The following is a 574,574-nucleotide window of genomic DNA, read 5'->3' as shown; positions in this document are numbered from 1 at the left end:
AAGACACTTAAATACACAGACACCTGTGGCCATCTTTACTAGTGTTCCGAGACCCTGAAGGGGTAGCCTGCTGTGTGTAGGTTTCTCAAATTGGCCTTTTTCATTCAACAATGTGTTGCTGAGACCAACTCTTGCTGCTACACATAGAACTAATTTCTCTTACCTCTGTGTAGCATCTTATTATGTTGGTCTTATTATTATTTTTTTTTTGTAGTTATTGCTGTGTTGCTGGGTGTTTATTTATTTATCTAGGGTACTGGGGATTGAACTCAGAGGCACTGAGCCACTGAGCCGCATCCCCAGCCCTTTTTTATATTTTATTTTGAGACAAGGTCTCACGGTGTTGGTGAGGGTCTTGCTAAATGGCTGAGGCTGGCTTTGAACTTAGGATCTTTCTGCCTCAGCCTCCCGAGCTGCTGGGATGACAGGCGTGGGTATTTATGTACCTACTGTTTATAGCACATAGCAAGGGTCCGGGGAGGGTCCTGTGCAGGTCTCCTTGGAATACAGGGGCTGGTAAGAATGGGATCGTGTACCCCGTGTAATCTCCCCCCAATGCCCCCAGGGTGCCTGTCCCAGCAGCTGACCCGAGTGGCATCCCTGCTGGCAGAGCGTGAGCGCATGATGACCGTGCAGTGTGAACTCAGGATGGACCTGCGTCTGTCTTCCTGCACAGACGGCCCCCGGTGGCCTTGCTCAGCCACAAGCGTGAGAGCCTGTGTCCTTAGGTGGCAGCATGGTGCAGCTGGAAGGTGCCGTGCTGCCCGTGGGACACCCTGGCTTCCTCTTCAGTCCCAGGTTCTACCTTGCCGGGTGTCCTGCCAGCTCAAGTCCCCCTGCCGGACCTCAGGTCCCTGCCCTGGGAAGGAGGACAGCAGGATCCTGCCCAGGGCTGCTGTTTGTGCCCCTTTCAGCCTGAGCCACGGGTGACCAGGGTGTGGGCTCCCAAGCCCAGTTCTGCGTCTCCTCTGCATCCTGGCTCCTGGGGGATCAGGGAGGTGCTTCCAAACACGAAATCCATAGGTTTAGAGAGGCCACGACTATATGGAAACACATCGATCCAAATGTCACCGTCCAACCGTGCTGGAGCCAGAGGGCCTCTTATGAACACCTTGAGATCTGGTGGGGTGGGTGGGCAGCGTATTACGATTGTAATTTCAAAGCCACGAGGAGTGTAAATGACACTCCAAGGTCTCTGCAAAAACAATGTTAACAGGACAGGAGAACACCCGTGATGGCTTTTGATGACAAAGTGGCAGGTTCTGCTGACGCCACCACATTTTGTCGCCTGTCCTCATGATGGAAGGGACATTCCATTCCAGTTAGCTGTCAGGAGCATTAAGAGATAACTTCCCAGCTGAGCACGGTGGGGCAGCCCTGTCATCCCAGCTGATCCGGAGGCTGAGGCAGGAGGTTTGCAAGTTCAAAGCCAGCCTCAGCAACAGCGAGGCCCTGAGCAACTCAGTGAGACCCTGTCTTCAAATAAAATACAAAACAGCGCTGGGGAGGTGGCTCAGTGGCCGAGTGCCCTTGAATTCAATCCCAAGTACCCGCCCCCCAAAAAATAATGGCACGAAGAAAATAATTTGAAAGAGACCAAACCTCTGGTATGGACACATGATGGAGTCATCAGGAAATAGCACATAAATAAATAGATTATATTAACGTGTAAGTTGGGAGAATGCCTTGGGGGGACGTGTGTGTTGGCTTAGGGTGACCTTGGTGACGGGATGCTGCCACTGTCCCATTAGACCAGCGGTGCTCTGGAGGGCGCAGGCCTCGGCTTGCTGTGGTGATGCCGGTGCTGGTCACCATTCGGGGCCAGCCTGGGCCGGACGTCGACTGGGGGGCTCGGCAGCCCTGTGAGAGCTGGGCCTGAGCAAAATCAGAGGAAGATCAAGTCTTCTCCCGCCCTGTCTTGTGTCTTGCAGGGGTGGGGGTGGGGACAGGGGGCGGGGGTGGGGGGGTGGGGTGGTGATGGTGGTGCAGGGGGGGTGCCGGCTGCAGCCCGGGGCTTTTTAATTAACCCTGTAACTGCAAGAACAGGTAAGGGCCTTCTGTTTCTGGTTCCTGCCAGAAACAGAACCAATCAGTGCACTTCCAGAGGTCCCCAGGACCCGATGGGTAGCCTTTAGGGTGGGGATGGTCAGACTTCACCGGGACCAGCACCTGGGTGGTCAGGGTGTCAGGCACCAGTGCAGCAGCTTCAGGTGTGCCTCTGGGAGACAGGTGCCCATGGCAGGGGTGATCAGCAGCTGCCCCTCCAGGGAAGACAGGGGCCCCCTCCCTTCCAGCTGTGACGTGGGACGTTGCCCAACATGACAGCGTTGCTTAGTTTTAAAAACGGTACTTCCTCTTGTTCTGAAGTCGTCACCACTTAAGGTGTGGCCCACGGACTCGTGGCATCGACACCCTCTGATGGTGACACGAGACCCACTCAGTCAGAACCTGCATTTTCAAAGGGTCCCCAGGACATACATGGGCACATGAACTCGTGGGAAGCCCTGAAGGAGAACTTACGGGCAAGACTTAGGAGACAAAGAGGGCAATTCCCAGCGAGCAGAGCTTACTTAACCCCTGACCAAAGTGAAAGCAGGTGTCTGTGTGAGACATTTAGAAATCTGAGCGTCTTGGGCATTCAGGAGGATCCGCTCTTCAGGTGGTGGGTGGTTTGTTAGAAAAGAGCCCTTGTCTTTTAGAGGTACACATGGCAATAGGGAAGAAATGTTGTCATAGCTGGTCCTGGGGTGGGACAGGGCAGGGCTGGCTGGGGGTCCGAGGGCCCTCGTGGCACAGAATGCTTTAGTGATTCTTTATATTCTTCACAGTAAAAAGTTGGGACGAAGCTGAGCTACTTCGGAGGCTGAGGCAGGAGGATCACAAGTTCGAGGCCAGCCTCAGCAACTTAGAGACCATTTCAAAATCAAAACCAGCAAAGGGCTGGGGATGTGGCTCAGGGGCAGAGCACTCCTGTTCAATCCCCAGAACCCCCCCAAAATTAAAACTATGAAATATAATATTCATGGATAAAAATACAGAAAACACGAGGGTGCTGTGAATGAAGAATTATTCAAGTGGACACTGGCGTCTGTCCCCAGGTGCCCATCAGCCCTGGTCCTCCTGGAGGCCCCTTCCTCCCACTCCCTTGGCCGTTCTTGCCCGGGCTGCCCTCAGGGGGACCTGGGAACACATTATGGGGCGATGCTGCTGAGCTTCCCACAGCCCAGTGGACATGGAGTCCCTGGAGGGGACGCAGGTGACGAGTTTCTGAGTTTTGCTTGAATTTCTCAACAGAACTACCGCCCACTGTTCCCCAGGGGCCATTTCTGGGTGTTCGTTTCTCATGAGGGACTGAGTTACCGGGTCCTTTGGTACCATAGGTCGTATAAGCAGGAGACACTGCAACCCGGGTAAACCGCCGGCTGCAGTCTGTCCTCACTGGGCCCTTGTCTGTCTCGCGCGCTGGGTGCTTGGGATACCTTACTTCTTCCTCTCCTCTTTTGTTTTGGTTTCTGTTTCTTAATGATGCTGGGGATGGAACCCGGGGTCCCTGGAATGCTAAGCAAGCACCCTACCCCTGAGCTATACCCTCAATCCTATCCTTATTGAATCCCACGAGACTTATTTTTATTTTTTTTCAGAGAGAGAGAGAGAGAGAGAGAGAGAGAGAGAGAGAGAATTTTTTAATATTTATTTATTTTTTTTAGTTTTCGGCGGACACCACATCTTTGTTTGTATGTGGTGCTGAGGATCGAACCCGGGCCACACGCCTGCCAGGCGAGCCCCAGACCCCTAAAATATCTTGATGACTGGGATTTTTGGTATCCCCGTGGTACTGGGGATTGAACCCAGGGGCGCTTAACCACTGAGCCACATCCCCAGCCCTTTTTATTACTTTTATTTTGAGACAGAGTATAAGTGGCTGAGGCTGACCTTGAACTTGCAATCCTCCTGCCTCAGCCTCCCGAGTCACTGGGATGACAGGTGTGTGCCACAGTGCCCAATTGCCCCGTCAAATTTTTTCCCCAAAAGAAGACCTCACTGCCTCACCCTCACCGTGGCCCTGGCACCTAGGAAGCAAACCACCAGTTCTCATTACACACACACACACACACACACACACACACACACGACCATGCTTGTGCAGAACCCACTCAGCTCTGGGAATGGGGCGTGGAGCTGGCAATGAGACTCAGCTGTGGTCCTTGCCCCCAGGGAGTTGGCAGGTTAAGCACTTATTGAGCACTTACTGTGTGCCAGGCACGGCCCACATTTTCACCAATGCTTTCTGTTCAATTTACAGCTGAAGACCAGGAGCCACGAAGGGACTTGCCCAAGGTCAGGAGGTGGGGAGGTGAGTGGGGGTCCCCCTTCAGACACTCGGTGGAGACCTGAGGGTGAGGCGGGAGCTCTGCCCCCACCCTCCCTAAGAGCACGTGGAGGTTGCTGGGGGCTCCAGGCTGGGTGTCCCTGCCGGCCCAGGCTTGGACCTGGGGTGGGGGTCAACGTCTTCCTGGAGGCTGAGTCCCCATGAAGTGGCCTATTCGAGGTTGGGGGGGCCGTGGCTCCCCCGTTGGAGAGTGAAGGCTGAGCCTCCTATGATGCCATCGCCATGTGCCTGTGACTTGTCACCCTGGCTTCACCTGCTACAAAGGTGGTGACACAAAGCGGCCCATTTTGTGGATGACGGAAGGAGACAGGAGCCAGGGGTAGGTGGCAGGGTGGCCTGGCCATCAGCGTGCTTTGGGAGCCCTTGAGATGAGCCTCGGGCGGGAGGGAGTGGGTTTTGAATTTTGTTGAACTTTAACTAATTTACATTTCATTTAAACCCCCCCGGAGCCGCATCTTCTCTTGTGAGCACGTGATTGTTTCCGAGGGACTGTGTTTCCCTTTAACGGCTGAGAATTTAAGGTCCCAACTGAAACGGTGGTAAGATCACACCTGGGAGTTCAGGAGCAGTGGGTGCATGGAGGGAAGGCAAATATCCCACGGATCCTTTTTATATGGATCCCATGTCGGATGACCATGTCTTGCATTGATTAGGTTTCCATAAAAGATGCCATTAAAATTAATCTCACTTTTTTGGGGGTGGTGGTGCTGGGGGTCATTTCAGCTTTTAACGAAACTTCAAAGGTGAGGCTCTTGGAAGATTTCAGACTCGGTAACTGTGATGTCATCTGGTTGGACAGCACCCAGCCAGGATCCGAGCCCAGGAGGTCTGAGCCTGGATCCCACCTCTGACCTACACTCCACGGCACCCCCCCGAACACTGAGGGTGTCGTGTGCCCCATGGGAAGGGGGGAGATGGAGCCCCTGGGAGTTCTCGGGGTGCCAGGCTTTCTCCCGTGGCCTGGTACCCCCAAGGCCCGCTGCAGCCCGCCCAGGGGCTTGAGAGTTTCAACCTGGCAGAAGGACACACTTCCCGCAGCCCGCGATGGTGGAGGGTCTGCTGCCTCAGGCCCCGGTTCTAGGCCCCTGAACCACACAGGCCGCAGCCGGGGCCTGTGGAAGCAGAGAAGGTGGACAGGGAGTCAGACGTTTTTAGTTTTAGGGCTTAAATCCACCCTATTAGCCCCCGTGGTTCTGGGCTCAGAATCCCACAGTGGGCAGCAGGCGTGGTCCGGTTCTCCAGGCCTCCTGCAGGGCTGGGTGTGGCCCACCCGGAGAGCCCTTCCTGGCCCGGGGAGGCCCTGGTCCAGTCCCCAGCACTGTGATGCCCTGGTGGTGGGAACTGAGGTCTGGGGCTTTGGAAAACCACCGGCAAGGGCCATCTCAGAACCTTGACCTTGGGCGTCCTTGGTGGCCCAGGGAATGTTCCTGGCCTCTGGTCCCGGCAGTAATCCTGGCCTGGGGACGCTCTGCACCGCGGCCAGCAGCGGGAGCTCAGCAAATGCAGTTCTCTGGGTGTAGTGTGAGTTGGTGCCAGTCGGGCTGGGGGCCAGGAATCCAGCTGTGGGGGGATCACCCCTCGCTCCTGCCCTGGGGGAGCACCCAGGCCCGCGGGGAGGAAGGAGAGAACCAACAGCGGCGATCTGAAGACAAAACCCGAAAAAGAGCAGCCGAGGGTGCAGGGCCAGTGGGGACCATGGGGGGGGGACAGCTCCGCCCATTCGCTGGGACTGTCACTTTTAAAATTTGGTGTGACACTAGAGTGAGGACAGATAATGATCATGTACTGGGATAATCCTGGCTCGGCTGGGATGAGTTGGTCTGTAGGAGGGGCAGCTTTTAGTTGGTGGCCAGGGACAGCCTCTCTGGGTACGTGCCAGGTGACCAGGGACTGAATGACCCAAGGGAGAGAACTACAGGCACACAGGCCGAGTTTTCTTCCAGGCAGGGGTACATGCAAAGGCCCTGAGGCAGGAGTGTCCTTGGGGCAATTTGAGGGACCCAGAGAAGGGGAGGGTGTCTGGAACCCACCAGGGAGGGAAGTAGTATCAGGGGCTTTCCAAGGTGGGGGTAGGGCCTAGCTTCTGACTTTTGATGGAAAAGGAAGAAATTTGGATTTTATTTTAATCCCAGTGGAAAGCCTGTGGAGGGATTTCCAAAACAGGGAAACGAAGTGATGTAATTTCTGCTTTTGGAAAGACCGCTCTGGCCTGGTGTGTGGCTCAGTGACAGAGCGCCTGCCTAGCGTGGGCAAGGCCCTGGGCTCCATCCCCAGCACCAAAATATCAAATAAATCAATAAAGTCACGCTGGCTGGGCTGGTGGCTGCAGGGGAGGGGGCAGGTGGACCCGTCAGAGGCTGGGTGGTCTCTAATTTTAAGGGTGCATTAGAATCTCCTGCCGGGATAGCTAAACCTGGCCCCAGTCCCACCCCTGGAGTCTGCAGCTCTAACAACCTTCCAGGTGCTGCATGGGCTGCTGGCCCCTCCCACTTTGAGCAGCTGGGAGAGAGAGGGCGGGGCCTGCACTAGGAGGCTGCAGAGGTTCACGCTGCTCGGGTTGGGGGGTGTGGCTCAGCCACAGAGCACAAACCTAACAGGCCCCGCCCCCAGTTCCACCCAGCACCAAAAAAATCAGGTGTTATCTCAAGATAATTCTATCCTGCTTCTGGTTTAATCTCACTACACCCAGGAGAATATCAGTAGGAGACTGGGGCGCCTCCTACCCCTCTCCCTGCACCCCCTTTATCTTAGCAAAGACAGAGAAGCCCTCAAGGCAAGCGGGGTTCAGCAGAGGGCTCTAGCTAGAATTGAATTTTGAGGAGGTCTTCTTTGTCCTCGTTTTTTTATGGTTGCCTACAGCTTATGTCGTGAATATTGGCTTTCCATTTACAGAAGTGTCACCCAGCTTCCGTTGTCAATAAATGCATTTAATTTTTTTTTAGAAGTGAGTTGCTTTCAAATAAATCTATGAAGTATATAACGATGCAGGTGAAGCTCAGACACCGTGCAGCTAGAGATGGTGGTTCTTTTTTTTTTAATATTTATTTTTTGGTTGTAGTTGGACATGATACCTTTATTTTATTTATTTATTTTTATGTGGTGCTGAGATTTGAACCCAGTGCCTCGAACGTGCTAGGTGAGTGCTCTACCGCTGAGCCACAACCCTAGCCCCAGAGATGATGCATCTTGAATGGCAGCTGTCCCGAGCTGTGATTCCCTTGGGTCTGAGAGGGTGGCACAGGACACCATTGGCCCTTCCTAAGCCCATAAAACCATAAACCACCATCTCTGGGCCCCTATCCAGTAGCTCACTCCATCCTGTCATGTCCTCTCTTCTGATCTTCATACCTTTATTTATTCAACCCACATTTCCTGACCACCTACTAGGCTGTGGGTCAAAGTTTCTCAGTCTGCAGCCCATCCCATTGGGAAGCCATTTATAAGTGATAATGGTTCCTGAAAACAAACTTCCTAACAACTTACTTAACAAAACCCCAGACAGGAATGTCCCCGTGCTTCCCCTGTCTCCTTGCTTATGAATGAGCTTCCTGCCATGTCAGGGAGGAGGTGAGAACATCTGCTGGCAATTCCAACTCCCCTCCTGCCCTTGCTGTGCCCACGGGTGTGGTTGAGGTGACCAGGACCTGTCCCGTGGGTTCTCCTGGGGAAACAAAGAGAACTGGCCGTGGATCACCTTTGGGAGATTTTAGGCAGATGACCATAAATCGGGGTGGGTGTTAGATGTTCATTCTGGCAGCTCTGAGGAGGGGCTGAGGGAGAGTCTGGGAGGGCGATTATTTGGGGCCAAGTTGTAATATAAATTTTTGGGGCCTGTGTGTCTTTTATTCCCCGTATTTTTTATTGGTGCATTACAGTTGCACAGAATGGTGGGACTCAAGGTCACGTACTCGCACACACACGATAGAGCAATACCACTGTCCCTGGCCAGCGTCCCTCCCCAGCACCTCCTGTGTCCCTGCTGTCCTCTTGCCTGGTCCCTTTCCTCCTGCTGGGGCCCCTTTGACTTTCATGACCCCCCCCCCCATGGCTTTTCCTCTTTTCACCTATGAGAGAAGACACATGACCTTGACCCTCTGAGTCCATTCAGCCTCTGAGGACACCCAGCTGGCTCCACAGTTTGGCTGTGGTGAATTGTGCCGCTGTAAACCCGGGTAGGCGCGTGTCACCTGTCACCGTAGTAAGACGACTTTAATTCTTTGGGATGAATACGGAGGCGGCCTGGCTGGGCCACCTGGTGGTTGGGGCCTGGTCTTTTGGGGAGGCTCCACACTGATCTCCAAGGCGGTTGTACTGATTCACAGTCCCCCTTGTCTCCACGTCCGCTCGGGCCTTGATTGTCATTTGCATCCTCGATGGCTGCCGTCCTGACTGGAGAGAGAGGAGATCTGGGTGTGCCTTTGGCTTGCATCCATCCCTTCACTGCGGAAAACGCTGAGCTCTCCTTTCTGTCTCTGTGGGGCTTCTGTGGGTTCAGGAGGGATTTCTTCAGTGGGGATTAATGAACAACTCTCACTGCGGTTCCCGAGGGCGAATGACACATGCAGATGGGTTGAAGCAGCGGAAAGACCAGCCGGAGGGGCGCCTGCAGTCCCCCCTACTGGGGAGGCCGAGGCAGGAGGGTCACAGTAACCGGCCAGTCTCAGCAGCAAGGCCCTGTCTGAAAACAAAAATAAAAGGTTTGGGGATGCAGCTCGGTGGTAGAGCACCCCGGGACCAACCCCCAGCACGGGGGTGGGGTGGGGGGGACACTGTCCAGGAGACAATGGTTCAGAGCTCAGCTTGGGGACCTGGTTTGTTCGGGTCCTGGAGAGTGGCTTCCTGGTTGTGTGATCTCATATTACGGTTTGGATGTGAGGTGTCCCCCAAAAGCTCATGTGTGAGTGCAAGGGGGCCCAGAGGACAAATGATTGGGTTGTGAGAGCTTCAGTGAATTGATGGGGATCAACTGAGTGGTAACTGCAGTGGTGGGCGTGGCTGCAGTGGTGGGCGTGGCTGCAGTGGTGGGCGTGACTGGAGGAGGAGGGCGTGGCTGGAGGAGGTGGGCGTGGCCGGAGGAGGTGGGCCTGGGGGCGTGGCTTTGGGGTACATATTTTGTATCTGGAGAGTGGAGACCTCTCTCTCTGCTGCCTGGTCACCATGTGAGCTGCTTCTGGCTGCCACCCTCTTCCGTCATGATGTCCTGCCTCACCTGTGATGTCCTTCCTCACTAGGGAATGGAGCTGGCTGTCTATGGACTGAGACCTCTGAAGCTGTGAGCCCTCAAATAAACTTTTCCTGTTCTACAATTGTTCTGTAGGGTCTTTTAGTCACAGCAGTGAAAAAACGGGCTAAAACATCTCAGGAAAGCCCTGAGTGTCAGTCTGGGTCCTCTGACAGACAGACAGGGCTCGGGGGGGGGGGCAGTCTCAGGGTGCAGGGATGTCATTAGGAAACTGCGGTGTGGGACCAGGCAGAGGAAGGCAGGAGAGGAGAGGGTCACGGGCTCTGGGCCATGCAGTCTGGAGAAGGTCGGGGTGTCCCAGGAGGAGACCTTCGTCTCCTCAATGCACTGTATTATTGAGGGGTGCACTGGGTTTTGAGTCTAGTGGGGCCCCTGCTGGGTTACGCTCTCCACAGCAGGAGACCTGCCAAGAGCACTGCCCTCCCACAGGATGAACTCTGATCAAATGGGACAAGGCTAGGGCCTGTGGCACTGAGTAAGTGCTCCACACCGCCTAGCTGTCCTGACCCCCGATATTCTTGGAGCTAATGACAGTTTCCTCTTTTTGTGACCTGGGGTTCCTTATATTGCAAGCTGCCAACTCAGATTTCCTGTAGTTGAGTGACGTGGGCCAGGTGTCAGACATTCGGGAGGATTGGTGACTTCTAAACCAGACAGCACCCACCCCAAATGAAATATTTGGAAAAATAAGAACCCAATCCGGCCAAGCAGACACATCTATGGGCTGGATTTGGTCGATGGCCCTCCAGTGTGAACTCTCTGCCTTACAAGCACAATGTGTAGAATATTCCTGACGGTCTGGGTTGGAGGAAGTCTGAGAGTCGATTTAATAAAAAATATAACACAGTGAAAACATTTGGGTCGACTCCCTCACCAACTAAAGGATGGTGTGATTGGTTGACCTCAGGGGTCCTCCTGGGGGTTCTGGTTTTGTGTGGTTTTGCTGCTGGCTTGTCTTCGGGGTTCAGGATGTGGACCTGGGAGCTGGACAGCATGGGCTGCCATCTTGGCTCTCGTGCTTGGCAGCTCAGGGATCTTGCACAAAGTGGGGGCATCTCTCTGTAGCTGTTTCCCCGTCTGTAAAATGGGGACAGTAAGGATAATCTCATGGGATTGCCATGAGCACTTAATGCAGGAAGGGGCTTCATAAAGAGCCTGGGACGTAGTAGGGCTGGATAAGGGTTGGGATTATTCTGATGAGGAAGAGAGGACAGATTTGGGCTGCAAAGGCCCCTCTGGATTCTCTTCATCTTATTTCATGTAAGCCTCAAACTTAATGATCGGTGTCACACCCAAACAGGAGCCAGTTTCTCTTACCCTGGTGATATAATCATATATAATAATGCCACTTACATAAGCTCCCACCTCCTTGTTAAATCCACCCACACTCCGCTCCACTTCATGCTGTTAAAGAATTTTTCTCCCAGAGGGAAAAAGACACCCAACTTTGTATTAATTATCACTTTAAAGTGGAGACCCAATGGGGGGGGGTTGCTGGAAAAGGTGGGTTTGTCAGGGCCCTGGATTTGCGGGGGTTAAGGCTTTAGTGTGGAAGAAGTGAGTCAGGTCTGGAGACCTTCCAAGAGCCAGAGGACCTGCAGATCCACAGGCAAATGGTGGCCTTCCCCCACGGGACAAACTCAGCCTGTGCCTTGGAGGAAGGGTGTCCACAGCCGCTCTCTACAGACAGTGCACATCTGCAGTTTTCTTTATTGCTTTTTTTTTTTAAAAAAAATCTGAGACATGTTCTACACAAGATATATGCTTTTTGTGGACAATGGAGAAAATAGAAGGGAACAAAAGACTTGTAAAAATTAGAACTCGTTCAGCTGAACGTGTTGGAAATTTGCAAACCGGTTGAGGCAGTTCATGAAAAGGTATTGCCCCTTGTAAAAGGGATGTTCAAGGGGTGGATCAGGTGTGGCTGCATCCAGGGCTTGAAGAATATTGGCTGAATGCATCTTTCTCATTCTCTCAGTCCATTTCTCCAATAGCCTTCTCCAGAGGGAGGAAAATGTTGACATTATCAACCCCCAGATGAATCCCTATCAACTGGACAACCTACCAGAAGGAAATAGTCTTTTCTTAGTATTCAGGTACACAAATCTCAGAGAAGGGCTTGACTGGTGGGTTTGTATCACATGTGTCTCCTTGGGCCAATCCTGTAATCCCTGAGGTGCTCTGATTGGTCAGTTTTTCATGACCAGGGGAGACACAATCCAGGAAGGTCCCACTTGAAGTAGGTTTGCATAGAAGGGGAGTCTGTTTCAGAAGAAAGAGTAAGGGACACATTGGATGAAGAGAACAGGTGTCCCTAGGGAAGAAGCAAATATGCATTTCCAGCATTTCTATAACCCAGAGGCTTCTTACATACATCTTTCAGGAATCCTCCTCCTCCTTGTGTATCCTTATAAACATGCATTAGCTATGCAGAACATTGGGAAATCCTTTGCAAACTTTTATAAGTAGATTTTGACTGTCTCCTTCAAAAGTGTCAGAGATTTCAAAACATAAGTGGTATATTTTCCTAGTAGGAAAAAAATTGAGGAATTTAGATAAGCAAAAATAAAGTAGCATTGGGTTGGGATTGTGGCTCAGTGGTAGAGCACTCGCCTCGCATGTGCGAGATTCTGGGTTCCATCCTCAGCACCACATAAAACAAATAAGTGAAATAAAGGTATTGTGTCCAACTACAACTAAAAAATAAACATTAAAAAAATAAAGTAGTATTGATAACTGGCTGGGGTTAACTGTCAGACTTTTAAGTAGTTATGTCAAAGGCAGTTTTTTGTTTTTTAATTAGAGCTTTATAGTTATTCATAGTAGTTGGGTTCATCCTGGCAAACTCACACATGCAAGGAAGATTAAGGGAGTTTTGAGATAAAGGAGCAATAATTCTTCAGAGCTGGGCATGGTACTCATGACTATAATTCCAGCAACTTGAGAGGCCAAGGCAGGAGGATTGAAAGTTTGAGGCCAGCCTCAGCAACATAGTGAGACCCTGTCTCAAAATAGAAAATAAAAAGGACTGGAGATGTAGCTCAGTGGTAGAGCACACCTGGGTTCAATGCGCAGTACCAAACCAAACCAAACCAAACCAAACCAAACCAAACCAAACCTCAGATCTCCTCTTACGATACCCTGTAGCATTTGCCCTGCTTTGCACAATTATACTTATCAATTACTTGAGATGACTTATTCAAAATACTTTCATTATGAACTATTTCAGACATATGAAAACTCATAAAGACTAATATAGCGAACAACCATTTAGCCATTTCTCAGCTTAAAAATGTAGCATAACCGTTGGGCGCCGTGGCGTCTGCAATCCCAGCAGCTCTGGAGGCTGAGGCAGGAGGATCACAAGTTCAAAGCCAGCCTCAGCAATTTAGCAAGGCCTTAAGCAACTCAGTGAGACCCTGTCTCAAAATAAAATATAAAAAGGGCTGAGGATGTGGTCCTGTGGTTAAGTGCCCCTGGATTCAACCCCTGGTACAAAAAAAAAAAGTAACAACAAATTCAACTTCAGGCCCCGTGGACTCCTCTTAATCTTGCATTCCTTCCACGCCCCTTCCTTCCTGCTGGATACCTCTATTCTGCTGTTGTGTGTTTTAAATTTTGTGCCTATATACATACTTTTATTAAATATGTATCATCCACTATCAACATGTCACATTGTACCCTATGTTTTAGAAGGGTGAGTGGTTTATAAGCTCTAAAGAGACAGCACAGTAGGTGTCACAGACCTCAACACTTGAAACGGGACCCATTTCCCCTTGTGCAAACGGAGGGAGCCTCTGCAGGTGTAGGGTGGACCCCGGGGTGGGGAATTGCTGGACTCGAGGGTCTACACACCTTCAGCTTCGCTTGATTGTATCAAATTGTTCCACAAAGCGATGGTACCAGCGGACCCTCTTTCCAGCTGTGCGTGAGAATTCTGGTTTTCCAGGGCTTGGTTTGGTCGGGCTCTTCACCTCTGCAGCTGGCCCCGGGAAACACAGGTCATGAGCACCCAGCGATGAGTGGCAGAGGCTGGGCTGGGATCGGCTCTTCTCACCCTTGGTTTCCCTTGACACTCAGCCCGGCTCTTGAATGACAGTAGATCTTTCTGGTTGACTCGTCGAGCTACGTGGCTTTCTGGCTCTTCCTGTGCACACTTTTCGGGAGGAACCAGGACTCTTTCTTCTGTGTCATTCTTTGGGCTTTAACACCAGGAACGCTCTCAGGGACCAAGGAGGGAGGGCAGTGTTTGGAGGCTTTGTCTGTCCTTTGTTGGAGCCACCGTTCTCAAAACTTTCCCCGACTTCAGAATCACGCGAGGACCTGATCAGCCACGCAATGCTGGGTGCCCTCCCGGCCAGAGTTTCTCCCGCAGGAGGTCTGGGGTGGGGGAGCTCAGTGCGTTTCTAACAAGCTCCTGGGCGAGGCTGGAGCTGGCGCTGGTTAAGTTGATGGAATGCATTCAGGAAGCATCCTCTCTGGGCATTTTGGATGTGCTTTGTAGGACGGTCCTTTAAGGGATTAGATTTAAATTTGGAAAAAAAAAATTCTTGGGCTGCGGTGCAGCTCCGTGGCAGAACACTTGCCTAGCGTGTGTGCACAGTGCCCTGGGGAGGCTCCCCGCCAACGAAACACAAAACAAAACGACAGACCCATGGCCCAAGTGGAGAGTGGGGGGAGCAAACGTCACATCTAACTTCACCCAGCTGGAGCAGGGAAAGGGGGAGCCTGCACTCGGGTCCCCAGGATGTTCCAGACAGATGTGGCTCTTCTAGAGACTGTAGAATTCAATGAGAATATTGAATCCCGGGTGCCCTCTGGGATGTTTTGGTCCAGCCACAAATCTCCCCCAAGTTTCCAAGCTAGGGTCTCTTTCTCCACTGAGGATCACTCCTGAGATGGTTCTAACCCTGCCCCCTGCATCATCAAGCATTAATTTTAATTTAAGGGTAGACGGGACCAAACCACAGCTAATAAAGAGAGTGGCTATTCAGCAAGGACTGGTTACCAAGTGGGTTTCTGTGCATGATCTCAATCCTCCCGGGACTCCAGCAGGCATGGACCACAGTTACATCCATTTTGTAGATGACCTCTGAAGATTATTCAGCCGTTCAATAGCCAACTTGAGGCTGAAACCCAGGTCTCTCCAATTTCAGTGTCTTCTTATTCTTTATTAATGCTCAGCACCATATTTCTTTGATTCTTAATTTCCTCCCTCATTCGTTCACGGAATATTTACTGAGCACCAGAAGGTTCTATGCACTCTGCTGAGATGGGGGCTAACAAAAAAGATGAGATCCTGCACTTGTGATGTTGACCGTCTCCTGTTACTCTCATCGGCAAGAGGAGGTCAAATGATCTCTATCTCAGAGTTGCAGTTAGGATTGGGAGAATGTGCGCCTGGCATGTAGTAACAACTCAATAAACATTGACTGCTGATTTTCTTCCTCTCCAAGAGTTAGGGATTGAACTCAGGGGCACTCGACCACTGAGCCCCATCCCCAGCCCTATTTTGTATTTTGTTTAGAGACAGGGTCTCACTGAGTTGCTTGGCACCTCGCTGTTGCTGAGGCTGGGTTTGAACTCACGATCCTCCTGCCTCAGCCTCCTGAGCTGCTGGGATGACAGGTGTGTGTCACTATGCCCCGTAGTGCTTTCTATTCTTACATCTCTGAATGCTGGGAAAATTAGTGCCCTCCTGGAGACTCTTGCAGGTATAGAGCGCAATTGGAGCCAATTCCCAGAGACTGACTACATTCTTCTGCTGGAAAGAGGAGGCACCAGCCAGCCATCCTAAAATGTGTGCAAGCCACACTTTGTGAATGATCCCAGCAAACGCCACCCGGGAGGCTGAGTTTGCAGAGGCAATGGGGGACATAAGTAACCGGCGTCCACTCAGGGGTGTTCTCCTCCGAGCATCTGGAGGTTTGAAGGACCTGCTTAGGAGAAATCCACATTTTAGGACTCGAGGCTGCGGTTTCTGTCATTTCTGTCTTTGAAGCCTCACCTCCACCTTGGCTGGCTGCGCGAGATTCAGTTCTTCCTCAGGCTCACTTTTGATGATTCCCAACCCCCTCCCCCAGGAAGAGGGTTTAACTCTGCCACTCAGTCAGTGCTCTGGAACCCAGATCGGGAATCTCCTTCACCACAGCAGGACAGCTCAGGGGGGAAATGTCACGGGAAAGTCGCGCATCTCCCTCCCCAGACCTAGCAGACGTAACATCTGGATTCCAGAAGCTGAGCCAGGTCCCCCTGGCATTTCCTGGGCTCCATCTGGATGGCCCTGGTGGTGGGCGGAGGGCACCTGGAAACCTTAGGGAGGATCCCGACCTCCCTGGGCCTCCATTTCCATATGTGTGGAAAGGGGATCGTGAAAAAAACGCACACTGTGGGCTGGTTTGGGTGGAATGAGATGCGATTTAGAAATCAAAGTGAGGTTTCTGGAGCATATTTATAAATAGGAGCAAAAATCCCCTGCATCTGAGCTCCCCACCTCACATAGCAGGTTGGGGGGGTGGGGTCCCCCAACCAGCTCCAGTTCCTGGACCTCACCCCTCCGGGACGCTGGGAGAGTTAGTGGCCTCCCGGAGACTCGGTTCCTCTTGATGATTTGCTCTAGGAGAGAAGCTAGCGGGGAGGTTGGGGATCATCAAGGCCTAAACAAATAGTCAATGACGTCCCCTGTGTAACGTTCTGTGTGTGCCATACGCTGAGCAGTACGCAGTGTGTACCATATACCAACACGCGAAAGACTCTCATCTGAATGATATTTAAATCCGTCTGTGAGAGAGTGTTTTGATGCCGAGGAATTCTGTCGCTCAGCCGCAGGCCCTGCAGGGGTTAGTCTGTCTCACTCCAGGTCACACAGTGTGCTGCCTTAAGGTTTGGGTTACCCGGGGAGAGGCGGTGAACCAGGAGGGCTTCCTTCCTACTGGCCTTAGTCAGAGTGATTGAGGGACTGGGGAGGTGGCTCAGTGGTCAACTGAGCTAATCCTGGGTTCAATCCTTTGTACCAAAAAAAAAGTTTCTAGAGCCATTTCATGTCAAAGCCAACGACAAAAGACATGTTCCCAGAGTGGGTGGGATGGTGGGGAGCGAGGTAGGGTGGGAGATGAGGCATCTGCTGCTCACCCGAAGGACACCTGGGTGGGCCCAGCCTCAGAGGCTGGGACTCGCCTGGTGAGGGAGGCCCCTTTCCTTTCCTGCACCGCCCCAGATCCGAGCCCGGGAGGCCCGAGGAATGGCTCCCGAGTCCTCTGGCACGGTCTTTCCCCGGGGTGACAAGCATCCCTGGCACACGGGCCTGGACCTGTCACCGCGCTGGTGATAAACCCGAGGCTGTGAGCCATCAGGGGCCTGTGACAGCGCCCCGCGTGCTCACACCCACGTCCCTTTCATCTAGGACTTTTATGGAGTCTTCGGTGAGGTCGTAAAGGGACTGAGCTGTGGCCCTCATTAGGAAGCTCAGCCGAGTGGATCACCTTCTCACTGGCCGCTGGTCCCCAGAGGTCCATCGCTAAGGCTGGGACGCTTCCTGTGACTTTCAGGGAATCCGTCAGCTCTAGACAGCCAGACCCCCGCCAAGCCCAGGGCTTCCAACTTTCTTTTCTTTCATTAGGAAAAACAAACAAACAAACTGAATACAAAGTGCCAAGGTGGTGCGTGTCCTGGTCCCAGCTCCCTGGGAGGCCCCCGTTTCTGGAGCTGCAGATTGGGGGACGCTGACTCACCCTATTCTGTTCTAGAAATATTCTGAGTAATTCTTGCACCAGGGCTTTGGGGACATGGCAGAGTTGACATATGCTCAAGGGCATATGGGAACCAGCAACTTCAGTAAAAATGGAGCTTGGACCTTGGATGTGGGATGGATGTGGGTGGAAATGATTTTCCTAAAGCCACGGGGTGTGGAGAGCTCACGACGGCCCTGTGCTGTGGCCACAGTGGACATCATCTCGTCTACCCTGAACGGTCCTCACCGAGCCTCATGTCACTATATGACATGACTCTTGATCACATGGGGATTAAGTGGTGGAGCCAGAACTTGAATCTAAATCCTCCTTTAATTTTTAAAAAATTCACCAATTGTAATATGTACTCCAAAAGATCTTTAGTAGATTCAAAAAGTTGCACGGCCATCACTACAATTCAGTTTCTTTTTGGGTACCAGGGATTGAACCCAGGGGCATTCGAACACTGAGTCACATCCTCACTCTATTTTGTATTTATTTAGAGACCCACGGAGTTGTTTAGGGCCTCGCTAAGTTGCTGAGGCTGGCTTTGAACTCGTGATCCTCCTGCCTCAGCTTCCGCATGGCTGAGATTACAGGCCTGCACCACTGCACCAGGCTTGTGCCTGTGTTTTCTGACCTACAACACAGGAAATAGTATTATTATGTGGCTCAAAGGCCATTTGACAATTGTTATGAACTAACAGCTTCTCAGCCTGTCCGTCCTTTGGTGTTCTTTCTTTCTTGGTGCCACTGTTCCATTCAAGAGTGGGAAGAAGGTGGAGAAGAAGGAGGGAGGGAGAGGCTATGGGTGTGAGCTCGTAACGCCAAGTAGATAGAGACTTACAGCAGAAGTGGAGAAACATAAAAAGAGGAACTAAGAGGAAGGGGCGGCTCATTCCTCTGTCGGGTGCCAGACACTGTGTCAGGTTCTGGGAACACCAGATGAGGGTGTGTGGCTCTTGACTCTAGGAGCTCACAGTCCTATGGTGACCAAGTCATGGGAGCTAATAATGAAAGTGAATGTCCTGCTCCCACTAGCTACCATAGCAGGATGTTTGCTGTGGGCAAGGCACCCTGACAAGCACGTCTTCTACATCACCTCATGGAAACTTCATAATAATTCTTGGGGAGTTCAGCCATCATTACCCTTATGTGATGATCAGGAAACTGAAGTTCAGAATAGTTAAGCAATTCACCCAAGGTCAAGAAATGGAAAAGGTGGTCGGGAGTAAGCTGGGCATGGTGGCACATGTCTGTAATCCTAGTGGCATGGGAGGCTGAGGTAGGAGGATGGAGAGTTCAAAGCCAGCCTCAGAAAAAGTGAGGCCCTAAGCAATTCAGTGAGACCCTGTCTCTAAATAAAATATACATTAAGACTGGGGACGTGGCTCAGTGGTCCAGTGCCCCTGAGTCTGATCCTTGGTAACAACAACAACAACAACAACAACAAAAGTGATAGGGAGATAACAGAATGAATGGCTGGCGGTTCTCTTCCCTGAAGAGAAAGATGGTGGGTCATGTTGTTTCCAATGCTGGCCACAAGGTGGCACTGTCAACCTGGGACAGCTTGGTTGATGTGCTGGTTTCAAACGTGGGCTCTTCCATAATGGGCTCTGTATGGCTAGGGCTGGGAGTTTGTATACCCTATTTCCTGCCAGCCAGCTTCCTTTTAGGATGCACTATCTGGAGGAAGACATTGGCCAGCCTTACTTCTATAGGACCTGGAGACCCTCAAATTATATTTTTTAATAACACAATGAACATGGCTAGCCAATGCTTGGACGCCTGGGAATCTGTGTCAAGATTTCCCTTTGGACTTCTGTTTTCTGATTTGTCCTGAAGGTGGGCTGAAATGAACCAGTGATGTGCCAAGTTAACTTACTTGGGCATGGATCTGGGAATTCTGCTTTGTTCCCTCCTCCTGGGCCTCCCATAGGAAGCCTGTGGCCCCGGGGAGCAGACAAGGGTGATACCAAGCTAAACTGTCCACAAAATGGTGATCTCCTGCACACGGCCCTCAGTTCTCCAGCCTTGCCCTAGATTAGGAACCCACGTGGACCCTTTTATGGAGGCCCATCGGGCACCAGCGATTTCTGGGTGATGTTAAGAGGGCTGGTGGGGCCGGAGGAGAAGGAAACAGGCACGGTAGTTGGTGAAACCCCGAGGTCTCTGCCGATGACTTGAAGCAAAGCTCTTCAGACTCTCTGTGGGGAACGTGTCCCTAAGTGACGACAATCAGGTTAGCAGGCAGCTGGGGAAACAAAGCTGAACAATGGGTTTCCCATTCCAGTTCGTTCATATCAGCAAGACGCCCTAAATCTGATTTTTTTCAGCCTCACTTGGAGATGAAAGAAAGAGTTGAGTCGCCCCGCTAAGGAGAAAAATAGGCCATTATCACCCAGAGGAGGCACCTGTCCCAGATTCGAGGGCTGCACATTGTCCTGGATGGTTTCTGGGTCTCAGAGGGATGGCCTGTTGGCATCAGCTCACCCCCAGGTTCCGAGGAAGGCGATGAATGTGACGATGGGTTCTTCACGGAGCTGGACACCCAGGAGGTGATACAGCAGCGTATCTTCCTTTCCCAGCTTCCCACCAGAGAAATCCTGCTTCCTTACCAGTGGGGGCAGCTCCTGTTTTAGTTCCATGAAGTAACAAGTCAGGTCATTATTGTTCTGGTTTAGAAACGGCAGCAGGAGAGTCCCTGCTGAAGTTTGAGCGTGGTGTGTTCCCCAAAAGTTCATGGGCTGGGAGCTTGAGCCCCACTGAGGTGGAGCTTAGTGATCCTGGGGCCTCCGTTCTTATGAATGGGTCAATGCTATCTTGAGCGAGTGGATCAGGTCTGACAATTACATTAGCTTTTGCAAAAAGAGGCTGTTGTAAAGCAAGGCCACTCCACTGCTCGGTCCCTTAAGCAGGTTCTCTTTCTGCTTCTTTGCCGTGTAGTGACACAGCCAGGGGACTCTCACCAGAATGTTGGCCCCATGCTCTTCAGACCCTCCAGCTACCAGAAATGTAAGTGAAATCTACTTCTTTACTTATAAAGTGCTCAGCCTCGGGTATTTTGTTACAGCAACAGAAAGCAGACCAAGACAAAATCCATTTCCTTGAGCCAGGCAGTCAGTGTTCAATCCTGGTGGGACCGCATCAGAGCCATTGAGTCACTTTACTTCTGAGAACTTCAGCTTCTCCAACTATACAATGGGATGGCGGTTTCCTGTATCCCCGGCAGAGGCAGCACCTTTTGTGCAATTCCCCCCATGGTGGGGAAACTGGTGTTGTCAGAACCACTTCCCTCACAGCATGGTGGTGGGCATCTCGGGGGATGGCATGATGTAAGTGTTGAGCAATTGCAGCTCTCAGCTGTCCCAATATGTGCCTGTCCTCTCGAACACCACTAGAAGAGGCTGTATAGTCACCTCAGCCAAGTCATCTGGTCACCCCTTGGTTGTTTAATGCCCTGACTGAGACTCTAAGACATTCTGGTGGGAAAGGTCTCAGATGTTCTCGGCACTGCTCCTCAGGCCTCTGCGTGCCCACGGATCATAGAGATGGTGAAGATGCAGACTCCCATTCAGTAAGTCTGAGCCTGGGTCAGAGATGCTTCATTTCCCAGGATCTCCCAGTCAGACCTATCCTGCTGGCCTGAAGATTCCATCTCGAGGAGCAGGAATCGGAGGACCGGGGACATCTGTCCTTGAGGCCCTCCTGACGTTACGCTTCTACTCGTCTCAGGCTGGCTCCACCTTCTGCAGTCTCACGGGTCCCACTTGCTCAACAGGACTCACTTAGAACTCCACAATAAATAACCCCAGCTGTGGGGAAAAACAATAGCCTTTGTACAAGGACCGGCACTTGGAAGTGCACCCCTGGAGGGCGGGTAGCCCACCGCTGGCTGCAAACATTGCACAATGCAGATATGACTGTTCCAATGGTGAGGGCGTAGACGACCATGTTCCGTTCTTGCTGATGAGCCCTAACTTGAGCACTGTCTCCCCTTGTCCTTCCCAGGTAGCACTGACCCTCAGCTAATGTTTGAAAAGCAAAAAATAGGAAATCAAGCAATGCCCTAGGTGGATCCCTGTGGATTGCTCCTAACTTCAGAACAACGGATCCTAACTTCTTCCCCCCACACCATCTGAGTTCCATCGGCATACAGCTGAACTCACCAGGCGAGACTGAACCTTTCCCCATCTCTAGGTCTAGATCTATACGGGCAGGCAGGAAAGGAAGCCCTCAGACTCTGCCAGTTGGTATCTCCCATGAACCCGGCATGGCCCCATTTATCTCTTGGGTCCCCAAGGCTCCCAGCGAGCCCAAGTCTCCTGGTATGTATTTAGAGGGGATGGGTGGCACTCATGGGTCCAACATCCTTGCATCTCTGCTTTCCCCAACCCCAGGGTGGTGGCACCCCATGGTCATCGAATCATTTTGAGACACAAGTCCAGTTTCAGAGTATTGGGTGGCTGAATATCCCATTCATGGAAAGAAAAATGTCTTCATGTGTTTTTGCATTATGAAGCATGGGGGAGTCTAAAAATCTTCCTTCCTGTGATTCTGCTCTCTCTCCTTCCTTCCTTCCATCTTTTCACTGACATCATCGTCTCGCATACAGCCCGTATGCTGAAAATCAGAAAGAAAACAAGGGCTCCAAGGGAAAGAGGATTTGCAGAAAGGAACACAAAAGCTGTATAGGTTCTTAGAATTTTTTGAAGGTGTGAGTAGCAGGATTTCAAGCTTTCTTGAACTTCCCACAGCACAAGCAAGCAGGTAAATAAAGAACCCCCTGCGGGGATTAATACGAGATGAGCAAAAGTTTTCAAAGATGTTCTTCAAGGAAAAAAGAAACCCATGCTGGTTTACAAGCAGGGGATCTGTTGTGAGAATTTTGAAGGAGATGAAAATGTATCACTAGCCATCTCGACATTTGTCAAAACAGCTAAACCCTGTGAAGCGGGAAGTATGAGGGGCAGAACTGATCCCAGAGAAAGAAGTTCAAATGGGCTCTATTGTGTCAGGATTTTTCCACCAAGACAGGGAAGCTTTTAGCTTTGTGAGATAAAAAGCCTTTTTTTGCGAAATGAGAGAGCAACAGACCTTAGAAAGGGGTGTACAAGGGCACCTTGAAGGGCACATGGCTTGGTCAAGTCTGGATGCACGGTCAGTCCTCTTGTTTTCCTGTCGGTCTTGATGTTCCCCTTTAGCACCCTTCCTTCCTGGGTCCAGGGGCACCTGTCTGATTTAGGGCCTACCTCGTGGGTATGCTTCGGGGTGGTTCAGGACACCTTGACTAATGGTCCCACCATGACTCTTCCCAAGGGGCAGAGGTAATTCTCCAACAGGAGACAGGGATGCCGAGCAACCGAGACCAACCAACAAGTGCCTTCTGCCCGTGGAGAATGAGACTTGATTCCAGTATTGAGCTCAGCTTCTGTTGAAGTCACAGCTGCCCAAGTCTGTGGACTTGACTTTCACACCCTGTTTGTTAAAAGTGCGTGTGTGTTCTCCTGAAGCATGATGTCCCATGGTAATGAGCACTCCTCACGCTCAGATCTTGGTTCCTAAGTACCACTGACTACTAAAGGTTACCAGGGCTCTTCAAGAAATGGCTGATTCCAGGGCCCCAGCTGGAAAGTTACAAGGTATATTTGAAGCATCTTTTTTTTCCATCACAAAGTAGGAAGCAAATACACACATACACTCACACACAAGACAGGGGTATGTCACAGTGATACAGGGATTTCCTTGACTTTAAAACCTGGCTCTAGACAGCTGTGGTGGCACATGCCTGGAATCTCAGCTGCTCAGGAGGCTGAGGCAGGAAGATCACAAGTTTGAGGTCAGCTGGGCAGCTTAGTAAGACCCTGTCTCAAAAATAAAAATACAATCAAAGTTTTTAAAAGGCTGTGGAGGTGGCTCAGTGATTGAGGACTTGCTTAGTCTGCGTGAGATCCTGTGTTCAATCCCCAGTACTGGGAAAAAAAAATTCTGGGTTTAAAATATTTAAATATGGCTCCTCAAATCTGAGATACTCTGGTCATCACAATGAACAATGGCAGAAAAGGGTTATAACACACGGAATCTCTAAGTCCCCAATGACATCAAGGAAGAAGAAAGGGAGGAGAAGGGAGAGCGCACATTCACTGAAGAATGCCAGTAATAATAACAAGAACCTGGGTTCCATGTCCAGCACCCTCTGCCAAAAGCAGAAAGAGTGGTGAACTTACAAACTCATGTTTTCCAACCACCATGGAAATAGTCACCACGTGCAAAATCATCCACACAGGCTAAAACCATTAGACAAGATATTGTTGGGAAGAGTAGGGAACCAGGTTCAAAATATTTCCCTGCAGACCATTTATTGACCCACAGTGAAGCACTTCAGGGTGGAGAGAGGAGAAGATACCATCTTAACGGAGCAGCGACCCTGGTGTGTTTCCTCTGAGAACATCACAGCAACACAACCTGGGGGAGGCAATCCAATAGATCCAAATCAAGGGACAGTGTGACAAACAAACCCACACCTGTTGGGAGTCGCCCAGGCTCCAAAGACTAACTTCCCCATCCCCCAAGAAGAGCCGTCCAATGGTGAGCCCTGCTGGCTCACATGATCCTTACCCACCAATCAGACTAGCCCTGCTGGCTCACATGATCCTTACCCACCAATCAGACTAGCCCTGCTGGCTCACATGATCCTTACCCACCAATCAGACTAGCCCTGCTGGCTCACATGATCCTTACCCACCAATCAGAAAGCACCCCATGCCAACTGTCAAACCCTTCAACTATTAAACTGTCAAACCACCCCTGGCTCTATAAATATGCAGAGCTCTTCCTCAATAAAGGGGCATTTTCTCGGACAGCAAGCCTTGATGGTTCTTTCAACACCCCCCTGTAGCACCTCATCAAACATGGAGACTTATCTCGGGGATCAGCATTGCCTTGGGTTGTGCCCTTGAGAGGTGAGGAGCAAGTCTTGCTGTGTTAGTCCAGGGCCTGTTGTTACAACAAAATGACTGAGGCTGGATACTTCATGAAGAAGAGAGGTTTATTGATCCCAGTCCTGGAGGCTGGAAAATCCAAGATCAGGTGGGCTGCATCATTTAGCCTCTGGTGAGGGGCTCATGGTGGGTGGCATTGTGTTTTAGGGAGCACATGTCTAAGAGATCACATGATGAGATAGGAAGCCAGAGAAACTTAGACACCCCTGACTCAGCCCCTAATATTGGGGATCAAACTCAGATGCTTGCCGTGCTTGGTAAACACTCTACTGCTGAGCTATGCCCCAAGTCCCTTGCTTTTTCTTTCTTTTTTAAATTACAACCCATTCCCATGGGAATTAACTCAGTGAAACTAGTAATAATCCCTTCCAGGGGTAATACCGCCACTGATGTAATCAGGTCCCATTTTTTAAGGATTCCACCACCTTTCAACATTGCCACTCTCAGGACCAACCTCCCAGCTCATGGACCCTTGGGGCACAACTCAAGCCTCATTGAACCCACTTGTACTGATGATTCCCTGGCTTGTCTACTCCTTTCTACCTCCTCTTCCTCCCATGCCTAAGGAAGAGCCAGGGTATGGCCCTGGATTTGGTGGGATGGATGCCTGGCAACCTCCCTTAAACAAACAGTTGCTGCTGTGCCGGGGGGTTCTCTGGGTAACACACCTGTGCACACCTGTGCATGCACTTAAAATGAGCACGTTTTATTCTGCGTAGGTTTTATCCTAGTGAAGTTGATTTAAGGAAAGAACAAGGTAGATTTATATATGTTATTCTGGGACGATATTTATGACACTGCATTGAGATATATTTTTTGCATGAAAGAAGCAAGTTGCAGAGTAATGAGTAAAGATAACATCTTGGTAGTTCAAACAGGGAAAAAGAGGAAAAATTCCTCTCTGAGTTTTCGGTATTCTTTGTATAAACAGACTGTAGAATGAAACTTGGAGAATCGAACTTGATTCCAATATTGAGCTCAGCTTCTGTGGGTGTCACAGCTGCCCAAGTCTGTGGACTTGACTTTCACACCCTGTTTGTAAAAGGTGCATGGGTTCTTCTGAAGCAGGACATCCGGTGACAATGAACACTCCTCATGCTCCCACCGTAGATTGTAGAAAGAAGCACAGACTACTCGTCTGGAGAGGGATCAGTCGGAGAACCATGATGGGGAAAGGAGTAGGTTTTCCTTTGTATTCAACTAATATAGAACAAAGATTTGATTGTTTTTTCGATTAAAACAGTTTAATTAAAAATTTTTTGGGGATTCTGGGGGTTGAATTCAGGGGCACTCAACCACTGAGCCCCATCCCCAGCCCCATTTTGTATTTTATTTAGAGACAGGGTCTCACTGAGTTGCTTAGCACCTTGCTGTTACTGAGGCTGGCTTTGAACTCACGATCCTCCTGCCTCAGCCTCCTGAGTCCCTGGGATTACAGGTGTATGCCACTGTGCCTAGCCATTTTTTGATTAAAATAATAATGATAATAATGGTAATAATAATGATAGCAATGATAAAAAAATAGGAGTCAGTGAACCTTGACAATGGTGCTCAGGTTCCAGATGCAGACACCTCAGGGTTTGTGATTTAAAAGATGATGCCCAGATGTTTATTCCACTTTGCAGTCTTCGTGTTTAAATCCGTTGCTTCTTGTGGGTGCTCCTGTTGCATCTTGTAACTCTTACAATAGTGCTTCTCCAACTTTATTTCTATTTTTTTTAATTAAACATTTCTTTTCGGGTTGCTGGTGGAACCCAGGGCCTCGAGAGCCCTCTACCACCGAGCCGCACCCCGGCCCCTCTATGTTCTTAAAGTCCAACTCCAGGCTTTCCTAGGATTTCCTAGGTTTTTCACAGATTGTCTGTTCCAGGATCCCACCAGGGAAACAAGTGCATTTAGTCCTTGAGTCTTCTTGGTCCCCTCTGGTCTGTGACAGTAGCTCCATCTTTCCTTGTTTTCTGGGACATTGACAATCTCTAGGAGGACCGCTCAGGCGCCTTGTGGAATGTCCCCCCCCAGTTGGGGGGTCGGGAGGAAGTGTTTCTCTCGTGACTTCGGCAGGGCTGACGGACTTCTGGGAGGAGTGGCACCAAGGGACGTGCTTATCACAGCTGGGCTGGCCTCGGGTCAGAGGCAACGCAGTGCGGCCAGGCCTCCCCGCTGTAAAGAGACTGTCCTCCCTGTCCATGCCAGCTGTCCTCCACACCTGTGAGAGGCCAGCTGCTCAGTCCAGCCCAGGCTGAAAGGGAGCAGGACTGGCAGTGGAGGGGTCTACAGATATTATTCAGAATTGATCTGGGAGGAATATTTGTCCTTCTCTCATATATTTGTATATTTATTCAATCAATCATTTATTCTATACTTTCAGGCATGATCCAGTACTACATTATTATTATTATTGGTACCAGGGATTGAACTCAGGAGCGCTCGACCACTGAGCCACGTCCCCAGCCCTATTGTGTATTTTATTTAGAGACAGGGTCTCACTGAGTTGCTTAGGGCCTGGCCATTGCTGAGGCTGGCTTTGAACTCGTGATCCTCCTGCCTCAGCCTCCCATGCTGCTGGGATTACAGACGTGAGCCACCGCGCCCGGCTCAGTACCACATTATTTATTTGTCCATTGGAGCTTTCCCAGATCAGCTCCTGTGTCCCCCTTTGACACGCCCCTGCATCCTAAGCACTTGTTCACCTTTTACCATACAAGAGGATCCAGGTGATCTTGTCCCTGCCCCAGCCCTGGACACCGCCCTCTCTCCAAGGTCCTGGATAGTGTACTGAGGAAGGCTGGGGTGTGGGTCACAACCTTTACTTTTAGTGCTCCACAAACTTTCCCATGTTCCCCATGAGCCTGCAAAACCCCAGGTTGGGGGGGGGCTCTGCTGCCTTTCCCACCCTGTTATTTCTTGGACCCCAACTATCCATTAGTCGTTGAGTGAATGAAGCTCATTGGGACATGTTCTAGCTTTTTCCGAGATACGCTTGAGATGGCCATGAAGTTGGCTTTCATATAGTGCTGTCACATAGTTAGATCTGGAAAACGACTCGCTGTATTTTTTAGCTTCCATGAGTTGACTGATACCTACAATGAAGGCATTTGTAACGCCATCCTTACATGTTCATTACACTGATGTACCATCAGGCAGCATCTCAACAGCAGGCATCCATGATGGGTGAAGGTTTGAAGTGCTGGGTTACTTGCTTTTATTGCTTGCCAGGGATTTGAAAAGGAAAATGTATAATAGGGGGGAAAAACCCTAAACAAAAGGACAGCTTTTCTCCCTACTTCACAAATGTAACACATCTGTGACGGGATGTGTGGCATCTCCCCCCCACAGCAATCCATTTTCTGCCAGACTCCAACTGGGTAGCCTATAATGCAGTTCGGTTCTGGCCATACAAGAGGATCCAGGTGATCTTCTTACCTGGAGTGAGAGTCGGACCCCACAAATGAAGGACCTAGTTCCACAAGAAGAGCCCAGTTCAGATGCCAGTTACAAGTCTGGGCCTTTGGGACTTCTGACCCACTGTCTATGCAGTGAGGGTTCCCAAGACCCCTTCCTTGGTTCAATCAATCACTTGCTAGAGTGGCCCCAGAACTCGGGAGAGGGCTGTACTCGACATTTACCTGTTTATTATAAAGGAGGTAACAAAGGATATGGCCAGATCCCCAATGAAGACATGCCCAGGGCAGGGTGTGGGGAAGGGGCGTGGAACTCCTTGGTCCCTGTGAGAGCCACCTACCACATTTTCAGTCCCCAGAAGCCCCATTAATCCCATATTTAGGATTTATACGGAGGGTCCATCATGTCGGAATGATTGATTATTAATTCAACCTGTGGACCCTCTCCCTGCCTGGAGGGTGGGGGTAAGTTTGAATGGTCCAAGTTTCTGATCATGGTTTGGTCTTTCTGATGACTGACCCCCCAGGCAGGGGTGCACCAAGAGTCACCTCCCTAGAACCAAAGGGGCGTGAATCACCCTGAAAGTCAAGGCATTAGGAGCCAGGCTCCAAGATCCAATATTTGAACAAAAGATTCTCCCTGCCCCACTATTGCTCAGGAAGTCACAAGGGTCTTAGGAGCTCCAGGATAGGAACTGGGGATAAAGACTAGGATACATATTTCTTATTAGAAATCACATTGTCATAGAAAGATACACTGTTGCTCCTTGTCCTCTCTCCCTCCACTTCCATATGTCAAAATTGGACCAGGGCCTTAAAGCTTCACTCAAAACCAAGTTCTTCAAACTGGCTTTTCAGCTGTCTGCTAGAGATGAGATCTCCCGTCTCTGGGACCCAGAGATGCTTTACCACTTTCTTCATGGAATTCACATTTTACTAATTAAACTTATGTATAATATGTCATAATTCTCCTCTAACGCTGCATATTAATTCCAGGCAGTGGTGCGTACTGGATTCAGCTTCTGGCCTATAAATAACAACAAGAAATTAATTCTTCAAAGGGAATTGGAAATTATAAAAATTAAATTCCGATGTTGTAATCATGGCCAAATTCCAGGAGGAAAAAAAAACCCAAATAAATTAATTGACCAGAGGAATGGAAAACTATAAAATTAAAATTTAGCTACAAAATTAGGAGAGGTTGTGGAAGGCAGCTAAAGAAGCCAACGCTAAAAGACATTTGTTTTATTCTTAAACCCTTGGGCTTTTTTCCAAAAAAAAAAAAAAAAAAATCCCCAAACACACACAAAAAGCAACCAGACCGAACCCAACCCAACCAACCGAAAGGCAAAACCAGTCAGTAACATCTGCTATGCAAGGGGATATGATGAGAAGATCAGATCTATATAGTTGAAATGGATAGAAATCTACCCTAGAATTATAAGTGCAAAAAATTATAAGTGCACGGGTTGGGGATATAGCTCAGTTGGTAGAGTGCGTGCCTCACATGCACAAGGCCCTGGGTTCAATCCCTGGCACTGCCAAAAAAAAAAATATATATATATAAGTGCAAAAGCATTATTGCAGCAGTCTTTGTAATGATACAGAACCAGCTGGAAGTAGCTCAAATATCCATCAATAGCAAATACCTGGATAAAATTTGTTCCATCTCTACTATGCCATGTCACGTAGCTGTTAGAAAGAAATCCACTGTCTAGATATTTCCCTGGAGACATGTCTGTGGTGAGCAGAGATCGGGTCCAGTTTGGCTGATGCTCCAGCCCGAGCTTAAGTCCATACTGACATGGGGGAGGGGTGGGAGGTGGCCAGCCCAGCTGCCTAGAGCAGGTTCCCGATTTCCTACAAGGCCAGGCAGCTCCCCTCACCCAGGAAAGGACAGGCTCACCGCGGCAGGGTCCATGTTCTGTTGGTCTCGTCAATTCCCACAAGAACGACACATTTGGGTCCCATTTGGGGATATCCCCCAGGGTACTCTGTCGGACCGCCCTCCGACAGAGGTTGAGGAGAATCACTAGACCAGCTAGTGAGTGTCTCCGGGCTGAGCGAGAGGGTGAGTGTCGCGACCCGGCCTGCCACCCTGCCTGGCAAAAATCACACCGAGTCGGGAGTTGAGTCAGCCGAGATGGCGCAGCAACTCAGTTTATTGTGGAGGGAGAGGACTTATATAGAGAGAGGAGAAGGAGGAGGGGACAAAGGCAGGGGCCAATCAGAGATTGGAGAGTCCCCCAGGTTGGGGTAGCCTAGGCACCCCAGTTACTGAAACAGAGCCCCGTTACCCCAGTTACAGAAACAATACCCCATTAGGTATGTGTGCCCCGTTGCTGGGGTGTTATTCTTTGTGTTTGCAGAAGCCATATCTTGGGGCCGTTCAGGCACATATATGGAAGCCATTTCTCAAGCTCTAACTGTCAGGTACATGGAGAATCACAAAACCAGAATCACAAGACTGGGGATTTCTTTTTCTCCAGCAATTGCACTTCCATGGTCAGCAGAGGTCCCAACAGTACTCATGTCACCATGGCATCTTGAACTTTAGATGAAATAGAACCAATTCATGCTGATGAATTTACTTTTTGCTGTTTTGTAGCATTTTAAAAACCCTGAGGTTTATCTTTCAGAGGGTGATGAAAAGGGCCGAGTATCCGTCTCCTCTCGTTTCCTTCATTTAAGAAAGAGTCTGGAGCCAGGTGTGTGGTGCACATCTGTAATTCGTGCAACTCGGGAGGCTGAGGCCGGAGGATCACTAGTTTGAGGACAGCCTCAGCAACTTAGTGGGACCCTGTCTCAAGATAAAAAATAGAAAGGGCTGGGAGTGTAGCTCAGTGGTTAAAGCATCCCTGAGATTGATCTCTAGTATCCCCTTTCCCCTGAAAAGGAGTTTGTAGATCATTTAAAATTCCATTTATATCCATTCAAATTAATATATAAAAGATGCAAAGATTCTCCAGTGTTAGAGAAATGTAAATTAAAGTAACAGTGAGATATAGCTCTCAGGCTGGGAACAAAATGGAAAACACTAATCACACCTCTTATTTGGAGAAGCCGAGAAAGTGTTACCCTGCTGTATTGTTGGCGAAGATGAGAATCATTGCAATTGTTCTGGCCACATTAATTGAAATTAAAATATGCAGATTATTTAAAAAGGATTGTGCCATATTGGATACCTGCCGAATAATACAGATGAAAACATATATGTAAATTACAAAGAGTGATGACAAAATGAACCCACCTCCCGGCTAGCAACCGGTGGATACCTTTGTGGCCACCTGCAAGTCCTTCCTGAGTCTGCTCCTCCTCCTCTGCTCTTGGAGAGGCAACCACAATCCTGTTCTCCTGCTTTTTTCTTTTAAGCAGAGTTAAAAAAAAGTAATGCACACGCTCTTTGACCCGGTGATCCCACGCCTAGGGCTCTGTCTCCTAGAAATAAAAACCATAGTGTGTATGCAAGGATGTTTGTCGATAGGATGTTTATTGCAGAGTGGTTTGTAGCAGCCAAAGGGGGCAAATGAGTGACTGCTTATTAATGATTGAATAAATTGCAGGACATCCACACCATGGAATTTTCTGCAGCCATTAAAAAGCGATGAATAAGAGCCATCGCAGGTGCCCGGGAGGGATTTCTGCACAACGGGAGCCAGGAAGGTGTGTGGAAAACTATAAAGTCCCGTGTATTGTATAGAATCTGTAAATGCATACATTTGCATGTGATTATAGGGGTCCAGAGACAGAAGGGAAGAATGAATCGTGTGTTGTTACGGGGATGGCCGGAGAGGGGAATGGGTGGTGTGAGTGGCGGGAGAGAGGACGGGGGATTGGAGCAACACAGAAGGAAATGAAAAATCATCCCACTTCCGTTTCTTCATCATAGAAATGAGCTCCAAATCCCTCTTGTATTTCTGTCTAGGGTTTGGGGGATGATTTCATGAGATGATGAGAAGGCTTTCCTGAACATGCTGGTGTTTATTGGCTTTTTCACTGAAGGCCCTGACAAGAGCCATACAGAGGAGGGAGAGTCCACTTGGGGCTCATGGTTTCTGAGGTCTCAGTCCACAGGTGGCCCAAGTGCATTCTTCTGGGCTTGAGATGAGGCCGAGCATCGTGGTGGAAGAAATCTGCTCAGTTCACGACAGCCGAGAGAGAGAGAGAGAGAGAGAGAGAGAGAGAGAGAGAGAGAGAGAGAGAGAGAGAGAGAACTGCACTTACCAGGGACAAAATATCAACCCCAAAGGCACAGCCCCATAACTGGGCTCCTCCAGCCACACCCCACCAGCCTCCAGTCCCCGCCCACTTCATCCATTCAAACGAATCCACTCACTCTGATCCACTGATCCCATGAAGGCTCTCATCACCCAACCACTTCACCCCTCAACTCTCTAGCCCTGTCCCATGCATGAGCTCTTGGGGTCACCTCACATCTAAACCATAACAAGGTCCGAGGCTCTGCCAAAATATGCGCTGGCAGGATTTCCGAGGATGTGGGAATGATGCTTATACTAGCCGTGTGATTTTTGAGCAGATCGTTTGATTAGTCTAGGTCTAACGAGGTCTCATTGGTGGGATGATAATAACCAACCTAATTAACAGCTGAGATTCTTCCAGATCCAGCACCCCCTTTTTATTTATTTATTTAAAAAAATGTTTATCATTTAGTTGTAATTGGACACAATACCTTTATTTTATTTATGAGGATCGAACCCAGGGCCTCTCATGTGCTAGGTGGGCGCTCTACTGCAGAGCCACAACCCCAGCCCCCCAACCCCTTGTATTGTTTATCTTGAGACAGAGCCTAAGTTGCCCAGGATGACCTTGGACTTGCAGCCCTCCTGCCTCAACCTCTGGAGTCGCTGGGATTACAGATGTGCGCCCCTGTACTCTTTCTGTTCAGTGATCCAGTTCAGGGGATGGCATTGCATTGAGTTGTCGTGAATCCTCAGTCATCTCTGGTCTGTGACAGTCTTATCCTTGGCTTTTCCATGACCCAGACAGTTTCAGGAGCCCTGAGGGTGCAGGGTGTCCTGAGGAAAGTCCCCAATCTGGGTTTGGCAGTTGCCTTCCCCAGGATCACAAGGGAGCAGCACATTTAACTCCACTTAGGATAACGTTCCCCTCTAAAGATGTGACCGTCAACAGTAATGTAGGAGGGACATTTCTAATGTCCCATAGCTCAGCAGAGTGACTGTAGTTCACACCCATTTGCTAGAGATTTTATAAGGAATTGGAAATGAGGAGTTCCAAGTTTCCCAACACAAAGAAATTATAACAATTTAAGAAGACGAAAATACTGATTTGATCATTACACGTTCTATATGTGAATTGAATTCTCCCACGTTACCCTGTAAATATGTACGATTGTTTGATGTCAATATAAAGTCATATTTCTGAAAAAAGCTTGGGTTGCTGGCTCACCCTGTCATCCCAGCAGCTCAGGAGGCTGAGGCAGGAGGATCAAAAATTCAAGGCCAGCCTCAGCAACTTAGTGAGACCCTCAGCCACTTAGTGAGATCCTGTCTCAAAATAAAAAAGGCTGGGGATGTGGCTCTATGGTAGGGCATCCCTGAGTTCCATTCCCAGTACCCTCCCCCCTAAAATATTCCTGAAAGAAAAAAAGATGTGACTTGAGAGGTGTTCAAAGAGGACATTGACTTTTCTTTATTATTTGATTGCAATTGCTCCCCAGTCTATTCCCTAGAGGCTCTTTGGGGCATTAGGTCCCCGACTTCCAGATGGGACAACAGGCTCCTTCTGAATGGCAGAGAGGAGATTCCAACCCAGACACCTCTGCCCTGTGGTGTCCACAGCCCCACCACCGACGGCTGCTCACAAATTGGTTTGTTCAAGTGCATGTTCAACGCTACCCTCCGTCCCCCTTCGGAGGAATTTCAATATCACCTAATTAGGTAACAGGGTAACTGGGCGACCATTACTTATAATAGACGTGGAGTTGTAAATTATTCTATTTAATTAAGGACTGCGAGTTTCCTATTAAAGAAAAGCTTATCATAGGTTGGTAAATTTATTGGGAACACTTAACTTTAGCTAATTAAGCTGTTTGAACCCAAGGCAAGGGCATTCATTAATAATCAAGCCCAAGCAGTTAAGGGCAATTAGTGAAACAGCTGGTCTTTATCTCACCGATAAAGGATGGTTAATAGAGATCTTTACAGCTGTTATTAACTTCCCCAAAGCAATATCTTCTTCAAAAGTTTGCATTAGTGAAGAAGGAGGAAGGGGGAACGAAATTGGAAAAGAACTGAATTTGGGAGCCATCCAGGTTACCCTGGGCCCAAGACAAGGGCCGGAAGAAAAATAAAACCCACCCCATGGCCTGTTTCTGGGCAGTCTCCACTTACTGGCAGGATGACCTTAAAATCAGCAGCAGAAGCTGGGCACGGTGGCGCACGCCTGTCATCCCAGTGGCTCGGGAGGCTGAGTCAGGGGGATCACCAGTTCAAAGCCAGCCTCAGCCAAAGCAAGGCGCTAAGCAACTCAGTGAGACCCTGTCTCTAAATAAAATACAAAATAGGGCTGGGGATGGGGCTCTGTAGTTAAGTGCCCCTGGGTTCAATCCCTCGGTACCCCCCCACACTAAAATAATCAGCAGAATTGTGGTTATAACCCCCCACACCCCGGGAATCTCAGCTGCCCCCGGAGCAAGGCAGGGGCGAGGCGTCTCCACACGCAGAGATGTTTCTGATAGCAACGTGCCTGGATCTCGTCTGCCCGCATGGTTTGTTATTTCCTAATCCTTCCTGACCCGAGGATGTCACGCACGGTTCTCATCTGTCAGATTATGTCATCCATCGACATGAGCTTCTATCTAGAAATTTTAAGATGGGCTTACTTATTAGGATTATCTTTCATTTCAGGAACAAAGTCGCATGAATCGTGCTGCGATTCGGGAGAGATCAGCAATGCTTCTGCCACCCACAAGCAGATTTCTTTCTCTGGCTGGTGCTAAAGATTCTGGGGGGGGGGGTGGCGGGTCACACATATATCACTCAATCCGCACTTACTGGTCACCTAGGGTGCTGGGCTACGGGGCTGTCACGTGATGTCATGCAGCATGTCAAGGTCCCTGCTTCCTAGAGCTTGTAACCTCACAGGAGAAGGATGGACGGTGACTGAGGTGGTCACAGACTGTTCTCGGTGGCGGGTGCCTGTTGGGCAGCTCAGTGATGCGGAGTAGGCAGCGGGAGGCGGGGCCAGACTGGAGGCCCTGGGGAGTCAGTGGCCTAGAGAAAATTAAATCACAAGGGGGATAAGATCCCTCAGTTAGGGAAAGAGGCCTGAGATGGAGAAAGGGGGCGGGGGGGGGGGGGAGAGAAGGGGCAGCGGCTTAGCTGTGAAACCAGGAGCATGGGTACCCTGAAGCCAGCTGAAAAAGAATTTCAGAACCCAGTTCCCTTATTTTCTTTTAATATATATATAAATTTATCTACTTAAAACTCATTTTGGCTTGCAGTGGTCACTGAGGAGCCTCGGTGTCCCCCTCTGTAGATTGGGGATAAGAGATACGGCTACCTCCTCAGCTTTCTGAGAGAACTGAATGTGTCAATGCGCAGAAGTGGCTTCGCCCAGGACCTGGCACGTAGGTAACATAGAAACCCTCGCTGACCACTGTCATGGAGAGATCGTACTGCTTAGTGCTTAGGGTAATGCATCCTGGAGCCAGGAGGCCTGGGTTCGAATCCCAGCTTGGCTACTTCTGAGCTGTGTGACATCGGGCCGTTCTTTACCTTCTCTGTGGCCGACTTTCCTAAGCTGCTATGGGTAAAGCACGGAAAGCGGCTGGTGCATAATTCTCCCTTGGGTTTTCGCTCTTGTTGTGGGGCTAGAATATGGCGGGGGGGGGGGGTCTAGGCAAAGGACACATCCATCAGTAAAGACCTGCATTAATGATATCAGTCAGAAAAAAACAGGACAAACAAAAACTCTGTGGGGTTCCCGTGTGTGTTGGTGACAGGCAGCCTGGATTAAGGAGCTGAAGTGTCACCGTGGGTAGCATTCTCTTGTTCCCAGAGGAAAACAACAACCCGCAGAACGTGCAGCACAAAGCTTAGGGGGAGGAGGTGGTGGTGGCCTGGGGACAGGGGGGAGGGGGTGAGGATGCCCGCAGCCCCGGGGTACTTTCTCCTCTGGTCCTTAAGCTCTTCCTGAGCTGCTCCCTCTGGCCCCTGTGGTCTCCGACGGAGCCTGATCATATTTGAAAGTAGTTTTTATCTGTGATTATTCACCCGTGTGTGAGGAGCTTACGCCTCTAAGCCGCCACTTCCAGCAAATCCCAGCACGTGGCCCGGTCAACACGCAGGGGCCCATGGGCAGGAGACCATCCCCAGCCCAGGGCCAGCCTTGTCGTTAGTCTAGCATTTTTTGAGAGTGATGCTCCCATTTTTCGTGGTCTCAGTCTTAGCAGTTCTACTGTCCAGTTGTTATCCCTCTCTCTTCTGCTCCATGTTCAACCCGTGAGCAAATCTTGTAGGATTTGTCTTCAGAATAGATGGGGATCGGATGCTTCCTACCAGGTCCCCTGCCACCACCCGGTTCCTGCAGCCATCAGCCACTGCCTGGGCCACTGAGAGCCCCCTACGTGTCCGCCTTCTCCCCTCCCTGCCTGGCTGTGGAGTCTCTGCACACATCAGCCAGAGAGCTGTGAACGACTGTGAGACAGGTCACCTCCCTCCTGAGACTCTGGTGTCTCCTCTCTCTCAGGTGAATGCAGAGTCTTTCCCATGACCTGGGGACCCCACGGAGTCTATTCTTTGCCTGTCACAGTAAACATTTGGCTTGTCTCCTCTCCTTCTTCTTTGGTGCCCACTGCTCCAGCCGCCCTGGGTTCCACCTGCCCTTCCTGGAGAGTCTCAGGTCCGCTCCTCCCTCCTCCTCCCTCGGGAACCTGGAATCTCTCCACCCCAGGTCCCCTGTGGCTCCCCCTCCTTTCCTGCCTTCTGGTCTTTGCTCCAAAGCCATCTTGTCCCTGTGATGTCCCTTGTGCATCTTATCTAGAATTCACTCCCATTAACTCTTCCTCTCCCCTGTCCCTGTTTTATTTTTTCTTCCTAAACACGTCTCACTACTGGACGGAACATGTATTTTACCTGTTTATCCTGACTTTTGCCTTCCCAAGTCAAATGCTTCCCCCGAGGGCAGGATTTTTTTCCTTTCCTGGGTCTATCCCCAGATTCTAAAACCTGTAGCTGGTGCATAGTTAAGGAGCAATAAGCAGATGCTAAATAAAAGCAGCAGACAAGTGTCTCCCCTGCTGTTTGCTATAGTATCTTTGCAACATTGTCGCCAGGGCCATTCCATCCACAGACCATCTGAACAGTTACGGAAATATGTCGGGATGGGACTCCCATCTACCTCCCGGGCGCTGCTGTAGGTCCTGCCCCGAGGATTCTCACCCAGTATTTGCAGGGGTTGGGTTCAGGAGTACAAGGGGCAGCTCACCTGTTGCATGTTTGTATTCAACACAAGTCGGCATATGTTATATGCTCCGTCCTCGGCACATAAACCTTTGTGATGGCAAAATTTTAAAAAGGACAAATAAAGCCAAGGTTTAACATAACTGAAAATGATCACAATACCAAAGATCACCTGGTGGATGTTATTATTGGACACTCCCCGGATATTCTGTTGGTGGACTGACTGGCAATGTTTGGACGGGCAGAAGACAATACACAAAATTCATAAATTATATATTCTGTAAAATTTCTTTTTCTTGACTTAGTCTTGAAAAAACCACTCGTGATAATTGTTTTCTCATCAAGACTTGCATGAATTTGCTTCCACTGACAGTAATTTAGTGGTTACAAAAGAGAATCAACAGATATAATGTACTTAGAGGTCATAGGATATAATCACAATATGCAGTGCAAATAAATCTGAAATATATTCAAAATATTTGGAGACAGACAGAGTGGAGGGCGAGGCGGTGTCTGGTCCTGCCCTCACGGCCCTTGCTGTAGGCTGAGATCACAGACATGGTACTGGGCCTCCAAGAGCTGCATGGACCGTGGGTGATGGCGATGCTGTGCGTCCATGAGGAAAAACAAGTGACCACGCGCAAAGGGGACCCCGAGATCTGTGCACGTTTTGGAGGATCTGTGCATTCTTTGTGCAAACTCGCAGGAGGAGCCCCACAAGCCCCCGGATGCTTTTGTCAACTTCTCAGAGTTTTCTAAGCGCTCAGAGACGTGGAGGACCGTGTGCGCTAACAGGACAGGGAGATTGGAGACAGTAAAGGTGGACACGCCCATTAGCAAAGAGAAATGGAAACCTGTGTTCCTCCTAAAGGGGCGACAAAAAAGGAGGCCCAGGATCCCAAGGCACCAGGGGGGCTTCCTGTTCTGTAGTGAGCATCGCCCCCCAAAGCAAAGGGAGCACCCTGGGATCCCCGTGGGTGGTGTTGCCAAGACCCTGGGAGAGAGGCGGGATCCCAGCACTGCAGATGATGGGAGGCTGACAAGAGTGAGCTGCAGCCCAGGACAAACATGGAGAGGACACTGCTGCCTCCCAAGCAGGGGAAGCCCAGGGTGAAGAAGGGAGTCATCAAAAACAGGAGGAGGAGGGAGAAGACGCAGATGGTGATGAATGAATTGGTTCTCGTGCAGGGTTTTTTTTTTTTTCCTTGTCTATAAAGCACTTTAAACCCCTCATACAGCTCTCTCCTTTGAAGGAAAAAAAATGGAAATGCAAGGCTGTGTAAGGTTTGTTTTGAAACTGCACAGTGTCTTTTTTCATGTAGTTCACACACTCCCGAGTGTCTTTAGATGGCCCTCTCCTGATGGTATTCTCTTTCTTTCTTTCTCTTTCCTCCTCCTCCTCCTCCTCCTCCTTCTTCAACCCAGGGGCACTTAACCACTGAGCCACATCCCCAGCTCTTTTATTTTTATTATTTTTTTAAGTTTTAGGACAAGGTCTCGCTCAGTTGCTGAGGCTGGCCTTGAACTTGCAATCCTCCTTCCTCAGCCTCCCTGGGACTACAGGCGTGTGCCACTGTGCCCAGCCCCGATGGCATTTTCTATAGCCAGTAGCCTTGCCTGGTGTAGGGTGGGGGTTGTGAATTGGAATGGAAATTTGGTGCACTGTCCAAATTAGTTACATATGGGGATAGTAGTTTTCCCCAATTCAGTTGTCTCTGATGCAGCTTATATGAAATAATTGTTGTTTGTTAACCGAATGCCACTCTGTCATTGCAAAAAAAAAAAAAAGTTGTATTTGTTTTGTTGACATTCTGAATACTTCTAAGTAAATACAAAAAATTTTTTTGGATAAAGCTCACCAAGAAAGTATATTATGGCAAAGGTGAAAATTAAGATTATTTTTCATGTTTTTTTTTTAAAGAGAGAGTAAGAGAGAAAGAGAGAGAGAATTTTTTAATATTTATTTTTTAGATTTAAATTAAATTTATTTATTTTCAGCAGACACAACATCTTTGTTGGTATGTGGTGCTGAGGATCGAACCCAGGCCGCTTGAGCCACATCCCCAGCCCTTTTCATGTGTTTTAAAAAAATGTTATTTCTTCTTAAGGTTTTCAAAATTCTTAAAATTGAAAGGTTATACATGAATTGTGAGTAAATACTAACTCTCAAAGTATTAAAAATTAAAAAATATTTAGATTGAAATATGATTTTTGAAATTCTAACGAGATGGTTAAAATATGATTTTTTTTGCACCATCATGTATATCCACAAGACACTAATTAAAAAATGTAAATAAATAGAAATATCAATAGTGTAGAGGAGGGCTGGGGATGTGGCTCAAGCGGTAGCGCGCTCGCCTGGCATGTGTGCGGCCCGGGTTCGATCCTCAGCACCACATACAAACAAAGATGTTGTGTCCGCCAAAAATAAATAAATATTTAAAAAAAAATAGTGTAGAGGAAAAGGAACGGGGGAGGGGGAGAGTAAGGGTAAGTACTCAAGACTAATTGGAGCTGACTATACTCTGTGCATTCATAATTATGTTACAATAAATCCTAATGTTATGTATAACTATTATGCACCAATAAAAAACAAAAAAATTCTAATGAGATCTGATTACATATTTTTATTTTAAAAAATTTGTCATTCTAGTTTTCTAGGTCTGTTCAGCGTCAAGGTCAAGGGTCAGTAGTGTGGCCAGACCTACGTCTATGCAATGTTAAGAGTGTCATGAGCTGTTTAGGACTGTGGTATTGAAGTTGACCATGATATTCAACTGTTGCAAAAGCCATCCTGACTGCTGGTCCAGTCCAGACAGGATCAGGAAGTGAAGCCCAAGGAGGCGATTGGCACCAAGGAAAAAGGAGCCCAAGTCTGCTGAAGTCACTCCCCCTGGGGGGCCGTTTGGACAGTTGACTTAGTTTACTGTCTATTCTCTCCCTCACACACTTTTGTGTCTTCTTGGTGTGGCACCCCACAGCGGTGCTCCTGTCTGCATCAGGGGGGTCCCACTTGCAGACCCTCCAGGTGTGTGGACACAGTTGCTGTTTTGAGGATGGAGGTTGAGATCTGGAGGGGTGGTTCTCTGGGCCTGGCTGGTATCACTCACAAGAGTGGCTGTTTGGAGTCCGCCTCGAGCTGAGCTTCCACAGCGTCAGGTCTGCATCCCAGGTGACAGAGGAATCCAGGTCAGGAGCCCCTGCTGCTCTGTCTCAGGTGGTATTGCAGATGTGCGTGGGTGGAGAGGGGTTTGGAGGAGAGCTTCAGGACCCAACACCTGGACAGCGCCTTGGGATGCTCACAGCTTCTCTCCTGACACCCCTGGGGACTGCTCTCCTTATTTCTTACCTGGGGTTGTTTTCTCACCTTGGATTTGACAGCTCTGTAAATAACCCTAAGCACCAAGTCTCCAGTGGGTCAAGTCACGGAACGCTTTTCCACTCTGTTTAAGGATGCAAGTATTATTTTCCTAACGGAGACAGCTGTCATCTATCCGTGGGACAAAAGCCTCAGCATAGACACACATTCTGAAATATCCTTATCTACAGATAAAGAACTTAGCAGATGCTGTGGTGTTTGCATAAAAAAGACAGCAGCACGCCATCCAGCCTCAATTGATCAATTTTATTTGGGCTATTAACAGAGAATATTTTGCACCAGAGACTTCTTACATCAAGCAATAACTGAACGTTAAGCAAACAGATCATCAATTATTAAAATGTAGTTGCTATTAATGTACATCCTTTATGTTTCCGTCACACCAGCGTTTGGAGGAAATGTAAAAACTAGTTAAAAGCATCTCATGTGCAAAATAGGAGTAGGACCATGTTGCCTTTGCTAACATTTTTTGGAGGATCTATCTCTAAATTTTCCATTTGGGAGTGGGTGTTGTGATGGAGAGAAAGAGGTGTAAAATCAGATGTAGAAATATCCCATCAAGATGCTAGCAAAGGCACTGCTTTGAAGACTTGGGCTTTTGGTTTTTGGGTACCTGGGATTGAACTCGAGGGCACTCGGCCACTGAGCCCCATGCCCAGCCCTATTTTGCATTTTATTTAGAGACAGGGTCTCACTGAGTTGCTTAGCACCTCGCTTTTTGCTGAGGCTGGCTTTGAACTCGTGATCCTCCTGCCTCAGCCTCCCAAACTGCTGGGATGACAGGTGTGCACCCCTGTGCCTGGCAAACTTAGGGCTCTTGCAAAACCAAAACTGACCCTTCATACAGGATCCAAATACCTTTCTTTGTTGGCCAAATTTAGGACTTCTTTCCACGAACACATTTTCTTTCACTGATTATTTTATATAGAGATCATATATTCCCATGATTCAAAACTTAATAAGTCAGTGAAAGTGACAGTGAAAATTCTTCCACCCATCTCTCCTTCTCCCTACAGTACACCCCTCACCTGGGAGTTATCACTGACATTCTTTTGGGGTGTCTGTCCAGGATTTCTTTGCATCTCAGTAAATACTAATTTCTACTCTGATTTCCTAATTTTGCACCTTGAGACTTTGTTTTTCTTATTTATTGAGCGATCCTAGAGGTCATTCCACATCAGTACACAGAGGGCTTCTTCGCACTTTGCTTTCGGCCCCGTAGTACCTGTTATGGGTTGCACCATACTTAATTCTTCCAGGCGACTCTAGATGGACATTGTATTATCTCCAGCTATTTTTTTTTTTCAGATCAAACACACTGCAATAAAGGGCTGGATAACTATTCATATGTGACCAATGGGCACAGCCTTTAATAGATATTTGGGATATGTCAGACTGTACACGCCCTGATAATTCTGAGGGGTATTGCCAAATTGTCCCCCACCCTGCTGGGAGCCACTTGTGATTCTCCGTCAATGAGTAAAACTGCGAATTTCCCCAAGAGGGTTTTGAGGAACTGCTTGATAGAGACTCTGCTGCTCTGTGTCAGCTGGGAAGGGAGAAGGGAGTGGCTTTATTTTATTCCCCAGTTTCTTTGCAACCCTTTGCTCCTTGTCTGTGTCTTGCTGCAACACAGTAGCCACGTGATGGAAGGGCTCATGCTTCCTCCTCCCCACCTGTAAATCGGGGCCTATGGCTACCCACCACGTAGGTCAGAGTTGGATGAGTTCCACGAGCCCTCGAAGCACAAGCGCAGTTCAGACGGAGGAGCCTAAAAAGGTTGTTACCCGCAGTCGCACGCAGGCGCCCCCCAGAGACGCTTCCTTCTTTGCTCCTTTGGGCTGAAGTGGAAGTGGGTGTCCAGGTTATGAATGACAATGACACTGGACGTTCTCTTGGAAAAGGAGGAATCTTGGGTCTAGGTCAGCACGCTTGAGCCCTCTCCAATTGGAGTCATCGGAGAACAGGCAACTGGGCTTTGCACCCAAATCTATAGCAGAAGGTTCCTGTGACCTGTGACACAGGTACCACGTGCTCCGGCCACTGTCTGGCCTGAAGTGATCTTGCACATCTCAGGTCTCAGGAGAGACTGAGGAAGAGGGATGGAGAGATGCTCACCTGGGCCAGGTGGAACTGGCAGGAGAGCTGTGTGGTTGAAATCTCTTTTTCTAGAGACAGCGGTACTGGGTTCAGATCCTGATACTACCACCCGCTAATGGGTTGACCTAGGACATGTTCATGTTTCTTTTCTTTTTCTTTATTTCCTTCCTCCCTCCTTCCTGCCCTCCCTCCTTTGCTTCTTCTCCACCCCCATCTGTCCCTCTCTTTTGGCTGGGGAGTGAACACGGGCTAGGCAAATGCTCTTCAGCCCCAAGTTCATAGCTCTGATCCTAGCTTTCCTCTTCTGTCACAGAAACATCAATGCTGCCATTATCCATGGGCTGCTGGAATTTCCACAGGAAGCCTGGGAGGGTTTCATGCCGTAGCAGTTCTAGGATACTCAGCACCATGCCTGGCGCATATGAAGCACTTAATAAATGTCAGCAGCAATTAAGGACACGGATGAATAGCACCTCACAAGCTCTGTGTCTCAGGGTATGGTGAGACCCTGGGTGGAGTGCATGGGGGGGTGCATATAAACAAATTCAAGTCATAAAATCAAAAAAAGGGCCCACGTGGATGGATGTACAGTTATAGAGAGGAAAAAACGTGCCTCTTCGCATACATGTTATTTGCAACAAAGAAAAACAAATTTGTGAGCTTCTTATTGCAGATGAAGGGGAGGGAGAGCCTGAAAAATTTTCCTGCTGTCTCGAGGCAGTAAATAGAAAATGACTTGTGTGGTACTGATTGCTGCTAATTTAAGACATGTCAAAGTCACTTGCTGTGCTCCACTTTTTATGCTATTTACAAAAGGTAAAATAGCAGCCAGATGCTGTGGCGCATGCCTGTGCACCCCAGGAGCTTGGGAGGCTGAAGCAGGAGGATTCAAGTTCAAGGTCAGCCTGCACAACTTAGTGAAGCTCTGAGCAACTGAGTGAGACCCTGTCTCAAAATAAAAAATATAAAGGGCTGGGGAGTGGATGTGGCTGAGTGGTTGAGTGCCACTGAGTTCATTCCCTGGTACCACAAAAAAAAAGATAGTGATATGTTTGTGCACCTCATCTTTACCCCTCTGCCTCCTTTTCCCATGATGGATGCGTGTGCCGTGAACATTGCTACCCTCTTTCACTCACTTGTTTTCAATGAACCATCTTCTGTAAGGACTTGGTCCTTGTGCCTGGGCACCATCCAGTGTGCTTTTCTCCTGGCCGGGGACCCCCTCCTCTATCTGCTGCTGTGCTCAGCAAGCTCCCTGCCCCCAGCCCCGTGAAGCCTTCCCCAGTGTCACCAGCACAAGGGCTCTTTCCTCTTGGATTCCAGGAGCGTGTGTAACGTTTCTTGGTAGCATTTTCCAGAGTGGCCTCTAGTCCTTTGTGTACGCGTCTGTCTCTGCCTTTACATTGGGAAGAGGGTCCCTCCCTGACTCCCTTCCTTTGTCGAGCATGTGTGAAATCCGGAGTGGGTCTGCGGATTTGGAAATGAACTAGACACAGCCACTCTTCTGGAAGGAAGGTCCCCACACAGGGCGGGAATAATGAAAGGACCCGTCCCTGAGCTCAACACCCGGGACAGTTCTCTCATTGAATCCTCTAAAGGACCCCGGATGCATCTATCATGATTCCTGATTTACTGTTGAAAAGCCTGAGCCAGGGAGGAAGCAGGACTCACTAAGCAACCTGGGGCTGCTAAGTGGCTGTGTCACCGGCAGGGTGACGCAGGAGGGTCTCTGGAGGAGGCCATGGCCATCAGCATGTGAGAGCACGTGTCCAGGTGAAGGGACGGAGGAGGAACGGAATTCCAGGGAGAGGGTCAGTGTGAGGAGTCTCAGTCACCTCTGCATTGCCACATTCAGCACACAGTAGCCGCCCACTGAATATTTGTTGTAGGAATGTCGTCCTGTTGCTGACATCTCTGGAACTGGTCATTGACCCCTGGATTGAGTTCACGCCTTTCCTCTGATGTTTTTTTGTTAATTCCTCCATCTCGACTTATTTTTCTTCCAGAGCCCCTGGGGATGCATGGACCGGTGTCCCAGCTTGGGAGTGTCCTCAAATTGTCTCCATTTAATCCCCTTAAAATACAGTGAAGAGGCTTCTTCTCCTACCGCCACCCTTCACGTGTCCAGGGGGTGTGTCCACGTTTGGGTTGGGCAGACCGGGCACAGTTTTGGGCATGGATGGGCCACTGCGGGGTGGGCGGCTGGTGGAGTCCCTTGACTGAGGCCATCAACGGGCCACACTGCTCTGGGGTGCTCAAAGCCTTCTTCAGGTGGGGGCCAAGCCCAGGGAGCGGGGGTCTGAGGGGGTCTGCCACCGCCAGGCGGAACTCCTGACTCTGCCGTCCCTCCCTGCTCTCGTCCTCTGGCCCTGGGGAGTACCTCGTGCCCTGGACAGGGAGGGGTAGATGGAGGAGCTCTTCTCTTCCTCTTTCTTTTTTTTTTTTCAAGGTGCTTTGTCAAGGCCAGAGTGTCCCTTCTTTTAAACAAGACAGTTAACAGAAAGGTCTCTGGACTCAGTCTGTTGGGGGTTCAAATCCCGGCTCCAGCTTTGTGACCTTGGGTGAGTTACAACCATCTCTGCCAATTTCCCTATCTGCAACCTGGAAGTCACAAGGGCATCTCCTTCATAGGGGTTTTGTGAGAATTCTCTAATTTCTTCTCTGATAGGGCCAGCAAGAGTTTTCTGAGAAGGGCCCGACAGTCACTGTGGCAGGCTTTGCAGGCCAGGTACCTTGGTGACAACCACTCAGCTCTGCCATTGCAAGGTGAGAGCAGCCGTAGCCAGTTTGCAAATGAATGCACGTGGCCGTGTTTCAATAAAACTTTATTTTGGATGCGGCTGTGTTTCAATAAAACTTTATTTATAAAAAAAAAAGGTAGCGGGCCAGATTTGGCTGCGGTGGTGGATACTTGCTCAGTGGCATTGCCAGTTGGAGACCTCAGGGTGGACGCTGAAGCAATGAATGGCTTCTCTACCAAAAAACAGAAGCTGTCAGGCGAGAGTTCAACATGAAGAATCGGGCAGAAGAAAGTGCTGTGGTTTGCAAATTAATAAGAATGATTAGGAAGAAATTGGCTTTGCTTTGCCTTTCCGGCCACCTCTGTTTCTTTTTATTTCTAATTTATTTAAAGAGGGGAAAATAGAGATGGAAATTCTCTACCCTGACAATGAGATTAAAGGAGGAATTCTGTAAGGGGCTGTTGGTTACCATGGTATTCATAGCACAACTTCCCAGAAACTCCAAATAAAAGGGCAAGCTTTTATCTCTCCATGTGACTCAATTAATTTTAATCTATAGTATGAAAATTATCCACTTAGCTCCCAGAGATTAGCATGCTTTATTAGGGTATCAAAAAAAAAATAAGCAGAAAGAAGAGGAAAAAAATGTGTTTGGAGATGTTCACTTTGGTTGGAGGAAAATCAGGCCACAGTTAATTAGGAATAAGTTGGAGGCTGCAGGTAGGCAGTTGTTATGGGTAAGCATCTGGTGATGAGCCCACAGTGCAGGGGTCTCTCTGCGCATCTTTTGAAATACTTTGTGAAGGGAGAGCGTATTAATTACCTATTGCTGCATAAGATTTCCACCCACATTTCACAGTTTAAAACAAAACACATTTGTTATCTCACAGCTTCTGAGATCAGGTTTGGCTCAACCCAGGTGCCACCTATGCTGTGAGTCTCTCATGAGGCTGCAGCCGAGGTGTCAATCGGGCCGGGGTTTCATGCGATAGCTCAACTGGGGAAGGGCTCCTTCCATGCTCTCGTGAGTGTTGGCAGGACTCAGTTTCTCGGGGTTGCAGGTTTGAGAGCCTCAGTTCTTTGCTGGCTGGGGGCTGGAGGCCACCCTCGGTTCCTTGGCATCCTTTCCAATATGGCGGCCTGCACCATCAAGCCAGCCTCACAGCCTTCATGGACCCTGGTGTGTGCCATCAAGGGGGGGGGGGCGTCACAATCTTGTGTGACCTAGTGGCAGAGATGACACCCATCACCTCTGCCATAGTCCCTTGATTAGAATTTTGTCACAGGTCCTGCCCATACCTGAAGGGAGGGGACTACCCAAGGACTTGAAAGCGAAGCATTGACCATGGACATCTTGGAGGCTGCCTGCCACAGGGCGGGCTGGGTAGTGTTACAAGCCTGCGGTGTGAGGTCTGATGGGTGAATGTTATTTTTTTTCATTTAATTTTTAAAAGATTTTTAATTGGCACATGAGAATTATGCATGTTTATGAGGCACGGTGTGATATTTCAACCCACGTATTACAACACAACGATGAGATGGGGGTAACTGGCACATGTATCATCTCAAACATGTATCATTTCTTTGTGTGGGGAACGTGCAACATCTTCCCTGCTAGTCCAAGGGGGTCTCACATTGAGCTATGTCCCCAAGTTTTCCTATTTTCTATTTTGAAACAGGGTCTTGCTAAGTTGCTTAGGTCCTCTCTAAGTGGACAAGGCTGGCCTCCAACTTGAGACCCTTTTGCCTCAGCGGCTGCCCAAGTCACTGGGATGACAGGTGAGCACCACCGGGCCTGGTTACTGCTAGAAATTTTGGATTATACGTGTAATTGTTGTCAACCATGGTGACCCCACTGGGCTACAGAACACCGGGAGTTACCCTCGCAGCCAACCACACCCCCAGGTATTAGCCATCATCTCTCCATCCTCCCCCTCTCCCTCAGTCCCAACTGTGGGTTCTACTCTTTAACTCAGTGACATCGACTCTTCTGCACACTAGCAAGAACATGTGGCATTTTTCTCTCTGTGCCTGACTGACTTCACTTAACATGAGTCTCATCCAGGTTGCCACAAGTGACAGGATTTCATTTTTCTTTATGGCTGAATGATATTCCATTATAAATATTCCGCATTTCCTTGATCCATTCGTCCAGCAGTGGGCAGCTAGTTTGACTCCGTATTTGGCTATTGTGACTGGTGCCGCAATGAACACCAAAGTGCAGATGTCCCTCTTCAACACGCGGATTTCCTTTTCCCTTGAGTATGTACCCAGTGGTGGAACTGCTGGACCAGATGCTTCGACCAGAAGCATCTAGCTCCTGAGCAACCTCCCAGCCTTCCCCGCGCCGGCTGGACCAATTCGCCTTCCCACCAACAGCCTATGAGAGCCCCTGTTTCCCTGTGTGGACAGGTGGCCTGAAGAGGAAGGAGCTGTGGGCCTGGATCCCACCATTGTGCTACCCCAAGTTCAAACCTCTGCTTGGGTTCTGGGAAATTTGAACCGTGGGGGAGACCCTTCACCCACAGAGAATCCAGATGTGGGGATATCATGGTGGGGATGAGGCTGCAGAAAATCCTTTCCAATATGGCGGCCTGCACCATCAAGCCAGCCTCACAGCCTTCATGGGCACTGGTGTGTGCCATCAAGGGGGGAGTCACAATCTTGTGTGACCTAGTGGCAGAGATGACACCCATCACCTCTGCCATAGTCCCTTGATTAGAATTATGTCACAGGTCCTGCCCATACCTGAAGGGAGGGGCCTGCCCAAGGACCTGAAAGCGAAGCATTGACCGGGGGGGACAAGTGGCTTTTGAAAAGAGAACATACTGGAAAGTCCCAGTGTAAATCTCTCACTTCAGGTGTGGCTGGACTCAGGGCTTAAGCCATATATTATATTTTTTTGTTTGTATTTTTGGTTATTGAGGTCTCATTTATGTTTGGTAAAATCTACTCCTTTAGTACACAGATCAGTGAGTTTTGATGAACACCTGGTCATAGAACCACCGCTGGAAATTGGATACAGAAATTTTCATATTCTCCCAATTCCTTCTTGTCCATTTATCACCAACTCCTCGTTAACCTCAGGTCTGACAACTGCCAATCTCTCTCAAACACCTACCGTTTTGCCTTTTTCCAAACATCGTCCAATATAATCATGCACTGCGCAGCCTTTGGAGTCTAGTTTCTTACCCTCAGAATAATACCTTTGAGAGTCCCCCATGACCTTGCATGAGTTAGTAAACCTTTCCTGCTCAGCTCTGGCACCTTGTACACATATATAACAATTTGTTCACCCGTTAACCAGTGAAAAGACATTTGGCTTGTTACCGCTTTTCAGCCACTATAAATAAAACCACCATAAACATTTGTGCATCTATTTTTTTTTTGTATGGGAATATAAGTCTTCATTGCTCTGGTATGAATACCTAACAGTGGAATTGCTGGCTCCACGGTAAATCTATATTTAGCGTTACAAGTGCCATATTGTTTTCCAAGATGGTGGTACCATTTTGCATTCTTTGTATTTATTTATTTATAATATGCATTTTTTAGTTGCAGATGGACGCAATATCTTTATTTTATGTGATGCTGAGGATCGAACCCAGGGCCTCACATGGGCTAGGCAAGCGCTCCACCTCTGGGCCACAACCCCAGTCCACCATTTTGCATTCTTATTTTGGCACCGACTGAAAGTTCCAGCTGCTCCCTATCTTCGTCAGATCTTGGTGACATCAGTTTTATTGATCTATTTTTGATTTGTAGCTGTGCTCGGAGGTGTAGGGTGGTATCTCAAGGTGGCTCGAATTTGCACTTTCCTAATAAGTAATGATGCAAATCGTGTTTGCATGTGTTCATCTCTAGGCCTTCCTTGGGGAGATGTCTGTGTAAATATTTTGCTCATTTAAAAAATTGAATATTAGGGCTGGAGTTACTGCTTGGTGGCAGAGCACTCGCCTAGCCTGGGGGAGGCCTGGGTACTGATCCCCAGCATCTCACACACACACACACACACACACACACACACACACACACAGCATATTTACTATTTTGAGGACAACCCCCATTCTTGGACAGAATTCTCAAAGGTCAAGGTTTTAATAAATAGCAACAACCATGATAACTACATAACGGGGCCTATTTTTAAGACCATGAAACATGTATAAGAACACAACTCCAGAGATCACATCCTGTAAGAGAAGCCTTCTTCATACTTGGTTTTGAAAATTCCTTGTGTACTGTGGATGCCAGTCTCTACTAGATACTTATTATGCAAATACTCTATTCCAGTCGGTGGCTTGCATTTTTATGATCTTAGCAGAGACTTTTAAAGATCAGAAGTTTTAAGACGCCGAGGAAGTCCAATGTATGGATTCTTTCTCACATGGATGATGCTTTGGGTGTCACGTCTAATCGTTGTCTACCTCTTGATCACAGAAATTTCCTTTGGTGCTTTATTTCCTAGAATCTTTATAGCTTTAAAGTGTTTCCACTTAGGTCAGTGACTCATGTTGAGTTGATTTTTTACATAGGATGAGTGTCCAGGTTTATCATCAGTGTCTTCTTTGCAAGGGGCTCTCTGACCTTTTCCTACCTGGAAACAGCGATTCCACACCCCCACGTTACCTGGGGGAAGATCACTGCGTTGCCTTGTAACATCTCCATCTGCAAACTCTTTGGAACTCATTTTTGTGTGTGTAGTAAGGGGGTCACTGTTTTTTTTTTTTCTGTATCGGAGTTGAGTTGGCTCAGCCCCGTTCATTGAAAAGTCTTATTTCCTCACCTTTCTGCTATTTCCTAATAAACCAAGTGTTCATAAGTGGACGGGTCCATTTCCAGACTGTTTTCTTTTTCTATTTATTTCCACGCCACTCTCACCCTCTTGGTGTTTACCATTATATTTCTGAATATAATATATTATAATTCTACTGGGTAGAATGCTCTCCTTGTTACCTGGACCCTTTACATTCATGTATACATTTTAGAATCTGCTGCTCCATTTCACAAACAAATAAACAAACAACAACAACAACAACAAAAACTACAAGCTGGGCTTTGACTGGAGTTGTGTTCCACCTGCAGGTCAATTTTTCAGAGTATGGAATCTCCCAACCCATGACCGTGGCTTAACCGCCCATTTATTTAGATGCTTATTATTATTATTTTTTTTATCTTTGATGCTTTAGGGTTTTTCATGTAGCAGGTTTACACCTATTTTGCTAGATTTATTCCTAGGTATTTGATTTTTAATAGTATCACAGGTGGACTTCCTGTTGTCTAGATGCTTGCCAGGAGATAAAATCACACTCGATGGTTCTATAGTTATCTTTTTTTGTTGTTTTTGGCATCAAGGATGGAACTCTGGGCACTCGACCCCTGAGCCCCATCCCCAGCCCTATTTTGTATTTTATTTAGAGTCTCACTGAGCTGCTTAGCGCCTGCTTTTTCTGAGGCTGGTTTGAACTCGTGATCCTCCTGCCTCAGCCTCCTGAGTTGCTGGGCTGACACGCCTTTGCTACTGTGCCTGGCTTTTATATTTATCTTGATTCTGATTTTTTCTTGGGAGGTTGAAGCATGAACCCAGGTGCCGTCTGGCCTCCAAGGTGCAGGCACGCAAGGTCCAGTGTGGTCCTACTGCTAAAGCCACAGGGCACTGATGACATCTCATTTGATGCTGTCAGAGAAGACTCCATTTATACACAGTGGTCACGAGCCCCATACAGCTTTACCACCATAGTGGGAGTCTGTGAAAAGTAGCAGCTGTCGACAGAATTAGCCTCCTCTGGATTGGAAAATACTTCTCTTTAAAGACCCATCTATTCCTTATGGGTAGGACAGATTTCACCTCCTCCACCCCATTGTGTTTGATTAAAAAATGATAGCATCGCCAAATGTGAGAGCCCTACTCTCCCATCTCCCCATCATCTAGCTTCTCATATTACACTTTATATCTAGTTATCATATCTCTTGAGTCCCAAGCTCATGTAGTCGATTCTCGACTTATCAGGGAAGAAAGGGAAACCAATGTTATAAAAGGGATGAGAAACGGGAAGTGAACTGGATTAGGGTTGTCATATCCAGTCGTTCAGTTCGTGCACTGCACAAAGGCCTGGGTCAGAACAATGAGTTGGGAAGAAGGCTGAAATCCAGTACTGTGTGTCACCAGGCTGTATGCCCTGGCATGAGGCTGTGTCCATCCACAAGGGGAAATTTCTCCTAATTCACCTACCTAGGGGTCTGGGCCTTGAAGGTTGACCCAGGAAGTGGACCATCCGTAGCTGCATTTATCAGCCTCTTGGCACAGATCCGCCGTGTGGCCAGGATGCTGACAAAATATTTCTGGAGAACTCCGTGGCCTCTCCTACCCTTTCTGTTTGCTTTTTATTGATTCTTCTCTCTTGCCTCTCTGCGCCGGGGCCAGGAACCCTCCTGTTATTAAAAGCAGTCCCCGTGGCCCGCACCTTTCATTTCCTTTGAATTACATTAATTGCCTGACAGCTAAAAAGTGAGCTGGTATTTTCAGATTTCAGCGGCGAGTCCGCAAGAAATATTTACCAGCTCCTACAGATTTATAAAGATGCCACCGAGATGCCTGCAGACTAACAATCAGGAAATACGGCAGCGAAACAACACTGTTTTTCAAGGTTAAATGCTCAGAAGGCTAAAAAGAAATTGTCCATAAAGCAAAAAAAAAAAAGAAAAAAAATACATACATTATATATATATGGATTTGGGAGCAGGCGGTCAGTACCCTGGACCAAAGAGAGGAGCCGGGAGGTTTCAAATAAGATCTCACAGCTTCCCAGTAATTATGAATTTAATAAGGGGAGCTTTATTTTTAATTTAGTTCCAGTTGGCGGCCGTCTGCGCCTCCCTGGCCCCCGCTGCATGGTGTGGACCGGGCTTTCCTGTGGCGGGGTCACCGGCAGCGGGAAGGGCCCAGCTTTGGGCGTGGTGATGAGAAGCCTTGGGACAGACCATGCTCCTGCCTCTCTGCGGGCCATGGGACCAGGCCCTGTGGCTTCTCCCTCCTGGCACCCAGAAATGCCTCCCGTTACGTAGGGAGACAGCGGGGTCAGCCAATAGGAAGGATTCTTCTCTTCTTCCCCAGAGGACCCCGGGCTTGTCTCCTGCTCCATGGACAGAGCAACAGAGCTCACAAGGCCACCAAGAGCCATCGCGGATCCCCAGCTAATGCCAACCGCAGGGCTGACTCCGGCCCCACCAGGGTGACTCCACCGAGCCTGGGGAAGGGCTTCAGATTCCCCAGAAGTGACATGGCCTTCCAGAACCAGGTGTCATGGCGCAGAGTACCCCCTCCCCCACCGGCGCACAGCTGGGCTCCTTCCAGCCTTAGGTCGTGTGTAGGTAGCGCTCCTGGGACCAGCGGTGTCCCTGTGTTTGAGGACCTCCTCGCATTTCCCCTGGGTGTGTCCCTGGGAGGAGACTTCCTGGTCCCCTGGTCACTCTCTGCGTAGGAACCACCCAGGCACTTCCCCTGGGGGCTGCGCCATCTTACATTCCCATTGTAAGCTCTTTGGATGGGTGTGGATTCGCCAGGGAACAGGACCCGCTGTGGCACGTTAGCTGTGGAAGCCTCAGGTAAGAAAGAAATGATTATACAGGACGGAGCAGGTGGTCCGTGCCAGGGAAGGGAAGGAAGCTAAGCAGGATAAGGTCACTGGAGGGTTGTGGGGGAGTGGGCAGGGGGCTGTCATCTTAAATAGGTCGTGACAGGCCTCATAGAGAATGGGAGATTGGGACAAAGACTAGAAGGAGGCCAGGGAGTGAGCCAAGTGGGTGGGCTGTGGCAGTCAGAGAGAACAGGACGTGCAAAGGCCCTGAGGCAGCTGGCAGGACGAGGAGGCGGTGTGTCTGGAGAAGACTGACCAGGGGATGGGGCAGGGGGAAGAGAGGGTCAGGGAGGCAGCGGGTGGACGACCTCGAGGAACCTTAAGGACTCTGCTTTGGAACTGAGTAAAACTGGAAGCCCAGGGTGGGGGGACTTGATTGTAAAGATTAACTTTTCAAAACGAGGCAGTTATGACCATCCGAGTGCAAGATGTTGGCAGGTCCTTGCACAATCAAAGTGGAGACAAGTGATTGGATTCTGGACCCTGTCTGAAGAGAGAGCCAACGGGGTGTCCTCAGGAGTCGGGTGGGGACTGTGTGTGGGCTGACTCCAGGTGTCTGGCGTCAGAACCTGGACGGGGCTTCTCCCAGGTGGGCAGGCCACGGCTGGAATGGGGTCTGGGGAGAAGACTTGTGGACCTCTGCGCCAGCGACGCTTCATCCTTAGATGCCTGTTGACCCAGGAGGTTGGGGGGCCACCTGGGGGGCCAGCCGGTCAAGGACTGGGTTACTCAGCAGGGGGGCGCCCCGGGCAGAGGGGGCAGCTTGCTGCACTGTGATTCAGGGAGACCCTTTAGTCCAGGAGGTCAGTGGAAAGAGCCAGAGGAAGAGCCGGCGGGTTGTCCAGTTCTAGCAGATTCTTCTCCTCGTGAGGATTCCGTCCTCCTGTGGTCAAGATCTTCTCGTTCGTCAGGGAAACCAAGTCCCGAGTCTGTGAAGCCTCCACACTTTATAACTGAGCGGGTCAACAGCCCGGGTAGAGAGACAGGGGCGTGACCCAGTGGAGCACTGTCCATTTTCTTGGGTGAGCTGATTGCTTTGTGGACACGTTAGAGACTTTATTGTCGAACATCACGGTCATCGTCCTCGTCATCAGTATCAGGGGTTGGGATGGAACCCGGGGCCCTGCACACGCTAAGCCCCAGTGAGGCCCCTCGGGCTACACCCCTAGTGTAGTGTCCCAGGGGAAGTATCTTTTATCTGCAGCTCATTTTCAAAGAATTAAAAAAAATTAAATTAAATTAAAAAAAAAAGCCCACCTGCACGTGATAGTAATGTCTGCAGAGTTAATGATAAGATAATTGGAGCTTTTCTTTAGATTTGATGATTTTTGAAACAAAGAAGTGGAGGGGTGTGTGGTGCGGGACGGGAGGGGGAAGTATAGACCCCCCACCCCCAGGGATGTCGGGTCAGGAGCCCACACACAGGGCTGCCCGGTTTTCAACCTCTGCCCTGATAAACCGTCATTTGATATTGGAAATGACTTTTCCCCACATCTGCAGTGACTTCGAGATGATTACTTAGCCCGAGGCCGCGGACAATATCTTCTTCCTCCTTGACTCCCTCCTGGGCCAACTGGATGGGCAGGGCCCGAAAGCCCACGGCAATGTCTTGTGGTCAATATGCAAACTACCAAAATAAAAGGAAATTTATTTATTTATTTTTCTGTGGGGCTGAGGATCGAACCCAGGGCCTCCCGTGTGCCAGGCGAGCGCTCTGCCCCTGAGCCCCAGCCCCAGGCCACGAGGGGACTTTAGACACTCTGGAGTCCTACAAAACCAGACCGAGATCTGTCCCAGGGGGACCACTTGGATTCTCTTGCTGACCTGTGATTTAACTGCCCCGAGTTTGGGATCCACCCAATCTGTAAGCGTTCTGAGGAGTTTCCTTTCAGCACCAGAGACAGCGCCCCGCAGGTGACAGTCTCTCAGGAAGTCACTGTGCAAAGAAAGAAGAAGTGCTGGCCTCCAAGTGTCCACTGCCAGACGCAGGAGCCTGCATTTTGCTGGGTCTCTATTAGTCACGGGGGAGGGGCCCGTGTGAAATTTCCTGTATGAGTTTGGGAAATGCGGAAAGATTTTATTTTTGGTGTTTAATCTTCGACTCTTATTCCCGCGGGGGCCCCACGACTGGTCCATCTTGGTGTTTGGATTTCAGGTTGCCCATAAATCTCCCTCCTGCATGGCCATTTTTTAAATCTGCCTACTTCTCGTTCCCCTGGGCTCGAAGGAAGTGCTTTACCTTAGGAATGATTCACTGCCCTGGGCCTCCGTGGGCTGCGCAAGCCACACAACAGAAGTTCCATTTCCAATCCCCCCATTTATAATCGAGCGGGGGAGGGCCGGGTGTCGTCTTGGGGGTGAGCAATGATTTCAGAAAAGCTCCACCTTTGCTCCTCACCTGCCCATTTTTCAAAACCTCGCGACTTCAAATCTCTGGGAGTTGTAGCCTCCGAGGGGACATTCGTCTCTGGTTTGACATCTTCTGCACGGTCTTCCTTTTCCATTCTCCTTACTCAGGTAGGATAAATGGCTCTTTGGGGTTTGGAAGGGAAGGTTACATCTGGCAGCCGATTTTTGAATGTGTGCAGACTCTGTCCTCCTTCCCGCCGCCCCCCCCCCACCATCCTGGGCCTCTGGGTCAAAAGGTGGAGGAATAGCCGAGACATCGTGGATCGGGGTGACATGATGGATTGAATTGTGCCTGTACAAGTTCCACATGGTGAACTCCTCACCCCCTGCTCCTCATGATGGGACCTCATCTGGAAACAGGGGCCTTGCCGATGGAATCCATCAAGAGGAGGTCGCGCTGGAGCAGGGTGGTCTCCTATGCTAACATTACTCATGTCATTAAAAGGGAAATTTGGACGTGACGGGGAAGATGCAGGCAGGAGCCTGCAAGCCAAGGAAAGCCAGAGAGAACCCGGAGACCCCCACCAGACGCCGTGAGGCAGGTAGACAACAGATTTCCCCTAACAGCTCTCAGAGGGAACCTGCCCTGGTAGCACCTTCGTTTTGGCCTTCAGAGCTCCAGAACTGGGAGCCGATAAATTTCTGTCCTTTAACTCACCCATTTTGTGATCATCAATTCCAGCAGCCTAGGACATGAATGCTGGTGACTTGCCGGTGACATTCGTTTAACGGCCCGGGTTTACTTGGGAGGTGATGCAGCATGGTGGGTACCGGGGGCTGGAATTTTCTAGAACCAGATACCCGGAGCTAAAATTCTCAGTTGGGTGATCTGGGCAAGCGACATCATCTCCAAACTTCCCTTTTCCCTCAAAATAAAATGGAGACCGGTGGAGATTTAGACCCGAGAGTGCCGTCGTGAGGATAAGATCACATACCGAAGGGGCCAAGCCATGCGTCTGGCATCTCGTGAGCGTTGGATCAATGGTGGCTCCTCTGATGGTCCTTCTTTGTAATAATGGGCAATATTTACCCATCCCCCAAGGGACCTCCTACTATCCAGAATTTCACTCTGCAGAGTTTTAACTTGCTCCAGGCTGTGGCTGGTCAGTGGCCGAAGCAGGGTCTTCCCCCACGTCCCTCAGACTCCAAAGCCCACCCTCTTAGCTCTGGGGAGCCACCGTGACCTGCGCATTACCAGGAACCCGGTGTCCTCGGGTGCATATTTGAAGTGGAGGGCGAGTGAGACAGCGCGAAGGCCAGGCTGCCAAGTCAAAGGCTGGCCCACGAAGCGGACCCCACACAGCCACGGACCTCACCTACGCCCCCAGACAGAACCTGCTACAAATCCATGACCCGGGCCAACTGCGCATTTTCCGAAGGCTTTCATAGGGGGTGTCTGCACCACAGATTTTGTTCTAATTTCGCAGTTGTCTCGAAGCTGTTCATCCGCCCGGCATATGGCGGAGGAGAGTGGGCCAGGCTGTTCCTCGGAAGCGTGTGATGATGATAATAACCACCCGAGTGGCCCCAGCCCCTCTGTTTGTCCTCCACCGTTTCCCGTGGTAAGTGGCATTTCTGCGAGTCTCCCAACCTCCCCGTGGCTTGTTTGTTTATGGAGAGAATATTAATTAGCCACGCTAAGGAGACCGTGGGAGACAAATGAAATTTGGATAATGGAATTCCTTAGACTGCCTTCGTCCCCCAAGGCGTGCTGGATTTAAGCCGTCCAATCTAATATAATTATTAACATAAGTGCTAATATTAATTATCTCCCTTTCCTCCTTCGGTGGTTATTCAGGGAAAAACCGCAAGCACTTTTCTGTCTACTGGCCTCCGTTACAAGTGGAAAGTAGGTTCTCCTCTTGGGTTTTCTTTACCATTTTTGCTTTGCTCAGCTCCTCAGCCTGGTGGCTTGACCCCTGGGATGGTCCTTAGTGGCCTTTTCATGAAGAATGAAGAAGTTTGTTCCTTATTGGAGAGAGGAGTCTGTCTGAGGAGGCTGACCTCTACCAGACCCACTTTTCTTTTCCATGAGAAGTTGTCTTAAAGCTCTGTTTGTGCACCGAGCCAGCCAAGTCTTTTGGAAAACCTCTGCTAACTTCTAGCATCTTAATCTCTTGAGTTTGTCATCTGGATTCCCTGAGACTCACGTTCCCCCGCAAAGCACATCTATTTTTCGAACTTCTTTGCTGAGAAATCTTGATAGAGCTCCCTCTGCCCTCAGGGTGAAGCCTAAATTTCTTCTTATATTCTCAGATTACAGCCCTTATCTCCCCATCTGGCCTTAACCCTCCTCACTATGAATTTGCCTATTTTGAACACTTCATATAAATGGAGTCCTGCATGATGTGGCCCTTAGCTTCTGTTTTCTTCTGCTCAGCATGATCTTTTTGAGGTTCACCCGTGTTGTGGTATGTGTCAATATTTTACTCCTTTTCATGGCTCAATACTATTCCCTTGTATGGACATGCCACAATTTGTATTTCCCCTCTTCAATGGATGGACATCTGAGTTACTATGAACAGGGCTGCTATGAATGTTTGTGTGCAAGTTTTTGATGGGACTCTTGTTTTTAATTCTTTGGGGCGTACATTTAGGAATGAAATTGCTGGGTCCTATGATCATTGTTTTATCTTTTAAGGAACCACCAAACCCAATTTCTGTTTTTGTAAGTAAACTTCTATTTTTTTTGACATATGGCCACAGCTGTGCTCCTCCATTTGCTGATAGCCCGTGGCTGTTTTTGGGCCAGGTAGGATGGTGCTGAGGAAAAAAAATGAAGAAAATACACAGGAAGAGCTTAGAACAGAACCCGGCATAAACACTGGCTCTTATTCTGCGCAGCTCAGAGACCTCCTAGGACGCATCCTGAAAATGGGTCAAGGAGTTAACTGATCTCATGCCTCAGGGTAAAACGGTCTCCTCTCCTCTCTCTTTCAAAATTAAACAAAATATATGCAGGAGCCCAGAGCTCTGGGTTTGATACCCAGTACCACCTGCACACACGTACCGCTATTATGTGACCCTTAAAAATATTAAAAATGAGTTGCGTGTGGTGGCAAACGCCTGTAATCCCAGCAGCTCAGGAGGCTGAGGCAGGAGGATCGCGAGTTCAGCGTCAGCCTCCACAAAAGTGAGGTGCTAAGCAACTCAGTGAGACCCTGTCTCTAAATAAAACACAAAATAGGGCTGGGGATGGGGCTCAGTGGTGGAGTGCCCCTGAGTTCAACCCATTACGAATAAATAAACGATGCCTTGGCTTTTATAGTGGTAAATATACACAGCACAGGTGACCCTCTCCACCCTCTGAGTGTGACTCCGTGACAGTTGGGGCAGCTGGGTTACCCTCAGTTTCCAGAACTCTCTGCGTTTTGCAAAACTGAGAACTGTGCGCTCATTAAAGGGTGACCCCACCCCCTCTGCCCTCTCCTCCCTCCTCTGTGACCTTGGCTTGTCTGGTGACCCTGGGAAGCCACACTGTGTCTTCTCTCTGGGGTCCCAGGGATGGCTCACAGAGGGAGAAGGGAAGGGGGACCTTGGAGAAGGGGGACCTTGGAGCTCTTGTCTTCTGAAATATCTGGGGAATCTTGTTGAGGGCACCCTGGACGGGGCCCTGCCTGACCCCCCTGGAGCAGGAGAGACGCCCCGACATTTCCTGGACCCTCCAGGCCAGCCCGTCCTCCTGACTCTGCCTCACAGGGGCTGCGTCCCTGGCCCCTGCGCCCCTCACGATGCCCGAGTTTGCATGATGGTTTCTGACTCTCCTGTGACCCGCTGGAGCCCTGGTCTGCTCCCTGCTGGGCTGTGGGTCCCCAGAACGTAGCCCAGTGTCTGGCAGGTGGCAGGTGGCAGGTGGCAGGCGGCAGGTGGCAGGCACCTAAGATGCGTTTCTTGGAATTTGTGCAATTTCTGGGTAGAGCTTGGAATCTTCGCCGAGTGGTTTGTTCCTACAACACAGTGGACCTTGTGGCTGGTGGGCACGGGACCGTGTCAGGTGACCGGATGGCTTGAATTTAGAGTCTGGGCCTGGAATACGGTTCTGCAAACCTAAGGTCTGTCGGCCACCGCTGGCTGGCTGCCTGATGTCGTGGATGAAGTTTGAGGGTCCTAAGGTCATGCCCACTCATTCACACATGGCCTCTGTCTGACTCTGGGCTCTGGTGGCAGAATCCAGTAGTTCTGGCCAAGACTCTGTGGCCTCCAAAGCCCGAATATTTGCTTTCTGGGACTCCTGCTCTCGAAGGCCACTCCCTAGACATGCATTCCTTACACAGTAACGTAGTGAGTATCTGCTGGGCGTGAGGGGCTGCCGGGAACACACGGCTGAGAGGGACAAGGGCCTTCCACTCAGGCACCTGCTGGTCAACTGGGGGACAGGGAGGGAGGGAAGGAGGCACAGAGGCCAGTCAAGGAGGGCTGCAGGCTGCCCATGTGCCCAGGGACTTCAGTGACCCTCACACAGAGGGGTGATGGGTGGCTCAGGGGTGTGGTCACCTTTCAAGAGGGCACCAGGGACCAGGACGTGGATAAGGAGGATCTGGTGTGCTGAGGGTCTGCGGGAGCCACACGCTTGTCCTGTTCTGGGAACACAGGGACGAATGTGTCAAGTTGAGGAAGAGGATGGTCTGAGATGGCAGAGGGACAGCTGGGCAGGACCAGGGACCCTGTGGGGTGCCGGACAGGACAGCCTGAGCTTTGCTCCTAGAGAGGTTTGAAGCCAGGCCAGGTTTTCAGCCAGGGAGTCACGTGGTCATTTTAACTCCTGGAAAAGAGGTCTCCTCCTCGCCCACGGCTTGTGCTGTGACGTGGAGGGAGAGTGGACAGCGCCCACCTGGTAATGGATGTCCATTTCAGGTGCCGTAAGCGGGGCCATACATCAAACCCGTTGACTTTCTACTTCCGAGACCCCGAAAGCAGCAGGCCCGTGGCCCTCAGTGGCCGCCCTTGAGGTTGGCCAGACACTGTTTACTGGGGTCACGGGCCAAGGAGCAGCCATCTCAATCCTGCCCAGGATCTTTTCAAGTGGCCCACCCCGGGGACAACTTCCCCGCGCTGGTGTTTCAGACTCAGTGGGCAAAGTCCTGTTCTCTTGGAGATGACCTTCTGGCAAGGAAGAGAGTCACTAAATCCATAATAGAAATCAGGCAGAGAGGGCCTCAGAGGAAAGCCGGGCGGAGGGAGTGGGGACCGTTTTACGTGGTGCCTGTGGGTCCGAGAGGTTTTTTGAGCAGCTGGAATTTGAGCAAAGAACTAAAGAAAATAAAGGAGAGGGGCATTGAGTTTTCTGTGGACACTGTCCCAGTCAAGAGCTGGGGGAATTAGGTGACCTCCCACGATCAGAAGGTGAGAGCAGTTGTAGCAGCAGTAGAAATAAAGATGGATCAGTTTTATTGAGCATTTGTTTTATGCCAGACAAATGGATTAAGCATTTAATTTATTTCACCTTATTTAAATCCTCACAGCAAAACTACAAAGTAGATTTCTTATTATGAGGCACATTTTATAGATGATCCTGAGGACCAGAGGGGTCAGGTACCTCAGCCAAGGACAGGCAGGGGAAGAAGCCAAGCTGAGTCACACCTGGGCTCATGGGTCTCCAGGACGCTGTGGTCACATCTCAGTGTGTGTCAATGAAGCTGGGATTTAAAGCGAAGACTCTCTGGAAACACTCTGTTCAAGTGTCACTCTCAACTTTCTATGGAAAGCCTGGCCATTGATGGCCCTGGCATAGGGCCAGTTAGGTGGGTACTGAGGGTTTCCTGGGTAAGGGGACGGTGTGTCTGGACTTGTGACCTCAGCCATCACAGGTCCCATCATCTCTGATGCACACAGAGACCTAAGCACGAGAGGTGTCCAGAGAAAGTTGAGAGCAACTTAATCTTCTCCTGGAAGTCGTGGGCATCGAGGTGCTGCCCTGGCCTGGAAATCACCTGATTTCTGTTTGACGGCCATCCTCTGACTGGTGGGAGAGAGGACACACAGGATACAGTTCTGTACACCTGCACCCGTCTCCCAGCAAGATCGCAGTCCGTCTGCAGGTTGCAGGCTCTGCTGAGCCGGGTGCATGTGTGCACGCAGCATTCACTCATCCATGGGTTCTCCCTGCACCGAGGCTGGAGATGTGTTCTGCTCCACGTCCACAGCAGTGGATGAGCAGAGAGGCCCTCATCCTCCGGAGAATACATTCCAGAGGGGAGGGTGGGGCACACACTGTGTGGAGAAGAACAAAGAGAAACAAATATGTAAATGAACTAGAGAGTCTCAGCGAGAGCACTCAGCAGATGCCCTGGAGAGAGCCTGAGGTGGCTCCTTACATCAGGGGACCAGTTGAGGTTCCTCAGGACAGGGGTCAGTCAGCAGAATGTTGGGGGGGTCACTCAGGGGCAGCTCCACTGAGGAGCACTTCAGGTGGAAGGAACATCTCAGTTGAGGACAGGAGGCTGGGTCTGGAGGTTCCTCCCCTTAAGGATGTGATAATTAGGTGGCTACACAAGGTCTTTTTTTTCTTTTTCTTTCTTTTCTTTTTTGGTACCAGGGGTGCTTAACTACTGAGCCACATCCCCAGCCCTTTGTTATTTTTATTTTGAGACAGGGTCTTGCTAAGTCACTGAGGCTGGCTTTGAACTCACGATCCTCCTGCCTCAGCCTCCTGAGTGGCTGGGATGACCGGTGTGCGTGACCATGCTCAGCTATACAAGTGTTGGGATGAGACTTGCAAAAATGAACTCAGGGAGAATACAAGGCATGAAATTCCAAGTCTGTGACTGTTAAAAGTGGCCATCTCATGATAACTTATAAATGCACCCTTCTGGGACATTTGAAGAGTGTGGTCCAAGTGAAAGAGATTGGCTAACAGAGAAGATATGAAAATATGCTTAAAAGAACATCATGACGGGAAATTCCAAATGTTTGCCAAAGTAGAGAGAATTTACAATGAATGCCCAGGTGCCCACCACCTCGCCTTGCCAATGGCCAACTCTTGCCCAGTCTGTTTGCTTAGACCTCTGCCTCTTTCCACCCTCGTTGTCCTGAAGTGAATTCCAGACACTAAAATGTCACCTACAAATGCATACCACGTGCCTCCGAGAGAGAGACTGTTAAAAACATGGCCACAATACCACTAGTATACCTGTAACACCGACAGTTGCTTAAAACATCAAATACCCAGCTGCTGCCCTAATTTCCTACTGAACAGTTAATTTCTAAAAATAGTTTCTTTAAATCTTGACCCAACTGAAGTCTTACACCTTGTGATTAATCTGTGAATCCTTCAATCCATCAGTTTCCCCTTCAGCTTGCTAACGTAGGTATGCATGTATTTACAGGGGACAGAACCCGGGACTTGTGCCCGCTAGGAAAGCGATCGACCACGGAGCTACATCCCCAGCCCTTTTTATTTGAATCAAAAAGTTTTTGTTTTTGATACAGTATCATGCTCAATTGCCCCCACCAGCCCCCCATTTATAATCCTCTTGCTTCAGCCTCCTGAGTAGCTGGGATTACAGGTGGGCACCCCCACGCCCGACTCAGATTTTCTTTTTTTTTTTAAATTCTTGGAAAAATGGGTTATTTATCTTGTGGAGCTTTGACTCTCAAAAACCTGGTTCACGAATCAGAAGAATCAGTGTCACCTGGGAGCTCGTTAGAAACGCAGACTCTCAAGCCCCAGCCCAGGACCTCGGGGTTAGCAGAGCCTTTTAACAAGGTCTCTGGATGTCAACATTCAAGTTTGAGAAACCTTGTTGTGGAGTTTCCCACAGTCTGGGTGCTGCTAATTGCACCTTGGTGGTACCATTTTTCACCCATTCCTCTGTCCTCTGTATTTCCTGTACATTGGTGCTTGGAACTAGAAGTTACATTCACTTAAATACGATTTTTTTTTCCCTATCAGGAGGTACCTGATGTTTGGTTCTCTCTCATTTGGTGACATTAGGTGCTGTATAATTAATGACGGGATCCATGAACTCATTAGGGATTGCAAAATAGAAGAAGGCGTGGACCTAAGTGGATCTGATTGGTAAGCGGTTGATTCTATACCTCTGCCCTTTGTAGAGCATTAATAATGTATAGCACCAATTATGTTCGAGGCACAGTTTTAAGGGCTCTGCATAATTATTAACTTATTAATTAATGAATTATGTTATTAATTATAGTTAATAAGTCAATTAGTTATTAACTTATTAATCCTCTCAAAAACTCTCTAAAACGGGGTATTAGTTTCCTGTTGCTGCTATAACAAAATGCCACAAATGTAGTGGCTGCAAACAACCACAGATTGATTATCTTACAATTCTAGAGGCTGGAATTCTGTCATGGTGCCTCTCAGGGCTGGAATCAGGGTGTTTCAGGCTTGCATTCTTTCTGAAGGCTCTGCAGGAGAATGTTTGCCTCTTCCAAGTTCTAGAGACCTCCTGAATTCCTCGGCTCTTTCTCCATCTTCCGAGCCAGAAGCACAGCATCTTCAATTCTTCCTCTGACTTTCTTCTTCCCCCTTTTCCCACATTTAAAGATCCTGGTGGTCACCTTGGTAAAATCCAGGATAACCTCCCTATCTTTAGGTCAGCAACCTTTTCTCCACCTGCAACCATGCTGCCTTTTACTGTAGAAATTAACGTATTCACGCTTCCCGGACTTAGGACCTAGGACCTCACTACAGTGAGGCTCCATGGTGCCTGTTTTACAGATGAGGAAACCGAGACACAATCAGGTGAACTAACTCCCCCACCATCACACAGATTCCAACAGGTGGGCCTGGATACACATACGGGGTTCACAGCCACAGGGTCTCTGCTTTGAAGCCAACAGGTGTGAACTCTCATTGTCTTTGCTAACTCCAGAGTTTCTCCGAGATCTTCCTCTTGGCAACCAACATACACTTTAGGAAGGCCGACTCTTGTGGTTTTCAGGGGTTCCTGCCCACCACTGTTAACCAGTGAGCTGAGTCATATTCTCTAGGATGGTGAGTTGGTGTCTGCCTCCTGAAGGGTGGCATTGATGGGCTTGTCCTTTGTTAAGTGTTTTTTTCCTTAGGCTCAGTCAGTTGCCGGTGACACTGCGGAAACTGAGCCAATGCAGTGGTGGATCCTTACCTTCTCTTTGGTGCCACAAACCCCTTTGGCATCTGGCACAGTCTATGGACTTCCTTCTAAGGATGATAACCGCATGTAAAAACTCAAGTGCACAGCATTACAAAGGTGTATTGGTCAGCTTTCCATTGCTATAATGGAATACCCGAGGCAATTAGTTTATAAAGAGAAAAGTATTATATTGGTTCATGGTTCTGGAGGTTCCAGTCCTAGGTCAGGTAGCCCCATGGCTTTGGGCCTCTGTGAGGGCAGCACATCATGATGGAGCCAGGGGTCAAGCAACTGCTTGCATTGTGAGTTAGGAAGTGGAGAGGAAGAAGAGCCCGCGGTCCCACAATCTCCTTTGAGGTAATGCCCACCATTACCTACAGGCCTCCCACTAGCCCCCTCCTAAACATCCCACCACGTCCCAAGAGCACCGCCGTGGGGACCCAGCCTTTAACGTTCAGCCTTGGCATTTTAACTACCAAGATTTTTTGGGCCTCAGCTTTTCCATTTATAAAGTGGGGATGAGAAAGGGAAGAGCCGGAGCTGGTCATTGTCAGCTGGTACCAGCAGCTAGCCTGTGACAGTCCCCACTAAAGCAGCTTCCTGGGAACCTCCATAGGGGAGGACGTCAGGCTGGCTGTGCTGCAGGAGGCAGGTCTGAGCACAGAGGATACTGCGCGACCTTCTCCCGGCACCAGGCAGGAGCCGCTGCAGTGTCCTGAACAATGGCACTTTTACCCCACGCGGGTCCTCTTGTCTCCAACACAAACACAGACACCAGTCACAGCAAGATCCCCTCGGACAGCCTGTGATCCAGGGTCCTGGTGCAGGCCTCCTGGGACCCTCCTACAAGGCCTGTCCAGCTCCCCAAGGTGTGGGGTCCTTCTCTGCCGCGAGCCACTAAGCCCAGCTTTGTTTCTTTCCCTCATTTTTATTTTGGTGCGTTACAGTTGTGTGTTTGGATGGGGTTTGCTGATCCTTATTTGTACCTGCACACAGTGTGGCAATACAGTTTGGGGTACCCTTCCCTACCACGTCCTCCCTCCCTCCCCCCTCCCCCCCTTAGGTCCTTCTCCTCCACTGGTCTCCTGTGATTTTTAGGAGACCTCCCCCCTTTGTTTCCCCTTTTCCTCTCTAGTCTCCACATATGAGAGGAGACACAGGATCCTTGACCTTCTGAGTTGGGCTTATTTTGCTTAACATGATGGTCTCTAGTTCCATCCATTTTTCCTGCAAATGACATGATTTTAGTTTTCTTTAGGGCTGAATAAAACCCCACTGGTATATACACCACATTTTCTTTATCTGTCATCCGTTAACAGACACCCAGGCTGGTTCCAGAGTTTTCTCTATTGTGAATTGAGCTGCTATAAACCTGGGTGAGCCCATGTCACCGTGGTAAAATGCTCGTCCATTCTCTAGGATAAATACGGAGGCGCGGCAGAGCTGGGTCGAATGGTGGTTCCAGGCCCAATCTTCTGAGGTACTAATTGACACGCACACCCACAGTGTGAAAGTGTTCCTTTCTCTCCCCATCCTTTCCAACACTGTTTATTTTTTGTATTCTTGAAGACCGCCATTCCCACCGGTGTGAGATGAGATCTCAGTGTGGTTTTGATTTGCATTTCCCTAATTGCTAATGATGTCATGTATTTACTAAACCCATCTTTGTTCAACCGTGGGGTGTCGGGCATAGACAGGACTCACAATACCAGGTGGTTAGGGGGTTAAATGAGTGAATGCATAGCCAGTGCTCACAGCACGCTCAGTTCCATAAGATTTACACAAATGTTAGCTGTTATGTTATTATGATTGGGTCTCATAGTTACCGGCACCACATCTCACCACAGAGGACCCCCACACTCATGGGGACTCTAGATTTGTGGACTGATTCAAGATGGATGAAGTGTTTGTTATCTATTGGTACACAACAAATTATCCAATATTTAGTAGTTTAAAGTAATACCACTTGTTTTTTTCACAGTTTGGGTGTGTCAGGAATCCAGGAGCAGTATAACTGGGGGGGGGGGGTTCCAGCTTAGGGTCTGTTTGCAACTAACTGCTGATTGGGACGTTGTCATATAGGGACAGTGGTCTACAGCTCCGTTGGGGAAGACTCTGCCTCTGAGCTCACTCACGTGGCTGCTGGTACCTGTCAGTTCCCACGGTGACTGGTTGAGTTTCCTCACAACATGGCGGCTGACTTCCCCCAGAGTGAGTGAGGAGGGAGGGGTGGGGAGAGAGAGAGAGAGAGCGAGAGAGAGCAAGCAAGCACTGTTCATCACACAGACCGACTCCTCCTTCAGCAGGCATGGTTGGGGACATCACAGGCCTTCCAGGAAGGGTGGCTAACTGGGGCCATCTTGAAGACTGGCTACCCCTGATGGCCTCCTTGTCTCTCCAAAAGCCTTCTGAATTCTTCCTCTTGGCTTCAACTTTAATTCAGTCCAAAAAGACACCCCCATTCTCTCTCTGAATAGAGAGGGAGAGAAAAATAAAAACAAGAAGCGGACATGAGCGCTGTGGAGCAAGGGAGGCCCCGGGGTTGGCGAGGCAGGAGTTCTATGCTGTCTGCTGGCAGGTGTCAAGGCCCCTGCAGGGACAGGCCAGGGGCAGGCTCCCGAGGCATCCAGCAGTCAGCTCCCGTGGCAGAGAAGGAGCAGTGTGCGCTCCTGCTCCTCCCTCTCTGCCCTGCAGGAAGAGCCCTGATCTCCCCGACGGACAGTGACAGATTGTCTTATCAGAAGGTGGGCCGCAGTGCGCGGTGGGCGCTGGCGCTCACCACTGTGGGCCAGAGATTCCTTCTCAGGGAGAAATGATGACAAGGCCTTTCAACAGGAGCGGACTGAATGCCGCTTGCAGCTGGCAGTTCTTGTCTATGATGAGTGATAATTGCCTCAGGTGCAGAGGATGGGTGGGGGGGACGCTCCCCGAGTTTATTTTGAGAGGACGCTCAGTGCACGGGGGCTGGGGGCTGGGCAAGAAAGAGGTGAGAGGGAGCAGCTCACTCAGGAGCCCCCAAGGGATGAAACTGGGGGCCAAGGGAGGGGGGCTGAGACAGGTCACTTCCCCTGTGCCCTGGGGCGCCTTCTGCCATCCGTTTGGGCAGAAGTGGGGTAACCTGTGACCGTGGGAAGGCCCAGAGGGTCTGCACTTGGGCCCAGCCATGAGGATGATGGGCAAGGGGCCAGGGAGCAGAGGTTTGGAGGTAGGAGCTCCCACAGTCACCCTTCCACACCTGCTCCCCAAAAGAGCACCCTTGGCCAGCAACAGGTGCTGCACCTGGGGGCTCTTGGGAAGCACAGGGCTTCAGGCTCCACCCTGACCTCCTGGGTGAGAATCTGCATTTTGACAAGATAGTTACATGCACATCAAAGTTCAAGGGACCTGTACTAACAAGGTCCATATGAGAAGGAGGGTCTTTTGGTTCTTTTCTTCTAGAGGGGGTTCTCCACCTTAGCAGCACCTTGAATCACCTGAAGAGCTTTTTAAAAAAATTATTTTTAATTAACAAATAACACTTGTGTTTATTTATTGGGTACAGGGAGATGCTTCTAAATATATGTGAGGTAGGCGCACACAATGTACAATGAACAGATCAGGTTGATTTGCATATCCATCACCTCCCAAAGGGTGGCATCAAACTAAGAAACTTCCACACAGCAAAGGAAACAATAGAGGGACAACCTACAGTTTGGGGAGAAAATATTTACAAATCACACACCGGTGCATCAGTCAGTTTGTATGACTATAACAAAATACCTGAGATGGTGAAAATATAAAGCAAAAAGGTTTTGGAGTTCTAGTTCAAGACTGGGCCATTGGAAGCCTCTGGTAAAGGTGGCAGGAACACGAGGTAGAGCAAACCTGCTTCCATCATGAGTAGGAAACAAAAGAAACTGAGAGACCAGGGTTTCACAATCCCCCTTTAAGAGAAGGCCCACAGTTAACCAAGGACCTTGTACTAGGTCTTATCTCTTAAAAGCTCCACCACATCCTGGTAGCACCACCTTGGGGGACTGTGTTTTTAACACACGGACCCTTGGGGAGGCATGGTGATTGGATAAGGGGTGAGCATCCAGAACGCTCCAGGAGCCGACACTGCTCAGTAACAAGAAGACAAAGAATTCAGGAATGGGCAGAAAATTTGAATAGACATTTCTGAAAAGAAGCCGTAAAAACACCAACATACATAAAAACAATGCTCAACATTTCTAATCATCAGAGAAATGCAAAATAAAATCCCAATGAACAGTCGCCGCGGGAGCTTTTCAGAATCGCTGTGCCCTGAATGTCCTTGCAGACGGTGGAAGCAGGATGGAGCTACACTCAAGCAGCAGCTGCTCTGACACCTACCTGCTTCCTGCAGACAGCCAGGCTCCCTGTGGGCTCTGAATCTCTGCTGGGTCCCAGGAGGGGGCCCTGATCCGGGCACTTCCTGCCCCAGGAGAGGGTGGGCTCCCTCCTTTCCTGCTGGGGCCTCGCGGCTGCTCCCTCCAACATTCTGTGGGACCCTCCTCTGTTGGAAGAAAGCTACCTTCCCCCGGAATCTTATTCCCATTTGGCCAAACACATTTCCCCCGCTGAAAAGAGAAACGCAGGGGTGTGTTTAGGTGTTTAAGCTCCCAGCAGCCAGAAGCCTACTTTGGCCGACTTACAAAGGGAATTAATGAAGAGCCATGAGAGAAGCAATAATAACCATCTATGTTTTATTGAGTGTTTATTATGTGACCCCCTCAGCCTTCTCACCTCTTGCTTGGGATGCAGTTTCCAGGAGGGAGCCACAGCCCCTCCCTCTGCCCTGGGCAATGGGTCTCATTCCCACACGTGGGATCCAGGAGGGGGGATAGGTGTGGCTGGTGGACGGCTCCGCATCTCTGCTATTTGGTGCAGACCCAGAGGACTGCACCCCCCAGAGTGGATTTTACTGTGTAGATTTTAAAACTTGTAAAAGCTGCAAAAAGAAGATGTGCACAGCAATAAAAAGGAGAAGTCAGAAGGGTGGTAGGGGTCAAAGCCAATGTTTTGGGGGGTTGACGGCGGGTTTCGGAGGGATGTCCTTTCTACAGGTGATTTTGTGTGGCCTGATGACGTGCCACGGGGACACAGAGTTCCGCTTGGACTTCTCATTGTCCCTTCTCATTTTGTCTGCCTAAGCAGAGAGGCCCAAGCTTGCTCTGGGGGGTGTCTTGGCTCACAGAGGGGACACACATCCTGAATGCTGCTCTGGGGTGGGGGGACCCTCTGGACCAAGTCCTGTGGCTGAGAGGACAAAGGGCTCTGCCTAGACCCAGACAAGCCACATCAGAGTGACACGAAGGGCCTGAGAGTCCATGGACTTCTGAGTCAGAAAAGCTGGATATAAAACCAGGAGTCACCACCTCCAGCCGTGTGACCCCTGGGCCAGGTGTTATGTCCCTGAGAGTAGTGACCCCTGCTCAGATCCAGGGCAAAGTTCCCTGGCCAGCAACCAACCAGGAAGACAGCAATCCTCAGAGTCAAAGTGGGGGACACAGGATGTTTGTAGAAGAATCAAATACTTCCGGAGAAAACTGCCTAAACCAACCAACCAACGAACCAAGCATCCAACCACCACCCATCCACCCACCCACCCAACCAACCAAACAATCAACCAACCAAACAACCATCCACCCAACCAACCTAACAACCAACTCACCAACCAACCAACCAAACAACCACTAACTAACCAACCAACCATCCAATCACCATCCACCCACCCAACCAACCAACCATCCAACCACCACCCATCCACCCACCCACCCAACCATCCAACTACCACCCATCCACCCACCCAACCAACCAACCAAACAACCATCCACCCAACCAACCTAACAACCAACCAAACAACCACCAACTAACCAACCAACCATCCAATCACCATCTACCCACCCAACCAACCAACCATCCAACCACCACCCATCCACCCACCCAACCAACCATCCAACTACCACCCATCCACCCTCCCAACCAACCATCCAACCACCACCCATCCACCCACCCAACCAACCAACCAACCACCACCCATCCACCCAACCAACCAACCAAACAATCAACCAACCAAACAACCATCCACCCAACCAACCAAACAACCAACTCACCAACCAACCAACCAAACAACCACCAACTAACCAACCAACCATCCAATCACCATCCACCCACCCAACCAACCAACCATCCAACCACCCAACCAACCATCCAACCACCACCCATCCACCCACCCAACCAACCAACCAACCACCACCCATCCACCCACCCAACCAACCAACCAAACAATCAACCAACCAAACAACCATCCACCCAACCAACCTAACAACCAACCCACCAACCAACCAACCAAACAACCACCAACTAACCAACCAACCATCCAAACAAACAACCAACCAACCAACCAAACAACCACCATCCACCCAACCAACCAAACAACCATCCACTCAACCAACCAACAACCATCCACCCGAACAACCAGCCAACCAACCAACCAAACAACCACCAACCAACCAACCAAACAACCATCCAATCAACCAACCAACAAACCAACCATCCAACCACCCATCTACCCACCCAACCAACCAACTATCCAAACAACCAACTAATTATCCAACCATCCAACCAACCAACCAACCAAACAACCATGTTTTCTCATTTTAAAAAAGGGAGAACGGGCTCCCCCGCTGCACCAGGTGGAGGACCAGCTACAGGCGTTTGATAAGCATCAAAATGAGAGTCTTCTCCTCGTGTTCCTGCATGGGCGAGCGCCTGAAGAAAAGAGTATGAGCTTTTGTGCCACGAGGAGAAAGCTGTGCTGTGACAACTCAGACAGGAAATCGGAACGAGACACAGGTGCTTGAGACATCACTGAAGCTCTGATCTGAAGGAGCCACGGGAGGGGACAGCATTCCAACAGGGGACCAGCATTTGCAAAGGTCCTGTGGCCAGGTGGAGAACAGTGTGTTGGAGGAACTGAAAGAGTGAGTGTGGCTGAGGGTAGGCACTGGAGGGGAGCAGGTGTGCACCCCCTTACGTCAAGCCACCTGGGACTTCCTCAAGGTAGTACATTTGGTCCCAAGATGGAAGGGTTTCCAGCAGGGAGTGTGACATTGGCAGGCAGTTTTCTAAAAAGCAGTCGCGTGGGAGGAAGGCTCGGATCTCTCCTTTGGGGAAAGAACTGCCTTGTTCCCTCCCCGCTCAGGTCTCCCTTCCATTTGTGGCCACTTTTGCTCTGGAGTGGAAAGGCAGGGCACTGAGAACCCCGTGGAGGGCGGATAAGTTAGAAGAAAAAGGTGGAAAGACCCCGCTGGGGCCTCCCGCCAGGAGTGATGCTCTACGTGGCTCCTCTTAGGACCACCTCGTTGGGGCTGGTCTCTTGGCTCCCAGTTTGGGTCCTCAGCCCAGGGATGGTTCCAGAACGTGAAAAACAAGCGAGCTCTCTGGGAGATGAAATTCTAGTGGACTTTTTATACTAGGTCTTTGGTTCCTTGACATGAACTGGCTTTGTCCAGCTGTAAGACAAAAACCCAATGCAGCGATTAACTTGTGGTGGCCTCGGTTGACGGGTGAAGGTATTAGTCTGTGGCTGAAAACCTCAGCAGCCACGTCCTTCCTCCTCCAAAGTGGTCATTAGACACAGGGAGACGTGACTCTTGTGGGCTGGGGAAGGTTCCTGGATTGGAGACACGGCGTGGGAAACGTTTGGAGCTTCTGCGTCCTGTCTTGCGCACAGAGAAAAGGTAAAGAGGGTGGGAGAGTCGGGTTGTAGGTTCGACTCATTCGCGCCACAAAAATTGATTGAGCAGGGTCCTGGATCCTGCCGGTTCTCACCTGAATCCATTTAGGAGCTGTGCTTGTCCATGTGGTGTTGCCACAGTGGACTATGATGGACGGGGAATCTATAAGCCATCGAAGTTTATATGGCTCCCATTTCTGGAGGTGAGAGCCTAATCTCAAGGTGCTGGTCCATGGCCGGGGTCATCTTGCTGCATGATCCCATGGGAGAAGGGGAAAGAGAGAGAGAGGAAGAGGTCAGGCTCACAACCGTGTCCTTTAAGATCAGCATTATCCACTCCCAGGGGTGGAGCCCTCGAGACCTAAACACCTCGCATTAGGCTCCGCCTCCCAATGCTGTTGCTTTGGGATTTAGGCTCCCAATGCATGCTTTCTAGGGGACACAGTCACCAAGGAAATGTGCTTAGCTGAGGGTGCCTGGGAATGCCGGGAAGGCCACACCTGGTACCTAAGGGCAGCCCGTTGCCAATGGAGTGGGCATACCAAAGGCTGGCCCTGGCATGAAGACTGGATAGCTCTAAGGTCATCGCACTGGACAGAGGCTAGACCTCACCGAATCCATTTCTGCCTTCCCATCTCACTTCCTCCTTCCTCTTCTCCTGGGAACTCCCTTAATAAGTCAGGGCACCAGAATCTCTCTGGGGAGCCAGGCAGGTGTCTATGCCTTGGGGACAGAGCACGCAGCACGGAGGTCCAGGTGCCTCTGGGGGATGATTTTCACCCCTGGTCTTGTACCCTTGGCACGTCACTCAGGCTGTGCCAGCCACAGCTCTCTCATCTGTCAGATGTCATCACACACAAAACAGGCGAGACCCCCACACAACGCTCCAAGGCGGAGCTGGGGGGGGGAATTAAGGAGCAGTGGGGACTTTTCTCAAGGGAACTGATGGCCGGCGTGTTCGTCTGAATGTTTCTCCACAACTGGTTCTTTGCTTAGTTCACAGGTGGACGATTCTTTGAACCCAACGCTCAAAGCCACGGTCGTTGCTGTTGAACCTTCTGCAAACCAAACACTTAAGATGATCCCCAAAGGATGGAAGAAGGGAGACGAGAAAGCAAAGACAAATTGTGGCCACCCGCTGTGACAGAGGGAGTCCTGGGGGGGAGGCTCTCGTTTTACAGGCGTCTGTACAAAGGCGCAGGGTTTGGGGAAGGGAGGACCCTGTTGACAGGAGGGCAATCCACCGTTTTCGGGAGCCAGGACATGGGTGACAGCTATCAGTGGAATGACGCAAGTGGTCATTCTCAACCCTGCCTATGCACGAGAACCCCGAGAACCACTCGGGGTGCTTTTCAAAACAACGATCCTGGATTTCCACCCCTGGAGGGACGGAGTGGGTCCTGTGCCACCAGGTGGCCAGCAAGTAGACGGGGCAGGCAGCTCCTGTCCAGCCCAGGAGGTTCTGTCATTACAGGGAACTTGAACGTCCCCATGATCTGATAGGAAGTGCAATACAGAGCCCAGATTAGGAGCTTACAACCGGGCATCTCCCAGTCCCTGAGAGCAGCCCCGATGGCCCAGCCGGCTCCACCCACAGGCTGAAGGGCCAGGGCTTGGTCCTGTCAGCCAGGGTCTGGCTCCGGTCGTTGGAGCTGGGTTTGGCACTTGCACTAAGCGGTCCCCCTCCAAGGGCTCCCTAATTTCTAAAGTCCTCGTGTGGGCACACAAGGACCCACATGAACTGGCTCCCGTACCTCTCAGTGACCTCATCTCTTTGTCCCTGTCCCCAGGGCTCACCGGGCACAGCCACTCTGGCCTCCTCAAACGCACTGGCCCTTGCTTCCTGCTGACTGATGAAATCCGCCGTTCTCAGTGGGGCCTGGGCATTGGTATCATTAAAAAGGTACGTGGTGAGTCCAGTGTGCAGCTACAGCTGAGGGTCGCTCCTCCAGAGGAATGAGGAAGGCCATCGGCGGTGAGCAGAGTGACCAGCGGATTTAAGTGGACGTCTATATCGAGGTTTGTTTCTTGCCACGACAAGTTCAGTTTCTTTGTACTTCTCTTTTTTTGGTACCAGGGCTTGAACCCAGGGGTGCTTAACCACTGAGCCACACCCCCAGCCCTTTTTATCTTTTATTTAGAGACAGGGTCTCAGTGAGTTGCTTAGGGCCTCCCTAAGTTGCTGAGGCTGCCTTTGAACTCTAGATCCTCCTGCCTCAGCCTCCTGAGCTGCCGGAAAGTTTCTTTCTACTTTGGTTTATAAACTAAGGAAAACCTTTCCTATTAAGAAGTTTGTTTGAAGAGGCTCTAAGACCATGAACTTCTTAGGACCTGGAGATTTAAAAGGTGGGTGATAGGGAGCTCTATTTGTTTGAACGTTTCTTCTAGAAAAGTCCATGTGTCTTCCTAAGATCATAAATTAAATTTGCCACGGGAGGTCCATGGGGGCTTCAAATGGTGATGGTTAACGGCTTCCCCACTCTGTGGGTTAGGAGATCCAGCTTTTTCTTATTAGGTATTTAAATGAATTCTCTTTTTTTCAAAAATGATTTTTTACAGACAAGTAAGTGACTCTAATGGATTAACTTGAAGATACTATGCAAAATTCTGATTTTCCATGAATCAATTTTAAAGGAATTCTCGTCTTCACTGCCCACAGGCCAGAGAGAGCACTGCTTTGGTGTTTGATAGCTTTTTGATGCCTGTTTCGAGTTTCTTATGTGACCAAATTGTTCTTAGTGACCTGGGCTTCTCTAAGAGGTCTCTGGTCCATATCACAATAGACTGACTTTGGCTTCTGCTTCTCGAGTCAGTTTCAGCTACGATCTCTGACCATCACGAACCCCAACAGCAGCCTTCAAATGGGACTCCCTGGAGTCCCATTTTACAGATAGGTAACCTGAGCCCGAGAGGGATTGAGAAACAGGCTCAAATCCATACTTGCAGGATCTGGCAATCTCTAGGTGACAACCCAGGTCTACCTATCCCTGAGGCTTACGCGTTTCCACCCTCACAGAAAGCCCTGGGATGGCACAGTGTGTTTTTTAAAACCTGAAATATAATTCATAAAATTCACTGTTTAAGTCTATAATTGGAGGCACCGGGGAAGTGAAATTGACCACATTATGTTATGTGCACGTGTGGATATGAATCCCGCCATTATGTATAATCGCATTACACCCACAAAAAAATTTTTTTTTTTAAAAAGTCTATATTTCAGTGGCTTTAGCATATTCACAAAGTTTTTCAGTGATTGCCACTAATAATAGTATATTTTAATGGCCCCCAAAAGAAACTCCCTCTCAGGAAGCCGTTATCCTCCTTAGCCCCCACCCCGAGCCGTTGTTAGGGATTCCAGGAGGAGGAATCGTAGACTCTGTCACTGAATGTGAGGCATAATAGCAAGGTCACTTATAGGAAGATGTGATGTAGAGATGTCGTCACAGCCATTGTTGGAAAAAGCAGTCAGCTACAGAGTCCTTTCATGGTACTGAGCCCACGAGAGTCATCCAGTGGGTCCTTATTTTATTATTTCTTTATTTGTTCCAATTAGTTATACCTGACAGTAGGATGCATTTTGACACAGTGTACACCAATGGAGCACAACTTCTCCTTCCCCGGATTTTAAGTCCTTTGGGTGGGGACCAAGGAGTGGGACAGCTGGGTCAAGTGGTGGTTCCATTCCAAGTTTTCTGAGAACTCTCCATCCTGCTTTCCAGATTGTTTGCCCCAATTGGCAGTGCAGTGTGTGAGTGTGCCTTCCCCCACATCCTCGCCAACACTTATTGCTGCTTGTGTTCCTGATAATTGCCATTCTGACTGGGCTGAGATGAAATCTGAGAGCAGTTTTGGTTTGCATTTCTCTAGTTGCTAGAGATGATGATCATTTTTTCCTGTCTGTGGATCGGTTGTATTTCTTCTTCTGTGAAGTGTCTGCTCAGCTCCGCTCGGTCCTTATTGAACTCAATGGACTCCATGCTCATCAACGAACTGCACCTGCGTCGTCTATCCCTGCTTGTGTGTTCTGAAGTCCTCCCCTTCCTTCCAAAAGGACTCCTTTCTGAGCGTGATCCTAGACCTTTCCTTGCTTCAACAGAGCTTGCCGCCTCTCTCTGCCGTTCCCTGACCATGGGCCTTGGCAGTCATCCCACTTCTGTGAGCCTCGGGTATCTATCCATAAAATGGGAGAACACACTTGTTCCCACTCCACAAAATAACTTTGGGCCTGGAGTGCGCTAAAGCACCAAGAACGCTCCTTCCAGAGCCTGGCCGGGGGTGAGGGCTGGGTATACAGTCGGCTATTATGACGGCAGTTTTATTATGCTGTCCAGCCTACAAGGGAAGGTCAAGCCCTCCTGAGGAATCTCTTGGCTTCCATCCCCCTCGTTGCTCTTCTTCCGATGGCCCCTCCTGCGGTCACTTCTCTTGACTCCGATGCGCTGCGGTGGATACTGTCACCTTAAAATAATAAGAACGATCGCGCTCCCATCTCAGGGAAGTTTCCCGGTCCTGAAGTCAAACCTCCGACTCTTGCTGTGCTCTTGAATTACCCTCAGTTAGACCCCCCCCCCCCCAGCTTCCCCGCTGATGCTGCCTGTCGCTGTCATGACTCTGTCCTCGTTAATTCAGTGACGCCTGTTAACCCAGAGTGTCTGTCTAGTGCGCCGCCTGCTCCTCCAGACAGGGCCGGTGGGGGCTTCCCGCCTGCTTCCCACTGTCTCTCTGTGGAGGTTCAGTGTAGTGTGCAAGGGTTTCCGGTTTGCCATGGGCTCCTCACTAAGGGGGTCCCTGTGCCTTCCCCAGATGAGTGGCTTCTCTGCCCTTCTGAGATCCGCTCACAGGGAGCAGCCAAATGCTCCATTCTGCCAGTTAGGGAAACTCCTTCCCTCTTCCCTGCCCCCCCTCCTCCTCTTCCTCCTCTTCCTCCTCCTCCTCCTCCTCTTCCTCCTCCTCTTCCTCCTCCTCCTCCTCCTCCTCCTCCTCCTCCTCTTCCTCCTCCTCCTCTTCCTCCTCCTCCTCCTCCTCTTCCTCCTCCTTTTCCTCCTCCTCCTCCTCTTCCTCCTCCTCCTCCTCCTCCTCTTCCTCCTCCTTTTCCTCCTCCTCCTCCTCTTCCTCTTCCTCTTCCTCCTCTTCCTCCTCCTCCTCCTCTTCCTCCTCCTCCTCCTCCATTGGACCCTTCTTCTGGGGGCTGAAAGCCTGAGTTGTAGAACCAGCCCTCCTGGTTTGAATCCTGGCTCTGCGGGCCACTTCTGGCAGGCTACGTAACTTCCCTAAACCTCTGTTTCTTCCTCTGCAAAATGCTCACAATCCTGGTGAGAATTAAGGGTGGGTCCTGTGGATGGATGGGACAGACACTTTCCATGATGGGGGAGGCCTCCTGCAAGAAGTGACATTTGAAGAGAGATCTGAAAGCTAAACTCAGAGAGTTTTAGGAGGAGGAGGAGGAGGAGGAAGGGGAGGAGGAGGAGGAAGAGGAGGAGGAGAGAGAGCAGATCACCTCCAACAACGGAAACAGCCTACAGAAAGCTCCAAAGCAGGCAGGATCCTGCCTCAATTTTTAAAAAAGGTCCAAGCTTTCACACCTCCAAGCTTCAAAATATGCAAAAGGATCAACGGGGGAAGGTCTTTCTTTCCATTTACCACCCCATCCTGGAAAGCAGTAGATGAACCCATTTCTTTGGTATCCTCTTAGAATATTCTAGACTCACATAAGCACAGTGTCTCTGTGTGCAGTCACCCATACCTGTAGATGGTCTCCCTGGCTTTTTAAGTATAAAAGATGCCCAGGTTTCTGTTCTTTGCTTCTTCCTCTCCCTCTTAACCTGTATCTTGGAGATCTTCTAGTATCCATCCCCCTCCCCCTTCCTCTGTCTCCTCCCCCTTCTTCTTTTCCTCTCCCCCTCCTCCTCCAGCCCTCCCCCTCCCCCTGCAGTGGCAGAGGACACACCAGGACACTCAGAGATTTACTTAAGAAATCTGTCTCCTGCTGATGGCTGTTGAGTCTGTCCCCCGCTTTGCTGTTATTAACCGCTGCAGTCGATAATCCATCATCGGATACTTGTGCAACTATATCTGTTGGGTAAATTCCTAAGAGTGCGACAGTCGGGCTGATGGTGCTCTCCTCTGTAGAGTGGGCCAGTCACACCCAGGGGTGTCTCAGAGGCCTCACTGCCCGGAGCTGGACCAACCTCCACGCTCATCGATCTCTTCTTAGTTTTGCGGATCTGACAGGCGACAGTTGATCTCAGTGGTTTTCATTTGCGTTTCTCTTTCCCTGGATGATGTGAAGCCGGCTCCATCTAACTGAGAACCACTTGTATTTCCTTTCTCACAGACTGTCCTTATCATGTGCTCATCTGTCCGAGGATCTGCCCTCTTTCCTATTGATTTTATCCATTAGGGAAATTGGCCTTTTTCCAGGGTCCCCTTCACAGACGTCATTTCCTGATTTATCTTTGGTATTTTGACTTTGCTTAGGTGGTCTTGTGTCTGCAGTCCTTTTTTATGTTCATTAATCAAATGTATATATTTTTTTACATCTCCTGGATTTGTGACATATGGAGGAAAAGCTTCCAAGATCCCAGGACGATTCTATTCTTTAAAACGTCTCTTCAGTACAGTTTGTTAAGAGGATGCATCCTGGTGTTCACTGGCACAGTGGGGTGATTACAGCTTACGATAATTTATGATGAATTCTATCAAGAACTAGAAGAGCTGGGCACAGGGTCCTGGTGGTGCACACCTGTGATGCCAGCGACTCAGGAGGCTGAGGCAGGAGGATTGCAAGTTCCAGGCCAGCCTCAGCAACTCAGGGAGACCCTAAGCAACTCACAGAGACCCCCACCTCCCTCCTTCTCTCTCTTCTTGTTTGCTAAGAGCCAAGTATATGATGCATGGCATTTTTGGTCGAAAGGTGACGCCAGCTAGCCATTGAGATGATATGATTATGTTAAGATTTGCATTCATATGGATATTGGACTCCTGCTGTTCACCTAGGCCGGCTATGGGACTCCTGGAGAGTTCCCATTGGTTGGGGAAGTACAGTAGGAGGGAGTTCCGGGGGTGGAGCTCTCTCTGCATCCGGGAGGAGGCCGCGTGGGTGGAAAAAATCTTCCCGGGCGGTACCGGACATTGGCGGCAGTTTCAAAAAATAAACTTTGTTCCTGCTTGAGTGGCTCGTGATTTTGTGCCCAGCCAGACTGCGGCAACTGGCGGCCCGCACGGGGAACGCCTGAAGCTTGGAGGTGAGTAAAATTGCTCGCCCCTGAGGGAAGGCAACAAAATGGGTGACCATTTCAAAAAACAATGTGTTCTCGTTTTGATTTATCTTGTTTTTGTTTCAAGCTGCCTATCCCTAGAATTTTCTCAGGCAAACTGGGAAAAATGGTTGGCTCAAGGTTTGAAGTTGTTCGGCCCTGAGAAAGAGAAAATTGATACAACTATTCTTTGTTCGGTTTTTGTTTCATTCTGTTTCGGTTTTGTTTTATGCTATCTTATTGGGTTGCGTTACCTTTATAGTAGATTAGAAACTAGTAAAAAACAAACTGAAAGACAGTTAAGTAAATTGTTAGAGGTCCAGACTATGGTAGAAAACATGTTAGGTCAAGCGAAAGAGAAGGTCTCTCAAGCTAGTCAGACAGAGGAAGATTTGAAGAAAGAAAGCTTAGAGGAAAAACAACCATCAGGCGGGGAATTACAACAGGAGGCTGCTACTAACCCCGTTCTATCACCAGAGGGCGTAATTCAACCAACAGCTCCATCTACAGCTGAGCGGCCCTCAACTCCCGTAGTTGATGGACGGAATCCTGAGGCAGGACCCCAAAGATTAGCATGCCCTGTACTTGAGCAGGCAGGAGGGCAACAAATTCACCGTGCTTTAGATTTCAAAACAGTGAAGCAATTAAAGGAGGCTGTAACAACCTACGGGCCTCAAGCACCCTTCACTGTGAGCATGGTCGAATCCATTACCAACTTAGACATGACGCCAGCAGATTGGGCTAACATGTGTCGATCTGTGCTAAATGGAGGACAATATTTGTTATGGAAGGTTGCCAATGAGGAATTTTGCATGGAGACAGCTAGGCGAAATGCAGCAGCCGGTTACCCTCAAAGAAATCTAGATATGTTATTAGGAAAAGGACCTTATGAGGGTCAACGGCAACAAATTGAATATGATCCTGGCGTATATGCACAAATTGCTGTAGATGCAATTAAGGCATGGAAAACTTTACAGGGGCATGGAGATTTACAAGGACAATTATCTAAGGTAATACAAGGAGCTAATGAACCTTACGCTGAATTTGTAGATAGGCTTATTCAGACAGCATCTAGAGTATTTGGAGATACAGAACAGGCAATGCCATTTATAAAACAACTGGCTTATGACCAAGCAAATCGTTGCTGCAGAGAGGTCATCAGACCATGGAAACATGAAGATTTAAACACATATATTAAATTATGTAGAGACATTAATGAACAAGGGCAAGTCTTAGCAGCAGTACAACAGACTTTAGATGCCAGGCCAAAAACATGCTATAATTGTGATCAAACAGGACATTTAAAAAGGAGTTGCCCCATAGGAGGAGGGTTTAACAAGGCTAGGTATCAAAGGAATAGAATACCGGGTATTTGCCCACGATGCCGTAGAGGGAAACATTGGGCTAATGAATGCCGTTCTCAAACCACCATAGAGGGTATTCCGTTATCAAAAAACAGACAAGGACCAAGTGTTTACCCACGATATCGTGGAGAAAGACATCAGGCTCCATTGCCAAAAAACAGACTGGAGGGCCCAATGCTCCGGGGCCCAAAACCACAAATATACGGGGCAGTGGAGGAACCTAGCAACACCATCAAGGTAGTGCCCAGGACGCATTATCCATTAAATCCCTCATCAGACAAACTAGAGGGAGCGCAGGGTTGGACATCTGCGCCTCTGCCAGAGCAGTACTAACTCCAGAGATGGGAGTTCAAATCATTCCCACAGGAGTAAAAGGACCTCTTCCCCAAGGAACAGTAGGCTTATTATTGGGACGCAGTTCTTCAACACTAAAAGGACTTATGATAAGTCCTGGGGTAATTGATCCCGATTATGAAGGTGAAATAAAAATTATAGCTAGTTCTCCAAGAGGTATATCAGTAATTTCACCAGGAGATAGAATAGCACAGTTATTAATAATACCCAGCCTACATGATAAATTTTCCAGTCGTACTGTAGAAAGAGGTTCCAGGGGATTAGGCTCCACAGGTGTAGATTGGGCTATGCTGTCTTTAAATCTAGATTCTCGCCCAATGCTAAAACTAAATATTCAAGGAAATGACTTTAATGGGCTACTTGATACAGGTGCAGACCTTAGCATCATATCTCGTCAAGAATGGCCGAAACATTGGCCATTACAACAAGCCACTCAAATGCTTCGAGGCCTAGGAGTGGCAACTAATCCCCATAGAAGTGCAATGGTATTAGATTGGAAGGATCCTGAAGGATGTGAAGGAACTATACAGCCCTATGTATTGGATCATCTTCCTATAAATTTATGGGGACGAGATGTCCTAAATCAATTAGGTTTGACATTAACAAATAACATCAATCCTAATGCGCCCACTACTAGGGCTAGACAAGGCTTTAGGAAAGAAGAAAGATTAAGAGAACAAGAACAAGGTATGACAGCACCAATTCAAATAGATCAAGAAACAAATAGACATGGATTGGGTTTTCAGAAAGGGCCACTGAGACAATCAAAATTACTTGGAAATCAGAAAGACCAGTGTGGGTTCCTCAGTGGCCCCTGACTAAAGAAAAGATACAAATAGCCCATGACCTGGTCAAACAACAATTAGCGGAGGGACATATACAACCTTCAGTATCTCCCCATAATACTCCCATTTTTGTCATTAAAAAGAAATCTGGTAAATGGAGATTATTGCAAGATTTAAGAGCCATTAATAATGAGATGGTTATTATGGGACCTGCTCAATCGGGGATTCCTCAATTGTCTGCTTTACCAAAAACCTGGTATGTTTTAGCTATAGATATTAAAGATTGTTTTTTTTCAATTCCAATTCATCCCGAGGATAGTCCACATTTTGCATTTACTATCCCTGCACTAAATCATGAAGGTCCTGATCAGAGATATGAATGGAAAGTACTCCCTCAAGGGATGGCTAATAGTCCAACTATGTGTCAAATTTATGTTAACAAAGCAATCCAGCCACTTAGAAATCAAAATCCTGAACTACAAATATTTCACTATATGGATGATGTGTTATTGGCACATAAAGATAAAAACACATTGCTAGAATGTTATGCCACACTTACAAATTTATTAAAAATTATAATCTAGAGATAGTAATAGATAAAGTACAATTAAATCTTCCAATTAATTATTTAGGGGTTTTATTATCCTCAACCATGGTCCGTCCACCCAAAATTCAAATACGAGTAGATCAACTCAAATCACTTAATGACTTTCAAAAGTTATTAGGAGACATAAATTGGATAAGGCCTTATCTAGGCATACCAACAGGAGAGTTGGGACCTTTATTTGATATTCTAAAAGGTCCATCAGATCCAAATTCACCCCGCATGTTGACGCCTGAAGCAAGAAAGGCATTAAAAATCATTGAAACATATATGGAAAATATGCATTTGGATAGAATTGATATAAGTTTGCCTTTATTATTTATTGTACTGCCAACAAAAAATATTCCTACAGGAGTATTCTGGCAAGAAGGTCCATTATTGTGGATACATTTATCTTATTCTCCTAACACTATTCTTACTAGGTATCCTGAGGCTGTAGGACAATTAATACTCAAAGGAATAAAAGCAGCCAAGGGAGTGTTTGGGATTTCTCCCAATAAAATTATTACTCCATATACTATAGATCAAATTGATGAGTTAGCTAATGAGTTAACTACTTGGGCAATAATCATGTGTAAATCTAATGTTTCATTTGATAATCACTTACCGTCTAATCCTTTGTTGTCTTTTTGGTCTAAACATCCTGTAGTTTTTCCAAAGATGACAAAAAAAAACCCCTATCATGAATGCTCCAAATATATTCACTGATGGGTCAAATAACGGTACAGCAGCAGTAGTTACCCCTGATCAAACTTTTACATTCTTAGTACCCAAACAATCAGCTCAAAAGGTAGAGCTTAATGCAGTATTACAAGCTTTTATGATGTTTAAAGATTCTGTATTTAATTTATTTTCTGATAGTCAGTATGTAGTTAATGCTATAGTATCCCTTGAAGATGCTGGTAGGATTTCCCCTTCTTCTACTGTTTTCTCTTTGTTTTCCACTATACAAAGTCTAATCTGGGACAGAAAAGATCCATTCTTTATAGGACATATCAGGGCACATACAGGATTGCCTGGAGCCCTTAGTTTGGGCAATGAGTTAGCAGATAAATCTACACATGACATACATATTTTCTCCACAATAGAAGAAGCTATAAATTTTCATAAAAGGTTCCATATCAATGCTAATACTTTACAAAAGCGTTTTAAAATAACTAAAGAACAAGCCCGACATATAATAAAACAATGTCAAAATTGTGTGACATTTTTACCACAAGTTAATCTTGGAGTCAATCCTAGAGGACTGATACCTAACCATATTTGGCAGATGGACGTCACACACTTGCCAGAATTTGGAAAATTAAAATATTTACATGTTACAGTTGATACTTCTTCCGGATTTCTGATGGGCTCCCTTCATGCCGGAGAAAAAACTAAAGATGTTATAGCTCATTGCTTACAAAATTTTGCCACTGTGGGCGTTCCAAAACAGTTAAAAACCGATAATGGTCCTGGTTATGCGTCCACCTCTTTTAAACAATTTTGCTCATTATTTGGCATTACTCACATAACAGGAATTCCATACAATCCACAAGGACAAGGCATAGTTGAAAGAGCTCATCAAACTATTAAAATGTACTTATTAAAACAAAAGGAGGGAATTGGAAAGGGGTATATATCCCCCCCCAAAGATAAACTTAAAATAACCCTTTTTACTCTAAACTTTTTAAATTTGGATTCATCAGGGCTTAGTGCTGCGGAAAGACATTTGTATCCAAAAAATGTACATAAGCCTAAGGTACTTTGGAAAGATATTCTAACAGGACAATGGAAAGGTCCTGACCCAGTGATAGTCTGGAGTCGGGGCTCTGTTTGTGTTTTTCCACAGGAAGAACAGCAGCCAATTTGGATTCCAGAGAGACTAACTAAAACAATTTCTACAGACCAAAAGGAATATGATTCGACTCAAATCCATAACAGCTGATATCCAGATCTCCAGCTTGGCTATTCTTACATCTGCTACAGTGATTAACCAGGATGCTTTTTTCAATATCTATTTTATTATTGCTTTTTCCCACATCATAAAGTTCTATTTTATTTTTGAGCTCATACAGACCTAGGTTAATGTTTTTTCTGATCAGTTTTATTTTTTGACTGTGGAGTTTTTGAACATTGCAATGGAGATTTCACCTAGGTAAAGCTACAAGGCCTTTATTATTGTCTTATGTGTTATATGTTACGTGTGCACACTTCTGTTTTGTGTTGTATGTCTGTATGTGCGTATGTCCATATATCACATATGAGGAGCGCTCATGCACATGGATCCAAAAAATTTTTTTTTATTATTCACATGATTTTAATAGTTTAATTTAATTTGGGTAAACAGCTGTTGAGGATTGTTTTAATATATGAACAAATAGAAGGTTAACAGATCTGTTTGTTTACTTTCACCTTTACTTTTCATTATATTTAATAATTCTGTTCAGGATAATGTAAATTGTTCTAAATATTGTTTTCTTAGTACCTGTTGAAATGTTACATATTTTTTTTTTTTAGCATCATTGTCAAAATTCCTATTTTCATCCCAGTGCCGGTGAAGACAAAGATAAAACCAAACTACAACTTCTTCGAGAGTTATCACAACAAACCGTGTAAACTGATACATCAATGATTTATAACTCAACAAGTAATGCTCAATCAATGAGTCGATTTATTTTGGAAGGATATGGACATATTGATAGATTCCTCTGCTTTGAACTGCTTACAGAACTTGCCTGGACTATGTATCACTTGTATGCTTTGTGATCTATTTGTTGATGCAGCGAATTATGGTAGTGCTAGCGTATCTTTGCTGATGTGTCACCAGTGATGCAATTTTTCCTAGGAGCCGTTAATTGACTTGGTGTCATGACATTTCAGTATCCTCCTCCCTTCTACTAGTGATGGTCTAATTTTGGGGGCCAACAGAGGTGAGGTAAAGAACCTCACCCCCCCACCGGCACCAAGGCCAAATTTGGGGGCCAACAGAGGTGAGGCAAAGAACCTCACCCCCCCACTGGTACATAGGCCTATCCACAAGTATGGCTATATGCTGGACCGGTAGTCAGTGATGGGTATGATCCAATTGCAGTGGTATCAACCTAAGACAGGAGGCTGATGCCTAAAAGTCAGTTTTCCGATGACAGGTAAGAACCATATGTTGAATTGGACAAACCTAACAGGCAGGGTCCCTAGCCAGATTGCTTGTTACTTAAACAGAAGGGGGGAGATGCTAAGAGCCAAGTATATGATGCATGGCATTTTTGGTCTAAAGGTGACTCCAGCTAGCCATTGAGATGATATGATTATGTTAAGATTTGCATTCATATGGATATTGGACTCCTGCTGTTCACCTAGGCCGGCTACGGGACTCCTGGAGAGTTCCCATTGGTTGGGGAAGTACAGTAGGAGGGAGTTCCGGGGGTGGAGCTCTCTCTGCGGTCCGGGAGGAGGCCGCGTGGGTGGAAAAAATTCTTCCCAGGCGGTACCGGACATTGGCGGCAGTTTCAAAAAATAAACTTTGTTCCTGCTTGAGTGGCTCGTGATTTTGTGCCCAGCCAGACTGCGGCACTTGTTTTTGAATTTTATGGCTAATATTTCCAAGAAGGGACATTGGCTCAGCAAAGATCTTTCTGCACCCATCCACTCAACTAGAAATCGACTGTTTTTTTTTTTAATATTTATTTTTTAGTTTTCGGTGGACACAACATCTTTATTTTATTGTATGTGGTGCTGAGGATCAAACCCAGTGCCCCGCGCATGCCAGGTGAGCACGCTACCGCTTGAGCTACATCCCCAGCCGACTGTTTTCTTTTTTTTTTTTTTTTAAAGGAAATAGAAATGAAACCCTGGCCATGGGTTTGCCCAGTGTCTGCCTGCCTGGGTCTTTAATCAGCCCTAAGGAGCCACATGGGGAGGAGGCCCAGGGTGGTTCCCTCAGCAGGGCCTGGGGCCGCCCTGAACGAGGTCCAAACAGCCTGTGCATTTCAGAACTGCTCAGAAGCACTAGAAAGAAGGGAGGGTAGCAAGTGGCTCTTCCTGGGGGTTGTCACGCCTCAGATCAAAAAATAAAAAGGGGTGTGGCTCAGTGGTCAAGCACCCCTGGGTTCAATCCCTGGTACAAACGAACGAACAAATACATAAGTAAGAGAGAGAGTTCCAAGGTCCCCAACACAAAGAAGTGTCTAAGGACATGGAAGTGCTAATGACCCCGATTTGTTCATTGCACATTGAATGCACATATTGAGTTATTAACTTGTACCCCAGAAATATGTCAGTTTCAAAAATTAAAATAATGAAAAAAAATATTGATTCCAGCTGTTGCTCTATTTCTCTCTGCCTGTGTTCACCCCTGACATTTTGCAGTGACATTGAATGTAGGTGACCTTGCTCAAGGACCAGGGCGGATTAGGGTGTTCCCGGTTTAGGATAATTGGGTTTAGGGCGTTCCAGGTTTAAGATTATTCCTCCTGGGAATAGGGCGTATCCTGCTGCCTGAGTTCCCCTTGAGTTCTCACGGGATTCAGACAGTATTTTTTGGGAGATAGAAGCCCAGTGGAGGTGGATTTGGGCAGAGAACGTGGATTTCCCCAGAACGTGATTGTAGACGGCTGGTGTGAGTTCGGGAATAAAGAGTTGCTGTTTGAATCTACAAGCTGTGTGGTGGCTCGTGATTGTGTGCCCAGCCAGACTGCGGCATTTGGTGTCCCGTGCGGGGAACTTCTGAAGCTTAGAGGTAAGTGAAATTTCCCACCCTTGAGGAAGAGAGAAAGAATGGGTGAACATTTCAAAAAACAATGTGTTATTGTTTTGATTTATTTTGTTTTTATTTCAAATTGCCTGTTCCTAGAACTTTCTCAGGCAAACTGGGGAAAATGGTTGACTCAAGGTTTGAAGTTGTTCGCCTCCGAGCAAGAGAAATTGTTAGAGGAAGGAGGCGCCCCAGTGAGACCAAGAACAATTAGGGCATATGTTGATACAATACAAAAATGTAGCCCATGGCTTTTTAAAGAGGAGTTATTAAGTATATCAATGGGACCATCATGGTATCCTGTAGAAAGATTTTTCTTCAACAAGAAAGAGATGGCTAGTTTACTACATTTGTCTAAGATCTTGGTTTTTACAGACATCTGATTAATTTACAAAGCTAAAGTGTTAAAATATCAACCACTAAATATGAAATCAAGTACTCTTTACTTATTAAGTTCCATAAGGTAGTATATTTAAACATTATGTGTATTTTCATAAATTGGTAAATGGAAAAAAAGTTTAATATTGCTTTGGTCTGTGTCTTTGCTGAAACAAGGTTACTAAGTGTTAAGATTCTATCAGGTGTAATTTATATACAAAGAGTATAAGAAGTTTCAGTTGGGTTTCAATCATAGTATTATAGTACCATAAAAAAAAAAAAATGAAAGTCTTTCATCTTATTAAAGTGGAGTAATTTGTCTAAATCAGAAATTTTATAAGAGTTGTTTCAAAATGTGAATTTATAAAAAGGGTTAACGGTTAAAAAAGAGAGAAAAAGATTCAAGATGTGGAAATATATTTTAATATAAAAGGTTAAAGGAAAAAGAAATGTTTCTAGATGAGATAATCTCTGTGTGGTAAAGTAAAAAGTTATAAAATGCCATTTAAAAAGATTTTGAGGAAACTAGACTTACTTTATAAGCTTGAGAAAGGAAAAAAGAAGAAAAAAGGTATTTGTACATGGCAGATTAGAGACAAAGCTTCTCAATGGAGTTAAAAAAAAAAAAGCCTTTGGTTGAAGGGCAGCCATGTAAACTAACATTGAAGCGATTTAAACAAAATCTAAGCCTCATTTAAAAGAGTGAAGCTGTAGGTGGTGAAAAAGTACATTTAAAAGTACAGTATAGATGATAATTAAAAGGCTTTAAAAGGTTAAATTGAAGGTGGTCGAGATACCTTCATGGCGGAAAAAAGATTGCTTTATTGCGTCATTCGAAGCCTAGTTAATCTTAAAAACATTACTTAAAAAAAACCCATGAAAATGGGAAGATAATAGGATAAAAGATATTTAGATAAAGAAGATTAAAAATTTGAAGTGAAAAACTTTAAAGACAGAAGTATAGAAACTTAAAAAGAAAAAAAGAAGATGTAGAAAAAAAATGTAGGAAGACAAAAATTTTAAACCCACAAAATAGGAAAAAAAAGCAACTAAGGGTGAAATGTACAAACCTTAGGGGGGAAAAAATTAGAAGATAGAAATAGACTAAAATAATTCTAAAAACTAAGGCAGAATGCTTTTGAAAGAGTTAAATTTAAAAGGATCTTTAAGGGGTATATATCCCCCAAAGATAAACTTAAAATAACCCTTTTTACTCTAAACTTTTAAAATTTTGATTCATCAGGATTTAGTGCTGCGGAAAGACATATGTATCCAAAAAATGTACATAAGCCTAAGGTACTTTGGAAAGATATTCTAACAGGACAATGGAAAGGTCCTGACCCAGTGATTGTCTGGAGTCGGGGTTTTGTTTGTGTGTTTCCACAGGGAGAACACAGGGAGATGCCTTCCTTACATCCAAAAGGAACCCCGATGCTATAGCATAAGAACCCACTGGTAATGTGGTTCTCATCTCATCAGCAAATATTTTCTGAGCACCTATTATGTGTCTATGTGAAGGAGCTTGAAAGATCAATAAGGAAGCCAAGAAAAATTGGCCAACACCCAGAAATAACCACCATCAACATCTGGTATTTATCACAAGTTATTTTTTTTAAAGTCTACATATGCATTTTAAAAATAAAAAGACTTATTATGTACATGGTACTTTATGATCTGATTTAAAAATCTATCCTGGGCCGTGTCATTCACTGTACGTGTTCACTGTCACTCCTCTCTGCTCCTGTGTCCCTGTGGGGCTTCACGCCTGGATGCTCCGATGTGACCCGCGCTGGCTGGGAATCCTTATTGAAAGTGACAGCCGGCCCCTCCAGGCCGCAGCCGCTGAGCGCAGGATGACGGGAACTCTCCCTGGCAGCCTTTCCCCAGGGTCGGGCTCCTCTGCCTGACCGACCAATTCCCTTCTTGCCGCAGGAGGACTTTCCTTCCACCCAGGCCAGAAGACCCAAGTCTCTGCTGGTTCCAAACCAGAGAAACTGACTCTGGTTAATAGAAGGAAATTGAATCTCTGATTGTTAGAATACCAGGGCCTCTCGCTGGACGGGGAAGGCATTTAATCAGGAAGGAAAACGCTCATCTGGCTCGCGTCTCATGTTCCCATCTTCTTTTAATTTTTTTTTTTTTAGGTACCAGGGATTGAATTCAGGGGCGCTCGACCCCTGAGCCCCATCCCCAGCCCTATTCTGTATTTTATTTAGAGACAGGGTCTCACTGAGTTGCTTAGGGCCTCGCTTTTGTGAAGGCTGGCTTTGAACTTATGATCCTCCTGCCTCAGCCTCCTGAGCCGCTGGGATGACAGGCGTGGGCCACGGTGCCCGGCTGCATCTTGCTTTCCTAGCTTTAGAGTTCTAGAGGAGAGAATCGTGTTGCTTGGGCTTTGTAGATCCATCGGGTGAGACCATGTCAGAGGGACTTAAGCAGGTCACATAGCCCTGACAGCAGAGCTGGGCCTCTTTCCCAACTTCCTGAGGTGCTCTTTTTTTGCAACGTGGGACTGGAGTCTTTGGGGAGAGCAAGTGGTCCGATTGGAGAGCTGCTAGGACCAGGGGGCACGGAGTTCTTCGAGGCTGCAGAGACCCTCCCACCGTTCAACACGGGCAGAGGTTTTCTACCGAGTCTCAGGCACTGAGACATTTTTTTTTCTTTTTTGTATCTAGGAACAACACAGGTTTCACCAAACATACTTAAAATACTTATGATAGAGTTTTGGGGGATATAGTTGTAAACCGTGGTGGAGTGGGGTTTTAAAAGGCTCCTTTATCTTTTTAAAAATAGTGTTCAATTCCCACCTAAGTTCTCTGGGATCCACCAACTGTTTGGATTTTCAATTTCTGAAAGGGGCCCCCCAGGATCCCTTTCCTGGGTCTGCTTGGGCTGGGATTAAATTCTTCTCTTTGGGTCTATTTAGACATCACAGCCATTATAGGTTTCACTTAGTTTTAATTCAGCAATCAATTCATATTTATTACATAAAAAAACCCCACAGAGATGCCAAGCGAATTTTTAAACATCACCCATGATCTTCCCATCCTTTACAACAGCACTTCACATTTTTCCATTCTACATCCTTCTGGACTCTTTTCCTGACAAGTTTATACTTTAAGAAAAAAAATGGGATTGCACGACTCTTGTCTATGACGGAGTTTATTCCTTTAGTCACCAAAACCTCTTTCAAGACCTTCAACACTTGACTCGGACGCCTTCCCTTCCGTAGTTAAGCCACGACTGGTTTAACTTGCCCCTTGTTGGGGACACTTTTTGTTTCTGTGTGGTTGAAAAGTCTCTGATGTTCCCACGGCCACAGAATCCGTCGGGCCGTGGGGAACCCCTCGTGATTTCGCGAATGATGCGCTTCCTGTTCGTTTCTCATTAGAGAGTCACACAGCTCTCCGTCCTTTCTGATTCCGGGATGCTCTGCCGTCCCGTTCCCTTGTGACATCAAGGAAGGCGTGGGCTCTTTCTCGAGGTCCTCTTGATGGCGCTGGGTTGGCCTGTGAAGAGTGGACAATCTTACGTGCCTGCCCACATTGACCAACGCCGGCTCCCCCTGGTCTGATGACCCGAGGAACAGGAGACAAGCCATCTTGCTGCGACCACGGCCCGAGACTGGGTCCACAGGTCACTTTCTGTTCTCCACCCAGCAATCTGCAAAGCATCCTGACCTTCTCTGCTCCTGGGACAGGATTTTACTGAGCACGTATCATGTACTGCACAGGGTGCTGGGCTTTGGAAACAGGTACGAATCGTCTTGTGGCGTCTCTGGAGTGGTGTCCTTACTCTTACTTATTTATTTTTCTCCTGGTAGTTGGGTCCAATTCCTCTCCCTGTAAATCGGGGGCTTTATATTGGACAGACCTTGTCCTGGTCCTATATGCTGGCTCTAGGATGTTGGGCCATGGGTCTACACTCTTCGTGCCTGTTGTTATATTATATTGACAAAATTTATTTTAGCTAGATTTTCATTGCTTTAATAAAAATACCTGACGAGAACAACTTAGAGGAAGGGAAGTTCATCTGGGGCTTCTGGTTTCAGAGGTCTCAGTCCATAGACGGCCGACTTCATTGTTCTGGGCCGAGGTAAAGAGAACATCATGGTGGAAGGGCCCAGTGGTGGGGGGGAAGCTGCTAGGCTCATGGTGGAGCTAGGAAGGAGAGGGAGAGGGAGAGAGAGAGTTGGGGGAAGGGGTCACAGGGAAGGTGCACCAGGGCAGCCCTCCCCCAGTGACCCCCTCCTCTAGCCACACCCCACCTAGCCTCAGTTACCACCAGTCAGTCCAGTCACAGTAGGATGGGCTGATTGGGCTCCGGCTCTCAGGATCTGACCCTTTCACCTGTGAATATTCCTGCATTCATCCAGGAGCTTTGGAGGGGGGCACTTCATATCCAGATCCTACCAAAACTCCACGGCACTCTTTGTGTAAAATACACAGTTATGTAGCAAGTGATTTAATAAGCGATGGCCATAGTTATTATTTACACCATCATCACCTATTGTCTAGAAAGGCTGGGATATGACACAGAGGACAGTATATCTGCAGCCGAGTCATTCATCTAAGCAACAGAAGGAGGAAGAGCTCATTAGCTCCAGAGCTGAACGGGGTTCAGGAGGAGGCTGGTTCTCGGGCCCAAGGGAGCTGGTAGGTCTAGGGGGAGACCGGGACCTGCTGCTTGTGGGTCATCAGTCCGGGCTTCGGGTGCTAGGAACAGCTCAGGAGCACACAGGGCCTCTTCTCAGCCTCCAGAGGAGGCTCAGGGAGCTCTTACTTCCTGGGGTCTTAGGTCGGTGTGTGAAGGCCATTTGAAAGAATAAGGCCTGGTGTCCGAGAGAAGTGGAGGAAAAGTGGAGGAAAAGTCAAACAGTCAAACAGTCACCAAAGGGGAAGGAAGGAATGGAGGTGGGGAGGAGCAGGGGGGCGTGGAGTAAGGAGGAGTAAGGGAGCACGTGGCTGTGGTGGCTCTTAGGGTCAACTTGCAATCCCGAAAGGAACTCGCGTGAGGATGAGATCAACCAAGGATGACAGAGTGGGGACTTGGGGAGGGCCGGGCTGTTAATGACATCCCAGACCAGGTGCATGACCCGGACTGGGAGCTTGCCCTGCCTTTGGATTTGCACCTGGACCAGGCAAGAAGTGTCGTCATCTCTAAATCCACTTTGAATAATGAGGGTTTTCAGTTATTTGCACCCTGTGACAGCTAGGTATGTGTTTACCTGTCAATTCCGTATGGGTTGGGAGTGATTTGGGCAGCAAGTAACGGGAAATGTGACGATCGATGGCTTCACGAATGGTTCCTGCCTCCTGTAACAAGAAGCCTGTGATGGGGGATGTCATCCTTGACTCTCTTTTGTACATTTTGTTCCATCCTGGGTCTTGTTGCTTCATGGTTGCAAGATGGCTGCAGCATCTACTGAGTATCATTTCCAAGCTCCAACACACTGCTTGGGGCTGAGCTTATTGCTGTCCAAATAAATTCAGGTTTGTATCCACGAAGAAAAAGAAGAGAAGCGTGTTTGGGGAACCCTTAAAGGTTGACACAGTTGTGTAGACTCTTTCCAGAAGGGGACACACACACACACACACACAACTGATAACAATGACAACCTGTGTACCTAGGTTTCAGGTTCGGGAATAGCTTTACTTTTCACCTGATGAATTCTGTGCTGCTTGAGTTGATTTTTTCAGTGACAATTTTAGCATAATGATGACAAAGGAAATAATAAGTTTTAAAACCAGAATTAAGGAGCTTCAATAAAGAAGAGGTTTCAGGCGGTCCTGGGTGCCATGGAGAGGTACAGCAGATGGAGGGATCAATAAAATAGGATGCAGCTGATGCCCAGGAGATGGTCCATTACCTAGGATGGACAGGGTCTGCTGGGGACAAGAGCCATACTGCAAAGGATGACAAGATAAGGGGTCTTCACGTGGCACTTGTCACCCCTAGGTTTAGCTTCCCTTCTGTGTGATCGTCCTCGGTGGGGTGGGGGGCACACTCATTTCCTGTTCTCGTGACACCCCCAGCACTGGGCATAGTGCAGGTTGGATTTAGAATCTGCGTGAGCTCATCTCAACTGTATTGCACCTACTAAGACCCCTTTTTTCAAATAAGGTCACATGTATAAGTACCAGGGGTTAGAATTTAACCTATCTTTTTGGGGGAGACCCATTTCAACCCACAACACACTGTCTTGGAGGAACATCACACGGACACCCCAGATCCCAATGGATGGCACTGACAGAGGAGCCGCGTGGGTGAGAGGGAAGGGCAGGAGGCTCAGGGACTCGGCCACACGGTGTGCAGGAGCCGTGATGTCCCCCAGCTGGGACCAGAGAAGGCCCTTCCTGTCCAGGCTTGCTGGGCAAGGCGGTGCCGGCCTGGACCCCCCCCATCCCACATACGGGCTCACCACGCTGTGCTGAGAGTGGGTTGAGCACCCGCGGGGACCAAGTTCCAGCTATGTGAAGAGCCCTGAGCCAGCTCTGAACTTGGAGGTGCTGACTCCCATCTAAGTCACACGCCTAAGTCTCTGGACCCCTGCAAGCCCACCTAGGAGACGGCTTCCTCTGAAGTTCCTCAGGATTCTTTGTGGATCTCATGGAGAGGGGTCAGGTTCCCGGAGGTGAGTCAGGATGTGGGCCCGTAGGAGTATGGGTGCAACTATTAGGCTCCTACCTCCTTCCTGGGACCAGAGTTCAGTATATTTCAATTCTATCGAGTTATTTCACATTCATGAAAGTACCCATTTTGCATGTGACTTTCCATGGGACTCAACCTTGTTGAGGACCTAGAACGTTCCTTATGGAAAAATTTCCTCGCTGCTCTTCCCGGCTCATCCCTAACCCTTTCCCTGACCTACGGAGCCACTGAGCTTCTGTCTACAATGACATAGCGGCTTTTTCTTCCTAAGGGTCTCCTACAGATGACCCTGAGGAAGACGCCCCCGAGTTAGGCTTCTTTTGCTCCGAATGATGCTTTGGCTTCTTGGTCTCTGTTGCTTGGGTTTTGGTTCATCTCTATTTTTTTTTTTTTTAAATTTTGCCTGAACAGTGTTGTCTTTTACGAATCTGAAACAATGTGTTTATCCATCCACCCGCTGAGGGATCTTTTATTTGAGAAAATGTTCAGGTCACAGAAAAGCTGAGAGACCGTGGCTCTACCTGGATTCCTGGGAACGCAGCCGATACCAGGGTTTTCAGGGAGGAAGCAGGTTGTGTGTTAAGAGATTAGGTGGTAGGAGGACTGAAGGGCGTTTGTGACCCGGTGGAATAGACAATGTGGCCGGCCCGGGGCCCTCATCTCCTGAGATTCCTAACACCCGCTGTGTGTGCCGCGCTTACAGGTCACCTCTAATGAATTGGACACGGCAGATATGCTGGGCCGTCACTTCAGAGATTAGGCTACAAAAAAACATACTACTTGTGTCTTGGAGGCTCTGTCTCTCTCTCTCTCGTCCTATAAGAAGCCAGCTGCCGAGTCCTGAGTCAGCCCCAAGGAGGGGTCGATATGACAACGTTGGAAGCCGTATTGACAATCATGTCAGTGAGCTGAGGAGAGCCCCCTGGTTGGGCTTTCTGAGGAGGACTGAGGTGAACTGCAATCTCCTGGGAGACTTTGAACCAGAGGCACTTGGATAGGCTGAACCCAGAGCTTCGATGCACAGAAACCACCAGATCATAAGTGCGTGTTCTGAGCTGCTGGGTTTGGGGGTCATTTGTTCCGCAGCAGTAGGTGACCAATACACACAAGAGCAAGTTATCGTGGTTGTTGTTATTTCTCATCACCACCATAGACTTCCTCCTTCCCTCTGAACCCCAGGTTTAGCAGAGCCTGGGGTGCATTCCGCCATGCAAAGATGGCCTCAGGACCTTTCAAGTGCTTGCTTTCATTTCTTCTTTAACCCTCAAAGCTTCCCTATGAGGGGGGACAACACTTGTCCCTCCCTTACTGTCTGGGACTGCCAAGGTTGGAGGGGAAGAGGACTCTAAGGTAACTGGAGCTGGTGTGGAAAGCCCCTGGGGAGTGGATCCAGGCAGCAGGATTCCAGTGTCTGGGGTCTTGACCACGGCACCATCCGGATGCCTTGGAGACCGGCCTGCCCGAGCCTTGGAGACCGATCATGCCCCTTCCTGCCTCCTCTTCCCGCCAGCCCCCTCCCCCCTGGACCACTCCGAGTTCAGCCACTCCCAGGCTGACTTCCCTGTCAAAGATGCCATTGGGACTCCCTCAGCTGAGACCTTCTGGTTCCTCGTATCCACTCTCCCGTCCTCTCCCCTCCCTCGCTTCCTGTCTGTCTCACGATTCTCGTCCTCCAGTCAAGCAGAAGCTCACAGGGCTTCTTTCCATTCCCCACCCCCAGACTCAAGAGTTAAAAGCAGATTCCAGACGCAGGGAGCGTTAGTTTCCATCGGAGGGTGAGCAAGGTGCCAAGGACTCAGCCCCCCAGTTGGGGTCAAGGAACAGCAGAGGAGCCGCCCTTTGGTCTCAGACCCACGTTTGAACGGTGGTCCTGCTGCTCCTGGCCTGTGAGATCCTGGCCGTGGGGCTTCTTCTCCGAGTCTCTGCTTTCTAATCTCTAAAATGGGGGCAAGAACCCCTCCATCAGAGGGTTCAGTGAGAGGATCAGTCTGGAACAGACCCTGGCCTGGTGTCCCTGCTCCATTGACCCTCATGATCCATGTGGCTTCGTCCGTTCATTGTAAGCTCTCCGCTGTGTCTTCTCGAGAGCCTCGTCCCCTGGGTCAACTTGGAGAAGGGCGATTCCGTGATAGGACTGGGCCCATCTCCTCTTTTGATCCGTGAAAGGCTAGGATCATGCAGAGTTCTGAGAGCGTGGCCGGCGGCCGTCAGAGAAGCCGGTCTTGAACTCCAGGGCCTTCACTTATTAACCAGGCGACCGGGCTCATTGCTAAAATGGGGTCCATAATGACTGCAGCTGGGTGCCTCGTGGTGAAGGTTAATGGGGATAATGAATTCTTGGACAGTGTTTCACAGGACGCTGGTCCATGCTGATCCCCAACCAGAGCTCCTCTTACCATTCCTGTAGGAGCACAGAGAGGATGAGCAGCCGCCCCACCTGCAGCCTTTAAAATCCAGGGCATCGTCTTGAGCACTTTGTTAGCACCTGCAGGGTGCTCACCCTCCGGCCTTGCCTTGGACAGCAGAGGCCCATTCGGATTTGCACAAGGCTCTTCTCCCCTCTCATCCTTCGTCTCCGGGGGGTTTTCCTTTTGCATTTGGGTTTCTATTCATGGCTCCTTGCCAGAGTCGTGGAGCAAGAATTCTTACTCTTTACAGATTTTCTTCCCTTAATGGTCCTGCTCTGGGCCGTCACCCCGGGTGCCCTCCCACCTCTCCTGCTCCCGGCAGCTGGCAGGAAATGTTTATAGAAGAAGCTTTTCTTCCTAATAGCCTCCTAGGCTGCAGTCCCTGAAATGAGAGCCTTGTTAACCAGAGGACTCTGGGCTCCTGATTTATATTCCAGTCACACAGAGGGTGGGAGGGTTACAAAGGGAGGAAGAAAACACGGATGCAGCCGTGGACTAATCCCAACCCCCTCTCGGTAGCTCTTCATGGCCTAGATGCTCAGGATGCCTTCCAGATCTTTAGTATTTGACCTGTTGTCTTGGGTAACATGGACTCTCTGTGCCTCTTGTGAATTTGCTGAGAGCACAAGGAACCGTTCCATCCTCCTGCGATTTCATGTAAGAAAGACACTCGTTTCAGCAGAAGTGTTAATGTCTCAGTACCTTGTGGCTTTAGAGGATGGCCAAGAGCCCTCTTTCTGTCACTCCAAACTCTTATTGCAGGGGGGTGATTAGGCAAAGGTCCCAAGACACATAGGTAAAAACCTTTGGTGGTCAGAATTCTAGCTTGGAGCTGGGGGTGGTGGCTCACCCCGTAATTCAGCAGCGTGGGAGGCTGAAGTGGGGGGGATCGCAAGTTCAAAGACAACCTCAGCAACTTAGTGAGGCCCCAAGCAATTTAGCAAGACCCTGTCTCTAAAGATAAAGGGCTAGGGATGTGGCGCAGTGGTTCAGCACCCCTTGGGTTCAATCCCCAGTACCAATAAAAAATAAAAGAATAACATTGGTGTCATAGACGCAGAATCTCTACTTTTTAGCTGGGCCTTTCACCCCCCGCCCCATGCAGTGCTGCAGTTCTGTGGGACAGGGCTTGCAACAGTGGCCACGATGACCCCCTGCCTCTGTGCACATGCCCCTCTGCAATGTGACTTTGTGACTCTTCCTATTTAGCAGTGCAACCTGTTTCTTCATGCTTGAGACCTGACCATTCTTGTGACCTGTGTTGACCAATGTAGTGTGGCGGGGGTGACAGCGTGTCCACTCAGAGCCTGTGCCCCAGCAGACCTTGCAGACTCTCACCCAGTCTCTTGGAGCCCTGCCCTGCTACCATGTGGACAAGCCAGAGCTGGCCTTCTGCAGGATAGAAGGCCACGTGCAAAGGGACCAAGGGCCTCTTAGGCCAGCCAGGACCTAACCGCCCAAGCAGTGGACCCCTGAGAAGAGATGGGTCCAGCTAAGAACCAGAACCACTCAGCTGAACACACCCCCAATTGCTAACCCAGAGAATCAGGGCTAAATAAATGCTCACTGTCTTAAGTTACTAAGTTTTGAGGTGATGGTTTGTGACACAGTAAAGCTCAGACAGATTCCTGTGCAACTGGGTATGTCTGTGGACTGAGTTTCTGTAAAAAAATAGTGTGTGTGTGCGTGTGCATGTGTGTGTGTGTGTGTGTGTGTGATAAAACTGGGAACCCTGGGGAGCCAAACTTTGCAGTCTTCCCATCTGTCTCAGTCAGATATGACTACAATTAAGCCGCATAACAAACATCCCCATAAATCTTGTTTATGACAAAAACACTTCTTTTCCTCACTCCTAGGTCTGCATGTGGGCTGAAAAATTCTGTGGGGCTCTGTTGGCTTGGCTTGGCTTGACTCCAGGTTGCTCTAAGTCCACATTACATAAGTGTTCTTTCTGGGACCAAGGGGACCTAGAGTTTGCTCTTCTCAAGGTAGATGGCGAAAGTGTAAGAAATCAAGCCAGACCACAGAAGCACATATAAAGCCCCTGCTTGTGTTGCAACCACTGACACTAACTGGCCAGAGCAAGTCACATGGCCAAGACTGACATCACGGGATCAGGAAGTGCATTCCGCCTGCACCAGCAAGATAGTGAAGATGCAGATATATTTATGTTAAGGATGAGAGTAAAGAGCTGAGAACACCAGTTCACCTCACCGAGGAAAAGGGGTGCTTCATTTTTTCCGAGCTCTCACGTAGGTCTGAATAGTTTTACTATTCAAGAAATCATTGACATTTCTTGTTAGATTTGTTGCAAGGCACCGCATTTCCTTTTGTTTAAATTTTACTTAAAAATGACACATGCACATGTAGTGAAAAGTTCAAAAAGCAAAACCAGAGGATTTAACAGTGAAAAAAGAATGCTGGTCCTTGTTTCCTTCCACAGATGCCAGTATTGACTTTTTTTTTTTTCCTGGGGTATTCTGTGGGCACACAACCAAATATCTGCGTATGCTTAAAAGAACCAAAATGTTATCATATTATCCTTCCTCCCCTGCACCTACCTTTTTTTTTTCTATTTAACAATAGATCTTAGGAGGAGTTCAATTTCATTTCAGCCAGGACTATTTCGCTGTGTTCAATGACCGTGTTGCTTTTCATTGAGAGGCTGTGCCCTGATGGATTGAAACTGTAGCACAGCGAAAGACATTTGGATTATTTCCATTTGTTTGCTCCTATAACCCAGGACTCATTAAATATCCCGGTACATTTACCTTTATGCACATGCCTAAGTATATCAGCATGTTAAATTTCTTCCATAAAAATTGCCAGCTAGGTCAAGGGATAGGCTTCCCAAAGTTTGATGGATAGAGACTCTCTGTTTCTAAAAAGAAAGGATTCCTTCTGGTCGCTCTACAGACATTTCTTTATTTTTCCTGTTCTCTTCAGATTCTTGCTCTATGGTGTCTTTTGGGGGCTGAAAGAACTGAATAAAGCAACTGAAAACTTATTCCTATAGAACCTCTTGGGACACTCTTTTGAGTAGCATCCTTTGAATGGCCCACAGTCCCCAGTTTGAACACGGGAAGACTTTTGCAACACAAATTATCCCTTTGATGAACATATTGGAGGAGCTTTGAACGTGGCTTTCACAAACACATTGGCTGAGGAACTCCACGCCGCAAGGAGGATGATTTATATCCCCGAGAGAACCCAGTAAAAAATGTGCACAATACCCTTTAATTTGATCTGCTTTCCCTGTAGCCCCTAAATATTTAGGGCAAATAGAAAAATAGTTCTGATTTACAATCTCTATAAAAATTTTAAACAACCTAATAGGACATTTGATCATGAAATTGCTGGAAATAATGTCGGCAGTACTCAGCCGTATTTCTCCTAAATGGCCTGTAACTTCAGTGCACACCCCCAGACATGGATTTTTTTTTTCCTCCCCGCTAATAACAATCTTATTAATAAAAGAATGATTTTCCTTACTGATCCTCGGCAGCTGTGTTCCGGGTGCCTTTGTTCAATAAAGGTAGAAATAATAACTGTCAGTCGGAAGAAAATGGGCTGGGGTTCCCTGGAGAAGCCGGGGAAAGAGATCTTTTATTAAATCATATCAAATTGTGTTTCTTGTTTACTTTTTTTTTTCTCCCCATTTCAGTGGTATCTGCTGGGTTTTGTAAACCGCGTCTCCCATTTGTCAAAAAAAGGAACGAGGAGGCTTGGGTGTTTCCGAGGTTAAATGCTGTGTGATCCATCAGGGTGATAAATTTGACATAGTTCACTGCCGTAATGACATTTCCGAGTTTGTTTCTCTTTTGACCCCTGCTGACTATGTGCTCCGCTGTGCAGGGGCTGCGTAGAGAAAGACACAGGGACCTGTCTGGAGGTGTCCCTGGCCCAGGTCCGGGGCGTGTCCTGGGATAACATCCCTCCTATTTTCCTCTGAGGATCCGCCCTTCCCTGAGCCTAGGGCAGGTGGCCTTGGGGGCCTGATCTGTTCCCAGAATCAGGGGAGGACACACACAGTCAGACGTGGGCAGCTGTCGCTCAAGCTGGGCCAGTCTCACCCAGTGAGAATTCTGGGACTTTTGTTACGACCACTGGGAAAGGGAGCAATCTCTTATTTTTATTGGACGTTCTAAATGGGCTCTTGGTTCTCTTTCCTTTCCCTGGAGAGAGAGCCCTTAGGGGAACCCAGGGCAGAGGGTATCAGGTGTGAGACGGAAGGAAGCAGGTTCCTGATGATGTCTCTTGGAGTCAAGTCCAGCCATGACTAAAGTCTGATCTTCAACGAGGCCAGCTAACCACCTTTTAAAATTGTTGTTCTAATTTGTTATGCATGACAGCAGAAGGTCACTGTCTACACAAACGGAGCACAACTCTTCATTTCTCTGGTTGCACGAATGGTGTGACTCTACATTGTGTACAATCATACGTGTTCCTAGGGTCATAGTGTCCGTCTCATCCCACCATCTTTCCCACTCCCATACCCCTTCCTTTCCCTCCCTCCCCTCTGCCCAATCCAAAGTTCCTCCATTCTTCCTTTGTTCCCCCACCCATTATGGATCCGCATCCACCTATCAGAGAAAACATTTGACCTTTGGTTTTTTGGGATTGGCTCACTTGGCTTAGCATGATATTCTCCAACTTGATCCATTTACCCACAAATGCCATAATTTCATTCTTCTTTAAGGCTGAGTAATATTCCATTGTGTATATATACCACAGTTTCTTTATTCCTTCATCTATTGAAAAGCATCTAGGTTAGTTCCACAGTTGAGCTATTGTGAATTGAGCTGCTATAAACATTGATGTGGCTGTGTCCCTGTAGTAAGCTGATTTGAAGTCCTTTGGGTATAGACCAAGGAGTGGGATAGCTGGGCCAAATGGTGGTTCCATTCCAAGTTTTCTGAGGAATCTCCATACTGCTTTCCATATTGGCTGCACCAATTTGCAGTCCCACCAGCAATGAATGAGTGTGCCTTTTCCCCCACATCCTCGCCAACACTTATTGTTGTTAGTATTCTTGATGACTGCCATTCTGACTGGGGTGAGATGAAATCTCAGTTTTGATTTGCATTTCTCTAATTGCTAGAGTTGTTGAACATTTTTTTCCATAGATTTGTGAAGTGCATACCTTCTTTGGTGAAGTGTCTGCTCAGTTCCTTTGCCAACTTCATATTTTGCCTCATTTGGTTCGACTTGGGTTTCTGTGATTTGCCTCCCAGCGAGTCCTGGATACTTGTGTCTTCCGACTCTGAGTGGAGTTCGTGTGGAGGAGAATGTGGTCACAACTGCTCCACCCATGTCCATAAGGTCCGTGTGGGACCAGCCCTCTTCCCTCCTGGAGTGGGTGGCCACTGCTGTGCCATGCACTGTCATCGGGGCAGAGTGACTGCGCTGCACCACAGTCCTGGGCCGGCGGATCTCCTGCCTTCCTGAGCACTGTCATGGCTGAGGTTAGTCACAGCTGCCCTGGCACCATGCTCTCAGGCTCCGGTATGTCCTGCTAGGCCCTGCCCTCCTCCTTCTGCCCCCAGGAGCTCGGTAACTCCTTCTGAAGGCGTCACACTTCTCTCAACAGACACGGTCCCGCTGAGTTTCCAAGTCGACAGCTCCTGAGAACTTTCTTCCCGCTTTGCGTCTCTAAGATCTCGGGCCACTTCCAGCTCCTTCCTTGCCTTGCTTGACGTAGGTATGACCTTTCTGTGGGGGAAGAGGAGACGTAGACGGGCATGGACTATTATATAACAGTACAGTGTGCCCACTGCCTGTGGGATGCGGTGCTTGGCCTCTGTCCTCTCCTGGCATCTTGTGTTTTGCATGATACCCAACACTTTTTAAGGGCTAGATGCTGTCAGTGTCTCATCAAACAGCATCTAATTTAACTCTTGTAGAAACAGAGGAAAGACATCTTTATCTCTATGTATAAGTGAGGCTCAGGGAGGCTGAGCCATTTCCCCAGTATCATACAATGAGGAGAAGGCAGAAGCCACAGTTCAGACCATTTTCTTCCCACTTTACATGTAAGCAAATTTAGAATTGGGAAGGTTGAGCAAATTACCCAAAGGTCAGGAACTAGCAGTCATGAAATATAATCCTATATCCTGAAATTTTCTGCTTCAATTGAGGAGTACTTGCATTTCAATATAGGTAGGTATATCAGTCAGTTTCACGTTACTACCACAAAATACCTGAGGCAGCTAACTCAGTAAAGAAAAAAGGTTTATGTAGCTCACAATTTGGGAGGTTCAAGTGCAAACAGCCCAGAGCTGACTTGGCAAGGTCCACCTGATGGCACCAATGGCAATGGCCAGGAGCATATTTTTTAGCATAATGCTCATACCTGGAACTACAGCAGAAAAAGGGGACTGGCCAGGGTCTCATAGTCCTTTGTGAGGACACCCTCCCAGTCTCCTAAGAACCTCCCACAAGTCCCCACCTCCTCAAGGTCCACAGCATCTCCTAATAATGGCATCCTGAGGACTATGCCTTTAAAACCTGAGCCTTTGGGAATATTTAATATTCAAACTATAGCAATAGGTCACACAGAAACAGGAAAACAGTTTGCCACATTTCTTAGTGGAGGATGGGTTTCCATGCAGAAAACAGCAGAAAGGTTCTTATGTGCCAACTGTCAGCTGTGTCATTCTGTCTGCACTGGAGCTCCTTAGGACTTGCAAGCAGGCACAACATTGTTTAATGGCGCTGGACGAAGCTCAGGTGCAAATGTCCACAGCAGGGAGACCTTTGATGGAAGCGGAAATGATTGCTTTCCTCCTGAGTCTCTGCTCTCTTGAGCCCTGGTCACACGGTGGACACCCTGGGTATGGAATCCTGGTGGCTTTGCCCAGCGAGAGGACCCTGTAAGGAAGGTCTGACGCTGGAGACAGGTGGCCAGTGGGGACACTTGCAGAGCTGCATCTCTGCTGGAGGGACCTGGCATCTCTGAAGGGCACCTCACAGAAACCCACTTCCCAGGACATTTCAGGACGTGGACGCCAAGCCCCGGAGCTGATGCAGCACTCTGTGCTCCAAGCCCCGACGTTCTGGTAAGTGAATGGTGAGTTTTCTCTTCGTCTTTCCGTCGAATGCACAGACCGGGCAAAAATGCAAGGCGAGAAAGAACGAGAAGCAATTTCCAGAGTCTTCAAGGTCCTTGGGGTGGCTTCTGACCCGAGTCACAGTGCAGTCACCCTCCGGCTGCTGGCTCCTTTGGAGCAGTCACTGGTGGATTAGAAAGTGTCAAGAACGTCAGGAGGAAATGCCGACTGAATGTCTCGAGAGCACATTTTGAAAGAGGGTGAAATACTATGATCACCCCGATGTACTCAGGGAAGCCGCTCTGTTATGTCATTAGTTAAAAGTCATTTTTTTTTCCGCCATGGAGTCAAGACTACATATAATTTAACTAACCCCGAATTCCACCCATCCACCCACTTACCCACCCATCCACCCACGTATCCATCCATCCATCTATATATCCATTCTTCTACCAATTCCTTCCATCCATCCACCCATCCACATATCTGTCTGTCCACCCATCCATCTGTCCATCCACATATCTCTCTGTCCACCCATCCATCTATCCATCCACATATCTGTCCGTCTATCCATTCACATATCTGTCTATCCATCCATCCATCCATCCATTCATCCATCCAAATACAGATAAATCCATCCATCCATCCATCCATTCAAATATCTGTCTGTCCATCCATCCATCTGTACATCCATTCTTCTACCCATTCCATCCATCCATCCACCCACTTACCCACCCACATATCCATCCACCCATCTATATATCCATTCTTCTATCAATTCTATCATTCATCCATCCACATATCTGTCTGTCCACCCATCCATCTATCCATCCAAATATCTGTCTGTCCATCCATTCACATATCTGTCCATCTGTCCATCCATCCATCCATTCATCCGTTCACATATCTGTCTGTCCATCCATCCATCCATCCATCTGTACATCTTCTACCCATTCCATCCATACATACATCCACCCACCCATCCACATATCTGTCCATCTATCCACCTATCCATCTATTCATCCATCCATCCATCCATCCATCCACCCACCCACCCACCCACCTGTCATTCATTCATATATCCATTCTTCTACCCATTCCATCCATCCTTACATCCACCCATCTACATATCCATTCACTCATCCATCCATATACACACCACCTTCCATCTATTCATTCATTCATGCATCCATCCATTGATGCACCCATTTTTCTACCCAGGCCATCCATATATCCATCCACCCATCCACATATATGTCCACCTACCCACAAATCTATACATCCTTTCTTCTATCCCAACCATCTGTATAACTGCCTACACACCCATCCATCTATCCATCCATCCATCCTCCCATCCACTCAAGCATTGATAATGGGCCGGGCGTTTTTCAGGGCTACCAATGCTTGGTTCTCAGGAAATTCCAAGACCGCACTTTTTGCTATGATATGATTTTGGAAGGTAAATTTACTCTTGAGATTTATTTTTTGTTAAGGTGAAGCAAAATGTAGTATTGAGTTTATATAGATTTTGACTGTTATATAACAGTACACTTGGCTTTGAAAATCTTATGCAACTTATGTGGGAAAAGATGGTCTAAGGGTACAAGTTGCTGTATCATGCAAAAAGATGGTTTGTGAAAAACAGATTTTGTTGAGGCTTTGTTTTTCATTAGGAGCTGTGAAATTGTTGAGCTCAAGTTGTTTTGCTTGGTCAGGTGTTGCTAGTCAACTAAAAATAAGTCTGTATCACTGAATATCTTATATTTGAAGAAAACTTGGATGTGAGGGAAGTAATTTCACGTTCTTGCATTCTGCTGTATTACACCACATTGAACACTAGGGGGCTCTCTGAACAGAGTCACCCACCACTAGTTCCAACTCCTCCCTCACTACTAAACTGCTCTGTGGCCTTGGGAAAGTTCCTTGCCCTTTCTGAGACTTAGTTTTCAAAACCATAAAATGGAATAACAATGGCCTCTCATAATGTCATTGTGAGGATTACCTGGGATGATGCACATAAAGCAACTCTCCCACCTTTTTTTGGGGGAGGAGTAAAGTTGCCACTTAAAGGGGCACAGGTTAGTTCTGTTCATATCCCTTAGCCTGCCAGGGCAAAGCAAGATCCTCACATTTTTATTTTTTTGCAAGAGCTGGGGATAGAACCCAGGGCCTCCTGCATGCTGGCGGGTGCTCTACCCCTGAGCCGCATCCCCACCCCGATTCCTTTTTAAATATTTTCTCTTCCAATCCCATACAAAGAGAAATCGAACTCTTCTATAACATAAGAGCATTCTAATGTGTGGAATAGACATTTCCCAATTCTCCATTCATATGTTGATGTGGACACATGTAAATAATGAATAAAATATACAGAGTTGCTTTATGGTTTGAGGCCAAAATCGAATCCCCCGCTCTTCCTGCACTCCGTAAGGTATCTTTGAAATCTTTTTGTGTCACTCTATGTAAACTGAAGTCACTGAATTCTGGCGAGGACCTGGGAGTCCCTGAATGCATAGCCCACGATTGCTTATCCATTCCCAGAGAGGGACTGTGTAGGGACACCAAAGTCTTTGTTGTCACAAATTATGAATGTCCTTATGCATAATATGTCCTTCTGGTTTTGTGGCATTTGCCAGCTCTGTTTTAGATGCTGTGGACATCCTCTTACAACCGACCACTGTGTTATCTGTGTGGGTGAAGTCCTTTTCTGAGCACAAACCATAATTTTAAAATAGTCAAACGTTTCATGTTTCTCCATTAGGGTTTGTTCTTTTTAGATCTTGCTTAAGAATCTGCCCGATCTTGAAGCCGGGAGGACATTTCCTACATTTTCTTTGATGACTTTTATAATTTACCTTTCACATTCGTGAGAAAAGGAACAAATTCAATTTCATTTTTTTTCAACAGTGAAGTATTTGCCATTCCCCCGAAATCTGCAGAGTGATACATTCTTTTGCAATTGGATTATGGCACTGAAACTCCTAGGTATGGGGGGGTGGTATTTCAGGAATTCTTTGCTGCTTCATTGATCTAGTCTCTGTTCCTAAGACTGTGACCCACTTTTGAAAATGTCTATGACTTAGCCATGTGTCGTGATATTTAGTAAAAAGAATCCTTCCTTTACCCCCATTTTTTGAAAATCACCTTAGACAGTCATACCTTTTTGTATTTCCACGTCCGCATACATTTTAATATCAGTTTGTCAAACAACTCAACATCCTGCTGGAATTTTGATTAGAAGTGCATGAAATTCAAGGATCAGTGTTGAGGGAAATTAATATCCTTATGCGTTAAGTTATTCTATTCATGAAAATGGTGTTCATCTTAACCTATTCAGACCTTCCAAAAAGGCCTTTGTAAAAGTTTACTTTTCTCTAGGAATCGCCGTTGTATTCATTTTTAGATTAATTCCCAGACATGTAATTCATTTTTTGTTGGTATCAGGGTTTTGTTGTTGTTGTTACTTGTTTGTTTTGAAGCACTGGGAATTGAACCTAGGACTTTAGAGATGCTGGGCAAACGCCATACTGCTAAGCTACACCCCCAGTGGTTTTGCTAGAGTGTGTGTGTGTGTGTGTGTGTGTGTGTGTGTGTGTGTGTGTTGCGTTATAGTTATACCTAACATTGGGGTGTATTTTGACATAATTATCCAAACATGGAATATCATTGGCTGCAATTCAGTCCTCAGTACCTGCCCTTCCTCCCCTCCTCCCCCTCCCTGTGCCTTTCCCCTAAAATGGTGTTTTTAGCACTCTCTGCCATGCCTGGCACAAAGGGAGTGTTCAGTAAGTGGCACTCTGGTTTTTATTGTAGCTATTCTAAGAGAGGAGAGGGGGAACAAAGAGGGAAGGTGTCCAAATGTCTCCAGGTACCGTTGGGATATGCCGGAAATAATATAGGTATAGAGTCAGGCACAAGCGGGCTCTGGTTCCCCTCGACCATTAGCTCTGTGACCTTGAACGTATCTCCTAACCCTCCAGGCTTCTACTGCGAGACTGATGTGCGTGCCACCGGCAATCCAGGTGTGGTGGGAAGAGGCAACCAGGGCGCGGACTAATAATGACCACAGTGACCGACACACAGAAGCACTCAGAATCCAGTTCTCTTTTCGCCCCAGTGAGACAAGAACTTTGTCCAAGGTCATTTTCCTCACAAAACAATCTCTTTTTCTTCATTTAAAACCCACTTCCAAATTTTACCTGTTCTGGCCGGATGGATACGGAGAGCAGGTGCACGTAAGAAGAGTTAGAGCCCCGCGCGGTGGTGCGTGACTGTAATCCCAGCGGCTTGGGAGGCTGAGGCAGGAGGATCGTGAGTTCAAAGGCAGCCTCTGCAACTTGGGGATGGACTTAGCAACCCACCAAGATCCTTTCTCTTAAAAAAAAAAATAAGTTAAAGAAAGAAAAATCTACTTCTCCAAGCATTCCCTTTTCAGAGACTTTGCCTTTTTTATTTTTGGATACTGGAGATTGAACTCAGGGGCACTCAACCATTTAGCCCTATTTTGTATTTATTTAGAGACAGGGTCTCACTGAGCTGCGTAGGGCCTCGCTTTTGCTGAGGCTGGCTTTGAACTCGAGATCCTCCTGCCTCAGCCTCCGGAGCTGCTGGGATGACAAGCGTGCACCACCACACCCGGCAAAGACCCTTGTCTTTTTATCTCTTGTTGTAAAATCCTTCAGCACTATAGACCCCAAGGTGACTCCACTTCACCAGTCCCTCCAGGTCACTCCAAGTCACTCCAAGCCCATCTCCCTCAACGGTGATTGGTTCAGGGGTGGGCAGGCCCGTGTGTCTCTGGGCCAATGAGATGCTAGGAGGGACTTGGTGCGGACTTCCAGCAAAGGGAGTCCGGGTCTCCTTCCAGAACTTGAACTAGAGACCACCCAGGCTGTGCTTGCTCATCTCCTGTCAGGGAGGGGAGCCAGCCTCGGAGGAAGCCCACACTGTGGTCGGGGGAGGTTGGGACAGGCCCAAGGGCCAGACAGACCTGAGTCCCTGATGTCAAGTGGAGGGAAGTCCAAGCAAACCCGAGGTCTCCTCCTCCAGCTCCCTCGTAGTCACTGATGCTTTTTGTGATGTGGTCAGTGTGGATCGGGTGCCCTTTATTGGCAGTGCCCAATGTTGCAGTAAATTTAGTAAATTTGTCTTTGATGTGAGCCTGCAAGTAACGGTGCTCAGGAAATGCCAATGGTGAGCGCTAACGTGGAAATGGCACTGACCGCAGGGTGCAGGTGTGCACCATCCACCTGCTCTCAGGTGAGCTTCCCGACACCCAGGTGAGTGGGCTCCCTGTTATCTGAGGCTGAGTAGGCTCCATAGGCTTGGGCTTGAGTAGACTGGTAAGTGATCCCGTTGCAATAAGAACTCGGTCTTTTAACTCCTATTTCAGTGCATTTTCTAATATTCGAAGTCTTCACTAGACTCTGAGATCCTTAAGGATGGAAGCTACATCTTCATATTTTGGTCACTATAATGCCTAGCAGAGGTGTTTTTTTTTCTCTTTCTGTCTTTTTTTTTTTAATTGGAGCAATATATTTAATTTTGTATTCCCCAACGCAATTTTTTTAATTCTTTGAATTTATATAATGATTATGTGGCTTGTTCAGATTTGGATGTATGAAGATAAAATTCATGTTTTCTGATGAGTTTCTTTTATTGGAGCACAAGTTTTTAATATAAAACTGGACTCCTAATGTCTATTGTTTCCCTTGCATGAAGCTACGTGACACTATTTAGGTAATTCGTGCCATTTAATTTGTGTTAATGAGGGTCAGCATGACCATCTGGACTATAAAATTAGGCCACCTCTTGAGGAAAAGAAATTACTGAACATCCGAACCCACGATACAACTTTCCTTTTAACAGTATTTATTTAATTATGGTGTTGAAGGGTAATCTGATCCTTCAAACAGCCTGTTTCTCAGTGGTCACCCATAAATGTCACAAGACTAAGACGTAACCACCTGCCTTGCCAGTGGCTCTCGTGGAAAGACAGCGGGAGGGGCTCCTTCTAAAGCGCATTGACAGTGTCCAGCAGCGGAGGTATCCCATGACACAGGTGACGGTCCTGAATGGGTTTTTGCCCCCCCAGCGTCCACCTCCAGCCTCCCAGAGGAGAGTGACAGGCAGGGATTCCCCTGTGAAGGTCATCTGCCTGGCAAATTCTTTCAGACCTGGAGGAGGAGGGAGTCGAGCAGAAAAGGCGGACGAGGTGGTTGAGAACTGTCATCCTGGGTGCCCCTGGGAGCCATCTGCACTCAGCGCGTAAATCAGGTTCAAGGTAAACCTGGTTAGGGAGACCCTCGGTGCCTTTTGCTTCTCTCCCAGCTACTGAATTCTGACGCAGGGTCGTGGGTTTATCAGTGATGGGCTCCATAAATCCAGTTTGCATCTTCTGGGGGCGGCACTTGGGAAGCTGTTTGGTACCTTGAAGGTCCTTGTCCAGCTCTGGCCTTGAATCTCAAGAAGGCCCAGCAGCACTTCAGACTCTGGATTCTGAACATCACCCTCGTTGGGGCCCTTCATGCCCGGCCGGACTTCCAATGACAGCCCTTAAAGCTTAGCTGAGGAGTCCCTTCCCACCAGGCTCTGTCATTCTTAGGGGGAGTCCTGGGGACATGGCAGTGGCTGTATTTGTCACTGGTTGTTTCTGTTGCCTGGTGTCACTTTGGTAAACTGTCCCACCTGTGCTGCTGGGCTCTCTGATGGTGCCTCTGACTGTGTCACTCCAACCTCTGGCTTCAGAGGTGGGTCTGCAAACCAGGTGGGTGGATTCAAGCTCTTTTCTGGGACTCTGAGTCTGGCCTGGAGCTGCAGGTGGTGGCAGATGATTTATACAGCTGTTTAATTGATGTGATTCAAACCCTTAGGTTCTCTTCATTTCCATGACCTTCCAAATATTCCTTCTGTAAATATTAGTTCTGACTTGAGAGTGTTCTTGTAGATTTCTGACACTTGCTTTTCAATACCTCAAAGTTACCCAAATGTAGATAGCACACAATAGTGCATTTTATTATTTTCCAAAATGGAAATATCTTTGCTGAACCTTCTAATAATAACAATGTTGATGATTAAAAATATGTTCTCATTAATCATATCTTCCTATTAGCATAGAGAAATAGTAGCTAATGTTACTGAGCATTTTCTGTTTGCTGAGCTCAGTGTTAGGAGATGATGTAGGACACTACAAGCTTGGGCTTTGCTTGGGTTCAAATTGTGGCTCTATCAATTCCTGGGTTGTGTGACACAGAGTAAGTTACTCAACCTCTCTGAATGTCAGTGTTTTCATTTGGTAAGATAGAAATAATAATATTAATTTATAGGGCTTTTGGGAAGCTTAAATGACATACATTTAAAACCTACCTGGAATATGGTAAATACTCAATGCATGAAACCCCTTATTACGTGTTTTGAGTGAAAAAGAAATGGGATGTCATGGGACTGGTAAATTTTCCTAAGGCCACACAGTTTGGGGGACAGTGTGAGCTGAGATTAAGTACAATTGTGCTTATAAATTACCTACTGCAGAGAGAATGCTCTTTATTATTTTATTTATTTATTTTTGGTGCTGGGATTGAACCCAAGGCCTCACACATGCTAGGCAAGTGCTGTACCACTGAGCCACATCCCCAGGCCCAGAATGCTCTTTAAATTGTGGCTGTAATTATTCTTTTAAATAATTTTATCAGTCCAGATTTGGGAGGCAAGTGGATGGAAACGGTGCTTGGGAAAAATTAAAAGCAGTTTTTAGGCACTGCCTCCTTCCTCTGCCAAGATCCTGCATGTGTTCTTCCCCACTCCCCTCAGAGTCCCCGATGAGTCTGCTCCAGATAATCCTACTGCTTTGCTAAGAGATAACTGAGCTATTAGCTGGTGTTTAAGATAAAGCCCTTCCTAGATCCTTTGCTTTTGGGGGTGGGGGAGAGGTGGGGGATTTCAGATGCCCTCAATGAAAGCATTTATAGGACATGGCTATCTCCGCTGGGGGAGACCCTGAAGATGTCCCTTTGGGGTCTCAACATCTTGCTTCAGGAGAACAGTATGGCGGAACAAGACTTCACACTTTTCATTTCTGTCGTGTGTTCAGGGGATGTGTGGTTGCCATGGCTGGGGGAAGGGAGAAGGTCAAGGGCAGATCCTTACGGAATTAGAATATTGGAATGCAAGGGTGTATGTGTGTGCACAGGCAGGCAGTCGGAATAAATAATTTATTAGGAGTCAGCTAGTGCCTTTTGGTATTATATTACTGCCTATTATTAAATTCTGCTTTCACAGTACTTCTGAAAGCTTTGCATTCATTTCTCCATTTTAGGTTAAGAAATTGGGACTCCAGTGAGTACTGGGGCCTCGCTGAGTTTCCTTATCTAACCTCCTCAACCTGCTTCTTTGGCTCTAGCGGGACTGCTCTTCCATTGGCTCTTGTGCCTAAAAGAACCAGCCAATTGGAATACGCCACCCCCTCTGGCCACTGTGATTGGCTGAGAGATAGACTTAAGAGACCAATGAGAGGCAGGCTCGGGGCCTCTGCGGGAGATGCAGGAAAGGGCTCTTTTTCTGACTTGGGATGCTGAGCGGTCCAATGCCAGCAGGAGGATCCGCGGGCTGTGGTTTCCAACTGGAGATAAAACCAACACCAAGGAGAGAGGGGTGGAAAGAGAAAGAAGGGTTCCAGTCGGGTTCATTGGAGTCTCTGATTCCGACATGCCTGAGAAGCCCGAATATCCCTGGACTGTCCAGTTTGTGAATTTGAAGATCCCCTTCTAAGTTTTTTATTTATTTATTTTTTTGCGCTGGGGTTTCTGTGGTTTGCAATGAAAAGAACCCTGATGAAAACAGGCGCAGGAAGTATTCTGGACGTTAGATACCCACCCCTAGGAGATGGCATTCGGAGGAGGGAACTTTGGGATGTAATTAGGTTGAGATGGGGTCCTGAGGGTGGGGTTCAAAAGATGGATCAGTGTCCTTCTAGGGAAAGCAAGGGAGCAGAGCTTTCTCTCTCTGCTGTAGGAGGACACAGGGAGAAGGTGGCCAGCCACAAGCCAGGAAGCAGGCTCCCACCAGGAACCCCGTCTATAGCTCGCACATCTCAGGTTTCCAGCCTCCATAATTGCAAAAAATAAATGTCCAATCTTTAAGCCATCAGTTCATGGTATTCTGCTAACGAAGCCTGAGCTTTCTAAACGGAGGGGATCAGTGTCTTGGGAAATGTCACACAGCTAGTGGGCAGGGGAACTGAGATTTGAACACAGGGCTCACTGGCTCTGAAGTCCATACAGCTTCTGTGGAAGGGTGAGCTTTGACGGGAGGAGAATGGATGGAGGAGATGCCACTTCAGGTTCAGCCTGGAGAAGAAACACTCGGTTTCTAGGTTGTTCTCCAGAAGAACCAGAGCCTACGGGGAGGTGGGGAGGAAATAGGCAGCTTTCAAAGTACAATCTCATCTGTTTCACCAGTTTCCTGAGTCCAGCGTGGCCTGAACTGAGGTTGCCAAACTAAGTGCAAATTCCCCTCTTTTTCGTGCTTGCTATGTAGGAGGCACTGGGCTAATCTCATGATGAGCATCTTCTCATCCCATTATCCAAGATCCTCAGAATTTGATACTATTATCTATGATAAGGTCCTCACCTCGCCCTGAGGTCCAGAGAGGTTGTATCATTTCCCCAGAGTCACAGAGTCAGTGGAGTATCTGGGACAGAACCTCTTATGGACTGACTTGTGTTCTCCCCAAACTCACTTAGAAACCCTAATCCCCAAGGTAACTGCATCTGGAGCTGAGATCCTTCAGGGAGGTAATGAGGGTTCCATGGGGGTCATCAGGGCGAGGCCCTAATTCAATAGGACTGGTAACCTTATAAGAAGAGACACTATAGAGTGCTGTCATCACCCCCACCCCCACCCCATATGCTCAGAGAGGCCAGGGGAGCACACCGTGGGAATGCGGGTGACTCCAAGCCAGGCAGAGAGATCACATTGGAACCTGAATTTTCCAGCACCTTGATCTTGGGCTTTGCTGCAGTCCGGCTGCAGCAAAATAAACGGGGGGTGACGAGCAACTTGTGTAGATTGATACAGCAGGAGAGGGAGCTGTTTATTATAGGACAACAGAGGTATTTATACATTCCACACAGCTTATCTTAATTAACATAAACTAGATACAGCAGTCAACCAATAAGGAATCTCCAAACTTATTGGCTCGCTGGCGTTACTTCACAAACCACTCCCTCTGGCAAAATGCCAGGTGCCATCCTGACTTGTTTACAGACCTTAACAGGGCTTCTTGCCTCTGGAAGGGTGAGATAGTGAGTGTCTGTGTTTTAAGTCACTCAGGTTGTGGGTTTGTCATGGCAGCCTGAGTAGGCTAACACAAACCCCTGGCCCACATCTCATCTCCTTAACTATCCCGAGTGGTTGCCCACATCTGCCTACGGTGCCCACAGATTTAACATTAAAAAAAAAAGAAGAACTTAGAGTCACTTGTCTGAGGGTGGGGCCTCCTCAACTGGGCTGGAATTAATTCTAAAGTTGTAAAGCTGGAAGGATAAGTACAAGGTCATGTCTGCTTGACTGGATGCTTCTGGAACCTTCCGGCAGGTGCCAACTCGTGTTTTCAGCTCCACTGTTCTTCCTGTCCCATGGGCTGGAATCCAAAACAGCCCAGTCTCATCAAGGAAATACAATCAAACTCTTTACTCAGAAAGGGACGGCTTTGTTTCTGTCTAAAAGGCCACATGGGGACCTCAGGAGTGACTCTCTTTGCAGGAAGAGGGAAGGGCAGTGGGTGGTGGATTAGTTCCTTACAACCCAAGGACGGACTGACGGACACACGGTGGCAGACCCAGAGTTTTTTCTTTCTCCAAGTCTCTCCCACAGAGAAAGCCTTTATCCTTGTAGACTCTTCCTGAAAATGGGATTGAAACATGGCGAGAGCCCCGCTGCCGGGTGACATTTGTTATATGCTCTTATGTGGGAGCCGGGAAGCAGGTGTTGAAACCCACCGTGGCGTCCTCCTCGCGGGGCCACAGAGGGGCAGCAGAACACTCTGCCTGCGGCTCTCGTGCTTTGATAGCTGGGTGGGTTGGCAAGAGGTCTGTGCCACCCGGGCTTCATCATAAGTTTAAGGTTGTTCTGTTCCGACTCACTCCCTTTGTGGTCTAAATAAACAACCCTATAAAAACATGGGGAACCTCCATTTTTTTCCAAGAAACTCCTGCATGGAAGCCTTGTTTCTCCCCCTTTGAAAGTGTCAACCTAGATTCCAACTTAATTCTGGAAATTATAGGTGGGGGGGCAACCATTGTTTCTGAACTCTGCGTCATGGCGCAGGTCGGGGAGGCTGTACGTGCCTCGTGTAATTGGGATAAGGATGAATCTAAATATTTGAATCAGGGCATCTCGACATTGAGCACATGCATGGGAGTCACCTGGGGACATCTCAGGAAGTACTGGCACTTGGGATTTTGACTTGGCACAAGAGATTTTGATTTGGGTCTGATCAATGGAACTGTCTTGTAAGCGAGCCAGGTGAGGCTAACTGGAGGACCACTGCTTTAAACCAATTTTAGGGTTCAGCATGTTTGCCCTCTGCTATGGGGTGTATGTGATTTGTCTATAGAGGTTTGACACATAGTGTCAGAAGTTTTGTCCCCAGTATGGTGGATTAATGTGGGGTGGGACCTCAGTGCAAGTTATGCTGTTCATTTAGGGCCCTGTGAGAAGTTGAAGTGCTCATGGAACTGGGGTTAGTTCCTGCAAGAATGTTGTTAAGATGAGATCAAGATTGCTCCTCCTCACTCCCTGGCTTTGGGTCTGCTACGTGATCTCTCCATTTGATATGCACTTCTGCCATGATGCCATCTGCCATGTCGTGACCCAGACAAGGGGTCTTCTCACCAGAGAACAAAATGGTGGGTTCATACAACCGTGGACTTCCAGCCTCCAAAACTGTGAGCTAAACAACCTTCTTTTTTTTTTATAAGTTACCAAGCTTCAGCTATTTTGTTATAACAACAGAAAACACACCCTTAAACAGCTTAAAGAAAACAAATAGTATCTACGTTGTATAGATAAGATGTATTAACTGTATTATCTTGGACAAATTATTTTACCTCTTTAATAAAAGTTTCCTCAGCTTCTTCTTTTCTTTACTTTTTTTCCTTTCCTTCTGTCTTTCCTATCCATACCATTTGGATGGTAGGAGCTTCTAACTCATAGGGCTATGTGAGGATCAAATTAGGCAAATTAAGTGTCAGGCAGAGAGTAAACATTTAATAAATATTGGCCATTATTCTTATTACTACATTTTTATTACTGATTTTCAAAACTCACTGGTGGCAGATAACAGAAACTAGTTTTACTTAAACAGAGGTCACATTCACCAATCCATGCAACCAAACCAATGAAAGGCTAGGGGTGGTTCTGGCCTTTGGACAAGTAGGTCCAGGGACCCAACCTCTGGTGCCGGGGATTGAACCCAGGGCCTTGTGCACACGAGACAAGCACTCTACCAACTGAGCTACGTCCCCAGCCCACCAGCCACTCTTTCTTGGTCTCTCTCATTTCTGCTTTTCTCTCTGACATCATTCCCGGGTTCTGGGGCCGGCTTTTCTGGAAGAGGCATCGCTCCAAGCTGATCTGGCCCACATCCTATGACCAGATAGGAAGAGGAGCTTCTTCTACCGGTTCCCATTGGACAATATCTTGAGGAGGGACTCCTGAGGAGGGGTCACGTCATCTGCTCACGATGGGCCTGAACGCTGTGGCCAGGGAGGTGGGCCTTCCTCGAGGAAGCGAGGGAACGAGGTGCTGAGAAGTAACAAGAGTCAATCCTAATCATCCCGACCGTGTCCCTTCAACAGATGCGTATGAAGCAACCACGACGGTCCAGACGTGGCTCTAGATATTGCTTTATAAGATGAGGAATGGGCATCGTATTTTAAAATAATATTGAGGTACAGTTTCCTACAGTAAAATTCACCCTTTTATGGGGATGTAATTCAAATACAATAAAATCCGCTCTTTTTAAGATACATAATATTTCATGTCTTTTGGTGCCATTGTAAATGGTAGTAAAACGTGAGATTGGGAAGGATTAGGTCTCCAACTTTGTTCTTTTGTGAATTCAGACAAATACATAAGCCATGCATCCACCACCACAGTCAAGATATAGTCACCCCCTTTCTCTACCCGCTGCCCCTGTGACCACTGATCCGATTTCCATCTCTATAGGTGGCCTTTCCCAGAATGTCCTTTAAATGGAATCATCTAGCACATGGTCTTCTCTCACTTGGCAATCGAGACTCTCATGAGTTTCTTTCTTTGTTGTTTTTTAAATGTATTTTAACTGATATATAAAAACACAAAAATCATATATATTAATGGAGTACCATGCAACATTTTGATTCATTAGTAAAATTTACACTGGGCTACACGTATCTAAATCCTCAAGCATTTATCATTTCTTATGATGAAAATTTCAAAATCTTTTCATCTAGCTTTTGGAAATGTATATTATTATTATTATCTATAGTCACCCTACTGTGCAATAGAGGTATTTTTTTAAATTCAACTTCCCATTGTGTGTTGGTAGTGTCTAGAAATACAATTCATCTTTTTTTAAAAAAATTGTTTTAATTAGTCATACATGACAGTAGAATGCACGTATGCACTTTGATATAACTTACAGAGATGGGATATAATTCCTCATTTTTCTGAGTGCACATGTTGCAGAATCACATGGGTCACATCTACACATACAGTAATAATGTCTGTTTCCTTCTACAATCTTTTCTATCCCCACACGAGATTCTAAGTGATGGTCCCCTGTACAGGTGTCCCCGTCTGTTTACCTGTTTACCAGCTGAGGGACACTCGTGAGTCTCCAAGTTTGGGATGTTTATGAAAAAGTTGGCAAAGATGTGCGCACAGAATTTTGTGCAGACATTTTTATGTCATGGGTGAGTGTCCAGCAGAGGGGTCTCTGCTTTGTATGGCAAGTGCGTGTTCAACTTCATAAGATGCTCTTTCCAAAGGGCAGCACCACGCTGCCTTCTCTCTCACAGCGTCTGGGAGTGACGGCAGGGTCCCATCCTCACCCACGGGTGGTTTTGTTAGTGTCTAGAGAAACCCATCCTTGTAGCTGGGGGGTGGCGCCTCACTGTCGTTATCCTCTGTGACAGATTATGTGAAGCTTGTTTGGGCTGCTGACTGGCCACGCACATACTTTCTTTGGTAAAGTATCTGTTTGAATTTTTTCCCCTTGAGTTGCTTATTTTTTATTATTTTAAATTTTTAAAATATATTTTGAATGTAAGTCCAAAAATCATGTATGTGCTTTCTTTCTTTGGTTACTAGGGATTGAACTCGGGGGCACTCAACCACTGATCCACATCCCCAGCCCTATTTGTATTTTATTTAGAGACAGAATCTTGCTGAGTTGCTTAGGGCTTTGTTAAGTTGCTGAGGCTGGCTTTGAACTTGTGATCCTCCTGCCTCACCTCCCGAGCCTCTGGGATTCCAGGTGTGCACCACTGCGCCCGGCTATCTGTGTGTTTTGGATATATTTCCTCTCATCTGTAGCTTGCCTTTTTCCCCCCTTAACATTGTCTTCTGAATAGCAGAATTTTGGTCTAGTCAAATTTATCAATTTTTTTAAATTCATGGTTCAGGCTTTGGATGTCACTATATAAAACTGCTTAATGGAAGATTACAAATATTCTCCCTTTTATTTAGAAATTTTATAACTTAAGTTTTATACTTGGGTCTAGGATCCATTTGGAAATAATTATTTCAGGTTATGTGGTGGAGGGATTCATTTTTTTTTTTTTTTGCATATGGATGTCCAATAATTGGTACAGGATCATTGAATTGCTTTTTTTCTTGCACATTTGTGGAAAGTAAGTTGACCATGTTTGTGTGGGTCTACTTTTGGGTTCTTAATTCTGCTCCAGGGACCTATGAGTTGGTCTCATCATCACCAACACCATTGAGTCTTGATTTCCTGTAGCAAGTCTTGAAATCAGGTAGTATGAGTTTTCCAACTTTGTTCATCTTTTTCAAAAACTATTTTTGCTATTCTAGTTCCTTTGTCTTTCTACATAAATTTTAGAATCAGATAGTAGGGTACCACAAAAACATTCTACTGAGAGTTTTATTGGAATTACAGTGACTGAATATATACTTGGGAGAATGGGTGATTTAATAATGTTGAATATTCACAGTTTATGTTTCCATTTATATATGTTGGTGTTTGTAGTTTTTAGCATACAGCTTTTGCATGTGTTTTTGCTAAGTGCTATGTTTCTTTTGGTGCATGTAAAATTTGAAATCAAGAAGTACAAATCCCCCAACATTCTTCTTTTTCAAAGTTATTTTGTCTCTTCTGGGTCCTTTGCTTTTTTATATACATTTTAGTATCAGCTTTCTGAAATAAAGTCTGTTGGGTGTAAATGTATGCATATATAACCAGGAATCCTACTACTACTGCCATAATTATCTTACGTAGAATTATGATGCACCAATAAAAAGATGTTTTTTAGAAATATGCTGGGATTCTGATAGGAATGGTGTTTCTATAGACCGACTTGGAGACAAGGGCTATTTTTAATAATTTTGAATCTTTCAATCCATGAACATGGAATGTCTTGGCGTTTATTTAGTGACTTTAAATTTTTATCTGCTATTTTTTGTTTCTCTCAGTATATAGGGTTTGCATTCCTTTTGTTAGATTTATTCATAAACATTTATTATTTTTGATGCAATCGTGAATGAAACTGTCTTTTTCATTTTTCTGATGGTTCTTTGTTGGTATATAGTATACAACTGGTTTTTGCATTCTGATCTTTTATTTCTTCTTGAGTGCGTCTTGTAAACTTGTGTTTTTTGAGGAATTTGTCTAGTTTATGTAAGTTCTTGAGTTTATTGATGTAAAGTTGTTGATAATATTTCCTTGTTATCATCTGAATGTCTGTAGTATCTGTAGTGGTGTCACCTCTTGAATTCTTTTTTTAAAAAATCTTTTTATTTATTCATTTATTTATTCATTTAATAAGTTCCTGAGAATCAAACCCAGGGCCTCACACATGCTCAGCAGGTGCTCTACCACTGAGCCACAACCCCAGCCCCTTGAATTCTTGACATGGATAATTTATATCCTCTCTCCTTTTCTCTTGATCAGTCTGACTAAGGGCTTATTAAGTTCATTGCTTTTTTTTTAAGAACTGACTTTTGGTTTCATTAATTTTTCTTTAGTATATTTCCAGTTTTCATTTCACGGATTTGCTATTATTTTATTACTTTCTTCTTTCTGCTAGTCTTGAGTTTTAATTTATTTTTATTTTCTTGCTTTTTTTTAAAGGTAGATGTGTAGGTCATGATTTGAGATCTTTCTTGCTTTTCAACCTAAGAATTTAATGGTACAGTGTTCCCACTTAGCACTGTTTTATTGATGCCCCTCAACGTTACTTTTAAGGCTCTTTTGTGTGTACATATACATTTTGGATGGTTCAGCCTTCCTGGTAAATTGATTCCTTCAATCATTGTGCAAAGTCTTTCTGATAATATTTCTCATTCTGACATATACTTTGGTATTAGTCATTCAAAACTATTATTTTAATTAATATGTGGTTTTAAACAGTGTTAGCATGGTGTGTAGTTTTTCATACTTTTACATTTAACCTAACGACTGCTTAGTGTTTAGAGTGGGTTCCTTATGGGCGACCATAGCTTGATCTTGTTTTGTAAAAACCGATCTCTTGTCTTTTAATGTGTGTATTTAGACCATTTACACTTAATGTTGTTATTAGTGTAGTTTGATTAAAATATAACATCTTTCTAGCTGTGAGGTTCATTTTCCTTGATTGTCTTGCTATTATACATGGATCTCCTGCAAATTCTCCAAATGGTATCTGTTGACCTGTGGCAGGGGAGAACTTCTTCCCTTCCTGCAGCACGACAGTACTAGTGGAGTCTCCAACAGGGGTGAGCTGTGCTCACTTACTGCCCTCTTACCTAGGTCTCAAGTGGCAGAAGCAGCAACGTGGCAGACTGAGAAGATGGCCAGTTACTCCACAAGACCCTCAGTGAGTGCTACCCGACTAGTGTGGTAGATGTAGTCATTACACTCACTGAGTATAGAAGAGAAAGCCAAAGATCAGAGAGACCAAGAGACTTAACCAAGATCACGGAGCAGCAGAGCCAAGATCTGGGTCCGGGTCTGTCTAACTTCAGGGTTTAAAGTCTTAACCACCATCTGGAAAGTCTATAGATAAATAATTTGAGCCTATACACGAATTATCTTAATCCAAATTGTTATCAATATGCAGATTGAAAGATATAATTACATTTTCCACTTTGTGAGGGTTGGTCCCTTGAAGGTAGTTAATAAGAGCTTGGCATTACCTGCTAGAATGTCTATGATAAAAAAGAAGGAAGCTAACAGGGGTTGGTCACATTGTGGAGAAATTGGAACAATTACATCGGTAGAAATGTAAATCATAGCCATATGGAAAACAGTATAGAGGTTCCTAAAAACAAAGAAACAGAAAACTCCAAACTACCCACTGGGGACTGTGTGCTGTACTCCTGTAATCCTAATAACTTGAGAGGCTGAGACAGGAGGATCACAAATTTGAGGCCAGCCTCAGCAACTTAGCAGGGTCTTAAGCAAATTAGTGAGACCCTGTCTCAAAAAAATAAAAAGGACTGGGGATGTGGCTCAGCGGTTAGTCACCCCTGGGTTCTGTCTGCAGAGAGCAGAGGGGTAGTTACCTGGCACGCGGGGCTGGCTATTGAGGAGGGATGGATAAAGTACAGAAGACTTCAGCCAAGTTCAAGAGCTGTCTCGTACCATCTGGTGAGAGCAGTTAATAACGATGCATTCTTGAAACACTGGAGTAGACCTTATGTGTTGGCATCACAAAAGCAAAAAGATAATGACGTGAGGGAATGTCTATGCTAATTAGCTGGGCTTAGCCATTGCCCAATGCATCGACTTCAGAGCATCGTGTTGTGTGTGATAAATAGGGGCCGTTTCATTTTTCAATTAAAAAAATAATTAATTCAATTAAGAAGGAACTTGACGTTGTTTTGATTGCCTTCATTAGAAGTCCAGTAATTTAAGAGAGACAAGGGAGCGGAATGGAGTTGAAGACTCTATCAACTTGTACTGATGACTTGGCCCAGGGACACGTCGGCTAATTTGCCTGTTTCTTGGGTCTGTAGAGCAGGGTGCAGATGAGGGCCTCTGCAGGGAGAGGAGCTCCCTCCGTGAAGGGAACGGGCGGTTTAGCTGAGTGATTCTGACATCTGCTAACTGGATAAGTACACGGACGCCACCAGCTCATTGCTGTACCCTGGGGACTTTTCTTTCAGCCAATCCTTGAACAAATAATGAACCCGCTGCAGAAATAAATTATGGGGAAGCACACATCCATCGCTACTTCCCTAATTCAGAAAAAAAACCCAAGCTTTTCTTTTTCTTTTTCGGTTCTAGGCTGTTTCTTGTCATGCATAATATAGCAAATTAATTAGTGGATCTGGAGGCATTTTGATAATACAATTTCTCCCTCTTGCTTGAGGTGAATCATGTTCATGCTTCAGCCACTTGGATATTATTCTTCCATGTTTGAAGGAATTATGTTATCAGGTGATGATTATATTGCACACTATCTGATTCTAATTAAACCAGAAAATGGCAGCATTGTGATTAGAGCAGAATGTGTCACGGTCTGCTTTCTGCACCCCTGGCTGCTCCGGCCCTTTTGTGAAGCTTTTCTGAGCTGTGCAACTTCTCTGAGGCTGACATGGTCTTCCTCTGCTTTAGACCGCATCTTCTTGGACCTGCTTTGTCTAACATATGATTTTTTTTTTGTACCAGGGATTGAACTCAGGGGCACTCGACCACTGAGCCCCATCCCCAGCCCTATTTTGTATTTTATTTAGAGACAGGGTCTCCCTGATTTGCTCAGGGCCTCACTTTTGCTGAGGTTGGCTTTGAACTTGTGGTCCTCCTGCCTCAGCCTCCAGAGCTGCTGGGATGACAGGCGTGCACCACTGCGCTCGTGCTAAGGTGAAGATCTGTATACATGGAGTCTGGGAAAGACCGTGTTCACACTTGCCTTTTAAATCGGAAGCTCGATGCCCAGTAGTGACGGTGACCATTTCAGGCGATATCGAAGGAGAAGGTGTTGTTTGGTCAAAAAAATTGTTTACATCATTTGAAAAAAAGAGAGGTCCTCGTTTGAAAGAAGAGGAACCAAAATTTGGGGAAGGGAAGGGAGAACCAGATTCAGAGATGAAAGGGGAGGTGACGCCGAGCAGGGGTCCTCAGGGCCCGAGGTTGAATTCTGGCTGTCCCCCCTTCTGCCCATCTGCCTTGCACGATAATCAGCGTGCCCAGTGGCTGGGACCCCACCCAGCTCTCCTCCTTCTCCACCATATTGAATGCAGACCCCGGGATCTGCTGGGTGGAGGGGGAAGGAGAGTCCCCCCAGACATCAGGTAGAGCAGGTCACTGGCTGTCACAGTCTCTCCTCTCCTGAGGATACAGATGTCCTTTGGACTGAGCCTCCATTCACCTTCCATGAACCTTGGGGACAAGGAGGCAGAAGAGCTCTGTAAAGCCCCAGACAGCTCCGAGGTAAAGCAGGCACCAAGCTGCAAATTAAAGGCACTTTTATGGTTGGCTGGGAAAAGGAAGTGTCCAGCTCGTTCCTTTAAACCGAGAAAGGCCAAGTGCAGGGCACGGTCCAGCCTGGGCTGCCGGCTTTGGGCCTTTGTCTCTGCTCTGCAGGGGGAAAGATGGGAAGGCTAATTGCTGGATGGAACTTTGTCCTGCTGGGATAATGGTCTTTGAACCGCGGGCCTGGTCATTTTCCAGACTGTTTTTCTTTTGGAGACGCGGACTCCCACCTGGCAGAGGAGAACTGTGTTGCTCAGGCTGGCCTCGCCCCCTCCGGGGAAGCCTACTTGTCCTCCAAGTAGTTAAATGGCACCTCTCTGTTAAATGGCACTCCTGGCCCACAGGAAAAGCCCCCTGAAAGCCTGAATCTGCTCAGGGGGAAGATGGACTTTCTGGTAACTTCTGGGTTGGAGAAAGCCCAGGGATGAGTTTCTTCTCCTCCCCCTCCCCCTCCCCTCCCCCTCCTTCTCCCCTTCCCCCTCCCCTTCCTCCTCCTCCCCCTCCTCCTCCTTCTCCCCCTCCTTCTTCTCCTTTCCTTCTCCTCCTCCTCCTCCTCCTCCTCCTCCTCCTCCTCCGTAACTTCTAGGACTCAGAAAGCAGAAGAGAACTTATGTTTTCTTTGCAGAATTTCTGCCACACCAAGAGGCAAGGCCCAGCAAGGGTCAGAGATACTTAACATGTATTTACTGGGCAACTCCTGCATCCCTCGTCCTGTCCTCTCTGCTGGGGACAGAATACGGAACACAAAAAGCAAAAGCCCCAGCCCTGGAGAATCGGGCTCCTGGTTCTGGTTTGTTTTTAGTTTCTGTTCTGATGAAGAGAGATGTACGTTGCCCAACCTAAAAAGGGAAAGTACAGTGGGGTACAGTGGTGCAGGCCACTGATCCCAGCTATGTGGGAGGCTGAGGTGGGAGGACCGCAAGTTGGAGGCCAGTCTGGACAACTTAGTGAGACCCTGTCTTAAAATAAGACTTTTAAAGAATCCTGGGAGCATAGCTCAGTGGTAGAGTGCTTGCCTCAGTACTGCAAAAAAAGAGAAGAAAAAAACAAGAGGAAAGTCTATCATGTGTTGATGATGATTCCATGAAGAAAATTGATCAAGGGAGAGAGACAAGATAAAGGGGAGAGAGGGGGGAGGAGGGGGGAGGGAGGGAGAGAAGCTTCTAGTTTAAGCAGGAGGTCAGGGGCTGTCCCCATGTTTTAATGGGGCACTCCGCTTGTACAGGATGCAGGGTTCCTTGTTCCATATCCACACACACCTAGTGTGACACACAATTGTCCACACCAATCCCTACTATCTCCCCTTTCCCTCCCCTCCTCCTGCTCCTGGTCCCCCCCACACACACACCTGAGAAGGGGAGTTTTGAATGAGGACTCAGAGGCATGAGAGTGAGCCAGGTGGAAATATGTGGGAAGAACATTCCAGAAAGCAAAACCAGGGAGTGCAGAGTTCTCGAGGTAGATGTCTCTGATGTGTTTGAGGAAGACCAAAGGGGCCAGGTGTGGCTGGACAAGAGGAGGGGAAGGTTGGACGGTGGAGAAGGGGTCATCTTAAGTTTATTTAACTGATGGCTGCTGGCAAGAGGGGAAAAAGTGGTTTGAGTTATTCCACTAGCAGGAACTTACTAGGAATATAACACCAGATCTGGGCTCTCCTGTGCCCAAGGACGTGGAGGATGACCCTGCCTTCAAGGACCAAGCAGGCTAGGTCAAGACTGAATATCAGATCACATGGAAACTGAGATAACAATGAGGCCCACGTGTGATACGTATGGAGTTTTGAAGGGAGGGAAAATTCTAGACCACTGGATGGAAGAAAAGGCTCTGGAGGAGACAGTCTGCCTGTGTATGACTCATGGCATATAATATTTGTATGATACTCATTTTTCTGCTGGGAAATTGAGAGCTCAGAGATATGTAGTGATTTGCTAAAGATCACACAGCAAGTAAGGCAGATTCTTGGAGTCCACGAGTGGCTGGTCTGTATCCCCATCTTCCCTGGGCGGTGTTTGAATTCGCAGAGCGCTGTCCAAGGTGCTGAAGGCGAGGACCAAGGTAGCTTCACAGGACTCCTGAAGTTTCCAGTTTAGAGATCAGCAGAGCGACAGGTGCATTTTGGGTGTTTGGACAGACATCAGTGACTTGATGGAGACAAGGCATGGATTTTCTTTTCTTTGCTTTTAAAATTCTTTCTGCAGTACTAGGGACGGAACCCAGGGCCTCATGCATGCTGGGCAAATGCTCTACCACTGAGCTACAGCCCCAGCTCAAGGCATGACTATTAAAGAAGACTGACTCAATTCTGCCATTGCATTACTGGCTAAATCAATTTGCTCAGTCAATGATCAGCATTTCCTTCTGGGGCCCTGGGGTAACGATAGATGTTGCCTAATTGTCTATAGATGGAATATTTTCTACAACTCCATCAATACTTTCATCTTTTTTGGGAAAAAAATGATCTCCCTTATTTTGGGTTTTATTTCTTTGTCTAAGTGGAGATGTTGAGCAACTTTTATATATATTAAATTTGATTTTTCCCCCCTTAAAAAGATTGTAAAATTTTGTGATCCAGGTAACAGGCTATGAAAGTTACCTCGTCCACGTTCTTGATTGAGCTTGGCTGATTTATTGAAGGCATTATTATGATTATTTACTGTAAGATAAATTTCAGTCCCGAAAAAGGAGGAGAGCTCGCAGAGAAGAATAACTTCAACTTTTCAGAAATAGCTTTAACGTATCAGAAGAAAATGAAATCGAACTCTTCTACAAACCTACTGAAATAAATAGAAACTAAAACAAAATAGACATAAAACCACACTCCAGCTACTTGTGACTACTATACCAAGAAGATGATGAATTTGACCAAGAATAAGAACTGAAGTTTACCAATGTTGTTGACTTCAGCCATTTTCCTCTCATGATTTGAATGCCAACTATTTTTTTATGCTCTAGAGGATGAATTTTCTCACTCTATCCGTGTATTAGTAAGTGGAAATATCCTTTTCTTGAGATAAATTATCCCTCTCCTTTAGTGAAAAATTTAGTGGCTTTCTTCATTATTCTGGGATGGGGTGGCCTGAATGCCACTGTTGATACACGTTGATTGAAGATGCTCTTCTCCGTTGCTGGTTGGTGAAGACATACTCTTGGTTATCAAACGCGGAATGCTATTTAAAAACTTTTTCAAAATTCACAAAACCCTTGATTACATCATTTATATTTTTGGTAACAGCAATTTTCTCTTTACTCTTTTGGAAAGACTAAAACTGAAGTTTCGAAGACTAATTTTGGTTTTCAGGGCTGCTGCTTACCTTGTGTTTGAATGCTAAATTGGCCCTTATTGCTTATATGAACTTGAGCAAATTTGGATTCACAGGAGACTCAGTTTCATCATCTGTAAATTGGGAATAGTAATAAAATCGACCTTAGAGTCAATTGTCAAAATTAGCTAAATTCATGCATGTAAAAAATGTCTAGCTTGGGGCTGAGGTTGTGGCTCAGTGGTAGAGCACTCACCTAGCATGTGTGAGGCCCTGGGTTCAATCCTCAGCACCACATAAAAATAAAGATATTGTGTCCACTAAAAAAAAACCTAAAAAATAAATTTTAAAAAGTCTAGCTTATTTAATTTCCAGGATATACAAAGAACTCAAAAAACAAAACAAAACAAAAAACCCCAAATCAAAAACAAACAAAAAACAAAAATAGTCAGTAAATGGGCAAAGGAACTGAACAGGTACTTTACAGAAGAAGAAATACAGATGGTGAACAAAAACATGAAAGAAATGTTCAACATCTCTAGAAATTAGAGAAATGCAAATTAAAAGTACACTGAGATTCCATTTCACTCCAGTCAGAATGGCAATTATCAAGAATACAAGTAACAATAAATGTTGGCGAGGATGTGGGGGAAAAGGCACACTCATACATTGCTGGTGGGACTGCAAATTGGGGCAAGCACTCTGGAAAGCAGTCTGGAGATGCCTCAGAAAATTTGGAATGGAACCACCATTTTACTTGGTTACACCACTTCTCAATATTTATCCAAAGGACTTAAAATCAGGACACCACACTCATGCAGCCACATCAATGTTTATCACAGCTCCATTCACAACAGCTAAGCTATGGAACCAACCTAGGCGCCCTTCAATGAATGAGTGGATAAAGAAACTGTGGTATATATACATAATGGAATATTACTCAGTCGTAAAAAAAGAATGACTATGACTTTTGCCAATGGATGCATTTGGAGACTATCACTAATGATATCAGCTAATGCCCCGAAAAACAAAGGTTGAATGTTCTCTGTAATATGTGGATACTAACACACAACAAGGAGGAGTGGGAGGGGAAGAATAGAAGTTCTGTGGATTAGACAAAGGCGAATGAAGGGAAGGGGGGCGGATAGGAAAGCCAGTAAGTGAATCGGACATAACTGTCCTCTGCTTATCTACGAATACACCACAATGAATCCCCACATCACCTACAACCACAGACTGGGGTCCTAACTAGAATAAGATGTACTCCATCTTATTCTAACAAATAATTTTTTTAAAAGTGCCTAGCTTATTGCCTGCAAATGTATTAATGCCAAACAAATTTCATTTATTATTTCAATCCATCCTTCACGGGAAAGCGATTTTACTATCATAATTATCATAATGGGAATCAGAAGATCACCAGGGTTTTTGCTTCAGTGTCTGTGGAGGGACACGAGGGTCATTTCCCCTCTAGCACGTTCTTTCTTGGGTGATGCTGGTGGCCCGGGGACCACGCTTGGAGAAACGCTGCTGCTTCCCAACATTGGTCCCTGCTCCTCAGTTGCAGGGGGCAGGCTCCCTTGTGGCTGCAGGCTGATAAGCAAGGAAGGTCCAGCAGCGTCCCCGAGGCCATGCAGCCTGGCCTCCGGCCCCGGCACCTGCCTGTGATGGTGTGTAGGCCATCAGGACCACCCCTGCCCCTCCCAGCCCACGCCAATCATCATGATTGGCAACCACCCTGGGTCACTCCATTCTGTTGCTTGGTGGGCTTGGCAAAGTCCCAATGTCCTTTAGAGTGAGAAGTCGACTCAGGAGGGGTCCCCGGCCCCTCTGTGCAGCACAGCAGGTCCAGTGGCTGACCGTGGGCCTACCTGGAACCCACAAAACGTCATCGGAGGAGGCCGTGATACTGTCCGTCGCCCATTTCCAATTCTTCTCCCTCCATTCGTCCATATAAATAGGGTCTTGAGGAATATACGTCAATGTGCAAAGAATGCTGATTCCTGCCTCCGTGAGGCTCTTCTCTTTGATAGAGAAATAGAACCGTGCACTACCACCGAGACGTAAAGCAGTTAAGTTCGATTCTAAAACACACCGGCATCAATCATGGTACTAGATTCTCCTGCCACCGGCCCAGCCCGTGGGACACCGCAAGAGTCAAGTTTATTTTTGGTACCAGGGATTGAACTCGGGGGCACTCGACCACTGAGCCATGTCCCCAGCCCTATTCTGTATTTGTTTAGAGACAGGGCCTCACTGAGTGGCTTAGGGCCTCGCTTATGCTGAGGCTGATTTGAACTCACGATCCTCCTGCCTCAGCCTCCGGAGCCGCTGGGATTCCAGGCGAGCTCCACTGCATCTGGCCACGAGTGAAGTTCTGACGGTCAGGGGTCAAGGTTACGGATGAGCGAAGAGGGCAGGCTGGGGAGGCGGTGGAAGGTCATCTTGATGCTTCAGCTGCCTTCGGCCTTGCCCGTCGGTCATCCCCGAGCAGGGCCAGCGCCAGGCGGCTCCCACCCCAGACTCGGCCCCTGCCATCTCTTCGTTGGGCTTGGGGGAAAAGCTGATCTGCTGGCTGTGCCCTGGAGGGCAGCACGGACCCCACCCACGTGGCCAGTGTCCCCGCTGCTCCCTACGTTGGGCATCGTGGTCCAGTCGCGGTGGTCCCCGGGCTCGTCCCTCAACACACGGGGCTTCGTCCTCCCTGAGCTCTTTTTCCTGGGGTCTCCTCTCCTGGGGACACTTGCTCTTCTCACCTCGCTCCTTCTGATCGTTCATGCTGTCGCTCAACATGAGCTCCTGGGACGAGCCGCGCCCTCGCGGTCATCCTCACGACTTCACCTTGCAAGGCCACTCTGTGCGCCTTCACCCCTCTGGAGCGTTCTGGTGGCTTGGTGGGCTTACCTGCCTACTGCCTGTCTGCCTAGAGTGGAAGCCCTCTGAGCTCAGGACTCTGTATCATTCCCCAATGTTGGAAAAAAAAAATAGTGCCTGGCACTAAGTAGATGATCAGGATACTTGTTATCCAAGGGGCTCCGGGGTCTGGAGGGTGGTCGCCCCCTGTGGGTGGGTGGGAGTAGCGCGGGAGGAGGCTCAGGTGGGTGTCTGAGAAGCAGTGTCCTTCTATCCCCTGGCCTGGGTTCTTGCGGCACAGCTGTGTCCCCTGAACTGCAGGCTTGGGGTCCCTGCACTTCTCTGCATGCAGGTTCGACTTTGAGGTGACGTCCAAAACAAAATAGGGACGCACTGAGTTTAGAACAAAGGAGGGCCAAGACTTTTCAGCCTTTGAGATAGTGGTTCTCAGCACAAGGACCCTGTCCTCCCTGTCTTCCTGAACCTGGGGGGCATTTGGCCATGGTTGGGGACATTTTTTTAGTGGTCACAACTGGGGAAAGGGGTGCTACTGGAATGTGGTGGGTGGAGACCAGAGACCCACCAAACAGCCGACAGGACCCTGGACCATCCCTCCCCCTAAGGATAATGTGGCCCCCATGCCCAGAGCTCTGAGGCCGAGAAGCCCTTCTGGAAAGGAGCCATGGGAGGGGCTTCAGAGTCACTGCAGTCTTAATGCCATCCCCAGAGCTCTGGCTGAAACCGAACCCCTATTTACTGGACTCAGACAATGTTCCCTTTCCCAGGGGGTGCGTCGGAGAGCAGGAGCGGATTTCATTTGTCACCTCGTAAATCTCTGAAATGGAAAACAGGTCTGGATATTCCTCTCTCTCTCTCTCTCTCTTTCTCTCTCTCGTCTTTGAAGCCCTCTGAAGTAGGCCACAGTAGTGAGCTCACAACAAATTCCCCAGACACAATTTAAATGTCATTTCAAGACGGGGACCAGGACACGAATATTGAAGATGTAAATTGTCGGGGTCGGGCTTAGATCTTTTACAGATCTTACTCGATGAGAAAAACGAGCCCCTGCTTTTTGATCCAGTCCGTCTGCCCTCCGGGTGATTCACAAACCCAGCCAAGCGGACCCGACGGTGTCTGCCGGAGAGGACGCGGGAGGCTTGTTGGGGAGACGTTATTAGATTTCCTTCCCAGCAAGTGCCGCGTTTATGATTCAAAAACTGAAAACAGGTAGGAGATTCGTCCTAGGTCAGGGTGTCCCTTGACGGTGGGAGTGACACGGTAAAGATGTATGGGCAGAGGGCAGAGTGGAGGTGACATCAGAGAATCTCAGCCCAGCGGGAGAATTCGGTGACACTGAGAGTTGATTATTCAGAAATATTGGAATTACTGGACCTGAACTCCAGGGATGGATCCTTTCCTGATGTCTGGTTTGAATCCCAGGGAATGAGTACAAATGAGAGGCAAGGAAAAAGGCAGAGATCAGGAGGAGGAGAGAGAGAATGAGGGAGGGGGGGAGGGAGGGGGAGGGGGGAGGGAGGACAGGGAGGAGAGGGGGAGAGACAGAGGGAGAGGTAGAAGGAGAGGAGAGGGAGAGGGAGGGGGAGGGGGAGGGGGAGAGGGAGGAGAGGCAGAAGGAGAGGGAAGGGAGGGAGGGAGGGAGATGGATAAACTGAACAATGTTAAATTCTACAGACTCTAGAAAGACTATTTAATCTTTTTTGGAAGAAATTATGCCTCCTATGTCTCATTTCCCAGTCTCTACCCAGAAATTAATTCTGAATGTTCCTATGAAAGCAACCTTTCTCATTCCCTGGCTGTTGCTTTGGATTTTTGACAGGGCATCTCAAAGGCTGCTATTAGACAAATTTTCATTAACTAATAAGCGAGTTCTTGGGCAAAACATGAATTTTTTTGTCATCTCGTGTGAAAATGGGGGAGGGGGGAAGCCATAATTAGGAAGGAAGTCACTAATTGTAAGGCACAACATTTGTTTGCTAAGAATAGTCGTGGAGGGGCAACGGAAGCACTGGTAATGTCGATATCAGAAAACAGCTATTAAAATACAAGCGATCGGGGCCCTTGCCCAGACTTAATGACGGCCCTCCACGTGCGGCCTGTGATTGTGGTTTGACTGGAGCATCGTGGGTACATTTCAAAGGAGACTATGGAGGGAGGCTAACTACTTAGGGCACCGTAGCTTTGAGGTTCCAAATTACAGACTCCAGTTTTAATTTCTAGAGGACGCTCTGTGAGCAGAGCTGTGCAGCTCCACTGTCAGCACAGTTATTGCTTTAGGATGGTGATGAATGGGGCAAAATCAGGACAGAGAGTGATGTTTCTCGGGTCCAGACGGTTCATGAACCAGCTCTGCATGCCAAATGTCTGGGTGTCTGACATCCGTCTGAAGTTTGCACAACTCCCTGTGATTTATTTCCCTTCCCAAGAAGAGCCTTGTTTCTACCTTCTGACAAATAGACTCCTTGAAGAAAACTGGGAAAATTCTGAAATTTTTAATGAAAGGACTTAAAATTCTGCTTCATTCCACCAGGCGGAGAGATCTAGGCCACATGTGGGCATATTTTATTCTTCCCTTTCTTCATGAATTTAAAACTGTTTGTTGACACATAACAATTATGTGATCGAGTGTTATGGGATCACACATCTGAAATGTCTGGCTTGAAATGAATTTTTGTGGATGCTTCCAAGTGGCTGCCCCCTAGATCAAGATTGAATACCACTGTCCTTCATGTCTTTTGTGATTCAACCTTAACTCCCGTGTCCTGGCCCTGGCTTCTAATATTCTAATTCCTTTTGCAATAGACTCAGTGCTTTTTAAAAAATCAATACGAACAGACTCATACAGAATATTCCCTCACTTTTTTTATTCAACATTATTTGTGAGATTTATTTATCTTCTAGTATCTTGCTACCTTTTTCACTTTTGCATAATATCCCATTATAGCCTATGCCACAATTTATCCATTGATAAGTATTTGAGTCTTTTACCTTTGAAATGGTTATCAACAAAGGACAAACATTCTTTGAGGTGTCTTTTGTGCCTTTGCACTAATTTCTTTTGGATTCCTGTCTTTTTGTGTTGGCGTATGTAAGTGTAGATATTTCATAGCTGATTTGATTCCCACTTTCTCTCCATCTCCAGCTCTATATCCTCATCCACCATAGGATTCCAACATCTCCCAGGCTCAGGTCTGTCGGGATCCCTGGACGTTGCCTAGGTCCAGTCTTGGGGAAGCAGCATGGCTGGACCTGTTGTATGGTGCTCTGAGACCTTCTGGTGTGCAGTTTGGGACGTCGATCTGCCATCAGGACCCCTCTCTCCGCCAGCTCAGCCTGGGATGTAGCCCTAGTTCTTGGCGGGGTGGGGCGTCCAGGGGAGAAGGCACAGGCAGGCCTGCGGGGGCCACCTCTTGCCTTATCCAGGAGAAAGGCCGCTGGGTCTTCCAGCCCCGGGGCGCTACCTCTGCACCCGCGGGGAGTCCTGGGTGGGTGCGGACCCCTGTTTTCACAGACATCCACCCAGATGTCTCTGTGTCAAGTTTCAGGCTGGCAGGTGTCCCCAGCAGGTCCCCGGCCTCCACATAACAGACCGACCTTGGCTGATGTGACAGCTTGGATAGGAGATGTCCCCAGAAAGCTCATAAGGCAAAGCAGGAGAGATCCCAGGAGCAGGGATTGGGCCAGGCCAGCGGTGACCTGCAGCGGGTGGCTCCCGCCTCCTCTGTGTCTCCTTCCTTCCCTCCCCACCCCCACCCTCCTTCCTTCCTGTCTCTCTGGGTCTCTTTCTGCCTATTTTCTGTACAGAACCCAGTCGGCCTCTGGGGGAGTCTCCCCCCCCCCCCCCCCCCCGTGATGCTGCCCGTGGGGTGGCGATCGCAGGCGCACTCCTGCTCTCCTGCAGCTGCTCCCTTTCAACATTCTAGAACATTCTGGGAGCAGGCACCTGACCCAGGACACTGAACCCTGCGCAGGGGGACACAGTCACAGATGGAACCCAGTTGGGGAGGCCGACACCGAGTGAGAACGATGAATGCTTAAACACATTTTTTAAAAAAATTTTTTTCTCTTCTTTACACTGAATCCTCTTTAGTTATACATGACAGTTCTCAATAGGAGCATCTGCCTCTTTATATCCTGGGTCTCCCACCTTCCGTAATGAGCTCCTTTATATAGATTCCTCTTCTGCTTTAGACCCTTGCTTGCAACTGAGGACCTCAAAGCGACGAAGCTCCACATCTAAGGTTTCTGATTTTTAGTTGCTTTTTTTTTTTTTTTAAATGAGAGTGTGTGTCCGCCCAGGCAGAGTCTAGGAGGGCTGGGCGTAGGCAGGGGGAACCCTGGCTTCCAGAATTCTCTTTTCCTGCCATCTTACAACATTATTATTATTATTATTATTATTGGCTAGCAAGTGTCCTGTCTTCCAGCTACAATTTTTTTTTTACTTGCAAAATGCTTTATCAGTGTGGCATGATGACCAGCCCAATGGGCGGAGCTGTAGGATTTAGAAAACAGACAATGAGAATTGCCAGCGGCTAGAGATGGACTTACCTGTTTGAGGATGGTGTGGGGGGGAACGTTTTGACTGTGGCTCACAAATTGATTCTAGTTGCTATTTTGATTGCTGGTTCAGCCTCTGTGGCTTTGAACGATTTACCTTTTCTCTAGTTCTTTTTTTAAGGGACTTGGATGATGGCGTGTTGGGCTCCACCCCAGATATGTAAAATGTGTCTACCTACTCACGCAGTCACCTGATGAAGAGACTGCCCTGGATCCAGCAATTCCAGTTGAGAACAAAGTATCTTTCAGTTAGGATAGCACTTGAAAGTCTGAATAATTCTCTTAAGTTATTAAACTTCTCACTTGGTCTGAATACAGAGGTACACCTATAATGCTGTGGTTAAGGAAATTGGCTTTGGAGTTAGACAGACCTTGGTTTGAATCCTACATCTTCCCCTTAAAAACTGCCACCATAGGAAAATTAGTTTTCTCAATAGTAAAAGGGAGTAATAATTCTATGAGTCTACATCTGATTCTGCATTCTGCAGAATTTTGTCTTGGGGAGATTTCCCCTACTAAGTCACACACATGTGGCCTAAGTGTAGGTAGACAGATGCACGGATTAGGAAAATGTGGTATATATCCACATGGCATACTATTCAGCCCTGAAAAAGGAAATGGGTTCCTGTCATTTGTGGACACTTGGATGGATCTGGACATCACATTGTTTTGTGAAATAAGCCAGGCACAGAAAAGGAAGTATTATGTGATTTCCCTCATACATGGAACCTCAAAGAAAAATCCAGGTCCTAGAACAGGGGAGCAGAATGGTGGGTACAGAGTCCCAGCTAGATAGGATTGGGTCGCGCAGTTGTGTTACAGAGAATGGCCATGCGGGTCCACATGCTGGAATTCAGAGAGGCTGGAGGAAATGGTGTTGGATTCTTCTCACCAAGAAATGATCAATATTGAGATGACAGATGAAGTATCCTGAGTTGGTCATCACACAATACAGACATGTGCCAAACTTCACACTCTCCCCCTGACGATGCACAACGATGACCTGTCAGTTGAAAAATGAACAAGAAAACTGGTCCAGGTGGTCAGCGTTCTGCTTATCTCACCACGGTTAAGAAATTGGAAAGGTCTAAAGTGCCCCCTTGGCAGTGAGCAGTGTCCCACTCAGTCATTGTGCTGTTTCCACGGCCCTCCCAGCTTCTCCACCCCCTCCCAGCTTCTCCACCCCCCCCAGCTTCTCCACCCCCCTTCCAGCTTCTCCACCCCCCTCCCAGCTTCTCCACCCCCTCCCAGCTTCTCCACCCCCCTCCCAGCTTCTCCACCCCCTCCCAGCTTCTCCACCCCCCCCAGCTTCTCCACCCCCCCTCAGCTTCTCCACCCCCCTCTCAGCTTCTCCACCCCCTCCCAGCTTCTCCACCCCCCTCCCAGCTTCTCCACCCCCTCCCAGCTTCTCCACCCCCCTCTCAGCTTCTCCACCCCCTCCCAGCTTCTCCACCCCCCCCAGCTTCTCCACCCCCTCCCAGCTTCTCCACCCCCCTCTCAGCTTCTCCACCCCCTCCCAGCTTCTCCACCCCCCCCCAGCTTCTCCACCCCCTCCCAGCTTCTCCACCCCCCCAGCTTCTCCACCCCCCCTCAGCTTCTCCACCCCCCTCTCAGCTTCTCCACCCCCTCCCAGCTTCTCCACCCCCCTCCCAGCTTCTCCACCCCCTCCCAGCTTCTCCACCCCCCTCTCAGCTTCTCCACCCCTCCCAGCTTCTCCACCCCCCTCTCAGCTTCTCCACCCCCTCCCAGCTTCTCCACCCCCCTCTCAGCTTCTCCACCCCCTCCCAGGTTCTCCACCCCCCTCTCAGCTTCTCCACCCCTCCCAGCTTCTCCACCCCCCCTCTCCTCCCCTCCATGGAGTGGATTCTGCACACTCAAGCTTCTCTTCCCTGTGCCCTCTGCTGCCTGGTGGCCCCTGCTTCTCAGCTCTCTGGGCCTCCCTCTCTCCCTCACTCAGTCCTTCTCCCTATCCTTCCTCCTGTCCCCATCTCTCTCTGTATCCTTTATCTCTGTCTCTATCTCTCTGCTGCTGTCTCTCTACTCTGTCTCTGTCTCAACCTCTCTGTCTCCAGTTCACCTTCCTGGAGCCAAGATCAGATTCCACTGGGGGCATCTTAGACTGGGCCCCCTGGATGCAGCTCTCTCCGATGAAGATCTGCCTCCAAGGACTGGGGGGGTCAGCTTTCAGGCTCAGCCCCTTGAGGAGTGGACCCCGGGACTGGGTGGGAGGGAGGCTGGGTTTCCATTCGGTCTCAACACAGGCCTTGGCCAACATCATGGGTGCTTTGGTGCTGGGACAGGGTCTCAGAGTCGTCTCCGTCAGGCCAGCGGGTCAGATTTTACCCCCCGGCGTTGTCCTGTTGTTGGATGTGGACCTGTGACGGGTGTGACCTCGGGCCAGGTGGCTGTCTTTCATGGAGGGGGACCCCCGGGAGCTGGCCAGCTGCCTCCATGAGCTGTGAGCATTCCCAGCAGCGGGGCAGCCTCCCCCTGCAGGGAGATCGGGTGGACCCACAGTGTCCTCTGCGGGGGGTCATCCCTCTCCAGGGTACAGCTGCCCCGGGGCCACCTCAGTTGCTTCCTGTACCCCCATGGTGCTGTGACCTGGGGCATGGCCATCACCCACAGGAGCAGCCGATGGAAGGAGCCAAGGGCCAGCAGAACCTTCAAGAACCCTGGACTCTCCACCTTAGCCGTCTTGTCCCCAGCTTCCCAGAGGCCAGGGGGACCCTGTGCTCCCAGAGAGTCTTCCTGGTCAAGGCCAGTTGACCCCGTGATTAAAGTCATAGATCCAAAGAGATTCTGGGGTTGCCCTTCAAGTGGCACGACATTCCCTGTTATGTCACCCAACCTCAGAGCACCAGTGGCCAGGCACTGAGGACGCGTCCCCTGGTGCAGGTGGACCAGACCAGACGCAGTCCCTGCACCGTCTACCTGCTACTTCTCCTCCCGATTCCTCTGAAGTTTTCCTGTGAACAACTATGATTATTGATTTTTTTTTTCTGCTAAGTCTGGGTCTCTTCCTCTCTAGAAATTTGCCCCAGGAAGGGAAAACACATATGCTACATGGCACCAAAATAGCACCGTCCATCAGCCCCCGCCCCCCTGCAGTGGAGATGTGGCAGGAGTCCCATCCGTTCCCCTCCCCTTAACTGATTTCCAGGTTCAGCCTCCTGGGATGGCGTCTTGGCTGCATTTCCAAGTTCATCCTCTCAACCTTGATTTAATGCTTCCAGGGTGGTGAGAACTTGTGCTTCCCACCCACCTACTCGTGGGCATCTGGCTGATTTCCTCATCCTGGGGAACTGAGCTTCCTTAATGTGGAACCTTTGTGCATTGCATTTAGATTGTGAAGAGTGACAGGCCTGTACCTTCCCAGACCTTCTGCGAGACAGTTCTTCACCTCCGGCAGGATGGTGTTGGCAAATGGGGGAATCCAGGTGTGGCCTCCCCCTCCAGATTATTCTCTGTTAATCCCAGGATCCCAAGGGCCCCTGCTGGGAACAGCTGGGAGATGCTTAAAGCAGTTTGGGATCACGAGGTTCCTTGGCCAGGCCGCCTGGTGGGAGGGGCTGAAGGGCAACCTTCCCGCCTCCACCTTCCAAGATGCAACCCGAGAGCCTATTCTTGGAGCCGACGGCTCTTCAGCAAATGTGTGTGATTGATTTTTTCACCATCCTCCTGGACGGGAGCCAATCCTTGTTTTTGCTAAAATAGAGACGCAGGGTTATGACAACCCAGAGCACCCTCCTGGGTCACTCCTGGGCACCGTGGTGACGTGGTGACACACATTTTCTCTTCCACATTTTACTTCCCTAACAGAGTTTCTTCATATCCAACATGGACATCCCCAGTGAGCAACCCAGGTCATCTAGGGAGTCAGACATCTTAGGTCTCACCAGCTTCTTGGGGGCTATTGAAGCCACTTGAAGATAAGCGTCCCGAGGATCTAGGACCCTAGCTTTGCCCTCCTCCTTCTGGACCCCATGCATGTCCAGCTGTCCTCCAGGGGGTCCTGTGTGTGCCTGAGAGTGCTCCACTCGGTTTTCTTCATCTCGTTCTTTATTTTGGAGCTTGTCCCCAACAAGCCACGTGAGGGCATCATCTCTCTGCTGGGCTTCTGCTGTAGTGTCCCTGGACAACTCGGACCTCCTGCCCCTCTGGCAGATATGTGGGCACCTTGGGTTCCTTCACAAATGTGCCACAGTCCCTGCTGTTGTGACCCTCTGCGGCAACGGAAGGATGTCCCTCTGCCCAGCCTTGAACAGGCTCTCAAAGTACATCTTGTGCCTGAAACATCCCGGTCACTGTTTTCTCTCTCCCCACCAAGATGCAAGCCACCGAGACACGCCCTCTGGCATCTTGTACCTGGAAGCTCATGAACACTTACACGAAAAGGATCACCAGACCTGGGGATTTTTCTCCTCCGTGTTACTATGAGAAAAGGAGGGCTCCTGGGGAGGGTGTGGAAAAGCAGATCAGGTGATTCCCACCGGGTGCCGTCCATCAGTCCAGCTCCCCAGGCCGTGCCTCTAGCCGGTTGTGCGAGCGGCCCGTGGTGCAGGGAAAGGAGTGAGTTCCTGCCAAGTCAACATCGACACTGATGACACTGCGGACGATGATAAAGTCACCCGGCAGCAACAGATGGCGGGAAGAATTCCAGTCAAGCCAGGGAACTGTTAGCGACATCCACTGTCCGGGGTCTTAGCTGGTCAAACCAAACCCGATCTCAGTAGCCAACAGATAACAAGAGTGCGCTCCTCTAGCCAGAGGACGAGCCAGTCGGTCACACTGTCCTGCAAAACGGTCCTCTGGGGAGCTGCTGGCGGGGGGTGGGGTGGCCATTTCTGAGCATCAAAGAGCCCTGGGTACCCACGGAGGTCCCATCCATCAGAACCGGGGGCATCGGGCGGAATTTTCTCTCGCTCGTTGGTTTCCTTTATTAATGGAACTGTGTGGAGGTCTGTTTATGCTTTTTACATGGACGGAATCACAATGCTCTTCACAAAAGGGAGCAGATGGCACCGAGAGCTCAAGATGGGCCGATTGCATCTCTTGTAAGTGGCGCTAACAGAGCCTTGTCTCGGATGTAAAGGAACTTGAATCTAATTGCGGGGTTGGCCGCTCCAATTCTGTATAACTATGTGTTTCTTTATCTGTGTCTTTCCCCCTCAAATTGGATGCTTTTCGGAGCGCCTGTCAAATAACTCCTTTGGGAATCTAAGTGGCGTAACTGAGACTGAGTTTTAATACCACGGTTTCTCTGCCGTGGAGCGTCTAACACCAAGGCTTTCTCTATCCACATCCCCCTTGGGACCCTCCCACTGGGGAGCCATATTTGATGGTGAACTCTCTTCCTGGCCACAGGTGGTAAGGACTGGCATTTAAGCCAAAAGTAGCCAATGGGGTCACAGCCTCATATGAGCACCCTCTCTGCATATAGGATTGCAATGGACTGACCCCGTTAGCTTCTCTCTCCAAAGGACTGGAGTGTGAGGCAGGCTCAGAGGAAGTCTGTACAAGTAGGGGCCTGGTCTGTGTTCTTTCCTGGTTCACCAGGATGGTCCAGCTGGGCGCAGTGAGTGACGCAGGCCTGTCATCTTGGGAGGCTGAGAAAGGAGGATCACGAGTTCAAAGCCAGCCTCAGCAAAAGGGAGGCGCTAAGTAACTCAGTGAGACCCTGTCTCTACATAAAGTACAAAACATGGCCGGGGATGGGGCTCAGGGGTTGACCCCTCCCCTGGGTTCAATCCCCAGTTCTCCCCACCAACCCAGAGAAAAGAAAATATATTAGAAGGATTGTCCATCCTAGTACCCAGCCAGGAATGATTGACAAATAAAACAAACACAGAGATCTTACAGAGAAAATGAATCAGCATCTGTCTCCCTATATTTTCCATTTATCCTCTCGCTACTAGGGAGCCAGTTTCTTCCTCTTTCCTGATTTTTAAGTATTACGATCTTAATAGATTTTATTGTTTAGACATATTTTAGGTTCACAGCCAAATTGAATATAAGGGACAGAAATTCCCATTAGAGACCCCCCCCAACATATGAATAACTTCCTTCCTTATCAACCTTTCCCAGAGTGGCACGTTTGTTACAATCAAGGAGCACACATTGATTGACAGATCACCATCACCCAAATCCAAGTTGACATCAGAGGATGTGTTTGTGTTACACATTCTATAGGTTTTCACAAATGTACAATGACAGGGATCCACCCTCATGGGGTCACCCAGAGTAGTCTCAGTGCTCTCAAAATCCTCTGTGCTCCGTGGATCCATCCTGACCTCCCCTGACTCCTGATACCCATTGATTCTTTAACTATTGTCATAGTTTTACCTTTTCCTGATTGGCATGTATTTGGAGTTGTATAGAACATACTCTTTCCAGATTGGCTATTTTTTTATTTTTCATTTTTATTTTTTGGGGTACAGGGGATTGAACTCAGGGGCACTCAACCACTGAGCCACACCCCCAGGCATATTTTGTATTTTATTTAGAGACAGGGTCTCACTGAGTTGCTTAGCATCTCGCTTTCTCTGAGGCTGGCTTTGAACTGGCGATCCTCCTGCCTCGGCCTCCCAAGCCACTGGGATGACAGGCGTGTACCACCGCGCCTGGCTCAGATTGGCTTTTTGAATTTAGTTAGAAGCCTTGGAGTATCACACTTTGATACCTCATCTTTTTTTACACTAAAGTGCCAGTCTCTGGATGTGCCACAGGTCTTACCCACTCACCCACTGAAGGATATCTCCGCTGCTTCTGTGTTTGGGCAATTATGGAGAAAGACAGCTATCAACATCTGCCTGTAGGTTTTGGGCGGACATAAGTTTTCAAGTCATTTGGGCAAATACCAAGGCTTGTGATCACTGGATTTTAGGGCAGGAGGATGTTTGGTTTTGCAGGGAATCTCCAAAAGGCAGGTGGCCATAGCTTTTGCGTTCCCACCAGGAGTGGCTGGGAGTTCCGGGTGCTCCACGCCCTTCTCAGCATTTGATGATGTCAGTGGCTAGGATCCAGCCATCCTAGGAGGTGCGCCGTTGGTCGTGTCTCACTGTTGTTTTAGCTTGCAGTTCCCCGACACTAGGTGATGGCGAGCGTCTTTTCCTCTGTGTCTTCAGGGGTGTGTGTGCTCAGCTCTTTTGCCCATTTCTGATTGGGTCATTTGCTTTCTTATTGCGGAATTTCAAGAGTATTTTGCCCACGTTGGATGCCAGACCTTTATCTTTCTGTTTTTTGCACATGTTTCTCCCCATGGCTGGTTGGTCTCATTCTTCGTACTCCTCCTTTTCCTAGCAGCATGGTGGGGTGTCAGGGTCTGGATGCAGGGTGTCCTATGGGAGCTCCTGTGTGGATGTGGGAATGTTTGAAGGTGAAATTACAGGAGGTGAGAGCCGGAACCTGGTCAGTCTATCCTAGTCTGAATGGACTCACTGGGTGGTCACTGTAGGCAAGGTGGGCTGTGGCTGCAGGAGGTGGGTCACTGGGGACTTGTCCCTGCACCCCCTTCCTTCTCTCTGCTTCTGCACCCCATCATGAGCTGAGCTTCTTTCCTTCCCTGGGCTCTTCTTCCATGATGTGTTGCCTCATTAAGCCCAGAGCAATGAAGTCGGCCGTCTGCGGACTGAGACCTCTAAACCCCGGAGCCCCAAATAAGCTTTTCCTCCTCTCAGTTGTTCTTATCGGGTGTTTTGTTCACAGCGATGGGAAAAATGAACCCAGGGGCATCTGCCTCTTGAGTCCTGATTTGGATACTTGCTCGGACAGTCGATCATGCCACTCTGACTCTCGGTATCCTCCTCGGTGGAAGAGAGCCGTTGGGAGTCAGGGATGTCCCACGTGGAGTGAGTAGGCACCGAACACGTGGCCGTTGTTATTATCGGTGTTTTATCTTTATTTGTTTTCACCTCTGCTACCAGACCTGGCTCGGCTCACTCCATCCGGGCACAGCGGCCTCTACACCCACCTCAGGATCTCTGTCCTTCGGCCTCCTCATCCTGAAGAGCTTTGCTCCTGAGATGCCCTGGCTCTTTCCTCACCTACCATTCAGGGAGATTCATTTTTCACCAGTTCTGTGCAAAAACTGTCTAAAGGTCATGGGGTCTCCCTTTTTTTGGAGGACGCTGAGCCCAGAGACTCTAGGCTCAAGGGTCAAGGACAACGGAGGAGCCGTGAAATGGGTCTGGGACTGGACTGCTGAGGAGTCCATGGGGACTGCTCCCTGTGCCCCAGGAGCACTGTATGTGGCCCAGCTGCTAGAACTGAAGGCACCATGTAACTTGAAGCTGAGGACCTGGTGGTACCCAAGTGGACTGATGTCTGTGGGGTGAGGGGACACTCTCAGGCTTCCTGTGACATGAAATGGCATCAGCCAGAGTCATCAAAGGGAGAGTTTCTGCCAGTTCACTAGGACGGGGCTCCAGGTCAGAGGGAACTCGACGCCATCATCTCGACTCCTAACTATAAACAGAGCAATGATGTTCAGATTTAGAGATTATCAATGAAATAGATCTCCATGCCCAAGTACCCCCCGTTCACTGCACTGTGAACCATCTTCCTGCAAGGTACCTTCAGGGGTCTCCAACAGCCTCTTCCTGTGTCTCTCCTCCTTTGCTTTGTCTTCTCCACCAACCCTTCCGGAACTGCAGGTAAGTCACTTCTCTGAGCACACTTCTGAATTGCTTATCTGCTCACAGCAGGTGAGCATGAGGTGGCATGAGGTCCCCTCTGTCCATAAACTTTTAGTCACTATGCAGAGCAACACAGGTTTTTGATTCTCCCCTCACTGGATGTATGGACGGGATACTTGCCTTGGCCTCCTGCAGTTGAGTGGGACCTGCTACCAATGGGTTGGTCATGGGAGTGACATCTGTCAATTCCAGCATGGGACATTTGCCTATCTGGGAATCTTTCCCCTTTCACGGACACTGAAACTGGCAATGTTTGAGATGGTAGCTGTTCCGTGGGTCTGCCCTAAATGGATTAAGATGAACCAAGCCTCTACCCAACGACGGGACAGAACTTTAGTGAGAAATGAGCTTCCGTTGTTGTAATGAACAAGATTGGAGGCTGTTGGTTTTGTAGCCTCAACTACCCTATCGTGAAGATACCCACACCCAGTTCCTTGAAGTTGCTGCTACCAAACTGTTCAGACCAAAAGAAACCTTCCAAACACCGGAATTGGCAGATCTTTACAGGAAAAAAAATATATATATATTTTGTCTTGGCAAACAGGCTGAGAAGGAAGAGGCTGTCGCTATATTTGGAGCACGAAGCTGATGTGCTGGTGTGGAGTGTGCAGACAGATGAGTGTGCTACAGAACACCTCCAGACTCTTGCACCGACAGCCTGGTTAGGAACACTGGCAGAGCGTTAAGGTCGGCGGTTTCCTGCAGCACGTTGCGTGAGAGTGTTCACCACACCTGTGTGCACACGCGCAGACACACAGTATAGCCAAGACTTGTTTGGCAAAAAAAAAAAAAAAGGGAGCATTTGATCAAATTCCTAGAAATTAGGGATCCAACTGTGTCTGGGAGGGAAGACTGTGACTCAGGTCTTCAACCTCCCTGTGGCTCTCCGTTAATTTTGAGTCTCATGTTGTTTCATGAAATCATAAGGTTCTCAGATTCTCTCTTTTCATCCCAATTGACAGAGTTTTCACAGGCTTTGTGCATTGATCCCTTATTATGGTTGTTATTATATGATGTGGTGCTGGGGACTGAACACAGGGTCTTGCTGATGCTAGAGGCGTGTTCTGACACTGAGCGACACCCTCAACTCTCTGGATTTCTTTTTGCGTATTTTTTATGGGTGCCTTACAGTTGCACACAGTGGTGGGATTCACAGTTTCCCATGTGTGCATGCACGTGTCCTAGCAGGGTGACCTGTCCACTATCACCCCCAGTGTTTCCCCTTTCCCTCCCTCCTTCCTCCCCGGCTCCCTTTCCATGTCTCTTCCGATCTCTCTTCCATGTTCAGCAACCCTCCCCCCCCTTCCTTCCCCATTTTCCTCTCCGACTTCCACAGATGAAAGAAAACACTGGCCTCTTGACCCGAGTTTGGCTTATTTCACTTAACGCGGTGTTCTCAGGTTCCACCCATTTTCTTGCAAAAGACATAATTTCATTCTCCTGAGGGCTGTGTGTGTGCATATCTCACACTTTCTTTATCCATTCATCCATCGACAGACACCTGGGTTGGCTCCACAGTTTGACTGTCGTCTTGGAAGCTTGTTTGACTTTGTCGTACTCAGTGGAGACGATGAGGGATTTGACATGTGACAAGTCAGCTGTGAGGTCGTGGGCAAGTTGCTAAGCTCCTTCTCTGGGTAATAATCAAATGGCTTCATGAGGACTGTTAAGGTGACATCTGGGAAGGGCTGCCATGGCGTGAGAACCCAGGGAACACTCACTTCTGTTTTTTTTTTTCTCACAGTGAACAGGGGACAGCATTTCCTAGTGGTTAAACGTCACAGCTGGGCTCCAATCCTACATTCTGCTTCTCCCCCTCTCCATGTGCCTGGGGGCAAATGGCATCCCTTCCCTTTCCTTGGGTGTGGAAGGAAGTTCTGATCTATTGTGAGAAACAAATGAGATGTTGGGTGTACAGCCCTGAGCCTGCTTACACCCTCAAGGACTGGCCGTCTCTGCCGGTTTCATGATGACCTGCAGGATTCTCTTGGCCACATCATCTCCCGTCTTCTCATGGGAGTGCACGGTCCATGATCCGAAGCCCTCGCAACGACGTGTTTGGAAATTCAGGATGCCCCGGGAGTCAGACGGGTGACGTGGGGAGTAAGTCCTACGACCCACAATGTCCCACAGCCACCCCCAGTGGGGTCTGCCGTCACAGAGGTTGTGACCAGCTCCGTTCTGCGGTGAGATCTGGCACCGTTCATGCTCAGCCAGATGAGGGGTATAAATAGCTTCGTGTCAGCCCAGGTCAGGTTTCGCTGCCAAACGAAGTTGTGCCAAACTTAATGAAAAAAAAATTTTTTTTTCAAAGCTTCTTGGAATGCAGGGACCTGTGCAATCATTAAAAGCCTCTCCCGTTCTGTGTTGGAAAGTTATTTCTAGCACCGTTTCTACTTTCAGCTGGGCCTCCCCTTCCTGTCTGTGTTTTTATTTAATGGGTCGAGGCTTCCTTTGAAAACCGAGCCCTCCGCCTGTGATTCCCTGGGTTTGACTTCTCCTCTCATCTCTGTTTCTATTCCTTATTGACTTCTGGATTTTCTCCACAACTGACAGAAGGTCCCCCCCACCACCCCTCTTTTATTATTATTTTATTTTTTTTAGCTTTTCCCTCTGGTACCTTCTCTCCAGGATCCCGTCCCTTCCTGCCCTCCTCCACGGAGTCTGGCTTCTGCAGGGAGACCCCCCGCCTCTGCTTGGGCCTGTGGGCCATCTCCCACCGACGCCCTCTCTGCCCTCTGCTCCTGGCTGGTGGCCCCGGCTCTGCCCTAACTGCCACACCATCGTCATCGCCCTCCCTTAATCCCGTCCTCTCCCCTGCTCCCCTCTCTGGCCACACTCTCTTTCCCAATGCCAACACTGCCGTCATGGTCATTGATTGAGCTCATACCGTGGACTAAGCCCTTTACACAGATCGTGACGTTTTATTCTGGCCACAGAGTGCAAGGTCGGGTGGGACCGCCTGGATCCCCCTAGTCCAGGCAAGAAAATTTAGGCTGAGAGACAAAGTGACGTGCTCAAGATCACACGCCTGGTCAGCGGCAGAAATGGGATGCAAACCCTGTTGTGCTAAATCTTCGCTTTTAACCCCTGTGGCTTGAAACGAACCCCAAAGCTTGTGATTCCAGCCACTGGGCCTTTATCACCCCTGGGGCAGTGGATCTGACCAACCGAGTGACTTCATTTCTCTTCTCTTGGTGGATCTTGTGGGCTCCTAAATCTGCTCATCCCTGCCCGCCTCCTCCTACTGACACGCTGTCATTATTTAATAATCACCACCTGCCTAAGGGGGACTACAGGAACAGGCCCAATCCCAAATGTCCTGGTGCTCACAAGCCACTCGTGGGCCTTCGATGTAGTGTCTCTTCTCCTGGGCCTCGTGTCTGCCTCTGAACACACCAGCGTCACATTTTGACCAAACAGTTCCGTGTAGACTTCCAGGAAACTGGGAATAATTGAATCCATGTTGATTCTGTTGGCTAAGCTTGCTGTGCTGCAGGAAATCCAGCCCCCCACGTTTCCGGTCCGATACAACAAAGAGGGTCACAGGCTCTGCAACACAAAGAAGTGTCATCGTCACTTTCCTTTCCCAGATGAGGAGACTCTCATTGACATCACAGAGTTGACTCTCCCAAGTCCTTCCGGGTGACGAAAAGTCACACTCAGGGCTAATACCACCGCTCTTCCTGCCTGTGTGGTCTTGGTCACTAGAAACAGGGCAGACATGTTAACGAGTCCTGACTGGACTCATTGATCACGGAAAGTCTTTGGAACTTTCCTTTCTTTTCCCTGAGAAATTCCAGCAAAAGTTCCAGGGAGGCTCCCAAGAGCCAGGCTTGGGCCACACATCCATCCATCCTCCAAGGGGTCACCATGGGTGGGACGATTGAGTGTTCTGAGGTCTGGGTCAGGTGTGGAAGCGACCTCACGTGTCACCTCCACCCCCCCACCCTGTGCCTTGGGAATGGCAGGGAACTGTGTCCCCAGAGGAAGCTGTGACGAAAGCCGAAGCCGTCGGGCAGGCAGAGCGAGAGGAGGTCCGTCGGGTTGAACAACGGAACCAAGTGGGAACTGGAAGACAGACTCAGTGGCTGGGGACATTTACTAATGAGCAGGAATGAGCAAGGGCTGCTTCTCTGGTGGAAGATGAGGAAATCCCCCGAATGGAGAAAAGTGAACCCAGGGCACGTTGGTGGCACATGGAACTGAGTTTTGTGTGTCCCGTAGCTTGTGGCCGAGCTCATCTGGGTTAGGGCCCAGATGCTTTCTAGGGCCCAGGTGGGCCTGGTTCCCCTGTGCCCCTTTGGTTTCTCCCAATCCCACTGGAGTGGAGGCCAGAGCTCCCAGCGACCGGCTGCCTGTCCAGTCCAAAGGAATTGCACAGAGGGAAGTGGGTCCCTTCTTCCCCCACCCCAAGGCTTCCCTCTGTCCTTTGATTTCCTGACCCCACCCCTCCTTGTCCTTGGAGAACGCCTTCCCATCAGCAAGGCTGAAAGCGGCCAGGAGGCTCCTCAGAGTTCAGCCCCGTGGGGAGGGTGACTTGTGCAGGGCCCGGCCTGGGTTCCTTCATCTCTGCCTGAGTCAACGGGATTCTGACTGTAGGCTCTCTGCTATGTTCCTCCAGAGAGAGGTAAACTGCTTCTAAGTAATCGCTGAAGAAGGCATAAACCAGGGAAATTTGATTTGAGCCTGCAGTTTGAATCAGGAAATGCACATATAAATATCCGAAGGAGCTGAAGGCGGCAGGTTTGTGCTTTATAGATTTTTTTTTTTAATCTCAGGGTCTTCAGAATAGAAGTTGTGTCACAGCAGCTTACATCCCCCCAAGGTCTTTGCACTGTGGTCTTGTCCTAGTTTAACACTGTTAACCACCAGGCTGGTGTTTGGTTAAATTGAAGTTATATAATCAACCTGTATTTTTTAGGAAAAAGAAAAAAAAATATGCTTGAATACATACCCCCCCCTACTCCCCAAAGCATGCTGTAGGACAGAGTCTTTAAAAGAACTCCCCAAAGGAGTGTGGAATCTTTAAGTTCAACTTCTCCAATTAGAGAATGAGGAACCAGAGAGGGTGAGTCACTTTTGTTGGAGAGAGTAAGTATCAGTTAGCTTTTGCTACAGCGACAAACAGCCCCCCAATTGTAGAGGTGTTCATGCCTAGATTAGTTTGCACCAGAGCTGCAGGTCACCCAGGACTTCCTGGTCTTTTCTAGAAACAGCAAGTCTCTGGGGCTTAGTGCTCTCATGGGCCATGGCAGCTCTCAGGAGGGGCAGAACCAAACCACAGGAGTGCTTGTATGTCCTGCTTGGATAAATAGATTTTCAAACATCTGCTCACATTCCATTGGCCAAATAGGTCCCAGGGCTGCCAACACCAGTCACAATGGGGCAGGGATTATACTCCACCTAACAGGAAGCACCTATAGGCAGAGATAAACCACTATGCGTAGATCATACAGGGCAAGGTATAAAAACCCTTGCCAGGCAGCAGAAGGCGTGAGAACCAAGAAAGCCTTTGAAGCTTCTGGATTCTGCTTTTTCTTTTTAAATAATGGTCTTGCTTTTTTTTTTTGGCTCCATCTTCTCCTGGCCTCAGATTTCGACACCCCAGGTCTTCAGACTCAGATCAGGAAAGAGCCCCGTTGGTCTCCTGCCCTCCAGCTTGGAGATGACCGCTTGTAGATGGGTATATTCAGCCTCCAGGTGAGCCAATCTCTCACCATGAATCTCTTCCTATGTATCTATATCTTCCTATTTTTTTTGTGTGTGTATTTCTTGTAGAACCCTGGCCAACACAGAGGGCCAACTCATCTGTCTTCCGCTAGCCTGGGCTGTCTTTCTAATAATGAGCATGGTGCTCCCCACGTGATGGGCAACTCAGAAAGCATTTGTGGATGGGGGAATCGAAACGACGTGCTTAACAGCTAAGGATGACTGATGGCTCGGGAATAACGGGCCATCCGGAGTCCCTAGCGATGGCTCATGAAACCATTCCTGTCTGATGTCCAAACGCTGTGTGCGAGGGACCCCCTTCCCCTCCCCATTAGTGGAACAGGCCCTTGTACTCCATTGTTCTTCAAATGTAATTAGCCGCTGTGTTCTGACAGCCAACGAGACTCCGATACTTTGATAAATGACTCGTTTCTGGGAAAGGAGTATTTGTGAATACAAAACCCAACCTTCCCCCCTTACGTCTCCAGTCTCTTCCTCTTCCTCCCCAGTTCGGACTGCGCCGCAGTGTTCCCCTCTCACCTTCAGGAAGGCCAGGCTTCTCGGAAAAGGATAGCAACATGGAAATAATAGTCCTCGTTTATTGAACACCTAGTACATGGCAGGTAGATGCATTGTGTACAGTACCACGATCCCGGAAAGTAATTTTAAAAAGCCCTTCTGTTCCTGCTGCATAAAATGAATAAAGCAAATAAAGACTATAAAGAACTTATTAAAATCCCACAGTTACCAGGACGCTGAGCTAACAAACTCAGGTTGTGCAATGCCGAAGGTTGTCTTTTCCATGATTCTTTGCTCCCCTTAGGCAGTAAGTGGCTGGCCCTTATCCAGTAGCCTCTCTTATTGTTGGAATGCGTAGCTTTGGCTTTGCTGTCTTAGAAAGGAACCCCACACTTCTCCTTGCTTTAGCTTTGTTATCGCAGGTGATTAGTTTGGGCTTCTGGTCAACCTCCTGGGGGCAGTGGGAATTATCTCTTGTGTCTTACAGATGAAACTGATCACGTCACACACAGGTTGAAGTGGCAGATCTGAGCATCCAATCCAGGGGAGCTGGACCCCCAAGGCCACACCATCAGCCTTCACCTGATCGGCTCTTAGATGCGTGCACAACCCTAACCCATTGACAAAACGACGCCATTTTCCAGGCCCATGATCTCATTTGATCTCCATGCCGAGACTGATGTGCTGAATTCTTTTAGAAATCAGAAGTAATTTGAAAGATCTTCAAAACCAACTCAGATATTTTCCCCTGTCCTGACCCAGAGAGGTGCGCAGAATTTCTCAAAATTGTTTGTGATGACCCCACACTCATTAGAATGGTCTCTACCCAAAGAACAGAAAGCAGACAGCATTGGGAAGGGGCAGAGACGTCGGAACCTTTGTGTGTGGTTGAGGTTCGCTGTGGAAAACAGCATGGGATTTTCTCAAAAAGGTAAAAGTAGAATGAACTTTTGATCCAGCAAGCTGACGTCTGGCTATCTGTCCCAACACCGTCAAAGCTAGATCTCAAAGAAATATTACCATTCCGATGTCTGCTGCAGAACTACTTCTCACAGGCGAAATGTGAAGACAGTGGATGAATGCATGAAGCAATCATGGGATAGACATACGATGAAATGGTATCTAACATTTTTTGGTTCTTTTTCATTTTATATAACATTAGGATTCATTCTGACATAATTATAAAAGCATAGAATATAATTTTCTCTAATTCATCCCCAGCACCTCCCCCTTCCCTCCCCCCTTCCCTCCCCCTTCCCTCCCCTCTTCCCTCCCCCCTTCCCTCCCCCCTTCCCTCCCCTCTTCCCTCCCCTCTTCTCTGCTGGTCTTCCTGCTATGCACCTGCAGGTTTATCATGTATTTATTTTTAGTTAGTGTCTTGTGGATGAACATGGTGGTGAGGTTCACTGTGGTATATTCATATATGTATGTAGGAAAGTTAGGTCAGATTCATCTCTCTGTCTTTCCCTGTCCCATACCTCCTCCTTCCCCTTCACTCCACTGATCTTTGTTTTCTATTGATGGATACCCCCTTTCTTTCTTCCTGCCTTTCTGCTCCTCCTCCTCATTCTTCTTCTTCTTCTCCTCTCCGTCTCTCTCTCTCTCTCTCCTTCCTACACCCCTTATTTTGAATTAGCTTCTGCATATCAGAGAGAACATTTGGCCTTTGGATTTGGGGGATTGGCTTATTTGACTTAGCATGATAACCTCTTGTTCTATCCATTTACTAGCAAATGCTATAATTTCATTCTTCTTTATGGCTGAGTAATATTCCATTGTGTATATATATACCACATTTTATTTATCCATTCCTTTGTTGAATGGCACTTAGGGTGTCTCCATAGCTTGGCTGCTGTGAATTGTGCTGCAATAAACACTGATGTGGCTCTATCTCTGTAGTATGATGATTCTAGATCTTTTGATATATACTAAGGAGTGGGATAGCTGGGTCATGTGGTGGTTTCATTCCTATTTTTTTGAGGAATTTCCATACTGCTTTCCAGAGTGACTGCAGTGATTTGCAGTCCCACTAACGATGTAGGTGTGTACCTTTTCCCCCAAATCCTTCCCAACACTTATTATTATTTGTAATCTTGATAATTGTCAGTGGGTTATTTATTAGAAGGTTTTTGGTGTTGAGTTTTTTATATATTCTGCATATAAATACCTTATCTGAGGAGCAGGTGGCAAAGATCTTCTCCCATTCTCTAGGCTTTCTGTTTACGCTCTTAATTGTTTCCTTCATCTTTTCCAGAACGCAGGGACACTTGGGTCAGTGGGCAGGCCTGCCAGAGGGCGCTTATTTCAAGTCACTTTCATGTCTTGTGGAATGGAGCCTCCAAAGAGCCCTATGAGGTAACCCTGGGGGGGGGGTGTTATCAATCCCACACAGAAAAACCAAGACTGGGGACAGTTCATGGAGTGTTCTAGAAAACCTGGGGCATCGGTGATGGGGAGAAGCCTAAATCCCTGAATTCTGATGTTGGGTCCTGTTGGTGATATTGGAGGGGTAACACATGTTTAAGGGGAACCCAAGAAAGAGATGGAAGACTCTGAATGCCTCATTTTTAGTATTCTGCCTTAAGAACTTTCTAGAATACAAAAGAAAATCGTTCCATGGAGATGTCCAACCCTGACCCCAGATCCCAGGGCCAATCAGTGCCTTCACACTTGGGGGCTTCCTTGCAGGCTGCGAGACACCTGTGACATGCACATCCTCCAGGTGAAGGGACCCTCTAGGCCCTCTCCTTGCCCAGAACTAGATCTTTCTTTTTTATGCATGAACTCCAGAGTTCCCCAATGGCTTCTGCCTTAATTAAAACTTAAATTCACAAATCACTTCTTAAGCTGCTCCTGGGCAGCTGAAGCGCCATAGTCATTGTTGGGAGGTTGGGCTTGCTTTGCTTTCTTGCCCTTGGAGAGCAGTGGACACAATGGTGGACATTGCTGCCTCCTACCTCACCCCGCATCATAATCCTTGCTCAAGTACTTTGCTTACAAAAGTCTGCTTTCTGTTGTATCAGAGAGATCCATGTTCCCATTCACTGATGATCACCATTCACTGATGTGTCCTGCTGTGTCCCCTGTTCCTGTTCCCAAACTTAGTAACTTACAACTTACAACAATAGCTACGTATTTTATTCACCAATTCTGTGACTCGGGGCTTTGTACAGCAAAAATCAGAACTAGCTTGTGTGGGACCTCAAATGGGAATGCTAGCAAGGACGCTAATGGCTGGGACTTAGAATCATCTGGAAGCTTCTCCACTCACAGGTCTGCCCTTGGGCTTGGTAAAAGATGGGCTCGTCTGGGACTGTCAACTGGGAAGCCTACAGAAGGTCTCTCCTGGTTGCTTGGGCTTCCTCTCAACATGGTGGCCTTGGGGGTAATAAGACTTCTTCATATTGACCCATGGCAAGCAGAAGCTTCAGGTAGACGCTGAATGAGTTTTTATGACCTAACCTTAGAAGTCATATAGTTTTCTTTCTGCCATACTTGTACTTTATAAGTTGAGGCAGTCAGGAGCCAACCCAGATTGAAGGGGTGGGGACAGAGCTCTTCCCACCGATGGCAGGAATATTAAAAAATTGCCTTCCCATTTAAAGACCACCACGGCACGTGTTCAGAGGTCTGAATTTCTCCAAACCTTTAGCAGAGAATCCAATCTCACCTTGAAAAAAAATCTCTCCAGGTGTATTTACACCAAAAGCCTACTTCAATTAATCAATTCTAACGCTCCAATTACTCAGCTTATATTTTCAGACACTCTAATAAGCACCACAAATGAACAGGAATTAAACTGACAGTACATTACCCTCCGCTGTTACAAAGACCACACCGAGTGACTCAAGCAGGCTTCACCTTTGTGACGTGGACTCCCTCCTCTTCCTTCTGTTTAGCACAAGAGGTCCTCTCCGGACTGGGGTGGAGCTGGAGCAGTTAGGAAGCTTCCAAGAAATTGTAGCGACGGGTGCATTTCAAAAGGTTTTGGGTTGAGATCCTTGACATGTTGGGGAAGCCTTGGGTTCCTAAATCATCTGGTTCCCCGTTTACTCATCGGTAGAGGAGGCTTGAGATTCTGTAAGGACTCTTTTAGCTTAAAAAAAAAGTCTGTGATTATTCTAGAAGTATTTTATCAAGGGAAATTTTCTAACCTCAGAGCCCATGTAACAATCATATTCATTTGAATAACTCTTGCTTGCAAGAAAAACTTTTGTGTTCCTTTTATGTAAACATACCTTTTGCTCTGAATTTACATAAACCCATGCACTCATTTCTACGGAAGTGGTATTGTGATGGGCTCTTTCTTCTGCAGTTTTCTCCCCAGCATTGTAATATAAATTTAAAAGCTTCCGTATCAGTACATAAAATTAAACTTCATAGGGCTGGGGCTGTAGCTCAGTGGTAAAGTGCTTGCCTCGCATGGGTGAGGCACTGGGTTCGATTCGCAGCACCACACAAAAAATAAAGATACTGTGTGTTCATCTACAACTAAAAAAAATTCTAAAAATTAAACTTTATAAGATTAAGTGTTCGTATTATTACTTAAGTAGATCTCTTCGATGTAAATTTAGGTTCTTTCCAATGTTTTGCGTTTGTATTCACAAGGGTGCCATGAGTACCCTGTGCATTCGTCCCTGTGATGGCTAATTTTAGGTGTTGACTTACCTGGGCTAAGGAATGCCCAGATAGCTGGGAAAAACATTTTTGGGTGTTTCCAGAAGCAAAAGACATTTGAATACATAGATTGAGTAAAGAAGCAAATTCTGTAGGTGAAAAGCTATGGGCTTTTGTAATTCGGATAGCTATTGGCAAATTGCTCACCATAGAGATCATACCAACTTATTTTTTTGATGAATTATGTATGAAAGAGCCCTCACCAATGTGGGTGGGTACCATCCAGTCTACTAGGGGCCCAGGTAGAACAAAAAAGTTGAGGGAGGGTGAATTCTGTCTCTTCTTGAGCTGGAATATGCCGGTGGACATGGGGACTCCTGGTCTCATGCTTTCATGCTGGGATTTATACCAGCTACCACCCCTGACTTATGCTACCACATTTTTGGTTCTTTAGATTCCAGACAGTCACATATTATGGGATTTCTCAGCTTCTCTATCCATTTGAGCCAATTCCCATAACAAGTCTCCAGCTCCAACTCTATACATCTTGATGGTTCCACGTCTCTGGAGAACCTTGACTGGTATGATCATGATGCTCCTATGCAGGTGTATCTAGACAAGAACATTCTAGAAGCAAATCCACTAGATGAAAAGCTATGGACTTTTGTAATTTGGATAGCCATTGACAAATTTCTCATCGTAGAGATTATACCAATTTATTTTTTGATGAATTATGTATGAAAGAGCTTCTCCCCCCCACCCCATACACATAGGATGTGATCAAACTTTGTCATTCTTCCCACACTGATAAGGTAAAAGTGAAATCTTGTTTTTTTTTGACCAGGGATCGAACTCAGGGGCACTTAACCACTGAGCCACATCCCCAGCCCTATTTTTTATTTTGAGACAGGGTCTCACTGAGTTGCTTAGCACCTAGCTTTTCTGAGGCTGGCAATCCTCCTACCTCAGCCTCCCACCTCAGCCTCCTGAGCCCCTGGGATTACAGGCGGGGCCCTGCACTCAGTTCTCTTTGTAGTTTTTGTCGTTGTTTCTCTTTGGTGAGAAAGCCATCACCATTTTTTACATGTAGGAGTCCTTCGTATCGCTGCGCCTCAGGAAAATCTTCTTATAGATTTTGAAAGAAAATCACTTAAAACATTTTAAATGGACTTTAAAAAAAATGTGTCCAGGGGACCCACCGAAGGACATGGTCTCCTCTTGGAATTGGTTTCCAGAATCACATGTGTCCAAGTCCTGATGCACACGGCGACCCCCTCACTCCACAGCACACCTCTTTGTGGTTTCCCCAGCATCGTCCTGAGGTGGGGTGAGGTGGGACAGCATCAGAGTGACCTCCAGGAGCCACGGAATTGGTGTCTGTTTGCTAGAAATACATTTGGTAGAGAAGACGAACGGCAGGGCTTTCCTCCGACTCCCCCATGCAATTTTGTTCGAGAGCCTGAGAAACACCTGCCACTTGATTTTCGCGGCGCCTTTTTCTTTGCGGTACATTTTTTTTTGTCATCATTATGAGTTTTGTCAAAAGGAAAACAACTCGTGGTCTTTCTGGAAAAAGTCGAGCATCGGCTGGTTTCACCATGCATCGACGTGGGCTCCTTCTGTCCATATCACGGTGACAGAAGCTCTTTTCCCGGGCCACCCCTCCACCTGGCTCTTCAAGGACCAGACTGGGAAGCCTGGCTTTGACCCTGAGCCACACTGGTCCACGCAGCGGGGCGGAGCCTTGTTTTGGCCCCGCCCCCCAGGAGTAGAGGGGAGGCTGGACCCAGTTTCCCAGGTGGACTCAGGGTCTGGAACCAGCAGGTGAAAACCCCAGAGGGAGGGGTTGGAGCATCGGGCTGGATCGCATCACTTCCCTGCATCCGGTTCTGTGGGAAGGGTGTAAAATGAATTCCCTCAATGGAGCTCACACCTCGGTGCCGGTCCACTCACCGTGTGGTCAGTACCACGGCAGAAGGATGCTTCCCCATCAAACCCCGGGGAGAGACACACCTGGCTGGAGACACACCTTGGTAAAAATATTGGTGTGGCTTGAGGTTAGGGAAGCAAGACCGTGGGATCCCAATAAACCCATAAGGGAGAGAGAGAGGGGTGTGTGTAGGGATGCGTGGTTGATGTTTCTGGAGCAGAGAGAATCGGAAGAGGGTTGAAGAGGCGGACAGAGCCTGTGGGACCTGCTTGTCTCCAAAGACTGTGATTCGTCCCAGAGGCTGACCTGTTTTTTCCGAGGCTGGACACACAGGAGACGTTCCACTGTGTGATATTTTCTCGTGATTTTGTGTCTAGGCTGGCACACGATTGCCAGGTCCCTGGTCATTTCTGCGTGCCTTTTTCTACCCAGCAAGTGAGTGAAGGAGTCAGAGTTTCCACAGTCCCCACGAAGCCAGGACCCACCAGGTCAGGAGCTTGGAGAGTGGATGAGATCCAAGAAATGCAGCCTGTGGACAGATCGCCCGTGCAGAGAGCTCAGACCCTGCGCCCTGGGGCTGAATCCCGTGTGCATTGTGATGTAACGGAGTTCGGTTCTTTACGATGATCAGGGGACATGTGAAAGCAGGATATGGGGACAGGCAAGGGAGAGAGTGGGGGCGATGGACCTCACCCCCTGGCGCTGGAGGGCAGCCTCACAAACTCGTCTGAGGAGTCTAAACCCTTGACGTTCCATTTTGCTTGAGGCGGTGAATGACATTCACGTGGGTCCACTTGGTCCCACGCCGCCCACCTCTTCCAGGGACCTGGAATCTGAAAATTCTAACACTGTGAAAATCTGGTGTTTGGGCTCTGGGAGTTGAGTCCCCAGGGACCTGGGCAAAAAAGCAGAGATTTAAGTTTTTGGAGAATGTCTACAGAGATTGAGGGGTGGGGGGGTCCAAAAATGGGGAGCCTCCCTGACGCGTGGGAGGGGACCAGGGTGGCACCTATCTGCCCGGCGCACAGACCCAGCAGACAAGAGTGTCTGTACCTTCACGGAACAGTGCAAAATCCATTTATTTGGGAAAGTGACACAGATCTGTCACATGCCTTCTGAGATGCCACTTGACTGATTTACATAACAGCACCATTTCTGCTGTGTGGATGTACAAGTTACATAAGCCATCTGGCAGCCGAGGTCTTGTCCCTGTCATTTCCCAGGCAGGTGGCTCAGAACAAGGCATCTTTGCTGACACAGAATCCAGAGGGAGCCTGTCCCCACCCTTCACAGATCTGGAATATGCCCAAAGCGCCTTGGGTTGGAAGAGGGAATGGTTGTCCCCGGGCTCTGTTCCCTGGAGGGTCTGCCTTCTGCTGAGCATTCAAGGGGGCATGAGCAGGGAGTTTATCGGGTTTGTGTTCCTGCTGCCCGTGGGGGCCTTTCTTCTACTGAGGGGCTTTGCAAGGTGAGCTCTAGGTAGTGGCTCTAGGCACTGAAATGGCGATGTCTGAGTACATACGAGACCTTGCAGGGCCCAGGGGTGGCTGGGCTTGGACTCGCTGATCTTTGGGGCTCACCAGAGAGCGTGCACGCACGTATACTGTGTGCACATTGGGGGTCACCTGGCTCCGTCCTCTGCAGTGACCATCTGTGACGGCCCATATCTGTTTCCCCTTTCCTAGTGAAATCTCCTGATCTCCCCTTCCCCCCACTTTGAGTGCAGGCTGGGGACACGAGGCAGGTTTGTTCTGCCACCGTCCTGCCTTTGGGGATCAGCGCATGACTTCATCCAGGTCAAAGAGGAGAGTCCAGGCACTTGGGATGGAACTCTTGGGAGGAGAGGGTCTCATTTCTCCTGGGGCTACCTGTCTAGAACCATAGGAGCTGGGGTCGCTGGGCACCATCACGGGGGGCACCCGGAGATGGCATAACTGAAGGATGAGACCAACCCAGAAATGAAGGCTTCCCGTGTAGGAACGGACACCAGGAATCTGCCATAAATAAAGCCAGGTGCAGCGTGGACTTCCGAGTGTGGTAAACCAGCAACACTCGTTTTATTTTTCTTAGGCTCATTTTATTTCTGTCACTCATCCTGCAAGTCTTTTTGGAGGCAGGGTCTCCGCTCTCCCTGCTATGGCTTAGATGTGGTTTGAGTGTATCCTCTGAGGGTTCACGTGCTGTGTGCTTGGTCCCCTGTGTGGGGAGAGGAAGTGAGAGAGCCTTTAAGAGGCGGGGCCTTGGGGGAGGCAGTTAGGTCTTGGAGCTCCGCCCTGCAAAAAATTAATTCTGATCCCATGATGCGAGTTTCCACCAGAACAGGGTATTATAAAGCCCATTTTGCTGTCTCAGCTTTCTCTCTCAGATCTCTCTCTCTTACTTGCTCTCTCCCTCTCTCACTTCTGGTCTTGCCATGCAATCTCTTCCACGGGTCATGCCATTATGATGCTGCTGAGAGCCATAGCTAAGTAGGTACGACACATGGCAATTTCCTTGTCAGCCTACCCCATGTTGCTTAGAGGAAGGACTCTCCATTGTGGACCCAGGTCATTTGCAGTGACTTTGCCTGAAAGGTGACCTTGCTTAAGGACCAGGGCGGATCCGGGTTTAGGGTGGTTCCAGGTTTAAGGTGATTCCTGCTGGGAATAGGGAGTATCCTGCTGCCTCAGGTGCCTTGAGTTCCCGTTGAGTTCTCGCGGGATTCAGTGAGTATTTGGGACTCAGAGCCCGGTGGAGAGTGTGGATTTTGCGCAGAATGTGCTTGTAGAGTGCCAGTGGATTTTGCCCCAGAACGTGCTTGTAGGGTGCCGGTGTGAGTTCGGGAATAAAGAATTGCTGTTTGAATCTACAAGGCTGTGAGTGGCTCGTGATTTTGTGCCCAGCCAGACTGCGGCATGATGCCAGTTGTCACGAGGCCCTTGCCAGAGCAGAGCAGATGCTGACACCATGCTTTTGTCCAGACTGGGAGCTACACAATTTTTTTTTCTTTATAAAGTACATGGCCTCAGGTATTTCATTATAGTAACAGAAAATGGACTAATATAGGCTCCACCTAGTTATTGACAGTGTTGGGAAGTGGGTAACTTTTCTATGGAGTTATCCTTCCTTTTCCTTTGACATGTATACCAGGAGAAGGTTATTGGCTTTGGAATCTTGGCCTGGCCACACCATTTGGTTTTATGTAAATGATTAATCTCTCAGAATCTCAGTTTCCTCACCTGTGATGCGGGAAGAACACCAATGATCTCATAGGATTGCTGCAACTGTGGCCATCAGGTGAGTGGGTAACTGTGAGTTTGCTCTGCAGCATTCCAACGTAAGAAATGCCAAAATAATTTACTAGTTTAAAAATCAAAATTAAATGTGGCTGTAGGCTTCACTAACTAGAGTGTTGAGAAATTCAACCACAGGCATGTTTGGTTCAAAAAGGAGAGAGGGCCTTGGGTCTCAGCCCTTGGGGCACCCTGCCCAGGATGCTGGTTCCACTCCGCAGTGCCCACGCCCTCTCTACAGCCCCAGGACTGTGACTTACTATGCCTGCATTTTCTTCTAGCCAGAAAGTTGACCACAGAGGTTTTTTTTGCCTGTGCTGTCCCAGTCTCGGCGCTTTATCCATCGCCCCGGAGTGCACAGAGATATGTGCTCAAGCAGGGCGCTGAGCTCCGCCCCCTCTCCAGTGCCCCGCCCCTTCTCCAGTGCCCCGCCCCTCCCCCCCCCATGGCTGAGCCTCTGCCTCTTCAACACAACCGGATGGGGATGATCTTCTGGATGCATCATGATCTATCTTTGTGACCCTCTGGCGGAGTTGATACATGTCGCCTGTATCCAGCTTTCCTTCTTTCGTGCCAGTGGAATTTTTAGCTGCAAAGGAAATGCTCAGAATAAAGCTGACATTTAGCAGCTTGCTTTGCAACTGGGGATCACCACACTGTTGAATTCTGGCTAAAGGGATCTAGGTAGAAAGGGGGAGGTGGCAGCTTCTGGAAGCCTCCTTTGAGACCCACTTTATACTTTCCTCTTTGCCCCCTTTTCTTCACCCTGCTGCTGGACATGCAGATGCTGCCATCTTGTATCAAGAACATCATGGTCCTATCCTAGAAGATATTAGTGCATCAGTTAGGAGGGGACCGGATCCTCAATTATAAGAGGCAGAGAGGAAGAAAACTCCTCCACTTTGGCCCAGTGTCATGATGGCTGACCACCAAGGGGACAAGGTCAAGGACAAAGGCCATCTGCTGGGCATGGCAGAATGCAAGGAAGGACAGAGGGGCCTCCCACCTCCAGACTTCTTGTGATGTGACTTGAACTATCTTCCTCACTGTTTAAACCACTTCTGTTGGGTATTTTGATACCTAGAGGCACCCTCGTGGATAGGACATGGAGGACCACCGTCCTGGGACACCATGGCTGGGTCACTTGTTTGTAAGACAGGGCAGGGAAAATCCTTGATGAGCTTTCAAACACTCTTCAGCAACAAGAACAAGCGCTCACATATCTCAGTAAATTATCCCCCATATGTAAAGAGCACAGCGTGGAACCTGACACTTTTAAGCAGTCAGTAAAAGGTAGCTATTTTTCTTTTCCTCATTAGCATAATGCCTCAATAAATGTTAGTTTCCCATCTTATCTCCTGGAGTATCTTTCCCTTGGCTGCTGAGTTCCTACCACCTCTACATTTATCTCCCTTCGCCCCTATTAAACCCGGCTCTTGAAAAGACTGTCAGCTCGCTTCCAATGAGGTGTCAGTGATAGATAAGGCGTAATGTATGACCTCATTTCCCCAAACACTATCAGCACGCTGGCGAGATTTACATTTCCCAGGGCATCAGAGCCCTAAGCCAAAGGAATGAATCTTTAATGGTGGAATTTGAGGCACTGCAAAGCTGGTGCAAAAACTCACATTGAAGGTGTGTGTGTGGGGGTCCCCCCTCCTGATGACCTCGATCTTCTCAGGGGTTCTCCAAGAGTTCTCCAAATTCTCCCAGATTGTAGAACATTTCTCTGTTCAGTTCAGCAGTTCGCCGTGAGCGGTTGGTGAAGGGCAGATTGTGGTGGAAGTTCTTGGAGCTGAACAGGGGTGGGCGTGTGGGGGTGGGGTGGGGGAGCTGTGAAATGGGAGGTGCGGGAAGAGGAGGGTGTCGGGGCTCCGGAGGGGGCTGCCTGTCGAGTGGGTGAGCCGGGCTGCCTGGGTGCACAGGGTGAACGTCCCTGGGGGCTGGGGCCGCATTCGCCTCTTGACATGACGCTGCATTTGGGGGCGAGATGGGCTGGGTCAGGCCATCCCAGCCCTCTCAGCCCTGTCCACTTCTGCGCTGGTGATTTCCCCCTGACCCTCACCCTCATCTTAACTCTCCTCTTGCTCGTCTTAACTTTCCAGATGCCTCGTTGGCCGGGCTTCTCTGGTTCCATGAGCCAGGCCTGGGGGGTCTCTCCTCCCCTGGGGTCCAGCAGGGAGTCTGGGGGCATCTCCGAGGGGCTGCATTCTTGCTCCTTGGGGTTTCCTCTCTGGGCTCCACTTCGTCTGCTGCTGCTTTACCATCTCCCCTTGGCCGGCCGCTGATACTTACACTCAACCCGTGAGCACCCAGGGTCCGCCCTTAGCTTCTCCCACCCGCCCCACCTGGCTCGCTCCCTGGAGACTGGGCCTTTTGACCTGCACCGACTCTGGCCAGTGAGTGTGACCCATGAGGAGGGAGGGGGAGGGGGCAGCAGTGCTGATTCAGAACCAGAAATGAGGGGGGCCCGTGGCCTGCATTTTAACCAGCTCTCTGGGTCTAGGCCATGATGGCGTAGGTGCGAGTTTAAGGGTCACTGCTTAAACTTTACTTTTCCACTTCTGCAATTAGTAATAGACTTTGAATTATGTTAAGCTGCATGTTACCCGTTTCTTGTTGAGATTTTGACCCATAAAACAAAAATAACAGCAATGGAATTCAGATCCTCTCTCACAAAATTGACCTGTAGCTGGAGTTTCCGTCTCAATGGATGGGGCACCCTGGGACTCAGTTCTTGTCCAAGGGGACATGCTCCAGGACCCCCAGTAGGTGCCTGAAACTAGACACACAACCAAAACCCTATACATTCTATGAATTTTTTTTCCCTACATATACGTGCCTAGGATAAAGTTCAATTTATAAATTAGGCAGTTAGAGACCAACAACAAGGACTCACTGTAGATCTTTACAACCTCCGCAAATAATTCTTTTCTCATTAGGTCAACAAGTTTCACAAGTCCTTAGCACATCTGAATCACCAGCATTGCTACCTCTGCACCTTGGGGCCATTATTAAGTAAAATAAAGGTTATGTGAACACAGCACTGTGATACTGTGACAGCTGATTTAATACACCCACAATATCCACTAAGTGATTAGCGGGCAGGTAGCACATACTGTGTGGATACACTGGACAAAAGGGATGATGCACATCCCACACAAGATGGAATGGGATGGCTGGAGATTTTATTATGCTGCTCAGAATGGTACACAATTTAAAACACTATTTTTTTTTAATTTCTGGAATTTTCCATTTAATATTTTCGGACCCAAGTTGACTGTGGGTAACTGAAAGTAAAATCATGAATAAGAGGGACTACGGTATATCTTCTTCCTCTCGGCAGCCACTGGTCTCTCTAGTACCTTGTTGGCGCTCAATAAAAGCTCATTTCCCTGGAAGGGATTTTTTTTTTTATAGTTTTCCAACATGCTGCACATCTATGTGTTCATGTGCCCAGCCAGACATCACTGGATTGGGGCTGGAGACAGGAGGTCAAGTGCAACACAGTGTCGGGTCTCATGGGTCTTCCTGAGCATTGGGTGAGACGTCGGTTCTCTGGGCATCAGTAACCTACCTACTTAATGGGGGATCATAATAATAGCTGCTCCATCAGGTTTGGTGAAGATGAAATGGGGTGACACCGAGCCGTCAGCGCAGTGCGTGACATTGAAACAACACTCAGTCAATTTTAATATTATTGTTTTTGCAGGAAATAAATTGTAATCTGGTTTGGGGGGCCCACAGGGGGCTAAGACCAGAGCTTTGTGGGTGCCGCCACGGGTCATGGGTCTGAGCATCTCCTAAGGAAACGGGTTGTCAGAGTCCTTTGTGAATTGCTTGGAGTTTCGTAAGTACAAGGTGCTTAGTTTTACTGGTCCAATTATTATTTTCGGCTTGTGTGGCATCTCCTCTCTTCTTCTCTAATATTGTCTTAAGTTTCATTTTGACCTGCTTTTTTATTCCCATTAAAAAGTTGTTCAGCGTGAAGGACGAACCCCATGATTCATTCTAGGTCAAGGCACCCTCAGTTTCCTTCTATTATTTTCCCCTTTAAAATGAATGTGATTTTATTGTTTTTTTAATCGTTTAAAAATATCTGTACTCATTTTTTTTAATCAAATGATAGAAGTACAAAGAACAAAATATATGCCAGTGGAAATAAATGATTCAGAGATACCACTGTTAACTTTTTGGTGAGTCACTTTTCGGACGTATCATTACACATTCGTCTGAAGGTTTATCTAGCTTTTCAATTTCACAAAAAGAGGGTCATTCCATAGCCCATCCACTTTTTTAGCAAAAGCTCTGGGAAATTTGGACTGGGAGTTGCTCGCCGCCTCTCCCTTCGACCACCAGATGGCGCTGCGTCTGAATTTATCCGAGTCCCCCGCCCCGTGCAGGGTCGGTGGCCCAGGTCCTGGGCGCTGGTCTCTGCCCTCGCTCTGGCCTGATGCCGAAGACTTTGCTTTTGTTTTCCGCGGCATCTGCGGAGGGTAGAATTCGTGGCTGAGTTCTGACACGGAGGGACTCTCCAGCTCTTGCACTGACCTGGTTTGGGAGTCATACCCCTGCCTGTCTGCTCTCCCTCGACCTCCCTGTCTGGGAGTCAGACTGTGAGATTCCCTGCAGGAGACAGAGTCCGCCCAGCCCAGAGCTTTGTAGTTGACATCTCAATGAGGAAGGTGGCTTGGAAAATAAAAATAAAAACAAAAACACATTAAAAATTCCAAATCTGAGGTCTGGAATTGGCAGTAACTGCTTGCCTGACCTTGGACAAGATATCAGAACTCTCTGGGGTCAGATGCATTTATGTGTGCAAGAAAGAGGCTTCAAGTCACCTCTAGGCTTCTTTCAGCTCTGATCTGTTTGTGTTCAAAAATCCATCTCCGTGGGGCTGGGGCTGGGGCTCAGTGGTAGAGCTTTGCCCAGCATGCACGAGGCCTTGGGGTACTCCCCAGCTCCGCCCCCCAAAGCCTTCCCATTTTCTTTTCTTTTTTGGGGGACAGATGGTCAAATCGTTCTAGAAGCAAGTCACCCTGAGCCAGGACTCTGGGGAATGCGGTCAGAGCAGGCCTGGCCCCGGGCCTGAGCTTTGCTTAGCAGTCTGTCCCCCTCGCAGGGCCGCCAGGGCCCTGGGCACCAGCACTGCCCATACATCATTATTAGATTCCCTTCACGGTGCTAATTGACATGGGATGGAAAATATCCAGCTTCGGAGACAGCCAATGCTTTCGCAGGCAGCCCGCGTAGCCGGCCAGCGGGAGAAAGTGCTGTAGAAGTTAACTGAGATTGAAGCCAGGCCTGTGTAGGTGCATGTTCTCTGTTACCGGGATCTTATTGGAGGAGTGAGCCGTGGGCCCGGAAGGAGGGGGCAGCTGGGGGGCACCCATCCGAAGGCCCAGCTCCATGGAGAGCTAGGACAGGGCACATAAGGAAAGGCTGGGAGGAGGGAGGAGGAGGAGGAGGAGGGAGGAGGAGGGAGGAGGGAGGAGGAGGAGGGAGGAGGAGGAGGGAGGAGGGAGGAGGAGGAGGGAGGAGGAGGAGGAGGAGGGAGGAGGAGGAGGGAGGAGGAGGAGGGAGGAGGGAGGAGGAGGAGGGAGGAGGAGGGAGGAGGAGGAGGAGGAGGAGGAGGGAGGAGGGAGGAGGGAGGAGGGAGGAGGGGGAGGGAGGAGGGGGAGGAGGGGGAGGAGGAAGGGGAGGAGGAGGGGGAGGAGGGAGGAGGAGGAGGAGGAGGGAGGAGGAGGAGGGAGGAGGGGGAGGGAGGAGGAGGAGGAGGAGGGAGGAGGAGGAGGGAGGAGGAGGAGGGAGGAGGGAGGAGGAGGAGGGAGGAGGAGGGAGGAGGAGGAGGGAGGAGGAGGAGGGAGGAGGGAGGAGGAGGAGGGAGGAGGAGGAGGGAGGAGGAGGAGGAGGGAGGAGGAGGAGGGAGGAGGGAGGAGGGAGGAGGGAGGAGGGGGAGGGAGGAGGGGGAGGAGGGGGGAGGAGGGGGAGGAGGAGGAGGAGGAGGGAGGAGGAGGAGGGAGGAGGGAGGAGGAGGAGGGAGGAGGGAGGAGGAGGAGGAGGGAGGAGGAGGAGGGAGGCGCCTCCCTCACCTCCAACCTGCAGGTGCTCATTCTACCTGCTGATCGGGTCCGAGGGTATTTTCTGAGACAGGGTCCAGCACGGCAGAGGGGAGGGTGGAAGTCCCAGTCCTGGCTCCAAAGCTGCATCTGGAGGGGTTGCTCCCCCAGGGGACACATGTCTGAAGGTATGTTTCATTGTCATAACTGGGAAGTGTGTTGGTGACATGGTCATCCAGCGGGTACAGGCCAGGACCCTAAAGACCCTGCAGCGCACAGGACAGCCCTCCTCTTCCTAGCAGAGGAAGGGGTAAAACACCAGGGTACCAAAGTCTTCTTCTAAATCAATTTGTATCTTTGGAAAAGTCACCAAACCTCTCTGGGTCATTTTGTTCAACTGTAGAATTAATTTTGCACGATATGACAGCTGACAAAGATGTCCCCAGTCCCCCACCCCCCGCTGCAGCCATTGCAATATAACTTTGTAACCCTGGCTATCAAGACGAGGAGTCTGTTCCCCACCTCTGAAATCGGGGGGTGGCTTTGAATGGGGGCTGGCCTTACGACTTGTTTTGTACAACAGAAAGTTCCAGAAGCAATACTCCGAGCCAAGTCCTCGGCTGGCTGTGCCCTTCCCTTCGGGTTGGCTTAAGGTCAGTGCCTCATGGTGAGCCACAAAAGTGACTCTGACTTAAGCAACAGCCAGAGGCATTTACCATAAGGACCTGGGACCCTGAGGGGTAAGAGTCCTCAGGGACATCAGGGTCAGGGCCTCCCCAGGGATCTGGGAAGCAGGGACACTTGCTCTTCCAGAATGCTTACTAGGGTGACCGTGTCCTGACCTCCTTTCCTCACGGTGTGCGTGTGCTCAAGTGTCTAAGAGCAGGATGAGAGAATCTGATTTGGTCTCCTGTGTCACCTGCCTTGCCCACAGAGGTGGCATTGTTTGATTGACAGCTCTACCAGCTCCACGTCAAGTGGGAAAGTACAGGCAGAAGAGAACCTTAGGCGTCCTCTGCCTCCCTCCTTCCCTCCCCTCCTTGCCACACAATGCTAGAGACTGGGGAAAGTGAAGGAAGTCCTTTTGGGATTTTGGGTGGATGGTCTGGACTCCCCTGACATCTCACTGTGGCCTGGCTTGGAAACTGGAAAAACCTTAGTCAGAAACTAGAAATCAAAGTTAGCAGAGCCATGGATTTCCAAGTAAACTGTGAGCCAAAAGAAACCTTTTCTCTTTATAAGTTGATTGTCTCAGGTTATTTGTTACAGTGAGGGAAAGCTGATGAGTACAGATCTCATTCTTTGAGTCAGGTTGGACCAGGACATTTTCTACCACTTATGATCCGGTGATTGCCAAGTATCAATAGAAACCTTATCTAAGTCCCTTAGCTAGACATTAAGTTTCTGCTGTCTCTACATCACTCTGATATCCCCTAAATATCCCAGTTATAGTGATGAATGAGTTACCTCCTTCCCATCTGTAAAGTCGGAAGGCTGAACAACAACAGTGATTTCACTTTTTAAATTTCTTATCTTTGGCTCTTCTTGACTCCTTCAGTTAAAATCTTATATTGAGGCTCAGCGTGTAGAAGAAATAAACATGGAGTCTGTCTCCTAGAAGCTGTGGGGTGCAGTAGCAGGAACAAGGAGTCCAGGCCATTTTTCTCTAGGTCCACTTTCTCCGTAGTGGCTCCAGAGAGGACCCTAGGACCGCCCCCTGGCTCTGAGGTCCACTTTGTGAAGACAGAGGGACCCTGACCATTGAGGGCTGAGGTGCTTGTTGGGGCTCCCAGGGTGTGTGGAGTGTTGAAGACGCCCTCGCCCCTCGCCCTACTATGTTCTGGTCCCTTGGAAGCTGACATCCTTGGGTGGGGGAAGCCACTCGGGGCCTCCTTCTCCTGCCCCGTGTCTTCTCTGGTGGTACCATCCGGGAGGACAGGGCACGTGATGATGATATATAAAGCCCGAAGCACTCAGCGGACAAAACCAGCGCTTCACAAGTGAGTAAAACCGAGATAGCTCCGTCCCCCAGGAGCCGTGACCCCAACTCACATAACGGGAGCAGCGGGGTCCGCGGGCCCTGCAACTGCCGTGTGCCCTCCTGCCAAGCGCAGCCCCCGCCTGGCATCCATGTTCCCTCTGTGCTTGGGGTCCGCCACCACAGCCAGCCGCTGGTGTGACTGCTGGTTGGCACGGGGTGCCCCGTGGAGGGTGGCAGCCGAGATTGGAGGCCCTATCCCCACAGCGCTATGGAGTGGAGACCAGGCACCCGGGAGACTTCGCTTCTAGCTCTGCCCCCATCCACCGCTGTGTGACCTTGCTTGGCCTCTCTGAACCCCTCTTTTCTCACGGAGGTCTACAGGTCTGCTCTTCAGCGGGTTCAAGGTTACAGCTGTTGGAAGCGTCAGTTGGGACGTGCTGTCGCACATCAGGGCGACCGTAATCAGCAATCACAGAATATCTGTTTCAAAGTGGGGTCCGCGGAGGAAGAGCATCTGTGTCACCAGGAACTTAGGCCACGCTTGAGGCCTAGTGACTCGGGAACTCCAGGGGTGTCTTTTAACCAGCGGGCTGACGTATGCTCAAGACGGAGAACGGGGCCTTTGTAGAGAAATGTCCCGGCTGGTACTGTCCACCCCAGCCTCCTGGGTACTGACCCCACCCAGTGCAGGTGGCAGAGGGCCAATGTGACGGGGGCTGGCTGGGCCCTCGGGCCGTCCCTGGGCCTGGTAACAAGAGTCCCTGCGGCAAGAGACAGCGGAGGGGTGAAGCGTCTCTGACTTCTGTGAGGGTCCCCTACAGGTAGGTGGCCCGGTTGGCTCTCCTCCCGCGAGCCTTTGGTCCTTCCGTCTCCCCTCCCAGACCCTGGTGTGGGAGGAGCCCAGGGAGCAGGAGCTCTCTCTGCCCAGGGATGATTTCTGCTCCTCCTGGAGCGTTCCTGCCCAGCTGTGCTCCGTGCCCGGCTTGGAACTCACACAATGCGGCTTTTGAAATGCAAAGACCTTTTTATTTTCTTCTTTTCCCCCTGCTTCTCCGCGAGCCCTTCCTTAAATCAATAAATACCATAAAATCGAGTTGCTGCCAGAGCCGGGGAGGAAAGAGCCAGGGGTGAGCAGAAGTTTGTGGGGAGCCAGGCTGGGCCATGGCTCCAGGTGCGGGCCTTGCCGTGCAGATGTGCAAGATGGGAGGACGAGGCCATTGCCCTGGGCGACCCTGCACCCTGGCCTCTCCTTTGGGAAGCTCGGCATGCGTCGTGGCCTGGGGAGGACCAGGGTTGGGGTGCTGCTGGGAGCGTCTTCCTGGGCCAGCTCTTACCCCATACGCCACCCTAGAATTCCTGGGGCCTCTCTTCCTTCTGACCCTACGGATGGCAGCTGGTTGGAACCTTTCGAGATGCTCGTCCGGTGGGACTTTATGAGGACTAGAAGGGAAACTGCTGGTGTCTAATTTAAAACCTCATTACGCCGGCTGCCAGGGGGCTTTGGAAGTTCCATTCTGGGTGTGTGGATCCCTCAGTTCCCCATCTTTACGTGCCATCTCCCTCCTGGGCCTCCGGGTCCGAGGGGGTTTAAAGGCATCCCAAGGCACCGGCTTCTGTCTGATTGGAAATGCACAGAGACTGGGGGGGGGGGCGGGGGCTGTGGTTCCTAGAAGCCTCAAACCTCCACATTCAACGGGAGCAGGGAAGGAGCGGGGGATGTTTAAATTCCACATTTGCAGGATGTTAGAGTGTGTAAAATGCTTTGTTGCAACTTGATCACTGAGATGGAATTTTAAAGGTGACTCTTAGGAGCTGGGTTGCAGTCAGAGGGGTTGACACTGTTTAAGGACTAGTCGCGAAGGTGCCAGTTCACACGGGTGCCTTTCTTTGAACCGGGCTTCCCGTTTTATGAAATCCTGTGTTAAGAATCAAGAATGAGGATGAGGTTGGACTTTCTAATAAAATGTTCCGTTTAATTTCATATAGGAAACCCTTACTAGAGAAGAACGTCCTTAGTCATGGTCATCTGCGGAAACCCTGACTTTACCCCTTCCTAACCATTCCAAAGTGTTCTAGAAGTTTCCTTGTGCAGCTGTGGCTGCTCTACGGGGTTACCAGGCTGGTCCTTGAGGTGACCCTGGTTCCAGTTTCCCACCGCCACCAGCTGTCCAGCCTTGACCGATGAGCAGACAGGACCCTTCTGCTTTTGGTCACTGCACGGATTTCTTAGGAGAGAAATGGCGGCCACACCCCGGCTTGGGAGTAGCCTTTTTGCTTCTTTCAGGCAGAAAGAAGATGAAGCGAGATAGGAGGTGACAGGCTGGGATGAAGGTGGCTTTGGCTGGACATCAGAAATGCCACATCTGTCCCCATCAGAGGCACAGCTTTCCGGGGACACCCCCTGGGGAGAGGGTGGCTTGGCTGTCATTTCTGAGAGTGATTAAAGGGTCTGCTCCTCATCACCGTGTCCTGCCGTCACACTCCACCCAGAATGACGGCTCGGCAGTGCTGCCCAACCCGGGCACCAGGCAGTCAGGTGACGCGTGGCCTGGCCCCCTCCGTGGAGGGTGATTGGGATCCATCTACACTGGCGCTTTATCCAACTCTGCACAGGATGACCGCCAGGTGCCCACGCAGCAGGGTCCATCTCTCCTCCTGGCCTTTCTTGGCTCGGTGGAGGGATAGGTGGCGCTAGGATGTGTCAGTCCCTCTCCCAGGACCTTCTAGGGAACCCTGATGAGTAGAGATATGAAGGATCGTGGACGGGAGAGATGGCTCACAGAGTCCCCGTGGGTGCCACCTCCACGGACCCTACCCACCAAAGATGGAAGACAGGTCTCAGAAATCGCACCTGGACTGAGCACCAGGAGTCCCTTGTCCTTACCACCTGTCCCTGGTCACACACTCTCACAGCCCTGCAGGTGGCATTCACATGGCCCAGGCCCCTTCCCCCGGGGGGTCACCATTTCCCCCTGCCTCAGCTGAGCCACCCTGTGTCCATCCTGTCAGGAGGAAAAGGAGGACAGAGAGAAAAACAAAAGAGAATTTTTTCATGGCTTTGAATTTCAAAATTCCCCCAGGCTACAGGGAGGGAAAGCCCCAAGTTCTGTGCCTGACATGTTCCAGTGGCAAAAAGCTGGCCAAGAGCTTCCCCACGTGGGCAAAGGGCAGCAGGAGGCTTCGTCCCATGGACCACTACGCAGCCGTTAAAAAGAATGTGGGAAATCTAGGGTGGTTCATGCAGGGTGCAGGGCAGGTCACGTGGAGTGTGGCTTTTAGGTTCACAACAGAAACAGGATATAGAGACCTGTATGTCACAAAGTCTCCTTTGCTCAGAACACACAATGACCACTTCCTTTATTAACTTACTTATTGGTGTGTTGGCAGATATTGAGATGAACATGGGAAACGGTATGGAAAGATCACCTTGGGGTCTTACAACTGCTTATCTGGGGAGAGAAGAGAGGCGGGAAGGCAAGAAAGCTGAGACATGGTACGTGTGTAGATCATTCCGCTTGTGCAACTTTGTCTACGTGGACACACACACATAGATAAAGAGATACTTTGTACAAGTGCGTTACCTATGTGCATATTATGTATACCTCTACCTACGTCACCACCAGCTCAAACAGTGCACATAGGTATAAAAAAACTCAAGATCATCTTGGTTAACCAAGCATCTTGGTTACTAAGATTCCTTAATACTTATCTAAATGGTTCAAATGGTTCTCCCAAGGCTCCCTCCACCCACTTATTTTCTTTTCTCAGAGCTGAGGACTGAACTCAGGGCCTTGCATCTGCTAGGCAAGCACTCTACCACTGAGCTAAATCCCCAACCCCATATTTCCCCACTTTTGAGCAGGCAGGAACAGACGCCAACTTAATTATCACACAGGCAAATTCGTGGACACACAGTAGGCACCTAATAAATAAATAAATAGAGAAGCAATATAATTCTCAAAATCCAGCAGAGCTCTTGTCATCGTGGAGATGGACAGAACTCCTTAGGGCTGGGGTGGAGCTCAGGGGTGCAGCCCTTACCTGCCGTGGGCGAGCCCTGGGCTCCGTCCCCAAAGCTGCAAAAACAAAACAAAAGCAAAATCAACTCTGCTTGGAGACATCAAGAGCAGCTGAGAAAAAGCTCGTCAGCCCAGGTCAGGAAGGAAAGCAAGTGCAGATTTGACTTACGAGGTCCAAGAGAGATTTTCCAAGGGCTGCTTTACACCAGAACTCTGCAGTCAGGCTGCGGACTCGAGGCATTGACCATGATCGTGACCATGACTGTGACCCACCACGAGCACAGTCAGAAACCCAGGGTGAGTCTTCTTTCTGCGGCTTTGAGTTTCCAGGGCTCGGAGGCTGCAGAAGCTGGCACTGCAGCTGTCCCCAGGCACCAACCAAGCTGAGAGTCACTTTTCTGAGGCTTCTCTGTCCATCCAGAGAACTAGAGCGAGATCAAGTGGGGTATCTGGCCTGGGGCAGCTGCTCAGCTGGTGTTGGGAGAAAGCGGGATTGAGAGGATGAGGGAAGGGGTGGGACATGGGTGCATGACCCTCCTGTTTACCCAGTGCCTCTCCAGACAAAGACCCACCCAATACGACAACCTCCCTCCTGGCGCTCAGCAAGCAGTGCATTAGTAGGAACGGGGGACATGGGGGAATCGGGACACCCCCACTCTCAAGAAATGTGCAGACCTTATGGAGAGCTCTCACACAGACATTAAATCGTCCCCTTCTGAAAGGCGACATCTATAGCGACAGATGCAGTAGGTTGGCCCCAAAGGAACTTTGGGCAAGACAGGGACGGAGGAGTCACCATCCAAGGTTGAAAATGGCTCTGCAGAGGTCAAGGGGAGGATCTCCGGAGGCAGATCCCCTGAAGACAGCGCCCATCCGCCATCAGACCTTAGACAATGTCCTTAACGCTCCCATCTGCAAACTGAGGATAATAACAGTAATGGTCTTTGGAAATTGTTGTGAAGATTAAATGAGCTAATACATGCAATCAGCGAAGAACAGTGCCTGTCACTCAAGTGTGATACGCGTGAGCTCACACATTCCCCCTCAAATCGTACCTGCAGGGGACCCTCAGGGACAGAATGGCAGAGGAGCTCACAGGTAGCAGTGTCGGGCTGAGGGCTCACAGGTCAAGCCTGGTTCTGCCTTTGCCCACCTGTGTGCCCCTGACATCAACCCCGCCGAAGCTTGGATTCCTCACTTATAAAATGGCACTAACAACACGGATTTCGTTAAAACATACATTAGCCATAATAAATAGTTATTATTAAAGAGAGGCGTGATGAAGAGGCCCGCGGGGGTGGGGGGTAGTAAATGAAGCACGCCGGCGGATCTTGCTTGTTCCCGTCTTTCTCTTCTTCTAGATTTATTTGTTCGAGGTCTCGTCACTACCAGTTTGCATTTCTATTTTAATCGTGTTATAGGTTTACAGTATTTTTTTCCCCCTGCATCTTTATATGTTATAATTTGGGTACTATTTTTACACAACGAGGACATTTTTAACCGAGAACAGATTCAATTGTCTTTCAGCATATATCATTGTTTATCTTAATTAATGCTAAAATATTCTCAGGGGGAAAAAAACGCATCCCTCAGAGTATTCTGCAAGGAAACTTAGCATTCTTCTTTGCCTTCCTTTTGTCTAGCATATCAATTTATAAAGGTTTTAGCATCCTGTTATTCTGGTGACAATAATGCATGCTCTTAAAGGCTGACACCCTTCTGCAGGAATTAAGTCACAGTTGTCAACAGCGAGTAGAGGGGGGGATAGCCCCAGCAAGGCAGGTTGGGCTGCAGGATTGACGGCTGACAGGCGGGAAGTCAGCTGGTGAGGGCTGCGCCCGTGCAGCGTGAGCTTCATCTCTGATTGTCTGGGTGGGTGGTGGTGTTGGGGGGGGTGTCCCTCAATCAGACCCGGGCCCATCTAGACTCTGGCTGGAAGTCATTCCTAGTATAACCCCTAGTCTCCAGGCCAGTAGCGGACCCACACATTTGGTTTTGTAGGTATCCATTCTCCTTTCTTCTAACCAGATACATTGTGTGCCCCTGGGGGAATGACCCTGTGCACCCTCAATCCAGATGTTTTGACTGTCCAGTTCCAGGGGTGGACATGCCATGCAGATCACATCAATCCGGAGACGCTATCTCCTTGACCACAGTGATTGGGCAAGGGATGGCCATGTGACCCACTCAGAGCCAAGGAGATTCCATTATGGGACTTTAGACAGCATCATTGGGGTGGGGTCTTCCCACTGGAATGCGAACCTGACAGATGTATGATGTGGAGCCGCCAGTGGCCATCTTGGCGAGGAAAAGAGGAGGCTTCCCTAAGACCCACAGCAGCGGGAGCGAAAGCAGAGCTGACAGGTAGGTTCCTCTTGGAGCTTCCTGGCTGGCTCCTTGTGTAACGATTGTTGCTCTCTGGATCTCTCTTTCTTTCTTTTGGTACCAGGGATTGAACTCAGGGGCACTCGACCACTGAGCCACATCCACAGCCCTATTTTGTATTTTATTATTTAGAGACAGGGTCTCACTGAGTTGCTTAGCGCCTCGCTTGTTGCTGAGGCTGGCTCTGAACTCGCGATCCTCCTGCCTCAGCCTCCCTAGCTGCTGGGATGACAGGTGTGTGTCAGCACTCCCTGCCAGCTCTTTGGTTTTTTCATGCAAGCCAATCAATACCACCAAATCTTCCTCCTCCTCTTTCTTCTCTTCCTCCTCCTCCTCCTCCTGTTCTTCTTCTTCAAGTTACATTGAGTTGGGTTTCTGTCCCTTGTTACCCAAAGTCCTGGGGAGGGGGTGGTGCAGACTTTCACCAGGGAGTGGTGAGAAGCCAGGACAAGCTGCCGATTGGAGGGTGTCTCTCCCCCCTACCTGCTGGTCTTTCCAACATGGAGCACTGGCTTAGTGTCTGGGGGGTTCCAAGTAGGCTTTAAATTCACGGTCAGCCTAGAGGAAGCCCAAGAGGCGGGTGACTGTGATGTCCAACGAGGAGCTTCCCTGGCAGGGCAAGGATCCTTGAGGAGGCGGACGGACGGTGGAGAAGGGCCGGGGCTGGAGGAGCCAACTGGTCTCAGGGTCACGGTGAATCTGGCTCCGCCCCGGCCATGGTGGTGGATCTGAGCAGGAATGTAGGGGCTGATTTATGACACGTGTCCCCAGGAAGTCACTACTTTTTCTTGAAAAATTTCCAGACACTGTCCTGGTACCTGTTTTCTTCTTGCAGTGCTGGGGACGGGGCCCTGGCCTTGCCCAGGCTGGGCACCCGGGCCAGGTGGCCGCCACATGCTGCCCTGAAGGCTTCATGCACACGGGCGTAAATAGTCCTCTCGACCCCCAGGAGTTGTGGGCTTGTGATGCCCATTTTACAGATGAGCCAGCTGAGCCTAGAGAGGCAAGGTGACCTGGTCAGCTGTGGTCAAGGTGACCCGGTCAGCCGTGGTCGGGATTTGAACTCACGGCTGTCGGATTCAGTTCCAGACTTGATGCAGGACTTTGGACAGTGGCTGGGGGGACCTGGAAGAGGGGACAGTGTCCAGTCTCCCCAGGTTGGAGGGCCCCTGAGACTGAGCTTGAGGTTATAGACTCGATGTTACGTGGAAGACCCGGATTCCACTGGATCTGGAGCCCATGAAGCAGGGCTGGTTGGGAGTTGGGCGGGTTGCCATAGGGGGTGGGCATGAACCTGGGGCTTGTGGCTAAGGATCGACCCAGGGCTCCAAAGGGGGTTCCGGGACCTCCACCAGGGCTTGCTCAGTTAGCTTGGGGTGGGAGGGCCTGAGGGGAGCTAGAAACTGACAGAGAAAGAAAAGGAGAGTTTTCTGGAGCCCTGAGATTTTTTTTTTAAACAGGAAAAAGCACCTTTTATTCATTTAAATAATTACTACAGATTATGTGACACGTGCCTGCCACTGGACTAGACTCTCACCCTGACCTGAGGTTCAGAGAGGACAAGGGAGTTGTCCAGGGTCACACAGGAGCTAAGCGGGGTTGAAAGCTCTTCCTTGAGAGCAGACTGAGTCCGCACCTAAAGTGTGAACTGCTGCTCCTCAGCTCTAAGTGAGATAGAAAGACCGTCCGCATTTACAGGTTGCTCTGCTGGGCCCAGGAGGGGCTCCGGTCTTGACTGAGATCATCTCATGTTATTCTCTCAACAACCCTGTGACATTTGGCCAGGCACCGTCTTCGCTGTTGTTCTGTGGTTGTTCCACCCATCTTACTGATGGGGAAACTGAGGAAACTCGACTCTACTAGATCAAGATCACAAAGCCGGCTTGTGCCAGGGCTAGGTCTGGACCCAGGCAGCTGCACCTCCATGCCAGACTTTCAAGCAGCCCGACACCCCCACCCATAAATGTGCCCCGGTTTCTCCCTAAAAGGAGGGTCATCATCATGCACCGCTCAGAAGGTCACTGTGAGAGTGAAGTGAACTAGCGCACAGACAGGGCCCAGAAGAGTCCCAGGCCCGCGGCTCAGTCTGTGCCTGCTTTTACGGGGCCGATTTCCATTTTGCACCACCCTCTTCAAAAGACCCCTGGGTCTCATCCACCACGCTCAGGTGCGCTGGGAACTTGCAAGGTGCAGGGGCTTCTTAGGGGGATCCCCAGGCAAGAGATGAAAGAAGCTGGTGCAACATCCCTTCCTAAACCCATTTTTAAAAAAATTTTTTAAATTTGTTTATTTTTATGCTTTGCTGAGATTCGAACCCAGTGCCTCACGTGTGCAAGGCAAGTGCTCTACCACAGAGCCACAGCCCCAGCCCCCCTAAACCCATTTTAATCCAAACATCGGGTTTCCTTTGGAAAGATCATCCCCACCCAGTGGTGCCCGGGGAGGGGGGCCTCCTTGCCTCCAACCCGGATGGGGGTGTCAACATTATCAAAACCGACGCCTCCGACCTGCTCCCCTGATCCGCCAGTCACCCCAGGCCCGTCTGTCTGTTTCCACCCTCCGCTACCCCCCATTCTTCACCAGAGTGTCTTCTTATTTCCTCCCCAGCCGTAACTCAAAGTGAAGGTTCCAAATAATGACAGGTAATGAAATCGGAGAGGTTTAAGCAAATTCAACTGGAAATAATGTGAAAGAATGTCATTCGCCCCAGACACGTGCCCGTCTTTTGATCTCCCTTGTCCGGGACACGTTGGTTAGGAAAACAAGAGTGCTCCGTGGGTAGCAGGAAGCCCACAGATGCTAAAAGGAAGGAATATTTCGGTGGGAAAGAATCAGTTTGATGGCATCGCTTGCTTTCTGAGGCTCAAAGGAGTCTCCCAAGAAAATCATTTGTGTTTTCTGAGCCCCTTTAGGGCGTGAGGTTGCCTTAGGTCTGGGGCTTTCAGATGCCATTTGGGGGGGGCGGGGAATGGAGAATTTCTCTGAATAAGGAATCAGAAGGCTTCGCCGGCACAGCGAGTGCTTTCCTCCCAGGACGACCGCTGGCGATTCCTCTCTGATCTGGGTGTGAGGGTGGATGTGGAAAGGCAGGGCCAGGGTGGGTCCTTCTCCGAGACTCTCCCTGGCTCTGGCTCGGCAGCCGAAGCTGAGTCTCCTTTTCTCAGTCCCAAAGATTTATCCGGATCCGGAGTTGGGAATACCTGGGTCAGCCCCAGCCGGGGTCGGGGGGCAGCTGGCAGACTCGGGGTCCTTTGCCTCTTCTCGTGGGGGAGGTCGCTGCTCTAGTGGGTGAAGGAGCATCTGGGAGGAGGAGGGTCGGCATAGCTTCAGCCGGGCTGGTCATCATGAGTCAGGGATGTCACAGCTGGTGCCAGAACCTCAGAGACAGAGAGGCTCCAAGAGGCAGGTGTGGGGTGAGGCTCTGACGTCTGTCTATCCTCCTTGCTGGAGACCCCGCCTACTCTGCGGTCTGAAGGTGATGAGTTCCTCTGATACCTGTGGAGCTGGAAGGAGCGACGGAGAGTCCTCATGAGCAGGCTCCTCTTCCTGGGCGTGATTGACATCTGGGGCTGGGTGATTCTCGCTGCGGGAGGCTGACCCTGGCAGCGTAGCCCGTTCAGCGACCTCCCTGGCTTCCACCAGTGTATCCCAGGGATATGTCCCTTTGCCCACCACTGGGACAACCAAAGACATCTCCAGACATTGCCAAGTGCCCCCTGGGAGGCATCCTCCTTCCTGCCTCCCCTCACTGAGGGCTAGTGCTGCAGAGCCATTGGGAGAACTGAGCAAAATGATCTTCCTGGTGCTCTTAGGTGCCACTTAGTAGATGCTCAATGAATGTTAGCCATTACTGTATTAAGAAAACCATAGGTACTAACCTAAGGCCCTCTCTCTCTCTCTCCCTTTCTTTTTCCTCTTGAGGAATCTTAACCAAATCTCTGGATCTCTGGGGTCCAAGTCATCCTGATGGGCACCCCCATTCCCTCTGCCAGCTGCTGGCAGAGTGTTTTGCTTTCTGTCACCCCTCCAGCTCCCGGGAACAGGAACAGTGACTTTTAGGTGGCTGTGAAGGCCTGGTGGCATCTCGCCTCGGTCCAAGGGAAGCAGAGGAGTTGTTCAGGAAGGTCACAGAGAACAAGATGGCACATCATAGGGACAGTGATGCTGAGGATCTGGTCACGAAGGCAGCCCGCGCAAGGGTGGGGGGCAGCGTGTCCAGAAGCAGCAACTGCACCCGCTGCCCAGGCTGCGAGCCCCCGGTGTGCACGCAGGAGGGGGATAGAGGGCTGAATTGGGGGACAGCAGGGAGACGCTGGGCCCCAGTTTTCCATGTCTGTGTCCCAGTTCTAGAGACTTCCACGGAGGGGCTCCTCATGACGGTTGACGCTGTTTGGACGCTGTCATGGGCTGAACTGGGTCCTGCCGACACTCACTCGGGGAAGCCCTAACCCCCAAGGTGACTGTATTTGGAGACAGGGCCCCAACCAAGGTCATTAAGGCTAAATGACGTCATAGGGGTGGGGCTCTGATCCCAGGGGGCTGATGCCCTTCTGAGCGGAGAGAAGCCACAGCGTGTCTCCCGTTGCGCAGAGCGAAGGCCAAGAAAGGGGACAGAAGGAGGTGGCCCTCTGCCACCAGCCAGGAAGAGGGGTCTCACCAGGAACGCAGTTGCTGGTACCCTGGCCTTGGACTCTCAGCCTCTAGCTCTGGGAGATGGTAAATGTGTGACCTGGGAGCCGCCCTCCTGTGGTTGTCTGTCATGGTCGTCTGTCATGGTCCTGTCGTGGCCAGCTGAGCGAGTCCCACACCAGAGCTGCCCAGGCGCCCGGCAAGGTCTCTCTTTCGCTCTGACCGCGACCCGCTGAGGCAGGTACTATGGCCCCATCTCCTCACCCACATTTTTTTGGGGAAAAAAAGAGGGACTCAGAGGTTCAAGGTGTGCTCAGTGTCACACGCTAGGAATGGACACTGGGGCTGGACCCAGGCCTGCCCGCCTGTGAGGCCCCGGTCCTGGCGGGATGAGGCACGTGGTCTGCTCAGCATTGCCACGAGCCAGTGGGTCACAGGGCCCCTGAGGTCCCCAGCGTCCATCTTCTGCCTCCTCCCGGTGGAGGTGGACACAGGAGGTCGTGCAAGGTGGTTGATTTCCCTTCTCTTCCTCCTTCTTTGTCCTTTGGGGATGATGAAGATAAAGGCCAGCAATTTCCCCGAAGTGACCCCCAGAGGGTCCTGCGCTCGCCCGCTGTCTCCGTCACCCCCTCTCCTTCCTGGGAAGGATCTGCCAGCTCCTTCAGCCGTCACCGTCCGCTCCACAGCCGTGACAGATGCGGGGAGCTGGGGGTTCGAGCGTGAGTGGGGGCGTCAGCCCTGCCTTCAAGGAAAACGGGGAGCCCAGGTAAGGAGAGCAGAGGGCGGACGCGCCGTGTGGCCTGGGCAGGCGGAGGTCCGGGCCAGCTGGGCTGAGAGCAGAGGCTGAGCAGGAGGCAGAGGGGAAGCACCCACCAGGCAGAGAGGGGCCCGAGGGCTGGCGGGAGCTCCGCGCTTCAGCCTCCAAACGGAGCTGAGAACATCCAGACGAAAGAAAGCAGATACCAAGGGCCTGGCCGGGCGGGGGCGGGGGGGGGGGGGGAAAGCGAGTGGTTGGGACTGGAGGGGCCCTGAGAGCCAGCACAGGAAAGGGATTTGTAAACGGTATTAAGGAAAATGGACCGTGATCCTCAACACAGGAGGAATGCCACAGCAATACTAAGAAGGGGAAAGCCTGGTGCAATGGTGCCTGCCTATAATCCCAGCCACTCGGGAGGCCAAGGCAGGAGGATCACAAGTTGGAGGCCAGCCTCAGTGGTTTAGTGAGAGCTAAGCAACTTGGGGAGACCCTGCCTCAAAATAAAAATGTAAGTAGGGCTGGGGATGTGATCTAGCGGTTAAGCACCCCTGGGTTCAATCCCCAGTATCAAAAATAGATAGATAGATAGATAGATAGATAGATAGATAGATAGAAGGGAATTAAGTGAGCACATCTTATTTTGGAAGAGTTGGCTGTGGGGTGGTGATAGGTAATAATAATATGCCATATATTCAGGAAGCTAGGAGAGGACTTTGAATGTGCGCTCCATCAGAACTGATAAATGTTGGAGGAGACAGTGATTTGGACGAGATGCCCCGTGTATGTATACTGAAACATCACAGGACACCCCAACCTATATATAATTTTTATGTTGTTGTATATCAGTTTTAAAAATTTAAGCGACTGGCTCCATCGTGGAGATGAGTTTGTGTGGGAGGAGGAGGAAGGAGAGGCTGGGGGGTGCATCAGCCCTCCCCAAGGGCTGGAGTTCTGTCTGTTTAGTTTCTTTGTGTGTCCCCAGTACTGGGAACCGGGCTTGGGATATGCCAGGCAGTCATTGCTCAGTGAGTGACCGTGACCTAGCCCCAGACCAGGACTGTGGAGGAGGAGGGAATCAGGTGGGCTGGAGACGTGCTTTGGGACCCATGGAAAAGAACTTGCAATTAGATGAGAATTTAGAACGGTTCCTGGGGTTTCTGTCTTGGGCCATCAAAGGGGAAAGGTTGACATTCTCCAAGATGAAAATCCCTTAACCTCCCCAAGCCTCAGTTTCCCCCTCTGTAAATGGGGATCCACATCCCAGATCTCACAAGTCTGTAAAGGGAGTCACTAGTGAGTGACGCACAGGGGATGAGCCATGCATCCTCCATGCTCAGATCGCACCTCGACAGAATGCCCAGTCCCCTCGGTCACTCAGGAACGGAGAACCCGCACCCACACTTCCCCAGCCTCTCCAGGTCTGAGGTCCCCGGAGATGGTGGTGGCGGCGGCAGCAGCAGCAGCACAGTCAGAAATGTACAGCCAGGAAATGAAACAAGCCACTGAGATTGCTAATTGGAGTTTATTTTCCAAAAAATGAACTGTGATTCTCAGCCCGACTCAGTCACCTGCAAACCTGGTGCTTAATGAGGGATTCTGTTCGTCGCTAACACAAGGGACTTTATTGGACAGCAGAGTGGGTTGGTGGCTGACAGTAGCTAAGGGGGAGCCGGGGCGGTGGGGGGGGGGTGGGGAGATACAGCAGAAAGGACGGGAGTCTGGTTTTCCAGTTCCCGATCCTTTTAACGACGTAGGGTCACTTCTTCAGGCCCGTTTCCGGGGGAGTAGATTCCTGCACCTGGTCATGGGCAGGGCGGGTGTTGCTGAGACTGCAGATTTTTATGGAAGTCCGGAATCAAGGAGCCCATGGGACCAGGCTCTCTCTGAAGCTCCAGGGGAGGGTCTTGGTCTTTCCTGGTTTCTGGTGGTTGCTGGCCACCCTTGGTGTCCCGTGGCTTATAGACACCTCACCCTGGGGAATTCTCCCACGTCTCCGAATCTCTCTTCTTCTTCTGAGGACACCAGTCCGACTCATCCTACCCTGATTACATCTGCAAAGAGCCTACCTCCAAGTCGGAGAATATTGACAGGTACCAGCGACTAGGACTTAAGCGTATCTTTTTTTTTTTTTTTTTCCGGTGGGACAGTTGAATTCGCAGCAGTGTGGCATGCTGTACTGTTGTCCCTTCGCCTTCTGTTTCATCAGATTTCACTTTATGAACGGCGGGGAAGGAACACGTGATGCCATCTGGCTTCCCCCTCCCTCCCTCTTCCTCCTTAAACAGCCTCCCCTCTACACACTGGTCATCTCCTGGGTTTGGGGCAGGAGGCTGGGCATCGAGGATGATGTGGTAATAAAAACAGACATGGTCCCTCTGAAACTTACAGGGTCGTGGGAGAGAGAGAGAGACAGTGGCTGAAGAGCCACAGGAATCATGTAAAATGACAGCTGGGTGACTAGAGGGGAGTCCCTCTGAATATTCAGCGGGAACTCGAAATGTGAATACAGCCTTCCGAGTCCTCCGTGGGGGTCCTCTGTAAGGAGTCCCTGTGACGTGGCAATGAACTGACCATCGGATTAAAACCAGGGAGTCAAGAAATTATAAATTGTTCGACAGCATCCGGGGCAGTGGGAAGTGCTCCCCCAGCCTTGGACTTCCCGGGGGGGACTCTTGGGGAAATTCCAATCAGTGACCAGAATGGCGGGCTTCGTGGGCTGTGAACAGAGAAGGTAGGCTGGCCCCACCCAAGGACGGCGAGGGGAACCCTGGGACAGGGTGCGTGTGGAAATAGAGCTGTCAATCAAAGGAGCACGGTACCCACACGTGCCAGCACTTGGGTAAATCAAAATACTACACAGGAATAGAACGTTCAGGATGATTCTAGTGTGTAAAACTAGAACTGGCCCATGTGACTCACAGTGATGGAGAACACCCGGAGGGGTTGTGTGGGGAAGATGCTCAGGGCACTTCCTGGGGAGGCAGAAATGCTCTGTATCTTGATTATTGGGAGGGTGGACACAGGTTGCTTTCATCAGGAAACCCCAGTGTCCAATAGCAGCCATTGCCCATCTCCTCCCAGCACCCCTGCCCCTGGGCAACCACTAACCTACTTCCTGTCTTTGTAGATCTGCCTGATTCGGGACATCTCATATCAGTGGAAGCTAGCAAGAGAGGGTCTTTTCTGGCCCATGTCTTTTCACCCAGCCTGAGGTTTTCAAGACTCACCCAGGTTGTAGCAGGTGCATGTCAGTATTTCATTTTTTTTTCAAGTTGCCAAAGGCTATTCCTGATAATGGGTTTTCAAATGTGGGCATCTCTTTGGTTCATGGATGTTTCCACAAGTGGACGGTTTATCTTCCCTCTGAAATCAGAGGTTTTGCAGCAGATTAGAATGTCAGATGCACTATATGGTTTAGATAGGAAGTGTCCCCCACCCCCAAACTCCTGTGTGAGGTAGGCGAGAAAGTTCAGAGGTCAGATGATCAGGTTATGAGAGTCTTAACCTAATCAATGCATTGATGCACTTGAACGGTTTAGCTGGGTGGTCACTGTAGGCAGGTAGGGTGTGGCTGGAGGAGGAGGGTCATTGGTGGGGTGGGGCGCGCCTTTGGGGTATATATTTTGTCCCTGGTGAGCATGTTGCATGTCCTGAGGGGCTTCCTTCCACCGTCCCCTCTGCCATGACGTTCTGCCTCACCTTGGGTACAGAGCAATGGAGTTGGTCATCTGTGGACCGAGACCTCTGAAACTGGGAGCCCCCAATAACTTCCCCCCTCTATATTGTTCTTGTCAGGTCTTTTGGCCACAGCAGTGAAAAAACTGACTGAATCATGTGCGGAAATTGTTAGGATGGCCACGGAGGCCCAGGGACTTCTCCGGCCTCTTCCCCACTGCCTCCCATTCCTTCCCACGATGTCCCAGCCTCACGAGGGGCCTCTGGTCTCTCTCCTGCGGGCCTCTGATTGACGTAGTCTGTCTTCCTGTCTACGAGGTCGATGGACCCCCTGGTTCTGAACCCACCCGTCTCCTTCCCTGGATCTTCTCCCCAGCTTTGACCTTCACCTTGAGAGCGGCTCTTTTCATTTTGTGTTAAAAAGAGATTTGGGTTCCCCCCTGGGCTGGTGATCCTCCAGGAAAGGAGGTGAATCGGATTCATTTGGGGGGTTCCAAACACCGACCTGGTTCTTGGCAAGGCTGAGGGGCCTGGTTGCTCTTTGTTGAATGAAGAAAGAAGTGAATGAAGGCAGGTACTCACAGGAGCCAGAGTGGAGAGTGGACACCGTTTCTCTCTGAAGGTTTACACGTAGCGGGTTGAGCGCCTCCTGTTGGAAAGGGCTTGTTTGAAAGACCCAGAAAACGACAACTTAAAGACTGTTAATCTGCATAAGCAGGAAAACCAATCAGCTAACGGGGGACAATCCCTGGGGAGGCAGGTTGGCAGGGCCCCGGGTAGTTTTCACTTATTTCCTTACAGACTTCAAAACAAGAAAGTGGCGTGAAGAGGGGGGGTCATTTTTTTTTTTAAATTTTGATGGCTTTGGGGAGGTTTTTCATATTAAAAAATATAAAAAGGTACAAATGAACAAATCAGTCCTATTTCAGAGTTGGATCTGACAGCCAGGATGGTGCTGGGGGGCTTTTGGCAGTTTCCACACCTGTGGAAGAAGAGAGAGAAAACTGACCTCGAGGGACCTCCCAGTGGGTGGTGGGGGGGTCGCAGAGCAGGGTGCCTGGCCCAGAGGCATTTGACAAATGGTAGCTATTGCTGATGTCCTTAGCAGTAACGATAAGAGCCACAAACAGAAAAATGACAAGGTATCCGGAGGTCCCTTCTACCTGGGACAGTCTTTGACTCTGATTTTATCTGTAGCCTGCCTGCTTAGGCTGGGTGGCTTAACATATCGATTCTCTGAAAACCGTGTGGCTCAGCTCCGAGATGGAGGCTCTTTTAATAAACTGCCCTTATTGAGTGACTATGGAGTGACGATACGGAAGGCAAGACACTAGGACCTCAGTGACAAAGAGAGGTGAGGAGACATGGTAACTCCCACTCCTGGAGATTCACGGGGAGTCCTTTAGTGCCTAACACGATCCCCCGAGGCTTTAGAATCCCAGTTCTACAGATGAGAAGACCAGGTGACACGCTTTGAGGCCGGTGACATGCTTCGAGGCCACACAGCTGGTAAGTGGCTGAGGGGAGATTGCAACCCAGGACGGAGGTGACTGATCTCCTTGGACATCCTGCTTCCCAAGCTGGAAGTAACGTGGTGTAAGAGAAAAAGGGGGCGAGAGGGGATTCAAGGAGGCAGGGAGGCTTTGAGGGAAGCCTTCCCACCGGACGGCTGGGGTCATCCCACCCGGCTGGGTCCCAGAGGTCTTGGAATGGAAGGTGGGTGCTTCCTGCAGCTGTCACGTGCACGCTGGGTCAGTGTGTGTGTGTGGGGGGTTGCCATGGATACCTGAGGATGCTGAACGAGAGCCTAGCGCTTCCCTCCTGCCCCCCCCACCCCCTTTTCCTGTCTTCAGAGCAAAGTGAGTTTCCTTCCAGACTGGAGCAGATGGCTGCCGAGAATGGAGACGGCACTTCCCGGGCCTCTCGGCTGCAGGTTGGCCGTGTAGCTGAGCGTGGGCGGGGGGGGGGGGGACATAAGTAGAAGGCGGTGCAACTCTCGGGGGTTTCTTTAAAAGGATGGGGGAGGCTCTTCTGTTGGCTCTTCCTCTCCTGCTCGCTGAGCTGCAGACGCCACGGCCCATGAAGCCATCTCGGGCCATCAGGGGAACCCGGAATGGTGGCCCTTTGTGATAGAAAATAACTTGGGGGAGATTTTCTATTAATAATTGTGGCTGATGGATGGTTTGGGCAAAGAGTTAGGGTTTGCAAAAACCATTTTCTAGGGCACCTCCCCCAGGGAGCGTCTGTCATCCCAACTGTCCTTCCTGGCGTTTCGTTGCCAGACCAGGAAAACCCAGGGCAGAAAGGGACGAGGCCCAGGCAGGATGGTCACACCCCTGGGGTCTCCCGCTCAACCTCAAAGCTGAAGCTCACGTGGGGAAGTTGGGGACTTTCCCCCCAGAGACTGAGGCTGAGAAATGGCAAAGTGACTGGAGGCTCCCCAGCAGGGGAGGGAGCCCCTCTGGCCTTTGGATGACAGTGCCACCAAGCAGACACGTGTTTGGTTTCTTAGTTGTGGGGTCCTGTGGGAGCTTCCTACCATTTCCTAGCAAATTCCCACCGACCAAGGGTGGCGGAGACAACAGTAATTTCTTTTCCTGTTCGCAGCATTGGAGGGCTGAGATTCAGGTGTCCACCGGTTCCTTAGGCCTCTCCCTTTGGCTTGCCCAGGGGTGAGCTCTTCTTCTAAGGACGCTGGTGACATTACATTGGGGCCTACGCTCCTTTCAACTAATTGCCTCTGCAAAGACTCCATCTCAAATGCAGTATTCTGAGATGCCGGGTGAGGACTTGAACCCATGCATTTGGGCGAAGGACACAATTCAGCCCAAAAAATAGTGCCCGGAAGTTCTGTTTGGATAGTGCAGAGAAACAAATTTGCAGGATCCCAAAGGCTGGAAATGGGCCCCGAAATTTACCCCCAGACCTAGAGTCCCTGGCTGGAATAGAAGTGCTGCCCTCTCCTGTGGCCAGGGCCACATTCTCCTGTCCTTTATCTCTGTGACCTGGTGGGCCACGGCACAAGAGGGCTTCGACATCCGGTTCCCGTTTTCTTTACCACTTTGCTGACACGTTTTGCTACGGCAACCGCTGGCTGGAAGAGATAAGGGACCAGTGGCAGGGTCAGCCAGGCTCCCCACTTTCCTCAGGTCCTGGACAGCCCTGTTGTGCTTCAGTGGATGCCGAAGTCCCCCCCAGTGGGGACTGATGGTGTCGAGTGTGTGTGTGCGTGCGCGTGCTGGGCCAAGTGACACCATCAAGAAAGCAGAAAAATAGAAAACAAGATGCTCCCGAGAGAGGCCACTTGTTTGTGGACAGATGGGCCACGTGTGGATGTTCTGTCTCAGGCCATGTGCACTCTGGTGACCGTGCACCCTGGGATCCAGTGACATTAGGTGGCAGTTTCCAGCAGGGCTCCTCCTGCCCTCTCTGCAGCTGAGAATTAAGGTCCCCAGCCGCCCAAGCCCCTCCTGAGTCCCCATTAGTCCTCTGAAAGCAGGTGCTGAGTCCCTTGGGGCTTGGGAGCCTGGGCTATTTGCAGCCGCCCCTCTGGACACCCCGTGATGTGTCGGAAGCAGCTGGGAGTCGGGGTTGTGGTGGGGGGAGGGAGGCTGCGGTGTGGAAGGATTTGGCACCTGAAGGGACAGGTGACTCACGGTGTCGTCTGCCTGAGCATCACCTTCCGTGTCCCCAGGGCCCTGAGATGTGGCGAGGCAGCGTCTGTGTGAGAAGGGGCCTGGAGAGCCGAAGAGGTTTGTGACGGTCTCCCAGGACCAGCCCCGCCTGCTGATGTGGGGGTTATCTCAGGTGGTTCCTGTCACCAGGGTCCCCTTCAAAGGTCTTCTCCTTGCCTTGTGACATGCTGTTGGCCAGCTTTGTGCAAAGTTGGCCCTCTCGGCTTCGTTACTCTGCTGTAATTTAGAAAAACTCACTGGTTGACAGACAGAGCCTGGAGCAGGCCCCGGGGCTTCTCGGGGTGTCTGACAAAGGTGAAGGGTGACACAAAGCCAGCAGAGGTCTGGTTCCCTCTGCTCTTATCCTCGGAAGGAAAGCGAGACCCGGCAGCCTCGAGGGAGGACAGTTTAGATCCCCGGCGGTTCCCTACCTCCCCGGGGGCCTCGTGGACGATCACTCTCTTTATCTGAGCATCCGCTTGTTGGGGGCCAGGGAGGTGCTCAGCGGCTGGGACTGACCCTGGGAGCCCAGGGTTGAGCGTGGGAGGTGGGCAGGACCGGCAGGTCTCTGTGCTTGGCTTGTCATACATGGTGACAGATTTGCACAACCCCGTGAGTTCCATAATGACTTCTAACTGGAGAAAGACCCTCTCAGGACACCCTCCTCCCATCCTGAATCCAAGGTGGGGCAAGGGATGTGACCTGAGGGGACACAAGGTTATCCTATTTGCTTGAAGAAGGGGTTCTTAACCTGTTTGGGGCTCTGGACCCCCCTCGGCCCTACCAGAGACCCCTTCTCAGAACAAGTCCTTAAATGCATCACCCACAGTGCGGAGGGCTATGGGGAAGCCTGGAGTCTGAAAGGGTTCTCAGGTATTTAAGAAGATGGTGGGTAATCACGCAGGGCCTTTCCTAACACGTCGACGTGACGCAGCAGCGGGTCCATTAAGTCTCTGTGACACCGAGAACGTGATGTGGACACAGAGCTGGCTTCTAGTGCTGAGAAAGTCGGAGAGCCTGCCAGTGGCCCTCTGGCTTAGCACATGCCACTTGGCCGCGGCATTCATGGGTGAGAGCTGCCGTCACAAAGTCACAGCGGGCGGACTGTCCCTCGGTTCTGGAGGCTCCAGGTCTGAGACCAGGCGTGGGCCCAGCCGTGCTCCCAGGCGACGCGGGCTTCCCCGGCCCACGCTCTGCCACCAGGGTCTTCTTTGTGTCCCTGGCTCGCTCAGTCCCTGACAAGCAGCTACAGTAACCACGGGTGACGGCCCAACGTGGCCTCAGCAGCCCGGAGTGTAGGGTAAAGGAGACTTTCCTGCTTCTAATCTAAAGGCCAAATGTCCTCCCGTCCTGCCCTGGGCCTGCCGCTCGGATGACCTTCTCCGCACTTTTAATAACTTAAAGGGGGTTCGCCAGGCCCCTTACGACTGCCTTGCCCCTCCTGGCTTCACCCTCTCCTTACTCACCCCCCAGACAGGCAGCCCCCTCTTGGGGCATGAGACACACTCTCTCTTTTCTTTTCTTTTACTACAGGGTGCTTTCCCAGTAAGTCACGTCCCCAGCCCTTTATAATTTTATTTATTTATTTTTATTTTTTGAGACTCATTAAGTCACTTAGGGCCTCACTGAGTTGCAGAGGCTGGCCTTGAACTTGCGATCCTCCTGCCTCAGCCTCCCTAGTCGCTGTGATCGCAGGCATGCCCCACCGCCCTCTCCTTTCTGCCTCCGGCTTTAGCAGGTGCTGTGTGTTCTGCTGTGATTCAGAAACGGGAAGGGTGTCTGGGAGACGTCAGGGCAACGTGTCTTTCTTGCCTCTGAGTTAAAGGCGGGGTGGGGGTGGGGTGATGTCAAAGCCCAGAGTTTTTAGAATCTGAGAAAGGTGCTTTGTGTGTGCTGAGAGTTCCGTAAACCTAAAGCCCTGTGTTTTGGAGTGAAACTAACGAGTTTCCTTTCTTTCAGCCTTTGATTGTATCTAAGACTTAAGTCGGGAAGGACTGTGCGTGCCTGTGTGCATTTTATGTGCTCCTTGGTGGAAACTGTTCCTCAAAGACTCGCAATAATGGGCTCCCAGATGTGCAAGCTGCTGGTGTGATCATCCATCTGTGCCACAGAGCCGGGGGTCCAAAGTGTGACTTAGGGAGACAGGAGCCGTCCTGAGAGGTGGGGTCGGACATGTTCTGTGTGCATGAGGTCGGTGTGTGTGTGGGTGTGGGTGTGGGTGTGTGGTGGGGGGAGGGTTAGCCTAAAGAAGTATTTTTCCTGAATTTTATGTCTGTATCCCCTGCCTTCAAGATCTCTGCTGTATCCAGCTCCTCTCTGCACTTTGTTACAGGGATATATTTTTGTAACATTTTTTTTTTCCTTTCAATCAACCCACTTTTTGTAAATGAGCGTCATCCTAAAATATATATATATATATCTAACCAGTCACAGACTGGAAGAAAATAATTGTGGAACACATATCTGAGCTGCATACCCAGAGCTCCAAAATTCAACAATAAGGAAACAAAAGAACCTCGGCTGGGGGGTGGCTCCGCACGCAGGAGAGCCCTTGCCTGACGTGGGTGAGTCCTGGGCTCCATCTTTCCATCTCCAGGACCGAAAAACAGAAAGAAGGAAGGAAAGGGGGGGGAAGGAGGGATAGAAGGAAGGAAAAGAAAAAAGAGAACCTTATTTAAAAATGGGCAAAACCCTTGAAAAGACATCTTCCTGGAGAAGAAGTCCGATCAGGATATGAGAAGGAGTTGGGCACCGAGTGCCATTAGGGGGTGGCAATATTGAATAAGGAGACACCATGCACCCTGTTAGAGTGGCCCAAGCCTCACATGGGGCACCACACCTGAAGCTCACGCAGAGGCCCGGCTGCTGTGCTGGTGGGGATGCATGATGGCCCCGCCACTTTGGCAGTTTGGCAGCTCCTTACGAAGCCAAACCCATTCCTACCGCGGAATCCAGCTGACCTGCTCCTAAGCCACCTGAATTGGAAAGTGACATCCACACAAAACCCCGAACCCAAATATTTATACCAACTTGATTCCCCTTTGCCCAAATGTGGGAGCAACCAAGATGTCCCCCCCACCCCGGGAAGTGAATGGACAAGCCATCCGGGGTCAGGGGACAATGTGATATTAGTTAGTGATAAAAGCAGTGAGCTCTCAAGCCACAAGAAGGCACGAGAGAAACTTGAGTCCATACTTACAAGTGAAGTAAGGCAATCAGAAAAATCTCTACAGCGGGTGATGTCCACTGTGTGGCAGTTTGGAAAAGATAACACTATGAAGTCAGAAAAAGGGCTAGTGGTGGTGGGGAGGGACGAACAGGAGGAGTGCAGGATGGTGGAGGTTGTGACCCTCTATGTGAGGCGGAGATGGTGGGGACATGTCATTATGGATCTGTCCAGACCCATGGACCCAGGGACGGACAACCCCAGGTGTGAACCAAGCTTAAACTACTAACTTTATTTAATAACAAGGTATCAACACCGGCTCTCCAACTCTAGCAAATGACCTTCACCAAAGCCCAAGGGTAACAACAGAGCATTGCATCCGGGAAGCCAGAGGTGGGCGGAGCCTCTGTTCTGCTAGGTTTTTCTGCAAACTTAAAACTCCTCCCCCCCCAATGAAGCCTGTTATTATTATTTTGTGAAGAAGAAGGTCACATCCAAGATAGTATCATAAGGTTGATGACGTTCTAGTTTTACAGTTGCCCAAGTATGAACACGTGTTCCATGACTAGAGTCAACATGGAATAATGAAAATGTGCTTCCTGCGGACCTCGGAATCATCTGACCAGTCGAACTTCTAACACACACACGTATATTTTTAAATGGAGCTTCCAGCTCCATCCCATGTTGAAAATGATTCTTCTTTTTCTGCTGGATATTAGACCTCAGGCCTGGCATACGCTGAGCTTGTGCCCAGTCCTTCTTTACTTTTTAATATATATTTTTTAGCAATGAGTGGATTCCACCTCCTCTCCTCCAGCCTCTGCAGTCTTCTCGGGCATTTGGACAGACTATAGCAGAGCTGCTTGGGCTGAGAGATCTGTGGCCGCCTCCTCCTTCTGACCCCCCCGTCCCTTAACCCACACAGCACCATGGGACACCTGTGTTCTGAGGGACGCAGCTGAGAAGCCACTGGAGGTCAGCATTCCTGACAGGAGCACAAGGCGCCCCGATTCCTACCCAAAGACCGCAGCAGCTGCGAGCTAGACTCCAAGCTCCCTGTGCTACGATTCTCTGTTCCCTGGAACCCCTCCAGCTCCGCCTCACAGAGATGAGATGAGGACAGAGACTAAGAGATGCAGAGACCTGTGTCCTGAAAGCATCTGGGGACACAGATGCTGGAAGGGTCCAGGTTGACCCGTGAATGCCTGTTAGTGGTGAGAATGGAAATGGGTGCAACCACTGCCGAGAGTGATGTGGCACTCAGGGGCCGAGCTGAGGCAGCAACTGGCCTTCTGACGGCTGATGACACCTGCAGGTAGACGTCCAGGTGTCAGGTTAGAAACTCTTGTTCTCAAGGAATATGTGCAAAGGCGGTTGTCACAGGAGCACTTCTAGATGTGAAAAACTAGGAACAACCTGAATGTCCATCAGGAGGGGAGTGGATAAGTACGTTATTGCATATCCACACATGGAATACTACGCAGCTGTTAAAATGAACTAGAGGACTATTAGGGTAGAGAAAAGGGGCCTGGGGAGAGGAAAAGGGAGTGGAGAGGATAAGAGGGTGGAGATGTGTGTTTTATGCATATACAGAAACTGCACAGGGGAACCTACCGTTCTGTATAATTAAAATGCACTCATAAAAAAAAACCAACTAGTTGCATATTAGCATGGACGGATCTTGAAACAGAATCCTGGGTGAAAGAAGCAAGTTTCAAAGTGACATGAGTGATGTGATTCTATCTTTAAAAATATTAAATATGCTAAAAATACCAAATATAGTTTACAGGTACATGTTAAGTAACAACTGACCATATAATATTGACTGGAAGGATACCTACCAAATTCATGATAACGGGCAGGAGACGGGCCCTGGGGAAGGGAACACAACAGGGTAGGTGACTCACACACACACACACACATCTTATAAGATTTTTAACTGTTCTCGACTTTGGTGAATACATGTTTATTTATACATAGTTCTTTGTGTCTTCTTTGAAATTTTTTTTAAACACAAATTTACAGGGCACCACACAATGTCTCTGTGTGCATGCACTGTGTCATGTTCAGCTCACGGCAGGCACGTCTATCTCCTCAAACACTTGTCATTTCTTTGTGGCAAAAGCATCCAAAATCCTTTATTCTTGCTTTTTTCAAAAAGTCTAAAATACATTCCTGCTCTACATAGTTACCCCACTGTGCAATAGCGATTCTTTGTGCTTTTTACATTTAAATGCTTTTTACGTAACATTTTTTTTCCCATTTTGCTACAATTGACTTATCAAATAGTTCTATGGTTCTTACTCTGCATCAGACCTGGTAGTATTAATATTAATAAGTCAAGTCTCATAACAATTCTGTGAAGTATTAGAGGTAAGGAACCGATGCTCAGAGAGGTTTAGCCACTGGCCCAAGGTAAAACAGCTCGTAAATCAGAGCAAGGTGGCCTGACACATATTCCACACTCTCAAGAATCTGCCATGTGGTATTCTTACGCGTAGTCCCTCACAGGGTCCCCTGGGTGTGCGGGCATGCTCCCTGCCTGTCCTCCTTTGTTATAAGCTCTGCAGGGGCTGGGTTCCGATCTCCCTCATCTGTTCCCGATGACCCCATCTGGTCTGGCTCCTGGTGTAAATAGAAAACGTTGTTGGGCAAACGAAGGGATTCCTGAGTGACCTCAGGTTTCTGGAAGCTGGTCCACCAATGTCAAATTCAGGGTCATTGCCCCTGAGTCCTCCCTGCATCCAAGTTGTTGAGGAAGTTGGCAGCAGGTGAATGGGAAATGGGTACGATTAGTAGCAACGTTAACAAAATAACCATATAACCAAATAATGTAGGGTCTCTGTTTGCCAAGGGCCCCCTTTCCCCCCCTATACATGGGCAGTGATCAAAGAAACTGTGAGATTTCAGGAAACATCTGGGTCTCCTCGCAGATCAACCTTCTTTCTCCAACTGATTTCCGCTCAAATTCTGGCTTTAATTTAATGTCACTTCTCCTGTTTTTAAATTTTGTTTGTTGATAGCAGGGACTAAACCCAGGAGCACTTAACCACAGAGCCACATCCCCAGCCTTTTTAAATATCTTATTTAGAGACAGGGCCTCGCTAAGTTGCGGAGGCTGGCTCTGAACTTGCGATTCTCCTGCCTCAGCCTCCTGAGCCGCTGAGGGCTCACCACAGTGCCCGGCTAATGACACTTCTTCCAAGGAGGGGTCTCTGACCACCCATCCTTCTACCTGCTGCTGTTCGGCTCCACTTTACTGCAAAAGTACATTAAAATGGGAACAAACCCTGAAGAGTCCCTGAGCCGGTGGGACAGCTAGTCCTTGGGCCCACTCCATCCTCGACACACGGGAAACGTTTATTGTAAATGCTACACTGAAGAAAACAGAACCCATCGGAAACCGCCTGCACACTTGGTAACCAGGGACCGTCCACCAGGAGACTCTGAAGAAGGCACCTATACAGTGGTGACCAGGCAGAAGTCCCCTGGGTGCTACTCCTGTGTCCACCCCGCGCTCCCAGGGAGCTCCTCAGCTTCTTGTCTTCCCAAGCGACTTGATTCTTGAATCTTTGTTTGCTCAAATAAACTCTTGAAAAAGTCATTGCTCCTCAGTTGACCCTTTTAAGGTTACCCTTTTTCCACTGTTGAACTTATCCCAGCTCTGAATTCCCCTGTGACTTGGTTTGTTTTAATGTCTGTCTGCCCCAGGAGTCGGAAGCTCTGAGAAGTGGAGGCTGGGGCTACTTTGGATCGCACTTTAATACCTGGTGTGGCTCCTAATCATTCACTGATCTCTGTTGAATGAATCTTGCTGCTGAGTCCAGTAGCTTAGCTTACCGGGGTTTAATTAATTAATTAATTAGTTATTAATTTTCAGTTCTGAAGATGGAGCCCAGGGTTTGCCCTACCACGGAGCTACATCTCCAGCGTTTTAGATTTTAATTTTTTTTTAATTGACAGGATCTTGCTAAGTGGCCCAGGCTGGCCTTGAACTTGAGATCCTCCTGCCTCAGTCTCCCAAGTAGCTGGGATTCTGGGTGCACCCCTCTAAGCCTGGATTCTTTAAAAACAAAAAACAAAAAACAGCAGAATTCCTTTCGTTAAATGAAATTGTTCCGACTCCCTCGTATAGATCGACAGATTCCTCGGGTTGCGGGGTGCAGAGGTGGGACCGGGGAGGGTCTGCTCGTCCAGCCTCCTCCTCATTGTGTCCTGCAGGGTCCCCAGGCACCTGGGAGAAGCCCCTTGGCTGGCTTTGCCGAGCTGTCACCTTGACTGTCCCAGAAGGGTCTTTTGCCCCAGGGAGCCCCTCTTGGTCAGTTGAAAGACAGACTGCGTGTCCCCTCCTCCCAGTCCCCTGTGTCCCCTCCTCCCAGTTCCCGGTGGCAGCCTCCTGGGGCACTTTGCTAATTGAGCCATAAATCCCTCCTCTCAACAAGCCTCCTGACTTGCTTTGCTCTTCAGACGACCTCTTCCTGGGGAAAAGACTCTGCTTTCCCTGAGTTATGGCGGGACTCCGGTGGGTGGCGGCCTGGTGTCCTGCCTCAGCCATCTGACAGTCTGATTCCTTTCCAATTTACGGGCTCGTTAGTTCCCCCGCCAGCTCCCACTTTGGTGCCGCTGACCCAGTAGCCAGATCTGCCCGCGTCATCTGGCTCAGACCGACACGGGGGTCCCCGCTGAGCGGGCAGCCATCCCAGCCCTGTCACCTCCTTGGCTGACCCCGCATGACCAGGTGGAAAGCCGGGCAGGGAGAACAAAGCCCCGAAGCCCTGGCAGCCTCCATTCCCGTGGCCACCCAGGGTCTCGCTGTTGCCCGAGCGAGGCTGGGGACTCGGGGGTTTGCACGTGTCCACTGAGGCCACCTTGCCAGAAGGGCCGGGGGGATGTCCGTCTTTCAAAGCCCTGGGGTGGGCCTCTGCCTGCTGGGATTTGGGACTCTGAGTTCTCTCTCTAGAATTCGTGCCGCAGGTCAACTCTGCATCTGCCTGAAGAGGGGGCAGGAGGTGGGACTGGAGGGTGCTCCGTGGGCCTCTACTTCCCCACCTCTGCAGTGGGTACACTGACATGCCCCGCAGGATCCTGGGAGGACCATAAGCACCTGCAGGTAGTGCAGCTGGACGCCCTGTGATTTGGGCAGGGGCGGCTGCGCTCCCTCTGGAGGCTCTAAAAGGAGAAGCCTCGCTGGCTCTTCCCCGGTGATGGAAGCCAGCATTCGGGCTTCCCTTGGCTCTGGTCTAGTGCTGGCCTCGGTCTTCACACCCCCTCCCCCCTTCCTGCTTCTACCCCTGGGTCTCTCTGTGTCTCTAATGTAGGGCCACCCAGACCACCCAGGGGGTCATCTCAAGATCCCTAACGCAATTACATCTGCAAAGGATTCCTTTTCCACACGGGGTCACCGTCACAGCTGCCAGGGGTTTGGTGTGAAGGTCTCTCTGTCTCTCCCCCACCTCTCTCTCTCCCTCTCTATCTGTTGACTGGTGGAAAGGCAAGGACATCTCAGAGCCTAAGCTGTGGGAATGAGGAGCTCGTGGCCCCGGGTGAGAGATCCTTATGTAGAAATCTCAGGGAGCAAATGTGTTTGGGTTTAGATGTTCCCAGGTTTGGGAAAGACGGTCCCGTGCATGGGATGTACATGACAGCGCACCCTCCGTGGCGGTCTGGAGGGCATGCCATACACAAACACGGGGATAAATCTGAAAGGACAGGTTTGAATATCCATAAGTACTTTGAATGAAGACATCATGAGACAAGTTTTGCAGCTCAACCAGTTTCACCACCAAATATGTGATAAATTTCTGGATTTCAGAGTTTTTGAACATCAGAATTACAGAGAGGAGAATAGCAACCTGTCGTATTGTTGATTTTTTTTTTTTTGTATGTTTAGAAATTTCCATCATCTCTGTGACTTTGGTGGTGTCTGGCCCCTCGAGTTTCATGGTTGGAAGCTTGGTCTGCAGGGGGGCGGATTTGGGAGTGTGGTGGGCCCTTTAAGAGGTGGGGTCTAGTGGGAGGTTCCTGCCATGGAGGGTGCTGCCCTGGCAGGGGAGGGAGGTGGTTCTTGACAGAATGAGTTGTCATAAAAGCCTGAGTCAGACCCCTGAGACTCTCTCTGGCCTGGCTTCCTGTTTTAAGGTATAATGTCTCCCTCCTGGGCCATAATATGACATAAAATAAGGAAGGGCCTTGTCAGGGCTTGTGCTGAACTTTTAGCTTCAAAACTATGAGCTAACTAAGCCTTTTTTTTTCTTTATAAAGTTAACCTGTCTCTGGTGTTTTGTTATAACAACAAAAGCCAAGTTAAAAAAAAAAAAATAAAACATTTGAAAGACGAGACTGTGCATGTAGCACACTTAGCATAGTGCCTGGTACTTAGTAAGAACTAAATTAAAAAGAAAAAAGGGTAACCATTGTGTTAGGTTTTCATCGCCATCAGGAAACACCTTAGGCTTATTTTATAAAGAAAGGGGTTTCTCTGGCTCACAGTTTTGGAGGCTCAAGGTCATGGTGTTGCACTTGCTCAGTTGCTGCTGGCAGAGTCTCAGGGCCTCACAGGTCTGTGTCTGCCTCGTCTCCCTCCTGCTTCTTATAGAGCACCAGGATTTCATCCTGGGGGCCCCACCCTAATGATCCCATCTAAACCTAATCACTTTCCAAAGCCCCCCCCACCCCTGAACCCCATAGTCAGATTGTGTTTCTTCCTCTTCACCCCATTAACATAGGACTTTGAAGACCGAACTCCTGCGTGAGTTTGGGGGAACGACCACATTTAGGCCACAGCCGCCATTGAAATCCGTTTTTGCCATCACACTTACCGGCAGGGTGGCAGGGTGGGCAGTCGGGGCAGCTGCAGGTTTTTTTGCAGAGGATTGACGTGGTCAGCAAAGGAGAGTCCACAGCAGGTGGCCCGGCAAATGAACTGCATGGGGCACGGGGTAAAGGGAGACTGGGTGGGGGGCTGTGGTCCTCTGGGCAAGAGAAGAGGAGGTCCCAAGTAGCGGACAGGAAGGAAGCTTGAAGGGACCAGATAAAGCTCGCTGAGTGTCCAGGGGAGTGGGACCGAGGCCTGTCTGCTTCCCTGACACGCTTCTGAGTGACAGCAGAGAGAAACTTCTAGAGTGCTCTGTACATTTAGGAGAAAGTACACACAAGTCAATTTAGGAACAAGTCAGGGGGAAATGTCAGGGCTGATTCAGGCTCCTAGTATGGACAACGACTTTTGTAGGAGAAACCTTTCTGAGGGTGGGGGCTCATCAAGGCCACCTGGGCACAAAGCATAGGTCAGTGGGGCTCTTCGCAGATGCCACGGGTGTGAGGGGCGTCTCAGGGGCTAAGGCAGGGTTTCTGGCTACAGGGACCCGGCAAGCCACGGGCACCACCTAAAGGGGCGATGGGAGACAGAGGAGCAGGAGGGTTCACAGAGGAATCGCTGGGTCCCTCGGTAAACACAGAGCCATCCCAGATGTGGGATTAAGACACAGAATGTGGCCAGGGAAGGGAAAAGGCCCAGCTGTCATTAGAGGATCGCTCCTAGCCGTCACCATAGCCCTTCTCCAAGTCCCTCGAGCATCCTCAAGGCCTTCCTGGTGGCTCTGGGGTAGGCAGCAGTGTCTTCCCAGCCCATAGGAAGCCCTGGCAGCTTCCTATCAGTGACTTCCAAATGGTTCTGGATAAATAAGAAAGTCATTATTGCCGAGAACTCAAGAAACACAGATGACTAAACGCAGAGCAAGATCAAAGCCAAATTCAACAGTCACTTCTAAGACCAGCTCGAGGACCAGGGCTTATCTATTTCTTTCCCATTGTCTTTCCTGGGCTCCCAGGGTGCGTTTTTTTTTTTTTAAGCAAAAAAAAAAAAAAAAAAAAAAGTCATACTAGATGTAATTACATCTATATTTTCATTCAATAATAAATTGGGAAATTTTTTTTAATGTTAAAATAATAATGACTGAATTGGGAAGGAAAAAGTTGATTTATCCTTGTTTGCAGATGTCGTAGTGCTGAGAGCCACGGCTGAGTCTGTATGGCCCCTGGCATTTTGCCAACAGTATTGATTGACAGGCGAGGCATTACTATCCGCCTCTGCCGCAACTTTTGAGTTCTCGCACTATTTTGGAGTTCTCGTGGGGATTTCTGGGGATTCCCCGAGAGTTCCCATTGGTTGGGGAAGTGCAGGAGGAGGTATTTCCGGGAGAGATTTTCCGGCTGGGGGTTCCTGGACAAGCCTCGTGGCGCGTTCGGGAGGATTCCCCGGGAGCTGTGTGAAGTGTTTTCCTGCAGTTTAAAAATAAAGTTTGTTCCTGCTTCAGTGGCTCGTGATTTGTGCCCAGCCAGACTGCGGCATTTGGTGGCCCGTACGGGGATCTCAACAATCTCAGCCCCACAAGAGAAGCAGGAGATGATGGCAGACACACAAGTTTTCGGCTCATTTACCTGGGGCTTGATTTGGGTATTTAAAACTCCAAGGTCATCCCCCAGAGCTGAACAGCTCAGCTACTTCCTGGCTGTGGGACTTGGGGCTGGCCATCTCCCTCCTCCTTCACCAGCAACCAGGGGCCCAAGGATGCTGCGCCTGTCTTCAGGTGGCTGTGAGAACTGAATGAGACGAGGCCTGCTGAGTGCTTGGCACAGAGGTCCTCATCCCCCAAGAAGAGGGAGGTTTTTAAAAACCAGCCATGACCAGGTTCTTCCTGACCAGTTACATCTGACATCTAATTTTTTAGATTTTTCAATTATGAAAAACTTGATGCTGGGTGTGGTGGTGCATGCTCGTTATCCCAGTGTCTCAGGAGGGAGGCTCAGGCAGGAGGATTACAAGTTGGAGGCCAGCCTCATCAGTTTGGCAATTCCCTGTTTCAAAACAAAAAATTAAATGGGCTGGGGATGTGGCTTCGTGGTTTAAGCACCTTTGGGTTCAACCCACCAAAAACAAATAAACAAACTGAAAGGTCTACAAAAGTAGTACAACCTATGCCCCATGTTCTCCTCATCTAGATTCATTATTTGTCAATATTTTATCATTAGAGTGTATCACAGTTAAAGAGCCAGCCCAGTGCCGGGCACATAGGGCTGGTTGGACAGATCAGTTATTATCATGACTCTCTTGATTATGAATTTGGTTGATTTAGAAACTTGAAGGAAGCCTCTAAACGGCAAAGGTGGTTGTCAACACCACTGGAAATGTGTTGGCTCCGACTTAAATTTGACAGAAAGGGTTTCCTTCTCTGTGAATCGCCTTTGAAGTATTTTGCATCTCAAATGGAAAAAAAATCAATTTGAACTAACTATAACTTTATTTTTGAACTACTACACGGCAGTGCAATCAGACAGTAAGATAGAAATAAATGGCATGGGAACATGAAGAGGAGATAGAATCCTCTAGTCATCGTGAGAAAAAAGTGCTTTAAATCTAGGGAAGCTCTGCTCTGGCAGCCCCTGCCCTTTCCTTGCCCAGGGTTGACGTGGCGGGTCAATGATTGCTCTCCTTCCCACCCAAGCTGAGAGCTGCATCCGAATCCTGCTGAAGACGATGCTCTGGGTGCCCCTAACCATCAATGCAGGTGGCACAGGAGGTGAAGCCTATTTATTATTCCTTTTTCTGTATCTTTTCCCCCCTTAGGTAAGCAATAGCACATACTTAGACACAAGAAAGGACTTTCTAAGAGAGCAAAATAATCGTCTTTAACTTCCTCAAAATCCACCCCTAAGTCATTCCCAGGGGAGGTCCCAGGGCCGTAAGCCACAGGTCATCTAGGGACATCGAGTCTTAGAATCCATCCAAATCAGCAGAAGGAAAACAGCAAATCCCCGGGTCTAGCTGCTCCATCTTGGCCGTTGGTTTGAAATAAGGGTTTTCCATGTTTCTGTGACAAAAGAAATGAGCTTTGCCTTATGCTTCCCGGGAGCTGAGCCTTCGACCCCAGTGGGGCGGGGGGGGGGGGGGGTGGGAGGAAGGAAGGAAGAAGAAAGAAAGAAAGGAAAGAGATGTGGATGAAACTGGTCCAACTAGGCATGGAAATGAAGGTAATAACAACCATGAAAGTCACTTTCTACTTCCTGTCTGCAAAGTGACTTACGTGGGTTTGCTCATTTCCCCTGCACAAACAGCCCTCTGAGGTAGGTTCTGTTATTATTTGCCCTGAAGAAATGGAAAGCTTCGAGCTCAGGGAAGTCAGGGGACTTGTTAAGGCCACACGATCCGCAAGTCAGGAAGCTGTGGGATTTGGGAGGAGGCCTGTCTGATCCAGAGACTGGACTCTTCAAACTCTGCATTTGACACCAGCCGAGTTTTTTCTTTTAGCAAGAAAGAATGATGATTTGACATTTTAAGCATCTTTGCTTTGACTTCACTGAGGACAAGGACTTCAAGTTATTCGGCTTGATCTCTCCCACCACGTAACCCAGTGCTCAGGGTGGGATAGGCCCACGTTCAGTAGAGTTAGTATTTGGGGCAGGTTGAGGGTTTCATGTTCACTGTGGAACTCTGTTTGCTGAGTGCTCATGGGTCCTTCTAAGTCTTTGGTTGCTTTTCCTGGAGCTGGAATGGGAATTGTTATTGTTGGGGGGCACAGGCATTCAGGGTCCCAGGAGAAGATGTGTCTCTGGAGAAGGGTCCAGGAGAGAAGGGGGAGCTCAGCTCGGGGCAGTGGGGTCCTTGACATACTTGATGGAGAAGAGTTGAGCACGCACCGTCAGAGGCACCGATGCAGAGGTGTTCAGTTAGGACAACAGGTTCCCATTCCAGGGAGGACACAGACCATCTCGAGAGATGTGTTTTGGGGGTTCTGGTTCTTCTTTTAAAGGAAGCTTGGTGAGGGGTAGGTATGGGAAGGACATAGGGACGGCGTCAGTCTGGTGATCTCGAGACGGACTTGGGAGGTCTGGTCTTTCTCAGGAACCTTAAGCTGATGTTGGTCATTATCTGACCAACAGAGAGCACTGGAAATTCTTCAATTTTCGGTCTCTTAAAATATCATCTGTCTCTCTGAATCTGTTTATCAGTGGGCTAATGAACAGTGCACAGGTAGATTTACAGATTTCCCAGGAAATTGGAAGTGGCAGGCGAGCGAGCGAGAGAGAGAGAGAGAGAGAGCGAGAGAGAGAGAGAGAGAGAGCCAGAGACAGACAGACAGACACAGAGTGGCTCAGGGAGTCACAGGCCGGGAAAAGTTGCAGAACCTCTGAATTAAATTAGTATTTTCTTGTTCTCTCTGTATGTCTCTTTCTACCTATTCTTACTTCTTCTATCCTGCCTCCTTCAGCATACTTGTGTGTGGACCGCATAGTAGCAAGAGAGCAGGGAACAGAAAGATCCTGCTGTTAGGCTTATGATCCAAACAGGGAGATGGACTGATGGGGGTGACATAGACTTAGGGACAGGTGACACAGGGGCACCCACGAGGGGCTTCTCGCGCAGACCTGGGGGATCTGGAGGATGCTCTGGTGAAGGTGGTGTCCTAACATCGATGCCTGTAGTGCTCGCACTCTGCCAGGCACTGACTGATCTTACGGTGCTCCACGGGTCCCTTCTAGGACCCTCACACTAATTCACAGAGTGGGCCTCTCTCCACCAACGGATGTGTGAGGACACGGGAGGCCAGATGGAGTGAGGTGACTCTCAATGTCAGGACGGCCAGTGGGAGTGCTGGCTTCAAACCAGGTTCTAGCTATGATTCAGCCCCTCTCCTGGTCTGGGGGGCTGACATTTCCCCCATGAGCTGTGAAAACTGAGTTGGAATTAGCTCGGAAGTTTGGAGAGGGGAGGCTGCTCGGGAAAGAGGGGGTGGCCCCTCTGAAGCCCGGATAGGAGGGTGGGTGTGGTTCCAGGAGCTGGGGGGTATCCAGAACCTTCCAGGAGAGTGGTGGGCAGGGGTCAGAGCTGAAGGGCTCCGTCAGTCCAGCCAGGGAGGTGGCTTTCATCGCGGGGACTCTGCTGAGTCTTCTAGGGTTTAATCCCGTGAACGCGAAGATCAGATTTCTCCTCCAAAATGCTCCCCCTGGGTGCTGAGAAGCTGACGAGGGGCGAGAGGGAGAGGAGAAGGTGCTTAGGGGGGAGGAGGGGGTTCAGCAGAACAGGGTCTAAAATGAGACCAGGAGCCTCCTGGGACATTAGCATGTGCAGAGAGAGTGTCTCTTTGAATTTTATGCCTGATGGCCCCACCTTAGTTCAGACCCTGCTTTTTGGGTGGCATTTGTAACCCTGGAGACCAAGGTCACACAAGCCAGGCCTGCAGAGTTCGTCAGGAAAGCTGGGAACTCCTGAGAATGGAAAATCCCATTTCCCCCGTTGGGTATTATTAGGGTTTGGATGTGAGGTGTCCCCCAAAAGCTCATACGTGAGACAATGCAAGAAAGTTCAGAGGTGAAGTAATTGGGATCTGACAGCCTTAACCTAATCCATGTGTTAACCCCCTGACGAGTCAGGTGTGGCCGGCCCTGGCGGTGTGCCTTTGGGATGTGAGCAGAATCTTCCTCTCTGCTTCCTGGGCGCCAGGTCCCCAGCTGCTCTCCTCGGACACACCCTTGGGCCATGATGCTCTGCCTGACCTCAGGCCCCAGGAATGGAGCCTGCCATCTATGGGGGACGGAGACCTCTAAAACTGTGAGCCCCCAAATAACATTTTCCTCCTCTAGAGTTGTTCTTGTCAGATCTTTTGGTCACAGCAGCAAAAAAAAAACAAAGCAAAACAATCACAAAAACCCCACAGGAACTGACTGACACAGGTGTGATACTCATTTTTGAGTGGAGTAGGATAGAGGGGCGGGGGGCAGTAGCAGCCGAGAGGCCCGGAGACCGGGCTGTAGAAGAAGATCAGAAGCTTCTTTGCAAGAGTGGAGCCAAAGGATAAGATACTTTAAAAAAAAAAAGTGAAAAAAATAAAGCAAATTCCAGCAGAGTGTTAAGACAGCACAACGCTCCTTGGAATGAAAGCCCATTCTGAGGGGTGAGCTCCGGCTCCCAGCATGGCTTGTGGTTTTGAGGTCCTTTTGTGAACAGCTCTGTTCACGAACCATTCCTTCATCGTTACCCCCATTTTTCCAAAGGCCTGGGGAACCCGAGGGGTTTGTTAAGACTCAGCCAACGCAGATGCGCTTCCAACAGGTAGGACGTCGGACGCCTCTCGCTGTCAGCCCTGGGAAGTTCCTACAGAATCACGAAAGAAGATTAAAGTGTTTTTGAAGCTGAGTTTAAATATGCACAACGCGAGGGTAAGGAGGAGAGGAGGACGGAATTTCAACGAGCTCACTGACACTGAGCGTGTGTGCATGTAATTTGGATTTCTGAACTAGGGCAGCTTCCAGATTGAGCTTTATTCTCATTGATTTTTGTTCTCTGGGGGCTGGGTCCTGCAGCTGACCACACACTCAGTTTGATTAATTGTCAGCTTGCCTGTTTTTGGGGGAGGGGGGCGCTGCAGGATGTTGATTTCAAAATCAACTCTTGGCTGGCTCTGAAGTTGCACCACCCTGGACTTGAACCAGCCTTCATGGCGGAGTGTCCCTGTGAACTGGAGCAAGCCCCCGACCCCTCTAAGTGTGAAATGGGGGGATAATTATGGCACTCGGTTCCTGGGCTACTGGAAGCATCAGTCTGCTCATGAGATAGAGCTCGCCAAATATTGGAATGTTAACTTTTAGTTTCATTAACTGTCGGCTTTAACAAACTTAAAAAATAAATCAAGAGTCTTCACTTTGGTCAATTAAGCAATTAAGCTCTATGAGGTATAAGACATTAACTTTTATTAATGCATAATAAATTATTAAATATTTTTAATAGATGGATATTCACTAATGAGTACTAAATAATCGGATTGATTGCATTATAAGTATCTCTCCAATTATATGCTAAATGATGAAATGGGTTAAAATTAAATGAGTTGATACACATAAAGCAAAGCTGTCCTCAACACAGCGAGCACTCAGGCTGGTTTTTATTTTTTTATACTGGGTAGCATTTGAACTATCTGTGGTGACACCTTCAAAGTCACCTCATTCTGCAGGGGGGGTGGGGCTTTCAGACCGAAGAACAAAGTTTGCATTTCTTCACTTGAAGACTCGTGCCTCAATCGGTATTCCCTCTAACCTCTGTTTTTTCTATTTTGTTCTTTTCTTCTTAACCTGCTGGTAGTCCCGGAGACGGGGAAAGAGCAGGGATAAACTGAGGCTTCCCCCACCAGGAGAAGTGAGTCCATTTTAATTTTTATATAAGTTCAAATTTACAGGACAGTTGTAAAAACAGCATGAGGAATTTGAGGATAGTTTTGATCGAGATTATTTATATTGCTCCATTTGCTGAATCATCCCCTGACCCCTTCTGTGTGTTGGATGTGGTCTGTCTCCACAAAGATCATGTGCTGGAGGCTTGGTCCCTGGTGTGGCGAAGTTGCTGTGGTGGAACATTTGAGTCTTGTGGAAGGGGGTAGTTTATTAGGGGTACTGTCCCCGATTGGATGAAAGCTGGTCCTTGCAGAGTAGGTTAGTTCTTGAGGGAGCAAATTGTTATGAAGCAAGGCGACCCTGCATGCTTGGCCTTTCTGCATGGGGCTGGTTTGCTTTTCATTACTCTGCCTCGTTGTGATGCAAACAGAGGCCCTTTGCCACCATTTGGACTTTGCCATCACCAGACTCATAAACCAAACAAATGTCTTTTCTTCATAAGGTTTCCAGCTTCGGATATTTTGTTATAGCAGCAGAAAATGGACCAATACATTCACTCTCTGTGTTTCCGAAACATTCAAGAGTGTCTTTGTGTCTGTACCCCTAAGTGTTTCAGTGTGCATTTCCTTAGAAGGGGGTCATTCTTCTACATAACCACAGTTTACTTCTCAAAGTCTGGAAATTTAACATCACTACACTACTACCATCTATTCCATAGAGTCTATACAAATTTTATCAAATGTCAAGCTTCCCCACCCCACAGGCCCAGGATTTAATCTAGTATCCTAAATCCCACTCACATGTTTTGTCTCTTTAATCTTCAATAATCTGGAACGGTTCCTGTGCTTCTTGACCTTGATATTTTTTAAGGAGCATAAGCCAATTATTTTGCTGAATGATTCTTGGATTGGGTTTGTTGATACAGGTAATATTTGGGGGGGCAGGAATACCCCTTGAGACATCCTTTGTTTCTTTTATAAAGCATCTTGTGTCAGCAGGGTGATACTGGGCTGCAAGTACGAAAAGACTCCAGCAACCCAGATACAGAATGAGGAGTCTGGGTCACAGGGTCCAGGTGGACCTGGGCTCTTTCTGTTTGCTACTCCGCTACCTTCTGTACGTCATTATGTGTGGCAATAAATTAATTGAAAGTGACAAGAGGCTCAAAGAGGAATGGAGAGAAAGGTCAAAGTAATTGACTATGTTCCTCTTAACGAGCCCGACTTGTTCATCAGAACGAGAGCAAAACTGGAGTTAATACCTCAATACATCACCCTGCTGCACGGGAATAGCGGGGGCTTCTGAGACTGCTTCCTCCAAAGCAGGACCTGAGACAGGATTTGGGTAAACTTCAGGGGGAGTTGAGGAGGGAGGGAGGAAGGAGGAGCCAGGACAGGTGGGGTGCTGAGCTGGGTACTCCCCTAGGGAACCAGGACTTGGTCCCCCTGACAGCCTCCAAAAGCATTTAGAGTCTTACCAGGGGTGGAGAAGCTGGGCTCTTTGCTTTCTGATGCTCCTCAGCAAGGGTGGAGAGCCCTGGGTGGGCAGTCTCAGGGCTGCAGTCAGGAGCTGACCGTGTGTACCAGGAGAGGGGCGAGGAGGGAGCTCATGCTGTCTGCTCTGTGTGACCATGGCTGGTTCCTGACACCTTTCTGAGCCTCAGTTTCTTCCTGGGTCAAATGGGGAACAAAGAGCCTACCTTTCAGGGTTGCAGAAGTGAGGATTAAATAAGACTTTATAATATATAAGCATCGGACACAGACACTGAGCCCTTATTTTTCACAGTAATATGTAAACTGGCCCATATGGTCCCTGGCAGCTCAGTGACTGCTGATAAATGGGGAGTGTTTATAATCTAAGGGTTGCCGGACTTTTTCTCAAAAGGGCCAGTATGAAATCTTCTGAGCTTTGAGACCCCTGGGGTCTGAGTCGGGGCAATCTCACCCTGCCAGTATAGGGTGAAAGCAGCTGTGGGCGGTGCGTAAACAAACAGGCCTGGCTGTGTTTCAATAAAACTTTATTGGCAAAACCAGGCAGTGGCCCACGGGTTGTAGTTAGGGACCTCAAACTAGCAAATACTGAACCACTGCTGCTAAGGAAATGCAGGGCTAGGTTCCCATGAGCCAACATTTTGGTCAACTACATCCACACGTGACATTGTATCCTAAGTGCTTCTGTTTGGATACGCTGTATTGTATATATTTAACTCATTAACATTGAACTCGTGGCCAACGGCGCTGTGACACACCTGGATGAAGCTTCTCTTCTGTGCCTGTTCCCTCTGTGAGGCACGGTCCAGCCCTCTTGCACCCAGGAGCACTAGACAGACTTCACCAGTGCTCGGGATTGGAGGGGAGTGGGGTGAGCTTTTAGGGGACACCTCACATCCAAATGGAGTCTCATTTTAAACAGCAAAGCCACCCAAAGGGAAGCATGAAAACGTGGCACTAAATCCTTCATGCCAGGGATGTTTGTCTGCTGCAGGGGAGCCGAACAAGAAGCTGGGTGTAGCCTCCTTCAGCCCCAGCTGGGAACTTGTGTGCTGAGGGACACATTTTTGTGTTCTGCACCAGTGCACATCTGTGGATGGCTGTAGAAGCGCCACAGATATTGATTGGGGGATTGCAAATGGATTTTAGCACATAGGCAAATGCACATATACAGAGTCTGCGAGCAACGAGGGCCGAGCCTTAGCTCAGATCAGTGAATCAGAGAGTTTCTGAGCATTGGTTTTGGATTTTAAGCTTCCCTGCTGGGCTTTACACTGCAGGTCCCTCTCTAGTTAGCTCTTTTGTTATTCAAGCAACTTTATGAAGGCACATTCAATGTAAAAACATTAGGGTAACACAGTTCTAAAGAATAAAAAGTAAAGGTTATTTTTCACCTTCTCTCTGCACTAGATTCCAGATTCTTCTCCAGAGGTAACTACAGTTAAGAGTTGTTGTAACTTTTTTTTAAATTTTGAGATTTAAACACAGATGTATATGGGCACAAAACACACTGTTTAAAAGACAAACGGGCCACATGAGAACCCATAGACAGATGTCTATAGCACCTTTATTCATAATTGCCAGAACTGAGAAGCAACCAAAATGCCCTTTAGAGGCACATGGATCAATAAACGATGGTGGATCTGGATAATCAAATACTATTTGACTCTAAAAAGAAATGAGTTAATAATCCATGAAAAGGAAACTTAAATGCCTATGATTAAATGAGAGAAGCGGATGAGCAGAGTCCGTATCCTGGGCGACTCCAGTGTATGGAGACTCCAGTGTAAGGAAACGTTACAGACAGGGCGAGATGCTCAGCAGCGCTCAGGGCTTAGGAGGAGGGATGAAGAGGTGAAGCTCAGGGGAATTTTAGGGCACTCAGATGGTGCTTCCAGATACTACAGTGGTTCTGCATGTCGTTGCACACTTGCCCTAACCCAGATAACCACCAAGAGCAAACACGGACGTAGGCATGGACGTGGGTGGTGCTGTTGGGCCCCGGTGGGTTCAGCGGTTGTCACAGGTGAGTCACTCTAAAGGGGATGTGGGTATCAGGGGAAGATGTGCATGTGTGTGTTGGGGCCTGGGTGAGATATCGCTCTACCTTCCTCTCAATTTCTCTGTCCACCTACATCTGCTCTAGAAAAAAATAGACTTTAAAGCAAAAAGCCAACAGATCACAAGATACATAGAACTGACCTTTTCTCTTACCATTTTATCGTTGAAGATCAGAACACAGAGACCTCCCCTGTTCTTTATGACAGCCACCAAGCATTTAGTAGTACGACTGTCCACAGTCTCCCATTGATGGCTTTTTAAGTGGCTCCCAGTGTGGCAGCATCCTAAGCCATTTAGCAATACATGACTGTGTTTGCATATCTCTGTGGCACTTTGATCAGAGGTAGAGCTGGGCTGGACTGGAGCGCTGGGTCTCCACCATCCTATACCTGGGTTTGAGATACTTGTTGGTTAGTTTGTATCTTAGATTTTTTTTCTTTTTTTTTTTTTGCTGCCGTGACCAGAACAATTTTGAAGAATGGAAAAGTTTATTTGAGGGCTCATGGTTTCAGAGGTCTTAGTCAATAGAAGTCTGGCTGCATTCCTCAGGGCTCTAGGTGAGGCAGAACATGAGTGTGACAGAGGGAAGCAGCCCACACAATGATCAGGAAGCAGAGTCTCCACTCTCCCCGATACAGAATATCTACCCCACAGCCACACCTGCCACTTCAGTTACCACTCAGTTAATCCCTGTCAGGGGATTAAATCACCGATTGGGTTAAAACGCATATAATCCAATCATTTCCCTCTGAACCTTCTTGCATTGTCTCACCTGTGAGCTTTTAGGGGACACCTCACATCCAAACCGTAGCAGCTTATGCCAATTAATCATCCTCTCTGTGCCTCTTCATTTTTTATCTGTAGAATGGGGAGATTGGTAGTTTTCATAGAGTTGTAAGCATTTGTGGGAAAACCCACCTTTTTGAACTCTGCCTAACACACAGAAAGTACTTATGTTGGTTAAAATGTGTATTATTTTTCAAGGTAGAGTTGGAGGGGCAACAGAATGTTATAAGAAAAGCACAAACTCTCCACAGGGAGCCTGTGAGTATAAAGTGCTTGCAAACTGGGTCTGGAGGCGTGGCTGAGCGGTAGAGCACTTGCCCAGCATGAATGAGGTCCTGAGCCTGCTTCTCAGCACGCTCCTCCCTAAAACACTGCTTGGAACCTTGCCTTGCCACGTCCTAATCACTGTGTTAGAATTTGCTATTATAGGGGTCGGGCACAGTGGTGCAGGCCTGTAATCCTAGCGGCTCAGGAGACTGAGACAGGAGGATCACAAGTTCAAAGCCAGCCTCAGCAAAAAGCGAGGTGCTAAGCAACTCAGTGAGACCCTGTCTCTAAATAAAATGCAAAATAGGGCTGGGGATGTTGCTCAGTGGTCGAGAGTGCCCCTGAGCTCAATCCCTGGTACCAAATAATAACAACAATGATAATAATAATAATAATAATAATAATAATAATAATAATAACAATAATAATAATTTGCCATCACACCCAGAAGTGGAATTGTTGGGTCCCAGGGACTGTGTGTAGCTTCAGAAGATACTTCTGAATCTTCTTACCAAAGTAGTTGCAAGAGCTATGTGAGAGATTTCCGGATGCTTTTCTTATCACAATTTGTTATCATTAGTGTTTCTCATGGTATCCACTCTGCTCTGTAGTCAGTGATACGGGACAATACTCACAGAAACTTCATTCAAAATAGCTGAAAACTGGCAATGGGCCAAATATCTATTAAGAGTAAAATTGACAAATACATTATGGAATAGTAAGAAGAAAAAGCGGTGGCATTGCTGGATCAAAAGGCAGTGACATTTTATATCTCGTGTTTTTATCAGGAACCCCTCATCCCACCTTCCAGACTCCTCTGGGAGAAAGACTCTGCCACTCTCCTTCCCCATCAGCACCCATGAGCCTGCTGGTCTCCCTACATCCTTGCCAGTCCTGGGCGCTCTCCATCACTTTGATTTTTTGCCAATCCAATGGGCTCATTTTTATCTGCAATGGAAATTCTTACAGCGGGGACCTGTCATAGAATCAGAGTCTCTGGGGGCCTTTGAGAAGAGCTGGGGTCAGGGGCAGCCTCCTCAAAACCCAGCCATGGCTCCCACCCCACCATTTGCCACGGACACATTTAGTCTCTTGGGAAGATTCACAAAACGGCTCTCAGGGTCATTCTGAGAAGAAGTGAGCGCCGAGATCCTCCACCAGGACCTAACGGTTTGCAGGGAGGCTTGGATGCGACTGGCTGCAGGACCCCTCTGCCAGATGTCAGCAAATCACAGATATTCATGCCGCTGAAAGCCAGCTCATTCAGAGGATCTGGGCGGCCCATTCAGACAGAGCCCAGCACGTTTGGCTCAGGGAAGTGAAATAAATAGGACTTAATTTATATTTTACAGTCTTTTATCTCTTGTTAAGCCCTTGTGTTTCACTGAAATGAAATCTGATGGAGATGGAAAGAGCGGGAAATGCAGCTTTAATAATGCATTATCCGTCATCTTGGCCCTTTCTTTTTTCCCCCTTAACATGTATCTGGAGGGTTTCCACCTTCCTCGGCTTTCCCTCTTGTGAATTTTTGAAAGATGGTTTGATCTCCCTCCCGACCCATCCTGCCTTGGATCGTTTCAGGTGGGCCCGGAAGATTCCATCTCCACTCTGACCAAGGTGAGCCGGGGCCCTTGCCCTTCTCTCCAGGTGCCGCTCTCTGCCCGTCAGCCGCCATATTGATAAGATTTGCTGGCAATTAACAGCCCGGCCCAGCCAAGCAGAGGCGAGGACTCAATTAGCAGAATGTCACTGCATCTCATTTACTTTGCTTATCAGAGATTCAGTCTCTAAAGACTACAGGAAGAAGAGCAGGGCCACTTCAGGAGAGGGATCTGAAGGGGTTTAGAAGCTTAAATGTGGTCTCACCTCACTGTCAGGCTGGTTTACCTGCCAGCGAAGAGGCTGATGATGCCAATTTGGGGATGTGTCTGGGCTGATATACGTATCTCAGGGCTGAGGGGGGGAAAAGGTTGAATGTCTCTGTTATTTAAATCCTCCGTCACCTCTTGCTTTTGGAGCTGGGTCTGTTTATCGTATTTATTTGATGAGAAAGCTCCTCCCTGACTTCTTGGTTGTGTGAGTCTCAGTAGTGACACCCCCTGCCGTAACAAAGACATTTCTGGTCCCCCAGACGTTGGGTGAAAGCCTTTCCAGTGGATCACCTTTCATTCTTTAAATCAGGGGTTGGCAAACTCTTTCTTTCTATCTGGTAAATTTCACCTTTAGGGATGATGGAGTCTCTGTTGCAAGTGTCACTGGGTCCTAGGGCAGAGGAGGCCCGGCGCTAGGGCTCCCATCGGACTGGCTTCTGCCACCTGCTCCCTCAAGAGTCCAATAAGAGCCAAGAGTGGTGGAGAAGCAAGAAAGGAGTTTGATTCTCCTGTCTTCATTAGGTAGAGACGGGGCTCCATGATTATGTAGGAGAAAGAGCAAAAACATGGGTGGGGTGCACAGAGGGCGGGGGGAGAAGGGTGCACCGTTAAGCAGTCTCTGCCAAACTGTGGACTGGTGGGTCATTCTCTCAGATCTGGTTCTGTGGGGTCCCACGGAGGAAGATGTCACTGCTCTTGCTTAGCGGGAAGCCTCAGTCCCAGTCCTGCGGGTAATTGCTCTCTCTTAGGACACCATCCCATTATGGGGTGATCCACCTGCAAGTCTCATTGGACTCTTGAAGACACCCCAGTTATTCTTCTCTGGGCATCTTGAGTCTTGAGGGGGCGGGGGGCAGGAGAGGACTAATCCACACTCCTTAAGTGATGAACCTGTCTACATTCTGAGTTGAGCAGGAATCTGACCCAAAGTTGAAGGTCGCAAAAGAGACGGAGCCAAAATGAAGGCAGAGATGCCAGTCTCTTATCCTGCTTTTAGTTACCCATCAGGCATCTGCAGACCAAGAGCCTCTGAAGCCCTGTTATACAACCACCCAACTTTGCTATTATATCAAGAAAGCCGTCATAGAATACAATGTAAATGAATGGCCATGGCTGTGTTCCAATAAAACTTTATTTACAAATGTGGCTGATGGCCATCATGGACAGCCCCTGGTCTAAATCACTGTTTCTTAAACTCCCTGCTTTCGTCCAGTAGTCATAGAATCAATGTAGTGGATTCCAAAAACCATTCTTTATAGACCTGAAAAAAAAATAGAATTAAAATCTGTGGATGTGTCCCATTGAATGTAGATAACTCCTCTTTTGTGAAATTTTAATTTCAGATACGTGCACAGCAAGGCACCCAGGTAGGCAAATACGCCATACTCGTGTGCATGTGGGTACTGAGTTTGGATGCAAAATGCAAGCCTTATTATGAATTATGATCATAAAAATTTGAAAAATTTTATGATCATAAAAATTTGAAAAATCAAGACCCTGAAGTAAGTCTCATTATCATACGCATTTTACAGTTGAGGAAATGGTCAGAGAGACACTAAGTAACTTCCCCACAGGAACTATCATCCCTCATAACAGGTTCCTGGTGGAGGGTGGTCTGAGAGGAGCACTGAACACCGGCTGGTCAGACAGACCTTCTGCCCTATTGAAAACAGCAGCCTTTGAAATGTGGGTCCCCCCTTCCCCCGACTTTGGAATGTTAATGAGCAGTGAAATGGTTAAAATTCCTTCCAGTGGGAGGAAAAGAAAGGAAAACAAGCTGCAGGTATCTGCCACAAATTGAATGGTTTCCTGCTGAAGGAACTGAATGTTTCTTTTTCCTCCTTGGTATTTCCAATGCAATTGCCTATTTATCACGATGTGTTTTTCTCCCAACATATTTTAGAAAAGTCAGTTGGAATTGATTTGAGACTCTCAACACTCTCATGAATGAAAAAAGCCAAATGCAACCTATTCAAACAGCCCCTCTTCCTTAATCTAGTAACAGGTGAGATGCAATTTAAATGATAATGTTAACCACACCGCCACAATGGGATGTTACACTGGGAATGTTGTTTGGGGTATTTTTTTTTTCCTAAACCCTCCTGGAAAGACAAATGGCTGAGACATTTATATCTACAGCACTTTATTAAGCAGAAAATGCTCAACCCATTAATTTTATTGCCACGGTGCTGGATATGAAGTGATAATGAGGTTTCTGAAGGCTGCGGGCCCCATAGTTCAGACAAGATGGCGGCCCAGAGAGAGGGAAGCCATAGTCACAGCTAGGAGGCGCCAAGGTATGGCTCCCTGGCTTTCATCTGGGAGTTGGAGAACATATTTTTTCTCTCAGTGAAACTCCGTGGAGCACGTTTTCTTAAATTGAGGCTTTTGAATCACTTCCTAAGTTTGTGTTTTAAGGCCAACCCTCCAAGTTGTCTTGCAGATCAATTTAAAGACAGGTCTCCCTGGTAACCATTGCTTCCCAAGGCGTGTGGATCACGCACACAGAAAATAGAACGTGGAGTCATCAGAAATAATGTGAGTGAATGTTAGTTTCAGTCGGAAGAATTGGTCAAAAATAGAAGAAAGGCTGTGTTAAGTCTTGTTTTCTCAAAGGAGGACAGTAGAGAGAGGATCCTCTCAGAGAGGAGACAGATGGTACACCCCTCCTGCCCTCCTGTTTTATTGGGGGACGTTTCCAGAGAGTCCTGCCTAGGGCCACTTCTTGATTTTTGACTGACAGCAGCATTGCATCAGACTTTCAATTCCCCCATTGTCATGATCTTACCCAACAAAGAAGAGACTTTACTAACATAACTGCCCACACCCAAGGGCAGCCAGAAAAAGGGTCTCAGAGAAGAAAAAGAGGAAGAGAAGATTGGGATATCAAGCTTCTGACCCCAGCTATTTCTAGCCATAAAGACAACTCCCTAATAGTCCCCAGACATGATCCACCCAAATGGTAATTCTTTGTGCCAACAGACCCTCATTCCCACTTTGGTGCTGATTAAGCCTTAAAAAATCACTTTTTCTCCAGATTTTCTGAAGAGGGCAAAATAGTTGATTGGCCATTTTCTAGATCCTATATCCCACCCATCACCTATAGGGACTAATCAAGCCCCTAAAAACCCTCAGACAACAGGTACACATCGACATCCGTCTCTTGGGACCCCTCGGTCTCTTGGAGATCTGATTTCTTTCTTTCTATGACTTTTATAAATCCTGTTACTTTGCTCTCACCCTGTGTCCATGGATTCCATTCTCCCAGTTTGTGAGTCAAAGAATCCACCTGACATACACACTCCAATCATGACACTTGAAAGATCCAAGGCCACTCTGGATCCTGCATTGGCCAGTTCTAATTGGAACTTGTTCTTACAGATTTTATGGTCAGAGGACTTTGCTTCTGGTTATCCTGTCTCCCTGAGTCCCCGAACCTGGTTTGTATAAAGGGCACAAAATCCCCTGCCCCCAGGTAACTTATGTTCTTCTTATTGGAAGGGAGTGATCCTTAGGTCTGTTTTCCTCCTGCAGGTAACAGGTTGTTTGCTGAGGAATGTAGCATATCCTATTGACTTGAGCCAGGCAGGGCTGCAGGTAAATTGATTTTTAAAGAAAGCATGTGCGGGTCCGTACAGTGGACCCAGCTTGTAAAATCATCCCCTTAACCTCATGTTCCCACCAGTCACATCTGTCTGTCACCAATCAGTAAGGAAAGCAGAAATACAAGATGGAAAATGTAGCACTCCAGGAGCTTGGACTCATGTCCAGCAACCACAGATGCTTAGAACAGGGTCCCCAACCACCTCCTGCCCTGAGCTACCTGCAAAGCATCTAAGGACACTGATGCCTTAAACACCTTGTATACACGTTGCAGGTTCTTGGACACCAAGGCTTTGTAGGCAAGAAATCTAGGACTAAGAGACTCCCCTGAGCCATGCCCTCACGTGTCAGGTTTACCAACGGCTTCCATTTTCCAATCAACTCGGTTTCTCCTGTGGCCACCTGGTCACGTGTGGCCTGGGGAAGTTCAAAGTTTCCCTATATCATTTATGCTTGGAGACTGGGTTCCTGTCTATATACTCACTCCCATGCACATGTCATGCTCCTCCACATTCCTCTGCATGCATGCACATATCTCCATATGCATGAACTCGTGCTTGCATTTAGTTAATGGGTCAAAGATTCTACAGAGCTTGTTATGAAAACAGCAGTAAGTGGCCTCTTCTCATTTCTGCCCCTTTACTTCTGCCAGAGGCGCAGAGTTGACTCTTTCAGCTGGTTCTTTCAGTATGCTCAGATGCGTAATTTTTTCATACTGCACATATTGATGTTGCACTTTTAGGCATTAGTATCGTCTTCCTCTCGATGCAAATGACAAGTAGCCTTCTTGCCATCTCTTCCCTGCCTCCATAGCTCCCCTCCCCACAACACACCTTTCCTGTCTCTGAATCTCCCATTGAATTTTTTGGAGGGAGGGTACCAGGGATCGAACTCAGGGGCACTCGACCACTGAGCCACATCCCAGCCCTGTTTTGTATTCTATTTAGAGACAGGGCCTCACTGAGTTGCTTAGCGCCTTGCTGTGGCTGAGGCTGGCTTTGAACTCAGGATCCTCCTGTCTCAGCCTCCCGAGCTGCTGGGATTTTAGGCACGTGCCATGGTGCCCAGCTCCCATTGATTAAAAAAAAAAAAAAATTTAAGTTGTAGATGGACAAATATCTTTATTTCGTTGATTTACTTTTATATGGTGCTGAGGATCAAACCCAGGGCCTCCCACGTGTGAGGCAAGTGCTCTACCGCTGAACCACAACCCCAGCCCCACCACTGATTTTTGATCATTCAGTATTCATTCTTTATTCTTTGTCGTTATCAGTCCAATTGACTTCTGCAGTTGAACTGTGTGATCGTTCTACAATTTCTTTTCTTTACTGCACAACATTTTGTTTTCCCCAAAGTTGATATTTGCCTTTTTAAAATATTTGCTCAGTTTTCTCGGTCCTTGTGACTCATTCTTTTTCCCCTCCGATTTGTGGCTCTCTATGTAACTCCTGTCTGATGACATCCACCTTGATCCGGAAGCTGTCTGTTTCACCTTGTAGGAGTTGGAAGACCCTGGAGATTAAACCTGCTTCTCTGTTCCCTCAGTCAGGGGAATGAACTTTCTTTCTGGGCGATTCCCTGGGTCTGTCCTCTGCAGTGGATGCCCTGTTGGCCCCATTTCTCCTAGCCCATGTGTACTGCTCTTGGTTTCTACCCTCAGTTTAGTTGAAAGCCCTTTACTAACTCTCTGAAGAAGGCAGTTACCATTTTTTATCAGACTCGAGGCACTGGCTGCAGACTCTTCGGTTGGAACCTGCTTTCCTGCCCATTCTGAAGACAGGACTCCACGGTCTCCCAGATGTTAGAGTTGTCCTGGAGACGTCTGAAGGCACTCTGGCTCTGACTCTGCTTTTTTCTCTCGTGAGACTTTTAAAATTTTCTTCGACCCTGGCTTCCTGAAATTCCGTGCCTACCTGCTTCTGCGAGCCTTGGTCAGGAGCTGGCCTTTCGCATCTGGACACGCCGGGGATTGTTCTTGAAATATCGAATGGATAATATCCTCTTTTCTGTTTTCTCTTTCTAAAAACTCATTATTCAGATAAGTCAGTTTGCTATTTTTTTGAAACAAAATTCTCTCCCACTTTTCATCCCTACGTCTGACTTGCTTCTGAAGACCTGTGCATTGGATCACCTCCCCCATTTCACTAAAGCGCCCACTGCCGTTCTCACAGGTTTAACCTCTCAGGGCCCCTCTTGGCTTTTTGAATGTTTATTTATTTATTTATTTTCGGTCAGCATGGAGCCATGTTGGAGTTACACCAAAGAAATGGGGTGCTTGGGACAAAGTAGACAAGAAGACTGATGGCAACCAAGTTTAAACACCGAGTTTAAACACCGAGTTTAGCACTTTATGGAACCCCGACTCGTCGTCATGAAGCTAATGTCCAAACCTAGCTTTGTCCTCGATTTCCAAACTTCATCCGGGCTCTCGAGTCTCAGTTTCCCTGTCTGTAACATGAACTGTCCAGTTTCCAAGGGACCTTCCAATGCTGATATTCTCCTGGATCTTTGATTTCACCCACGTTCGTTCTCCACAGGAGAAAACTCACACCACTTAGATTTGTTTTGTACACAACTTGAGCTTCTGTCAATGGCCACCCAACAGGACGGAGCTTTGACCTCTGGGGAACCAGATACGATGGTTAAGTGACCTTGCTTGATCAAGGTCACGCAAGGAGTCAGGGGCAGGGGCAGATGAGAAGGAGGGTCTTTGGTCTCCCTGTGTCTCCACTGAACTCTGAGGCAGCAAGTCGGCCCTCAGCCATGGCCAGAGAAGGCTACTTCCTGGGGAGGAAAAATGCTGAAGGAATCTTCGAACGTGCTCCATGATTAACTGAAGGGAGGGCCTTGCTGGCCTCAGCACATCGGTAACACACCATTACCCAGCCAGCGGCTAACATCTGCGCAGCGCCAACCCCTGGTGCAGGGCCTGGAATGGAAGAATGAGCCCAGTCGGCAGCTCGGGGTTTATGGCCGCCGTGAACCTGGAGGCCAGGGTGTCCGGCCGAGCCCTGCAGCTTCCTCTGTGCTTTGAGATGGATCTGCCACACCAGGGCCCGTCTCTGCCGACTTTCCCTCCATTGAAGGACTGTCCTTCTCTCGACAGGTCAAATCCATAACCAGACTAAAGAGGCCCCGCGTGGAGGGCCCCCAGGTGCCTTCGGGAGGGATCAGGAAGTGACAGGAACATCACACCTCCCACAGTTAGGAAATGCTGTTTTAAGGGAGCAAGGATGAGGTTTTTTTTTTTTTTTTCCCATTTCAGGATTGGAAAGACCCCAGGACTAATTTCTTGCAGCCAGTTGCTTCTCGGTCTGAACAGCAATCAAGGCAAGTAATCAAGAAAAATCAGTGTCCTAAATACTTCCAGGCAGTAACCACAAGGACGTTCAGCCAGATAAGAACCGGGGCTGTGTTTCATGTAGACATTTTTAGACATGAGCCAGATGTATGTGTGTTAAAATGCGTGGAGAGCCTCATGAGGAAGGACCCCGAATCCCTGCCTGTAGTCTCAGGTGAGTTGTGTCCAGAGCATTGTCAGACGCCCAGGTGCACAGGAGGAAGGGATGGAGTTGGAATCTCAACGGAGGAGGTCAAAATGCAAACTCCAGCCCTCCGAACCCTTAGCTCTGTTGCTTCTTAAAGAAATCTGTCTTCTTTGCTCTTGTTGGTTGTCCTGTGGGATCAGGAACAGGGAGTTGATCTTTTTTCTCCCTGTCATTAGAAAAAGTCATTTATTTTGCAATTTTTAGAATGTGCTACCTATACATGGAATGTCCTCGTTTGGCCACTTTGCGATTCAGTGGCCCCACTACCCCTTTCCAGGATCTTTCTCCTTCCAAATAAAAACTCCGCACCCCTTGAACTAAGATGCCCTGCTCTCCTCCCATCGGCGGGTAGCTTCTGCTCGGCTCTCGGTCTCTAGGACTCTGTCTTTCCCAGGCGTCTCACGTAGGTGGAGTCCTATAATATTCTTCCCTTCGTGTCTGTCTCCTCTCACTTAGTGAAATGACTTCCAGGTTCGTGGGTCTCATTGCCGGTGTCAGAATTTCATTCTTTTTTATGCTGAGTGACATTCCGGTTTTACGCCGGCATCACATTTCAGTTTATCCACTTATCTGCGGATGGGGGTTTGGATTGCCCGCGCCTTTTCTCTATTGCAGATAACGGTGCTGGGGACGCTCTGCCTTCAAGAAGTCTCTGCCCTCGATTCTCCTGAGTGTGGGCCTCGAAGCAGAGCTGCTGGCTCACGTGGGAACCCTCGGTTTAGTGTTATGGGGACTGCTGAGCTGGACCATTTCAGAGCATCCCTGGCAAAGCACGAGGTTTTGAGATTTCCTCACCTTCCTCAGGATTTATTTTCAATTTTTAAAATTAATAGCCATCTTAGCAGGTGTGAGGCAGAATCTCTCTTGTGATTTTGTGTTTTCCTAATGATACTGAGCATTTCTGCATTTCCCGTTAGTCCTTTGAAAATCTCCTTTGGAGAAATGGCTAGTGGAGTCTTGCTCATTTCTTAATTGGGCTCTCTGATTTTTGTTGTTGTGTTATAAGAGTTCTTCACATATTCTGGATACCAGTTCCTTAACATATAATTAATATATGCATACACACACACACACACACACACACATCATTCCATGGGCTGCTACTTCACTGTTTAGATGGTCTCATTGATGCACCAAAATGGATAGTTTAACCAAGTCCAATTCATGGCTTTTTCTTCTTCTGTTGTCAGTACTTTTTAATGTCATATTCGAGACATCCTAAGCCATGAAAAAAATTCTCCAGGGTTTTAAGAGGAATATATAAATATATCTTACATTTTGATCCATCTTGTGTTAACTTTTTTATGTCATCAAGTAGGGACCCAACTTTATTCGTTTATGTGTAGATATCCAATTTTCTCTTTCTCATTTGTTGGCAAGACTGCCTTTTTCCCCCATCGAATGGACCTGGGACCCTTATCAAAAATCGTTTGACCGTAGATGTGAAGGTTCGTTTCTAGGGTCTTTTCTGTCCTATCCCATGGCCGTACGCGTCTGGTCTTGTGTCAGGACCACATGGTTTTGATTATTGTGCCTTCATAGTAAGTTTGTAAGTTTTGAAATCGGTAAATGCAAGCCTTCCAGAAAAAGTAATTTTAATCCACGTGATGAAAATTAAAATGTATGTTAGGCTCGGACCAGGATCAGTGAATGCAAAGGACATAGCAATCTGCCGTTTTGGAGGCCAGAGTTTCTGTTAGGATCACCCAAGCCCCAGGTCACTTGTGACCACCGCTGTTTTGACTCCTGTATAGAGGAAGTTTAAAGATAGAGATCAAGGACATTGCTGGAGGGGGGGGGGGGGGGGGTGGGGGGGGTGGGGGGGGGTGAGTCAGTCCAATTCTTTGGGAAGGCATTCGGGAATAAGAATTCTAACCCCAGGAAATGGGCTATCATTTGACCAGGGACAGTGTTTTTAGGTGGTGCAGAAACAAAATGGAAACACACACAAAAAAACTTTTCCTGCGAAGATAGTCAATCCAGCCGCGTTACCATAGCAACAGACAACAAAAACCGTTTTGAGTGGCATTGGTTAAAATACAGTCCAACCACACAGTGGGAAGCCAGGTGGCTGTTTGCAACTTGTTGAAGAATATTTATAGACATGAAAAGATGGTAATGATACGTATTTAAATTAAAAAAAAAACACCCAGTGATATGTACTGTGCAATTTCACAATTGTCAGACTTGGACATCATCAAACACACACACACACACACACACACACACACACACACACGCAGTCTCACAGAGGATGACTTCAGGCTGACCCCACAGAGAAACTCAGGCGGAAATGACATCTCAGGTTGGTTCTAACCCAGGGCAAGAAAGCTGGGCCTTCGAAGTGCCTTGCCCAGTGGTCCTGGTTAAAGGCCACCCAGAGTGGACTTCAACGCCCAGGTACTCTCAATAGAATAGCTCCAGCGGCCAGGGTGCCTGGCTCAGAAGCAGGGTGACGGGTGCAGTCAGGGAAGCCAAGTCTCTCAGATGTCGAGGAAGAGGGGCCCGGAGACAGAGAAGGGATCCCCGGGGTCTGGTGGCGGGGGACACCCCATCAGCATCCACTAAATTTTTGTTGGCAGGGAAAAATGCATTATTCTTGTAACAACATTTGTCTGGTAAAAAGACCTTTCGCAGTCCTCTGCCGTATCACGTTGGGTTTTCAGAATTCTGCTTCCTATTCTGTGCAAACCAGCTCTTCCTCCTGACTGCGCTGTTCTGACTGTCCTGGCAATAGTCTAATAAAGTGGTGAGGCCTTAAAGTCCTCATTCTGGAGGCCAAACTGTATCATTAATAGTGATAAATGTAGCAGACACAGTGACCCGGGAACCTTCCTATGCGCTGGTATTAACCATGAGAGCAATTTGCACGGGAGTGTTCCCTGGGCGCGGTCCTGGGGGAAGCCTGTTAAGTGCATGCATTAGCTCTTCAGATCCTCATACGAACCTTACGAATCAGGAACAATGATCATACTCATTTCTCAGATGGGAAAACCAAGCCCCAACCGGTTTATGCAATCTGCCCCGGGAAACCCAGCAAAATACCAAGCTGGGTCTCAACTCAGGCTTGCCTGGTCCCAAAGCTCCTGGGACATAGCCCCATCTAGACAGGTCCGTTCTTATATTTAAAGAAACATTCAGTCTCAAATTCTGATTGTGGTCCAGGTCTGCTATTATAGGATGCTCCTCCTTTTTACATGTGGTCCTGAGAATATTTCTCTGCCGGTTTTCCAGCTTCTTCAGACAAAACATTTTAGCTTCTTTCTGTCCATAATCTCTTGGGGGGAAATAAAAAACAGGGCTGAGGTGTTTGTAAAAATTATGAGCAAAACCTGATCATTGTTCATGGCGTATACCTGCCCCGGTGCATGCTGGGTTGAATCCATAATAATATTCAAGCTTCAATCATTGCATTCCACAAATGATAGCTTTCTCTGATCTAAGAGGAAACCTAAGCTCTTTCTCTGCTGCAAATATACATGGTAAAAATGGGCAGAGGCCAAGAGGCGTATTAGAATGTGACAAAAAGCATTTTCTTGGATGGTACAATAAGGGTGATAATTTTAGAAATTGCCAAATAGGATAAATGGGTGGCTGCCTTCTCTTTAACCAGCCTCAGCCCCTCCTGAGCCTCAGTCTCGATTCCTGGCGTAGAACCCTGCGTGACACGGGTTGGAAGAGACAGAACAGGCATATGGTTTAAAACAGACCTAGGACTTTAGTTGATTTCTGCAGGTTAAATTTCCATCTAAGGATTAATTTGCTTGTACCACACTCGTAACTTTGTAACTTTCCAGATTTCTGTTTGCTTATGTATGAGGAAGAAAAGGAAAAAATTTCAGGGAGTCTGAATCTAGCGATTAGTTAAATCACTCAGACATCCATTCTTGGGGGGGAGGGACGACACCTCCATTCCGCTTGGAGTTGGGGTTTGTTGAGCGCCTCTGATGATAACTTTCTGCTTGACTGCTGGTGACTCATTTTGATAACAGTTCGTGAATGTCAATCACAAATAGAAAGGGACCCGGGAAGCTGGTGACCATGATCATGTTTCCAAATGGGTGTCGAAGGGAAACAGAGGCTGAAACGATCTAACTGCAAGCTGCATGGGAAATGTGGCTGCGTTGAGTCGGCTGTGGTGGGTTGGGGGATGCAAAGGAGAAAAGGAATCCGAGGGTCCCCGGGAAACCAAGAGAGCATCACACCCCATTGACAGGTGCCCCAAGCAGACCCCACATCTGTGAAGGGCAAGTTGAGCACCGAGGACCGAGGTGGTAGGACAACAGCTGCTCTAGGCAATAGGCTGGGGACCAACCGTTTTCGACTCTGGATGCACCTAGAAATAAAGATGGGGCCTGTCAGCCTTCCTTCCCCTCCTCCTCTCTCGTCTGTTGGCATTGATTTGGTCTTAAACCTGGGAGGAAGCCTCACCGAGCCCTGCCGACATCCTCCTGCTGGGAAAATGAGCACTTAACATGTAAACCATCCCCCCAGCCGCGTGGGCCCGAGGCGGATGGGTCTGGGAGGATTTCACCCACTGTTCTTATGGAAGGGTTGCTCCGTGGGGTATCTCTGAGACCGAGGAGGCTCGGGTTCTTATTCTGTTTGCTGGTCTGTTGTTTGATTTGTCAGATAAGCAAACCGAGGCTTAGAGGAAGAATTTGGGTGGTGGTCAGGCTTCTGTAAATGGGCTCCAATGCTGGACTGGCCTCTTTCCTAGTCATGGGAGTCTGGTCGATTTTAATTTCCTTGAACGTTCATTGCTTCGTCTGTAAAGCAAGGTGAAGAGGAGAATGTTGCCGACTTGGCATTAACTCATTAACTCTGAAGGTTAACTGCCATAGTGCCTGTGAAACACACTGGACTTATTTAATGTAGATTTATTGAGCATTTACTATGTCCCAGGCCATGCTCTGGGTTCTCTGTAGACTTGCTTTTTTGCTCTGGAGTGAGAACTTGGTACAACAGTGGCTACAGCTGACCTTTATTGAGAATCTACTCGGTGGCAAATCACTATGCTTTTCTTGTACATACATCTCATTCGACCAAATAACAGCCCTAAGAGACAGATACTATTTGCATCCACATGATGTGGGTCAAGAAAAACAGCAAAAAAAATGGATTGTTCAAGGTAACACATCCCGCGGGTGGCTGGGCCGGGTTTATGCGATCCTTTCTTTCGGTGTATGTTTATTGAGCATCTACACCGGGACGGGGAAAGCCACCCTGAGTTCAGAGGATGGGGTCTCTGCCCCACGACACTTGTATTCTACTTGTGGGGGGCGGGGCAAGAACTCTCAGGCATTTAGCTCTGAGTGTGACGGCCTCCAAGAAGGAGGCGTGGGTAAGAGCCAGGGCCAGGTCTGACCCGATTTCTGGAGTGACATTTAACTGAGATCTGAGGGAAGGATGCAGAGAACATTCCAGGCTGAAGGCCATTCTCACGGTGGCCTTGCTGCTCAGGCCCGTCCCTGGGTCCATGAAAACTCAGGGCTGGCTCCAGTTCTGGTCGTGGGTACCTTCCATCCTGAGCTTGGCTGGCGTGTGTGACAGCCCCGGTCCCCGACAGATGTCCACTCCCTGCAACAGGGATTTTGATATCTTTCCCCACGATGAATCTTGGCCCTTGGCAAACTGTAAGAGTAAAGGTAAAAGGTGTTGTGTGTGTGTGTGTGTGTGTGTCTGCGCGCGTGCACGTGCATGCATCTGTGTCTGTTCAAAGGCCACCTTCAGTCACACATCCTAAGCATCCTGAGTCTCTGTCCTCGTCCAGTGGCCGGGAGCTGAAGTGGATCTTTGGAGACACAGGACACACAGCAGGTGAGCTGCGGGCACTGAGACCTGATTCACCCCCTTTTCCTGCTTAACCACAAACAGAGAACCCCACGCAGCATCCGGGCCAAGGGACACCCGCGCTGTCAACACGTCCAGGAGAATTAACGAGGCCTCTTTCGTGTGTCTCCCCTGGGGACGATGAGGGACAGGCGGCCTTCTCGGACCCCAAGGGCTTTGAATTGAAAGTGAGAGGGCCGTGATAATTCTTTTTAGGTTTCCCAGTTGGATTCTACTAAACTTTTTGGGACCCTGGGCGAGGAAGGAGAGACTCAGACATTTAAACGCACAGGAATGGAAACAAGGAGAGACAGCTCTATTGTGAGGGGTGGGCACATGTCTTTATGGTGCCTGAGAGGTCCTGCCACCTGCCACCTGCAGTCTGGAGTCCCCGAGAGCCCAGGCCGTCGCTCCGCTTCAGGCCCAAAGGCCTGAGAACCTGGGGAGCCACTGTGGAGAGTCCTGGTCTAGCTCCAAAGGCCCTAGAAGCAGCATCACCGGAGTCTGGAAGCAGGAGAGGGCTGCCCGGCTCTGGCAGAGACAGGGGTTCGTCCTTCTCCATCTTTGCGGATGACGCCCACCCACATGCTGAGGCGGATCTTCTGTACTGGGTCCGCTGATTCAAATGCGAATCTCCTCTAGAATCGCCATCTTCAACACACCCAGAAGAAATGTTTCACCAGTACCTGGGCATCCCCTCGCTGCGTCATGTGGACACAGAAAATTAACCTTTATGGGCACTTGATCAAACTTTGTGGAAGGACTGAGTGTCTGCGTGAATGAATGAATGAATGAATGAACAAATGAGTGAATGAATGAATGAATTGATGTCCCAGAGAAAGCACCAGGCAAACTTGGGTGTGCTCTTGGTGAAGTATGTTGTTGGGGGTTGCACCGGGATTGGGGGCTGATGTATGTAGAATTCGGGTAAAGACACAGGAAAAGTGAAAAGAAGAGACAGAGGGTCAGGGAAAATCCTCAAGACTCAGGTCCGAACTGATTTTTAGCTTGACTGGGTCGCTATGCAGTTTTGCACGGTGTACCGGGTGGTGACATCCTGCGCTGGTCCCCAAAGCATGAGCATGCCGTGGGCTTCTCTAGGAGCCTTGTTGAAACCCACATTGTGATGCCCCGGCCACGGAGCTCCTGACTCATCAGGTTCAAGATGGAGTCTGAGAATTCACATGTCTTGCAATTTTCCCTGTGATGGTGATGAGGCCCCTTCCCAGGGACCATACTCTGAGGACCCCGGCACAGTGGCTTAGAATGACTCTGGATTCAAACCACTTGAGCTTAGCCAATCACCATGGGCTCAAGGCTAAAGTTCACATAACCAACAAATCACTTTGAGTGCAGGCGGGGCCCGTGCAAGAGGCATCCTGTGCTTTCCCACTCTGTACCTGCCGATCGGATTGGGTTTGGCTCTCCTGGTTTCGCTCGGGACCCTGGCTATTTAAGTAAGACATTCAGCGCTCTGGCTCCAGCATCTCCGTTAACAAGATGGGGACAGAAATAATACCACCTGGCTCCAAAAGCCACGACGATGCTTATGAAATCCTCCTGAGAAGGATCTAGCACGGAGCCCCGCCCGGAGCAAGCCCTTGGGAAATGTCAGCCATTCATAATCTCCATTAACCTCAGGTGAGTAAGTTTTTTGGAGGAAAAAAAATATTATGCAGAGAGTGTTTCAGGAGAGGATTTTATGATTCAGCCTTAAACCAGGAACGATTTCTCTTCTTTGAAAAGGCCCTTTGAGCTGTCCCCCACTTCCCATTTCTTTAGCAGTGGATGGTGAAAGATGGGTTTGTTGATTGCATCAAAACCTCTACTTCTAACAGCTCCCACCTGGACCCAGAGCAGGACCGGGCTGTCCTGTCTGGGGTGTGGATATGGTGCATCTCTGAGAGGCTGGCAGGGGCAGGTCCCAGGGGGTGGGCTGGGACCTACATAGGAAAGAGACACAGCCCTTTCCACCCACCTGCTGCTGCTATTAAAAAAAAAAAAAAAAGCAAGGACCAGAGAAAGATCTAAACATGAAGAGGAGGTGGAGGGAGGGAGGGAGGGGGGGGAGGGAGGAGGGAGGGAGGTGGAGGGGGGAGGGAGGGATGGGGAGGGGGGAGGGAGGGGGAGGGAGGGGGAGGGGGGAGGGAGGGAGGTGGAGGGAGGGGGAGGGGAGAGGGAGGGGGAGGGGGAGGGGAGAGGGAGGGGAAGGGAGGGGATGGGGAGGAGAGGGGGAAGGACTCAGGGAAGGGCTGGGGCTAGAGGATCTGCCTCCTCTCCTTGGAACCAAACCTCCCTTTTTATCCCAAACTTATGTCCGTCTGGAAGCTGGCATCCAGTGGGTAGAGCCCAGGGGTGCTGCTCAATGTCCCATGCCCAGGACCGTCCCCAGAACAAAGACTTAGGTGGCCCCAGATGTGCAGAAACGGAGAAATTCTGTCCTGGGAGCAGGTGTGGGGAGAGGCACTTATAAAGGGAGCCTCTTTCCCACCGCTAGCATTTATTGAGCACCGTCTATATGCAGGCGCTGTCCCCACGGGCCTACAGGAAGGAGGCTGTCTCTCGCCTACAGCAGGTGGGAGGTGAGGTCATGCTGTCATGTGTAGATATGAGGTGTCCCCAAGAGCTTGTGTGGCAGAGCGATGGGTATGAGAGCCTCATCTCATCAGTGCACTGATCCCCTCCCGGTCACCTGGGTGGTAACTGCAGGCAGGTGGGCGGTGGCTGGAGGAGGTGGGTCCCTGGGGGTGTGGCCTTGGGTGCTTATTTTGTCCCTCTGCTTCCTGACCACCATGTCCTGAGTTTTCTTCCTCCGTACCTTTCTGTGCGGCCTCACCTCGGGCCCAGAGCGATGGAATCAGCCGTCTGCGGACTCAGACCTCTGAACCGCGAGCGAGCCCCATGTCCTTCTCTGAAATTGTTCTTGTCAGGCCTTTGGGCCACACTGAAGAGACAGTTGATTGAAGCACATTCTTCTCCCCTTTCCAGATGAGGAGACCGAGGCACAGGAGGATCAGGGGCCGCCCATGGGCACTGTGTACCCATCTAGGAATCCAGCCCAGGGACCCTGGTCCCAGATTCCTCAACTCAGCGTCCTTCATTCCCAGGACACTTCACGGTTTCCAAAGCTTTTGTTGTTTGTTTGTTTTTGGGGTGTATGATACAATACGCATGGAATTCACCTTTCAACCATTAAAAAGCACCCAACTCCGAGAAGTGTCAGTCCCTCCCCAGGGTCGGGCACCCCATGACCATACCCCAGCATCATCCCCACCCCAGACAGACCCCCGCGCCCATGCCTGTGGCTCTGCGTCTCTCTCCTGGGTCCCGGGAACCTCTCCTCTCTTTCCTGTCTATGAGTTTTGCTGTTCTAGACATTTCACAGGCTGAAATCCTGTCTTAGATGGCTTGTGTGTCTGGCTTCTTTCACTTGAGCAGAAAGTTTTTAAGGATCAGCGTGCGTCTGAATCTCATTCCTTTTTAGGGCTGATTAATATTCTGTTGTATGGATGCGTCGCAGGTGGTTTATCCACGCATCTGCTGATGGACGCCTGGGTTGTCTTCATCTTGCAGCTATTGTGAATGATGCTGATATGAAACCAAAGCTCTTTTAAATCAAGAGAGGAGAGGGATTGTGCTGGGAGAATAAAAAGGAAATTAAAGATTTGGGTGGTTGTTGTTCCAGAGACTGGGCTCAGTCATCTCACACACATTTTCTCATTGGATCTTCAGCAGAATCCTGTAAAGCTCCCCTACATATCCACCAACAAAGAACAGAGAGGGTGAGCCACCTGCGCAAGGTCACACAGCTCATTAAGGCACATCATTCCTCATCGCAAAGAAGAAAGGTACGAACGTGTGCGGCGACAGTTGCGCTCTGGAACTGGGGTGTGCTTCCTTCTGATTTGCATGGAATTTGTGGCAGGCAAAATCCCCTTAATAGTCTTCTTGTGCTACTTCCAGGTGCTATGTTTAGACATAAGCAAGGAAGCCTCGAGTGGAGCGTTCTCATTGGGCAAGAAGAAAACCACTTCTTATCCCTGAGACGGAACCCCAAGACTCTCGCTCCTTCTCTGTGGGAGGAGGCTTCTCTTACAGTTCATTCCTTCATTCCTTCCACCTGCATTGGTAGGGGGCCTACTGTGTGCAGCCAGTGCTCTGGGCATGCAGTTGGCAGTGGACAGGGCACCCTGCGTCCCTGCCCCTGTGGCACTTACAGTCCAGCGGGGGAGAGAGGTCATGGGCAGGACCTGGGCTCACCTTTGTCTTCTTTTTGAAGAATTCTCGGGCTTCTGTGATCCTTTGACCAGATTGAAGTGTAAGCAATAACTTCCACTTCAATAACTCACCACAGATCCTTATTTCTTGCTCTTGCCTGTGTTCTGTCCTGGTGTGTCCAGCAACATTTAAGGGATTCTGAGACCCCAGGTACCTCTTGTTCCTATGGAGAGCCTGACGGTCACTTGATAAGTGTTTATTGTCTGTTGGAGATTTAAGATAGTTAAGGTCCCTGCCTTCCTGGAAGTTGCAATGGGTGGAAAATGTCAGAAACAATCAAATAAATGAGAATAGGTCATATAACAATGGAAATAAAACCAGATAATGGGATCATGTGCTCTGGGATGAGGGGCCACGCTGATCTGAGAGTCAAAGACGGCCGCTTTGAGAAGATGGCATTGAGTAGACCTTTAGTACATCGACTCACTTCTCTTCCACTTAAAAAAGAAAAGTTTAGCTCTGTGGTCTGTGATAAAGATATCGGGCAACAGAATGTCTAACTTCCTTCCTGTGCTTTTGCCAGTTTCCTTCCTACCATCTTGAAATGATCCTAAGCATTTGTTAGACCTTATGTAAGAGGCCTGTGGTTTCTATCCTAGGGTTTTCTGTCTCACCTCCAGGGCAACAGAAACTGTGAGATAATACATTTTTTTTTTTGTTTTAAGTTATTACATATTGGGGTACTTTGTTACGCAGCATTAGGTAGCTATTACGCAGTGTCAAACTGGTACCATGATCTGTGGGTTCATCTATGTTGCCGTCTCTCTACTGATGATAAGTGGGGTGGATACAATTGTGTCTGGGCAAATATTCTTCTTTGGACTAAACAGTCATCCCAAGAAACCCCTATGGTGGCACTTCAAGCTTTTTATGAACTAGACCATGATTTTACATCGAGTGAATCACTTTCATTACTAGAAGGTAAAACCCACAAGGAAACTTGACTGTTCTGGTTTTCACATCCTCATAACTAACAAAGCACCTGAGTGCACCGTGTGCTCGCCTGGCCCACAGGAAGTACTGCGCCCTCCCCATCCTCCTCGTCTTCTTAATAACCTGACGAGAAGAGCAAACTTGCATCATCACTGCGTAGATGATGCTCTAAGTGATGCTCTGTGTAAATAGAGGAGGAAGAGATTTTAGCCCGGGCGGTCTGGCTGCACAGTTCTTAGTACACCTCCGAGGGTCTCAGACTCGGGCTGCCACCAGGGGACGTCTCAATCGCTGGCTCCCATCCCTGGGCTGGTTACTGAGGCCCAGACACCTTTGCAATCAATAATGGGTCCTCCGTACAGCTCTCTGCAAATGGGCTTGGGAAAGCACAATCCCATTTCTTTTTAAAAGTCTTGGCATCCCCCATCCCAGCAGCTTAATTTGGGTTGTAATGTGAAAGAGAGGCACGGGACAAAGCTTCTAATAAAGAACCTGACTCACTCTCCATGTTGTCATCCGAACTGGATGTGGCCTTGATGAATTCAGTGCTTTAAAGGGTACGTCAACACAATAAATTTGATGCCCTCCATAAAACCCGTGAGTGAGCTCGGTGAGAGATTCCAAGGTCTGGGGAAGGCAATTAACGTTTGAAATATATATTGAGTTGTTTACTGCGACATTTTATGTGGCCGCAGAGTGGTACCCAGGATGTCACTGGGGAAGAATTTCCCTAGGAAGTGCAAGGTTTGCTTTTCAAATCACGTTGACATGACAGCGTCCTCCCTGAACACAGAGGAATGGGGGGAATGGCGGCCAAGGAAAAGCCAAGGACATTTTTTGGCTGTGTTGACGAGGTCCCCTTGGTTTCCCATTCCAGGTGGCAATAATCTGTGGCCAACGTCTTCCCTGCTTAGTTCCACTAGGCCACAGATCGCTGGGGGTCCACGTGGCTAGGGGATGTTTTGTAATTGATGTTACTTGAATTAGTCCCTGTGTGATCTTACCCAAGTCAAAGTACCTTTGGGGGTCTTCTTTTCTATTGTGAGAATTAAAGAAAATATCAGGCTATTAATTATAATGGGGCCGACCGTCTGAGAAATCCCTGTTACTTCCTCTGTGCACCATTAAGAAGCTCATTCTGGGGGCTCGGGTGGTGGCTCAGAGGTAGAGTGCTTGCCTAGCATGTGTGAGGCCCTGGGTTCGATTCTCAGCACCTCATATAAATAAATAAAGGTTCATTGACAACTAAGAAATATCTTTTTAAAAAGTTTGTGTGTTCTGTATGGGGAAATTCTGAATTAAAAAAAAGACACTCATTCTGAGGATGGCGCTAATGCCCCAAATGTAAGCCAATGCAAAATCATCAACTACTATGTACCCATCGGTAACAGTCAGCTTCTATGTACCCGTCAGTTACAGTTGCGTTAATGCTACATGACAAACCCCCTCAGAAGTGTATTGTTTTACAGCAGTATTTAGTAATTCCATGCTATTTTTATTATATGGATTTGCTTATGTATTTACTCTGGGGTCATGGATTTGTGGGTTGGCTAGATGGGCTCTGCTTCAGGCTGCAAACTGGATTTCGAGCTACCGTATGGGTACTCCCTTGGGCACGCCCTTTCATAGACCATGACGTCAATGCAAGAAAGGGGATCAGAAACACAGGCCGCTTCTTGTGTCCTCAACTCACACGTGATGGCGATTGTCCCTTATTCCAGCAGCAAATGCCAGTCTCCTGGCCAAACTTAACATCGTGGGATGGGGGGAGGTGTATTCCAGCGACCGTGATCCACAGCAAAAGAGAAGGGAGTCTCGGAAGCACGTGATATCACCTACCCCAGGACATTTGTCTGAGTGAGAGGAAGTCAAGAATCCGAGGCCATTCTGTAAACGGAAGGTGTACCCAAGAAACACCCCATTTTTCTCTCTTTTATAGTCAAACCTCAAATAATTGGACTGGACCTTCTATTCTACCTTGGGAATAAGAATTAAGTCTTTCTTTTTCTTGTGTTTGAAAAGCCATAGATTCGGGTTCTATCCATGAGTCATTTTTCCCCCTCTCTTTTAGAAAGTCGTGCATTTAATTCTCGCAGCTGGCCAGAAACTCTCTGCCTGACCACGAAAAGTCTATCTGATTGACTCATCTTTAAATGTCAGTAGCCAGTCAAGACAGTTTAAGAGCCCCATTTCTACTCATCTACTCAAACCCAGAGAGACAAGTGAGTGCGCCACTGTAGGTGTCCGGAGAAGCCCCGGGTTCCGGGGGGGGGGGGGGGGGGGGCAGGAGTGGAGGAGTGGAGATGTCCTCTGGGGACGACTTATGAGAATGACAGCCCACAGGGCTGTTTAATGACTCTAACTATTCTCAGTAATCTCTGCATGCGAAAGTCATCCTCTAAATAAACATTCATTTCCAAACGCAGTCTCCTCATTGTGCCTTAAAAGTTGGCAGATGTGAGTCGCCCCGGGGTGAAGAACAACTCAAGGAAGATGTTTTAAATGTAGTGTTTTTAAAAAAATCTAAAACAATTATGCAGGGTTTTTTAAAGTTCATATAACAATTCCACCGCGTTTGCTCATTAAATATGTGTCTTTCTCGTTGTTGATCAAGCAATTTCACTTCTAAGGACATCATCAGAGGTGGGGAAAGACGTTTATGCACAAAAAAATGTTCATGATGGCACTCTTGAAAAAAAAAATTAAAATGAAAAATTGGACAGAACTTCCCTGTCCGATACGAAGGAGCTGATTGGGTAAATTATTGTAAATCTCCATAATGGGCTATCAGGCAGATGTTAAAATAATGTTTTAAACAATTTTAATGACTCGAGAAAGTTCTCGTGGTATCCTAGTAGATGAAATATGTAAAGTAAGAAAACCATAATATTATACCATCATCAATTCTTTTAAAAGTGGAATAAGAAGGTGATGGTGAAATTCAGAAAAATGGGCACCGTGGTTGTCTCAGGATAGAGATGGTAGAGGTTTGCCTTCTTTGAACTCTTCTATATCTCCTGATTTTGACAACAAATATGATTACATTTTACCTTTTTGTTTTATCGAAGGAATACACGTACATGGTTAATAATTTTAAAATCTTAAAAAGCCTACAGAGAAATAAATCAGCCCTCTCCAGCCACCTCCGTCCACCAAGATCAGCTCCCTTTCTCCCTCCCATTCGTCTCTATCGCTCGCTTATAGGCTCGTTATAAGAAGCACGAGTTGTAGAAATCACCTCTTGGTTAGGATCTCTGATGGTTCAGCTCTTTGAAATCACCTTCCCCCAATATCTCTTCTCCATCTTTATTGTCTCCATTTAAGTACGTCTCGGTTTAATCACGTCAAAAACCTTGCTTAAATAAATAATAACATTCACACTCTACGACTTACAGGTGTTGTCCGTGGCTGAACTAGGTTCGGTTTCTCCTGTACGTATATTTTTAAAATTTCCCCAAATCACTCTGTCAAAAGTGATCAAAGGGGGCTGGGGTGGTGGCTCAGTGGCGGAGTGCTCACCTAGCCTATGTGAGGCCCTGGGTCCGATGCTCAGCACCATGTAAATAATCAATACATCAAATAAAGGTATGGTTGACAGTTTTCCAGATGGAAACGGGACTGTCTGGTCCCAAACATCCTCTACATTCCAGCCTGTCCCCCTAATGGCTTCTCCCTGGCCACTCCTATTAGATGGTCCCCTCTCTAAGCCTAGAGCTCAGTGTCGTTCTGGGACTTGTGACCTCTCTTCTGCCATATTGGGTCTCCCAAATCCAGTTTCTTCTTCATCCATCCATTTAGCAGCACAGGGGAGTGAAGAACTTTAGGTCTTTCCATGTCTGAAAATGTCTTTAAGCCCGGTGCAGTGGTGCACACCCGTCATCCCAGAGGCTCTGGAGGCTGAGGCAGGAGGATGGCGAGTTCAAAGCCAGCCTCAGCAACAGTGAGGTGCTAAGCAACTTGGTGAGACCCTGTCTCTAAATAAAATACACAATAGGGCTGGGGATGGGGCTCAGTGGCCGAGTGCCCCTGAGTTCAATTCCTGGCATCATAAAAAAAAAAAAAAGTCTTTAGACGCTCATTTGATGGATGGTTTGGTTGAGTATAGAAATTTCAGGGACTTCCTGCCTCCTAACACCTTCTTTTCCTGGTCATGAGCTGTGGCTCCTCCCCCATCAGCATGCAGGCTGCACGCAATGAATCCAAGGAGCCTGTAAGGAAGAAGATCAGGAGATGCAGAGGAGATAGAAAAGGCCGTGAATCACACAGGTCAAATTCCAACGGATGCTAAGGATGAAAGACTCAGAGACTGGTGCTCCACAGGCAGGAAACTGAGCTCTGGAATTCAGAGCCGGAACGCCCCATAGCTTCTGCACACCAGGCTCAGAGATCAGGCTGTCAGTGCAGCAGAAATTCCAGGGGCAAGACCGAGAGGCTGAGATGATGGCTGATCTGAGGAGGGAGGGGCTCTGGGCTCCTCTGTCCGCTTCTTGACCCGACACAGGCTGATGCGGTGCAGGCTGCTCCCGAGGATGTCAGGACCGTTGGTAGAGCGTTCCTGGTTCTGATTGAGGAAGACAGACAGACAGAGCTCCTGGGATCCCATATTGACCCGGAACACGGTCTTGATTAAGACATTACAAAATCGATCTATATTTTTCACTCTTTCTGGCAATCTCTCGTTGAATTCCAGTTGGAGGAAAAAGAAAAGAAAACAAAGCAAAACCCCGGCTTTCGTCACGATCCTTCCTGAGATTCTCACTCTGCCAGAGTGCCCACCGGGGTTCGGGCAGCGCTGCAGCCGCCCCTGATGCCCGGAAGTCACCATTAGGATCTCCATGGACACGCAATACCCCAGAACCTCTCTGCGGCCCTTTTTCTCCCAGTGAAATACAGAGGAGACTCAGGAACCGCCTTAGGGCTGAGGTCACATGTGATTTTCACACTGAAAGTGATTTGGATGGAAAAGAAACAGCTTAAAACTTTCTGTTGCTCCTTCAAACAGCCTAAACAGGACATGCAGGAAGCATGCATCCTTCTCTTTTAAAACACTGACCTTGGTTCAAATTAGTTCCCCAGAAGTTTGAACAAGGAATCGATGGGGGAAAGAAAGAGGTTCCGGCGAACAGCTGAGCAGGGGGCGATTTTTCAGGGTGTTTTATTGCCTTGCGAGGGCGACGGTGCGTGGCTGGAGCTCCAAGCTATCTGGACCTCAGCTCCGCGCGGCTCAGCTTCTGACCTTCTAAGGCTTGGTCCACCCCAGCGCTCCCCAGCGCTCAGATCACCGCTAAGGACCTCAGCATCCCTTTGTGTCCTTAATGTGCCGCTCAGTTGGGACAAAGTACTTTTAAGATCATGCCTTTTAGCTCTGAGTCCCTTAAGGAGCTAAACGACTTAGCAGGTGGTCCGGATTCCCCAGGTGGGTCTCCACACCTAGCAAGGGCTCGCTGTCCAATCCATGCAAGCCGCGCTGTGGCACTGGGTTTTTGCAAAAAGAAAAAGGTTTGTTGCGTGGTCCATTGGCAAGGCCGGCAGCTGGCTGCAAGCTCAGATCTGCCTCCCTTGGCTGGGTAGAAGCAGAGGGAGGCGCTGCTTGTTGATCGGTTGGTAGGAAGCGGGCGGCTTGGGGTCCTTTTGCGTGGGCTTAGATTGTCACCGGGCTGTTTACCCGTTGCTCGGTTTTCCTGGAGGCAGAGGGCGGTTATTGCGTTCTGTGCTGGGGGTTTTGAGTTTGCAATGTCAAAAGGCCATTGACTGGCCCAGCTGCTGGCTTCTCCTATGTACATCCATTCCCCCCCCCCTCCATTAGAGATTGAACCCCTGGGCGTGTGCTGAGCCTCACCCCCAGCCCTTTTTATTTTTTTATTTTGAGACAAGGTCTAAATTGCCAGAGGCTGGCCTCAAACTTGCAATCCTCCTGCCTCAGCCTCCGCAATTAGCTGGGATTGCCAGCGTGCACCACCTCACCCAGCTATGCACACCCATTCCTAAAGAAAACAGCCTCAATCTGTCCTTGAGTGATTCTGGAGACTTTTTTTCCCCCTGAAAAACAACTTAAGGGATTATGTTATTTAAGGGATTTATGTCCAGGTGTGTCCAGGTCTTGGCCGATTTCAGTCTCCGAAGCTAGAAAGCTATGCGCCAGAGATCAGCGTTAGAAGAGAACAGAAAATTCTGCTCTAGTACCATTCTCACCTTTGCTCTAGCCATAGCTACCTTACTCCTGTCCCCTCCCCCCTCCCCGGGCAGCTGAGGCGGCTGTCACATTCACACTGTGACTAGGATGGTGGCTCCTTCTAGTGATAGTAAGCAGCAGCTGCCTTTTTGTGTGACACCTTTTAGACATACACCATGTGGCCCATATGATGTCACCTCATAAAAGAGCAGCCAGAGGCGGGGTGGGGGTGGGGGATACCAACTCCACTTTTTAGATGAAGGGTTTGAGGCTCTGAGTAGATTCAGGTAAACTGTCCCAAATCACACAGAGTGAGTAGCAGAAATGGGCTTTGAGGAAGACCAGGGGACATTACCGGGGGTGGGGGGAGACCAAAAAGCGACAATACCCAAACCATAGCACAAAACTGATCTGCTTGATGAGGGTAATCAAAACACAAGACGGGAAGAAGGCGTAACCTAACAAGGAGACCCCTGTTAGAAGGGCACGGTACAGGGAAGCCCCTTTCAAAGCTTCCCCCTCTCAGATCCCTCCCTCCTCCCCGTCTCCCTCGGATATCCTCACGGGGTATCTTTGATGGAGCACACAGTTTCATGTAGCTGACCTATTTTATTTTAAAAGGGAAACAAGCTAATGTCCTAGATTTCGGAGAAGACAGACATGTCCCCCTTTATCTCCTTGCTCGCTGCTCTTATCCCAAACCCCAAACTCAAGTTGACAATTTTTCTTCTTAATAGGCTTGGGGAGAGGAAACCGGCAGGCTTCCGTCTGCCCCCCTCCATTCCCCTTCCCCATCCTGTCCTGGGTACCCATTTACGGCCAAGCAGAGCCCCTAATGGGGATGCTGTTCATTATTCTGTTTGATGAACACACTGAGTGCGTGCCCAGGAATAACCCCACGTGGGCACTTCTTGGGCTCTGACCAGCCACCACTCGGTGATGCCAGTCACCCTGCCACAGCCCTGCGAGATGGTTCCATTAGCCTCTCTTTAGAAAGGCCAGACAGAGATCCCTCAGGTTACGTAACTTGGTCTGAGACGGCGCAGGTTCAAGTAGCAGAATGAGGGTTTAGCCATATCGTGCAAGATAATAATTTGCGAGGAACCATCTTGTGTGTGCATAGGAATATCCAGATAAAGGAGACACAACTCCTTACTTCAAAGATGCTTTTAAAAACCTGGCTGAGGACGGGAAACCAATAAATGAAAGATGGAACAAAGGTCTGGGCTGGGCGAGGGGCTAAGTCTGGGCTGAATGGGAGACTGAGCCGCTTCTAGGCCTGGACTCCTGGAGACCGTCGAGTCTTGGGGGCCCTGGGTGGCTCTGATCTTGGGGCAGTCAGAGGCAGGACGGAGGGGCCAGGTGATTGATTTTATGAAATCTATGGTTGCAGACAGTTTTCAATAGGCCAGCTCCAAGTCTTACCCACGAAGCTGATTTATTCAATATGAAAGAAGTGGCCCCTGAGTGCCATGAAGGGTCCAGGGAACTCCTTCCCATTGCCCAAAGGACTCTGGCTCTCCAGCCCTGGGAAGAGGCCATCTTTGGGGGAGGAGATTGTATCAGTCATCTCTCTATGCCTCATTAGAGCAGGAGACAGCCTTTACTAGGGGTGGGGACGCTGTCACTAAAAACTCAGGTGGAGCCCCCAAAGTCTCCCCGCCCCCCTCTCTCATTTCTCTTCCACACCACCATGTGGCCAGGTCCTAAATTAACTCAGAATTAAGTGCTCTCCTGCAGCATGGGCACAAAAGGCCCCAGGGTGAGGATCACCAGGTGTGAGAGGAGACAAAGGTGACAGGCCTGGGTGGGGAGAGGGACCTCAGACTGAGCCGTGAGCCCCCACTCCGCCTTATCAGAGTTCTGCAATGGCGTCACCAGCCCACGCCGCTGGGAACATGGGCTGCCACAGACCTGCAGCCCTTCCGCAGCCAGTCTCCCTGGGGACATGTGGAGGTCAGCCGAGAGTCCTGTCCACAGCTCATTAGAATCTCACCCTGACCTCAGACTTCAGCATGTTCTTACCTGCTGACCTCTTCTTACCGTCCCCTGAAGTCCCTTCCCCTGATTTCAAGATTCAGCTCCTCTTCTATTTCTTCTTGTGCAGATTCATCCCAGGACAAAGAGAACTAGAAAGTCCCCTCTTCTCACCTGTAAGACTTAAAGCCCTGGGCTTTAAGCTCTCTGGATTGCTGTCCTCTTTTGGCTGGTCCCTGAGCCTCTTCAGAATAGATTTTGCCCTTTAGATTCGTCTGTGGGTGTCCAGGGCTTAGTGAACCGTCCACTAATGAATTAGCTAAGCAGAAACCTTGAGGGATGCTGCTATGTACCAGGTTCTCTGCTAGGTTCTAGGGACGTGCTGCCTTGATCCTGTGTCCTAGGAAACCTATGGTCTAGTGGGCAAGGTGGACATAAGCAAACCAGTCACACAAATAAATCTAAAGTGACTCGAGCCCCAGGAGCCTTTGAGAGCCCTCCTTAATGGGAAGGTCAGTGAAGCTTCAGGAGAAAGTGGCGCTCCAGCTGAGGTTCCCAGGTTCACCAACCAGAACATTCCAGGTAGCAGGGAGATGGTACAAAGGCTCAGGGCAGAAGTTGGTATAGCAAGGGGAGAAGAGAAAAAATGAAACAAAATATAAAATAGAAGTGTAACCAGTGTCAGGGCCCGAGAGAGACAGACGTGGCTGAAGAAGGAGGTGTGGACTTGAACTCAGGGCTGTGGAGGAGGCTGGCCTTCATCCAATGGCCCTGTGTTGAGGAACACCAGGGGCCTGATCAGTGCGGATTCTTGGATGACGGAGGGTGTGGCTGTGCACACAGGTGAGCTGCCCCTCCTTGCCCTGCCCGGTGTGTGCACTGGCGGCGTGAGTGTGGGTCAGGTTTGCACGAGTCGGGGGTGGGGGGGGTCTCTCTGAGATGCTGAGGGAGACGTGGTAAGCAAAGGGACAGCTGTGATGACGTCTTCTCTCTGCAGCTGTCCTGGGGGAGAAGTCGAGAACTGGGGCGTCTTCTAATTTCCATGGGTAAATGGAGAGGAGCTCAGTCTTGGCTGCTGGGTTTGCTTTTATAATGGCCACTCTTGCTGGCCCTCTGCCTATGAGCTCCAGGGGTTCTGTATGGGGGACAGGGGAACCCCTGGAGAGGGCCCCATCTTGGGCCCAGCCCCGTGGCTACCTCCACTCCTTCCTCCTAGATATTCTCAGAAGCATTGACATCACCTGGGCCAGAGGCTGAGAAAGGCAGAATCAAAGACGGCGCCCTTGACCCAGGTGGGTGACCAGCTGAAGGTTAAATGCCACAGGAGGAGAGGTTTGAGGGGGAGTCCACGAGGTCACTTTCATCTAGTCTGCTTTCAGAGGTTGAAGGGCATCCAAGTGGACACTGGAAAGGCCGCTGGACCCTGAGCCTGAGTTCTCACTCTGAAAGCTGAGTGTCTGGTGACTCAGAAACCTTGACCCACGTCCAGCCGGGAGCCCTCTCCCTTGGGAAATGGAGGAGGGACCTTTGTCATCTGTTCTACAGTTAGAGACACAGGTGCAGAGGGCCCAGGGGCTTTCCTGGTGTCCCCCAACTAACGAGCGGCAGAGCTAGGATTTCCAGCCCAGGCATGCAGATCAGGTCCACCCTGGTCACCAGTGTCCACCACGCGGGCTGTCCCTGGAGGCCATATCTAATGCATTTGCACGTGCTGGTGGGACCTGGGACGCTTGGATAAGCCCTTTCCTTATCACGTCGGGCGGTTTGAGCTGGGATTTCTGTTATTTGCTGGCAACAGATACCAATTTGATGGGATGTCTGCAGTTGTGAGATTCAGGAGGGAGGGATGGCCCGGACGCCGGGTGGCACCTCGATGCCTTCCGGGGACCCCCGCCTCTCAGGAGTTTCTAAGCATTTTAGGATTCACAGGAGCTACAGCCTCTTTGCAGAGACAAAGGAGAATTTTTTTTTTTCTGTTAAAAATTAAATCTAAGAGAAGCACCTGACTGCCCTGGGTGGTGCCGCCACCCACCCCAGGGAGCCTGCCTTTGGCTTCCCACCCAGACACATCCCCGTGCACAGCGAGGCCCCCTGAAGTGACTTTGCCATGTGCAAGCTGAATGTGACACGGTGATGGATGTGATCGCTGGCACGTCTGAATGACACAAAAAGTAAGCAGAGCGGAAACAGATGTGGGACACTCTGGCCGCCTGTCTTGGGCACCTTGCGCCCACCCCCCCCCCCTTGTCTTGTCACAAATATTGTAACTGTCCCTTGTTCAAGGTTGACTAAGATGGATTAAAACCCTTGAAAGGGCTCTTGTTGACAAGATGCGCCACAGAACATTTTAATGACTAAACAAAATTATGGTGCAATTTCACTTGATTAAAGAGAAAAATAAAACCTGTGCCACTTTCGGGGGTGAAGACAGCAACTGGAAAGAGGCTTGGCGGAGCCCAGAGCCTGCCCCCCGCTAGGGACAGTGGACAGGGGCGTGGGCACCGTTCAGGGACCTGCCTCCCCTGGCCACGGCTTCCTATGTGGTGCCCCCCACCCCCGCTGGCTTGGTCTGTGTCCCCAATTGTCCCGAAGGGGAGCCACTTCAACCCCAGAGGCCACTTGCAATCCGTGGTGTGTTTCTCTGGACTTTGCCTGACCTGGATTTTGAGGGGTATGCTGTGGTTTGGGGCTGGAATGTCCGGCAAGGGCTCGTGTGAGGGAGGCTTGGTCCCTCGGGCAGCGACACGCACAGATGGGGACGTTGGGGAAGTGACTGGCACATGAGCACACTGCCCTCATCACTGGGTTAACCCGCGGATGGCTGAGCAGCTGTCCCCGACCGGGCCCTTCCGCCATGACAGTCCACCTCCCTTCAGGCCCAAAGCCACGGAGCCCGCTGACCCCGGGCGGAAACTTCTGAAACCGTGACCCCAGATAAGCCTTTCCTCCTCTGAGTTGTTTTCCTCTCGGGGGTTTGTCACCGAGATGAAGAGCTGACTAGCACACGGTGTTTGTCATCGTCCCCTGACCAGATTCGCCCCAGGGCTCTGGTGCCGGGCCTCAGCCCTGAATCCCAACACGACCCGTCGAGTGGACAAGGCAGGCCTCGCTGCTGACCGTGACACAGAGGGGGAAAGCCGCCTCCCCGCGTTGGGGTGACTCAGCGGGAGGTGGGGGGGCCGAGTGTGGTGAGGAGCAGCCGTTTGACCCGAGGTGGGTTCTGTTGATGGGGGGGCTTGGTTGGAACTGGGTCAGGGCCACCGTGTTAGTTGGGTTTCTGGTATTGTGACCAAAAGGCCTGACGGGGACAACGTCAGAGGTGGCAAAGTCACAGGCTCAGAGGTGCAGTTCATGGTCGGTTGAACCCATTGCTCTGAGCATTACGGCGGGAGGGTGTGTGGGGGGAAGCAGCTCAGGACGAGGCACCAGGCAGCAGGGAGAGCGCTGCTCACCAGGGACAATATGAACCCCGAAGCCACACTCCCCGTGACCCACTTCCTGGAGTCGCCCCCCCCCCCAGCCTGCTCTTGGCGGCCCAGTTAATCCCTGTGGGTGGGTTCACCCACGGGTAGGTGAACCTGAGCTTTTGGGGTCACCCTCCTGTCTCGACTCCAGCCGTCGTGATGGAAGAGTCCAGAACTGGTGGACACAGCACTGGGCAGAGGGAAGAGGTGCAAACCCGTCAGTGTCAACTCTCGATGTCTTCCACTGAGGACTCGATGCGTCTTGGCCGGTTCTGGTGATGGGTGCGACCTCACTTACCTGGGCAGGTGGCTCCTGGGAAAAGAAAGTCATGCGGTGGCGGGGGGGGGGGGGGGCGGGAAAGCACAGCCACCATCAGGTGGAGGTGAGTGCTGGTCGCCAGAGTGCAGGCCGAGGGTGGAGGTGGATGGTTCCCTCCTCACTCTCCTGGATAAAGTTCAGGGTGCTTCACACTCAGGGCGACTGGTCCTCTGTGCGACTTTTGTCTCTGTGGTGTCTCAACATTGCTGCGGTCCCCAGGGCCCTCTGCACTATGGCTAACGTCCTGAGAAGGAGAAAGAGCGGCCCCTGGGGTTCTCACCCGCACAGGGAAGGCCAGGGGCGGTCAGAGGGAGACGGCCACCAGAGAGCCCAGGAGAGAGGCCCCAGGATGAAACCTGCCTGGCCAACGCCTCCGTCCAGGGCTTCTGGCCTACAGGACTCGGGAGAGGGAAGTTCTGTTGTGCAAGGCGCGTAGTCTGTGCCCTGTGTTAGGGCCACCGTCCCCCCCGCAGGCCGAGGCACCCACCATGGCCTGGGCCCGGAGTCCCCGCTGGGCGGCCTTCTGCTCCACACCTCTCTCTGCGCTGTGCCCGGGCAGCAGTGAGCTTGAGACGGGTGGACACGTGTCTCACCTCCTCCCTCCTGGGACCTGGCCCGGGGCCTGGCCGGCAGGAAGCCTCGCCTGTGTGTGTGTGTGTGTGTGTGTGTGTGTGTGAAAGATTCCAGGCCCAGAACCCGGGGGGTGGAGGCTCCGCCTTGTCCCCTGCTGAGGAGCACACGGTTCTCTTACCGATTGTTTGTCCCCTGCAGGCTGCGTACCAGGCACCGATCCCACTGCGAGGGAAGACGCGCTGACCAGGCAGGTCAGCAAAATCCGTGTCCTCCCGGGGCTCACAGGGTGCTGGAGACGGGACAATAAGAAGCAAGATGAATAAATGTCCGCCATGTGACCCACGTGAAGGCGAGACTTGTGCAGAGCTGAGTCCAAGGACAAAGTGAAGGGTTTGCCAAAAACATGCAGAAATGAAGAGGTAACTGCTTCCTGTGGTACTGAGACTGGAACCATGGGAACCCCATTAGGGGTCACCATTCACGGCCCTCGTACCCCGTCTGTAACCAGCCCAGGTAGGACAGACACCCGTCACAGAGGCAGCGGGCCATCAGCCCGTTACGGGGCCGTTGGAGAGCAGATGTGGGGCCTTGTGCCTGGCCTCTGGAGGGCGTGGTGTCACCAGCCCTGAAGCCCAGCGACCGCCCACTCTCCTGCTCTACATGGGACGGCGCCATCAGTGCGCTTTGAGTGGCTGCGCTGCCCTTTCTCATGCTGTATGCGGAGCTGAGATGGGAGTCCCGTGTCAGCTCTCTCTCTCCCTCAATAAAATGACTCGAAAGATAAGGAAAGTGGGGTCAGCTGTTGTCGTTGGACAAGGACCACGTCCAGAGCAACTGGCTGGGGTCCGGTGGCCTAGACCAAGTCCCAAACTCCCAAATGCCCACAGATCCCAGGCGGGTAGAGGGAGGGAGGAGCGCGTCATTGACACAGGGCAAAGAACTGGGGTGAACCGGAGGGGTCACTTAGGTGGCCGGTCGATGCTACCAAATGGCCCGTGGGCCCAAAGTGGCCAGGTCTTTTCACATTTCCATAGAAGTAGACATCTGCACTTTCAAACAAATTTATGAATTGTGATAGACCATGCGGGATTTCTCCAAACCCATGATTGTTGTCTGGACGTAGCTTGTGGATTATCAGGTGGTGATCTCTGTGTAGATGCTTGGGAGCCACCTGCTTTTTGCTTATGACTGTCACCCAGTCCAGAAAGTTAAAAGTGGACCAGTGTATTACTCCAATTCACTTCAGAAGTGTAGACTAATAAACCTCTTTATCCATAAAGCCTCAGGTATTTTATCACAGTAAATTTTATTATATCTACTATGATAAAATACCTGAGGCTGGGAACTTTATGAAGAAAAGAGGTTTATTCAGCATGTGAGCTGAAGGTTCAAGAGCACGATGCCTGTGCCAGCTCTGCTCTGATGAGGACCTCATGGCAGAGGGCAGGACAACGTGAAGAGCAGGAGATCACATCACTGAGCAAGGAACCAGAGAGACTGGGGTCCTACAATCTCCTCCAAGGGCAGGACCCAGTTAGTCTAGGGACCTCCCTCTAAGCCCCACCCCTTAAAGGTCCCACCAATCCCCAACACTTCCACCTTGGGGACATGAAGCTTTGGGGGACAAACACAGGAAAACCAGAGCAACCAGCTTAAGAAGGAAGGGGTGGTGAGTTCAAGGTCTGCCCAACTCAGCAAACCAAAGAATCTTCTCCTGTCCCTAAAGCCAATGGTCTTCCCCCTGAGCAGTCCCCCAAGGGCCATCTGTGTGTGAGGCGCCTTACTAAGTCCAGGGCCTATCTTGGTTCCTTCGTATGCTTCCCACGACGCCTGGGAAGGGTCGCCTCGTCGCCCGGCGGGAAGCCTGTGTCTCCGTGGGTGCATGCCTAGGAATGGCCTAAGCAGGATTTGAACTTGGGGCCACAGTGGTCACCGATTCTGTTTGGACCCAGTGCCCTCTAGGACCAGGGGTAGGACTTGAAGAACTGATTGACTCATCCCGTGGGGCCTCTTGAGAAAGCTGAGGATGAGTCTTTCTGAACTTGAGGAAGGCCTTCTGGAGATCTCTCCATCTCCACATCCGTGGGATAGAACAGAGTGGACTGGTGGCCACGGGAGAGCGCTAGGCTCCAGAGGCTAGGGGACAGCAGGAATGGGGTCAGCCAATTCTCCATTTTCCTGAGCGGCATTAACCCACGGCCCCAGCTCCCCTGGGGATCAACACCCCTGCTCCTCCCCACCAGCAGCACAGTCCCCTCTTGGCCACAGGAAGCATCCGCTCAGTGACACTCTGCATCGACTCCTTTCACTCCCTTCTTCCCACACTCACCTCTCAGACGACCTTTGCACCTGTGAATCCTTCCTCAGGCTCCGCTGTGGGGACAACCCCATTGAGCCACCAGGGGACCTTCCGTTCTTTGGGGTTTGTCCCACTTTGGTTTCATTTTCTCCTATTGGAACGAGACGGACCCTGTCACCGAGCCGCGACCGTCCTGATGTACCCTACAGAGTCCTGCAGGGTCCCTGGGCCGATGGGGATGGAGTTTAGCACAAGTTTTGTGGTTGCTGCTTTTAACCCAAACAGGAGGGGAGGGTCAGGATCTGGTCATCGAGGGGACACTTGGATGGCTGCTTCTGCCACTTTTCCATGGGTTAAAGTAGGATTGATTGTCCATGGCACCGGGTGACGAGCGACAGGGGGTGCTCCTCTTCCATCTTCCTGTTTAATTCTCTTTCTAATGACTTTAAAGGAAGAACTCTGTGGCACGGAAAATCACTTTGGATCGTAGCAAAAAAAAAAAAAAAATCCGGCTCTTTTCTCCATTTCTTTTAATAGCCATTCAGGGACGTGGCGTAATGGGATGAAGACACTTCCAGGGTCTGAGTTATAGGGTGATAATTCAGACCTTTCCGTTTAATAGGCACTGGCCTGTGGCCTTGGGCCCGATAGATGTGCGGGTGAGTTACTGCTTCATTACTCACCAGGTCCCATTTAGAGGGACCCTGGTTAAAGAGAATTAGCATCAACAGCCCGTGAGACCCAGGCGGGCCGGGGCCCACGGTCAGGGACGAGGAGAGCCCCGGAGATGGATCTGGAAGCTGATTCCACGCTTCAGAGACGTCCACATCAGAGGGGAATGTCTGACTCAGGTAAAGACGGGCAGCCTCGGCCCAGCATGCCCCGGGCCTTTCTCACCAGCTCCCAGCCCACACGTGCAGGGGGCTAGTGTGCCGTTCCTTCAGATCTGATGGAACTAACGGACCTTTAATCTCAGGGAGGATGGAACCAGGTGAGCAGCCGGCACCTGTGTCCTGGAGGCCAAGTGGACGGTGGTATCAGGGAGCACCACATCTCTCTGTCTCACTGATGCCTGAAATGTCGCAGTTTGTTTATTTAGATTCAATGTTGACATCCTTCCATGTCTCTTTTTTCTTTTATTTTTTTTTTGTACCACAGGCTGAACCCAGAGGTGCTTAACCACCGAGCACCATCCCAGCCCTATTTTATGTTTTATTTAGAGACAGGGTCTCACTGAGTTGCTTAGGGCCTCACCTTAGCTGAGGCTGGCTTTGAACTCGCCATCCTCCTGCCTCAGCCTCCTGAGCCGCTGGGATTACAGGTGTGCTTCACGTTCCCTCTTTAGAGAAGGAATTGACATTGGACATAAGTTCTATGCCTTGGCCCATAACTCAGACATGAATCAGAGTTCAGATCTAAACTCCACAATTATGAAAACTATGAAATCTTCAATTCCCCCCCCCACCATCTGTGCCTTAGGTTTCTCGTCTGGGTAAAATGAGATTATAATAACACCAACTGTCGTGTCGATTAGACAAAAGGAGCCGTCGGAAACGTAAATGCCTGACATCAGATAAGATGTCAATAAAAAAATAAATATTATTAGTGAAAAATATCCTTCAGAGGGGGATGTGCATGCCCAGAATTACACAACTGTGTTCTTGTTTCAGATTCTAGAATGTTGCTCCGTGAAAGAAAAAACAGAGCGTGATTAACTCAATATGGTTCGTAGAGACCATTTTCCAATATGGCGCTGATGGGTGGTTTGCCACCTGTGGGGTCAATCCAACTTTGTGAGTTTCTAGAATCCCAGAGGCGGCCACGGTGACACCAGAGGATCCCTCTTTGCTTCCTCTCAACCTCTAGCTCGTCATCTGCCCACCTTCTGCTATCTGTCCCCAACTTTTACCTAAAGATAAAAGGCAAATGCTTATGATTCATTACAGTTCATTAAAATGAAAATAAAATTTATTTTGCATCAAAATGAAAAAATATGGCTCATTTATTATTAGCATATAAATGGCATTTTTTTAATGTCACTCTGCCTCAAAAATCACTTACATTTCCAGTGATCACAGCACACAAAATTAATTTTTGATAGCCTTTTGTGATTTAGGTGAAAATTCTTATTTCTTTTTGTGCTTTAAACAGCAAACTGTATCCGCGGCTATTCAGAGCAAATTTTAGATAATGAAGCAATTAAAAATACATGGATTTAAGATCTTATCTCATTTTTTCCTTTGGCCTCTTTCTGCTTTATTATTCATGAAGGGATATGTTTAATTCAGAGTTAGTAATTGCAGATATATCTAGTATAAATTGTGCTTCATATTCTTTACCCATTTCAATTTATTTTAGCAAATAGATCTCTATTTGGAAAAAAAAAAGTCTTGGAGAGAGGGGAGGGGATGATTGAAATGCAGAATGTCTGGGTGCCTGTGTGTGTGGACGGGCAAACCCAAACAAGATCTCAGAATGCTAACGACTGCATTTCCTGGGGTATTGGTATTGCTAGTGGTATTGCCCGTGAAGACCGATCCTAGAAGGAAGGGATTTGTGCTCCCACTTCTCGGATATGGAGACTGAGGCTCAGTTACAAAACTGACCCAAGGTCATGTTGTTGGGAAGGACAGACAGCAGGCCCGGGACCTGGCTGTCCTGCCTCCGGAGGCCCGTGTCCAGCCATTCCTCTCTGTCTCCTGGGACCAAGTGTCTGAGGACCCAGGAGACCTGTGAGGACGGTGGGAATCTTCCCACTCTTCCACCTAACCTCGTCCTTGGGTAGTAAAGAGCCGGTGGGTGGCTTATTTGATTTCCATGAACTCTACAAACATTGTACAAATGTGTCCTAAAGAAATAAGACAAGTCCCTACGGTTCTTTGTTGTACAGTTTATTATGGGGTTTTACACAATAGTAAAAATGAGAAAAACTCAAAAACAAGGGGGCACGCCTGTAATCCCAGTGACTCGGGAGGCTGAGGCCAGAGAATTGTAAGTTCAAGGCCGGCCTCAGCAACTTAGTGAGACCCTGTCTCAAAATAAAAAAAAATAAAAAAGGGCTGGGGATGTGGTTCGGTGGGTATGCACTCTGGGTTCAATTACTGGTTAAAAATGAATAAATAAGGAAAAAACGGGGCAAAGAAATAAAAAGAAAGAGCTTATAAAAGTTCAATTAATCGTAGGGCTGGGGATGTGGCTCAAGTAGTAACGCGCTCGCCTGGCATGCGTGAGGCCCTGGGTTCGATCCTCAGCACCACATACAAATAAAATAAAGATGTTGTGTCCCCTTAAAGCTAAAATATAAATATTAAAAAAAGTTCAATTGTAGGTTAGCTAAATTCAGATGCACTTAACCGGTATCGACCTTGGGTGTTGTCAATACGATGAAGAGAATCTTGGCGGACTGAGGTTCTGTGATAAAATGCTACCTGAAAATATCAGGTTTACAAAACGACATGTATGATGTCCTCCTATCTTAATAATAACAACAATAATAACAGGTGCGTGTCTGGGGTAGGGAGAAGTTAGAACGACTCAGCCCCAGGGGACTATCACACAAGTCACCATGTCATTTAAAATTTTCTAATGGCAATATTTAAAAGGTGTAAAAACAAGTGAGGTTTAATTTTAGTCAGCTACTTTACTTGTCCCCAAATCTCCAAAATGGTATCATTTTAACTTATAACCAATCTAAAAATTATTAATGTGATATTTCACATTTTTGGATGAGGCCTCGGGCACCTGATACCTCTTGAACACTTAAGCGCGTCTCCGGTTGGACAAACCCCGGTTCCCGGTCTCTGTCCACATGCAGCATGGGCAGGTGGAGACGTTGACATGCAAACTGTCACGTCCAGGTGGGTGACCTTTGGCTGGTGTGATTGTGATGTATTTTTTTCTCCCTTCAGTATATACTCTTTTGAATTTTCTGATTTTTAAATTTTTTATTGTGTTAAACCAAAGAGATTTGTCCTTCAAGCCCTAAGGTCACATCCAAGAAGGGGAGAAATATTTCTCCTGAGCAGATGACCTGCTTGTCCACAGTCAGGCAGCCAGAAATCTGCAAGGTGAGAATTTGAACACGGTGGTGGAACTGGTCTTCGCTGTGACCTCTCCTGGCTGCCAAGCCCGGTCGGTATGTGACTTGGGGACTCACTGGCCTGGCTCCTTCTCGAAGGGCTGAGACACCCCTCCCACTTGGCACCTTCTCCTCTGATGACTGTGTCTCTGAGCCCAGGGCCTCCCCGAGGGGAATTCACCCAAAGCTCTGTTTTCAAAGCTGTCTGGGTTCCAGTCCAGATGGAGGGACTGCCCCCCTGCCCCGTGTGACACTGCCATATGACCCTAGTTACATGGTCACACTCTGTGCCAGTAAAAATTGGCATGGCCTGAGGATCCCAGAGGAGCTCGGTGCCTGGAGCAGAACTTGTGGGGACAGTCCTGCAGGTCTGATGGGAGAACTGACAAGCGGGAGTCAAGGCACCTAAGATATCTCTACGGTGCAGTTTTGAGGTGTTGATCTCACGGTGATGGAACCCTTCCTGGTCACCCGCGAGTGTTGGTAATGACAAATACATTGGGCTGGTGGTTTGGGGAATGTCAGGAAAACAGCTGACTCTCTGGGGGTCGTGAAGGGCAGAGAGACACAGCCTTGAGAAAGAAAATGGGGGTGACAGGGACAGCAGCAGAGGATCAGGGACTTGGAGACAGAAGAAGTCAAGAGGAACGTGGTGAATCTGGTGGAAGCCGCAGTCTTGGGAGGAGGCGGATCCTGGGACCTGGGAGAGGGACATGTCTAGTCAAAACTCAAGAGAAGAGGGACCTCGGCGCACCGCTGGGTCAAGCTTACGTGGGGCATCAAATATTTGGAGAATTCCCTCCTACTTTGGTTTGTTCTCAGTTGATATCCCCGTAGATCAAGCCTCATGTTTAAAGTTCTTTTTTTAAACCTCCACTTACAGACAGATTGGTAAGTGCAGCAAGCCGAGCTTCACCAGCAGCTTTTCAAATAGTGAATTTCACTGCCCTGTTGGGTAGAAAAACACTGGACTCCTCCCATCTTCCCTCTGTCTCCGAGATGCAGAATCAAGGGCAGTTGGTCCTGTGTCCCCTGCATGCCAAGGGCCACCACCACCAGCAGATCCTTCTTTATTCTGATTCTACTTTTTTTTTTTTTTTGGTGCTTTATAGTTGCACCCAGCAGTGGGACTTGTTGTTTCGTGTTCCTGCATGCATAGGCCAGACCACTATAATTTGGCCAGTGTCCCTCCCCAACTCTCCCACTCCCTCCCTGCAGCCCACCCGCTGGTCCCTTTCCAGAGGGAGATTGAGCTCCCTTTGATCTTCATGAGATCCTCTGCATCCCCCCTTCTTCTCCTTTTCCTCTCTAGTTTCCACATATGACAGAAAACTCGTGACCCTTGACCTTCTGAGCGGGGCTTTTTTGCTTAATGGTCTCAACTTCCATTTTTCTGCCAATAACATAATTTTATTTTTTTTGCCTGTGATATAATTCTATTTTTCTTTATGGATGAATAGCCCCCACCCCGTGATATGCCACATTTTCTTTATCCACTCATCTGCTGATGGACACGAGGCTGGTCCATAGGTGACTATTGTGACTTGTGCTGCTGTGCGCATGGGTCTGCCCGTGTCACCGTATGAAGACTTGAATTCTCTAGGATAAATACTGAGGGGTGGCATCGCTGGTCACGTGGTAGTTCCGTTCCTGCTCTTTTGAGGAGGCTCCATACTGATGTCCGTAGTGGTCCTGTGACCCTCCCCACCTCACCCAGAGCCAGTCTTTCATTGCGCCTGAACGTCTCCATGACTAGCCTCGGAGTGCTCCCATAAATCCTCAGACTCTCAGTTCCCCCTCCTTGTAAAAGGAGGATGATTATTAAAACGGGGATATAAAAGGGATGATATTGAGAATCAAATAAGAGAACATTTAGCAGAGAGCCCAGCCAGTGGGGAACTCTGGATCCAGGTTACTAGTCAATAAACGGAAGCATCCAGAACATTGGCAGAGAGCCACCTGTGTTCTGTTTTCTTTCTTTCCTTTTTTTTTTTTAATTTTCCTAGAGAAAAGTGGCAGGGATCCGCTTTCTAAGAAATGACACCGTGTTCCCCGACTTCTCATCCAGGGCAAGCGGCGTTCCACGTCCCGCCCTCGGCAAGTATCAAATGGGCCTGTGTCAGACAAGTCATGGCTTTTAATCTCCCTTTATTCGCCATGTCACCTGTCAGTGACCTTGACTGTCGCTGGCTGCCTCCTGCTCTGCAGCTTCCTGATAAGTGTGTTTACAGCTTTTTGAAGTCACGTCGGCCGAAAAACCCCATCGGGTGCCACCGCCGCCTCCGCAGACACACATGGCACACAGAGGCGCCTTCTGGTGACACCACCCGGGTCTCTCCCCAGGGGATTCTGGATGGAGAGACGTTGGTCAGGAGGTTCCTCCCTGGCAGATGATGCTGGGGAAGAGAGGACTCCAGCCGGCTCTGAGTCCTCACCCAACCTGCAGGGCCACCATGGCCCCAGAAGTCCCTATTGATCCCCCAAGACCCTTTGTGCACAGCCAAGTTCAAATTCCTCAAATGCAATAACTTTCCCCACCCTGGTTGTGACCACGGGTGGACACCACAGGGATCCTGATATCAGAAGGAAGCTTTGGTGCCTGCAGAGTGACTGAAGGGACATTCCCAGCTGTATTCCAGATTGAGCGACAGCCCTGTCTACTTAAAAACCAAATACGAGGTCACCTGCCATTTATTGAACACCTAGTACGTGCTGGGCAGTAATAGTGCCTTCCTTGCCTGGCCTCAACGGTTCTCTGTGGTAGCTGTTGTTGTGTCCACTTAACAGATGTGTAAGTTAAAGCTCAAAGCGGTCAAGCAGCTTGCCAGAAGATAGGCAGTCCCTCCAACTTGGTTGTTCACAGTGACTGTCACGTCTACGTCCTCCGCGTGTCTGCTGGTCATGGATTATAGGTATGTCCACCTGGTGGATATTGCAACTCTTTCCAATGTCATTATATTGATGTGTTTTTGTTTATTCCAGGGCCAAGCACCAGAGCCAAATTTGAAGCTGGCTTTGGCTGCTGCCAGCTCAAATATTTTTGACCACTGTACCATCCCCCACCAAAGTCTAGGTATTCATACGAGGGACTTCCGGGGGAAGCTCAGCTCCTCGCAAGTGGAGGGTTTGGTTGTGAAGGTTGTTTTATTTCGCAGAGAGTTTTATCAACATGCAGCACACATACAGAGAAAGTGCATAAATCCAAGGGAACAGCTGAGTGGGGTTTTTTGTAGAGCAATACCTCCCACGCAGCCGGCACCTGCCCAAGACACCGCATCCACCCTGAAGGGCTCTTTGCTCCTTCAAGGCCATGGTCACTTTGCTGACCCTTTGTATATGCACATGAATTTCAGAATCATGCCTTTATCATGTTCTACCCGAGAAACAAACCCTACTGGGCTTTTGATTGGGTTGCACTGAATCAATAGATTAATTTTGTTAGTGTGGTTCCTATTTCCCTAAGTGCTCCACAAAAAAAAAAAAAAAAAAAAAAAAAAAGAAAGAAAATCGCAAGTGAAGCCATTTGGACCTGGAATTGCTGTATGTGGGGGGAGGGGGGAGGGGAGGGTGTGAGAGGGCTGGATCCTAATCATAGACTTGATTTCTTTATTATCTAAAGGGGGATTCAGATGTTTTGATGTAAGGTGTTGATAAGCTGCTTTTAAAGAAAACTTCTCGGATCATCTGCATCTTCTAATTTGTTGGATGAAGGCTGTTCTAGGATGCATGAGATAACTATTTTTGTGTGTTAGAAACATTCTGTGTCTCCACAGTGGTAGCATTTGCAGAATGAACTTACTGAACGGTGCATTTCAACTGGGTACATTTTGTTACACATAAATTACCCTTCAGTGAAGTTGAAATACCAGCTCTCCTGTGTGTCTTTACTGTGCATACCCATGAGACTAGGGGGCTGATCCCTAACTTTGATTTCCTTGTCCATTGTTCCTCCCCTGATTGACAATTTCTTGAGTAGTAAGAGACATGTTTTGTGGCTTCATCTTTGTGATCTCAATTTGTAGTTCAGAATGTGTTTATAGAATGGTGAATCGAGAATACTCATGTGTCAGTCAGCTTTGTGTTGCTGTGACCAATATACCCAACAAGATCAACTTAGAGGAGGAAAAGGTCGGTAATATCCAGTATTGGCAGAAAAGAGGTTTGCATTGGCACAAACACCCAGAAGAACAACTTGGAAATACATCTTTTCTGGGGGTACCAGGAATTGAACTCAGGGGCACTCGACCATTGACCAAATCGCCATGTGTGTCCCAGTCTGTGTCTCTTCTCTTCAGTGACAATACCTTCTCCTGGAAGAAAGGCCATCAGAGAGCCATCAGAGAGCACGGCCCTGCAGACACCTTGATTTCAGACCTCCAAATCCGCCCAGGCTGTGAGAAAATAAACTTCTGCTGTGTACAGTCACCTGGTTGGTGGCACTTTGTTACAGCGCTTGGAAACACCACTGAGCAGAGGGCTGGAGGCAGGAGTAGCGGAAGCACGCTTCTCACCTAGGAGCACAGCGCAGACATGGCTCTGCCCAGCTGCAAGAAAGAAATCCACCTTCTGGATTTCCACATGCAGAATTAGAATGTTTATTACAATAAAATTATAATAAAAATAAAAGAATAGTAGTTTAAAGCATCATAAATAGCATTAACTGTGGTTCTCCTTTGGCAGCTGTATTTCCAACAATTTTTTTTTTTGGAGGGGTTTATCTAAGTTCAAAGGTGTGGCTCTGATTGGCTTGTGCATTTATCATCGCTTTCCTTTTGAATGGTGGCTATATTTTTTGCTTTTTTTTTTTTTCTTATAAACAAACCCGAAATAAAATACACAATAGGGCTGGGATGTGGCTCAGTGGTCAAGTGACCCTGAGTTCAATCCCTGACAGCCCCCCACCCCCGCCAACAAAAAAAAAAGAGAAGATAAAAGTAAATTCAGTGAAAATTTAATTGTTATGAATTCTAGAAGGTGGGACATGCTGTCACAAATAATGATAATATAAATTGTTGAATTTCAACTTTTTAAAATTTGTTCCCCCCCAAAAAGTGCCCACAAAAACTGAGAGGGCTCTGTATACACCTTTTGCTCGGGGTCACTTGGATCAACCTGATGTCCCCAAAGAGTGGCTGTTTTGGAGCGTCTCTGAACACACAGCTTCCCCTGGCTGGAACTCCCTTTTCCCCTGGACACCTCTCTCGGGTCCTCCAAGCCTCAGCTCAGAGTCCGTGATGGATGATGAGACGTCTAAGGGAACATTTAGAGAATCCGTGAAAACTTGATTCCTACCTGTCGGATCCCAAGATAAGAGCCGACCCGTGATTCATTTCTCATAATTGTTTAAATCACACAAGCGATGCTTGCTCATTACACCAAAAACCCCACGGACCAGTGCCGCAGTCCGGCTGCAGCAAACTAACCGGGGGGTGACGAACGACTTGTGTAGGTTGATACAGCAGGAGAGGGAGCCATTTATTGTAGGACAGGAGGGGTATTTATACATTCCACACAGCTTATCTTAATTAACATAAACTAGATACAGCAGTCAACCAATAAGGAATCTCCACACTTAATGGCTCGCTGGCGTTACTTCACAAACCACTCCCTCTGGCAAAATGCCAGGTGCCATCCAGACTTGTTTACAGACTCTAACAGACCAGTATTTTAAAGGTACATAAAAGCAAAAAATTAAAGTCTGTCCTTTTTCGATTCCATGGCATCTCAGAGGCAATGAGTTTGAAAGAAGATTTAAATATCTTAAAACTAAACCATGCTACACAAAGCTAAATTATAGGAGACGACTTTTAAAATCTAATGATAGGGAAGGCTGTTTCTTATGTGGAACTAAAGGTAGGAACCTTCAATAATGAGACTGATTCTCATGTGTGAGAAAAACAGTTTTAAAAATCTTACAAAAATGAAAATATTTGTGACGCATGGTGGACGAGAACGGCAAGATTCTTCATATGTAAAGAGCTATTTCAAATTAACATAGACGGAAAGGACATCATAGGCAAGTTTGAAAAGCAAAGAGTCAGTGTGACTGATACACAAAAATAAATAATAATGTACATTATTGGAAAAAATGTGGAAGAAATTGGTACATTCATGTGGTGCTGGGTGAAACCGAAAATCACCAGTACTTTCTGAGAGGAAATTTGTCCCTATCAAAAAACCTTAAAGAAGATATATGACTTTGACTCAAAGATTCAACTGCTAGGAATGCAGTCTGAGAAAATAATGAAGATAGGTGGGAAAAAAATGAGCTAGAAGCATTTTTATCACTTTATTGTGTATATAGCAGACAAGAAAGTTGTGAATAATCCAAATGTCCAAATTAATCTTCATTAAACAAATTATGCTACGGTCATTCAATAGATCAGTATGAAGATTATTAAAATCATTTTATTTCTTAGGAAGATGTTCACAGTATATTAAAGTGAAAGATGAGAAGATTGAAAACAGCATACATTGCACCATCCAGCTTTTTAAAAAGGATATGCATATGCGTGTATCATACAATAGAAGACAGGAAGGCTATACATCAACACAAACGTATGTGGGCACTTGCAAGTTGCTTCAGAGTACAGTAGTTCTCCAGTCTGCCCTTTATTTTCAGTCTCAGTTACCTGTGGTTAATTGTGGTATGAAAATACTAAATGAAAAATTCTAGAAATAAACAATATATAAGTTTTAAATTGTGCATTGCTTTGAGCACTGTGATAAAATCTTGTGACTCATCCCTTTGTTCAGTGTATCCATACTGTATATGCTACACTCTCATTAGTCACTCTCACTAGCCATCTCAGTTAGCAGATCCACTCTCATAATATCAGTATATTGCTGTAATTGTTCTATTTTATTATAAAATTTTGTTACTTGTCTCTTACAGTGGCTAATTTGCAAATTAATCTTTATTATAAATATGTGTGAATAAAAAAAATAAAGTTATATATGGAACTTGGTGTATCCACTGGTGATTTTGGAATGTATCTTCCAAAAGTAAGGCGGGACTATCACAGAGGCATCAGGAATGATTTTCATTTCATTTTTATATATATGAGGAACAGTTAGAACAGGTCTCAGTTGAAGCGTGTTGTCCTTAGGAGATGCTTCCTGCATCCCAGTTCCTACAAATGCTTTCCTATGTGTCTTTACTGTGCATACCCCATGAGACTAGGGGGCTGAACCCTAGCATTGATTTCCTTGTCCATTGTTCCTCACCTGATTGTCAATTTCTTGAGTAAGAGACATGTCTCGCTTCGTCCTCATGATCTCAATTTGTAGTTCAGAATGTGTTTATAGAATGGTGAATTGAGAACACTCATGTGTCAGTCAGTTTTGTGTTGCTGTGACCAATATACCCAACAGGGTCAACTTAGAGGAGGAAAGGTTCATTTTGGCTCACAGTTTTAGAGGTTCAGTCGGTGGTCAGCCAACTCCAGTGCTCTGGGCCCAAGGTGAGGCAGAACATCATGGTGGGAGACAGTGGTGGAGGAGAGCCGCTCAGGACACGGCCACCAGGGGGCAGAGAGAGCTTGACTGTAAGGTGCCCGGGAGAGTATAATCCTCAAGGGGCCCAGTGACCTACCTCCTCCAGCCACCCCACACCCAAACCATAGCAATCTTAGGTTTGGCTCTTTGAAGGAACCCTCTGCCGGTTTCCCTCCAGTGAATTAATACTTTCTAAAACTGAAAATCACAGATTATCTGAGCTAGAATGAATCATTTTCTTCCAACCCTGAGTTTTCACGTAGAGACACTGAGTTTGGAAACAGATGGAGGTCAGTGTGACTTGCGGGGTCTGTCAGGGGATGGCTGCGGCCAGACCCAGTTACTGTCCTTCCTGGGTCTTGTATCACACGGGGTTGCTCGGTGGGCCTTCTGATTGCTTTCGTTACCTAGAGACATTTGACACGTGGAGTTTTGAAGGGACCTGAGAGATTCTGGGTAGGGCCAAAGTGAGGCCCCGAGAAGGAAGCAAACCTGGGTGTCCAGAGGCCTTGCTCTCAGCTCCCCGTCGGCCCCGATGGCCTCCTCCCCACCTCCCGGGTTTGCTGGGTCACCGCCTCTCTCTTTCCACCTCACTGCCTCTGCACAGCCACAGGATTGGCCAGGGACGTCGGGCTCCCCCCTGGGGCCCTGCGAGTGTATTTCTGGAAACGGACCCGTCTTGGCTCTTTATCGGGTCTCTGCGTCCACAACCTCAGAGCCAACAACTGGAAAATGAGTTGAGTGGACTGGGCAGCAGGTCTGTAGAGGCCTTTCTCTACCACGCCTGTGCCCCTCAGGCACTCTGAGGAGGGAGGGACAACCGTCCCCACTGACCGTCCCCACCGAGGGGAAACACAGAGTCCCGGGGAGGAAAGGTGCTTACCCAGGTTACAGAGCAGCCAGGGGCCCAGGCTGGCCGAGAAGCTGAGTGTCCAGCACCGCACCGTGGCTTCAGGGTGGCAGGCGGAAGAAAGCACAGCTGGTGTCCCCGTAACTCCAGGGAGAAGTGGCTAAAACGGAGCCTGGCTGTCAGCCTTGGCTCACGAGACTTTTTTTCCCCCCTTTTTCTTTTTTATTCTTTTTAGTTATATATGTCATTAGGATACATCGTGACACAATCTCAAAAGCATGGAAAATAATTTGCTCTAATTCAGTCCCTGGCATTTCTTCCCCCTCCCCTCCTCCCTCCCGCTATTTTACTGAGCTTTCTGTCATTTATAATGATTTTTCTTAGTGGCTGTGGATGTACTTGACGTTGGGATTCATGCTATGTTCAGCGTGTACATAGGAGAGTTCAGTTGGCTTCGCCCTCTCCCCCTCCCTGTTCCTGAACCTCCTGCCTGCCCCAACCCTCTTCCTCTACTCCACTGGTCTTTCTTCTATTTTGATGAAATTCCCTCTCACCTTTTTTTCTTCCATTCCCTCTTCCTCCTCCTCGCCTCCTCCTTCCACTCCTCCTCCTCTTCCTCTTCCTCCTTCTCCTCCTGCTCCTCCTCTTCCTCCTTCTCCTCCTCCCCCTTATTTTGGATTACCTTCCACATATCAGAGGAAATATTCAACCTTTGATTCTTTGGGGATTGGCTTATTTCACTTAGCATGATATTCTCCAGTTCCATCCATTTACCAGCAAATGCCAAGATGACATTCTTCTTTAGGGCTGAGTAGCACTCCATTGTGTATATATACTACATTTTCCTTATTCTTTCATCTGTTGAAGGGCACCTAGGTTGGCTGCTCCATAACATGGCTATTGTGAACTGTGGTTCTATAAACATTGATGTGGCTGCTTCACTGTAGTATGCTGATTTGAGATCTTTCAGATAAATACCAAGGCGTGCGCTAGCTGGGTCCTATGATGGTTCCATTCCTAGTTTTTTTTTGAGGACTCTCCATGCTGCTTTCCAGAATGGTTGCACTAATTTTCAGTCCCACCAATAATTGGCCCACAGGATTAGATGAGAAGTCCAACATCAGCTACTTTTTAGAGAACCTGATCCCTGCTTGGGTGTACGCAGGCATCATGGAACTTGTGAGTTGTTTAGAAAAATGAAGCAGGACCTGATTCTGAGTTTCCTGTGGATGTCATTATGGATCATGCTTTTCTGGCTGTGTCACAATGCTGTGGGGAGGTGATCATGGGCCATTTGTTCTGGATGGCTCAGGGATGCATCCCAGCATGTCTCTGAGGACCACCAAGTCAGCCAAGATCTCCACACTGATGGGGTCAGCCTGCACCTGCCATCCCTTAAACTGCCAAGTACTGTCCCCAGCATGTCCACCCCTGCACATTGCCCCTTCCCAGTCTTGTGGACACACCCTCCTGGAGGTGGGTCACTCCCCTGGGTTACTCCAGAACTGCAACCCTTGCTGCTGAAGCGGATCACCCATGCCTCTGGGACCCTAAGTCCTGCTCACCCTCTTGAGATGCAGATACAATTTTCTTATCCTCTTTAAGTTTTGAAATGTGTATTATTCTTGTGTCTTGAGGCATGTTTGATAGGCAGTAAAAAGCACACATGTCAAGAAGACAACTCAATGTCATTGTGCACAGGTAAACATGTGCCTTATAAAACCATCACCCACTAGTTACAGAGCATTTTCCTTAGTTCAGAAAAACCCACAATGACCTGTTCCATTTGGCAACTCCAACGTGGGACATAGCTACTCTAACCACTAGAGCTGGCTCTGCCTCCAACTGTGCAGTAGGTGTCTTTCATTTCCAGATTCTATTGTGCAACATGTATTTGAAAATCGTCCACATCATTATATTTTACCATATTCCATTATTTGCATCTGACAATTAGCATTGCGTTGCATGAACACACCACAGTGACCTTTCCCCCGTTTGTAGACCTTGGTATTATTTCCAGGCTGGGACCACCATGCATACAGTTTCCATGAACATTCTCATGCAAGTCATTTGTTTTTATTTCTGGTGGCTGTTGTCATCCTGGGACTGAAGCTGTGGGGCTGTGGGGTCTTCTTTGATTTTTTTTATAAACTGCCAACTTGTTTTACACAGTCACAGAAGCACTTAACGCTCCCGCTAGCAGAGTGTGGGGTTCTGTCTGCTCCACAAACCCCCAATACCTTTGTCCTTCTCTCTTCTCCTATCCTGGCCTACAGCAAAACAGGACGTGGTCTCTCCATCAGAGTTTTCTGCCATGTTGCATTAACTACTCTACTGGTGGCACATACTCAAAATTCTAAAGTCATGGTTTTCCATTTCTGTGGTTCTCCTGTCTACCGTGTTTCCCATTCCCTTCTCCCATAGTCCCTTTTTCCCTTCACCAAGCCCTTATTTGCTTTAGGCCTGCTTGGGAAGGTAGAAAGGAATACAAATTAGACAACTCTCTCCTAGAATATTCAAAGTCAAATGTAGAGTTGAGAAGTAGGTATCAGAGGATTAAATTTTGAGGCCATTTGGGATAATGTAAAATTTTAGGATTCTGACTCAGAGATTTCAATTATTGTGACATTAGACAATCATTTAATATCACTGGGTTTGGGGTTCATTGACTACCAAATGCAGCTAATGACAATTGAATGGCATAAAAGATGTAAAAGGATATGCCACAGACTAGTTCCTTCATCTTAAGTACATCTCAGAGTTTAGTTTGTATCAGTCAGGTTTTGCTAGGTTGTAACAAGCAGCCCCTAATTCTCATGGCTTAGCACAATAGGAATTCATGTCTTCCTCATGCTCTATGATAAACACTGGTTGTTGGATCTCCCATTATCACTTAGGGATCACTTGACTAAAGGAAACTTCACCTTGACATCAGGTTGCACAAATAAAAGCACTAGGTGTTGGTGGGGTAAATTCAAGTTTTAAGTCATTTGTTCAACAAATGTGTGCTGAGAAAACTGTTCTATAATACATGCGGGAGACATGGAAAGAAAAGATACTGTCCCTGCTTCCAGGAGCTTGAATAATATTGACAACAATACATCACCACCAAGAACTGCAAGCGTAGCCACCGCAACCAAGAGCTCTCAACGTTAAGCCAATTGCTTATTTTTTTTTTTTTTTGCAGTAGATATCTTCCCCATCAAGAAACTCAGATGGGTGAAAACAGAACTTCAGTTTCCTATTCCTGAACTTAATTTCACTCTCAAGCACTCACTTCCACTCTGCACCAAAAAATTAAATTAGAGGAAACCGAGACACGTCTCATTAAAGTGCGGTCTCCTTTGGATGCTACTCAGTTGACCTAAGTTTCTCTCTTTACTGTATTTCTTTCTGTCCTCACTGGGCTTTTTTCAAAGTTCCTAGTGTGAAGTGGAAGTTTTACCAGAGAAGCACTGGTGCTCTGCCGTCCCCTGTCTCCTCCTGATGTAGTTCTGTGTCCTTTGCTCTCATGCTGCCCACCAGGGATGTGTAGCAGCCTTTGGTTTTAGGTAGATGGAGTCATATCCTTTGCTCCCAACCACGGAGGTGTTTTTGGTCTGCTGATTCTCACAGCCACTTCTGGGCCTTTTTCATAAGCCTGAGATCTTCACACTGCTTCCCCTGGTCCACCTGGGCATGAGCAGAATCGACGAGGCTGCCCTGGGTCCCCTCAGCCATTCCTGCTCTGTGGTCTGTGGTTGGGCACCATATTGGATGGATAACTTTTTTATAAATCTCATTCACTCTCATTTTCTCCGTCAATCTCACAGACTCCTGGGACATAAAGCAGCAGTTCCTTTGTTCTGGAGTTACCCCCGCAAACTTGTTTATGGTTTCTTTCATAAATAGGGTCGTTCTGGACCCTATTTATTCTCAATATCCAATCCTACTGACTTCAAATGTTCTCAAAAAATTTCTCTCTTCAAAAAATAGTCCTGTCAGTGTTCCAGCTGCAGATGAAAAATAATCAATACTATTTTGTAATATGGATAATAACTGTGCAAATTCGGGACTGAACTCTCAGCAAAGGCCTGGAGCTGGAATCAATATGAGGATTTGGGGGTCCACTCATCACGGAGGCTAATCAGCTGTTGGCTTTGAGCAGCGGACTCATGCCTTGATTAGAGCTGCTAGTGCTACGGAGTAAATGAAAACGTGTGAGTGCTACACTAGTTTGTTTGAATTTCAAATGATCTGAAATTCCTGATGTGGCCAAAACTAGAAGTTTTCTCTGATGCAAAAGGAAGGAGTTGGAACAGATGGTTGATCTCTACGTTCTCTCCCAGCCCTGAAGTATTCTCTATGTTACTAGGAAGGTAAACAGAATCTTAATTCATTCCTTTATCACTTAATTTTTCTGCAACAGGGAAGAATAGCACCTAGTGCTTGGTATTTAAGGAAAACATGCACTTATACTTCATCTGAATGCAGTCATGGGCATTAGAAATGTGAGTCCAAAAGACACCTCCCTTAATCAGCAAGTGAGAATTTATGGGCTTTGTTCTCACCCACCTCACTACCATTATTTATCTCATATTAATGGCTCCTCTGCCCCGTATACTGCTCCAAGTCTATTACCTATTTTTTTTTAATGGCATATTTCAGAACTGGGGCAAGCCATTGGGCTCTCAGCTCATTTGTGATTTCTCCATTGTTTATGGAGACCCTGATTTATGTCGTGGCTCATTTTGAGTCTAATTTTGGCTCCCACTTGAATCCTAGGCACCTGAGCATGTCTTAGGAGCCCAGGAGGCATCTGTTTGAACCAGTTGGTTTTCGTGTTGGGGATGGCATTGTACAGAGGAGTTGACTTTGGGGGGCAGTCGTTCCAAGTCCACTTCATATCTCTGTGATTGGACCGGTCACGTGAAGGACTTGGGTCCCTGTTTGCATATCTATAACACAAGGACAAAGATCATCCACCTGTCGAGGGTTTCGTGGGATGGGTGTGGTGCTGAGTGCAGAGGGTTCCAGGGGCCACCCGGCACAGACTAAGTGTGCAATAAGCCTTGGCTTCCATCTCAGGGTCTGCTCCACACTTGGCCCCATGAACTTGTATCTGAATCCATTGTGGAGGGCTGTAGGGAGAAATCAGGGGCTATTTTCACAATGCACATCGCACATCGGTGCATGAAGGTGATCCTGGGGATCTTACATTTGAAGGCAAGAGCAAGGAAAATGTGAATTCTTGCTCTTTGGTTCTCATTTGTTCCTCAAGCCAGTGAGTCCCAGGGGAACTTGGGGTACAGTTATATTTCCTTCCCTGATTTACAGTGTTCCCTTTCATCTTGGTGTGGACAGAGGTGTGATTGGCTAGCGGGTGTCCTACATGCTGTTCCATAAGATGCATAGCTAGCCTTCATGGTCATGTGCTCCATTTCAGACAGTCCTAGGTGCCTTGTCACACAGGTAAAACATAAGGGCGCTGGGAATCAAGTTGTGCCTGCTTAGAGGATCCAAATTTGACTGCCCCGTCACTGACCCATCCCATCGCCCTCTAGCCTTCACATTTCACCAGCCAACTCTGTTTAACAAATCAAATCCTCTCGCGGTGGATGCTGCAATTTCAATATTCCAGACATTGCATTTACCTAGATTGGGGCCACCGAGGTCATGCACATGTATACATTCAGCCAAAAGTGCCCGAGAAATCATACCTTGCCGTTCCAAATTCCTGCGCCGATGTCACCAGCATGAGGGCTTTCTCCAAGTGAGAAAGCCTCAGGGGACACTCACCACTCTTAGAGGACACATCCTTTTCTGCTACCCAGGTTTGGCGCTTTACTTTTACAGCCCTCCCTGGTACCCAGATGCCAGCTATTTTCTGTATTGGCCAATCACCCTCCACGGAAGGGTCTGGTGTCATCTCTGCAGAGAAAGTTGCTGGGGGAAGAACGTGCTTTTTGTTCACTTACAGTGGGTGGGTTTTCCCTCTCCCGCTGGAAGCCAGGGCACTAATGTTGTCTAATTAACATCTCTGCAAGCATTCTATGCATCTGGGCTAACGGGGCTTCAGCTTCGTGATGATTCTCATATTTTACCCAATTCTGTACTCGAACGGTTCCATACTACCCCTGGTAAGCAGTAACAGTTGGTTTCTAGGTAAATTTAAATATCCTGGGCTTGATCCACCTGGTTTATAACCAGTGAGGATACTAGCAATCAGCATCTAAGTTTCAATCATATCTTTGCTCACAGTTGGGAGATTCTCTTGGTTGAATATTTAATTCAGTTTTGTTAAAACTTGAAGCCATCTCAAAACAGCCCTGCCTGACAGAAATACTAACATCAGGAATTCATGAGCCACAGGACCCCAAGGTCAAGAAAGGGAACGCGCAGTCAAATCCAGCCTTGCTTGTCATGGGAGAGCAGGGCTCCGGAATTATTAAGCAGGAAAACGAAGGAGATAATAATGCTCTTTCCACTGAAGTGGTTTTTCTCAGGACAGAATGCTTTTTGGAATCCATATGGGGTGATTTCTACCCATTTTGCATGTCAAAGATATGCATCCTAGCCTTCCGACTTAAGAATAAAAGAAATTTCTTTATTTTTTCCTTATTTCAACTGAACTTCACCCCAAGCCCCCAAATGGATATGTTGGTTTAAAAACCAATCTCTCCACCAAAAATGAGACTTCCTTGTCCTTAGAGGTCTTTTAGTATTTATTGAGTTGAATACTTAAATGGGACCTTCTGCTATGATGCTCATGGTCTGAGACCAAGTGGACTCTCTTAAATTGCAAGCTTGGAGCTCAAGACCCTTTGGTGGGTTTGCTGGACCCTGAGCTTGGCCCCTAGTTTGCAAAGGGGGGGGGGGGCATCTCAGGGCACTTCTTCTCCCTAGGACTCAAGTTTCTGCTTTTTAGAGGTCCCTCACTCCCCCTCCTCAACTCCCTTCATATCTCTGTGTGTGTCTGGTAAGTACTGTTTATCTCCCTCACTCTGCAATCAGCTCCAGGCAAAAATCTCTTTGGGATGGAAGACCAAACATACAGCAAAGAAAACAGAGATTAATAATTCAAAAACTTATCTGCCACAGGTAGAAAAAATAAAAAATAAAGCTGGAACCATTAATTTCCCTCTGCGCCTTCTCCTACGGCAGCAAATATACAGGGCTCATATTCTATGGTAATTGGAACCGAGGCTCACAGAGCTGCCTTCCCTATTTTAATTGGATCATTAATGCTTCTTCAACCATCTTATCTCATGGGTATCCACCCTGCCTTTTATGGTTGGGGTGGGTTTTTTTTCCCCCTCCCCTCCTTAGATCTTAATTTTGCAAATAAGGACTGAGAAGTGGCATTAAGATCAGCCTCATTATCACGTTTCACTGTATTCCTCTCTCCATCTTTATTAGCAGAGTCCGTGATTTTTTTTAAAGCTCATTTGCATAATGCCTGGCATCCTGGGTTTATTCCGGAGGCCCTTTGATGAAGGCACGCAGAAGGTCTTCTCTCCACCAAAGGGCTCTTCATTAGGATGGAGTGAAATACAGCCCCAAGGATCGCAGAGGCGGCCTGCAGCCTGGAGTGAGTTCTGCTTGGCCACGTCTGGAAAGTTGTTCAACGTCTTTGGGCCTCAGTTTCTCCAGCTGTAAAAATGGGTCGGTGGGGGGGGGGGCTTGTGGCATAAGCAGCCACCAGGTGCCATCTACCTTCTCCATCCACGGAGAACACTTAGAACAATGCACTGTGAAAGGATCAGGTTTTGTTACTATTCTCTCTATATATATTTTTGGCCTGAGAGTGCTATACATGTGAGAGGCCTGAATTATAAATAAAGCCAAGGAGCTTTCACAGAGAGGCACATCTGAGGAATGAGCACCCACATCAACAAACAAAGCCTTCACAGGGCTCGGAGGGGCTGTCACATCCCTTTCCTGCCGTAAGCCCTTCGCTCCACGGGGGAACCACTCTCTTCTGGCTGCTGATGACCGTAGGCTAGTTTCGTGTTTTTGAACATTATATAAACGGAGTCAGAGAGTATGCTCTATTTCTGTCTGATTTCTTTCGCTTAATATTCTTCTCAGATTCATTCTCTATTTCCGTCAGTAGAAAGAATTCAATTTTCATTGCCATAGAGTGCATATTCCACTCAGGGAAGACGCTACCGCATATTTATCTCTTCTCCTCTTGGTGGACATTTGGGTTGTTTCCAATTTCTAACTACAGAGTTACAGAGGTTCTGTGATACATTCTAATGCACGTCTTTTGAAGAATTTGTGTATGTACCCATTTTGGGGTGGAGGGGTACCAGGGATTGAACTCAAGGGCACTCGACCACGGAGCCACATCTCCAGCCCTATTTCATATTTTATTTAGAGACAGGGTCTCACTGAGTTGCTTAGTGCCTCGCTTTTGCTGAGGCTGGCTTTGAACTCATTATCCTCCTGTCTCAGCCTTCTAAGCAGCTGGGATTACAAGTGTGCACCACTGCGCCCTGCATGTACACATTTTAATAGGTATGTGTTTTGACATGGAATTGCTGAGCCGTAAGATCCAGGTCTATTTGACTTGAGGGGACCCTGCCAAAAGATTTCCCATGTGGTTAGAGAAAGTGAGTTGCTGTAATTTCACATACTTACCAACTTTTATTTTTATTTATCTTTTTTATTTTAAACCCTCTGGCAAGTGCACGTATCATGCTATATTTTATCCACCAAATATCTGGTATTTTGTTTCTTTCTATTTTTCTTTTGAAGGACTTTCAAACTTATAGAAATAAGTTGTAAGACCAGTACCAAATTACATGTTCTTTATCCACAGCCACCACTGTTAATAATTTCCTCCACTTGCTTTATAATTTTCTCCATCATGCATATGCATATTGTTTTTAAAAGTAGGAAATGCTTCAGATATCATGCCCCATTGACTACTAAATATTTCAGAGGGTGTTTGCCAAGAACCGTCTTTTAAATAAACACAGTATAATAATCCAAATCAGAAAATTCAGCATCCATGAAATATACTCATGCAATCTTTAGACCTTATTACACTTTTCCCAGGTAAATGTCTTTTCATAGTTTGTGTGTGTGTGTGTGTGTGTGTGTGTGTGTGTGTGTTGGTTTGTTTTTTCAGGTTTGGGTTTCGATCCGGGACCAAGCATTGCATTTAAACATCTCCATAGTATCCCTGATTCTAGAATATTCCTTCAGTCCCTTTTTGTCTTTTGGGAGATTGATATGTTGAAGAGCATAAACACGCTGTGATTTGGGTTTATCTGAGGGTTCCGCTGTCTTGCTGGGGGATTGCTCAGGCCTCGTCCTCAGGAAGCACGTGGTGTTGGTGTTTTTCCGTCGCTATTGATGCGGACTTTGATCGTTTGATTAAAGAGTGATGTGTGCCAGGAGTCTTCATTGCCAAATTACTTTCATCCTTTTTGTAATTAATGAATGCGTGTTGGGGATATTCTCCGAGGCTGCATGAGCATCCTGTATCTCTCCGAACTTTTACCCACTCGTTTTCGTTTCTTTTTGATGATTCTTGCCCGAATGCATGATTAGCGTGAGGTGGGCAAATGATCATTTTCTCATTCCATAATTCCTTTCCCATTAATTAGTTTGCATTCTACTGGTAAGAAGGTGTTTCTTCTTTCCTCCATTAATTAATTAATCATCATGATGGAGAAATGAGGACACCAGGTTAACAAGAGCAAGACCGGGATATAAGCTGGCTGGTGGGCGGGGTGAAGGAAGGCAGCCCCCCCCACCCCCAGGAAGCCACTCCTGACACCCCACCTGTAAGGTACAGAGCTGAGCTATCCAGAGGAGACCTGAGAGAGGGCCACCTCGGGAAAGCAGGGCAGAGACTGGGGGTTCAAGAGAGCAACGCAGCACCCCTGGGGTGCAGCAGGTGTGGGAGGCAGGCTGGGGAGCTGGATGGGGGTTGCTGGGTGTGTGACCCCTGGTCTCCCTTTATAGCTGGGGGCTGCTTCTTAGAGCTAGAGAGGAAGCTGCCCGGGCCCTCAGGGTGGAGTTCCAGAACTGTCACGGTGCATGCTGTGCCCAAGCTGCCAGGCCAGCCCAAGGTTCACTGAGCGCAGAAGAGCATTTCAGCCCCCGATGGCAGAGAGGAGCAGTTGGCAGCCTTCTTTGGAGACCCTTAGTTGCCTCTCTCAGGAGGTCTTCCCCCACCTCCCCGGGCCCCTTTCCTACCAACCTATGACAATTTTCTTTGGGGCTTATTCAGGCTCATGTTATTGGGCTGTGCTTTATGTTACAGGTATTTCTATATTTTTCCAACTGTCGATATTCCAGTAGCTTCGATTCTCCAAGTTGTCCCTCATTTACTTTAAGTGGAGTAATTAACTCAGACAATAATCATAACAGATTGTCATTTGTTGAGTGATAACTCTGGGTCAGGCCTATATGTGAGACTGTACATTAATTATGTAGTTATATCTCTAAGGAAGATCAAACTCTCTCCATTTTTTTTAGAGAAAGAAAAGCCAAGGCCCAGAAAGGAGAAATAAATGGCTCAAGAGTTTTACGGCCAATGAGGAGGAGAGTCACCCAGGATGGTGTGATGGTAGGGCTGCGTTGAAATCTCCCCACCCCTAAAGGAATTGTTTATTAAGCAAATAGTATGTGCCAGGCCCTCAGCTCGGTGCTGGGAATTCAGAAGTGTGTAACTCCTCGCCCTTGTTTAACGGAGAAGAAACCCATGTAGACAAATGACGGCACAAAGTTTAAACGAACGATTTATTAAATCCTAGAGTGGAGGCCTGGGGCCTCAGATCAGGGCCTCCAACCCCGACCGAGAAGGCAGGGGGGACTTGATCCTGGCAAAGGCATTTGAACTGCAGCTGGGAAGATAAATCGAAAATGGCCCCAGGTGGAGGAGGAGGGAGGTTGATGGGAGACGAAGTTATCTGTGAAGAAAGGGAAGGAAAGAGAGTCGATACAACCATACAACCGGGCACCCACTGTGAATTCCCAGACGTCTCGCCCCACTGAATCCTGGAACACCTCTAGGAAGACAGGGAACTGAGGTTCAGAGAGACCCCATCCCATGCCGAGGCCACGTGGGATAGTTTGGGTTTTATCTTGTAATATCAGGAAACCCACAGACATTTCCAGGGCCACCTGACCTGCAGCAGAGGTGCACACAGGTGTCATACGGAGGTGGTGGGTGAGTGGGCAGAGGCTAGCAAGGTCGGACCTGCTGCAGGAGGCTGTTCTTGTACCATCAGAGAGTTGCCGAGGACCTCGGTGGATGGAGAAGATGGACGGAACCTGGGATAGCATCTAAGAGGTGTAAGAGATGAGCCGGGCTCGGTGACGCACGCCTGTCATCGAAGTGGCTCAGGAGGCTGAGGCAGGAGGATCGCGAGTTCAAAGCCAGCCTCAGCAAGAGCGAGGCGCTCAGCAACTCAGTGAGACCCTGTCTCTAAATAAAATACAGAATAGGGCTGGGGATGGGGTTCAGTGGTCGAATGCCCCTGAGTTCCATCCTTGGTACCAAAAATAAAACAGAAATGTCCTGAAGGATGAGTAGGAGGTGGAAGGGGGAGAGTCAGGAACACCTGGAAGCTTCCACCTTGGGAGACGTTCTGGTTGAAGTTCTCACAGAGGCAACACAGCTCAGCAACGAGGTCCCCTGAGGGTTTTGCATCCTGGTTTTGTCCTTCGTGAGCTCGATGCCTAAACCTCTCTGGATCTCATTTCCCATAGCTGAAGCCACGGCTAATGGTGTTATCCACCTCCCCGCTGTGTCTGAGGGGAACAGAGCTGAGTGCAGCGCGGGGCTCACGGAACGAATACCGACTCCTGCTCATACATTCGGTGCCTATCTGTGGCACACCTTCCGCGGGCCAGGTACCCTGAGGATGCAGGCCATCAGCCAGACAGAGCTCTTGCGTTCAGGTGGGTGACCTTTTTCTTATTTTATGACACATACAGAGGTCATTTGCAGAGAATGCTGAGTGCATGGGCCGTCGGAAGAGCTGAGAGAAAGGGCAGCTGCTGGGGGCACTTTGGGTGGAAAATGATGCTCTGCTGTGAGTGACTCGTCCCCCAAGGGACATTTGACAAATCTCAGGAGTCACAACTTGGAAAGAGGTGCTGTGCCTCTAGTGGGGACAAGGCAGGATGCTGCTGAGCCTCCTCTACTGTCCAAGACAGCCCCCCAGAGCAAAGGATGACCCAGACCCAAAGTCAACAGCACTGCAGTGGAGGAGCCCTGCGGCTGCATCAGGAGACAAAGTCTCTCCACGGAGGGGGAACTTGAGCCGGGAGCTCAAGGGCGAGAAGGAACCAGTGTGAGAGGAGCTGATGGAAAAGCATTTCAGGCAGAGGGAATAGCAACTGCAAAGCCCCAAGGACAGCCGGACTTCCTGTGTTCGAGGATCAGAAAAGAGACCAAGTGGCCAGGAAGCTCTCAGGAAGGGGACAGGGTGGCCACGGAGTAGAGAAGTCGGCAGCCAGGACGCTGCGCATGAGCTTATGAGCCACACAAAGAGTTCACCCTGTGGGGAGCAGTGGCTGCATCTGTAATCCCAGCAGCTTGGGAGGCTGAGGCAGGAGGGTTGCAAGTTGGAGGTCAGCCTCAACAATTTAGTGAGGCCCTGAGCAACTTAGCGAGATCCTATTTCAAAAAAATAAAAAGGGCTGGAGATGTGGCTCAGTGCTTTAAGAGACCCTGAGTTAAAAAAAAAAAAAAGTGCATCTTTTGTTCTAAGTGTCCTGGGAAGTCGCTGAGCACCCTGAGCAAGGCGGGTACCTGTTCACCTTTACACTTCACATTTTGAAAAGCTCATCCTGGCTGCGTGGGGACTGGGGAGGGGCAAGGGAATAAGTCAGGGGACTGCAGCAGTGACTCATGAAAGAGCCAGTGACACTGAGATGAGGGGCTTTTCAGCAGAGCTGGGGAATGAGCAGATTGGAGAGATACCGTGGGGACATGCGCGGGCAGCACTTAAAGACCTCGGGTCCTGGGGGTGCGGGAAGGATGTTCTGGGGGCGTTTCCAGCTGTCGGCGCCCAGCAGGGGACAGCGCTGTTTACTGGGCCCGGAGGACATCAGCAGCAGCACCACGGGCTGTTTTGGGGCTGGGGATGTCATTTTCCATCCAGGTGAAGACACTAGTGGGCAGCCAGAGGCGGGAGGCTGCAGCTACCAGGGGAGGCTGGGCGGGATAAGAAGGCTGTGTCACCTTCATGGGTTACACCGCGTTCGTTCCCCGTGTGATTCCGTCTTGCCGGGTTTCCCTGTGCGCCCTCCTGCGCGCCCTCCTCTTCGGAGGCCGCTTTCTCCTCTTTCTTTTTTCCTCCCTTTCTCTTACTCCTTCCTCCCTTCCTCTCTTAATCCATCCCTTCTTTCTTTCCTTTTCTCCTTCTCTCCTTCCCTCTTTTCTCTTCCTCATCCTCCTTCTTCCCGTCTCATCTCTGCCGGGGACATTTCCATCCTCCGTCCTGATCAGCGCTGTTGGAGCGCTTGAGGACACGTCACCTGCAGCACACAAGCCTCCACAAGTCACGGACGCTGACTGTCTGACATGCAGGATGGGGCTTCAGGGGACCCGGTCCTCAGCGCCGTCTGACCACACTCCAGCCACGCGCCTTGGGGACTCGGCTCCCTGCGCTTCCTTTTAAACGTGGTGGATGAGAATCGCCACCTCGGGTGACTCCTCGGATGAGAGCGCGCGTCCAAGGTGTGGAGAGGGCCACGCACATTTGACACGAGCCGCCCCCACATCCTGCCCCTCGCACCCCACCTGGCCCCTGTCACATATGACTTTGTCTCTGCGGCGTCCTCCTGGTTGATCTGCACACGTCGGTAACCATGCCATAAAAATGCAGGCCAGGTCCTGAGGCTCCTGGGAGTGGGACCCTTCCGCCGCCTGCCTCCCACCCACTTGCCACCTGGTGCAAACCCCACGCCCACAGCCCTCCCGCCCACCGAGGTGACTCAGGCCACACCCAGACGGGTGTCTGAGGCTGGAGTGTCCCGGGCACCTGCTCCCGACCAGGGAGCGGTGGTGAACCCGCGGATGTCACCCTCACTGGGGTGACCCGAGGCCCGCGCCACTCAGCTCTGGGCTGCAGCCTCCACTGGATGAGCCCAGTGGTCGCCCCTGGTCAGGGTGTCCCCACACCCTCGGGCCCCTTGCCCTCTCTCCATCTGACTCTCTCCTTTTTCCTGATCCTAAACTGGCTCCCACCGTTTCCCTGCCCTTTTGTCCCCGTCTCAGGCTCTGCTCCGGGGAGGACCTGCAAGGGGAGGGCAGCCCTTGGAAAGGAGGGAACCAGGTTTGGAGGTTGGCACCCAGCCCTGCCATTTGTCACCATGAGCCTGCTGACTCCCAGTGCCCTGGAAGGTGGAGCTTCCCGAATGTACCCGACCTTCTTGGGGCCTCCCCAGGGCCTGGACACTCCAGGCTGCTAACGTGGACACGAATATGACCACAGGGATAGATCCTTCCTGCTCATTTGCCATTCACGTAAGACAGGAGGACAAGGGAAGGGCAGGGGGAGGAATGTCCTGGGGGAGATTGAGGGACCTGGAGCCTCCGTGGTAGAGTCCCTGCCCCTTGAAGTTCTCCAGGATCCTTCGGCATCTCCGCCTCTGGCACATTCACCCATCTGTCATATTAACATGGCTCGTGTTTATGACAAATGCTCACACAGAGCTTTCAATGCCACAGGAACTGTGGTCACTTCTGGACGCTGCAGTTCCAAGTTCTTTGTCCTTATTTCACAGGTGAGGAACCCGAAGCTCAGAGAGGTTGGCCGACTTTCCCCAGGTCACACAGCTAGGAAAGAGCAAAGCTGGATGTAGACCTAGGTGGCCTGGCTTGGAGCTGGTGCTCATCACTCTATCTCCCCCTTGGGCAAGATCAGCTGTGCCTCAGAAGCCACTTGGCTGCCTGCCCAGCAGACTGGAGGGAAAGAGGCGTCGCAGTCCTCACAGTCGCCTTATTTAACCGAATAAATAATGCATGTAGCATGAGGCAGTGAGGCCCTCAGAAGCCCCTGTCTCCTCTTCAGCCTGGAAGCTCCATGGACCTCCTTCCCGCGGCTGGCTCACTCCCTGGAAAGAACAAGAGAAGCTACTCCCATGGGAAGGGGCAGGGGGCGGGGACTGACCTGCTGGGTTGGCCCTGGTCCCCTGGGGAGGGCCGGTAAGAGGCAGCCGGTGGCTAGTGGTTGTAGAAGCCTCGTCAACGTAGACTTCCACGGTAGACTTAAGTGGAAAATGGGAATTGAAAATTATAGACAAAGAATGGCAATTTGTTTAAATAAGCAAAAAGATAGGTTTAAAAAAGAAAAAAAAAACTAGCACTTTGCTAAGTGAGTGCTGGGGCCAATTTTACCAGCAAGTAAAAACCAACTGGAGCTTGCCTGGTGGGGGGGCACACTGGGTGTTTTCTCTGGCATGTTCCAGGCCCTGCAGGGGACAGTCCACCAAGGACCAGCTGCAGGCACCATGTGGGCCCTGGCCCCAGGTTCAAGTCCTGGCTCTGGAGAGCTGTGCAGCCTCCCCCAGATTGTGAATCCTCTCTCAGCCTCAGTTTCTGTGCCTGTTAAGTGGATGATGACCTTCTCCACGGGACTCTACTGAGGAGGAGGCCCTGCCATCCACGGAGGCTCAGCTCGGTTTCTCACGACCAATGGCTGATGTGGTGACATGTTCTTGGGTTCAAAGACGGATCACCCAGGAAGATGGACTGAGCCTGGCTCATGTGACCTTTGAACATTGGTGACAAAGTGGAGAAGTGATGAATAAAAACACCATGATAACAAGAGAGAAGATAAGCTCGAATAGGAGGCCACCGAATTTCCTAATTATTTCTCCATGGACACTAGCCAAATTATTAAGAACGGTGATCTTGACTTCAGACAAACGGGCTTTAATTGTTCACTCGATTGACTAATTTTGGGCTCTCGGTCTCTTTAACCCTTACTTTTCCCAACTGTAAAATGGAAATAAAAGTACCAAACCCATGAGGTTGTATGGGAATTAATTGAGATAATGCACGGAAAACATTGTGTACGTGAATCCATAAAAATTTATCAGTGACTACTATAAACACATATGTTCGTATATGTTTATGACTTTTTTCCAGCTCTTTTGATTCTTAAAAATTGTATCCAGCTGGGTGTAATGGTGCACACTGGTAATTGTAAAACTTGGGAGACTGAGGCAGGAGGATCCCAAGTTAGAGGCCAGCCTCAACATCTTAAAAATGCTCTAAGTAACTGTCTCAAAATAAAAAGGGATGTGTCTGAGTGGTAAAGTGCCTCTGGGTTCAATTCCCAGGACCAAAAAAAAAAAAAAAAAAGAAATAAATTATCTGTTTATACTGTACAGTGCATTTTGATATATGTGTATATTGTGAAATCATTACCCAATCAAACTAATTGACGTACCCCTCACCTCACCTACTTAATCTTTTCTTTTCGACAAGAACATCAAAGATCTACTCTGTCAGCGAGGCTTTCCAAGCGTACGTCATCACTATTGTCACTATGCTGTGTGTTAAATTTCCAGAACTTATTCATTCCAACCCAAACGCTTTTTTAATATTTTCTAAAAATGATTTTTATGATTAACTTTTTAAAGCGGGTCCGTAAAGACATAAACTGTATGTGTTAATGGAGAAGAGCGACGCTCTGACTCAGGTACACATTATGTAATATTGAAATCCGTTTATAAAGCATCATTTCTTTATGGCAAAAATTTTCAACGCCCATTCGTCTGGGCTTTTGAAACGTGGGGTGTGTGATTGTCTCCTGTCTCCGCCTGGCTGTACACTAGCACACCTGAGCCACCTGCTCCTCTCGCCCTGAGACTTGGGACCTGTGAATCAGCCCTCCCCCCCACCCTCCCCCGCCCTCCCCCCCAACCCTCCTCAGCCCTCCCCCGCCTCTGGGAACTGCCATGCCACTCTCAACCTCTGTGAGGTCACAGGACACTTGTTTCTCGGTGCCTCGCTAATTTCTTACAATAACTTCCTATAAACCAGGCGCAGTGGTGCACACCTGTCATCTCAGCAGCTCAGGAGGCTGAAGCAGGAGGATCCTATGCTTAAGGCCAGCCTCAGCAACTTAGTGAGACCCTGTCTCAAAATTAAAAAAAAAACAAAAATTGGCTGGGGATGTGGGGATGAGCTCAGGGGTCAGGGGCCCCTGGGTTCAATCCATGGTACCTGATGATGATGATGATGATGATGATGGTGTCCTGCAGGCTCATTGATGTCGTGGTGTCCCCTGTGGGCGGGCACACACAGGTGTGCGGGTCACACGGCATCATAACCCCATCGATGGAGGAGGGACCTCGCTGGGTGCTTGGCCCTTTGTTCCTGGACACCAGGGGCCGACCAGAGAAGGACGCAGGGCGCCACCTCCCGGGTGCAGAGCGCAGAGGCCAGGGCCTGCGGCTGTCCTGCCCCTCCCTCCTGCTCTCCTCTCCTACCCCTTCTCCTTCCTCACTCCTCTCCTGAGCTTCTCCAGGTCTCCATCTTCCCTCTCACCTCCTCCTCCTCATCTTTCCCGTCTCTTCTCACCTCTCCATCTCCCTCCCCGGGTTCGCTCTCCGGCCACTTACTCCCCACCTCTCTCTTCAGGGCTCACCTGGTCCTGGCCGGTTTGTCCCTCCTGCTGCCCTCCCTCCTTCAGCCCTCTTGCATCCTCTCCCCCTCCCTCTCCCCCTCCCTCTCCCCTCCCTCTCTCCATCCCTGCCCCCTCTCTCTCCCTCTCCCTCTCCCTCCCTCCCTCTCTCCATCCCTCCCCCCTCTCTCTCCCTCCCTCCCTCTCCCTTTCCCTCTCTCTCTCCCTTTCCCTCTCTCTCTCCCTCTCCGTCTCCCCCTCCCTCTCCCCCTCTCTCCCCCCACTCTCTCCCTCCTTCCCCCCTCCCCTGCCCCTCTCTGTCTCTTCCTGTCCCCTGCTCTTGAATATGTTGTGGATCCTTGTCAACATCTTTGGCTGCTTCTTGTGTCCTTTTCTCTGGGCAGGACTCTCGGGCATTTCCTAGTGTGCTCTAAGGGCTCTGTGAGGCTTGATTTGGAGGAAAATCGCGTTTCCATAGCTGGAGCATTGCTGCCTCGGGGACTCTTGGTCTGATCATGTCCTGGGAAGGCTGTGACACAGCTGCTTCCTTCTGGGACATGGAGGGGGTCTTAGAGGCCCAAGGGTCTCGGCCCTCCACCTCCTACTTGAGTGCCAGCCTGGTTATTTTCCCCCAGAACTTTACCGTCCACCTGAATCACTGGGTGATCTGGTTAAACGGAAAACTCTGATTCAGCAGGTCTGAGGGGCCTGGTATTTCGCATTTCTAACAAGCTCTCGGGAATGCTGATGGCGCAGACCTACTGTGGCGTGGATGTGGTTTGAGTGTGTCCCTAAGGGTCCCCAGGTTGGAAGCTGTGTCCCCAGTGTAAAGATATTGAGAGGCAGCAGAACCTTTAAGAGATGGACCCTAGGGAAGGTGGTCAGATTGTTGGGGGCACTGCCCCTGGAAGGGATTAAGGTAGACCCTGTTTTGTTCCTGAGAACTAACCTGCTGCTATAGTAAGAATAAGCTTGGTCCATGGATCCCTGTAGCTTCCTGTCTGTCCATATAATTGCTCTTAAATGGTCTCCCATCATGGTGCTGCTACCTGCCAAGAGGACCTCATCAAAGCCAAGTGGATGCTGGCACCATGTTCTTAAACCTCCAGAAATGTGCGCTAAAAATACCTCTTTTCTTTACAAAGTACCCAACTTCTGGTAATGTGTCATAGTAATAGAAAATGGTGGACACACTTCACAATAGCCATCATGCGATGCATGTTGTCATTCAGAATGCCCCTCTGCCCTGGAGCCTTCTGATTTCTGCTTAGAAAATGGAATCGCTCCTACTCTCTGCTCCCCTCAAACCCACGCAGCATTCTGTAGAATTTCCAGTGGGCTTCCTCCCACCTTCGACTCCAATAACCTCCATACCTGTCTCTCTTCCATTAGGCTGAGTGCCACTCTACACTTTGCCTTGAGAGAAAGAAAAAAACAAAATAGAACATTCCAGGCCAATGAACACACACACAGACCCGCATGACGCCATGCCTCATAACATAGCGGTGCCCTTCCTCGGGTCAGCAACCGCCTGCATCTGGGAACAACAGCCGTTTTAAGCACAATGGCTCCAACTGGGCACCAGCCCCAGCATCCCTTGGCAGAGGAGTGGATAAGCAAACCGGGGTCCATCCAAACCAGGGAACCTGATCCTGCCTTAGAAAGAAAGGACATTCTGACCCCTGTCACTTGAGGACACTGCGCTGAGTGAAATCAGCCAGTCTCAAGGTCAAGTGTGGTACAATCCTCTTGGCCTGAGAGTAGCCAATCCAGAGGGACAGAAAGAAAAACGGTGGTCACCAGGGCCAGGGGTGGGGAAGAGGGGATTCAGTGGTTAACGAACGGAGAATGTCAGCGTCACCATGAAAGAGGGGTGGCGACAGGAGGTGGTGACGGTGGCACCTTATCAGTGCATTGGATGCCCTGGACCTGTGGGCTTAAAAGATGCAGAGGGCAAATTGTAACTGAAGGAAAGATAGAAGCCGTGGCCTCCCCTCACCAGGCCCCAGTCCAGCCCGCCCTGGCAGCAACGGGCCACCGCAGGACCCATCCACATGGGGAGAGCGAGAACAGGAATCTGTGGAGCTGCCTGTTTTCCATAATCAATCTCGTCTTGCTCTGAGTCCCTGTCCCTGCACACGCCGGGGACAGATGTGTAAGAAAAATGGGTTTTGTCTCCCTGTTTCCCATGCTAATTGGGTTTGGGCAAAAAATCAGTTGATATTCAAATTCTCTCCAGGTTGATTATCTCTGGGGTCTTTCTTCCCCACCTCTCAAAGGCAGGATCTGGGACCATCAGGAGGTCCGGGTGTTCCTGGGGAACAAGATTGAATGAAATACCTATTTCTATCATGTGCCTGTGTGAATACGTAACAGCGAATCCCAGGATGGTATGGGATTATAATGCATCAATAAGAAATATGAGAAAAGGAGAAATCCAGGGGTTTCCAGGTGAGGGAAAAAAACAGGGACTTTCTACTCTTGAGCCTCCACTACAGGGTTCTGAGTCTCGACTTGACCCCAGGTGACCTGTGCTGGTGGCCAACCACAGAGACACGGCTCCTTCCTGCACGTTTGGATGGAATCTCTGCGACTTTCTGCACAACCACATAGCTCTGCCCCTGGTCCTGGCCCCGAACTTTCCTTCCTCCATAACCCCATGCTCCTGGGCCAGGCCTCCTCTGCCCTAACCATTGTCTTGGAAACTCCAGGCCCTTCTGGAAGGAAGGACGTAAGGGACCTTACTGCTTTCTGCAGGACGGCTACGCCAGGACACCACCACCAACACCGTCGTCTATGTCAGGAGACAGCAAACTACGACCCGTGAGCCAAATCTGGGGGCCTGTCACTGTCAAGTTTAATGGGAGCAGCGCTTCACCCACCGGGTCCCACATTCCCTAAGCGGCAGCAGCAGAGTCGATATTTGTGCAAACACTGCACAGATCTCAAGGCCGAATAGTTTCTGCAGAGACCTTTGCAAGAAAAGCCTGCTGACCCTGGTCTTTGTGTCAGAGTGCAGAGCTCTGGGTGACCCTTTGTGACAGTCCAGGCCGCTGTAGGTGGGACTAAGAGAGGGTCCCTCTCTGCTGCCTGAGCAGGACTGTCCCAAACCAGCTCAGGGACACCCTACAAGAAGGGCTTCTTGGATTTCGGTTCCCTCTCCAGCCATTTAGGCTCTCTCTCTTCAGGCCAAGGGACATGACAGTCCTTTCCTTTCACTTTCTCTCTCCTGTGTTTTGTTTCCCCGTTTGTCCCCCCACCCCTGGCCCAGGGCTACAACTACTTCTTTCTACGAGGCAGGCATTCTCTCTGAATCTTCCCTTGCAGCTTGCAGTACCGTGTCTATGCTCAGATCTCCCGGGGCTGCTTTAGAGTCGATTTAGAATTCAGAAGTCTGCCTTTCTCTCTCAAGGCACCCTGGATGGAGGCCCTTGTCTCACTACGGGCATCGAGAGCCTATCTGGGGACTCAAAAGGTGTGCATTCGCCAGGTCCCATGACCTCCTTCACCTTCCCGCTACGGGAGGAGGTGCCGAAATGAGCCTTCTGGAACCCAGGTTCGCAGTCTGACGGCTCCTGCTCAGCGCACGCCTGTCATCCCTGCAGCTCGGGAGGCTGAGGCAGGAGGATCGGGAGTTCAAAGCCAGCCTCAGCAACTCAATGAGGCCCTGAGCAACTCTGAAAGACTCTAAATAAAATACCCAAAAAAGGGCTGGGGATGCGGCTCCGTGGTTAAGTGCCTCTGTGTTCAATCCCCAGTACAAAATAAAATAAAGTGTGAATGCTCCTTTCTCTGGGAGTTTCCACCATAACTACACCGATGTCAATTGGGCCAGTGGATGCTGGGAGGGCGTGGGGCTTTCATATATTTCAAAAACACTCTCTCTCTGGACAATAGTAATGCTCTCTGGCTTGGGGCCAGCGCAGAGTAGCTGATCAACAGATAGGATCTCTTTTGATCAGTGCAGAAGGTTCCCAGAGAGCTTCAGCATCTAGAAGCCTGGATCCGAGAGGAAACCCATCCAAACGGAAAGAGCTATTCCAAAGAGCTGTCCTCAGCAGCAGGCCCCTGCCTGGTGGCCCTGGAAGAAAAATAAAGCCCTGACATTACCCAGGTGTGGCCAGGCTGCTGTGGGACTCCAGGGCGGCTCAGGGGATGGTGACGTCTGCACCTTTGCCTTATTTGACATTCAGCTGCTGGTTTGGGGGTAGCCTCCTCCCCTCACAGCCACTGTAGCCAGCCTACAGCGTTTGTCTCTCTTTGAAATTAATTGCTCTTTAGATTCCTGATTGGAACTCCTGGGGACACAGCCAGGAGGCATCCCCGCAGGGTTTCCCGATTCTCCAGCGGGAACTTTGGAAGGCCACTTCAATTTCCGTTGCCTCCTGACCCTCTGCTGTGTTCCGGAGTCCCCCTCTCCTCCCATGAATGAACCAGGTGGGCTCCCCACGGTCACTGGGCACTTGCTGTCACCAGAGAGCAGGTGTTCCGAGAGGACTGGGTGGGCTGTGAGGAGCGAGGCACGGGCTGGACTTGGCTCTGGAAGCTCCAACTCAGAACCCTGAGCTGAGCCATCCGAAGCTCCTGCGCAGAGAGAAACAGGTTGCACACATTTCCCTTCTCCCTCTCTGCGCTCATGCATATTCATGAGGAGAACGACTCCAGGCTGAAGATAATGATTCATGCAGGAAGTACCATTCTGCACATTATTATCTGGGAGTGACAAATGAATTTCTAATTTAACATGTGTATGGCACAAATAGATCACAAGAACTTTAAAGTCAAAAACATCCTTGGGAGTCCTGCAGCTTGTGTCGGAATGTAGCATAACATGAGAGAGGAAGGAGACATCTCTTCGCTGCTGGGCTGTGCGTCGCGGGTCCCTTCAAAGCAGAGGAGAGACCGAAGGGGGTGAGATTTCAAACTCTGCTTGATTCCACCATAGAAGCCGGTAACAATGACCAGGAATAAAAGAACAAAGGCAAAGAAAAATGGCAGCAGGCGCACCGAGCCACACCATTGTCTTGGGTTATGACTTGGGGATGAACAGAATCCTCCTTTTCCTCTCCCTTGCTGACATCAAACATGGAGTGGAGGCCGGTTGGGCTCATTGGTCGCTCAATAAGCATCGGAGGGCAATAACTGCAAGGCAAGACTGAAGAGGGAGCAGGGGAATTGATTTGAGCTGCATTTCCAGATCAGTTTCATGTTGAAATGCTAATTTATAGCATGGTAATGGGAAAGCTACACTACCGGTCTGTTGGCAAAGATTGGCCACTTGCAGCCTTGTCAAAGCTGACAGCCAGCCTGAAAATGGCTACTGTCAAGGAGTGGCAGCTCTTTGAAGACTAGGTCATAGCCATTTCTTAAAGTTCTCTATTTCTGTCATCCCTGGAGTGCCCCACCACCCCAACCACCCGCTTCTTTCTAAATGCTAGAATAAGCTGAATTTCCATTCTCCTATCTCCTGCCGCATCCTTTGTAAAAACGCCCTGTTCTAGAGTCTGGACCCAGATCCTGATATTTTTTTTTCTTCTTAAGCGAATGCAAACACTTCTTGACTTATGATGAATATGCATCCCATTCAGCCCATTGATTGGTGAAAATACCACAAGTTTGAAGGTGCAAGGCACCCAACCAGCCGCAGACCCTTCTCTTAGCAACACCTAGCATGGCGAAGACCGGTTGTCTGCCCTGGTGCTCACAGGTTGACAGGGAGCTGCGGCTCACTGAGGATGCCCAGCATCAAGAGAGAGGAAGGATCCTTCTGCATGTTGCTAACCTGGGAAGAGATCCCAGTTCAAAAATCCAAAGTAGGATTTCCAATTAAAGTGTACCGATTTCATACCAAAGTCAAAAAAAAAAAAAAAAAATCATAAATGGAACAAGCATAAGTCAAGGACCATCTGGAGTGTATTGTAGGATATTCATTAGATGCCAGCCACTGTGATAAAGCACATCACTTTCACGACCTTAATAAATTCTCACAGCCAGTAATAATTTACTAACGGGGAAACCGAGGCTCTGAGAGGTTAAGGGGCCTAACCTGTGATGGAGAGAGGCAGGAATGGCCAGACCTGGGTCTGCCTGACCTCTGACACCCTCTCTTCACTGCTAAACTATACAGATTGAATACTGCGCAAGGCTGTCTTTTAAAAGATGCTTGACCATCCCAGCCTCTGGGAGGCTGAGGCGGGAGGATCCAGAGTTCCAAGCCAGCCTTAGCCATGGCGAGGCGCTAAGCAGCTCAGTGAGGCCCTGTCTCTAAATAAAATACAAAATAGGGCTGGGGGTGGGGCTCAGTAGTTGAGTGTCCCTAAGTTCAATCCCTGGTACCAAAAAAAGAAAAAAAAAAAAAAATGAACCCTGGGGGAAGATATTATTTAAACCTGGACAATCAGGTCCCATGACCTCCTCCAGCTGCCTTCCTGATAAGGGAGGAGGTGTCGGAATGAACCCTCTGGAACCCAGGTTCGCAGTCTGACAGCTCCTGCGCCCCCGCCCCCACCCCCAAAGGAGTCTCAGTCCTGATTGGGTCGCTTGCCCAGAACTAAACCAATCGCTGAGGCCGGGGAGAAGGCAGTGCTCTGATTGGCCCTGCTGAGTCACATGGCCCCCTCCAGGAGCCTAGACTGTGGCTTGGGAGTCCCACAGGTGTCAGGACCCAAGAAGGGGAAGGAGATGTTGACCAGCAACCCCCAAAGCCCACGGCCCTGGTGAGCGCTCCAGCCTCCGGCTGCTCTGGCTTCTGAGGACTTTAGGGAAGGGGTTGGCTTGCGGTGCACAGAAGGAACCAAAGACAGGAGGGGAGAGAAGGATCCTTCAGAGACGTTTGCTGAGGAACAGAAACAGAATCTGGGAAGAATCAGAAAACATTCCCTTCAGTGTCCCCTCAAGAGAGAGTTCACTTCAGAAGAAACGCTTTCAAAGCCCAGTTCAGTCTGATCCCCAAATCCCACAACACGTGGACCGGGGTCTTCCGTTTTCTGTTCTGCAGGCAGGTGGGGCTCTGGGAAAACTCCTTACCATCCTTTGCAGGGTTCTGGGGTGGGACTCAGAGCTCAGACCCCTCCTGGCTCTCCCCATTCTCTTTTCATCTCTTTTCTGCATTTTTGCATTCTCTTTAGGACCTTGTTTGGGAGGGGGTGGGGAGACTCCTTTGCCAAACAGGGCTGTCCACTAAGATATTCTCAGGAACAAAGTCGCCTTGGGTACCAGTGACTCCCGGGTGCATGGTGCTATGTCTGATACACAGGAGGTGATTGACAGTTGCCAAGCCCTCGGATGGAGCTGAATGATGACCAAGAAGGAGTGAGAGGGGACATCAGGATCTGAAAATCCCTAAATTATGGAAAGGAAGCTAAGGGCTTTCCGGGCACCTGGTGAAGTGACCATGTCCTTCATGAAGGTGTGACTATAGACACATGCTTTCGTACCAAGGTTGCTGACCATTGCCTGCTGCCTTCTTGGCTCAGACATAACTCTAACTAAGGAGGCTTAATGTCTGTGATGGGCCACTGGTTAATAATAACACCAGTCTAAGCATCTAGCAAGAGCCAAATATTTGTGCATTATCTCATTTAACTCTCATAATGGCCCCCAGAGGTGGAAGCTGTTATTATAGTGCTCACTTCACAGGCTGGAAGAGATTAAGCATCTCAGCCAAGGTCACAGGGCAAGACCAGGGTATAAATCCGCTTGTCTGACTTCAAGGTTTCAGTACTTACACACTCTGCCATGTGCTTATCACCTGAGAGTACAATGGCGATGACCTTGCAAAAACCATCTTAGAGTTCAGACAGCGCAGCGAGAGCGTTGATGAGCATCTCAGATGGACTTGGGGAAGGAGACGGAGGGATGACTAGAGAACCAAGGTAGGAAGAGACTATTTATTAACAAAAGGATGTCCAGGGGACTCAAGGGCAATTGGGGAAAATAGGGATTAGATTTGTTTGGGGATGTTTCAGGGGGAAACTAGAAACACCACACTTTCTCCACTTTTGACAGATTTCTATGCAACATAAAGGATGGGATTTCTAGAATTTTCTTGCATTTTGTGCACAAGTATCACATAGAGAACTTGTTAAAACATAAATCCCTGTTCCTTCCCCTTGCAGATACAGCCTGATTCCATACCTCAGATGCTACTGATCCCTGAGCCCCTCTTGGAGTAGCAATGCCCCGGAACAAGGGTCACCAAACATTTCCTGTGAAGAGCCGGATAGTGAGTGATCCCGGCATCTGGTAATTCTTCTCCACGTGGTTCAGGAAGCAACTATAGATACGGTGTAAGTGTACAAGCATGGGTTTTGATAAAGCTTTATTTACAAAAACAGGCAGCCAAGCCTTTCAGCATCCATTAGTGGTATTCTTAGCGCTAGCAACAGAAACCACCGGCTAGTTTAACGAGGAGAGGAACTTTCAGTGCTTCCCTAGGGCAAGCGATCACCGAATCTACTTCCACATGGGCCATCGCCTCCCAGCATCCCTGACCTTCGTCTTTGACCTCAGAAAAAAACAGAAAAAGACAGGTTCTGTCTGCGCCTGCGTGGTGACGGAGGCCCGGGACCATCTGAAAGCTGGAAGATCTGAAGCTAGGAGGGGTCGACACATGACACTCAGGACAGGCAGGGCGTGGCACCTGAGTGAACCCCATGCCTCTGCGGCACCACGCCACCCCGATCTGCTTTGTGTAAGTGACCAATACAGTTATGCTGAGTGCTGGGAAAGGCCCGGCCCATTAGCCCTGTCACCCAGTCTAGAAGACGAATCTTACAACTGAGTCTGACTCGTGGTCAAACTCAAATTCCCAGGAGGCTAGGAAACCCTGAGCACCGAGAAGTGAGGCTTTACAAAGTTAGTTAATTAATTGATTGATTATTTGATATTGGGGGTTGAACCCAGGGGCACTTAACCACATCCCCAGCCCTTTTAAAATATTTTATTTAGAGACAGGGTCTCACTGAGTTGCTCGGTGCCTCACTAAGATGCGGAGGCTGGCTTTGAACTCGCCATCCTCCTGCCTCAGTCTCCTGGACTGCTGGGATTACAGGCATGTGCCATTGCACCTGGCTTACAAAATAAATTTAACTGATCGTTTGGGATCACGGTGGCTTAGTGACACTCTGTTGGTTGTGGGACTACATATGGTCTCTTAGGTAGAAGCTGGGTCCCGTTTCATGAGGAAGCCAATAGATATTCTCCCTTCAACAAGCTCCTGGGCTGGTCTCATCCTGCTTATACCACTAGTAATATCTCTCTCTCTCTCTCTCTCTCTCTCTCTCTCTCTCTCTCTCTCTCTCTCACACACACACACATACACACACACACACACACACACACACACACACAGGCATGGATTCAGGAGCATCACTGAGGTCACACTGCAGCTCTGTACTGGAGGAACCCCACAATGGCCATCCTGGGCCAGACACCCCTGTCCAGCTGCTGGCCCCAGGCACTGGTGCTGCCTCCAGGATCTCCCTGTCTGCCATTTATGGAAGCTGGTTGCTGCTACCTACCCCTCTCTCCAGGGTGGATCCCAGGGGCCAGGCGCTTTCACTCCAAAGTCTTGCATTGATTGGAGGAGCCCGTGCCACACCCCTGCTCTGTTCAGGAGCCTCAGGGAAGGAGGATTCTAAACTTCTGCCACAACGTGGAACAATCTCCAAACCAGTGAAGGACAGGCAAAGGAGCAGAGGGCTTAAAACTTCATTCAGCTCCATGTACTCTGGAGACAGCTTTTTGAGATTAAATCTGATGCATCCAGGGTCCTGATCCAGTATTTTTCTTTCTTTCTTCTCATATTAACATCAAGTTTCCACGACAGTCTTCTATGTTCTTTAGTCTCAAAGATGCACACTGAATGCTCCCCACCTCCAGAAGAGCTTAGCTCCTCCTAAATAAGGAACCCCAAATTTTACCAGTGGAAAATGTGCTGTTTATTTATTTCTTTATTTTCTTTCCTGGAAGGGGTCCTTCCATTTTTGAAAATGCATGACAGGGAGCATTTATTTTTTGGGGGGGGGGGAGCGCATATGAGTTGAGCAATTCACATGAGAAGGTGAAGTCAACCTCAGCTTCCCTCAGAATCCAAATCCCAAACAAATTGGTCTGGGCGGCAGCGAGAGGGCGTTCTGCTTCTCGGGCGTGTGGCGACCTGGAGTGTCTCTCCAGGAGGTCTGTAGGGAGTTGGCGGGACCCATGGAGTTGGCTGGCATCATTACCACGCGGCTGGGGGTGGAGACAGAGAGATCCCATGGCTCTCACATGTCCCTGCTGGCCCTGGTGAATGTTGTCAGTGTGTAATAACCAACTCCGGGGGATGAAGTGCAGAGCAGAACATTCCAGAGGGTTTGGGCTACAAGTACATGCCTGTCTGATGGGGGAAGGCAGAGTCAGCTGGAACCAGCAGAAAAGGACAGATTCTGAGTTTGGGAGATAATGACTGCTGTTGTCCCCAATGCAGCCCCAATAAGTTCTGCAATGACTGGAGCCCGAGACGTGGTCAAGGAGAAGTCGGGGAGTCCTCTGACATTTCCTCTGCCTCTGACTTAAACCTTGGCAGGTTCTCTGAGACTATCCAGACGGCGGGGCCCCAGCCATTTCTCTCTTTGTCGTCTATGAAAATTAACTCAGTCCGCAGGGGCTGCAGTCACTGCCTGAAAGCCCCCAGGGCGGGCTCTCCCTGCACACGGACAAAAATAACCGTTAATTAGGCTGCAACCCCCAAAGGAAGGGGAACTTACACCGCCAACCGCCGGGCGGCCTGCGAGGTGTCGCCATGACAACCGGCATCTACAGCCCTTCAATTTTAATGTATCAAAGGCTGACGGTGATTTCCCAGCGAGGTACAGGAGGGCGGGTTTGTCCCTTCCTCCTGTCTTTCCGTCTGTCTTCTGCCGGGGGCTGGCAGTTCGGGGGCCGGATTCCTGGGGCAACAGGTTTGAAAGGGAGACAAGCCTCTGGAGAGAATCAGACACCTGGCTTGGTCCTCCCAGGGGAAGGACCGTGGGAGGCCCTGGCAGAGGAGCCACGTGCATCTGAGAGTCAGGGCTGCCTGAGCAGAGCTCAGGGGAAGGTGGAGCCCGGCCCGTGGGAACCTTCTGCCTCGATTCCAGGCGAACTTGCTGTTTTCAGGAAGATCCTTCCTCCCTGCTGCTTTGGTTAAGTGCCTACTGTGTGCTAGGCACCTAGCAGATGTTTATTGTTTCATGATCAAATTGTAAGATATTTTACAGACACAGACCATGAGATTAAGGCAGATTAGATACCATCATGGGGCGTCATTTGCACAGCCTGAGTGGAACCAGGTCAGACCTCACCACCCGGGAACCTTCTATGTTCTTTGGCCTTCTTTGCATTATTGAAAGCAGCTCTGTGTAAGGGGACGTAGATAATATTTGTTATTCACAGCATTGCCATCGTGATCATGTGTCAGTCAGCTATTGCTGCATAACAAATACAAAAATCTCAGTGGCACACCACCGCAGCAATCGGTTTCACTCAGGGATAGGCTGGCTCTGGTCTCTGTGTGTTTATCCTGGGGCCCATGCTGATGGAGAAGCAGCCACCCAGAGGAAGCTGTTCTTGGGGTAATGACAGAGTCACTAGAGGATGTGCCCAACCACACAGTGCATTTCAAACCCCCCTTGTGACCCGTCTACTAATATCCATTGGCCAAAGCACATCACATGGTTGAGCCCAGAGGCAAGGCCACCAGTTCACGACAGGTATTACAGAATTGTATGGCAGGGATATGGTGACAAAGAGGAATGAGGAACGGGGGCCCATGAGGGGGCTCCATTCTGCTGCAATATGGTCATCACCGTCATTATCACCTTCATCGACCTCACCATCTCTAATCAGACCTCTCTTTACCTTGATCTAGACGACTAATAAATGCTGTCCAGGTGAGAAGGGCAACCTATATTCATTCGAAGCAAAGTAAGAGTAGGTGTTATTACTGAGCATATACTATGTCCCAGAAACTGCCCTGGACCTACATGGGTGGACGGAGCATCCCGTCTCTGAATAACTTACTGGGAACCACTGGCCTGTGCTGGGCACTGGGAGGGAGAGAGAAAGTCTACCCCATGCCCAAGCCATTCCAAATGGTCCCTGGGAGAGTGCTTCTCAAACAGGAACATGCACCAGCCTTACTTAGGGGACCCACTGCCGTCGGTGTTGGTTCACAGGTCTGGGGCAGAGCCCAGCCATGTGCACCTTTAAGCAGCTCCTACATGGGTCGGGTCTGCTTCTCAGGACCCCCGGCTCTGCCTTCTGAGCCCCTTCGCCTTAACTACAGTCAAATCGTATGGAAAGCAGCAGCAACTGGATGGATCTGGCTCTCCTCTACCCTCTTCCTGGGCCACTCCCTGAACCTTGGTTAAAGTGGCCAGCAAGCCCCATCTCCAGCCGCGCCAGTGACACGGGGAACTTGGAGCCACACGTGATGAGGAGAGACACGGGTGACCTCTTCACGTCCCTCTGGAGAGGTTTAGAGGGACCCGGGGCTCCAGTTTCATTTGGGTTGTGGGTTGGAGTTCATTTTGTTGAGTCCTAAATTATCAGATTCCTTTGTAAAGACCTGGATCATCCCCACAGCCCTGGAGGGAGGTGCTCTGAATCCATTTGGGGCCGTTGATTTTAGACCAGAGAGTTAAGGATCTCACCAGTAGTCACACAGCTAGTAAGTGACTGAGCAGAAATTAGAGCCCAGCGTCTTTAATTCTTTCTTAGGTTCCTATCCTAGTTCCGCAACCTGGGGAGCAGATGACCTTGGACGTATTACCTAACTTTACCTAACAAAACCATATCCCTTTGCCTACCATGTTCAGTTCAGAACAGTGAATTCCAGCATGTGGACCTTTTGCCTAAAAACATATTAAAGCTGATGGGACCTGAGATGCAGGTTCGGGGAAGAGCACTTGCCTACGTGCACAGAGCCCTGGACAGGAGTCCCAGCACAGTAATTATAATAATATCAGTACTAAGCTGGGCACAGGGGTGCACCCTGGGAATCCCAGTGATTTTGGAGGCAGAAGCAGGAGGATCGCAAGTTCAAGTCCAGCCTCGGGAACTTAGCGAGACCCTGTCTCAAAATAAAAGGTGAAAAGCACTGAGATGTGGCTCCGTGGTAGAGCACCTCTGGGGTCCATCCTGGGTACCCTAGTAATGGGGATAATGAAGCCCGAGGGGCGGAGAGTACAGGGAGGTTTTAATGAAAGGAGAATGGAAGAATCCCACAGGTGCTGAGAACATGAAGTTCCTGACCCTGTTCTGTTTGCTATTCGATGTTGCAAGTTTTTCCATGGTGAAATATTTTTTTAAAGAACCTCACATATTTGTTTATCGCAATTAAACGCTCTTATAATAACTGCAACTCGATGAAGTCAGTTTCTTTTGAATTGCCACGTGGGGTACTTCAGACCGCTAAAATCTGCTTTTCTGCGATGGGGTCCAGTCAACGGAAGGTTCCTTTGACACTCATCCTTCTGATCACACCTTCACATTTTATTTACATAGCTGTGGGAACCTGCGGACGTCGAATCAGGACCACAGGTTGGGTCTCTGTAAATGAGACATGGACCAGAAATTTCAGTATCTGAATCTAACAATTGAGGGTGGTCGGTTTTACTCTGAGAATGATCAGAAAAACAGAGGATGAGTGGACTTTTTAAAAAAAAAAATTAACAAGAACTATTTTTCTTTTGAATGCATTCTCTAAATACCTACCCTTGGGGAAAAAAAATCTCAAAATGTCAAAAACACTCATATAGAAACTAATCAGGGCTCAGGAAAATCTTAAAAATCGTGAAATATATTGAGGATGCAGGACGATTTCCTTTAGTCTCTGCCGGGGCTTATTAACTAGAGGCTCGTTAGAGACCTTGAGAGATCTGAACAGATCAAGATGAAAAGCATCAAAATTAGCATATCAATTTTGTCTGCAACTAAACAACTACAAAATGTTCTAAAAATGTTTGCTTAAACTTTCCCTTGCCACTTATTCAGATAAGTCTGAAACTCAAGGAGAACATTTATTTGCCTTTTTTTTTCCCCCATAGAGTCTTGTTTGACACTGTATCCCTGACATCTGAAACAGTATCTGCTCAATAAAAAAGTTAGGAAGGAAGAGAGGGAGGAAGGAAAGATTGGAGAATGAACAAACCCCAGTTCTGCAATAGCCTCACTGACTCAAGAGTTGGCGTCTGAGTTTGCGCTCTTTGTAGGCAGCTCTGCAGAGGGAAGCAGGATAGATCTGAAATCAATAGACAAACCGCCACCGGAGAAGGCCGGGCGGGTGCAGCGTCACATGGGTACCTTGCCTGTTATTTGTTTTCTCTAATACAATGTGAAATGTGCTAATGGGATCAGCCTTTTGTGATGAATGCTAATATGATACAAAAACAAATGCTAATGCACGATGTGCAATTGCTAACAAAGGAGAAAATTGCTAATAAAATTCAGTGGACCTCAATGACAAACCCAGGTCTGGTCAGGGCTGTCTCTGAGCACAGGAATGCAAGGAGATTCGGGGGAAGGACTCAGCACCGGGGTTGCTTGGTGATAGGTGGGTTTCAGCTGCTGCCTCTAAGATCACCTCTGTGTGGGAGGGAACGTTCCAGAAGGCCAGGAGGACCACCAACCCGCTGTGCCTCCAGGGGCCCTGAGGACCCAGCTGGAGGAGCTTCAGAAGCATCTCCAAGAGGGGCCTGTCCGCTTTTGCAATGGGCCTTTGCCCTTTTCTGGAACCCTCTCCTGTCTTCTGGGCTGGTCACTCCAACCTTGGGCGATTAGGTGGGCAGACAATCACATTCTTAGTCACTCAAACGGAAGAGCAGATGGCAGTCGCTTGCCTATAGTCACAGAAATGGCAGAGCTGTGACCAGGTCCCATGTTCATATGGATATATATTACATGAAGATGGACCGTGGTTTAAGGGGAGTGAAAATGTGGCTCAGCTACTCTCCAGTTCTGCGGAGATGCCTGGCTTCTCTGAGCCTCAGTTCCCCATCCATAAAATGGGGATGAAGACTCGAACGTGAACTGTGATTAAAACTATTCCCAAGTGGGCAGACGTGGGGAGGGTAACCAGGAAGGAGTATTGAAGAACTGGACATAATCTCTTAGGCTGATTTTTCCTCCCTTCTTAATAATGTCTTTAATAACGTGTCACGGTGTTTTATGTGTCCCAGCCCTGCTGCCTCATTCTAGCTAATATTTGGGGACATTCTCTTAAGTATTCTGAAATGAAATTTATAGATTTATAAAATCCACATACACACATGATTTTGTAGAATTTTAATGGAATGAGCTAACAGTATTTGTGATAAAGGAAATTGTATAAAATGATCTGTCTTTCAATAGGTAAATGCTCGGCTATGAACAGAAAAGACAAGTGGGTAAATGCTTGCACCTGTCACTAGAGTCCCCGGCCCACCGGATGCTCCAGAGGCTCTGGATTCAGGTGTGTTCCGTGGACAACCACATACAGTGCTGTCAGCACAAGGATGGGTTTTCTGGATTGGCAACTTCCAACATGGTGAGATTTGCAATTTAGTTTGGGACGCGGAGGTTTCAGTGTAAATAAGGCTGAGAACGGTCACTCTGTGTTTGTAGGGGAAATGGAGTTTAGCATCTACCTGCGTATCCAGAGGGACATAAGGAAGTCAGCCAGGGCTGGGCACAATTCTACATGGGCTGATGTGGCCTCTCCAGTGTTCAGACCCAATCTGCTCCATAGCCACCATTGCAACCAAAAGCCATGTCTGCATTTCCAGAATGCACCCCAGGAGGTAGAATCTCCTTTACTGAGGCCACAGACATATGTTTTAGATCATCAAAAATCCTAGCCAGGTGCGGTGGCGCACGCCTGTCATCCCAGTGGCTCGGGAGGCTGAGGCAGGAGGATTGCAAGTTCAAAGCCAGCCTCAGCAACTTAGTGAGGTACTAAGCAACTCAGCGAGACCCTGTCTCTGAATAAAATATAAAAAGGGCTGGGGGTGTGACTCAGTGGTTAAGTGCTCCTGGGTTCAATCCCTGATACCAAATAAATAAATAAGCAAACTATTAATGAGGCAGCACACAGAGAGGAGGCTACCTTGGGAGGTCCGAGGAAGCTCCGGGTCAGCGAGACTCGCTCTGCCTAAGGGTGGACACAAGTGAGAACGGTGGTGCTGACCCCTGTCTAGGAGTTTATCCCTCAACCTGACGGGTTCCACATTCTCTCCTGGCACACTCCCATCTGTCCTCAGAGTTGCTAAACGGAGTCTTTGCACAGACCCGTGTCCTTGCTAATAGGATTTGTCTTAGACTAAACCTCCTTGTATTTCCGGAGACCACAGCGGATATTCTCCTCTCCTCCCTGAGCCCAGCCTTCCTTGTACTTCCACTAATAAAATAATTCCCTGCCAGATGGTGGGGGAAAACATAGCCCCTGGGAAAAATGACAGTGCTGGTCAGTCCTTTGGATGAAAGCCAGCTATTCCTAAGGTGAGAACCACAGTTGGTGGTTATATAATGGGCCTTGGAAGACTCTCCCCACACCTGTGTGAACCCAGGGCCACTTAACCACTGAGCCACCTCCCCAGCCCCTTATATTTTATTTAGAGACAAGGTCTGCTAACTTGCTTAGGACCTCCCTAAGTTGCTGAGGCTGGCTTTGAACTCGTGATTCTCCTGTCTCAGCCTCCTGAGCCTCTGGGGTTACAGGTGTGTGCCACTGTGGTGCCCAAGAGAGCTGGGAGAATTTAAACAGGGCTTGGGATTTCAATGGATAGAGGGTTGCTCAGTTGAGATTTTAATGTTCTTGGAGAAAAACTGACTACTTTTCCCTGCACCCCTAACCCCAGTCAGAAGCAGGCTCGATTCCTCACGCTGAGCCATTTCCTGAGCTGTGTTATCTGTCTTCTGAGGTTCTTCTAATTCCTCCCTCAAGATTTTGTTTCTCTGTTCTTCTGTCGGAAAGGAGGGTAGAGTTCTAGAAACTTCTCTTTCTTCTTCTTCCTCCAAAATAGTTTCCTGCAATAGTTCCCCGTGACCTTTTCTATCAATTTAGACATAATCCATCATTTCAAAGCCAGATTCCTAGATCTGAGGGAAATGGTCTTGGCTTTTCCTTTTCATGAAATTCTGCTGTTTCATCTAGGATTTGATGTTAGGTTTTTCTTAGTGCACATCCTAAACCACAGCTTAGGCAGTTGTGCAAAAATCATATACTGCAAAAATCATCTCTGATTTTTTTTTTATCTTCTACCTGTAAAACAGAGTAACAGTGCCCAGGCTTTGAGGGTTATCGTGAAGATTAAATTGGATTCAGGAGGCCCTGGCCACTGCAGTGCCTGACTCCTAGCGATAGGGGACAGACAGGTGAGGATGGTGGGAACACAAGGTTAAGAGAATAATTCTATAAAGTAGGCCCACGGGGCAGATGCTCACTGTTATGGGGAGCCCCCTCAGAAAATACTCTAAGTCCAAAATCAAACAAAAGAGAGCTTTATTTACCTGGCCAGGGATTGTCTCCCACCCGTAGAGACTGATGCTCGATGGGAGAACAGCAGTTTCCTGGCCTGGAATTTAAGGACAAAAAACCACAACTCGGGCTTTTCTCATCGTCACGCAAGCAAGCAAGTTACAGGAGCTAAAAAGAGCAGGTGACTTAACCGCATCTCGGGTCCCAACAAGTGTTAGACAACCGTATCCTGAGTTCAGCTGAGCAGGGGCAATCATCTATTTCAAAGTCAAGAAGCCCCATCAATGTCCCCAACCTAGGATGGAGCTCACCACGGCCACCACCATGTCCTGAGCTGGCTACACTCTGTGGGGTACAGAGTACAGAAAAACAGTTTTATTAAAGATTACAGCTTCTGTTTCTTTTTCTCAGAAATGGTTCCTGCAGTTCCCTCTTTCACAAGAGCAATAAGAGAAAGACAGGAAGAAGTCAGAACAGCTAAGATAGAGTCCCTGCGGCCACCCTTCTTGTCTGTATAGCCACAGGGACGTCATTCCCGCTACCCCAGTACTAGTGACTTACTTGATGCTTGCAGTTACCTCGTTTACTCATCATTTTACTACTGATATCTCTAAGCCTAGGTCGACATGATCAAGCTAATGCAACTATGTTGATTCACCCTTGTCTGTCTCTATATTGACCTATCAGCCTATGTTACCATACTGACCTACCACCTTTCACTGTTCCACGTCTGTTCCCCATGGCTTAAATCCTAAGTCTTACAGTTCCATATTTTTATGACTACTACTTAGGCTTACTCCTGATGAGCTTACCTATGAACTTCTGTCTTACCGTGGCTTATCTCTGTTATCTCTTATCTCTTATTCCAATCATCTATAACCCATGTCTATGACTTGTGGATTATATTGATCAGTCCACCCCACAACACCACAGGCTTTCTTTTCCAAGAAGAAATTCACCTGCAGCGCTGCCTGGCCTCAGTGGACAGGTCATGTCACAGGAGGAGAAGTGCAGGCCCCAGACAATGTTGACAAGAGGTGTAAGGGTAAAAGAAATTGAAGTTAAAGCGTAAAAGTTAAAGGGTAAAAGACCGGGTGTTGTAAAGTTTCTAAGCTGCAAGGTCTGAGTTAAAATGTAAAGGATTAGGTATTGTTAAGTTTCTATGCTACCTGCAAAACCTGAAATTTCTGTAGCTGTTGAGACAATGCTTGGAACTGCCCAGTAAATATTTCCCCTGACTATTGGTTGTTTAATAAGGGCTCTGTGTGGTCGCACGTAGGCATTGCAGGGCCTGGACCAATCAGTTTAAATGTAACCCCCTCCTTAGGAATGACCTATCACTCCAGCCTGACCTGTTCCCGCCAATGAATGAACCAATCATGTTTAGGAGTTGTTATTCAATTTTCCCCGCGCCTCATGATGATTTGTTCTGATGTATACAAGGCCCTCCGCCCTCCCCAAAAAGTGTACTTAAGCAGTGCTCAGCCCCTGCTCGGGGCTCTGGGCTGCTTTCCCTTCTTGAGTGGGCACAGAGCCCCAGCATGCTGGTTCAATAAATCCTCCTTCATGCCAATTGCATGAGTGGTCACTTGGTGGTCTCTTTCTCCGACATTTCGCGGGATCCTTACAGAGGGAGCCAAGTCACCCTGAAGGAGGAGACTTTTGTGACCAGGTCTTGAAACTCTGGAAGATAAAGATAGTTCTCCTAACCATAAAATGGGTAATATATGGTGAAGAATCCAATCAGAACCAGTCAGCCTGGGCCAAGGTGACATAGAGTTGCCACGACAGTGGGGACTTGGAAGTCTGATGTCACCCTACTGTCAGTCAAAAGTCAAGAGGTGGACCTGGGTGGGATTCTCTGGAACCTTCTCTGGGACTCCCGATAAAACTGAGGTGCAGGGGAGGCACATGGGCTGTCTCCTCCCCGACAGGACCCACCGTCTCCCTTGAGAGTGTCCCCTTCCCCTTTCTCCTCTTCCTTCAATAAACTCATTCCTTTTACTCTGGGTGACATGTCTGCAATCTTTCTGACTTGCTAGCAAGAATCGGGGTTTTGAGAGGGGGTCCTGGAACCATCCGTGGTTCCAGCCACGGGTGACCTGTTTCCATATCCAGCCTTTGCAGAAGTGTCCCCTCCTTGGAGAGGCCTTCCCTGACCACTTTGTCTAGTTCGGACTGTCATTTCATGGTCATTTATAAGTGATGATCTAATTTGTTATAGGTGACCCTATAACAAGCCAAATAAAGTGGTTTAAAAGCAGAATGGTCCTGGGAAAGTCGAGGCCGGTCCCCCTTCCTGCCACCCAGTCTCTCCACCACATCACAGGCTTCCTTATTGTCGTAGCTCTTGTGGTTTGTGGATGCTTTTATTCCTTGACGTATTTATTATTGTCTCTTGGCCACAATGCAAACCTGGAGAACAGGGTTGACGTCTCTCTGGTTCACTGTCCCATCCTCACCTCTCTGAATGCCATTTAGCACATGCTATGTGCTCTCTAAATACCTGTGGACTAAAACAGTTTGGAGGGGAGGCCCTGTGGCCATGGATTATGCAGCCGTTGATTAGTCATCCTGGCTACTCATCTCTGACCATAAAACCCTCCAGGATCAGGAATCAGGTCTTAGATTCTGACTCAGAAGATTCCAAACACAGCTGGCTTGGAGGACACAGGGCTTCCAGGCCTGGTGTGGTTGGTCTTAGTGGCCCCTTGTTTAAGTCAGGTTCCGTAAGCACAGTCTAGGAAGTGACCGTAAGGAGAGGTACTCATGCAACTTGCTTAAAAGGTATCTTGGTTCACAACATCAGGGGCCACAACATACACGCTCCCTCTGCCTGCTGATTGGAAATGCCAGAAAAGCAACGTTGGAAAGAACACAACAGGATCATCGAATTAATTAGCTGTGAGCAGTGATTGCCTAGGATCTGTCTATTGTGGAGTGGGGCTCAGATTGCATGTTAATGAATATTGAAGTCCTTTGGAAGCAGGGCTGAATGGAGAACCCTCCCCGACCACTTGGTTCCTCCACAGCCCATCCCCCAGGAGGCAGGATTTCTTGGGGCCCAAACAAAAATCCGCTTATCGCCTGCAACCCAGGCTGCAGGCGGGCACTGCACTGGAGCTATTTGCATTTCTATAAAGGATGGGCCGGCTATTATGCAACTGCTTGTGGGTGCAGAGGGCTTCTAATGGGTCTCCTTTGTACAGTTTCTTAGCAACCAATTGAAGTTTGTAAGCTGAAACAAAGAGACTCCATCAGTCCCTGAGCACATTCCTTGGTGTCTTGCCTGCCACGGAGAGAGCCAGCTTGGGGAATTGGCGCCTTTTCTTCCTTGCCAAAGCTCAGCCTTCCTGTTCAATCATTATTTCACCTGGGAAGGAAAAGCGACTGGGGGGGTGGGCAGATAGGTTGAGGACCAGCTCTGCTCTGTCTTGAAAACGTCAACTGAAGCCACTAAAATTTTTCCAAGAACTGACCTGTGTTGTGCCTTCATTCTAAAAAGGGCAAATACTGCTTGAAGGGGAAGAATGTTCTTTAGGGTCAAAGGAATCCTGGTTCCGTACCTTACTAACTGTATGTTCTTGGACAAACTGAGTTGCATTCCTGTGCCTTGGTTGCTTCGTTTTGTCACGCGAGAACGAAAACTGTCCCTTTGTCATTGATTTGCTGAGAGCATCAAGGTACATCATTAATTTAACAGACATTTATCCAGGGTCAGGGTTCCCGAACTATTAGGCACTATCCGTGGTGCTGAAGGCACAGAGGTAAATAGAACAGACATAAGTCCCACCCCATACACACCGTGGTACCCTGGAGGGAGACAGAGAAGCTGATGGTGTGTGTGTGTGTGTGTGTGTGTGTGTGTGTGTGTCCTGTGAATCCTACGATGTTGAAGAGTATCCCTGGGCTTCTACCCACTATTCTCCTAAAGCTCCCCCAACCTATAACAACCAAATACGTCACCAGCCATTTCCAAATGTTGTCTAGGGGACAAAATTGTCCCCAGTTGAGAATCTCTAGTTGTAGGAACACCTTCCTCACCCAGGAAAATTAATCCACCATATTTCTCAAGAAAGGAAATGGATCCCGGACTTTTAATTTTAGCAGCCACAGAAGCATTTTTAAACATGTGGCTTCCTGGAGATGTGCTCCGTGTGTTTGAAAGCAGGAGGGCCCTGGCAACGTTTTGAAATTGGAAATAGAATCTTGTCCCCCCGGAATTCCCTTCGTCACCTTTGAGAATCCAGGCTGGCTCCACAAACGTCCCCAAGGCTTGCTGGGGTGGTAGCGTCCCAGGAAAGCAGCAGCTGAAACTCCCAACCTCGGTTCTTGTGTTCCCATGAAAGAAGATTTAAAGTCAGACCCAAAAATCATGCAAGAGAACTTTATTATAAGCGAAAGTGAGGAGAAAGGAAAGAAAAAGAAAAACGAGGCTCAAGCAGAGAGCACTGTCAAGGGAGAGAGTGGGCCGTCTCCAGGCAGAGGAAAAGGAGGGGTCGCGGCTGCAGATTCACTGTTTGCTGTTGACGGGGACAGCTGGGCACCACCCGCTCTTTCCCACTCAGGTGTTCAACTCCTCCTTCAGGTCGGGAGGTGGAGTTTTTGACCTTAGTTGGTCCCATCGGGAACTGTGATGGTGGCCATCCTATTTAGGGGCTTGATCTACAAGTCAATCCCTTGTTAGTGTGGGCGCTGGGCTCAACAGCTGGGCAGAAGTCACCTTAGTGCGCCTGTGCTACTCACGGGTCTTCCTTCCCAGACAAACGGAGACATGGCTCTGATCCTAGCTCTACACCAGCCTCCGTGGACCCTGCCAAGAGTTAGTCCCATTGGTCCTTTTCTTCCCCCTGATGTGTCTTCCCATTAGCTCTTTCGCATCTGTATTTTCTACAAATTAACTACCACCCTTTGCTTTCTCGTCGACTTTGAAGGTAGTGTAAAGAAGACCCTCAAGTCATTTAAAGAACACGATATGACCCTTCCTGCGTTCCACTGCTCCCTGCTCGCTGCTGCCTCACACAGTTAGCAAAGAAGGCCCCACTGACTACCTGGGCTGCAGGCCCGGTGCCTGGGGACTCCACAAATTCAACCCATGATGCCTGGGTGGAGTGACAGTGACGAGACTTCTCCTGTAAGGAATCCTATTGCTGTCAGCCAAGTCACCAGAGCCCCTGGGAAAAGGCTTTGCCCCATCGGGCCTGGTGCTGAGGCCAGAGCAGCTGTCGTTGTGACAAAAGCACTTCTCAAGGTCAACGTCCTTCACGATCAGCTCACACATTCACGCACACTCGTCATCCACACTCACATGCACTTAGACACACATACACATATGCACTCACACACACACACACCCATTAAACTCATGCATGCACACACACACACACACACTACTTATACACACTCACATATGCACATACTTATGCACATTCACATACACACTTATGCAACACACACATAAACACATAAATATGGACACACATACTTGCATACTCACACATGTACATGTATACACACTCACTCACACATTCACACTCACATATATGTATGCATTCACACATTTACACACACATATATACATCCATATGCACTCATGCAAATTATTATGCATTCACTCACACCCGCAAATACACTTATACACACTCTCACACATATACATACATATACCCATTCACACTCATGCATACACCAATACATATTCACACTCATTAGCACACACACATGTATACACACCAACACACTCATGCACATGTATGCAAACACAATCACACATCACACACATTCACACATACACTTATACACACTCACACACATACCCATACACAAACCCACTCATACTCATGTACACTCACACAATTATACACATTCACACACATGTACACACACCCACATACACTCACACACATGCACACACCTATTCACAATACACTTACACACATACACAAATCCATTCACACTCAAATACACTAAGCACACTCACACACACACTTACACACACAATACATGCACACACACTCATATATACGTTCTCCTACACAACACACCTACATATACATACTCGCACACACATACTCATGTACACACACAGATTCACACACTTATACACACATATGCACCCATTCACAGCACACTCATCAACACTCATACTTCTACAAAAATCACACATATATATACCCATTTACACTCACACACACTCATGCTTATACACATTCACATACATGTATACACATCCACACTACACAGTCATGCACATACACTGTTACACACTCTCACATACCCATTCCCACACACTCACATCCACATATGCATTCTCACACTCCCACATGCTGACACATATATAAACTGACACACATAACCACTCACACACACATACATATACTTTACCCACTCTCACACACATACAAATATCCATACACACTCACACACATGCACACTCACGTACACACCCATACATACTCACATGTACATACACACACTCATGTACACACATGCGTGCTCTCACTCAGACATGCACTCGTACACTCACACACACTCACAGGCACACACTCAGGCTCTGTAAGAAAGGCTTCAGGTGCAGTCTCTTGCTTCACACCAAGGAGTTAACCTGCAGGTGAGGAAGGCCAGGCTCCAGGTCATTACTCAACCTAAGGTCAGAGGACAGAGGCGAGGTCAGTGTCCAGACTCAGGGCTGACTTCCCAGCTCCCACCTGGACCCCTCTGCAGCCCTGGGCTCCTTGGGTGAGCCCACCTTTCTGCCCTCTGCCCTCTCCTACTGGACGGAGAGTCCCTTCCTGCTACCTCAGGGCTGGCGGGGAGGGTGTGGCATGGGCTTGGCCCCAGGAGGCCAGCCGGGAGGCTGCTGAGTCATCCCTGGCTCCCGCCTTCACCCCACTCTGAGAAGCCCTGTTGCTCATGACCTCCCCTCTGACCCCGGTGATGACCGCGTGGCCGGCTGCACCCAGGGTGACCTTCAACTACCACCCACTTCCCACTCCCACCAGAAGAGCCCTTTGCACCTCCGCGGGCTGAGACGCAGAGCAGGCATTCTGCTTGATTTCCAGTAATCTGTCCTGCTCTGTGAACGGCTGTGTCCGCTTGGCCAACTTCACGAAGACTGGATTAACGGGTGCTAATTGGCGCGGACTCAGCTAGTGTCCACGGGACGGTGTCCCATGGAAGGAAGAGGAGCCCACAGTGCGACGGTTGGCTTCTAAAGCCTCCGGGAATTAGGTTTCTGCCTGGAAGCCACTGCCACAGACACGTATGGGATCGCCTTTCCAATGGCTCTTCTGGAAGACAGTGTCACTGCCCAGCCAGACCTCTGAATGGAGGAGGGACACTCTTCTAGGGCAACAGAGGACTTGCCTCGGACGGCTTGGTCGAAATGTTGATTCCTTCATTCCTTCCTCTAGTGTGTTCTCAACACTGTTTTAGTTAGCTTTAGTGTCGCTTGGCCACAATACCCCGTAAGAACATTTAGGGGAAAAAGTTTATTTGGGGTTCATGGCTTCAGAGGTCTCAGTCCACAGATGGCCGACTGCATTGCTCTGGACCCACAGCCACGGTGAGCCAGGACATCATGGAGGAAGGACCCAGCAGAGGACAGCTGCTCAGCTCATGCTGGCATCAGGAAGCAGAGAACAAGGGAGTGGGGCGTCAGGGACATCAGGGATGTGCACGCTTCCAGGGCAGCCCCCAGAGGCCCACCTCCCCCAGCCACACCCCACCTAACTACAGTTACGGCCCAGTCAGTCCATTCAAACTAGGATGGGCTGATCAGGTTCCAGCTGTCACTATCCAATCATTTCACCTCGAATAGCCCCGCAACTGGCAGGAGATCTGGGGGGACACCTCACATCCAAACCCTAACAAACACCTTCTACAGCGTCTGGCTCTCTGTTGAGCTCCAGAGACTCAGCGGAGATAAAACAAGCTGCCTATTGTCTTGATGGAGCTCGCATCCCAGCTGCGATCGGCGAATGATGGTCAAATATGCCGCAGTCTGGCTGGGCACACAATCACGAGCCACCACACAGCTTGTAGATTCAAACAGCAACTCTTTATTCCCGAACTCACACCAGCCGTCTACAATCACGTTCTGGGGAAGTCCACGTTCTCTGCCCAAATCCACGTTCTCTCCCAAATCCACCTCCACTGGGCTTCTATCTCCAAAATATACTGTCTGAATCACGTGAGAACTCAAGGGGAACTCAGGCAGCAGGATACGCCCTATTCCCAGGAGGAATAATCTTAAACCTTAAACCTGGAACCTAAACTGGGAACGCCCTAAACAGGATTATCTTAAAACCGGGAACACCCTAATCTGCCTTGGTCCTTGAGCAAGGTCACCTACATTCAATGTCGCTGCAACATGTCAGCAACATGGGGTACGCTGGCAAGGAAATTGTCATACCTACTTGGCTAATGGCTCCCAGCATCTCCCCCCTTCTGATTAATTAAACAACAAGCAATGTGGCTTAAGGACCGTGCCTGGTAGGTTGTCCAATTCAACATATGGTTCTTACCCGTCATCGGAAAACTGACCTTCAGGCGTCAGCCTCCTGTCTTAGGTTGGTACCACTGCAATTGAATCATACCCGTCACTGACTACCGGTCCAGCATACAGCCATACTTGTGGATAGGTCTATGCACCAGTGGGGGGGTGAGGTTCTTTGCCTCACCTCTGTTGGCCCCCAAGTTTGGCCTTGGTGCCAGTGGGGGAGTGAGGTTAACTAGCAGAAGGGAGGAGGATACAGAAATGCCACGACACCAAGCCAATTGACGGCTCCTTGGGAAAAAATTGCATCACTGGTGACACCATCAGCAAAGATATGTCAGCACTACCACAATTAACATGGGGTGCGCTGGCAAGGAAATAAAAATTGCATCACTAGTGACACCATCAGCAAAGATATGCCAGCATTACCACAATTCGCTGCACCAAATGATAGTTACATAGTCCAGGCAAGTTCTGCAAGCAGTTCAAAGCAGAGGAATCTATCAATATGTCCATTTCCTCCCAAAATCCGTTTCCTCCCAAAGTAAGTTGACTCTTTGATTGAGCATTACTTGTTGAGTTCTTCACCGGCACTGGGATGGAGATAGGAATTCTGGCAATGATGCTAAAGAGACATTATCCTGAAAAGAATTATTAAATATAATGAAAAGGAAAGGTGAAAGTAAACAAACAGATCTGTTAACCTACTTTAAAAACAATCCTTAACAGCCTTTTACCTAATTTAAACTAGTAAACAAACAGATCTGTTAACCACCTTTAAAAACAATCCTTAACAGCTGTTTACCTAATTTAAATTAAACCATTTAAATCACGTGAATAAAAATAATAATAATTCGGATCCATTTTTTCATGAGCGCTCCTCATATAAGAAATATGGACATACGCACATACAGACATACAACACAAAACACAAGAGTGTACACAAACGTACAACACATAAGAAAATAGTAAAGGCCTTGTAGCTTTACCTAGGTGAAATCTCCATTGCAATGTTTAAAAACTCCACAGTCAAAAAATAAAACTGATCAGAAAAACATTAACCTAGGTTTGTATGAGCTCAAAAAATAAAAATAGAACCTTATGATGTGGAAAAATGCAATAATAAAATAGCTATTGAAAAAAGCATCCTGGTTAATCACTGTCGCAGATGTAAGAATGGCCAAGCTGGAGTTCTGGATATCAGCTGTTATGGATTTGAGTCAAATCATCTTCTTTTCGATCTGTAGAGACTGTTTTAGTTAATCTCTCTGGAATCCAAATGGGCTGCTGTTCTCCCTGTGGAAAAACACAAACAGACCCCCGACTCCAGACAATCACTGGGTCAGGACCTTTCCATTGTCCTGTTAGAATATCTTTCCAAAGTACTTTAGGCTTATGTACATTTTTTGGATACATATGCCTTTCCGCAGCACTAAGTCCTGATGAATCCAAATTTAAAAAGTTTAGAGTAAAAAGCGTTATTTTAAGTTTATCTTTGGGGGATATATACCCCCTTCCAATTCCCTCTTTTTGCTTTAATAAGTATGTTTTAATAGTTTGATGAGCTCTTTCAACTATGCCTTGTCCCTGTGGATTGTATGGGATTCCTGTTATATGAGTAATACCAAATGATGAGCAAAATTGTTTAAAAGAGGTAGAGGTATAGCCAGGACCATTATCGGTTTTTAGCTGTTTAGGAACGCCCACAGTGGCAAAATTTTGTAAGCAATGAGCTATAACATCTTTAGTTTTTTCTCCGGCATGAAGGGAGCCCATCAAAAATCCGGAAGAAGTATCAACTGTAACGTGTAAATATTTTAATTTTCCAAATTCTGGCAAGTGTGTGACGTCCATCTGCCAAATATGGTTAGGTATCAGTCCTCTAGGATTGACTCCAAGATTAACTTGTGGTAAAAATGTCACACAATTTTGACATTGTTTTATTATATGTCTGGCTTGTTCCTTAGTTATTTTAAAACGCTTTTGTAAAGTATTAGCATTAACATGAAACCTTTTATGAAAATTTGTAGCTTCTTCAAATGTAGAGAAAATATGTATGTCATGTGTAGTTTTATCTGCTAAATCATTGCCTAAACTAAGGGCTCCAGGCAATCCTGTATGTGCCCTAATATGTCCTATGAAGAATGGATCTTTTCTGTCCCAGATTAGACTTTGTATAGTGGAAAACAAAGAGAAAACAGTAGAAGAAGGGGAAATCCTACCAGCATCTTCAAGAGATACTATAGCATTAACTACATACTGACTATCAGAAAATAAATTAAATACAGAATCTTTAAACATCAAAAAAGCTTGTAAAACTGCATTAAGCTCTACCTTTTGAGCTGATTGTTTGGGTACTAAAAATGTAAAAGTTTGATCAGGGGTAACTACTGCTGCTGTACCATTATTTGACCCATCAGTGAAAATATTTGGAGCATTCATGATAGGTGTTTTTCTTGTCATTTTAGGAAAAACTACAGGATGCTTAGACCAAAAAGACAACAAAGGATTAGATGGTAAATGATTATCAAATGAAACATTAGATTTACACATGATTATTGCCCAAGTATTTAACTCATTAGCTAACTCATCAATTTGATCCATAGTATATGGAGTAATAATTTTATTGGGAGAAATTCCAAACACTCCCTTCGCTGCTTTTATTCCTTTGAGTATTAATTGTCCTACAGCCTCAGGATACCTAGTAAGAATAGTGTTAGGAGAATAAGATAAATGTATCCACAATAATGGACCGTCTTGCCAAAATACTCCTGTAGGAATATTTTTTGTTGGTAGTACAATAAATAATAAAGGCAAACTTATATCAATTCTATCCAAATGCATATTTTCCATATATGTTTCAATAATTTTTAATGCCTTTCTTGCTTTAGGAGTTAACATGCGGGGTGAATTTGGATCTGATGGACCTTTTAGAATATCAAATAAAGGTCCCAATTCTCCTGTTGGTATACCTAGATAAGGCCTTATCCAATTTATGTCTCCCAATAACTTTTGAAAGTCGTTAAGTGATTTGAGTTGATCTACTCGTATTTGAATTTTTGGTGGACGGACCATGGTTGAGGATAATAGAACTCCTAAATAATTAATTGGAAAATTTAATTGTACTTTATCTATTGCTATCTCTAGATTATAATTTTTTAATAAGTTTGTAAGTGTGGCATAACATTCCAGCAATATGTTTTTATCTTTATGTGCCAATAATACATCATCCATATAGTGAAATATTTGTAGTTCAGGATTTTGATTTCTAAGTGGCTGGATTGCTTTGTTAACATATATTTGACACATAGTTGGACTGTTAGCCATCCCTTGAGGGAGTACTTTCCATTCATATCTCTGATCAGGACCTTCATGATTTAATGCAGGGATAGTAAATGCAAAACGTGGACTATCCTTGGGATGAATTGGAATTGAAAAAAAACAATCTTTAATATCTATAGCTAAAACATGCCAGGTTTTTGGCAAAGCAGACAATTGAGGAATCCCTGATTGAGCAGGTCCCATAATAACCATCTCATTATTAATGGCTCTTAAATCTTGCAATAATCTCCATTTACCAGATTTCTTTTTGATGACAAAAATGGGAGTATTATGGGGAGATATGGAAGGTTGTATATGTCCTTCCGCTAATTGTTGTTTGACCAGATCATGGGCTACTTGTGTCTTTTCTTTAGTCAGGGGCCACTGAGGAACCCACACTGGTCTTTCTGATTTCCAAGTAATTTTGATTGTCTCAGTGGCCCTTTCTGAAAATCCAACCCATGTCTGTCTGTTCCTTGATCTATTTGTACTGGTGCTGCTATACCTTGCCCTTGTTTTCCTAATCTTTTTTCTTTCCTAAAGCCTTGTCTAGCCCTAGTGGGCGCATTAGGATTGATGTTATTTGTTAACGTCAAACCTAATTGATCTAGGACATCTCGTCCCCATAAATTTATAGGAAGATGATCCAATACATATGGCTGTATAGTTCCTTCACATCCTTCAGGATCCTTCCAATCTAATATCATAGAACTTCTATGGGGATTAGTCGCCACTCCTAGGCCTCGAAGCGTTTGAGTGGCTTGTTGTAATGGCCAATGTTTTGGCCATTCTTGACGAGAGATAATGCTAAGGTCAGCTCCTGTGTCCAGTAGCCCATTAAACTCATGACCTTGAATATTTAGTTTTAGCATTGGGCGAGAATCTAAATTTAAAGACAACATAGCCCAATCTACACCTGTGGAGCCTAATCCCCTGGAACCTCTTTCTACACTATGACTAGGAAATTTATTATGTAGGCTGGGTATTATTAACAACTGTGCTATTCTATCTCCAGGTGAAATTACTGATATACCTCTTGGAGAACTAGCTATAATTTTTATTTCACCTACATAATCGGGATCAATTACCCCAGGACTTATCATAAGTCCTTTTAATGTAGATGAACTACGTCCCAGTAATAAGCCTACTGTTCCTTGGGGAAGAGGTCCTTTTACTCCTGTGGGAATGATTTGAACTCCCATCTCTGGAGTTAATACTGCTCTGGCAGAGGCGCAGATGTCCAACCCTGCGCTCCCTCGGGTTTGTCTGATGAGGGATTTAATGGACAATGTGTCCTGGGCACTACCCTGATGGTGTTGCTGGGATCCTCCACTGCCCCGTATATTTGTGGTTGTGGGCCCCGGAGCATTGGGCCCCCCTGTCCGTTTTTTGGCAATGGAGCCTGATGCCTTTCTCCACGATATCTTGGATAAATACCTGGTCTTTGTCCGTTTTTTGATAAGGGAGTACCTTCTATGGTGGTTTGAGAACGGCATTCATTAGCCCAATGTCTCCCTCTACGGCATCTTGGGCAAATACCCGGTATTCTATTCCTTTGATACCTACTTTTGTTAAACCCTCCTCCTATGGGGCAATTCCTTTTAAAATGTCCTGTTTGTTCACAATCATAGCATGTTTTTGGCCTGGCATCTAAAGCCTGTTGTACTGCAGCTGCCAAGACTTGCCCTTGTTCATTAATATCTCTACATAATTTAATATATGTGTTTAAATCTTCATGTCTCCATGGTCTAATAACCTCTCTGCAGCAACGATTTGCTTGGTCATAAGCCAGTTGTTTTATTAATGGCATTGCTTGTTCTGTATCCCCAAAAATTTTGGCAGCCGTTTGAATTAGCCTATCTACAAAGTCAGCGTAAGGTTCATTAGCTCTCTGTATTACCTTAGATAGCTGACCTTGTAAATCTCCATGTCCTTGTAAAGTCTTCCATGCCCTAACTGCGTCTGCAGCAATTTGTGCATATATAGCAGGATCATATTCAATTTGTTGCCGTTGACCCTCATAAGGTCCTTTTCCTAACAACATATCTAGATTTCTTTGAGGGTAACCGGCTGCTGCATTTCGCCTAGCTGTCTCAGTGCAAAATTCCTCATTGGCAACCTTCCATAACAAATATTGTCCTCCATTTAGTACAGATTTACACATGCTAGCCCAATCTGCTGGCGTCATGTCCAAGTTAGTAATGGACTCGACCATGCTTACCGTGAAGGGAGCTTGGGGGCCATAGGTTGTTACAGCCTCCTTTAACTGCTTCACTGTTTTAAAATCTAATGCACGGTGAATTCGCTGCCCTCCAGCCTGTTCAAGTACAGGGCATGCTAATCTTTGAGGTCCTGTCTCAGGATCCCATTTATCAACTACGGGGTTTGAGGGCCACTCAGCTGTCTCCATCGGTGGGGCTGTTGGTTGAATTACGCCCTCTTGTGATAAAACGGAGTTAGTAACAGCCTCCTGTTGTGGCCTTTTTCCTAACAACCCCTTTTCCTTTAAATTTTCTTCCTCTGTCTGACTAGCTCGAGAGACCTTCTCTTTTGCTTGATCTAAAATGTCTTTCTCCATGGTCTGAACCTCTAACAATTTACTTAACATCTTTTCGGTTTGTTTTTTACTAATTTCTAATCTACTATAAAGATAACGCAACCCAATAAGATAGCACAAAACAAAGCCGAAACTGAATGAAACAAAAACGGAATAAAAAATCATTGTATCAATTTTCTCTTCCTCAGGGCCGACAAACTTCAAACCTTTAGTCAACCATTTTTTCCAGTTTGCCTGAGAAATTTCTAGGGATAGGCAGCTTGAAACAAAAACAAGATAAATCAAAACAATAACACATTGTTTTTTGAATTGGTCACCCATTCTTTCGCTCTTCCTCAGGGGCGAGCAATTTCACTTACCTCTAAACTTCAGAAGTTCCCCGTACGGGCCACCAAATGCCGCAGTCTGGCTGGGCACACAATCACGAGCCACCACACAGCTTGTAGATTCAAACAGCAACTCTTTATTCCCGAACTCACACCAGCCGTCTACAATCACGTTCTGGGGAAGTCCACGTTCTCTGCCCAAATCCACGTTCTCTCCCAAATCCACCTCCACTGGGCTTCTATCTCCAAAATATACTGTCTGAATCACGTGAGAACTCAAGGGGAACTCAGGCAGCAGGATACGCCCTATTCCCAGGAGGAATAATCTTAAACCTTAAACCTGGAACCTAAACTGGGAACGCCCTAAACAGGATTATCTTAAAACCGGGAACACCCTAATCTGCCTTGGTCCTTGAGCAAGGTCACCTACATTCAATGTCGCTGCAACATGTCAGCAACATGGGGTACGCTGGCAAGGAAATTGTCATACCTACTTGGCTAATGGCTCCCAGCACAAATACAGGTAGGATGTAACGTCAGGCCGCGTTTTCATCCAAAACGTGTACGTTCCCCATCAAGTGTGAGGAAAGGTTGTTTTTTTTCCCTGGTGCTCATTTTAATTCTTTTAAATGATATATACAAACATAAATTTGTCCACATGAATGGGGTACCACCTAATGTTCAGCGCATGTATACGTTGCATACTGTTTAAATTGGGTTAAACAGATTTCCTCTCTTCGAGCATTTACCATTCCTTTATGGTAACGACTTTCATAACCCTTCCTTGTGGCTTTTGGAAATGCACTACATGTCACTGTCACCTGTAGTCACCCTAGTGAATGGTTGCGCACCAGCATTTCTTGTTCCTGTTGAACTGCAACTTAGTACCGGTTGATCTACCTTCTCCATCCTCTCGCTACCCTCCCCAGCCTGTGGTACCCACCATTCTACTCTCCGCTTCTTTGAGGTCGACTTTTGGAGATTCTGCGTATGAGTAGGATTGTGTTGTACTTGGCTTTCTGTGCCTCACTTTTCCCCTTCACATAATGTTCTTAGAGCTCCACCCGTGCTGTGAATGACAGCACCTCATTTTTTTTGACAGCTGCCACTGGTGTCCCTTCAGTTTTCATGAGATCCCCCCATCCCTTTCTTTTCCTTTCTTTTTTTTTTCTAACTAGTTTCCACATAGGAGAGGAAAATAGGACCCTTGACTTTCTGAGTTTGGCTTGTTTTGCTAAACATGATGCTCTCAAGTTCCATCCATTTTCCATCGAATGACACAATTTCATTCTTCTTTAAGGCTCAGTAAAGCTCCATTGTGCCTATATACCCCAGTTTCTCTATCCATTCACTCACTGAGGGACACCTAGGCTGGTTCCATAGTTAGGCTACTGTGAATTGTTTTGCCATAAACATGAAGACCAGGGAATCTTGGGGGTCATATTTGCTCTGTTGACTGGGGCTCAAGGGTCCACTTTCTAGACGGTGCACTCATGCGGCTATGGCAGGAGGCCCAGCTCCTCTCCTCATGGGCGCCACCACAAGGCGGCTTGAGTGTCCTCACAACATGGCAGCTGACTTCCCCTAGAGTTGGTGATCCAAGAGAAAGCAGGGAGGAAGCTGTAATACCGTCTGTGTCCTAGTCTCTGAAGTCACACACAGTCAATTCCAGCATATTTTATTTGTTAGGATCAATCCAATGAGTCCAGCTCACATTTAATAAGGGTTGGGGCGGGGAATTAAGTTCTATATCTTTAAAGGAGGTATTTCAAAGAATTTGTGGACACAGTGGAATATTGCCATAGTGCCCCCTTGCCCAGGCTCCGGTGGTATCCTGCACCCACCCTGTGTTTCCTAGGCTATATCCCACACCGTGAGGTCCTCAAGGATAAAGACTTACTTCCTTCTCAAGTCTGCTTTTGAATTCTGTCCCAGTTCGTCACCGAGTCTCAGTTACGATGAATCAATGACCCGCTGTAGGCACCTACAGAGTACAAATCAGTGCTTCTCTGACTTCAAATGTGCATGCATGCAAATCACTCCTGTGTCATGCACAGAGGACCAGCCTGATTCCTGGGGTCTGGAGGGAGCCCAGGATGCTACTTTCCTAAGGGCTCCCAGGCTGATGCTTGCTCCATGGGCCACAATTGAAATAGAAGGTCTAGAAGACATGACCCCATTCCCAGACAAGCCCATCAAGTGGTCTTGGTGCATCTGTGGTGGGCTGAGCCTGCTTTCTTTGGACCAGCCCAGACTGAGTAAGGAGAAGTCAGTTAATGGCAGTCAGGTGGGGTCTACATAATATAGGGAAGCTTCGGGAGGGGCTTCTTGATGGCACATGTGCGCACAGATATTGGATAGCACAAGCAAGGGCCAGTGGGGACTTGGGAAAACTGCCTTTGGGGATCTGAAAGGAAGGTGGGCTGAGAGGCAGCAGGTGACGGAGTCCCCACCCCAACCCCAGAGAACTCATGCAGCCCCGTCTGCCTGGGATGGTTGACGCACAACTTCTACTGGCATCAGGGACTAGGCTAAGGGACACATTTGTGCTATTCCTCCCAGTTCTTGGGATATGATCGAGTCTAAGGCTTACATTTTAGAGAAAGTCAAGTGAACCCAGAACCCTGAGGCGTTTTCTGTGAATACTGTGGATCTCACTGTTGGCCTGGGGGACATATGAGAAACGTGATCTCCATCCAGGCACCCCTGACCTTACAAAAAGGGGCCAAGACTGGGTGCGGTGGTGCACACGGGTAATCCCAGCTGATCAGGAGGCTGAGGCAGGAGAATTGCAAGTTCAAAGCCAGCCTCAGCAACCGCGAGGTGCTAAGCAACTCAGTGAGACCCTGTCTCTAAATAAAATACAAAATAGGGCTGGGGCTGGGGCTCAATGGCTGGGTGGCCCCGAGTTCAATCCCCGGTACCCCTCCCCTAAAAAAAGAGGAGCTCAGGTCAGGGTCGGGTGACAATGACGATCTGTGACATTCAAGGAGTGGCTTCTCAAGCTCTCAGTCTTGATAGCACATTGGAATATCTTGAAAGCTTTAAAAACTCTTGGTGCCTGGGTCTCATCTCCAGAGGTTCTGACTTAATTGGTTGAGGGTGTAGCTGGGCATTAGAACTTTTGAAAACTCCCCAGATGGATCTATTGTGAGGGCAACTGGTTTAATCTCACTTGAACCTTTCACTGAGAGGTTAGGCAGAAAAGATCCTACTCCATCCCCCACTTTTTAAGAAGTGACTTGTCTTAAATCCACACAACTAATAAATAGAAGGGTGGGCGCTCAGCCCTGAGCTGGCTAGTACTCTGCTCTTCAGTCTTACCTGTGGGCCTCCGCGGGGGGCTATGGTTATGGCCCACCACAGAGGAGGAGAGGGAGATTTCTACCCAATCCCCTGGCCACAGGGGCGGGACAAATAGGATCCAGGCTCAGCCAATCCAGGCTTCTGGATCAAGGTCCGACTTCGAGTTAGAGTCCAGTTAGATTTCTACGTCCCTAATGTCCCTGGATGCTCCTCTGTCCCTGTTTCCAGTCTTTGAAGCTAAGTCCAGGCCCATGCCTATATTAGACGAATAAATCCTAAGCCTCTTAATGACAAAGTCAATGTCACCGTCCACTGATGCAAGCCGTGAATACTCAAGGTTGGAAAATGAACGCTGGCAGGAAGGACTGTACTTCCCTGGACCCAGCCCTAGAAGGCCCATGTTCTTAGTTCTGAGCAAGCTGCACTCTGGGAGTTCGTTCAAGTTCATCTTTGGACACTAGCAACCTACATGCCTGGGATTCATCCCCAGTTAAATGATTGGATGAGACCGAGGCTGGAGATGCGGAGGGAACTTTCATGGTGGCGAGAAGCCCCTAGAGGTGTTAGGAAAAATCAAAAGCCTTATCCAGGGAATGGGGCCAAAGCACACAGACGTCACTTGGCAGCAGGATCATGTTGCATCGGAATGATGGGGCTGGGGGAGGGGTGTTTCATGTGGTGGCTGTCCTACCTGGCACAAGAGTCCCTCTTAGAGACCTTTTCACCCTAATAAATGGAAGCCAAAGGGAACTGACATTTACTGAGCTCCTCCTGTATGCAGACACAGGGACATGTATGTTGCATGTACTGTCTCTTAAAATAGTCTCCCAGCAGTTTTGTAAGCAATTATTCCCTCCAATGTACAGACAGGGAAACTGAGGCGCGGGGAGGTCAGGAAACTTGAATCAAACCTGATTTAGCTAATGTATGATGAAACCAGCGTTGAGTTGATTCCCAAACTGGAGGAGGAGCGGGTCTCAATTTTGGTGAGAGACCCTGGAAAACCAATAAGTGGATTGGGCTTGGTAGGATGATTTGAAAAGCATTCCTTGTGTTTCTCTTGAGTGTCCCCCAGTCTGCTCTGAAGCCTGACGGCCCATCCCTTCCAGGGCTTTCTACCTGAGATGTGAAGGATACAGAAACCGCCCCCTCTAGGGGGAGAAGGAAGGGCGAACCACGCTTCCCCACCACTCCACTTCCAGAAATTTACCACACCCACGCAGCAGGCCACGGCCACAGCACTGCGGCTGGGTTTGCTACTGTGAGCCATCTGGGTCCTGTTGAGGGGGGCAGGCAGCGGGAGGCCCAGTAGCGAGGCTGGGACCCAGACCATGCCAGACCCAAGGACAGAGTGTGGCTCTCTGAGGCAGGTCTGCAGGTCCTGCCTTCTCTGCAAATTAGAATCAGCCCCTGTAATTAGCAAAGGCCAGGTCCGTGGGCCTTCTTCATGAATCCCGCGCCCAGGTTCCGAGGATGAAAGGAGAGATCCATCAGCAGGAGCACTCCGCCGCCGCTAATTAAGACAAGTCCTGTGCACCATCCACGTGACCTTGACTTAACTGATTTGCTTAAAGAGCTCCAGAGCCCTTCTCCTCAGGGAGAAGAGCTGGGAGGGGACAATGGGGGCACTTGAGAAGCAGAAACGAATCGGACTGGCAAGCCGGGGAGCCACCTGGGCCTGGAGTTGGCCGCAGCCATGGACCGACATCTGTGGTTTTTGTCGTTCCTTCAACACCATCCTCTCTACTGAGATCCTCTGATTGGGATGGGCCTGCCAATCACAGGTTTCTACCCAATCCCCTGGCCACAAGGGCGGGACGTAGGATCCAGGCTCAGCCAATCAGAGCGCCTTGTTTGCCTGACCTCCAAGGTGCAGAGTTGGAGCCTCTCTTTTGGCAAGGAACCTGAAGGGCGCTGATGTTTTTGAAGTATGGAGTTTGAAGGCCAAGAAGAATGGGCTTGTGGAGCCTTATGTCTCTACCTGGCGGAGTCGGCTCCCCAACTAGGGGCCAACTAGACTCCAACTGGGGCCAGAAAAAGTGGAGAAAGGGGGACTGAGTATTGAGGCTTTAGCTCCAGTTCTGTGTCTCCCCTAAGTCGGCCTTGGTTCTTGTACTTTGCCTTTTAACCTCTGCCGTCTTCCACATTCCCTGGTTCAATACATTCACCTTCTGATTAAGCTTCTGTGAGTTGGTTACTGGGACTTGCAAGCGCAAGAACTCTAATGCCCACAACAGTCAGCACAAACAGGATCTCAGGGCCATTTTCTTACAAGCCCTCTGTTAGTGCTGTATGGGAATTGGATGGTGCAGCTACATACCTAAACTTGGAGGGACCCCAGTGGTCCTTGAGGGCCCCCTTTCTCTTTTATTTATCGGATGATGGGAATGAGACCTGTCTGAGAAAGAGAATAGCTATGGTCGGTCACACAGCAAGTCCCTGCAAGACCAGGGCTCAGGAGAGCCCAGGACTTGGTTCTCTGTACCTCCCATCTGGACTGGAGCTGCAGGAAGTTTCCAGAAAGAACACTTGGACAGATGCATGACATGTGAAGGCATGGGGTCCAGAGGCCCCCGAACTTGACCTCGGGTCAGCCATCTCTCCTTTGGGATTCTAGATTTAAGTTTCCACCCTTCTGACTTTCCAAGACCAGGGGAGGAGTGATTTATTCTTTTGGTTTGGTCTCACTCTCACCTGGATTAGAACTCAATTTTCAGCAGCAAAGCCTCAGAGTGACCCTACAAAAAGCCTACTGCTTCCACCAGAGGTATGGGCTTCAAAACGTGTCCCTCTCGGGACACCAAGGAGGTTGGCCCGTGAGGTGGGAGGGGCGAACTGCTAAGATGGAATTTTGGGCTCCTGCTGTAACTGGGGCATCCTTCCCCACCCCCAATTTGTAAGTCTCTTTGTTAATATAGGGGTTTTAATGTACAATTTGGTTTGAAAAAGTGTTCCCTTTAAAAGAAAGAAAAAAAAAAAAACTTGCAGCCATTACTTTAATGAACTTAGACCATTGGTGGAAATGGGTCTATGCATTACGTGTCCAAACTTGAAGGAAACTTAGGTCAAGTCAGTAAGTAGGAAAGAAATCCCAACTGAGCCTTCAATGAAATAGGTTTGGAAACCTCATTATTGGAGGTAAAAAAAAAAAATCAAGGTTCACTTTCCAGTAACACAAGTTTTGACAAATGTGATCCATCAAATGATGGATATAGATGGCATCTTGGACAAATGACCCCATGCCCCTATTATTAATTCAGAAATATGACCTCATTTGCTTATTCATTCACTAGTCATGGAGTGCCAGTCCCATGGAATTGGGGACATGCTGAGTACAGGAATAAGAAAGCTGAGATTCTTATAGAGATTTTAGAAGTTTATTCTTCCCTTGAAACTAAACTATTTTTTTTTTAAGGACTCACCTTTGGGAGAAGAAGTTGGGTCTAAGGTCAGACTGGAAAGAGGTTTGGAAACTGAGCTTTGGGTCCATTAATCTCAAACACGAAGCCCCTGACCCTCTTGCTTGAGCAGAGCTCCGGGAGGCTGAAGCTGGCTCCCATTCTTTGGTCTCTCTGCCTGTCCAGGGAGAAGACTGCTACCCTACCTTGCTCTGGCCACTAAAATCTTATTTGTCTGTTAGTATGTTCTTTGCCTACAAGGACTTGGAATGGTGAGTTAGGGGCATCTTCACAACTCAGCCAGCTGGGCACGCCCAATCTTTGGCCATGACCTTCAGAAGCCAAGAAGAGACATCATCCCAAGCAACTCAAGCTTGGAGGAACTGGCCCTCTCAATGACGTGTCAAGGACTCCTTGGGGAACTGGAAATCTTGCTTCTAGACTTGAGCATGCTGAGTGGCTTCCGGAAGATCATTTGACCCACCTGGTTCTCATACTTTCGCCTAATGGAATGGGCTAAAATGGATTCTTCTAGAGGAATATCAGCATTTCTACCTCTGAATGGATCTGTTAAGGTGAGGTTAGCGGCTGTAACAGATGAATTCTTAGTGGCAAAACAAAATAAATGTTGATTTCTTTTCATGTCCCTGTCAATGGTGTTACCGCTGTTGACCGGTGACGAGTTCTTGCTTCCCCAATGTTGAAGAATAACACCAAAGAAGCACGCCGAGGCAAGGTCAGAGTAGAAATTAGAAGTTTATTAAAGGACAGCAGAAAAGACTTCTCCCAGAGGAAGAAGGGGACCCAAGAGGTGGAATCCGTGGAAGTGCGGTTGTTTCCCCTTTTTATAGTTTTGGTGATGGAATGTAGGTTGGAAGGCCCGAGGGGTGGGACACAGGTGGGCCAAAGAAGTAATCTGGTCAGGAAGAACTTCTGAGTCAGCACCTTTTTGCTGGGGGCTGTTCATTAACATTTCTTTGAGGTGGACTTTGGCCTAGGGCCTTTTCAGGACTTCATTAACATTCCATGAGTTGTCCTGTGTTTTCCCTGAGTCATTCTCCACACGGCCTCCATTTTAGATTTCACTGATATTAGACCCATATTAGACCCGATTTACCTAACTACACTGACTACCTAACTTTAAATCTGGCTTCAATGGGGTGACTCTGGTCAGGTGGCCTCTCCTGTGACCATGCAGGGACCCAAGCTCCTCCTATATGTGGCTCTGCCCACCCCTTTATGTTGCAATGATGTTTCCCAAGAGGGCAGCAGAACAGGCCTAGTAAAGGAATCCACCAACTCAAGAGGCTTCAAAACATTTCAGCTGGAAAACGGGAAATGATTGAGAGAAGAAGCTCTAGTGGAAGGGACTTTGCATCCATCGCACCAACCTTCCCAGGGGGAAGCCAGTCACATGGCTGCGACTAAGTGCAAGGCATTCTGGGAAATGTAGTCCAACTGTGTGGCAAAGAGGAAAGAGAACCTTGTTTGCTCAAAGTGGCGAGCTCTTTGGGCTTGAAGAAACTGTGCTTGGTTAGAAGGCAGGGCCTCCTCGCAGTCTTCTAACCAAGCCCAGTTTCTTCATACCCAACTGGCTCAACACTTAGCTATAATAAGGGTTTAAAATCATAACTTTTGACCTATCCAGGGGCATCCTTGGGTCTTACAATGGCCCAGCATACTTTATGATGAGGTGCACCCATATGGCTGGGTGTTCCCAGGAAAAGCCCATTGATGCCTGGCATGCATTCAGTTGATGTCTACTCTGACTGGTGCCCCAGCTGGTAGAGTACATTATATAGTCATCCTAGTTGTCATGGTGCAGATGACAGAAGAGAATATTGAGATTGCTGGAGGATGCACGCTACGGTTCCAAAGACACACCACTTTGTTCAATAAAGACAGCATTTTTTTTTTTTATTTTAAAATTCTGCATCTGAAAACACAGTATGACAGAAAGCGTCTATATACACCTGCAGTGTTTTTGGTATGATACAGTATTTAATACATCCACTCTTTTCTGCAAAAGATTTTGCTTTGTCAGACAGAAACAAACTCCCCTAGACAAAAGGAAAAATATAGCTAAGGCACAATTTTGTTGTTTTTCTGCTAAACAAAAAGACAGAAAAGGTGCAAAAAAATGAGCAGGTAATGCAATTGGTTCTGAGAATCACATTCTACCTTGAGGAAACGCATTCGGATGGTTAGAACTTTGATTATTGGTCAAATTTCAGATAGTTCAATCTCTCTTAAAATACTCCTTTAAATAAATAGCAAAATATCTACATCTTTCAGCCTGTGCCAAGTGGATTCTCTTTTTTAAAACTTTATTTACAGATTCTCTCTCTTTATTTTTTTTTAAATCAATACATTACAAAATATCTTTTCTGTACAGTTTTATGCATATTATGATCTGTAACAAAATAGTTATTTTTAAAAACTATATCACCACACATGTCTTTGAAAACAATGAGGGAGACAGTAATAACTTATCGCGAGGCCTCTAAAACAAATACCCAAATCAATGCTATTGACAACTGAATATTTTAAAAAAGAAAAAGAGACAAGAAAGAGTACAAAGACAATGGAACTCAATTCCAGTGAATTTCCTATGAAAACCCTGGGATTGTCTTTGGCCTCCGTCAGCGCTCGTGACGGAGGGAGTCGGGAATGGAGGCTGAAGGTGGGGAGAGGAGGATCCCTTGGCGAACGCGACCCATCCGCTGGGACTAATTAATACTACCACTTTCCAGGCAGGAAGGATGAAGAGATCACTTGAGAAACTCTCCTGATGGACCCTTGAACGAAGTCCGTAAAGTCACCCAGTCCTGGGTTGGGGAAATGCAAGGAGCCCCCTGTCGGTCATCAAGCCAGTCCCCTACAGGAACAGTGGGACCCGGGAGGGCTTCAGGAATCAGCTGAGGCTTAGACCAGCACCCGAGCCTTCATTGTGCCCATAGGAAAAACATGAGAACATTTTATTTTTCCCCTTAAAGATGACAGGCGTGAGCAATTTCTGTTGCACCTGCAGACTGCAAATGGACAGCCTCGCCCAGGGAGGCCGCCCGGAGAGCTTGGCGAGGCGCCTACTCCTGTGAGGGTGGTAGAAACTCTGGGGAGAGGATGGTGAGCTTTCCAAAAAGAATTTTAAGGCCACATTTCAAAAAGGAGAAACCTAAGGCTTTTGGGGGTGGGGGATGAGGTTGGATGCAAGGATGTGGGGTCAGGAGGAGCAAGTCGGAGGAGGATGCAGAAAGGACCAAATGGCATCTGGGGCAGGTGGCAAGGGGCAGGACCGCTTCCTGGTGGTGTCCTAGGCAGAGGCAGTTGGAGTATTCCCAGCCAAGTGGGGAGAGAAGAGGCCCCTTTCTCCCTGCGGGGGACTTGGCAAGAACAGAACCAGAGACAACGGGAGGGGTCGTCACAGGTGGTGCATGAAGGCCCTCCTCGGGTCTAAGAGGGTCCTATACAGTATCTTGTTTGCAAGGTAAAAAAAATAATACTTCTAAGTTAGTGAAAGAGAGAGAGAGAGAAAGAGAGAGAGAGAGAGAGAGAGAGAGAGAGAGAGAGAGAGAAATAATTTGCATAGATCGTACATTCAGCTCCAGCAGGTTTGGACACCTTCCTTCCCCCCACCCCCAGGTAAACTTCTGAGCAGACACAATGAGGTAGCGCCTGTGGTTGACCCATGGGCAAAGTAAGGTAACTGAGGCAGAAGCTAGGGGACACCCCGTGAGCAAGCACAGCTCAGTGCGGTTTCTGAAGGAGCTTCCAGAGGTGGCAAGATGGTGGCCAAGACTTGGGATGTGGAGAGAGGCTGGCTGTTTCACGCAGCACCCTCTTCCCCTGGGTCCCTGCCGTTTCTGCCTGGTCTGATGGAATCCTGTAAGGTGTGGACCCAGGGGGGACGAGGACCTCTGCGTGTCTACTAGGGGCAGCAGTCCAGAGCTCCAAATGGTGATCCTTATTCCCTGCTGCACAGTCTGTCTTGGGAGCAGGATTGCTGAACTGCCAGCCCTCCTCTGTGGGACGGTCTGTTTAGGAGGGGACACAGCAGCCACAGGTCCCCGTGCCCTTCAGAATTCAGCCCCAGCGACTGCCTTTCTCCAGTGCTAGCTCTTTCCCCCTCTTCCAGTGGGCAAGTGTTCACCTCACGGAGCCACTTCCCAGAGAGCAGAGATGGCTGCTAGTGCACAGTTGGAAGGATGGAATTATTTTTTTGACTCACACTCGGTTTAAGAAACAAAACAAAACAAAACAGCCGACATTGAAAAATCAGATTTTCTCAGAAAAATCTGGATTTCTGGCTTCCCTGACCAAAACGGAAAATCCCACCTCATGGAGCTTTTCTTACAGCAGGATGGGCCACACGCATGACAGACCCCTGCCCTCAGAGGTCTCACTCATCTCTGTTCATGTCCTGGACCTCAGGAAGCATTTGGGACCCGACCGCAGTGTGTGCCTGTGCTCTGGAAAGCCACCTTGGCACGCTCAAAGCTGGACCCCTTCACGGTAGTTTCCAGTATACCCACCCCGCCTCGAAATGCTGCCAGGGACCTGGTGGCCCAGACCCCCTGTGAAGCTGGTTGTGCAAGGGGGCTCTTCTCATGCCCCACATCTGGTGGCTCCTGCTCCAATCTACTCTGGACCTTCTTGATGGAGAGGTCAGGGTTCACCAGTGCCCTCCTGTATTGCAGACTAGAGAACCACACGAGTCCAGCATGTGTCCAGGGTGGCAGAAATCTGACCCTTGGGGGTGGGGGCGCTGTGTGGTGTGGCTCATCTTCTCTAAGCTCCTTTTGAATTTTGAAATGGACCAGGAGAATGAAGCCAGGGATCCCGATCCCACAAGGAAGGCTGATTTCCAAAGGGAACAAGGAGTGGCTCACCTCCTCCTTGGAGGCTTTCGGGTCCATGCGTGGCCTGCGGGAGGTGGGATTCGGGAAGCCGGCTGCCTCGGGACTCTCCCTGCCCCAGTGCTCTGGTGGGTGCTGCTCGCACAGAGAGCCCCCATCCACCCTCCCTCCCCTGCCTCATGGCTGACACCCAAGTCTCACCTTCCAGAGTTTTCAGGGTCCCCATCAGTGGCTGACCCCATAGCTTCTCACCTCTGAGAGGGTAACAGGGTCCCCAGAGACCACTGCTCCAAGCCCTTGAAATCTTCAGACAGCCTCCAAGCTGCCTGGCAGGTTAACAACCCAACAACAACAACAACAACAACAAAGGAACCGACACTGTTTTCCTCCCTGGGAAAACAGCTCCTTTTTGCAAACTGCACTAGGCTTTGTTTGGAATTTTTTTTTTTTTTTAATCAAATGTGACAGCTGCAACATTCCTCTCATGATCCCCAAACAGTGGAGACAAAAGAACACCCTCTGTGACTTCTCAGCCCCCCAAATCAGTTGCAGCGAGTGGGGAGGGAAGCCTTGGGGAGGAGGGCGGTCCCCAGAGCGGGCCAGTTGCTGCCAGGCCTCCACGTGTCCAGGATGGAGAGAGCCGGAAATGTCAGAGGGTCAGGAGGGGCCGGGTGCTGGAGTCTGTCGCTTGCTCTGTGTACCGGGGCCTGCCAGGGCTGCGTCCCCAAAGCCACCAATAATAGTACTGCAGAAGAGAGTCCTAGCAGCTCAGCGAGGAGGGGGAGGAGAGCCTCCCAGCTCCAGGAACACGCTGGCCTGAGGCAGAGGCTGGGGACAGAAAGAGGCCCTGTCGCTGGCCCTGTGGTCCCCTTGGACTGGGTGAAACCACCTAGGGACTCTACAGGCTTTCTGAGAAAGAGGCTCAGGTTCCCAGAACCACCTTGGACAACAGCTGTCTTTCTCTGGACTCTCCTGGCTGGGGCTGACCACACCCGTGCCCCTGCGAAGGAGCCTGTTCACATCGAGGCCATGGTGACATGGGCCTGGGAGTCCGCCAGGCCCAAGCTCCCTGCAGCCAGCACACCCACTGCCCGTCCTGCAGCTGTCATGACTCTGTGCTTAGGGCAGGGGACACGGGCTGCTCAGGGACGATGAGCCTAACACCTTAAGAGGGGAAAGCCAGACGCCGGTTGTCCCCAGGGCTCCCACCCGCTGCCAGGGGACGACACCGGCTGAAGCTCTCTCATGGTGTCCAAGGCCCCTGCTTTCCTCTGAGGACAGGGAGGATGTAGGCAGACCCAGAAAGATAGAAACTGAGAGAGGGACAGACAGACAGACAGACTAGGGGGTGGCCAGGAGGGAGGGGGCCTTTCATGAAAGAAAAGCAGCTTCCGTCAGGAAGAAAAGGTCAACAGGCTGTGACCACAGCACTGCTGACCAGTCACGGACTGCAACATACAAATAATAAATATCTAGTGTCCCTTCTCCGTGTCCTCCATTGCCAGAAGGACCTCCTGCCTCGCTGGGGGGGTGGGGGCCTGTCTCGGGAGGTCGGTCGCCCAGGTGCACCGCAGAACCTGCTCACCTAGGCCAGGGCAGGTGCCCCGACCAGCTCCCCGTGGGACGAACAGGAGCATCTGCTCCCAGGGCACCCTGTCACTCAGGAGAGGTGGGATTTGAGGAAGAAGAGGGGGCCTTGGGGGGCCCCCAGTGAGCTGTGTGTGTGGGGGTGTCCTCTAGAGGGCACATGGCAAGGAGACCCTTCAAGTTTCTGGTCACTCAAGCAATTCGAATAACACTATTTTTGAACATTTGGACAACCTTCCCGCTTTCGAGACTCGACCTTCTCAGATGGGCCTGTTGGCGGCGGGGACCAGGGAGGACATGGGGCTCCTCGGCGACTCGGGGATGTTTTTTCCTGCGAGGAGCCTGGTCCGTGCCTTTGGTCCCCCCACCTGCAGCACCAAGTGTGCGATTCACAAAGGGTTTGGGCGCCTGACCTCAGAACGGAAGGGCTGTGGCAGGTAGGGGTGGGTATTGCTTTGCTGCGCAGCTCCGGAGACCTGCCCGGGCAGTGCCTCGTGACTTTCCTGGCCACGGTCCCCACCATTCCCAGGTTGAAGAGCCTAAGAGGTCACGGTCTCCGTCTCCCAGAAAACCAACGGTTAGGACTCCTGCTCGCCAACCTCATTCCACCCCCACTACCCTGGGCGGCAGCCTCAGTGGAGGGGGGCCTAGACTCATGGCCACGGGGCAGTCACACTTCTTGGCCAGGTCCCATCAACAGGCTTTCCTGCTTCTCCATTCATCAGGGAGGACAGCTCATGCCTAGAAGGGCTGGTGGGAGGCTCAGGGTCTTCCCGAGCCCATCTCCCTTGGAAAGGCCTGAGACTGTGACCTCAGTGACTGGCCACGTTAGAGCTGGCCGGGGGACTCCCAGACGAAGGAGCAGAAAGCTAAGCAGAGGGCAGCAGGAGGCCAGACCTCCCTCTGGGCAGTGCTTGTCAAACTGGGTTTTGCAGAGCCCTTGGGTTTGGAAGAGGGACCTTGGGAGATGTCCTGGGCAAAGGGCCGGCCTGGCGGGCTGAGCCTGGGGAGGGGGCCTCACCCCTCGGCTCCCCAGGAGCACAGCCTGGATCTCCTCTGCGCCTGAACTTCCACCTACCAAGTAAACCCAGTTCTGCCGCTCAAAATAAAAGTGTGAGATCACTTGTGCGGGATGAGTGCAGGTCACAGGACGGGGAGGAGAGGGACCTGCGGAACTTGGGGGCCCGCCAGCAGAGGTGAGACCACCCTGGTGCCGGCCCCAGAAGCCAGCTCGCCAGGTGCAGGTTGGCTCTGCTCCGACCTCCAAACCCTCCGCCTCCTCCGTCCAATGGCCAGGAGAGCCCCTGGCACCAGGGGCACGCCCAGGGCGGGAGGCCGGGGTCCCGCGGCACCAGCCCTCCGGCTGCCTTCCCGTGGAGATCACGCGGTGGCCCTCCCGTGGCCAGTGCTACCTCAGCCGGCCATCGGGTTTGACGGCCCCCAGCTCCGACTTGGGGTCGGGGCTGAAGGAGCTCCAGGCTGTCTGGCTGCAGGTCTGCATGACGGGGCAGGCGGTGGGGCCCGTGGCGCAGATGTCCATGGCCGTCCACATCCCGCCCACCAGCGAGTCCAGCCAGCCCTCGAGCGCGGCACCCGTGGAGGCGGCGTGGCGGGCAGCCTGCTGGACCTGGGCGGGGCTGACGGGCAGGCTGAGGACCGGGTTCAGGCTTTGGAAGCTCTGCTCCATGTAGGCACTGCGCGGGGGGCCGCTGTGCAGCTTCAGTGCCTCCTCTGCAAGCCAAAGGGAACCGTGAGTCCGGGAGCCACCGACTGGACACCTGCCTCGGGGCACCTGGCACGGGGGGCACTGGGCAGCATCCGGGTAACTCCTGTGACAATCTCACGGGAAGTGCTTGAGCAGTCCCATTGGACAGGTGGAAGTGCCCTTCAGGGACATGGCCCACTCAATGCAGGGCACCCTCCACCTGGGATTCAGTGGGCATGTGTTGACGGGTTAGTGGCCTGTCCTTCACTCCTTCAACACGTGGGGATTTTTTTTTTTTTTTTAATTTGTTTTTGGTACCAGAATTGAACCCCAAGGGCATTTAACCATGGACCCCATCCCCAGCCCTGTTTTGAATTTTATTTAGGGAAAGGGTCTCACTGCGTTGCTTAGCACCTCACTGTTGCTGAGGCTGGCTTTGAACTCGCCATCCTCCTGCCTCAGCCTCCTGAGCTTCTGGGATGACAGGCGCTTAAAAACAGATGTTTTAAAGCATCTACTTTGTGCAGACCATTCACTCAACACTTACTAAACATCTCTTATCTGCAAGGCATTGATTGATTGACTGATCGGAGAGAGATACAATAAATGCCTCTTACTCCAGGTACCGGCTGCATTCTAGGGGGCGGGATGAACCAGAGAGAGAGGTGATGTCATGGTGGCAGCAACAACAAAATGAACAATTAGGTAAACGAGGTCATTTCAGGCAGAGATAAATGTCACACGAAGACCATAACAGGGTACTGGGTCAGAGTAGACTCCAGAGAGCCCGAGGGCTGGATCCAGCCCACCATGGGTGTTCATAAATAAAGTTTTATTAGAACACAGCCACGCCTACTTGCTCACGGATCATTTATGGCTGCTTTTGTGCCACCCTAGCAGAGGTGAGTTGGGACAGAGGCTGTTTGGCCTGAAAAGCTGGACATATATTTACTCCCTGCCTGCACCCTTTAGGGGAAGACTGTGCTGAGCTCCCTGTGTCTACCCACATGGGGGGGTGGGAGAGACCTCCCCGGGAGGTGACATCTGAGCAGAGTGCCGATTAGTGTGCAGGAAGGGGGCAGCTCAAGATTCTGGGGAAGAACTTCCAGGTAGAGAAACAGCAAGGGCGCAACCTAACTGAGCTCCTCCCCCTCAGCACGGAGGTCACAGGTGTCGGAGCCAGGGTTGAACCCGGGTGTGTTGACCTCAGATCCTGGGCTGCCGCGTGCCCACCACCGACCCTGGATACACCAGCGTTGCTCAGTGGAAGGCGCTGGTGTATGAGCTCCCCTGGGCAGCAGGACGTTTGAGCCAGAGGGTGGGTGGAGGGGAATGTCCTTGTGATAACTCCACCTTGCTGAGCACCTACTGTGTGCCAACTGCTCCGTGAACTGCTTCATGGAAGAGCCTAGATGCTATGATCTGGTCTGAATCCCCACATCCCACAAACTGGGTGTGTGGCTTCTGACTTGGACTCCTAGTGCCTCCGTTTCCTCCTCCATGGAATGAAGAGGGCACTAACGTCTCCCTCAGCTCTCTTGTTTGTGAGGATTCACTAGACTGGCTAGGAGAGAGTGCTCAAAGTGGCGCCTGGCTCATACTCCACGCTAGGATTATTACTGTTGGTTTTTTGTTAGTCTGTGATCCTCCCATGCACAAGCTGGGTGTTCCCATCTTGAAGAAGTTCACATTCGTTGCCTGTTTTGGAGCCAATGACAAGAACACATTTTCTGAAAGAGTGTTGGCCAGTGAGGCTGGCGAGTTTTGTTCCACCAGTCGGGTTTGTACAGCCACGCTGGCTAGGATCAGAAGACACCTCCTTATGAGACAACACCGTGCTCAGAAGACAATGCTTCCTTTTTGCCTACCAACAGCTGTCCCCACTAAGGTAACCGGGAGAGCCTGCGACAGGATGCTACTTTCTTCTAATCGGTGGGTCCTGAGTGGGGAAGGAGGAAACAAAAAGACCCTAGGCCTGCCTCATTTCTAAAAGCAATGAGAGTACTAGCTGAATTCAGTACATGCATCAAACTTGGCCGACACAGACAGGAACGCCATTCCTTCCATTCTAAATGCCCTGGGGAGCTGGAGGGGAAAGAGGAGACCAGGACGCACTGAGCATATGCTGGAAGCTGCCGTGCTTATAAATCTGGTCCTAGCTCACTTCTCAGATTGGCAGACAGGGCGGGCAGTGCCAGCACCATTTGCCAGGAGAACAGAGCCTTCTGTCTTTGGTGCTTTCCACCAAGTTCTCTAACACTGGGAGGCGGTGGGGTGTCCAAACTGACCAGGGGCAGCACATTCCAAGCGAAAGGAGCAGCTAGCGAATTCGCAAATGTTGGAAACGCAAATCGTGGTTGATGCAAGAAACCCTTATGAAAAATGAGGTTAATGTGGGGAACGCGGTTATAGTACCAGCTCATGATTCTCGCCTCCATAATTAAATTTGCCTCAATTCCACCTCATCAGATTTCTCGAGATTACTGGGGACGCATCAATAGCAAATTACTCGTGATGAATCATTTTACAAATTGGATGGCTCCTACCTTCGTGTTCCCTGTCGTGAGAACGTCGTTAACACATACGATTACCGACACCAGGGGTCTGCTCCCGGTGGGGGAAGACGACCCCTAGGTCTTCCTGGGCCCGGCGGGGAAGAGTTCTGCCTTCCTCAGAAATTCCAGCAGAAAACACTGGAAAGACCAGGGTCACAGTGCACGGCCCGGCTGTCCTGGGGTGGGAGGGTTCGGGGACATTTCTGGGCTGTCCCATCAGAATGCACACAGGAGGATGCTGATCACATCCTTCACCTCCACATCTGGCTCTGAGGACCCTGAGGGGTACCAGGAGTGCAGCTAATCAACAGGGCGCTTGATTCTCGACTCTGCCACCGTAGCCCAGAGCAGAAACACACACCGTACAAATGAATGGGTGTGGCTGTGTTCTTTTTTTTTTTTTTTTTTTTAGTTTGTTCCAATTAGTTATCCGTGGCGTTATTCTTATAAAAGTATACTTACAAAAACACATCGTGTTTGGCCTGGGGTCTTGTGCTTGCCCACCTCTGATGTATGGATTTCCTTATATATTCCGAACATGAGTACTTTTTAAAAGCAAATATCTTCCACCAGGGGGTGGTTTCTGTTTTTACTGAAGGTATTATATTTTTGATGAATAGAATTCCTATGTTAATTATTGTTTTCTAAACAGCAAATAAGACGGTGCTGAAACCTAATATCTCCCTGGGCTCATTTTCCATTTATCATAAACGCGCTCAGACCTCCTGAAGTCAACGGGGAGGGGACCTAATAAATAGGTACCAGGGAGGGAATTCCACGGTGCTCTAGGATAGACAAGTAGAAGCTACGGAAAGAGGAGAGGAGGGCTGTAAGTGGCTGTCCCGTGCCCCACGCCAGAGCATGCTCTCCGCCAAGGAGAGGGACCTGCGAGGGACTCTTTCCCCCATGGGGACACTGGAACACTCACCTGGTTTGATGGGCTGCCTGTTTGAGAAGGTCAGAGGCGCAACAAGGAATTTGGTCTCTGCAACCGGCACCCAGTGGTGGAGAATTTTCACTGTCCAGACCCCGGGCCTCAGGGGCAAGTTCAAAGGGGGCTTGTAGTGGGTGAACTCAGCGGTGGACTCGATCAGGATGTCGTAGGTGGCTGCGATGACATTGACAGGATCCACCCAGATGACGGTCACGGTCACGTTGGGTCCCTTCCCCCACTTCTGCATTCCCACTGGCTCGTCCATGGGCCCCAGGAGACTCCCAAAGTTGCGGAACAGCCGCTCCTTGGCGTCCCAGTCAGTGCCGACCTGGAACGGGAGAGAGAGTCCTGAGGCCGCTGGTGACCCAGGGGGCTGGGTCCCAGAAGGACCTAGCATCCTGCTTGGTAGGTTCCATGGACCCATTTCAGACGAGGAGACCGAAGCTCTGAGTAAGTCACCTACTCCAGCCTGCACAGCTGGCCAGCAGAAGACCTGGGATGTGAGCCCTGCCAGGGGATCCCAGGGCCTGCGGTCCTCTCATGAAACTTTGGGGCCCACTGTGCTCCGTACATGGAATGTGCTTTGAAATCAATCCCCCCAAACAGGCACTAAACACAGGCATGAATGAATACCCACTTTCAGGCCATTCCCCAAACTCACATCAAGCCACTCCACGGGTGTGGCTGGTTTCCCCTGGGTGGTGAGTTTTCCAAACTGCAGGCAGCCAGTTCGTGTAGTGTGCCAGAGGGGAACCGGGGGCTTCGGAGCCCCCCTAGCCTGGCCTGCCCTCCGCCTCCACCTCCCTATAGCTGGGGTCAGTCACCTCCCAGCACAGCTGGCCCTTCACTTCCAATGTCGCCTCTCACCCTCCCTGACCCCCAGATCTAGAATGGCCCTCGGTCATTGTCACTGCCGCTGCTTATCTGCTGAGCATGACCTGGCAGCGGCTGGGTCATTCGTTCCCACCCCTTGTACCAGAGGCCCCCTGTGAACAGCCTTCCTTATTTGGCTCTCTGTACTTTCTTGGTGCCTATTATATCACTGGGCTCAGCACACAGCAAGCGCTTAAGCAATGTCTGTCTGATCGAGTGAATGACTTGACAAGAACACGGACAACTGCATTGATGGCCAGCCCTGAACTCCGCGGCTATTTCAGATCACATTAAATGAGGGGTTTGCTGACTTGGAAAAAAAAAAGTGTCAGTCTCCCTGGTGAGGATCCATCCGCCCACGGCACCGAGGTACGTTGGTGGCAGAGGACCAGCAAGCACCCCAGCGTCTGCGCGTGTCGCAGGTCGAGGGGGAGATGTGCAGGGACGCCCCCTCCTGGAGAAGAGCTCGGGTGCCAACAGGGGCTGACCGAGGTCCTCCTTGGCCTTGCCTGGAGTCACTGTCCACTCTCCACCCAGGACACGGAGCTGGGCGGCCAGTACACACGGAGGGCTTAAGGCACCAGGGGACCGTCCGGGGTATCCATTCCTCCCGTGTTCCCGAATCCAGAAAGGGGAGGGCCTGGCGGTGTCCTCTAGCTCAGAGGTACGTGACGTGCCACGGTCAGAAGCGCAGGGTCCGCCAGTGTGGCACCGGAGGCTGCAGTTCTCCCGATGCTCTCAGGGCCCCGACCCTTCACTCACTCACCCGCACACTCAGGCCAGGAGCCCCCACCCACTGGGTGGCTGGCGCGCACGCAGGGTCAGTGCAGCTTTCCACCGGCTTCCGTGGGCCAGAGGCGAACTTGAGCTGGGGGGAGGGGCGGGGGGACGTCCCCTCCCAGACTTGAGAAAGCCCCACCCCTCGCTGGTCTGGCCAGGGCCTGCCCCGCCCCCTCTCCTCCCTGGCCCTCACCCCAGGCCCTGTGCAGGGCTCTCGGCCTCTTAGCCAGGGTCCTAGGGCTCTCCGAGGCACAGGCTTCCTATCCTGCCGGTTCCAGCTCCAGAATCCAGACAGCTCCCAAGAGAGCCCCGCAGAGTGCAGGAGACCCTCCCATCTGCCTGTCAATCACCAGTCTTCAGTCCATCTCCTCCCTATCGATTATCTATTTCTCATCTATACATCTCACGTGTATGTCTACCTTATCTATTATCCATCTGCCTATCCGCAATCAATCAATCATACCACTGTCCATTATGGCTGGGCTTTGAACTCGAATGCATGCCGAATGGACAGGGCTGGGGACCGGGCTTCCCTGGGCACCCGGGCTCTCCACGCCGACCTTCCAACAGACTAAAGGATAAACTGTCACAGAACCACCTCGAGATCACACACGGGAAGGGATCTGTGATCCGACAGGGGCGGTGGGGACCCTGGAGAGCACTGTCCCCGGCTCACCACAGAAATGGAAATGAACCGTCGTCTGAAATCTGGGTTCCAAAGCCAAGAGAAGGCAGGCAGGTGCTGGGGAGCAGCTGACTAAATCTCTGCGTCTTGCTTCTAGGTTGAGCAGGGGGCCGGGGTCAGTCTGAGATGGAGCCCACTCTGGCCCCATCCGCTGTGACCTCTGAGATCGAGTCAGCCTCAGTGTGGAAATCCACAGCCATTCCCTGCCAAAGGACCGACTGCCCCAATTTAAACACGGGTTCAAGTTCAGACCTAACATGCTGTTCCCCAGCTTCCAATCCCAATCCAAAGCTCCCCATCTGGACCTTTCCAGGGCCTACAAGACCCTGTTGCCTCTTGAGGCCTGGCTTCTGCCATTCTCCCCCTCACTGTGCTCTGGCCACACTGGCCTGGCTGCCCGTGGGGTATGCCACACTCCTTCTGAACCTCAGGGCCTTTGTACATGCTCTTTCCCCTCTTTCTGGTGCCAGGACCATTCCAGATCTGCCCATCTGAGAATCTCCTTTACAGATTTCAGCTCTACATTTTTCTCTTTTGAAGAGCCTTGTGGAATGAACCACCCTCTGGGAGGTGATCTCCATCAACCTCCCAAGTCCTCAGCAGTCCCACGAATGAAGTCTTATTTTATCTGTGACACTTGTCATTAGCTGAGCAGTTTCTGTCCTTTTATTCTCTCACTCGCTGGCTGTCTGCCCCACTAGACTGCATTTTATGACAATAGGGGCCTCATCTGTCTGGCTCACTGCTGTCCCTCGGGAGTCTAGCACGCTGCTGCTGGTGGCCTGGAGAAACATTAGGCATCTCTTCTCCAAGCCAACAGCATGGGATTCTCATGGACTGGAGAAATGTGACACTGGCCACCCGCAACAAGCCAGACCTGGACACCAGGAAAGGCCCCAGTGCTACTGCCAGGGAGCCTCTCGGCAGCCCTCCGAGTGGCTATGAGTTCTGCCCTTCCTTCTCATGCGGTTTTATGTCTATGCTGTTAAAAATAAGCAAGACTAAGAGGGCCGGGCTGTAGCTCAGGGGTGGAGCACTCGCTGAGCATGTGCAAGGCCCCAGGTTTTATCCCGAGTACTGCAAAAAAATTTAAAAATACAACAAAACATAAATAACGCTAGAAAACTTTCAAAATTCAAGATTCGGACTTCATGGGTCCCATGCCGTTATTTCTGCCAGTGATCTTGGTGGTTCCTCTCCAACGCTACCAGACCTACCCAGGAACCCTTGCAGATCACGAGCCGTGGAGTGGCCAACATCGTTTGTCACTGCCGGAGGGACCTAGTCATCCAACCACAGGCTGATAAACAGGGAGAGTCCAGACGCCAGGCATCCATCTCTTTAATGGGACGTTAATGTCTTCAATGGGCCACGTGGGCCCCCAGCACAGGATCCAACTGGGGCAGCGTTTAATTACCCCCTGACTCACCAGTAATTTATTATGTTCAAATCCAGCCAATCCATTTGGAGCCTTAGTTGAAAATGTGGGCCTAACAAGAAAGTCACCCGTGCCTGTTTGACATGGGGACACACTGAGAGGGGGACGGGACAGCAAGGCACGGCCACAGTGGGCTGGGGGAGGACCAGGAGGTGAGACCCCACCTCCATCACACCCCAGTCCTTCAGGCTCTTCGTATTCTAGAATCAGATTCTTCATCCTTAACCCCATGGCCAGGGTCCTGCACCCGCCTGAGCTGCGTACTGACCTGGGGAGGGCAGACGTCGGATGCTGGGGTTCCCGGGGTCACACCACCCTCCCTTCCAGCATCACTACTCACGGGGCTTTGGCCCATTCCTTCAGAAATCACAGTCAGCATCTGTAAGTGGCTGGCGCTCTCCTACAGATGATGTACGTGGGGACACGGCAGGGAACAGGAGGGTAGCGGATCGGCTCTCTTGTGGACAATCAATAAATGATCTGATAAATCAATAAGGAGCTTCACCTGGCAAATACCAAGAGAGGTACAGTTCCACAGGGAGGAGTCGGGTGGGTAATGTAGCCACTGCGGCATGAGGAGGTGGCCAGGGGAGGCCATTCTGAGGGGACACTGTTTGGATCTAGATTGGAATGACTGAGAAAGAAACGTGGCAACCCCTGGGACTGTGTTCAAGGCTGGGGATGAGCCTGAGCCAAGTCTGAGGCCAGAACAAGTGTGGTGTGTTTGGCAAAGGCACAGAAGCGTGAGCAGGGAGGAGAGCAGCACTGGCCAGGGCTGGACAAGAAAACAGGCTGGGCCCCATGGGGCCTTCTGGGCCTGGAGGCAGGGCCGGGGGTGAGGGTGGTGCTGGTGAACCCGCTTCCCCAGCCGGAGAAGTAACTAAAGGCTGATGCTGTTGTGGGAGGGGAGACTGCATTTTATGGACCCATGATCCATGCATCAGTCCATCTGTCCATGCCTCGGCCATCCATCCATCCATCCACCATCCATCTACTCATCTATCCATCTATCCATTCATCCATCCATCTACCCACCCACCCACCCATCTATCATCCATTCATCCTTCCACCCATCCATCTATACATCCATTAATTCACCATCCATCTACTCATCCATGCATCCATCTATCCATTCACCATCCACCATCCATTATTCATCCATCCATCCACCCACCCACCCATCCATCCATCATCATCATCCTTCCACCCATCCACCCATCCATCCCCCATCTATCTATCCATCCATCCACCATCCATGTACTCACCCATCCACCCACCATCCATCTACTCATCCATGCATCCATCTATTCATTCACCATCCACCATCCATTATTCATCCATTCATCCACCCACCAGCATCATTCATCCTTCCACCTATCCATCCATCCATCCCCCATCTATCCATCCATCCATCCCCCATCCATGTACTCATCCATTCATCTATCCACCATCCATCCATCCTTCTACCCATCCATCCATCCATCCCCCCATCCATCCATCCACCATCCATGTACTCATCCATCCATCCATCTACCCATCTATCCATCCATCCACCATCCATCCATCCATACACCCCATACACCTCATCTATCCATCCTCCCACCTGCCCATCCATCCACTCACCAACCCATCCATCCATTCATCCTTTCATCCATCCACCCATCCATCCATCCATCCATCCATCTACTTATCTATCCATCCATCCATCCACCCATCCATCCACTACTGTAGCCAAAGACTGATCTAGTGCTCACTTGAAGTCATTCCTGTGCTAGGACCTGGGGTGACATAAACACAATTAAACATAGTGTCTGTGACCAGAGACCTGGGATCAACTTCGAGCTCTTCCACTTCCTAGCTACGATCCAGAAAACCACTGGATCTCCATCTGCCTGAATTCCCCGTCTGTAAGATGGTGTTCATGGGACTGTGTCCTTAGGAAGCTGGTTTGTTACTGGCGTCCTATGAACACAGGTTTAGAAGGAGTCCCTGGCTAGGACGAAACAAAGTCCCTGGCTCCAGTGTTTGGGGGCTGCACAGTCTCACAGATGTGAGCTCATCTCTAGGGTCTGCAAATCCATTCCTCCTCCCTCTCCAGCTGCAAGCATCCAAATGGGGCAGAGCTCCCGGCCAGCGGGGGCTGCCAAACCCCCAGGGTGACCGCGTCTGGCCTCTTACCTCAGAGAACTGAAGCCTCCCGAAGTCGCTGGGGGGGCTTGCGATCTTGAAGACTTTCTTTGGCATCACCCACGTCTCCAGGGTCTCGAGTTTGCTCACGGCCAGATTGGTAGCATGGTGCTTGACCAGAAAGCCCTGGAAGCGGTCAGCGAGGAAGTAGAGGTGGACAGATGCTGGGTGGCCCATCGGGTAGTACCTGAAAACACAGGCGATCGTGGGCCAGGGCCGGAGCCCTGTGGCATCCTCCCAACCCCCGCCACCCGAGCCTTAGAGCCTGTTCCTGAAATAGACGCCATTTACCCAGCACTTGCCGGGTTATTCGCGCCAGTCTGGAAGCTGCTCCCTGTGCAGCTATGATCTCAGTGACTATGAATAACTTTTTTGCTGAGTTATAAATGTGAAACGTGCTGACTACAGGGAAGTCAGATCAAGAAAATAAAATTACTACTTTTGATGCCTCTTCCCATAAATAACGTCGATTCCGATATTTACTGAGTCCTTGGTGCTGGGGCTGGGAGCGGCAGTGGTGTGCAAACACGACTCCTCATGCATTTCCCTGCAGCCCACTCTTCTATGCATATATTTGCATAAATATTGCATCATGGAGATTTAATGTACACACTGGCTGTATCCTGCTTTGGCTCCACAGGATTTCCTGAGCATTTTTTTTCTTTTCTTTTTTAAAGTCTCTGAAAACAAGAATGTGTACGTGTGTCATGTGATGCAAAGGTTTTCACTGGGTGGAGCACAGATTTTAAAGTCAGTCCCCATTGATGAGCCACAATTTTTTTTTCTATTCCAAATAAAGCTGCATTCGTCATTCTTGAGCCAAAAAAAAAAAAAAATATATCATGCTTTGGAACCTCTCTGTCTGTCTGTCTCTCTCTCTCTCTCCATCTCAAGGGTCTGAACTTTATCAGAAATACCAATTTGTACCCTCATTGTTTCTTGCCCCCGATGCTGTGCTGCTTCTTTAAAAATTATTGCCACTCTGAGACTCATATGCATGCAAATGCATACACAAGCTTGCAGAAGTAGTTTGTTTAAAAACACACATCTTTGATCCGCTGAGGCCCGCTGGCTGGAGGGCTCAGGGAAGCTACTAAGCAGAGATGCCCAGAGGATGGGAGGGAGCAGGGAGCAGAGATGGGCCACGCTCGGGCGGCTCGGCTCCCAGTCCTTCCCTCCTACTTGGACAGAATAAAGCTACTGCTCCTGCAACGTTTAAATTGCACGGCACGAGGAGGATGCTGGTGGCTTCTTAATAACAGCAGTCCACAAATCACTGTCCCCGCTCGGCTAAATGCAGGCTTGCCTCGGGTTCCGATCTGGAGTTTTAAGTCTTTATGTCCAATGATGGCGGCGGGGGAGGGGGGGGGGAGCCGCCTTCCTGTGTGGATGCTGCTCCTGAAATCACCACCTTGTTCCTGGGATGCCTCTGGGTTTGCACAAGCAACCTGCGTGCCCTTTGGACGCTGGGTGTCCGTGGCTCATGCCAGCTTCAGGTGCAGATACTGGGAGGCGAAGGCTGCAGCCAAGTCTAGGCAGGAGCTTCTAAGAGGATGGGAATAGTTTATATCTGCTCTGTCCAATATGGTAGCCGCTGGCCACGTGGGATGACTGAGCACTGGAAATAGGGCTAGTTGTCACTGAGGACATGCATTTTTAATTTTATATGATTTTTTGGGGGGGCAGAGTACCACGGATTGGACTCAGGGGCACTAAACCACTGAGCCCCACCCCCAGCCCTATTTTGCATTTTATTTAGACACAGGGTCTCACTGAGTTGCTTGGTGCCTCGCTGTTGCTGAGGCTGGCTTTGAACTCGCCATCCTCCTGCCTCAGCCTCCCGAGCTGCTGGGATGACAGGCGTGCGCCACTGCACCTGCCTAATTTGATTTGATTTCAGTGTAAACAGTCACTGTGGCTCTGACTCCGTAATGGGCGGCACAGATGGAGCCCTGGAAGTCTGTGGTCACCTGCACCAGTGTCCCAAAGGCCCCTCAGCCTCTTGTGTCCAGGTAACTTTGCCGGCTTCCTTGCACCAGGGGGGCAGGCCACTTTCTCACCTCTTGAGTTTGCTTTGGCAGGTGGCGGGAGGAGTGTCAGGCCTGTCCCCAGCCAAGCCTCCTGAAGTCTCCTGTGCTTCCCTGCTCTCGAGTGACCACCGCGAGAGCGCGCCTGAGCTAGCCTGCTGGAGGGAACACAGTGGGAACACAGCCACTGCAGGTGTCCCAGCCGAGGCCGGCCCGGGTCAATCAGCCAGTGATTCCCAGCCAAGAGCCACAGAGCCGCCCTACTGACACGGAGCCGACTGAGGACGCAGGAGTGTGTCCAGCCCCGGTCAGGGAATCTGCCAGGCTGATCCACAGACCAGAGCTCCAGGAAATGCTCATCTCTGCAGGACCACTTGTTCACGTTGCTGCTGTTTAAGCCATGAGCGTGCACGGTCAGAGCTTGTTCCGGAAGGTGGGGGGCCGTGGAGGGAGGGAGAAAGGCAGGAGGGCTTTGCCTTGGGGGTCAGAAGAAGGAAGTGTTTGCAGAAGAGAGTGGTCGCCCGTGTTGAGCGCTGATCAAGGTCAAGAGAGCCATCAAGGTCGGGTTCCCTACACACCTGGGCAGCTCTCCCACTCCTCCCTCCCCTTCTTTCTACCATGGAACCCTCTTGTCTCCACCTGAATCCCCTGTCCACTCCACTCCCCTCTGGCACCGCCAGAACCCTCGTCCAAGCCACCGTCCTTCCCCACGGGGAGTGATGCAGGGACTTCCTCAACGGATCTCGTTTTACTTTTGTGTGCTACAACCTATTCTCACGGAAGTCACCTCCCTCACCCCCTGCTAGACGCCCCAAGTGGTGCGCTTAATGCTTGCGGTGGCAGCCAGACTTCTTACCTGGGCTATGAAGCCCTGCCTCTTTCTCTAGCCTTGGTTTGCTTCTCTCTGTCCCAAATCTACCACCTTCGAGCCACTGGCAGCTTATTTTGAATTTTTGAACAGAAGTTCCTTCTGCCTCAGGGCCTTTGCACAGGATATCCTGTCTGCTGGGGAAGCTCTCCTGCTGTTTAGTGCGCGGCTGGCTCTGTCTTACATGATGGAGAGATCGTCCTTGTCTGAGGAACCCTAAGTCACTAACTCTTCACTGTCTCGTGACTATTTTCACTCTCGGCAGAACAGCTATTTATTTCTATTTATGTGTGTTTTGCAGGATGGAACTCAGAGCTTTGCACATGCCAGGAAAGTGCTCTACTGCTGAGCTACCTCCCCCTCCTGGAGGGTTTATTCCAATTGATTTGCTCCTGTTTGCTGGTGCTGGGGATCTGTCTGTCTTCGACTGGAATGTGAAGGGTTTAGCTCAGGGGCCTGGTCTGTGGGAGCCAGTGCCTAACCCAGAGCCTGGCCCAAGGTGAGACCTAGAAAGGTTTCTCTAGAACCTTCTGAGGTACATCTAGGGAACAGGTGACCCGAAAGAGAGCACAAAGCTCTGCGGGGCCTCTTCACCATATTTGGTACTTAGGTAATTAAAAAGGTGAGTTTTCTAAGAGAAGAGTCAAAATCAAGAGGCCCATAGGGTACCACAGACGCATGCGTTTGGCCCAAGGTATTTTACTCCCCTTATTTAATTAGGAGAGTGACATAAAAGCTGGTTTGTTTTGATTTCCCTTGAAAATTCAGGAGACTTCTTCACAGCTCCAACTCTGCATTGCAGCCGACTGTATGGAGCACAGGTGCGGGAGGTGGGTGGGTCAGCCTGCCCTGGGGGGGGCCACACTGACTGGCCCGGGCTGCCTGCCTGTCCCCCTGGAGGGCATGAGTGTGAGGACCTGTCATAAAATCCGACATGCTGATTCCTGGGGATGGATCATGAGTGTCTTCATTTTCTTCTTCTCTTAATGTTTGAATCTGCCAGTTCACACATTCCCGCAGGGTCTGCCGGGCCCATGCGTTACGTTATGATGAGAATAAAATCAACAGGCCTCACTCTGGACACACCCAAGGTGCACAGATGCCCGGATGCAGGAGGATGGGTTTTGCTCACTGTTTCCCGGGTAGTGATCCGTCCTCCTCTGCCCCCGGGGATGAGGGTCTTTTGTCCTGATTCATTCGCAGGCTCCTCTTCATAAACACAGGGCTTTGCCCACCGCGGGGCCCAATGGTTCCATCAAAATAAAAAATGAGGTAGAAGCCGAAGGGTTCCAGGCCCCAGGCAGCTCTGTGGCTCCCTTCATCCCAGAGCACGCACCGGGTGGACATCTCAACGACGCTCAATAAATCGGGGTGTCTTCTGCAATGTCCCATCGGGTGGCTTATCTTGTACATTCTAGGAAGCTCCTGACTAAAACTGCTCCTGGGTGACTCTTGACTCCCAGGGGTGCCGCACAGCACTGGGCACCGGGGATCCATTCTGTGGCTCAGAGATCTAGACTCTGCGCCAGGCTTGCTGGAGGGGAAGTCACGGTCTCCGTGACCTTGAGCCAGGGCACTGTGGTCCTGCAGCCACACACAATGGGGACGTTGGAAGTGAAGTCCCCGAACTTGCTGCTCTGGAGAGGTGTGTGTGTGGGGGTGGGGCTATCATCCAAAGCTCTTATAAAAGCTTCCCAGGGGAGGTGGCACCTGGGTGGCTCTGATGACTGGGCAAAGGTCGGCAATGCAGTGACGGTGGGGTCACTGAGATAGCCGTGAGTGGTTCATGTAGCCAGTGACCACACAGCAGGGTCAGCTGACCAGTTTCCACCTCTTGATATAATGGCACCTAGAACAGCAGCCAGGAACAGGACTGAGCGTTTCCTATGTGAAACTGTCGACCTAAGACAATATGCTATCGCTCATGAGGTTGGTTGTCAATCATTTTCTACTTTAAACGTCACAATACCATCTGGGGAATGATGATGAGGATTCTCATTGTACAGAAGAAGAAACTGAGGGTCAGAGAGGTTCATGACTTGCCCGAGGTCAACAGCTAGGAAAGAGAGTTGAGTTCACAGTGCAGGTCCTGGGCTCCTAACCCACGCTGGTCTCCCTTTAAACCAAACCCCACAGGGAGACAGAAAGGAGAGGGAAGGCTCAGAGAAATAAGGCGGGAATGGAAATGGCGGCAGGTTGGCAGAAGCAGACAGGAACCCTGTGTGTACTGTCAGGGTTTAGGGGACAGAATAGTCCCTTTCCTCCCTCCCCGAGAAAAGGGGAGGGCGGGGCAAAGAGGAAGGAGCCGAGACAAGGGATGGAGGCTCAGTGTACATTTTTGTTGTTGCTACGCTGTTCAAAGGAGGCTGGAGGAGGAGGAGAACAAGGGCAGGAGAGCATCGGAGACAGAGACAGAAATTCGAACATTTGAGGCCGAAGCCACAGGACGTCTGAGGTTTGCTTCAAACTCCTCTGGGAGGAGGCAAGAAGGAGACTCAGGTGCCTTCAGGCTGCGGAGCTGGTTGGTTACCCGCTGGGGCTGACAGAGAGGAGCACGGGGTCCCACTCTCCTATTTTGTGCATGACCCACACTTTCCATCATGAAAAGTACAAAAAAAATTGTATTTTGTCACGGTGACCTTCCATTCAAGACGAACACAATGTGGACATAAAGCTTCCCTCTAAGGTACACAGAGGAGAGGACCCAAGGCCACCAACAGTCAACTTAGACCAGCATCCTGACAAAGGGAAAGGTAAGCAGGGAGGGTGGCTCAGCTGGAAAGCCCCCCAGGCTGCAGAGATCACCGGGGGACAAAGGAAAGTTGAAGTGCGGGGTGGGGGTGCAGCCCTGGAAGAGGGGGTACCCCGATCTGCAGCTTGGGGCTTCCACTCCCACACCCCAGTACCCCCCCAACCTCCGGCACCCCGAGACCCAGCCACCCCAGCACCCCCAGCGCCCAGCACCGGCCACTCACCGGCAGCTATTCTCGCCGTCCGTGTGCAGCGAGGCCTCGGCCCTGCGCAGCCCCAGGCGGGCGAAGGCGTGGTACAGCGACAGCGCCACGTCGCTCAGGCTGTGGACGCCGTCGGGCTCCTCGTACACGTTCTCCCAGTAGGCGCGCAGGCCCGGGGTGCCCGCCGGGTAGTTCCCGTACAGGTAGTAGTCCAGCTGCCCGATGATCTCCTGGTTCACCACCGCCTCGAACTTGCGCGCAAAGAAGGTGGGCCGCGCCGTCTGCTGCGCTCGGAGAGGAAGGGAGAAAACCGCATCAGCCCGCGACTGCGGGGACCTCAGGCTGCACCCCGCGGTCAGGAGCAGGGCTGGCCTAAGCCCCAGCTCTGACACGGCATGGCCTCCCTGGTCTCGGTTTCCTCATCTGGAACATGGGTCAGAATGGAGCGTGAGAGGGGCTGGGCAAAGCCATCCAGGTAGAGAAGACGCAGACTAGATTGCTCTCTCGAGCGCACCCTGCACAAAAACCACCTCCAAACAGATCAAAGAGCTTCCTGCAAGACCTGAGGAGCTGAAACCACCCAAGGAAAACAGGGGAACGCTTCAAGATATCGGCACAGCGACAATTTCCTGAACAGGACTCCAGCAACTCAGGCAACAGGAGGGAAAATTGACAAATGGGATTACCTGGAATTATAAAGCTTGCGCCCTGCGAAGAAAACAGTCAACAGAGCGAAGACTCAGATACAGAAAGGGAGAGGAATCTGTGCCAGCCATTCATCTGATGGAGGATGAACGTCCAGGATATACGAATAACCCCCCAAAGATAACAAGGGAACAAAGCAGCCAGCCAATAACTGGGCAGCCCATCTGAAGGGACGCTTCTCGAAAGCGGAAATACAAATGGCCAATACATACATGAGGACACTCTCAACACCCAGAGCCAACAGGGAAATGCTAATTAAAACTTCACCAGAGATGCCATCTCACCCCAGGGCAAAGGGCTACTATCAAGACAAAACCCCAAACCAACACATAACAAAGGCCGGCCTAGGATGTGGGGGAAAAGTAACACTTCCCTGCAAAAAAAGTAACACGTGCCCTGGGGGGTAAAACATCTATGAAAAATCGAAAAACAGATCCACAATTGGAGCTACTTCTGGGGACACTCCTGAAGGAAAGGAAGTTGGTTAGCAAGAGACACCTGTAGACTGCGTTTACTATGTCACTCTCACAACGGCCAAGGTATGACTCAGCCTAGATGCCCATCAACTGATGAATGGGTAAAAAAAAAATGTATATAGACACCATAGAATTTTATTTGACCATTAATAATGTTAATGCAAATGTCATTTGCACAAAAATGGATGGAACCAGCGGCCATCATGTTGAATAAAATCAGCCAGACAGGGAAAGTTTAAGTAGCGCGTGTTTTCTCTCATATGTGGAAACGAAAAGGTATAACTAGAAAAGACAGGATCAACTATTAGGGATAAAGAAGGGGGGCTGGGGGGCGTGGGGGAGGGGAGGGCCAGGGGGTTATTAGGGACATGCATTATGGAACCGTCACATTGAAACCCATTCATCTGTCTAATTAATGACTGAGCAATCATCATAAAATAAAGTTTAAAAAAGAAGGAGGATGCGCACCCTGAATGAATGGGTTAATATGGGCAAAGCAATGACGGACACTTAGTATGTATCATTTCAGTGACTGTTAAATAAATTCAATCCTGGATGTTTCTGGCTGGGCTGGAGCTCAGAAATCATTTAGCTGAGGTCACAGACCAGTTGTCCAGGGCAAATACCGCCTGCAGATGTATTTCAGTTGCCCAACAGAACATTTTAAAATTGAATTAGCTGGCAGCATTTAAAAAGGCGAGATTCATGGAAACAGAAAACAGCATTAGACCCGCAGCCTCAGGCCCACGTCCCACATGGGAGCAACCAGCGAGCGCGGAATGGACACGGGGCTCCTCAGCCTGCCACAGTCCCCACCACTCCCTAGTGCCTCCCTGGCACTTGGACTGCCTTGCAGACTCACAAGGCACGCTCCAGAGTCACGGATCAGGACCTTCAGGAGTGGGGCTGAGAGACTGTATTTTAATGTCTCCAAAAGAAAAGTTGAGAGTGAGGGCCACTGATGTAAACTGAGCCCTCGATGACACAGGCCCAGAGAGGGGCAGGGACTCTATCCAAGGACACACAGCCCATCAGTAGAAGATGCAGGGTCAAGGGTTAAAAAGAACACTGAGTACCTGCTGTCTACCAGCCTCGAGACCCGTCTAGGGCCGAGATTGGCAAACATTTTCAAGAAAGGGTCAGAGAGTAGATGCACACAGCTTTGAAAACGCTCACTCTGCCTTTGCAGCATCGAAACAGCCAGGGGCAAAACTGTCGATCATGGGCGTGGCTGTGAGCCAGGGAAACTTCTTCTTGGCCAGGGCTGAGCTCAGATGCCCCCTGGAGGGGGTGGGGTTGCTGCAGTTGGCTGACCCTTGGTCTAGGGCTGCAGAAGCAAATAAAAAATAGCCCTGTCCCTCGAGGACCTAACTTTGGGTCTAGCACGGCTGTGCATGAATAGCGACAATAATGATGACAGTGACCAGTAAGCACGTCCTACAGGCAGGCGCTGCATCGATGTCCCAGCCTCGAATCCCCCCAGTGACTCAGCCGGCCAGGTGTTTCAGATGAGGACACTGGAGCACAGGGAGCCAACTCGTAAGGCTTGTCCCCAGGTCCAGTGTCTCCAGAACCTCGTCACTCTACGATCGAGCTGATTGAGTCAGCTGGTGACCACCCCCCAACTCCCCCTGGCCCCGGCTTCCTCATCCTTAAAATGGGTACAGCCACATGGGTTTTCAGCCAGGCCGTCAGCTGCTCTGGCTACGTGACCGTCATGACCGCTTCCGCTTGCAACTGGGGGCCTGTCTCCCCGGGGGCCCGTCAGCCTTCATTTTCCGGAGGGAGAAGACCAGTCTTAGCGTCTGGACAGGCTTCTTTCTCCTCCTGCCATTCTCTGGCCACAGCCTGCTCTCGGGAAAGGGCACATTTCTATATTTATCGTCCTCTTTGAACAAGAACTCCGAGCTCCTCACGGGCAGCTGTTCCTTGGCTCTACGGTGGATCTTTGTTTACTGGGAAAGACAGAGCTGGGTGCTCGCTGAGCCAGCCAGGCTTCATCAGGGACCACAGTGGCCCCGGACGCGGGGGCTGGGGGAGCGGAGCCCGGGGCCACCTTCTCAGATGGTGATGGTTCTCTGCAGCCAGGGCAGCGGCAGGTCCTTTCTGCACGGACAGAGTCAGGACATCATCCGGGTTCCTGCCTAATTAACCAGGGTTTGAGGACGTCCCTGGCACAGGCAGATCGACATGAGAGCACCCAGGTCACCAGGGACCTTTCCAGGGGTCCCCGCTGGTCCTTGGGAGGTGTGGAGCACCCTGAGCCTCTGCATTCTGAGCTGCTGGTGATGGCAGTGCCCGGGGGCCGCCGCCCTGCTCTGAGGAGCCAGGCAGGCAGGGCGTGTCCTCCCCTGGACACTTCAGCAGGGACACCTTGGCTGGCTTACAGCCTGGCTCTCTTCTATCAATTGTCCCCATGGTCCCTCCAAATTGGCAGTTTGGGAAGCCCCAAGCCATCACCACGGGGTGGCTCTAGGGACTTCGGTCTGGTTTGGTTGAACATTTCATGGTGCTCGGTTTGTGCAGGCTGCAGCTTGGGCTTGGCTGTGGTCTGAGGGAGGGGAGGAAGAAGCTGCAGAGCCCTGTCCCTTCCTGGCCACACTTCCCGGCCACGCTTCCCAGCCACACCAGGGATGGGAAGAGCTTCCCCTGGGCAGGAGTGGAGCTGAGGAGCCCTCCCCCAGGCTCATAGCAAGCAGAAGAGCAGTGACCTCCCTCCTGCCTCTGACGTCCCCAGAACTGTAAATTGCTAGGCTGCGCGGAGACAGCTGTGAAGGTAATGACATTTCTACCTCTCGTTACTCCTTCAAGTTCATGGAGCAGGGTGGTTTCCAAACCTGGCCACGCGTCAGATTTTTCCAAAGTGTGATACCACAGAGACACACGTTTGTGGACCTCGGTGGAGAGTGGCGGTTCTCAAGCAGGGGCGAGTTTGGCTCCAGGGGACATGTGGCAATGTTTGGAGGCATTTGGGGACTGTCACAGCTGGAAGGTACATCTAGTGTGTGGAGGAGGCCAAGGACGGCTGCTAAACACCCCCAGGGTACAACGCAGAAGGATCCAGGCACAGTGTCAAGCCTGCCTTAAAACTCTGCCCTCTGTAAGTTCAAGTTCGTGTTCAGAGATACGTTTTTAATAACCTTCCAGGGCATTGTGCCCGAAAGGTAGTGCAGAGAAGAGGACAAGAACGGCCCCTGGGGACAGATACCGTGGGCTGTCTGACCTTGGATAAGGGTTTTGATGTTTCTGTGCCTCAGTTTGTCTCAGAAGGAATCCTACATGTGTTTTGCGGGGTTTAATGAGTCGATTCATCAGAATGGTTAGACCAGCCCCCGTATGCAGTAAGTGCTCAGTTAGTGCTGGCTCTTTTCTTGAAGGGGTTGCTGTGACCAGCAGTCCCAGGGCAGGTCATGGAGGGGTGGGGCGGCCTCGGGGCTCCTTGGAGGCCTCAGAGGTCGCTGGTGGGCAGGGTCTGGGGTCTGGGCGGGGCTCACCTGGAAATGGTGGTGGTTGTGGGCGGGGTCTGGGGTCTGGGCGGGGCTCACCTGGAAGCGGTGGTGGTGGTGGGCGGGGTCTGGGGTCTGGGCGGGGCTCACCTGGAAGCGGTGGAAGTCCTGGGGCTTGAAGTCGTTGGGGGAGCAGCCGCACCAGTCCACAATGTGCTTGTACTGGCACTTGCAGCCCAGCTTGCGGTTCCAGTTGGTGACCCGCAGGTTGTTGTCCACCATGGTGTCACAGTGAGGGCTGTTCTCCAGGACCGTGTGGAAGAAGGACTGTGGGGAGACAGGAGCCCAGCTCAGCCCTCCCCGGCCTCCCCCAGGTGGGCTCCCGAGGCCCTCCAGCGGCAAGGAGCGCTCCTGGAGAGTCTTGGGGACAACTGCCAGGCCTGTCCACTCGGTGGCTGGATTCTACCTAGAAGTGTCCCCCAGCCCCAGCGCTGCCTCTCCTCCGGGTCTCCACCTGATTTCAAGACATCCCATCGCCCCAGGCATGTGCAGCGAGCTCAGCCGACAGGAAGCCTCTCAGGTACGTCAATGCAGGGGAGGGGGCAGAGGCCAGTATGGGGACAATTTTCAGGGAACCTTGAGTCAAGAGGGCTTTTTAAAGGGCCAGATTTGGATGCGACAGGCTTCAGGTCTGAGATAGCTTGGTACCAAGGACATGTGCACTGGCATTTCACCCCTGGGTGAAGGCGGTCCGACCCCGGGGTGCCATCCAGCCTAGGGTTGAAGGGCCCTGTCTTTGCCACTCAGCAGGACAACCTAAGGAAGGGCAGGATGCCTGATGTCCGTGGGGCTGAAGCAGGGGTCCTGTCTCTCTCTAGTCCTGGGTCTCCCGTCCGACCTCCTGCAATGATTCTAAGAGAGGCATCCTGGGAGTGAGGGCAGGAGAGAGGGGACATGGTGGTCAGAGCTGCTGAGACACCGAGAGAGAGAGAGAGGTAGGTAGGTGTGGGAGACAAAGGGACACTTCCCATTTCCACACTCTTTGTAACAATCCCAGCTACCAGAACGCGCTCCCCGGCTCTCTGGTCCCTAAGGGAAGCCGTTGGGCAATATGTGTCTGCCTGTCACAAGTGTATGGGCACAGCCTGCAGATTTCTTCTCAGCCAGTCCCCAGGAGGTGTCTAGGAGAAGGGAGGGCACAGCTGAGACGCAGGAATGGAAGAGGAGGGGTGCCCTGCGTGGGGGCAGCGAGGGTGCCCCCCACTCCCCCCAGCAGCTGGTGGAGGCCACCTGAGCTCTCGGAGGATCTCTTCCAAGCCGGTAGGTGGCCGTCCTTTGATGCGGAAGGACACACCCCAGAACCTGGGTTTAAGTTTGGCTCCTCTACAAGCCCACGGAGCCACCTATCCTCCATCAAGCTGAGGGCGGAGGACCCAACTGCCCGTTGCCCTGTGACCTTTTAAATCTCCCTGCAAGATAATGGATGAAGAGGGGGCCGGAGTGGAGAGAAAAGGTGCTTTTCACTGAAATAGGATTAAAAGCTGACGACTTAACACGTGTGCAGACGAGTCACGGCTGGCTCAGTGATGACAAGCTCATTGTCTCTGTGGAGTGACATGGGCAGTCAGCCCTCTCTGGAGCTGGACACTGTCCCTGCCCCCACCAGAGAAAGACTGGACCGTTTAAAAGAAAGGTCAGAGGGTCCACAGCCACAGACCCAGCTCTGGAGTTTTCTGAATGAAAGTGACGTAGGGGTCACAGGGATGAATCTAGAAGCGCTGAGCCCAGATCTACAAGGCTGATGGCCTGAGAGTGACAATACTCCTGAACTGGATCCCACCCATGTCTGGAGGGTCTGGGCTGGGCAAGTTCACACTGCAGGCCTTCCTGCCCCCTGAAGTCTGAAAAGCGGTTTCAGGATCCTGGAGCTGTTCAAATACTCCTAATGGGAAAATGCTGAGCCCTGGGCAGGTGGCCACAGGGGCTAGTGTAGGCGTCCCTGGCTGGCCGTCCCTGGGATCTCTTGTATTTCTGAGATCTGACCAATGAAGCCGACACTATTTTCTATCAGGGAGTGACAGAGCTATATTCAAAGAAGATAAAGGAATTCTTGGGTGTCAAAAAGGTGGTTACTACAGCACTGGTGACTGCAGAGGTCACTCCGAAGTCAATGTGGGTATGTCCTGAAAGGTCAAGGCTACCCAGTTGTACAGACATGCACAACATGGGGGTACGGGGGATCAATCTGGTAGATATCAGGGGTTTGTAATTTTTTCACAACATTTTCTGTAAAACAGCAATAAACTGCCTTATTCTAACAAAATCAGTACATTGGGATGTTTTTATACTCAATAGGGGCCAAATGCCCAGCGAGCGCTCCATTTTCTACCTTTTGCAGAGGCACATGCAGGATGGTGGAGACCCCGAGCGTCCAGTCCCTATAGCCTTGGTGCAAACTGGATGTGCGACCAGAGGCTCTGCCACTGCAAGGGCCCCGGGGCAGGTGCGGCTCCCTGTCCTCGGCTCAGGTTTGGGGACCAGCACTGCAGCCAGTGGCTAGAGCCCCCCCGTCCCTCCTCAACCCCGGGAAAGTTTTCCTGCGCTCACCTCCGCGGGAAGCAGCGTGTAGGCATAGAACTGTTTCATCTTGGTCACCAGATCGTCCGTGGAGAACGTCACGTACTCCACAAACTTCCGGTTCAGCAGGAACCAATCGGAGCCGCCGTCCACCGAGATGCCCTCCGGGATCCTGCGATCCCCGAGGCGCCACATGTGCGCGTCGCACTCCAGGAAGAGCCGGTCCAGGCCTTGTTTCCGGATGAACCTGGGTGAGACGAGGTGGCCCTGAGCCCAAAGGTGCCCTGGTCCACCCAGAGCCCAAATGCAAACAAACAAACAAAACCCCTCATAGCCACAGCGGGATTTTTCGGGCACATCCTGAGCTCCAGGCGCAGAACCGGGGTCAGTTTGCGTTTGCGTCTTGGCCTCGCAGGGAAGCGGGGCGCGCTGCCCGTGAGGCAGGTTCCTGGGTGGCCCCACTTCACGTCTGCGGCCACTGAGGCGCAGAGAGCTCAGGATACCTGCCCGGCACCATCGAGGCCACGAAGGTCAGCTATGCCTGCTTCCTCCCCAGAGACCTTTCAAGGAACCTGCTTGGGCCAGGCTGTCGTGGTGGACGCAGCCTGTGCCCTCATCTCAGGATGGTGCTCTCGGATGCAAGTGCTCCACCCCCGAGCCACACCCCCAGACCGCGACCGCTTCTTGATTGACACGTTATACACCCCATTGCAAAATACCAAACGTAGGATGTTTCATTGTGAACACATGAAACAAGAGATCATGGCAGGTCTAATACCTACTGTAATAATAATAATAATAATAATAATAATAATAATTATTATTATTATTATTATTATTTTGCAGTGCTGGGGATCAACCGGGGACCTTGTGCATGCCAGGCAAGCGCTCCACCTCTGAGGGACACCTGTAATTTTGCAGAAGAGCGAGCATAAGGGGTCTATGCCATCTCTGCCGTAATATGAAACACATGATTGCTGCCCGTGTCCAACTCAGCTACTGTAAGTACTGCTGCGTTTGGCATCTATGTCCAGTTAGACTTCGGAGGAAGTAAAGGTATGGCTTTGTTCCCATCCAGGCCACAGACCCCTGAGTGCTCCCCGTGAACCCCCCGATCAGGAACTTCTACTCCAGGAGGTAAATGGAGGTCTGGTCATCTCCCTTAGGACCCCGTGAAGCAGGTGGGATAGAACTGGCTTTTCCTGTTTTGTGGATGCAGAACCCAGAGCTCCTCAGGGGGCAGAGCTGCTGAGACAGGAGTGTTCACTGTGAATGTTTATGGTACACCTACTGAGTGCCAGGCACGGTGCTGGGCCCTCGTGGGGGTACTAGAGAAGCAGGGAGGGTCCCTGTACCAGGGAACTAGTCGTTAGGTTGGGCTCTTATAGCCCAGAGGTCTCCAGGCCCAGGAACCCTGCTTCTCCAGCCCGTGGAGCCCCCTCCCTCACATCCGGGAACCTGGGCTGCTCTAGTCCATCTCAGCAACGCCCCTTCTGAGCACCCTCTCCCGTTCCCCTGCCCCAGCTCCCGGTGCACACCAGCCTCTGGCGCCAGCTTTTGTTCGGGCCTGAAAATCTCCCCCCCAGCTGGGTGACTTTGGAAGGTGAGGTCTCTGGGTCTCAGCTTTCCTCTTGGCATAATTGCAAAGTTGGGCTAGATCTGGATTTGAAGTTAGATGCTGGCAGCGATTGGCCAGAAAGGAGAAACGGAAACCGTGAAGAGGCTCAGATGACCCGAGCCATGGTTCCCACCACAGAGGGGTAGAGAGTGCGCATTCCGAGAGGCACTCACAGGCCTTGAAGAAAAAGCATTTCTGGATAAATAAAACCTCTCTAGGCTGAATTCTGACCGTAGGACCCAGTCAGGATTACAGCTGGAAGTCACTGTTACACCCAGAAGTGGGTGTGGGGCAGGCGTCACCTTCCAGATGTGGACAGAGAAGCCCAGAGAAGGCTGAGGACTTTTCCAAGGATGCACAGAGGACTCAACCCCAGGGCAGAACCATCTGGAAGGCCCAGGTATCCAACCTCCTGGTCTCATTCTTACCCAGTGCATCTTCCGCATGTAAAATGAAGCGCATTAGCAAAGCCGTGTCCTTGCTGGGGAGGGACTTGGTGAGGGTTTTTCATCACGGTCACAGTATCACTGCGTGGAGACACAACTGGACTTTCAAGCAAGCCCCGAGTTTAGGAAAGGGAGATCCTACCTCGGCTCTGGCTAGTGCTGATGTTGCAATAATGCCCAGTGGGTGCACGGAACTGTGTTGCAAACTTTAGATTTTAGATGACTTGTATGAAAACTTACATGGAAATCATACTGTGAGAAAGAGGGAAGGAGGAGGAGGAGGAGGAGGAGGAGGAGGAGGAGGAGGAGGAGGGGGAAGGGCAGGATTCCTGTAGAGAAGAGAAAGAAACTTTTCTAGTAATTTGCTCCTTCCGGGGCTCAGCTTTTTAATTTCATGTTCCATTATATGGGATAATGTCATTGCCTTGCAATTTTAATGTGACGTCCCAGGCCATAATATCCAAATACAATATTCATGCAGTCATCTCCAAAATGAAATATTCATGGCATCGGGAGATTGGTCTCTTTATTTACTGAATTCAAAAGCTGATAAGCTGCAAATATAGGCTTTGGTTAATTATGAATAAATAGAGACAGCCAATTCCCCAGATCTCGGAAAAGTTTCCGGGGTCACAGGGGCTACCAAAGACTTTCTTTTGGCCCGGAAGAAGGTGGCAGAGACCCGGAGTCAGGGTACCGACCTGGAGAGGGGAATCAGTGGTCTGGGCTGGGAGAGGCTTTATTTTCCTGCCTTTTGCAGGAAACGTCCAGAACTTGGAAAGAAGGTGCTAGAGAGCAAGACAAGTCCGTAGGCATGCCCCTGGGGTGCGCCTCATAGATGCTGGCTCATGTCCCCTAGGGAGACAGCCGCAGGCCCAGTGCACAGAAGGGGACCTTTCATTTCCCATTGCCATGGCTACCTTGGGGTCAAATAGAGTGACAGGGGGCATCATGGCAGGGCAGACACCAGGCACAGGTGGTGGGTCCTTATCCTGCCTCTCACGTAAGATGAGCCCCATGAAGCCGGACAGTTCCCAGGATGAAGTGTCGTTCTCAAAGGACCTTGCAAAGTGTGATCATCGCCACCTACCAAGCAGTGGGGCGATGGTGACGTCTCTCTCCCATTCCCGGCGTCTCGGACGCTCGTTCATGCTTAACGTTTTTACCCAATCACTTCTAACTTTCTAATACAACATCCAGGTCTGGGTTCATCATCTATTTCTACTCACTAGACATGAGCCCTCAGATGGCAGAGATTTTGAATCTGTTTTTGTTCACTGCTGTGTCCCTCACACCTAGAATAGTGAGGTGAGATGCTCAAGTAATACTTATTGATGAGTGAATAGAGGGAAGGGGAACTGCTGGACCACCAACAGACACAAGTAGCCAGGTATCAGAGCCTCCTAACGCGCTCAGCAAACAAAAGAACTGAATCTCAGAGAGGTTAAGTAATTTCCCCAGAGTGGCACAGCAGCCAGTCTTGGACCTGAATCCAGGTGTGGCTGAATCCAGCGCAAACTCCTAACGACCCTGCCATCCTTCCCTGTCCCCATTCGCCAGGGTCCCTCCAATAGAATAGAAATAAAGAATCTGAGGACGTCTGCCTCCCAAAGATGGTGCTCTGAGATGAGAGAGAAGCTAGAAACAGGTCTCCTTGTTGGTTTTGGAAGAGGCTTTTCTGATGACCTTGTGAGGACCTGTCTTCAGAATGGGCAGGCGACGAAGGAGGACAGCATGGAACCGTTCGCACTCAGTTTTACATCCTGGGCTCTCGTGGCGTCCCTTGAAGGGGACATTGGAGCCCCAGCCCTGTCCCTTCCCCTGTCCCTTGTGCTGCCTGGCCACCGACAGCTGAGCAGCTCTGCCCCATCATGACCCCTACCTCCCCCGGAGCCAGCTGACCGTGGACCAGAACCTCTGAGCCCAGGAGCCAAAATAAATCTTCCCTCTTTTTAAGCTGATTTTCTCAGATCGTGTCACAGCGATGGAAACCAACGCAGCCACCAACCAACGCGACTAATTCTACAAATGAAAACCAAACCAAACCCGAGCCCCAGGGAGAACGGATGAGAGACACAGTCACACCGCCTAGGGGAAAGTCTCCTATCCTCCTGTTTTCCTGTCCAGTGATCTGACACTGAACCCTCCTTCCTCCCTCAGCACCAGCACAGCCTACGCATTTTGGTGAAGAAAAAAAATAAAGTCACAGAATGAAGCATAAAGAAGCACAAGGTAGGAAATCAGCCAGTGACATGAATAGGGACACCACTGTAACCAGGGACTCCCGGGCTGCTGACCTCGGTGCCCTTAGCTGTGAGCTGCTTCAGGATCTCATGTAGAGAGGGGTGACTGCGATGGGCCCACCCCAAGGTCAGGTGCGAAGGTCGTAATGAGACTATGGGGCGGGGATGGTGGGGTGGGGCTCGGCGGGTCGCCCAGCGCAGGTGAGCGCTCCGTGGACCCCCGGGCCCTCCCGTGCTCCTGCACCAAGTGGGAGTCTTAACCTCTGCCTCTCTTCTGGGGTTTGGTAGACAGGTGGGTCGGGCACCCCCCGGCTAAAGAGAAGCTGTGTCCAGGAAAGCAGAAGGACTTCAGCACCAAGGACAGCGCCCAAGGCCCGGGACCCCGTTTCCCCCAACTGTTTTAGCAACACCCACCGTTGTGGCAGGGGAGGAGGTGACCAGTGTCATGGCCTGCAAGGACCCAGCTCACTGGGTTCTGAGCTTGGCAGCTCCAAGGGGCCCTCCCAGGCTCAGGGTGGCTGTGCCCTCCTGACCAGGGTGGAGTCACCTGTCACGCCTCTGCTCTGCAGCAGCTAGAAGAGCCCAGGGACTTGGGATAGCCACACTGTCCGCAGCTCTGGAGAGCATCTTGGATGTTCCAGGCCCTGGTTTGTGTGCTGAGAATGTGGCTGAGGATCAGGTGGGAATCATCCCTGCCCTTCTCTCCCTTCTAGGGGGAGAAAAAAACGTAAATACTAACAGTTATCGTTTCTTGAACGCAGACTACATCCCACTCAATGTATATTCTCTTATTCAGTCTTCACTTCAGCCCACGAGGATTCATTTTACAAATGAAAGAACAGAGACAGAGAGGTTAAGTAATCTTCCCAAGATCACACAGCCAGTCAGTGGCAAGGATAGGATTCAAACCTTAATAAGTCAAGGTGGGGTCGGGCCCTCAGAAGGGATTGAACTGCCATCTGCCGTGAAACCCTTGTTGGATCTGGGATGATGCTGTTTGGACTTTTAGCCTCTAACACTCTGAGCTAATAAACCTCTTTCTTCACATATACCCTGCCTCGGGTATTTTATTATAGTAACAGAACATGGGTGGCCACCCCTGGACACAGAGGGAAGCTCCACAGAACACCTGGCTGATCACACTGCCCAGGGGTTATAAGAACCAGACTCCAGCGCCCGACCACCTGGGCTCAGACCTGCTTCCCCACCTGCCCTCTGTGTGCTGTTCAATCTCTCCAGACTCAGCGTCCACACCTGAGATGGACATGAGAAGCACTGCAGGCCATGAGAGGCCTGTAGTGGGGACTGAAAGGTCCATTACTGCAGGGGGCTTCAGACAGTCCCCGCCACCCAGGAGACCTTCTGCTGCTGCGCTGTGCAGAGAGAGCCCGCTTGGTGGGAAGAAAAGAAGCCAGAGTGGACATGTGGAGCCGGGGGCCCGAGTCCTGGCCCCAGTGACGCATGTCCTTCCTAGAAGGCTCAGGACATAAGAAAAATGCAGAGGAGAAATGACTACACCTACTTGTCGGGGATGACGCTGGGAGATGGTTTCTTATGGGTCTGTTGTCCAACTTCTGTGCACATCACATCATCTGGGGGTTAAAAAGTCCCAAAGGGGACCTCACGGCACCAGCCGAGGCCAGGGCAAGAGGTATGCAGTGAGGGGGTGCTGAGCTCCACTGTGGCTCGGGCCACAATCAGACGGAAATAGACAAGTGAGGACCATTAATGTGCTGCTTGGGTTTACGGGAAGCAGAAGAGAAACCAACCTGCTCTCCCTCCTGGGGAAGAGTCATGAATGACCTGCCCGTCAGTCCTGGTGCTGCAGCTAGGCTGGGAGAGGGCCCGTCCCCCAGAGGGGAGCTGGACTCGGCCTCCTGACAGCACGTCTGCCGGCAGGGCCCCCGGCCAGGCTGCCACAGACTCTCCAGCTCTGGTTAAACACTGGCTGTTTACACATGGAGGGAGATTTGGGCTTGAGGATGAGTTCCGTGTCAGAGAAGGGGAGCTGTTGCTGAGGCCAGGGTCACTCTGGTGCCCTCTGGGGCAGTGCTGGCTCCAGGGGCAGAGTCCAGGCTGGAGAAGAGGGAAATACTTCCTTTTGCCACCAGGGCTGGGGCCTCTCGTCACTTCCTCCCTGTCTAGCCTCCTCACACGGAGGGTGCCAGTTGCTTCTCTAAGGCTTAGAGTCACTTGTCCATCATCCTTGTGATTCTTCTCATCTCTTCCGCACCACCATCGCCACCATCAACCTCATCACCACCATCACCACCATCATCACCACCATCACCATCATCACCATCATCAACCTCATCACCACCATCATCACCATCAACCTCATCACCACCATCACCACCATCACCATCACCATCACCATCATCACCATCATCAACCTCATCACCACCATCGCCACCATCAACCTCATCACCACCATCACCACCATCACCATCATCATCATCACTATCACCAACATCATCAACATCATCACCACCACCACCATCACCATTATCACCACCACTAACATCATCACCACCATCACCATCATCACCATCACCACCATCATCACCACCATCACCATCATCAACCTCATCACCACCATCATCACCATCAACCTCATCACCATCACCACCATCACCACCACCATCACCATCACCACTATCATCACCATCACCAACATCATCATCACCATCACCATCAGCACCACCACCACCATCACCATCACCATCATTACCACCATCACCACCACCACCATCACCATCACCATTATCATCACCATCACCATCATCATCATCACTATCACCAACATCATCAACATCATCACCACCACCACCATCACCATTATCACCACCACCAACATCATCAGCATCATCACCATCATCATCACCATCACTATCATCAACATCATCACTATCACCATCACCACCATCAACATCATCATTATCACCATAATCTCCACTATCAACATCACGATCACCACCAACATCATCACCATCACCAGCATCATTACCATCACCACCACCAACATCACCCTCTCCACCATCATCACCCTCACCACCATCGCCCTCACCACCATCAGCTCCCCACGCACACTAACTGTTCCCAGTTAATTCCTGTAGTTAACTTCACAGGGTCGGCACTATTAGCATCATTCCCATGAGAAAATTTTTTCAGATGAGGAAACTGAGACACAGTAGTGACGTGACTTACCCAAGTCACACTCCCAGTGAGTGCACAGAGCTGGCACCCCGATCCCAACAACCTGCTTCAGAGCCTGCCTTCACTTCCAGGCTTGTCCTTACGCACTGTCTGTGGGAAAGCCCTTCCTGTGTTCTCGAGGCCAACGTTCAGTGGCTGTTTCTTAACTTTGAGTGTCATCTAGCATAGTATTCCTGAGACCACAGGCCCGATGGGATGATCGGATAAACTTTTGTTGACGCCTATAAGACCAATATCTAATTTCCACAGTCCACCCACTTATAAATGATCCCAAGGAATTCCAGATGTCACCGGCCCGCCCTGAACACAGTTTGGGAAATGCTGGTTCTAGGAAAAAAAGAGAAAGACCCGTCTTCGATTGGTGGGCTCCTGCCCTGTCCTGGTCCCCACACCGCGACCTTCAGACTGCGGAGCCCCTGGGGCCTGGCAGGGTGACAAGAGAACCCAGGCCCTCAGGTCGAGCTGAGCCAGGTTCACTGAACCACGTTCCGTCCCCGCCTGCCACTCACCAGCCACGGGACCTGAGCAGGTAGAGCTGTTGTCCCCACAGCCCTGTCCTTTCCAAAATGGAGCCACAGCTCCAGGTGGGGCTGGAGTGAGGGAGGGCACTCACAAGCCCCCAGCTCGGTGGCCTTGGGGGGCCAACCCCAGTCTGGGTTGCTGTCTGGGTCCCATGCAGCCCCGCCACCCACGCTGTGTTCCAGGGATGAACGCGGGGCCCTGACGGAGGTGGAGAGATTCCCCGGAGCCCGGCAGGACGTGTCCCCGGGGAGGCCATGTTGTGCCCAGTGTGTGAATCTTCCTTTCCAACCCCCAGAGGGGACCTGTCCCACTCGCTCAGACGTGGCGCCTGCAGAGCCTTGGAGAACTTCCCTGATGCTCCCGAGCAGAGGCCGCTTTATTTTTTTGGAGAAAAGCAAAGAGAAGCCGTGCGCACAACACTCCCTTCACCTAATTACAGGAACCGTCAGGACCAATTTGGCAGCTATTAAAACACTAGTGGCCTCTCGCCGGCTCCTCGCAGCAGGGGCTGGAGTCCAAATTGGCTGCTGAAGGCTGGGGAAGAGGACAGAAGGTCAAGGCTGCCATTAGGCGCTGGGCGGAAAGAAAAGCAGAGGCACCCCGTGGCCTCCTCCGCATCTCCCTGCCTGCCTCTGTGCCCCTCCATCTTTCTGTCTTTCAAGCTCTCTGGCTGCATCGTTTCCTCCACAAGGACTGTGCCAGAAGCACAGACTCTTAGAACAGGGAGGGGCTTTGCAGACCACCCCTCCAACTCCTTTGTTTATTAGAGAGAGAAAATAAAGCTCAGAGAAGCACAGCGGCTGCCTTAAAATCACACAGCTGTCGAGGAAGGTAGGGCTGGGGCTCAAAGGGGCTTCACTAATGGGAAGGATGAGTTTGGCTTCTGTGAACACCCTGGGCCCAGGTCCCAGCCCTGACTGAGCTGAGTGAACTCAATCAAATCACTTCATCTCTCTGAGTCTCAGTTTCCTTATCTGTGAAATGAGGTGACTTATTTAGCTGGCAGTAGTCACTACCCAGAGCCAGAAAATTAGACAAACACAGAAGAAAACAAAAACCAACAGAGAGTCTGGGGTGGAGGGTGTTGTCTCAACGGCTTGATTCAGCCATACCTGAAGAAAGACCAGTGTTTCAGTTACCTGGTTTAATAACTTTCTTTACCCAAAAGCAAGTTTGAACTGGGTTTTTGTCATTTTCCACCAAATAGTTCTTCCTAACACACACCAGTAGGGCCCAGCTCTGCACCCTTGGGAGAGGTGAGGGAAGTCAGGCTGGGGCACCTTGTTGATGCAGAAAGTGAGGGCCTGGCGGAGAGGAGAAAGGCAGAGGACAGCTCTTGGTGCACTTCGCTATTGAGTTACTACTAACCTCCTGCCTCATTCAGGTAAGGCGGGGACCCCAGCAGGCCTCAGGGGCACGAGGGGGACTTGTGAGCTACTCTGTCCCAAGGGCTCTGGGCTCCTGGGGTTTGGAGGCAGGTACCAGCCACATCTCACCCTGCCCCCTGCCATCTGGGTACCAACTGTCAACTGCTGACGTGCAGCTGTCACACAGGACAACTCACCCCTCAGGCACAATTCTGGTGTATAACCCTCCTTTCTGTCTCCCAGAAACATTTTAGTTCTGTACTTATCACGACAATGACATCACCCTTGACATTGCCACCACTATCATCATCATTATCATCATCACCACCACCATCACCACCATCACCATCACCATCACCACCATCATCACCACCATCACCATCACCACCACCATCACCACCATCACCACCACCATCACCACCACCATCACCATCACCACCATCACCACCATCACCACCACCATCAACAACACCACCATCATCACCATCACCACCACCATCACCACCACCACTATCACCACCACCATCATGACCACCACCATCATCACCATCATCACCATCACCACCACCACCACCACCAACATCACCACCATCACCATCACCACCATCATCACCAACATCACCACGATCACCACGATCACCACCATCATCACATCATCACCATCACCATCATCACCATCATCACCACCATCACCACCATCACCACCACTATCACCACCACCACCACCACCATCACCATCACCATCACCACCATCATCACCATCACCATCACCATCACCACCATCACCATCACCATCACCATCATCATCATCACCATCACCATCATCACCACCATCACCACCACCATCAACAACACCACCATCACCAACACCATCATCACCACCATCACCATCACCACCAGCATCATTGTCATCATCACCACCACCATCCCCATCATCACCACCATCACCACCATCACCATCACCATCACCAACACCATTATCATCACCATCACCACCATCACCACCATTATCATCACCATCATCATCGTCACCACCATTACTGCCATCACCATTATCACCACCATCACCACCATCACCATTATCACCACCATCATCACCACCATCACCACCATCATCATCATTGGTATTTACTGTGCCAAATGCTTTGCAGGCCACATCTCACTTAGTCTCCCCAACCCTATAGGTATAGGCCTATGGATATTCTTTTTCCAGGTAAGGGAACGGGTTCAGACAGGTTAAGTCACTTGTCCAGTGCAACACAGCGAGGACATACTGGATCAGATTCCCAACAGAGAAAGGGGAACCTTAAAGCCTGTGATTTTAACCCAGTTCCTAGCAGAGGAGCTGGCAGACAGTGCTCACAGGGAATGAATACCAACTGGGCCACAGCAACAGTATCATGGGGGATGTAATTTAGACACGAATTGGTCAACTTAGAATGGGCTCCTGCCCACGAGGCTACTTCATTGGCCCGGACTGTGCACCCCAAGCTGCATGGACAGGAGGAAGGGTTTTCGTTCTGTACCTAAGGGAGGGGACACCAGTTCTGGGGCTACTTCTGTAACCGCCCTCCTCTGTGGAACGGCCCCTCGCTCTACCTTTGGACCAGAAAGACCTGGGTTCACATTCTATCCTTCAACCAGCCGGGTGACCTTAGGGACGATCCTGTCAGCTCCCAGAGCTCCCCCTTCATTTCCTGACAGTGAGGGTGATGACTCTCACCGTGGCCTAGAATGAAATCAGGAATGAATGGGTGAAGGGGCCCAGAGTGAGGGAGCCTAGTCGGCACACGGGACACAGTGGCTATCATTCTGTGCCCAGCCTCTCCACCCCCAGGGGCCTGAGCAGCTAGGGACCTGTAAGCTAGAGGCCGACGGAGCACCTTTGAGTCTGGGGGCTCTGGAGGCAGGGATGAGCAGCCAGGGAGAAGGGGCACACGGTGGGCTGAATGCGATCGAAGTTCACGCCGAGGACAAGGAGACAGCGCAGGAGTTTGGAACAATGTCCTGCCGCCGTGGGGCGTGGAGGTCATTGCTCACTTTCATCCCGCCCTTGGGATAACCAGGTAAACTGAGTCACAGGACCAGCCAAACGATGCCGCACTAGCAGGAGCAGATCTGAAGCAGAGATGGCGGCCTTGCAGGGCCAGGCTGGGCAGGGAGACAGGTGGGGACCGTGGTGGTTTGATGAGGATGGGCCTCGTCTAGATCTCAGGAACACCTACCTGAGAAAATTCAGGCACAGTGTTAGGGACCTTCGGGGTCTTCAAGACTAGCTGGAAATCTGGATCTTCATGGGAAATTTTGATGTCTTTCTTTTTTTTTTCTCTTTTTCTTATTATTTTTTAATTTTGAAACGGGGTCTTGCTGAGTTTCTTAGGCCCTCCTTAAATGACTGTGGCTGGCCTCAAACCCATGATCCTCCTGCCTCGGCCTCCCCTGTCTCTGGGATTACAGGCGTGCATCCCCTGTCTGGCTATATGGTGGTCTCTAAATAGCGCTGTAAATTTTCAAATGAAACACCTGAATTAAAACAAAGCAAACGGAAACACCAAAAGGGTCAAACAGCCAATTAACAAGCTACCAGGACCCTGACTTGCCACGTATGATGAGTTCAACGGCAGAACTCAGATTTCTCCTACAGGGGGCGCTCAAGACTGTGTCAGTTCTAGCCGGTCTGCCACACAGAGCTGTCTTTTGGACATTGCTCCTTTTAACTGAGAGAGGGGGTAAGGGATCCAGGTTGGGGCTCTGGTGCCTCCAATCCCTGCTGACTTCTTGGGTATCAGCAGCGGAAGGCAGCGGAGAGGACATGGGGCTGGGAGTCAGACCTCTGGGTTCAGCTCCAGCTGGTGCGGGGCTCTCTCCCGCAGACAGTAGATCCCTCGAGAGTCAGCTGTTGGTCTCCTTCAGGGCTAGCACAGTGTGTGCCTGGCACACAGTAGGCACTTGGTAAATATTGGTGAATAACTGGCCGATTGACCGAATGATCTGGGGCCTCAGTCTTCCCGTGGACAAAATGGGACTGAACCTACTCAAAGGGTTGCCATCGGAGACCACGACGCAGGAAAATGCTTAGGGGAGAAAAGGGTTGTGACAGGAGGCACATTTCCATTTCTCTGTGTCCCTTGGCTGACAGGAGGGGCCACTTCACATCTTGCCCGAAGATGAACATGGCCTCCCCCCACCCCAGCCTCAACTTATCTCAACATCAGGACCAGCCTCGAAGGAAGCCCCCAAATGATCAGGTTTCCCCTTTCTGCTTTGCACAGGGGGAGGGGACCATGTGCTACCTTGCATTGTCCCGGCCATGTGACTTCAGGAAATTCATATCTCGGTACCGGGAGAGAAATGCCACCAACTGGTCATTCGTCCTGTGGAAATAAACAGAGAGGAAAGTCAGGGACCCCGGGTGCGGGGGACTATGGAGACTTTGGGTCTTGGCTCCCTTCTGGGCCACAGAATCCACAGTCTCGCTGTGTGTCACCCAGCTCGTCCCGCCTTCCCCAATCACCAGCCTGGTAGGGCGCTCTCTTGACAACCCTACCCCTGCATTGAAATGCCTGTCTGGGCAGCTCTGTCCCATGCACTCCACTGTCCTGGGAACCCCTGAGGACAGTCCGTCATTGCGTGTGACACGTTTTAGAGATCTCCAGGTCTCAGCCCTGGGGGCTTGGCAACCATCAGTGTGTAGCCTGGTGCTAAACACAGGGCAGCCTCAGGACCTTTGCATTCGCTGTCCCTGGGAAATTTGGCCGTGTTATCTTCCCAGTGCTGCCTGCTCTTTTCAACCAGGTTTTCCAAATGTCACCTCTTCAGGGAGGCCTCTTCTGGTCACTTGACCTCAAGTAGCATCCGCCCCTCCCCCCCCCCCCCACATTCTGTCACCATCTGGATACTCTGAGCTTGCTAACCATACAAGGTGAGCACCCCCAAGGATAGCCCCTGGTCATTGTTTATCGCTGGCGCACAGTAGGAGCTACTTCAGTGTTTGTTGAATGAATGAAGGAACGAATGGACACGAGTTGCGTTTGGACTGACACCTGGTGACGGGTGTGGAGACCGCGTCACCACGGGGCTACGGGAGGAGGGAGCTTTCAAACCCTCCGCTGTGCCGTACAAACGGATGCCTCGGTTCCCGGCATTGTTATCCCAAATTTATCGCCATCAATCTCGGCACCAGCAGTGTAGTCACAGCTAATCAGCTTGTGCATACAGCTGTGACAGTATTTTAAAAGGCAGTCACACAGGTCTCCATCTGCCAGAGACGCAGTCGCCTCTTCCGCTGAATAAACCCAAACAGGTAAACGGCGCTGATGTGACAGCCCCTTCATCAGCGGGCTCTGGGCTCGAGTTTTACTTAGAAGGAAGGGGTTAACCATTGTCTCAGACCCGGGGAGAGGCGGTGTAGGCGGTGACAAGGAACAAGGAACGGGAGGCTAGACTTTGCAGAAGCTTGACAGCGCTTTAGAAAGTGATGCCCAGGCTCCAGAAACAGAAGGATCTGGAAAGAGAGCCCAGCCGTGTGGCTCAGCCGGCTGGGTCCAGGGAGCAGCTCCTGAGCCTCTCTGGGTGGCGGCTGATTTCAACATGCACATAGTGGGCCCTTCCCCCATACACACGGAGTGAACAACCGGGTGCCTTGGAAGGGCACACAGTAGGCGCACCATACGTGCACACTGTGCACCCTGCCCCGCTCCGTGCGCCCAGGCCCCCTCCTGCCCCTCCCCGTGACTCCGCAGTCTCGCCACTCGGAGCCTCTGCGCTCTCATTGGACGCCGCGTGTTGACCAACTCCTAATTCCGGCAGGGGTGGGTGGCGCGGAGCAGTTAGGCGCTGTCGCAGTGAAAATAAGCCTGTCGCCGGTGTCCCATCCCGTGACCGAAATAAACACCCATGGCCAGCCACCGTTCTCGGGCGCCAGGAGAGCCCCGCGGGTCTGCGCAGAGGTGGCTCCGTCCCAGGGGCGCAGAGCGGAGCTGGGCTGTGCGGTGGCGACGCGGGAGCACCCGGGACGCGCAGGAGCACCCCACGGGGACGCGCAGGAGGACCCCAGATGCCGCACAGGGACCGCTGCGCCCCTGGCCTGAACCAGCGCCCGTGCCCGCCTGGGGGAGCCCCGCGGTGCCTGCGTCCGGGTACCTGTCGCTGGCCAAAGGACAGGGTCTTGAAGGAGCGCCTGGGAGAAGAGGCCACTAAATCAACCCATGTTGAAAAAAAAAAAAAAAAAAAAATCCAACAATGTCTCTTTCCCAGCCACAAAGAGGCCCCCTCTGCGTCTCAGCCTCGGCAGCCCCTATTTACCAACCCCCTCGTCACTCTCTGCGACAGTTCATTATTGTCGTCCTGATGAATACGGGACAAGTTAACCTCTGAATGGGTCCCCGGCGGTCGGAATAATAAACAGGGCCTCTCGGTGGGAGGACTGAGGGGCCGGCAGGGCTCGGGGGGCCCCCTCTCGCGAAGCCTCCCTGCCTCCGGGGGTCAGGCGCCGCCGCAGCTCCATTTGGCAACCCCGGAAAGCGCCTTTCAGGCCTGAGCTGGGGCTATTTTCACATTTACCGCTTCACCGAGTCCCCATCTGACGGGGATGAATAGGCATTTAGCGAATTTACTTAGCGATGCTTCCACATGAAATCGTCTCAAAAGATGACATCTCGGGGGAGGGAGGGAGGGGGACGGGAGGGGCCGCGGGCTCCAGGCCTGGAGTCGTGGATAAAGCCCCCTTTCAAAGCCAAGCACTGTGGGCCCGGCCGGGACCTTGCTGGATTGGCTGGTCTGGTGGGGCCGGGGGACCCCTGCTACCTGCTCCCCCTGGGGGTAAGGAGCCTGCTCTGAATGCGCCTCCCAGCCCTTCTCCAAAAGGACACGGAGTTGGGCTGGGGACCAAGTTCCCCTGCGCTGCTTTCAGACGCCTGTCGATAATTGCCTGCATAATATTTAGTTCTCTCTGGATAATTAGCAGCTCCCGATCTGTTGACATTTTACCCGGTTCCAGTCCCTTGCCCTCTCCTCCACTCCCCCTTCTCGCTCCTCCTGGTGCCAAAGAGGCTCCCAGGGCTCATTCCTGGGACCCATCACTTGATCAGTTTCCTTCTAACATTGGTGGATCGGATTAGAAGTCGTGGTGTTTCACGCCAGTTCCTCTGTCCCCAGCGTAATGGGGACCCATCCCTGCAACCCTGAGAGCCCGGGGAAATCGTTGCTGAAGTAAGTGATAAATAAATAAATGCTAAAAGAATCCAACCGGGAAGCACACGGGAATGTCAGCTGAACTGGGTGACTGTGCGAGTAATCAAATAAGCCATTTGTCGAATGTCCACCGTGTCCTAGGCCTGGCGACACACTCTTGCTGTGTCTGGTTGTACCTGCGACACACTGTGTATTTCATTCTCATTTGACAGACTGGGTGGCTGAGACTCAGAGAAGCCTTCTGTGGGGGAAAGGGCAGACCGGGATGGGAACCTCACACTCAGTGTCATAGCGGGTGTCCTTTGCAGTGGGACACCTTCTGCAAGTGACAGAGAAAGGATGCGTGAGTGGATGCATGAGTTCCACCCCACGTGCGGGAGTAAGGCTCCGGAGCACTCAGGCCTCCCGGGTCACAGCCGGGTCTGCAGACCAGCGGCTTTAATGTCTCAGGCCCCACCCATGAGCTCCACTCTGCTTTTCAGTGAGATTCCCGGATGCTGTGGGCGCTCTTTCAAGTACAAGAAGCACTGCTCCCTATCAAGTTCCATCTTCTTCTGCTCCCCAGGAAAACCGAGACTCAGAGCAAGTTACTTTCATCTGCATGAGCCATGAGGAGTGTTGGGAGTGTCATACAAAATCATGCTCCTAAGACCTGGGCCGTAGCACCTGGCGGAGAGGAAGCCCTGGGTCAACGTTAGCTGTGACTTAATGGAATTATTGCCATCTTGAATGTCAGATGCTCAGGACGTCGTGAACCAGGGGAAGCCGTGCAAAGGCCCAACTTGACTTGAACTTGGAGGGTTTTCTGGGTGTAAGACCCAGGGGACGTCCTGTAGAGCGCAGAGTGGGAAGAGCCCCAGGGAAGGGGCCTTGTCAGAGCGAGAAGCTGGCTCCTGGTGGCCATGTCACCATCAGCTAGCAGCTTTGGGAATGGAGACATACAAGAAGGAGGGCACAGCTCTGGGGTCCCCGGAGCAGCTAGGAGCCCAGGCTTCTGCAGTTCAGGGTCACAGCAAAGTGAGGCCTGTCTGCTGGCAGCAGGTGACAGGAGGAGGAGAGGAGGAGGCCCGTCAGCCTCCACGAGGAAGGAGCTCGGCCCAGAGCTGGCTGCACTTCCCAGGCCCCTCCTGCCCAGCCCTCTAGAGATCCAGAACCTTCCTCAGTGCAGAGTGCTAAGAAGAGCCCTCCCAGAGGCATGTCCCTGATGGCGAGGACGCAGGGCCCAGCCAAAGCCAGGCGCAGGACGTCTGTGAACGTTGGGATTCAGGACTTCAGTCCCCGGCACGGCCGGACACGTGTGGCCCCACAGAGCCCTGGGGTTAGCCCTGGGGACTGCAGTGCACTGGCCATTCTGGGGCAGAGATCGTGTGATGGGTGCAGGATGGGGTTGGGGGGGCAGGCTGAGACCGGGAGGGGTAGGGGTACCTCAGAAGGGACCTCCCGGCCTCCTCCTCTAGCACCTCTCCATCCACAGGGTATTTCACGTGCATCTTGGATTTGAACACCTCTTTAGCTTCACCCTGAGCAACAACACTCAAGGTATCTGATGTACTATTTTTCCCCCCAATTTTTCATTGTGGCAAAATAACATGTAAAAATGTCCACCCTAACCATCTGTAGGCACGGGTTCAGTGGTATCTGGAACGGGCTTGCTGTATGTGCCACCCACGCCCAGAGGTCTTTTTGTTTTGGCACACGGAGGCTAGACACCCATTAAACAATGACTCTCCACTCCTCCCTTTCTGGGCCCCCGGCAACTATGGTTCTGCGTTCTATCTCGATGATTTTGACTACCCTGGGGACTTTGCTTAGCTCTGCAGGATTTGTCTTTTTGTGCATGGCTTGTCTTGCCTAGGAGAATGTCCTCAAATTGCATCCATGTTGTAGCATGTATGGTTTCCTTTTCAGGGCTGAATAGTATTCCAATCTGATATACCACACATATGGGATTCCCCCTCTCTGCCCCAAGTATACATGAAAAGCAGTTAACAATTGCTAGTCTGCATACTTTCTAAATCCTCCAGGTCATCAAAGGCTCCAGTGTCCTGATTTTCCCAGGTTGTCACAGAATTTGAAAATTGGATGGTCCTCAGCAATTCAAGATGAGTTGTGGCCCCAGGTATGGATCCGTGGAGGGATGTGTCATCACAGGAAAAATGGCATGCCCCATAGGAGTAGGAAGCTTTTTCTATGAAGAATCCACGTGTACAGAAAGGATGGTGCAGAGGCTAATTGTCAGTCTTTCCTAAGCTTTTAAAGTCATCAGGAAAGCTTAGATACGGCCAAATTAAGAACTAAACACCAGCGATAGCAACATCCACAAGAGCGTCTGACTATGCTACTGTGTGGCGCCGGACAGAATTCCAAGCACTTTGAATCCATCAGTCCACTTAGCCCTATGATAACCTATGAAGTCCATGCTTCTATGTTTATATCCATTTTAAAATTACATAAACAGAAATGTGCATTCGTGATGACATAATGATATGTCTTGCCGTCCTGAATAATCAACACACAGGCAGATGTCGCCCTTTTAACGGCTGCACAGAATCCTGTGGAGTCGGCACAGTCGATCCCCCAGCGATGGACACCTAGGTTGTCTCCGTTTCTTTCCTCTTACAGACAACACCTCAAGGCGCGGGCTTGCAGATCTGTGCTTCCGTGGATGGGTGTGCTAGATTTCTGCATGATTACATTCCTAGGTGTGGAATTGCTCACTCCAAGCCTCACTTTGCTTTCGGAAAGATACATTTTGGTGAAATGATGCGTTCTCAAGGGTTGAGCAGGGTGGGGGTGGGGCACACGATCTTCTCTTGGGCCTGGGAGGGGGGCAGCTGCAGCTGGCGTCCACCTGCCTACTACCTGCACCAGGAGTTTCCCTGTGGGTGGGAGGAGCAGCACCTCGGACAGCACCTCCCAGGAGCCCCTCAGAGTCCTGGGAAGAGCAGGCATGGAGTCCAATTCCCTCTCTCCCTGCAGGACCTGGCACATAGCAGGTGATCAACTAACACTGTCATTCTTAACAAGTGCCTGGTGGAGCACAGTTGGTTGTGCAGGCTTACCCCTGCGCCCACCCCTCAGCTCTAAGGATTGACGGGCTCCAAGGGCGGGTGTGCTACCAACCACTTCACTCACTTCCGTACCGTGCCTTTGCCCGTCTGGCCTCTCTGCCAGGAGTGGGCTTCTCTATGTCTTTGCCCAGTGACCTGGGGGAGATCTGGGACCATGATCCGGCGGGTCAGGGTACTCATGAGAACATGCACAGGTGGCACCTCTGTCCAGGGCTCGCGCCTCCTCCTGGGCTCCCCTCCGATCCCAGCCGCCACCTCTCTTCCCCACACCTACTCCAGGTAGTGGACCCCTTGGTCCCCTGGAGGGTTGTTCAGGGCCGGGGCGACAGAGACCCCTGCGGCTCTCCCCTAGATGTTCCCCGGCTGGTGTATTCACAAGCCTCGCCGCCCTCTTCTTGCCAACTGGAAAAATAACGAACGAAGCTGGGGATTCCAGAGGGCAGTGAAGAAAGGTCAAGTTCACGGCTCTCTGCAGGAGGCAAGAGCCAAAGGACTGGAGATGAGGCCACTCAGGCTCAGACGGGGCGGAGTCTCGCAGAGTCTTTGCCAAGACGCAGGGGAAATGTCCAGAGGGGGCTGGACACCACTCTCCTCCCGGACCCTGTGGGCACCATTACGGCCACCGTGGGCCACCCGAGGGAAAGTGAGTGGACAGAAGCGCTGTCTGTCCTCTCCCAGGGCTCCAGCGAGCAGCCGCAGGATCTTTCTAAAACACGGGCCTGGTGGTGTCGCCTCTTGCCCTTCCTGTCCTTTGGTGGCTGCCCGTCACCAGCAGGACGATGCTACCTCCTCTGTGAGGCCCAGGGGTGGCGTCCAGTCTGGCCCTGCCGACTCCATCTTCAGGACTCCCCGGAGCTTTCTGAGCGTTCTGAGCTCCCGCCTGACTCTGAGGGTTGGGAGGGCCCTTTGCTCTCTGGGGGAGGGGACGTCCCAGTCCTCTGACATGTCCAGCTCTGCACCAGACCTCGGCAACAGCAGAAGTCCCTGTCCTCAAGGAGGACCTGGTAGGCTGGGGCAGGCGACAGATGGGTAGGTCCTTGTGACCTGGATGAGACCCCGGAGCTCAAGAGGGACAAATGCAAAGCATTTGTATGTGGGGACATGGTGGGGGACAGTCCCTCCCTCCACGCAAGCAGGCAGCACATAGCAAAGCCACCTGGGTGACAAAATCCAGTCGTCTTAACCGGATTCACCCTTTCGTTGCTGATGAGAGCGACACAGCACAGAAACAAGCTCCCGGCCTGGAGGGGCTGGCGTGTGGCTTCTCAGAGCCCAACACGATGGCAGGCCACCTGGAAGTCACCGCGCCTCACTGTCAACACACAGGGGCCCTTCTCAGGGGCGGTTCCTCTGAGGGTCCACCAACAGGACCCCTCACCCGCCGGCCTCCCTCCCGAGGGCTGTAAGGGACAGGACAGGAACCGGCCCTCGCGGGCCACAGGGGTCCTCCAGCACCGCAGGGGGCTGCCCTCCAGCTGTGTGCGTGCGCGTGGGAACTCGATGTGATTATGTTTTAATTCTCTGAAATCGGATTGTCCCCAGGTGCCACTGGGCATGTCGAGTGAGCAGACCATTTGGTTAGCCAAAGTCCACAGTCCCAGATGACAGCCGATGACAGCCTCTGATGGGGTGTGGTTCCCCTTTGCAGGACATGGAGGGGGAGCCGGGTTCGGCTGCGACAAAGCTTCTCGGGCACAGATTTGTAGAACCTTCCTTGTGATCTTTGTCCCTTTCTTGCTGAGTGTTTTGAACGCTGCCTTGGGCTCGCGGAGACTCGGTTTCCTCATCTGCCAAGTGGGAGCGAGAGTGGTGTCCGAGCTGCCCGGATGTCCCTCGCGGGGCTGAGGCCACAGCAGGCGCTGGGGGGAGACTGGAGGGACGCGTCTGTATTCCTGGCGGGAAACGCGGGAGGCTGTGGTGGGCAGCCCCGGCCAGGCCTCTTCTGAGCCGGGGGGGTTTTAATTTTGCCCCCCTGTCTCCCTAGCTTGAGTTCAAGTCCTGCCAGGGTAAGCTACCCAGGACAAGGACATGGTTTGATTCATCTGTGTCCCCCCCAATGTCCATCTCAGGCCTGGAACATGTCAGGCTCCATCAGCCTTATGCCCATTTCTCTTTGGGTCCCCAGGTTCAGCCCAGAGTGACCACAGCAATCGCTCAGCCCAGGTGAACAAGGACCTCATTCCCGAGTGGAGTCCCTCGTTCCTAACGTCCCTAAGCTGGGAACGCCCTGGCACAGCTCTGCTCGATCAGCTCCTACAACTGTCAGCTCAGTGTCCATTCAACTGGGAAGGACAGGTGTTAAATGACCACTAAACTACACCGAACTCTATCCATAAGCTCAACTTCCTCTGTATTGATGATTAAAAACAGATTTTTCTGCCCCATTACACCCCCCAGGGTTTGTTCCTATAATGACCAGGATCTACACAGTAATCATTTATCCATTTCAATTTCACCACAAGGATGTCCCAAATGCACCGACATCCAGGCACTGGAAGTTGAAGAGGCTGAGAAGACGCAGACTTGAGATCAGAGGGGCTGGTTCAGGTCCCAGTGCCGTTATCTACTGGCTGTGTGGCCGGGGGACGGGTCATTTCAGTGACCTGATGCTCAGTGACGGCCTCATCTTTACAACTGGGGGTGGGAACATCCCCTACATCTCAGAGCTGCTCGCAGATTTCACGGAACAGGAGAGAATCAACTATTGCTTGCAAAAGAGACCTCCCAGCTCACACAGAGAGAGGTACCAGAAACAGGGTCCCGAATGTCGGGTGGGAAAAGAACAGGCGTCTCCCGCAGGCTGGGCAGCCGGGCCCCCAGAGTGCTACAAGGTCAGCTGTTACCACGTCACTGTCATTGTCGCTACTTCTCCAGGGCCGGGGTCTGTGCTGTGCTGGGGGCTGCAGAGCAAGGATCTTGACCCCCGAACTTCAGGGTCGGCCCGTTGGGATTTCAGCCTGTGGGGGGGAGGGGGATGGAGAGCCAAGGACAGAGGACAGCGACTCCACCCTTGTCTCCTCCTCCTCCTCCTCCTCCTCCTCCTCCTCCTCCTCCTCGGGCAGCCTGCCAGGTCCACTCACCTGTCTCCCAGGAAGCAAGGTTAAAATGCCCTGCAGCAAACAGGAAGTCAAACACCAAGGCCACCTTTGGAAACTCCAGACGGCCACAGGTTCCTGGTTCCAGGGACACTGGGCAGGTCAGCACCCCCTGCCACCTGCCCGTATATTCACTCCCCACAGTTTCCCAAGGCCGTCTCTTTGTCTCAGGGCGGGTGAGAAATTTTGAAAGATCAGACTGAGCAGAGGTCACAGGCCAACGGGGGCTAATCTGCCGATCCCTGGGGATAGGAAACCAGAAATGGTTTAAAAGAGAATTTGTCATATGGATGAGGGGTTTTCCACCTGCATACGGGGGAGCCCCAAGTTCTCCTGGGCCTCTGGGGCCTCGGGCAGCTCCCAGAGCCACTTCACCGAGGACTTCATTGGAAACTTCATCCAAAGAGTTAGTAGCTTCAAACAAAGGCTCAAAAATGATTAAAGACAATGGCCGATTGAGATCCCAGTTCTTTGTTTTGGAAGAGGCAGGATGTCTGGGCAGCATTGCCGCCCTCTGAACACGGGCAACCAGCCCCATTCTCCTGGATCATCCCCCTAACACTCCTTGTCCACGTAGCTTCTTTTCATTTGCTGCCTGAGTTCTATGCTCTCCTACCTCAGGACCTTTGCACACACAGCCTCCTTGGCCTGGAGACCTCACCTTGCATCCAATTTTTTTCATTCGAGTTAATTTCCCCTTTTGTTCAATCTCAGCTCAGAGGTGCTTCTCCAGGGAAGTCTCTCTGACCTCTTAGAAGAGAAGAGGTTCTATGCATGTTATTTTCTGGCATGATACGCATGTAAATTTCCTTCCTAATAGTTTCATGAAGATGTGATTATTTAATGGCCTAATCAGTACGTTCCTCAAGGCGGAGATGTTAAAATATCCTGTTGGTGGCTGTGACCTCAGCTCCTCGCCACTGCCTGGTCCACTTCAGGTTTCCAACAAGCGAGCGCTGACCGATTAGATGGCTTGAGTGAATCAATCCGTCAGTCCTGAGACCCTAAAGCTGATATTTCACTGAGACCCATTTTGTGATCATCGCGTTGGTTAAAATTTTCTCTCCCTCTTTAAAAGGACAATTTGGCGGACTCCTGAGACAAATGACGGCGGGGGGTAGGGGGACACATATCTAGGCAAGATGTTGGTGGGCAACCAGACCTACGGGATCAGCCAGATTTGCAGAGGGGCCTGAGTGCGTTCCCTCTGGGAAATCTTGGAGAATTAGCAGGCATTAAGGCATTAGCTGGTGACTTGCCTGGCCAGTCACGGGAAGATGCTGGTGTGTGTGTGTGTGTGTGTGTGTGTGTGTCTCGGGGAAGCAGAGGTCTCGGGTAAAGGCTGAAACCAATGAGTCTTGAGACTCAATGTCATTGACCTTTTTGATTCAGATTGAGGAAGGTGTGCAGGTTGGGGACGGGGCCAGCCAGCACAGGTATTATGCAGAGAAGGCCAAGTGGGCGGTAGGAACACAGACGCCCTGGTGACCACATGCTCCAGGGAGCGGAGGAGGCTACAGTGCTGGACAACCGAGCAAGTGGCCTGTCTCTTCTTGGTGGGCCCCGGGCAGGCAGGCCGGTGTGGGAACAGCGTCTCACAGTGCTGCTCCTCAGCTGGGGATTGGGACGGGCACGACACACGCATGGAGGGACGGTGAAAGGAGCCTGATGTTCTATGTGGGGTTCAGCTGCCCAGGCTGGAGGGAGCCCAGGTCGGGGTCAGGGGAGGGAGGCCATAGGTCCTGGGAATCAGCACCGCAGTTCTCTGTCCAGGGTCCTGAAATCTGAGCCCCTGCGGGGACCACAAGCTGGTACCAGGATGGACAGAAACCACTTGGGTAATGTAGGAAAGGCCACACCTAGAAAGACGGCGGGTGGGTCAGAAGCTAAGTGGGCAGAGACCATGCTGGGTCTGCTGGCCTGGCCACTCCCTGACATGCTGGGGAGCTGGCGGGCGGTCTGGCGCAGGGGTCCACAAACCAGGGCCTGTGTCCATTAGCCAAGTTTCCAGGAGCACGGGAAGCCCCGCCCATGTGCGTCATCCATGACCCCCCCAGGGCTGTGACCCCAGTGCCGGGGGATTCATCGTGACAAAACTCCGCGGCCCACCAAGCTGGAGACAGTCACCCTCTGTCCCCTTGTCCAAATGCTCGCCATGGGGCTGGGGCTGGGGCTCAGTGGCAGAGCACTTGCCAAGCATGTGCGAGGTGCTGGGTTCCATCCTCAGCACTGCGTAAAAATAAACAGGTAAAATAAAGGTATTGGGTCTATTTACAACTGAAAATATTTTTTTTTAAAAAGCCTGCCATCCCCACATCTAACCGGAGTCTTTATTTTGGGTTGTTCCTGCACTTGTCCCACAGCTGTCTGGTAACAAATGACTTAACAAATGACTTCCTGGCCCACCCTGTGCTCCCTCTGGTATGTGACTTTCTCTTCACCTTTGTACCCAACATATTCCCCATCAGCTCACCCTTATGGCTGTGTCCCCACCACCCAGCTGGCCTCCATACAGTAGGCGCCCCATAAAGGCTTGTTGGATGACCAAAGAGTGACTCAACCCCTGCATAATGACTTTGTAAAAAATTTCTTATTTAAATCAACTATTTTTAAAGAGAAAACTTCAGCTCCCGAAAGCCAGGGTTGGAGGTCAACGCAGGGAGACTCTGGAATTTCCAATAACTGACCTGCGTATCCCGTCAAGGGGTCTTGGGTGCGAGACAGAGGCCCAGGGCTCATACTGGAGGATCCCTGGCTTATTGTCAAGGACATGGGTGGGTTTGCATCGGGGTGCTGGGTCTCAGTGGGTGGGCATGTCCTCAGGTCCCTTCTCCCATCAGTGGGGATGTAAAGGTCCCCACTCACCAGGTGGCCCAGAGATTGAGCGAGACCCCGAGGAGCACTTAGCTCTCTGCACACGCTCAGAGCTGGGGGAGCCGTGGTGGGGACCTCAGGAGGGGCCTGACTCTCGTCGCTCAGTCTGTGACAAAGCAGCTCCCCTTAGTGCTGCGACCTTGCTCTCGATGAGGGGACACGGCCCCTGCCCCTGAGTGGTTCCCAGCACCCTGGGGAAGCCATTTGGATTAATGGGACTCTTTAGCTGGGTCGGTGCCGGAGAACGCATTGTTTAGAGCAACTTGTTAGAAACGTCCCGAGGGTGGCAAACTTTTAAACCAAGATTGACTCCGTAATCAAAACCTGCTTGGCCTTCAGCCAGATCCCCACATCCCAAGGAGCACAGTTATACTGAGAAGGGGTGGCCACGTCTGCGCCCCGGGCTTGCTCCGCCGCGTAATGTTGACGGATGGACACCATTAAAGCTGCGCCAAGGAGGAGCCTTCTCTGGAGGAAGAAGACTGGGAGGGCAGTGGCTCTGGGGGCACAATCTCTAATTCTTTCTTAGCAAGGAGACAAAGCACCGTGTGACACTGCACGTCACCGTCACCCTGGGGAGAGTGGCCAGCACCGCCCGTGGCCTCCTCTTGCCTGGTCTCCACTGGGCGATGGGCCGGTGGTGTTATGGGTAATGAGCCAAAGCCAGAATCCAGGTCCCAGCCCCTCCATCTGGACCAGGGGCAGCTGTGGCGGGAGGAGGCAGGGGGCAAGTCGAAGGAGTGATGGGCGCTTTGCTCTCCGCCTTGGCTTCTATGCCATGACCATTCCCGCGCCAGGGACCCATAGAGGTCTCCGTCACTGCCTGGGGCCAGTGGGGTGGTCAGCGGCTCGCTGCTTGGATCTGGGGAGAGGGTGGGGGGGGTGAGGTCCGTGGGCAAGTCAATGGGCCCACAGGGAATTCGGAGGAAGCTTCCCATTGGGAATTTCAGGAAGATGGCAGCTGCTCTGATTCAAGGGCAAGAGGAGAGAGGGACATGGGAAGGTCAGCACTGCCCCCCCCGACCAGCCAGGCCGACAGCGAGGAAGGCCAGGGGCCACGGCGGGGCCTCAGCTGCAGATGAGATGGCTCAGCTCCTGGCGGTCCCCTCCTCACTCCCGTAGCCACCAGGTTTCCTGAGAGCCACGCCCTCTATCTGTATTTAGTAATAGTTCCAGGGTGTGGAGGTATAAATATGAGACGGGGGGAGGAAAGAAACTGACCCCCAAGCGGCCAGACCAAGGTTTATCCTTTTGGTCTAAAATGCGTGACCCCGCAGGGTCTGCAGATACCGCCACCGTGATGATTGTCATCCTCAGGACGACCCAGGTCACTCGGCCAGCTCTTCTCTTGCCCATGGGCAGGCTGAGCATCCCCGTCCTGGTGCTGGGGGAGGGAGAGGGGAGACGGCGGGGAGCAGAGGACGGAGCTGCCCTGCCGGCCCGGCTGGGTGTCGGAGCGCAGGACACGGACAGCAGTGCAGCTCAGTGACAGCTCCCGTCTCCTGCCCCTCTGACAGGCAAGGAACCTGAGGCTCAGAAAGCTCAGCTTCCCTTGTCTCAGGAGCCTGCAGCTGGGGGAGGGTGGGGGAGGCCCATTTGTCAGCCCAGGTGACCCTAACAAGGTCCTGCAGTTGACCCTAACAAGCTCCTGCAGGCTGGGCGGCCTCAACACACAGCTTTCTCATAACCTCGGAGGCTGAGGTTCAAGATGGAGGTGTTGGTCAATTTGCTTGCTAGCGAAGGCCCTCTTCCAGATGGTCACCTTTTGGCTGTGTCCTCGCATGACAGAGAGGAGGGAAGATGGTTGGCATTTCTTTTCCTAACTCCCGAGGACCAGGCTGCACCCTCACCCTCCTAGTGGATCTTAGGGAGACCCAGTTCCGTCCACAGCGACATTTCCAATCCAGGTCGGGCTGATGTGGGGTGGCCTTGTCCCCGCCCTGGTGGAATGAGATGGTGCAGAAGTGCCCGCACGGTTTTGGTTTTGCTTGGAAACGATCCCAGGTCTTTGGGGAAACAATCTCCATTTGCTTCTCCTTAGGTGTTAGGCTAATATGTAAATGAGTGAGAATCCCATCGGCCACCGACAGTCCTACCGGGAGAGGCCTGGGGAGTCCAGGATGCCCAGGGAGCAGGATCAGCCGGGAACGTGAAAGTGTGGCTGTTCCAGCTAATGGGGACAGCTGGTCCCCAGGTCTGTGCTTAGAGCAAACGCATTCATTCAAGTGCCATCTCCCATCAGCCAGAGAGGGAACGAGCCATCTGGACGTGGTCCAGGCTGGCTGCGGTGGCCACGTGGTGGGGTTGGTGGTCTCCTGTGATGGGCTTTCTCCTCTGGGGTCTGCTGCTTATGTGACCTGTTGGTTGGCCTGTCTGCGAGGCAGCTGGGGCAAGAGCAAAGAACGTGGAGCTCGGCGGGCAGCTGGGCCTGTGTTCAAATCCCGGCTCAGCCACGGTCCTGCTGGGTGACCTTGGCCAAGTCATCTGAGCGACTGGCTGCAGGTTAGGGGACCCCGGGTCTCAGGCCCCACGTGCCTGCTCCTCTCTCGTTGCGGGACAGCTCTTGCCTCCTGGGTTCTCATGGAGAACCAAGGACTGCGATGGGGAAGCCACGTGGACAGCTTCTTTCTGGAATGATCCAGCAGGTTCACCGGGAGCTGCCGCTGGAGAACTCAGGTGCCCCCGACGGTGAAGAAGGACGCATGGGTCCGAACGCCAGCCCGGATCCCCACCAGCTATGAGACCCCGGCGAAGTCCTTCACTTCTCGCAGCCTCATTTCCTTCACCTGTGAAACGGGCTGAAGTGATAGGTTCGACCATCTGAGGTGGCCACAGGGTGACACTGGATAATGACTCAAGGGGTGTTGGCCACTATGAAGTGCTCCTGGAGAGTGGCAGCTCCTAGGGGCTTCCCAGGCATCCACTGTGGAGGCCACTACTGACCACTGACCGTGCTGGGTCATGGCGGCACACACGGCAAGGGAGAGGAAATAAAGAATTTTTCCAAAATCCAGAGTTTCTGTTTGTACACAGAATGTTTGCACCTTAACTCTGTCCCTTGGGCTCTTCCAAATCCCTGCCATCATCCCTACAGAAAGGTAGGGACACACTCCCTTCCCCCTGGACCTCCGAGCTGGCTGCCTCTCCAGAGCGCACCTGGAAACAGTCCCCACCTGGCTGGGTGGGAGGGGCGGGCAGCAAGCCTCAGGCTCTAGGGTGTGGACCACCCGGAGCTCCCATCCAGATTCCCAGGAGGCCCTCGGAGCCCCTGCACGCACACCAGCCCTCTCCCGTCTGCGGGTGGCAGAGCCACGGATAAGAAGGCTCGGCTTTGCTCAGAGCAAACACGCTCCGTGCAGCAGAGGGGAGGTGCCTGGGCTGGAAATGTCCCACCCCCAGCCAGGGAGCTGCGGCCAGGGGGACAGAGGACTGCGCCATCCGGGGAGCGAGGAATCAGGAAGAAAACATTTTCAAAATCCAACCTCAACCCGGGATCTGGTGGGACCTTTGGCAGAGGGTGGAGGCCACGTCCGGCTCTCTCTTCTTTTAGTAAAAGTGAGTGAATTCTTTCTAGATGGAGCACTCCACTCCATTTCTAGAAGGTTCTCTCTGCCAGCTCGGGTCTAGAACACTGCCCTCCTCCCCAGGGGACCTCAGCGAGCTGCGTTTAATAAGAGGGGCAAAGGAACAAGCTGAGGTGCTGTCTCTGCCCTCTTGAGTCTGATGTCCCTCTGGACCACAGGACACAGGACTCAAGAGAGAACATGACCCCCGCGAAAGCGAGGAATCCAAAGCCAGCAGACAATATGGCGGTGCCTTGGAGAGAGACGGTGGCATCCTCAGGTGAAGAGTGCCTGCCTTTTGTTCTGGACCTTTCACACTGATCTTGGGAACTCCCCTGTATTTTTCCAGAATCTTCCATCCTGACCTCTGTGAGCCAGGACGGCCTTCTACACCCATGGGACCACGCACGGCTGGCCCTCCGAGGGACCTGGATGCTCCTCCCTGCATTTCATGGCCACTCCAGCCCCAATCCATTTGTCCCACGGGTGTTCGGGGTCAGTCTTGGCCTTGGGGGAACACAGACAGCCGCCTGACCTGGCACAGAGCTCAGGGGACCGGGGACAGCCGGCGGGAGAGAGCCACGTGCGCTCCAGCAGGAACCGGAGCTGCTGTCAGCCTGAAGAGTGCCAGGCCTGAGGGTGTGTTTACTTTGTTACAAGACGCAAACAGAACTGCTAACGGCATAATCATCGGCGTGTTTTTCCAGTTCCCGTGAGCTGCCGCGGCCAGAGCAGGTGCGCCCTGCTGACTCCCGCAGGATCTGGGGGGAGCTCTCCTGGATGGCTCCGTCCCTGGGGCCTGGGGTCTCAGGAGAGGGCGGGCATCTAGGGTGCCTCCATGCAGAAGTGGCTTGGAGGCAGAGGTGGTCGCGCCCCATGACCTGGGTTTTGGTCCCAGATGTGGCCTCCCACCCGGGGGCTGCGGCTAACTACTGCCCATTGGGGCAGGGACAGTCCTGTGCTCCTCTGATCCTGTGAGGAATCTCTCTGTCTCTCTCGCTGTCTCTCTCCCCCTCTTTACCAGTGAGCGGTCTTCAGGCCTCCAGGATCTATTTTAACTACATGGGCAGCTTCGCGTCGAGGTTCTCGCCACCCACGAGGCGTCTGCGTCCCCTGGCTGGGAGGAGAACCACGCGGAGCCTGGTTTTGATTTGGCCTTTGTTGTAGTTGGCAGATGCTCAGGAAATGGCCTTGCAGAAGCTCTGGACTGTTTCCAGGGTCTGGCTCAGGCAGTGTCCACTCGGGGACACTGACGGCTCAGGCAGAGGCCATCCTTGCAGGGTTGGGTGAGGTGACCAGGTCTGGTCTTGGGTGGGGAGGAGGACAGACGGCACATGGGAGAGATGCCAGCATCACCACTGGAAACTGCCAGGTCTGGGTGTGCCTTCTGGCCCCGCCCGAGACCCCTGCCTGCGGCTTCTGGGTTGCCCCGGGCTGTCTCCACTTCACAGAGGAGGAGATGGAGGCACAGGGACCTTAGGTCAGGTGCCCAGGCTCTGCCGACTCCTGACCAAGGCTGTCTGCGCAGTTGTGGGCTCTGGTCCCCGAGCAGACGGCGGCTGCCTGGCTGTGTGGGACTCCAGGACTGACTGGCTGCATGGATTCTGCAAGTTCAGGGTGGCTCCTGGGATGCCCACCTTTGCCAGGCTGGAAGAGGACAGCAGGCCGAGCAGGCCTGGTTCTGGGTCAGCAGGAGCTGCACCCTCTGACTGGTCTCTCCCTCCCATTTGGGTCCCTTCCCAACTTCTCTCCCATGACCACCAAAATGATCTCTCAGTAATGCCATAAGATTGCTTGCTCTTAAACCTCACAGCTCAGCCGGGCGCACGCCTGTCATCCCAGTGGCTCGGGAGGCTGAGGCAGGAGGATGGCGAGTTCAAAGCCAGCCTCAGCAAAAGCGAGGCCCTGAACAACTCAGGGAGACCCTGTCTCTAAATAAAATGCAAAAATAGGGCTGGGGATGTGGCTCAGTGGTCGAGTGTCCCTGAGTTCAGTCCCTGGTACCCCACCCCCACAAGCAAACAAACAAAATAAAACCCAAAACAAAACCTCATGCTTGTGGGCCAAGACGTCAACCATCAGCACGGATCTAAAGTCCCCGCGTGGCTGCCCTTACCTGTCTCACCTGCAGGAAGGCAGCCACATTCTCCAATATGCCAAGGCCCCTACTGCCCCCCGGCCTTTGCCCATGCTATCCGCTCCTCCTGGAACACTTTTCCTGGCACCCCAGGTCCCACGCTGCTCCTTGGAGAGGTCGCCCACACCTCATCCAGGTGACACTCACTTCCAGGGCTCAGGGATCCCCCCTCCCTTTCGGAGCACCCGCCTCCTTTGCAATGGTATATTCAGCCCCGAGCAGGAGGTCAGTCAGCTGAGTGAAGTCAGAGGGAGCCCTGGCTCCTGAAATCACCACCCTGTGCGCACATCGTCACCCGACCCTGCCCATGATGTCACGGGGCTGAGCTAATGATGCTCTGCGCGGGTCCAAACCAACCAACAGGGCCAAGGGCGTCCGGCTTCATCCCCTCCTGTGGCCAATCGGAAGGACGCAGGGCTGGTCCCCGCCTCTGTGGGTAGAACACACTGAGTAAAATCCTCAGGCGCTGGAGTCAAGACCTCGAGTTTGGAAACAGCTGTTCCCGTCCGAGACCAGCTCCAGTCAGAGCCTCCCTGGGCCAGGCAGCGTCCACAGCACAGCGGCCAGGCCGGGGGTCTTCCAACACGCTTCCCGGGAACCTTCCAAATGCGGGAAAACCCTCCCTGACCACAGGGCGCTGGCGGCCTTCCGTCCTCACCGCCTAACTCTGCCCTTCCCACTTTGGAGGGGGAGGTGGGTTCAAGAGCCGTTTTACTTCTGTTTAAACTCCGTGGAGGGAAGAGGGGGAGCAACTGATATCCAGGGTGATGAGGTCCCACCTTGGGGCCCCCACGACCCACTGCCAGAGGACCGGCCAGCGTTCACCCAGACTTGCTGCACATCCGGCCACCAGGGACGCCAGACGGGCCACAGTCCATTTACCCTCCAGACGGTCTTTTGAGATCGGCCCGGAAGGTGGAACTCAGTCGAGGCTCTCTGTGTCCAGGGCCTACCCAAGACTAGGGACCAGTAAACCCACAGGTCTTCACCACCCAAGAGGGAGGGGCTGGACGCTCCGTTAGGGCCGGGCGGGGGACACTGGAAGGTGGTGTCCACGCACAGAGCCGCTCAGGATGGACACCTTGCTGCCTCTGCCCTTGGAGACCCCCTCGGCTCCTCAGGGTCTGACCTGGGCACCCCCACCCCTTCCCGCAGGTGCCCGAGTTTGCTCATCCTTCCTGGGATGGGGGGAGGAGTGGTTTGGAAGCCACAGATGGAGCGGCAGATGGGACTGGAAACCTAGCCGAGTGGCCCAGGATAAAATCATTCATCTGCAAACTTCATATGTTTTGGTGCAGGCGGCTCCCCGAAAACAGCGGCCAGAGGCACCAGCCACACCGCGTGCAGGAGGCGCCTCTGGCCCTGAGGCTGGCGGGCAGAATGGCAGGAGAGTGGGACGGGCGGTGGGCACCACGGCAGTGAGATCAGGGAGAGGGCCAGCCAGGGCCAGCCAGACCACCGAGGCCCAGCTAAAGAAGTTGTAAACATGGGGAATGTCCCCTGTGGACCCTGAGGTAGGGTGCACACACGGTCTGGGCAAGGGTTTCTGGTATCTCATCCACTGATAGGAGACACCACTTTGGATGGAGCTTACATGTAAACAGTTGGCGTGTACTGAGCACCTTCCAAGGGTCGGACACTCTGTGTTTCGTGGTATCTTGATGGCGTTCTCTTGCTCATGGCCACAGTGCAAGCTGCAGAGCGGTCTGGGGTGGGGTCTGGGCACGCTTTGTCGTGGACGCTGAGCAGAGCTGGGCCCCCCTTGAGTTGAAGGGGCCTCGGTTACGGGCTCGACTTCCAAGCAACACAACCCAGCGCCCCTAGGGGGCAGCAGTGCGCACAGCTACCTATACACAGCGCCTCTAGGGGGCAGCAGTGCGCACACCACCTACGGGGCCTCCGCAGGTCTCAGGCAGAATGAGGCCCCGGGTCCCAGGCTGCAGTGACCTCTGAGGCTTCCAGTGAAAGTCTGGAGAAGGGGGAGTGTGGGAATCTTGACCATAGCTCCTCATCCTCAGAGACAACAGTCACCGTGCACCACCTTGCCCTGACATCCCCTGCTGCAGTGTGTCCACTGTCCTGCCCGGCCATGAGGGAGCTCAAGGGTCTGGACTGTCCCTTCTGTCTGCTATGCAGCTGGGGACCAGCCAGCCAGTCTGAGGCTGCTGACTTTGCCAAGAGATTGACTTCAAGCAGAAAGCGTGCCGAGGTTGCCATAGACAGAACCGGTTCTAATCCCTGCTGTGCCATGAGCTCACCCCATGACCTTGGGCCTCCGCCTGTCCATCTGTAGAACGAGTTTGCTGTGAGGGCTGAAGGGAGGACCGGTCCCACTAGGGGCTGTGCGTAGCACTGGGGGGCATTTCTGGTCTCAGTCCTTCCCTAGAAGATGGAGAGGAATGTTCTAACCTCCACCTCTGTGCGCCCTACCCGTCTCCTCACTTTTAACGCATGATGCTCCACCCGTGTTTTAAATTTCTCAAATGCAGCAAGCTCATCTCTGACCCCCATCACACCCAGGCTATCACTCCATCAGAAATGGCGGCTCTCAGCTGGAGGTGACTTGGGCCCTAGGGGACACTCAGCAATGTCCGGAGATGTGTGGTTTGCACGAGTGGGCAGGGTGTGTTCTTGGCATCTAGTGGGCAGAGACCAGAGGTGTTGCCAAAGACCCTACAACGCTCAGAACTGCCCCACGACAGGGAATTATCCATCAGCGAACATCCACAGTGCCATGGCTGGGGAATCCTGATCGAGAATGATCTCTATTGTTTCCCTGTCGATCAGCCTCTGTTCCTCTGCAGGCCTCAGCTCAAAGCTGAACATGCCCATGTCTTTCTGATCTCCTGTTTATGTTCCTCCAGGTTTTCTCACTCACGCCTCTTCTTCTCTAGGGCCCTAGTTCGTCCTGCTGGTGTCCCTCTCATGATTCCATCTTCCCAACTAGGACATGTGCTCCACGAGGCCGGGGAGAAGTAGAAGCTGTTTCTGTTCACTAAATTCCCAAACAGTGCTTAGCGTAGTAGTTGCTCAATAAATGTTGAATAAATGAAAATTCACGGTAGGTAGACATTTGTCAGCAAGGCTTTTAAGCCTGTTCTCTTTGTCTCTATTAGTCTACGAACAAAAGGAAACAGGTGTATCTTGTTCAAAATGACCAGAGATTGTGCTTCCCTCTCACTCATCTGGAGTCTCCCAGCAGATGATGGATGCCCCTGAGCCCAGGTACGGAGAAGGGAGCTGAGGACCACGCTGTGACCTTTGCAGCGAGGTCTTCTTCATACCTGTTCCTTGTCTGCATCCTGACTCAACCATTTCATGTGGGAGCGTCCTATTGACGTCGTGTTCAAAGACAGTCCTATCTGTGAAACATTTACAGATGCCGCTGTACGGGTGTCTTGGATTCACTCAACAGCAACCCAGGCTGGGCCAGGAGGGCGAGAGTCCTGGGCCAGCAGCCCGGCTGTGACTGATGGTCGCCAAAACCGGGTGAGGCTCACGGGGTGCTGCTTACGTCACTCTCGTGTGTGTTTGAAAATTGTCCTGATGAAGTTTCTTTTTAGACACCTTTGACCAATTCTCCAGGGAAGGCTGAATCCAGTGCCCCGTTGCCATGGTGGCAGAGAGGCCCCCTTCACCCCCAATCCATTTCCTGTGCGCCCTGGTCAACAAGAACACACAGGCAAAGAGTGGCTTTCTTCTTTGTGTGTGTGTGTGTGTGTGGTGGGGGGGGATACCGGAGATTGAACTCGGGGCACCCACCACTGAGCCCTACCCCAGCCCTATTCTGTATTTTATTTAGAGACAGGGACTCACTGAGCTGCTTAGCACCTCGCTTTGGCTGAGGCTGGCTTTGAACCCGCAATCCTCCTGCCTCAGCCTCCCGAGCCACTGGGCTGACAGGTGTCCCACGGCGCCTGCCTGGGAGCCGCCTTCTTGATTGCAAGTGCAGTTCATTGTCTTGCTTCTGTTTTCTTGCACCATCTCCAGGGAGGTTTTTCTTGGCTGATGATGTCCTTTAAACACCACATGCACAAAGGGACAGCCCTCCTGCCGGCACCTTGGGGCTGCTGGCTGCACCTCCAGCTCCAGGTAACTGTACCAGCCGAGGGTGGAGGGCACAGCGCTTCCAGAGATGCCAGAACCTGTCCTTTCAGGTGGGCGCTGCCAGTGTGGCCGTCAGCTCATCTGTGAAAATTTGGTGGGGGCCCCACGGACCCACCTGTGGGCCTCACGCAGCCCGAGGACACCCACCATCTGTGATGCTGTTCGGACCTCGCAGCCGACGCCTTCTCCCCCTCCCCCCCTTGGAGCTCAACACCGAAGTCTGACCTTGTCCTTCCTCTGCTCCAAGCTCACGGTGGCGTCCATCTTGCTTGGACTGACCACGGTTTCCAGACTCTCCATGACGGAGCCCCAGTGTCTCTGACCATGTGTCTCCTGTCACCCTGGCCCTCGCTCGCCGTGTTACGGCCCCTCAGCCCTGCTGTCCCGGGCACACCCCAGGCACGGTCCCACCCCAGGGCTCAGCCCTCCCCGCCTGTTACCTGGGCCACTCTCCCCCTGGGCGGGGCTCACTCCTTCTCATCCGGGGACAACCCTGGCTGCTCCATCGCAATCCCGCCCGCCCCTGCCTCTGTTCTCTGCTTCATCTTTCCAACATGCCATCATCCCACAGCGTGTTGTTATTCTACCTACGGTTGACTTCTTTGGTTGGTCTTTGCTGGAATGGAAGCCCCCCGCGGGCAGGGGTCTCTGTCTCTTTGGAGCACAGGGACAGCCTGGGACAGAGCTGGGAGGACCATGTGCTCAAAACTTCTCTCTGGTCCTGGTGAGGGAAGAAGTGCCCGGGGGCCCTCAGGTCCAGCCTGCACCAGGGTCAGGACCTCAGGGAGAGCGCGGGAGGCCCATGGCGTGTCTCACTGAGGCAGGGCGCTTCTCTGGACAGGAAGCAGACTGCCCGTGCTCCCCAGTGTCCCAGGGAGAGGGGGAGAAAGAGGAAGCAGGACATCAGACCAGGCCGGCCCCGGGGCCACCGGCCGCCTTACCTGATGGGGTAGTCGGCCGCGCTGAGGTTGATGAAGAAGTCCCAGGGCCAGTCGGTCATCTCCAGCAGGTCCCGCATGCTCTGCAGGTAGGTGGCCAGGAGGCTGGCTCCCCCCCAGATGGTGGCCATCCTCCAGGGGGTGACGCGGACGTTGCCGTACTGCCCGGCGAACTGGAGCACTTGCCGGTGCAGGTAATTAGAGCGCTTTGCCCAGGAGAGAAAGGTGACATTCAGCAGCCCAGAAAGGGCCCGGCGCCAGGCAGGCTGGGCACACCCCACCCAGGCCCGCTCTGCTCCTCCCTCCTGGCCACTGGTGTCTGGACGCAGGAGACTCGGCCAAGCCACCGATCCTGGCCGGGGGTCTCCCTGCACCTCTCCGCCCTTCTATTCATTGGAAATTTTAATGGGAAATGCAGGTTCCCAGCCCCACTTCGGAGCTAATGGCCTCGAGCCCTGGGCTGGCAGGGTCTGGGGCTCTGCGTTTGTACATGTGACTTGTATGGAGTCTGCACCCGTCCTGCCCACTGTGGCCCTCCGTCACCCTCTCCCTGCTCTGCTTGGAGCAGATCTTGGCCATGAAACCGCCCCTTTGCCATCTGGCCTCCTCTGCAGCCAACGGAAACTCCCGGGGCAGGAGAGCTCCCAGAGAGCACGTCGCCCACCGGGTTTGTCAATAAAGCTTTATTGGCACATGGCCACGCCCATTTGTCCACACGTTTTCTGTGGCTGCTTTCCCGCCACCGGGGCAGAGCCGGGCGGCTGAGGCACAGAGCGTGTGGGTCACAAAGCCGGGATTATTTATGACCTGGACCTTTTATAGAAAAGGTGAGCCCACTCTGGCTACCAGGTCTGCGGGGCAGGGGGAGGCGCTGGGCAGGAGAAGAGGTGGGAGGACCACACAGCTGTCTGGGAGCAGGAGGCGACCCAGCATCCATTTCAAGAAAATTAGAAGAAGGGATGGGGCTGGGGCGGGGGCTCAGGGGTAGAGCCCCTGTCTAGCAAGTGTGAGGCCCTGGGCTCAATTCTCAGCATCATACATAAATAAATAAAATAAAGGTCCACTGACAACGAAAAAAATATCAAAAAAATAGAAGACCCTGAATGATGTCACCACCCCAGAGAAATGATGGGCATTTCAGGCAACAGACATATTCATTACTCGGAACAGGCTGGGTACAGCATGTATGCATACGTTGGAATGTCATACGGCACCCCATCAATCTGTATGATTATTATGTGTCTATCAAGAGTAAAAAATAGCTGGGTGTGGGGGCGCACGTCTGTCATCCCAGCGGCTCGGGAGGCTGAGGCAGGAGGATCACGAGTTCAAAGCCAGCCTCAGCAACAGCCCGGCGCTAAGCAACTCAGTGAGACCCTGTCTCTGAGTAAAATTACAAAATAGGGCTGGGGAGGGGGCTCAGTGGTTAAGCGCCCCTGAGTTCAATTCCTGGTACCCACTGCCAAAATAAAAATAAATAAAAAGAAAGAAAGAAAAATAATGTTTATGGAGAAAGTCAGAAGCCTCAGTTGGTAACTCTGAAACCGCATGCTGGTCAGCCTCTGTGCTTTAGACAGGACTCCTGAGAGGAGGGATCAGAGAGGGACAGACAGACTGCAGAAGAAGCCCAGCACGGCGGGAGGGGAAGCGGCTCCTCACCTTGTCCACGTGGATGTAGTAGAAGTGGTCCTTGTGGTAGATGGCCTTGAACATGCGCTGCAGTTGCCGGGAGGCTCGGCCGTGGACCACCAGGACGAAGGCGATCCTGACGGGGTTGGCTGGCATGTACTCCACGGAGTCTTCGTCCCACTGAACGTTCTTGCTGGCTTTGCCTGGGGAAAACCCGAGACCACGGAGGTGAGGGTGAGGCTCAGCCTCCACGGGGCAGCAGGGAGTGGCTCTGATTTTTTTTCTTTGTTCCTTTCTGGGGGACTATTCCCAGGGTACCTTCACGTTGGGCCCTGGGACCTGATTCAACTCAGCCAGGCAGGTCCAGGCCCCAGTCGGGTAGGAGACCCCGGTGCTTACCACCTACTTTCCACTCCCAAGCAGCCTGAAAAAGACGGATGGAGACCCGGGGACACTGTTGGCCTTGACATGAGGCAGGGGAGTCGAGCTCGGGGAGGGAGCCTTGAACCCCAGGGGAAGCTGCGTTTCCTCTGGGTTAGGAACCCCAACACAGGAGCCGGTTTTCTCTGGCTGGAATCCATTGTCCTTTCTTCTCCTAACAGCACCCGATGCGTTTCCTTGCGCCCTTCGAATTGTGCTGAGAACAGATAACCTGAGACCGACCCTCTGCACCGACTCGAAGCGCACAGTACCATACTGTTCACCGGAAGCGCAATGACGGGCGCGTTCATCTCGCATCCTAAGCTCGGTCACCTGAAGCTGCTGGAGACACGGCCCCCTCCCCGCCATGCTCGGTCCAGGTGGATGCAGAGGAGCCACCAAACACCAGGCAGGACAAGCCTCTCCCAGGCCAGAGCACGGTTCAGGGGGACACGAGAGCCAACCAGGACAGCGCTCAACAAGAGCCACACTCAGCCTGGAATGTGAGATCGGGGAGGGTCGCTTTCTGTTGCCCACCAAACTGCAAGATCCTAAGAGCCTTTCTGTCCCGACATGGAGAGAACTTTCCGGAAGAAAACCGACACGGGGCGGCGGTGAGTCTCCGAGTCCTACTGAGCCCATCTGCACCCCCGGGTCCACCAGGCGGGAGGGGAGCCACGTCGTGGATCATGGTGTTATTTTTCTTTTAAAGCCAGACCCTGCACCAGATCTGCCCAGATAAACGGTTCCAGACATATTTTATCCAGAAATCAGCCTCAAGGACTCCTTCTCTCCGTTTCCCCCCCACATCCCCCAGGGACAAGGACCCCGGGAGAAACACAGCTTCCCGGCTGAGTTCATCGCGCTTCCAACGGGAATCTCCTCGCTTTCCTCAGCCCAATGTCCTTTGGGTTTAACAGATTTCCTATGGGATCTGGGTCTAGGGCACTCACACTGAAGTCGGGGGGGGCAGTTGTGGGTGTCCCAGAAGACCAACTAGGAATGCAAAGAACGTGGACCGTGGAGCCCGAGGTCAAGAACTGCAGAGCCTGTCAGCTGCCGTCGGAAAACTGAATGACCACTCAATGAACAGGAGTCCTTCCATGTTCCCGACCACAGGATGACATTAACGTGGATAACGTCCTGATCCGGCTGCCCGGGAGGCCTGGCTGACGTCACTCCTCGGACCTCTCTGCCCTGACCAGTCCCACTTCTCACCTTGCCACCTCGTCTACCTGCCTTTCCCTGGGCAAGCTCATTCTTCCTCAGGACCTTTTCACGGCCATTGTTGCTGCCTAGAAGTCCCTGTCCCCAGATCTCTGCCTGGCTGCTCCTTTCTGACTTTGGCTTACAGCCCACCAAGAGGACTCCCGCCTCCGTCCCTTACGCTGTTCGCCTCTCCTGCTTCCATTTTCCTCCTAGCCCTTAGCACCATCTGAAGATGCTTATCTGCTTCTTTGTCTGAACACAGCACTGGAGCAAAATCTCTGAGAGACCGGGGACTATTTCAGACCTGTTGACCATTAACTATGCAACACTCGAACGATATCTAGCACACAGCTGGTTCTTGTCCAAAAAAAAAAGGTACAGAGCACATTCTGGCTCAGTAAAACCACAGCACCTTTCATCAAGCATTGACCTGCCCCCAACACGATGTCCTCACGGTGACCTTGCACGGTGGTGCCGTTAACCCCCTTTTCTCAAACGAGGAAATCACAGCGGAGAGAGGCCAAGGGTTTGTTGCAGGCCGCCCTGCTTTAGTCCGTTAAGCCGAGATTCAAATCCAGGTCTCACTCCAAAGGCCACTCCCCAAACCCCTGACACAGGACATGGTCCGACCCAGAGCACGGAAGGAAGGGTTCCTGACGGCGATGCTTGGTCATGAAACGCCTCCTAAGTTAGTTACTGCAGGGAGCAGGCATGCATCCGAGGACTGTCACGGGTACCCGAGGGGACTCTTTGTATTTGATGGGAGGCTGACAACGTGAGGTGACCACTGAAGCTACATTTTCAGCTATTCACCTGTCCATCCTTCCATCCACCCGCCCATGCATCTATCTACCCTCCATCTACCCGTTCATCCGTCTGTCCATCCATCCATCGATCCACCCATCCATCTTTCCATTCTTCTGTCCACCCAGTCATCTATCTGTCCATCCATCCATCCACCCACCCACCCCTCTGTCTGATCCAACCATCTTCCCATCCAAACACAGCACCATCCAACTACCCCTCCAACGAAACACCTGCCACCTGTCATGCCACCCACCGTCACCCAGTCAAGGCTCGGGAGATAGACCCTTCCCTTGCCTTCCAGTCCCCCCATGGCTCTTGCCAAGTTGCTGAATGAATGCATTTTGAAAAACAGTGACATTTTTTGTGGTGCTGGGGATTGAACCCAGGGCCTTGTGCCTGTGAGGCAAGCCCTCTACCCACGGAGCTCCGTCCCCAGCCCAGAGCTGATGATTTCGGAGGGTTTGGTATGTATCCCCGCTATGGTGGGGGCTGTCATGGTTTGAGCGTCCATCATTATTTGGCGCTGGGAAGAGTGTGCTATTGTCCTTAAGGCCTGGAGAGGGCGACCCATTTCCCAGGCCGCACGGTGAGGACAGAGGTGGGGGCGGAAGCCCGGTGTCACCCAGCCCCAGCCACCCTGGGGTCCACCCGCCCTCTGGGGCTCTACACCTGGACACTGACGTGGGGAAAAGCCCTTCATGGCTCGCTGCAGCGGTTGGAGAGCAGATTCGCAGCCAGCCAGCCAGACACACGGATGCTTTCCTTCTGGAGCAGAGGAGGGGGCACTGGGAAATCAAAGACGACCCTAGCAACACAACAGCTTCTTCTGCTTAAATAAAACCATCCTCGGGGCTGGGGCTGGGGCTCAGTGGTAGAGCGCTCACCTCGCACGTGTGAGGCCCTGGGTTCCATCCTCAGTGCCACATAAAAATAAAAAAATAAAGGCGCTCTGTGCCTCTACAGCTATGAAAGAAAAAATAAAGTGGTCCTCGTAGCAGACAGTTGCAAAGAAAATGGGGACCAGAAACCCCAGAGTTCTGCTGTGTGGGCTGAGCACCGGCGGCGTGGTTCACGCACATCCAGACCCCACGGGAGGGAGCCAGGACCCCCCCCCCACACACACACACACTGTGAGGCTCAGCGCCATCCCCAGAAAGTGGCTGAGCACAGGCTGCAGCGAATCTGGGGTCCTGCAACCCTGCCAAGGTCCCTGAGCTCCACCCAACTGTCTCCATCCTATAAATAAGAAAATCTGCTCCTGGGACTGACCCCCAGCTGTAGGGCAGATGATGGTAGGTAGCCATCCCTCGAGTCAGAGCTTCGGGGACTTCACAGACAGGGGACTCTCTGAAGGATGAAAACCCAAGCACTGCCCGGCTCCTAGAAAAGAACCGTGAACTTGACAGTGGAACCAGATCCCAGTGGCTTAAAAAAAAAAAAAAAAGCCAGAAAATAAGTGGGAAAATCAGGATGGTTACAGCAGCGAGAAGCTGACTTCAGACGAATGTTAAAAAGCCAGGTTTATGGGGGGAGAATATCAAATGCATTTTGGCAGCGCAGGTGTGAAGGCTGCGGATGGGAGCGCTCCCCGGTAACCAGCCCCGCCACGCTCAGCCCCGGACCCAACTCTGGTTCTCGGTGGTGTTGTGCATTAAGTAGGGACCACGTGATCCTCGGGCTCCAAAGAGATGGTGGAGATGGAGGTGCTTTGCCAAGGTCGAGGGGCAAGGCATGGATCACCATCCCCTTTATCTGCAGCACTGCTTTCTGAGGTTGTCGTCACCCAGAATAATAGATGGAAAGTTCCAGAAATAAACATGTGAGATATATCTTGCTGCAATATGCTATTACAACCTCTCGATTTTATTATCCGCTGTGGTTGTTCCTCTCTTCCTGGGCCTGGTTTATAAATTAAATGCTACCAGACGTGGGTAGGTAGATGGAGAAGGACACACCGAGCTTCCCTGTGATTCTGTGGCTTCTGCAGCGCGGATTCAACCAACTGTGGATTGAAAACATCTTTCTTTTTAAATTGCGTCCGTGCTGGGTGCGGCGGCAACTGTGGAGGCTGAGGCAGGAGGATTGCAAGTTCGAGGTCAGCCTCAACAATTTAGTGAGACGGTGACTCGAAATAAAAAAATAACATCAGCAACCAAAAAACCTGGGGATGTAGCTCCATGGTAAAGCAGCCCCGGTTCTCACACACACACACACACACACACACCAAAAAAAAAAGGTTGGTTCTCTGCTGAACACGTACAGAACCTTTTCCTGTCATTCTCTAATCTATCGAGTGTAAGAGCCACGGACATAGCACTGACGTTGTATTCGGGGTTGTAAATAATGAGGAGATGATTTAAAGTCTGCGGGAAGGTGTGCGTAGGTTCTGGGCCAACACCAGGCCACTTTATATGACGGACTTGACCATCCACGGCAGGTCCCTGGACAAGGAGGGATGCACGGCACATATACAGGGTCTGGTGACATCTGTGGTTTCTGGCACCCCTGGGTGTGTGGGGACCGATGCCCTGAGGATAAGGGGGTCAACTCCACTGGCACTGGGATGCAGGATGGCATCTAGGAGGAAGAGCAAGGGCAGCCTGGTCTCTGGCCAGGCCGGTCACGTGGGCTCAGCCTGGTCCAGCCGTGTCTCCAAGCCTTAGCCTTCTCAGCTGTAAAACGGGTCCACGTGACCACAGAACCCGCCTCACGTGGACTTTCACGTCAGGACTGAGCGCAGCGCCCGGCACAGACGGCATGCCCAGTAAGTGGTTCTATCGTCAACATCCTTTCTCTTGGGCTGCCCACCAGGGTGACCAGGGTGACCAGGGTGACCAGGGTGTGATCTCTCCAACAGACCCAGCTCCGGTGCACACGCTGTCACCTGCTGCTCGCAGGTGAACACCCACCGCTGAATTTCTCTCCGCAGTGAGTGCCCCCGACCAGCAGCAATGGTCAATGCCAAGGAGACCTTGACCGGACACTGACTCCAGCCCAGCCCTGGACTCGGGTTATACTTCCAAGTGCTCCTTCCGCGGCTGCGAGGGGAGCTTTCTGATTTGCTTCCAAATAAGAGGGCGGTGGGTCTTGGGGTGCAGAGGGCAGGAACGAGGTTGTGTGCATCACCAGCTGAACACGGGGGGGCCACGGGCACAGGGTGCCACCACAGCTGGGGTGGGGACCTTGGGGAGACCCCCACGATGGTCCATTTTCATCTATCCAGGGGGATGAACCATCTGTCCCCGACCCCCTGGGGCCCTGGGGGTACTCCCTGGGGGACAGTTCCACCTGGCAGCAGGAACCCTGCAGGGTAGGAAGAGGTGGGCCACCCTGAGGAGGAGGCTTCCGGGGGCTCTAGGTGCTGTTAGCTTGGATGGCTTTTTTCCCTGGGAAATCTCTTTCTTTTTATCAGGGGTGGGGTACCAGGGATTGAACTCAGGGGCACTCAACCACTGAGCCCCATCCCCAGCCCTATCTTGTATTTTATTTAGGGACAGGGTCTCACTGGGTTGCTTAGGGCCTCGCTGTTGCTGAGGCTGGCTTTGAACTCGCGATCCTCCGGCCTCAGCCTCCTGAGCTGCTGGGATGATGGGCATATGCCCCTGCCCCCGGCTCCCCTGGGGAATTCCAATGCAGGTTTTGGGGGATTAAACTGAGGTGCCTGGAAGGCAGCCCCCTGTTCTCACAGGTGCAGGGTGTGCTCAGAGCCCGCGTGATGAAGAGCCACGTGGGTTTAAATCCTGCTGCCATGGACCCACCATGGGGCCCCTGGCAAGTCACCTCCCGTCCTGGGTCCTGCAGAGCCACAGACCAGCAGCCATGGGGACGCAGATTAAGCACTGGTATGTCCCAGGCACGACCCAGGTGACTGTCATGTAGTCATCCCAAGGTCCAGAGGCAGGGGCCGCCCTACCAGGAAGGTCTCCAGGACCTCAGGGTGCTGAGCGACAAGAAGGCACTCTCTCGAGTGGGGGCCAGAAGGAGACCAACACTTGGTCTGCCCGGTTTAGTTTACCCAACGAGGGAGACGACATTTCGAGAGATTTCTGGAAATTTCAGGACAGTCTGGGAATCTAACCTGATGGAGGGGTCAGCAGTGCCTCATGGAGGGAGTTGGGGCTTTGCTGGTAGCTGTCCCCTGGCTCCCTCGGAGCAGGGTCACACTCTTATCTCCTGCAGGACTCTGTCCCGGCCCCAGGGCTGGCGCAGAGCTGAGCTCCGGGGGGCTGCCCGGCTGAGTGATTTCTGAGGGACGGATTCGAGACGACAGCTCCGGCCACGTGTGGGACCCTGGAGGCCTCTGCGCAAGGCTCGGGTGAGCACAGCGCGTGGCTTCTCCTCTCCACCGGCCAACCTGCTGGGGGCTGGGCCCTTGCCCTGGAGGCTTTGGGGCGGTCTGAGGACCTGTGCTCAGCAGCACCAAGCCCTCCGCAGAGGAGCCAGCGACGGCCCAGGGCGCCCTGCACACCACCGCGGATCACCTCCTGCAGCTGAGTCCCCTCCAGCCCCGGGAACGGGAATGGAGCCAGCGAGAGGGTGGGCGGCCGGCGGGGTCCTGAGTCTAGAGGGGACCCAAAGCCCAGCTGTGAGGGTCTCAGGAGAAACGCCCTCCAGAGGGAAGCCACTTTCCCTCCCTCCTTCCCTGCCACACCCCCCATCTGGCACCTCTGTTTAAATTTAAATTGTGCTAAAAGCTCTCTAAGGTAGAATTCACCATCTTGACCATTTTCAGTGCACGGAGCACATTTCAAGGTCGGGTGACCAGCACCAGGGATCTGAAGACATTCTTCATCTTGCAAAACCTAGACTGTACCCCACCCCCCGCGTCTCCCTCCCTAAGACCCCGCAATCGCCATCTCACTTCCTAGGACTTGAGCGCCCTAGGGATCTCTTGGAGAGGAACCCTGCTGCCTTATTCACTGCGTCTAATGTCCCCAAGGCTGATCCACAGTGTGGCCCGTGTCAGAACCCCCTTCCTGTCCAACGCTGACTGATGCTCCCGGGGTGGACAGCCCGCGGCGTGCCCATCTGTTCGATTTTCAAACGCACTTGGTGGCTCCCAGCGTTGGGCCCTTGGGAACAGTGTGCTACCAGCCTGGGTGTGCAAACGTCTGTTCGAGTCCCTAATTTCGATTCTTTGGAGAAGACACCCAGGCGTGGCTTTGCTGGATCACAGCGTAACTGTTTGCACTTACACAAAATTAAAATTTCGGGTCCTGTGCTGCGCTTCCCGACGCAGCCGCTCCTCGCCGCTCAGCCTGGGTCGGTATCCTGGACCCGCCATTCATTTTAGCAGGTGGCTTTGCCTCTCATGCGGTCACCTGCAAGCCGTGTGGCAAGGACCGGGGGGGGGGGGGGGGGGGGGGGGCTACAGTGGGGTTGGGGGACGGAGCTCGGCCATGGAGGAGGTGCAGGTCACACTGAGCCTTGTAAGCTGTTGGCGTGGGGGGTGGCAGCCCGTGACCCAACCTCGAGGACTTCACAGCTCCTGTTCCTCAATGCAATGTCACAGCCACCCCCAAGAGTCACGTGGTGCCCGGAGGGGACATGCAGCAGCACTGGATGGATGGGTCCCTTCTCCGTTCTCCTTCAACTCCTCCATCAGCCACCTGTGACGTCTCAGGTGGATGTGAACACGCCTGCTTCCTGAACTCCCGGAGACCTCTGCACCCGGCCTGGCCTCTCTGGTGGGCCACAGGAGAGCCCGGCTGCCCCTGACCACTGCTGTTCATTTGTGTGCACGGCTGCTGTCTCTTCAGGGTAAGGGACAGTAAGATGCCCACTTATGGCCAGGATGCAAAATTGCTTTTTAAAATAACATTTACTTATGTGCAAAAAAAGAGGTGGACCTACTGCAGTAAAATCAGCAGGTGGAGCAGACGCAGCACAGTCGTGAAGGGGGGGCACGGGGCTTAATTAGACTCTGCGCTTCTTCCAGCCAGGATGTGCCCCGCGTGTTAATCAAAAGAGAACCGTGAAGGCCGGCGCCCAGAGATGCCCGTGCAGCCCAGACGTCACGGAAGGATGCAAAGACCCAGGTCTTGGTTTTTCCTGGCTCAGGTTCCCCACTCACAGTGAGTCCCAGGAGGGTTTTGGGGGGCGTTTTCTGGGGTGCACTCTTGGGGAGGTATCTCCCTGCTAGAGACAGAGAGGTCTGCTGAGATGCACTCCACTTTTGATTTTCATTCCAATTTGTTGAGCACTTAGCATTCATGAGGTTCTCTCACAGGCTTTTTATCTCTCGGGGCAATACTGCACATGAAAATTATCCTCATTTACAGATAATTGTTCCAGGCTCAGAGAGGGTGAGGAACATGCCCAAGGTCACAGAGCCAGGAGACGGCGAAGAGGTCAGGTTACAATCTGTTCTGACTTCGGTCTGTTCTGACTTCACGTACTGGGCCCTCCAAGCTGAATCCGGTCCCCTTATTTTCATCCAGGCTCTGGTAAGAAGCTCACCTGGAACCAAAATGTCTCCTTCTCTGTCCAAATGGCTTCTTAAACCACCGTCTACAGTGGTATCAGTTTCTCAACCTCGGCTCCATTGATATTTGGGGCCAGATAATTCCTGGTCACAGCAGGACGTTTAGCAGCATCCCTGGTCTCCAGTTATGACAAAACCCAAAGTGTCCCCATTCACTGAGCCTGGCGCAGTGGCTCAGCAGCTCTGGAGGCTGAGGCAGGAGGATCTCAGGTTCAAAGCCAGCCTCAGCAACGGCGAGGCGCTAAGCAACTCAGTGAGACCCTGTCTCTAAATAAAACACAAAACAGGGCTGGGGGTGTGGCTCAGTGGTCAAGTGGCCCTGAGTTCAATCCCCAGTACCTTCCCCCGCCAAAAAAAGTAAGAGATAACCCTGCTTGGGCCCCACCCCCTGCCAGTTCTTAAAGTCCAGAGCTGCTAACGCCGTTTAGGTCTAGGATGGACTTCAGTGTGACAATGGTCCCATATGACATTGCAGCCACCTGGGTTTAAATACACTCTGTGACGCCCAGACCAGGGGGAATCAACTGATGTTGTAAGCGGGTGTCACAAAGCGACGCTGGCTGTGCTTGGTAGGTGCTGGCTCTGGTGATTTCCAGACCTCCCCCAGAGGGGGCGACCCACAGTGGGAGCTGAGAATCCCACTCTGGCCTCCCGGCTCCTGCTCCAGAGGCCGGGGGTGGGGCTGGGGGGCTCCCTCGTTATTCTCTCCCACTCAAGAAATGTCTCCCTGCATCCCCGACCCGGCGCTCAGGACGTTCTCCGCTCCCTGATCCCCCCGCCCCCCGCCACTCAAGTCTGGAGTTATTAAACCACAGCCCATGGCTGAACTGTCTTATTGATTTTATTGTCGAGAGCACAGGGATATTCTAATGATGTACGGCTCAATAAATGGAAACTGGTGGGATAGATATTGATGGCGTATGGTACATTTCGCCGCAATTCACTGAGTCCCAGTCACTTGGCCGGTTACAGATCATCTCTGGGAATGCCGTGCTGTGGCCTGCAAGCCCCTGTCCATCCTGCTGGTGTGACCTTTTCCACACACCAAGGATGAAAGAGCTATTATGATAATGGCAATGTGACAACACGCCCGGCATTAAAAAAAAAAAAAAAACATATTTCATTTTTATCCTTAGAGCAGATCTTTGAGGGATGACTTCTGCTTATTCCCATTTTATAGATAAGGAAATTGAGACTCAGGGTGGTCACCTGATCTGGCCAGCGAGTAAGTGGTGAAATTGGGGTTCAAATCTCCTTTTGTCAGTCACCAAATGGGGGGTGTTTACCCCCTGTGCTAAGCCATACAAGGAAACAAGAGTTCTTATTGTATTTGAGCACCTTCTAGGTGGTTTGGGCACAGGTTAATATTTCACACATTTTTTCCCCTTCTCAGGTGGTGACATTCGACAGGGACTGTTGGCATTTGGGGAGAGACCATTCTTGGGCAGCTGGGGCTGTCCCACACACTTTGGGGCATTTAGCATCCCTCATCCCCCAAATAGCCCTTCATCTCTCATGCTTCCCAACACCTTCTAGAGGACGAGTTTGGTTGTTGCTTGAGAAACATTCATTGCCCTGGAGGCAGGAGGTTCCCTGCCAAGATGGCCGACCTCACTTCTGGCCACATGGGCAGCCAGACGGGAGAAGATTGGCTTGGAGAGTGCATATAACTGGGTGAAAACCGTGGCTCTTCCCCCTCTAGCTTGGGCACTTGGGCAAGTTAGATGACCCCCTCAAAGATTCTAGATCATCATTAATAAAATAAGGGTAAATATGGATCCCTCCCTCATGGGGAGGAGTGTATGGAATCATGGGTTAGGAAAAGGACCTCATAGAGAATAGAGTCTCAGAGCCTCAGGCTCTTTGGGCATTTTCCCAGCTCCTATGTGTGCTTTCTAAACTCCTGATCCACCGAATCCACAAACATGAAAAGATGGTGGTGTTTCACGTCACAAAGTTAGGGGCAGTTAATTATTTTGCAGTAGCAATTGCAAAAAGAGCGTCAGTGATACACCAGGCGGGCACTGCTCTGGGATTGGGAATGAGAGCCGTGGGCGTCCTCGAGAGCCTTCCCTTAGAAGCAGCAGACTCTCCAGAAAGGGAAGACAGATCATAAACACACAAACCTCTGCAGGATCGATACACGATGTGAGAAAATGAAATGATGGCATCATGACCCTTCCCCTAAATGGTGACATGTGGGTAACTGCACTTTCTCTTCTCCCTTTCTGATCTCATTTCCCACCCTGCGCCTCCCGTCACCCTTTCCGTGAACCACAGCGTAATCTGGTGCCACTGAAGCCCTCCTTCTGCTTCTCGGTGCCGGATAACTTCTCCTTTATCAACGATAGTACCTGCTGGACTTGTTCCCGCACGGCTCAAGCGCCCTTTACAGAAGAGACAAGGGTGGAGGTCTGGGTTGGTGGATCGGCATCTTTGTGAGAGGAGACACTGGAGGGCTGGCTTTCTCTCCACCGTGGGAGGACAACAGGGCAGCCCTCTGTAAGCCAGGAAGAGGTGCTCACCAGAACCCGGGCCATGCTGCCACCCTGACCTTGGATGCACAGCTCTCTGAGAGGCCAGGCAATGCATGTCTGTGGCTCAAGTGCCCTGGTGCATGATGTCTTGTGGCCGCCCCAGCAGCCTAGCACAGTGCTCAAGGTGCCAAGCATCATCCTCCTGGGGACAATCTGCAGGTCAAGTGATGAGTTCACTGGGCAAGAGAAGAGGGGGGAGAGACCCCAAGCAGAAGACCAGCATGTGATGGTCAAGGGCACGGGAGATCAGAGGAAGACCAGTGTGGCTGGATCAGAGAGGCCAAGAGGAAGCGCCATATGAGGCAGGATTGGACAGACGCATGGCATCCTGCAGGGGCTTGGGTACCACTTTAAGGACTGCAACGAGAGAAGGAGACGAGCCCTTGCGACAGGCTTATCACCCACAGAGGAGAAGGGGATTGCAGGCAGGATGCACTTAGATATCCCAGTGGTTGGTGTGGGATGCATTGGTGCCCAGCAGGGGACAGGTAGGGGGTGGGCGGAGCCACATCCCCAGCCCTATCTTGTATTTTATTTAGAGACAGGGTCGCACTGAGTTGCTTAGTGCCTGGCTTTTACTGAGGCTGGCTTTGAACGCACGATCCTCCTGCCTCAGCCTCCTGAGCTGCTGGTGTGACAGGCGTGGGCCACCACGCCTGGCCTCCATGTCCTCTCGAGCTCTGAGGCTCAGCTCATTAGGCCTTCTGGCTTCTGTCACACCCCAGGCCTTCTGACCCGGAGGTGGCCCTTTGCAGGTGCCTCCTGGGAAGCTTCCCGTGGCTGGGTGTCTCCATCTCTCCTCTGTTCTCCTCCCTTGAAGGGACTCTTAGGCTCAATAAATACCACCACAGAAAAACGCCGCAGCTCGTCTATTTTTATTACAAAAGGGGCCTCTCGAGGAGGGAACAGCTCTTATTTACTTCTCGGGGTGAGGGTTTTGACAACAGGTTTATTTTCTCTGACTCTCCAAGGACTCAGTGAGCAACACTCTATAGTTAACAGTACATTAATTAATGCCAAATTGGTGGGAATTTTCCTAATAAAAATCCTTATCGTAATCACGTTATGGGCCATTAACGCTGCCTCCTGATCGTAAACCATAAGTACGCTCTGCAGGTGCGTGCTTCTTAAAAAGGGATGCTTCCCCAAATTGGTACCCATTTGTCATGTTAATGGCATCACCTCATGTAATGCAGACGGGAGTCATCATAAAGGCTCACCCGGGCGCATGGTCACTGGGTCAAGCCCTGCCCATGCTTCGTCTCACTCGATCCTTGCAGCAAATCTAAGAGCTAAGTCCTGGCGTCATGTCCATTTTACGAACAGGGAAACTGAGGCAGAGAGGGAGGAGGGTCATTTGCCCAAGGCCACACAGGTAGGAAGTACAGGGTTTGCATTTCATCCAGGCAGCCTGATTCTAGAATGTTCTGCATCCAGGGCTCACTGCTCCTCGGGCCCCGCCTGCTGCTAAAGAGCGCTTCGGTTTATTTCAACAGCAAGGACAGTACAGTCCACCCAGTGCAGTGACCGGATTTGCTTCCAGAGGGCAGGAAGAGTTCTATTTACTTTTGCCCCCCTGGGGCTTGGGGGGGTGTCTGGGGACAATGCAGGGGCACTGGGGACATCCCGAGCACATTCCTATTGGAGGAATGGACATTGGACACAGTGCGTGAAGGTTCTCGGCCGTGGGCACAAGGGACCCTGATAGACCACTGCTTCGGCTCGGTGTCACCTGGCCGTGCCCTCGGCTAGGCTCTGACACACAGACTGGAGGCCTCAGCACTTGAGGTAGCTGCAGGTGCCAAGACCAAGCCTCAGAGGACCTCTGTCCTGAACTGCCAGCTTCACGCCTTGGTCTTTCCGGTCCTTTCTTGATTTCTCCGAGAAAACTCCACACACAGAACCAGGTGCATGAAGTCAAAAAGCAAAGGAAAAAGAACCTCAGACGTCAGTGTCCAGCGGTCACCACTGTTGACATTTCACGAGACACACACGCACGACATAACCGTAGGCACTCAGCTTTGTCACACGCATTGTGTCTTCAACGACACGACCTGAAATCCTTCCCTTCATCTCTGCCTTCTCTCCTCCCTCCTTCTCCCCTTCCCCGGTCCTCACAGAGCACAGGCAGAGCAGTCACCCCGCCAGGGAGGCAGAATTGAGCGAGACCCCTGTTGAATCTGACCTCAAGGAGCTTATTGTCCTGTGGGGACAGAGGGCGGACAACAGACACACTCGTTACACCAAAGGTACTGGCTGCAAAGAAGAAAGAGCTCTGGCTGCCAGGGGCCAAGGAGATGGGCCCAGGGGATGTGATGAAGCCACCATGAAGCTGAGATCCGGACCCCGAGGAAGAGGGCTCCGGGTAGGGAGGGTGTCACTAGAGGAGGGAGGAAGACCTTCCCTTTGGATTTTTACTTCTCTTTGACGCTTTTGTGCATTTTGGAAAATTCTGTCGTATAATGACAAAAACATACCGAGTAGATCATGAACAGCTGTTCCGTTCTTTCTCGAATGCCTTCAAAGACGGTCACCTCAGTGCCTCCCAAACGAGCGGCTGCACCTGCAGACGGCGCTGGGGAGTGGCAGTGCTCAGCAGAGGGACAGGCGTACCAGTACCTGAGAAATCATTACCAAATGCTGCTGGCTGCTGACCCACGTTGGTGGGTCAGCCCTGGACCAGCCGGCACCGTCCGTCTCCCTGAGTCTCTGGGGGAAAGTGGAAGGAAGGAACTCTCTGTCTTCTCCTTCACGGTAAGAAATGTTCCACTCTCTGCCACGGAGTTGGGATGAAGCCATCCTCCAACATGAGCCACCCGCCATCCCAGCCTGGGAGACCAGCCGTGGCGTGGAAGAGGCATTTAACCGCAGCCTCTGAGAATTTTCCTTTTCTTAATAAGAACGCCCATAAATGAACTGGCCCAGGGCATGCATCTTAAACCTGGGCTGGCCCCTGGACTCGCAGTTGGAGGGGAGTCCCGGCTATTCAGACAGGATGGGGTGAACCTTCCAGGACGCAGGAGCCAGGCTACGGGGGCTTCGGAAGGCCACTGACAGCGAAAACAACTTCAACTAAATTAAATTTAGCTAGCTCCTCCAGGAAACACGTGTAATGTTAATTTCATGGGTGTACCAATGTGTAAACCTAACAGATGATACTTAAATGAGAAAGGCAGAGAAATGACATTTGGTTAAACAATGCATCAGTGGGTAGGATTTATTGAAATTGCCATTTAGAAAAAAAATACGAGCACAATTGAAAGTTGAGCAAGCTGTCACCCGGGCCCGGTCACCCAGGCGTTCTCGATACGACGTACTTGAGCGGAGAGTGGTGGGTGGCAGGGGCTAGAGGCAATCTGGAGAAACTAGGGGACGAGGGCCACTATCTGTCCACTTTTGATGCTCGTCCAGTGGCTCTTGGCCTGGTCAGATATGATCACTTGTTTATCTCTCCAGTTCCGATGGTAATGTCACCTGGGTGGGAAGAGGCTTTTGCCATGTTCAGATAACATGGTATTCAAATATGTGGAAAAGACCACACGGCCTGCCTGTCCTTTTGATCTCTGTCCCCTGGCAGGCATGGAGGGGGTAGATGTGGAATGAGCGGGCCATAGGGCACCCCTTGCAAGTCACCACCACAGTCTCCTGGTAGCACAATCACTGTGTCCTTGATTTGGGGGTAGTCACACCTCCAATCCATACTGTTTCCTGGCTTCTTGGGGGTCCTGGCCTCCGCCCACTTACCTCCACCCTCCTTTTCTATATTAACAGAACCTGGTTCTTGAGTCAATAGAGAACAGGAAGGTGATTGATTGGAAGGAAACAGGAATCTGAAAGATGCTGACCCAAGAAAATGTGTACACGGAGCTGCCAGAAATATAATATTGACAAAGGCCAGCATTTTGTTAAGCACTTACTACCCGCGCTAGGCATGGCGCCAAGAATTTGGGTGTTTGGTTGGTTGGATTTCTTTCCATTTAATACTCTCACAAATGCTATGGTACAGGTGCCATCAGTATCCTCATTTTATAGAGAAGGAAAGAATTGAGACTGAGAGAGGTTATGTAGCATAATCGAGATCACGCAGCTAGTGGCAGGGCTGGGATTTGAATCCAGGTGGATCTGATTTCAGATTCAATGTACTTGAGTGGAGAGTCGTGGACAAGACACCACTCCATCTTGCCTCTAATGTTTTAAGAACGTGGCTTGAGTGGCCGATAAGGAAAGGAAGGTGGCTGTGTCTCATGCCCAGCTTGGAGAACTAAAATCCAGGATTAGTCAGGGCAATGCTAGGTTCTGCTGCAATAACACAGAGTCCCTCAACTCACAGTGGCTTGACGCAGAACTCCTGGGATGTTCTGGAAGCTCTCTTGCAGCACTTTCCTTTAGGAGGTGACTTGAGGACCCAAGCTACTTCCACTTCAACTCCACCATTTCACAAGCCAGAGTCCTTCTCTTACAGTGCACAGAAGGGACCAGGATTGAGGTGATGAATTTACCCAACAAATTGCTGGGCCAGGAAGTGACCATCCACTTCCATTCATGTCCCCAAATAGGGAGACCAAGTCACAGGACGCCACCCAGATGCGTGTGAGACTATAACAGCAGAAAGAACATGGAACTCTGAGGATCATTTACAGTGCATGCCCCAGAACCAGCACTATCCCCTAAGCCAGCACTTCTCCCTCCTACCCTGGGGACATCTGCAAAGTCTGGAGATAGTTTTGGTCGCCACAAGTGGAGGAAAAAGTGCCACTGGCATCCAGAAGGTGGAAGCCAGGGATGCAGCTAATCGTACTTTGCACAGGACAAGGCATAAACGGGCTCAAAACGTCACGTGCAGAGGTTGTAAAATTCTGATTAGAAACCAGTGTTTCTCTAGAAGATTCACTGGGCAGCTAACTCAAAACGCAGACCCCAGGGCCCCTCCCTTGAGACCGAGTCCGAGCAGAGTTTGCAGAGGCGCCTAGAGACCATGAGGGCCACTCTCTGTGGACCACCACTAAGAAAACTTCCCCTGGAAGGTGGGTGACGACCCCCAGGAGTGAGTGGGAAGAGGCGCTGACGGAATCATCCAGAGACGCGCCTCAGCAGCACAGGGTCAGCTGCAGGCAGCGATGCCAGGGCAGAAAGGCTGGCATTTGTTAAGTGCCCCTCTCCGTCTTCTCTCTCGAAAGCCTTGAATTGCAGGGAGCAGATTCTAAGACTAACCTGTCAGCCAGTGACAACTAAATTACTAACCCCGCTTCCCCTGTGCCCCATATCCCTGTCAGACACGCGGCCGCCTTAGCAGCGCACTGATTCCTGGAGACGTGCGCTCAGCATCAGGGAAGGTGACCCCTTTGCAGGAGCATAGTCACGCAGTCACGTGTACTTCCAAGTGGCCAGGGGACTCGGGCTGGGCTGGAAATAACTGCACAGGGAGAGAGTCGAGTCTTCCCGGAGCAGTGGAGCAAGCGGAGCGGCTGAGGCTCTTCATCAAGGCCCCTTCTGCCTGCTCCTTGGCGCTCATTAGCACCCACTTCCCGGCATCCTTTGCAGTTAGGTCCAGCCAAGTGGCTCGCGTGAGCCAATCAAATGCAAGCGTGAGTGACGAGCAGGTCCCCAGGGCTTGACCTGCACGCCTCCTGCGTGAACTCTTGCACACTCCCTCCTCCGCTGTGTGGGCGCAGAGAGCGAGCAGCTTCAGATGCAGGCAAAGCAAACGGGCGCTGCTGTGCTCCAGTGGAACTTGACTTACGGACCAAGTGGCCACTGGACTTGGCGCTTAGCAAACCCCAGTTTAAGAGACGCTCGGCCAGCCCTATACCGAGTGCTAGCCTTCCAGAAAGAGACGTCTGATTAGACGTTAGGCCCTGCGTGACCTCACAGGCCGGCGATTCTTAGGAAACGCAGAGGCGCAGGTTTGCGCACGCACGCATGCGCCCACGCACGTAGTGGGTCCTTCATTTTCATCCTCAACCAACCGCAGGATGAAAATATTTGAACAAAAATTGTACTGAATATACACAGACTTCCCCCCCCCCCCCCGCCTCTTGTTATTATTGCATACACAAGACAGTATAAAAACAACTGACATGGCCCTACAGGGTAGTGGGTATTACAGGTCATCTAGAGAGGATCTAAAGCGCAGGGAGGATATGGGTAGGTTATATGCAAATAGTGCATGCACCGTGGTACTTCAGGACCTTGGTGTCCTTGGAGTTCGGTATCCACGGGGGTCTTCGAACCAGTCCCCAGGATCTCTGAATGTATAATCAGAGATCAGAGGACTGAATGTATCATCAGAAGGAACACCTAGAGCCCGCCCATCCCTGCTTCCTTTGCAGGGTCAACTAGAGAATTTTCAGGGCCCATTATCAATGAAAAGGTGCGATGCTTTGCTAAGAATTAACCAAGAGTTTTCAAGATGGTGAAAACAGACACTAAATCAAACACAGGCCCTGAGCGCGCACACCCAGGCCCAGGGTGCAAAGTCCGCCAGGCTGCTTATTTGCATCCCTGACAGCCTGGAAAGTTTTTCTGACGAACTTCGTGACAAGTCCAGATTCTTGCCACCTGCCTGCTGCCTGAAGGGTTCCCAGAATGGCTTTACACATCACAGGAAGAAGCGGAAGAAAATAAGAAACCCAATTTTCTTTTAGTATATTACTTGTCAGACAGCGAAATGGGATATAATTATGGTGTGACATTTCCAACAGCAAATATGTTCCAGTGTAAGCAATTAACACCGGTTCTTTTGGCAGGCTTAAAAAGATTACTCAGAGTCTGTGGTAAGTTACAATGCCCCATGAATAATAAATAATGTAATATCGCAGCTAAGTTGCAGGCTGGGACCAAAGTTCAAACTTTCTTGATGAAAACGGATCGGGTGCTGTTAACCCTCTGTCGACTTTGCATGGGTTCTGCGGATTCACATCACGAGTTCTCTGGATTTATCTAAATTACTTATTTACCTTGCTCCTGAGAACATCTGCTAAAAGAAAGGGAAGAAAGGAATCTGCATGTCTTCATGGCAGCTGCTAGAAGTCTGCACAAGGCAGTGGGTTGCAAAGTGACCCCTCAGGGACAAGAGAGGCTGGAGACATGGCTAGCACCAAGAGCTGTCTGGGTGGAGTTGCCTTCCTTTAATTACGGAGTCCTAAGATTTGGAAGAAAGGGACATCAGGATGCCTGGCTCTCAGAGAGTCTCAACACAGACTGCGTCTGTGCAGCCTGTGACCCTCAGCAATTACACTAATAAGAAGTTAAAAGGCACACAGCCCACACAGGGGGCGTTCAAGGTCACAGTTGTGCACAAAAGCTGAGGGGCCGGTGGCTCCCCTTGGCAGGCTGACTCTATCGGCACTCTGGGCTGGATAATCCTCTGTTGGAGACGAAGTGTCCTGAACCTTGGAAGATGTTGTTGTGGTTTGGGTATGAGGTGTCCCCCCAGAGCTCCTGTGACAATGTAGGAATGTTTGGAGGTGAAGCAATGGGACTATGTGAGTTGGAATCTAATCAGCGCATCAGAGTTTGAGTGGACTGACGGGTGGCACCTGTAGGCAGGGGGCGGGCGTGGCTGTAGGAGGTGGGTCACTGGGTGATGCCCTGGAAGGGCTCATCTTCCCTGTGATCCCTTCCCCAATCTCTGCCTCCTGGCCACCATGAGCAGAGAAGCAGTCCCCTGTCATGCCCTTCAGCCATGATGTCTGGCCTCACTTGGGCCCAGTGCAATGATGGCCGACCCTGAACTGGACGTCTGTCACCGTGAGCCCACATAACATTTCCTCCTCTGAGTTGCTCTTATTTGGGTCACAATGACAAACAAACAAAACTGATTAACTGATTAACATCATCCCTGGACTCTATCCATGAGTGGCCAGGAGTACCCTCCTTTCAATTGTGACAGCCCCAAAGTCTCCAAACATGGCCAAATGTCCCTGGGGGTCACTAACTTTGACAGGTTGGGTCCACCACTGAGCGGCCTGAGCCGATGACTTCATTGCTCTGAGTCTCGGGTGCCATTTGTTCAGTCGCTTGATATAAATAGTCACTGAGCACAGCAGAGCTGTGACAGGTGCTGGTGATGCACAGGGGCACAAGCCTGTCCCTGTCCCCAGCATGGCACTAGAAAAACCAGAGGGCAGGCCGGCACGCACACCAGAGTCCATGCCACGGGACACTTGGTCGAATGAGGCCTGGGTGCAGGGCGGTGGGGGCTGAAGGGAAAATGTCCCCCCCAGTCTTGGGACTTGGTGGAGAAGATGGCACCTGCAATGTGAGAATTTCCCAGGTAGCCCTGGGAGGACGGGAACTCCAACTGGAAGAGACTGCATTTGCAGAGGCGTGGTGGCCTGAGTCACAGGAGCCACCAGGGCTCAGGAGCTCAGGGATGAGAATTCTATGGTGGGGGTGGGGGAGCAGCAGCAGGAGCCAGGCAGGCAGGAGCGGGCGGAGGACCAGGGGTCCCGAGACCGTCCAGGCTCCCTCTGTCTTGCCAACCCAGAGAACTCAGCGCACATCTCCCTCCCGATCTGGGTCAGCAGGAGACCAGGCAGGAACTGATTAGCAGTGTTCACTCAGGCCCGGGAGGGGAGACCAACCCCCCTGGCAACCTAGGACGGCCCTGAGTTCTCATCAGGAGATGCGCAGGGTTTGGTTTTTAGCTCATACTTGAAGCCTTGCTTTTGTTTTTTAGAGAAAAGACAGACAAGAAGCCGAAGCTGAGGCCAGAGGAGGAGCTGGGAGCTGAAGGAATCCTGTGAGAGAGCATTAAGGTAGGTCCACCGGGGGCCGCGGGAAGGTGGGGAGGAGGAGAGGGAGGACAGAGACTGTCCCGTTGGAGTGGAGGGTGGCCCCGTGGATTTAAGGGAACAGGAACAGTAGGGAGATTCCTGAGTTTCTGGCTTGGGCCAGCTGGAGAACTCATCCAAGATGTTCTAGAAGAATCTGGAGGTGGAAAACTGGTGGGTTCTTTCGGGGACCCTGAGATGCCTGTGGGAACTCAAGATATGAGATGTCCATTGACGCTGTTGTATCTGGGCCTGGACTCCAGGCCAGGGACGAGACCAGAGAGGCCCAGCCACAAATGAGAGAGTCACCTCCTGCCGGCGGCTTCTCTCCTCATCGACAGCGACTCCCGATGGCCAGGATTAGTGAAGGGCGACAGAAGAAAGTCATCACGGCATAATCCCCGGCCCGTTTCCTGGGCATCGCCGCACTCACACGATCTCTGTAATCCAATTAGGCGACGCGGGAAGCTGTATCTTAACTCCTGACTTCATTGTGACTTGCCTGGTGGCAAGCAAACCTTGTTTAATAAGGTGTCACCTACAGCACGGGGTGGTGCATACCAAATGACCGCAGGACGCTGATGGAGGTTGGGCCCAGGGGAGGGGGCTGCTGCCGTCTCAAACAGCCAATGGGTGACCTCGAACCCCCATGTCCTCATCAACCAGGCTTCTGATTGGAGGAGACCTCATCTCCCTTCTCTCGGCCCACTCTGCTCCTCCGCATCCCTGATGGCCGCCCATGCCCTCTGACTGGTGACCAGAACTCAACTAACAGTAGAAAGGACAACAACTTGGGGATGGTTGTCATTTATTGAGTGCCCACCTTCTACCTGGCTCTGTTTGAGGAAATTCACACATTCCATTTGGCCACAGAAACCCTTGGGCCAAGCAGAGAGTTCTAAGGATGAGAACGCTATGAGTCAGAGAGGTTAAGGGGTTTGTCTAAGGCCACACAGCTAGTTAGGGCTAGAGCAAGAGTTCAAAGATCCAGATCTGCGTGGTTTCAAAAGATGACATTGGTCACCTCTGGCACCAGGCCTTCCGGGGTGGGACTCCAGAACTGACACATTGACAATGGCCAAAGGGCCCCCTGAACTCCAACCAGGGAAGTACCACGAGCTGATACAGAGAGTCCTAGCCTGCAGGTTACTGGAGGGTTTGCCTCCATCTTGCTCTTAGGAGCCCAGCTGTGTTTCCCTGGGTTGGTTGAACACCACCACAGTTAAGCCTAGCATCAGAAGACACCAGGGGGGAATGGCTACCTGCGCTCTCTCTCAGGCCATCAGGAGGCCAGAGAGGGTGGAGGCCAGAGAGGGTGGAGGCCAGAGAGGGTGGAGGCCAGAGAGGGTGGAGTCTGCTCCCAGCACTGCCCATTTAAGGTCACTGAGAGAAGCCGGCTGAGCAGGGCTGTGGGGAATCTCCCCGGGGCTAGGTGAATCAGAAGGAGCCCCTCACCTGCCCAACAGGATCCACCCCTTTTACAGCCAGCTGTTTGCCTGGGGATACAGTCCAATGTGCTCAGCCTTCTGGTTTATCCAGAAGACTCTGGGGATACTGATCCTTAGGGGCGACATTCCAAATCTGTGCATGCCTGTGCTGGGTTGAATAGGGTCCCCCCAAATTCACGTCCGATCAGAATTCAGAATGTGACCTTAGTTGGCAAGAGTCTCTGCCGATGTCAGCAGTGAAACTGAGATTAGCTCCTGTGGATTAGGGTGGGCTGCAAAGGCCATGCCCAGTGGTCTCCTAAGAAGGCCACAGGAAGGCCACACGACAAGGCTGGTGGGGGGTGGAGGGGCATGGATCTCAGCAGCCACCGGAAGCTGCAGGAGAGGCTTGGATTCTCCTTCAGAGCCTTGGTAATTCTAGAATAGTGCACGTCCACTGGGCGTCCGCTGAGGGCTGGCGGTGCCGCACACTCGGCCCTTCTCCCCTGGGGGTAGCGGAGCCTGGCTGGCCGGCTGGCTGTGTGGTGCAGGGTTAAGGTGCCGGCTCAGGCGTCAGGAGCTGACTTTGAATTTGGAGCCACACCAGGGAGCTGTGTGATCTTGGGGAGGACCTTCAGTCTGCAGCCCTCCACATCCTCACCTTTAAATGAGAGCGTAGATCATACCCGGGTCGGAGGGTTCTGAATCTCCAGTCAGAAAACACGGAGAAGGCTTAGAGGGCGCTTTCAGGGGTGCAGGGGTGACTGGGTGACAGTGGCTTTGGTGGCAATGGCCAAGGATGGTGGTGGGAGAGGTAATAGTGGTGGGTTCTGATGGGGTGGGTTGGTGGAGGTGGGGATGGTGGTGGAGGGGGGGATGGTGGTGCAGGTGATGGTGGGGTTTCCAAGGGGGGTGGTGGCAGTAACGAAGGTGACGGTGCTCTCCGGCTTCCCTCTCGGCAGGTGGATCGTACCCACACCTGCTGATTTCGCTAATGACGATTCGGCTTTCCCGGGCACCTTCTCGGTCACGGCTCCTCCCCTCTATGGCGCTGCACGTGGCTTCAGTACCTGCCATTCCGCCATCTGCCATGTCAGGGTTCCTGTCTCTACCTGTCCCCTTGCTCTGCCGGCCCCTGGCCTCCCCTGGCACCTGCAGAGCACGGCCACTTCGTAAACGCAGTTGACAGCAAGCGGGTGGATTGGCGAGGCCCTGGCTCTTCTGACGCGCCTCTCCCAGCTCCCAGGGAAGGAGAACAGGAGCAGCTCAGTGCCATCCTGCCCCCTGCCAGCCCCAGGGAGACCTCCAGGCGCTCAGAGCTCTGGGCAGAGGACGGGCTTCCACGCAGGGTGGACACTGACCCTCTGCCAGAAGACAGCCTGCAGCCCAAGCAGGGCCTGGAGGAAGCAGCCTATGACCGCAGGGGGCCTGCAGGACGGGCAGGAGGCCCCAGCGGAACCAGAGGAGGAAGGAGGGAGCCGCGGGCGCCTGACCTGCCAGGTGGCTCGCAGCCAGGTCCAGCTTCAACGCCCAGCTCCCGGGGGGGGGCTCACACTGTGTTTTGCTTTTATTTGTTTTCAGTTAAATCAGCTGTCAGTTAACGCAAGAGACTCCAGACACTCAGGTTTCTTACAAATAAATAAATAAATACCATCAGAAGGGCAGACAAGCCTGGGCCTGGAATCTCCACAGCGAGGGCGTCTGGTGCTTTCCAGGGCAGCCGCTCAACAGGGCCAGCCGTCACCTGCCCGCGCCAGGCCTTCCTGCCCGGCCCTGCCCCCGTGGGTGCTTTGGGACCTTTGCTTTAGATGACACCCGTACACACAGTGCCGGCATCGTGCAGGTACGCAGTGCGTGCTTACGGTGCCGCAGCCTGGCCCTCACCTTGGCTCTGCCCTTGGCTGGCCAGGTGACCACAGGCCAGGTACCTGCTTTGGATCCTCCCGGGCCAAGCGAAGATCCTAAATGACAGCCGCTCCTCTGTCCTGAGGGATGCCGTGACCACTCACCTAAGAAGTGCTTACAGAGCTATTCAGTGGGGACCCTTCAAAGGGTGGGGTGTGGCTGGCGCTCAGAGCACACGTTTCATCAGAGGCGGGTTCTGCTGTCCCCTCCCGCTAACTGCAAAGGAGAAGCGGGATTGGAGGAGCGCAATGCCTAGCTTGTGAGTGACAGTCAGGATTCACACGCAGAGCCTGCCCCCCACCCATGTCCCTCACCTCTGCGGGCTCTAGGGTCTTCCCTCCCAAAGCCACCTGCACACTGTACGGTCCTTCCCATCTCAGCCTCCGCAACGCTCGCTCAGGGTCCCCACTGACAGTAACCAATCAGCCCCATCTCTGCCCTTCCCACTTGGCTGGGAGCCTCCCAGGTCCTGAGATACCTGGGCTTCAGCACGTCGGTCCTCTGACTCCCTATGAATAATGAATGAGCCTCTAATGAATTAATGAGCCCGTGGATAAATAAGCCCACGAGAAATCAATCGAATCCGCTATTGGGTTTGGAGTCGGTGGAAACAAAAACAATCTAATAAAACCAGCTCATTGACTGTCTTTCCTGACATTTCTAAGATCTTGCCTGGATCATGATAGACTTCCTAGTGCACTTGAAGTGCTGTCCCCACGGGACCCCCCCGAGGCTGAGCCACATGATAAATACAGAAATAAACCAGCTTCTCTCCTCCCCCACCCTCAGGCTGCTTCCGCCAGGGGTGAAAGGAACCCAGCGTTGTCTGGGGCAGAGCCGTAGTCAATGATGACTTAGCCCACGGAGAAACGTCCGTCTGCAAGACTGTGTTAGTTATTATCCTATCATAATAAGATAGATGGCACCGTCGTAATGAATATGGCCATAACGCTTTGCTGGCAGTTTCATCAATGCGTTCCTCGACTGCGACTGAGCAAAAATAGGTAACGGAGGACCATTTGATCTACATTTTTATTAATTTGGTGCCATTTGGTCTCCTGGTTATTTTAATGATCTCTCATTATGAGAAAATGGAGAAACTTCCGGGAAAAAAAAATAATAAAAAAGTAGTCCCCTCTTGCTTTGTTTGATACATCGCTTTGTTTTAGTGTGGAGAAGAGCTTGTTCCAATCCGGTTCTGGAAGGGATGTTCGAAATTAAATATGTTCTGGATTTTCAGAAAGAAAATCCTGATCTCAGAAAAGTCTGATGAAGCTGTTCGGCTGTTCCCAAGACTAAGCGAGTTGAGAGCGGCCTGGAGTCTGCAGTCTGAATCACCACGATCATTGCATATTTTTTAAGACCTACTGTGTGCTACGCATGGTGCCTAGTGAAACCTCTCTAGTCCTCTCATCCCTCCGAGGAACTGGCACCCCATTTACAAATGAGGTTCAGAGAGGTCGAGTGACCTTCCCAAGGCCACACAGCTAGAAAGCAGTCTCTGAACTTGGAGGACCTCCATCTCTGTGCCTCTCAGTATTCTTTATGCATACAAGAGGGACTGTTGGGTTTCTCAGTCCTCCAAGATGTGCTGAATCACGGCAGGAATTATGCATTCAGGATACCGAGTGGGGCGTGATGACAAATGTGTTCTTAGCAGTTCCTTTGAGGATGGTCTCTCTCCTGATCGTAGCTTTCAGGCTTAATCGTAGCTTTCACATCTGCCTAGTGCCTGCAACCGTTCCCAGAAATGCAGCAGACTGGCCAGGGCATCCGAGTGTCCTCTAAGGAGCAGCTTCTGTCCGAGTGCGAGTTGTTCCTGGGTGTCACCAATTGGGTATTTTAACCACACCCGTTGTTCTCCATCATGTGCACGTGTGGGGGGGAAGGAGGGGCCAAAGTCACGAAGAGGTGGAGACGCTTCTGAGAGGGAACTGGGGACAGTCGGGTTTCTCCTCATACTGGGAATTCCAGGATCTTGTCCTCACTTAACCCAGTGGGCTGGAACGGCCCCACCATCCTGTCCGTTACTGTTGACAGGGTTGGACAGGCAAGCCACAGGGGCCGGGGCCTCCGCGGGAGGAGGGCCTGGTGTGAGACTGGGCACCAGGTTGAGCTTCAGACACCAGGTTGCCGGATCTTTCCATCCATCTCCAGGGAAACTGGAAATCTGGGCATTTCAATGGAGGCCTCCAGTTTTTAATCATTAGCAAGGGATTGAGGAGGGGAGAGTAAGTTTGGTTCCAAGGTTCGGTCCATGGTTGGCTGAGTGCATGGCTGGGGTCCAAGGTGAGGCAGAGCATCATGGCAGAGGGGTGTGGTGAGGGAGTGCTCGGCTCATGAGGACCAGGAATCAGAGACAGTCAAAGGGGTCACCGGAAGGAGGCCTACGGTGGCCCCCCTCCTCCAGCCACGCCCCACCTGCCTACAGCTACCACCCAACGGGTTCAAACGAGGAAGGACTGACTCGGCTGGAGCTCTCACAACCCGGTCATCTCACCTCTGAGCATCCTGCGTCGACACAGGGGCTGAGGGAGGCCCTCGGACCCAGACCCAGGCCAGCAGGGTCTAGAAGACAGCAGGACGTTCCGATGCAGGGACTGATCAGTGTTGGCATCTCCGACTGATGTGGAGGATATTCTTAAGAAGCCTGGCTTTGGCCGAGGGGGTAGGATCGAGCGGTCGAAGCTGGTGGGCCATCTGAGCGGCGTTGTCCCTGGCCCATTAATGTTCTGCAGCTGCCCAAACAAAATAACCCCGACTGGGAGCGTGAGCAGCACAAATCAACCGCCTCACAGTTTCAGAAGCCGGACACCCCGAGACCAAGGAGTCGGCGAGCTGGGTTCCTGCCCAGGGGCTTGGGGGAGGATCTCTCCCGGCAGCTGGTGGCTGACAGGCGTCAACATCCCTTGCCGTGAAGTGACACCACCCCAGTCTCCACCTGCAAGTTCCCCCCGGGCCTGTCTGTTCTCCCTTTGGGTGTGTCTGGGCCCAACTTCCCCTTTCCGTAGGGGCACAGTCACACTGCATCAGGGCCACTTTAATGGCTTCGTTTCAACTCTAGCACCGGCAAGGACCCGGTTTCCAAAGCAGGTCACACTCACAAGTTCTGGGGCTTAGGGCTTCGATGCAACCAAGAAGATCTCCTGAGCCACGGAGGGTAGGTTCTGAGACTCTGGCAAGAGGCGGATGTGGGGACGGTCAGCATTCAAGTGGCTGTTCCACACAGACCGTAACATGAAGAACAACTCCAGGGGTCTCCCAGATTTAAGAGACAAAGGATCAGAGGATGCGCAGCTGTAAAATTTACTTGCTATAACATCTGGTGCATCTCGAACTTTAACGTTCATAAGGTGGAAATAATAGGACTCAGTAAATAATCTATTATTATTATTATTATACAGTTAGAGCTATGCTTTCCGGCATTTTCCCCCTACTCCCAGTGGGGAGCGAAGACAAGTTAGAGACGTTTTTCCTCCAAATGGACTTTTCTCACCTGCAGGTTGGCCGCCCCGGGGTGGCCCCTGCCCTGCCCTCTCCCTTCCCACGCCCACCTGGGTGACCTGGTAGAAGGGACGGGACGGGTGGACTCTGGGGTTGGAGATCAATGCCCTTTGCCCTGACAAGCAGTGGATCCGTTTCCAGAACCTTTCTCACGGCCTCCGGAAGCACACAGGTAATTATCCCAGCCGCGTTGGGTTTCAGAGGAGCCGTGGAGGGCGCCCGTGGCAAAGGCCGCTTCCTTCCTGAGAGACGCAGAGGTGTAATTAGAACCCGGAGATGGCAATCACCTGCATTCCTCACCAGCATTGTTAAAGGATGATCCAGTATCCGACCGGGGTCTAACTCCACTCTCTAGGAGACCATGGGAGCGTCAGTGCTGCAGGTGGCCTGTCGGCAAAATCTAGGGGCTCTTCAGTACCACCTGGGGGACCGTGTGTGTCACCTGGTTCTGAATCTGTTAGGTGAAAGGGCAGCCAAGGGGAGGCAGCTCTGTGCCTTCATCATCAAGCCTCCAGGTTCGAGGCCAGCTCCGGATCCGACTGAAGGTCGTTGTTCATTCTTTAGTCATTCAACAAACACTTGGTGGGCATCTGGTACGTGTCTGGCCATCCCGGCCTCGCCCAGCATCCTCCTCCCCGGGAAGGGGGTGTATCTGGGGCACAGACTGGAGGGTTGTTTCATAACGAGCTGCCGACAAGAGTATTTTTCTCCTGACCTTTCCATCCGCCCACCCCATCCCCGAAAGTCAGCCGAACCCTTGCGAAAATAAGTTTTAGTCGTTCCTTGTAAAATCTGTAACCTATTCCCATTCATCACTCTGGAAGGCAACGGGGAATGTGTGGAATATTGCAATATGCACTGGATGTAGGCGGCAGGTGCTTTCGGCTTTGATCTGGGAACACAGGTCGCTTGCTTTTTCTGTCAAGGGACAGACTGCAGGTGGTTTAGGCTCCCGGGCCACTACTCACCTCTGCCCTGGCGGCTGGAAGCAGCCACAGACGGCACGTGGACACAGGGCCAGCTGCCTCTACCAACGCAGGCTCTGGCCGTTTCTAGCCCAGGGTCCCCGTCTTGGAGAGATCAAGCGTGGGGGTTGGGATGCCATTGGACCCCACGAAGGGACACTTCCAGATCCCTTTTCCTGTCTTCCAAGGCCCCGCCTGGTGAGCCCTGTCCAGCACCCATCCCCGGGCCCACTGGGTCTCTGCCGTGCGTTCCTTCTTTCTGTTCCCTGGTCTCGTCAGTGGCCAGCGACTCTAGAACTTCTGCACAGCCATTCCTCTGGTTCAAGAGCTCCGCCAGATGGACTCCGCCCTTCTCATCGTCGCCCACTTCCCTCAGCCTTTGAGAACCTGCCGAGGGTCTGGTTTATTCAGTCTCCCCACAGTGAGGTGGGGACGGTCATCAACCCTGTGTCCCAGACGTGGAAAAGCGCTCCATTTCCGCCAGTCTAATGGACAGGCCAGGGTCTGCTCGGTGCCGCCCCCTCCCCCCTCTCTACAGCCAATTAGCTGCCAAGTTCTGCCAAATGCACTCCCTGAATGTCCTCAAGTCCAGCCTTTCCTGGTTTGTCCGATGGAACTCATTGTCATTTGCCTTAGTCTGGCTGGGCACAAAATAACCCAGCCACCACTTGTAGGTTCAAAGCAGGAACTCCTTTTTTATCTGAACTCCCTAGAACGCCACCCACGCGGCCCTTCCAGGAACACCACCAACTGGAGATCCCTCCTCCGGCACTTCCCCAACCAATGAGAACTCTCCAGGAATCCCCTCGAGAACTCCAAAGTAGCGGGTGCCTGAGGCAGCAAGAGCTGCCCTATTGCCCGGACAGTAAAGGTCAAATATACAATTCAATCCATCCAGCATCACAGCAATTATATATAGCTTAACTCAAATCATCATCTCAATGGTTTGCTGGTGTCACCTTTCAAACGTTCCCTCTGGCAAATGCCAGGCATTATTCTGATGGGCCCGTGGCTCTCAACAGTCATTTCTTAGCATGACTGTCCCAAAGGTGTGCTTATTGGACTCTTTGCTTGTGGACTTAAGCTCCTCTTATCTGTCCATTTAGCCATCCATCAGACTATCTGTCTTACGGATTCACTCACCTTTTCATTCATCCATCTAACCATTTCTGGATCCATCTATTGTCTGTTAATCCATCCCCCATCCGTCCATCCACCCACCCATCATCCACCCATTCAGCAGTCATCCATCATCCATCCATCCATCATTCATCATTTATCCACCCATCATCCATCCATCCATCCTTCATCCATCTATCCATCCATCCATCCATCCTTCATCCATCCATCCATCCATCCATCCATCCATCCATCATCCACCCATCATCCACCCCATCCATCCTGGGTATCTACTTTGTACCAGATGGATAAGTTAGTAAAACAAGGAAATAGGACCTGCCTTCCTGGGTCTTCTAGTCTAATCTGGGAAAGAGATGCAAGTGGTCACTCCATTATGTGCCTCTTACAGCGAGGGACAAACGCTTACTGAGAAAGCTGGGTTTAAACTCAGGCTCCAGAGGTGGCATCCGCTCACCACGCAGACTCAAGAACAGGGGTCAGCTCAGGGAGTCCGCCAGTGGGAAGGGCTTCAGCTGGGGCTGCTTTCTTTAGGGGCTGCAGGAGGCTGGTGGGGTGGGTCCTGGCACAATGACCCGGGGGCAGGGAAGGCCCAGAGTATCAGAAAATGAGGCAGGAGAAGGAGGTGGGCAGATGACCACGGGCCCCAGAGGTCACTGCAAAGGTTTGCAGACTCCCTGTCATGCAAAGGGCCGTCTCTGGGGGGCTGTTGGCAGAGGAACCACAGGGTCCTCAGGAAGTCTTAAGCAGAACGCTCCAGATGTGGAGTGGAGAACCGCCCAGGAGGGGAAGGGGAGGCGGCGCAGCAGGCAGGTGTGAGGAGCCTTGGAAGTGCCTCGCCACAGTCACATGAGATGTGGGTACCGTGGCCAGGGAGGTGGCAGAGGAGCAGAGAGGAACGGCCTGGGGAGTGACAGGACAGAGACCTGCAAGGTCTCTGGGCTGGCGAGACCTTGTGGGAAGCTCGGTCATCTGGGCTTCCCACAAGGAGGACAGAAATGCGGGGTGGTGCTGACTGAGCACCCACTCTCCTCCGTGTGCTGTGGGTTATCATCCGTTCAACAGGATGATAACTGTGAAGTGGCTGCACCAGCCCATTTTACAGGTGGGAAAGGTGAGGCACAGAGAGGTTTAAACAGGGGTCCCAAGTGCCCTCTCCAGCCCCTGGTGGAACCAGACTTCAACTGCAAGACCCCAAAGATTAGAAACAGAACCATTTCATCTCATGAGGGCCCTGCCAGAGAACCAGAGCACCCAGGGGCAGACCCCCCCCAGGAACCTCCTAGGATTCCAGATGCATAAACGAGGCCAGGAGGCTGAGCTGTGCTGATCTGTTGGAGTCTTTATTGCTCTACAAATGCATTATTAATCAGCCACCGGGGTCCTCCCATAGAGCCTTTTAAATTACAGCTAAATTCTTGATGGTGTTCCGTGCGCGGATACTGTGTTCACAGCAATAAACAGGGCAGGGCGGGCGGGCGGCTGGGTAACCAGGTTAATTGCCCTTTGAGGTCCAGGCTCAGACAGCGATGGCACTGGCACCTCTCAGTCCTCTGGGTGCCCTGCTGGAGTGCCAAGAGACTCCAGCGTCAGGAGCACAGGGACGTTCCCGCCTGGCCTGGCTGCCTGGGATCCCTGGGACTGCAGGTCACCAAGCTGGGTCCCCGTCCTGGGTGCTCCCTCCAAGATGGTTGGGGTAGGGGAGGGCAGGCGGCATCGACATGGGGACCCTTGGGGCACCTGGGGCTTGCTGCCACCCACTGCCAGGTTACGCCAAGGTCGACTTTGGGGGGGTCACGATGCGGGTGGGGCAGGTGCCTGTCCTGCCTTGTGCAATTCTCTTCTCCACCTGTTCCAGCCGCAAGGACACAGCAGCCAGGAACTCACCCTGGATCATGGGGTCAGCAAACTACAGCCTGGGGCCACATCCAGCAGGTCTGCTTTGCAAACAGCTTCTCATCAGGCACCCAGGCCCGTTCATGAGCCTAAAAATGATCTGGCCAAGTGGAAAGTCGGGCCATGATGGAAAGTCCGCCAATCCCTGTCCTAGAGTCCACGTCCGACAGCGCCACTGTTCTGCTCCCAAACCATCAATGACTCCCTACTGCCCCAGGATTGGGTGAAATGACTCAGGCGGAGCAAAGCACCCAGGCTTGTGTGTGAAACGGGGGAGACCGACAAAGCCGATGGCCCCGGGTTGGGGTGAGACTTGAGCGAGTCTCTGTGTGCTTTAAGAAGAGCTGACTTTTTAGAAAATCCTGATAAAAGACATAGAGACCTTCCCATCCGCTCCATTCCAAGTGCACACTGCGGTGATGTTAAGGGTCCCCATTGTTAGGCAGCCAACCCCGGGGCTGCTTCCTCTCGAGAAACTGAACTTCTAGTCCATTAAGAAACAACTCCTGTCTCTCCCCTCCTTGGAGACCCTGACAGCCCCCAGGCCACCCTGCGTCTCCAGGCACTCGAGCACAGCGGCACCTCACGTGAAGGCACCAGCCTGTTTCTGTCCTTCGGTGCCTGGTTTGTTCAACTCAGCGCAATATCCTCGCGACCTCTGGGGCCGCAGCCTTCTCTCAGCCCACAGAATTCTCCGCCAAGTGGACAGGCCACGTTGGGTGTATCCATTCACCTGGTGATGGATATGTGGGCCACTTCCACCCCTGGGTGACCCCGTTTTCTACAGGGGCCCGCACCAGAGCACAAGAACTAACTTTATTTTTGGTACCGGGGATTGAACTCAGGGGCCCTCCACCACTGAGCCCCATCCCCAGCCCTATCTTGTATTTTATTTAGCGACAGGGTCTCACTGAGTTGCTTAGGGCCTTGCTTTTGCTGAGGCTGGCTTTGAACTCGCAATCCTCCTGCCTCAGCCTCCTGAGCTGCTGGGATAACAAGTGTGCGCCACCGCGCCCCGCCAGAAGAGCTAAACTTAATGAGCATTTCTGGACCCAGCCTCTGTTTGAACAGCTCCTATAGACTGTCTCATTCAGTCCTCAAATGAACTTGCAAAGGCAGGGCATGACCACATACCAGGGACCATGTAATTACTGTCCACACTGGGACAGTCCTAAGGGAGACAGGGGCTCTGTTAATAATCACACAGGACAACAGGCAGAGACCAGGAATGTCCCCTGCAAATCAGGATGTCAACCACCATCTCCTCCTCATTTTGCAGATTAAAAATGAGGCACAGAGTGGTGAAGTTCTTTGCTCAAGGTCACCCAGCTAACGAGTGGCACAGCCAGAATTGAAACCCAGGCCAGTGGCCTGACGCTCCCACTGTTAAGCACAATTTTGTGAGGCTTGGTGACAACCAGGACTGACCATGTGGTGTCCAGCTATCCCTGTTTCTTCAGGCTGGAGGGGCAGAGGGAAGCGCTGGAGATGGCAGTGCCAACCCTGCACACTGTGAACCACCTGTGGCTGGAAGTGGACGCCCCAGTCCCACACACAGCCTCCCGGCTCAGGGTAGAGTGGGTGACTTAAGTTCTGAACCTCTGACATTCTGGCCTGGCACCTGCTGTCCTGAGCACCTCAGGAGGTTTAGCCCGGCCTCTGCCCACGAGAGGCCAGGTGTGATGATCGGAGACTCCAGATGCAGCCAGATGCCCGTGGGGAGCAGGACGGCCTTGGCTGAGAACCCCGGCCTGAGGATGGGCAGGGCGTGGAGAAGGGGTGTCCTCCCTGCGGGAGCGGCAGGGGCAGCCAGACTTGGGAGCCAAGTTTCCCAGGCCCCACCCCAGCTTCCAGGCCGCGGCTAGGAGTCTGTGCTAAGGAGCCTCCGCCCACCGGGTCCCCCCACAAGCTCAGGTGTCCTCGCTCATGGAAGAGAATGGTGGGGATCTCAGAGGACGGGGAGTGAGAGCTGCAGCTACCTGAGGCCCAATGAGGCTCCCCAGGAAGAAAGCAGGTCCTCTTGGGAGGTCGAGGATGCGTCAGAAGCTTCCGGCCTCCTGTCTGTGACTAGCACAGGAGAGAACACCCTGCCAGAGTGGGACAGCCTCCGACAGGGCAGCTGCACTGAGTCTAAGAAAATTTAAAAGACTCATCACTGGTGGCTCCTGTTCCCCAGCCTCTGCCCCAGCAGCCCGTCGTGACAAGGAAGTCCCGAGAGAACCAAGCTCTAAGTTCCTGTGTCGTCCCTTGTAGGGAGCAGATTCGTTTCTCCCTGATGCCTCCGGAACAGCACTGGTTACCTACGCCTTTGGGAGAATGGAGGGGACAGTGGTTCAATAAAGCAAATGCCTGGCAGCCACCGAGGTGTCCATCCACAGGGGAGCGGCCAGTGATGCTTGGTGCACCCACACCACAGATTTACAGTCACGAAAAAGAACGGCACAGGCCTCTGCCCTTGACCCAACCGCAAAAAAAAAAAAAAAAAAAAAAATGACCATTTTTAAAAAGTTCCTCATGACCTTCAAAGTCTCATCACACAGCCAGATTCTACATTTTTCTGCAAAATTCCACATCAACGTCACGTCCTAGATGAGTCCCTCAACACAAAGCCAAGCTCTGTTTTGGATTTAGGTATCTAAAGGAAAAAAAAAATGTGTCTGAAGTCGTGATTGTTCAGAGGGGACACGTTGAGCTGGACTTTCCCTCTGTCTTCAGTAATTTTTCACTTCATTTTAAATTGGGTGGTCTTTGGCTTTTTATTGGCAAATCGTCCGCCCTGATGGGGTACCAGGTGAGGTTCCGACATATGTGTACAATGAAAGGGGTGAGAGCATGCATGCATTTTGCAAGATGGAGCACGCTTTACACTTTTTTAATCCTGCCATCGGTCCCCTCCCCTGCCTCCGCACCCTCCTCTCTCTCGTGGCCGGAAACATCCTGGGGGGACCTTGGCCGGCTCCCAGTTCCGCAGACGGGCTTCTCCGCCACCCGCAGAGGTGAGCTGTTAATCTGTACTCTGTGGCTCAGCCTGGATCCTGATTTAGGGCAACATAAACCCTCCTCAAAATCGTGAAGGATAAATTAGTTTACTAATTTCGCCATTAAGAGTTTATCAACGCGAGCGCTCTTCCCAACGTGCCCTAATCAATCACCATTTCCCGTGTTTATCTCCTGTTCAATTTTTACCACGGGGTTCTATACACATCAATTTGCCTGATGTTCTTCCTACATATGTTTTAAATTACTTTATCATTGTATAAATTTCACAGCCATTAAAAGGCTCTAATACCAGAATGGCTGACATGGTGTTAAAAATTGGACTCAATTCCACAGGGTAATAAATTGTGACCTAAATCCAATCTCTCATGGGTGACTGAAGGATACAATGAAAAATTATTGCTTTGTCATTTTTACACTAACACAAATATACCACGGCGACCAGGAACCGGCAGAGAGAAGGGAGCTGGCTGGCTGTTTCTCACCCGAGCCAAGGGACCCACCTGGAAGGCCAGTCCCGGGGGGTGTGGCCAGCCCCTTCCAACGCCAGGTGAGTTTCCTGGCTGCACCTGTCCCTCCGCATCAGACCGGAGGCAGCGGCTTCTGCAGGTGACCAAGAGTTTTCAAAGTGCGGGGCGCATGCTCAACCTATGCAGGAGAACGGGTGCTTGTCCAGAGACCTCCGCCCCCTGCTCCTCTGGCTTTGGGGAAGGAGAGTGGGGATGAGGTGGGGGAGCTCCTGGGCAGGGTGTGCATCTTCTGAGAACCTGGAGGAAGTGGCGTCCACATGGACACCTAGGCCTGCTGCCACGTGATTTCAGAAAGAGGAGCGAGCACGCTGGTTCGCAGGTCTGTGCTAGAAGGAAGAGCCCGCTGGTCTTTTTGCTGGGGCATTGGGTGCGACCTTGGTCCCCAGGCGTCTGCACCCTGTCCTGCACCGGGAACAGGTCTCTTTCTTCCTCTCTCTTTGCAGAATCCCAGTGCCACACACACGCTGAGCAAACGCTCCACGCCCCAGCCCCGGCCCAGGAAGCGAGACCTGAAGAAAGGTGCTGTCTTGGAGTCGCCAACCTCTGTGTCTAGTCCAGGGCTAAGAAGTGGGCAGGGCAGGGCTGTGCCTGACTCCAGATGACCCGTGGTCAGGGCCTAAGGTGGAAGGAGCCCAGGAAAGAGGACAGCGGACCTGTCCCCAGTCCCAGTCTGCCACGGCCATGCCTGTCTTTGGGGCTGATTCTTGTTCTCTCTCCAGCAACCTCAGTTTGCTCCCATGAGATGCCTCAGCCACTCTCCCTGCTCAAAGTGAAGATGGTGATCACCAAAACCTTGGCTGGAAAGGGAGTCAGACCCTCCTGCCCATGCTCATGGCTCCTCTGGTGGTCTCCCTAGTTCCTCAAACGTCCCCCCTCTTCCTACCACAGGGCCTTAGCACACGATGCTCTTGTGGCCTCTTCATGCCACGTCCTTGAGTACATGCCTTGAGTTAATGCTTCATCTCTTGGCTCAACTATTAACCATGGCTACACGTCTCTGCAGAAGGCACGAAGAGTCATGGTTGCAATTTTATGTTCACTCTGTGATTAGATAGAAAAATCTCTGATTCTGCTCCCGTGGATGACCCAAGAGCTTGCCAACCATAGACCCTGGAGTACATGTCCTGCGACGTCCCTGGTGACAGAGCCCAGCCTGCCCGTGTCTCCATGTGCCACTCAGGCAAGGGTGCTGTGCTCGGGTGAACCCTGGCCAGGGGGAGGGGAGGTCGCAGGCATCGTGGGCAGACACCCAGGGCCACCCGCTGCGGCCTGGAGATGCCAGTTGTGCTTTCCAACAGCCCCTCCGTCCTCAAAAACAGGGAAGCCGAGGCCCCGGGCCCCTGATGCAGAGCTGCCCTGAGCCGCGGTCCACAGACGTGGAGCTGGAAATGCACTCCTGATGGCGGGCTCTCCAGATGCCACCGCGGGCACCTGCCCAGGAGGGAGTCGCGGACTCTCACCCTCTGGCTGCAGATGCGCCTGCACAGGAAGTGCTTCTTCATACGGGCAGTTTCTGGAAGCTGTGCCCAGGCCCAGCAGGAAGTGCCCTCGCTCTCTTCCCCGGGGGCCGGGGTTCTCTTCCTCTCTGCACCCAAACCTTTCAGCCCAGCTCTCAGGCCTGGCAGGTAGGGGGACAAACACACCCCAATGACAGCTCTGCAGCAGAATGACAGTGGTCACACAGCTGGTGGGACATCCCGAGGGAGAGGCCGGGGCGGGGGAGGAGGCGGAGGGCCCTTGGGACACCCCTGACCCACATGCTGTGCTTTCTCAAAACCTCGAGGTGGCAGCTGGCTTCCTTTATGACCCCAAGACTGGGGGGAGGGGACAGGCCCCAGGTGTCTTGGAAGGAAAAGGCAGGGAGGAACTGGCCTGTTGGGACACCTCGGACCTGGGCCACCGCTGCCCGGGGCATGGTAGGGGTTCAATGCCGTCTGCTGAGAGGGCAGCCCCGAGTGGCCTCTGTGTCCAAAGAAAACCGACAAGCCCTGATGACCAAGTGACGGTCACCCCACCTGATGCCCTCCACTCCCTCTCACTTCCCTGGGACCCTTGGGAGAAACTCCCCGTGATGTCCCCGTCCCTAGAACTGCCTTAAAGCCCGGTCAGGTCAGAGGCGGGCGGCTGGGTCACGAGGCAGGTCCGTCTTGCTTTCAGAGTCACTTCCAGACTGTTCCCCCGACAGCTCCCCAGGCTTCCCACCAGCAGCACGCAGACCCAAGGCCCAGCGACCCGCCACATCCACCCTCGCTCACACCTGGCTTATTTATTTATTTTTTTAAAATATCAGCCATCCCGACGTGTGTGGGGCGAGATCTCGCCGGGCATCTGTCTGAAGGAACTGGAGTCAGGACCTCGCAGAGAGAGCGGTGCACGTGTCCATGTGGCCTCGCCCACACCAGCCAGGACACAGAGCAGCCAACGTGACCAGGGACGGCCGAGTGGGCCGAAGAGTAGGGCACCGGCAGACAGAGGCGTGTCATTCAGCCACAGAGAGGAGGAGTGAGCGGTGTGGGTGTGCAATCTACCCAGGGACACGTGTGACACAGTATGGACAAGCCCCAAGCACGTCAACCTCCCTGAAATGAACCCGTCGCAGACTTTCCAGAGCAACCTACAGAGTCGGATCCACAGGCTCGGAGACCAGGATGGGGCTGTCGGGGCTCAGGGAAGAAGGGGATTGCTGATGGGTGGGCATGAACTCTGGGAGGCAGCACCCAACCACACAAGCGCTGTCATCGATGATACTGTGTCGGAGATTTTTGCTTCATGAGTTGACCGGGGTTGTTCTCACCAAGATAAAATAAAAAGGTAGCCTGCCGGGTGTGGTGGCGCACACCTGTCTCACCAGCAGCTCAGGAGGCTGAGGCAGGAGGATTGCGAGATCAAAGCCAGCCTCAGCAAAAGAGAGGCCCTAAGCAACTCAGTGAGACCCTGTCTCTAAGTAAAATACAAAGTAGGGCTGGGGATGGGGCTCAGTGGTCGAGTGCCCCTGAGTTCAATCCCTGGTACCCCAGAAAAAAAACAAAAAGTAACTGTATGAGATGATAGACATGCAAATTTAGTTCCCTGGAGCATCCATTTCACTGTGGATATGCATCTCATAACATCATGCTGTATGCCTTAAATACAGACCATAACATTTATTTAAAAAAAAAAAAGAAAAGCAAAACATTTCAATTGTGCATGAAAAGCAAATTCTACGGAGGTCTGCCCTTGGAGACTGTGCCTATAGCTAGCTCTGCTGCATTGCACACTTAAAGATCCGACGACGGCTCTTGTAGTAAGTGTCCTCAGCACCATGAAATAAGAGCACAACGTGGAGACACAAAGGCCCCTGGATCACGGCCAACTCTGACAGCCCCCCTTTGGATCCCAACCTACGGAAGGGACGTCCAAAGGCCCTGCTGGGACAGCCGCCCCTTCCTCCTGCAGCCGGCTCCTCTCCCCTCCTTATTTCCTCACTGATCCCTCGGCTCCAGCCCCAAGGGCCTCCTTGCTGCTTCTAGAACATTCCGGGACTATCCCTGCTCCCTCAGCGGGGCCTTCTGAGGCTGCCTCCTTGGTGGCTCCCGCAGCCTGCCTCCGGCCTTGCACGGCCTGCTGGGTCTCCCTGGCTCCCATCCACCCAGAAAATCTACAGGGAAGTACCGGGCAGGGGTCACCTGGTCTCTGCCGTGAGGGCAGAGCCATGGTGACACAGGATTGTCAACGGGGGTCAGCGGGTGCCGTGCCCGACCCTGCAGAGGAGGGTGGAGGGCCGACAGGACGGGGCACCCTCTGCTCTTGCCCGTGGCTGCATCTCAGGACTTGGACCACGGCGTTGGGCAAACCACGGCCTGCAGCTGCCTGTCTTGCTCGAAGGCTGGTGTTTGCATTTCTAAAGGAAAAGGATCCGAAGTCCAATCGCATCTCACAGCCAGTGGAAATGACGCGACACCACATTCTGGTGGCCAGGAGGAAGGACCCACCGAATCAGGGCCTGGTGGGTCCATCGGCTGCAGGTGGTTGGTGGCTGCTTACTCTGGGGCGGAGAGGTGAAGAGTTGGGGCAGAGACCACGGGCTCCCGACTGGCCGTGGTGGCCTTGAGCCCTCCCTGGCAGTCAGCGGGTGACCCATGAGCAGGGTCTGATTTTTTTTTTTCTGGATTCAATGCAATCAGCCCCTCCCGCCTTCAAGGGCAACACCGCAGGATTCTGGGAGACCTGGGAGAGAGCAGGGTCTCCGACTGACAGGTGGGAGGCCGAGGTGCCCGCCCCGGGGCACTCTGTGTGGCCACGCCGACCCTGGTCTCTGCTTTCCCTCCACGCCAGCCTCCCGGCCACGCTGCCGAGAAGCCGCTACTTGTGCCGTGTGGTTACTCCCCTGCCCTGGGGCACGGGGCTTCGTCATCTGGCGGTGCCATCTGCCAGGCGGCCTCCAACCATCCCCATCCCAAACCCATTTATCAGAGCCTCGGGCCTCGGGCAAAGGCTGTCGGGGTGGAGGCGGTGGGTGGGGGTTGGGGGGGGGACGGCTGTGCTGTTCCTGCATCAGAAGCCCCTTCCGTCTGTCAAGCTGCAAACCTGGTCCTGGGTTCCCCGGTCACACCCGCGGCCCTGAAAACGCTCAGCTGACTTGCCGGCAGTGGTCCTTCGCCATCGCGCACTGGGGATGCGCCGTCACCACTTGCGCCCAAGCAGCAGCCCCCCACGCTCCCTGCCAATCACTGTGCCGGGCCACGTCACTCTGAGCTCCTGAGGTCCAGGCTGCTGAACCACAGGACCGAAGCACCCCTGGTGGCCTTAACCAGCCCAGCAGAGGGTGAGGAGGTGCGGGGGGACCCGGGGAGCCAGGGGGCCCACCGCAGGGACGACCCGACCTTTAGTGGTTCCAAATGTCATGAGGCAGGAGCAGTTTCCCTACCCGGCAGCTGGATCCCGATGCTTCTTCTGGGTCACGGGCCAAACAGTCTTCACTGGGAAAGGGGGGGCACTTCCCTCACCCAGGGTCACTGTGTCCCCTGTGGCCACGGCTTCTGGGGAAGGCCCTGAGGAAGCAGCACTTAGGCTGAGCCCTAGCAGCCAACAAGGTAGGTGGAGTGGGAGGCAGGGTGACGTGCGGGGCCCAGCCGAAGAACGGAGCCAGCGAGACGGGGCTGGGAATCGGGGGACACCGTCCAGCAGCCCTTCCAGCCCCCACTTCCCCAGGTGCCTTCCCTCCATGACCACGCGGACTCTGTCGTCCTGCAAGCCCCCCGGGTTCTCCAGCTCCACGCTCACGATGCTCCTATGTGCTCTCATGGTTTAGGTATGGGTGCCCCCAAATGTGTGAGACAGCACGGGGACGTCTGGGGGGACATGATTGGGCTAGGAGAGCCGTGGCCCCATCAGTGTGATGACCCCTTCCAGGGTAACGGGCGGTGACTGAGGCCGGGAGACTGTGGCCAGAGGAGCCGGGTCACTGGGGGCATGACCTTAGGGTCTATATTTTGTCCCTGGTGAGGGGGGCTCTCTCTCTGCTGCCTGGTGGCCGGGTCCTGAGCTGCTTTCCTCTGCCACGATGTTCTGCGTCACCTCGGGCTCAGGGGATGGAGCCGGCCATCTAGGAACGGAGACCCCTGAGACCCTGAGCCCCAAGTAGAGTTCTCCTCCTCTCAAATCGTTCTTGCCAGGTCATTGGTCACAGCGGACTAAAGCAAATGCCCTCTGCCATTGCAGCCAGCCCCCTGAGAAGAGAGGGCAGGCGGATCTGTGCCCAGTTTACAGGGGACAGACCGAGGCACCGGCAGGTCGCGGCTGCCACGCGAGAAGGCGGAGCCGGGATTCTCACCCGCGTGGCCAGGGCTCTTTGGGTGGAGAGCCTTTTACCAGTTCACGCTGTCCTCAGCTTCGATCTAACATGGTGACGTTTCCAAAAATACACAGGGAGGCCCAGGCAGAGTGAGCGGAGGCCACAGGGTCGTTCTGGAGACCGAGAAGGGACAGGCGGTCCAGGCGATCGTGTGTGAGCGCGCACAGCTTGGGCCTGCAGTGAGCTCAGGGTCCCTGGGGTGACTATGTGGCTCCTGAGAGCTTCTGTAAGGCCACCCCCGGTGCTGACAGGACAGAGCCCCCCCTTGGGGGGCTGCCTGGGGACCCCCTAACCTAATGGAATGACACTGTGGCTTCCTTTCCCCTCCTTCCAATTGCTTTCTCCAGGAGGCAGAGTGAGGGAGGCCAGGTCCCAGCAAAGAGGAAGGCCCCCCGGGCTCCTCGACGCCACCCTGGGCCTCAGCAAAAGGCGTGGGGACAGATGGCGGGTGGCAGGAGCCCTTTGCCCATTTCCTGTCCTGATCGGTCGCCTCCTTAAGGACACCCAACGTCCGGCAGCCCGCGGGCCGGATCTGGAGGTTGTCAAGTGAAGCGACCAGACAGCGCGTCCCCCTGCGTGGGGCGCATTGGTACTGGACACCGCCTCAGAGACTCAACTTCCCGCCGCTCCGTCCGCATTTCCTCACTTACAGGAAATCAGAGGACCACGGGGCTGGAGCCCAAATCCCTCCTGAGCAGAGGGGATTCCGGGTGTCATGGTTTCCAGGAAGGGAACGCCATCTCTCTGTGGGGTGTAATTACATCTTCGCTTTCTGCAGAAGAATAGTTTATGGCTTAAATGCTATTAATTGTAAGCCGTTTTGTTCCGCGGGAAGTTGTTCATTGATAACTACCCAATTAGGGTTATTTTGCAATTAGTCTATTCACAGTAAATTTATTGCAAGAGGCGGAGGCCTCCGTGAGCAGGCTGAAGTATTGCCGGGGCTGGGTGGGAGACGGCGCTTCAGTGCCCACCTTCGTAACCAGCTCAGCGGCCCCAGGAGGGCAGGCCACCTTGGCGGAGGTGGTACAGGCCTTAGGACAAGACCCAGGCAAGTCCACCCTGAAGAACCGCACCGTAGGTGTCTCAGCATGACCAGGAGAACCGTAGGAACCCCCAGCTCACGGTGATGCCATATTTACTTAGGGACAGTTGCGGAGCAGGTCATACAGCAAATGTGTATGCAACGCACAGTCCTGGCTGACCCGGCAAAGTTCTTAACTGTGTGTTCAGCCCTCACAAACCCTCTGAGATAGGTGTGCTCATGTTCCCCTCCGCTTAACAGATGGAGGCAACAAGGCACAGAGAGGTCAAGCGAGTTGCCCAAGGTCCCACAGCTTGTGAAGGGGCCATCTGGAGTTTGAATCCAGGAATCCCGGCTTCACAGCCAGGCTCGTAACCACTGGCAACATCCCTCCCCCCATATGCCCCCCAGCAATGCCCTCCCTTCTCCTTTGTGAATATACCGAGGACCGAAGGGCACAGGGCCAGGTTTATGGGATGCCGGCTCAGTCACCTGAGTTCCAACTCCTGCTCTGCCGCCTACCAGCCACGTGCCTCTGGCCAAGTCCCAAACCTCTTGGAGTCTCCATTTCCTCATTGGCAAAATGGGTTCGCCATAGACTTACCTGTGGGGCTAGAGCGCGGCTGCTGGGAGACAGAGTCCCAGAGGCCAGCGCGATCGCTTCCTAGCTCAGGACGCTGCCGTGAATGATTTTTCAACTTAACACGGGAGCAAAACCCGACCGTACAGCCACGCGGTTTTGCAGCTTCAGAGCTTATTCAATAAATCACACGAGAGCGTCAGCACTTTATCACCGAGCGGGCTTCCTGTTAGATGACTCTGCCCGGCGGCAGCTGACCCGAGTCTTCTGCACACTGCAGGCCGGCTGCGCTAAGCCGTGGTGTCTGGCAGGCGCCTTAAATGCATTTCTAACTCGAGACGGATCCACGGTGGTGTGACCCCATCCTAAATGGAGGAGCCACTGTGTGCAGAATCGGAACCGACACAGGAGTGAGCCCACCAGGGCCCGCAGGCCCACCTGGCCCTCGCCTACGTTGGCAAGTTCAGTTTCATCAGAACGTACCCGGGTACGTTGGTGTTTGTATTTTAATGACTGCAGCAAGTTCAGTAGTTGTGACAGAGACTGTAGGACCCTCCAAATACCTACCATCTGGCCATTTGCAGAACAAGCCTGCCTGGTATACAGTAGGAGCCCTACAATAGTCTCCTGGGCGGGCCTTCAACCCAGGCTTTCTCTGCCAGGCGACAGGTTAACAAAAGCTTTTGGAAACGTCAGCCTCCGCCCAGTGATTCCTATATCCCAGTGCCAAGTGCAATCAGGAGTACAGACGGAGCCACCTGGAGACACAGCCCAGGGGGAGGCTGTGAGGGACAAAGGAAGACTCTCTTTAAATCTCTCTTTTGAAAAGAAAGTTCCGCAGAGCTACACTTTCCCTGCAAACAGCTCAAGAGCAGAGATGAGCTTGGTTGAAACGTTCAGGTTGCCCGACTGCTGGCCGCAGCGTCTCACAGGCCACGCGAAGGGCCCTGTCCCCCCAGCCCTCGGTCTATGCACAGAGCTCACGTGGCCGCCGCCTGTCAGATGTGACTAGTGAATACAGAGGCCCGTCCCCTTGTCCCTGGGGATTTGTGGGGTTGGTTCTGGGCACTGGCCAACCAGGCTACCGGAATCCACAGACGCTCAGGTCCCTCGTATAAAATGCTGTGGTCGGGGGGGCTGTGGCTGTGGCTCAGTGGTAGAGCGCTTGCCTAGCGTGTGTGAGGCCCTGGGTTCCATCCTCAGCACCACATATAAATAAATGAACAAAATAAAGTCCATCAACATCTAAAATAAAATAAAATAAAATGCTGTGGACTCTATAACCTCTGCCCGTCAAGCCATCTCCGGATTACTTAGAAGAGCTGATATAATGTGAATGCTATCAAAACAGTTGCTATCATATGTGGTTTCAGGAGCCATCACAAGGGGGAAAAGCCCATGTTGAGTAGGGATGAACTTTTTTGGAATAGTTTCCATCTGCAGTGAGTTGGCTCCAGGTGTGCAGAGCCTGTGGGGACCAAGGGTCAGCTGCACTTGACATGAGCATGCTCCTACCCACGGGGTGACCTTGGATACGTCTCTTCCCCTGTGGGGGCCTCACATTCTTGTCCGTCCAGCGGGACGGGGGTCTCTCTAGGGGTCTCTCTAGTCTGACTTTCCTCCTCGTCCCTCTCTCCACGCCCCTCCCTTCTGCATCCAGAGAGAGGCAGGGGGCTGAGGTCTGCTGCTTCAGGAGGCCACCAGGCCACGTCTCCCCTGGCTCCTGAATGCACCAACACGGGGGACCCAAAGTGCCCCCATTCTGCAGGTGGCTTGCCTGGTTCTCTGACCTCTAACTTGACATTGAGGAGGCCCCAGAAGCTCAGTGGGTCCATTCCTGTCCCACTTGTTGGCCCCCAGTTCCCTTCCTCCTTCTGGGTCTTTCTCTGTGTCCTTCCCCACCCAAGACCCTGGGGTCATCCGACATCCAGTGATAATCTGGGGTCACCTCTCCTCCCTTCAAAGCAAAATAAAGCATTTTTTTTGATGCTATTTGAATTTACAAACAACAAGGAAGCGTTTTTGCACCTGTGTGTACCTCACGAGGGACAGGGGCCAAGCCAGGCCTTCCACGGGCAAATGAACCATGTGGGTGACCAGGAGCTGTGACGCTGGTCCCAAAGGAAGGCACCCAGCGCGTCTAATGCCTGCGGCTCCCTGGATGGGGAAGGAAGCTCTGACCAGAGAGGAGCGAGGCCCCGCGCGTTGGCCGGCGGCTGAGCTTGGCCTGAATCCACGCTCTTCATCTCAAATGCAGCCTCCTCGGCTCTCAACGGCGCTGACTCTCTGTACAAAAATTTCTTTTGGATGCCATCTGTCCTCCCCAGGGACAAAACCATCAGGCAAATAGTTACTAACTGGCCCAAGGGACAATAAAAGGTAAGCAGGTTCCCAGGGGCTACTTTACAGTCCACCGGTGAAGGGGACGGCAGCCTGGGCATGTGGGGACGGCAGTGACCACAGTCCTACCACTCAGCCAGGTGGAGGGGCATGAGGTCCTCCCCACTCTGGGGCCAGCTAGGACTTCTCTGCTCACATAGAGAGAAAGGGAGGAAGGAGGGGACCTCAGAAAGTGACACACCTCATCCAGTCCAGCTCACCTCGACCTCGGGTGTCTCCGTGTGACATCTCAGAAGGTCGCTGACAAGTTGTGGGACCTTCTAAGATCTTACGTCTCTTGTCTGGGAAACAAATCAGGCTCCCGGCTTCAGAGCTGACCTCACGGGGTGGTGGGTGGGACACAGTGGCCCATGGAATGAGGCTCAGCCAGTGCCTGCAGCTGCAGAGGCTGCGCCCACCCGTGGGCCCTGGGGAAGGCATGGGTCATGGCCAAGATGCCCACGTCCAAGCCATGGTTCTAGATGCAGAGAAGCAGGTGCGGTCTCACCTGTGCAAGATGCTCCCCATACCCAGGGCCCCTCCACTCTGCCCGTGACTTCTCTATTGGCCTCTGAGCCTGCCCTGCGTCTTGCAGGAGACCTGACTTATCACTGGGTCACAGGCACCTGGAAGAGCGCCCCGCACCAGGCAGGAGGGAGGGAGGGAGGGAATGAATCGAGGAGAAAGATAAGAAGAAACAGGAAGCAAGGAAGGAAGGGGCTGTGGGGCCAGGAGGACGGGAAGGCTGTCCCCACAGAGCTCCCGGAGTCTACGCCCCCAATCAGAAATCTTCCAGATCACGCTCAGTGACCATCAAGTCCAGGTCAACCCCATCCCAGTCCTCTGCTGGGAGAGAACCCAGGCCCTCTGCACGCAGCCCCCTGCCCCCTGCCGCTCCCCTGGGCCCCAATGCCACTGTGATTCGACCCTTTGTCACATAGGTACGGGGGTAGAGCACCAGCAACAGGCAATGGGACTCTTACAAGGGACTTCAGAATCCCCAAAGTCCCAAACCAGCCAGACCCTGTGTTCCGACCCGTCAGGTCTGAGCAGAGCCCAGTGGGACTTACCCTCCAGGGGGCAGAGACGCGTCACCCTCTCGGGCATCAGCAGCCCCAGCTTGTGCTGGCAGTAGGTCTCCCCGATCTCCTGGCGGCAGTGCTTGGACTTGGAGCGGGACAGGGCCGAGATGGCCTCCTTGCCCGAGATGTCGCACCTGGGGGGCTGGTCGTACTTGGTCTCCCGGGAGCTGCCTCCGCCCCTCCGGGCGTGGGGGGGTCTGGGGGGGTCCTTCCCTCGGCTGCTGTTGGCTGCAGCGCTCTCCCGGGGAGGCAGGGCCTCCTTGGGGCCTTTCCCCAGGAAGGGACGTCCCTGTCCCTGTGCTTTCTCCTGGGGCTCCAGCTTCCTCTGCAAACGCTCCTTCTGCCGACCTGGGGGCTTCTTGGCCGACTCCGGCTGGTGCTTCCGCTGCTGGGTCCTGGGCGCAAAGTTGCTGTTGTCCACATTCTCAAAGTCCTTAGGCACCGAGTTCTCGTTGTTGCTATCGGTCCGCACTTTCTCTTTGGGCCGGTGAGAGAAGTAGCCGTCCTGCAGGAGACAGAAAAGAAACAGAGAAGAGAGACTTTACCTGGGGGCTGTGCTCAGGGGGCTGGCCCCCAAGGAACCCCCACCCCCACCAGGGCATGCAGCTGTGGAAGTCTGAGCTGAAGCGTCCAGTCCCACCTCTGCTCTAACTGTGATTCTCTAGGCCTCAAGACAGTTTCTCTCTTTCTTTTTACCATGTCTGTCACTGGGTAACAGATATTTGACTCCACCTTCCTATTGAAATTCTAGAAAATTGCTATGATGTTTTCTGGGAAGGTTATAACATAATATGTTATAATTATATAACATAATATAAAAATATGTTTATAGATTATATAAACACAATATATTATGTTTATAACATAGTAATGTTATAAAAGGAGAAAATATTGGCAGGATCTTGGACGCCTTCTAAATTGCCTTTGGCTCCTGTACCCGTGCCCTTCAGAGAGGTCAAGACCTGAGCCCCTATGAGTTCTGTAGGGAAGACCTTTAGCTCTCCAAGCCGGTAAGTGGAACAGAGCGAACTGAGCCTCCTGGGGTCGAGAGAAAGGTCAGAAATCAGTGGAGACAACGCGTGCCTTGGACCTTTCCAGAAAGGTGGTGCTAGAAACTCTGCTCCTCTGTGGGTAGGCACATGGGTCCTAGTGATTTTGAGTTTAGATCAAATGGTCCGAATCGTTCTTGAAACATGGTGCTTCCGGGTAGAGGCCGTTCCCAGAGGTTAACCCCAAAAGCATTCACTATCCCAAAGCCCACCCCTAGGGGCACCTCGGAAGGCACCGAGAGCACTCGCGGGCCCCCTCGGCCGGCTCCTGTTGCTATAGAAGCGCACTGGTGATAAGTAGCATCAATATTTTGTTTTGTTTTGTGTGTGCTTTTTTTATTTTCTTAGGGAGGGCTAAAAATGTCCTAAAATTCCAGTTCCCGAGGAAGAGTGGCGAGGGGAGGGCAGTGGCCATTTCTGGGGCGGTGGACAGGGCAGCCCATGCTCTGCTCGGCTCTCCCTCCGGCAGGTCAGCACCCTGCACCCCGGTGGCCCAAATCTGGCCTGCCACCTGTTTTTGTAAATAAAGTTTTATTGAAACACAGCGACACCTGTTCATCTGTGCATCGCCTGGGGCCACCTTCATGCTACCCTACAGACTGGGCGGTTGCAATGGAAACCGGCCCGTGAACCCTTCCGTCGGGCCCTCTAAGGAAGAGTCTGGTCCTTGCTCTGCAGGAGCCGAGTGTGAAGGCCTCCTGTCCTCTGCAGGGGCTGTAGATGCCCTGTCCTCCTTGTCCTTGTTGGCTCAGCTGTGGCCTGGAGAAATAGCCATACGTGGGGCTGCCCCCTCTACCTCTGCCCCCTCCTTGGCATGAAGCCCCTGTCCACTCGGGGGAGGTGGTAAGGGGGACAGCCCACACCAAGATGGCCAAGGCGCACGTCGGGCTATTGCAGTTTTCTTGTTTTATGGAGGGGGAACTGAGCCCCCGTTAACGGGTGACTTGCCCAAGGTGAGCCGGTGGGGACGCTGAGTCCCAGCAGGACAGACCCAGACCCCCAGCTCCCGACGGCCAAGGAGACCGATGCCGTGGTCTCCTCCCCTCAGCACCGCAGCCTGACTCTGCTCGTCAGTCTGCTGTGGACACGAGACCCTCGGACAGCCATCCGGAGGCCGGCCAGCGACCTGCTGTGTTGTGTTCACGAGGGACAGAGCCCAGAAGCTGGGGACACCGAGTGCTAGAGTCAGAGGCGGCAGGAGCTGGGGTCGGGGCAGGAAGAAGGAAGGAGACCGGCTGGTCACCCAGGACCCCATGAGATGCCAAGTGCAGAGGTGCTCAGGTCCCTTGTATAAGATGGCATCGTATTTGCAGATATCCTACATGCGTCCTCCCATCCCGTGTTCTTTAAATCGTCTCTCGGTGACTTAAATTACCTGATACAGTAATTTGGAAAATGGAAATAGTCGTTGAGGGAATCAGGACACAGGAGCCGTGGTCAGTACTGATGCACTTTTTTTTCCCCCTGAATATTTTCACTCTGCCGTCGGCTGAACCCACAGCGGCGGAGGCGGAAGGACGGAGGCCGAGGGCCTTGGCACACCGGGACCGGTGGCTCAGGACCTTGTGGTGGTGGCCTCTCTTTCCTTCCCACAGGGACTTGCCAGACCTCCGGCTGGTGCTCCCAGAGCTCTGGGTTGCTGGTCCCTAAACGCACAGGCTGTACTGATGGCTCTTCTCCGTCTGTCCAGAGCCCCTCAGATGCATTTTTCTGAGCACAGTGCGATCCAGGCACCACAGTGGGTGACTCACAGGTCCCCCGCGTTGGACAAGGAGGACGGCCCTCTGGGGAGGACCTCTTCTTGCCTCTCACACCAAGGGCAGCCTGTTGCTGTGACCTTCTTGTTCAAGGCGCCGTGCGGAGCCCTTCAGTGCAAAGCCTCGCCTGACCTCCAGAGCTAAGCTCCAAGGTCATGCTGCCCTCTGCCATGACACAGAGGAGGGAGGGGGGCTGGGACGCGATGTGCCCACAGCCATCTGGGCAGGCAGTGAGCTTGCTCCTGATGCTGGAGGTTGCTGGCAGGTTGTGACCCTGCCGTCCCCCTGAGAGGGAAGCCAAGAGGCAGTCGGCTCCCTGTCTCCAGGTGGGGGCCCAGCCGGCACCCCCTGCAATCACGGCAGCAGCCCAGGTAGGACGAGCTGGACGGGGCAGGGTGGGATTCAGTGGGGCTCCTCACGGACATTCAGTTCCCTTCCTTCTGGGCACAGAGGAGGACTGTGCTTCCCTGCAAGCTGGGCACAGCTAAGACAAGTGGCCAGGGCTGGGGGCCAGCTCCACCCCACAGCATGGCCACCAGCTCTCATGGTTGGGATCTTAAATACCCCTCCAAGGCCCAAAGAAGGTTTTCAGGGTCACGAGGAGGATGTGGGACCTAGTGGAAGTTAGATATTGGGAGCACGTACCCTCGAAGGGACATGAGACACCATTCCCCTCCTCTCTCACTTTTTCACTTCCTGACCATCACGAGATTGTCAAGTGTCTTCCACCATAGGCTCCCACCATGATGTACTGTCTCCCCACAGGGTCACAAGCAATGGGCCAAGCCACCATGGACTGAAACTTCTGAAACTGTGAGCCAAGGAGACCTTTCCTCCTTTAAGCTGTTTATCTCAGGTATTTTGTTACAGCAATGAAAGCTGACCAAGACATTGGCCATCTTCCTGATGATGAAGGTCTTGCATCCCTGAGGGTAGCCAGTATAGAGCAGATTCCACCAACCCCCAGTGGGCAGATGGAACCTCTTCTGCTTCATGTCACTGAGATTTGGGGGAGCTCTGTTACTGCAGCATGGTCTAGCTCATCCTAACTAATGTTGGAGCCCACTTGGTCACCCTTCCTCCCAGCTCTTCTCAAACACAGGAACCAAGTTTGTTTTCTGTTTTAATCTCTTGTTTTGACTCCAACAGAGAGAAAACTAGTTTGATGGGTCCAACCCTAACAACATGCATTTTAATTCTGTCTTTAAAATCCCATTTCCTGGAATTTCACAATAAGGTTGGGAATAAGCCAGAGAAACCCGTGTCCTTATAGACAGCAACAGTTTTATTCTGGGACTCTTTTCTTTCTGTTAATAGAGACTCACCAAGTTTGGTGCCCTGAGTGGAAAAGCCCCACAAACCCCCATAAACTACCTATTTCAAAAGCTCATGTTTTGTGCACTTTCTGGCAGAGTTTCAACAAGCAAAACTAGACCAGGGAGACATGATCCCTGCTCTCCATCCGCCCAGACCAACAAAGCTAATCTGACAATCTGTGAAGCCGATTCCTCCAGCTAATTTGCACGACCAGGAACCGGTGCCATCACCCAGTCTGACATGGTCCCGGATTCACCCGCACCGTCTAACTCAGGAGAGCCAACCACAACGGGGACGGTGGCCTCGGGCTGGCCCTGTGGCCTCCGCCTGCCTCCGATGCTGCTCAGCTGCCCATGGAAATGCAAAGGTTCATGGGAAAGAGGGAAGGAAGATATTCTGTCCTCTGGGATGAAGAGCTCACAGATATTAGCTTCCAGAAAAGTCCACAAGAGGCACCGTCAGGGAGAATCAGGCAGGATCCGAAGGTGTAGCACTCCATCACCCTGATCCAGGCTGTTTTCCATAGTGACCAGTGGGTCCTCCCTCACCTTCCCTACCTCCTTTTTCTAGAATTTTCTTTATTGTGAGTTTAAAATCTCAATAAACTACGAAATTCGCTGCATTTACAAGACGCCCTGCCACCCCGTTTTAAGTGTACAATGCAGAACCCTTGACCATGGGGAGGGGGCTGGGGGGCAGCTTGCATGACTGAGACTTCAGGCCCCCTGGTGAGCAATTGCCAAACTCCTCGCCCAGCCCCGGGCCCCGCCTGTCCACTCTGACTCTATGATTGGCACCTGCGTAGTCCACGTCATGGAGCCTGCGTTACCTCACTGTCCCCTCTCCTGTGGCATGAGGTCCTCAGGCTCACCCATGAGGCTGCACGCTACAGGTTTCCTTCCTACGTGAGCAAGAACCACTCTGCAGTACGTACCCCCCACCTTTTCTGCATCCATTGTCCATCACTGGGCCTGAGGGATCCCCCCAATTCCTCCTGTGATCACCAAGGGACCGATGGGGCTCAGCTCTTCTTTCCCTGGGTTCCCCAAGTCCACAGAGCCAAGCTCATGTCCCCTTCTCTGTGCAAAACTTTGGAAGGTCCCGGGCAGATGCCTGGAGAGAACCAATGTCCATGTGCCCCCATGCTCTGGCCCTTCACGCAGAGGATCCCCAGGGCATGGGTCCTGGTCCTCTGGGACACTGGTTGAGGCAGTGGGTACCAGTCCTGATTAAGAGGACGGAGCTGAGGCACAGATGTTAAGTACCCGAGGTCCCACTGCTCCTCAGGGAGCGACTCAACCTCCCTGTGCCTCAGTTTCTCACCTGGAACATGGGGCCAATCATAATATTCACCTCACAGGTCATTTGGTGAGGCTGGATGTATGCAAAGCTTCTGGAACATTCCTGTCACTCAAACAGGAGGAAGGATGAGCAATAAACTCAAAGCGGGTACCCACCAGTTAACGCTGGGTCTCGGCTCCTCCACCCGGAGGGCAGACCCATTATGACTCCTCCATCACCATCGCCCGGCCACGTGGCCGTCGCCGGGGCATGCTCAACCAATCCGGCTCTCTCACCTTGGGTGAGGTATGCAAATGCAACCCTTTGACTTATTTTATTTTAATGCACTTATTACAATGATTGCACATTTAAATGTTTGTGTGCGAGCTCCCAAGCTCTAATTACTCTGCCTCACCTCGGAGCCGTTGCTAGACTCCATTTTTATTCCGGAGGAATAATTAAATGCAATAATGTCCTCCATTTCTGTTCAACCTTGGGCATGTTTAGAGCCCATTTCAATCAGGTAGAAATATGCTAAACACAATATGGTCTGCTTCTGTCTTCCCGGGGGTTCTGGGAGGTTCAGGCTTCAGAATGGATTCCCACTCAGCTGGCTGCACCCCAGGCCCGGGGTCCTGTTTCTGAGAGGTGGGGGCGGCTGCTGTGCTTTTTGAACTACACACTTAGAGACGCACCTTTGCTCCTGTTGTGGTGTAGATGGAGCACCCAGCAGGGAGGGCAGAGGCCCGGGCACTTGCCTGGCCTTAGTAACTACTGAATTTTCTCATCCGTAAACAGATGGGTGATGGAGTCCTGCGGGAGTGTTACTCACATTCTCTGAGTCGGGCGTGAATCAATAGGCTCGACTCACACGATTCTGCCATTTCAGCTCGTGGAAAAACAATGTGACGGTGCTGGGAACAGTGGCACATGCCTTATCATCCCAGTGGCTTCGGAGGCTGAGGCGGGAGGACCACAAGTTCAAGGCCAGCCTCAGCAACTTAGGGAGGCAGAGTCTCAAATAAGAAGTCAAAAGGCCTGGGGATGTGGCTCAGGGGTAGGGAAACCCGTCGGCCCGCAGTACCATGCCTGTGCTCACTCACACAACGGAAAACAGAAGACCAGAGAGGGAGGATGGGAGGGAGGCTCTGAATGGTGTCCCCTGACATCCCAGCCCCCTCCTTCCGTCACTGAATCTCGGGTTCAGAGGTCTGGAGTCAGGCCGACGCGGGTTGATCCTCCCTCCTCCAGTCACCTTCAGGCCAGGACGGGACACTTCGTGTCTCTCTGGCACCCAGCCCTCAGGACGGGGTGAATGGATCAAGCATTTGCTCACGTGTGCAGGCGGTGCTGACTGTGTCCGAGGCCCTGTCCCCCCACCTCCTCACTCAGTTCATCTTCGTGACACGCCTGCGCAGGAGATGATTTCACGTTCTTCCTTTTTTTTTTTTTTGGACTGAATCCCTACATCTAGGAGCCACCTGAACCCAGGCTGCCCAGGTCAGACCGCCTCTTCGCAGCTAGTAAGAACAGGGACGGGATGGGCCCCGGGGCGCACTCTCTTAATCCCAGGGACATGGGAGGCCGAGGCAGGAGGATTGCAAGTTCAAGGCCAGCCTGAGCAACTCAATGAGGCTTTGTCTCAAAATAAAAAAAAAAAAAATGAAAAAGGCTGGGGATGTGGCTCGGAGGAGGAGCACCCTTGAGGTCGACCCCAGCAGGTGTGCTGCCCAGGCAGGACGGCCCCTGCCCCACCCGCTCGCCAGGGTCCGTGGATTGCTGCCCTCCGGTCAGGTGCACAGGTAGCTGTTTGCTGTTGAACTCAGTGTCTGGGGCTTGGTTCCCATTGCCAGGGCCACCAAAGTCATTGGGAGGGACCCTGGGGGAGCAGCCTGCACCTGCTTCCAGAAAGACCTCAGTGCCAGGGGGGACGGAGGGTGGAGGCTCAGTGTGCGAGGCTGAACCAACGGGGACGCGCAGCTGTGGAGGCTGCCGGGGCAAACAGACCACGGCAGCCCCTTGCCCAGTGAAAGGCGGCTGCCCTGGCCGGCGCTCAGCAACCCTCGGGCCATGCGAGGCCCGGGCAGCTTTACTAGAACCCCAATAATAAGACCTTTGCAATTCAGCCCCATGATAATGGGGTGCACAGCAGAGCACGGGGTGAGGAGGAAGGGAGCTGGGCTGGTAGGGCCGGGCACCAGGGGGTGGGGGGAAAGAGCTTCACCTACTGGACCCTCCATTTTCTCCTCTCCAAAAAAAAAGGGGTGGGGGGAGAATACCTGCTTTGCAAAGGTAAAATAGGGATGAACGAAGACGGATCGCTGCTACTGGCTTCTGTGTGTCAAAAGAACACCCGATCTATATTTAGCACCTGCCAAGTGGCTGCAGGATGCTATTTTTAGCTGCTGAGCTGGCGGGGGCGGGTTCAAATCCAGACCCTGCCACTTTGTTTACAGGGGACCAGGGCACAACAATGAACCCAGCCGACCTTAATTTCCCTCTCTGTTTAATGGGGATAAAAACCTGTCTGAGAACTGAGAGTGTTAATCCACACAAGGAACCAGGGTAATGCCCGGAAGGCCACCCACGTCCGCTACAATTTATTAAAATAAAATGAACGCTTGCAACAGTGACCTATTGTGGCAGTTCCCATAGCACAGTCTAGGGGCCCTGGAGGGACCCCCAAGACCCTCCCAGAGGATCTGCAGGGACACACTATTTTCTCCATCATTTCCTTTCTGCTCCTTCTCTCGCCGGGGTGCTGTGGAATTTTCCAGAGGCGACGTGATGTGCGAGATCGCACCCAGACTCAAAGAAGCAGCTGTGCCTTTCTATTAAGCCAGACGTTACCGAGACTTGCAAAAATGTCTCACTAAAGCTTTTCTGTTGCTGTTGTGGAAAATATACATTTTCCCATTAAAAAAAAAAATCCTTGCTTCTATAGACGCATAATGGATGTTTTTCTTCATTATTTTTAAGTGAATTAATAAATGAGCATTTGAAGAAGACGACCTAGGTGTAAATGTCCATAAATGGCAAATAATGGAGAGGTATCATCTTCCTAGACAAAGCTCTCTGAGGGTCCCCAAAAACAGGGGAGGGCATTTGGGGGGTCCTGAGCCCGCGTGGGAAAAGCCACGGACATTTTTACACACGTGGGCTCCGGAATACCTCCTCGGGCTGAGGACTCTGTTGGGTGGCGTGTGTCTCCGTGTGACAGGGCTTGGGCAGGAACGGCGTTGACTCTCACATGCGGCAAACACACAGACGAGACAGAGATCTGTGCGGAGTGGCAATGGGGGTTCCGTGGGAGCTCAGAACCCCCAAATCTGAGTTGACCTGGACCGACCCCCGCCTGGTGCCCACTGGTCTCTTCCCTCCCCCACTCTGCTGAGCCCTGAGACTCCCCGTCCTGTTCCCTCACCCTCCCTTTAAAACGCCCGTCCCCTCTGGACAGCTCGGCGGGCTTCACGCCACACTCTCCCCCGTGGCCACAGCCCTTGCCGATTAGATCCGTCCTGGTCCTCCGGCCAGTGTCCAGCCTTGTTTGTGTCCGACACTGCCCACGGCCACCCAGCCCCGACCGCCAGAGCCCAGGAGCCCCAAGCTCCTGCTGAGCCCACTGGAGCCCCCCAGCGCCCCCAGCGCCAGGGACAACCGTGACGGGCATCCAGATGGACCTGGGGGACATTAGGCGAAGTGAAATGAGCCAGGCACAGAGGGCCAGCGTCCACTATCTCACTTAAATGTGCAGCCCACAGACAGACAGACACGTGTGTCTGTGCGTCAAGGACACAGGGGAGAGAGGAACAGCGGTGAGCGTGGCGGGGCCTCGGTGGCGAGGTCAAAGGCTGCGACTGGAGCTACGGGGACGAACCCGGCACCTGGGGTGACCACGCGGTGGCGCATCAGGGAATCTCCTGAAGTCCCCTGAGCTCCTCTGGTCTCCAGAGCAGTAACGATGGCGGTGACAGATGTGTCTGTCCACTTCACGGTGGGAACCGCTGTCCCATCTGTCCGTGTCCGGTATGGTCACACCAGAAACCGTGGATGGACGCAACACTGCTTCTTCCAAAAAGCCACAAGTAAATAAATAAATAATATCTAAATAAACAGAACCATCTCCAAAAGTAGGTCGGGGCCAGCCCCTGCTGTCTTCAGGGTCGAGTTCCCCTAGAACACGGTGGAGCCCCTGTGGAGATTTCCTGCTATGACAGCCAGGCAGGGAGTTGTCACCGAGACTCTCTGGTCCCCCAGGAGCCCACAGGTGTCCTTCTATAGGGAAGGCAGGAGCACTTGGAACCAGGGAACAGGGTGGGGCCAGGCCGGCCCAAGGTCACGCCGCGTGTTGAGAAGTCAGGCCACAACTGACACTCGGGACTCAGAGGCCAGAAGCAGGTTGGAAAGCCAGAGGAGGGACAGTCCTCAGAAGGGACAGTGGCCAGGACAATGACCCACGCACAGAAGGGGTTTGTTGGGGAGCTCAAGACTGTTTAATAAGTGACCATTAGTGACCATTAGACTAGCCTCTCCCCAACCCCATGTAACTTGGGTCACCTGCGACTGCGACATTCCTTATCCCACACTGAAGGCCACCATGCCCAGGAGGGAGAGTGAGGGACAGAGAACGAGCAGCCCTTCTGGATACCTCCTGGGCAGGGTTTCTCCACCACGGCACCATGGACGCTTGGGGAAGGCTCTTTATGTGGACGGTGTCCTGTGCTGTGTCTAGCAGCATCTGGGACCTCTACCCACTAAGCCCCTGTGACAACCTCAAATGTCTCCAGACCACTATTGACAGTCCCCTGCAGGAGAGGTGGGGCCGAATCACTGCCCTGCCTCCGCCCTGGGTGGACCTGGGCTGTTGGAGTCTTGTTCTATCCAGAAATGACCCTTCCTGGTTTGAAATCAGAACCGGGCGGAGGAAGCAGGAGAGGTCAGCAGGGGGAAGGGGGGCGGCCAGAGAAAGGGCGCAGTTAGCCAGCAGCGGGGTGTGGAGGGGGAGAGGCAGGTGACCAGTGGGTGGTCAGGGGGCCCAGCCACTGTGTGGGGAAGTGGGAGAAGGGTTAGGGCCCCCAGCTGGGCAGGGAGTGACCCTGACATGGGTCACACCTTTATCCAGGTGTCCCGGAGCCCACAGCATGGCCTTTGGTTTACCCAGAGGTCAACACGGGGGCCAGTGGCTGCACATGGAGCACAGAGCTGTGGCTGGCTCTGGGGAGCATGTTCATCTGCTTGGGTTTTAATCCCTGCCACATTTCTAAGTCAGATGATTCCAGTTAAAATTCTGGATTTCTGCTCGTGGTTGAAATATCAGGGGACCTGGCAACGCCCGGCTTGGATTTCCTCCTGTGACATCATCTGGGACCTGGGTAGTGGGCCCTGGTCTCCAGAAGACCTGCAGAACACCACAGCCCCCTAGCAGCCTGTGCCATGCCCCCCCCCCCCCCCGCGCCACAGCAGGCTTGTGGGGGCAGCCCTGCAGGACGCTGAGGACCCAGGATCTTCAAGTGACCCTCTGCCTCCTAAGCGTGGCCTCAAGTGCCCCAGAACCCTTGGTGACTCCTTTTATGGATTTCCCCCAATGGAGCATTCTGGAAATATTGGTGACATTTCTGGCTGGCACCACAATCAGTGGATACCCCTAGCACCTGTGAGCAGACGGGATACCAGCAAGGCAGAGGGGCACACATCGTCCCACCATGAAGAACTGGCCTGCACCCCGGGGGACTTCCAAACGTCCCCAGATGTCATGGGAGTGACGGACGCATTTATCATTATTTGGGCCAGATTCACACGTGACACAGAGTACTCATGAATGGTCTTCACCAAACACTTCTCTAGAAGAGTAACTAGGATTTCATTCCAGGGCAGACTTGACACCTCAGGGTCTCACTGCGGTTTCAGAGAATTTCATCGGCAAGACCACGCGGAGAGGCACCCGCCAACATACCTGGTTGTGCGGCTACATCGGAAACCACCGAATTTTTGCTGGTTCAACAAACAGCAGCGGACCTCTGCCTGTACCCCGGACTCCCCTGCTACTCGGCGGGTGGTCCGTGGACCCACAACGGGGGCATTCCCGGGGAGTCTTGTTAGAATGTGCAGGATCTCGGGCCCCTCTGGGCCAGGATGGGGTTGCCAGGACCCTGGGTGATTCCTCTGCATGTTGAAGCTGGAGAGACACTAGTCCAGTGTTGCTTAACATCACACCCAACGGCGGATTACCCGAAGCATTTCCCCTAAAGTTGGAACAAGGCGAGGGCGTCCACTCTCACCACGCTCTTCAATGTGGCTCTAGACACTCTAGGCAGGGCGACCAGGCAAGAGAAGGAAATTGAAGGGATGCAAATTGAAAGAGAAGAAGTCAAACTACCTCTGTTGGCTGACGACACGACCCTATATCTAGAAGACGCAGAAAAATTCCACCGGAGACTTGTAGGGCGGCTGAATGAATCCAGCAAAGTGGCAGGTACAAGATCAACGCTCACAGATCAATAGCTTCCCTAATGCTCAACAGCCGTTCTGCTGAGAAAGGAATCAGGAAAACCAACCCATTCACAATGATCTCAAAAAACCCTGGAAATCGATCTAACCGAGGAGGCAAAGGATCTCTGCAATGGAAACTAAGGATCACGGAAGGAAGAGACCGAAGAAGACCTTAGGAGGTGGAGAGGCCTCTTGGATGGGCAGAATGAATACTAACCCGCTCATTTAAAGACTAAAAGGTATATTAGCAGTTGACAAATTACTTTCATTTATTTCTTCTTCATATTATTCCACACCCATCTTCTTTAGAACTGTTGCTTCTGCTCTGATTCTTTCTCTAGCTTCCTTACTCGAGGCTAATCCCGGCCAAGCCTCCACATGCTGTGTGTCTTATTTCCCAAGGGAACCTCTCTGTCCCTCTTGCCTCCAATCCCTGCAGCCTCCCGTCCTGGCCTCCATCCCTCCCAGGCCCCTCCCAGTCCTCTGGACACCCAGCTCCAAACCCAGCCTCTGCCTTGCTGCCCCCACACCTGCCATGAGTGGGTAATGAATGGGCACTTGTGAGCTCATTACCACTGAACCTCGGAAGAGACGGAAATGTGCACGGAGCAGCCACATAAATAAGAAAAGAAGCCTGAAAATAAATAAATAGAAACACACACGCACGCACACAAGCCCAATTAATTCACATCATCTGAAGGCCCGGGCCCTTCGGGGTGGGGAGAGGGAGACAGGAAAATCTCCTGACGCTGCCGTCCACGAGACTTCAGGACTGAGTTTCTCAGCAGCTGCCGATAAATTATTTTTACTATGCAGAGCTACAAATGAACCTGCGTCCGTCGCCCTAAATCTCCTTTACGAGCCCGGGTTTGCCTTGGCCCACCCGAACAGGGACGGGGGCTCGAGCACGTCTACACTGGCCAAGCTCCCCAGCAAGCCTGCTCCTTGCAAACAGTAGGTGCTGCACGGGCGTCTCCTGTTTACAGGTGAGCTGGGTGTGGAACAGAGGCTGTCCATCAATGGGAGTCCCGGGAGTTATGCAGACAGCAAGGCCCGCACCCGGGCTTTCGGAAGGTCACAGAGGAGGGTGGCCATTGTGGGTGGGATGGGGCGTGCCCTCTAGGCGGCACAGGTCATTAGACCCGCTGTTCTCTACCAAGCTTCAGGGTCTGGATGCAAAACCTCAGTACAGTCAGAAAAATTATTTTTTTTTCTTTTGTGGCCCTGGGAATGGAACCCAAGGCCTTCACCCTGAGAGACAAGGGCTCCACCCCTGAGCTGCTCCCCCAGCACCCCTTCCCTTTTAGAATTTTTTATGTTGAGGCAGGGTCTCGCTAAGTCGCTGAGGCTGGCCTTGAACTGGGGGTCCTCCTGCCTCAGCCTCCTGAGGCGTGCACCACCGTGCCAAGCAACTTCTGTGTGCACGGTCATTACCCCAAAGGGAGGCTGTGGTCACTCCCTTCAGATGGAATGCGTCAGGTTGTCCATTTTTCCAAACTGAGTCAGGAGGAGGTCTTGGGCAGGCACGGTGACCGAGACACGCTACCACGACCTGCTGGGCTCTGTCCAAAGGGGAGGTCACGAATGCTTGCTTCGGAGTCAGTCTTCTGAATTTGAAATCTGGCTTTGCCCACTTCCCAGCCGCCGTGTGACTTGGGAAAGCTGACACGTCCTATATGTCCCTACGTGGTACTGAGTATCTTTCTGTGCACGTTGGGCAAACGGCACCCGCGGAACTCTCTCTCTCGCCCCCTGATTCCCTCATTCCCTGTCTTAGCATTTCCACCCTGTGCCTCCTCTTCCCGTAGTTTCTGCACTTCTCACGAGTCCCCAGGTAACGTCCGGCGGCAAGGAGGACAGCATTCAGTGCCCATCTCAGTCTCTCCTGCCCTCTCAGATCAGCGGGAGTTTTTAGCAGTGCCAGCCCTGCCCTGGGGACGCTGGGCCAGTGGGTTCCGCCTGGGACCTGGGAATCGGGGTTTTCAAAGCTTCTGGGCGATTCCATTGGGTGTGGGGGGTGAGCACTGCTGAGAGTGCAGTTCAGCGCTGACCAGTCCCCAGGGCACAGGACCTGCCACACGCACAGGCAGGTGCACTGAAGAAGCAGGGCGGGGCGGGCGGGAGGAGGCCTGGGTGTGGCCCTCCCTGTGCGCCTGTCCCCCTTCTCTTTGTCTCACATTAGACTCATACATGTATATTATTATAAGTAAAACGTCCTGCCAGGGTTCCTAAAGTCTGAATGGAGGGTTCAAGGAGCCGCGTTACTGAAGCCCCGGGAGATCAACTTCCCTGGCTGCGGCTCTGACTTCAGGACGCCTTGCGGCTGGGTGGGGACACGGCGGGCGACAGGGAGGTTGAAAGACACCGTGGCTGAGGCTGCCCCCCGCCCCCTGCAGAGCTGGCTCAGAGAGCTCCCTGCAGCCCTGGGCAAGCGCTGTGACCACGCTCGACTCGCAGACGAGGAAACTGAGGCCCGGGAGCGGCCACAGCCGGCTCAGGACGCTCACCCCCGCCTCTCCCTGCACAGGGCCCCTGCCCGGTGCCCTCCTCCCCAGGGGCCAGGGTGGAACACTGTCCTGTTCCAATGGTCCCAAGCCCGCGGCTTCACGGGCAGCAGGGGACAGAGAGGAACAGGGAGAACATTCTTGGAAATGGTTTCTGACAGAGGACCAGACCCTAAAATCACACAATAGGTGAGTCTCGCTAGCTCAGAGGGAACCCAGCTCAGGTGAGGAGGCAGCCGCAGGCCGCGTTCACACACGGCCCGAGGGGGTGCAGCTCTTCCAAGGGCACCCGCACCTCCAGGTCCCACCATTCAGCACGTCCTGGGTGCCCCCAGCTTGGCTCCGTGTTGGGAGGATCATGGGGAAGATGGGGCTGGGGACTCCAGGGTGTAGATATGCAAGGGACAACTTCCAGGGGGTGACCTTGCTGCACAGAGAGCCACCCCAGGACCAGGCACAAGGCGGTGGAAAGAGGGTGTGCGGCACAGGCCAGGGGACATCCTTCTCCTGAGAGCAAGCACCGCTGTCACCTGCACAGTCACCCGGGCCACAGAGGCCAGGGCTTCGCGTGCAGGAGGTCACTCTGTGCCCACAAGCCCCCCTGGAGGCAGCGGCTACTGTTCAATGGACCCATTTAACATTCAAGGAAACTGAGGCCCGGGAGTGACCAATGACCCGTCCACAGCTGCAGGGCTGGCCAAGAGCGGATCCGGGGATCACAGCCTCCTGGGTCCCTGCCCGTCCTGCATGGGTGGGTGGAAACGCAGGTGCCCCCCTGTCCTTGCGTGAAGGAGGGGGGAGCTGGCCCTGGAAACCCACAGGCTGGCGCGTCCGGAGGAGAAGCCCGGCCAAGGGGAGCAGATGGACCCGCAGCAGATGTGAATGCGGCTCCCCTTTCCCGTAGGCTCTGCCGTTTGGCTGTAATAAGTGACTCGCTCTTTAATATCTGTCAGGGGCTTGCCCTCTGAGGGCCATGGCACTCACGGTCACTCGCAAAGCCACAGAGGGAAGCCGGCGGGGGCTGGCCCTTTCTATCTGGGAGGATGGCCACAGGATCCACGCACCGCTGGGTCCAGGCAGGGACAGTCCCGCGCCGCCCAGGCTCCTCCGCAGGCGCATGCGCACACGGGCGCACAGGACCGGATTCGCCCGGGACGTCCCCGTGTCTCTGAGCGTCCGCACCCGCAGCCCCTCAGCTCAGCGGGAAGGACTAAGTGGAGTTTCGCATTTTGGTGCTGCTCCAGCACCCCCTCCCCGACTCTGGGACTGGGGACTCGCAGGAGTGGAGCAGGAAGCCAGGGGAATTATATACTGGTGCAGGCTCTGCCCCCCAGCAGTTCAGCCCGCAAATGGGTCTGATTCAGAATGTCACCTGCCAGGGAAGGCTGTGCCTCCAGGCGACCCGGAGCACCTGTGCCGGATGCCTCCTCAGGCTGCGCAGAAGGAGGCAGAATTAATGACCATCAGATCTCTGATCCCTCCACCCCGGGAAGTTCACCCACTGGCTAGTGACTGGCAGGACTGGGATCCCAACCAAGCTGCAGTGAGCCCAGAGACCAAGACCCTTGCCCTTCCCCTGCGGGAACGGGTGGACACAGATGGGGTGACGGTGGGTCCGAGGGAGGTAGGATAGGAAACAGAAGGTGGGTAGAAAGGAGCCCAGAGGAAGGGGAAGGAGACCATCACGTTGATCTGAAGGTCCTGTGCTAAAGTGCCTCGGTCCTGTCCCCCCTAGGCCAGCTTTTCCCCCGAGCCTGACACTCCCAAATTTATAGAAAATCCACAAATCTTCACTGACAGTCCCACAGTTACTGGAAATTCATGGTTAGGAGAGCTGCCCTGGGCAGTGGTCCAGTCCGCGCACTCTCACAGCAGATCTGGCCAAGAGAGAATATTTTATGAGCCCTAAAACACGGGGCAGGTTCCAGCTAGAGGAGGCAAGGTCGGCCCAAAGGCCCTGAGCGCAGCCAGGCACCAGCACCCGAGCTGAGACGGCAGGCTCCCGTCACCCCACATCCCTCTCAGGCCAGCCCCTCCCACAGGTCACTTTAAAAGAGGAACCCGAGACCCCAACCCTGGTGTCCCTCTGGAGACGGCCGCATCCTCCCTTGAACACCTAGTCCCTGCTTTCCTGAAGAGGCGTCTTCCCGCGTCCCCGACTGACTGTCCTCAGCTCTGTTCTGGGATGTATGTCAAGATTCCCCCTCCCCGTTCTGAGTTGGGGTCCCTCTGCTCCAGGACCTCGGGGACCCCCTCTGCTGACGGCAGAAGGTACAGGAGGCGGGAGTCCTCGTACTGGGGCAGGAGTGGGAGGGCAGGGGTGCTGACGGGGTCATCGGGGAAGAGGAAGCACAGGACGGCTCCTCAGCCTTGGTAAATGGTGGAGGGGCTTCTCGGTCCCCCAGTGGACAAGCTGCCCTTCCTGGTCACCCGGAACCAGCAGCCCTCAAGTGACACTCAGTGCTTGGTCCAGATCGACGCGCCACCCACGCGGGTCCTTGATCACCAAAGCTCTGAAATGGGCTTGTGGAGCTCATCTCTACCAGCCAGAAACTCTGACGCACCTAACAGAGAAGAGCTCGCTAAGCCGCTCGGCTCTGTGGACAGCATCAGAGGCAGAGAGAGGCCTCACGGCTCAGAGGAGCAGAGCTGAACTGAGGCCGTCTGTGTAGACCTCACTCATCGGGTCCTTATGCTGTTCTGAGCCCTTAAAATACCTTCTGAGGCAACTGATGTTCTAAGAGTTTAGAGGTAAAGTCACCCAAGACCACCCGGCCAAGGTCACTGCTGGCTCATGGTGCAGCTTCGTGGGATTTATAGAAAAAGGTTCCCCGGACCCTGCGCAGCTGCAGCACTGCGGCTTTCAGCAGGCCCTTGCTGACTGCAGTGTAGGCTGAATGCTAGCTCCTGTGGATTCCCTTGTGCAGTGTGTGTCCTGAACAACTGTACATAGAGCACCGTATCCCCAACTAGGAAGTGGCAGAACTGAGACCCCGGGTCTGACTTGGATTTGGTTTTTGGTCGCGCAGATGCCCCGTCCCTCTCTCCACATCACTCCTCTCTTTTTGAACTTGCTTCTGGATTCGACCCATTCAGGGCTGCTCCCTAAACACCAAGTCCAGGGTGTGGACAAAAGTTCAGAAGGTGGACAGAGCCTTTCCATCCCCAGGGGCGGTGGCCACCTCATCACAGTCTCAGAAAGACCTTGGGCCTGCGGAAGGCCCCTCTCTAAGGTGAGGCAGTTGTGGAATCCTGGCGTCCGCCACTGCCCGTGGCCTGGCCTCCCCACCCCCACTGGGCGGCCACTTTGTGCAGTGACCTTTCCAGATCTGCGCTGTCAGGCTGCAATGTAGTCCTCCCGAGGACTGCGCGAGGCTCCTCCAGCCAAGAGCCGCTGCCGGGAGCCCTCCCGGGCCTGGCCTCCGCTGGCTGTCACTTTGCATTAAGGGACCTCTGTACCGGGCTCTTGGAGAAAAGGGACCACAAGTCTCTGCTGCGTGTCCCCGAGAGAGAGTCGAACGAGGCGGGACAGCACAGGAGCATCTGAGAAAGGAGTGGACAGCTGCTCGCTCCGACAGGCAGCGGCAATGATAAACATGGTGATGTGACAACTGCCCCGGATCCGGGTCCCCCCGGGCCAGGCACCACGTGAGGCCCGGCTCTTCAGCCGGGGCCCGGAACAGGCGCCAGCCTCCCCATGACGTTAGACGCAGAGCGGCCCCAGGACAGACCACGTGCCAGCAAAGCCCCAGCCCACGACCCCCGGCACGCAGTGACAACAGCCTGGGTCTGTTTCTTCCATGTCCCCACCGTGACACCTGCAGCTCGGGCCCCGGGTGTGATGTGCTTTGTCCAAAGAGGGCAGCTCTGGTGGGGGGTTTGGATTCCTGTCCCTCTTGGAGGCCCCTGGCCGCACGGTGGATGAGCCCAGGGGGAGGTGTGCTGGACCGGGAGAGGTCAAGGTCGGGTTGAAATGCTCCCGAGTGGCTTATCAGCAGACACGTGAGGTCCACCAAGATGGGACCCGTCACCACCCACCGAGGCTAGAAGAGCGGTCAAGCTGACCCAAAGACCCCGGAGCAAAACAAATCACAGAAGTCGCTTCCTGTATCGTCCTGGTGAGTTTGGGGGGTGATTTGCTAAAAATGGCCCCAGGATACGAGGAGCATGATGCAGACAGAGGCTCCCCTACCCAAGGTCACCCAGCTTGAGCCTTGAAGGCCATTCTGCACCTGGTTAAAGTCCACAATGATCCGTGCCTGGGGTCCCCAAATGTTTCTACAGAGGAGCAGCTAACAAGGCCAGGTAGGCCATAGAGTCTCCGTGGCTCCCCACACTGCCACTGGACAGCCCAAGCAATCGACTGTGAGCCCTGTGTAAAGGAGCAGGTCTGCTGTGTGCCAATAAAACTTTATTTATAAAAGTAGGTGGCGGGCCAGACCTGGTCCAGGAGAGACTCCTTCCCCACATCACCTCTTCTGTGCCAGCCCTTCTTCTCCCCCTCCCCTTCCCCTCGCCTCCTCTTTTCCTGTCTCTAGAATTTCCGTGCAGAACCCTTCAATTATCTCCCACCATTTTTACACTCGACGACGTGACACCCCGTGACATGTGACAACTCGGCTTTGTCTCCGGGTGTGCGTGGCTGCCCTCCCCTCTCTCGGCTTGACTGATGTGTTTTCCCACCGTGAGGCGGGTCGCCCTCCGGGTTCCCCAGGTACGGGAACTCTACAAAGCTCTGATGCTACTCTACACCCAGGACCCGCCACGTCGTCACTGTCACGGTCGGGAATGCAAACGACTCTTATTCCGAACCTTAAAAATAAAATTAAAAAAAAAAAAAGAAAAGAAGAAGTTTCAGTTCTGCTGCTACAGACATTTGAATGGTTCCAAAAGAGTCTGCCCCGTCACCAAAAATAAAAAAAGGGAACAGAATAAGCCAAAGTCACTCAGAAGGGGCTGGAGAGCTGTGTCCCGTGACTTGACTCCCCCCGGGCCCCATCTCAGCGGCCAGAGGGGGACGTGGCAGCAGCTTATGGCAGAGAACAAAAACTGAGGCTGGGAAGGAAAAAGAAAAAAATTAAAAAATAAATAAAATAAAAACCCCTGGCGACTCTCAGCTCTGAGACGATGATGTGGCTCAGCAGGAAATAAGATGTCACGACAGGCTGCAGATTCTCCACGTTCCTAGCTCCCTCCTCGTCCCCCGGGTCCTCCTTAGAAGACGAACCCTTGTTGGCAGTGACGGTGGAATTTGCACGAGGCCCGTCTCCTGGCTCCCAGGGCTGGCGGGTGGCAGCCTGTGCGTCTGGGGAGGAGCCGCCCCGGCCACTCCTCCTGGACAGTCCAGGTCGCCGTCCAACTTTCCGCGATCTGGAACAACTGCCCACGTGAGAACAAAGCGGTCGCTGTGGACGGGCTCCGAGTTTTAGGATCCCGAAGCTGGACAGGCAGAGGGAGGCCCGTCTCCATTTCCGCGGCTCCCAGGACCGGGCACGGATGGGGCGGGCTCTGGGGGACGCCCTGACCACGAGAGCCCAGGGCCCGTCTCAGGCAGGGGCCGGGGACTGTGGGGAGGTGCTCCCAGGTTCCCACGCTCTGGGCTGCCCCCAGTGGACCACTCCACCCATGAGTGCCCAAGCCCGGCACTGGGCGGCACCCGGGGCCCCTGTGAGTGGCCGTCTGCTCGCTCTGTGGTGCCCTCGTCTCTAACACGAGGGAAGAGGGCAGAGGCCAGGTGCGAGGCCACGGCCAGGGGGCGGCAGGGCTTCTCTTCAACGTGAGAGAACAAGTGGCCTGGACAGGGACCATGTCCCTGCAGGTCATCAGGCAGAGGTGGTGACAATGTCCCCATGACAATCGACCGCCGGCTCTGCCACCAAACTGTGATACTCTTCGGGCCCCTGAAGGTTGTCGCTTTATAGGAACATTCTTGGGACAAGCAGCATGCAGGATAGGGGACCCGTGAGGCCCGCCAGCCGGGGGTCGTTCCCATCTCACGGACGTGGAAACAGAGGCCCAGGGAAGGGAGACGCCCGCCACCGTCACCAGCCTGTTAGCAGCTCAGCCAAGGGGCACAGCAGGCGGGCGCAGTGGCCCACGCCTGGAATCCCTGCAGCTCAGGAGGCTGAGGCAGGAGGACCGTGAGTTCAAGGCCAACCTCAGCAATTAGCCAGGCCCTAAGCCACTCGGGGACATCCTGTCTCCAAATAAAATAGAAAAAAAGGGCTGGGGACGTGGGCTCAGAGGCCAAGTGCCCCTGGGGTCAATCCCTGGTGAAAAATACATGAATAAGTAAAGCGCAGCGGATCCCGGGCTGGCGGCAGGGGCTGGACTTGGGTCGGGTGCAGCACCGCAGCCTTCGTTTTCCCAGCCTCTCCCCACTCTACGGCCCGGAGTCGTGGGAGCCCCTTTTCGTGGAGGCTCCCAGCTGGATGAGCTGAGCAGGGCCAGGGACAGGGGCCAGGGACACAGGGAACGGAGCGAGGAGCTGGGTTTTATCTCAGTAACTCTGGACCCTCCATTATTGTGAACTAATAAAACACAGGTCGAGTGACCAGAAATCAAACACGTAAAAGACCGTGGTGAGAAGGGGGGCAGTAAAGAAGGGGACCAAGGGGGACAGAGATAGGGAAGTCCATTGGCCTCCGGGTGCATAGTGAACATCTCCCCCAAATATAGCAGGTCCCTGTCACTTGAGAGAGGTATGAGCTCCGTTTCTGAGCTCCCTGGCAGGCAATGCAAAGAGGGAAACCGTGTTCTCAGGTCAGTGTCGGAGCGGGGTCTCCTCCTTTACAAGGTCCCCTCTTCCCTCAGCGCCGTAGGTTCTGAGGCTGCTCTGCTTCCGAGAGTTAGTTCTGTCCCTGCATCCGCTGAGCGGCCCAGGGCTCTTCCCTGTCACCTCTGAATGCGAGACGCCCTTTGGCCTGCGTCCCTGCGTCCCCTGAGCAGAGAGGAGGGTGCGGCCGCTTTGGTAGGAGACCGTGCCACCAGAGGAGCCACCGGAAACGAGGCCGAGGAACCTCTCGCTTCAGGAGGAAGCAGATGAGCAAAGTCACCTCCGGGGACATCAGTCCCCAGCTGCCCCGAAACGCCCTCCTGCACAGGGTGAGGCCCGTGGGAACCGGGGGCCACTTCCCTGTTCCCAGGCCTCTGCGCGCCTGACCCTGTCCTGCTGGGGACGACGGGCTCAGCATCTCAGCACAGAGCAGGGGCCTCAGGGGCAGGGCCACGCGTGTGCTTGGGGGGCCCAGGACTCTGCGCACACTGGACAGCGGCAGGCAGGGCACCGTCACCAGGTCGCGCTCCCTGCAGACAAAGGGCAGACCTGCAGGTGGGAGCAGAGGACCGGGGGCCCCTCCAGTGACCCCTGCAAGGACTCTGCCCCGCGAGGTTGGAAGAGCCTCCCTGGCACTGCCCGGGCTGAGGTCGGGGGTCCTGGGAGGTGAACAGGAGAGGGGACGGCAGGACAGGGTCCCTGGTGGCCCCAAGTCCCCCCTCCCAGCAGCACCCAGGTCTCCGTGCGACACCCGCGACGCTGTTGATCCTCCTGACCCGGAGCCTCCCCTAATGGAACCTGCACTTAGCGTGGCCGCCCTGGTTCCCTGGGGACAGTTGTTCCGATTAACTCATGTGACACTCCCGAGGTGCACAGCCATGTATTGACTCCCACTGGAGGCTTCGGGGCTTTTACTGGAAGATTTTAAGTGGAAAAAGAATCTCTCTCCAGAGCCTCTGCGGGCAGCCACTGCTCACTCCTCAGAAAGGTCACTCGAAGGAGCTGCAGGCAGGACTCTCAGGACGTCTTGGGGAATCCCATCTCGGCTGCCGAGAGCGGAGGGCAGGAGGGGGCTGTGCTCCCGGTGCCAGCTGTGGCACCCACGGAGAGAGGCGGGTTCAGATCCTGGCTCTGCTCCTGCTGGCTGGCTGTGTGATCTGGAGCTAGTTCCTTAACCTCTCTGTGCCTCACTGGAAAACCCAGCGGTGGGGACCAAGCCCAACCTGTGGGTGTCACCGACAGCAGACGACGCCTGTCTGAGGACAGGGAACCTCCCTCGGAGGCTGCCCCACACAAGGGAGAAACGATGGCTTCCTGGCCACCTGACGTGCTGGGGCGTGTGTTACAGCCCGAAAGTCAAAATAAGCAGAGTGTCCCAGCCCCAGCAGCCAGGCCACAGGCTGCGTCCCCGAGGGCGCAGAAGGAGTCTGTTCAGAGCAGGGGCCACAGGAAGATGGAGGCGGATGGCAGGGACAGGGGCTGGAGAGACGTTAAGCAGGACTGCCCAGCGCTGGCGGGGGAGACTCAGCCCCACACCCCACGGCCCTGGACGGCTGCCTGTCTCACCTCTGTCCCCCCAGGATCCTCCAGGAGGCTCTTCTCCTTAGCACAGGGGACAACAGGTACCCTGGGACTCTGGGTGGACAGAGACAGACTGGTGTGCAGAGGGCGGGCCCCGGGGAGGTGCTGTGTGGTTCCCTGAAGGCAGGTCCCGGAGGCGCTGGGCTGAGAACGTGCGAGTTGAGTGGAGCCTCCCAGGGATGGGTGAGCAGGTGGGTGGACAGGGAGAGGGAAGGAACAGCCGTGCAAAGGCCCTGAGGTGAGAGTGTGGCTCACCTTGCAGACAAGGACCAGGAAGGAGGCCACAGGGGCTGGAGGGGGGTAAGTTAATGGATGAAAACCAGGAGATCAGGCCGGGGAAGACACGTGGGCGGGGAAGATCAAAGAGACCACGGTGACCACTGCTCCAACTGGGAGTAACTCCGCACTAGGAGACGTCTTGCCATCTCCTGGGGGACCTCAGGATGTCACACTCGGGGGTGCTCCTGGCACCTAGTGGGTCCCATTCAGGGACACCGTGAACTACCTAATGACGCACAGAACCAAGGACGGCCCAGGTCCACATGCCAACCTGTGCTCATGAGGACCACGGCCAGGACTTAGGCTCCTGCTCTGAGTGGCCAGGACTGTCCCTGGAGGAAGCAGCCCCTGCTCTCTGCCTGCACCTGCGATGCCACCGGCCGAGAGTTGGGGGTGCTCCGTCTCCAGAGCCCCTCCTCTCCCCCAGAGTCACAGCTCACGGCAAAGCCCCTGAAATCGCCTCCCCATCTGTCACCCCAAAGAGAGCCAAGCGTTTGGCAGGGTCGACCCGAGTCCACTCTTAGACCTGATGTAGTTGATGGAGGGAGACCACAGGCTCCTTCGGTCCCTGCACCTTTTATGGCATTTGGTTGCATAAAAGGTGGCAGGGACCGGGAGCCTGTGTCTCCTCCATCAATAATCAGGTCAGGTGGATCGAGGTCGGAACTGCAGCTTGGCTCTTAGGGAGGTGGCAGTGTGACCTGGGGGGGGTGCTCTCGGCTCCGTGCAGGGCTCCCATGCCCCTGACGGATGCCAGGCTCTCGGGCAGGTGCAGGGTGTGACCTTCAGGGTTCCTTGTGCTGGAGCAACAGGCGGAGGTGCAGGCGGAGCGTCACGGTGGAGGCTTTAATTGCACAAGACGGAAACAAGCCCAGCCCGGCCGCCGTGGGTCTGGTTAAATGAATCCTCTGATGCTGACGCGCGAGAGAAATGACTCCACGCATCAAAAGAAGGAAGGCATTGGGTATGCACCACGGCAGAGTGATCCAGAAGACACGTCAGCGCGGGAGCAAAGCCAGACACGGAACAGCTGGTAGAGTCGCGGCCACCTGTTCCGAGTGGTTCAAAGCACTCTGGTTCCCTCTCGCTGGCTGTGTGGCTTTGGGTGAGTTGCTTGACCCCTCTGGGCCTCTTCGTCTATCCATTAGACTGCTAAGCAGAGTACCATGTTGGGTGTGTGTGCACACACAAAAAAATAAACCTTAAATATTGCATTGGTTTGTGGGCCCAAAGCTCAATCCTATTCCATACAGCCTTATCCCTTAGTATTTAATTTCTCTCACTGGGGAGAATTTAAATCAAATTAAAGTGTTCTTCTTAGGAGGGTGATAATGAAAAAAAAAAAACCCAAAACACACAAGTCGAGTGATTCTGATCTAACTACTCAGAACAGCACGAGGCCAATGGCTGACATTTACCTCGCGGTGTCCTGGGAGGCTTAAATGAGATGACAGGTGCCCCAGCGCTAAGTCTTCTCATGGGTCTCTGCCCTAGTGCCAGGTGCTGCATCTAACATCCAGCCTCAGAAGAGGAGCCTGGGGTCTAGGAGGCCTCACGGGGAGCAGGCCACAGAGGTGAAATGATGAGTTTGAGAGCCTTAAACCAAGTAGTGAATTGACTCACTCGGGTGGACTGGTGTGGTGACTGCCCGCAGGGGGTGGCTGCAGGAGGTGGTCACTGGGGGGTGCGCCTTGGGGTTTATATTTTGTCCTTGGTGAACAGCTCTCCCTCCCTCTCCCTCCCTCCCTCCCTCCCTCCTTCTCCCTCTCTCTTTTCCTGTCCCTCCCTCCCTCTCCCTCCCTCCCTGTCCCTCCCCCTCCCTCCCCCCTCCCTCCCTACCTCTCCCTCCCTTCCTCCCTCCCTCTCTCTCTTTTCCTCTCCCTCCCTCCCTCTCCCTCTCTCTCTCTCCCTCTGTGTCTCCCTCTCTCTCCCTCCCTCCCTCCCTCTCTCCATCCCTCTCCCCCTCCCCCTCCCTCCCTCCCTCTCTCCTCTCCCTCCCTCCCCCTTTCTCCCTCCCCCTCTCTCTCTCCCCCTCCCTCTCCCTCCCTCTCTCTCTTTTCCTCTCCCTCCCTCCCTCTCCCTCTCTCTCTCCCCCTCTCTCTCCTCTCCCTCCCTCTCTCCCTCCCTCCCTCTCCCTCCCTCTCTCCCCCTCTCCCTCTCTCTCCCTCCCTCTCCCTCCCTCTCCCTCCCTCTTCCCCCTCCCTCTCCCTCCCTCTCTCTCTTTTCCTCTCCCTCCCTCCCTCTCCCTCTCTCTCTCCCTCCCTCCCTCTCTCTCCTCTCCCTCCCTCTCCCTCTCCCTCTCCCCCTCCCTGCCTCCCTCCCTCTTCCCCCTCCCTCTCCCCCCTCCCCCTCCCTCTCCCTCTGTCCTGAGGTGTTCTCCTCCAGACCCTTCCGCCATGATGATCTGCCCATCCCGGGCCCAGAGGAACAGTGAGTGGACTGAGACCTCTGAAACCGTGAGCCCTAAACAAACTTGTCCTCCTCGACGTAAGTCTTTTGGTCACAGCAGAGAAAAAGCCAACTAAAGCAGCCCCCTGGACAGCAAAACCCTCACAGGGTCCAGTGGCAGCCGTGAGCACAGGACATTTGCACGTCCTCCTGTGGACCTGAGTCCTCTCTGTGAGCGTTACATTGTCTTTAGGGAACACTGCGTGTCCTTCAAAGGTCCGTCCACCCTCAATACACCTTCCCCAGATACTTCCAGTCATGGTCACTCGAACTCAAGGACTCACAGCCCCAGGATCCAGAGGGATGAATGTGTGTGTGTGTGGGTGAGTGTGAGTGTGCGTGCGTGTGTGTGAGTGTGTGAGAGTGAGTGTGAGAGCAGACACACAGTCCGTAAGACGAACGTGAGGCCCACTTGGAGCTTACAGGGGACCTCGGAAGACAGACAGTGACAGTACCTCGTGCTAATTGATGGCCAAAGCCAGCAGAAGGGGACAGCCAGGGCAGTGTGGCGTCTGCAAGCACGGAGAGAGGACACGGAGGTGACCTCTGAGCAGGGCCCCAGGCAAGTGTGTAGCCAGCCGGGAGGCCCCAGGCGGGGGAGGACAGGTGGAGAATCAGGTGTAAAGATGACGCTCTTGGCAGCGCACCTGGCCAGCGCAGTGTCCCCGGATCAGAGAGACCCTGTGTCTGCATGGATCAGCTGGCGGGGAGCCCTGTGCTGGGGTGTGGCGGGCGGGGGCTGGGAAGTGGCCTAACTTGTTCCACCCCAGCCTCTCCCCGGCTGCGCTCCTTGGAAATAGCTGACACGTGTTCTTGGCCCTGAACTTGCTGCAAGCCCCTGTCCAAAAGCGTCACCTGTCAACAGTAAATGCACAGGTAAGATTTCTTTCCTTTTTTTTCCCAGAAAGTCTTGGGAACCAAATGCGTTGGAACCCATAACCCAAGTGGCTGGACCAGCTGAACCCGCTTCTCTTCTTTCCTTGCCCTCCGTGAGGAAGGCTGAATGGCCAAGTGTCTGTTTTTGTAAGAATTCAAGGTAGATAAAGCTATTTGCTTATATGTCCCACAACGTCAGCGTCAAGTAGAGCAGAGGTGAGGAAGCTGTCCATTATTTTTGTTGCTGATCACACAACACCAGAGACTGGGTGAGTTTATAAAGCAAAGAAGTTTCTTTTTGGCTCATGGTTCTGGTCTCGGGGCCTTCTTGCCAACAGAGTCCTGAGGTAGCTCCGGGCATGACACAGCAAGAGACAGGGAGCCTGTGGGGGACCTAGTCACTGTGTCTCGAGATGCCACTTACTGAACCTGGGAGTCCCATTTCTTTGGAGGTACCTGTTCCGATGGTCCCCGGCTTGTGCTGTTTACAATCCACGGCCAGTGCCCAGGGCCTGGGAAGGCAGTGGTTCTACGACCCACAGTTTTAATGCCCTGTTTTCTCCACGTCAAACCGTATTACCAGGCTGTTTCTCTTGTTGATTACCGAGGCCATCTCTATTTTATTTATATTTTTGCAGTGAAATGATTTAAATCAAATGCACCTGGGCACAGAGAAATTTGACCTGAAAGAGTTTTTGTGGCAGAGAGAGGGCCAGCAGATACTTATTTACTGCTTTTCTTAGGCCGGTAACATCCCGGTACGGGGGGTGCCATCAATACATCTTTCATAAGGGCTGCTCTGCACAGCGAGGTGGAAATTCCTTCCAACGACTGCAGCCCATTTGTAACTTTGCCCTGAATAAAAGAAGGGATTGATCAGGGCTTGGAACCCTTCCACACCCAGGGGCCGCTGAGGCGCCAGGAGGCCGAGCCTACAGACGGAATTCAACTGGGCGATTGCGCTTACAGAGAGGACCCTCAGGGGAGGCGTGGCTGGTGAGCCGTGGGCAGAGAAGGGTTAAAGGTGCTCAGCCTTCACCGGCTGGGACCTCAGAGGGACTGAGGCCTGGAGGTCTCTCGAGAATAAAGAGGCTCTGAAGGGGCCGAAGAGAGGACCTGCCATTGAGTATCCCAGAAATTCCACGTCACTCCCCCGTCCAGGGTCTGCAAGGCTCGGGTGGCGGGTGCAGCCTCGGGGTGCCAGCTGCCAATCAGTGGGCACTTCTCAAGAATCTGCGATGGGCCGGGCTGGGAGAGCCCGGAGCTCCGCGCAAGGCCATCGGGCATGGAGGCGGAGGGGACACCCACAACCTCAGCCTTCCAAGATGGCACCAGGAGCGCTTGGTGCTGTGGGGTCAGGAGGCCCTCGTTAGTGACAAGCCCCCAGGACTGGCTGCTCCCTCTGAATCTCACTCTCCCTCTATAAATGGGTGAGGCCATTTGCCTGAGGACAGGCCTTCTCCAAGGAGCAGCTATAGGGAGTGACCGCTCCTCCCCTCCCCTGACCACGGGTGACCTTAGACATCTCCGGGGATATTTTTGGTGGTGGCTCTTGTCATCATCGGGGAGAGTGAGGTGCCATGGGCACCTGGTGGGTAGAGGCCAGGAACGTTGCTGAAACCCCGACGATCTCCTCCCGGCCCCCCACACACACCAGGGACAGTCCAGGTAGAAATGTCACCAGGCCAAGAAGGACAGGGCTGACGGGGCAGGCCCCGCCCGGCTTCTCCAGCACCGCTCAGGCGCCTGGTCTCCAGGAGGACCTCCTCTGCCCCAAGGAAGGAACACTCACCCCCAGAGGAGGGAACTAGTTGGAAACTTCCGGATAATCTGCCACCAAATCCCTGCAGCCTCCTCTCAGGCTCCCTCCTGTCCAGATCCAGTCCTGCCTGGGTCCTAAGCCCCCGGGTCCAGGCACGTCTTGCTCCTGTGGCTTCTGAGATCCTCCTGGGTCCTTACCAGAGCCTTGCAGGGCCGCCTCCTCCTTCTGAACTCACCCTCGCCTGGTCCTTCACTCCGCTGCCCACCGACTGGCCAGCCCAGGCCCTGCAGCTACAGCCTCCTGTCTCACCTGTCACCCTCCAGCTCCATGACAGACTGTGCCGAGGACATCAATGCGGCCTGAGGGTGGGGTGGCTCCCTCTCTATCAGGGTCAGCAAACGAGCCGTCCTGGGGCTGGGGTGGGGGTGCAGGGCGGCCGGTCCCATCGGGACAGAGCGTTCCACTAGAGTCACGTTCCGTGGCCCTGCTCCCAGATGACATTAAAGTAAAACAGAGTGCGGTGCCCGTCCTGCCTGGGAGGACAGGGGCTGCCTCCCTCCCCTCTGCCCACCCTGCATCCCTCCCCACACTGGAGGAAGTCGGGCGCTCCCTGCCCAGGAGATGGCCGCCCCTGGGGGCCGGGTAATCGTGGGCTGCGAATCCAATCCATGACAGCACACGTCACTCCATTGCCACAGTCACAAGAGGAGACAGGGACCTGGACCCTGTCCCCGAGGAGCCCAGAGCCCCAGCCTGGCCCCGGAGCCTGTTCGCCCTGCAGAGTCCCGGGTCCCTCTGCAGAGCAGCTGGACTGCAGCCTGTCCCCAACCAGACCCCTGCTCCACACACTGGGCTCGGCGGCCTGGTCGTCAGGATCACCTGGGGGTGATTACCCTGCAGATGGCAGGACCCCTCGCCCGCCACCTGCCCACCACCTGCCCACCACCAGGTGCCCGTGCGGCAGGTCTGGGGTGGCCCGAGCGTGCACGCCACCCTCCAGCTCCCTTGTGACACTGCGCAGCTGGCCCAGGGCCGCCCTATGAGGACAACTGATCTGGGGCTTTGCGGGTCCCGGCAGAGGCCAGGGGGGCCCAGGAAGGGCTTCTAGAGGACGCTATTGGGGGACTGGAAGGATGGACAGGAGCCTGCCAGACAGACGGGGGGAAGAGGAATGTTCTAGACTGAGGCACCGCAGAGGGACCAGCCAGACAGACAGGAGCCAAGCTCCTGGGCCAGGAGAGGCACCCAGGCCCGGCAGGGCCAGGCGGGTCCCCGTGGCAGGGCCTAGAGAGCGACCTCCTCAGGTCCTCATTGATGCTGGCCCCGCAGCTAGACCCGGCTTCACTCGGTCTCCACCAGTTCTCCACGCATGTGTGTGTGTGTGTACGCGTGTGTGTGCATGTGTGTGTATGTGCATGTGTGTGTGCACGTGTGTGTGCATGTGCGTGAGCATGTATGTGTGTATGTGCATGTGTGTGCGTGTGTGTGTGTGCATGTGTGTGTGTGTGTACGCGTGTGTGTGCATGTGTGTGTGCATGTGTGTGTACACGTGTGTGTGCATGTGCGTGAGCATGTATGTGTATGTGCATGTGTGTGCATGTGTGTGTGTGCATGTGTGTGTGTGCATGTGTATGTGTGTGTGTATGTGCATGTGTGTGTGCACGTGTGTGTGCATGTGTGTGTGTGCGTGTGTGTGCATGTGTGTGTACACGTGTGTGTGCATGTGCGTGAGCATGTGTGTGTATGTGCATGTGTGTGTGTGTGCATGTGTGTGTATGTGCATGTGTGTGTGTATGTGTGTGTGTACACGTGTGTGTGCATGTGCGTGAGCATGTATGTGTGTATGTGCATGTGTGTGCACGTGTGTGCATGTGTGTGTGCATGTGTGTGTGTGCGTGTGTGTGCATGTGTGTGTGTGTGCATGTGCGTGTGTGTCGACACTCTAACCTTCCCTGTCATTACCCCAGTTTGCAGATAAGGAGGTGGAAGCTCAGGAAGCACAAAGGGACGTGTCCAGGGAGGGGCGGGGCAGACAGTGAGCTCCGGAGGCCCAGCTCGGGGCCGCCGTGCAACCTCTCCCTGCTGGAATGTTCTGGAAGCCAGTACAAACTCTCGCCTGGGGCAGTCCACCCCTCTGAGGACCTACTGGGTGGCAAATGCTCCCAAATCGGGGGTCCTCTGGTGCCCATGGCAGCGCTGAGCAGGGAGGCTGCCAGGGCGCGCTCCCCAGGGCCAAGGCCACCGTCAGCCAGCCCCGCGGCTCCCGGGAAGCCAGGCTCACTCCCGCTCAAAGGCAGGCCTGTCTGCGCCCCAGGTACCTGGCCTGGTGACGCTCTCCGGGCTGGCCAGGGCTGCCTGCCAACGTCAGGACCAGACAGACCTCTGCTGTTCGGAGCCTTGTCCTGCCCCGCGGCCCTGGCACCCCACAGAGGCTGGCTTGTGAGGCCAGGAAGCCCAAGGCTGGCCGCTCAGCCCTGGCCAACGTCTAGGCCTGGCGGCCAGGCTGCGGGAAAGAAGAGGGGAGGGACACATGTGGCGTGACACCTCTAACAGGGCCTCCCACTGTCCCCCCTCAGGGCCAGCATCTGACCACACAAGGGCCCCCTTGACTGTCGAGGCTCAGGGAGTGCCAGCTCCTCGGAGGGACATCCCTGGGCTTGGACATAGTGAGGACGAGCTCCGTGGGCCGAGGGGGCCGCAGGACCCACCCGCAGATCCTTGGGACCCAGGTGGGCGCTCCTTCTCCAAGGGGGAGTTCCGATGACGTCCCTGCGAAGCTGTTTTTGTAGCACGACACAAGAGCTCCGCTTTCCTCAGTCACTCCGGTCCTCCTCTGTCCCTTGTCCTGGGCAAGCCCTTTGTCACTTGGCGGGTTTGCCACCCTCAGTGGACATGCAGGCTCCTTGGAAGGTGTCCTCCTAGGTCCCGGTCACAAGGACAGGACTCCACGCACCTCCAGCCCAGACGCGGCTTTTTCCGCCCCAGCAGCTGATCTCAGGAGGCCACTGCGGCCGCCCTGGTGCCCCTGTTGGTGGCTGGCTGGCTGCAGCCGCCTTCCCGTTAGTCCGTGGAGTCAAAGGTGCGCCTGCTCCTGCAGCATCTCCTCCGGCCCCAGCACCAGGCCTGGCTCGGAGCAGGCACTTAATAAACCCACGATGGCCTCCGGGGATCATCCCCAGGTTGGGAAGCGGGGGCTCGCGGAGGTCGGGCACCCTGCTCATGGCCACCGAGTGGCGGATGCCAGGCCCCTGCACCCTACTTCCAATCGCTCTGGACTCCAGCCAGAGGCCCTGATCTTGCCTCTGCGGGTCCTGGGGCAGGGTCTTCCACCGCCGTCCAGCGAGGCCTCAGTGATTGACAGGAGGCCAGCCACAGTCTGATGATGAGCTGCAGAGTTCCCAGAAGAGTCCAGAAGGTTGGGAAACGGCAGCCGAACCTGGGTCGGGTCCTGGCAGGTCGCAGGAGCCAAGGGGCATCAGGCAGGACCCACCTGGCTGGCCGCAAGGCCACCTCATTTCCTGTTCACAGCACAAACCCCCCTTCCCAGGGCCTTCGGGGATCCATTTCCAGGCTGTGGCCCACCAACGGTGGAATCCGTGGGAAATCAGGCTTATTGACTGGGTCTCTGGGTACCGCGGGCAGGGAGAGAAGGCACGCGCCACCTGGGGACCTGGGGCTATTGGCAGCAAGTATTTATAAGCTTCTGTGACGGTGCTGGGGAGCCGTGGCCACCCTCCCGCCATCTCGGGGCAGATTTGGGAGAGTTGGGGGAGAAGATCTGAGAACCAGGAGCTGCTGGGCTCCTGGCTGACGGGTCGGCCACCCGGAGGGTCTGGGTAAAGCTCGTTGCACTCGCCCCAGGCCGGCAGCAGCGATCGGCGAGGAGACTCCACACCTGGGTGTCTGCCTTCCGGTGTTTCTTCATGGTTCCTTGGGCTGTAACTTCTCTCTGGATCATTTACGACAAGACGGGGGAGGCCCCTTTGAGATTCATGATCTGCTCACTCGCTTGCTGGGTGAACTCGAGTGAAGAACCCCCCTTGCTGGTGGGGGGGCAATGGCTTACCAGGGCACAGGGCTGACTTCCAAGGTCACATCAAGAAATATGGGCCGGGTGCCGTGGCGCACGCCTGTCATCCCAGCGGCTCAGGAGGCTGAGGCAGGAGGATCGTGAGTTCAAGGCCAGCATCACATCCCTCTTCTGGGCCTTCGACAGTGGCCCGTGTTGTCTGGCCCCAGAGCCCCTCTGAATTCACGTCCTAATCCCGCGCCCCCCCCACTGGACTCCTCTACCACGAGAGCAGCCTGAGCCCCGGGGAGCCCGCACACTCTGTTCCCCCTGCCTGGAACAGTCTTCTGTCTCCTCCATCTGTGGCCGTTCCTCGTCCTTTACCCCCAACTAGAAGGTGCTTCCTCACCCCATCCAAACCACCTGAGGGTTTTAGACCAATCCCATCGGACTTCAGGGGTGGGCCTGGGACACAGGGTGGTGTCTAGAGACATTCTGGATGTCCCAGCTGAGGAGGGGCCGTTCCTGGCGTCTGGTGGGTAGAGATCAGAGATGCTTCCAAACACCCCACGGTGCACAGCACAGTCGTCCTGCTCAAGGAAGACAGGTCCAGCCCCAGATGGCGGGGGCGGGGCTGCAGGGGTCATCCTGACGGTGAGCCTGGGAGGGCGGAGCCTTGGAAGAAAGGAGAGGCCAAGGGCCAGCGCGTCACTGAGCGCCAGGACCCGCCACTGCCAATCAGAAGCCTCAGGAACGATGGCAACAAAGTCCTGGCATGCCTAAGCCACAGGGCAATTCTGAGTTAGCTGACGTTGTCCCCAACAAGAGGACAGCAAGGTGACACAGCTGGGCCACGGTCAGAGAGCTGGTAGGTGGCCCACCTTGCTGGACGACACACGATGGTTCGTGGTGCAGGCCGGCCTGGCCGTCTGCCACGGTGCTCTCCACGCCTGCTGTCCTGCTGCCGTCCCGTGTCATCGTCTCCATGTCAACCCCGGGGAACACTAAGGAAAAGTGGAGCAGAGCCACGCGGAGAATTTCACCCAGCAACGGAGTAGCAGGGACAAGGGACGAGTCCAAGGAGCTCGTGAATCCGGCTCAGCAGATCACACTCAGCCTGTCTCAGGACCTTTGCACACGCTGTTCCTGCTGAATCATAGACCTCCCCTTGGCCTCCTTGCCCAGCCAACTGTCACTCACTGGATCTCAGTTCATACATTTCTCTGGGGTACCCTCCTGAACCCCAGCTCACCTGACCAGGTGAGTTAACTGTTAAACTCCCTCCCGGTGGGACCGCTTCATAGCATCTCCCAGTGTGCACTGAACGCACCACGTGTGCAAGGGTTTGATTGACACTGGCCTCCTCCTTCAGAATATGGACCCTGTGGGGAAGGGACCGTGCCTGCTTGGTTCAGCCCTGCACCCCCAGCACCTGGCCTCAGGCCTGGCACAAAAGGAACGCTCAATAAATCCCCACAGCTAAAGGATGGAGGCAAAAGACCCAAAGCCAGACCAGCTGGTACCACTGTGGCCCATTTCTCCATCCGAGAGGGACCGCCATCCAAAGGGCCCTCCCAATGCCTCGGTGACAGGTCAGGGCCGCAGTGTTTGAGTTGGTGGGGGAGGGCGATCCGGGGACATAGAACCACTCCCCTCAGCCCCGCCGCTTGGTGGTGGCCGGTGTCCCTCCTTTTCCAACCAGCGTTGGCTGGGCTCTAATTGATTCCTACCAGACCCTCTCCAGAAGGGGGAGGCTGTGTTGACGGGGACAGAGGCAGAGGACAAGCTATTCTTCCTGCTGTATTTAATGCTGCTGCTAATCACGGAGATTAGACTCCAACAATTACAACAGCTAATTAAAGAACAATGCGGTTTTTGGCATCTTGGCGCAGACGGCACCGCTGGGAATTCCTAACTCGGGCAAAGCAGGGATAATTAAAGCCCAGCTCGGCGCCCCTCCCCACCCCGGCATCTGGATCACGCTGATTAAACTGCAAATAAAACACATGAAACCAACACTTTGTAGTCTATCCAATTTCACTTAAAAGGGCTTTTAACTGATTCATAAACAGAGAAGCCGTAAACAGCAAATTATTTAACTAAAGCCAGTTATTTCGTCATCAACTGTTCACTCCGTTCCCAGTGCTGGACTAGTGCACGTCGCCCAGGGGACATATTCCCAGAGCCTGCGGAATCACTCCAAAGCTTAATGTCACCTGCTCCCGTTCGCTGACAACAGAACATCACTAATGTGCAGCTGCTGGCTCTGGGCTTTTTAATCGGCTGAAAAAAGTGATCAGGTGCTGTGCACATCCCCGCGCATGGCCAGGCCGACCTAGGGTCAGCTTGAGGATCTCCATCAAGAGTAGATGGCAGGGACCAGGGAAGTTCCAATGGCCTCGGGGCTGCCCAACTTCAGATCTGCAATGCAACTTCGTTTTGTACTAAAGTAAGAAAAGACTCGTTCTCCACCTACAGGAAGATAGATGGGTCATAACAGCTGGGTACAAAAGTGGGTTTGGTTCAGACTCAGATGCGGCCCCGCCCACCCCGACAAGCATGGCTGCGATTTGCTGGCTCTCCCCCTCCCCCACGACCGAGAGTCGAGGAGGGGGGGAAGGAGAAAGGAACAAAAATATGTCAAGGGAGAAAGAAAATAGGGAAGAAGAAAGAGGAAACATAATGACATCAGAGATATGCTCATTGAGAGCAGCAAGGGACAGAATAAACAAAATACCACAAGTGATGAGAAAGGACAGTTTTGGGAACCTGGCACTGCATCTGTGCTAGGGATCAGAGAGCCCCTATCCCACACTATAGCCCCATATGCTGGTCCAGCTTGATAGCAGGGCTTCTCAATCCAGCGGTAGGAAAAACCTTTTTGTCCCCAATCAACCACAGAGTGGCGATTTTGTAAAACAAACCCAAAGTATTAAGAAAAAAAAAACTACAAGAAAAAGTCTCAGGTGCTTAGGTGCCATGCCATGCCCGAATGCTAATGAGGTTTTAAAAAGCTCAGCCTCCATTTCTGAAATTGAAATTATTATTGTATTTATTTATTTTTGGTACTGGGGCTAAAACCCAGGGTGTTTAACCACTGAGCCACATCCCCAGCCATTTTTATTATTTTTTTTATTTTGAGCCAGGGTCTTACTAAGTTGCTTAGGGCCTGGCTAAGTTGCTGAGGCTGGCCTTGAACTTGCAATCCTCCTGCCTCAGCCTCCCAAGTCCAAATCACTGGGATCGCAGGCATGTGCCACCACACATGGCCGGAGGAGGCCTTTCAAAAACAGATCCCCCAAGTCGTCAGGTCTCAACTTAATCAAATTCATCTTACCCATGGACCCTGACTTATAACAGTTGGATTTAAATTCTTTTTAATTTTTTGATGGTGCAAAAGTGACATATATTTGGAAGAAATCGTCCTCTGAATTTTGAATTGGGGTCTTTTCCTGGGCTCTGGGCAGACGGTTCTCTCCCTCCCTCTCGCTGTCTGCAGGCAGTAGCTCCTGGCCAGCTATGATCACAGGGTAAACAGCAGGCGCTGTCCAGGGCGCTGTTGCTCAGCTGTGATATTCAATAGGTCAGTCGGATTAAACAGGTTTCTGACTTAGGATATTTCTGACTCACAGCAGGTGTCTCAGGACGTAACCCCACCATGAGTCAGTGAGCACTTACGTACTATTTAACCCCCGCACGTTGTGGGGTGAAAAACAATCCACATCCCTACAAATGTAGAAAACACAGACCTGGAAGAAATGCACCCAGACTTATTTCAAGATAATGATTTTACGAACCTTTTTTTTTCCTTCTTCTTTCAAGCTATTTTATAAAACACCATTTTTTTTTCCTCCCACAAAAATGAGAATGTTATTTTTAAAAGAATATTCTGTGAAGGCACAGGAGTCAGATGCTTTATCGTAACGAGATTTATAGTTATTTATAATTATGCATAATTACGCATCGTGTTGTAATTATTTATTCATAATTGTCAGTGTGGCTAAATAAAAATTATAGAGTTGTAGGCAGTACCACGACAGCATTTTATACAGGCAATGAACGCGATGTTTACAAAGAGTGCTCTTTGATTTCAGGAAAACAGCAATCTCAGGGTTTAACTTAATATAATATTAAATGGAACCTAAAAGGTTCACATCAGAATGGAGTTTGAGACTGATTGTAAAAAAAATACACATGCGTGGAAAAGACTGGGGAAAAAATACAAAAAAAAAAATAGTGAGGTGAGTTTCTTTTTTTTTTTTTTAATCCTTCTTGGTCATTTTCCAAATTTCCAACCATGAGAAGGTGCTGCTTTATGACTGCAAAGAATCCCACTCGAATATTTCAAGGCAGAGAAATTGCGGGCCATTTCAAGAGCATTGGATGCTTGTGTTTACATCATGGATACAGAAAGTCCCATTGCAGCCACTTTTGACTCTTGCAAGTACAACTGGGCGCTTGTTCTACGGACGTCTGTGCTGGGGGGAGAGGGGGAGTGGCAGACTTAAAATCATGGTTTTTAACGGATGGATTACCATGGGAGTCACTCATGGTCCATCCATGATCCCGTGGTCTGCTTTATCAAGGTGCAGCCGACCTACAGAAAATCCTCACGGGTTTACCAGAGGCACTAGGGAGTGGGACACAGGCAGGGACCTGTCCCTCACCTTCCAAAACTCCCTTTTTGGTCCCACTTCATTTTTGGTGGTAAGACCAGTGAGCCTGAGAACCACCCTTTTAACCCATTTTTAAGAGCCCAGGACAGTGTCGCTAGCCGTGGGGTGCCACGCGTCACCCTACAAATCCCATCTTGGGCAACTGGAACTTTGGACCAAGTGGCCAAAGCCTGGCTCCGCACATCATCCCTTGACCGTGACCTTGGGTAAGTCACCTCCTGCTGGCTGCACTTCTCTCACCTTTAAAACAAAGGAGCTTTGTTGGGCTGGTGTTTGGTTTGGGCTTTTGCAATGCAGGGGAGGGACCCGTGAGGCTGCAGGGCCACTGTCCCCAAACCAGCAACCACAACAGCAGCAGCAACCACAACAAATGTAGGTGTGAAACTTGCAGTGATCAGATGAAGGCGCTCGGATCTAACACGGACCCCGGTGGTGGTGGGCGTTTGTGTGAACTTGACCTTGATGGTGGTCACCAGTCACTCGCTGAACGTTAATCAGATTGTCACATTATTCGCCTTGAATACATTCGATCATTATTTGTCCACTAAATATTTTAAACTTTAGGGAAAAACATTGTTTGGAAAGCCAAGCATGCACGTTGCCATTAGGATAACTCACAAATTAGACGGAAACTGTCACACAGACACACACACACAAACTCTACTTGGGTCCAACTATTAAAAACAAATGCCTATCCGTGCACGTTTGCCATCAGTTTCTATTTTAAAAACCCGTCTCTGACTGTGGAGTGGCGCTGGGATTTCGCACGCCAAGGCTGCTTTCTCCCGTCTGAAATTCCACCCCTTGAGCCAGACTCAGCCGGCAGACCTTGCCTCCGCGAACATCTGCGGTCAAGATTAAAGTGACCAGCCGTCCACTCGGGTCCAGGAAGTGTAAACCAGGGGATGAGATCAGGTATTGGCCCAGCGTGAGGATCCAGGTTCCATCATTATCTGCTTCCAGCTCTGGGACCACAGGGCGGTCGTGGGGAGGGAAGCTCGGTCCACCCTCTGCCTGGGAACTGCAGGAGGGAACGCACACAGACACACAGTGTGACAGACACACAGTGTGACCTCCCTTCCACAGAGTCAGCTGCACAGAATGGCCTTGGACAGTCGAGCTGTGCAGGTGCCTGGGGTCCCCCCAGAGCTGGCTGACTGTGTGCAGGTCCAGAGAGTTTGAGCATCTCCCGGGTGGAGACGCGGGGCCCGCAGATGGCCACAGCCAGGCGCATAGAGGGCGGCGAGAAATCACAGTGGGCGAGAACCCCACAGCAGGGAAAAATGCTGGAATAAAGGACCTCGGGGTCACCACGGAAGAGCGACGGCATTTTGGATAGCCTGAGTCGAATCCAAAGCCCGGAGCTTGAGATGGTGGCCAGGTTCTTCAGGGAAAGGGACATACCGCGGCATGGAGTCGGGTGCGGTGGCACACGCCTGTCATCCCGGCCACTTGGGAGGCTGAGGCTGGAGGATCGCAAGTTCAAAGCCAGCCTCAGCAACTTAGTGAGGCCCTAAGCAGCTCAGCGAGACCCTGTCTCTAAATAAAATACAACCCAGGGCTGGGGTGTGGCTCAGTGGCCAAGGGCCCCTGAGTTCAACCCACAGTACCCCTCCCCTCCCCCCAAAAAAAGGAGGATGGAAAATGGGTGACATGACTAAAAAAGGCTCCCAGGAGACAGACCGGCGACCCCTCCAGGTGGCTGTGGCCTTATTGCGGGTCCGTGAAGATGCACGGTGGCCTTCCTATTTACCTATTCCTAAGAATGATTCTTATCACGGGCCCCACAGGATAGCCGGGCACAGCGGCTGGCCCACTTTTCTGGTAAATGGTCAGACAGTAAAGACAGCTCAGCCAGCCATGTGGTGTCCACCTCCACGGCCCAGCCCTATCCCAGAGCTCGCGCCAGCCAGAGATAGAGGTCCAGACGGGATGGCCGCGAGGCTGAGACGCTCCAGGTACAAACCAGGCCTGGCTCACGCTTCGCCCCTGCAGGTCTAGAAGGGAGAACGTGGCCCCTGACAGGGCTGGACCTGGATTCAAGTCCTGAATCTGCCACTCCAGACCCCGGAGACTGAGTCCCTCTTTTATAATATAGGATAAAGCAGCCCCTTGGCCCTCGAGTTGTGGGCCTCCAACAGAAGACACGGGAGAGAACAGATCAGAGCCACCTCCCTTGAGTCCTCTGCAACGTTCCTCGGGGGCGGTCCCCGACCGACCGTCTGCCCATGTCTTCCCATGGCCCCACACCGTCCCCTTCTCCTGGTCCATGGGACCAGTGACAGACACCCGTACCTTTTGCACCAGTAAGGAAACAGGACGGGGAAGTCCACATTATCTCTGGAGCCAGAGAGCACAATCTCCAAAGAAAGCCCTGCTCAGGAGAAAGACGGACACACAAACTCTGCGCACGCAGGTCTCGAAATCCAGACACACGGACGCAGGAGGGGCACGTGGCCTGGTGGGCACCACTTCCCAGTGGGGAGACTTACAGGGTGAGGGTCCCCCGCTAAGGCACCTGATCACTCCCCCCAGGTCTCCTCATTTCTGAAATAGTCCTCATAAGGACAGGTCCTCGAAAGTTCTGCCACCGCAGGTTGAGGACCTCCTGCAGGGCCTCGCTTGTGCCCGAGTGTGTCCCTTCTCCATCCTTGGAGTGAGCCGATGGGGTCTCGAGAATTCAGGGACAACAGGGGCCTCGACACGTCCAGAGTGCTCAGTAGAAGGTCACCGCTGTCCATGACAGACATGGCCACACACACTCCACGAGGCGGGACCTCCTCTGACACGCCCACGTGCTCATGAAAGGGCCCCTTGTTCATTCACGAACTTGCAAACAAACCCGAGAACTGCCGACAGCCGAGGGCAGGGCTGGGCTGGGCTCCCGGGGCCTGGGGAGCCTCTCCGCCCCACACTTGTCCCCCAAAAGGGGCCGAGGAACCCGCGGATCCAGGCCCGGGTTATGCAACGCTGCAGGCTGGTGGCCCGACTCCAGAACAACATCCCCCACACACGTCACTGAGTCACAGCTGCGACCCAGGATCCACGAGGGGCCGAGGCTGGGCTTTTCCACGGAGAAGGTCCCTATTAGGGGTGGGTTTGGGGGATGAGCGAGGGACAGGAAATTCCCGCCACACAGAGGAGGTGGCCTGGGGCACTAGAGGACTCGGGGACCATCTCCCGTGGGTGGCTGGGATAGGCTGTGCCCTAAGACAAAGTGGCACACGTGTGTGGGAGGCAGGGCCTTCAGATGCCGACACAAAGGGAGCGCTTGAACCCCTCAGGTCCCTGCCGGTCCCCTGGGACAGCAGGTGCCAGCTCTCCGAGGTCCCCTCAGAGTGTCCTCGGCCCCAGGGCTCTGTGCAGAGGCCAGATCTTCAGCCAAGAGGGCGATGGCCAAGGACCAGAGAGGGGCCGTGACTCAGCTGCAGCAGATGAGGTCCCCAAGAGCGTCCTCCTCCCCAGCAGCTGCCCGCGGCACGCTGAGGGCCAGGGACGTCAGAGCCAGGGCGGAGGCTGTGTCCCCTTAGCATGACATAAGGCAAGAGCCCAGTCCTTGGCCTTGAATCCGAATGAGCCAATGTCTGCCTCCGGCGGGGCAGAGCCAAGTCCTCGCGCGGGCGGGGGACAGTCCACGGGGCCAGATGGGGCCTTTGGCTCCAGGACCGCGGCTGACACATCTGTTTCCCATCTGAGCCTGGTTCTGATTTGCTTGTGGTGATGTCCTTGTTGTTTAAAGGACGGGGATCATTCCAGCCTCCGGGAAGGAGAAACATGTGTGTTTTGCACACGTACCCGGGAAGACGGACCGACACACACAGACCCATGTCCCCTTCTGCTGGTGGGCACACTGAGGGCTCAAGGTGGGCTGATAATAAGTAGCACAGCCAGGATTCAGACCCAGAGAAGATGGTTCCGCCATCCACCTTCCCACCACACCACAGTGGAGGCTGGTCATCCCCGTCTGTGCTTCCTGGACATCTGGGGAGACCAAGACGGCCTCACTCAGCCTCAACGTAAGCCCCTCCACTGAGCCTCCTTGGTTCACGGCCCTTCACCAGGCAGCCCTGTGTATCACGGGGACCTGCCCAGGCCCTGCCTGTCCCAAGTCGCCGGCTCTAGTTTCCTGGGAGCCCTGGAGCTATTCCAACAAGAGGTCACTTCCCCTGGCAGGAACAGGGTGACCTCTGGTTCCACAGCCTGCTCACGCCGCCCCTCCTGTCCACTCCGTGCCCGAGTGCCACCCCATGGGGCCCTCACGTGTGACGCATGCCCCTCCCTGGGCTGTGGGTACCGGAGACGGTGAATTGCTGTGGCTCTGACTGTCCACCCCCCATGCTGCCTCCTGGGGAAGGACGGCCCGGACAGCCCCCAGGGGCTTGCTGGGGAGCCCCTCAGGAAGGCGTCCTGCAATGGCCACTGGCCTTTGGATAACTGGACCTGGAGTTCATGTCCAGACTGACCGTCCACTGCCACCCAGAAGTCATCCTTGGGACATTCTGTGATCACCCAGCCAGGAGCCGGTGGACAGGAGGTCAGAGTGCAGACATCTGCGCCTTCCTGGTGGGGCCCACGAAGAACCCAGGGGGACAGAGGGGGCAGGGTGGCTCGCACCAGCGGAGGCACACCATCAACCTGCTGACCAGAGCCACCCGCGGACTGGAATCTCTTCTGCTTCCTCGCGGACACTGAGATCAGGGGCTGAGTCCTCACTCCATGGGATCAATATGGAAAAGTATCACGTCTGAAAATACACGAAGACACGTATCCAGATGTTTCTATCCCTCTGTAGGCTGCCCGGCTTGACCTGGCGGCATGTCCAGTGCTCAAGGGCTAGCGGCCACCCCGTGTCTTCGTGTATTTTTAGACGTGATACATCTCGGGCCCTCTCCGGGTCCCCCTGTCCATCAATGCTTGGTTTTTGAAAACGTACTTTCCAGTTCCCTTGAAATCAGCTCACCTGTGTTTTCACGTCTGTGAATTAATTGTAAAAGGAAACGGTACCCACCAACTTGAGGGGAAACCAATGTCGTTTGCCATAAATGGAATTAACGAGAAATACGCGGAGAGCGGTTCATTTCTTTCAAGTTCGCTCATGCGTGGCCTAAGCTCATCCTCCGAGCCCCCGTTTACAGGGGACACTCAGAGAGGCTTGCGGTGGGACCCGAGCTGGCCAGGAGCAGGCGCGCAGGGGAGGAGGAGCGTCCCTGGTCAGGGGCGCGCGCGGGAAGGGCAGCGATGGGCGCGTAATGAGGGAGGATAGGACCCTGACCTGGGTCAGCCCAGACACGTCCAGCTCTGTGCCGTGGGTTCACCAGGCTGAGAGATGGACCAGTGCAGACCCAAACCAGTGTCTGGGCCATTCCCAGCTCACCATAAAAGAGCCCCCAGCCCCACCAACACCCTCGGGGTCCCCCAACCCTGTCCTCTGATTCCACCCTCCCGTCCTGCCTCTGGGTGACCGTGAACTCTGAATGACGTCCCAGGGAGGCCAACGGGAATGGAGAACCCGGAGGTGGCAGCCGCAGGCCGTCTGGGGAGGGGGCCCAGCCCCGGCCTCGCTGGGTCTGCGCCCACAATTCCTCCTCTCTGGGTCACCAGGCCACCAAAGGGACACTTGTGTTTTGTAAAAGGTCAGCTTCTAAATCGGTCGTGGCAACTGTGGCCCTCTGAGTCCCATGGGGAGGAGCCGGGCTGACCTCTGGATAGGGCCAGGGCTTCCCCGCGGGGGCTCCTGGGCCAGGAACCTGGATTGCGGGGAGCAGACCCCGGGCCGCTCACCTGCGGGACAGACAGGGCGGCCTGCCCTCCGCCAGGTCCACGCAGGATGGTGTTTATTCAAAGGCCCTTGGAAGAGGAAGCCCGGTGTTGTCGCAGCGGGGTGTTCGTTGGATGTTCTCTGTCGCCGCTTTTTGGAAGATCATCTGTGACATCAGCTGCGACATCAGCTGCAACTGGGGACAAATTAATATTCATCCCCAGGAAGGCACGGAGATCCCTACAAAAGGCCGGCTTTCCTTTTAAGAAGTGGTTTCGTTCCTGCTCCTTTAACCTCTGCTCACGGCTGGGAAGCAGAGGCCTGAAAAGTGGCTCATCACAGGGACTTCCTGAGAATCTGTCACTGAACCGACAGCATGACATGCACCCAAGGTCCTAGGTGTGAGAGTCCACGTCACCCGGTTCAGGGAAGCCACTGAAGGCCTGGGCTTCTGGGGAGGCAGCTGTGGGAGGCTCCTTAAGGTCCCTCCGTGTGCCGGATGCAGAGCTGCAAACCTGTTATCCCAGCAACTTGGGAGGCTGAGGCAGGAGGATCACAAGTTGGAGGTCAGCCTCAACTTAGCAAGACCATGTCTCAAAAAAAAAAATAAATAAATACGGCAGGGGATGTAACCTGGGGTACAGGGCCCCTGAGTTCATCCCTAGCACCCAGATTCTTCTTTTCCAGGACACACTTGTCCTTTGTTTACACCTTTCCTGTCTCACTTTGTCCTGTGCCAGTTCTCGCTCCTGCCAAACTGCTGTCTGTTCTTTCTACATCTTAATAGGTCCCTTCTCTCCTTCCCCTGTGTCCCAGTTCAGGTCTTCGTCACAGCCCTTCTGGGTTGAATGTCCCCTTTCTACTCTCTCGGTCTCTGGACAGACTCCCCTCCCCAATGCACTCTGCATGCAGTAACCAGAGAGATTTTCTCAGACCAATCTTGCACCACGCAGCTCTCCTGCTCAAACACCTTCAGTGGCTCCCTATTGCCCACAGGATAAATCTCAAGCTCTTGATGTGGTCTTCAATATCTGGGTCTGTGCCGACTCCATCAGCCCACCTGCCTACCAACCCTTGTTCCAATCACTGTGTTCCATTAGTAACCATGTTTTCAGTTTGCAGTCCCCTGAGAGAATTCATAATTTCTCCTCAGTTCTCTTGGTTGGGAATGGCTTTCCGTGTCCCCTTGTCCTGTCTGCTCCTGGCTAACATGCACGCGCCCGTTAGGACATGGTGCGGGCGAGAGCTCCTCCAAGAAGCCTTCTGAGCGTGCTCGGCACTGCTCTGGGCTCATCAGAGACCTGAAGACACTTTGCAGAGGAGAGATATCACAAGTCCGTTTATCTCACAAAAATTCACTATAAAATACAGTCAGGAAAAAAGAGAGACAAGTCACTTACACACTGACCCTGCCCTCAATTCTGCTGTGAGGACGTTCCTTGCCATGAACACCTCGGGATGATCTGTCTGTCTGTCTAGCCCAGGGGTCAATGTCCTGGGGTCCGTGGACTTGAGGGTCCTCAAGGTCAGATTTGCTGATTCCAGCTAGAACTTAGCCTGCCCTTCAATCCCGAATGTAGGCGGCAGACGTGTGGGTCGGCGACACCCGAGACTTCGACACTGACTGTAAACCGCAGATATTGCGGGTCCCGTTGCTTGGGGAGCAGATGTCTCCAAATATCACTCACAGTTATAGTCGCTGTCAGACCTGCTGCCAGACCTAGTTAATTAATGTGTTGATAAAGAAGCAAATGCATTCTTACGGCACAAATTGGTTATTTTAAAATACATTTTGGGAGCTACACTTTGATATCACTGCTTTCCTTTGCATTATGGGTATCTTGCAATTTGCACTATTCTTCAGAGATGAGAGGCACAGGTTTCACTAGACACCAAAGGCTTCCACGACAGAGACCATGACAATGTCCCTCTCTGTCCTGGGACCACACGGGAGGAAGGCACCAGGTCCCTCATCTTCCAATCCTAGCACCTAAACAAGTGGGAGGTCACAGGAGGGATATTTTTTAAAAAATGAAATGAGGCTATCTAATATTTCTTCTTTCCCTTCATCTCTCATCGACTCATCCATCCATCCATTCACCCACCCACCCATCCATCTACCCATCCACCCATCTATCATCCATCCATCCATCCATCCATCCATCCACCATCATCCATCCATCCACCATCATCCATCTATCCACCCATCATCCATCCATCACCCACCCACCCATCGCCCATCCATCCAACCATCATCCATCCATCCACCCATCATCCATCCATCCACCCACCATCCATCCATCCACCCATCCATCATCCATCCATCCACTCTTCCGTCCAGCCACCCCGTATCCATTCCTCACGCACCACCCTCCGTCCGGTCCAATCCGCAGTTCTATCAATTAACATCTCTGTAGTCACTGACTCAGATTCAGTTCTGCAGCTCAGCTGGGCACTTGGTCAGGAGTGACCAGTGACCAGTATGGAAAGAGGGAACACTACTCCCTTGTATGGCCTTGGACATGTCACTGAATGTACCCCAGGCTGAGGCCCAGCCCCCAGCCTGGGCCCAGACCCCTGACTCCCCAAAGCCAGGAACCGACTGGTGTCTTGCTTTCAAAATACCACAGCACGGTCGAGCCCCAAAGGAGAATCCAGCTGTCACCAAATCCACCCACCGTGAGGCAGGTGGCTCGGGTTCTGCCTAGATCCAAGGGCCAGCTCCCGGCCTTCTCTCTGCGTGACCCAGGGGGACTTATTTAACCCTGTCCTGCAGGTCCCTCTCCTTCATTATCTGAGGATGAGGAGCGAGCCTCCCTGCTGGGGTTTGGGGGGAGGCTGGAGAGTCGTCTCCATGGAGGACAAGTGAGTTAATCATGGGCACTCAGCTGGGGAGTGGAGGGCCCAGGGTAAGGGTGCCATGATCTTGGGGACCGTCACTCAGTTCATTTCCTCCACGGAGGAACTCTGGACAAAGGGGTTAAGGAATTCATTAAAACAAAAACAAAAAACACCGTTTTTGTTTTTTTTTTTAAGCGCTTAAACCCACACATATCTCAAGTGCAAATCAAAACAGCAAGACACTGTTTTACGCATCCTTTGGTCAAAGATCACGAAGGACCATAATCAGCTTCTAGGGGGACACAGGAAGTCACAGAGGCTTTGGCAGAATCGAGGACACCTCTCTAGGGGCCAGTCCCGCGAAGCCACGATCCAAATGCACAGGCCCCGTGAGCCGCGATCCCAGGTGCCGTCCCCCACCCTGAGGACGCAGGCCCTGCGTCCATCCACTGCGAGGAGCGAGGTGGGACAATGAGAGGCGCGAGCCTCAGTCAAGGTGGGTAAGAAGAGAAGCCACCTAACTGGGGGCAACAGGAAATGGGTCAAGAGAGGAGGGGACAGTTAACTCCTTCCGTGGGACCGATCCACAGGTAGGACAGGCCAGATTCCAGGCCAGATGTGGACACAGGGGTGGGGCAAACGGAAACCAGGGATACGGAGGAAAGTTCTGGGTGGAGATGAAATGAGGACTCGGAGGAAGGGAGCCGGTCCAATGTGGCCGGTTTGAGCCCATTTCAAGGAAACGGGTCCCTGCCAGTGAGCATGCACACGCACACACGTGTGCACAAACACACACACACACACTCGTGTGCACAAACGCACTTGTTGATATGCAAAGGAAAAATCTAGAAGGAGAAATCAAGACCCGTCTGCAGCTCTTTTCTCTGAAGAACGGAGTGAGGGCCGAGTGAACTCGCCCTTCACTCCTGGGCTTCCCTGTGGGCTTTGTTCTATCAGCTGCCCCCCCGCCCATGCCCTCTTCCCTACTCTGCCAGATCTCCTGGGCAATGAACTGGCCAAGTGCATCCTGCCTCAGGGCCTTTGCACGGGCCTTGATCCCTGTTCATCCAGCTCGTCCACCCACACTCTTCAGTCTCTGCTCAAATGTTGCCACATGGAAAAGTCCCCACCGAAGCCAAGGGGCTGCCCCAGCCAGACCCACGTGACTGGGCCCATGCCCCCTCCCTTCCCTGGGTGTGTAGGTGCTTGTCACCATCTGACCTAACACAGAACACCCAGTACTCGCTCATCAGCCAGCCAGCACCGAGCTCACAGGGTGGGACCCTTGTCGTGGTGTCTCGCACCTCGGAGACGCTCCCCAAATATTGACCCAATGCAGCAGCCGATACTGTAACCACGGCGCCGTGACACTATGTAGCAACTATGAAAACCGAGTCCCAAATGAACCTCAGGTCCCAGGGGGGAAAGTTAAAAAAAAAAAACAAAAAACCTTTTTAAATAAAAATAAACCACATTTCCCGTCACAGCCGCCCTGGGAGGACAGGACGGAGGCACTGGCCGCTCCCTGGCGCGTAAACACCCAACGGCCGCCGCAGGGCACACAGGGCCCCTTGTCTGGGTGGTGTCTCTGCACACAGCCTCTTTCACAGTCCGGGGAGCAGACACCAGCAGGGTTTGAACATGCGGCAGCGCCGGTCCCCAAAGCCACAGCCTGTGTCCGGACGTCAGGCGCGCCCACGCCCTCCTGGGACAGCTGGGCCACACGAGTCTGAAAGCCCCTTCACGTCCACCCCGCCGTCCTCAGAGGGCCAGGCTCCAGGACCATCACCAGGCCTGTCACCTAAAGGTGACCGGGGTGCAGGGTCTCGATCCCCAGGAGCAAGGCCGGGTCTGGAGTGTCACTGGCTTTTTAAATGGAAAGAGCAGCATCAGGCCCCTGCCCAGGCCCCGGCTCAGGGTGAGGCGAGGGCACCTAGGAGCGAGCACACAGTCTTCAGGGACCTTCTCAGCCTCCCGTGGAGCCACCCAAGCCTCACGGCCCCGCGGCTGTCCCAGGGCTGCCCACCACGCTGGCTTAGCCGGGGTTCTCATCCTCGGGTGGTTTTGCCCCAGGGGACACTTGGCCAAGTCCGGAGAAGTGTTCGGTTGTCACGACTGGGGGGGTGGGGCACTGCTGCCCAGGGGGCAGCCAGGGATGTCGCTGGACACCCCACGGAGCAGGCACGGACCCACGATGAAGGATGATCCTGACCAAAGTGCCAAGGGTCAGCCGCCCTGGGTGCCCTGTCCACTCTGCAGGGACCTAGGGGAATTCCAGAGACAGGACAAACAGGACACCCAGGGGCCTGCTGGGAGGGGACACGGGTCGCAGGCCTGGGGGACTTTGATGTGCAGGAGCCCAGGCACAGGGGCTGAGGTGCCCTAGGGGCTGGCGCTGCTGGGGGCTCAGCGTGGCTTCTCAACAGCCCCCCAGCCCTGCGCCCCCAAAACCATCCTCAGGCCAAGCCGAGTCCAGGCCCAGGCCCAGGCCCAGGAGGAGGCAAAGGCCTAGCTTTGGGTCCAGGCCCTGTGATAAGAGGGTCACGCGGCCCAGCTGGGCTGGCTCTAAGGGCAGTAAGCAGGACCTGGACACAAGAGGCCTCTCGAGGCCCGGCCCAGCTGCAGGCTCCTCCTGGCCGTGGAGCGGGCCGGGTCCTCCCTCCTCGGGACAGCGGGTCCGCACTGCTGACCTCGGCCCTGCCCCTCTGGCACCGCGCCCCGGCTGACCGCGGTGTCCCTCTGGGGCTTCTTCTTTCCAGTGGATAAACAAGAGCTGGGGTTTGCGGGAGGAGCCGGGAGGGGTCGTGACTAATAAGATGTCCCTGTTCCCAAAGGCGCGGAGCCGGCGGGCAGGGCCGCGTTGGCCCGGAGAGATCCCCGACCGCTCCCTCCCCCTTGGGTGGCGAAGCCACAGGGGGGCGAGGTGGTGGCACTCCTGAGAAGCCAGCTTCGAATGCTGGAGTGTGACAAAGACCAGGGCAGAACATCTGGAAGGTCTTGGTGGCCGGCAGAGAGCGCCTGCCTTCTGGGCCTGGCGCCTGCTCGGGGCCTCAGGGGACGCTGAGGGCCTGCCCCCTGCCCCACGTCCTAGGCCCCATCCCTCTCTGAGGAAGCCCGTGGCAGGCAGACAGACGGTGTCAGTGAATGACAACCCAGGGCCACGGTCCCTGCTGGTCCTCTGTGGTCCCCAAGGAATGAGGTGCCTTGCCCTAGGGGTCCTAAGGGGCCACCCAGGAGACTGAGCAAAGTGACTCTCTAAGGGGCTCAGGGGCTGCTGAGCAGCAGGGCCACCAGCCCCAGAGGGGGCCAGCAGCACCTGGAGGGGAGGGGGCAGGGGCGTCCCTGCAGAAGCTGTGACCCTAAGGGGACACAGACCCCCTGGGGCCGCCCCCCAGCTCCCTGGGCCTCCGCTGGGCTGAAGCAGCGGGAAGGCCTTGTGAGCGGAGTCCAGCTGCGTGGCCTCGGGAGGCCCGGGGAGGGAAGAGGAGGAGGGACAGAGGGCCTGGCAGGGCGCAGGGGACACCCAATGAGCCTCGCGTCTCCAACACCCTGGATGGAGGCAGCCGGGCGCCGCAGGAGCTGGACGCTGCCCTGGGGCCTCTGCTCCAAGGCCCAGGACCAGGCACCTCCTTAGGAAGCCGGAGTATTTTTACCGTCAAGGGCACCTTCCCCAAGGGCCACTGTCACCCCGAGGGCCGCTGTCACCATTAGACCAAGTCACGCACACAAAGCCTCAGCTAAGCCCCAGGCTCAGCCACCACACAGTCAACAGCACAGCCAGCGGCACCCAAGGTCCCTGGCCCCGCAGGCTGGGGGCCCACCTGTGGCCCTGTATGGCCCTCATCCACCTGGACCTGCTCTGTCCTGCCGTTTTATGTGAAAAGGATTTTTCTTGACTGAATTGTCCTGGGCACCGAACCCGTCCGCCCTGGCACAGGCCCGAACATCCGCGCACAGGAACGTTCTCTTCTAAGCTCCCAGGTGGACACAGCCCTGCCCCCAAACTCGAGACCCCAGTGCGTGGGATGTTTCTGCCACATGTCAGGGGCGCCTTCCCATGCTGGCAGTCGGGGCCAATCCAGAGGCAGCGCCCTGTGGCCCAGCTGCAGCGCCCTGGCCTCTGTCTGTGCCCGTGGTGAGTGGGGGCGCTCGGAGGGGGACGGGTCTGCTGGAGGGGATCGGGGCCCCTCCTCTGGCCCAGGACAGAGCTCTGCTGGCCGAGCTGCAGCCTCGAGCCTCAGCTGAACATACCCTGTGGACAGAGCCGTCCAGCCCACGGGCCATGGCTTGTCAGTCACACACACACACCCTGTGGCTGGAGTGACCATGTTTGCATGGAACCTGGGTGGATATCCATGTCTGATCCGTGTGCAACATACGTGATGTGTCCTACGTCTGTAAACGTGAAATCCACGCCTGCATCTACTCTAACCCACCCTTCGGTACCTCGGCCTGTGTCTCGGCGGCCCCCACCCTGATCTACCTCTACATGCAGCCCGTGCCGAATTCCTACCACCTCTGTTCTGTATCCACGTCTAATCGAATTTACATCTGTCCCTGTCTAAGGTCTGCAGTCTACATGGAATCTAGACCCACGCGGAGCCAGTGCCGGAGGAGAACTGTGCCTACACCTTGTTGCCAGCACAGAAGACAGGGTTCATCCGTCACCGGGCGGTGGGTGTCTGGACTCTGCCACTGACTACAACTTGTAAAAGGAGACTTGGTCTCAGTTTTCTCCCGGCCCAGCATCTGTCTCTTAGTCCCTTCCTGATAAATGAAAGCTAAACGTCCGGCCACCAGGTTCAAGTCCTCCCCCGTTGGCCACCGGCGGGGCAGGTCCCTGGAACTCGTCGGGCCTGGGCTTCTGGTCTTCTCTGCGGGGCTGATGGTGGGACACCCGGAGTCACATGAACACGGATCACGCACAGTTGCCACCTCGGGGCAGCCGTGTACTGGTGAGAGTCCTCATGACTGACAGGCGCCATGACTGCAGGCGTGCCGAGTTCAAGGCTAAACTCAAACCGGCAACGTCCCAAGCGAGGCCCATGCCCGCCCAGCACGCAGGCATGGTGACCTCGACAGATCTATGTTTTGAGACGAGGCCTGTGGCGGTGCTTAGGGGAACTTGCCGGCTATTTGTAGAATGTTGCATCACGTCATTTGGCCTGAGTCACACCGACGAGAGAGGAGCCGGTGGCCCTGAGACCACAAAGCCTCCCCGAGATGGCTCCAGCGCCCGCGAGCACCTCCCTGCCCAGCACGCTGAGCCTCTGCCTGGGCCAAGGTCTAGCCGGCCCCCTCCACCCCCACCAGGGCTAATTAGAGACCTGGCAAATCAGAACCGGGGGAAAGAAATCATGGCAAGAGGACCTGGCCCGTCCCCAAACCAGCCTCGTGTGCCCCCGAAGGGAGCAGCTCACACCCAGCTGCAGGGCTGAGGGGACCCGTCCCTCTGCTCCCAGACACTGGCTCCGTAAGAATTAATGGGCCAGAGACTCGTCAGGAGTTCCCTGATGATCCAAAGAGCGCTCTCCGCGGAGGAAAAGGTTAATCGAACCCTGCAAGAGAGGCGCGGAGACAGCGATCGCTCTGACCCGGGAGCCGGGCTGAGCTTCCCCAGAAAGAAGCCTCGGCAGCAGAGGCCGCGGCCTGCCCCGGAAAGAGGACCCGGACCCAGTGCCAGCATGCTCAGAGGGCCCTTCCAGCAGCCCGAGAGTTGCCCAGCGCTGCCCGGGGCCCAGCCAAGTAGCTGTCTTTTTAAAATCTTAATTCTTATTTTTGCAGTGCTCGGGGTGGACCCAGGGTCCGGTGCGTGCCAGGCAAGTGCCCAGCCCTGTTTAGTTTGTCTGTTTTTAACTCTCCATCCTCTCTGCACTGTGGAGACATAAGTCTCTCAGGAAATCACCCCTTCTGAAAAGCAGTTTTTGTTTCTATTCAACAAGATCCACCCTTGATGCACACGGAGATCACACTTATATGCACCCTGGGTTCCTGCGTGTGGCCTTGGTCACTGTAGACAGAGACACGCTGGGCATGCAGGGGTCCTGGCCAGAGCCCGCAGGCTGGGTGACGTCTGACCTTAAAAGAGGGTGGCCTTCGAATACAAACAAGAGAACACTAAGTGTTTTTATGAAATAAACCATCTGCGGAGCAAGTGAGGACACGCCGGTGTCCCAGCCTCCCTCCGTGGGGGAGGCTATTCTAGCAGCTCGGAGCTCGACCAGCGCCTGAGGCTGGATGATCCTTTCTTGGTGGGAGGGGTGCTGCCCTGTGCACCGTAGGATGTTCAGGACCTCTTCCCACTAGGTGCCAGGAGTAGCCTTTGTCCCCAAGTTGTGACCACCAAAGATATCTCCAGTCAAAGCCAAATGCCCCCTGGCAGGCAAAATCACCCTGATTGAGAGCGAGTGGACAGTGAAATCTCAGTTCATCTGAGCAGCGGTCAGCTGTTAATTAGCTGAGGACAACCATTAGCCCGGCTTCTGACACGGGCCCCATGTGAGCAGGACATGGCTGAGACCCGAAGCTCCCGGCTGCTACACGAAGGAGATTGATGGAAATGACACCTTATTAATATTATTATTATTTTTTTGGTACCAGGGATTGAACTCAGGGGCACTCGACCACTGAGCCCCATCCCCAGCCCTATTTTGTATTTATTCAGAGACAGGGTCCCGCTGAGTTGCTTAGTGCCTCGCTTTTGCTGAGGCTGGCTTTGAACTCGTGATCCTCCTGCCTCAGCCTCCGGAGCTGCTGGGATGACAGGTGTGTGCCACCGCGCCCGGCCTGACACCTTAATTGATTCTAAGGACACCTAGCATCATTTTTAGAGAAACCCAGACAGAATACGCAGGAATCTCAGAACAGTCTGACTGCGCCTCTGGGCAAGGTTAGCTGTTCAGCTTCAATCTCCCCTCCTGGCGCAGGTCTCACCTCCCAGGCTCAGATCTCCCCTAGTGAAACTGCTGAACAAATCTGCTCCACCCTGTCCATTCTCTATTTTAAACCCGCTTTTCTTTTTCCATTCACATATCACTAAATTGAAATCAGGGACACAGTCTTTTGTATATTTCCTGTCTGACTCCTCCAAAAAGAATGGATCCTCTGCCCAGCACGGCGGTACACGCCCGTAATCCCAGGGACTGGAGAGGCTGAGGCAGGAGGATCGCAAGTTGGAGGCCAGCTTCAGCCACTGAGCAAGACACTGTCTCAAGATTAAAAAAAAAAAAAAAAAAAAAAAACATAAAAAGAGCTGGGATAAAGCATCCCCGGGTTCAGTCCCTCATACCAAAATGGGGGGAAAAAATGGATTCCTCGCTGGCAGGATTTTTCTGTCTCGGTTACCACGCTATCTTTAGCATCTGGCTGGAGGCCTGGCCTCTGCATGGCCCATTAGCTATTTATTGAATAAGCGAGGAGATGAATAGATTTACATGGATGTAATTTTTAAAGCATTCATTTCCGCTCACATTCAGGGCTCAGCCTTATCCACCGTCCTCTCTGGCCGGGCATCGTCTTTAAACAATGGAGATGCTTCTTCCTTCCCCTCTGCCCCGAGTCCGCGGATCAAAGAAACTCAAGTATCTGGTTGGTTTTGAAAAGGGAGCAGTCAGGAGACTTCGTCCCGCTGCCCTCGACCACGGGGGCCGGAGAGGGAGCAGATGCAGGTCTGCCCCCCTGGACGGAGCCAGCCTCACCAACACCCAGGTGGACACGCCCCGGCTCCACTATGGAGCGCCTCCACCGCCGCCCCCAGGTGCTTGGGTGCCCGAGCTGAGGCCAGTTGACAGAGAGGCTGGTGGGGGGGAGGGGGGCCGAGAAGCTGAAATTAATTGACAAGAGCGAGCCAGAAACGATCAGCCCCCCTGAGGATCAATAAGAAAGAGAATCAAATAAGCCTTCACACTTATCGGGACACCGTCGATGTACAGGGAGAGGTGGCCCTGTGTGTGTGTGTGTGTGTGTGTGCGCGCTAAAATAAACTCCTATTGGGGCCAATGCCCACGCCATTCTACACACAAGCCCGATGACAACCTGTGTGTCGTCAAAAAAAAAACCCATAGAAATAAAAATTACCACCTGTAACGACTCTATGTGCCTCTTATCCGTCCGTCCATCTGCCCACAATCACCTCATCCCGTCTTCTCTTCTGTGTGTGGAACATTCTATCATGAACCTTGGGTGGAAACCTCCTACCTGCCCCTCTAGCTGCGCCCCTTTCAATTAGTTCAAGCAACTTCATTTTCTAGCAAAAGAGAAGAAAGGTTGAGTAGAGGGATTCTGATGTCAAAAGACCCTGCGTCTGACACCCATCCATGCCTGATCTTCCTGTGGGACCCTGGGCAAGTTACCTAACCTCTCTGAGCCTGAGGCACATCTCTTTGAAATCATGTATCCTAAGAACACGGATGTAACTGTGGCACGTGAAGGCTCCGTGGGAGAAGCCGGTTCCTGGCAGATGAAGAAGCCTAGTGGGGGTGGAGAGCAGGATAATGAAACCAAGCCACAGCCCGAACTCAGGCTCCTTCCAGACTCTCACTGCTGTTGTTATTTCTCCCTTTCTAGATCACCCGGTTCCAGGTGGACCACTGCGGCCAGGACTTTCTTGGTGCACGCAGCTTCTAGCTGGGACTGGGGAGGTAGCCCTTCCTGGGCGTCCTCATTCTGCTAATGTGGCTGCCGAGTCCTGCTGATCCAATGGTCCCAAAGCTCGGCAACGCTGACGCCGAGAGCGTCAGAGGAGCCCTCTGCAGCCACCAACCCGTCGCCCCCCACTCAGCACAGCCGTGCGAGGACAGAGGGACCGAGCCACGCTCAGGACCTATGCAGCCAGCAGGCGGGGAGAGCAGCCCAGGTAGCCCAGGGAGGTGAGGACACGCGCTCTGTGACATCCAACAGGCAGGGCCACCGTGACCCTGGGATTCAGGATGGACGGGTGACCTGAGAGGCCAAGGACTCGGGGGGGTTGGGGCTGGGGCGGGGGTGGGAGCTGCCCCGGGGCTCTGGTGCCACGTGGCTCGGCCACATCGCCCTCTGGCCTGCAGCATGTGGGGAGCATTGGGGACGCTGCTTTCTGCCAGCGAACCCTGCCCTGCCCTCGTGTCTGACCCGCCTGCAGGAGCTCAACAGGCCCCTTGTTCGCCCCGCGATGGCTGAGGCCCAGCGCAAGGCCAAGCTGGCCACGGTCTCGTGCCAACAGTTAAAAAAAACTTTGAACTTTGGTTGGGTTCCAGTGTGTCTTTAGCACCGGAAAATCAGGACTCGGGGCCAGACAGCCATCGCCTAGGGCTCCCAAAGAGAACCAGGCACCCCGGGAGAGTCCTGTCGGGGACCCAGTGGGACGGCACACGGATGGGAAAGTGCGTCCTGCCTCAGCCCTGGCCGCCGATCGAGGATCGGGTCCCTGGGACTTTAAGAGCGGCCACTGGGCGTGGGGAGCTGTCACCCCCACAAAGCGCTGGCCAAAGCCAAGGATACCGATGGCCCTTTCCCGAGGAGGCTCTGAGGCTGGCCGGCTGGTGTCCAGCCAGGAGGTTGCGGGAGGGTCAAGCTCAGAACCCTCCATGGGGCAGCTCCAGCCTGGGCAGCGGGAGTTGGTGCCCAGGGTCCTGCTCACGGCCCACGCCTGCCCCTGGGTGCAGTTCAAACATGAGTCCACCCAACCGACTGCCTGAGACAGTGTCCTCCATCGACACACAGGAGGTGGGACTGGACACCAGGGGTTCCGAGCAGCGTCCCCTCCACACACGACCCAGTGAGTCCAAAACGTCTTCAGATGTCACCAAGTAGCCTCGGGGGCCAAAACCACTGGCTCTGGACAGTCAACTTCTTAAAGTGAGTCCAGTTAAGGAAGAAATGCCCTCTAGCGGGCCTCCCCCCAACACAGGAAGTCCCCATGGCGACATGGCTTGGGGGGTCCGGGAAGGACAGGAGAAGGGGAAGATGAGACAGAGGACAGCCACCGGGCACAGGGACCTGGCCTCTTCCCCTCCATGCCACTCCCTCCCAGCTGACCCGCCAGCCTGGTTGCCTGGCTGTCCCTGGAGCCGAGAGACCACATGTGTGCCAGGGATGGGACGGACAGACAGAGTCCTGGAGCCCTGTCCCCACAACTCCGGGGCTTGGCCACATGAAGTTGGGTGCATTTCTCTCCTTGCTGCCCTGGGCGGACCCACGCAGAGAGGCCGGGGAGACACGGGGCCTAAGGAGGAGGACGGCGGTGGCGGGTGGCCTTTGCCAAGGTGCTCTTGAAGTCCCCGATGACCTGTTACCAGCCTCGGGATGCTCACCTCGGCTTCACCGAGTCGGACACCCGCAGAGTGTTCACCGCGGGGCTCTGCCCAGGGCCCGTGTGCCCTTCTCCCTGCACCGTGAGACCGGCCCACGGAGCTAAGGAAAAGACGGCTCCAAAGACGGACCCCCTTCCAACCCAGCAGGAAGGACGACGACCTTCTGGTTCTGGAAGCTCACACAGACACCCCGTGCGTACCTCTGACTCTGCACACACCATTTCCTGTGATCGTCACTCACCGCACTCCTGCAAGGTGGACACCAGCCCTGTGGCTGTATCCCAGCTGAGAGATTCGGTGGCCTGCCAGCCTCCCGGGGCGGGAAGATGGAGAGCAGGAACTCCACCGGGGGGGGGGGGGCAGGAAGCCGGGGCCCGTGCCCATACCTGTGTCCTACCCCCAGCACAGCAGAAGGCAGACGCAGGGCCACATCCCTGCTCACCAGGCCCTCTAGACTGTCCCAGGAGGCACGCAGACACAAGGGTGACGGCCTCTGCCCGTCCCCAGACTCCCAAGAGCAGCGCCCCCTCTGTGGCTCGCGTGCCCCCCAGGCCCCTGTGCTTGCTGGGAGAACCAAGGGCAGAGGAACACCAAAGAAACGGCTTTGGTCTGGCCACGGGTGGGAGGTGCCTTTAGATACCCGGATGTGACCGTGCCCACGCGGGTACACAGCCAGCCAGAGCGCGGACACACGCGTGTGCACCCACGGCCCCGTCTGGGGCCCCTCGGGCTCTGGGCTGCGGGGCCAAGAGGATGTGCACGCGCCCCCTGCAGAGCCGGTCCCAGAACATCGAGGTGCAAATCGGTGACAGAATCGTGGGAGGTACTCACCTGGGTCCCCAGGGCGATCAGGGGGCTCGGGTGCGGGTCCTGTGGGGAGAAGAAGGAAAGACACGTGAGTGAGGGGGACGTCCCCACCAGAGCGACGTCATTTTCCAACAAAGCCTCGTTTCTCCAGCTCTTGGCCCTGGGGAGGGGACAGCCCTTGTTACAGGGATGTGACAGAAGAGCTGGGCCAATCCGCCGCCCCCCCACCCCAGCACTTCTCCCCCGTGAAGGGGGCCCAGGTTTGTCCTCAAGGGTCAACAGCCCAGAGAAAAGCTCCGTCACCAAGCATCTCCCCGGGTGTTGGGGTCCTCGGGACAAAGGAGAAGCTGGTCCAGGGGAGGATTAGAAGTAAACCCCCAGGAATATAAAGTCCTGTTCAGGGCCAGGCCCTCAGCGGGGGGTCGGATGTTGGAGAAAGAGGGACATGAGAGAAGGAGCCAGAAACAGAGGAGCCAGGTTCGGGTCTGGGGAGCGCATTCTGGTGGCTGGGGAAGAGGGGCCCAGAGAAGCGCCTTCTTCATCACTCTCCACGGAGGCCAGGCGGCTGGGAGTGCGGGTGGCAATGCCTCGGGGTCGTTGGGCAGGACCTCTGAGGGCTGGCGGAGGGACCGACCGGGGAAGGGACAGAAGGAGGAAGGCACCGACCGAGGGGAGGCGGCGGTGGTGTTCAGCCCGGGGTTTCCGAGGAAAACAGGAAACAGCGCACAAAGGCTATTTCTGTTTGCCCTGCACAGAGCCATCGCGGGGCCGCGATTCTGGGAACAGGGCCTTGAGCTGCGGCTTACAGAGAGCGGCCTGGTTCTGGGGCCCGGAAGCAGGCAGACACCCACTTTGGGGCTTGGCTTTATCCTAGCAGACTTTCCGAAGCCGGCTTCTAGGAAACCTTGCAGATTAGCACCCGCCCGGGGGCCTGGACTGTGAATGTGAAGGAGGTGAGGGGAAGGGAAGCCCTCTGCACCTCCAGACTCCAGCCGGACGGACGGCCCCTGCTTTCTGGATCCCTGTCCTGACACATCTTTACTGTGATGCCTGATTCAGGAGGGTGTCAGGGCCAAGATCATGGGCACAGGTTGAGCTCTGGCCTCAGCATCTCCAATTGCAGGCTGGAGTCCAGTTCCCAGTGCTCCCCCACCCCACCCCGGGGCAGCCCACAGGATGGACGTTCCAAGAGAATCTCATCTTCACAATCCTCAGACGCCAACAGGCCTCAGACCCAGGAAAATCTTGAGGGGAACTTTTCTGCCCCTCCTTCCCCGAGGGCCAAGTGGCAGCTGTGCCCCGTGGAACCCAACATCTCCTGAGCCACTTTGGGGGGGTGAGTGGGCCCATTGGCTCCCCTTCCTGGGGCCCCCACCAAGCAGTTCCACTGCCGCTCACAGGCAGGAGGAGGGGGCCCAGCAGGGTCCCTGTACGTAGCAACAGGCCCTAGCTTCACCTTCAAGGGACAAGATCATCCTGTCTGTGGCCGGTGACCTGCACCAGACCTTGGGCAGCCCACCCAGTGAGCGCCTGCAGACTCTCCCCTCCCCGGGTCCATCTGTCCACTCGGATCCCACCATCTAGATTTTTGATTAGAAAAATAAGAAACTACATCTCAGCCACAAAATTAGCCTCCATTCTCAGAGCCAGATCCTCGCAGAGCACGGCTCCGGGGGTGTTGGGTGCACGCCCAGATTAATTAAGCTGTACTTCACAGCTCATTTGGCTATTGTTTGGGGCTTACGCTTCACCGCTCCGAATCGGAGAAGAACACCATACCGAACCCCCTAAGAACCTCGCTGGAAAAAGAGCTTCCTCGGGAAGCCAGAGAAATACCGGTCAACCACATGGACCAAACGGACGGCCTGGTCCCTGGACCCGGGGCGGCTGCACGAACTCTTTGATTTGCTGTTCCAAAGTGAGATGCGAGACCCCCATCACGCGTGGTGGTTCAGGGTGCACGATTTATTTAAAAGCTTCTGGAAGACCCAAGCACCGGCACTGCCCACTTAGCATCTTAATTAACGAGGGCAGGAAGAGGATGCGGTGCTCCCCAGGGCCCTGTCGCTCACACTTAGGACTCGCTTGCCAGGGAAATCTGGTTCGCCTCCCTCTGCGCACCTTGGAAATGCGAGACTCTCCCTCAAGAGGCTCAGGCCCGAGGATTCAAGGTAGGGCTGTGCAGTCTGCGGAGAGGTCTCACTTTCAGCAACATCCTCCTTAATTGGAAAGGTTAACGAAGTGGAACTAGGTCAATGATGCCGGCTGCCTGATCCATCCTGTCTGTCTAAATTGGCACTCTCTGGTTTACAGCAGAGTAAATTCCTGTCTGTCAGAGGAAGGCGCCTCCGGCGGCTCCAGAGGGCAATCTGCTCCGCGCCCGCCGGCCACAGAGAGAGGCTTCTGGAATCTTAATGCTACCGAGACCAAGGAAGGGCTTTCACCCCCTCCCACTGCCATGAGTGGACTGGGGGAGTCCAAGAGGGCGCCAGGGAGACGCACCTGGGGGCCTGACCTCTCCACAGCGCCCCACAGCCATGCCCTCTGCTCACGGGACTTTGCGACCCCTGGGCTTGGCCACGTGATTGGCTCAGTCCCATGGGGCAACCCTGCTAAGGCACAGTCAGCTCTCCCTGCAAGCTCCTGCAGGCACTGGCTGACCCTGTCTCCTCCGATGGCGGTGGAGTGGGTAAAGGTGGCTGATTCCTTTTGAATGGACACTCTGTGCCAAGCGCATGCGATACGGCCACCCCGCCAAGGGAGGGATCATACTTCCCATTTTATAGATCAGATAACTGATAACTCGTGGACGAGAACTGGTTCAAAAACGCAGGGCTCAGAAGGGGCGAAGCTTGGAGCAGTAAGCAGGTTTGGAAGTTTCCAGAAACTGCTCTCCTAACAGTATCCTGGGTGTTTCTCAAAGTCTGAACTTACTGAGTCGGAGTCTCCATGCAAGGGTCCAGAGAATCTGGATTTCTATTGAATTCCCTTGGGCCGTTCTGATGTACACCAGACCCAAACCTGAAAGCCCCGACCCGGTGCCATGGTAATCCAGCACCCAAAGGATCCAGATGACAAAGGACAGGCTCCTTCCGTGGAGAGCCAGCCACCAAGTGCCTGATGCATGCACCGGCTTCTTAGAAGAGGTCTCTGCTGTGTCCCCAGGACCCTTCCATGGTGGCTGCAAGGTGTTCTTTCTCTCCCTCTAACATGGCAGAGGGTCCCTCTGTCCCCAGGCTGCCAAGGCTCGCTCTCTCCAGGGACATGGAGATGCCGTCTCACCTCCTTCTTGAGGCCTAGTCGCAGCAGTCAGAGGGTCCACAATGGGGTTTTCTTTCTAGACGCCCCCGGGAGGTCCTGGTGAGCTTCTCTCACGTGTCAGTGGCTGCGAGATGCTGGCTGGGCGCGTGCTCGCCGAGTGCCCAGGGTACTGGGGACCGACGCCAGCCACACAGAGCTCCCTTTGTGGTCTGAGAAGAGTGTGTCTGGGAGGCGACCGCAGGCCAGGATTGCTAACTCACCTTCCAACAGAGCTCAGGGGAGGAAACTGAGCCCCAGAGAGAGGCCCGGCCTTCCCAGCGCCCGGGAACCTCGGCCTGTGTGCTGAGGCCCTTTCTCTGGCTGGACTTGTCTCCCTCGTTAGTATTTCACATTCCTCCCGTATTTTTAAGCCTAAACCCCAGAAAGGATCCACAGAACCTCCACATGAAGCTCAGGTCTCCGGGGCTGGTTTTTAATCACCCACAGCCTTGGAAACTATGAGAAGCCACGAGAAGCCACAGATACGTGGAAACTCAGGAATTAGTTGACTGATCTCACAGCTTGGTGTGTGTATCCTGGAGCACAAATGATTCCCCCAAATCTCAACCACTGGATCTAACATTTTGTTCCGTATGTGCTTCAAGAGGTTTTGTAACTCAGCACACACCTGTCATCCCAGCAGCTCGGGAGGCTGAGGCAGGAGGATCGCAAGTTCAAAGCCAGCCTCGGCAAAAGCAAGGTCCTAAGCAACTCAGTGAGACCCTGTCTCTAAATAAAATGCAAAATAGGGCTGGGGACGTGGCTCAGTGGTCGAGTGCCCCTGAGTTCAATCCCCAGTACCCCTCCCCCCTCCAAAAAATACACAGATTAACAATTCTCTGAACTGCAAGGTTCTGAATACCCTCTGCCTGAAAGATTAGAGGCTGAAGATATTAAGTGTCAAGACAGGTGACCCGTGGGAGGCCTGTGGATGTTTCCAGCTGCTTTAGTTTTGGCCTGTGGCATTGACAAAATATTTGAAATCATTGCCAGTGTCTTAAATCCAGGATATTTGACGTGCAAATCTAGATTCTCACTTCTCTTTTGAAAAGCAGAAGATGGAGCAAAGCTGGCGAGGCATTCCTGCATCTGAGTGGCCGTGCCCGGTGCCTGGCTGCTGCAAGCAGCTGCATGTGTCACACCCACACTGATACTTGCCTGAGGTCACATGGGTGGTCAATATTCACAACCGTCTGAATACTAGCACGCGGTTAGGCTCCTCCCGAATGCAAAGCATTAGTGTCAGCAGGCAGTAAGTACTATCTCATTTAAACACCACGCCAACTGTAGGGTGTCGGTATTAATAGTCTGCTTTATGCACATGGTGAAACTGAGGCTCGGAAGAGAACCAATTTGCTCCATGTCGTTCATCAGTAAGTGGCACAGCCAGGACTTGGACCAGAGTGGCCCATGGACGCACTCTTGGACCACGATGGGAGAGCGGGTTCTCAGTAGTTCAATCACGGTGGGACTCGCTAAGCCAGGGTTCAGTCTGTGAGCTGGCAGCACAGGAGAACGAGGGACCTCGTGACTGGATCAGATGTTCCTAATGCCATTTCCCTGCTGGGGGTCTCCATGGTGGTGACTGAACGGACCCACCCTCCCCTAAACCCAGAACCCCCCTATCCCATCTAGGTGCTGGCTAGTCAGTCCCCGGTACCCCTCACCACACCAACTGTGGGCTCCCAGTGCTTCTGAAGGTGGCCACAGGGCTCTGTTTGGACACTTGTCTTCCTGGGGCTGGGGACACTAGCCACACCTCAGGCTCAGCCCAATGACCCATGTGTCCCAGGCACGGACTGCAGCACCTACCAATTTTGCTCCCTGTCGCTGTGGTCATCAAGAGGGGCCAGGTGGCCCAAGTGTCCCCGAGACACCGGCTGGGATTCCAGGGACACTGAGCCCTGTTCTATGGCTTCTGGGACTATGGGGTGTGTTCTCTGCTCCACGAGGACTGGGTCAGATCTGAGCTGCAGAATCCAAGGTCAGAGTAGAAGAAGGAACTTGTGCCAGTTTGCAGCTTCTTCCCTCTACAGGACCCAAGGGGACACGGATAAGCCATCGCTTGCCCTCCAAGTTGGCCACAGGAGCAGTCAGGCCAATGGATCTGGGTTTCCTGATGAGATGAAGCTTCTCTCCGTCCCTGACTTGAATCCAGCCCAGTGTTTTCTGGTGAAGCCCGCGGGCCCAGGGAGGGAGCCCCCCGCCCTGCAGGCTGCACACGGTTCATGGCAAAGCTCAGCCTGGAACCCAGTGTCCTCTCCCCAAGTCCTGGGTTCGCCCCATTTGGCCAAGACGAGTTCCCCAGTGCTTCCCTCTCCCCTCTTCTCTGAGAGCCGACGACCGGGACGTCTTCTGTTCCAAAGACACTGGATCCCAGCTCTGGGAAAACTGAGGCGGTCCTGCCCACGCCAGCCATGTCTCCAGGAGACCACACACAGCACTGCCCAGGCCACGGGGTGGGGGACCGTCCCGGGCAGCCAGGGAGGAGGGCAGCTCTACACTCAGGCTGTGCCCGGGAGGGGCGCCTCCTTCCCGGCTCACAGAGATGCTGGGAACATCTGGCTGTAGGGACAGATGTGCTTCCTCTTCTCAGAGTCAGGATGAAGGCAGGGGAGGGTCCCTGTCTCCAGGAGGCCCCCAACGCCCCCCTACATTTCCTCCTCAGTGACAATGGCCATCATGAAAGCTGTCATTGACGTCCACGTGAAGCACTACAATCAGCCATTGTGCATCTTCCCAGGGAGCCTGGCCAGGGTCTGGCTGGAAGTCTGGAAACGGGGACGATTTCTCTTGATGCTTTTGCTGTTGGGAGACGCTCTCGGTACCATGAAGCGTGTGCCTGTTTCCAAATCACAGATGCCCCCTCCCTCACTTACACGGGAGGAAACTGAGGCTCACGGAATTACAAGCCTTGCTCAAAAGTTACAGGGCCAGGCCTGTCTCACCGTCACCAAAGGAACCGCAACACGTGGATGCGGAACAGTTCGAATGCCACAGTCTACGGACATCATTTTCTTTTTTAAACCAGTTGCCACCAGGAGCTCGGGAGGCTGAGGCAGGAGGATCGTGAGTTCAAAGACAGCCTCAGCAACTTAGCCAGCCCTAAACAGCTCAGCGAAACCCGACTGAAAATACAATACAAGAAAGGGCTGGGGATGTGGCTCAGTGGTTACGGGACCCTGGATTCAATCCCCAGTACCACAAAAAAAAAAAAAAAAAAAAAAAACCCAGTTGCCAACATTTAAAATGTCTTCACAGCATCCAAATTTATGGCTTTTTCTCCAAATGTCAAAAGATCTGACCAAGTGGGCAGGCAAAGCCCGAGTGGCCACAGCTAGAGCCGGCTGCTTCCCCTTGGAGGTGGACACACGTGCTCAAGTGGTCTCAGCACAGCTGGTCCTGGCCACCTGGGTGGGCTGGGCCCTGGAAGCATCTGAGTCTGCGACCCCTTCCTGTGTCACCCACCACGCTTTCCCATGGCCCTTACGAACACCCTTCCATTCCCCCCCTGGACGGCTTCTCCAGCCTGACCCCATCCCCACACCAGCCCCCAGCCTGAGGAGGTTCAGGGTCCCAGGGCTTAAGACACAGGAAACCGGACGGCCATCCAGGGGCAGGTTCACGGCCGGGCATCCCTGACCAGCTCCACGCTGCGCTCATCACCTTGACTCGGGAGCAGGGAGGGCAGTGGGGGAGGGGAGGCTGCAGAAGGAGGCTGCAGGAGGAGGACAGGAAGAGGTCAGGGCGCCCACGGTTCCCCGCTTCCTGCCCCCGCGCCTGCAGCTGCTCCCCGCTGCCGGCCACTCTTGTCCCAGTGCCCTCGGAAGGAAGCACTTGACAAGGGAGTTGGCCGGAGGAGCTGGGGACGTGCGCAGGGGCCGCGAGCCCAGCGTCCCCCCTGCGCGGGGAAGCCCCAGAGACAGGAAGAGGCAAAGAAAGCAGAGGCCGGGTCGGAGCCCCGGAGAGCCCCTCGCGAAGGCCCAGCCGGGGAGGGGACAGCGAGGCCAGAGGAAGGGAAGGGAAGGGGGTCGCCGGGCGCACACGGATGTACAATGAGCCCCTTTCATGGGTGAACAGAGGACTCTCCTCAACCCCGGCTCAATGGCTTTGTGTCTGAAACGACCGATTCTACACCCAGAAAGCCACATGGGCCAGACCTCGTGCCAAGGTCAGGCAAAAGCCCGAGATCCCAGGGCCAGTCGATCATCGGCACCCGGGAGACGGCCACTGGGCTAAGTCCTCTTGGGCTGATCCAAAGGCGACAATGATCCTCTTTGATTTCTAAGCTTTTCTGCCCCAGGGCGGGCGGGGGACCCTCGGCCACAGGAGTGCCAGGCTTGGCATCACCAGCGTCCCCTATTCAGGATAGGAAGCGCTTCTTTCCCAGGAACTTCATTGAGACATCTGTGGGGAGGGGCGGGCAGGATGGGAAAGAACTGGAGGTGCAAGCTAAGCCCCCGGGGCTCCGGGGGTGTGCTTTCCTGACGGGTGGGAACCGGCCCAGGGACCCTGCAGTCACTGCTGCTCGGCGAGCGCCCTGGGAACATGGCTTTGCAGAGGATTTTTTTTTTTTTTTTTTTACTTTTTATAGAGGTAGCAAACGCTCACAGGGGCCAAGAAGTGGTATTCAGTTCAAATAGGCTGCATTCAGCTTGTGCAGTGTTTGGAAAAGAAAAAGAAAAATGCTACACACAATGGCGAGGCTGGAAGTTTGGGAGGTTTCACCTAAAACTGCAAAGTCGTAGCATTTCTTTGAAAAAGCGCAAGATCTGACAGCGAGCACCTGGAGGCACAGCCCCGCTGGGGAGGAGGAGAAGCCATCCCTCTCAAGGGGCACGCGCCCCCCAGGCTTGCCACGCCGCCTTCTCTTTACGGCTCCTGCAGGCACTGGGCGGCTCACCTCTGGTCTCATGGGTCCCAAGCCCGACACAAAGGCCCTTTCGGGGTTCAGAGAAAAGTGGATGTGGGAGCTTGGAGACTGCAATGCACACTTGGCCACGGAGCCCACGGAGCCCACGGAGCCCACGGCTGTCTCCAGATGAATACACAAGCACACACCCAGGAACACTTGGCCAAGGCCAGTGTCTGTTCCCACCAGGAGGGCTGGCAATCCTGTGTGTCCGTCACCCTCTGTCGCACAGGGCCACACTTTGGAGATGTTGTAAGTCCAGTTCCAAAGCACCACAGTAAAGCGAGTCAATACAGTCTGGGGGGCAGATACGAGGGATTGAACCCAGGGGTGCTTGACCACTAAGCCACGACCTCCAGTCCCTCCTTTACTTATTTATGTATTTATTGACAGGGTCTTGCTAAATTGCTGAGGCTGGTCTCAAACTTACAATCCTCCTGCCTCAGCCTCTCAAATTGCTGGGATTACAGATATGTGCACCACCGTGCCTACTGAGTCACAGAAATTTGAGGTTATGTTTATACTGTGTTCAGTGTTCAATAGCATTGTGTCTGAAAAACAGCGTGCACCCCTTATGTTTAAAAGTACAGTATTTTTTAAAATGCTAACGATCGGGGCTGGGGTTGTGGCTCAGTGGTAGAGCACTGAGCATAGCACGTGGGAGGAACTGGGTTCGATCCTCAGCATCACGTAAAACTAAACCAAATAAAGTCCACCAACAACTAAAAAAATATTTTTAAAAAATGCTAATGGGCATTTGAGTCATTAGGAAAATAAAAGTTGCCAACAGACCCCACACGGGGTTGCCATAAACCTTCAATTTTTTAAAAAAAAATGCAGTGTCTGCACAGTAAAATAAAGTCAGATGCAATAAAGCAAGGTGTTTTATTATTTTGACAACTCAGCCCGCTTTCTTGGGGCCATGACTATCTTCTTATTTCATGTTTCCTGAAGTCCTGGGACTGTCATGGAAAGGTCACTGGGTCAATTCTCACTGAACCCCCATTGGCTGGACCTCAAGCCATGTGAGGATGGCATTTAAGAGATAAATTCTCAGAACCCAGCCAAGATGTGCGCTGGGGTAGGGGCAGCTCCCACCGATGCAAGGCGCCCAGCCAGGCTTCGCCACCAAGAGCTTGTGCACCAAGGACCGGGCCCAGAGGGACACACGCAGCCTGTTGACTGGCCCAGAGTCTGAGATGAGGCAGCAGAAAGGCTTGTCTAGACACTGTCGGTGCTGACATCGTTAAAATATGTCCCCAGGGCCGCGGGTGGCTCAGAGGTGCAGTGCAGGAGGCCCTGGGTCAGTCCCCAGCACTGCAAAAATATTTTCCAATTAAAAAAATGTATAAAGCATGTTCTCCTTTTATTAAAGGATGCAAAGCTCAAAAAAGAAAGGCCCCGAGTGTCGGCAGAGGTGATATTCGGTGGTGTTGCCGTTTGCAGAGCTGGGATGGAACCCAGGGCCCCACACACGCCAGGAGAGAGCTCCGTCACGGCCTCCCCAGCCCCGGGTGTGGGGTCTTTTTCTTGGAAGCTTTTCTGGGTCTAAGAAGGGGGACTGGGGCTTTCCACCAGGGCAGCTGTGCACACGAGGGCATGTCGTACATACATGTGCACACGCGTGAGCATCTGCAAGAGTATACAGGTATGCACGTGTGGCCTCTTCCAGCCACCGTCCTCCTACAAAACAGCAGTGGAGATGGGTCAACTGTGTTTGCCTCGCATCCCTTTAGCTCTGGGGACAACTCCTGGGTCACCCCACTCCTGAAAGTAGTCTCAAACGGCTGCCGGGGTGGGGGGCAAGGTTCAGGTGGGGCTCCACCAAGCAGACTTTGATTTCTGGGCTGGGAGGGAAGCAGAAAAGAATACAGGGGGGAACACGCAGCGCCCCAACTCTGCACTCAGTGTCGGTGATTATTCACGCAGCAGCATCTTGAAATGCCGAACGGGGGGCACATTACTGTTGTTCTGATTTCACACGCTAACTGTGTTTACATGCTGACAGCGTTTCCTGGGGACAATTATCTTATTACTAGGGCACTAATCTTTTCAATCTTTGCAACACAGTTTACAGCTGCAGACTTCAAAAATTAAGGCTAATTAAGACCCTGCTTTCGGCAGGTAGGGCAAACTACACTTGCAATTTTAACAGAGTAAAAGAAAATCAGTTTGGGGAGAGGGTGAGACAGGGGGGCTCACAGTGTCAAAGGTAGAGAGGGGAAATGACAGGGTCTCCACCAGTGGTATCTACGAGGGATTTGTTCAGGGATCCTCTGCAGATTTCAGAATCCCCGGGTGCTCACGTCCCTCGGGTCAGATGGGGCAGGATTTGCTTGTCCCCTACATACTTGGTCCCACGCACGTCAAGTCACCCCTAGGTTCCCTGTCACACCCACGACGGTATGAATACGCCATAGAAATAGTTGTTACACTGTATTAGTTGGCGAATAATAATAATAATAATAAAGTCTGTAGATGTTACGACAGATACCTTTATGTTTTCTGACCATTTTCAATCCCTGGGTGGATTCGCAGATGCGGAACCCACAGATGTGCAGAGCCTCCTGATGTTAGAAAGCGCTAGGCGACTTCTCCAGAGGGCGAGGCCTGGAGATTTCAGCACCAAGGACAGCTGGGGAGGGCCCCCCAGGAGCCAGTGGGCGTCTGCACTCGGCTGTCTAGTTCCACCCATGACACCCTTCCATGCAGCCTCCCGGTGGCGGCTGCCAGGGGGGAATTCTGTGCCACAGCACCGGGGTCAAGGGCCGGCTCCGTCCATCACGCTCTGCCAACTGGGAGAGTTTACCTGATACCCGGGTGCCTCAGTGTCCCCTTACAGGGAGCAGAGATGACAATAATACCGACCACCCACAGCATCCGGTTGATTAAACTGATCTTTATAAAGTGCTTAGAATGTCGGGTTCATAATAAGCATCGGATACGTATTCAGTTTTTAAATAATATCTATTGCAAGGCGTGTGGGCTTTGGGAAGGAGGACAGACTGTGGCGTATTGAATAATCGCAGCCGCCGTCGGACACGTTCTCGACCCCACACCTACCCACCACGCTGTGAGCGAGCAGGAGACAGTCCTGTGTCCTTGCTGGTTCTGTTGGCAACACATTCCTCAGCTCCCTGCCCTGTGAGCTCGCCAGCACCCGGGATCGTCCATCATTATTTTGGGTTGGGTTTGAAATTGCAGAGAAGCAGTTGCTCTTGCTGGGCTGCTGTGGGGACCTGGGTCTGCAGCCCCGCCTCTCAGAGCCAAGCGGGTCTCTGGCATGCCGAGCTCCGGCATCCACAGAACCCCTTCTTAGTCGGCCCCAGCCCCTGGGCCCCTGAGTTCCACCTGCCACGGCCCGTGCTGGGTGGCCTGATGCTCAACTGAGTGCTCGCACGGATCCTCCCAGGGCAATGCTGACCCCATGTTACATTTGAGGAAACCGACGCTTTACACAATGCCTCCATGGTCACATGGATTGCTAATAAAACAGAGTCACGATGTGGCACAGAAGAGTGACGTTCTCTCCTGCAGTGATTCCCCAAGTCAGCTGGGTTGCATTTCCCAAGATGGTTACTCCAACTGGTATTGCTATTACCAGAACTAATGATATCAACCCCGCCAGCAGGGATATCCGCTCTGTGCCAGGCGCTGTTCAAAGCCAATGCCACCGTTAACTCATTTAACCCCCCACCCCTTCAGGATGGACTAGTATCAGCCTTCACTTTACAAATGAGGTTAATGGGCTCAGAGAGGTTATGCACCATGCCCAGGTCACACAGTTCTAGAACGTTGGAGCCCAAATTTGCCCAAATCTTGGAGACCTGGCCCCAGACACACAGCTGTTGGGCTCTCTTCTCTCCATTCTCTCCTGCCTATCACATTCAACACCTGTCTCCTTTTCAAAGACACCACATAAAGGTGTCACTACCTTATACTATATGACAAGACAGAAGAGAGACCGATCCAATCCTCATATGTTAAACTACCAGTGACAGGATCCGTTATTTTGTTACATTTGTGATAAATTCTCCCCAAAAAGGAGGGATGTAGGAAGGACAGGCAACTCATCCAGTGCGAAAGATTGTTCAGGTGCTTCAGGAAGTGAGAAGTAAGGCAGGCTTCCAAGAAAGAGCGAGAATCGACATGTCACAGGTAGGGAGGGCACACGCTGTGGGCAGAAGAAGCTGTAATAATAAGAGCCCATAATTTTCGGGAAAGACAGAAGACAGGCAGTCTGAATGTAGAATTGGGAGGGGGCGTGGCGTGGGGTGGAGGGAGGTTTGGGAGGAGCCTGGATCCCATCTCAAGAGCGGTGGGTGGCAGGGAATCCCCGGGGAGGGCTGGGGACAGATTGGCTGGCTCTCTGCAGGAAGGACGGTCCTGCCACCAAACAGGCCTTTAATAATCAGATCCAAAGTCACCTCTAGTCCCCACCCGCAAGCCCGCAGGCCGAAGACTTTTAGGACGAGTTTCAAATAACTGCTATTCCCCATTTTTAGGGATCGTCCCACATCCCCCACGGTCAAAGCCACAGGCTCGTACCAAGTTTCACAAAGTGGAATTCCATCCTTATGACTGGGACAGACTGGGAGAAAAGCAAGAGGTGATGTGTGAGAGGTGACAAAATATCTTTCTGTGTCTAAAAAGAAAAAATCTCAGCCTGGGCCCGATACAGGTCCGTTGGCGGTTCTGAGTTCTGTGGCTCAAGGAAAACGGCATTAGTATTGGAGGGTTTTAAGAAATGAGGAGCTAGAACGTCCCCACCATCACCGCCCACCCCCCACAGAACAAAACTGCAGGCCACCTCCTGCAAGCCCCCAGCTCCTGAGGCCCCCTGGGGGCAGGTCCCTGATTTATGTCACCCCATAGCTGGCGGGGCCAACAAGGTCCCTATGCTCGGAATGGGGGACAGGAGACACCTGTTGCTACAATCAGGAACATTCCAGGCTAATGAGATGCACAGGTCACTCTGGCCACTGCACCGTGGCCATCAACATGAGCAAGCCACAGGCTCAGAGAGCTGAGGACACCTGTTAATGTCACATGCAGGGCAGAATGTGGACCACGGTTCAGGTCCTGACCTGCGTGACTCCGACCCTTCTGTCACTAGCGGGACGTTCCATGGCTCCCCAGTGCTCCCAGCCCTGTTGAAGCCCCGAGAAGCCCTTGTTTATTGAATCCTCACAATGTCACCTGAGGCAGGTGCTCATCTAAGTCCCCTTGTGCACATGGAAAACTGGAGGCTGAGCTCCCTCAAGAAGCGGGGGGTCTCCATTCACAAAGAAGGCGGGCACATGGCCCCGGGTTGGTGGTGCCACCCCACCTGCCTGTCAAACTTCTACACAAGACACCCCTGCACCCCCAAACCACAACAACAATGCAGGAGATCGGAGAGATGTTGCTATTTTCTTGTTCATGCAACTTTCTGACCAGACGTTGAGAAAGAAAATGACTCTAGGCTCGCGGCCAACGCCAAGCTGGCTCTGCCCCTGGCTGCTGATTTACCAGGCTCCGTGTGAATGATATCACCGGAAACACGGTCACTGGTGCTGAGGTTGCACCAGCTCAGCGTTCAAGGACGGGGACTTGCTCTTGGGATCCCGCTGGCTGTAATCCCAGCAACTCGGGAGGCTGAGGCAGGAGGATCCCAAGTTTAAGGCCAACCTCAGCCACTTAGCAAGGCCCTAAGCACAGGATCAAGACCCTGTCTCAAAATAGAAAATTAAAAGGGCTGAGGATGTAGCTCCATGGTAGGGCACCCCTGGGTTCAGTCCTCAGTACCAAAACAAATAAATAAAAGAACAGCCCCTCGGCCTGTTGGGTGGGAACCTCACCTTCAGATGCCACACGCTGGGGCTGCACATCCAGAGGCCCAGACGGGAGCTGCTGGAGCCACCAGTGTCCCTGTAAAGTATGTATCCCCGGGCACGTGGCCTGAGACCCGTGTGCCAGGGTGAGGTGGGCTCTGGACCACGGTCTGTGCTACCCCTGTGCCTCTAGGGGCTCACCCCTCATGCCCTGGGATGGTGGTGCTCAGCCAGGGTGACTGTGTCCTCGGGGACAGGCGGCAGTGTCCAGGCACAGGTCTGCATCTCCCATCTTGAGGGAGAAGATGCTGTTCCCTCGTGGGGCTGGAGGTCAGGGTGGTGCTCAGCATCCCGCTGGGTTGAGGAAGCCCCCCCACAAAGAATGACCCAGCCCAATATCCACCACGTGGGGCACAGAAACCCTGGGAAGGAGCTGGGGCCAACCAGGGCCAGCCACACTGTGTCCCAAGTCCCTTCCAGACCCTTCCCCTCCCCTGGCTTCCAGGCCCCTCGAACAGACCCCAGTGTCCTGGCGGGAGGGGCCAGCTCTGCATTGCTCACAGTCACCTCTGCAGGGCCAAAAGCAAGGTCTGGGCGACAGTTAAAAAATGGGGATCCCCTAATGGATGGGAAACCTCAGCCTGAGGGGTGCACAAGCCAGCCAGACACTCGAGAGGGGGTGATCACCCCAGGGAGGTAGAGACAGAGGAGCCTTAGCTTTAGCCAGCTGCAGGTCTTGACAGGGACGATGACGCAATGGTGGCACCCACACCACGGGATGGGCCCACAAATGGGCCTCCCCCTCACTTTTATCCTGGCCATCGGAAATCACCCCACGCTGGCCACACCCAGAGTGGATCGGGACCCCTGTCGTGGAGGCAGGGATTCCTGGAGGTCTCGTGGAGGTCAGCCAGGAGGGAACCCCGGCCTGGCGGGGCCTCTGGAGGCCAGCTGGGCGGCCCCTGCCCTCAGCTGGACACGGTGGCAGGACGTCCATCATGCCAAGGTGCAGCCTCCGCATCGCAGGAGGGGCAAGAAGCACAGTCCCCTGTCTGGTGGCCCAGCCTGCCTGCTCTCCGCCCAGGAGCAGGGCTCGAGGACCACCTGGTTGGCTCGGAGTCCCCTCCAGCGCTCCCACCCCCGCCCCGCGCCCAGCACACAGAGGGCTGCGCCCTGGGCCTTGGTGGAACCGCAGCGACCATCTCACACGTCCAGCCCACCCCTCACGATTCCCTATTCCAAAGACAACCCGAATGAGCAGGGAGGCCGCCAAGCCCGACATGGTTTCAATTCTCTTTCTGGCTTGACGTCGTGAGTTTCGACCCCTCAGCACCCGGTTCAGGCCGGAACCAGCTCCTCACGGGGGAGGGAGGCCGGGCAAGCTGCTCCAGATCGCTTTTCTAGGCTTTGGACCAAGGAAGTCGCGTTCTTGACCTTGCCGAGTTCCAGCACCGAGAGCGGCCCAGCACCACAAGACCCCTGAACTCACCCCACTCCTCCCACAGACAGAAGGACGGGTGATTCCTGACCTGGGCTTCTTTTGCCACCGTTGCCCGGGAGTGGCTCAAATGTGTGCACACACTCCGACATGGGGGGCTGTCCCCGCCTTGTTCTGAGCGTGGCATACAGCTGGCGCTCAGTAGATGTGCAGTGAAGGAGTGAACGTCAGCAATTATCTAGTAGAAAACTTTGGAGAGAAACCTGCTTCCTCTCAGAACAACGTCTGTGCGTGCACCGGGGACAGAGATGGCAGTTCCCATCCCCAAAGCGTGTTACACCCAATGGTCTGATGGCTCACGTCGCCACGTAGGTGTCGTCTGGACCAGGCCTGTTGAATTTGCTCAGAAGCCAGGTCCCTGCAGAGGCAGGGGCTGAGGTCTCCCTCTGCCAGCCACCAGTCAGTGCCCGCCTTATTTAGCCTGGCACCTTGGGTCGTCTTGCAGGGAGACGTCCCCCTCTGATTGATGCCTGTGCCGGGGGGGATATTGCTGAAGGCTGCCTTTCCTTCAAACGCAGCATCATTCCTCTTTCCTACTAGACGTCTGTTATGTGCCAGGACGTGGCCTTAGCACTCTGTAATTCCCGTTCCGCTCTCATGACAGCACTGCAAGGACTCGGGGAGGTCTGGCTGGTCCAGAGGGGCAAGGTCAGTGAGGCTGAGCTGGGCTTTGAACCTGAGAGGACTCTGCAGCCTGGGCTCTGTGCACAGTGGCCTGGGAATCTCAGAAGAAATCACACCTTGTCTCCACCCTCCTTGGTATGGTGCATGCACAAACACTTCAAAAATTTTAATTTCTATCAGAAGAAATATCATGCAGGGAACGGCCAAGCCCGTGCCCTCTCTGCTCTACCCCTAGCACCTTGCCAAGTCCCTGAGGCCAGCTGCTTTACCTGCTAAATGGGTACAACCCCCCCCCAGCCGCTCCCCAGGATTGTTGACAGAATCAAAGGAGAATGTAGCCAAAGGGGCACTTGTCCTGGAGGTGTCAGAGGCCAGCAGATCTTCCAAAAGGGCATCAGCCTGAGAGATCCACCCCCACCCCATGCCCCTGCCCCGACAGGCAGCCTGGCCCCATCCCCCGCTCCACGGAGTCACCTCCCAAAATAAACCCTGAAAACCCCAGTGAGCTCACCATGGAGACTAAATATAGAAGGAAACACTCCCGAGCTCCCATCTGGCATCAGCGTCTCCAAAACGCAGCCCAAACCGCTCGTTCCTAACTGGATCTGCGCCGTCCGACCGGCAGCTTCACACCAGGAGGCTGCGCAGAGTCAGGGGAGCCCCGGGTCCCGCACAGTGTCCGGGCAGCCACCCCCACCCCTAGGACTTCTGAGCAGCTGTAACCGTATGAAAATGAGCATCCGTCCCGCGGAGGGTGCAGGGTGTCCAGGCTGGAGGGGGCCCTGCAGGGTGACCTGGGTGTCCTGCAGAGCAGTGTGGGGTGGACAGGGAGGTGTCCACAGGGGCTGCCGGGATGCTGAAGCCCACGTTAGGAGCAGCAGGAGGCCAGGGCATGTTCCCATCTATGAAATGGGGACGAGTGACACCAACACACGCAGCCTCACTGTCAAGACACACACAGAAAGACTGTCACTACCCACTGGACACAGAAGGAGCAACGGTTTCCCTTAAGAGAGGCTGCAAACGCTCCTTAAAAACAGCAGGCCAGCTGGCACAGGGGACGCGTCGCCTGTCACCCCACAACCAGAGAGGCTGAGTCCACTGAGGCGAGGTCCCTGGAGGTGCCACCTCCAACAGGGGGGAGGCGGGGTGGGGGGCAGCTGCTGTTGAAGGGGCGGGGGCTTCAGTTTGGGAAGATTAAAAACACCGGGGAGACGGACGGTGGTAGTGGCCACACAGCAATGCGACTGTATTGGATGTCCCTGGACTGTCCCTTAAAGGCTGAGATGGTAAGTTGGATGATGTGTACATGATGCACAGGAAAACAGGAAAAAACGATAAGGCAGAAACCGACAGAAAAGGGCACCTCTGAGAAAGGGGGGGTGGGGGAGGGCGCGGGGAAGGAAGGGACCCCCCACTTCCTCCTGTTTGGCTGGGAGATTAGACTCCATGACACAGAGGCTGACTTAACTGTAAGAACATCTTTTTTTTTAATGTAAATGCATCAGGGATGATGAGGGCAGGGAGCCGCAGTCTCGGTTTCTACTGTAAACTTTCTAGACCCGCCATAAAGACAGAATCAACTGCATTGACCTGGACTCTCTGGGGTGCGGGAATCTCAGAGCCTCAAGGTGCTGGCTGAGGAAGGAGCCTGGGGTGCATCCCCTGGGGTTCCATTTAGGTGAGAATCCAGGACGTGTGACTCACCCATGGGGACCAGAGGCAGCTCAGTGGTGGCCGGAGGTGGGGGTCCCGGTGGGGGGGGTCTTATAGAGGGATGGAGGCGATCTGGAGGAGACACTGGAGTGCAGTGTCACGGGTGGCACTGTTGTCCTACGGTAGCTGAAAGATGTGCCGGGTGCTCGGGGCGGAGTGGATATCCCGCCCACACCCCTCCTGGTGACAGTCCCCACATGGGCACGTCACTGCAAGGTGCTTCAGCGCATCATCCCCTAAAGGCTCCAAGAGGGAGTTGTTCAGACGCCCGTTTCCCAGGAGAATAAACTGAGGATCCATTGAATGAAGTCACAGTCACTGGCCAAGCCGGGGTTTGGACCCAGGAAGTCCCAACCACCATCCAATCCTGCCTCCCGAGAAGCAGCCACCTGAAACCCTCATTTTGAACAAGCTGGGGACAGAGGGTTCCCATGGAAAGCGCTGGGAGAGACAGGAACAGGGACAGTCCCCTCCGTGCCAGTGCAAGGGGCAGACATGGTGGCTATGTGGAGGCCTCCTCCTGGCTTTCCCCGGCCGTCCCTGGGCCAGGAGCACAGCTCCTCTTGCTCACGCGGAGACCCACACGTCCCGCCCAGCTCGGCTCAGACTTTCTCTTGGAAACCCTTCCTGACCTCCCAGGGAGGACCGCTGCCTCCTCGACTAGCTGCTGCGGTCACCACCATCAGCACACGTGGTCACAGCCACCCGTTAGTGTCTGCAAGGGCTGGATCCAGGGTCCGCATCGGAGGATGCTCAAGTTCCCCGGATAAAGGGGCGCCCCACCTCCCTAAAACCTACCACACACCCTCCCGAGTGGACCCAACCACCTCCAGACCGCTTACGATACCCACGGCAACGGGAATCTGTGCTAGTGGGTGCTCCGCACTGTTGGGGGAGTGACTGGAACGGGAAGGTGTGCACACACCCAGTGCAGAGGGAACATTTTAGAAGCATTTTTGGCCGCAGTCGATCCAGCCCGAGGATGCAGAGACCACAGACTTGGATTGCCAAGGGTCCTCCTCTCCAAGGGCTGCTCTTCCTAGTGCCACCGTAACATGGAGGATTCCTGGTGGCAGGAGCTGGGTCTTACCCGCCCATTGTCCCAGAGCCAACCAGGGTGCTGGAAATATGGTCCTTGCCTAGCAAATACCGACTGCGAATGGCAGTGATAAAACCAAAGGTTTAAACAAAAGAGGGTTTATACTGTCGGAGTCAAGAACCGGCTTCTGTCTATGGGAGAGAGACGTGAGGCTATTTCAACATCTCAGGCCCTGGGGTCAGGCCAGAGGGAGCTTCCAAGTCAGCTGTGCGACCCCTGAGCAAGGCACTCACCCCTGGAGCCCTACGGCTTCCATCCATAAGATGATACCAGGATGTACCTCCAGGTGAGAACTGTCCCTGCAGACGCATGCAAAGCCCTTGGCCTGGACAAAGCAGTTAATAAATGCTCACTAAACGGGTGGGGTTGGCGTGGGAGTCTGTTGGGGAGACACGGAACTTGGATGGCTGGGGACCCAGCGTTACCAGAAGTCATCAGAGTGAACGAGGCGGGCCCGCGGGGTGGACCCTGGCAAATAGGTGATTGGACTAATTTCTTGTTCTTGACCTCATACCACATCTGAAAGACCCTCTTGTGTCTCAGCTGGACAGACCTGACTTTCAGGGACCATCAGACAAGATGTCACCCACGGGTCCCCCATGAGCCAAATTCCATTTGAGCCGGGAAGGCGGATTTTAAGTTTTAAATCAGTTGCCAAAATTTGAAATGCAGAAAGAGCATGTGTTCAAGTTCTGGATCTCCACCGCCCTGGGCAACTCAAAAGATGGGCCACACTGGGCCCGCACCGTGCGCTGGACGGCACTGAGAAGCAACCGTCTGTCTGCTGCAGATGGGGTGTGGCTGTCCCCCGGCCCCATGTGGCTGGTGCACCCCTTACCCGCCCGGCACGGACAGCATCCACTGGGCAAACGCCTGCCCCGGGGAAGAGATGCACGGGGGACAGTCTCATTGACCAGGTCTGAGGGCAGGTCCCTGCTGCAGAGCCACCCGAGGTCTTGGACACCTCCAGGATGTAAAGTCGCAGGCGAACAAATGGTCCCGCTTAATAATAAACCAACCGTGTCCTTGCCACCTCTCCCGGGGAAGGCTGGAAGTCCATCACAGGTGACGGAGCGCGTCCGCCACACCTGACGGAGGCCCTGGGTGCTGTGGTCCTTCTCCCTGAGCCCCGAAGACTTTCTGAGGGGAGGTGGCTGCAGAGTCCTGGAGGGAGACAGGAGCTGCCAGAGGACCTGGGCCTCCAAGATCTCTGATTGGGACCAATGATGACAAAGAGCAGCGGCCACTCCAGAGCTGGCCTGGCTCCCCCGGCACCTCCCGGAGCCCGTGGGCCTCACCAGGTCACCTGCACCCCAGGCCGCAGAGCTCCCCGGTGGGGTCTATTTCCAAAGAGTCGCCTGTTCCCAGGGACAGGGGCAGACCCCTTCTGAAAACCTGTCACCTGGGAATGGGTCCAAGCTTCCACGGCTGACCCGCTACTTCTGTGATTTCTGCCATGTTTTTATGCCACCTGTATACTAACTGGAGCGTATTCTTCAACCAACTCCTGACACCGCGGGCTCGGCCCTCGGGGCCTCGGTTTCCTCACCGGGAACGATGATGAGGACAGCGCTGACCTCAGGCAGAGGTGGTCAGGGGCAAAGGAGCCTCAAGAAGAGAAGTTCACCTGTTGCATGGCGCTCTGGATCGCGTCTGGCAAGGGAAAAGCTTAGTACGCGCATTATTTATGTGAGTGTTATTTATGGACAAAACCAGTATGGCTTGCCATATTAAGGTGATTATGTGACAATTAAAAGCAAACAATGTCATTTCTGTAACAGCCGAGAATCGTGCTTGGAGTCCATGCGTCCGGGCTTTGCTGTGACCCAGCTGTGAAGAGGCCTCTCCCCGGGTCCTTCTCCTAAGTGAGGAGGACAGGAGCCCGGCCACTCGGGGAGTCCACCCCCTTCCAGTTCTGACTCTGGCCGGGATCTGCCTGCCGAGGAGGAGCCTCCGGAGGAAAGACAGCTGGAACCCGGGTCAGGGGGGGAGCCGCAGGGCGGTGGGGGAGGGCAGTCCACATTCCAGAAGGATTTGCTTCTACAAAGGGATTAACAGCCGAGTCGCTTTAAATAGCAGCTTAAGCCTTGTTTATGGGGAACTAAAGACTCGCTGGAGAGGTGCAGGGGCCCCAGGACGGGAGGGAAAGCCCGAGTTGGCCCAGCCAGGAAGGAGAGGGGCTGTCGGGTTTCTTAAGATGATCCCAGACGTCAACATGGGAAGATTCCGGAAAGAGGAGGATGAGATACCATGGCAGGTCCCCTCCAGGACTCTGCTGACCACCGTCACTGAAGAGGGGGCATCTGTACCCACAGCGGTTCAGAGCACTGATCCAGCCCCTGTGTTTTCCAGGCCCTCCTGTAGGAGCGCTGCGGACTTATTTAACTGAAGTCCTGACAATACTCCAGGCCTGTGGGGCTCCTGGTGGGGTGACCCAGTGACTCAGGTGAACAGCTATCATTTTGTAGATGAGGAAACTGAGGCTCAGAGAGGGAGAGGACTCCCCTCGAAGAATGAGCCTCCTGACCCAGGAAGCAGGCACTGAGGTTAGATTACAAAAGGTCGGAGTGATGGGGGAGAGGAGAAATTTTTTAAAAACAGGTAGAAAGGAGACCTAAAGGACAGAGGAGGAAATACGGTTCTAATTCTGCAGGATGCTTTTCAAGCTCTGTCACTTCCAAATATCTGGGAAGCCTGTAAATCTACCAATCATTGCTGATTAGACCACCAATAAGTAAAGAGAGATACGAATACAGAAGCCTATAATTTGGGGGACTTTCCGGCTCTGCCTATTAATTAGGTAATGAACACCTCATCAGCCAAGGGACCCTGAGAAAGGCCACCAGAACCCGTCTTGAGGCCACCAGGCTGATGTCATCCGCTTACACCTTCCCGGGCCCACCCCTCACCCGGCTTCCTTTGAAAGAGGAGCTGGGGACCCCAAATGTCCTCCAGATGGGCCCCGAGCTCCTGAACGTGTCCTGGCTTCCTGCATCAACTGTCTGCGCCTCTACAGACGGGGCTGAGACTCCTTCCCACCGGCTGCGAGGACCCCGTCCTGGGCCTCACTGCCCTCTCCCTGGGACTCCTCGGGACCCTCCCAGGGTCAGGGACAGGGAAGGACGGCCAATGGTGGAGACAGCTGTGGGAACAGAAGGGACACGAGTCCAGGTGTGCCCACAGCCGGGCATGGCCTCCAGAGAGCCCAGTGTCCCCACCACCGGCCCCCAGGGCCTGGGTTCTGTGCCCACCTGAGAGCACCCACTGGCCCTGTCACGGGAGCACACCAACAGGAGCTGCCCGCCACCTGGGAGCTGCCCTCGCCTCCTGTCCCCCCTTGAAACATGGCGAGGTGAGCGGGCTCCGGCGGGAGGGCGGGACGGCCCAGGCACATCTGCAGCTCTCAGGGCGGCCAGGGAGGGCTCCTTGGGAGCAGCGGCCGCCGGCAGCGAGACCATCGCCGTGATCATCCACCGCCGTCTCCCCCTCGGCCAGCGCTGGCTCCTGGGCCCCGGCGGGTGCCACGTCTGAGCCCAGCGGCCGCTGTCCTTACCTAGATCAGCGCCCTGGGGCCCACATGCACCAGGTCTCCAGGGACAGAAGGTCCAGCACCTCCCCCAGCACCCAGGGGCCTGTTTCTGTTTACACCCCCTCCCCCCCCTCCCCGGGGGTCCTGAACCCGGGTGCACAGGGGTCTGCAGGGAGCAGGAGCCCCCTCCCCTCGCCCACACCCAGCAGCAGGTACAGATGCCACACGTCGGAGTTTTAAGCCACCGCGGATACGGTTAAGCCCCGCCCCCCAGCACCCCGCACTTGTGAACCCACCCGGGGGCTTCCAAGTGTTGCTAGGGGGTTCACAGAGGGGGGAGCCAGGCCGAGAGGGGGCGGGGACCAGAGCCAACGTGCTCCCAAGCCGCGACTCAGGATGGCCTCTCAGGAGGTGGACGGCCAGCGCCGTGAGGACCAGACGGGGCTCAGGTGGCCGACACCGTCGTGAGCGGGACCAGCCAGCGCCACGGGCCCAGAGCCCCCCACCAGGCTGATGTCACCAGGCCACGCTTGCTTCCGCTGCGAGAGGGAGAGCGTGACATTTCACACGCACCGTAGACGCCCCCTAGACAGAGCCAGGAGGGGGCTGCCCGAAGGGACCCTGCCCCAGGGAGACCACACGGGGCACCTTCTACGTGGACGCAGAAAACGTGGCCAGAGAGCCCGGGCGTGGGGGTGAAGGTGGGGCGGTCCGAGGGCTGAACCCTGATGACAGCCTGTCCTCAGGGCAGTGGGGGTCGACTCAGGCTGGGGGAGGCCACCGCCCGGGGCCTGGGGCGGGAACACACTGAACCACACTCCCGTAGGCAACGATGTCACTGCTTTCTTAACTTTTTCCCTCGTATTGGGGACGGAACCCACAGCCTCACACATGATGGGCAAGTGCCCGACCACTCAACCACATCCCCAGCCCCATTTCATTTTTTTTTTTTTTTAATTTGGAGACAGGGTCTTGTTTTATGGCTTAGAGTCTTGCTCCATTGCTGAGGCTGGCCTCAAACTTGCAATCCTCCTGCCTCAGCCTCCTGAGCTGCTGGGATGACGGATGGACAGGTGCCATCACACACGTGGCTGAGCACCTTGTTCTGATGGTTCTGCTGGGTTCTCTGGGGTGCACATCTTCCCGAACCGTCTCCTAGGTTTCACTGTCTCCGATTGATTATACAAAGAAATGCACCTTTGGTTCCCCCCCCCCCCCTTTGTCTTGGGGGGAGTGGATGCTGACATGTGGGCAGCTCTGACTTCTTCACCCCGTTACTGAGATTTGTCCCTTCGCTGGTCAGGCCGACCCCTTCCCTGCCTCCTGCTCCCCAAGGGGCTGTTCAGATGCCACACCCACAGGTGCTACCGGGAGAGTTGACAGCTCAGAACTGTCCTCTCTGCTTTGCTTACATCACAGGTGATTTCACACCGAGGGCTAAGTACTATCTTCTGAAAACGGACCGCCGCACGCGCCATTTCTCACCAAGCCACCGATATCTTCAACCTAGTTGCCAGCCATGGATCCTTCCAAAGGAATAAGAAACAAACAAACAAAATACAATCCACCATCCCAATTCGCCCAAGAATCCAAGGGGACAGGTTCTAAGAGAGGTTGGAGAAGCAGGAGTTAAAACATGTTGCAGAAGGAAAAAAAAATCCCTCCTGACTTGTTCTCTGCTATAATCAGCCGCACGCAAAGCTGTTTCAAATTTACCGACAGCCCTTTAAGCGGCTGTCCAGCTCCGGAGGTATTTTTAGTTGAGTAGAAATTCACGTGGAGCTTCCAGACAGGAAGTGGGACCTGTCAGCTGTCCTTCTCCCCGGAGAGTCCCCACTTCTCATATGCACACAGTTAAAAAGTCACTCCCCCCGCCCCCACCTGTTCAGCACCCCGAGCACCAGCCCTGGGAGGGAGGGGAAATGCCGGGGAGTCCGGGCCAGGTTCAGGAGGTCTGTTCTTAATCCGAACGTCCCCTCCAGGGCAGGACCAGACGGGGAGCCCGGGGGAGGTTACAAGCAAGGCAGGCCCTGAGCCACACCAAAAAAGAGCAAATCCCTCTTTCCTGGCTCAAAACCATCTGACCCAGTAAGGCTGCGGCTCTGTCTGCCTGAATCAGCGGCCAGACATGGAGGCAGACAGAGGAGGCAGGAAATGGAAACCTCCCGCAGGTCTCGAAGCCACAGGAAGGCACCTGAGTCCGCGGGGACCCGGCCACCCCAGCGCCCAAGCCCATGGGAGCCGTGACCTCCGACAGCTCCTTCTCCTCCAGGCCCCTCCTGGCCACCTTATCTCCAATTCGCAGAAAGTCCACCAGAATTAACCTCCGGAATGTGCCCAGAACCGTCCACCTCTGACCCTGACCGCCGCTGTGGCTGTGCTAAGTCCAAGTCATGGTCACCTCTGGATCTCAACGTCTCTTCAGCCCCCCCCAGTCCCCTCTCCACCCAGCCACCAGAGGGAGCTGTGTAAAACCCCAACCCAGGTAACACAGAAGCAGCAAACCGCAGGTGGGCCCGGGGGCCACGCCTGTGATCCCAGCTACTGGGAGGCTGAGGCAGGAGGATCTCAAGTTCAAGGCCAGCCTCCTTGGCAACTTAGCAAGATCCTGCCTCGGAATAAAATAAAAAGGGCCGGGATGTGGCTCAGGGGCAAGCACTGGCCCAGCCTGTGTGAGGTCCTTGGTTCCATCCCCAGTACTAAAAAAGAAGAGGAGGAGGAGGAGGAGGAGGAGGAGGAGGAGGAAGAAAAATAGCAAATCCAGGACTGATGGCCTCCTCTGTTTCCAGAACTTTCCAGCCTCTCCCCTCTGCCTGGAAGGCTTTCTCGCCAGGAGTTCTCGAGGCTTCCCTGGTCATTCAGGTCTCGGGCCCAACGCCACCTCCCGATGGCTCACGGGGACCATGTTCCTCGGCCCTCCGTGGCATCTGAATCCCAGGTATGACACCTGCCCTTCGGACACCGTCTGTGTTTTCCGTCTGTCTGTCCCTGGGGTCTTCTGCACGGTGACACTCATGGTGCGCCCACCCATATCCGCCCGTAACTGGTGCCCAAGGACACCTTGATGACGCACTTGCAGGAGGTGACCTGGGGTCACGTGGGGTGCTTCTGAGTGACGGCAGATCCCAACGAAGATGCTCAGGTTTTACCAGAAAGGCCCTCTATTTAAGGTACACAGAAGTGTCCCCTTAATGAATTCTCAGGCCGCCACATGGCCAGCTGGGACGGTGCGTCGGGAAGAGAACCCTGGGCTGCGCCCGCCTGGGCCGGGGCTTTTGTTACAGCAGCGCTGACTGACTGAGGCAGACAGACACCCAAGTCCCAGAGGCCACCAAGCCAACGCTTGGCTCCCAGTCATCCCGCCTCCCGTGGGGATCTTTCCTCCAGGGGAAGCAGAGGTGGTCCCCAAGTGACCCGCCAAGTCCTGCCAGCCAGGTTGACCCTGCTGCCCTCTCAGCAGGGCTAGGAGGCCTGAGTCAGGGTCTGGAGAACCGCCCTGGAGACGGCAGGCTGGGGCTCCGTCCTCCAGCCTCCGGACACGACTTGGGCCTGTGGCAATGCTCCAGAGCCCTCGTGGGTGACCAGAAGGGGGACACGGAGTCTGGAGGGAAAGCGGGAGCAAGGAGCACAAATGCTCTGGCCTGGGAACTGGATGGTCTGCACTGTCACCTCCGAAGGGCCACTCACTGGCTGTGTGTCCCTGGGCACGTCAGTTGACCTCTCTGTGCCTCAGTTTCCCCACAAGTAAAAGGTCAGCCCCTGACCCACAGAGGAGCTGAGAGGGTGGAACACATCTGGCCCGGTGCCTGGCGCACAGCGAGGACCCTGTGCCCATCATTCTAATGGCTGTCACTGCTCCTGACCTGAGCCTGGCTGACTGCAGGGCAGTGTGGGTGGCCCAGGTGGATGGACGCCACCTCCTAACACAGAGAGATGGCCGGCAGAGCCTTCGCCAGGCGGGGACGACCATGGAGGACCCCTTCAATGCAGGGACACCTCTGGGGGACTTTAAATAGGGGTCAACTGGGCAAATCCCCTCAGGGAGGCCCCCGGCTGCGCTGTCCCCTTTGCCACTCGGATGGGCCTTGCTGGTCAGCGCTGGAACCCAGGTCTGGCCCCCCCATGAGCCTTGGCGGCTGGGGTGGCTCCCCAGGCCCCGTGGGGGAGACGCCAAAGCTGTCTGGGGGCCTCAGAGGTCAGTGCTGCCAAGTGGCCCAGAGGGTCCAAATCAGCCCCCCTGCCCCCCCCCCCAGCCCAGAGCAGAGCTGCAGCCCCCCATCAGCTGGAAGCCCAGGCGCAGGGGAAAGAGGCAGAGGCGGCCTCCAGGGAGGCCCGTGGCTCCTGCTGCAGGCGGCCGCACGGGGCTGTTGAGAAATGGTCACAAAGAGTGTCGAGGTGTGCACCCTCCCGCCAGGTGCCCAAGTCCCCAGAGAATTCCGTCCCTCCAGCAGAAGCCCCCGAGCCCTGCCTGTGCAGGCACCCAGGACACGCACCCAGGGAGGTGGCCCAGGGAGCCGGAGAGACAGAGCTGGGCCCTTAGGACAGCCTTCAACGCGTGACCCGATTCAAATCAGCCAGGATGCAGCCAGGGAAGGCTTCCTGGAGGAGGCGGCACCCGACTTTTCCCTGGTCCATATTAATCCTGCGTTTCACAGGGATCCTGAGGAGGAGGCACAGGCCAGCAGGAGCAGGGAACAGCGAGGAAGAAGAAGCCGTCAGCCTCTGTCTGAGCCGAATTCTACAGCAGAGCCACAGAATGGTGGCCTGTGGGGCCAGAAATAGTCTGTAAATCTATTTTTCATGAACTTGAAAGTGCTTAAAAATACTGAGGCAATCCTGGGAGGCCGGGGACTATCCAGTCGTCCACCTCGCCGGCTCCCATTAAGAATGCAGAGGCTCTGGCCACCCTGAGCCCGCCCTCCCCCCCCCCCGCCCCCTTTGATGACTTCCCTGTTCTGCAGTTTATCATGATCCCCACGGCCCCGTGTCTATGGCCTCTGCTCCAACGTCATCCCAGGCCTCCCCTGCCCAACTATGAAGCACACAAGACAATCGTCATGCTTTACAGATGAGAAAAACCAACCTATGTTCAGAGAGGTTAAGTAACTTCCCTAAAGACACCCAGCCTGGAAATGTCAAAGCTGGACAGGACCCAGCTCACCATCCCCCTTGCGACTACAGAAGACTCGGCCATTGCTACCCTTCTTCTAGGGCACCTTGAAGTCTGCAGAGCTGAACATGGCTGTTACCGAGACTGTGAGCCTCAGGAGGGCGGCCGGGCCTCTCTCTGGGTCCTGATTTCAGCAAGTGCTGAAGCATGAACCATTGGAGAAGGCAGAAGGCTTGGATCCACATGGGCCAATAAAAATGAAGGCGTCTGTGGGGCATCAAGGAACTAGGAAAGTTAAAACTCGGGATAAGCCAGGCGCGGCGGCCCACGTCTGTGATCCTAGGGGCTCAGGAGGCTGAGGCAGGAGGATGGCTAGTTCAAAGCCAGCCTCAGCAACTTAGAGAGGCCCTGAGCAACATAGGGAGACCCTGTCTCAAAGTAAAAAATAAAATAAGTTAAAGGGGCCTGGGGTGTGGCTCGGGGGTTAAGCACCCCTGCGTTCAATCCTTGGCACACATTAAAAAAACCAACCCTCATACTGTGCAGCTCAGGGTAAGGACTAGAAGTGGAGGCTCCAGGTACAGTCGGCAGATCTACTGAATCCAACAAGCACTGCTTAGGCACTTGCTGAAAGCAGGACCCAGAAAGAGGCCGGGCCGCCCCCCCACCCCCACCCCTGGGCTCAGGGTCTCAGTAACGACCTTCAGCCGACTGTCCCCGGCAAGGACGAAGTGAGGTGTGTGTGCAAGATTCTGGTGGGTACCGTGAGGTCAGAGTGACACAGGTGGCCGTGGGCACTTGTCTGGGTGTGAGTGACTGTGTCCAGGGGGTGGGGGTGGGGGTACACGGCGGCCCTTGGGTGCTGGATTCATTTCTTCCGGCTGCCGGGACCCAGGGCCACGTGCTGGGTGGCTGTGTCAGATCCTGGAGCCTGAAGTCCAGGCAGGACAGGGCTGGCCCCTTCTGGATGCCTTCCTGCCCGCTGGCCACTCCTGAGGCTCCTCTGACCTCCCTGTCCCCTTCGGCTCTCATTCTCCTGTGGGTCTGTGTCCACCCCTTCTTACAGTGGCCACAGTCACCATGGCTGCAGGGCCCTAAGCCAGCATGACCCATCTTTTTTGGGGGGTGGGTACCAGGGATTGAACTCAGAGGCACTCGGCCACGGAGCCCCACCCCCAGCCCTATTTTGCATTTTATTTAGAGACAGGGTCTCACTGAGTTGCTTAGAGCCTCGCTTTTGCTGAGGCTGGCTTTGAAGTCGCAATCCTCCTGCCTCAGCCTCCTGAGCTGCTGGGCTGACAGGTGTGTGCCACCGGGCCCGGCTAGTATGACCCTTCTTGACCCACCAATCGGCAAGCACCCTCCTTCCCAGGAGGTCGCAGCCCAGGTATCAGAGGCTGGGACTTCAGCCTGTGAGTCTGGGGCTGCTAGGGGGCCCCGAGGCTTCGGGCCTGGGTGTGGAGCACGCAGGCCCCGGCACAGAGCCGGACAGGGGGAGCCTGTGGCCCTTTACACCCCCGCGGAAGACAGAAAATTCAATTTGTTTAAGAGCGATCAGGCTGTGTGCTGAGGCCCGCCCTCCCTCCATCTACTCTCTGAGCATTCCCAGGCGCCAACAGCTAGAACGGTGCCCCGGACACACAGGCCCAGGGACCTGGGTTGGGAAAATAATGGCATTTTTCTCAACAAATTATCTCACAGCCGAAGTAATAAGTTGTTTATAGACATGCCAACTGCATCTCCACCTCCTTCGCCTGCTTCTGGAAGAAAAGCAAGGTCGGCTCCCGCCAAACGGCGGCCCTTAATCACCGCTGCCCCCCCCCATGGCTGCATCTTTATTTATTAATTGCAAGCCTGTGACAGTCTCTGGGGAAACGGTGCCCTTTCTGACCCCAGGTCAACACCCTCCTGCTCACGAGAACACGCACTGCCAGGGCGGGAGGGTGAGGGGACCAGCCCACAGTGTTAAGCAGCACCAAGGACCCAGTGAACGGCCCTTGCTGGGATTCTCGCTTCCCACGAAACGGAGAGGTCACAGTCCCAGACGCTGCCGGTACTCAAAGCCCTCTCGGCCCTAGGCCACATGGCAGCAGGGACAGGTGCCCACAGTAAAAGGAATGCCGGGAGCCACATCAAACATTCAATCAACAAATAGCACAGCTCAAGGCAGGCGGGCACTGTGCTGAGCGCTGGGTGCTGCTGGGTGCTGGGTGCTAAGTACCGGAGTAACACAGACACAGTACCCATGCAGAGCTTGGAGTCTAGAAGGAGCAGACGATCCACCAACCCCCCCCCCCCACCCAGAAAACTGGCTCCTAAGGAGGGCACCAATTGAAAGACCACGGTGTGGGGTCCAGGGCCACCGGAGAAGGTGACGCCTGACCTGACAGTTGAAGGACCAGCAGGAACCGACCATGGACCAGGGAAGAGCCCAACAGCTGGAGGTGGCCCTGTCCATCTCCTCTTTCTCTCTCACTAACCCGCCCACTCTCTCCTGGACACACTGATCAGGGTCATTCTCCTCTGGAGCTCGCTGGGCGCTGGGAGCCTGGGCAGGTCCAGGAGCCTTGGAGGAAAGGCAACGGAGGTGGGCGAAAGGGCTGGGGTCCCTGCCCACAGGCCCCGGGTGCCCCGCTGCCCAGGGGTGCCCCGTGGAAAGCCGGGGTCCTTCTGCGAGTCCGAGCGCTGCCTGTGCCCACGCAGGGAGGTGCCCCGGGGGCTTCGCATTTTCGACCCTGGTCGGGGAAGGATCCCGACTGTCCCCAGGAACCAGCGAGGCCCCACGTCCGTGCGCACCCTTCCCTGGGAGGGGACGGAGGGCTCCATCCGCATCCTGCCCCCACCCGGCTCCGGGGCACATCGGCGCCCCAGATTCTGCATCTGTAAAAGGGGAGCCGTAGGAATGCGGAGAGGGGACCTAAGGACCCATCACCCCCCAAGGAAGGGCAGGGGACAGGAGGCGCCCGCGATTCGTGCCAGCCTCGCCCCGCGCAGGAGCGGAGACGTCCGTTTGCTGATCTGTCATCACGCGCTGCAAAATGTAAAACGAAGCCACATGCCCGAAGGCGTCTGCTACGTTATTTGTTGAGAGCGTCAACGAGAACGGAACGTTAGCTGGGCTACGTCGAAGGCGCGTCCGGTGATAGACGGTGATTGACGTGGAGCCTTGGCTGCGCGGTAGACAGACCCACCCCCAGACCCACCCGGGAAGCGATCGTGAACTTGAGGGAACTGTGGCTGCGCTGGGCCGGAGGGTCACGAGGACTTTAACCGACGGCCAAACGCGTGGGAATGCAAACCTCAGTGGAGAGGGGGCTGCTCTTGGCGGGGACAGGAGTGGGAGAGGCTGGGCTGAGCCCATGGCCAAGCCCTTCCTCTAGTTGTCTTTACCACCGCCTCCTCTTCACGTGAACGGGCCCTGGGACCCTGGCCATTGGGTGCAGGCGGCAGAACCACCCTGCAGCCCCCCAGCCGTCGCCTGGCCTAGGAAGCAGATGCAGAGGTCATCGTTCAACTGAGGGTCACCGGCAGACACGAGTGACCACTGTGCTTCCTCGCTCCCTACGTGCTAGTCAGGGCTCCAGGGTTGTGCGGACAGCCCCCTTTCTTCCTCACATCCAACCTCAGACGCCATGGCCATTTGGCAGACGAGAAAGCTGAGGCTCAGAGAAGGCAAGCATCTTGCCTACAGTCACACAGCTAGGAAACGTAGGAACCAGGGCTTGGACCTCTGGGTCTCTGAACAGAGGCACCCTCGTACAGGACACCCTGGAGGCCCATCGGGAACAGCCCTCCGCCCTCTACTGCGCACACAATCCTCCATGGAGGGCTGGCCTCCAAGACCACAAGGCCCCAGCTTGAAACCTGGACTTGCCTTTGGGAGCCAAAGAAAACCAGGCTGGGTAGAGAGCGGAGCTGTCCACCAGCTGGGTTAGGGATAAGGAGCAGAAAACAGCCACTGAGGATTATTTAAAGCCCTCGTGGGAAACCGCGGTGAAGCCAGAGAGACCCGTGGGGGGGGGGGGGGGGGCTGGGAGGGGGCAGGGATAGAAGCTGGCACTGTCCCCAGGGAAGCTGACCTCATGAGGAGGCCAGCAGCAGCTCACCCCCACGACACCACGGTGGGTGGAGAGTCCAAACTGTCATGGCCACAAGCCCCCACGTCGACCCACCCTTCCTGGTCCTCCCCCAGCCGACCTTCATCTCTGTCCTGCCATGAGGGGACGATGACCAGCCCATTACACAGGTGGGAAACTGAGGCTGATGGGTTCAGGGCTCTGTCAAGGTAAACAGGCAGCAGCATCCTGACCTGAACCAGGCTCAGCACACAAACGCTGAGCGTGGCTCCGCAGAGCTGTAAGGACGTGCACCTGCTGTCCCGCCGCACACCTCCGGGGGGCGCCACTGCACACACCACAGAAACGTGCCTGGTCGGGGTGCACAGCACAGAGCGTTTTCTCAGATGAGAAAGCGGCATTCAGCGCTGCCCTGGCCCAGCCCAGGGCCCGGCCACCCGGCCTGTCCCCACAGCGGACAGGGCTGAGCAGTGTCCAGCCAGCCCCTGCTGGGGAATGAATGTGCCACTTGTCGCGCTCTGTCCCAGCGGCCGCACAGCACGCTGCCCTGGTTCTCCTGGAACCGGAGCCTGCGTCTGCTCCAGCCCCGTCTCCATGTCTTTCTTCCAGGCAGACACAAGGCCCGCTCAGTTCTGGGCCCTGGGGCGGTGCCAAGGCCCAGTGGAGGGAGAAGGCCCTGAAAAGTCACTTTATAAAACATCCCGCTGGCGGGGCCAAGCCACGAGGCCCAGCGGCTGACTTTCCATTCACCGCACGCCCCGCCCGGAGGCCGGGACCTGCTCACAGCCAGGCCTTGTTCTCACCCGCTGGGAGCCCTGGGGAGGCGCGATTCACGGGGAGGCTTCAGAGAGCGCTGGCAGCAGCCCGGCTTCTGGTGTCTTCCTGGGGCCCAGGCCGCGGCGGTCACAGAGCCAGCCTGAGCAAGACCGCAAGACGCCCGGTCCCTGGGGCCCTGGTGAGCAGGGAGATGCCCAGGCCCCGAACTGCAGTGACTGAGACAGACCAGGGGCAGAGACACCCAGCACAACTAGGCCAAGGGGCCCCTGGCAGAGGAAATAGCTCCCAAAGGGGCCTGAAGACCTCAAGATGTCCCCTATTTGTGCATTCACGTGCACCTACTATGTGCTCGGTGTTATTGCTTTAGCCACCTGGGAATAAAGTAGTGACTACGGTCTGCACCCTCCTGCAGTCTGTTCTCAAAACCCCCAAGCTCTCCCCAGGGCTTCCCATGGTCAATAGCTGTGTGACCCAGAGCACGCCACTTCCCTCTCTGTGCTACCTTCAGTGAGGGCTCTCCCAGGGTCCTGTGAATCAGCATCTGGGAGCCAGGAAACTCTGCAGTGGGGCTGGAATGGGACCAAGCCCAAAGAACGCTGCCTGCCGAAGAAATCAGGAAAGAGGGAGGGGGGCGGGGGGCGGAAAGCGGGTCTGAGAAGGCTGAGGACCTGGTGAGTCACTTGTTCATCTGGAGAACAGATAGGGAGACGCGGAGCCAAGGGGGTCCCTGAGGAAGAGAAATTGTATTCACCACATCCTTGCACTTGGCCTTAGGAGCTGGGGGTCAGAAGGGACCACAAGGTCCGTTAGGACAAGGAGGAAGAGGTTGAGCAGCTAAATGTGAACTCAAAAGAAAACAGAGAGAGAGAGAGACTGAGACAGACAGAAGAAGCCTTTCTTCTCCTTATTCACCCCAGGTTCATTCAGCACATTATTCTGTGCGCTCAGAAGGAGCGAGGCCCTGGGCAGGGTGTGGAGGTTCAACAGGAAAAGAAAACCAAGGATCACAAAGTGACGTTTCCCAGTGTCTTCCCAGGAGGGTCCCACAGATTCTCTAAAGTCACTTTTCAAATTGTTATCCCTTTGCTTTAAAAAAAAAAAAAAAAAAATTCCCATTAACTGTCTCTGCCTGCTCACGGCCCCTTCCTGGGACGCCTGCTGAGATCATCTGTCTGAGGTTCAGGGAGGCACAAGGCCTGGGGATCCAGCAGCTCTGCATTCTAATCCAGCTACTTCCTGGCTGTGTGCCCCTGGGCAAGTTCCCTGACCTCTCAGATCGCAGTCACCTTTCCTGTAAAACAGGAATAACTCAGATTTATTTTTAAGGAGCCCATGAGATCTCTGTTTCAGGCACCTCCTGAACCCAGCGCCAAGGCCAAGATCAGACTCCTTGGAGTGCAAATGAGTTCTGCTCCCCGGAAAGTTCTGCTCTCGGGTGCTCAGAAGAGCTCACAGAACACCACTGACCAGTTCCCCCATCTGCAGCCCCTCTCTGGAACGATCCCTCCAGTGCATGGACGGCTCGCTGGCCGGGCTGCGGTATCCTTACGGGATCCATTTTTAGCTGCTGGAAGAATAAGGTGGGGGAGGGGTGCAGAGGCTTCCTGTGACATCCTGAGCCCAGATGCCATGTTGCGAGCACGGAGATCCCAGACAGGCCCTAGAAACCGGGCCGGAGAGTCTGCTCACAACCACACGCAGGAGAGAAGACGCCGCCGACCACACAGACCCTCTCTGGCGCCTCCTCCTAAAAGTGAGCAGAGCGCGCAGGAGGACCCGGAGCTTGCCAAACGCGCCTCCCTCAGAGCTAGAAAGAGGCGCAGGTCCACCTCCCAACCTCAACTGAATTCTATTTTGAAGTTCACTGGAAAACAGAGAATACGACAGGAGCCGAAACACACGTCGTCCACCAGAGAGTGGACAGCCCCAGCAGCCTGGGGCCTGGCTGTCCCCCGCGTCTCCCAGGACCACCTGGTGCACCAGCAACTGAGCGATGACGTGAGGGACATTGACCTGGAACCACAGTTACCTCCTCGGCACCTCCGCTAGGTGACAAGAGCAGGCAGGGTTAGAGAGGGGGCCACCACGGTCACGCAGCTGGGGCTGCGGCTTTCAACTGCCAACCGCTGACCTGGCTGAGGCACAAAAAGAAGGCCCTTCAGGACGCCTGGCCACCTGCAGGGTCCTGGGTGGGACCACAGCCAAGCACCCAGGATCGATTACAGGGAGGACGAGCAGCCACACCAGGACCATCTCGGCTGCCACCGCGGCTCCCCAGGTCACGCGGCCAGCACCTGGGCCTCCATGAACTGCCTGCCCCAAAGCCAGCAGAAGAAGAAAGAAACACCAAACCAGGTTTGCAAGGCTTTGGCTCCGTCCCGGTCACGGGTCACACTGTTGTTAGTGCAGGGTTCCAGCCCCCGGGAGCTGTGCGACCTCAGCTCTGTACCCAGTCCGGCGGGCAGAGGGTAGGTGGTCAGCGCTGGGCCACGGCAAGTCATGAGGCTCACACAAGATCCAAGCCCCGGACGCAGCACCTGTGCCACCAACTTGCACAAAAACTCAGCTGCTGTGATTGAGGTCGATGGTAAAAATTTAAAATAATCACATCACAGCCCCTTGGCAGAGCCAGTGTGAGTGTCCTCGGAACAAAGTGCTCCCTACTCCATGCAGTCGGCTCCTCGTCCACTAATGACCTGACGTCCAAAGTGAACGAGGGGTCCTTCTTGCCCAGGGACGCTGCTCCATCACCCCGGGTGCTCAGAACGCCCGGTCACCAAAACACTGCTCACAAGGCACCCCTGTCCTTTCACCCGATGATTTTGACTGTGACAAGGAGACCTCTGGACATTAAAAGGAGAAAACTCTGAGCAGCAGATGGAAACGCTGCAGAGTGGACTCCGGCTTGGGGGCTCCCCGAGGTGAGGGTCCTGGGGCACCTGGTCTCCAACAGCCCGGGGTCCGAGGGAGCCAGGGGGAGCCCTGCCTCTGTTTCACCCCACGAGGATGAGCAAATGCCCTGGGAGGTGGAGGGGCACACTCCTCCGGTTGCTGTGAGCAGACTCGGTGTGCACGCGCACGTATTCGCCCACGTGCACACACACATGCGCGCGCATGCCACATACCAGGGATTCCAGAGGCCCAGGTTGAACCCCCCTGGACCCCACGCACTCCCCCCTCTACAGCCCAAGCCGCAATCCAGTCCCTGTAAACAGATTAGGCACCATGGCAACCAGGGCCAGCCGCAGACCCGGGAGCCTCACTGTGAGGTCTGCTGCTGGGGTCCGGGGGAGGGTCCGGGGGAGGGACCGGGAGCTTCTTGGGAGCTTGAGACCCTGCGGTTCTTTCCCGCTCCCTTGATGGAAGCAGAAGGGTCCTGTCCCCTACCCTGGTTTTCCTGCTCGGTCACCGGCTGCCATGCTGGAAGGTGATCCAACTGGAGGGCGACCCCAGGGGACCTCAGGGAGCTCTGCTTTCTGGGACCACGTGGCCTTGGCAGGGCAGTGCCTGCAGCCACGGGGACGTGGACGTTCACAGTCGGACCTCTCACCTCGGGGGACCGAGAGCCACGGTCGGCTCCTCCTTCCGCGCTGACCTCCCTGTGCTGTCCCTCAACACCTCGGTAATTGAAGGCCCCGCGGAACCAGGGCAGACACCCAATGGCTGTGCCCATATGCGCCGGCCTTCTCTGCCCGCCCACGGGCACTGTCCTTGGGCACCCACAGGAAGCCCCCACACACGAGTGACAAGGGAGAAAGGCCACAGTGCTACAGGTGACATGAAAAGCAAATCTCAGAGCGGAGCGTGGGCCGTGGCTAAGGCTCCGGGGCCATATGGCCCACGTTCGTCTGAAGGCCCCTCTGGTGTCACCTGCTCACCCTGGCCAGCCACCTCCACCGCCAGTTGCCCACCTCCAGATGGGGAATCGTGGGGGCAGGAGCCCGTGACGGCTGTAGCACCTTCAGGGCCTTGCTGAGCCTGGCGGAAGGCTGGGGGCCCGTCGCTGCTGCCCCTGACCCGGCACAGGTCAGACGCACAGAGGAATCGGAACCGCATAGCCCCGTGGGGGAGCGTCCAGAGGGGGACACCTCCCACCCAGCGTTACCCGGTACCCAGCACTCAGCAGCCCCCAGCTGGGGCACACACAGGGCCAGGCACACAGGGTCAAACCTCACCACCCCACTTTACAGACAAGAAAACTGAGGCTCTGAGAGGTCGAGCAGGTTTCCCGAACTGCCAAGCTAGGAGTTGGTGCAAGCAGCCAGGATTTGATCCCCCAAACTCTCCTCGGCTTCTCCTTCGACCCCCCTCCCCATTTCTTATCCTCTCAGTTTAACACAGGGAGCGCCTGCCCGGGTGGACGCCAGCTTAGGATGGACAACTATGCCCTGGCAACACAGCCACAGCCAAGTCTTCACAGGCCAGAGGGAGAGACCGTCACAAAGGGGGTCCGTCAGGGTTCAGTGGAGAGCTGCAGATCAGAACTAGGAAGGAGCCAGGTGCACTACAGTGAGTGACCAGGAAGGCTGAGGCAGGAGGATCCTATGTTCAAGGCCAGCCTCAGCATCTTAGGGAGACCTTGTTTCTAAATAAATTAGAAAGTGTGGGGCACAGGGACCTAGCTCAGTGGTGAAGCACTCGCCGAGCATGCAGACGAGGCCCGCGATCCTTTGGTCCCCAGTACTGCAAAAAAGAAAAAGAGCATGAGTTCAAAGTGGAGGCCCCAGAGGGGAGAGAGAACCATGACAGGAGGGCTGGGGCTGCGCTAGGAATAGGGATCCATGAGGATGAGCCACGGATGTGGACAGGGACTTCTTACACAGCAGGGGTCCAGGGGAATGGACCAGTGCACACCCAGGGCAGCCGCGGTGACTAGGAGCTTCCTGAACACACTTATTGCAGGTCCCATGAAGAGTCCAATGCATGAGCTCATCGCGGTGGAGGCTGGATTTGAATCAGGGTCCAGAACTTCAAATTCCCCCCAACCCTTTTTTCTTCTTAACCATCATCCTAATGCTCCCTTTAAACTGAAAATACCATTTTATTTCCAGTGAGTCGTATTTGCCCTAGATTTGGAAGAAAAAGTGGAACCCTGGTCCGGAGCCCCGTCTCCACAAAACAGTTGAGCCTGGGTCCTCCTCCCTGCAGGGGAAGGTTCAGGGTGAAAACGACCGCTTGCTCCCCTGTCCTTGCGCCCTCGTAGGGTTCAGCAGGGCACAGGGCAGGGCCTAGGTTGTAACCGTGCCCTAGCAGGGTGAAAGTGGCAAGGGGCCATATGTAAATAAGTGGGCGTGGCTACGTTCCAATAAAACTTTATTTTCAAAGTCAGCCTGGGGGCCGGGTTGTCCACCAGGTGGAGAGCACACTGTAGCAGTCCTTTAAACTTAGGAGCGACCACACCGTCTAGAAACCTGGTGGACGAGGCAGCACTGGGCCCTGGGGTGGACGGGCGGGGGCTTCCTTGACCTCTCCCACCACTTCTTGGGCTGTGTTTTGAGAGCTCAGAATGGATCAGGACCCAAGAAAAAGGTCAGGGAGAAAGAGACTTCATACGGGAAACAATTAGTCCCTTGGGACATGGATTTTTAGCAGATGAAGGAGGGTGAGACCTGTCCCCCTGGAACTTGAACTTGAGCATGCTCCAGGCCAGGGGTCCCCTCACAGCCCCCCAGGGAGCCCTACTGATCAGTTAACGGGGACTAGAACGAGAAGAACCCGCCATGACTATTAAAGAGCCCTTTCCACGTCAGGGCTCAACTGGTGGGTGAAGTTAATTCAGAACAGGGCAACGCTGCCGAACGGCTCACGCTTTGACTTTGTGCTATCGAACCTTTAATCTTGGAACGTGCCACCCAGGTTGGCCCAAACAGGCAATATCATTGGGTTTAGGTATGTGGAATGCTCAAGTGCTTAAATGATGGCTTATTACCCAAACTTTAGTTCATGCCAGAATTACACAGTTAATTTTTTAAACTTTGCATTTTCAGATAATTATAGACTCTAGGCACTTAATTTTTAAATGAGCCAGCAAGGTATGGCTAAGGCTGATTTTATTTATGTATTTATTTATTTCTTCTGGAAGTGCCGGGGATGGAACCCAGGGCCTCCTTCACGCTAGGCAAGTGCTCCACCGCGGACCTGCACCCCGGCCCTCTCACGTTAAGTCTCTGGCAACAGGAATTTGTTGTGTTGATTATGATCGGCCATACTGGCTCAGGACACAAAGAAGTCTTCAACTTAAAAACACAAACGGTTGCATCATTTTATTCTCAGAACAATCCCAGGATTGGGTAGAATAAGGAGACCTGCTTTCATTTTATAGGTGAAAAAACTGAGGCTCAGGTATCCATGACCTGCCTGGTGACAGTTAAGAAGTGGCAGAGAGGAGGCGGCAAACCAGGGCTGCTCACATCGGGAACATCTCAAGGCAACCCCTTTCCAGTTATAGTTAATATGCCACATCTCTTTCTGTTGTTCTTTGCAAAGTTTTGCACCATCCAAAACCCTAAATGTGATTATTTAGATTGATTATTCAGACTTTTTTAGCCAAGAGAGCACCAAATATTCCACTGTGCGTGTGTGTGTGTGCTTGTTATTTGTTGCATCCTACGTTTAAAAGGAGGCTGATGTCCAATAATAACCCCAGGGCTTGGCTTACCAAGCAAATGTCAACCGAAAACATCAATTTGCTGTCTGAATCGGCCTCTGTTTCAACAACGGGATTTTTCTTCGTGGACTCAATAAAACACTCTTCAGGTTGAAATGCAAGGGTGGAAGGGGAGTTGGTCGAGCCAGATCCCCTTGTCTCTGGGCCCACACTAAACCGAGGCAGTTGATCTTGACCCTCTCATAGGGGCACATCTTGCCCCTCACAGCTCTGACTCCCGCTGGATTATTTTCACTTCACAAGCTGGTTTCCCTTCCTAGAGCAACTTTTCAGATCAAACATTACGACTCCATGAAGAAGCCCTGGAAAATTAAGATTCAGGCGTATATTTTGGTTTTAAGAGACTACATTGTGCTTGGCCTCTTGTTATTCTTTTTAAGGGAGTGTATTAGTCTGTTTTCTGTTACTATCATGAAATACTGGAGGCTGGGTGACTGTACAAAGGGAAAAGGTTTATTTAGCTTGCAGTTCTGAACGTTCAACATTGCCAACACTGACTGTTCTTTTATAACAACCTTCTCCCAAGAGCTACTCAGGGGTCCCACGAGAACTACCTTACTCCTTTCCAATGTCATCAACTCCAGTGACCTCCCACTAGGCCCCGCCTTCCAATACTGCCACACCAGGGACCAACCTCCAACAGAAGAACCCTCAGGGACATTCCCAAACCAGAGCCAAACCATTACAGGGAGACAGAAGTCCAAGATGGAGGAATCACTGGGAGGCTCCAGAAGCCCCCGACCATACCGAGCGGCAGACTGGGTTCTGCCAAGATGGCTGGGCTGCATCTCCCATCCCACCCGCTTTACTGCAAGACCTCGCCAGCTCCTCCTGAGGACACACAGGGCCAGTTCTCCAGTCCCTAGAGTCAGTGTGGCCTTGCCCTGCCGTGAGCAGTAGCATAGGGCCAGAGGGAAGCTGTCCCAGTTCTGAGTGTGACCCTTACGTTTCCGGAAGCTTGCACCTTCCAGCCTGTTAGAGACCAGCCACCAAAAAGGTGTCACTACCCCAGGTCTCCAAGCTGTGGGGACATCAAAGCAGGAGGAAGAGGCTCTGGAAGACAAGACGCCCCTTGAGGGCAGAGGGCTCAGGAGGAGAGAAGAGCCAGGCAGGGATGGACGCTGTTTTAGAAGTGGCTCTGCCAGTCCTTGCTGACAGCATGCAGAGCCCTGGCAAGACTCTCAGCAGGACCCCCAGCTGGACCCCCAGCAGGACCCAGCTCAACCCCCTGCAGGACCCAGCTCCCCTCCCAGCAGGGCCCCCCAGCCTCCTGTTCCACAAAACCATGAACAAAACAAAACTGGGTGGAGCCTTCCTCATCTGAAAATTCATAATCCCGCAGGCTCCAAACTCCCGAACTGTTTTGAGGGCCTCCGTGAGGCCACAGAGGAAAGTCTCACCCTATCTCACACGACAGGTCGCACAAACAGTTATAAAGTCACCTTCAGGCCACACGTCCCGTGTACAGGACCCCAAATGAACTTCTTCTTTAGACTCGGGTCTCCTCCCCGTGATACCTCACTATAGATAGGCAAATGGTCCAAAATGTCTAAAAAACACCCAAAATTCCAAACGTTTCTGGTCCGGAGCTCTGCGGATGAGGGATCCTCGACCCGAGGGCCCTAAGCCGCCAGGTTTCCAGGTGGCTTCCTGCACAGTCGTGGGGAACACAAAAACACAAGGCTGACCTCCTTCAGGGCCTATGCAGGCCAGGTGGCCGGGGGGGCGCACGCCGGCCAGGGCTCTCCCCGCCCGCCCCTGCCTGGCCAGGCTGCACTGACCCCGGCGACTCCTCGGGGTCCCGTGCCCAGGGGGTGCCCCTCTCCAGCCCCGCAGGGCCACACAGACCAGCAGTGACACGGAGCGGGACATCGGGAGCTGAGAGCCTGGCAGCCACAGAGCCAAATGGAGACAGGGCCCCTGGCCGGGGCGGCCCTGGTGACCGCGCTGGGCCCCTCCGCCCTCTCCTCCGTCCTCAAGCTGCAACCCCTAACCCGGGCTTGGTGTCACCCGACCTGTGGGTCTGCTCCTCTCGGCAGGCCTCGCACCAGCCCCGGCCGGAGTCCTGCCCCGCGCTGGGCCACCACTGCCACGCCCCGGGGTCGGCTAGGGGGTCCATCACGATGGCTGAGTCACTATGACCCGCTGCTTGGGGGATGCCTAGAGGCCACGGTGCCAAGCCAGCACCCCCCGGGAGCCATCCCCACAGTCGAGGCAAGTCCTTCAGCACAACACAAGGGGACCCGGACGACATGGGCCAAAGCTGCCTCTTCCTTCCAAGAAAGGGCCAGTCTGGCCTCAGCACTGTATCTTAGTAAGCTTTCAATCTGTCCACCCAGCCTGTGGGACGCCTGGACATCCTTCCTCCTGTCCTTCCTCTGAGAAGCTGCCATATACAACTTGGTCCAGAAAGGAGCTGTGCTCAAATCCAGACTCTGCAGTTTCCTCTGTGACCTTGGGCAAGGGGCTAGCCTTCTCTGGGCCTCTGTTTCCTCCCCTCCTTGTGCATTTATACTCAATAATTCTGTATTTATACCGACATATATTAGAAGAGAACAGACTTTATTAACAGCATGGTTTTCTGGATGCTATAGCTTACGTTCAGGCTGAGTAAAAACTGAACAGATTTAAAGAACACTATTAAGTAGCCACTGCAGGGGAAGAGGTAGGCAGACACTGGAAATACCAAGGAACCAAGACACCTGGATACCCCTGCTGCTGCAGGGCAGAGTGAGTGCTGACAGCATCAATGCCTACAGTAGGTGCTAAATAAGGGTCTGTTTCCCCCTCCCATGGCCTCCACCCTTAACTGGGCCTCGGCTTTGGGGCTGGACCAAGGCCCTGCAGTTGGAGGGAAATCCCTGCAGACCTGGGGACGTTTCCTCCTGGCCTGGGTGACAAGAGGAACCGTCCCCAGCTGTGCAGGTGGTGGTTTCCCTTATTTAAGCGCCTCCTGGACACAGGGCTGGACCCCTCCCCCCAACTCCCCCCAGGGCTCCCCAACCTGCTCAGCCCCCCACGGCGGCCTGATGGGACGTGGAGCGGGCGGAGGCAGCGCCATGCTCACCCCCAGCATCTCCACAGCTGAGGACCCAAGAGGCCGTTCCTCCGGGATCACGGCTGCAGGGTCACCAGGCAGCTCCCCTCCGATGACCGGCAGCGACACGACCGTTCAGTCCCAGAGAAGGGACCCCCGGCCAGACCCCAGGGAAGACCCTCTGCTCACGGGTCTCAGGAGGCCAACCCAGCGGGTCCCCAGCTCCCAGCCCGGGCTCTCCCAGCGACCTGCTGCCGTGGCCGGTGGCCGCAGCCCTGGTCTCCCCACAGCCCGTCGGGGCTGCTCCCCGGGTCCAGGGCGCCTTCTTCTCCACCCAGAGTTGCAGCAGGTCCTCCCGACACGGCGAGGCCCAGGCTGTGCTGCCCCTGAGACAGCCCTGCGACAGCCCTGCGACAGCCCTGCGAGGCCTGCTCTCCGGCCTCCTGCGGACCCTGCGGCCGGGCACCTGCTCCTGGCCTCCAGGTGGGTCACCCCGAGCTCCGCCCCTCCGGCCCCGCCCAGGTGAGGAAGGAGCGCATGCGCAGTGCAGCACCAGGGCCTGGGGCCCTTGGCTCATGGATGTCCACGGAGTGGACCTGCAGCCCAGGCCTCCGGTGCCCCTAAACGAGAAGTGGACATCCCTGCCTCCTGGAGGGTCCCCCTAACTGCAAGGAGGCGGAGTCGGGCACACAGGTTCCTTAGGTGGGCTGAAGGCTGCGGCTGCGATGGAAGGAGGCCCTTGCCCAGAGCAGGGAGTGGCCCACACGGCCAGCGGGTCCACGTGGTTTTGTAAATAAAGTTATATTGAAACACAGCCAGGGACGCTCTCTTCAGATTGTCTGTGGAGACTTTTGAGCACCAATGGCAGAGCCGAGTAGCTACGACAGACACCCTACGGCCCGCGTGCCTCAAATAATCACTATCTGGCGCTTCATAGGGCGCATCTGCAGACGTCTGGCACAGGGAGTGGGACTTTAAATAGGGTAGACAGAGAAGGTCACTTTCAGAAGGCGGTCAGAGAAATAAGAAGGTGTCAGTTATGCAAATATCTGGGGTAAAGAGTTCCAAAAAGAAAGAAGAGTGGGTGCAAAGGCCCTGGGGCAGGTTCAGGCTTGGAGAACTCAGGGTCAAAGAGAAGGCCGGTGCAGTGTGGGTGTGATTAGGCCCCATGATGGACACAGGAGGTGGAGCCTCGCCAGCTGTGCTGAGCTTGTTGAGCATGAAAGTCAGGGAAGGTTTCCCGGTTTTCTCAACTGGTGACACACCTCCACTGAGGAGGAGGGGCTGACAGAACCGAGTCTCCTTGCCAGCACCCCCAGCTTGGCTGCTCACGTGTCTCCCGCCCACCCCATCCCTGCGCCGGGCTGTCCAATGCTCAGGCCAGAGGTTTCTTCTAGAATCGCTGCACGGCAAGCCCCACCCCGTCTTCACCCACACCATTATTTTTATTTAAAAAGACTCGCTGTTTCTTTTCTTACATTCGTGCTTGGAAAAGAACTGCGAGTTCACTTTGAAATCACAGGTTTAATAGACACGCAATGCATATTTCCTTTAAACACAATAAATACATTTTTTTTTTTTTTAATGTTCACCTGTCTACCACCTGAAATCGTCACAGCTACGCTCCGGGAAATGATGGTGAGATCTCAAAGCTACTGGAACCCTGTTCATTCCAACCCAAGGTCAACTCCTGACGCCCTAGTGCTGGGTGGGTCCATGGTCATTTTCAAGGGGGTCAGCCAGGGCAGCTGGGGGGGGGGGGGGCGGGTCCCAGCATCTGCTCTGGGGTCGGACAGAATTGCAGCCTGGCCCTGCCACTTCTCAGCTGGTGCTCCTGCCAGTGAACCCTGAGAACCTTGGACTCCTCCTTTGTGAAAAGAAGCCAGTCACACCACACGGGGCTGAGGGAAGAGTTAAGAGATGGATGTGATTTGGCCCCAGTCCCGACACACACACACGCACATGCTCAGTGAATAACCTGGGCTCTGATGACAGAGGCATAATTAAATACAGTCATCAGTGTGTACAGAAGGTGTCCTTTGACCTCTCACCAGGTTCTGGAAGTATCTCCTGCTGTTATGCATCTGAGCATCTGAGACCTGAGCAGCCCCCCACCGGTCACCCCGAGGTCCTCTTGCTACCCGGGGCCTTTGGGCACCGCTGGGCAGGGTGGTGATTTTCCATCGGGTCCAGCAAACCAGGTCTCGTTTTTGACTTTCTATTTTTTTGTTTCCAGAAGGTTCCTGATTAACAATCTCTCCAAGAGGAGGAGGAAAGAAATGGCAGCCAATGTTCCTGACTCCGGTCCCTGCTGGGCGGGGAGGCAGCTATTTCAGACTCAATCAGCTACCTACAGGGTCACTGGCTGCAGTCCCTCCCTGCAGGGACCAGGGGAGAAGTCGGACAATCAGAAGCTTCCAGAGTGGCCTGTGGCTCCCGCCAGCTGGCTCCAAAGCCCCTGGGGACCTGCAACCTCCCCGTGTTTTCAGGGAGCATCCCTCTTAGAAAAGCACCACCTCTCACTTTGACTCTGCAGGAGGAAAGGGCAACGTGCCGCCACCTGAAAGCAATTACCAGCACGTCATCGTGAGGATCAAAACCGTCACCAAGGGCCGCGGATCCCAAATTCACTTTGAAACCCCCTCCGCCCTCGTCTCTGAGAGCTTCATTCAAGAAATCATTACAGAGTGGCCTTGCCCCCCTCGGCACGAGCAAAGCAAGGGGACAGGAAGACAGTCACTGCTGGGCTGGTGACAAGAAGAACAGAAGCCACAAAGTCACCGCGTGGGACAATCCATGGGACAATCACCGTAGGCTGAGTGGAGGCCCCGAGAACTTGGCTTCTGTTCCCATCGTCATGGGGCCCAGTGCAAGATACAACTGGGTGCTGGGGGGCCGGGGGCCCAATGAAACCCCATCTCTGAGTGTGTCTGTGAGGTGAGCACGGGAGGGGGGCTCAGTAATGTGGGTGGCCCTCCCCGGTGTGACGGGGCAGGAACCGGGAATCTGCCTTTCCCAGCCACCTTCCCCAGCCCTGCACTGGGAATGACAGCATTGGCGCCCCTGGTCCCCAGGCCTTGGGACGGGGACCAGCGTCCCTGGGTCTCCAGCTAGCAGGTGGCAGACAGTGGGGCTTCCTGGCTTCCGCAGGCACGTGGTCAGTTCCCATGATTGGCTAGAGAGATGCAGACAGAGTCACAGCCCGGCTCCGTCACCCCTCGGTACCTGGCGGGCCCTGGTCCCCGGACCTTCCTTGAAAACCAAAATCCGCAGCGGCTCAGGTCCCTTACCAAAAATAGCTGCAGTATCTGCAGATGACCTGAAGAGCATCCTCCCGCACCCCCGAATATCCCAGATTACTCCTAATACCGCCCACGGCGTTAATGCTGTGTACCTCGTCGCTCTCCAGGATTATTGATTGACAGGATAAAAAAAAAAAAAGTCTAGGGTGATAAATGGGCAGAGTTCAAGAAGAAAAAGCTAACCAATTAAACCCACTAAAATACCTAGGTAAACAGAAATAAAGGCACCTCCAGAGCAGAGGCGGGCAGATGTTTGCCACGAAGGTACACCAGTGTCACTCTGGGCTCCGCAGGCTGTGAGGTCCCTGCGGCATCTGCTGCCTCCTCCACCTGCAGGGCCGGGTAGCCACAGAAAACAGAGAAACTAAAGGGCGTGGCTGGGTTCCAATAAAACTTTATTTGTAAAGACAGGCAGCTGGCTAGAGGTAGCCCTGGGGAGCTCATTCTGCTGCCCCCTGGTTCAGGCAGAGCGCCTCAGACTTCCACGTGTAGGTACGACACCCCGGGGTCTTGTTAAAGCGCAGGCTGGTTGGCAGGTCTGGGGCGGGGCCTGAGCTTGGGCATCGCTAAGGAGCTCTCGGAGGATGCCCAGGCCGCGGGTCCAAGGAGCTCACCTGGAGTATCCAGAGAAAACACGGAAGAAAGAAAAGAAGCAGGAAAAAAACCTAAAAAGTTTCTAAACCTACCCAAACCCCAATTTAAGAAGCACTTAGCCGAATAGCAATAGAGAAAAGTAATTTATTTTCTCATCACCATGGAAAAGGAGTTATGCAATTTAAGTCCATCTTCAAAAAGTGGAATACCATGTCATTGGCGATGGAGGAGGGAGTTCAGTATCATTATCAGAAGGCAAAACGCTACCCGGTTTTTTAAGCAGGACTGTGCATTGGCTGGCAAGCGGTGAACAGCAACAGAGAGCAATCAATGCAGGTAATGAATCCATCTGAAGGCAGGCCGTGGAGGGTGAATCACATTGTCCAATAACAGTCGCTAAATTAGCAACAGTGTGACCCAGGGCACTTGTGGTAAAAGTGAATCCTCTTTGGAATGTGACAGTCTGCAGGGGAGTGTGGCTGGCGAGACCAGCCAGGGGGGGTGGAGAAGGAGCCCTGGTCCAGATCCCTGTGGGGTCTGAGAGCTCTGGAGCATGCTGGGGAAGCTCACGTTGGAACCGAAGTTGACGCTCTTGCAGGGTGTCAGTTTCCCCACAGGCAGGGTCCCATGTTTGGATTTCACATGCAGAAGTCTCTAGTAAATCTCTTCACCATTCAGCTTACGGAAGGATCAAAAATGATGGAAGGGTCCACTTTATACACTGTTGGTGGAATGATATCGCCACTTTGGAAAACAGTTTGATGATTTTTTTTAAAAAAAGTTCTATATACATTTGCCATATGACCCGATAAGTCCTGTCCCTGGAACCCACCCAAGAGAAACGAAGACTAGTCCATGCATAAACTCCTGTGCGTAGGCTCACAGAAGCCAGAGAGTGGACAGCCCGAACATCCATCAAATGGTGAGTGGATCGATCCAATATGGCGCACCCTGACAGTGGGATGTGCCCTGACCTACAAAACATCACGCTAAGTGAGAGGAGCCAGACGCTTCCATTTATATGTAAAGTCCAGAACAGGACCTTCACCCACAGCAGATGACCGGGGGCCTGGGAAATGACTCCAGCACACACAGGGAATCTAAAACTAGATTACGGAGATGGTTCCACAGCTCAATCGATTCCCTAACCTTCCCTGGATAGAACCCTTAAAAGGTATAAATTTTTGTTACTGAAATATATAATTTTTTTTCGTGTTCAAATCCATAAATTTGCTATTATAGTTTTTCAGGGGAAAAAAATGAAAGGTTTCCATTGCTTTTTCTTTTTCACATTTCACTTCCCCCAGCTCTTAGGTAACTCAGGAGGCCTGAGCGCAACACACCCAAAGACAGGTGGTCGGTCCAGGTGAGGCCGCAGCAAGTCCTCTGGAGATAACTGTCTCGTCCAGGGACGAGAAGATGCCGCAGGGCCCAGCTGTGACTCTGACAGTGATGCTGGCTCCATCAGGGCACCAGGAGGGCGGAGGACTCTGCCCTCAAAGGTGCCTTCGAGACCCAATGATTAGCTCCAGTCCAGTCCCAGCCTCCAGCTTTCGAAGGCCTGACCCCCAGGGGAAGCAGGAGGGAGGGGACAGAGGCCTGACCGTTGGCGGCACTGGAACCTGCCTCGCTGAGAGCCAAGCTCTCCAGGGTGGCACGCTTTGGGAAGCCTGTGGACACCCTGATCGGGGACTCTCTGAAGCCAGAAGTCCCTCCCGGTGCCTGGAAGTAAATGGAAACCCTGAGGATTGAGCTTCAGCTTGCTTCGAAGTGGGCCAAGAGAATCTGAAGGAACTGGGACCTGTCACAAAGCCCTTCCATCGGAAGAACAGTATTTCCAGACGCTGGGAAAGCACAGAGCCCCCAGGCCCCAGGCAGGGTCGGGAGGGACCCAACCCCGTGGCCTTCTGCCCTCAGCCGCCCCCCCCCCCTACAAACACACTCGCAGGCGGCAGCCAGCTCAAAGTCCAGGGCAGAACTGGGGGTTGGGACCCGGGGAAGGACAGCAGCCCTGGTTCTCGGGGTGCTGGCCGGGTGGCCACGCCCACCAGCTATAGCGGGAGCCTGGACTGGGCTCTAGCTGGTGGGTGACAGCATCCCTTTGTCCCCGCAGAGGTGTCTAGATGAGAACTAGCTTCACACCCAGAGGCCTGGTAATCTCTTCCTCTCTTTTCATTGAAAAAAGAAAATATCTTAAGATACTGGAGAATACAGTAAAATCTGAACTCCATTTCTTTTCTCTCTCTCTCTCTCTCTTTCCCCCCGTCTCCCCCAGTGCAAGCGCGGCTGAGCTTATCAAGGGCCAGCAAACTACATCTTAGCTCCGGTCCTTTTGAGAACTCCATTTGGCGCCCTTAACATTCCATTTGGATTTCCGACATGTATTTATGGGGCTGGGGCTGCCCCTCACAGAGCATGGCGTAAATCCCAACACAGTATCCACTTTAGCGTGTTTGGGGTTTTCTAAGCCGGGGCTTTATCGAAGTGGACAGTCCTGCGGTGGCCTGCCCTGGCTCACAGCCCTCCTCCTCCCGGCCCCAGCTGGGGTTGTTGGACTGTCTCCGTCACCGTCAATGTCAAGCGGTGTTCGGGTGAACGTTATTCTGGGCACATCCTGGAACGAGGCATGTCCCAGCCTCAAAGGAGAGGGAACAGCACGTCATCACACTCCCGGGGCTCCAGGGATTCCCTTCCAAGACCCCCCCCTTTCTTTCTGGCCATGGAGGTCCATCCACAGTGCTTTGCAATATTAAGTGTCCAACAGTAAGTGCATTTCTTCAATTTCTGAAAACAAAGGCATCATAAAGAGGGAGATTCAGAAGGAAAAAAAACGTGGGGGGGGTGACACAAAAGATCTGGGTTAGGGACCCTACGGAAGCTGGTTCTCTGGAGCCCTGGGGTTAATCATCTTATAAAATGGAATTGGTGACCTGGTGATGCCCATGTGGCTATTTATGCAGATGAATGGGCTGCCCGAGCCCTGGCGGCACACAGTAGGTGCTCAGCGCTGCGTGGCCTGGGTCTGTCCCAGCTGCTCTCCCCACAGCGCTGGACGGGCGCCTGACTCAGGCAGTCGGGCGATGCCCTGGGATTCCTCTGGGGAAGACGCTCAGGGTCCCGCCTGGCGCCACCTGACCCGAGGCAGGGGCCCAACGCGAGGGCTGGGGACACCTGCAGCACCTGGGACCTGCCCTGGAGTGACGCACCAGACTCACCAACGCCAACTTGCCACACGGACCCTGGAGTGGAAGGAAGGGCAGGGCCAGAGGGGCGCCCCCAGAAGCCCAGGCCAAGCTCAGGGAACCATACCTGACCTTCCGGAAACTTCTCCTTCCAAGGCACAGTCCCCGCAGAGCCCGGCACCTCCACGCCTTCTCTACCACAAAGAAAGTTTTAAAAGAGGAAGCAGCCACAGGACGCGGGCCCGGGCTGTGCCAGGCCCTGCCCCTGACTGCAGGCGGCTGTGGGTCAGTGCACCCAAGTCCAGCCTCAGAGCTGGGGAGGTCAACGACCCTACAGGACAGGACCTCAGGAGTCTTCACGATTCATTCCACCAGCATTTACAAAGGCCCTACTATGTGCCAGTGTCCAGCCTAGGCAGGAGGGCGTCCAGTGCGCTAAAAGCCCAGTGCCCTCTGGCCAGGGCCTGACCGTCTCTCACCAACTCCGTTTCCCTCCCCGCCTCTGAGCGGCTGGACCCTCCCTGTGCACCTCTGGGATGACTTCTATGTTCCACAGGAAGCAAGAGACGCGCATAACTTCACTTCCTTCCATCTCAGAAATCAGGACACGGAGGCTCAGAGAGGTACAGCCACTTGCCTGAGCTCACACAGACAGGAAGAGGTGGAGGGATGCAAACCCAGGCTGTGTGGCCCCAGAGTCCCAAACCACTGCAGCACCTTGACCTTCAAAGTGTTCTGCAGCTGTGAGCTCAGAATGCCCCGGTCTCCAGGCCTGGTGGCCCGCGCAGAGTAGGGACCACGTCAGGTTTGCCAAATGGAAGTTGATGATTTTACTTAAAGCTACTGCAATCACATTCAGCTTCTAAGCTGTGGGCGAGGAACAAGGTCATTCTATAAAAATGGAAAGCAGAGATTGGCCCTGGGGAGTTTCCTGGAGTAGGGGTAGGACTGCAGAGAGGACGTTACTTCCAGTGGACAGGAGGGCTGAGACATGGCCTCAATACATTATGATTAAATGAGATATGCCGGAGGCCAGGGTGGTGGCACACACCTCTAATCCCAGGGACTCGGGAGGCTCAGGCTGGTGGACTGTAAGTTTGAAGCCAGCCTTGGCAACTTGGAGAAAACCTAAGAAACTGTGTCAAAATAAAAAATTAAAAGGGCTTGGAATGTGACTAAGGGGTTAAGCAACCCTGGGTTCAGTCCCCATTACCAAAAAAGAGAAAGAGAGAGAGAGATACACTGCAGAACTATGTGACAGTTCAGAAATACAATGTGAGTCTCCCTTGCTGTCCTCTGAGGAGCTGACATCCCCGTTGAGCTCCCAAGACAGAAGAGCAGGGTCTATCCAACTGCCTGGTCACACAGGGAGGAGAGCGATCCAGATGACCTCCCTCCCTCTGTCACACGTGCGCTCCCGGGGAGAACATGGAGAAGGCCGTGCGTGCAGAATGGCTGCTGATAACTGTTCGAGCTGACCTTCTTGTGTGCTTCCAGGGCGGGGGCCAGGCCCAGGCTAGATAATCCTCCTGCATTATCTCATTTAATCCTCACCAGATCCCTTCGTGGCAGGCAAAGAGTACGGGTTGCCTTGTACAGAGCGGAAAGCTGAGCGGAGCCCAGCTCTGAACGTGGCCCTTCTCTGGGAGGGGTCGCAGTCCTCAGATGACATCCTGAAACATTCTGTGCAGAGGACACGGAAGATGATGCCAAGAAAAAAGATAAATAATAATGAAAATAAAAGCCTGCTTGCCCAAACCCCAACACCTTAGAAACGGGGGGCTGGCGATCTGGAGCCCTCTGGCCCGTGCGGGGTACGGGACAGCCTGATGCCACTTTAATGGCATTCCGCGGGTCTGAATGCCCACATGTGGCCACAGAAACCCGCTCTCCAAACCCAGCATCCTCTGTCTCTAATCATATTTGGCTCCGCAGAAACCAAGAAGGCATCTGGGGACAGGCGATCTCGATCTGTACCAAATGTTTCCTGGAGCCACTCCAGGAAACCGTCCCACGTTAAGCCAATGTGCACGATGTCACCCACATCTGCCTGGCATGTGCTTTGATCCTTAGTGCAACACTTGGAATGGTACTGTCTTAGAGCACCAGCCTGGCAAATGCCACCTGGCCCAACGCGGGCGGGGGTGTGTGTGGGGGGGAACAGCCCGATTCCCAGGGAACTGTCACGTACGATGGGAGAAGAGGGAGAAAGAGGCATCAGAGGGCCCCTTCCGAGTACCATCTCCACGCGACAGTTACAGAAGAATTGTTCCTGGAGGCAGGGGGGACCTTTCAAAAGTGTGCAAAACTTAAATCTGGTGAGTTTTTAAAGAATGCAGTGAAATTCACTTTCCTGGACTCTACCATCATCTCCCCCAGGGCCTAATCGGGCTTCGGGACGTCCGCAGCTAAGGGGCTAAGGGCTGGTCACGGGCTGGTGCAGCGGCTGTCGCGATGGACCCACGCACACTTGCAACCGAATTCTTGAGGTCAGCAGTGGAACCAAAATTACAAACTATCAGGAGGAAAAACCCTCACTCACCAGGTGCCAAAAGAACACTCAGAGAAAAGGACTGAATGAACAGAACCCGGGGAGACCTGTCCACCGTGTAAGAGGAAGGGCGCAGGCTTCCAAAACGACTGGGGGCTCCTTCATGGTCATAGAAGTGAAGTAGCTAAGGATGTGGGCTACTCTGGAATCTCAGCAGAAATCAGATGGGGGCCAGGGAGGGAAGCTAACCGTAGGGATGGAGAGACAGCGATGAGGACCGTGCTGTCCTCTGGCTTCGGCTTGGCAGGTGACAGGTCCCAGTACCTGCATATCCCCCTCTTGGCCCAATCTAGTGGTCAGGGTGATAAGACAGAGTGACCACGACTCCTTTGCTTCACTAAGACTCCAGTGCACTGGACACCAATGTCCCTGATACACAGACTGTTGAGAATGCCTACGGCCAAGGTGACTGCGGAGTGGAGACCAGGCTTCACACACGCTCAACAGGCCTGTGAGACTGCTGTGTGTCCGGCGTGCAGTGTGGATGCCAGCGGTGGGGGCTCGAGAGTCAGATGCCCTGGGTCCATATCCCACCTCAATGGCTCACCTGTTGGGTGGTCTTGTGTTAGCCACTCACCCACAAGGTGTCTGTGTTCTCCTCTATGAAACAGAAACTATGTGGACCCTAACCCAAAGAGGTGTCATAGGGACAAAATGAGACATGGCACATGTGTCTCTTTAGCGGGATGCCTGGTATGAATGGAGCACGCGATACCCGCAGGGTGCTACTGCTCGCACGTGGTGGTCATCGCCGCGGCTGAAGGTGGGTGAAGCACCAGTCCAGGTCAGCGATGGCAGACACCTGGCTCATGATGCCACTTCTCCCTCCTGCATCTGCCCCAGGCACGGCTAGCTGACCACAGAACCTGCCTCCTGACCCAGGCGCAGCCTCAGCATCTCCAACCATCTTCCTGTCGTCCCCATCAATCAATCAGAGCTGACTGATGGGTCAGAGAAACTGTTTCCCTGCTCTCTAGAACCTCAGCAGAAACCAGGAAAAAAATAATAATAAAAAAATTTTTTAAAAACCAGCCATTCCCAGGGAAATAGGCACCTCTTGTCTGAGGGCTGAAAGGGAAAATCCTAAATTAGTCATCCCTCCAAAGCCCTTCATATTTTTTTGGCATACCTGTGTATATCTCATGCTATTAGTTACGCTGTGTTTACTTGAATAGATTATTTAAAAGAGAAATGTACAACTCTACCCTAGAGAAAAACGCGTTGGCACACGCCATAACCAGAAAATAATGTGGGGAGCAAAGGGAAGGGGGGGGAGGGAAGGAAAAGGGGGAGAGGGGAAGAAGGGAGGGAGGGAGGAAGAAGGGAGGGAGGGAGGAAGAAGGGAGGGAGGGAGGGAGGAGGAGGAGCAACCGCAGCTCTAGCTACCAGCTTGAATGCAGAATGAACCCATGACTTCTGTTATCTTTTCTGATTAAAGAAACACATGTTCACTGTGGAAAATTTAGAAAACAAAAGTTCAGGAGAGATGCTGAGCCCGAGGCCCTGTCTGTCACTCACAGGGTCAGCGTGAACAGCGAGACCAGAAGAGCTTTCGGAGGCCTTAAGCCCCCCCAGACCCAAGTTTGAATCCTGCCTCTGTCCCCACCAGCTGTGCAGTCTGGAAGTCGAACCAGGATGCTAAGGTCCACGGGTGGTGTCCACGGGAGGGTCAGCTGCACTTATATTTAAGCAGCTAGGGCTAGCATGGTCTGTGACTGCCCCATAAAACCCGGCTTCCTGCATGTTACCCTCTCGTCTCGCTGCTCTCTGCTATGATCTGCAACAACCCAGGCGGGGACACTCCGGGACTCAGTGTGGGTGGGTTCCAGGTCCCACCCTGGCCCACCCTTCCGCTTCGGGGCAATCAGCATGGTACAGACAGCGGAAGGAGAAAAGGCTGAGCCCCAACAGGTGCTAGCACGCGGATATGGGCGGGCCGGTGGCCAGGACAGTGTGGGCAAGGGCGTGACAGGGGCTGTGGGCGTGGCAGTGGGCAGGCTGTGTGAGTGTGGGCGTGGCAGTACAGCTGTGGGCGTGGCGATGGGCGGGACCGTGTGGGCGTGGTAATGGGCGGGACTTGTGGGTATGGGCGTGGCACTATGCGTGGGCGTGGCTGTGGGTTGCAGGGAGTTGCTGTATGGGCGTGGCCGTAGCTTTGGGCCTGAGGACAGGTATGGGCGTGGCTGTGGCTGTTGGTGGGGCAACCATGGGCGTGGCATCGGCCGTGGGCGTGGCATTTGCCCTCCCTTGTGAACCTTTGTGAGCCCTCCCGGCTTCTCAAGACTGCAGGAGATGGCACAGCTAGGGACGGGGAATCACGCCAGGCGCACAGCAAAACAAATAAATATTACACATTTTGGTAAAATTATTATTATTGATTTGTTATTATCACTCTCATTACTTCATTCATGAGCAGGGACAGCAAGGTTCAAAGGATAAATCCACACAGAGGAGTGTTTTGTTTAGTTCAGACATGGCATTAAACAAGAAGGAAAAAAATGGAATCCGTTGCCAATATCCATCAGGGATTATGCTAAAAATGCAAATGTCTGGTTTCTTTTAAAACATAAAGAGCAGATGACCCTGGGCCTGGTTCTCGTCCAGCCACATGCAGTGAAGCCCAAGAACCTCTGGCTCCCAGCGGAGCTTCTGTGCATTCCCCACCCGGGCTCCTTCCACAGCTCCCACCCGCCCCAGCCCCAAGGGCGTTGGAGTTTGTGACCCTTGCTCAATTCCTCAAGTCCCACCTTCCTTCAAAATCCCTGAACCTTTTTTCTTGGTCTTGTACTTCTGTTTTTTTTAATATGAAGTACTCAAAGTAGCAACGGAAGAATAGATAATGAACAAGATTAAGTATCCCCTCAGGAAATCCTCAGCAACAGTAAGTGCCAGATAATGGACAAGGATAAAGATAGGATCATACGGAAAAGAGGACAGCCATACAGCCGTCTGTGACAGACTCCCCACGTGAGCCAAAAAAAGGGCTGCCAGAACCCAAGGATCAAAAGTTCTAAAGTTTTTTTTGGGCCCTCCCAATTTGCGGTGGTTAATTTTACTTGTTGACTGAGCCAGAAGGTGCTCAGATATTTGGTCCAACAGGACTCTGGGTGTGTCTGTGAGGGTGTCTCTGGAAAAGATCAACATGGAAAGGTCAGTGAATGCTCCTTTGACTGAGATAAATGGCCCCTCCTAATGTGGTGGGCTCCTCCTAATCAGTGGAAGGTCTCAGTGGAGCAAAAAGGCTGCCCAGCCTCAGGTGAGGGCAGCTTCTCTTGCCCTTGAGGCTTGAGCTAGGTCACAAGCTTTTTCCTGCCTTGGACTCAGTTTTTCCCTGAGCTCGAGGCTGGAATTATTCACCCCCCTCTACTGGGTCTCCTGCAGGCTGCATGCACACCTTGGGACTTCTCAGCCTCTAGATCCCCATGAACCAATTCCTCATGACACACACGTGACCCACTGGTCCTGTCTCTCTGGAGAACCCTGACTAAAGATGTGTTATCAAACTGATGTTATCAGTGCTCAGAACCAATGGAGGATCACAATCAACGAACCCCGAGTTGCCCATTTCTTCCCACAAACCGACTTTTACCGGGGAAGGCCCCTGTGGGCTCATCGGCCGCTCTGGGCTGCGACAGTGTCTGGTCCTCATCCTGAGTTCCCCGCTGTGGATCCTCAGTGATCTTGGGCTGGGGGGGGGGGGTCTCCTACCCTAAAACCCGGGGAAGGGTCCCCACTGACCAGAGAGCACAGCTCCCCAGGACCCTCTGCTTCTGCCTGCCGGCTCCTCCCTTCCCGCCCAGTTCTCTGCATCCTGGTCTCAGCAAGACCACCCCCCCCCTAAAATGAGGGACTCCAGGACCCCGCCCTCTTCCCAAACTAGATCAGAATAGCCTTATGGGGCATTTGGACGTCCTCAGCAAAGATGATACAAGTGTTCACCCATCCTGAATTCCTTCCGTGGAATTCAGGAGCACTGGAAGCCGACGGCTGAGTGTGCCTCTCAGCTCAGCCTGGGCGAGGACCTCGACCTCTTGTACAAAGGGACCCGCTCATCCAGCTGTTCTCCAGTCGGGACTGAGCTGTTCAGAGGGAGGGCTGACTTTTCTCTGCACAGACTTCGTTTGTGGGTCAACCCGTGCTTCCTGCTAGAGTGGGCGCTTTTTTCTAACTCATATAAAAGTACTTGGGAGCACCCCCCACACGCACACGCAGACCTCCCAGCCCAACAGAGACTGGACTGCAAAATCTAAAAGATGGATTCTCTGTCCCTCTGTAGAAAACGCCAGTCACCGCAGCTCGGGAGCATCCGCACACGTATCTACTGAAGCGTCCGTCACTGCGGAGGGTCCTCCTCCTCCGGAATGTCCACCTGGCAAAGCAGGGACCTCTGCCCATATTTCACACTCCCAGGGCGACGCCTGGTCACTACCGAACGGATGAGTCAATGACGGGCACCCGGCGGGGCAGGTAGGGTCATCTCTTTTGCACATGGGGCCAGGAGGCTCCAGAGAGCCCACAGGGGCTGGGCAGAGGGTCCCAACTGTCTCCAGTGGCCCCAGGACCCGAGCCCAGGTCTTCCCACTAAGGAGAGTGCACCCCTCCTTAAACCAGCTGTGTGACTTCACGAGGGCCACTGTCCCTCCTCTGCCTCTACGGGTCCAGCCTGCCTCCCCCGCGGGCTGCTGAGAGGACTCGGAGGCACCAGGTGGGCTTGGTCCCGTCTGGACGCACTTATGTTCATTACCGGGGCCTCCCACGGGCCAGGCCACCCCAGCCCCAGCCCCAGCCCGTGTCTCTGTTTAAATATTAACTTAATCTTCACAACAACCTTTCAAATCAGGGACACTGCCACCCCATTCACAGGTGGGACGCTGAGGCCCAGAGGGGGGATGGGTCGCTGGTCCCATCTTGCGTGAGTAGCAAGGGGTGGATCTGGGATCCAATCAGGCCCTGGGTTCCCAGGCCCCAGGCCAAGCTGCCGAAGGTTCCAGAAACCAAGAGGGCCAAACGGTCCCGAGGGCCGTGGCCAGAGTCTCAGGGAGACGCTCAGGACTGCAGACAACTCGGGGACCCCGGCTCAGCACCGAGCGTCACCAGCCCTCCGTGGGGAACAGCCCACCCCAACCACGGCAGAGGCCACCAGCTCCTGCACAGAGCAGGGGGCGGCCAGAGCCATCCCCCGGTCAGCGGCCACAGCCAAGCTCGCTCGGCCAGAGCAGAGGGAGCCCCACGTGTCCCCAGGGCTCCGGGCAGAGGGAGCCTGGGCCCTGGCTGCCACCCCCCCTCCCTGGGGAGGCTGCAGACCACCTCTGCAAATGGCTTTCACAAGTCAGTCAGCGGCCATCAATTATTCAGGACCCCGCTGCCCACAGACCCCCAGCCTGTCGCCGTCCGCAGGATGACGTCGGGACCCTGCCCAGCAGCCCTGGTCTGAGCTGCCAGGGGCCACGGCTGGTTTCCTCCCTCCTCCCGCACTCCCAGAGCCCACCCAGCCCCGCCAGCCCAGCCCTGGACCAGCTCCCGCTGGGTGACTCCCCGGGGTCCCGGGGCAGAGCGTCTGGCCTCAGCAAAGTCCAGCCGGGAAACCCGGCTGAGCCCCCAGACCCTCCGCCAGGCTGGGGACGCGTCCGCGCTGTTTTATCAAAGGCTCTAGGACCTGGGGTGCTGTAAGGCGCAGGTCTGGGGGTTGGCCCAGAATGCTGTCGCTCAGCCAAGTTCATGGTCAGAGGCGTTGGGAACGTGGCAGGGTTTCTGAGACCACCAGTAGCTGGAAAAACTGAGGCTGTCCCCAGGAACACGTTCCCACGTCCCGGGGAGGGGCCTGTGGGGGGCTGAGGACCAGCTCTGCAGCTTAGACCAGCAGACCCCCCCGCGAGCCCACATCTGTGAAATGGGGGCACCCCAGGAACCCCCCAGCCCGGGCTGCAGGAGTGGGTCGGTACCTCCGTACCCTGCCAGGCTCCTCCCGGACACTGTGGCCTCTCCTGAACGCTAAGTTCTGTCCCGTAGGGGACGCATCACCCGTCCAGTAAGTTCTGAGGCCCAAGGGCATGCCCCGGGAGATTCGGCAAACACACCTCAATTGCAAAATTCATCCCAGGTTTGAGAAATATTATTTACTAAGTTAAAAAAAAAAAAGTGCATCTTCCCGTGAAGTCAGTTATCCCTATCAGCATTATTACAACGACTGATATTTTTAGGTGAAGAAAATGGGTACAGAGATGCCATGTGAGCAAGTGGAGGTTGCACAGCCATGCAGGGCTCAGCGGGGAACAGAATCCAGGGCCACCCACTCTTTCCAGAGGGAGGAAGGGGAGCAAGCGGCGGTGTCAGTCCCCAACTTCCCCTTGTCCAGTCCTCTTCCTCCTCCTCCTGCCAGGACCGGCGCTGATAATAATAGTACACGCTTAATGGTGATTAATACTTGCGCGGGGTGGGCCCTGCACTAAGTGGTCTGTATACATCAACCCGCTCCTTTCTCCCACCACCCTCTCTCTGACTCAGGCACAGTTGTCCTCCCCATTTTGCAGATGAAGAAGCTGAGGCACAGAGACTGCATAACTAGCCTAAAGTCACACAGCTGGTAAGGGGCAGGACCAGCCACTCTCTCCTGCCACAAAGGCCCCCTGAGTCTGCCCTGTGGAGGTGCACCCTAGTTTGCGGCCCCAGACGGGAAGAAGGCTCTTACTGCAGCGGGGGACCTCCCTATCACCCTGTCTGCAGGAGCCCAGCCACGGTGATCACCTAGGCATGGAGAACAGGAGGCCCTGAAATGATCCCGAGCACAGGTCCCAGCTGGGAGGAAGACAGACGTGCAACCAGGGCTCAGGCGGCCCCAGGTGCTCAGGCACGGGGACAAGAATCCCTCAGGCGGGATGTGAGTCTGTCAGACCTTTAGCCAAAGACTAGGCAAGAGGGAAGGGGCGGGGCCAGCAGCTGGGAGAGGGGCCCTCCCTGATTCACCCAGATCCAGCTGATCCTGAATCCCACAGAGACGACTCAGCATTGGGTGACGTGCTGGTGAAGAGCATGGGTTCTGTGCCAGGCCGGGTGAGACGGCAGATCTGTCCCTCACCAGCTGGGCAATCTTGGGGCAGTAACTTCCCCTCTCTGTGCCTCACTTCCTCTACCCACAAGACAGCGATTTCGACAATGCCCACAACACAGGGTGCTGGTAGCATAAAACACAAAACACTTGGCATGCAGTCAAGGCTTAATAAAGGCAGCTGCTATTGCTGTTATGTACCCTCATCTACAGGAACAAAGAATAAACTGAAAAGGTACCGTCCGTAAGGCTGAGCAGCTGACGGGAAAGCGCATCCCGAGACTCGAGGCCTGGCTCGAGAAAAATCTTTGGCCCCTGGTCTTAAAACGTCATTCCTGAAGTGGGCTCCATAGCTCCTGATTTTAGGGCCCTTCCTCATCTGAGCACCACTTAATGAGCACCTACTAAGTGCTGCTCATGCACAGGGAAGACCCCAGGGAGATCAATGGACCCACGGCCGGCTCTGGTGGGAAAGGGGGTCCTGCTAAGGGCTAGAAAGAGCGGCATCAGCCCCCAGACAGAGGGCAGGGTGGGGCACACCCGAGGGACCACCTGTAGTGGGGAGTTGGGAGATGATCCTGATCACAGGTCCTAGCTGGGAGGAAGATAGATGTGCAACCAGGGCTCAGGCGGCCCCAGGTGCACACACACACAGGGACAAGAATCCCTCAGCCATTTTAAAGACAGCTAGGCAGGAGCCTACCTGTCCCAACAGCATGAAACTAGTGGCCTCTCCTGCTACCCACGGGTCCCTGGACTGTAGTCATCATAGCAGAAGCACTGGCTACGGCTGGAGGGAGGGGACACGCAGCCTATTCCAGACTCTCACCCTAAGAGGAGCTGAGTCAATACTCTGCACTATTGGCTCACGAAGAATTTCATGGGTCAATACGACCGTGTTTGCTTCCTGTTTCATAGATTCCTGCCTTTTTAAAATTCTCAATGATCTTTTTAACAAATAAAAATGGGCCTGCCAATCCCTTCAGTCTTCCCTGTTGAATACCCAAAGCTAAAGTGCCTTCGAAACAGGCTATCAATTGGCCTCCGGGCCCAGCATTGGCCTTACCTCTCAGGTCCTACGGGGGATTCTCATTTCCATTAAACACTGAGTAATCTGCAATGTCCAACCTGATTTCTTCTCTGACCTAAGAGTGATGTAGAAGGGTTCTCTCGGGTTAGCTTTCTATGTGAGGAGCTTGTAGAGGTTAAATTTTAACCCGTCTCCCTGTTTTCTGAATGAGGCCTGGAAGAGCCCTACGTTGGAAATCTAGGAGCTTTTTGTTTGTTTGTTTGTTTGTTTACACATTTGCTCATTTGTTGTCTGAGATCAAGTTAAGCATGGATTTCAATGAGGCCATCTTAAAGCATCCAGAGAGCAGTCTTTATAAGGACGACGCCCCTAGAGCACAGGCGCACACGCGCACACGCGTACACACACGTGCACGCACACACACACACCCCCTTGGTAAAAAGTCCCAAGGAATACTTACAATCATAATGTTTAGTAAACAAACAATCAAGCTGCAGGGGGGACCTTACAACCAGAATCCAGGGTCCAGCGCCTCACGTCTAGGAATCCCAGACCCTGGGCTCAGAACCCAGGGTGGCACTGCGGCTCAGCAGCCCTGTTTTAAAAACTAAAACGAAGCGTCCCGAGACAGCGTCAAATATAGCAGATTTTGGCTGCCACTGGGTCTCGAGGCCACTAGCCCTTCCAGCACATAATCCAAACTTCATCCAAAAGAAATACTGCGACTGCCGCCAGCCGCCTTCTCCGGTGACAGCCGGAGTCTGCTCACTGCTCAGGGCAGAGCCCAAGGACAGGCGCCCGACAGGGCCAGACTTCAGTGCTGGCCAGGCGGGTGGCCGGGGGGCCGTGCTGATGTGACTCTGTGACAGGCTCCAGAAGGACCGTGAAGTCCCTTTCCCAGCCAGTGCCAAGAGAACCTGGAAGCCAAGGGGCTCCTAGAGCCTCCTGACCTCCTGCTCCTGGGGCTGTTGGTGGCTGGGCCCGCAGAGGTGGGGCGGCAAGTGGAGAAGGGCCACGTCAGAGCCAGACGCAGGACCCTGTGTGCTAAGCGGTGCTGACAAGGTGCAGGAAGGCAGCTCCTCAGGGGTCTCCTGCGCTCACACTGTGGCCCTGCACGCAACGTCCACAGTCCCCCAGGGGACATCTCAGCCCAGCGTCTGGATGTAGAATGACGCATGCACCGAGGGCGTGAGGGCCGAGCGGGGCTGGGAGGCTGTGTTCATCTGCTTCCCAGCAAGAAAACCAGAGGAGCCGGAGATAAACAGACGTCAATCAAACCAGGAAGTGACAGGGACTGGGGGGGAGCCTCATTCTGCCAGCCCTGTTTTGTGCATCAAGATAAGAGCCCTTTGGACAAGATGGCTCTGGTTATGAGACATCAGAGGACGGCACGGTTCCCAAAGGCAACGAGAGCAGTTACCATCGGGCAGCTCCTGGCATCCTCCAAGAAACCGAAATGGAGGAACAGCCATCCACCCGGGAACGCGTCCCGGGTCCGGGGATTCTCCCATTTGCCAGACAGAAGACAGCGTCCCCAAGCTCCCCGCCCTAGCAGGAAAGGTGAGGCTCCCAACTGCAAATGCAACTGCCCCATCAACGGCTGAAAACCAGGGTCAAAACACTCCTGCTCCCGTGGGGAAGCCCAGCAGAAGTGTGTGCCACAGGTCACCAACAGACACGCACAGGAGTGGCCACCGCGACGCTACGCAGGGTGGCCCCAAACCGGGAAATTCCACGTGTGCCCAGAGCAGGATCGAGATGTCCACTGTGCTGCCTCCCAGCGGGACAGCAGTGCCCGGGGACAGTCCCACAGTCCCAGGACCCCTGCAGACACCAGGCCAGCACACTTTCCTAGAAAGTCTGGAGAGTGCGTGTTTTAAGTTCCGCAGGCCAGTCTCCGGCTCCACTGAGCCACGGTGGCGCCAAACGAGTCACGGCCAGCCTGGAAGGGCACCCACGGGACAGCGTTCCAATAAAGCTTTATTGGTAGACACAAATGTCATTTTCACATGTCATGAAAAACTCTTTTTTTTTTTGGCCCAACCATTTACAAATGCAAAATCTGCTCTGAGCTCACAGGTCTTATGGAAGCAGCTGGCGGGTGAGGCCCAGGGGCTGTGGCCTACTGAGCTCGGGAACAGATGACTCTCATGGACACGGCCTTAAGCCGGGATGAGACTGAGGGATTCTGTTCCCAAACGGAGACACAAAATAACCAGTGGGGGTCAGAAGTCAGGACAGGGGTCGCCCTTGGAGGCTCAGGGACAGAAGTGGCCATCAATTCCGATGGCTGGTGATGCACGGGGCAATGCATCTGGGGGCTAGCTCCCCAGAGGTCTCCTGCCTTTGGGAACGGCTCCGAACGTCCAGCGTAGCTCGGCTGCCTGGCTCAGAACGACAGTGTCCTTTAGGGGTTAACACGGTCATTCATCATGGCTAGTTCCACGTCCGCCATGTAGGGGACCAGGGTACGGATATTCAACAGAAAGTGAACGCACGGCGGTAAGTCCAAAGGGTACAGCAGAGGAGCCCCAGACCCAGTCACAGAAGCTGTGCTGGGGACAATCAGTTTCCAGAACTGTAGGAGCAACACAGATGGCCACTGAGACCACTGAGCAGGCCCATGATGGGGACTTCCACTCAAGCGGAGCCAGAGCACAGTCCCTCCTAATGTCTAACTTCAACCCCTCCCACTTGAACTTTAGAACAAGGCAGCACAGCTGTTTACCAGAAGAGCCAAAGATCTCCCAGCCGTCTAAGCATCGGTGCTTCCCAAACCTTAGCCATTCTGGACGTCCCAGATGGTCATTCACCAAACCAAGCTGGGATCCAGGTTAGAATCCGGGTTGGCACTTGGCTCTACAACTTCAGCATCTTCACTTTGTTAACTAACTTCTTTTTGCTTCAACGCCACTTTTCCCACAGGCTAAGCAATGTGTCATTTTGATGGAATGGCTACTACGCTTATGTATTTCCCCTAATACACATTTAAAGGAATACACTGCTATCAACAATCTTTTAAGATGGTCACTCCTGACGCGAAGGCAGGAGGCACCTGGGATCTTGTCAGTGCTCTTTCCTGCTCTGGCTGTGGGTTCCTGGGGTGTGACCAGTTTGTCAAACCTTACCAAGCTGTACACCTGGGAAAATGTGCGTAGAATACTTTTTGGCTAAAACAACAACAACACACACATAAAAGCAGGTAAGCTGGGCACAGTGGCACATACCTGTAATGCCAGCGACTCAGTGGGCTGAGACAGGAGGATTGCCAAGTTGGAGGCCAGCCCAGGAAACTTAACCCTGTCTCAAAATAAAATCATCGAAAGAAAAACAGAAAATGTCAATGTTAGCCAGGCGTGGTGGCGCACGCCGGTCATCCCAGCGGCTTGGGAGGCTGAGGCAGGAGGATTGCAAGTTCAAAGCCAGCCTCAGCAACTTAGCAAGGCCCTAAGCACCTTAAGGAAACCCTGTCTTAAAAGTAAAAAATAAGAAGGGTTGGGGATGTTGCTCAGTGGTTAGAGTTGCTGGGTTCAATCCCTGGTACCAAAAAAAAGAAAGAAAGGCAGTTGAAAGAACATATACAAGATTTAGGAACTAAATGAATTTTGTACCCGTATGAAATACATGAATAGAGACTATAAAACGCGTTAGATTGAGGACCCTTGCCCAGGTCACCCCTGTAATCAGTGCCACACTGAGATCAGTGTCCACGCTGCGTTTGGGATCCGTAGAGCTCGTCTGTAACGACTCTGGCAAAAGCCAGCCGTCCAAAGAAGTCCTCACCCCCAATAATATATGAAATAAGTCCAAAGTAAGTAAAGAAAGGAAGAAAGATAACATCTCCCCGTCCAAAATCAACCCTCAACCACGGCCTCTAATTTTCTCTCGGGACCTCAGCTGCTGCCATCACGTGCTGCAAACAAGTCAGTCCGTCCACTGGGTCCTCCCCAGGAGAGCAGACGCACTCCTGTGCTCCCCTATTTCACACCGAGCTGGGCACACAGTGGCCCGTGACCCACGTGTGCTGACTCCACAGGCGGGTGCAGGAGTGGGGGGCAGGGGGACAAAGGTCCCAGCCCTGACCGTCTTCTTTTTTAAGAATGAGTCCCCTCTTGCGGTTCTCTGGGGCTTTCTGAGCGTCCACGCACTTTCCCATCCGCTTATCAAATTGAACCCTCCAGACCCACAGCGGGAGGTGGGCTTATCAGCCTTGTCTGGCCACAAAGACACAAAGAGCTGAACTCACAGATCATCCTTGACGGGGCTAGGATCAGAGTCAACGTGTTCTGGAATGTTCTACGGGTCCCCCTGCCCTTATCTCCAATGACTCCCAGCTTCCCTGGGCACAGCTCCTCGGGGTGCAAGGGCATGGGCAAACCTTGGGGGGAGGATGACGTAAGCCACCCTGACCCCCACGCTCCCCACCAAGGGGAACCCGGCTGAGCACACGCAGGATCGCGGGGCTGCACTCTTGTCCAGGAGGTGCGCCCTTCGATGGCCTGATGCCGTGAGAATTTGCATATTCTGGGTGTCCCCCAGGGCAAGGAGGAAGCGGAGGAATCCTCCACCAGGCCCAGGGAGGGCCACCGCAGCTAGGGAGAATCAATGCTACGAATATGGCACAAGGGGACAGCTGACAGGTGACCACAGGTATTTTTGGCTCTTCCCAGTGACAAGAGAGGTCTTCCAAACAGGCTGCAAGCTCAGCAGCCCAGAGGGGCCAGTCCCGTGTCACAAGTGCCCGGGGACCTTGCAGGAGGTGGAGGTGGGTCTGGGGGACTGGACGGTCTGGGGTGCGACTCTTCCCAGCATGGCCATTAGACTCCAAGCAGGGACGAGGACCCAGGACTGGCACATCTCAGGACTTCTACCCGTCCCTGCATTTCTGTGCTTGGTGGTTCTGACACTGTGCATGGGCAGATCCAAGGCCCCTCCTGCAAGCGTCTCCCTGGTGTGGTCACCAGGAGGCAGAGCAGATAAGGAGGGTGGGCCCAGTGACACCTGGTCACAGAGTCCTGTGAGTCGGTGCCTTCCTGGGCCCCAAGCTGCAGATGAGGAAGCAGAGACAGGAAGTGGCGTGCCAGGTCCAGCAGACGCTGCCAGGGCCCGCCCCGCCCCGAACCCCACAGGCAGCCTCTGGGCCTCCGCCTGGCACTGCCCCACATCTCCCGGCTTGTCCCTTCAGATGTAAGATGAAGACCTTGGACCCCAGGAGCAGGGTGGTCCAGGCCTCAGGAATGCCAGTTCTGGGGTGACGGGGACCTGTCACCTTCATGAGCCCTGGCCCATGCTATTTCTCTCTCCCACCTTTCCAGAGGAAACCTTCCTCTGGGGTCCACAAAGCCACCATGGGAAAAGGGGATCAGCAGCAAGAACTGGGCAGACATGTGAGAGGAACCTCAACTGTGACGGGCACCTAGAAGTGCACCCCGAATCCTTGCCTCCAGGAGGGCTGGAGGGACGCGCTTCCTGTTCACCAAGGTGGTCCCTGTGCTGGGCCTGGGGCCTGGCCCACTCTGTTGGAGTGGAGGATGGGTGGGTGGGTAGACGGATGGACGGGTGGATGGATAGACGGTGGATGGATGGACGGATGAATGGATGAGTGGATGGGTGGATGGTAGATGGTGGGTGGATGACAGATGGACAGACAGATGGATATATTCATGCAGGCATGAACGGATGCAGGGTGGGCCGAGGTGAAGCTAGGCTGAGACATTATTGACTGAGTTGGGCAAAGACTTAAGAAAACAGCCATCAGAGTCACCACGGAACCCCAACTCCTACTCCAGCCACTTCTTGGAAGTTTAACTTTTATGCAATCTATTGTCTTGGCTCTTATTATTTTCAATAAAACAGGTGACAGGAGAGAGTAGCAGCCTTTCACTTGGGGGTTGCTGTATCCAGCGAGGCTTGGTCCTCCTAGTCTCCCCCCCCCCCCCGCACGTGGCTGGTGCCAGGCAAACATTCAGCGAAGGAAACCGCCCTCCCCCGCTCACTGTTATCACAGTCACCACCTGAACGTCTGCTCCCCTGGGTGGGGAGCCCTGGTGTCAACCTCTCGGTCCCCTACTCTACTCCTTCAGGCTGCAGGAGGGCCACACACCCGTCTCTGCTTCCCGGGCAGGCCTGCGGCCTGGGAGAGAGGCACAGCAGCTCACAGGACCCCGTCACCATCCGCAGACACGTCAGCCTGGATCAGATGCTCCACTAAGCCAGCCAGTCACCTGGCGGGGACAAACCAGGTCTCAGAGGACACAAGCCCATTTCATCGCTCTCAGGGGACCCTGAATTCAGAGACCATCTCCCCCGAAGGGCTGGAATGGGTCCCTCCTCCAAGTATCCAGCTGGCTCCACTCTCTGATGACTGATAAAGCTGGTTTCCCTGTTTGAGAGAAGGTGACAACCACCCTCCTCTGTGACATCTCGGGCTTCCCTGGGGGAGGGGCCACCTAACCACAGGCATCGCAGGGGCACAACCCGGTGAGCGTCTGCGGGCAAACGGACGGCTTCTGCTCAGGCGGAAGGAAGTGCTCACCAGATCCCAACTGCGCCTTCCCCGAGATAGATGTCACTGCCCCGTCCCTGTCACCCCAGCTGTCAGGGACAGGTCTCGTGGGCTCCTGTAGAGATAACCACAGAGCAGCTGACCCGAAGGGGGGGGCAGCAGGAACAGCAGTGGGGACCGACCCCCCACTGGCCAGCGGGCCCTGCACAGCCCCTTCCTGCCCCGCCCGCCTGCCGAGAGCCGAATCCCAACCTGCTTCCTCGGGCCAACTCCTCGGCCAACTCCTCGTTCAGGTTCAATTCTTCCCGGGCATGCTTCCTGCCTCCTGGACTACAGGAGACACTTTCTTTTCTAGAACCATAAAACTCTGCCTTGAAATCAGGAGATCTGTGTCAAAGGACACAAAGTAGCAAGTCCAGAGTCTAACCTACAACAAGACGCCTAGCCTGGCGGTCCTCGGTTACTGGACTCGGGATTTGTGCTCAATGATTAGATTTTAGGTGCTCTTGCCCCCTCCCCAAAGAATGGGTGACTCTGTGACATGATGGATATGCTCCTGTGCTTAACTACAGTAATTGTGTGTGTTACCTTCAGTAAAGGCAATAAGATTCTTAAAAACTAAGATCCCATCCTTGGGGTTGGGCTTTTTGAAGGAATCAACATGCGCTCTGGGATTCCAAGCCACACGCCTTCACGAGATGCTGAGAAGACGGAGGATGCAGAGCCCTTAGGAACGCAGACTGCATGGGTTCAGATCCTGCTCTGCCACGGAAGACGGTGCACCCTGGGGAAAGTCCCTTCGCCGCCCCGTGCCCTAGCTTCCTCTCTGTAGCAGGAGGTTTCAAGGAGTTAATGTTTGCACACATCCACAACAGGGCCTGGTCACGGTCAGCCCCATGACCGCTGGCTGCTGCAAGTATAATCCTATAACTGGAGAAGTTAATGTGAAGAGTGAAAAAATGGGTTTTACTGCTATCGTGGCCCATCGGTTTGCATCATTATTTAGGGGGCGGATTCGAAGCAAACAGTGCATATGCTGCTTTTCTAGGGTTGGCACATTTTTAGGAATCTGCAGTCAGAAGTGAGAAGAGTGGTATAGTGATTTTTAGAAAAAAGATACAGTTGCATTGAGGGTTTATCCAAGAACTGTGCAGAGAGGGAACTCAGAACTCTGCGTGGCATTGGGAAGGAGGCAGAGCTGGGTGTGGCTCCCAGTTCTGCTAGTCCCCTACTTTGGGATCTTAATGAACAAGCAGCTTTCCATCTCTGAACCTCGGTCTCTTCATCTGTGATATGGGGACAGCAACAGCCCTATCCCATAGAGCTCGGGGGGATTCAGCGAGACAGTGAGATAATGTCCACAAAGCTCCCTTCTATTTCTGCCACACAATCAGCAATCCTAAGACCAGAGATTTCTAGTTAGGGGTTCTTAGACACAATTTGGTATAAGTTGGGTAACAGCCTCTTCCTTCCTGGAGATAGATAGGTAGGTCTGTTTTGGGGGAGCATTGAATAAAATAATGTATGCAGTCCACCAGAATTATGCCTGGCATGCAGCTGGTGCTCAATAAATGTTGGTATTCTTTGTCCTGCCACAGTCCATCCTGCTTCAAGGCTTGCACATGCAGAAGGAGCTAGATGCATTCAATGGCCTGGCATTCACTTAATCCCTCCTTTGTGTGGGAAAATGAATAATCACACACAAAAATGCTCATTTCCAAATGTACCAAGAATTTCCTGTCAAGAACAGCAGCTCACACTGGACCATTTAGCATGTGCCAGGCCCAAATCAGTTCACCCATATTTTATTGGAATCCATCCTCACACAACCCACGGAGGTGGCCTCGGTGGCCTATTGACGGAGAAGAGTGACTTGTCCGTGGCTGGAGGTAGAAGGGCACAGAGCTAGAATTGGAACCCAGGTGCAGTGTGCCACCGGGCACCACACAAGGCCTCTTTCATTTGTGCTGGAATCGGTCACATATGCCCTGTGACTTTTTCCTCTGTTCCCACCCCCCCTCCCTTTGAATTTGGGTTTTGTTGGGGTTGAGTTTGTTACTATTTATTGTCTTCAAAGCATTTTCTCTGTCTCTGGTAGATGGGGAATCGGGGGTCACGAGAAATGGGGAGATGCAGAGGAAGAAGGGAGAGGGATTGGCAAGTGACCACCACAAAGCAGCATTAACCAAGAGCCAGGGCCAGGTCTGCCCTCGTCCTGCACAGACCCATTGGGGTGCATTTCCGTCTTCCTTCCTAGGGGCCAGTGGCCCCACTGACTGTAAATAGCTCTAGCTGGGGAGGTGAAATCTGGCCACAGAGACCCCAGGGGATGTTTTTCTCTTCTGGGCACACACGTGCACACAATGATGTCAACTCGGCTCTACCCAAGCCACCCAATTTCTCTTTCAACGAGGACCAATGACCAAAGTTGGACCCTCCCCAGGAAGCAAGAATTTATGCCTCAGCTGGCTTCCTGTCTGCAAAGCAGCAAGCTCTTCTCCACCCAACCTTCTGGAAGATAAAAACCAACCGGTGTAGAGAGTCTAAACGTGACAGTAGGAAGAAAGCGGGAAAGAGACACACACGCGTGCGTGCACAGATAGAGGGATATGCTCACTACACGCACGACCCTCGTCCAAAAACCTGAGATCTGAATGCTCTCAAATCCAGAACTTTTTAAAGTGCCAACACGACCCCACAAGGGGAAAATTCTAAGCCTGCCCTCATGTGACCTGTCACAGTTGAGACACAGGCACACTAAAAATACCACATTAAATTACCTTCAGGCTCTGTGCACAAAGGACACGTGCAAAGTAAGTGAATTCTGTGCTTCGTAAGTTAATTCTGTGCTTCGTCTGAGGTCCCATCCCCAAGGTATCTCACTATGTGTATGTAAATATTCTCAAATTTAAAAATCCACCATTGCAAACACTTCTTGGTCCCAAGCATTTCAAATAAGGAACACTCAACCTACACCCTGTTCTGTTATATCATATTTTATATCATATTGTGTATGTATATATGTTGATAATAATCCCCACTTTATTTCCTTTAACATTTTCTAGTCTACGATTAAGCAGATGGGAACCTTTGCAGTAAGATAAATTGGTCCAATGATACACATTTCTGTATACAAAGTGTAATGCATTGCTCCGACAAAACAAAACTCCATTGAGAGCAAGAAATAAAAAAAAAGAAAAAAAAATTAGTAAAATACCCTCTGTCCTCTTGGTCCCAAAACATTTGGACAGAAAGAAAAGCTACGCCTCCAAGCCTGCTGGAAGCCTGCTGGAAGCCGGGGCGGTCTGGATGCTGTGAACCAGCTTTCAAAGTCACTGCCACTGTCTGCAAAAGCCCTCTGAGTTATCTGAGTAATGCGAAGTATGAGGAATTTCTGCCGAAAAACCAACATTTCAAAAGAGTCAGTTAAAAAAAGAAAGAAAGAAATCAAACTTGGAGAGTGCAGTGTGTCTATGTGTGTGTGGAGGAGGGAAAAAGAAACACAAAAAAATTAGATTTCTTAAGTGAAACTTAGTAGCAGTTTATCCAAGGGCACAAAGAGTAAACTGTGAGGTCTTCCAGGGATTCACCAAGGGAAAGAAAAGAAACATTCTTTACATTAACACGTGACTCTCTTTCATCTTCTCCACAATGCTTGCGAGACTGGAGCTGATCTTTCTGACAGCACCCCACTGGCCCGGGTATATCCCCTCCCCATATAACGAAGCCTGCTGTTTTTAAATTCTGAGATGACAATAAAATCCACAGCTTCCTGGAGACCCAGGGAAAAACCAGGGCCACGGCCGCCACCAAATAGCTGCAATCGGCACGATCATTCTAACAGGCGAGAGGCTGAGCGGAAAGCGGACGCTTGCACATCTTTGATGGACATGCCCATCTCACCACTGTCCCTGTGCCCTCTGACTCTGTCTCCTTGCAAAACTGGATGCTCCTTCCCGGCTTCAGAAATGCACCAAAAATAATAATAATAATAATACAATCAGCTCTTTCCAGAGATTGACAGCTCCCTGCGCCTGCAAAGCACACACATGCGGAGCGGGCAAGAGCAGCAGGGTCTGTTTTAGAAAAATGCTCCATGCACAAGGCCTGCCCGACACTCTGCGACACACCCACCCCAGGCCACGGATCGGATCCCCTCTCCATGCAAGAGCCAACGCTGTCTACCCCACCCCACCCCCACCAGACACGGAGCACAGAGGAACACCCCTGCCCAAGCGCTGCTTCTGTGGCGCTTTACAGGAGTCATCTGGAAAAATCACAGCAATTTTTAAATTTTTTTTTTTTTTTTTAATATCCTGCTCCCAGTTGTCCCTCCAAAACACCATGCTGGCAACCCACCCCCACCCCCACCCCAGCAGGGTCTGGAAACAAACCGCGGGTTGCAAGGGCCTCTGTGGCTTGCAAATCGGTCTGGTCCTCTCCTTGCCTGCAACCCAAGCACCAGCTATGCTGGACTTCGGGAACAGCCTGCCCCCTTCTGGTCTCCTTGGTCCAGGGGAAGGGCAGGGGCTGGGTGGGCACAGCTACAAGGGGCCAGAGCCCAGGCTCCAGCCAGAATGTATGCCTATGCGCTGTGACTTCAAGCTCTAGAAGCCCACAGGGATAGATGCAGAAAGGGAGGAAGACAAGAGAGAGGGGAACATATAAATTAAAACACAAGCCCAGGATCGCCAACGGCACGCAGCATGGTAGCCAACTATCAGGAAGGGAAGAGTGAAAAAGAAAAAGAAAATACTTCTATCAGAAGGTGAAGACTGAGGCGTTGGGAGCTGCAAACGAGGGGACAGGAACTTGCAGAAAAAATGAAGCCAAGCAACTCCACAGTTGCACCTGGAATTCCAAAAGGAATTTTCAAAAGAAACTGGTATGCTCCCCACCCCCACCACCACCTTGCCCACTGCAAACCATCTGTGGCTAAGCTGGCACTTAAGAGAGCAGGGACACTAACCTGAACCCACAAGGAGTGGTCATGGAGGATGCTCAGGTCATCAGGGCCCTGAGAACAAGTCAGCCAGCCATCTCTCCCCCCTCATTTGTTTCAACAGGTGGTATCTGCACCCCAAAGGTATCTCCTGAACCCCAGGTGCAAAGGGTACAGTCAGTCCCACCTCCCCCACCCCAGGACCACCCTACTTGTAGAACACTGGGCCAGCAGGACGTGCTCCTGAACCCTCCTGCCCCCTCCCGGGAGGGCTCGGAATCCAGAGAGAACATCTAATTGTGTTTCTGCCTGAACACATTACTTTCAGTTCCAGGAGTTCAAAGGCAGCGCCTCTGAGTCCCCTCCCCTGTAAATAAGAGGCTGCAGGACATGGGAACATTCCGGTTCTCCGTCAGCAATTTCACTCCACTCTCTCCTCCTCACAAGTGAGGGGAAGACTTCTCCCTGCAACCCACAGGGCAGGGAGAAATACCTCACATCACATCTTGGGGCTGGCTCAGCCCGCAGGCACAAAGAGCCACACTCTGGCACGGAGGGCTGGTCAACTCCAAAGAAGTTTGGCAGACCCGAAGGCACAGAAGGCGCTGTGTGCAGAGGCAGACTTGGGTGAGGGCTCCCAACAGGAGAAACCACGAAAGACAAGCGTTCCATCCCTACAGACCCTGGGCCCCCCTTCCCTCACCGTGTCTAACATCCTTAAGGGACTAAGCAAATCCCTGCAGGCAAGTGGCATGATGACACAGACACAACCCATCCCCATCCGTGTGCCTTAAGACAGAAGATCACACCCATGCAAAGCGTGGACCCTGCCCAGAGTTGAAGCCTGCGGACCTCCAGCCCCCATCTCAGTGGGCTCAGCAAGGAGCCTTCAGAATGTGTGAAAGGGACCCCTGGAGAAGTTGGGGACAGGGTAGGACAAGGCAGTTCCCCACCGGGCCAACCAGATGGCCCCACAAGATCCGTGAAAGACAGTTTCAGAGCCCTGACTGCTCACACCCAACAAGGGCAAAGGACCCACAGAGGTAGGTGCCCGAACAGTGGGCTGACAGGCAGCCGGTGAAGGGACGCACAGCACCGAGAGAGAGGCAATCGGCTAGAAGAGGCCATGCCCCGAAGCTGCAGACGGGGAGGAGGTCAAGTCAGAGAGGGCACAGGAGATGGCAAGGTGAGAGGGAGAGAAGGTGGAGCCCGGATGCTGAGACATCCAAACGGGGAAACGAGAGGCTCAAAGTAAGACCGGGACCTCAGACTTAGTACAGAGTACCGATTGAGGGACACGGTCAGGGACTTGGGACACCCATCCCTGAGCCTTTCTCAAGCCAGGGCACAGGAGGGCTCCGCTGTCTGCGCCCAACTCGCCGGAGACCGAGGAGGCAGCTGCTAGAACCACCCCTCAACAGCGGAGGACGCCGGGCACGATCCGCGCACTCGGGCGGGGAGCGAGGCACCAACACCTACAGGCAGAGAGCAAGTCGGGCGCCCGGCAAGAGTGACGAGGAACAGGAACCCGGCCAGCCTCCGGGAGCCCTCAGAGCGCCTCCTCCGGAGATAACTTCCCCAGACCCCAAGGGGGCAGTCCTCAGACTCGGACGGGGCAGCGCACGACCCCCCGAGCCCGCCCGGGGAGAGAGGGCTGCGGGCGGGCGTGCGCTGCCGCCGGCCGCGGCTCGGGCTGGGGGGCGTGGGGCCGGCTGCCTCCCTCCCTCCCCGCAGGGCGCCAGCCCAAAGGGCATCTTACCGGCTGCGCCCGGCCGGCCCCGCGGCTGGCCGGCTGCTGCGCGCGGGCTTCTCCGGGGCCGCCTCCCCGCGCCCGCGCCGGGGGCCCCCGTCCTCCTCCTCGTCCTCCTCCTCCGCCGCCGCCGCCGCCGCCTCCTCCCCGGGCTGCAGCCGGCTCGGCGGGCAGGTCCCGGCGCTCGCGGCGCGGGGCCGGGGCCGGGGGCGGCAGCTCGTGGCCGCCGGCCGCTGCGCCCCCGCGGCGCTCGCCGGCCCCGGAGTCGAGGCTGCTGAAATTCCACACGACCAGCGTCTGCAGCAGCAGCACCGTGAGCGCCGCGAGCAGCGCCGAGTGCGAGCGCCGGGCCAGCCTCCGGGCGCACGGCGCCGCCACCATCTTCGGAGCGCGGCGGGCGAGCGAGCGAGCGGGCGCGGGGACCCCGGCGCGCTCCGGCCGCCCCCGCGCTCCCCGCGGCTCCGCGGCCCCGGCTGCCGCTCGGGCTCCCGATCGGCCCCGCCGCCGCCTCGGCTCGCCGCTGCTCCGCCGCCGCCGCCGCCGCCTCCTCCTCCGCCGCGGCGCGGAGTTTTCAGACGGGCAGGGACCCGGACGTCACCAGGAGGAGGGGAGGGCGGGAGGCGGGAGCCGGGAGGCCGCGGAGGGGCGCGGGCGCGCGCGGGGACGGGGCGCGCGGGGAGGGGGCGCGGGCCCGCGCGGCTCCCGCTCCCCACAGCCCGGGCCCCGGCCGGGGGCGCGGGGGAAGGGGCCGGGGGCCGCGGGCCGCGCGAGGGCGGGGCCGGGGGCGGGGCCGAGGGCGGAGACAGGAGGAGGGCGGGCCGGGAAGGGGCGGGGGCGGCCGGGGCAGACGGACACCCCCAGGACGTGGGGGCGGGGAAGGGGCCGTTCCCGCCGCGGAGAGAAAGCCCGGGCAGGGAGACGGGGTCGCCTGGGGCTGACGGTGGGTCCGCCCCGGCTCAGGGGTGGTCGGCCAGAGAGGGGTCCCGAGAGCCTGAGTTCCAAGTGGGAGCACGAGGAGCGGAGGGTGCGGGAGCCACCCGCCGGGATCTCTGGGTCCCAGGTCGTCTGCAGGCGCAGAGACGCCATGGGCAGTTGGGGGAGTGTCTAAGCCTGGGAAGGGTCCCCGATTGCGCGACCCCTGGGTCCCGGCTGGTAGGAGAGGGGAGGAAGGAGGCTCTGAATGAGCCTCGGAGTTGATCACCACGAGCGCCCCGAGTGACTCCTGAGTCACCCCTCCCCCTCCAGTGCCAACGACGTACTAAGTGCTCACTGAGTCACTTCTCTCTCTGGTCCCCAGCGACTCACAAACCAAGGACTACGAATCCAGTTGGCAACCAAGTGCTTTAGTGGCCAAAGGAGTTTCCCAACCATCACAGGCTGCAAGCCCAGAAGTCTGGCCCTGGAGCCGCCACCCGAGCCCTTCTCCCCGTCCACCCGGAAGCCGGCCTTGCTGTCTGCACGGGGTCAGGTCCTGCAGGAACAAGGCTTACTGTGTGAAGACTTCTTCCCCATCCTGGCTGATCTGCCCGGTGACCTTGAGCCACCAGGCCTCCCCCCTGGCCCTGAGATTCGCGCTCTGCTGGGTGAGGGCTTAGATCCCTGCCTTCTCTGACTCAGTGTTTCCAACCCGTTCCCTCCTTTGTCCCCTTGCCCAGGTTTTGTGCTCAGCCGAGCCCAGTGGTGAGCACATGGGATGGGGTTGGCCTCTGGTGTGGGACTGAGCCTTCGGAGAATCCAGTAGCTGAGCAAATCCTCAGTTTGTGAGTCAGGACTTGGAGTGAAGGCTTTGCATCTTGTCGGCTGTACTTTTAATCCGTCCTAATTTTTTAAAAAGTGGATTATAAAGAGAATAGATCCAGAGGATGAGGCAAGACGCAGAAAGAGCATCGGTGAGCAGTGACCTCGCCTCCACAGTGATCCAAAGGTGAATAAGGCTTGATCTCACCAGCACAGTGCTTGGGGGCCATGTGGTTACCCAACCTGCTTCCTTCAACTAGTAGAGATTGTAAACTCCCAACCAGAGCCAGCCTCAGGAGTGGCCAGGCGCATGGACAAGCATGAGGCCTTCCCAAAAGGCTCAGCACACCTAACCAGGAATGAAGAACAGGGGCAGGCCAGTCCCCTGCCATCTGCATATGGTTTCAAGTAATAAAACATCTATGTTGTCTTAAAAATAGACTTGTGGATCGTGTGACTGAACATTCCAGAGTAAAGACTTCAGGTGAGGCTTGATCCAGCAGCTCAGAACTATCACCTAGGAATCTTTTTCTGTCCATCTCACCTCTCTGCCTTCCACAGGGTCTACCTACTTCATTTGGGGGCATTATAAGATGCCTGAGCTCAGTTGCTGAGAACTACTTTTATCCTGTGAAGTCTAGCCTTGGGAAAAAAGCATCCATATTTCCCAGGATTCTCCTCTCTGATTGATCCGTTTTAAGGTCCTAGGCCCCCCCTGACCAATCCTAGTGGCCAGGAAGATGGAATGTGCTGGACAGCTTGGCCAAAATCCCATGCTTCCTCTCTGGCAGTGGGGTGACACCAGTGTCCCTGAAACTACCTTCATGCTTTATGGGGATCAAGTCCTGATGGGAGGTTGCACGTGGCCGGGAGGTTGACCCCCATGGGGCTACACAACTTGGACAAGTCACCACCCCTCCCAGTTTCTCTATTGCCAAGTGAGTGGTTGGATGAGCCGTTCCCCCAAACTCGCCATGTCACCAGACCTCTCCTCTGTGTGTCTAACCCAAGCTTTCCAACCCAGCGGAGGGGCCCTGAGGGTCACTGCACCGCTGCCCTCCGGCCTGTCTGGGTTTCGAGGGCTCCACTGTGCTTCCCCCCCAAGCACCAACCCCCCGTGCCTGCCTTCCTCCAGGGACCCGCTGAACCGCAGTCCTTGGGGCCGCGACTGATTCAGCTCCCTGGGGGCTCCGGGCTTCAGGACTGAGGTGAAGGATCGGGGCCTCAAGTCCCTGGAGAAAGAGAGTTGTTTGTTTATCTTGACTCATAAAAAGCCACACAAGAAGGAGGTTTAGAAGCTCCGGGCAGGTTATGGACGCCATAAACGGCTGATGTGATATTTTTAGGATGAAAAATTGCCCAAGATGGAGGAGAAGCAAGTCAAGCTCCTAAGGGCACCAGGGCCCTCTCCCTCTCCCTCTCCCCAGAAAAACCGCCTTAGACATTGTCAGGAAGACAAAGAGGTGGCTTGGGGTGGGGAGAGGGGTGAGTCCAGGCGTGTCTAGGATGCCCATCTCAGCACAAGGAGACCCAGCTGGTTTGGGTAGTGCTGGGACCTCTGGGAGCAGTGGTGGCCTCCCGGGTTCACTAAGCCAAGAGGAGCAGGAGCAGCCATTTTGTGCTAGGAGGGGCCCTGCCTGCAGCTTTCACAGTAGGGAAGGGGAGACCGGGAGGCAAGGACAAGACAGAGCCCAGGACCGCCTGAGACTGGAGTTCCTGGGACTTATCCAAGTTCATTTAGCCACTCAGCAAAGGCTAAATGAACCTATTTAAGTGCCAGGCCTCAAAACATAGGCATGAAGAGGATTCCCCCAGGAACTTTTTAAATACAGTCCCTGTGCTCACTTGGCAGGAAACCAGAGCCCTCAAGACATTCCTGCTGATTTGTGGGGTTCCCTTCCCATCCCAAACCCTAACTTGTTCCGTTCTCTAAGTGAAGGAAGAGTAAACCATGATCCTATAGGGCTGGGCTGTTGGATGGGCCCGGCCCTGAGCTGGGGGTATGGGGGAACCGGAGGAGGGGTCTTTATCCCTAGGAGTGCCCAACAGGTGAGGAGATGTGACAGCAATAGCAGGCCCAGGCCCCACTCCCTGCTCAGCCTCTTTGCACCTCAGACTTTCATTGTTATCACCTCCTCGATGCCTCGTCTGTAAGATGGGCCCCGCAATAACGGGGCCTTGGTTGTAAGGATTAAATGAGATAACTCGTTCTCTCTACTGAGCCTGGCACATAGTAAGTGCTCAGAAAATGTGGGGCGCTATTCGTTTCAGGAGCAGGTGGAATGAGCCTGGGCCCCAGGGCAGGGGGACGGCTGACGGACGGGAGGTGGTTTTCTGATGATTGTTAAGAGGTCACTGCTGTCCCTGGGCTGCCACGCTCTCACCGGAAAAGGTGAGGGAGAGTAAGACCTCTGTCCTAAGGCCCCTGTGGGGAAGGGGGCCCAGGGAAACGGGCCTCCTTTTATCGCCCCCGCCCTGCCCAGCCAGTGCTTCTGCCATGGGGTACCAGAGAACGGGGGCTCCACAGGACTTCTTCTGAATCGAAATAAACTTCAGACTAAGAGTTAAATTCAGTGAAATACATAATTTCTGGGTTTTTTTAAATCTCAATCATGTGTTTCTTTTTAGCTTATTAGAGTCTGTTTGCACCCAGACTCTGCAAATGGACCTGTCTTTGCTCTTCAAAGAGTCTAAAAACTCCCCCAAAGTTTCACTTCTGCATCAGAGCAGGGGTGGGGAGCAGGTGGCTCACCTGCCTCTGAGCCTCCCTGTGCCCTGTGCTGGGGACGCCCTCCCACCCCCAGGAATCTCTGACTCTCCTGGGAGCTCTTGTGAGCTCCAGGATCCCTGGAGCTGTGGTCAGAGGATCCAGGAAGCCAAAGGCCGCCTGTCCCTCAGCAGGCAGGCTGTGGATAGGCGTCACCTGGAACCCCCACTCCCTGTTCCCTGTTCCAGAGAAGGGAGTGGCCTCAGGCCGGAGCCCAGCATAGACTCCAGGTGCCCAGCTGTGCGGCTGGAAAGGGCGGGTTTTCAGGCGCAGCCCAGCGCATCAGCAGAGGGAGCTCTAGGTAGCAACTTTGCTCTGACCGCGGTTTCCTGCGGAAAAGATCTGGTGACCTGGAGGGAAAGCAGGGTCCTGAGCAGAGCTGGTGTCCTGCGTGGGTGCCCAAGGAACGCTTGTCAGTTTGCAAAGACGGGGGTCCAGGGTCGCGCTGGAGGGGAGAGGGCGGAGGAAGAGGCGCAGAGGGAGAAGAGCAGAACCCACCCCAATGCCCCCGTCTCTGACCTTGCTCTCAAACAGCACCTTGACCCTGCGAGGTCTCAGCCTTGACAGGACCCCTGCCCGGCTCCCAGAGGGGACGAGTCCACATCTCAGACCAGATTGGTAACATTTTCCTTTAAAATAAATGCTAGTTGTGTGTGTGTGTGTATGTCCGTGGTGCCTGATCTGACCCTTCGCTCCAGGCCTGACCGTACCCATGAATAGCGCAGTGAGAACAGTAGCAATGACTTTGAGAGTAAGAAGCATTTATTGAGCACTTGCTGGATACCAAGCTCTGCACCACAGACTTTAACCAAGCGCATTCACTAAATGTTTATTGAGAAACTAGTTGGTGCACAGATCGGGGCTTATGCTGGGGATTCATGGGAATTCAACCACCACGGACAAGACTCGGAAGGAGCCTGTGGTCACAGACCTTGCATTCTGTGCACAGACTTGTGTTTAGGTACATAAATACCTAAACAAGCACCATCAGACAGCGAAGGGCACCGTGAGGAAGAGCGTGATCTGCCCGAGTGACTAGAGCAAGGCCCGTCTCCACAGTGACCTTGGAGTGTCCAATGACCTTCACATAAAATGCAGCTGTTGGAAGAGTCCTCTGAATCCTTTGTGCATTGTCTATTAATCAAATAACTGGATCTATTTTTTTCTAAATGTATATAAATAACTGTCAGGTTATATATATATATATATGAAAAATGCTGCATCCACTGCAGTTCTTCCGTCTTTGGGGTTTTTTGCAAACAATGATTCATAAAAACTGAACCACCTGTGTGGGCAAAGGTACAGGGGCTGTGCAGTTTTTTTCAGAAAGTTTTGAATCGATGAATGAGTCACACTGTCAGTCATCGTCCAAGGACAGCTCAGCCCAGGGTGGCTGTCCTGGTTTGAATAGCGGCTCACAGGGACCCATCAGCTGCAGGACACAGGGACGGTGACGAGACAAGACAGAGAACCTGCGTTAACCATGTAACCAGGGGGCGGTGGCCCAGAGGGGGACCATCCACTCCAGGAGGTCAGCCGCCGGGTCCTGCTGGACAAGAGGCCGGGTCTGAGACCGGCACCTGCTCCTCACTAACTCTGGGGCCCTGGACCAGCGGCTCCCGTTCCTGTTTCTTCCTCGTCTGCGAAGCTATTGGATGCTGCGCTCTCCTCCTGGGTTTATCACGAGACTGAATAAACCACTGATATCCGACAGCTCTTGAAGCAGCGCCAAGCACCTAACAACGCCAGGAATCAGACCCCCAAACTATTAGAAAAACAATGAGAACCTGATAAAATAAATGCCCATACAGCGGGAGAAATCAATACCCTCCTTTTCCATAGCAGGCAGATCAACAGGGGCAGGTAGGAAGGAGGAGAAATTGCCAAGGGCAGGCTTCCAACTCCACCCCACTGCTTCACGGAGAAGCCGGCCCACCTGAACAGAAAAGAAATACCATTTCCTTACCCTCATGAAGTACGTGCTAAACCCGGACACCAGGAAAACCTCAGCAGATGAAATAAGAGATTTCTCTCAAGCCAAATTCTCTGGGATGGTAATCCAATAATATCAGACACTTTATTATTTTATTGCCTCCTTTCTTTCTCACTTTCTCTTTCACTTTTTTTCCTCCTTATTTTTCTCTACCTTCCTCATATCAGAGGGAACCTTCGACCTTTGGCTTTCTGGGGCTGGCTTATTTCGCCGTGTGATAGTCTCAGTTCCATTCATTTACCAGCAAATGTCAAACTTCACTCTTCTTGATGGCTGAGTAGTATTTCGTTGGGTCTAGGTCCCACATTTTCTTTATCCATTCATCTACTGAAGGGCACCTAGGTTGGTTCCATAGTTTAGCTATTGTGAGTTGAGCTGCTATAAACATTGATGTGACCGTGTCCCTGTAGTATGCTGATTTGAAGTCCTTTGTGTATAAACCACAGTAACTGGGTCAAATGGTGGTTCCAGTCCAGATGTTTTGAGAAATCTCCATACTGCTTATCAGAGTGGTTGTACCAATTTGCAGTTCCATCAACAATATATTAATTTTAATAATTTAAAAATTGAGAAGCAATCCTAGAGGATAAAAATCAATCTTTTTTAGAAAATAAATAATAAATAATAAACAGGGCTGGGGTATAACTCAGGGACAGAGTGCTTGCCTAGCATGGGCAAGGCCCTGGGTCCCATCCCCAGCACCGTGAAAAGCAAACATTTGATACCAAAACCTACAGGAAACAACCAAAGTTGAAGTCAGAGGAAAATGAATAGACTACAATGTCTTCGTGATAAAGAATGACTCATAAAACAATGAGGGGATTTATTATGAACTCAGGACATTAAAAGTAAGAACAAAGAAAACTGAAAAAGAGATTTAGATAGAAAATTAATAATGATATGAACTGGACTTAATGAAATAAAAACCACAAACAAACACAGAAAGGAACAATAAGTTCAAAGTTGCCTCCCCACCCTGTTTGGGGGCTGGGGACGGAGCCCAGGGCCTTGCAGGTGCGAGGTGAGCAGCCCACAATGGAGCTACTCTCCTAGTCCCCCGAAAGCTCCTTTTTAAATACCAAATAACCCACTCAAACCTGATTCAGAAAAAATATATATTTAGAAAAAATGTATAGTTATGTTAAAAAAAGAAAATTATAGAAGGGAAGGAAAATGGAGGGGGAAATATCATGTGTAATTCTAAAGCCCAGACATTTGAAAACTTAAAGTGCTGATTTTTTGAAAGCAGTGTAAAAGTGACCCAAGCCAAGGCAGAAACGTTAAAGAAACCAGGTACTAGGAAGAGAAGGAGGGCCGGGGCTAGGGCTCAGTGGTAGAGCACTTGTCTTGCATGTGTGAGGCACTGGGTTCGAGTCTCGGCACTGCATATAAATAAATGAATAAAATAAAGGTCCATCAACAACTAAAAAAAATTTAAAAGATTATTTTTTAAAAAATAGAAGAAGAAGAAGAAGAAGAAGAAGAAGAGGAGGAGGAGGAGGAGGAGGAGAAGGAGGAGGAGGAGGAGGAGGAGGAGGAGGAAGAGGAAGATTCAAAAGCTCTACATTCCCAGGGCTGAGCTGACCATCATCTTACATAACAAAGATTCTGCTTTGTGATTTAAATAATTCTCAATCATACACAGTGGTCCTCAGATTTGACTCCATAACAGGGTCACCTGGCGAGCTTTTAAAAACTAATGAGGAAGATGTTCAGTTATAGGGCTGGGGATATAGCTCAGTTGGTAGAGTGCTTGCCTCACATGCACAAGGCCCTGGGTTCAATCTCCAGTACCACCACCAAAAAAAAAAAGGAAAAAAGATGTTCAGTTACAAATTTTTATTGTGTTTATCATGATGTCATTTAGAATTATGATTAGTATTATTATTAAAATCAGAAATTGAACCCACAGGTGCTTAACTACTGAGCCAAACCCCACCTCTTCCTATTTTTTTTTTTTTTTTTTTTTTGAGACTGAATCTTGCAGAATTTCTGAGACTGGTTTTGAGCTTGCAAAAAAAAAAAAAAAAAAAAAAAAAACCTAATGAGGTTCCAGCTCCACCCCAGAAACTCCAATCCAGGTGGCCTGGGGTGAGCCAGACCCCAGCATCTCTAAGCGGCCTCCCAAGTGAGGTTCCTGTTCAAGCCGAGATCCATGACTCTGTCACAGAGCAACTGACAGATTTTTCAATTCCTTAAGAACCCAATCCCAGTAAAGAGAGACCAGAAAAGAAAACTACAAGGAAATCTTACTTATGAATAAAGGCAAATCTCTTGAGTACACTATTACATCCAAAGAATAATACGAGATGTCCACGTAGGACTTGTGCCAGGGATTCAAGGCTGTCTTGAACACAAGATCCACATAGCCGCCATGAATTTCATCCATAATTTAAGATGAAGCTGAGAAGTCGTGTGATTACGTTGGGTAGTCATTCCTAATGAGACACCACGTAAAACATTAGTAGAAGGAAATCACCTAAATATAATGAAGGTTTTTAAACAAACAAAAAATTCAAAATGACTAAAGTTAAGGCAATAATTACAGAGTAAGAAAACAAAGTCAGTGTAAGCATTAGGAAAAAAACAAAAACCTAAAAACTAAATTTCTCTTTTTATGGGTGGTTTGTTTTGTAAAATAAAGACACCTAATGATTAATATAGTGATGCAGCCACATCGATGTTTATAGTAGCTCAGTTCACAATAGCTAGACTGTGGAACCAACCTAGATGTCCCTCAATAGATGAATGGATAAAGAAAATGTGGTCTATATACTCAATGGGACATTACTCAGCTTTAAAGAAGAGTGAAATTATGGCATTTGCCAGTAAATGATTGGAGTTGGAGAAGGTCATGCTAAGTGAAATAAGCCAATCCCACAAAACCAAAGGCCAAGTGTTTTCTCTAATATGTGGATGCTGATTCACAATAAGGTGGGGGTGGGGGCACTAGGGAAGTGATGGGGAGGGCACTGGAGGGGATGTGCAGATAGGAGAGACAGTAGAATAAGGCAGACATTATTACTGTATGTGTATATGTGGCTGCAGGACCAATATGATTCTGCAACATGTGCACTCAGAAAAATGAGAAATTATATCTCATCTATGAATGGTCTATCAAAGTGCATAAATGCATCCTACTGTCATGTATAAATGATTAAAACAAAGAAAAAAATAATCCTACTAGAATTGCTAAGAGCATGTGTAAGGTAACTGGAAACAACACAAATATACACTATGAGTAACTTTTGTCTATACTGGCAATAAACCCCTTGAGATAGAGGTGGAGGAAAATATTCAAGCCACAGAGCAGTAGATATGAAGCCAGTTATAAAATAACTTGGGAAACCACTTCAGAGAAGAGGCTCAAGAATCACTTGAGAAAAACTGTTTCAAAAAACACTCTTTCACATCTTGTTCAATTTCATAAAACAAAATGCATATGACTAGAAATGAATATTATGTTCTTGCGTCGGGGGGGGGGGGAAGAGGGACAGAAAACATGTATCTTAGAAAAATCTATCAAGATAACCTAAAATTCCAGGGTCAGTTAAAATAGCAACAATTTATTTTTAATGGTGGGGGAGGGGAACTGGGAGATTGGCTTCAACAAAGGCAGGAGGAAGTGCCCCAGAATGGCCCCAAAGGAATGCATCCAGACCTGCATCCGTGTGAACATACAAGGCAGGATTGTACTTGCTGTGAAATTTATCAGAATGCAAAGTCAGATTAAAACCATAAATGTGGTGTGGCTGGTTTAGGAACAGGAAAACATGGATCAGTGTGAGAAGACCCAAAGGTAACCCTTGAGCCCAGTAGGACACTACAGTTTATTTGAAATACGTTGCTAGGCCAACCCATGATCCACGGAAAGAAAATAATAACGCTGGGCTCCTGTCTTTCAGCATGTGCAAAAAAAGAAAAAAAAGAGAGGGGAAAAAAAAAACTTTCGATGGATTATAGACGCGAATGCAAATAAAATGAAATGATACCAGTTTTTAGAAAGAAAGCAATAAAAGAGAAAGCAGCTCTTTGGGAATAAAGTACAATTGGAAGTAGCAGAGGGCAGGGGAGGCTTAAAAAAGGGAGAGACGATTTTGAGGAAACGAGCCCTATAATGAAGAGGGAGGAGGACGTTTAGCATTGATCCCAAACTATCAGTGGCCTGCCCAGTCCTGCTCCGCACCCTGAAGTCCAGAGTCACACTCTCAGGTGAATGAGCCTCCAACATCACAGGGAAGAAGCCAGGCACGACAAAGGGGGCACCTTACGACGTTCTTTATGTGAAGTGTTGGGGAGACAGAGCCCACTGAGTCAGAGAGCAGATCTGTGTTTGCCAGGAGCAGAGGGGCTGTGCGGGTGAGGGGTGTGCGGGTGAGGGGCTGTGCGGGTGAGGGGTGTGCGGGTGAGGGGTGTGCGGGTGAGGGGCTGTGGCTGGTGGTGGGGACTGCTAACGGCATGCGCTTGACTTCAGAGGTAAAGAAAATGTTCTCAGATCATGTGGTAGGGATGGTCACATGACTGTGAACATACTGTAACAGGTGAATTCTGACCACATCTAGATTCTATCTCGATGGATCCATTAAGATATAAAAGCCACCAACCCCCACCTGTTCATGAACTATGCAGGATAGAGCGTGTTCTACTCTATTAAGTGTGAAAATGCAGAATTGTGTTGTCTTTTCCCTTAAAATTGGGACATGCCCTTTCCAGCAGGTCAAGTGTTAGAACCCTCCAATGGAGCCAGGCACGGTGGGGGCACGCCTGTCCTCCCAGTGGCTCTGGAGGCTGAGGCAGGAGGATGGTGAGTTCAAAGCCAGCCTCAGCAACTTAGCGAGGCCCTAAGCAACCCTGTCTCTAGATAAAATATAATAATAAAAAAAAAAAAAAGAAAGAAAAGAAGTCTACAAGGGAGGGCCAGGGAACTTTCAGGACCTAGAACTCCACGGTGCAGGTGGCCTGGCGAGGAGGACCGGCCTGCTGACTCCGAGTGCCAGCCCTGGGGGCCAGCACCCCAGGTGCAATCTTAGCCCTGGTGCTCCCCGTGTGGCCTGCGGCCTCAGACTCCTCATCTGAATATGGGGCGGGGCTTATTGGAAGAATGACAGGAAGTGGTGGCTCTAAGTAGCTGGGGCACTCCACCCCCGCAGGCCCCCGGCAGGGACAGTGGAGGGATGGTGATCAGGGTCAGCTGGGAAGGAATCCGAGGCGTCTAGAGGAACATATTTATTTTTATTTATGACATCTTCCCTGTATGCATGTATATTTGTGTTAGACGTGTATGTATGCACATAGGCACGTTTTTATTTTTAAATCCACAGGCTGCATTATCTGTGGCGAATTAATGATGTCAAGTTCTTTAATTGCTAGAAAGAAAATTTCTGGCTGCTCCCAAAGTCGTTTATAAACTAGATAAAAATATCCACGATCTTTTCCACTTTCTCCTCAGTGCACCAAGGACTGGTGGAAGAGGAGTAAACGTCACTTAGAGACTTGGAAGAGAGTCTGCTTTCTCCAAGTTCCCTTCAAGGACGAGGCCAGATCCTCTGAGAAGCTGGCCTGGACTGGGACCTGCCACACCCAGGCCAGGGGTGCTCGGGAAGGGGTTGTCGTAGTCTCACGCAGACCTAGAGCTCTGGGTCAGAGAGGACCACTGAACTTTTAGGGCAAAGATGGAAATGTATCATTCCGTAGGCTGCAAGAGTTTGTTTTAAAATGGTGCCATGGAAGGGCCCTTTGGGGGTGCTGGTGTATGCATGTGTCAGATCAGTTGATCTGTATACATAAGGCGTGTATACTTTACTCACTTTATGTATTTTAGATCTCTTTGAGAGAGAGAGATTGGAATGTAACTCAAGAAAGCAGTCCTCTGTGTGAAAAAAAAATCCCTCCCTGCAAAGACAGCTACTATAGCTTCTGCAGTAGCCCACACAGAGCTCTCTGCCTTTGAACAATATTGTGTATATATACATATATCCTAATGGTTGAGCAAATAATGGCATAGCCATTGATTGGAATATTTGTTTAACTACTGAAATGTGGAGAGTGTGCCAAAACATGGAGAAATGCTATGTCACAAAGTGATATAAAAAAGTCCGGAAATAGCTGGGCACACCAGCACATGCTTATAATCTCAGCATCTCAAGGATCCTGAGTTCAAAGCCAGCCTCAGCCAAAGTGAGGCGCTCAGCAACTCAGTGAGACCCTGTCTCTAAATAAAATACAAAACAGGACTGGGGATGTGGCTCAGTGGTTGAGTGGCCCTAAGTTCAATTCCTGGTACTCCACCCCCAAAATAATCAGGAGATAAAAATCTTTGTATATTATACCCAAACATAATGATACGCAAATAGGCAAAGACAATTTCAGAAAGACCCCAGATTTTAATACTGACTTTGTTTGGATGGTGAATCTACGGATGTTTCTGTTTCCTCGTTTCAAACGTTCTGCATTTGTAAGAATATGTTTCCCTTTCATAATTGCACGACCATAATTAACGCTCTTAAATTTGCAGTAAGAGAAGACGGACATTGGAGCAGGAATCAATCTTCCCGCGATTAATAGCGTGGGATGCTTGCAATTGCAGGCTTGGTGTCCGATGCTGTCTTTATGCCCTCCAAGGCCAGCCGTTCCTACAGCTAAAACCAATTTCCTAAGGAGAGCACCACTGGGCTTGGCGTTCAGCTCAGCTGTGGACGCCTGCCTTACAGTTTTGTGATGTGCCTCCTGGCCAGAAAATAGTCGGCTGTGTCTTACCAATTAAGGATTTCTCCTTCATTGCCAGAATGAGCTCTTCGGAGAACCGATACTTCCAGGAAGTCTCTGCAGCCAGCGCTAGACCAAAAAAAAAAAAAAAAAAAAAAAAAAATGCTGTAACTAAAGAGTTTTTATCCCCCAAGATGAGATCATATCATAGTGATGCATCGTTTCAGAGGAGGTGCCTTGGGACCTCAATTTACGAGCATCCCAGGTAGACCTCTGAGAACCTCCACCTGTTCTAGAAAGACCCGCGTTTAGGGAGGGGGGAGCGTGGAGGGATTTGGGCTCCACCTTCGCAGAGGTTATCAAATGAAGACACAGGTGATGGCGGCATTAAATAACCCTGTTGTCCTCATGCTTTACCTGTTTACTTATTGAGTGTTTCTCAGCGCCAGACCTTGTGCTAACTCCATTCTTTTTAAGCTTTTCTCTAGGGGTTGGCAAATGACTTTTATGGGGTGTGCTGCATTTGATCAGTTGGTAGTGGTGGCCTCCGGTGCTCTGGGACTGGATCCAAACTTAAATGAAAAAATAAACCTGAATCAACCAACCAGACGAAAAACACACCTCACAATGATCGACTAGTAATGCCTGCCATCGTAGTAGAAGGGAGAATGGTGGTGCCTATGGCATGCCACTGGATCCCATCTACCAGGTTAACCGTGGTCCCTTAAGCCAGGACGGAGGATGCTCTGTTTCCCACAGGTTGGAGGAACCAAGTTCCTATCAGGTTAGCGTCCCTGGGGATATGCAGGAGGAACACAGAGAGACCATGTTGGTGGCCATCTGCCACGTGCTCCACCTCGCACAGTTCTCTGTTAAGGACACTGAGTTACATAATCTTTAGGCTGTCCCCTCGAGGAAATCCTATTCAAGGAGGCCCACTTTTATCTCCTTCTGGCCACAGAAGGATTTAGGCTAGGAGAAGTTAAATAACTTTTCCAAGTCCCCACAATCAGTTATAGGAAAATTACTTCTCCACCCAATGAGCCACCTCGGCTTAATAGAGAGCCGCGTGAGATAAGACAGTGTCCCCTTCTGTTTTGGAAGGTCATAAAACTAATTCTACTAATTTTTTTGATAATTACTTGAGTGTAATGGGTCCCTCTGGAGAAGTCCTCAGTCCAGATTGTTCGTTGCGACAGAACGAGGGCAGCCTGGCCCACTTTCTGCCCACTCCCACACACACGGGTGGTTGGTGTCAGTCACCAAGGGTGGTAGACGCCAGGTCCTGGCAGCGAGATGGGAGCCTTTATGATCCTGGCTACAAAGGCACGCTCTGTGGACAAGCCTCGGCAGATCTAACTGACCCCGTCTTTTCAGACTGGTTCAAATGTGTGTGATTATTTCGTGGACGAGTCATCATCCCGAGAAATTACATGTAATTACAAATCTGCCACGTGCCAGTCCTTCTGCCCAGGGCCCAGCTGCACTCTGACATCACATCCTCAGCCATCCCCACAGCCGAGGTGTCCCAGGGATCCTGATTAGAAGCAGGACACGCAGGGGCCGAGTCACAGTCCAAGACACACAGCCAGCAGGGCGAAGCTGAGACCCCACCCCCCAGGGACATCAGACCCCCAAATCTGAAGCGTCACTTCAACTGTTAAATCCACTTTGGGTTCCCACCAACTTCTAGTCTGTCCTCCCTGGTGGGAAGGAGCCTCTGAGTCAGAGAGCCCAGGGGCCTCGTTAGTGGGCAGGGCTACCACTGCCCAGCACCCACCTCCGTCTCCTTCTGCCTTTGTAAATAAGTAATTCTATTGAGGTGTAGGTCGTGGACCATGATGGGTTGTCAATTTTAGCAAATTGAACATTTTTCAGCAAATTTTGTTGAGTTGTATGACCATGCCAAATAATCTAATTTTAGAATATTTTCATCACCCCATGACACATGGCTATTTGCAGTTAGTGTCCCATTCCCAGTCCCCCAGGTGACCATTAGTCTTCGTCACCCTTTAGTATCCCGGTGTGGGTGTGTGTGGTGGGGGGACTTGGTTCCAGGACCCTCTGCAGACACCAAAATCTGGATGCTCCAGTTCCTTATATGAAACAGCGTGTTCTTGGCACAAAACCTATACACATCCTTATACTCAAAATCCTCTCTTGATTGTTTATAAATGCTAATGCAATATAAATGCTACCTAGATAGTTTTTATATTCTTTATTTTATGCTACAGATTGAACTCAGGGACACTTTATCACGGAGCCATGTGGCCAGTCCTTTTGATTTTTCATTTGTTAAGTCTCCGAGGCTGGCCTTGATCTTGTGCACCTTCTGCTTCAGCCTGCCAAGTTGCTGGGTTGACAGGTGCGTGCTGCAGCAACCAGTGGTTGTTTGTTAATTTGCATTATTTTTTTTCCCCAAGTACTTTCTCTCCAAGGTTGGTTGAATCTGAGGACGTGAAATCTGCAGAGGCAGAGAACCAACTGAACTCTCTGTTTCTAAGGGTTTTTCTCTTTCTGGACATTCTATAAAACTGGGATCCTATGGCATGTGGCTTTCTGTGTAAAGCAAAAAGTCCCTTTCCAGATGGCCCAGGTCGCCGAAATGGAGTAAAAGTCCACCTCGGATACAGTCACGGCTGTTAACGCATCTCTCCCACCCGCCCAGTGGCCCTTCTATAAGCATCGGGGAGAGACGGATTTCACAGTGATTTTTTTGGGAGACAGTGGAGCATCTGAAACTGCCCCTCACTGTCTAGACTTTCCCCCAGTCTCTCCATGGAGGAGTCCATCACTTCGGGCAGCTCTTGGGTTGACGCAGACCCAGGATAGCATTAGGTCCGTGGTGGGCGCTGGGTGACTGGTTGGGTCTACAGGGACCAGGATGACAGACTGTGTGACTGCTTCCTGTGGCCATCATCCCCACCCCTCACCTCCAGGCTAAGGTGGGTTCTCAACCCAATCTGCCTGTGTCCAGGGGTTTCGTTAATTCTCACTTCGGGCCATACACTCAGAGACGGGGACAGACAGACAGACAGAAAGCTGAAGGGAAAGAGGAGAGAGGGAGAGAAACAGGTGGAGAGAGAGAGAGAGAGAGAGAGAGAGAGAGAGAAGAAGGGAAGGAGGGAGGGAGGGAGGGAGGAGAGAGAGGAGGAGGGGGAAGGAGAGCGCTCGCGGCTCAGGGAGGGGAGGGTGAGCGGCCAGGGCTGAGGACGTGGCTGCAGACCCAGACCCAGAGAGAGGAAGAGGGGAGAGTCAGAAAGAGGCAGAGCAGACAGAGAAAAGAGGAGAAGAGAAAGAAAAGGAAAGAGACAATGAAAGAAAGGGAAGAAAAGAGAATGAGTGGGCGGAGCCGAGGCTGGTGGGAAACTGGAAGGAGTCAGCGCCCTGGGGAGGGCCTGGGGAGGGCCGGAGGCTGACCTCAGCCTCACATGGTCTGGAGGCCGAGCTGCGGTGCTGTTAGCCTCCGGGGTGAGCTGCTTCTGTGGCTGGGCTCTTGGGGCCTCGTAGGGGCCGTTAGAAGGTCCCTGGTCGCTACCCACTAGATGCCAGCAGCACCACCTTCCCAGTGGTTTCAACCCAGATGGCTTATCAACATGCCCCGTCAGCAAAACCGCCCTTCACTGAAACCCAGGAGTGAGGGACAGTCCCTTAGAGTTCAGGTCTCTCTGAGCTCACGTCGCAGGTGTCCAGGGTATTGCTCGGCCCATGGCAGAGGATACTTAAGGCTCATTTCCAGGGGCCCTAATTGTCCCTGATGGTAATCGATAGCATTATTTTTATATTCAAACAAGTGTGGATCCAGCACAGAGCGGAATCCCACATTCAAGGCTGGAAAGAAATGTCGTGTCTGGGATGGGGTGATCTTGGCTGTGCTCCCAGAACCCTGGGCAGGTACCCATTTCCATTTCTCTGCTTTGGGGGAAGCTAACAATAGCTACCAGTGGTTGGGCGCTCCCCAGGGGCCAGGAAATTTGGGGACGGTTCCTCATCGGATCCTCACGGTTGATCTATCGTTAGTCCCATTTTGCAGATGAGGAGACTGAGGTCAGGAGAGTCCTGAAAACCACCCAAGGTCCAGTGGTTGCTCAGCCATGGAGCTGGCATGGAACCAGGTCTGTCTCCTGGTGTTCACCTTCTCCAGGAGACCCTGGGAGAGAACCCACGGGAGGGCATCAGGGACACCAACCCTGCCCACCCTTCGTCTCAGACTTCCAGCCTCCGGAACTGTGAGAGGTCCCCTTCTGTGGCTCAATGGCCCTGGTCTGTGGTGTTTTGTCACAGCGGCCTGGCACACCAGCCCAGGGGTTGCCTGGTCCCTCCTGGGTCTCGGCCGCTAGGGTTCGAATTCCACCTTTGCCACTGACTAGCTACGAGACCCTGGGCCCGTTCCGCCACCTCGCTGGGCGGCGGTCCCTCTGTCTCTAGGCTGAGGTCACAGCCAGTCCACGTGAGGGACTGCAGGGTGTGAAGCACGGGATCCACCCAGGTGGCTAAGCAGTTCCCGCCACAGAGTGGCAACCACAGGCCGGGGCCCAGATGCTCCTATGGCAACCACCGGTGTGTGGCCTGATCCCTGGTGGAGTCCAGGGTGTTTCTGTCCCCAACAAAATCACGCACCAGGAGGCAGGGAGGTCGGTGCTGTGGACCAAGGGCTGTCCTCACCTCTTCCCCAAAGTCACCGGGTATCTGAAAACCGCCAGTTACCACCGTGTCCCCCACCCTCTTTCCCCCACTCATCTCCTCCCTCCTCAGGACTCGCCTGCTCTGTGCTCCCCAGCGCGACCTCTCGGTGTCCTTTGGGTCCCCCCAACACCTCCGTCACCACAGACCCCGCGAGCACCTTCCCCTGGTCCCCGACACTTGTAAATGGCAGAGCCTGGCTTCCATGGGGCATGCCACACCCCAGGAGTGACAGAGACCCAGAGAGAGCTTTCCTGAGCCAGTGATGATAATGACTCACCCATTAAATACGATTTATAATCATTAATTATCGTGATTAATGGTGATGATGAAGCGCAGGGCAAGTTCCTGCCCCGCCACCGTCAGGGGGCTGTGGTGTCCCCCCCCACCCCCCCACCCCCGCCAAGAGCTCTTGCTTAGTGCAGGTCCCACGCCTCACCCCAGGGTCTCCTCCCCACAGACCCTCCACGTGGGTTATTTTGGGGAGGCCCATTTGATACCCAGGACACAGAAAATGCAGGGAGCCCGGTCACCCCAGTGCTGCTGTTGAATGGTCTCTGACAGGGCACAGAGGGTGGGGGAGAGGGAGGGGACGCTGGAGACGAGGGAGAGGGGGACAGATGGGGCTCCCTCACCTCCTCCCAGTCCCCCCAAAACGACCCCGTCTCTCCTCCGCTAGCCGAGGTGGCCAGTTGCTGGTCACAAGCCCCCTCCTCTCCCAGACCCAGGGGCTGAACGTCCACAGCCACGGTGCTGCCAGGGCTGGTCCCTCTAGGGGCGGTGAGGAAGGGCCCACTCCGGCCTCTCTCCTTGGCCTGTGGGCAGGGTCCTCGTCTTTTGCCTGCCTGGCTTCTAAGCAGCAGCAGTTCACTCCTCACAGTTCTGCAGGCTGAGAAGTCTGGGGTCAAGGCCTGGCAGATAGGAGGTCGTCCACTGCTGGGCTTGTGGACATCTGCCCTCTTGCCGTGTCCTCTCCTGGTCATTCCTTAGCAGGTGCTCATGGAAAGAAGGCAACCCGTCTCCCTCTCTCTCTTCTCATAAGGGTCCCGATCCCATCATGGGGACCCTGCTCTCATGACCCCTTCCAAACCCCCTTCCAAAGATCCCTCTTCAAATAACACCCTGGGGGCTAGGCTCCAAGGTGCCAGTTTAGAGAAGGCCAGGACCATTCAGTCCCTAACGATGCCACCTCTGGTCTCTCTTCACGTTGTCCTTCCTCTATGCAAGTCTGTCTGTCTGAACTCCCCACTTTTACCGGGATGCCACCCTAAGGGCCTCATTTTAATTTATCTCTGTTAAGACCCAATCTCCAGTTAAGGTCACCTTCTGAGGGGACCTGGGGACAGAACACCGACACAGGCATCTGTGGGGTAACCCGAGTCAGCCCACAGGGCCAGACTCAGTGCTTCTCGGGGCTTCTCGGGGCTACGGGTTCCTTTGGACGGACCCACGCGCCCAGGTGCGAACCCTTTGCCACAGGAAGCTCCTCCCTAGTCTAACCCTAACCTGCCGCCTGGGAAGTTCCTCTTCCATCCTCTTAAAGTCTCCTTTTTCTCTTCTGAATCTTAAGGGTTTGAGTCTCCTTGTAGCTAAATACAAGCACTTCCCTCCCCCGGGGGAAGGAGACAAAATGAGGGCACCTAGGCGTGAGGGCCCCGGGCGGGTGGCATTCAGATGGCCCTCCTGAGCTCCAAAGCCAGATGCCATCAGGGACGGGCAAAGGAGGGTAGGTCCATGGTTGTGGTTCCGAAGCCCGAGAGCCCTGGTTTAAAAATAGGTGGGCTGGAGTGGGCCTCGAGAGCTTCTCCACGGCACCGAAATAGAGTGGGAATTGATCTCGTGCGACTTTTGCCTCGGATAACATCGTTATTTGTGAAATTATGTCAGCGTTGCTCTTGCCAAGTCAGCAAGCACTTACAGGACGTGGCTTCTAATTTAGGACTGGGACTATTTGTGGCTCCTCTGAGGAGGCAGCAGGCAGAAGCCGGCTGGACACGCGGTGGCCAGGTTTCTGACCGTTCTGGCACAGGAGCCTGGAATCTGCCCCGGACGTGCCCTGCCCAGGTGCCTCTACAGGAAGGACCTGCCGCCCGTCTCCAGGGAGAGTGGTTTGCAGGTGGC

General features: G+C 51.9%; 1 protein-coding gene, 4 long non-coding RNA genes and 1 other non-coding gene across 7 annotated transcripts; 3 read left to right on the top strand and 3 right to left on the bottom strand.

Moving 5' to 3' along the window:
• Positions 1 to 180,938: 180,938 nt before the first annotated feature.
• LOC114097120 (uncharacterized) lies at positions 180,939 to 196,229 on the bottom strand. The gene is made up of 4 exons (XR_003583542.2): positions 196,142 to 196,229; positions 183,066 to 183,132; positions 182,036 to 182,171; positions 180,939 to 181,020 (listed from the first exon to the last, which is right to left on the bottom strand). It is a non-coding gene; the product is annotated as an uncharacterized lncRNA (long non-coding RNA).
• A 117,508-nt stretch (positions 196,230 to 313,737) lies between these two features.
• Xylt1 (xylosyltransferase 1) lies at positions 313,738 to 554,949 on the bottom strand. Its single transcript, XM_071605760.1, has 12 exons — positions 554,578 to 554,949; positions 481,534 to 481,572; positions 425,000 to 425,516; positions 379,552 to 379,724; positions 377,896 to 378,098; positions 355,209 to 355,289; positions 342,534 to 342,750; positions 340,077 to 340,253; positions 335,321 to 335,583; positions 329,442 to 329,637; positions 323,482 to 323,815; positions 313,738 to 320,024 (listed from the first exon to the last, which is right to left on the bottom strand). Exons 1-12 carry the CDS (start codon positions 554,947 to 554,949, stop codon positions 319,702 to 319,704), a joined length of 2,895 nt encoding a protein of 964 aa, XP_071461861.1. The 3' UTR covers positions 313,738 to 319,701.
• LOC139702929 (uncharacterized) lies at positions 527,690 to 532,553 on the bottom strand. Its single transcript, XR_011705488.1, has 2 exons — positions 530,873 to 532,553; positions 527,690 to 530,347 (listed from the first exon to the last, which is right to left on the bottom strand). It is a non-coding gene; the product is annotated as an uncharacterized lncRNA (long non-coding RNA).
• On the top strand, positions 546,394 to 549,465 carry LOC114096918 (uncharacterized). 2 transcript variants are annotated; one of them, XR_003583520.2, is made up of 3 exons: positions 546,410 to 546,852; positions 547,455 to 547,767; positions 548,530 to 549,465. It is a non-coding gene; the product is annotated as an uncharacterized lncRNA (long non-coding RNA). The 2 variants fall into 2 exon arrangements; XR_003583519.2 differs by lacking the exon at positions 548,530 to 549,465 and having other exon boundaries at positions 546,394 to 546,852; positions 547,455 to 548,494.
• Positions 554,950 to 555,402: 453 nt separating the features above from the next.
• Positions 555,403 to 556,742, top strand: LOC139702928 (uncharacterized). The gene is made up of 2 exons (XR_011705487.1): positions 555,403 to 556,151; positions 556,403 to 556,742. It is a non-coding gene; the product is annotated as an uncharacterized lncRNA (long non-coding RNA).
• Positions 556,743 to 562,791: 6,049 nt separating this feature from the next.
• On the top strand, positions 562,792 to 562,864 carry Trnav-cac (transfer RNA valine (anticodon CAC)). Its single transcript has one exon. It is a non-coding gene; the product is annotated as a tRNA-Val (tRNA).
• The last annotated feature ends 11,710 nt before the right edge of the window (positions 562,865 to 574,574 follow it).

Source organism: Marmota flaviventris, chromosome 19, assembly GCF_047511675.1.
Source record: "Marmota flaviventris isolate mMarFla1 chromosome 19, mMarFla1.hap1, whole genome shotgun sequence".
Classification (NCBI taxonomy): Eukaryota; Metazoa; Chordata; class Mammalia; order Rodentia; family Sciuridae; genus Marmota; species Marmota flaviventris.
Note: the sequence above shows the minus strand (reverse complement) of the source record. Positions and strands in the feature narration are given on the sequence as shown.

Bases quoted from the DNA above. Each gene is read 5' to 3' on its own strand.
- Xylt1 (XM_071605760.1), bottom strand. From the start codon at position 554,949: ATGGTGGCGGCGCCGTGCGCCCGGAGGCTGGCCCGGCGCTCGCACTCG. The intron at 481,573-554,577 runs GTAAGATGCCCT...TTCTCCCCACAG, and splicing joins GGGCCGGCCGGGCGCAGCCG to GACCCGCACCCGAGCCCCCT. The intron at 379,725-424,999 runs GTAAGTCCCACT...GGTTTTCCCCAG, and splicing joins GCGTCTCTGCCCCCTGGAGG to GCAAAGCCAGCAAGAACGTT.